The sequence below is a fragment of the Mytilus californianus genome, unplaced genomic scaffold, assembly GCF_021869535.1.
Source record: "Mytilus californianus isolate M0D057914Y unplaced genomic scaffold, xbMytCali1.0.p SCAF_6, whole genome shotgun sequence".
Classification (NCBI taxonomy): Eukaryota; Metazoa; Mollusca; class Bivalvia; order Mytilida; family Mytilidae; genus Mytilus; species Mytilus californianus.
Window position 1 is genome coordinate 37,204,527 of NW_026262712.1, and position 576,716 is coordinate 37,781,242.

Sequence of the window (576,716 nt, forward strand, 5' to 3'; positions counted from 1 at the left end):
ATATAGATAATGTCATAGATGGCCACGAAAAAATCCCGTGCTTCTTTCAAGATATTTGGTTACCAGAAACAGCTTTGTCATCTGGCACACCTGAGGTCCTTCCCTGTTCGTTTTGTTCAGTCTTTAATTTAAGGATTGTTGTTTTGTGGATAATTGCTAGTTTTGATAATTTCTTATTCTGATCATTGCTCAATTACTGTTTCATTTATGTCCCTTTAAACTTTAAATGAGTGTATGCTATCTAATTAAACGCAATATTTCTGCCTTATATCATGAATTTCCGATTATTATCGTTGAAATTAGTAGAAAATTTTGGAAAAATATAGTTATGCTATCATATGATCCTTGATTTTACAGACTATGAGATGGTATTGGGTGTTTCTTAAAACACTTTCAACAGATACTGTCAAGACGAAACGCTCAAGACGTCAAATGATTTAAACAATTGGTGGAGATAAACAAACCGAAATAATTTTTCAACAATTTTACACAAGAGAGATACATGAACAAAGACGATACTTATGGTAATAAATAGCCGCACGTGAATTCAAGAATGACAACAACAAAGCTAAAAGACAAAAAAACAGATAGTAGTCTAACTTAATTTCTAACATTTATATTGTTCTGACAATTGTAATTAGAATACTGACTGAGTATTCAATACGTCATATAAAACATACCAGCACAGAAACAAACGATTGTTTTTAAATTACTACGTGTATGAATTGAAAGAAGATTTTTTGGAATGCGTTCGTGACAAGTAACATTATATCAGGCTTTGGGAGATTCTGGAAAATCGGTGAAAAAAATATTCAAAGAGATTATTCAAGATCTTCATACAAGTTGTCGTATTTCTACGATGTTCAAATCTTGTAAATCTATTAGGAATACACAAATCAAGAGGAAAAAAGAGCAAAAAATAGGGGCATTACACGAACTCAATATAGAACGAAACCGAAGGCGTGCATGCATCAGCAGCAAGGGAAATGTACACTAAGTGAAAATGTCACAAAAGGTTATAGGGATAAATAAGACGACATTTTTGTTTTCTACTAAATATCAGCTACCATTTGAACATGTCTCCTGTGAGGTAAATTAGTTCATGTTTATGACGGTAACAGCTGTGTAATGTCGATTAAAGTCGTTCTTTCTCATGTTCTTCATGAAGTTACAAAAGAATTATAAAGGAATTTCGATCTTGAGCAACCGAAAAGATTTCAAAACAGAATATCAATGTCTAAAACAAAAGAAAACAACCATCTAAGTAGTTGTAAAACAGCAGATCCGAAAATACGTGACTTTAACAAAAAAAAGTAGAATAATTAAGAACTATGCAGCTCTTTGTTTGGTCTAATCGCCAGTTTCGTGCAGTAGGATCTTATACCCTCTTGTCCATTTTTTTTATGGTAGAAAACCCAAAATAATCGACTCATTTTGATACACCCACAATTCTTCTGTCAGATTTAAATAGTGTATAGTATTATTGTGTTCAGGTGTGTAATATATTCTATCCGTTGCAATTGCAATGTAAGAAACGCCTGTGTTTAAGATTTATAATTTATAATTTCTCGAGACATGCGAGTCTTAAATGTTAATACGATCAAAACAAGCAAATAACCAACCTAATTTGCATCATAATACTTTTAAAATAACGCAAAAATAATACGTCAACTCTGATACATAGCATAATCTGTAATTCAACGAATGTGAACAAGTGTTAAATGATATAAATAAAAATAAGAATACAGTTCTTTGATTCGTGATCATCGTCAGCTTATGGCGATTAAATGTTTCAGATTTCAGTTCATTGCAGTCTGTTTAAATCATATACTCGAATACATTTCAAAACATTTTTCAAATTTGTACTCTTTTGTGTGATAAAAAAAAAATCGTATCTGGTTTATTTTATGACAAAGTTGGAACGATTGAAATCCAGCAAGCGAACATCTAGCAGTTCCAAATCTTCGGAATTTTTAAAAAGTTCTCAAGTTTTTCAAAGGAAAGAAATAATTCAATAAATTAATGTGACAGAATGGCGGTTTTGCAAGTCTTGCAAACTAACCAGAGAGTGTCATATAGAGGTTAATTAACCTACAATAACTTTGTACACTGCAGCAGTCCCGTCTTCCTCAGTACATACTAATAATTCTTTCCTATCTGTGCTGTAGTATACAGCTCTTGGATTTTTCAACTCGCCAGTTCCTTGCAGTAGGATCTTATTCTCTTGTCCATTTTTGTTTATGATAGAAAGATTATTAGATTAATAACCTACAACAAAAACGTCCTGGTTGTCAGCTACAGCAATCCCTTTTGGCAAAGCAATAGATTCATTTTGATACTCCCATATTTCTTGACCTGTTAGACTTAAGCAATGTATAGTGTTCTTTCTTTCGTTTGTGTAGTAAATTCTATCCTTTGAGGTCGCAATGTTACTCACGTATCTAAAATCTATTGTCACTGTGTATAAGATTTTCCCTGACAGTTCTAACACAACTATTCCCATTTCTTCCATTACCACATAAAGTTTACCATGTCGGTAGGATATTCCTTCACACTGATTTGTGGTTCTTATCTTCTGCACTTGTGTGATGCTTAGATGAATAATTTCAATTTTATTCATACTAAAGTAGGTGACAGCAATTTGATCAGGAGCTATCAATGTTGAATAATACGGATCACCAGAACAGGAAATGTATCGGACGAACTGACCTTGCCCATCATATTCCATTATTCGATTCCCTTTTAAAATGTCTAATATTAAAATATTACCATTATGTAATATCAAGCATCCAGTCACACCTGAATCATCTGCTGATCTCCCAATTCTTACTTTCTGTTTCAGTTGTAAATCTATTACTAGATTACTACTTCCTGCATGTACAGCTATATGCTTTTGAGCTTGATCGAGTTTTACATCTTTGAATTCTAACCTAGATTTTTTTTCTGTAAGTGATACTATTCCAAGCTCATTGTCGATTTCAAATAATGAGGTAACTGAAGGGTTAATCTCTAATTTGATTTCAAAATATTTCGTACTGCTTAATATGCTTTTTATAGATTTTATTTCTTCAGAAACAGTTTTGTTGATTTCACGCGTTCCAAGGAAGACTTGGACATCTGATGCCATTTGTTTCATAGTCCCGATTTCTCTCTTTAGCTGATTTAGTTTTTTATCTGCTAGATACAACTGATGAAGAACTTCACCGTATGCCGATTTACAGTTGACATTTTTTGTCGAAAGATTTTGTATCAATTTTTGTTCCAATAGATCTAGATGTTGGTTCAGCTTTTCTCGCGTTTTCTGTATAGTTTTCTTGATGAGACTTTCTTGTTTGTCAAATTCGATACCACTCTTTTCTTGGTTTTTGATACATTTACCGACATTATTTAACGCTCCACTTATGGTATCTTCTAAATCTGCAAGGGCAGTTGACTGTTTAGCATTCGCTGCAACTTTATCTAATGACACAAGCTGTGAGCAACTTTTGTGCTGATCAACACAGTCAATGCAGAGAGGTTTGTCGTGTAAGGAACAGTATAGATCGTATCTTTTTCCATGTCCTACGCATGTTTGGCTTATAGAAACATCTTTTATTTTTTGATAATCTGAAACAGATATTAGCTTATGATTTCTGGACATCTTAGTAGATCTGTGAACCTTTTGACAGTCCTCGCAAAACCCTTCTTCACAACTAGTACACCATTTCTTTGCATTTTTTGTGTTGTCTTCATATCCACAAGGACCACATAGAATTTTGGTTGACATTTTCCTGAATAAAAAAAAACGTTTATAAAGCTGTAAGCTAACATTGGTATGTTAAGGATAAAGACTTAGTTAAATTTTCAAAAGCTTTCTTACATAAAAAAAAAAGTATTACCCCTGTGATACAAAATGTATGCTTACCTTTCTGTCAGTGTTATACTAATGTTATAATGATATAGGGATTTTCCTGTGGTTAACAACCTCGTTTGTTGCCATGTCCCGTAAGCTTCACTACGAGGAAAAAGATTGGTAACATTGATTAACACCTAAAAGAGGTTCTCTGTAATAAAAAGAATAAAAAAAATATAAACAAGTAGGAAATACTTTTTATTCTTTTTTTTTGTCTTAAGCGCTCATTATTCCAAACCCCAGATGATAAAAAAATACCAGTAACCCATCTGTCAGCTGTGAGAGTGCCTCAATGAAAGATTTGTAGACATTGAGAGAGAGAGAGAGAGAGAGAGAGAGAGAGAGAGAGAGAGAGAGAGAGGAAAAAGATAGATGCGATATTTATTCAAGATCGATACACATTGGCTGGTGTTTTATCTATACGGATTCAACTGGGATTTCGGTTATGTGAGTCTGAACTAAATGACATATTATATATACGTCAATGAGTTAATGAGTTAATGAGAGAGTAACCTGGTGACACAAATTACCAAGACATTTAAATGTAGATGGCATCATGCAGTCGTGCCATGTATGATTCGTTTAGTGAAATACACTGCTAGGGATTGAAGTGTGACTCTTATTAATTTGTTTTGTGATATGGTATGTTTGTAAATGAACTAATCTTTTTATATTACATTTCTTTGTATTAATTCATGCATTGGGGAATATATTGTTTTGCATTGAAATATGGTTTGATCTGTGCTTATTGTTATGTTCTGGTATGTTTTGATTTATTTTGTGTGATGTCTTTATGTGTATTAAATTGTACTTTTTTGATGTAGTGTTAACGTTTTTGTTTGTATTTTGTTCTATGTACTCGTGGAGGAAGTCTATGCTTGGTTCAGTTTTACATACAATTTGACTGGGCATAACGAGAAGTTACTTATTTATGTGTAATACCATTCTTAAATATACATATTGCCTACAGGAAGAATTGTAATATACATCAAATATGGAAATCCCACATGCACAGCTACATCATTTAAGAAAAAGGAAATTTTAGAAAGTCACAAATCCGTCATTTTTTTTTTCCTTTTGTCTTAACATTTTATAATGAAAGAAGGCCTTTAAAAAAATTTGTGAAAGGGTATACTCAACAATCGGTGTCAATTAGAGTTCTGAACATCTACTCAAAAATTTTCAATCGCAGACATTACAATTTATCGCTACTACGAAAATATCCTTTTTTAGACTGGTACCCGGCCGTTATTAATCTCTGTATAGACATACTATATATTTTACGGAGGGGACCAACCTAACTATTTCAATGATCAATTTAAAGTTCGGCTACATCTTCGCATTCAAAAATGGGAATCGTAGATACAAGTTTCTCGGTTGATGTCAATAAAAATTTAACTTTTTGAAAATCCACACAAATTCCAACAACAAATAGGCCAAAGACGAAATTATCAAAATACTGGACTTTCTTTGAGACAACATATATTTTAAGTTCGGAGGATTGGATCTTCAACAAAAAGTTGGTATCAAAAAGGATACTAACTGTCAAACCTTAATGATCGACTTGTATGTACATGAAGAAGAAACCTCAAAAATAAGAACACCTTTCCAAGCTCTTCAATTCAACTTTCAGGTATATTAATAATGTCCTGTCACCAAAAAGTCACATGAAAGTGAGCATGCAGTAGATTTGGCATTGAGGAAATCATTGAACCGAAATTAGAAGGCTTACTTCATATTTGGATATTTTTTTCTTTTTGTTTTCTGATGATTTCAGCTGCATGTATATCTGGAGATATCCGTCGAGGCGACCGGACTTGCTCCGTTTGGAGTTCATATGGGATTCACTTAGTTTTTGGTTTATTCATCATGATTTGTATATTCTTAATGGATTTGCAAGCTTTGATCATCAGTAAACTGCTGATGCCTCAAATCTTTAAAAAATTAAAAAAAAAAAAATTTAAAAAAGCCTGTCTTTAGAAATCTTTATTTAAAACAAGTTGCTTTCTTTAAAAAAAGAAAAGCAAGACGTGAACCCGAGACCACTGACTGGTAACCAAAAAATGTTGCTTATTTTTTGTTTTTGGCTTTAGATTTGAAATAATTGACTGAATATAATAATATACCGATGATGTTAAAACACCTTTATTGAAAATATGTAATTGTGAGTAGATTCTTACACAAGTCAATTAAAAGCGATGTTGCACTTTAGTTGGAAATAGAGAAATGTATACAGCTACTATATGAATTTACCTTTTAAGACTTGACTATTTTATTTATTACTTTGGAGTGTACATCAGTTTTTCTTCGTGTTTAATATACATACAAAGTCCCAATCCTATTGCAATTCTTAGTTTCTGCAAACCGAATGTTTAAAGCAAATTGCACAGACCAATCGCAAAGATGTAAATTTAAGCACTGTTTGCTGAAATAATCTGGATGCATTTATTTCGTCTGTCATATCTTCATATTTTGTTTCCTTGATAGCTTCAAATATTTCTGATACTCATTATTGAAGGTGTCGTCTAAACTCACGGTAGATGTTGTATAGAGAAATGGAAAGTCCAATTTCCATGTGAAGTGTAACTCTGTGGCATGCAACTTATAACAATGTTTCGTATTTTAGTTTTGAGAGTAACACACCAGCTACACTGGGACCTCTTATAAACTGACAATTATTTCGGTCTATAAAAACATCTCAAATTTTAAGGATTTCCTGAAGTTACATTAATCAATCCAAATATTCTATGGGAAAAACTTAGTTCTAAAGAAGATTTATAAATACACAAATATGCTCTCAAAGGAACCAATTAATATAAAAAAAAAAGATATGTATCCTATGTAGATATATAAAAATGTATAGATACCAGTATTAAAATGTTGTACACCAGACGCGCATTTTGTCTACAAAGACTTATCAGTGACCCTTGAATAAAAAAAATGTTAAAAAGGCCGAATAAAGTAAAAAGTTGAAGAGCATTGAAGACCCACAATTTCGAAACAAAGGTTTTGCCAAATACATCTAAGGTAATCTATTTATTCCTTGGGAAGAAAATCTTAGTATTTTGAAAATTTCAAAGTTTATAATAGGACAGTCACTCAAACAAAAAGAAAAAGAAAAGAGAAACAGCTAGAGGTCAGAATACCTTAACTTGTGTTATTATACTTCACGTCAAAATGCCAGATTTTGATTGGATAGAGAATTTACTCTATCCCATGGCTCAGCGGGAGACAATTTTTTGAATGTCACCCTCTCGTGTAGACCAATCAAAAATCGATAATTTAAAGGACAATGAATTGAATTTACGTGAATAAATTAAAGAGATACTCAAGGTCTACGTTTTGGCCTCAGAAGAGCTTTTTTATAGACTGTCAAAATAAAAAATAATTGTCTTGCTTCACTTCTGTTGTTTTTCTAATTACTGTTACGTTGTTGTGTACGTGACGTGTCATAGTTAAGTACTTTCAATTCAAAATTTAACAGTAAAAGACAATAATGATTGAACATTCAGTATAATAGATTAAATAACACATAGCTGAGAGTGTGATAGAGCAGATGGGTACCCCTCGAAAAAGCATTGTCAACCTTGGCTTCGCCTCAGTTGACAATGTTTTCTCGGGGAAACAATCTGCTCTATCACCCTCTCAGCTATGTGCTATTTATATAATGACCATGATTCAACATCACATGTCCAGTTCTAACTGCCGTGTCCTGAATTTAGATAATAAATGCGAGTGAAATTAATATCTATGCATGCATGTGGTTTTCTTGCGCAGCGCAAGAAATAGAAAGTGGAAAGCATACGCACTGATACTCTGGATTATAATACGCATTTGCGTCATCACGTATATTCATTCTAGGGCTCAAATCTAATGCTAGCTTAATTCTGATGTCAAAGTACCTACCTCAAGTGTTTTGACTCCGGATTCATGGCCATTTAATCCGAAATTTGTGTAAACGCAAACCGATGTTGTGTCGTGTGAACAGGGTGTAATATAATGAAAATAAATCAAGACAGGTGTATGATAGCTGGTCAACACAATGAATACAAGGGGTCATTTTTAAAAGGGGGTTCCAACCATATGTCCACATTCTAAAGCATTGATCGTAAAAAAAAAGGGGGGGGGGGTTCCAACCCCCGAACCCCCGGACCCATCCCCCCCCCCCCCCTCCCGATCAGCCACTGAATACACAATTTTCGAAATAGCACCATATTGAAAAGATTAAAATGTTATGAGGTTAAACTATTAAAAACAAAACAAAAAGAATTGAAATTTAATTAACATACATTCCTGTTAATGAATCATTTCCGAAAATTTAAAAATGTAATATCAATAAAAACAAACATCAAGTATTTAATGATGGACAATTTAATTATTAAATCAATCTCTTCTTCAAGTCTGACTTTCCATTATATGAATATATTGCTATACAAAATATAAGCAGAGACTTATAAAACCATATATACTAAAACGAAATTGAATCATTAACATAGTAATTAAATGATAATTGTAAAATATTGCATACGTTTTTTTGTGAGATGCAAGGATTTAAAATACTACAATGTGTACGCATCCCTGATAGTTGGTGCTAATATGTTGCATATAATTTTCATAAATGTATTCACTGTTCAGACATGTCGGACATAATATAACATTATACATTATATTCTATTAATGACAAATATAGTCTCAGTTTAAACTTAATAATGTTAATGAATATTTTCTTGGTCTGTTAGTGTATTTTAATGAAATTAAATATTTTGACAGAAATATTGTTTTGTTTAATTATAATTATGCTTTCCGACCCTAAGATACATATTTATAACAGTTTATTATGAGACATAATATATTAGTATACTATTCCCAGATGTATTAATCTTACACACAGAACGCACACAGGGGTCGTCTCAAAGCATGAATTATATAATTGCGTTATCATTATACTTGATATTTAATAAACATTCTGATTATGTCGCATTATTAAAACGCATATGTTCTACCAAAAAGGCAAGTAGGTGGCAATATATAAATGATTTTTTATTGCAATCGAGTCTTTATTTTTTAATTTTCCGATCTACAAATGAACTTCGATTGTTGATCATTGTTGAACTATACAATGTCACGTGGTAGCCTATCCATAGAGGGACCGTATCAAAGACATAAACAACTTCATGTATAAATGATCGAAACTTCGAGACGTTCCGAGAATCTTGTTTCCAAGGATATCAAATGGCCCATAGAAGCTTCCAAAACTCGCCAATATATGCTTGAACCCCTCAGGGGGGTCACGTATCAAGGAGTTCACGCAAAAAATGTGTATTTAATTATATAATGTGTTAAGTTTTTAAGTTTCAATGTTTTTGTTTTTATGCTTTGTTTATTTGTTTTTGATTGTGCTTTTTGGGGGATCGTATGTGGGAATTTGGGGATGGGGTGTTAAAAAGTGTTTTCACAACCTATCAACATTTTAAAGGGCGATAATTCAATTGACCTAGTGCAAAAACGAAAGTAGAATCAATGTAGGAATAATATTTAAAAACTGGTAACTTTTTTTTCTTGCCACGTCTTATTGGATCATACGGCAATGTGCATAATACAACACTATTTCAATATTATCATAACCTATCAGAGAACATCCAAAAACTACCCGGATGATGAAAACAATAAATATTAGTACAAAATACTTTGAATGATTACATACATATATATGTAACTTGAAATAAATACGGTAATCGAGAAATATTCAGAATAATAAAACTTGATAAAGATAAAAAATAAGACAAATTTAAGTACAAACCTGAATTACCGTTACGGTATTTCAAATTGACAGTATGTCGGTACCTGGAAACAGAGACATAGCAGGAAATAAACTTCTGATTCACTTAAAATCATGGCAAGATAACACAGGTTGTTGTTGTCACATGTTACGTATATATCGCGGTAAATTTAAATATCAAATCACGTTCATTAATTTGACTTCATCCCATTCTTTATTCTTTAATTTCTAAGACCATTTTTTCTCTATTCTTTACATATTTTGCCCATTAGGCCAACATTAAAAATATCTTTGTTTCCCCTCCCCTGACTGAGGTTGTCAGGATATGGGTAGGTAGGTAGGCAAATTATTTTATTTTATTTCTTGATATGGTTTTTCTATATTGAATTTGTACAAAATTCAACAGGTAAGGCTCAAGTCAAGAAAAGTTGGGTATTCCCTGTATTCAGTGTACACCCCAGTTTTCTGGTGTTAAAACAGTATACAGGGAGGGACCTCCTTTTTTTCCTTATTCATTTTATGGTATGAAATCTACAAAAGCGCACATTCTACATGTGATAACAATGTTTAATGATAGCAAGTGTTTTATTAGTTAAAAATCAAGCTTATTTCAAGTCTACTTTGATGCATAACTCACAACAAAACCATTCCTTTGTTCACCAATTCATACCTTGATCATCAATTATGAGATGACAAAAAGATATGTTAATCACTTGGGAATTAAAATTCAATGAATAAAAATTTTCAATAGAAGTGAACATAATTCAGTTATGTTCAGTTACACCTGGATCATGCAGTTTGGTCAATTGATTCATAAACAAAAGATTTGTATGTTTTTTCGACTGGTTCTAGAAAAAACAAGGCTTCACTTATTCATGTTTTGTTGTTCCTAGAATACTTTAAGTATTTACAAAATTCAACTGATGCAGTTATAACGTTAAAACGTGCCCTTTTGTAAATTTCATGCCATAAATTGAAAAATGAAATCACATTTAAACTGGTTTTTTTTACACCAGAAATCAGGGACGTTCCCTGAAAGCAGGGAATACATGTATCCCACATTTCCTGACTTATGCCCAACCTGTTCGAAGACAAAGTAGATAGATTTCAAAGCACGATTCAGACCATTTTAACTCAAAGATTTTATTCTTTAAACAGGAACAGAGGTTAAAGACAAAGCAAATCAAGGTGCACTCAGTGGGTTGAAAGATGCTTCAGATTTTTTATTTTCAAAGATCACCCTTGCACACAACACAAATAGGGGGGGGGGGGGGGGGGGGGGGGGGGGTTAGAAGGGGTCCTGATCCCGAAACCTCGGGCTTAAAACATGAAATCCCGAGGTCCCGAATTTAAAGAAATTTAAATCCCGACATCCCGAAATTCGAAAAAAAAATCCCGGATCCCGAAAGGATCAATCCCGAAATCCCGAGCTTAAAAACACCCGATCCCGGAGCCCCGATAAAAGAAATTTAAATCCCGACATCCCGAAATTCGAAAAAAGAATTCCCGGATCCCGAAAGGATCAATCCCGAAATCCCGAGCTTAAAAACACCCGATCCCGGAGTCCCGATAAAGGTCCGACCGTCGGTCGTGGGAGGGGAAACAAACAATAACAATAACTCAACATGCAGATATCTTATACGTTCGGGTATTTCACATCCAATCTTTTATGGTAATATTCTTTACAAAGCACAAAAATGTCAGTATTCACCTCAAAAGCTAACACAACCTTTAAACAGACGTATTAAGAAGGGATATAGTTACGATACTGTTGTCAGGTCATTAAAGATTGCATATTTTGGCTTTAATATTAATTCACTTATAGGGTCTTTGCGTCGGTGTTAAACACATTTATTCTGAAACCAGTTAATTGTTGGCATGACACGGGTTATGTTCTTCTCATATATTTTATGACGTTATAATACTAAACCCCTAACAGGAGGGATTGTGCCTGATATTCATATGATGAAGACATAATCTTTTAATCAGTTTAATTGAGGTCTGGAGCTGGCATGTCAGTAACTGCTAGTAGTCTGTTGTTATTTATGTATTATTGTCATTTTGTTTATTTTCTTTTGTTTCCTATTCTGACATCGGACTCGGACTTCTCTTATACTGAGTTTTACTGTACGTACTGTTGTGCGTTTGTTTTTTCTGCATTGGCTAGAGGTATAGGGGGAGGGTTGAGATCTAAAAAAAACATGTTTAACCCCGCCGCATTTTTGCGCCTGTCCCAAGTCAGGAGCCACTGGCCTTTGTTAGTCTTGTATCATTTTTTAATTTTAGTTTCTTGTGTATAAGTTGGAGTTTAGTATGACGTCCATTATCACTGAACTAGTATACATATTTGTTTAGGGGCCAGCTGAAGGACGCCTTCGGGTGCAGGAGTTTCTCGCTGCATTGAAGACCCATTGGTGGCCTTCGGCTGTTGTCTGCTCTATGGTCGGGTTGTTGTCTCTTTGACACATTCCCCATTTCCATTCTCAATTTTAATATTTTATTTTTGGCCTTATTCTCCATTCTTTATATTTTGGCATCCTATTATTCTCTATTCTTTATTTATTTGGCCTATTTTTCTGTATTCTTTATTTTTTGCCCTTTATTCTGTACATTATGCCCATGATTATTCTCTATTCTGTAAACCCCATCCATGCACTATGGTATGCGACAACTTAATGACAGACTTTCTCATGAGGATGACCATGAGTTACACAGGTGTAACACCATAAGTTTCATATCCTTGGTCTGAAATTTGGCTCCACAATGTTGGATTTGCAAATTTGCGGTAGCAAGTTTGTGTCCTTCACGGAGCGGGATTTGAACCGATGCATCTGTGACACCTTGACAATGTGTCCAACGCCTTAGACGACTTGGCCAACTAGCTAAACTATATTAAAAAAATAGCTATTGGTAATCGAATAATGCCTTTCTTCGTCGGCTTTAGCTGAAGGATGCTACACAGGGCATGATGTATTATATATATGGCATGTAGATACATGTAGTCGGGTTATGTCTGTCTTCGTCGGTTTTATCTTTGGTTGTAACACAATATATAACCCATAAATTACCCTAGCATTTGATCTAAATTTCATGTTTATCATTGATAAGAGTTATAACTGACTGAACCAGATTTGTCCACGATATATGTTTCCCCTAAACTTGAGATATTTATAGTGTTGGTATGATATTTATAAAGACATTTGACTCTTACCATTGTCACCACATATTAACCATGATTAGCGTTGACCTTCATGTTGAATTACTGATTTTTGCTAGGGCTAATATGGTATTTGTCAAATATATGTAAAACTACGTGTCTTGAATTTATATGTCTGCAACATTTTAATTTAAACTTTGGAAACATTAACTTACGAAGTGAAAACATGATTATGTTGTTTTGTTTTAAAAGAATATTATACTTCTATTTCAAATGCAAAGCCCGTATAAAGATTTCTCTTGTTCTTTGGCAATCATACCCTTTTCGGGCCCATATATTGAATAAAAAAATAACCAACGTGTGGTTGCCGATGATCTCAGAAGATGATTGGCTGAGTTTAAGGGTCATGACCTTTATCAGTTCACTGGATGAATTGAGGCTCGGACATTAAAATTCGATAATTTAGCTATCTCGATTGAATAAATCCGATAATCCACTGGTACCAATGGAAGAATCTATATTTAATACTAGTAGTAGCTGACTGAGAAATGTTATTGTAATATATTTCCGACGAAGATTTATTTTGATTTTTTTTGTGTCGTTGGGTATTTCTCTCACAAACGAAGATCCCACGTTCCTTTAACTTTTTATTCGATCATGTGTTTTCCAATCTTTGAAGAAGAAAATCCTGTTTTTTTTTATTGAGAGCGAATGTGATATGAATTTGGAATGAGTAAAATATACAGCATTGTGCGGGATACCTTTGAAATTATCGAAGATTTTACTTTTTACTTTCAAGACATATTCAGCAAATAAAAAAAAAGGAATAAAAAACATAAAGGCACAAATGGCACCATAAAGGGTCATCTGTATTTTTAGAATAAATTTCGCAAAGGACATTCTTTAGCTCCTATGGGGAATTTGTTTTTCCTATATAAAAAATCTGAGAGCATTTTTTATTTGTGGAGACAGCCAGGTTACCCGGAGAGAACCACCGAACTTCAACAGGAAAACTGGCAAATCCTGTCAATTAAATAAGGTCAGAGTCCAACACATCTCGCTAAGTGCGGTATAAGTGACATCCTCAGAATCGAATGGCTAGTGGTCACTGTAGATAAACTACTTAGACCATTCGTCCACCGGTGTTCTTGGAAAGAAGACTGGCCGGGTCAAATGTTTAATGTGATTATTATCAAACAGTATCAAATATCCTGCGCCGAATGCGAGTTTAGCCTTAATATGTATAATTTCTCTTCAGTGATGCTCGATGACAAAATATTTGTAAATCCATAACTTGATACGATTAAAGAGCTGATTTAACCGAAAGGACCAAAAGCACAGACCATCGCAGACAAAGAATCGACCAATGACGGTATTTGTTAGATTTTTTTGTCAGATATATAACCACGTAGCTGTGTTTATTCAATTATCACGCGTATACATGTAGCTCGTGATCTACAACTAGGAAATAATTCGGTGTTGGGGACCCCGTCTTGCTGTGAGATGAGAGATTTTGCTTTTGTTTCATGTTGAAGGCCTCATTGTGATTTCGAGATCATTGGTAGCAATTTAAGCGCCGTTTCTTTGCTTTTGTTTTGTTTTTTCACATGCGCGTATGGATTTTATGTCATGACTATGGTTCATACATCATATCCATTCTTTTCCGTTATGCAAGTGAGAGTACCATTCCTTAATTTCAAACGATTTTCTATCTTTTACAACTGCAAATTTCATAACTGTTTTGTAGTATCTCCATATCAGCACCGATGTACTAAGCTAACATTAAGGCTTTAATTGAAATCTATACAAGTTCAAAAAGGATTGTATCTTTCTGATATCAAATATGATAAAACTGACAAAATAAATAATACTTTGTGTAATAATTTTTTGAATTGATAAAATACATAACGATTATTATTTTTTTTTTAAATTCATGCTATGAAGAGGTATGACTTGTTTTCCCAATATTTGTTACTTGTTCAAAATAGGAATGTCGTTAATTATGGAAATTGAGTAATATAAGCATTACAGAGTCTAAATGTTATCTATACTTGAAAAAATATTACAAATGTAACAAGTTTTGCAAAATTTCTCATTAAATGACAATCTTAATCAAATTATCTGAATTACAAAACACAGCCTCACATCAGATAAAAACAAATTATAATTCGGAATAGAATGTCCTTCGTATTCATTTTTCAAATAGATAGCCAAAATATGCACAAAAATCTTTTAGAATTGAGGTTCGTAGCTATCTTTAAGCATTTGGTTCTTGGGAACATGTTCGAAATACGCCAAACCATTGACATGATTGATACTACCTTAGAGTAAACATAAAGTTTATGATTATGTAGATTTGAATAAAATGGCCTGAGGGCGAAATGAATTCAACACAAAAAATAAAATAAAAAAAAAGTCATCTGTCCTACCTCTTTGAGATGTACGATGAGAAAATAATCTACTGGATACCCGACCAAATTTAACTTTACGTTCCGCTGTATTGGCGATTTGCTTTCATTAAATTTTGCTAATTTATTTTTTATGGTCTTGTTGGTCGTATTTATCCTATTAATCTTAAGATACCAGAAGTAGCTGCAAATGCAGGTCTTCTTCGGACATTGACTGCAAGATTTCTAAATGATGAAAGTAAAGGCGGGCTAAGAACCAAACTTTATAGCAACAAATTATGAGTTCAATCTTCCAATTGTAACCTTCCAAATTTTGTTTAGCACATGTCGTTCCTGTAGCACCTGTTTAAAGAAGTGTTTATACGACGGGCCAGTGTCACAATGGAGTAGGAGTAGTGTGTAAAAGGGGAGGCAAAAGTGACAATCAACAAATACAACATCTATAGTCTAGCTAGTCTAGTAGTTTGTCGGTGTCCTCTATCATTTTTATTTTTCATTTTTCAATTTGATAAAAAATATCAAAAGTGGGGAGTGCGCAATTCTCCCCTAGCCACCGCGGCCCCTGCGCTCCTGTGTCAGTCAGAGTGCAGCACGGTATGCACGAGCTGCTCAGAATACCATTCCTGAACACTTTGGTTCACCTCTTACCTTTAGTGGAGTTCGTCACATGATTGCTTAACTTTAGTGTCACTCTGAGACTATAAGTCTCAGTGTCACTATAGGCCGTGTAATGCACTACCACTGTTAGTCGTTTTGTCATTTTCATTTGAACGTCTTATTTGGCTGTAATGGAGTGATGATTTCTTATTGCCTCCTTTGATATTTTAGTCTCTTTTTTGGCAGATGCAGTAAGCCAACAATATCCTTGAATAAATGTATTGCAAGGGGAATTGTAAAGGCGTGAATAATATATACATCATAAGTTTAATTATTTCGTGACTTTCGAATTTTGTCGAAAGAATATGGTGCAACTTTAAGACATTAGTACAAGCTGCGCAAGTTAGCTGCGTTCTACTATCCTCAAGATGTATATCATGAATTTTATGTATTTATTGTAAGGTACCTTCCCCGGCACTTTTTCGCAACCCCCTAAAAAAATGAACCTGAAAAATGAAAATAAAAGAGGAAACTGATTCACTTTTAGACTATAAGTTTAGATTAAAGAAAAGGTTCTTGTTTTTGTTTGTTTGTTTGTTTTTATTTTTTCTTAGTTTTTTTTTATTAAAGCTGGGAATATAGCCGCTATATACTAACAATATATTATGTCCACGATTATAGTTATCAGTTTAAATTAATGTGACTTTGCCACATGATTTTGATAACATCTTGCATGATATTACAACTCAATTTCTAAAACATTAATGCTTTGTGAAGCCAAATTAAGTCGCTTGCTTAACATGATTAATTACCTATAGTATCCAATTTTCCGGACGACATTTCCGGTATGATCCGCAATATATTTGACACTATGTTTTTCGCGCCGTTTAAATAAATAATCACATGGGTTTTTGTTTACATTCTCTATGGCGATAACTCAATGGGAAAATGATTTGACATTAGTGATCCATACTTAAGATTTTAAAAGCGTACAAATGTGATACACGACCCGGTGTACTTTATAATAGTAATTTATATATTTTTAGTTTTTATATTGCAAATTATTGTATCACTTGGATACATTACAGGTGCGTGCAGCAAATTTTATTTTCACCTGTAATTTGATCAGGTGTTGAACCATAAACGATTAAAACACCTTCGCAGGTAAGAAAACATGAGTTACTAATTGCCTTTATTGATTTCAATTGTTTAATCACCCATTTCCACATCTTGTTATCAAAATATTGATTTTCAATTTTGCATATTTACACTTCGATAGGTTAATTTAAATTGTATTTACTAGTATTGTAGTGATCACAAATGAAAAGTGTTTCAAAAAAGAAATTATGAAATAAATTTTAGTTTTGTCATTTGAAGAAGAAAAAACAGGTGTTTTATTTGTGTACCCTATTTTTATGGAACTGACTACTACAAATTACTTATAGTTTATGGATTAAAACACAATTAAACAATTAAATGCATAATCAAAGTACAACATACAATTGATTTTTGATGTAATACATAAATGCTAATCCCTATTGGAATTTGAATCTGATTTAGCTGTTGTTTTATTCCGTCAATTTAAAAAGGATCGAAATTGCATAAATATATACTGAGACTACTATAACACATGTGTTATAGTAGTCTCAGATATATACAAGATGCATATGAAAACCACTTGATCATGTTGATGACATATAATCCTTTATGTTTTTGTTAGATCAATTAAAAAGTAACCTAAGATTTATAAAGACCTTTGAATATACAACAAAGGTGTAACCAGATATGCCATTTATTTTTTTAATAAATTTTCTCAAGATTTTATGAAGGCTCTGTCAGATTTTTATTGTTCATTTGCATTTGAAAAGTAAAGTATATCAGTTGAAGATGATCCTTGGTAATTATATAATCAAGACTAAATTTTACATGCACCTGATTTAACCTCTACAGATATAGGAATATTTTATTTAATACTGGCAAGACAAGGATTTTTAAAATAGCACACTAGTCACTTGGACAATAGGAAGACTCATTTTTTTTTTCAACTTTTATTAACACTCTAGACAGTTTACACTGTAACAAGAGGCAGACAAATGAAACAAATAATACTTTAAAATGGTGAACAAGATAGAAAGAATTATATACATAAGGATGCCAGTTACTTCCTAAAGTAATAGTACAATTCAAGGATTTGTATAGTAACTATACAAATCCTTGGTACATTATACCTAATTTTTTGTACACAAGTATACAAGCTGGCATGTCAGTTACTGCTAGTAGTCTGTTGTTATTTATGTATTATTGTCATTTTGTTTATTTTCTTTTGTTTCCTATTCTGACATCGGACTCAGACTTCTCTTAAACTGAGTTTTACTGTGCGACTGTTGTACGTTTGTTTTTTCTACATTGGCTAGAGGTATAGGGGGAGGGTTGAGATCTCAAAAAACATGTTTAACCCCACCGCAATTTTGCGCCTGTCCCAAGTCAGGAGCCTCTGGCCTTTGTTAGTCTTGTATCATTTTTAATTTTAGTTTCTTGTGTATAATTTGGAGTTTAGTATGACGTCCATTATCAAAGAACTAGTATACATATTTGTTTAGGGGCCAGCTGTAGGACGCCTCCGGGTGCGGGAGTTTCTCGCTGCATTGAAGACCCATTGGTGGCCTTCGGCTGTTGTCTGCTCTATGGTCGGGTTGTTGTCTCTTTGACACATTCCCCATTTCCATTCTCAATTTTACTGTATACACATTAATTACATGTGAAAATCTTTCAGAACTATAATAATGGGATTTAAGATCATGCCAGTCGAATAAATGTAAGTGATGATAATATATTTATAATCATAGATATTTCATAAGTTTTTTGGTGAAAATTGACAAGTTATTCAAGATTGGCTAGAGGTATAGGGGGAGGGTTGAGATCTCACAAAACATGTTTAACCCCACTACATTTTTGCGTCCCAAGTCCCAAGTCAGGAACCTCTGGCCTTTGTTAGTCTTGTATGTTTTTTTAATTTTGGTTCATTTATATGTTTCGGAATTGAGTGTGACGTCCATTAGCTGAACTAGTATACATTATTGTTAAGGGGCCAGCTGAAGTCCACCCTGTTGAAAACCCATTGATGGTCTTGGGCTGTTTTCTGCTCTTTGGTCGGGTTGTTGTCTCTTTGACACATTCCCTGTTTCCATTCTCAATTTCATTTTACATTACATAAACAGACAGCAGACCTTTCATTTTATATAAATCTGAAGGGTTTACAATAAAGTAATTTCATATGATTTGGGAAAAGTAATTTGGGATATATTTCTGTCTTAATTTTGTAACCTAATGTCATTGATTGGTTGCATTGCGTTTTCTTGGCTTACTCGATTGTAAACTATTCCCATTATTTCAAATTTCAACAGAAGCTTGGAATATTCCAGTGATAGACATGATATAACATCATGTAAGAAAATGTAAATTCCTTCATGATTGGATTTTATCTATTAAATTACTTAATTAAATACCTATGTGTATACATGATATTCTCATATCTTATTTTGTCTTGCAAATTATTATTTATTCTTTTTAAACCTTTTATTATCTGTACATACTACAACCTGTTGCCACTTATTGTATTTACAAAATGACATCTACATATTAATTGGTATGAATAGAAGCTTATTTCTTTTTTTGAATATATGCAAACAAAGGAAAATTTATTTCTACCAAATTGTTACCTACACTTGGGAGAGAGCATTAAAATACCATCAAAATTTTTATTGTAGTGTACAAGAAGAATTCATTCCTGGGTGTAAAAACTTGTATGCAGTTTTAGGGATGGGCATACGTATATCGTCTACCTGTTCATGGGATTGATTCTTGTTTGCTTAATACATGTCCTCATTAGATATATTTTTCATGTCTTTTTCTTTGGATGTACATTAAAAAACAGGAATTATCAAAAATATTTGAGAAAGCAAACTGCATCACTGAAATTGTCAAAAAAAGAAAACTTTACATTTTAAAGGCAAATAATCTGATTTGGGTACAGACTAGTTTTTTTTCCAATTCTCAGTACTACCCTTTACCTATCTAGAGAGTATGTCATAAAATGAAAAATCCAATTTTTATTTTTAAAAACTACCCAATGCTTGAACCAACTTTAATTTTTGAAAAAGACAAATTTAAACAAAGCAATAAGAGGTAACACACAATGTAGTCGTTTTTATAATGGTCTACTACCTGTGGTAAGCAAGCAAATATAGCTGTATGAGAGTGTGGATGGGGGTTAACAGAATAGAGAATAATGGTCAAGAAATATAAAGAATTGAGAAAAATGGACCAAAAAAATAAAGGATAGCGAATAATGAGGTGCTACAATATAAAGAATAGAGAGAAATGGCCTAAAAATTAAAGAATACAGAAATGAAGGACCCCCATCCAGACCCTCCTGTATCAGTTGGTTCAGTATTGACTCCAGGGATTCAAAAGTAAAGCTGTAGGTGGTGGTTTTTTAATAGCTACTAGATCTGCTCCAAAATCTGCTTACTGTGCACCCTTTTTAATAGAAACAGATGAATAGCTGCCTACTTTGAAACTTTATTTCAAGTGATGTGTCACTTAATTTTTAGCATTAATAAAGGGAAATGTTGTGTATACATGGATGAGACAGCAACACAATAACACAAAAACTTTAAGACATCTGAAAATGTAATTATTGTCCTCTTGTCCTTAAGGCAATTTTTTTTCAAGAACAATAACTCTTGAAGTTGGTACAGAACTGAAAGTTCAGTCGCATTGTGGTTTGACTAAATGTCCAAAAATTGGTTATAGTAAGAGTATAGTAGAACAGTAAAGTAATAGCTAAATTGTATATAAAATTTCTTTTATTTTACAGATGAGGTTGTAAAGTTTATTTCAAAATGGATGTAGCAGATCTTGTTTCAGAGGTAGGTTTAAAGGGAGATAATTCATGGTATTTCTGAACATATTATTTGAATCTGCTAAACAGTCAAGGGTGTAACTTAAATAAGTTATTAAAGAAAAATAACATCCATTTGTTATTGTGGACTAAAAAATCAAAACACTGTGATAACATATGTATGTTGCATGTTTCAAAGGGGCAATATACATCCTTTACTTTGTTAAATTGTATACAAGTTCTATTGATATTATTATTGTCTTTATGTATACTAAACTTAAGAAAGATATAACAGTTCATAGTTTGCCAATCATGCATAGTACACCTATGTTATTACAGAAAATATATTCCTGTAATAACTAAAGGTTGTTATTACAGCTTCTGTACATCTCTTTAAAGCCTCTGCTCAGACATATATCACAATGTATTTTAATTTATTGTAAGAAATAATGATCAGAGCATGCAATGAGGTTCTGCGCAAGATTCCAAGTAATTCCCAAGTGTCTCATTTAATAAGTTACATGCCTGTAATAACTAAGCCTTGTTATTACAGCTTAGTGTATCCCTTAAAAGCCTTGTCTCATTTATTTACCATGGTTGATCAAAAATATATTAATTGAATTGGAAAATTAGTTATCAAGGTTATGTATTAAGTTTCTGCGCAAAGTTTCAAGAATTCCCAAGAGCCCATTAAAAATAAAAATATTTATGATATATTTAACTAATAACAAACATATGTTACTACAGATTAAGAAAAGAGTAGACAACTCATGAAAGTATCTGTAATAACACATGTATGTTATTTTTCTCTAATAACTTATTTAAGTTACACCCTTGACTGCTAAAGGACTGAATGAACATATATATATACATATATTATGTATCTTTTTTATATTGAGAGATTTTCTGTCATTTATAGCTAAACTTACAATAAAAAATTCTTACGTTGACCTATAGTTGTTTACATAGCTGTCCTTTAGTCTCTGGTGGACAATTGTCTAATGTCAATCCTACCACATATCCTTATTTTAATATTACATGCATAAAAGACAGGCAGTTACTGGATTACTGTTTTTGGTCCTAATATTTTGCTTACTGTGGATTCATTTATTTTTCGTGGACACCAATTTTCATGGATTCAGGAAAAACTGTATTTTCGTGGATATTTGATTTCCTTGTTTTGTTAAAGTCTGGACAAAAGCCTTTAGAAAATTTGTACTTTGTTAGACAATCAAATTTGTGGTTATCCTACAACCACGAAAATTGGTATCACACGAATAAAAATTAATCGATAGTACATGTATCAAATAGAAAATATATCAAAACATGCAAAACATGTAACCGTTTCTAAGCGATATTTTCATAACGGAACATCAATTTTCAAAGATGATCTAAAAATTCCACCAGAATAAGTATGAATGACTGCTACATGATGTGTCATGAATGTCTAGTGTAGAACCTCTCAAAATAATTTCTTTTCATATATTAAAGACAGTTTATTTCGCTACATTTGCAATGTATTTTAAATTTAAGGCAATTTCATCAGAGTGATGCACAACTCTGATGAGTACTTTTGATTTCATACACAACACCTTTTTATTGTGTATTTTTCACTCAAATAATTTCTATAATAATAAATCGACGTTAAATGTTGATGTGAATTAAATGGTATAACTCATGTCAGTGCAGTGAAGTGCAACCCAATATATTACGTTTTGTTGTACATGATATTTCAGAAGAGATAAAATATGATAGATAATTCAAATATGACCTTGATCAAGAGAATACTTTTTGAGTCATTGCATGCATGGTTCTTTTGAAATTTTGTAAATAGCTTTATTTAGCAATACTTATTTGCGTAGTACAACAATGAAATTCTAAAAGTAAACAATTTTCAATACACAACTATTAAATAAGTACACATACATTTAAATACTTATGTCCGACAATAGTTATATATTCTATAGAAATAACGTTATTATGAGAGATTAAATAGTATCATACAAAGCAAGAAATCGTTTAGTAGATTGTGTAAAATTGAGTCGACGGGTTCATTTAATTGAAGTTTAAAATCTGTTCGGTAGTTAGGATATAAGCACAAGACATTTTTTTAAATTGTGGTTCGTTTTAAAAGGATCTGATTTATTTCTTACAAATATATCTATTCAATCTTGAAGTATTTATGTCCTTATAATATTTACCTAAAGTTGAAATGTTTTTATTAGTATCCTTTTGAAGATCTGAATAAATTTAAATGTTAACCTTAGAGAATATGAGGGTTTGGATGGGGGGTCCTTAATTTTTTCGCTCATTATTCTTTATCTATAAAGATAATGACTATTCTGTAATTACTTGATAACTGTATTCTGTGCATTGTTCTTTTCTGTAATCAGTATATTTTTATCCAATTCTTTAATTTTTGCAGTTATATTTTATATTTTAGCAACCCATTATTCTCTATTTATTATTTTTTGCCCATTTTTCTCTATTCTTTTTTTTTTTTGCCCATTATTCTCTATTCTATAAACCCCATCCACACCCTCGAACATTGATCCTGATGAAAATGTAAATAAAAAGTACACGTATAAACACTCTACTTTATTTTCAAAGCACAGAATTCTGTCACAACGTCTTTGAAAAAAAATAATTACAAATCATTAAGCAGTAAATCATCCCAGAAATTTAAAGAAGCAAAAAATATGGACAAAATCATTATTTTATTATTTTATTCATACTTAAAAACTTACATTCTAAAATTTATTATACCCCAGCTTAAAAATAGTGGGGTGTTTTACCTCTGTCTGTCCGTCCGTCCGTCCATCCGTCCCATGAATATATATTTCGTCACATCTTTCTCAGGAACTACATTACAAGGATTTCTAAAATTTGGTTTCAGGGTTTATATAAGTCAGCTGTATGCTGTGATGCATTTTCAGATTCATCACTCAACAACTTCCTGTTTACAGAACACTTACATATGTTTACACTATTAAAATTATCCAGTTGCGGCGGGGGTATCATCAGTGAGCAGTAGCTCGCAGTTTCACTTGTTATTTTCTTCATTTGTGTGAGTGTTTGTTTTTTTTAAGAGAAATCAAGGTGTAAGATTCTTAAATTGTAGTTGCAGATGATATATTAGAAATGGACAAAAAGAAGGACTATTCATGCTATTTGACCCGTTATATGTAATTGTTCTTCAAAGATTTTCTTCATTTTTTTCTTTTTTATGCCACCGCCGCAAGGTGAAGGGGACATCAAGTGTCTCCCTTAATCGTCTGTCCGTCCATTTCTCATTTGAAAAGCAATCTTGAAGCAGGGGCATTTGTGTCCTCAGACACATTCTTCTTTTATTTCTTCTTGTTTTTGGTGCAGTTTGCTTTATTGTTAAATTACTCAATGATTACTTGCCTAACTTTGGCTATAGTTCTTGTCCTTTTATCATGCAGGGGTTCAAATTAGTGTGGGTCCGAGGTCCAGGACCTGTCTATTCTAGGAGAGGACTTTTCATTTTTAAATTACAAAAGTCAAGGACCTAGCTACCATTCTTTACACTAATACTTGATATACAACCATTGATTTCTTATGGAGGACCCTTCACTTAAAATTTCGAATGGTCCTAAACCTTTCATCAATTAAAGCAAATTTGAACCCCTGATCATGTTTATGTTTTTTTTGTTAATCAGCTTTTGATTTATTAAGTAAGTTTTGGATTTACAAATAATTTGGCCTCAAGCATCACCATTGAAGAGACATTTATTGTCGAAATGTGCATTTGGTGCAGTAAGATTAGTACTGTTAATGCTATTCTTCGACTTTGTACAATTTATTAATGTTTAAATATATATTACAGTACACATATTAGGTAATTAAGTTGCTGGTTTTGTGTGATTAATGGTGAAATACAGTCATGACAGTGATTGAGATGACTTAAACACTCTGATTTTGACCCTGAATGTACAAGAGTGAAATTTCGTGAGTGAAACACCAACATTTTTCTAGTATTTTTCTGTTAAAAAATGAACATCAAAAGTGATTTTTATCTGCACTCCTTTGCCTGTACTGTATCCCTGTCTGGTGTCTGAAAGACAAATTTAAGTTGAGAAAACAGTGAAATCATTTTACCTTAAATATGTATATTGTACCTTAATATTATAATGTACTCACTAAAGTCAATATTAATAACAGAAAATAGTTCTGAGAGTTCGGTGGAATATATAATATAAGATGAAACTTTAAATTCTTTTATGCATGCAGTGATCTAAAATTAGATTAAACAAATTTATTCATGATAATTTGCACTTGAATTGTCAACGTTTTGTAAATAAATGCTTAGCCCTATGTAGGTATTTTGTAAACAACTTTATGGTTTCAAAAAACAAAATGTTTATCTAAAGTCAGTAAACTTTTGCATTGATAGAAGACAGCCTTTCACCAGACAACACAGAGATTTTCTTAATTTCACAGCGTCAACTAAAGAATTCCAGTTGAAATTAATACCTATTTCAAAATGAAATTGATTATATTTTGACAAAAGCAGACTTATTCTGTCAGGTGGGGACAGGTATTCCCTCACCTGACCAGCTTACCTGTAATCACTAAGGATTACTATGTAGATATGATAGATTTGAGGAACAAAAATAATGGGATTAAAATTCATCCCAACAATAGTCAAGATAATATTAATAGGTGTAATATAAATTTTAAATAGAAGATTGACTTTAATTTATTGTAAAGCTAAACAAAGATATGATCTATATTTCGGAAGGTACACAGCATGCGGTATGACTGTTTGTCTGGTTTTCTTTAACATAAAGAATTGATATTTATTGTTCTCTTGATTTATAAGTTTGCAGAGGTGGATTTAGGGGGGGGGGGGGGGGGGGGGGGGGGCAGGCTACCCAGGCCCCCCATATGGAGCTATATTTATGGTTAATCCAGACTTTTTACCTATACCACCCAAAATTTTGTTTAGTTTGGGGCCCATGGGCCCTCTTTTTTTAGAATCCTGGATCCGCATCTGGGTTGTTAGAAATGAAACAGACATATTTTTACAAAACAAATGTTTTATATTTGTCCAATTTAAATAGATGCAAAATATGAAGGCAAAAGACTTTAGATGGAACTAATTAGATTTTTTCAGGAAATCAAACATGGTACATGTGGTAAAATCATATGTTTTTGTTCCTTTTTAAACAATGTCTACAGGTGGTATCGATACAGTCAAACCTGCTATTAAGATAACCTCTTGAAGCAAAAACCTGTCAAAAATGCCACGTGTCACCCTCTTCTTGTCCTACTGTAGTAGTAATAATACATTTTGAACCTCAATTCAAATCAAACGTCACCAGTTTTATAAGGCCAGTTATGTCTGGTCCCCAGGGTGACCATTATATACAGGCTTATAAAAATAACAAGATGTGGTATGATTGCCAATGAGACAACTCGCCACAAGAGACCAAATGACACAGAAATTAACAACTATAGGTCACCGTACCATCTTAAACAATGAGCAAAGCCCATACCCCATAGTCAGCTCTAAAAGGTCCCGAAATGACAAATGTAAAAGAATTCAAATGAGAGAAACTAACTGCCTAATTTATGTACAAAATAATGAACGAAAAACAAATATGTTACACAGCAACAAACGACAACCACTGAATTACAGGCTCCTGACTTGGGACAGGCACATACAGAATGTGGTTGGGTTAAACTCGTTTGAAGGTGCCAACCCTCCCCCTAACCTGGGGCAGTATTGACTGAATATGTGATGTGGGTATCCATCCATTCATCCTTCTATCCCACTTTTGTAATAACACTGCTTCTGAACCCCTGAACAGAATTTTGTAAAATGTTCACAGAATCTTTAACTCACATTATGTGCTTTTGCACTTCCATTTCTTGATCCAAATGAATTTTTGGATTTAGTTTGGTTTGACAATGACTTTATCATATCCTGAAACAACAATCCACATTTGTTTCTGCTTCTCCTTAACTATTTATCAGAATTTAATAAAAATTCTCAAAATCTTCACCATATAATGCCATTGTGCACCTAGTATTTTATTTTTTTATTTTCCCTCAGCAAATCATGGACTTTGGCATTGCTTTATTTAGAATTAACCATTTCGTATGCACAACTCCTATCAAACTTCTTATTAAAATTATTGAAACTTTCTCCGAATCTTACCCATATAGTTCCAAAGCAACCTTTTTCTATCCAAATAATTTGTTTTAGTTTCCATAAGCAAATCATGGACTTTGTGATTGCTCTATATGAGGGGTGTCATGAAATAGAAGTTCCTTTATACCGTATAGCGGGTTATTTTTGCGGGGTGTTTATTTTTGCTTATTTTGGCAGGTCAGGGGAAATCGCGAAAATTTATGCATACGTTTGATAATTTCAAATAGCTATATTATAAAGCGTTTTGTAAGCTATTTATTTTTTTCCTGTTCGACGGATCAATAACGGTTTATGTTAATTCAAACAACTTAACTGTCACTGGCTGTCAGGTGTTAATTAGTTGATTGGTTACATAATAAAATAAATAAGAATATAAGAGTGTAAGGTACGCTGTCAGGTATTTTATCCTTATTAATTAGTGTCAAATTATATAAGAGTTGCAAGTCACTCATGATAATTTTATAATCTTATTAGTACATCAAAGGTCCGGTCACTTTCGTAACTAATCAACCGTAACATTTACAAGAAGTGTGTACACCTGTGACAAATAACTATGTACCAGTATTTTATTGATTAACTGTATCAAATTATAATCAATAAATAAGACGTCGTGCAGATAAAACAATCATTTAACCATAACAATAGATCCTTGTTTGTCAATTTTTACCATTTTTTTAACTGCAACCATTTCAGTATCAGTATAATTGAGATTAAAGAATCCGCCAAAATAAAAACCGCCAAAATTTTTCGTATACTTTGTTGTCCTTAAATCGCGAAATTTTACAACCGTGAAAATAACCCGCTATACAGTAATATAAGTTCGATGTGGAAGAAATATTCTGTAATATTATTTCCACTGGAACAAATATCACAGTATTTGTTTCATTACGGGATAAAGGGTATAGAATATTTGTTCCAACAGGAACATATATAATGACATTGTTTTTAATAAAGGTTCCAGGGGAAACTTCTGTTAGGCGGAACAAATATATGTTGACAGGGGCAGTGGTGGTATCATTATGTGAGAGATGCTCAAAAAGTATACTGACACCGGCCGCGGTGTTAACTAACTTCTTAAAAGCTTTATATTTTAGAAGCTGGAAGACCTGGATGCTTCATACTTTGTTTATAGATATCTTATGTTATGAAGTGTCCGTCTGTCATATGTCCATTGTCCTTGACCTCATTTTCATGGTTCAGTGACCGTTTGAAAAAAAAGTGAAGATTTTTTGTAATGTTAATTTCTCTCTTATTATGAGTAATAGGATAATTATATTTGGTATGTGCGTACCTTGCAAGGTCCTTTTGCCTGTCAGACAGTTTTCATATGACCTCGACCTCATTTCATGGATCAGTTAGCAAGGTTAAGTTTTCATGGTCAAGTCCATATCTTAGATACTATAAGCAATAGGTCTACTATATTTGGTGTAAATATGTAACCCTCTTTAAATAAAGATTTATTATTATTATTATTATTATTATGGAATGATTGTAAGATGTACATGTCCAACTGGCAGGTGTCATCTGACCTTGACCTCATTTTCATGGTTCAGTGGTTAAAGTTAAGTTTTTGTGTTTTGGTCTTTTTTTCTAATACTATATGCAATAAGTCAACTATATTTGGTGTATGGAAATATTTTACATTGTACATGTCAGTCTGGCAGGTTTTATTTGACCTTGACCTCATTTTCACGGTTCATTGCTCAGTGTTAAGTTTTTGTGTTTTGGTCTGTTTTTCTTAAACTATAAGCAATAAGTCAACTATATTTGGTGTATTGAATGATTGTAAGGTGTATATGTCTGTCTGGTAGGTATCATCTGACCTTGACCTCATTTTCATGGTTCATAGGTCAATGTTAAATTTTCATGGTTAAGTTTGTTTTGTTAGATACTATAAGCAATAGGTCAACCATTTTTAATGCATAGATTGATTGTAAGGTGTACATGTCTGTCTGGCATGGTTCATCTGACCTTGACCTCGTTTTCAAGGTTCATAGGTCAATGTTAAATTTTCCTGGTTAAGTTTGTTTCTTAGAAACTATAAGCAATATAGGTCAACTATATTTTGTGTATGGAATGATTGTAAGGTGTATATCATCATCATCATCATTTTTTCCGGTTTGGTTTATCTGACCTTGGCCTCATTTTCTTGGATCATGTTAAGTTTATGTGATACTTGTAGTAAAGCATTATACGTAGGACTATCAACATAAAATCAATGATCAGTAAAGCCGGCGAGACATTTCAGCCTGTGCTATCTTGTTTTATAACAGTAAGAATATTATCATACTAAAAACTGTTCTACTTTATTTTATACTTGATAATTGTATTTCTTTTGTTACTTTTCAGCTTAAGAGCAGTATACATAGAAAAGATGAGGTCAAAGTTCGTAATATCCTAGGACCCATCAAAGACCTAACTGTTATAAGATCTATTGATGATAAGGTAATTAGAAAAATCAAAATAACAAAAAAATCATTGTAATAGTCACAGTAATCAGTGAAGACTAATATGCCATTGGACATAAAGCAAACATCTCCTTATTTTTATAACACTCAATATGTGTAAACTTAACCATTGCAGCATGCACTCATTCTGCAGAGTTGTTCAAATTTAACCATGTGGACATTTTTTTTTGCCTTTTTTTTTTTTTTAATTTAAAAAAAAATAATGTTTTGCATTTTGTTTATTTTTTTTAAAGGAGGGGGATGGTGTACTTTTTTTTAAACCAGTGAATAATTTTGATAAAAACTAAGAAGATATTAAGGAGGTCAATCAATAATCTTACCATTAAAAAAAGTCAGAAAGAGCTGTTATCTCAAAAGGACAAAAAGTCAGACAAAGCTGTATCTCAAAAGGACAAAAAGTCAGACAAAGCTATATCTCAGAAGGACAAAAAGTCAGAAAAAGCTGTATCTCAAAAGGACAAAAAGTCAAAGCTGTATCTCAAAAGGACAAAAGGTCAAACCACAAGTTCTTAAAAACACTTCACAGAAACCTAAAGATTGAGCAATTTCAACCCCACCAGAAATTTGGGATGAATTCAGGTGCTCCTGCAGGTAGGCAATTTCTGCTCCACTAGTGGTTTCTGTCAGTTAGTTGAATACAAACAAAAATCCTGTGATTATTAAGTCGCATTCTGTGATACAAAGTAAGAATTTGGACATGATTGTGGTTTACAATGAATGGAACATATGTGTGATGAAGATATGATTTGAGAACAAATCGGTATATCGTATCCGTAGTCTTAGGAATACCTTGTTAGAAATTATGGCAACCACTCATTGATTCCAATTGTTGTATAGATGTATTTTTCCAAGTTCAGTTAGTGTTTTTTTTTTCCTTCATGCACACATTTCCACATTACACCTTTTTGACATGGTAAATTTTAGTATTTTTAAAAAATTTCCACGTACTAGGGGAAAATATTTGAATATTGCACTAGAAAGAGGCCTAAAACTAATTGAATTGTCTGATCAATGTATATTCTCCAAATTTTTTTTCATTCCAATAAATAAATAAAATCAAAATCTTAATCAATAAGTCTTCCAAGGACAGCACAAATGACTATCTTATTAACCTAAGTTTATTGTTTTCAGTCATGCAACAAAGCAATCTAACAACATGTAAGATTCTTTTACATCTATTTGATTATTAATGAGAAATCAATTTTCCAATATTTCATACTTTAAGTTAGTTAACTATAGTTTTCAAAGCCAAGGAATTGTATTATTAGATGAAAGCTTTTTTTTATTGAAAGTTGCATTGAGGCAGATTTATATTCAAATTTTGCTAGAACTTTTTAAGTTATATAGGTAATTAAAATCTATGTTTTTTAAAGCCAAGGTATTGTATTATATAGATCAAAGATTTTTTCTTTGAAAATTGCATTGAGGCATGCATTCAATTTCAAATTTTTGTTAGGGGGCCTCGGTGGCCGAGTGGTCTAAGTAGTCCAACTACTGTATCACTAGCCAGTCAACACTGAGGTTGTGAGTTCGAATCCCGCATGGGACAGGTGCACTCGACTCTAATCTTAATTGACTAGGATTGTCAGTTTTCCTACTGCTTCTCTCCAGGCACTCCGGCCTCGACTCCACCAACAAAAACTGACCGCCACGAAATAGCACAATAGTGTTGAAAGTGGCGTTAAACACCAATCAATCAATCAATCAAATTTTGTTAGAACTTTTAATAAGAGCACTGTGCCTAAAAGTTAGCGTGGGATATTTTAATTTGCAGCAAGCAATATAGCTGAAAATGTTATTTTTTTATATTAAAAGATACCAGTCTAGGTAATTTGTATTGAAAAAAGTCACCCTAGTTTCTGTTGAAGTTAAAGTTTGCATATATATATCATTCCTGCTTAAGTTTTTCTTTAAAATTAACGTTGAAGTAAATACCTTTTTTTTATCAGTTTTTAAGAATTGAAAAAATGCCTTGAAAACAAAGATGATACTAATATGCAAAGATGAGTGACATCCTTAAATTATTTATGCAAGAAATATGATTTATTTTTAAAATTTAAATATTGTTTTCCCTGTGTATTATTGATCGTACACCTCTACCCCTTTATATATTATCTTTCTTAATTTAAAAAAAAAAACAATGTTAAAATTGTCAATTTTTTGTAAAAGTCAAAGGAAGGGGAGTGCATTCTTTAGAAATTTTTCTCCCTCCCCCTTTTTAAAAGAAACATTTATGAAAATCCTGTTATATTTCAATATGATTACAATATTTTTTCTTACAGAAAAGTGTGATCATTATACCCAACTGCCTCCTTTTTCGTCAATGGTCTTGAAAAGGTCACTTTAAGATCATGTAGAAGTAATTCAGTATATCTTTATGAGCAATACCATAATCTGAAATATTCCTTCATTTGATTATAAATTAATCTGGTGTTAATCTTTATGACGGTACTTATCAACGTAATTCAAAGCTAGTTAAATAAAATCTTAATAAAATTCAGCTGAAAGTAAGTTTGCTTTGTTTAACAAATATCGTTGATGATTTCAATGGAGTGCTACAAATATTGTTTTATATATCTTATATTTGTGATATACAACACAATTTAATTCTATAGAAAATGTCAATACTTGGTAAATTAAATATTGTGATATTGTCGTAACACATTTGTGGAATTCAAATTGAATTGAAAATTTTAATCATTTGTTAATTGATTTTGTGGTTTCATTATTATCGGTTAAGGTAAGTCTTCTTTTTTTTATTTTTCTTTACTGCAAACATTTTTTACCTGTTTACTTAATGTCACATTTACATAAACATGAACAATATGCCAAGTCACTTATATACTTGAAAGAAATAAGTTTTCACATTGTTTAAAGTTTAAGGTCATATTTTATTGATTGATTGATTGATGTTTGCTTAACATCCAGTGGCAAACATTTCATGCATGTTCCGTATGAGAACAAATTACCAATATATACAATAGGTAGGTCCTGTTATAGAGGCTGTCCGGAATGAAGGTCAGGGAAATTTGGATGTCCACTGTAAAATAAGGGTATATTCGATAGGGACAGAAATTTAGCTTTGAAACAGGGCACCTAGGGACCCAAGAAAGAGTTGTTGCAAGGGTTCTTAATGTGCAGAGAGCATGGCACTCTCTCTACATGAGGCATCAGATTTAATGTCTCCATTTCGCCTGGAAGTGGCTCATGCTAATGTTTACATCCCAAACAGCCAAACGGACTCCCAACTTTGGCAAGGGTTTAACTGCCAGTCGTAATAAGATTACAGTTATATTTCTATTATCCTCTCAACCTTGAGGATAGGTCATGTTATATTCAAGGATCAAGATGGGCATTAATGTGTGCTTTGAGTAAATTGTTTGATAAAGTGCCAAAAAATTAACTCAAATTATTTCTTTCCAGCTGGTGAAAGTCCACTTTACCATGTTTACCTTGCTGCTAAACTTTTCTGAATTTACACTGTTATTTAATTTCACTTTTTTTGTGAATTTTCATATAATTGTATTTGACAGTACATGTATATTTTTTAAGACTACAGAATATTTTCAAAAGGCCTGCTGGCTTCCTTGACAATCCTGTAAACGTCTTACTTATTATAATTGTAACTGTAATCACAGTTCTTTAAATTGATTATGTTCAGGTTTGAGCTGTGGTAGACCTTTAGCCTTGACACTCAATTATTATAGGTTATAATCACTATTTTGTCTTAATGGAAGAGTTAGAAATTAACCACTTTTACCCTGGGAAAAGACCAATTTTTCTCACACTCTTTAAAGATACGAGGTATTCAGTATGAACTCTTAAAAGAACCGATTATTCTTACACACCAACAACGGACTAATTCAATCAAAATCCATTCAAAATTCAAAGGAAATTTGAGTTTTTTATCACATGTTGTCAATAATTTTATATAAATCTACCATATTGTTTTAAATCTCTGTCTATTAAATTCAATAAAAAGGTCACAATTGAAATGATATATATAAAATATCAATATTTTAATAAATTAAACATGACAACAAATGCACAATGAAAGCATTTAAATAGATGCCTTTTTAATTCCACTTTGATTTTTACATTATTGGATCAGCCATTCGTGTGATAAGTTTGTTTCAGTTTTGTGAGTTCATTGATTTGGTAAATTTTGATACAGTTAATATAAGGTGAAATAATTTCATTTTATTTGGATTTTAAATCGGCTATTAAACTTTTTGGTTAGAGACTTTTGTTCATTTTTTGATCATCTATTTGTACAGAAGGTTAGTTGGTATAAATAAGATATTTTATGTCGTCTGCCAGTTGAATTTACTACGGAAAATCATTTTTAAAAAGTTCCTGATTCAAATGTCTAAATGATTCTTTGATTTTTAGGTGTGACTTTCACATCTTCGGTAAATGATTTGAAGGAAAAGATGTTTTTTAATTTTTTATTTTTAAGTCATTTTATTAAGAAAAAAATCAGGTTATTAAAATATTGAAGTATGGAGGGATGCATAAGGCAGCTGCCAACATTAACTTTGCAATAACCTATGAACCGTTCTACCAATGCTTTTTAGATTTTTTTTTTAGATATGTTGTAAATGATGTCAAAATGGAGGCCAAGTTTGATATTGACAAATTTCACTTTTGCCGTTCAGGAGTTCTGATCCATTAAAATTGAAAAAATGGCTCTTTATGTCATTTCCATGCAATAACTTATGAACCATTCAACCGATGCTTTTCAAATTTTAAGATTATTGATGACAAAATGGAGGTCATTAGTTCAGTATTGGAAATTTTCACTTGATTGTTCAGTAGTTATGGTCCTTGATTGATTGGAAGGCATTTTTTAACTCATTTCCTTGCAATAATATTATTGCAGTGTTCTACCAAAGCTTTTCAAACTTTAATATATTGTTTCTGATGTTAAAATTAAGATTTAGACTTGATATTGGCTTTTTTTTACTGATGCCGTTCAGGAGTTATTGGACTTGATTGACCGGAAAATGGCAGTGTATGTTGTTTCTATGCAAAAACTTAAGAAATGTTTAACAAATGCATTTCAAATTTTTATATGTTGTTTCTGATGTCAAAATGGAGGTCATTTTAATATTGATGATTTTCACTTTTGCCATTCAGGACTAATGGCCTGTCAGTGTTTAAAATGACACTAATAAATGTAATAAAAACCTGCTTTGTTGTCATTTTGACAACGTCTTGTTATTTCTAAGGATTTAAATTACCAGCAGAAATAACATTTAATGTCATTACAATCCAATATTTTAAAGGGACAATTTGTTTCAAGTTTCAACAAACATATATTAACATTGATATAGTTTATTTTCTTACAGAGGATAGATGTAGAATAGAAAATCAATTTGTTTGGATTTAAAATTGATGAATTTTAAATCAAACTGTAAAATTCTACATATGAGAAGTTATTTGTTTGAAAATTTCCTGTTTATCTATAGTTTGCCCTGTAATAATATATAAAGTGTCTGCATGTTACTTTGTTAAAGTTACGGAATTTTGATTTGATGGCTTTTGAATTTGATGGCAGTTTTACCATTCTGCTTAAAAATCACACCCTGTTTGTGGTAGTGGGGTTCAACTCCTTGTGGTAGGAGCGTTCAACTCCTTGTGATAGGTGTGTTCTACTCCTTGTGGTAGGTGCCTTCAACTCCTTGTGGTAGGTGCGTTCAACTCCTTGTTGTAGGTGCGTTCAACTCATTGTGGTAGGTGTGTTCAACTAATTTAATTGACTAGGATTGCCAGTTTTCCTGAAACGGCACCAATCAATCAATCAATCAAAAATCACTTTAAAATTAATTGAGATAGAAACTAGATTTTATATTTGACAGAATTGTAAAAAAAAAAATAATAAACAATAAATTTCAACATTTGATTTTTCAGTTAATTGATTGTATATATATATTCCATTTCAGTTTTTCAATACCTACAATAACATTGATCCGGTGAACTTTGCTATTGAATGTGGAGCAGAAAAGATTGCAATTTATTTAGTGGAGAAATCTTTTCCAACAGACAGACTCTATCAGGTAATATTTATGGAAATTTAATGGAATACCAATGGAAATTTTAATGAAATATCAATCTCCTGTTTTTGATTTTATTAGTCCTTTAAGTAGAGGTTCTTGTCAATTAAATGAATTGTATAGCTATTTTTGGTTGCAATCATTAAATATACTTTTGAATGAAGAAGTTTGATGGAATAATCATTTTATAAATAAAATCGTTAGAGTTTTAGAACCTAAGACTTCTTTTTTTTTTAAAGAGATTTTATCCTAATTTATAAGACAAATTTATATGAAATTTAAATTAATGTTACACAATTTAAAGTACCTGAATCTTTTAATTAAATAACTGAAGGAAAGGGAAGAAGATGGAATATGATGTATTAAGTCGCAATAGTACAACACAAACATGTACTTGACATGAGGTTTGTACAGGGATAAGGGAGCTTGGAATGATGGGATGGAAGTTGAAGTCAGAGGGGTGGGAATCAGGAGTCTGGGGTTGGAAATAGGGGGAACTGGGGAAGGGAACTGGGAGAAGAGGGGGAGAAAAAAATAGGGGGTCAGAATAACAAGTCCTGAAGGTCTGAATATAATTATATATTATTGATCAGAATTTTCTTTAAACAAGTTTTCGTCTGGGATTTTATCTGACTTATCTCAAACCTTTTTGATTTGAAAATTTGCATTCAATTTGGTAGATTTGGGATTTATGACTTTTCTGCTAATCATCTAAACATAGTTTCCTTAGTTAACTTTCAGTTTTTAAGATGTGTAAGAGTGAGGAGGTGGGAGTCAGGAGAGGGAGGATTATAGTGGGAATCAACATCTCTAACTGGCACTAGAACAGCACTTTTATGGATGCTCTTCATCTCAATGTCATACTGAGGCCTTCAACACAAAGCATATCAAAAGCTCTTCATCTCAATGTCACACTGAGGCCTTCAACACAAGGCATATCAAAACTCACACCTTACTGCAAGTTCTTCAAGACCACACCTAGCACTGATTTGTGCAGTCTATATGATAATAAGAAGATGTGGTATAATTGCCAATGAGATAACTCTCCACCAGAGACCAAATGATATAGAAGTAAACAACTATAGGTCACTGTATGACCTTCTACAATGAGCAAAATCCATACCCTAAGGTCAGCTTTAAAAGGCCACGTAATAACAAATGTAAAACAATTCAAACAAGAAAACTAACAGCCTGATTTATGTAAAAACAATGAACAAAATATGTTGCATTTCATTTTTTCAATGGATATTTAAAGAAAAAAAAAACAATTCAGGATTACAGAATTTATGGTATGAAACAGTTTGACGATAAAATGAAGACGTTTGAATAAATTGTTCATAAAAACCTACTAAACTTTATACAATTTATTGATTTAGCAAGAATTAGTTCAGTGTGACCAGTGGTGTTACTTTGACCATGGAAATGACCGATGTCCAGCTATGTATGATGCTGCAGACAATGCAATCAATGCTTACATGCACAAACTGAAAAACATAATCCAAGCCATCAGAGAAGGAAAACGTAAACCAGGTGAAGGAATTACTTCACCTTATATCGAGGAAACAGTCAAATCAGAGAGTGAAAAGATGGAACCAGTCAAACAAGAAAAGGTTGGTCATGTTGTAGTTATATGTATGATATGAAATTTAGATCACACCTTTAGCCAGGGTTTGAGAGATGACCCCTCTTAAAAAAAATGGAAATACTATTAGAGACAATTTAAGTCGAGATTCAGATTCAAGTTGCACTATTAAAGTCAGTGCATTAAGACATCAAATAGCCCACTTAGAGATTGATTGATTAATTGCATTGGTTGTTGGTGTTTAACGCCACTTTTGGCATTATTGGCTCTGTTATGGCTGGTAGTTTTTTTGGGTTGAGGAAGCATGGAGTTCCAGAAGAGAACCACTGATCTTCTGCAGGAAAACTGACAATTCTAGTTTATTCAGATTGGAGTCAAATACACTGTCCTCATGTAGGATTTGAACTCACAACTTTAAGGTTGACAGGCTAGTGATACTGTAGATGAACTACTTAGACCATTGATCACTGAGCCCCCCCCCCCCTTTTTAGAAACACCATTGATGTGGGACTGATAACTAATGTTATTATTATTTAGCAAACAAACCAATTAGCTTAAAGTTGTGTCTAGCAGCTGATTTTATATGATATCTGTATTCAATAAACTGCTTGTTTTTCTCTTTTGTTTGTCTTCCCTTATTGGTGGTCACACCAGAAATGCATTTTATAAGTTCTGCTCTAACAATGTTACTTTCCTGATTACTTTTACTCTCTCATCATGACATCATTGATAAATTGTGATTTCACATAGTGACATCATTGGTAAATTTTGATGGAGGAAGCCGCAGTGCCCAGAGAATAATAATAATCCTTATGCTTTAAGGGGTGAAGGTAATTTGATAGTTCCTAAGCCAAAAACTGAACTGTTTAAAAAATCTTTTGCTTATTCTGGATCAGTTTTATGGAACGGACTACCTTATGAAATGCGAAAAGTGCAAAACACTTTTTCTTTTAAACAAATTATAAAACAATACTTGAGACAGTCCCAATATTCAGTCTTGAAATGATTGCAACTATTACTTTTTTTTATAGAATGTATGATTTTGATTTGTATATAATATCTATTCACTACATGCAATCTGTAACTGTTTTATATGTTCTAATTATGGTACATGTACATTGAACTACCATGACTATGTTTGCTTTTTTCTCTTATTATTATTTTTTACATGTATTGTATATGAGGGCCTCAGGGAAGATTAGTAATTGTAACTAACTGTGTTTACCCTCTTTAAATAAAGAATTTATTATTATTATATTATTATTATTAATCACCGACCTTCGGTAGCAAAACTGAAAATCCTTGTCAATTAAGCTTTTATGTTTATAAAAAAATATGTCATTTATGCAAGAAGAACGATTTAACACTAAACAATTAATGTTCTAGCAATAACATTGAATTTGAATTGCTGTAATTTTTGTTTACTTAATTTCTCCTATCAATAAAATCACCATATCATTATAGCTCTACACAAGAATTTTACATTTTGGGACTTGACTCTGATTGACATTAGGTTTGCTCCAATTGACCTAATGACATTGGAAAAACAATTACTTTTGATCTGTTTCATCAAACCCTTTTCTTCTGACAGATCAATAGTTTATTCACTGACTTTTGCTTCTAATATAAATTCACTATGAAATTATCAATTTTAAACAGCAAACAATATATTGCTATTGAAGATTTTTTAAAAAATGATGAAAATTAAAAATATGAAATCAATGTTATCTTACAAACCATAAATTCTATTCTGAATTGTACCTTGATGTTATTATAGATAAGTTATTGATTTAGTGGAATGAAAATGTATTAAGCTTCTTTAAAATAACTATAATCTGTTGTAGCATTAATCAAACAATTAGGGAATCCTTTATTCCAATCAGATAAACTTGATAGAATTGCTATGTTTTAATTATCTTCTAGGAACCATATGCACATTTACTTTATTCTTAAATACAAAATTGATGCTGCATTCAATTTATCGGGAGATATTTTATATTCAGGAAAACAATTTCAAAGAACTTTCTAACAATTCTTCGGAACAAATATATAAATGGGAAATAAATAAGTTACTGATGGAAACCTTTTACCCCTGGTTTGCAGTGGAGTACATGATTCATGTAAATTATTATTTGTGTACACATGTCACCATTAAGCAATAATTATCACGGAACATTTAATAAAACTGAGGCAGTCAACTTGAAAAATTACAGTTTTTCAGAATTAAAGAATTGGAATTTAAAAGGCAGTTTAAAAAAATCTGAAATAATGTTCATTTTTTTAATTATTTTTCAGCCTGGAATGCCAATTTTCACACTACAAAAAGAAACTGCAGTGGAAGAAGCCAAAAAAGTTATAGATAATTATGGGAAAAATTATGTTTCAAAGGTATTGTATATTACAGTATTTATATTTTTGATTTATTGTATGATGCATTATGGGAGAAATTACTTTGAAGTGTAATTTTGCTTTAATCCTTGAAAAATTATTATTTGAAAGTATTTTAAGATGCATTGTTGGAAGACTTATGTAACCAAGGTGATAAATGTGATTTTCATGCTTACTTCTTAGCTTTTTTCTTAAATATAAATTCTGTTTCGCCAGGGCACCATAAAATAGTTTAGACATATATAGTATTACTCATGTCTGTCATTCCTAATTTTCTTCTGTCATTTTGAATACTATTGTTCTGAATTTATTTATCACACTCACAACAGAATTTATATTAATATTTTACATCTTGTCACATGTGAATTGTGTAACAGTTCCACCATTATCATGGCGATTTTGACAGAATCAAATAAACATGGGCTCTGTGTGACTGCATGAACACTGAAACATAATTTTAGATTTTTAGAAAGTGTATATAGTCTGATTTACCCTATGTATACATTTGAACCCTACAAAATTATATTCATGTTTCTCATCAAATTTGTTTTTCATTTCAGGATGGAAATACCCTGTTTCACTGCTACATAACCAAACCTAAAGTTTATTTTTATGTATTTGCTGCTGCAGGAGTTCCTGTCAATATTCAAAACTGTGTAAGACATACTTACCAAGTAAAAGCATACTTTAAACTATCTAATTTTTGCAAGCTATGTATTTTTCGCAACTGTTGAGAGTAGAAAAGTCAGAGGAATTTAAATCATCACGAATATGTGAAACATAAACAAAGTTAGAGAATATTAAAAATAAATGACCCCAAAGTCTGCTTGAAAGTGCTAAGAGTGAAAAAAAAGTATCAGCGAAAATAATTGGTTTACAGTTTCTCCTATTGACTGTCAAGAAAACAAAAGAAGAATATGTCTGAGAACACGACTACCCCTGTTCAAGCTTTGCAACAAAAATTGGATGGACAGACGGAAAGAGGGAAAGACAGACAGTCAAGGATAAACTTAATGCCCCGTCACCTATTGTGGAGGCTTAATAAAAGCAATGAAAGCTTTGTTCCATTGATACCTCTTTTTTCAATGTATTTTTGGATAGATATCTCTTGTGATAGCTCCATAACAAAATATATCGCACCAAAAAAATATTTTCAATAATTTAGAAACAGTGAAACTTGACTGTTTCTTGTTTTGATAGCAATAGCAAACGCAAATGTAGATGCTGAACAATATTAATTTAAGAGATGATTGAGTGCCAGTATTATAGTTTAAGGCAAAAGTTAATATTTTTGCAGTTTTGGTTTGATATTTTTATGCCCTACGTAGGGGCAATATGTTTTTGATCTGTGCGTCTGTTCGTTCGTCCGTCCGTCTGTCTCACTTCAGGTTAAAGTTTTTGGTCAAGGAAGTTTTTGATGAAGTTGAAGTTCAATCAACTTGAAACTTAGTACACATGTTCCCTATGATATGATCTTTCTAATTTTAATGCCAAATTAGAGTTTTGACCCCAATTTCACGGTCCACTGAACATAGAAAATGATAGTGGGAGTGGGGCATCTGTGTACTATGGACACATTCTTGTTATGATTAAATCAATAAAAAATTTGCTTTTGACTACTATTAGGATTTATTGTATTAAAATCAATTCAAAATGTTATTGCTGTTAAACATTTATCTATTGTTTGTTACAAGACTTAAAAAAAAAATCAAAACAAAAACTTTACATAAATATATATTCAAGTAGTTTACAGAATAACTATACAGCAATTTTAGAAGTGCTACTCAATCGAATTTCTGGTCTGTCTTAAAGAACCACAAAATTTAGGGAAGGTAGTTCTTTGTAATATTAATTGTTTAGTTGTCATCATAGACAAATTTAAAATTCAAGCACTCTCCTGTACATTTGCTATGTCACAATGCTTATATTATTATGTCACAGTAAAAACCCATTGTTCAATGGCATCATTTACCCCGATTGACCTTGTGTCAAATGGTGTTAACTCATTCATAAAAAAACAACTATAGAGATTGGTCTGTAATCTTACAATGATATCCAAAATTATCTTTTTTTTTTAGGATGGGGATACTGCTTTACACATGGCTGTAAGGGCAGCTTCAGTAGATGCTGCAGAGGCTCTCTTACAATGTTGTGCTGACCCAACAATCAGAAATAAGGTAGACACACATAAATAACTGGATTCAATTAGTTTTCATTGGAGTCTATTTTATGGATTGAGGAGTTAATTGGTTTTTTATGGATACTTGATATCATGGTTATGATAGAATCTGCATACATACACGATAAGAAAATTGTAGTTTGCTTAACTTAAATTTGCTATTCACCTTTTCCCATTAAATCCTAAATTTTAAATTTGTACACTGTGAATGATACTGAATCCACAGCAGAAGTTTACAAATTTGATAAAAATATTGCTCCAGCTGACAAGGCTTATAATTATTTTCTTTTTATTCTGTAGATGGGACAAACCCCTATAGACATGTCAGATAATGAAACAATTACAAAATTGCTCAACAAATTTAAGGTAAGTTTTCTGTAGTTTAAGATATAAATTGAAAATTATACTAAGTCAAAAATTATCATGGCTATGTTTCAATTGAAAATTATTATTCTTTCAGTTATATTGCATATTTTGAATTAGGCAGACCAAGACATAGTCTACATATAAGCAGCAATCAATATTTTTGAAGTAAAATAAAACTTCTTACTAAAGGAAATAGGTATAAAAAGAAACTTGGTGTATGCATCTATGAGACAGCAACCCGCTGACACAAATAACCAATAGATTATCTAGAGGAAAACACACAGTCTTAATTAATAGACAATTGTCTATGCAGTATGTCAAGTTCTAAGACACCTGAAATTAAAAAATGTGAATGAATTTAACAGACTATCAATAATCAATCATCAGCACTGATTCTCAAAAAAAAATATGATTTCTTACTTGGGACAGGCACATGAAAATGTGGTGGGTTAGACTAATTATTTGAGTTTACTATGCATGTACCTTTTTACTTAGTAAATAAACGTAATATGTTTGCATTATAAAATGTAACTTAAATATTTACATGCTTTTATGCTAAATTTCAAGATAAATCATAAAATGTCTTGTGTATTCCTTTAGTTGAACAGCATTCTTATTTGCTTTACCATTCCCTAAGTATTGAGCACCAAGCTCCTGAAAGCTTGCTTTGAGCTAGATAATTTTGTGTACATTCTTTAGTATTTCAACAATTAGATATCGTGAAGACTCACTCAGATCAACTTTGTACAAATTTTCTTGCAAGCATAATGATCTATTTTGATAAACAGAAGACGTTAAGGTGGTATATAACACTACAGGGAGATAACTCTGTAAAAATCAACTGAACGTTTTAATCACGTTCTGTTGTTAAGGAAATATTAAGCTTCTTAATGATCAAAATTAATGTTTGTCAAACTGCTGTTTATCCAATGAAATTTTTCCAATAAAGTGTGGTTCAAGTTTTTTGAAATTTTTGTATTTTGGTCAAAGGGTCAAAGTAAATATTTTGTCAAAGTTTTATGAAAATTAATTGAGCAAAATTAATTTTAGTCAAGGTGTTTGGTACCACCTTAAGAGAAATTATTCATGGTTGGAATCAAAATTGTTGGAATGGCTTTATTCTGGTGAATTTACTTTAATTTTACTACCACTAGATTGGTACCACTGCTGATGAACCATCAGGCCTTCTAGGTACCTCATCCTCAAAGAAACCTTTCCTTTGATATATTTTGTTTTTAATTTTCCAGTTCGTAAAATTATGTTATTGTGTAAAAACTATGGTTTGAACTGTCTCAGGTAAAGTTGACCGTAGAGAATTTTGGCTCCTCTGTTTTGGCTCAACGTTCGGGTACTTATGCTCGCCTGCAATTGTGGGGAGTGTTGTGTTTTTCAGTTTGTATGTCTATTAGTCTGTGATGTTTCCGGTTAAAGTTTTTTGGAATTAAGGTAACTAACCATGAAGTAGTGCTATATCAATTGGAAGCTTATAGTACACAGTTCATTATGGTGTGAACCTTAAAAAATATATGCCAAAATCCATTTTAATTGTTTCACATTTTGTCATGTCTAGGCTTTTTAAAGCTGACCATATGGTATGGGTTTTGCTCATTGTTGAAGGCAGTATGGTGACCTATAGTTTACATCTATGTCCTTTGAACTCTAGTTGTTAGTTGCATCATTGGCATTCTTACCACTTCTCATAAGACTTTGAATTCTTATCTTGTATACCTTATGTTAAAATTTAAATAGAATTCATTGCTTGCAAGAAAATTCCAGTGAAGTAGAATTGACAATACCATAAGAAAGCTTATTTAAATTAATCATGCTTAATTTACCAGAACGGGTTACTGGGTGCCATTAAACGTGGAGACTTGCGCTGTGTCGAAAAATATTCTAAACATTGGTGCATTGTGGATGCTGTTTATAATAAGGTATTGGGTCGCCATTGAAGTAGCACGGCTAATGTTTGTATTACTGTGTATAAGCTTCTAATATCTGTTTTGTGTGTTAAAAAACCAACTACACAAGTTTATGGGTAACACACTGTTTTTTAATGAAATATGCATAATTGTTTAACTTGCACCAATGTGTTGAAGTAACTGTGTGTTTTGTAAACAAAATGCATTAAATATTCATTCATGATTTTTTTTCTGTACGTATGTGAAAATGATAGATCATTATCATTGTTATTGTCTAAAAAGATTTTATTAAAATTGTTATTATTTTGAGATATTGAATTTAAAAATGAAGCTAATCCATAAAAGTTACAATGAATTTCTTAAAAATAAATTTGTTTTATTTTGTGAAAATATCCCATGAATTATGTAATTTTTTCTATTTTTAATAGCCATTCCTCTTTCTGCCTTGTAGTCTGTTTTCCGTCTTGTCAACTTCAAGAATTAGAAGCGTGATTTCTCTTTAAGACCTTTAGCAGCCAAAAGACTTCTGCCTTAATTTATCAGACTTTTTTAAAAATGGCATTTAGCTGCTATGATTTTATTTAGATCTCTTAGTATGCAAATTCTAGTTGTGTGAATTTCTTTTAAGCAATTGTTTGTAGAATGCAGAGTCTTTCCTTATTTGGCATTCAGCTATTTTTAGCTCACCTGGCCCTAACAGCCATATGAGCTTTTCTCATCACTTGTCATCTGTCGTCCGTTGTCCCCGTCATCTGTTAACTTTAAAAAAAATCTTCTTCTTTGAAACTACTTGGCCACAGTTAAACAAACTTGGCCACAGTTAAACAAACTTGGCCACAATCATCTTTAGTTTAAAAAATATGTCCGATGACCCTGCCTGTCAATGACCGACATGGCTAAAATTAGAAAATAGGGGAAATATGCAAGTTTTGTCTATTATTTTGAAAACCATTATAAATAGAGAAAATCTGACCGTGCAAAAATGTTCAGAACCTTGAGCACTACCAATTGTCTATTGATGTCAAAACTGTCAGATGACTTTTTATAGGAGTTATTGCCCTAAAATGACAAATTTTACCTTTTTTTTCATTTTTGCCTATTATCTTGAAAGTTATAATAGATAGCGAGAAACTTTATATTGCAAAAATGATCAGCAAGACAAGTTCTACAAATAAGTCTGCATAGTCGACTTCTTATTTGAGTTATTGCACTTTGATGACTATTTTTACAAATTTTTTTGAGTTTTTGCCTTATATCTTTTAAATTGTAAGAAATAGATAGAAACTTAATAATGGTGAAAAATGATCAGCAAGACAAGATCTACAATTAAGAAAATATGGTTGACATCGTCCGATGATCTTATTGGAGTTATTGCCCTAAATGACGATTTTTACAATTTTTTTTTGTGTTTTGCCTTATATGATAAAAATTATAATAGATAGATAGAAACTTAAATAAGCAAAAATGATCAGCAAGACGAGATCTACTAACAAGTCAAATTTTGCCAACATAGTTAGTAGACTGTCAATCTTTATTGGAGTGAATGCCCTTAAATGAAGAATTTTTTTACCCTTCTTTGTGTTTTGAGCAAAAACTAAAGAAGATAGAGAGAAAGTAAATAAACAAAATGATCAGCAATACAAGATCAACAAAACAGAGTTTTTCGTCATGAATTCTAATCTTGACTATAATGTTGGAGAGTGTCCATTGTTGAATAATGTTAAGACCAAGGTGAGGGAAACATTCTCTTTAGAGCCTCTAGTTAATGCATGATAAAGTTTGAATACAGAACTAGATGTTTGAATATATTTTGGCATTTTCCTCTTTGATAAAACATTTGAAATTGTCATTATAAGACTAACCACATTTTTCTAAAATCAATTTGCTAGCTTTATATCATTTTCTATCGACTTCTTGAATTCAACCAATTATCTTCATCATTATCATTTCATGAATCCTTGGATATCCTTTGATAGGGTCTTTTTTTAAATTTTAACTGATAAGAGAATTAGTGTAAAAGGGACATTTTTAATTTTAACTGATAGAGAAATCAGAAAAATATAGTCTGAAATAAGATTCTAGCACAATTAAGAACAGAAAAGCCCTTGATTCTCGAATGAAACCTCTCACCTATATTGCTCTGAAATAATAAGACTTTTCTCAACTCAGAATATTAATTTGGGACTTTGAGGATTTGTAACTGCTGAAATTCAATATATTAAACAAAGAAGATTATATTTTTTTACAATTTGTGGTAGGATTAGAAGGTTACTCATTTATAAACTTGTTGAAAGAGGATAACACTCACTATAACTAGTGCATCCCCATCCCTCTTGCCCAAAATCCAGAACCTGCCTAATAACCATACTTATTTTCAGTCTACTGTGAATTCATTATTATTTGTGGGCACCAATTTTTGTTGATTTCGTGTGTATAGGAAAACACAAATTTAAATTTTCAACTAAGTATAAATTACCTATAGGCCTCTACACAATTTTTTGCAAATATCAACAAATATTTCTTTTCTCCTCAATCCATGAAAATTGGTACCCACAAACATAAATTGAATCCATGGTAACTGTGTAGATCAAAGAGTGATTGGTCCCTAGAAATCCTTGTTAGATAGACCCTTTAATTTCAAATCTTTTGTGTGTATCTTCATTTCTAGCCTGGAGTAGTGTCGGCCATTTGTAATGATAAAGCGCAGACTCTGGACAGAGTTCTTAAAAATACATGGTGCTGTACTGATAGTGTTGTCAAGGTAAACCAGATTATCATTACTCATGTTGGATTTGGTAAAAAAAAAATAAAGTGCTATTGATTATTTCATATCAGATATTTATAAAAATATGAGTTTTTTTATAGGTTATGAACATTCTTAAGGATATTGCATTATTAAATTCTACCAGAAATTAATTTGATAACCATTTCTTGTAACAAAATATGGTTTTATATAAAATCAATACGTTTTGTTAATTGTTGCATTAGTAATTGTATAAATGAATTGTCTGTTTAGTGCAAAGTTTTATATGTCATTCCAATCACTATGTTAACTTAAAGTTGTTAATTTATGGATCACAATAACACAAGCTAAGGACTCTTTCTGTTGCACATGTCATGACAGGTAATGTAAAAATTAACCATTTCCTGTTTTTACTTATCAGTCATGCAGTCTTTTAGAATCAGGCAATGTTAATTAATGTTTGTTATCTCCCCTTATGTGATGAGCAGTGATCAAAAATCAGTTATCTCCCCTTACTGGATATCACCATAAATTAAGGATTTTCAGATTATTTGCTTGTGTGTAATGCAAATTTGTTTCATTTCTTCATAAAATTAACTGGAAATACGGCATACTTTAATATGTGAATTTCTAAATTTATAAAAATGCTGATTTTTACATTATTTATTCTTTTCATATAGTCTGTCACTTTTAGAGATGTTATGATAAATGTATGTTCAGTTCTATTCTGTTTACCTAATCGGATTGCTTAATAATACGTATTACATATAATGAACACTCATACAGTCACGATTTTGAATTGCCTGCATTTTTGATTCCTTGAGGTCAAATTACCTCCTGTACCCTACCTTGTATTTCTATCAATATTTTTTCTGAATTTAGTTGTGACATTCAAATTTTTATTCTTTATTAACTGATAAATAATCTAAATTTTAAGTGCCTTTATTACTACATAAAAGAAGCACAAGCTCAAGAAATTTGTTTTTTTAAATGTATTTCTGTTTTAGATACCTGACAAAGAATGGACCCTTTTTAATACTGTTTTAGATACTTGACCCTTTTCAATGCTTGACCTTGATATTCATCTTAAAGATACAATTTTTACTTGTCCTAACGAAATGTACATTCTGTGTAATCTCTTATAGATACAATTTCAAAAAGATGTTTTAACTGTATTTGTTTAACCACAAATAATTGTATTTGAATTATTATTGCTTCAAATTGAATTTATTGGTATGATTTTACAATGTCTTTAAAAAACAATTTCTTCTTTTAATTTGTTTAAATGATTGATTGATTGTTACTAAATGTCCATTGAATTTTTATAAAGTTTAATGTTTTGTTTTCTATAAACTATAATTTTTCTATCAACTTAAATGTTATTGTAATATTTTGCCAGGAAGGTAAAACAGCAATAGAGTTAGCAGAAATCAAAGTGTACGAAGGGAAGAGCGAGAAATGTCTAAGTGTACTGAAAAGTTACAGGAAAACTAGTGTAAGTCATATTATCAAAACCACTTCAGGAGATACTCCACTTAATAGGCCTCTGGTTTGTTTAATGTTAAATACGTGAGTTTTGAAATATTCCCAGAAATAAAAATGAATTTTCCAAGCTTTGCTTTGATGCTTACATATATAACATTTAGATTATTTATAATAAAAATAACCTTTTTCTATTGATTCATCACCAAATAAGAAAAATAATTCAGTTTACAACATTGCTGTCAAAATGTTTAGTTGCTATCCATCCATGAATGTTTGCTATTAGCAATAGATCACTTGATAGCTATCAATACAGCAAGGTTTGATTTTAACCAAGGGGAGATAATTTAGTTGCCATCCACACATTAATGTGTGATGCAAAGGGGAGATTATTTTGTGGATCTAAACATCAATGTTTGATATTAACAAAGAGAAGATGATTAAGTGGCTATCCCGCATTATTGTTTGATATAAGAAAAACAGGAGATGATTAAGTGGCTATCCGCATACTAACATGTGGATGGGTGAAATGATTATTCTATTTAAACTTTAGATGAGATTCATGTAGACTAACAGTGAACCCTGACATGGAAATTGACTTCAGTTACCTTTGACCAGTTAATCTTTGACCAATGAGAATTTGATAGCTACATGTCTGCAGAGATCATTAGCGCGCTTATATTTAAGAAGATAGTTGAAATGCCAAATATTTAAAAAAAAAAAAAAAAAAAAGTTATAAATGCATTTGAAAGTATAAATATTTATCATTTGAAATCTATCTTTTCCAGCAATTAATTCATGCAGTTTTGTGTCATGATGTTGAGACAACAAGAAAATTATTAGAAAGAGAAAAATTGCCTGTTAATATTAGATTTAGGGTAAGTATTTCACATATAGCATCATAATGGTTTGCAAATAGTTTCCAACTTATATTAGAATCTCTTGAAACTCATCATAAAATGCACAAATGAATCAATTAGGATGAAGTTTGATTGCAAAATTTAGTAAAAATGAATATGTTGAAATCTTTTTTAGAGTTTTGGTATTGGTACCTACTTATGAGTGAATGCTATACAAATACCAAAAGACAGTCATTTTTAGATTGTTGGGTATATGTCTGAATAGAAGTCACTTAACTTTCGTTTTTTATGCCTTGCTCAAGATAACGGCGGGGCTTAATTTCCAGTCTGTGTTTAGGTCTGTCTACTAGTTCATTTGTCCATCTTGTATCAGGTTCATTTGAAACTTAGTACAATTGCATCTTATGACATGAACTGTTAAATATATAAGCCAAATTAAAAGTTTTGAACCAGATTCACAGTTTACTAACACAGAAATGTAATAGTGAGAGTTGTGGCCTATGGACAATCATATTGTTTCCTTTTGTTATCAAATAATTTCTTACTGGAAAAATTCGAAATATTAATGTGCTTTTGTTATCATTTACCAGTTAGTTTGACTAGTCATGAAATATTAATGTGCTTTTGTTATCATTTACCAGTTAGTTTGACTAGTCATTAATATGCAGGATGTTAAGCAACCAACAATCAATCAATCAATCAGACAATCAATCAATCAATCTTTAATCATCATTATTTAAGGTATTGACTTTCATTTATGTTTATATTTTAGTTTAGTTAAATACAAAACCTGTTTCTAACACCATTATTATTATTTATACAGGATAGAATAGGAAAGACATTGTTATCGCACTGCATAGAACAGCACAATATAGAGTTAGTCAGATTACTAGTAGAACATGGTGCCAGGGTCAATCAAATCAGAGTTCGTCTACACGAGGATGTAAGTTTTTAAAGATTCTTAAACTTTTAGCCCATTGATACTATCCTCGGCCCATTGTTTTTTGTTTTTTTTTATAATCAATGTGTGGAAAGTTTGATCTCAGCTGTTCATTGGTAAAAACTAAATTATGATGTCATATTTTCTTTCTTTCTTCTGGATTCGCTATTTTGACGACATGAAAAAAGGTGACCATGCTTGATGACATCACATAAAAAGAACACATCTAGATCATTTGCAAATCATTAGAAGAGAAAGATAAAGTTTGTCCTAAACTCATTAGAGAATCAGATTTCTCTCATTTTTTCACTATTATCACATTTTCCAAACGATTGTGAAAAACTTGTTCTCCTCACTAGTGAAATATCTGTTCTTAGCAAATGATTAGACAAAATTTAATTATGACGTAAAATTTTCTTGATTTCTTCTGAATTTCCTATTGTGACGTCATGAAAAAAGGCAACCATGCCTGATGACATCACATATAAAGAACACAACTTTCTGCAAATCTATGAAAAGGAAGGATAAAAATCATTAGAGAAACAGATTCCACCACTATAACTCGTGTATTACGATATTTCTCCACTCTCAACAGTTAAACTTTAACTATTTAAAAAGCTTGGCAAGCCTCGCTCTTTAAATATTAAAATTTAACTGTCTCAAGTGGAGAAAAAATCGTAACAAACTTGTTGCTGTAGTGGAATCTATATTTCATCTCAGCTTCTCATGCAATAGGATATTTCTCCACTCTAAGGATTTAAATTTTAAGTATTTAAAATGCATATCAAGCCTTGGGTTTTAAATTAGAAAATTTAACTTTCTGGAGTGGATATATATTATTACGCTCAATTCAGTGGTAGCTAGAATCTATATTTATCATACATTTGATATTGAAAATCTTGAATCCTCAGATTTGATGTTTTCTGTCAGAATGGATTAACATGTGCAATAAATGCTATATAGGGATGTTATTCATAAAAATTTAGCATGAAGGCTGACTTAAAAGGGTTTTCATTAAGGTCTAGATTACTCACCTGCTGATATTTACACAACAGATATAGCACCATCAGCTGGCAATATGGCTTAATTTTAATTGTTCCCTTCCGTTGTCGGAGAAAATTTGAAATGTATATGGATAAAGGTCCCATACACGCTTGAAATTTCCTTGTAAACATAGAAAAATGACCCATGACACATAAAAAAAAAGTTGCAACTCCAAAAGGCAACTTTGTCATATTGTCTTTTGACAAAGTCTATATGTTGACCCCTAGATGTCTTGATTTTTGTGTGTCATTGTGTTGCTTTTTCATTGATGTATTCCCCACATCTCCTTCATATCAGAATATTCTGGCATTGGTCAATTTTTTAACCAGTTTTCATTATGTTGCTTTCAAACATTATCTTTGGTGTTCCAAAATTTTAAGATAACTCTAGAAAAATAAGTTTAAAAGAACAAATGTTACATTTTATTTTGATAATATACAAATATGTTGTATTGGTTTTTGTTTCAGACTGATGTAACGATACCTTTATTTCATAAATGTTTATGTGACAACGATTGTCTCGATATTGCCAAATTCTTAAATCCTCAAATGGATCCAGCTGAACACAAGGAGAAAGATCAAGTAAGTTGCTGCAAATTTTTTTTACCCATAATCCAAGGGAGTGGGTATACTGCATTACCTTTGTCCCTATTTCTGTTCTATGAAAATTTTGTTGTAAATGGCATTTGTCCCAGAAACTACAAATGAAGACATTCTATACCTTGTGATGTGTTTTTTTTCAATCGTGGACATAAAGGGCACTGTTCAATTCAATAATCACGGTAATTTTGTCTTGGAAAATGTCTAAATTGATATAAGGTCACATATAATGAGAGGAAGTTCCTTAATGATTTTGAGGTCTCCATGTTTCAGATTACATGTAGGTCATGTCTGTCAAATATATATGGCTGTTTCCCGTCCCTTGCAGTCAAGTCATAGTAGATACACTAACTTGGCAGCTTTATGAATTTTGGGTTAGATAAAAAGTTTGTACCTCCGAAGTTTATCATGATATTGTCTCCACATCTTTATTTTCTAAATATAGTAACAAAGTTATTTTTGTACACTGCCAATTTCAATTCAATTTCCTTCACAATTAGGGGCTCATTTAGGGGTCGCAAATAAGTTTTAATTTTGTTTTATTACTTTAATTGCTATTCTAAACTTTAATAGCTGCAACATAATATTGGATCAAAGTCTGAAAAGAATTTTTTCCGGAAATTGACCTCATCTTCCATTTGTTTAAGTATTGTGTATTGTTAATTTCCAGGCAGGAAATACAGCCGTGTTGGCAGCAATAGAGAAAGGTTTATCTGTACGATTTATACAGTGGTTAATACAAGTAACCCGAGGATCAGCCTTAGTTGATAGGAACGCTGTAAGTTTACTTAAGACCACACTAAGTTAATGCATTGTTCCTCTGACCCCTACATTTCAAAAAAAGGAGCGTGAGAATGAAAATTTCATTTAAAATTTTTCTCCAAAATTTTGTTTTTCAGAGGCGAAAACAAATTTCTTCCAGTGTGCGACGATATTTTAAAACAATTTTAAAACAAAACGAATAGAAAGAATTATATTCAAGCAAGCAACACTTTTAAAAATTAATGGAAGGATATTTTTCAAGTGAGCAAAAAAAGATTTTGCACTTCATTGGTGCTTTATATTCATATTTCTGTATATCATTTAAGATTATTCTGTATTGCTTCTGGGTTCATTTCTGACACATGAAATCGACACCAATGAGGTTATCTCCTCTAAATCTTTGCATAAAGACTTCCATGCAGCCCTTGATATACTTTGAAAAAAACAGTGACAAGTAGATCATGTTTGTAGGTGCTAAAACAGTGAAAGTAGCAAATACTGATATTATACATGTGTATGAACAAGTGACTTCAAATCTTATTATCATGCAGGGCTGAAAGCTTCTGATATATGAGTTGAATTGAACACTTGTGAACACTCAACCATACAGACATCTGATGTATGTTATTTTAGAATGGTAAAATGATAAATGGTATCTTGGAATTTTCAAGCATGCAAAACTGACCTTTAACTTAAAGAAAAATATACCATGTTTGAGAAGATACATACTTGAGTTACATACACACTTGGAGTTTTTCGTAACACTGAGCCAAAAGATGTTTTTATGCAATATTTTGATCATACATAGTTGAAATATTTTATATGGTTATATGATATTCAATATGTCACAAGGTAATTTTTTAAGGGTATCAAACTGCCTTAATTAGTTTGGTGAAAAATGCTTATATTTAGTTTTTCTCTTCAAGGATGGACTGACACCAAAAGAACTTGCAACAGCCAAAAATAATACGGAAGTTGTAAAAATGATAGACAAGGTCAGTATATTTTATATGCAAAAATGTTTTTTTTTAGGGGGTATTACTGTTTCCCATGATAAATGAGGGAATTTTGTCCTTTTACATTTTTGTTTTCTCATGTTTTAGATTTATTTGACAACTATTTAGTTTTTGCACATACAAACTTACAAAAAGGAGAAGGTTATGGGGTTGGGGGAGTAGGAGAGGGTGTCATCCTGAATCCCCTGAAAAATAAAACATTTTTTCCCGGATCCTGAAAAATTTAAAATCATTAATTCTTGAGTCCCAATAAGTGTAAATCAGGAATGTTTTAAGCCTTGGCTCATATCTATTTTGACCAAAATCTATGTGTGAATTGGTCATTTTATTTACACAGTACATTCTATTTAGAATCAGGGCAATTTACAGCTTGACATATTGTATAAACACTTGTCTGAATTATGTGTGCTACCAAAATATTTGTAACAACCCTATTACCTATGGCAAAACTTAAAAAATTGTTAAGAACACCATGTTGCAGTCATGTTAATGTCATGAATTTATACACCTGTGATACAGAAAGTCTTGTTGTCTAGGGATTTAATATTATCATTGGCAACTTTTGATCACTAAACATTTTGGATTCTTGGTTGCCACCATGGGTTTCTTAAAGCTTTTAGGTCTGAAAAATGCACAAAATCATCATATTTTGACAATATATCCAAAATGTGCTGATTTTGAAGCCTAGGATGTACTGTTATGAAGAGATTTGTTTAACCTTGTAGTAAGGCTTTTGAAAAAGATCCATTTAAGAACCAAATTAGGGCCATTTTGAAATTTTATGATGGATGTTGAAATTCAAGGCCAAATTTGGCCTAAAGTGTACCTTGTTCTTTATGTGATTGTGTTTTTTTTTCTTTACAGTACATAGTTCAGAATGTTGTACAAGAATCAGGGATACCAACTCTACTTTTACCTCAGTTTGCCATCAATTTTAGTTGTGAGGAGGATATTACTAGAATAACTGATGAGGTTTGTCTCCATTTATAGCGAAATCAATATGTTTAGTATATTCCAAACAGAATGTTGTGTGTATTGTACAAATTTATTTTCTTACTTCAAATGTTCACTTTTATTTGTTAAGGGCTGTTCCAAAATAAATTGCATAGGGGTCATGGGAGGCACTTTTTTTTAGACCTCAACCACCTGTAATATAAAATTTGTATTTTACCAATGACTCTTTAACCTGAATAATTCAGTCCCTCCCCGTAATCAATCTCTCCTACTTGCTAGGGCCTGAATTCCTTACACGATAAAAACTCTTCACGAATCCTGGATTTTGATTGGTGCCCTGTAGGAGAGATGACCTATCAGCAATCAGCTCAATTTTATCGAGATAGGTAAATCCCGAGCTAATTCTGTATGATTGATTGAAGATTTTTCATTATCAATGCATTCAGGCGTTGATGGAGTAATCGTAGATCAGCGGAATGTAACGACTGAATTATCCGGGTTAATGACTCTTACATTATTTTAAAGAAAATACAACCCCCCACAATTAATTAATTTGAGTGCTCCCCCATCCCCCTACCTCAAACAATTTTGGAACAGCCCTAATGTTAAATTTAAAATTACATATTTTGGTTTCACATTTTTGAGTAAAGATTTGTATTTCTGGTAGGGAGACTGGTCTTCACATAGAAATCCAGAATAAATGTTAAAAAAAAATGGATAAAATTTGATATTTATTTATTCATCGTACTGGTATTCCTAAACTGTTAGTATCATGTTTGTTTTCAGTACATATTATTCATTACAAAACAAATGTTCCAAAGTGGTTACAAGAACAAAATGTAAAGATTAAGTACTGGTGCTGGCCTAAAAAATCAAGGGTTTTTAAGGTTGTCAAGGGTTGTTAAAAAAAATTTAAAAGACCCAATACTTAAAACAGAGCACACCATTTTTTATTCTTTATTCAACAATACTTAACAAATAGATATAGGAAGAAGTGGTATGAGTGCCAATGAGACAACTCTCCATCCAAGTTACAATTTATAAAAGTAAACCATTATAGGTCAAGGTACGGCCTTCAACACGGAGCATTGGCTCACACCGAACAGCAAGCTATAAAGGGCCCCAAAAAATTACTAGTGTAAAACCATTCAAACGGAAAAACCATCGGTCTAATCTATATAAAAACGAGAAACGAAAAACATGTATGAACTACATAAACAGAAGACAACTGCTGTACATCAGATTCCTGACTTAGGACAGGTGCAAACATTTGCAGACCTTTAAGATCAAAATATTGGTCTGCCATATTTTGTTTAATAGATTTTCGTGTTTTTCCTTTTTTTATTTGATAGTTGTACATTTGAAAATTTCTCAATATTTGCCTGTTTTGCCAAGTCTGTATCACTTGTATAAATCTATTTTATGTAATAACAGTTGTCTATTTAATTTTTGCAGAAGACAAAGAAAACATTGATTGAGCTGCTGCAGGACAGTAATGATAAATATAATATGAAGAAATGGTTAAATTTTAAGGAAGTTGGGGTAAGATTTTTATGTTTTGTTGCCTTATTATATATTGTTCAACAATAAGGATTTTGAGTATGAATATTTTTTTTATAACTGTCAGCTTGTATAGTTTATTTTGTAATGATTTTTAGTCCTTTCAGAAGTTTTTTAAAAGATTTGTAATGGTATTTGCCTGTTTTAAGTATTTCTCTATCTAGAAACATTTTATGAATCCTTTGGTTTTTTGTCGAGCCTGCGACTTTTGTCGCAGAAAGCTAGACATAGGGATAGTGATCCGGTAGCGGCGGCAGCGTTAGTTAACTTCTTAAAAGCTTTATATTTTAGAAGGTGGAAGACCTGGATGCTTCATACTTTGTATATAGATGCCTTATGTTACGAAGTTTCCGTCTGTCACATGTCCATTGTCCTTGACCTCATTTTCATGGTTCAGTGACTACTTGAAAAAATAGTTGTGATTTTTTGTAATGTTAATTTCTCTCTTATTATGAGTAATAGGATAACTATATTTGGTATGTGCGTACCAATCAAGGTCCTCATGCCTGTCAGACAGTTTTCACTTGACCTCGACCTCATTTCATGGATCAGTGAACAAGGTTAAGTTTTGGTGGTCAAGTCCTTATCTCAGATACTATGAGCAATAGGTCTAGTATATTTGGTGTATGGAAGGATTGTAAGGTGTACATGTCCAACTGGCAGGTGTCATCTGACCTTGACCTCATTTTCATGGTTCAGTGGTTATAGTTAAGTTTTTGTGTTTTGGTCCATTTTCTTATACTTTATGCAATAGGTCTACTATATTTGGTGTATGGAATGATTGTAAGGTGTACATGTCCAACTGGCAGATGTCATCTGACTTTGACCTCATTTTCATGGTTCAGAGGTCAAAGTTAAGTTTTTGAGTTTTGGTCTTTTTTCTTATACTATATGCAATAAGTCAACTATATTTGGTGTATGGAAATATTCTATGATGTACATGTCAGTCTAGCAGGTTTTATTTGACCTTGACCTCATTTTCACGGTTCATTGCTTGGTGTTAAGTTTATGTGTTTCAGTCTGTTTTTCTTAAACTATAAGCAATAGGTCAGCTATATTTGTTGTATGGAAGGATTGTAAGCTGTTCATGTCTGCCTGGCATGGTTCATCTGACCTTGACCTCGTTTTCACGATTCATTGGTCAATGTTTAGTTTTCTTAGTTAAGTCTGTTCCTTAGAAACTATAAGCAATAGGTCAACTATATTTAGTGTATTGAATGATTGTAAGGTGTACATGTATTTCTCGTTTTGTTTATATGACCTTGACTTCATTTTCTTGGATCATGTTAAGTGTATGTAATAGTTGAAGTAAAGCTTTCATTTAGGACTATCAACATAATATCAATGGTTAGTAAAGAAGGCGAGACATTTCAGCGTGTGCACTCTTGTTTTTCTAGGCTATGCATCACACATGTTTGCACAATACCTATATTTTTAATCTTTTTTAAAAACTTATGTCACAAATTAATATCTTGTTACATATTTTGATTTTTTTGCATACAGTTAATCATTCATTTCTGCCCATACATTTCATATGAAAAGACCAGAGACATTTTTTCTCTAAAATATTTTTTTCAATAGCTTTGATCCCAAAAAACAAGAAAATGACCTATCATTTATCTTAATTAATTTTGATGTATTATATAATATATATTAGAAAGTTTTTACATCTCTCTATGAGATCTCAATGCCAAGAGGACAAGATTAAAGTTGATGTCCAATCTCTTAAAGATTCAACAATAGAATTTTCAAATCTGGTGTACCTAACTTAATTTTTGACAGAGAAAATGGTCTGCATTGTTTTGTAGACCAAAGTTTTTAAATCATCACTTTTAAGCAAATTAAATATTTTTTTTGTTTACAGAACTATGCAGAAAAAATCATGAGAGCAGCCTCTGGTGGTGATATATTTGAAAAAGAAATAAGAATGAAATCGTCAGATGGAGGCTTGACTTACATTAAAGAAAAATATGATGCTAATTATCGGGATAGGGTAAGTCAGACTGAAAATTTTATTTTTTGTATGTCTTAATTGTGTAATTGAAAAGAAAAAAATTGCATACATCGTCTTATGTTTTTAAGTTCACCACATTGAATTTGAACTGCACTACTTAAAGGAAGCCACATTGTTTACATCAGCATCCAAAACTATTGACCTTCAATTATAGTTAGGAATATTTCATTTTTATGCATGTAATAATCTTTTTCATAAAGTTGTCCTGTAATTCTCAATAATTGATAAATAGATAACACTGTGGTCAAAATAAAAAAAGATGAACTAACATAAAAAAAAATCCACAAAACACTACACAGCACAGAAAAAAGAATGAGAACACGAACCCCAATGAAAGGGCAATGAGGAACTCTGGTGCTCCGGAAGGGTAAGCAGTTCCAGTTCCACTAGTGGCACAGTGGTTTTGCTTATATCTAAGTTATTGTAAGACTTTTGTTTGCTTTAAGCAAGTAATAGATTGTCATTCTAGAAGAATTGCAGTAATGCAAAATGAAACAACTAAATCACATCTTAGGAATGATAAAGTTTAGTATTTCAGTTACAAAATAAACTAAAACATTTTATTTTTTTTTTATTTTCTAGAATGGTTTTACAGCAATGACAAGAGCAATAGTTTTCCACAAATTTGATATTATTGAATATTTATGTACAACACGACCTATGCTGAAGACACTTCCTGATAGTGTAAGTCTGAAGAATTTTAAAAAATCTGATAAATGTGTGATATACATTGCATTGAAACATATTTACAAAGAACCTTTCGGGGATTGAGGGTTTTGTTTCAATTCTACATTTGTTTATACAGGTTAAAATTCCAAAAAAAAAATTGTCAGTGGTAGATAGAAAAGTTCACTCTACACTGGTTTATTATTGGTTTATTATAGTTTACTCATTCTTCATTTTAATATTTTTACTGTATTCCTTTAGCTTTAAATCTGAAATTTCTTTGTCTTAGAAGTAAAGTAGAAGTTTTCTCATAATTTTTAACATTACAGGAAAAACTATTCCAGATACAGTTTTTATTACTTTGCCATTTTATGATATTGTTTGTCAATGCCATTTAACATTTTTTTTTTAGGAGTATCAATTTTCTGTTCTGTCCCTGGATTCTCCATCTTATTTCCAATTAACCCTTCCACTATTGATTTTTTTTATATATAAATACTCATTTTGCATAGAATATCTCAATAAAATTTTAGAAATAAGCCTATTTTTATTAATGAAAAAAAACTTTTAAAAACATGGTGACAGCAATTTGAAGAAAAAATTATCATTTTGGAATAATAATGCATAAAAAAAAAAAATATTTCATCCAAAATATTCATGTCAGATATTCCCAACTACTTTTATAATTCATATTGGTTACATTATTTGATGAAGTCATAGTGATACAGAATTTTGAAAACATACATTTCAACTATGGTACCACATATAGGTGTCAAAAGATGTAATGATGAAATAAGAGGGGAGGCGTCAAAAAGCATCATTATAGAGGAAACGTGTGGTGTCAAAAGGTGTCATTGTGAACCCTTTGTCATATAATTAAAAAAAAATATAATTCTGTTCTGAAGATATAATTAGCTTCTAAAAACTGTTTACTATAACCACTCTGTGATACATCAAGATTTAACGTGTCACATATTTTACAATTTTACTTGTGTATCAAATGGAGCAATACACACTTATAAATATTAGTAGTACAAAAGTCCAGCTTATGTGTGTTTATTTTTAGTTTAATAGATACCCACTCCATTATGCATATGCCTTACCAGAACCTGAGAGTGAGAGAGTGAGGAAGCTGCTACAGGAGAAAAATCCCCAGGAAATAGAGAAAAGAGTGGATAAAGTAAGTAGTATCTTTTATTGTATGTTGAGAACTATTTACGCCATGTATTTTCTGGATGATATTCTTTTTAAGTTATTTGTATTGTTAATAATTATTTTGTGTGCAAAATAATTTAGATCAGATTGATCTCACACATTTGATTTATATAGATGAGCTTGATATTATTGATTAAGATGTCAATTTATAAAGGGAGGATTAATGGGGGAAATAGATTGTGATTTCAATTCCAATTTAATACATTTTCTACTGAAACTATTGTTCTTGGATTTCATTGACAAAACCAAGGGAAAATACAAAATTTATTTCACTTTAATTTTGATAAAAAAGCTAGTTTTTTAATATCTTTGTATACAATTTAAGTTCCAAGTGCACACTAGCTAATTACACCTCTGTCATGTAGTTTGAGGCAACAACAATTTACTGATGTTCAAATCTAATTAATTGATTAAAATGACAAATTAAAGAAGCAAACAAAATTTGAGGAATCATAAGAACATCAAAAGAAGCAAGACCGGATGTGTGGACTTGGTACGTGTTTCTTGCTTGGCATGTACCACCCGTCATTTGAATCCAAACTCAGTAAAAGAATGTTATAACAAGAAGCTAGAAACATTTGGAAAAAACAATATTTTCTGGTATCATGAGGTCTAAGACTGCAAAAACATGTCGCTAGTGAGTTAATACACAGATATATTGTATCTATAAACCCATTTGTGATTGTGAATGTAAAACTTATGTAGTCTCGATTTCAATCGTTCATCCATTAACTCTGTTGGAGCAGTTTTTGTTTTAAGAGCACACCCTGGTAATGAAGTTCGCACAATTTGAACATGCAAGAGGGTAACTTATCAATTGAGATATGTAAACGCCATACAATTTTGTAGATACAATACTTAGTATTACTTTATTAACTTGATTTGTTTTTTCTTAATCGATTTACAATTTCGATTTGAACATTGGTAAAGAATGGTGGAAAGCTAGAAAGCTATTTTGCATTTTTTAGTCTGAGAAATTTGTGTTCGTCTGCAAACAAATCAATTTGCAATAACTGTTTAATCTTTTTTTAGGATGGACTTTACCCTGCAGACTATGCAGCACTTCGGGACAGTCTGAAAGTCCAACAGATATTATATGATGCTAGAACATTAAATGTTTATGCACAGGTTGGTTGATAAATAAAATTATTGCAAGCATGCTTTGACACAATATTATTTATTATTGTTGTGAAAGGATTTGTTTGACCTTGACCTCATTTTAACGATTCAAGATTTTATAATAAATATAAAAATAAGAAAATGTGGTATGATTGCAAATGAGACAACTTTCCACAAGAGACCAAATGGCACAGAAATTAACAACTATAGGTCAGTTTACAGTATTTTAGAGTTATAGGTCATCTATAATCGGTAGATAGAAATATTGTAAGCCCGTGTACATATCAATCTGAGAGGATATATATGTGCTTATGCAAGGTTGGGAATATAATGAGTAACCAACCATATTTTCCATTAGGAACATTTGAAAAGCCTTATAAAAAACTTATTAGTATATATGGACATTAACTTTTTTTTACTAGAATATTTTGAAATTTAGTACATTTGGTAGTATTTACTATTTTACACACAAAGATATGGCCGAAGATCATATAAATTTAAAAATTTCTATTACAGTAACCTTAATTTTGTTTTTTTAGAGAGGACCTCCATTAGGACGATGGCCAGTTGGTGCTTTAAAAGACCCACCAGAGGAAGAATAGATGTTTTTTTTCAAAAGAATCATCAAGTGATATTTTTAAACATTAAACATGTTTGTTACACAAGAGATGATACAGTGTAAAAAGATCTTTAGTTCTCACTTAACGCATGCTTAACGAATTTTAACTCCATTGAAGTTAACAAAATACTGAAAACTTGAAATGCCAAATGACTCATTGTTGTTAGTAAATGCATTTAATATGTATATTGAAGAAAAGAAATAGTGAAATGTGGCCAAGTGAAACTGTTTTTATTTGGCGCCAAAATGAATTCCAAATACGACTAATTGAGGTTTTTGCATAATCATGTATGTACTCGCATATCTTTGTCATAATTTTGTAAATCATGTTTTTGGTGTATGTGATGCAAGTAGTGTCATACTAGTACAATTGTAATGAGTGAACATTTACATGTTTATACTAAGTCATTAATAATAAGGCATTGTGTACTTCAATAAAGACTGACAAAGTACTTTGGTTCAGAATGACAAATTACTTTAAGTCCAGATTGGCAAAGTACTTTAGTTCAGACTAGTAAAGTACTTTAGTTCAGACTGGCAAAGTACTTTAGTTCAGACTGGCAAAATACTTACATTCAGACTGGCTAAGTACTTTAGTTCAGACTGGCAAAGTACTGTAGTTCAGACTGGCAAAATACTTTAATTCAGTCTGGCAAAGTACTTTAGTTCAGACTGGCAAAGTACTTTAGTTCAGACTGGCAAAATACTTTAATTCAAACTGACAAAGTACTTTTGTTCAGACTGGCAAAGTTCTTTAATTCAGAATGGCAAAGTACTTTAATTCAGAATGGCAAAGTACCCTACTTTAATTCAGACTGGCAAAATACTTTAGTTCAGACTGACAAAGTACTTTAGTTCGGACTGGCAGAGTACTTTAGTTCGGACTGGCAAAGTTCTTTAGTTCAGACTTGCAAAGTTCTTTAGTTCAGACTGGCAAAGATTAAGAGTTTTACTTATCTTTTGGTGCAAAAAAGTGTGTTGAATTCATTAAAGAGGAACAATTTGAACTTAAACTGAAGACTTAAAAGGAGTTGTAAAAGTTTTTCCAGGATGAAGTAGCAGCAAAATTAATCAAAAACAAGAAAGGAACCAATATGCCAAAAAATTGTGAGAATGTTTTCTGATTTTCAAATATATTGGCATTGAGCTTCACTGAAAAGACATACATTATGGAAATGCCCATCTGGTGCAGTAAAATTGATATTGGCAATATTATAAAATATTTATGGTACAATTCAGTTCAGGTTTATAAATTTGTTTTATATTTAACATTATCTGATATTGCTCATTAAGAATAAACAGGGTGCCCTAATATTTATAGGGCATACAATATTGTAAAAAAAAAACCAGTATTTTTGTCTCTTGAAAAAATGGCAATACTATTCTTGTTGTGATTATTACATCAAGATTTTACTATAATATAGAAATTATGAATGAGTGTATGATAAACCTCATTTATACGCATTTACACTGAAAACAAACCCCCAAATGTTCTTCATATTTGTATGTTTCTTTGGACGTTAGTTAATTACAGAACCACACACTGCAGTTTCTTTTTAAATTAAAGTTATCATTATCTAAGTGGGTTTTTTTAATGTTGCAAATAAAAAGACCTTATATGGTATTTTTTTAAGTCCCTAAAGCTCCAAGTGTTAATGCATCCCTGGCTTTCAAATTGTTAATTTTAATCGTACCTGATGATTGCTAATACAAAAAGGGCTTCGAAAATACCAAATGTACAACATTTTTTTTTTTTTCATATTCAATCATCATAAAGATGTAGTATGTAAATGTACTACCCCATAACAAAACCCAAAATACTTCCGATATTTTTAAAGGATGATTCGGAAATGTGTAAAAAAGTGGTGAAAACATCCTTCAAACAAACATAATATTTTAAGTTTTCCACTATATTTTGTGTTTGATATATAATTTTTTTTTCAATTAAGATATAATATAATGTGATAACCCTAGAGTATTTATTATGTATTAATAAAGTGATAATGCTCAGCCATTTTAAACCTGTGATATTTGTTTTCTTTAATTTTAAGTTTCATATTGATTTATGCAGATATATTGCTTTGTTAGAACCAAAATACATTGTTTATGCAATGTTTAAAATTAGAATGAATGTTCTTTTACTGATTAAAATCAATTAAGCTTGATTGCACTCTTAGCTATGTGTTCTCAAATTAAGATCAAACAAATAATTGTAAGTAGTAAATCAACAGATATATTGTTGCATTTTTGCAAAATAAATTTTATACTATATAATAAACACTTTTTATGATTTGTTTTGTACCATGAAAATTAAAAGTTATATGGTATAGTAGCATTTGTACAAAAATATGTAACTATTTACATTTTTGAAATGTGAAGAAAATGTTGGTTTGAAATATTCATATTCTGACTACACAATTTTCAGTCAAAAACAAATCATATGTGTCAAATTTAAATCAAGAAAAATTATTGATAAGCTAAGTAATGGACAAAAGAATGAGAAAAATTATCTTGAAATGAATTGGGTATGGTTTTGGTTTAAATAGTCCAATTTCATCTTAAAAAATTAATTATGCTATGAAGTAATTGTTTTCTCAATCATTGTTTTTAATCAGAATTAAAGTTTATTTTTTATACTTACATCTGTGTTGTGTTTTGTATCTGAACTGCATCTAGAAATTCATTGTTTATATATTTATATATGAACCCGAAGCCTGCAATCTACAGTTGATTCTCTAAGCTGTTTTATCTCACTTGAAATGGTAGTCACAGTTGGCCAAACTTGAGGATGTACTAAGGTAAAATTAAACAAATCTAGAATTTAATATTGAAACTATAAGTCAGAAGAGCATTAGTAATGGAACAAAATAAACTTAAAATATTGGTAGGTTATGAAGCGCCTTTTCGAGATATTTAATTTTTTTTAAATTGCGGGAAAAGACTGACTCGGACTTTTACCTATACTTGCATTGGTATTATTTTGGTCTCAGATCAAAAGAAAAGAAATCTAGAATTTGCTTAAATTTTGGAAAATTACCTTTTATAAGCTATTGAAGTCTTATATGAAAAGAAAAATGGGTGTTATGGGGCAAAATATTTAACCCTGTATCATAGAATAAAAACCAAAGAATCCGAACATCGGACAAAAATTCCTAAACCTCACTTAAGTACATCTTTAACATATTCCAGACAATGGTGATTACGATATTATCATTGCTAGTAATCTCAATGTGGTCCTCATTTTCATCTACGAGGAGGCATGGCATGAGAAGACTTTGTAAGTTCATCAATTTAACCTGACCTGACCTCGACCTCATTTTCATGTTTTAGTGGACAGGGTTAGTTAGGTCAGAATTTTTTTTGTATGTTTATTTTTTCAAGGAGGATATATCTGTCTGACATGTTTTATTGTCTTGTCCTAATTTTTTTTTGTTCCAGCAAACACGATAATTTTACTATATTGGTCTTTTCCTTAGTAACTATACATGATAGTTTCTGTATTTGGCATGTTGATTGTTTGTATAGAGAATATGTCTGTGACATGTCATAGGATCATGAACTTTTTAGATTACATAAGTCGTCATGTTAAGTTCACACATATGAGTCTGTTCCTTAAGAACTTTACATGACAGGTCAACATCATTTGGTTTTAAGATTGCATGGGAGAAGCAGATGTTTATCTAAAATATTTTATATTAACTTGACCTCAATTTTAGACTCCAATTATGGTTTGAAAATGAGGTCTGTTTCTCTCTGACTTTATACAAGATATATTGATAATATTTATAATGTGGATTTGTTTGCAATTGTGAGGAAGATATGTCTGCTTTACATATGTCATATGACCATGACCTTAAATTCATGCTCCAGGGTCAGGTGATATTTTTCAAAGATGAAATCTGTTCCTCGGTAACTAATCTTGATAGGTCAGGAATATTTGATATATGGTTGCAAGGATGTTGTCCATCTGACTAATGACATAATTGGTAATTTGTCATTTGATTTTTGTCGAGCCTTCGACTTTAGTCGAAAAAGCGAGACAGTGATCCTACATTCCGTCGGCGTCGTCGTCGTCGTCGTCGTCGTCGGCGGCGGCGTCCACATATATTCACTCTGTGGTTAAAGTTTTTGAAATTTTAATAACTTTCTTAAACTATCCTGGATTTCTACACAACTTGGACAGAAGCTTGTTTATGATCATAAGATAGTATCCAGAAGTAAATTTTGTAAAAATAGAATTCCTGTTTTTCCGTATTTTACTTGTAAATGGACTTAGTTTTTCTGCCAGGAAACATTACATTCACCCTGTGGTTAAAGTTTTTAAAATTTTAATAACTTTCTCAAACTATCCTGGATTTGTACCAAACTTGGAGAGAAACTTGTTTACGATCATAAGAAAGTATCAAGAAGTAAATTTGTAAAAAAAAAAAAAATCATTTTTTCCGTATTTTACTTATAAATGGACTTAGTTGTTCTGCCAGGAAACAATACATTCACTCTGTTGTTAAAGTTTTTAAAATTTTAATAACTTTCTCAAACTATCCTGGATTTGTACCAAACTTGGACAGAAACTTGTTTATGATCATAAGATAGTATCCAGGAGTAAATTTGTTAAAAAAAAAATTCATTTTTTCCGTATTTTACTTATAAATGGACTTAGTTTTTCTGCCAGGAAACAATACATTCACTCTGTTGTTAAAGTTTTTAAAATTTTAATAACTTTCTCAAACTATCCTGGATTTGTACCAAACTTGGACAGAAACTTGTTTATGATCATAAGATAGTATCCAGGAGTAAATTTGTTAAAAAAAAAATCATTTTTTCCGTATTTTACTTATAAATGGACTTAGTTTTTTTGCCAGGAAACAATACATTCACTCTGTGGTTAAAGTTTTTAAAATTTTAATAACTTTCTTAAACTATCCTGTATTAGTACCAAACTTGGACAGAAGCTTGTTTATGATCAAAAGCCAGTATCTGGAAGAAAATTTTGTTAAAATTTTGTACCTGTTTATTCGTATTTTACTTATAAAAGGACTTAGTTTTTCTTCCAGTTAACATTAAATAAAGTCTGCAGTTAAAGTTTTTAAAACATTTATTAGATTCATAAACTATCCTGGATTTATACCAAACTTTGACAGAAGCTTCTTACAATCAAAAGATAGTACTTATCTAAAGGAATATTTTTATTGATTTTTTTCCTCATTTTGTGGAGCCTTCGATTAACAGCAAAAGTAGGCGAGACACTGGGTTCCGCGGAACCCTTACGAACTTTTATTCTATTTGGTATGCATCTCATAAATTACACATAAGAAATGAAAGATATCTTATATATAAGTTTTTTCATATGCATGAATGTGAGTTTCAGCATTGATTTTAGTCATCATGGCTCAGGTGAAACTCGAAAACTTACTGATAATGATGCATACTCATAAGGTAACAGACTGCAGGATGAAAATGTCAATCTACTCGGACACATTATGCTAATTCAGGGCAAACCAGGATTTAATCTTACTCCAAAATGCCACGTGAAACGGTCCACAAATGAAGTTTTATTCATCTTCTTACTGATCATATTTGCTGTTCTCACTATCTTCTTATCTCTTATAGTTCCAAAATTAAGAACAAACCAATAAAAAAGCGAGACATATCGATTCTAGATTCCATTGGCAGCGTCAACATTTATGTGCAGTCTATGGTTAAAGTGTTTTTTAGCGTATTTTACTGATAAATGGACATAGTTTGTGATGTAGTTACCATTCAGATTTAGTGTGAGGTTAAAGTTTTTTCAGTCATCAATACGTCAAACCTTCATGGAAGTTTATGAAATTTGGACCGAAGCTGTACCAAGTCAGGAATATGACAGTTGTTATCCATTCATATTGATTCACTTATAGGGTCGTTGCATCGGAACTAAACACATTTATTTAAAAACCAGTTGTTGGCATGACACGGGTTATGTTCTTCTCATATATGCTATGATGGTATGATACTAAACCCCTAACGGGAAGGATTGTGCCTGATATTCATATGATGAAGACATAATCTTTCAATCAGTTTAATTGAAGTCTGGAGCTGGCATGTCAGTTAACTGCTAGTAGTCTGTTGTTATTTATGTATCATTGTCATTTTGTTTATTTTCTTTGTTTACATCTTCTGACATCAGACTCGGACTTCTCTTGAACTGAATTTTAATGTGCGTATTGTTATGCGTTTACTTTTCTACATTGGCTAGAGGTATAGGGGAGGGTTGAGATCTCATAAACATGTTTAACCCCGCCGCATTTTTGCGCCTGTCCCAAGTCAGGAGCCTCTAGTCTTTGTTAGTCTTGTATTATTTTTAATTTTAGTTTCTTGTGTACAATTTGGAGTTTAGTATGGCGTTCATTATCACTGAACTAGTATATATATATATTTGTTTAGGGGCCAGCTGAAGGACGCCTCCGGGTGTGGGAATTTCTCGCTGCATTGAAGACCTGTTGGTGACCTTCTGCTGTTGTCTGTTCTATGGTCGGGTTGTTGTCTCTTTGACACATTCCCCATTTCCATTCTCAATTTTATTTTATGTGTTTGAGGTTTTGATTTTGCCATTTGCTTAAGGACTTTCCGATTTAAATTTTCCTCGGAGTTCGGTATTTTTGATATTTTACTTTTTATGACCAAACGACAGTATCCAGAGCAAAATTTCTCGTATTTAACTGATAAATGAACTTAGTTTTTTTACAGTTAACAAGTAGATACAGTCTACGGTTATAGTTTGTTACACATCAATTACTCTGTCAAACCTTCATAGAGTTTTTTGGAAAGTTTGGCAGAAGCTTTTTAATGATTGAGAGATAATGTCTGAAGCAAACCTTTTTATTTTTTTTCTGATAGATGGATTTTGTTTTTTACTTTTAACATTTACAGACAGTCTCACAGTCTGGGATTAACAGTATTGACATGATAAATTTGTAAACCTTAATAGAGTGTTATGAAACGTGGACAGGAGCTAATCTTCAAGACCAAGAAAGCATTCATTTTCTTTTAAATTCTGTATTTTACTGATGAATGAATGAACTCACTTTTTAAGTCAACATTACACTGACAGCAGAAATCGAAGGCGAGACATAGGGTTCTGCGGAGCCCCTTATGATTTTTTTTATAAAACATGTGAACTTGGAATTCGGAATATTTTTGTTAACGGATGTCTTCACTACATAGAAAACAATTGGTCGAGCTACACATTTTCACTTAAAGACGAGGATGATTTCATGTGCTTCAGAAAAGTAAGCAGATCCTTCTCCACGTGCGTTACCCCGGTGATAACTAATTTATTTAGGAGCTGATTACAAATATTGTATCAATGTCCTATAATTTTTAACTTCTATAAAAAAAAATTATATGTCATTTGGTCTCATGGCGTTCATACAACATCTCATTTTTATATTATACGTAGATCATGTTTTTTTATTACGTTCTCTGTTCACAATTTCTTTTCCTATCTATTATACTGTTATAGTTTTCATGATAAGTGCAAACGAATATACAATAAATGTGTGAAAGTTGTCATTCAAGGGAAATTTCTCCTTTACAGAGTCGATTGTCGATTTCGGTAATAGTGACTTATTTGTAGGTCTTTTTCTTGCTTCGTATTTTTCGATAGCAGATAGTTTTCACCTAAAACACAAAAGAAGAAGAAAGATATTTACTTAAAAAATGGAATTAGATAACATTTTCGACTTGTTTATTAATCTACCTCAGCTTATCATTTATGTTGCTTATAGATTCTATCTGTATTATAGGTTTTATGATTATAGGCAAACATCCGTTAACAACATCATTCAAGGTCAATAACTGCAAAAACGAATCATTTGATGATTACAACCAATACATTTATTGCCACATTGCTCAGTTAAGATGTTTACAATTTCTCTCTACCGACTAGATTTCACCGAAAAAGCTAAAAAAAAAAAAAAAAGTAGGTGAAAATTGTCATTAAAGGACAACAACTTCTGTAAAGGGTCGACTTATGATTTCGGTCATGTTTGACACTCTTGTGAATGTTTTTTTTTTTTTTTTTTTTTGCTGATCATGTAGCTGCTTATTGTTTATCTACTTTTAAAAATCTTTGTATGCAATTGGTAAACATCATAATTTAAATGCCAACTGGACGTCTTCTGAAGATTTGATAATTAACTTGAAGCTTTTTAAAACAAATAATCAACTGTAATGTTTTAACTTTTGATTTGTGTTTTGTTTTAAAAGTATATATAATTCCTTGACCCTAAATCTATCTTCGTGTCCATAATATTTTCTTTTTGTCGCTTCTTGTCGCTTATTAGTGAGAGCAGTTGTTTGTAGATTTTGTCTACCTTATAATATTTGCTGCTTAAATTTTCTATCCCTCTATTAGTTTTCAAGATATTAACAAAATAAAACTGCAAAATTTGCAAATGATAAACAATTCAGGGCCAGTAATCCCCAAACGGTTATGTCAAATTAATCTGAAAATTTAAATGTTGGTGATCTTAACCTGCTAATCATTTTAGTCCTCTTAGTTTAACGTCTTTAGTTTTAGAGACATAAGGCAACACAAATGCGTACGGGTTTCACAGGCAATATTTCTGGTGTGCCTTATCCTGTAACATGTGTAATAATGAAATAAATACCCCAAACAATTAAAAAAAAACAAACATCGAAAAAAAATTAGATATGATTGGGGTTTATGTTTAATACTACCCCATCGTACTTGTAAATATGTAGATTGAATTTAAAAATTCCCGGCTTTTATCACTTTATAAATATGTCATGTGATAAATAACCTTCCTGGTAAACCAGACGGGTCTGAATATTTCGAACTAAAAGGTAATTTTTAGGATTTATTCGATATTTCGAAGATGAATTCTACTTAAGTTACGTTTTCCATTCTCGCTAATATACTTATGACCTAATTCGTGAAATTTGTAAAAATTTGCTATTTAACTTTCGTTTTGGGCTTGGCCATTATATATATTCATCTTTATTTATGATATGGCCTATTTCTAGGTCAAGTTCATAATATCTTTGTTATCTCAGTATTAAACCAATTATTGGAACTAAATATATACACGTTTGCAGGGCCATTCATTTAGCAGATTAGGAAACGAACAAACTGTATTTGGTCTATGTATCACTGCTGTCAGTATACAGTTAAAGGTTCCCATATATTTATACCACACGTACCACCCAAAACACAAAAAAGGAAGTCTAATCACGTAAGTATAATCATTTAACATATCCTTTCTTTAATAAGAAATGATTTTTATGCCCCCGCGATAAAATGTCGAGGTGCATATTAATTGACCCCTGTCCGTCCGTCCGTCCGTTCGTCTGTCCGAATACAGATGCATGATATGTCCGGCTATCTCCTCCCATAGTTTTTCAGCAACAGCTTTAATATTTTTTTTGGTTGTACACTAAACGCTAAATGGAAGTGTTCATATCCACAGGATGTTTTTTCTTCAAATATTTTCAAAATGCCAGGTGTTTTAACTTAGTCATTTTTTTTTTGTACTCAGAAAAAAATATAAGATAGAACATCATTCATAGTATTAAATGCATAATTTCTTATGGTCAGGCGGGCGCATCATTTGTGTCTAATTTCAGGTTGTACTTTAACATCAAATCTAAAGTATGTGGAACTATACTCATGCATATGACGGAGCAGAGGGGGACATCGCCCATATCTAGTTTCTTAATTGTTTTAACATCTATTAACTATAAGATAATGTCAGGAATCGTAACGCTCTATCTTTATTGTGTATAAATACAACAAATACCTGCTAACCAATAAAAGTTGTTATTTATTCTCTTACTTTTGTAATAAAACAAAAAAGGAAATTAAAGTTTTTTATGTTTAAATGTTTCATAAGTTTATCTATTTGTACACTGTGCGAAATTTTTTTAAATATTTTTGTTCTGCTTAATTGAATTGTGACATGCGAGCAAGTTCGGGGTGTAATAAGTTGATCATTATATTTGTCTGTAATTGATTAACAACAAATATATGAACATAAACTAACTAATACTTCAATATGATGATCGATGGAAAAAGCTAGCTTGTATTAATCTCAAATCTAAATTAATTATGTGTAGCCGCTAACCCAATACGATAATTACTATGTTTCAAACAAACAATCGCTGTATTTGAGCCCCGTGATTACTTCATGTTAATGCTTCATATTCAAAGCAAATCTAAACTGAATTTATTGATATACATTTCCACTATTTTTTTTAAAAAGTTAAATGCCTGTTTTATCAATTCATAATATGTGACACTGATGCTACAAAAGCTGCAACCGTTTAATTTATTTTTAATTTCGGGCGATTAAATAACTCTTGATTGATTGAGTATTGGCACTAAACACTACTTCCAGTACTCATGGCTATATCATGAATATAAAAATAATGTGGTATGATTGCCAATGAGACAACTATATATCCACTTAGTTCAAATGAAGTGGATGTAAGCCATTACTAGTATAGGCAACCGTACGGCATTCAAAAATGAGAAAAACCCATACCGTTTAGTCGGCTATAAAAGTTCCCGACATGAAAAATAATAAACAATTCAATTGAGAAAACTAACAGCCTAATGTATATGTCAAAACCTGTTTTAATTGATGTAGGAAACCGGAGTACCCGAAGAGAATCAACGGACTTGAAAACTAAAGTAAGTCACCATGTCTGATGTTGGTTGTTGATTGGGTGCTGTTTTAATCTTTTCAATCATCTATTGCTATTTGTAGTTTGTGTTTAATGGCGACACCTACTAATAGCTGTGGTATTTGTGAACTCCGTCACATCACCAAACCATCAATTATCTGGTGTACAGAATGTGACGAGGGACTATGTATAGAATGCAAGGAACATCATAGCTTGTCTAAGTCGTCGAGAAATCATTGCGTGATACCTTTTACTGAATACGAGAAATTACCAGCTGATATACTTAAAATTACTCAGTACTGTACCAAACACGATAAAAAATATCAAATATATTGCCAGAAACATGAATTTCCTTGCTGCAACAAATGTATCGTGGAAATCCATAAAGAATGCAGAGATTTCGTCGAATTAGACGACGTCATTCACAATGTCAAAACCTCCAATGCCATGTGCGAAATAGAGGAAACATTAGTTGAAGTAGCAGAAAATTTACAGAAAATTCGTCAGCATCAACAGGACAATCTAACGACATTTAAAGAAAGTAGAAAGGAAATAGAAAAAGAAATAAAGAAAACCAGAATAAAGATCAACAACCATCTTGACAAACTACAAGAGGATTTAATGAAACAACTATATGCGATAGAAGAAAAAGAAAACTCGAAAATTTGTCAGTTATTGTCAACATTAGAAAAGAAAGAAAAGGAAATAGCAGAATGCCAGAGAAACATTATGAACATGAAGCAACATGCAACGGACCTTCAAGTCTTTCTTTCAATGAAGCAAATAGAAGAGGACGTCTATAGCAAAAATAAATTCCTACAGTTGCTTGAAGAAGGCAGAAGTTTCAAGCAAACTTCTCTTTCGTATAAGATCAACAACTCTATCCAGAATATCATGTCCGATATCAAATGTTTTGGAGAAGTGCGTATTGAAGCTAAATCTTGCGATATTGTTCTGATTAGGAAAAAGGCCAAACAAGCCCAAATGATGGTACCGACCGTTCAATCAAGATCTATTGAAAATATAACGTTAACGAAACAAAAGACCATCAACACTCAAGGAGACTGCATCACCGGATGTTGCATGCTGTCGGATGGTAGAATGGCATTTACTTACTACTTTGATTGTAAGGTAATTATACTTAACATGAAAGGAATAACAGACTTTGAAGTGAAGATGCCGTGTAACGTGTTTGATATAGTGTACATCAGTGAGGACAATACATTGGGTGTCACATCTGGTGGTTCAGGGAAGACGTGTATTACCATTATAGACTTGGAAAAGAAACAAATAAAGAAAACAATTTCACTAGATTCGACAAATTACGGCATAACATTAAAAGATAATGGATTGGTTTATTCTGCTCACAACAAAGGTATACGAATGATTAATCTGCACGACGAGTCTATTAGTGATGTAGTTCGAGACAAAATGCCCAGTAATTGTTATATTGCAACATTTAGGGACAATATATATCATACAAACTATCAAGCAAACACTGTAACGTGTTATAATCTACAAGGTGAAATACAATGGACATTCAAAAATGAAAGCGTTCTGGAGAAGCCTCGAGGTATAGATGTAGATAGTGATGGTAATGTGTACGTAGTTGGGTATTCCTCGAAGAATGTGGTAGTTATCTCCCCTGATGGACAACGACATAGAGAAGTATGGACAACGAAGGATGGTCTTGATATTCCTTTTTCACTTCATTATAGTGGACCAAGGAAACAGATGTTAGTCGCGAACTTCCATAACACTGTTCATTTGTTTAATGTTATTTGAAAAAGTTTACAGTTTAATTTTCTCTCCCTTTAGGTCATTCTGTGCAGTGTTTATAATACCTACATTTTGGAAACCTATTTTGTTACTTTCTGGCAGTAATATGATATGCAGTGTGTGTTTTAAACAGAAATCTAACATAGTTATTAAGCTTATATTATTAAACTTGTGTATTCTAATAAATTTAATGGAATGAGAACACTGGTATTATCACGAACCAGAAACGATGTTGCCAGTAAATAAATTTAATAGAAATACAAGATTTCGTGTGATTGCAAATGTGGCAACTATCAACCAGAGACATAATGACGTGGTTGTAATTATTTATAGGTTACTGGGATTATTGATACCATAAATAAACTACCACCAAATTTCTAAGATGGAAAAAGACATTATACATGACAAAATATCAATCACTGACAAATTTTCTTACTTGGGACAGGCAAATGTACATGTGGCGAAGTAAGACTAATATAAATCGCCAATGGAACAACATGAAATTATAAAATCAGTAAAAATGAATATTTACAAAATCAATGATAACGGCTGTATAATACAACTTGTAATAAATAGTAAAATAAAATACTAAACCGTATAAAGACAGTTACTGTAAACAAGTGGAATAACTTAACCTTCTAATTCGAAACCATCAATCTCTATACTGGTATAATAATATTTGTGGCTAAACTTGAGAGTAGATTGCATGTTTTGATCATTATTTGCATTTGGGATTTAAAGATTTTCATTGCAGAAACTAATGAACAAATTTAAGCTAAACGATTGGTAAACAATCATGGCTGTTTTTAATGGAAAATAAGATAAAGAATGAGGTACAAATAGTTGTCTCATATCTTGACAACTATTGTAAATAAGGAAAATCAAAAATGTAAGGTTTTGTATGTATTTTTTCACCTTCATGAGAATATATCTGTTTTTCGCGGTTTTGTTGTCTGTGGTATTAATTCAGTTTATTTTTGCAAGATATCGCTTCGTGTGTATCTCTGTAAAATATGCTATCTTATTCTATGTTGTTTATTTGCTCGATGCATGAATGCCGAAAATTTCAGCTTGAAATACTAGATAAGACAGCCGAAAGATACCAAAGGGACATCGAAATCATCAGTCGAAAACAAACTGACAACGCCATGGCTAAAAAAGAAAAAGACAAATAAACAACAGTACACAAAATACAACATAGAAAACTGAAGACTGCGCAACATGAACCCCACCAAAAAATGGGAGTGATCTCAGGTGCGCTGGAAAGGTAAGCAGGTTCTGCTCCACATGTGGCACCCGTCGTCTTGCTAATTTTAGTACAAACCACAATTCAAGCCAATTAATACCGTATCAACTGGAGATATATACTGCGGATGCAGGCGTTATTTGAATGTTACTACGTAGAAATGGAAAGTCCACAACTGGGAAGACGAACTCATCTCTCTTGTCGTAAAGTGTTGATTTTAACCAAACCTCATTGTCCATTTCTAGATGTATATCAAAACATAGAAGGCATAGTTACATGTATATGATATAATAGCATTGGTACACAAATATTCACTATTAACATTTTTAAAATCTGAAGAAAATGTCAGTTTGAAATTTTCATGCTCCCACTACACAATTTTCAGTCAAAACATAAATATGTGTCAAATATATATCGAGACCAGGTATTGATAAGCTAAGTTGTGGACAAAAATATGATAAAATGTTCTTGAAATGTATTGGCTATGCTTTTGGTTGAAATAGAAAAATCTCATCTTAACAAATTAATAATGCTATGGATTTATTGTTTTCTAAATCTTTTTTTTATCAGAATTAAAATTTATTTTCTATATTTACATCTGTGTTGTATTTCGTATCTGAACTGCATCTAGAAATCCATTGTTTGTATATTTTTATATGATCCCTAAGCTTGCATTCTATAGTTGGTTCTCTAAGCTGTTTTATCTCACCTGCAATGCTAGTCACAGTTGGTCAAAGTTTACATATTCCAGACAATGATGATGATGATGATGATATTGTCATTGCTAATAACCTCAATGTTGACCTCATTTTCATCTACGATGAGGCATGTCATGTGTAGACTTTGAACGTTCATCAATTTAACCTGACCTGACCTCGACCTCATTTTCATGTTTTAGTGGACAGGGTTAGTTAGGTCATAATTTTTGTATGTTTATATTTTCAAAGAAGATATATCTGTCTGACATATGTTTTATGGTCTTGTCCTATTTTTGTTACAGCAAACAGGATAATTTTACTAGAATGGTCTTTTTTCAGCAACTATACATGATAGAGGATATATCCGTGACATGTCATAGGGCCATGAAATTTTTAGATTGCATAAGTCGCCATGTCAAGTTTACAGTTATGAGTCTGTTCCTTAAGAACTTTACATGACAGGTCAACTTCATTTGGTTCGAAGATTGTATGGGAGAAGCAGATGTTTATCTGAAATATTTAATATTAACTTGACCCGAATTTTAGATTCCAATTATGGTTTCATAATGAGGTATGTTTCTCTCGGAATATATCCGAAGATATATTGACAAATTTAATATGTGGATTGTTTGTAAGGAAGATATGTCTGCTTTACATATGTCATATGACCACGACAGCAGAAAAAAGCCCAAGGCCACCAATGGGTCTTTAACATAGCGAGAAAATCCCACACACGGAGGCGGGCTTCAATGGCCCCTAAACACAAATGTGTACTAGTTCAGTGAAAATGGACGTCACACTAAACTCAAAAACATATAAATGAACTTAAATTAAAAAAACATACAAGACTAACTTGATGTCCATCTCACTAATGGCATACTAGTATATGAATTGACCTTATTTTCTCCCTTTATTTTTTTTTTGGTTGTTTGTCAGGTAATTTTTATTCTATTAGGTATGCATCTCATAAATTACACATGAGAAATAAAAGATATCATACATGTAACTGTATTTCATATGCATGAATGTGAGTTTCAGCATTGATTTCAGTTTGAAAGTCATTATGGCACAGGTAAAAGTCGAAAACCTAGAGATGATGATGCAGACTCATAAGGTAACAGACTGCAGGATGACATCTCACTCTACTCGGACACATCATTCTAACTCAGGGCAAACCAGGATTTACTCTTACTCTAAAATGATTAAAAGCTAGTATCTAGAAGGAAATTTTGTTAAAATTTTGTTCCATTTTTTCCGTATTTTTCTTATAAATGGACTTAGTTTTTCTTCCAGTTAACATTACATACAGTCTGCAGTTTAAGTTTTTAAAACATTTATTAGATTCATAAACTATCCTGGATTTTTACCAAACTTGGACAGAAGCTACTTATTTTTATTAATTTTTTTCCTCATTTTTGTTGAGCCTGCGATTAACAGCAAAAGTAGGCGAGACACCGTGTTCCGTGGATCATATTTGCTGTTCTCACTATCTTCTAATCTCTTATAGTTCCAAAATTTTTAAAAAAACAAACAAAAAAAGCGAGACATAGCGATTCTAGATTCTATTGGCGTCGTCAACATTTAGGTTCAGTATGTGGTTAAAGTTTTTTAAACATCAATAACTTTGTCAAATCTACATGGAATTTTATGAATTTGGACAGAAGCTTGTTTATGGTCAAAAGACAGTACCCAGAGAGAAATTTTGAAAACAACATTACGTATTTTACTGATAAATAGACAAAGTTTTTTACAGTTAACATTCATATTTAGTCTGAGGTTAACGTTTTTCAGTCATCAATAACTTTGTCAAACCTTCATGGAAATTTTATAAAATTTGGACAGATGTTTGTTTATGACCAAAAGACAGTATCATGAGCGAAATTTTGAAAATGTTTATTTTCAATTTTCTATATCTTACTGATAAAAGGACATAGTTTTTTACAGTTACCGTTCAGATTTAGTCTGAGGTTTAAGTTTTCAGTCATCAATAACTTTGTCAAACTTTCATGGAAGTTTATGAAATTTGGACAGAAGCATGTTTACGACCAAAGACAGTATCCAGAGCAAACTTTTGAAATCATTTATTTTCATTTTCCCGTATTTTACAGATAGGTGAACTTAGTTTTTTTACAGGTAACAAGTACACGAAGATACAGTCGGGGGTTAAAGTTTGTTACACATCAATTACTCTGTCAACCCTTCATAGAGTTTTTTTTTAAATTTAGGCAGGAACTTTTCAAGGATTAAGAGATAATGTCTGAAGCAAACCTTTTTTAGTATTTTTCTGATAGATGGACTTGCAAACCTTCATGGATTGTTACGAAACTTGAACAAAACAGAAGCTAATCTTCTAGACCAAGATAGCATCTAAAGAATTCTTTAAATTCTGTGTTTTTCTGATAAATGAACTCACTTTTTAAGACAACGTTACACTTAATTACTGACGACAGAAATCACAGGCGAGACATAGGTTTCAATGTGCACGTGGAATTAGGTGTGTATGTTTGTTATTCAAAATTTATTAAAAGGGTTGATGTAACGGATGTTTTCACTACATAGAATACAAAAGGTCGAGCTACACATTTCCCCTAAAAGACGAGGATGATCTCATGTGCTTTCAAAATTTAAGGTAAGCAAATTCTTTTCCACATGCGTTACCCCGGAGATAACCAATTTATTAAGGAATTAGTTACACATATTGTAACATTGTCCTATAGCTATTAACGTCAATATTTATATGTCATTTCGTCTCATGGCATTCATACATCATCTCATTTTTATATTAAATGTAGATCCTGTTTTTATTACCTTCTCTGTTCAAAATTTATTTTTCTATCTGTAATACTGTTAAGTGCAAACGAATATACATGTGTGAAAGTTGTCATTGAAGGGAAATGTCTCCTTTACAGAGTCGATTGTCGATTTCGGTAATATTGATTTATTTGAAGGCCTTTTTCTTCTTCATATTTTTCGATATCATATAGTTTTCGGCTAAAACACAATAACAGGAAAGAAGAAGAAGGATATTGACTTATATATGGAATCAAATAACATTTTCGACTTGTTTATTAATCTACCTAAGCTTATCATTTATGTTGCTTTAAGATTCTACCTGCTAATCATTTTATCCTCTTAGTTTAACTTCTTTAGTTTTAATGAAATAAGGCAAAAATACAACTGCATGCGGGTTTCACAGGCAACATTTCTGTTTTGCCTTATCCTGTAAATTGTGTAATTATGAAATTAATACCACAAACAATTTAAAAAACAAACATCGAGAGAAAAAATGACTAGGGTTTATTTTTAGTACAACCCTATCGTACTTGTAAATATGTAGATTGAATTTGATATTCCCGGCTTTTATCACTTTCTAAATCAGTCATGTGATTATTAACCTTCCTGATAAAACCCAGACGGGAATGAATATTTCAATCTAAAAGGTAATTGTAAGGATTTATTTGATATTTCAAAGATAAATTCTACTTAAATTACGTTTTCCATTCTCGCTAATATACTTATGACCTAAATACGTGAAATTTGTAAAATGTGTTATTAAACTTTCGTTCTTGGCTTGGCCGTAATATATATTTTAGGTTAGGGGGAGGGTTGGGATCCCGCTAACATGTTTAACCCCGGCCATTCTGTATGTATGTGTGTGCCTGTCCCAAGTCAGGAGCCTGTAATTCAGTGGTTGTCGTTTGTTTATGTGTTATATATTTGATTTTCGTTCATTTTTTTTGTACATAAATTAGGCAGTTAGTTTTCTCGTTTGAATTGTTTTCCATTGTCATTTCGGGGCCTTTTATAGCTGACTGTGAGGTGTGGGCTTTGCTCAGTGTTGAAAAACGTACGGTGACCTATAGTTGTTAATTTCTGTGTCATCTGGTCTCTTGTGGAGAGTTGTCTCATTGGCAATCATACCACATCTTCTTTTTAATATTATCTTTATCTTCCTAGGTCAAGATATTGTCCTCGTTCATAATATATTTGCTATCTACACGATATTGTATATAATTGTACCAATCCTTAGAACTAATTATGCATACACGTTCACGGGTCCATTCATTTAGCAGGTTAAGAAAACGATACTGTATTTGGTATATGTATTACTGCTATCAGTACACTACCTTTCCCTTTTCACGAATATGACCTACCGAATAATGAATAATTAGACTACTTACCAGATTTGTAATAACATAAGCAACACGGCGGGTGCCACATGTGGAGCTGGATCTGCTTACCCTTCCGGACCACCTGAGATCACCCCCAGATTTTGGTGGGGTTCGTGTTGCTTAGTCTTTAGTTTTCTATGTTGTGTCATCTGTACTATTGTTTGCTTGTTTGTCTTTTAATTTTTGGCCATGGCGTTGTCAGTTTGTTTTCGATCTGTGAGTTTGACTATACCTCTGGTATCTTTCGTCCCTTTTTTCAAAATTTATAAACGGGCAATTCTAGATAATTTGTTTTAAATCATGTCAGTATAGAAGTACTGACTACCGAGTTGATGATACCCTTTGGGACTGATAGTCCACCAGCAGAGGTATCGACTCACTGCTGTAAAAATGAAAACAACACAATCTAAATTGCATGCGTCCAAAGCGCTTTTCTGGATTTACCTTCATCAGGAACGCTTAAAGCCAAATATTTGAAAGCCAAGGAGAAAATGCCACCTAAAACGATCCACAAATTATAAGGTGATTATATTTGCTGTTCATTCTATTTTTTAATCGCTTATAGCTCCAAAGATTAAAAAACCCAAAAAATCAAATTCATGAGTATTTTGAAAATTTTTATTTGAGAAAAAAAAGGGAACAGAAGTAGCTTTATATTTTTGAAAAAAATATAGAATAAGGTATGTATTTAGTTATTCCAAATTTATCAAAAGAGTTGATGTTATGGGTTTTTTTTTTCACTACATACAATAATAAAGACTGAACAACGCATATTCCGACAAAAGAAGAGGATGATCTTATGTGCTATATAAGGGTATGCAAATCATGCTCCACTTGCGGTATCCGGCGATAATTATTATAAGTAGTTGGTTTACAAATATTGTAACATTTTCTTATTTGTATTACTTTTTTTTCTGTTTACAATTTCTTTTTCCTGTTATACTTTATTTAAGGCAAATAGAGTGTTCTTAACCTGCTAATAATTTTTATCCTCTTAATTTAACTTCTTTAGTTTTAAAGATATAAGCAAACCAAAATGCATGCAGGTTTCACAAATACTTTCAATCATATGATCGAAGGAAATAGCTGGCTTGTATTAGTCCCAAACAATTTTTTTTAACCGCTAACCCAATACGATAGATATCTATGTTAAAAGGGTACTATTTGAGAACTTAAGATAATCAACTTTGTATTAAGATAAGATCTAAACTGAATTTCTTGATATGTATTTCCACTATCTTTTATAAAAAGTTAAATTCCCGATTCTATCAATTTATAATATTCGACACTGGAATCATTTGAATTTAATAACTGAGGAATGGGATAAATGAAAATAATTCGGATTTTTAAATATATATAGTATATACACATAGCTATATTTTGAGACCTGCTTTTAATTGACGTAGGAAACCGAAGAGTCAAAACCCTCCGACATGAAAACTAAAGTAAAGCTTTATTTTTGTATATTGGTGGTTGACGGTGGTGCTATTGTTAACTTTTAAATCATCTATTTTTATTCGTAGTTAGTGCTTAATGGCGACAGCTTCTAAGAGCTGTGGTGTTTGCGAAATCCGTCACATCACCAAACCATCCAAAGTCTTGTGTACAGAATGTGACGAGGGACTATGTACAGAATGCAGTGAACATCATAGCTTGTCTAAGTCGTGGAGAAGTCACAGCGTGATATCTTTTACTGATTACCAAAAATTACCAGCTGATATACTTAAATTTAGTCAGAACTGTACCAAACACAATACAAAGTATCAAATTTATTGCCAGAGGCATGAATTTCAATGCTGCAACAAGTGTATTGTAGAAAGCCATAAAGAATGCCGATATTTCGTTGCATTATATGATGTCATTCACAATGTCAAAACCTCCAATGCCATGTGCGAGATAGAGGAAACATTAGTTGATCTACACAAAACACGCCATTATCAACAGGATAATCTGACGACATTGAAAGAAGGTAGAAAGGAAACAGAAAAAGAAATAAAGACGGCCAGAATAAAGATCAACAACCATCTCGATAAACTGCAATAAAATTTAATAAAACAACTCTATACGATAGGAGAAAAAGAAAAATCTAAAATTTGTCAGTTATTATCATCAATTGAAAAGAAAGAAAAGGAAATAGCAGAATGCCAGAGAAACATTGGGAACATCAAGCAACATGCAACGGACCTTCAAGTATTTCTTTCAATGAAAAAAATAGAAGATGACATTTATAGCAAAAATCAATTCCTGCTGTCGCTTGAAGAAGGCAAGCATTTGGAGCAAACTTCACTTTCATATAAGATCAACACCTTTATCAAGAAGATCATGTCCGACATCATAAGTTTTGGAGGAGTACGTATTGAAGCTAAATCTTCTGATATTGTTTTCACTAGGAAAAAGGCCAAACAATCCCAAATGATGGTACCAACGGTTCAAACAAGATCCATTGAAAATATAAAGCTAACGATACACGAGACCGTCAACACTCAAGGGAACTCGATCTACGGATGTTGTATGCTGTCGGATGATAGATTGGCATTCACTTACTACCGGGATTGTAAGGTAATCGTATTCAAAATCAACGGATTAAAATACTTTGATGTGATGATGCCGTCTTATGCGCTTGATATAGTGTACATCAGTCAGGACAATACATTGGCTACTACATCCGGTCAATCAGAAAAGAACTGTATTACTATCATAGACCTGGGTAGGAAACAAATCAAGAAAACAATTGCACTGGATTCGGTTAATTATGGCATGGCAATGAAAGATAATCGATTGATATATTCCGCTGCCGACAAAGGTATACGAATGATAAATCTGCACGACGACCTACAGGTGTTACAGTTGGAGATGAAATGCTGCATTTCTGTTACATTGCAACATATAGAGACAACATATATCATACAAATGTTAGAACATACACTGTTACGTGCTATAATCTACAAGGTAGACTGCAATGGACATTCCAAAATGAAAGCGTTCTGAGGCATCCATATGGTATTGATGTAGATAATGATGGTAATGGGTACGTGTTAGGGTTGAGGTCGAACAATGTGGTAGTTATTTCCCCTAATGGACAACGACATAGAGAAGTATTGACAGCAACTGATGGTCTTAACAATCCTGTTTCACTTCATTATAGTGGATCAAAGAACCAGTTGCTTGTTGTGGACTTCGGTGGCAAGGCGCATTTGTTTAATTTTGTTTGAAATGTTTACTGTCAAAATCTCTTTCTTTAGATCATTCTGTGAAATAATAACTGGATTTCAGAAACATTTTTTGTTTATTTTTTCAGTTATTCTATATGTTGTTTTGTTTGAAACAAATTCATAAATTCAATGGTATATATAGTTGTAAATCTTTATATAGATATAAGAAGATGTGGTATGAGTGCCAATGAGACAACTCTCCATCCAAGTCAAAATTTATAAAAGTAAACCATTATAGGTCACAGTACGGTCTTCAACACAGAGCCTTGGCTCACACCGAACAGTAAGCTATAAAGGGCCCCAAAACATTACTAGTGTAAAACCATTCAAACGGGAAAACCAACGGTCTAATCTATATAAAAAACGAGAAACGAGAAACACTTATGATGTATATTTTGTCACAGCCAAAAGAGTTGTTTAAAAACGTGTCTTATAATCAAGAATAACAATTACTAGTTATAGCTGTCGATATATGAAATAAATAATCAATCCAATACCGCCCAACAAAGCCTCACAATACACTTAATATTAACACGATTAATAGATATGATTGTTTTGATTTATTTATGTTAGAAATTTCAATAAAGTAGACAAATATAAATATGACATTGTCGACATACAGCGGAATTCAATATTGATATTATGAAAATGTTCAAGATATAAAATATCACTCTATGGCCACATGATTCTTTGAAGCATACGTTTATCTTTATTAAACCAATTTCATGGCTTGGGATCAAAAGTTTTAATATGAACAGATGAACTAATCAACATAAGTTATCTTTATATCGAAATAGCTCCATAAAAACCCTGACATGTAGTACCAAACGCAGGGATTACGTAATTATACCACACTTAAGAAAAATATCATACATATTTACAGAAAGGACTTCGCTGATACTTTAATTTGTGTAAGTTATCAATAAGTCAGAATATACATGATAAAGTATGCTAACAAAGGAGTTATCAATGATTTTAAAATTTGACGATGTATTTTAAGGGAAATCCAACCAACATGTTATATCGCAGCAACCGAACGATAAAAATGTCCAAAAGATATGAAGCGTTACAAATACAACCTTCAACAATTGACAGATGTCCATACATTACATCAGAGACATATATGCCTCTGGTAACAATAAGCCCTAAATCATCCCGCGTTGAACACGAAAGTTCACCAGCAAATAAATTTAACGGCATACATATTTAGAGAAAAGATTTCGCTGGTATTTTAATTTGTGTAAGTTATCAATAAGTCAGCATATACATGATATATCTGTCAAAATATGCTAACAAAGAAGTTATCAATGATTATAAAATTTGACGATGTATTTGAAGGGTCATCAAACCAACTTGTTATATCACAGCAACGTAACGATAAAAATATCCAAAAGATATGAAGCGATACAAATACAGTCCTCAACAATTGACACATGTTCATACATTACATAAATGCCTTTGGTTACATTAACCCCTTAATAATCTCGAGTCAGACACGAAAGTTCCCAGCAAATAAATTTAACGGATATAAAATAATGAGATGTGGTATTATTTCCAGTTAGATAACTATCCCCCAAGAGACCAACTGACGTAGTTGTTAGCAACAATAGATCACCGTATATAGCTTATCAATAATCTACCATCAACAGCAAATTATCTAAATAAAAAACATGATACATGACACTGACGAGATTCTTGACTTGGAACAGACACACGAACATGTGACGAGGTAAAATTGGCGGTCGGTACTTGTTATCAGGGATTCTCCAACGAAATAAATTTGGGAGGGGTAGTCTTTCCAGACCCAAATTTTGAATCGCAGGTATAGCCTTCCCTGAATTTACCAGCATTGGTCTTTTAACCTGGCAAGCCTTAGACCAGCGGCTAAACTTTGCCATGCGCATTTTCAAACATAAATCTTTGTTGTATTTGATCTACAGCTATGAATCCTATTGTATATGAACTTGACCATCTTTCCATGTACTACTTGTCAGGGTAAAATAAATCACCAGTTTTCGTATATCGATTTTTTCAAAGAGGATATGTCTGTATGACCATGCTATGACCTTATGTTGACATGTCAGTGGTCAGCCTAGATATTTATCTCCGAAATTATACCTAACAAAATAAAGATTTTTACATATGCATGAATTTGAACATCTGAGACTGTTTCTTTTCATCATTCAGATTTCAGTTTGGAAGTTTATATTGATAGATTTAAAAATTGTTAAGAAAATAATGTTGACTTAAGATGAATTTTGCTATTATTGTTAGGTCATTTTTGGTTACATAGTCAAATTCGGGAAAGTGTTAAGAACGCATCAAATTTGTAAAAGTTATTTTCATAATCATTATCAATATGAGCAGAAAATTCAAATATTGAGGTAGGTGAGACATTTCAGTCCTTTAACTGTTTATTAGCATTTGGCCTCCATTGCACTGTAAGTTTTACAATCTGTCTAACTGTGATATCAGTCTTACTATCTACAAAAGGTTTTAGTATTAAACGATAAATAGTAATTTTTTACGAAGCACATGTGAAAGTTTTTTGTTCATGTATAAGATCTACATAAAAGACAGAAATTACATCTGATACATGTATTTTGCGATGCATTGGCAGATTCAGGGTGAATAGAGAACACATGCCCCAAACCTTTGATCGGAAAAATATTTGATTTTGCAATGCAACAAATATTTTGTTTACCATTACGGCCAATTACACCTCACTTTCCTCAAACCCAAGATCAGCAAGTACATTATTTAACTTAAACTTCTTCAAATAAATTCATCGAATCGAAAGTAATTGGCTAATTGTCATTATTCTTTATAATAATGCTCATTTCAAGGTTTACTTCATACGTTGAAGTATATTTTCTTGGTGACCAACTGACATGATAGTCATTATAATATGACCAAGAAGCTCCAAGTAGCCTGAATATCTCAGCAGGCAAATAGAATCAACAGTCGCCTAAGTTTTTCAAATTAGATCCAGGTCCAGCTGGTTAATATTTTTAAAAAGATGTTCATATTATTAAACATGTTAAAGGATTATAAACCTATAGGACTCAATTGGCAATTTCCATTACTTTCTTTTCGTGTAGATCTGTCTTGCTGATCATTTTCGCTTTGACATTTTCTGTATACCTATTATAGTTTTCAAAATAATTTGTTAAAAAATTAGCTATGGTTAAAAATTGTCATTTATTGGTGGTAAATCCCATAATGGAGAATGGCTGATTAACGTCCAGCTGCAGGTTATCAGGCCACATTATTCTGCCTCGAGGGCAATCAGTCTTTGCTTTTACTCCTAAATACCTGGTGCTTAGCGAAGAAGCAGCAAATATCAATTTTCAAGGACTGGTTGACCCGGTCTAGGATCAAATACCCGACTTTCAGCACTCGAGACTAGCACGCAATTGCGAGAGCACCGAGACGGTAACTTCTATAAAACAATGAATGATAAATTCTGTTATGTTCATCTACTTGCAAATTATACTTGCTATTCACAATATTTCTTTATCGCTTATGGTTCAAAATATAATAGCAAAAAAAACGCATATCACGACGGGTATTATCAGAATTGTTTTCTTAAGATCAAATGGTGTGTGGTTGGAACAAAGTTATGTAATAGAGTATGTATTTTATTAATTCAAAATATATTAAAAGGGTGGGGGAAGTGGATGTCTACTCTACATAAAAAACTACAACACAACTCCATCAATATAACAGAGTGATCTTCGGTGATTCAGAACGGTAAGCAAATCCTGCTGCACATGTACCACGGCGATTACTCATTTAAGGATTAAGTTGACGATTTTGAAATTATTGTTTTTTATCTAGACCTTGTTTCTTCCATGACATTTTCTGTTTATAATTTCTTCCCATCTTTCATACATTGTAAATAGAAATAGGTTTTCGTTGTAAAAGCATATTTTTGGTGCTTAAAGTCTCTTTCTATCTATCATCTAGTTTTCGCAAAAAAAAAGAAAGAAAAATGAGGGGGGGGGGGGGGAGTCATTGAAAAATAATAACTCTAATAAGTAATCAACTGACAATTTTGACTTGTTTGTTAATCTAGGTTAGCTAATTATTTTTTCGCATAAAGTTTCTCTCTCTCTGTATGATAAAGTTTTCAAGATTATTGGTAAAAATAATAAAAAATCATTTAAGGACATTAATCCATTTAAAAAAACTAACAATGATACCAGGTTAATATTGTGTACGCGATACGCGCGTTTCATCTATAAAAGACTAATCAGTGACGCTCGGATAAAAAAAGCTTAACAGACTAAATAATTTACGAAGTTGAGGAGCATTTAGGACTCATTATTTCGTAAGGTTTTGCTAAATTTAGCTAAGATGACTATTCCTTGGTTTGAAATATTTAATTTTTCGAACAATTCATAGTTTTATAAAAAGTTCATTGATAATTATGACAATATCAATTATATGTCATTTCAACGCAGAACTACTGACTACTAAGGAATCATTTGATGATTTAATCCAATTAACTTATTTGAAGATATTGTTTTATTGCTTAGTTTAACTGTTTACAATTTATATCTATTTTTTAGTTTTCACAGATAAATGAGAAAAAAATAAGGGAAATCGTTATTCAAGGGCAATAACTCCATTAATATTTGATTGATGGTTTCGGTCACGTTTATTTACTTATAATCTGTTTGTTTTTGCTTTATTTATTTTTTTTATTTTCTTCGGTTTGTTTCTCTATCCATTTGATTTGTTGCCAACAAAAAAAAAAAGAAAACAATAGTTAAAATTGTCATATAACATGTTTAAGAACATAACTCTGTTAGATAGGAGTCGATTGACAATTTCAACCATGTTGAATTTTTGGTAGATCTTGTCGACGCTATAAGCAGTCGACTGACGATTTCAGTTATTGACTAGAAACTTTTACAGCAAAAAATCAACTTTAATTTATTGACTTTGTTTTGTTTTTATGGGATATAAACTTTCTTGACGCTAAATTTGTTTTGTCACTAACGTTTTCTTCTTTACGATTATAGTCGTTAATTAGGGAGACCGGATATTTATAGATCTTGTCTAACTAATAGTTTTTGTTGCCCGATATCTCTAACGCTTTCATGGTAATGTTCCTTAACATACTGATTATTTTCACTCTGTCATTTTGGTTTAGTTATTGAGACATAAAGCAAAAGCTGAGGGTGGTTTCACCTGCAAAACGCAGTTGGGGGTCCATGTAAGTTTACGAATGTTTCTGTGAAAAAAAGCAACTATCGAATAAAATATTTAGAACCGAGAAATCATGAAATAAATTTAAAATAAAAAGTCGAAAGAAAGTTAGACATGTTTAAAATGACAAAGTATATTTTGATACAACCCTATCGAACTTGTTAGTGTGTAGATAAAATTCGGAAATTTATCAGATTTTATATCAGTCACGTTATGCATAACCATCCTGTTAAACCAGGCGATCGGGAATGTTTATTTCACATTAAAAGGTAACTTTCAGGATTTACCCGCTAATTCCAAGAGTAATTCTTCACTAGTAACGGTTTTTCTATTCTTCCAAATATGATCTAAGTTAGTGAAATATGTAAAAGTTTATTATATTTACTTTTGTTCTAGGTAGGGACATAATATATATCTATCATTATTTATGTTATGTCCCAGTTTTAGGACATGATATTATCTTCGTTATCTACAAGTGTTGTAAAGTATTATACCAATCCATCGAACTATATACAAACGCGAATTGCGGATCCATGATTTTTAAAAAAGAGTGCAATTCCATAAAACGGAATAAATATATTCGTAAGGCGAAAAAAATTGGACAAATATATGCTAAAAAAAGATGTTTTCGTTACTCTTTATTTTCATTGTGTACAACTACTACAAGTACCTAGTCACCGATACTTGGGGTGTACGCTTTCTTCGGTAAATTCGCAAATGCCCGTTCACAAGCTTATTCGTTTAACAGGATCAGGGAACGGAACTGTATTTGGTATATGTATCTCTTCTATCAGTATACATGTAAAGTTTCCCTTATATTTACATCAAAACAAAACAAAAACAACAAACAACAAACCACAACAACGAAGCCCAATTCACATACGTCTAAGCATTTAACATGTCCTTTTTTAAGAGGAAAATATTTATTAATTGTATTAGAATTAATTAGATACAAAATAGTGTCAAAAACCGTAACTCTCTTTCTTTTTATTTTTTTTTACAAATACAGCAAGAACCTAGTAATCAATAGAGGTTTTAATGCATTATAAGTTTCGTAAAAAAAGGAAATTAACAATTTTTAATGTATCTATCGTTCCATTAATAAATAATTTGTCTTTTTTACAAAGATTGTTTTAATATCTTTGCTCGGCTTAGTTTTACTGTGACATGCCAATTAGTTTGGTGTAATAAGTTTACAAATATATTCATTTAGCTAAATGATTTATAATATTTATATTTTCCTATTCCAACTAATATTTTCAATCAGGTGATCGATGGAAATAGATGGCTTTTATTGGTCTCAAATCAAAATTAATTATATGTAGCCGCTAACCCATTTATTAATAATTACCATGTTTCAAACGAACAATCGCTGTATTTGATATAAACTTCATATTTAAGGTAAATCTAAACAGAATTTCTTGATATATATTTCCATTATCTTTTATTTAAATCTATATTCCCGATTTTAACAATTTGAAATATTTGACATTGGATACTACACAAGCTGCAATCATTTAAACTCATTTATATTTCAAGCGATTAAATAACTTTGGAATTTCTTTTTTGCAATATATATATATATTATTGATTGATTGATTATTGATATTAAACGCCACTTTCAGTATGGATGGCTATATTATAAAACCTGTTTATTGAAAACCTAATTGATGTAGGAAACCAAAGTGTCTAAAGCGAATCAACACACTTCAACATGAGAACTAATTAAGCCTCAATGTTTGATGTTAGTGGTCGATTGGGTGCTGTTGTTATAAACTTTTAAATCAGTTATTGTTATTTGTAGTTTGTATAATGACGACAACTACTAAGAGCTGTGGTATTTGTGAACTCCGTCACATCACCAAGCCATCCATAGTCTGGTGTACGGAATGTGACGAGGGACTATGTACAGAATGCAAGGAACATCATAGCTTGTCTAAATCATCGAGAAGCCATTGCGTGATATCTTTGACTGAATACCAGAAATTACCAGCTGATGTACTTAAAATTACTCAGTACTGTACCAAACACGATAAAAAGTATCAAATGTATTGCCAGAAGCATGAATTTCCATGTTGCAGCAAATGTATCGTGGAAAGCCATAAAGAATGCCAAGATTTCGTCGAATTAGATGACGTCATTCACAATGTCAAAACCTCCAATGCAATGTGCGAGATAGAGGAAACATTAGTTGAAGTAGCAGAAAATATACAAAACATTCACCAGCATCAACAGGACAATCTAACGACATTTAAAGAAAGAAGAAAGAAAATAGAAAAAGAAATAAAAACGACCAGAATGAAGATCAACAACCATCTCGACAAACTACAAGAGGATTTGATGAAACAACTGCATGCAGTAGAAGAAAAAGAAAACTCGAGAATATGTCAGTTATTGTCATCATTAGAAAAGAAAGAAAAGGAAATAGCAGAATGCCAGAGAAACATTATGAACATTAAACAACATGCAACGGACCTTCAAGTCTTTCTTTCAATGAAAATAATAGAGGAGGACGTCTATAGCAAAAATCAATTCCTGCAGTCGCTTGAAGAAGGCAAGAATTTCAAGCAAACTTCTCTTTCATATAAGTTCAACACCTCTATGAAGAATATCATGTCCGATATCATAAGTTTTGGAGAAGTGCGTATTGAAACTAAACCTTGCGATATTGTTCTGATTAGGAAAAAGGCCAAGCAAGCCCAAATGATGGTACCAACCGTTCAATCAAAATCCATTGAAAATATAAAGCTAACGAAACACAGGACCTTCAACACTCAAAGAACCTCAACCTTTGGATGTTGCATGCTGTCCGATGGTAGATTGACATTTACCACCTACTGTGGTTGCAAGGTAATTATATTTAACATGAAAGGATTAAAAGACTTTGAGGTGCAGATGCCGTGTTATGTGTATGATATAGTGTACATCAGTGACGACAATGCATTGGCTGTCACATCTGGTGATTCAATTGTGCAGTATATTACCATTATAGACATTGAAAAGAAACAAATCAAGAAAATAATTTCACTTGACTCGCATAGTTATGGCATAGCATTGAATGGAAACAGATTGGTTTATTCCGGTTACGACAAAGGAATACGAATGATCAACCTGTACGACGAGTCAATAAGTACAATAGTCCATGACACCATGCCTTCTGACTGTTACACTGCAACATATAGGGATAACATATATCATACAAACAGACAAAAAAGCACTGTGACATGTTATAATTTGCAAGGTGAAATACAATGGACATTCCATAATAAAAGCGTTCTGAAGAATCCTCGAGGTATAGATGTAGATAGTGATGGTAATGTGTACGTGGTGGGAAAAGGTTCGAACAATGTGGTAGTTATCTCCCCTGACGGACAACGACATAGAGAGGTATTGACAGCAGTTGATGGGCTACGTGATCCTGTCTCACTTCATTATAATGGACCAACGAATCAGTTGCTAGTCACGAACTTATTAAACAAGGCTCATTTATTTAATCTTACTTGAACCAAAACAAAAATAGTTAAGGTTTCTCATTCTCTATGTGATTCTGTGAAATTTTTATTTTAACCGGATGTAATTTGTAGTGCTTGTTTTAAAGAAAATTACGCATCCAGTTATATAAAGTTGTTTAGCTGGTAATATAGAAATCGTTTATCTTTTGTTTTCTGTCCCATTTATAAGACTTGTTGGTGGTTAAGCTTAAACAAAGACTTTATTACTAAATGTTCATTGATTTAAAAATGAGCAAACCAATAACACACAACAGATCCCTATTAGTTAAGGATATTCTTACGTTAATATTGATTGATATGAGGATGGAAACCGCGCTACTTGCGCAATTCAAGGATATAAAGATATACCATATGTCTGTTTGATCGTGTGTCTGTGCGTCCGTGTGTTTGGTCCTCTTTGAGCTCTTACGCGTACAATTACAGTCAGACTTTTTTATCAGCATTGTCCCGGACAAGTTCTGAATCAGTGCCCCTTGAAATAAAAATTGAATGGAAATTTGCATTGTAAGCGCTCTCTTGTCTTTATTTTTGTACGATTATTACAAAATCAAATGTGTTAAACAAAAATGTCGCAGACGAGGTCTTAAAGCTGTGAAGTTTCCTGGAAATCAAAACTCAGTGAAAATGTAGTGTTAGCGCTCTTAAAGTGGCTCGGCCCTTTTACAGTGCGCAGTTTTTAACGCATGTTTCTAACGACGAACGCCTTGGAAACGATCGCTTTGAGGAGTCTTCTCACAAATAGTTTTGACGACATTGGAACGCAGTCGTGTCTGAGAGCACCCTTTCCCGTTGTCAACAAGCGATGCAAAACTTTCTACAAAAAAGGAAATTACGGTCAGAAATACAGAGTGGTTTGTTCATTTTTCACATAAAAGTTTTAAAGGACAGAAATATACATGATATAAGCATAGCATTTAAAAGTGAAAATATAAATTATATTGATATGTTGTATATAATTGTACGACTGCCAATGACGCAATGTTTAACCTTCAAGAAAATACAGCGATGTAAACAACTTCAAGTCACCGTACGGCTTTCAAAAACAAGTAAAACCCATATATAGTATGGTATAGGAACCTGTTGTTCAGTGATTATCGTTTGTTGATGTGGTCCATAAGTGTTTCTCGTTTCTCGTTTTTATATAGATTAGACCGTTGGTTTTCCTGTTTGAATTGTTTTACACCAGTCATTTTGGGGTCCTTTATAGCTTGCTGTTAGGTGTGAGCCAAGGCTCCTTGTTGAAGGCCGTACTTTGACCTATAATTGTTTACTTTTTACATATTGTGACTTGGATGGAGAGTTGTCTCATTGGCAGCCATACCACATCTTCTTGATTCTATATAAAGGCATCGGGGTTCATCAGCACACTATCCGTTTTGCGTATAATTACATTTTTTCACTCTCTTAAATCTTTTGTTTTTAATTGAAATATCTTCATTTTCAAGTATTGTCAGGATTTTATTCCAGAGTATGAGAAATTTTTCTCAATGCAAACACAGTTATGAACAAAACAATTTTCAAGCAAAGACTTAATACTATCACATCTAACATTTCAATTTACAGATTTATATACTTTATCAAATCATGGGCACGAAAAAGCACTCTAAAACAACCACTGGCCTCTAACTGGAAGGTTTTTTTTTGTATTTGTTAGCGTAAAGAGGATATCTAACAAATTCTCTCTCATATCATAATTTCTTGATTTCCGGAACTCTTAGAATAGTCCTATAACATAAGACCTCGGGGGCAATATTTTCTATTGATAATATTTTCCTTTTACTTGTTTTGCTATTTGTTATTTTGTTATTTTCTATTTTATCTATCAAAAAAAACCGAGTTCGCATTAAAAAAAGAGGAAATATCAGAGTAAAAACGTTAATAATTACATAAGAATGTATAATTATAAAAAGACTACCGGAACTCGAGCAACACATTTCAGTAAATTGATTATTTGTTTTACACAGAAAAAAACCCGACACTTCAATAAATTGCTGTTTCCCACCTTGAATCATAGATGAAAATTGGCCTGGACTTATTATTCCCGACCTTATATATCGGTCTACGCTATTATCCCTCAATGCCGCATGATTTGCAGAGAAGCGCATAATCTTTGGTTTAGCATATGGATGGACAACAAATACCAAATGATGTAAAATAATTCAAGGGGTCAAAGGGTGGTGAGGTAAAATATCATGTTAGGCATGTGCATTTACCACAACTGCCACTTGATATTATGATTTCCTAAATAAACAAATCTCATTAGCTTCATTTTGAATTAAAACAACTGCATATATTGCAGTTTTCATGTCATGAATCATGTTTGCAGCAAAATTCACTACAGGCAGCAAAAAATAAATTAAAACAGCTCTATTAAACATGTTCAAAAAAATTTTGATTCATTTTTTGAAACATTTTTTCCTCAAATGTCTATGAGATTAAATTTATAAAACATTAATTTTCATTGTAAATTCCAATATAACTATTGACATGTATAGTTGATAATACATCATGTACATGGACAATCATTAACTGATCAGCTCCATATTTTCACTATTTCTATATCAATATTCTTCTTCAGCATGTTTAGTGTTTTTAAATGACTCAATATTCTGTATTCATCATTAGGACACGTAGGTAAAGTAGGTCCTTTTCATCTTTATATTTTTATATGGATTTTGACAGCACTTAGCATATAGTTCCAAATTATAGTTGATGTTGGCTTCTTTAGTGGATTCTGACAACACATTGTATATAGTCACCAAGTATAGTTGATCTTGGGTTCTCATATGGATTTTGACAGTACTTTGATTATACATGTAGTTCCAAGTATTGTTGATCTTGGCTTCCAATGTTGTTCTTAAGTTTCAGCACGTTACATATAGTTCCCAATTCCAAGAAAAGATGTTCTTGGCTTCTCATGTAAATTCTGTCGGTTTTTAATATTAAAACAACCAATGGAAACGTTTACATTTCAAATTTTAATGTTTTTAACATTATAATTATACTGACTTGGTTCTAAAAGTCTTTGAATTTGATGTAGCCGTTATTGTTGAAAGGCTGGAAATGTTTAGAAATAAGGTCACAATCGCACATTTCGCTTACATTTGAGGAAAAAACGAGCCTGATGACCCCCATTTTTCTTTGCATGTTTGGATTCAGCATAAAAAGATCTACAAAATATGTCAAAATAAAAAATTCTACAGGCGGTCCTTATTGGGGTGAACCACCTTAAGCATATATTTTTTAATTGATACCAAAAATTTAAATCAACAATGTTTAGGACAAATTCGAAAATCAGTGACGATCAATTATTTTTACAGGAATTATGTCCTATCAAAATGTAAATTCTTTGAAAAATTAAATTGTTAACACACTCATGCCTCCATTTTTGTCCGATTTTTATAAAATTCAGATTAAAGCTTGATATGAGCAAGGCTTGAGAATATTTCAATGATCAGTGCTCATAATATTTTTAATAGGAGCTATGGCCCTCAAAAATTGAAATTCTACGGAAAATTAGATTTTGAGCTGTCCCATGCATTTTTTATCTATTTTTTGTCAGGTATTATGATATAGCTTAAAAGAAAAAAAAATGTTAATCCTATATCGCATACACCTTGTTCGTCTGTCCAGTTTGTCAAAAAAATATTATCATTACATTTTTTATATGTATTACTGAACAGAATTGTTTTATTATTAGTCCACAGCTTTATTGGCAGTGAATAATTGTAATATGTGAGCACTTATGGGATCTGTCAGACACCATTTTACTGTTACATGTAACTTATACTTTGAACTTTTTAGTATTTTGAATTTACATGAAAGTGATTAGTGACAAAATTTTCTTAGGTAATACTAAACAGAATTGCTTGATATTCGGTCAGCTGTAACATATAAGGTTGCAAAGTTTGAGTGATTTTTGTATCTTTCAGACAGATTTTCCCTGTCCTAAACTTTAGACTACGACTGGGGGTATGCTAAGCACGATCTGCGATTTTTTTTTATATTAGTGCCCTTGGACATATCATAAATACATCGGCAGGAAAGAAGACATGTTCTATAATTTTGATAATTATTTTTTTAATTAAGAAATTTCAATAAATAACAATTTATGGTGGAAATAAAATTTTAGATTATGAATATGGTCAGGATTGTAACGAGAAGACCTTGACCACATTATACATGTTATCATACGTATGTTGCAGCTGCAGATTGACCAATCACATAATCATATTGTGTTAAAGAAGTAAATAAAGAGATTTTTGTAATGCAAAGCTGAATTTGTTTCAAATTTTATTTTACATCTTCTCTGACCATTTAAATCAATATCACAGCAACTTATCCAAAGAAATATCTTCATCTCTTAAACTACTGAACCAATCGAAGCTAAACATGAATGATCGGTAGTTTGTTAACATATTCAGTTCGATTGATCAACCATCATGGCTGCTATGAATATTAAAAAAAAGCTTAGATGGATGAAATACATGCAAATAATTGTCTCTATTTTAAAAATTGTAGTAGTTAGTAAATAGTAAATAGAAGAAAAAAAATGTTTATTGTTTTGTAAGACACAAAAACCTGTGGTATATATTCGCATGAGACAACGTTCATTTTTCAGGGATTTGTATCTCTTAGAAGGCCCGTATGAAAATTTCAACAGGAGTTCAACTGGACTACAGCTGGACTTGAGACTATGAAAAGTCCAGTCTGACATGAGCCGTACACGTACTTTTTCTTATACTTTAGTTATTTACCAGCCGGTATTTTCTTAAAAAGTCCAACTGCACTTTTTGTAATGCTGACAAGAAAATAAACACGGCTGGACTTTTGAGGAAATTTGTAAAGTCCAGCTAAACTATATCGAGTCCATATTTTTGCCAGAAATGCCGGCTGCTTTTTTTTCAGACGTACTTTTATTAAAGTCCAGCTGGACTTAATGAACCTGACTAATTTCCCTGGAAGTCCAGCCGGGGTATCTATTATAAGCAATTCAAAGAAAAGTCCAAATGAATATTATAAGTACGGTTCTCAGTACGGTTACAGTACGGCTACTGTCCGGCTGGAGTACGTGTAACGTTTTTCATACGGGTGTAGACTTTTTCAGTTTAATTTGGCAAATTATCTTTCAAATATAGTTCTAGGTCATATTCATTTTTTACTTCAGTATATTTAATGGTATTTAGTTTTAAAAGCCGTTATTATTTGCCATTCATATACATGTATCAAGAAAATAGATTAATTGATTGTTATAAAAATAAGGAGATGTGATACGATTGCCAATGATACAATTATCCTTCCAAGTTCAAATGAAGTGGATGTAAGCAATTATAGGCAACCGTACGGCCTTCATCCTTTAGAAAAAATTATACCATATAGTCGGCTATAAAGGCCCTTACATGAAAAATATGAAACAATTCAATTGAGGAAACCAACAGCCCAATTAATAACAAAACAATCTACGAAAAACAAATATGACATACATGAAGCTAGAACAAACACTGAACTACAGGCTCCTGACTTGGGACATGCACATAAAGAATGCCGCAGGTTTAAACATGTGTGTGTGCGCTCAACCCTCCCCTAACCTGAAACAAAAGGACAAACATCTATCAAAACCACAAACCAGACTTGCCCACTGTTCAATGGTTGTCGTTCGGTGGACCGATGTAGTTCATAACTGTTTGTTTCTCGTTTCTCGTTTTTATATAGATTAGACCGCTGTTGTTTTTTTTTTGTTTTTTTGAATTGTTTTACACTAGTCATTTTGGGACACTTTCTAGCTTACTGTTCGATGTGAGCCAAGGCTGCGTGATGAAGTCCGTTGTTTGACCTATAACTGTTAACTTTTTATACATTGTGACTTGGATGGAGAGTTGTCTGATGGGCACTCATACCACATTTTATTTATATTTGCAGGGAATTTATCCATCCTTCATCCCTTACAGCAAAGATGACACTTAGTGCAGATCTGAGAGTACTTGCAGTTACTGACCGCTAGTTCAAAGCCTATAACAACAACAAAACATGTATCTAGGACTAAAATATCAATCAGTGCATATCCAACATCCAATGTATTTAATGTAAAGACGTCATTAACATTCGAAAAAAAAACATGAGCTTGTGCAATACCAAATTATAGGTATCGACAGATTGCAGTTCCGTGAAAGTATATATGTGTATAACAATAATATTTAGTATAGTTTTAAAATACTGATAACAAAATCAATATTTATACTAATAAAAACAATATTCAAAAATTGATTACAAGTGTTGAAATGATAACCTTTTGGAATTGTAAGGATTGATAAGTTTACCTTTACCGTATCTAAATTACCAGGCTCGGAGAACAACATAAATGTAAAATTTAGGATGTGCTATTCCGTTTGAAATAAGTTCTACAGGTACAGCCAAATTTGCAAACTTAATCTTTGTATATATATAAGAATTTAGTAGAGGTTGGTAGTAATTTGTGGTAACGAGATCCCTGACTTAATAATTTCCCCTACCTTAGTAGCAATATACCAACTTCAGCTGCATATAGGATATATATTTTCCAACTTATGCGGTATTTAAGAGCTTGCAGCTGCTCCTCAGACTTTGTAAAACGTCACCAGTGTCTGAGTAGAAAGTTGATGAACCAGGGATATGTCAAAGAACGTCTCGTCCTTTTTCTGAAAAAGTTGATCGGAAGGTACCAAGACCTTGTTGATAATTATTCCGTATCAACTTCACAAATAGTACACGTTGGTCTTCAAATATAGATTCTAGGTACTGACGTTGTTTACCATCTTAAAACGTGTTATATTATTCTTTTATTTGTCTTTATGAATATTACTTTTGCGGTTTGGTCAATTTTTGGTGATATCCATTTGATGTAGCTCTGTACTTGTGCATCCCGTCATTGTGTTATTGTGCTATGGTAAATTATCATCTTAATAACGTGTTATAGTACTCTTTTGTTTGTCCGTATGAATATTACTTTTTCTGTTTAGTCTATTTTTGGTGATATTCATTGACGTGGCTCTGTACTTATACATCTCGTCATTGTGTTATTGTGCTATGGTAAATTTTTGTATTCTTGTCTTTCATTTTTGCTAATGTGCTTTGTCTATATGCCTTTTTGTGATTCTTTGTTACATTTTTGTTTGTTTTTATAGTGATTAAGCAGCAGTTAACATTGTGTTATAATCTTAATTACTATATAATTAAGAACATGTATTGCTCATATTTTTAACTGTCAACTCCCCAACCCTAAAAAGACAATGACAGGCCAAGTAAAAAACTGCCTTGAATAGCCTAGCCTCGTATGCAGAACTGCAGATACAAGATAATATTGACAAAATACGACGCAATAACTTTCTTGAAATGGGCAGTTTAGTGTCCATCTGAGACGACCTTGAACGCTTTACACCATCGATCATTTTCCTTACGATAAACTTTTGAGTATAGTCTTCATAATCATTTAGCTTGTTGTAGAAACTTAGGCCTGATGTGTACGAATTAATTGCTGAATGAGCGAGTCCCGATTTATACATTTATCCAATAAAAGCAACAATGTCATGCAGTGACGCAGGCCATACATTTGCAAGACCGATATCTTTCCTGAAACTGTAAAAAAAAAAAATTAAAGCCCTGGTATACAACTTTGCTGTACTAGGAGCTACCGAATTGTTTATTAAAAATCTACTTCAGTTCCGAAATGACCATATGAAACTCCACAGGAATGTCTGATGGAGTTTGACCTGCTTCCGGGGCCAATGTACGGAAACGGATCACCTGAAAACGAGACAAAGAAACTGCAATTGCATTACTTTCGCAATTATGCAACGCTCGTACCTGAATATTTTTACTACTAATAACAATACTAGAGGACGAATTAACTTCATTACGTACTTCTATTTTGATGTTCGCTTGTTAATTATCAAAACTAGTGCTAGGTTATCTATTCTTAATAAAATTTTCTTGTTGCAAAATTGAGGGGACCAAATTAACATGGCCAATAAATTAAACTGAGACCAATGCTTGGCAAAATAAGCCCCACAACTAAGAGAAGCATTTCCCGAACTATCAGTAAACAGCTCAAGCGTATCACTTGACAACCTGAGACTTTCCGAAAGATAGCATTCGCCATTAAAGTTTCTAAAAAATCTAACCAGACTAAAGCATCAGATCTCAGCTCTTGATTAATTTTTACATAAAAATACGACTTTCCGTGTTTAAGGTTTGAAATTACATCATAAAATCTTCTAGTAAAAGCCCTTGATGACGAAATTGCACGTGAGCAAAATGCCATTAGCCCTATGATTGACTCTAGTTCCTTCAATTTTATCTTTGTTCGACCAACCATGTATTGAATAACAGACTTTAAGTTAATTACCTTGTTTTCCTGAATTTTCACCAACATAAGTAAAGTATCAATGTCAAGACCAAGAAATGTCAAGGTTGTCGTAGGACTAACTGCTTTGTTGTCTGCCAATGGCACACATAAATCCTTATAAACTTTCATAAACGTCGCCATTAACACCTCACAATTATTATTTGACTCGTGTCCAGCAAATATAAAATCATCTAAATAATGATCCCATGTGTCCAGACCAGACATGGACTAAACAGCCCAGTGTATAAAGGTTGAAAATCGTTAAAAAAGCTGACATGAGCTACTTAATCTTAAGGGTAGACATTTATTTATGTAAAACTTATCCTGAAATTTGATACCCATAAGATCAAAATTTGCAGGATTTATGATTAAAAGCCTGAATGCTTGGCGAATATCGATTTTTCCGATTTTCGCACGCTTTCAGAGAGCTGAAATCATATTCAAAACATTGTCAAATGATGAGTATTTCACACTACAATAATCTTCAGGTATAAAATCATTAATACTACCACCGTTTGGATAAGACAAATGAGATATGAGACGCCAACCATTATCTGGTTTCTGAAGAAGTCCAATTGGAGAAATTCGCAGTGTCGATATAGGTTTTTTGGAAAATGGACCCAAAATCCTACCAAGTTTGACCTCGTCCTGCAACTTTGCTAATGTTTCGGACTTCTGCAGACGCCAATTTTCTTGCGGTAGTAGAAATACGTATCCCAAGATACTTTTTTAATTCAATTGTGATAATTGGAGTCCGTCCTTTATCCCATAGGTGATGTATCAGTTTGAACTCTGAAAGTAATACATCTAAATTCTATACAAAATTAACAATATGAACAACGTCATACAAAATTTACTTGAGATCTCTGTAAGATACAAACATAAAAAATGTGTCACAACTGTAATTGCATTCTGCTAAAGAATCACTTCATATATTGACCAGAATACGATTTCGTATTGATGGGATACTGCACCGAGTTGCCTCCACGTGTCTGAAATCTCGGTCTAAACTGAGGCCTAGGTTGCTGAAATCTTGCATTTCCAACGTTTTAATAGGGACAGTGAATAAGTGGGTGCTGATCAAAACATCTTAAACAAGAATGGGTATAAGAACATGACTGATTCATGCATTTACCATGGTAATTGAATGCGTAACATTTAAAGCGCCCCGTGCTTATTGGCACATTACTAATAGAAGACGGAGGATACATATAAAGCAGCCATAGCTCAGGTTCAGCATCAGCCCAAAACCCAGCTGGATACTGCGACATTCTGAGGCGAAATTGTTCATCGTACAATTTCCACCCTAGTGCGCACTGCTTAGCGCCTAGCCGAATACTATGCATGTACTTGAGTATATCTTGAAATACATGCGGGTGTGCAGTACAATATATACTTATATACACTAAAAATGTTTATCCCCTGTAGAGGCTTGTGAATTAACTAACACGAAGGCCAGGTCAATATATTCTGCTGCAATTATTTTTTGTCGCAAGCTTACAGGGATATTTCTAGCCAGGTCATTACTGGCCTTACTGCACGGAGATGGGGTTTGAAAAACTGGAAAATTACCTGATTGCGTAATGGGTTCCGTATACGTAGAATTAGAAGTAGCGGTTGTGGTGACCAGAGCCATAGTCATAACCTCTGAACTAAGTGAAGTGTTTGCTACTGGACTCTCTGAAGATCTGTTAACACCCACATTGCCACCAACTTTCGGACGCAAAACAGTTCTCTTAGCCGTTGGGGCCACATTGTCGCATCTTCCCTTAGGCGCCACCCTCTTCCTACCAGATGCTCTAAGAATTTTTATCTGAAAAAGACAAGCTATGAAAAATTATGTAAATATATATATATATATATCTATAAATATGATTATATATGATTTAAAACAATGTAAAAGAAACTAAAACAAATTGCTGATTCTGCTGTGGCCGATCGAGTCTCAAAGTACGAAAAAAATTAGATTTGCCATCCACCTTAAACTAACAATATTTGCATTCTGAATAAATTAAAAAATCCAGCAATTTGATGCGTCTTCTGTATTTTTCCAAAATCATGTTAAAATTCAAATAAAAAAACTTGGGATAGATATAAACTAATTCAAAATGTAAAAAATCTAAAAAAAAATTTAGAAATAAACTAGTTATCTCTAAGGACGCAGACAAACCTGACAATGCCATGCCGTCTGCTGCATAAAAAATTTAATTTCGCTCTGACGCTTCGACAATTGTAACAATCGAGTCGAAATAAACGATAATCGAATCCCTGATCAAGATTATTTGAAACACTTTAAAAAGAATTAAAGTTTTTAACAACTTATGTGTCAGATATGTGTAGATTTGCTGCAGATATTTTCTGTGTCTAAAAAGAGCATCTGCTGTTCCCAAATTTCGACGTCAAAAGGAGGATTATGGGTAAATCAATCACTTGCGTAGATCGATAATCCAACTAAAAACCAAATATTATTAATAACTGACGAAGTAGTATAACGGACATGGTGGCATGAGCACAACCGATAACTGATTTAAAATTTAGATTTTAAATCCTATTAAGATAATAGCGAGTACGTATTTTACATATGTCCGTTTCCATCTTGTGTCACTTATTAACTATGACCCAACGATAAACTCGACTATAACTAGGTAGTGTCAAGTCCCGTCAATATATATGTTCCTGCTCACCTTCAATGAAAGTAACAGTTGGCAAGACTTTACAAACGTCTTGGCAGTGATATTGGTAACATTAATGATTTGCTTTTATTCACTTTGACTTAGGATAATGATAAAAACTTCACAGAGGCTTTTCATGAAATGAGTTAATTACTCAATCATTTGTGTCTGACTACTTCTGACCTTGACTTCCTTTTCATTTTCTACATGTCGGGGATTTTTCAGAGAATATGTCCAGCTGAAAAGTAATTTTGCCTTGGCCTAATTATTTTGTTCCAATGGTAAGGATACGTTGCCTGAAAATGTCATTTTCTCAGTAAGTATACACACTAGTCTCCATATACATGCATTAGCCTGTGGCTAAAGGTACTTTACCGAACGGAACGGAAAGAAGCAAAACTTCTTTAATTAGTTGCTGTCTTACTTTACTGTTTGATAGGGTTTTTACCATGTCTCGAAGCTATCATACACATTGGTGACGTTATTTCTCGTTACTTATAATAAACGCTTCTGTGAACATAGCTACAGAACAGAACTGAATACGCGCGCCAGTGAACAGAGCTATTTATCATTTCGTATATAATTACTATGATTTGTGACATATTAAAATATCATTCATCAGAAAACGAATCGTTTTTGATACTGATTAATTGAACAAAGTGAATGTATACTTACTATACATGTCTCGTCCAACAATCTGTATCAAAAGCAAACATGAAGTAATAAATGTTGATTGGGTATTCAATATCCATTATATATTTTAAACCATGTCTTCCGTATTTAATATCTTCCAATGTCCGGGACAGGTTCCCAGTTATATATCTCATTCTGACCAATATAACTTTAGGATAATTGCACAAGTAATACACAGCAGCTTTAGTGCAAGTAATTTTGCTGTTCATTTAGTAAGATGCATACAAACTGTATATCGGTTTAGATGCATATACACTGCACATATATAAACCTGAATATAAAATGTTCATCCGTTTGGATACATTTAAACTCTACCTCCATGAAAATCTATTTGAACAGTACATCTGTAAAGATATATTTTTTATGGAAATATTCTTTATAAAGCACAAAAATGTCAGTATTCACCTCTGAAGCTAACAAAACCTTTAAATAGACTTATTAAGAAGGGATATAGTTACGATACTGTTGTCAGGTCATTAAAGATTGCATATTTTGGCGTTAATATTGATTCACTTATAGGGTCTTTGCATCGGCACTAAACACATTTATTTAAAAACCAGTTGTTGGCATGAGACGGGTTATGTTCTTCTCATATATGTTATGATGGTATGATACTAAACCCCTAACGGGAAGGATTGTGCCTGATATTCATATGATGAAGACATAATCTTTCAATCAGTTTAATTGAAGTCTGGAGCTGGCATGTCAGTTAACTTCTAGTAGTCTGTTGTTATTTATGTATTATTGTCATTTTGTTTATTTTCTTTGGTTACATCTTCTGACATCAGACTCGGACTTCTCTTGAACTGAATTTTAATGTGCGTATTGTTATGCGTTTACTTTTCTACATTGGCTAGAGGTATAGGGGGAGGGTTGAGATCTCATAAACATGTTTAACCCCGCCGCATTTTTGCGCCTGTCCCAAGTCAGGAGCCTCTAGCCTTTGTCAGTCTTGTAATATTTTTAGTTTTAGTTTCTTGTGTAAAATTTGGAGTTTAGTATGGCGTTCATTATCACTGAACTAGTATATATATTTGTTTAGGGGCCAGCTGAAGGACGACTCCGTGTGCGGGAAATTTCTCGCTGCATTGAAGACCTGTTGGTGACCTTCTGCTGTTGTCTGTTCTATGGTCGGGTTGTTGTCTCTTTAACACTTTCCCCATTTCCATTCTCAATTTTACAGTAAACCTTAAAAGATGTACATATTATATACATCTTAACATATGCACAGTCCGATTATATTCATCCAACAGATGTCCAGTTTATATGCATCTTTAAAGATGTACAGATTATATCCAATTAAAAAATGGATAGTTTATATCACATCTTTCCAAATTTATAGTTTATATGCTTCTTTCCAAATGTATAGTTTATATGCTTTTTAACAGATGTTGATCTAAATAGCTTGTTCTAAAGTAGTTGTGTTACTTCAAGATGGCGTGCATATTGAATTAAAATAATAACTTCGCATCGTGAGACAGAAAAAATTCAATACATAACACTATAAAATTAGTAAGCGGAAAAGAACGTCAATCAGTTTTCGACTAACAAGTTTGAATTTCACTTTGGTAGCTTATGCCTCTCTTTCTCTAGTCACTAATAAGTGAATCCGAGTGTTTGTAAATCTTGTCTAGCTGATCATTGTTGCTAGTTAGATATGTTGCATTATATCCAATAGTTCACAAGATAATAGTAAAACCAACTACGAAATTGCTACGAAGGAATCAAATCAGTGGTAATAACCCCTATAAAATTGGTTGTCAAATTTTTCTTAAACTTCCATGTGAATATATTTTATCCTGCTAATCACTTTTACTCTGTCATTTATCTGATTTAATTTTTTTAGATATAAAGCAAAATCTGAGGGTGCTTTTCAGTGGTAAAACTTCTGGTTTGTCGTATCCTGAAATTATGAACTAAATAGAAATAAAATTGAAAAAGCAAACTCGAAAGAAATTTTAAATATCGAGAATGACAAAGTTTGAGTCCTCAATGCCCTTCAACTTTGTACTTGTTTGGCTTTATAACTATTTTGATCTGAGCGTCTCTGATGAGTCTAATGTAGACGAATCGCGCGTCTCACGTATTAAATTATAATCCTGGTACCTTTAATAACTATTATATTGAAAACTCCCCTATCGAACATGTAAACGTGTAGATAAGACTTCGATATTTATCAGTTTATAAATCAGTCACAATATTGATAACCTTGGTGATAAACCAGGCGGTTGAGAATGAATATTGAACTTTTAAAGGTAATTTGTATGACTTATCCGATATTTCCAAGATGAATTCTTCTTTTATTACGTTTTCCATTCTTCCTGATAAAAAAATGACCTAAATGCGTGAAATTTGTAGAATTTTGTTATTTTACTTTCGTCTTGGGCTTGGACATAATATATATTTATCTTCATTTATGTACGCCCCATTTCTCGGTCAAAATATTGTCTTCGTTTATAATATCTTTTTATCTACATGAGTTTGTATAGTATTAAACAGAACTGTATATATATATACGTCCACGGGCCCATTCATTTAGCAGGTTCAGGAAACGAAGCTGTATTTGATATATATATATCGCTGCTCTCAGGTAAAGGTTCCCGTAGATCTACAACAAATTTAAAACACAAAACACGAAAGAACGTCAACTCACGTAATTCAAATCTTTTAACACGTCTTTCTTATAAAAACATTTTTTTATGGTTTTGATATCTAATAAATACAAAAAATGTCAGGAACCGTAACTCTCTATGTGTACAAATACAACAATTACCAAGTAACCAATAGAGGAGGTAGTTAGTTATTCTCTTTTTCGTAATAAAACAAAAGAAATTTTATATGAATATAATGCTTCATTAATCTATCTTTTTGTTTACCGTACCAATAAATTGAAAATGGAAACGGGGAATGTGTCAAAGAGACAATAACCCTACAAAAAGGCATCAAACTGCCCAAGGCCATCAATTGGTTTTCAACGCAACGTAAAAATCCCACACCCGGAGGCGGACTTCAGCTGGCCTCAAAACAAAAATGTGTACTAGTTCAGCAAAAATGCACGTTACACTAAACTCCGAAACATATAAATGAAACAAAATGAAAAAAAAAAAATACAAGACTAACAAAGAGCAGAGTCTCCTGCCTTGGGTCAGGCGCAAACATGTGACGGGGTTAAACAAGTTTTGTGAGATCTCAACACTCCCCCTATATATAGATTGTTTATAACATCTTTGTCCTGCTGAATTGTAGTGTGACTTGCAATTAAGTTTGGTGGTGTAATAAAGGAGTAGGTCCGGTAAGGGCCGATTTTGACCTCAAAATTCAGGATCATCTGATGAAAGATTTTGAACACTTTTTAAACACTTAAGTGTCTACTTCAGTCGATTCAATTAGTTTATGTGAAAGATTTGAACTGATTTAGTCATTAAAGACGCTCAAATTCAAGCTTAAATATGAGAAATCTATCAATTATGCCATAATATGTCACTTTTCAGATGTTTTTTGTCAAAAATGAAAGTGGCCGCATCCGTGTTCATTCTCAACCTTTAGATATGTTATGTATTATCATTAAATACAACTTACATTTAAATATCAAGAATGAACACAAATGCGGCCGATTCCATTTCAGACGGAAACCGTCTAAAAATTAACCAAAATGCAAAAATTTCGAAGATTTCAGTAATTTAGCATGACTTAATGATGCTAGTACCCGATACATGTGCATTGTATTGTCAAAAACAGCCCATATTTTAGTAACAGAAGTATTCTTCTTTCCAATATATAGCTAAAAATTTACATTTCAACAATTTTGTAAAACTGCTATATTTTGGGGCCAAAAAGGGGTCTTACTGGGCCTACTCCTTTATCGATATTTATTTGGCTAATTGATACACAATAAAAACATTTACATAACACTTTAAATCAGATGATCAATGGGAATGGCTGGCTAGTATCAGTCCCAAATCAATGAACTATGTTTAGCCGCTAACCCAGTAACGATAATTACTATGTTGAAAAAGAAGAATTGCTTTATTTGAGACCTTACAAGATTAACTTTATCTTTGAAGCATATCTAAGCTGATTTTTTTGATATGTATATTTCTACTATCTTTTATAAAAAGTTAAATGGCGGATTTCATCAATTCAAAATATTTAAAAATTGGACGATATACACAAGCGGCAATCGTTTAAATTTATTCTCATTTCGGACGATTAAAAAAACTTAGGATTGAGATAAAAGAGAATAATTCCAATTTTGTAATATATTTACTATTGATTGATTGATTATTGGTATTAAACGCCACTTTCAGTACATATATAGATATAAGAAGATGTGGTATGAGTGCCAATGAGACAACCCTCCATTCAAGTCAAAATTTATAAAAGTAAACCATTATAGGTCAAAGTACGGTCTTCAACACGGAGCCTTGGCTCACACCGAACAGCAAGCTATAAAGGGCCCCAAAAATTACTTAAGAAACCGAACAGGATATAATCGAAGCACATCGACATGAAAACTAAATAAGCCATTTTTCTTTTTGTTGGTGGTTGATGGTGGTGTTGTTGTTGTTAACTTTTAAATCAGATATTGTTATTTGTAGTTTGTGTTGAATGGCGACAACCATTAAGAGATGTGGTGTTTGTGAACTACGTCACATCACTAAACCATCCATAGTCTGGTGTACTGAATGTGACGAGGGACTATGTGCAGAATGCAAGGAACATCATAGCTTGTCTAAGTCATCGAAAAGCCATAGCGTGATCTCCGTTACTGATTACCAGAAAATACCAGCTCATATACTTAAATTTACTCAGTACTGTACCAAACACGATAAAAAGTATCAAATCTATTGCCAGAAGCATGAATTTCCCTGCTGCAGCAAATGCATCGTGGAAAGCCATAACGAATGCCGATATTTCGTCGAACTAGATGACGTCATTCACAATGTCAAAACCTCTAGTGTCATGTCCGAGCTAGAGGAAACGTGAATTGAACTAGCAGATAATCTACAGAATATTCGCCAGCATCAAAAGGACAATTTGACGATATTTAAAGAAAGTAGAAAGGAAATTAAAAAAGAAATAAAGAAGACAAGAATAAAGATCAACAACCAGCTCGACAAACTACAAGAGGATTTAATCGAACAACTTTATGCGATAGAAGAAAAAGAAAACTTGAAAATTTGTCAGTTATTGTCATCATTAGAAAATAAAAAAAAGGAAATAGCAGAATGCCAGAGAAATTTTATGAACATCAAGCAACAAGCAACGGATCTTCAAGTCTTTCTTACAATGAAAAAAATAGAGAAGGACTTCTATGGCAAAAACGAATTCCTGCAGTCGCTTAAAGAAGGCAAGACTTTCAAGCAAACTTCTCTTTCATATAAGATCAACACGTCTATCCAGAATATCATGTCCGACATCATAAGTTTTGGAGAAGTGCATATCGAAGTTAAATCTTACGATATTGTTCTCATTAGGAAAAAGGCCAAACAAGCCCAAATGATGGTTCCAACCGTTCAATCAAGATCCATTGAAAATATAAAGCTACCGAAACACAAAACCATTGACCTTCAAGGTGCCAACATCTACGGATGTTGCATTCGGCCGAATGGCACAACGATGTTTACGTACTACTATGAAAAGACAATTAAAATATACAGCAAGGACGGTTTAAAGGCTTTGAGGTGCTGATACCGTGTAACGCGTTTGATGTATTGTACCTCAAGGAGGAGAATGCATTGGCTGTCACATCTGGTAGTTCAAAGAAACAATGTAGTACCGTTATAGACTTGGAGAAGAAACAAATCAAGAAAACAATTTCACTTGATTCGAAAAATTATGACATGGCACAGAAAGATTATCGATTGATTTATTGTACCGACGACAAATGTATGCGAATGATAAATCTGTACAACGAGTCTATCTATAGGTGACATAGTTAGAGACACCTTGCCCAATTTCTGTCACACTGCAACATTTAGGAACAACATATATCATACAAATAGAGAAACAAGCACTGTAACATGTTATAATCTACAAAGTGAAATACAGTGGAGATTCCAAAATGAAATCGTTATGGAGTCTCCTCGTCGTATTGATGTAGATAATGATGGTAATATGTACGTGGTGGGGTTCTCCTCGAACATTGTTGTAGTTATCTCACCTGATGGACAACGGCATAGAGAAGTATTGACAGCAAGTGATGGTCTTTATTTTCCTTGTTCACTTCATTATAGTGAACCAACGAACCAATTGCTAGTCGCGAACAACAATTACACGGCTCATTTGTTTAATATCATTTGAACAAGTGAGAGGTGTAGCTAGCTTTAAAACCAGGTTTAATCCACCATTTTATGCATAAGAAAATGCCTGTACCAAGTCAGGAATATGACAGTTTGATTACGGACTTTCCGTTTTGGATTTTCCTCGGAGTTCGGTATTTTTGTTATTTTAATTTGAACTATTTCACAGTTAAAACTTCTCGCCCTTTAAATCATTCTGCGCAGTGTTAATAATAACTTGATTTTGGAAGTCTATTTTGTTACTTTGTTGCAGTATTATGTAGTGTGTGTTTGAAACATAATTATACATCAATTAAATATAGTTTTTAAGCTTATAATGTTAATTTATGTATTTTTATTCTTATAAATTTAATGAAATGGGAACACCTGTATTCATATGAAATAACAAAGGCCATCTTCACATACTTAACTATGATTATAATAAAGATTAAATTATCATGAATCAGAAACGAAAGTTGCCAGTAAATAAATTTAATGAAAATAAGACAATGAGATGCGCTGTGATTGCAAATGAGACACATATCTACCAGAGACCAAATGACTTACTTGTTGGTAGATATAGGCCTGAGAGTGTTTATACTATCAATAAACTACCACCGACACCTAATTCTCCAGATAAAAAATATTTTACATGAGAAAATACAACCACTGACAAACTTCCTTACTTAGGACAGGCACATGCACATGTGGCGAGGTAAGACTTATATAAATCGCCAATGGAATAACAAAAGGTACATGAAATTACAAAAGCATTATATATGAATATATGTAGTTACAAAATTAATGATAACGACTGTATAATACAACATGTTAGTTCAAACGCATATGCTTCAGCTGTCAGGTCACGTTATAGGATGTAATCTGTTCTTTTAAAAGTGTGAATGATTGTCAACATCACTTGGTTTGGTGTTAAGTTGAGAGACAAAAAATGTTGACATATGTCATGTTTTAGCGATCACCTTTAAGTTTGTAGGACGTAGTCTGTGCGTTTAGTATTTTACATGATAGATCAACATCATTTGGTTCCTTGATTGGTTAAGAAGAAGATATGTCAGTGACATATGTCATACTTCAGCGGTCAGGTTTAAGTTTGCAGGATATAGACTATTTATAAGTTTACATGATAGGTCAACATCATTTTGGTTTGTAGATTTCATGTAAGGAACAGGTGTTCATCTGATATATGTCATATAACCTTGACCTGAATTTTGTTTGTTAATATGATGTCATAATGAAGTCTGTTTCTTTCTGACTATACATGATCGACTTACAATATGTATGAGGATTGTTTGCAATGAGGTTATGTCAGTTTGACATATGTCATAAATAGATGTAAGAAGATGTGGTATGAGTGCCAATGAGACAACTCTCCACCCAAGTCACAATTTGTAAAAGTAAACCATTATAGGTCAAAGTACGGCCTTCAACACGGAGCCTTGGCTCACATCGAACAACAAGCTATAAAGGGCCCCAAAAATGACTAGTGTAAAACCTTTCAAACAGGAAAACCAACGGTCTAATCTATATAAAAAACGAGAAACGAGAAACACTTATGAACCACATCAACAAACGACAACCACTAAACATCAGGTTCCTGACTTAGGACAGGTGCAAACAAATGCAGCGGGTTTAAACGTTTTCATAGGCGGCAACCTTCACCCAACCTGAAACAATAGTGTAACATAACAACTTAGAAAGACACACTATAAAATATCAATTGAAATTGAAATGGCTTAACTCAATCAAAAGACATATTAACAAAAACAATTGAACATGCACTGAAGGAATACATTTGATCTATGAAACAATGTAAATACAAAATTAATAAAACAAGGTGGTTAGATTTAAAACAATATCAGAAAGACAACCATAACCTTGGACAAAATGCCGCCAAATAAAATAACGTACACAGGTAAATAAAAATAAATGTGTTGTAGGTTTACATGGAGTACAGAAATAATTTTTACAAAATAAATAATTTTGTTCTGCCTAGTACGAGAACAAAAGTGAAAATTTATCGTCATACTAAACACTTATCAAAGGTGGTATATATCAAAAATAGTGAGACTAGATATAACACTGAATTAATAAACATTAAATAACAAAAATACATTACAAATTGTATGACCTCAAATTCATGCTTTATCTTTCACAACATGTAATAATTTTATAAGCTTAAAGTCTGTTTCTCAGTTATTAATATTGATAGGTCAGCAAAACTCCACACAGGCAGAGTTGACTGGTTAGGGTGAAGGTTGGCGTCTTTTAATACGTTTAAACTCGCTGCATTTTTATGCACCTGTCATAGCTTAGGAGACTGTTGTTCAGTGGTTGTCGTGTATTGGTGTGTTTCATAAGTGTTTCCAGTTTTTATATAGATTAGACCGTTGGTTTTTCTGTTTGCATTGTTTTACACTAGTCATTTTGGGGCCCTTTATAGCTTGCTGTTCGGTGTGAGAAAAGGCTGCGTGTTGAAGTCCATACTTTGACCTATAATTATTAATGTTTTATACATTGTGACTTGGAGTGAGAGTTGTATCAGTGACACTCATACTACATCTTCTTGTTTATTTTTTATGAATTTGTCTATTCGCTTAAGATTACACTTGGTCGTATAACTCCATGCGTATTCTGTTGTTTTATACATCTTCTGCTTTATATATTTTGTTTTTGAACGTTCCTGAACAAGTTAAACCCACAAAAGTTCTTTAGAAGCACCAAATGTGTATAGTGTTTATTTCGTATTTATTATCAATATTAATATCAGCAGAAAATTCAAGTATTAAAGTAGGAGAGAAATTTTGGTGTCTCCAATAATTCTAAAGGAACTGGCACATATTTCACTGTAAGATTTACAAATATACCTTAATGTGGTATCAGTTAAAATATCTCCAAAATAATTTATATATAAAACCATGAATAGTAATTTTAATTATGGCACAGTCGAAAATAAAAAAAGTTGACTCGTTCACAAAAAAAGAAAATGACGAAAAATGTATTCACGAAATACTGAAAAAAATATACATGCATAAGATCTTTAAAACAGAGAGAAATCAAACCTGAAATATGCATTTCAAAATGCAGTGGCGGATTCAAGGATTGTAAACGTACGGTGTGCGCATCTTTTAAATCAGACGTTATTTCGTGTTTCCCATGAAATCGTTAAAACAATCACCTTGCTACACTTGAATTTGTTTTTACCATTTTGGCCATTTGTAGATCTGGAAATTTTTTCTCTCTTTATACTTTATTCTTTGCCAAAAAATGATTGATATCGACATTTAAGGACAAACACTCCAATACGCAAGGAGTCGACTGATAATCTCAATCATGTTGACTTATTTCTGGATATGTAACCATTTTTTATAAATGTCTAGGATACAATTTCAAGTTTGATATAGCAAAAAATCAACAATATTGGTAAACATTGTAAGTTTAGGTCAGTAACTCCTATACTTAACTGACGAATGATTATTGGCTTGAAACTTTTTTAAATAAATAATCAACTGTAATTTATTGACTTTTTATTTTATTTTTTTTGTTTGTTTTTGTTTTAATAGTATATAAACTTTCTTGACGCTACTACTTGTCCTTCATATTTTCTTCTTGTCGCTAATTAGTGTGACCGGATTTGTTTGTATAGGCTGTCTCCCTGATAATGTGTGCTGCTTTAATTTTTTTGCGTCTACTAGTCCTCAAGATAAAGTAAAAAAAAACATAAGCTGCGAAATTTCAAAGAATAAAAAATTCCGAGGCAATAACCGCCAAATGGGGATGTTCAAATTATCTGAAAATTTCAACGTGGGTGATCTTAATCTGCTGATCATTTCATCCTGTCAGTTTAACTTCTTTAGTTTAAAAGATACCGGAAAAAATCCGTATGGTTTTCACAAAAATTCCGGTTTGCTTATTCTGAAATACTGAAATAAATAAAAACAAACAAACATCGAAAGATATATAGAAATATCCACAATGATAAGGTTTATTTCCAATGCAAAACAATCATACTTGTTAATATGTATTTGAAATTCAAAAATCGCGGCTCTTAACACTTTCTAAAACAGTCACATGATTAATGACCTTCCTCGTAAACAAGACGGGAGCAAAAGGTAATTTTTAGGATTTACTTGATATTTCCACGATAAATTTTTTCTTTTGTTACGTTTTCAATTCTTCCCAATAAACTAATGATTTAAATACGTGAAATTTGTATAATGATTTATCTAACTTTCGTTTTAAGCTTGGACATAATCCATATTTATCTTCATTTGTGTTATGTCCCAGTTCTAGGGCAAGTTATTGTTTTCGTCCTTAATATCTTTATTTTTACACGAATCTGAATAGTAGTATACCAATCATTGAAACTACATATATACACGTTCACGGACTCATTCATGTAGCAGGAAATGGAACTTTATTTGGTATATATATATATATCACTGATTTATATCAGAACACAGGTAAAGGTTCTCATATGTTTACACCAAATGTAAAATCAAAAAAAGCCAAATCACGTAAATATAATCATTTAACATATTCTTTCGTATGAATTCTTTAAATTATTTTAACAACTTATAGCTACAAAAAAAATGTCAAGAACCGTAGCTCTCTATCTTTATTGTGTACAACTACAACAAGTACATATATATATATATATATATATATATATTCTAACCAATACAGGTTGTAATTTATTCTCCTTTTTGTCATGAAACAAAAAAGGAAATTGAAGCTTTCTAATGCATAAACACGATAAAGTACTCAATTGATTTATCTATTTGTCTACTTTACCAGGATTCTTTTAAATATCTTTGTCCTGCTGAGATGTGCTGTGATGTGAAAATAAGTTTGGTGGTGTAATAAGTTTATCATTATATTTATTTGTAATTGATTAACAATGTATATATCAATATTATCAAACTAACACTTTCAATCAAGTGATCGATGAAAATAGCTGGCTTATATTAGGCTGAAATCAAGACTAATTATATTTAGTTGCCAACCCAATACGCAAAATAACTATTTGAGACCCTAAAATACTGACCTTTATATTTAAAGCAAATCTGAACTGAATTTGTATATATATTTCCATAATCTTTTCTAAAAAGTTAAAGGTCCGATTTTATCAATTCTAAATATTTGAAACTGGACTCTACACAAGCTTCTATCATTCAAATTCATTTTCATTTTGGATATCGAAAACTGTAGACTGAGATAAATGAGAATAATTTCTATGGATTGATTATTGATATTAAACCCCATTTTCAGTACTCATGGCTATATTATGAAACCTGTTTTAAATTGATGTAGAAAACCAGAGTGCCTGAGTCAACGCACTTCGACAGGGAACTAAATTAAGCTAACTGGTTTGATGTTGGGGGTTGATTGAGGTGCTGTTGTTTTAAACTTTTAAATCAGCTATTGTTATTTGCAGTGTGTGTAAAATGGCAACAGCTACTAAAACCTGTGGTGTTTGTGAACTCCGTCACATCACTAAACCATCCATAGTTTGGTGTTCAGAATGTGATGAGGGACTATGTACCGAATGCAAGGAACATCATAGCTTGTCTAAGTCATCGAGAAGCCATTGCGTGATATCTTTTACTGAATACCAGAAATTACCAGCTGATGTACTTAAAATTACTCAGTACTGTACCAAACACGATAAAAAGTATCAAATGTTTTGCCAGAAGCATGAATTTCCATGTTGCAGTAAATGCATCGTGGAAAGCCATAAAGAATGCCGAGATTTTGTTGATTTAGATGACGTCATTCACAATGTCAAAACCTCCAATGCAATGTGCGAGATAGAGGAAACATTAGTTGAAGTAGCAGAAAATCTACAAAATATTCGCCAGCATCAACAGGACAATTTGACGACATTTAAAGAAAGTAGAAAGGAAATAGAAAAAGAAATAAAGACGACCAGAATAAAGATCAATAACCATCCCGACAAATTGCAAGAAGATTTATTGAAACAACTATATGTGGTCGAAGAAAAAGAAAACTTGAAAATGTGTGAGTTATTGTCATCATTAGAAAATAAAGAAAAGGAAATAGCAGATTGCCAGAGAAATATAATGAACATCAAGCAACACGCAACGGACCTTCAGATGTTCTTGTCAATAAAGCAAATAAAAGAGGACGTCTACAGCAAATATGAATTCCTGCAGTTGCTTGATGAAGTCAAGAATGTCAAGCAAACTTCTCTTTCATATAAGATCAACGCCTCTATCAAGAATATCATGTCCGATATCATAAGTTTTGGAGAAGTGCGTATTGAAGCTAAAACTTGCGATATTGTTCTGATTAGGAAAAAGGCCAAACAAGCCCAAATGATGGTACCAACCGTTCAATCAAGATCCATTGAAAATATTAAGCTTACTATACAGAAGACCCTCGACACTCAAGGAAACTCAACCTTGGGATGTTGCATGCTGTCGGATGGTAGATTGGCATTTACTTACTACTATGATTGGAAGGTTATTGTATTTAATATGAAAGGATTAAAAGACTTTGAGGTTAAGATGCCATGTAACGTTTATGATATAGTGTACATCAGTGAAGACAATGCATTGGCTGTAACATCTGGTGGTTCATCGAAGAAGTGTATTTTTATTATCGACTTGAAGAAGAAACAAATCAAGAAAACAATTTCACTGGATTCGCATATTTATGGCATAGCATCGAACGGAAATAGATTGGTTTATTCCGCTTACGACAGAGGAATAAGAATGGTCAATCTGTACGACGAGTCTATAAGTGATGTAGTTCGAGACAAAATGCCTCGTGACTGTTATACTGCTACATTTAGGGACAACATATATCATACAAACAGACAAACAAGTTCTGTGACATGTTATAATCTACAAGGTGAAGTACAGTGGACATTCCAAAATGAAAACGTTCTGAAGACTCCTCGTGGTATTAATGTAGATAATGATGGTAATGTGTACGTGGTGGGGTGTGGATTGAACAATGTGGTAGTCATCTCCCCTGACGGAAAACAACATGGAAAAGTATTGACAGCAAGTGATGGTCTAAGTGATCCCGTCTCACTTCATTATAATAGTGGACCACTGAATCAGTTGCTAGTCGCAAACTTACACAACAAGGCTCATTTGTTTAATCTTATTTGAAAGCAAAAAAATAGTTAAAATTACTCATTCTCAGGTGATTCTGTGAAATGTTTATTTTTTACAGGATTTTGGAAACCTAATTCGAAAACTATATAATTTGTAGTGCTTTTTTGAAAGAAAATTCCGCATCCAATTCGATAAAGTTGTTAAGCTGGTAATATAGAAATCGTTTATCTTTTCTTTTATGTAATAGCTACAAGAGTTTTAAAAAGGTGTTGGTCGTTAAGCTGAAACAAAGACTTTATTAAAGAATGTTCATAGTTTTAAAAATGAGGAAACCAGGCGGAAACTAAGCTTAACTGAGGCGGAAAGCATGCGTAAAATTAGGCGTAATATTTAAATGAGTACGCTAGGTCGACAGAAAACCAGGCGTAATATGCAAATGAGTACGCCTGGTCAATAGATAAACCAGGCGTAATATCCTTACATAATACTACACTTAATTTAAATCAGTGTATTACCTTAGCTGTGTACTTTGTGTATTTGATACAAACTTGTATTGTATGATGGAAACCGCGCTACTAGCGCAATTCAAGGGTATAACGAAATACCGGATGTCTGTTTGTTCGTGTGTTTGTGTGTCCGTGCGTTTTGGTCCTCTGTGAGCTCTTACACGTACAATTCCAGCCAGATATTTTATCGGCAATGCCTTGGACGAGTTCGGAAGTCAGTGGCGATCAAATATTTTCAAAGGAGTTGTGCCCTTGAAATAAACATTGATTGGAAAATTGCATTGTAAGCACTCTCTTGTCTATATTTTTTGTAGGATTATTATAAAATCAATTGTGTTAAACAACGATGTCGCAGGCGAGGTCTTTAAGCAGTGTAGTTCTCTGGAAATCAAGACTCATTGTAGATCTTTTTTCAGCTGATTTTTTCCTTTTTTTTTTCAAACTGAGACTACCTTTACTATGTGTTATAGTAGTCTCAGATTAAAGATACGTTCTATCAATTGCTGTTTTTAAGGTTATAGAAAAAAATGTTCTTCTTTAATTTTCTTTCTATCTACTAGTTTTCAAGATAATAGCAAAAAAACCCGAAATTTTGTAGGAATGAAAACATTTAGAGGCAATAACCCCAAATGGGTTGTCCTATTTTTTTGATATTTTCAATGTAAATGTATTTTAACATGTTGATCATTTTCACTCTCTCATTTAACTGGTTTAGTTTTTGAGATACAAAGCAAAAATTGCATGTGGATCTCAACGACAAAACGTATGGTTTGTCGTATTCTGAAATAATGAAATAAATATATAAAAAAAAAGAATGAAAAAGCAAAGTCGAAAGAAAGTAAGGAATATCCGGAATGGTCAATTTACGATTATTTTTAATACACCCTATCGAACTTGTAAGTGTGTAGATTAAATTTGAAAATTTCTGAAAATTCCTGCATTTATCAGTTTCTAAATCAGTCACTTTATTGATAACCTTCCTGATACACCACGCGGTGGGAATGAATATTTAACATAAAAAGGTAATTAGTAGGATTTATTCGATACTTCCTGGATTTATTCTTCTTTAGTTACGTTTTCTATTCTTCTAAATATACGTATGATCTAAATTTGTGAAATTTGTGAAAAATTTATTATTTTAACTATCGTTCTGAGATGGGACATAATATAAGTTTATCTTCATCTATGTTATGTCCCTGTTTTAACATATACGACGTGTCTCGGTATTTTGTACATCCAACAATCATGTATTTATTTTTGATGTTTCTGTTATGGTTTCGGTTAAATAATGTGTTATGTCTTATCGTTTGTTGTCCAAATAATTATAGAATTGCTCTTCAATACCATCATTGTCATATTCCCGAATATGACTGTTTTACCGAGTGTGAATTTGCATTGCTATATGACGTGTCTCGGTATTTTGTACATCCAACATTCATGTGTTTATTTTTGGTGTTTCTGTTGTGGTTTCGGTTGGATAGTCTGTTATGTCTTATCGTTTGTAGTCCAAATAATTATAAAATTGCCTTTCCATAACATCATTGTCATGAAAATTGTTTGGACGAGTATTGAGAAAATAATTGTATAAAGTCCGAGATTGCATGTTCGTTACGTACACAGGAAAAATTGCAACATATGTTTTTCATATGTTTTCAAAACATATGAAAAACATATGATTTTCTGTTTTTCATATGTTTGTCCCAAACATATGAAAAACATTTGTTTACATATGTTTTGAAACATATGAAAACATATGGAAGCAAACATATGTTTTCATATGTTTTAAAAAATATGTTTACATATGTTTGTAAACATATGAAAAACATATGATTTTCATATGTTTTCATATGTTTTAAAGGACATTTAAAAAAAAATGTTTTGAGAAAATGTCAAAATTTGTCATTTAATTATCACATACATTTTTTTCATTCATTATCTATATAGTGTATTTCTCAAACAGGAAAGTGCACTTTCTACTCTTCCCACTAAATCACACATCATCATGATGATATAAGCATGTCAGCCCTCAGGCTATGTGACCCCCACAGCAGAGCTATCTAATTCTGAATGGAACATAATGTAAAATAAATGAATGAGTTATAAATATTAAATAATAATATGAATAAATATTCTTTATTTAGTTTGTTCTTTATTCTCAATTCTTTTTTTTTTTTATCAATAATCCCATTATTCTCTATGATTCTTTATTCCATATTTCTGCTTTTTTTAGTATCTGTTCTTTATTTTTTTTTCTTTATTTTGCACTTTTTGTCATTATTTTCTATATTCTTAAACCCCAATCTTGATTCCAGACCATCATATATATATATATATATATACGTAAATGTACGAAAGCTTGCATGGTGCGTCGAATACGGAAACCCGGAAATCTTTTCACCGTTACCATTTTTTATTTTATGACGCAAAATCCATGGGCACGAGGATAAAAGCTTATGTGAACGGTTACTGCCAGTCACCACTTATAAAAAAAGTAGTGCTGCATATATCTACGCGTATGATCATATACAATTTTATAGGTGCCTGCAGGTCACACCATATTTTATCTGTATCAAATGTGCCTGCAGGTCTCACCAAAAATGTATCTGGACAATAGGTGCCTGCAGATCACATCACTTAAGACCTGTAACATAGCTTATCATTTGAGTCTGCAGGTCAGACTGCTTATTATCTGTACCATAGCCTATTATATATGCCTGCATGTCACACTTTGATTTATATATCTGTATGGTAGGTGCCTGCAGGGCACATCACTTTAGATTTGCACCATATATATAAAAGGAAGATGTGGTATGATTGCCAATGAGACAACTCTCCACAATAGACGGCCTAATTTAAGTACAAAATAATAAACGAAAAACAAATATGAAACACAGCAACAAAAAGTAAAATCACAAAAATACTGAACTCCGAGGAAAATTCCAAAAACGGAAAGTCCCTAATCAAATTGCAAAATCAAATGCTCAAACATATCAAACGAATGGATAACAACTGTCATATTCCTGACTTGGTACAGACATTTTCTTACGTAAAAAAGGGTGGATTGAACCTGGTTTTATAGCTAGCTAAACCTCTCACTTGTATGACAGTCGCATATAATTCCATTATGTTGCAAACGATGCGTAAACAACACAAACAGACATAATAGGTAAAAATGTCAAAAATACAGCAGTCAACATTGTGTTAAAATCTTAATCACTAAAAAAACAAACAAATATGTAACAAAGAAGCACAAAATGGCATATAGACCGATCACATTAGCATAAATTAAAGAAAAGAATACACAAATTTACCATAGTACAATAACACGATGACGGGATGTATAAGTACAGAGCTACGTCATATATGTAACAAAGAAACATAAAAAGGCATATATAGACAAAGCACATTAGCAAAAATGACAGACAATAATACGAGAATAATTGTATCATAAACAATAATGACAGAATGTACAAGTACCACAAGTATCTTAATCACAATAAAAACAAACAAACATTTAACAAAGAAGCACAAAAAGGCACACATCAAATTTAACAACCTCATTCATTGCTCCCTTATATTTGAATTTTATTTATTATAAGTATGTCAAATCCACCAATTAACGATTGAAAGATCTTAAGTACTAGGAGCGAATGGCCAGATTAACACTGACTCTAACGTAGAATCGCGCGTTTGATGTCAGAATGTAAACGTCACACAGGTAGAGATATAAAATAACATTGTCGTTCAAAGTATGAAAATAATATAGTCTATACTTCTTTAGGCATATCCTCTGCAGAATGTAAATTAGAAGTTACCTTTCCTTCTTGCAACTGACAAATGACAACCACTGAATTACCGGTTCCTGAATTGGGACAGGCACTTACAGAATGCGGCGGGGTTAAACCACTTGAAGGCGCCAACCCTCTCATAACATGGTATCGTGGTGTAACAGTAGAACATAATAACAAACTATAAAAACAGTTGAAAAAGGCAGGTCACATCAAATAAATAGAAATAGAAAACATCTTACAAAACACAAAGTGGACGTTGATGGTTACTTGTTCATGCGAATAACAAAAATACTCTAAGTACAGATCTGAGAGTACTCGCCTTTCACAGGAGCCTGAGGGTCAAACTGCTATGCATTAGTACCAAAAATGCATGCAGGTCACATCACCATAGATCAAAGCCTATAATGGGTGTCTGCAGGTTTTACAGCTTTTTAACTGTACCTTAGCCCATCAGACGTGCCTGAAGGTCACATCACCATAAATCTTCACTATAGTCTAGCATGGGTGACTGCATGTCACATTGCCTATTTATCTGTACCAAAGACTATAATAGGTACATGCAGGTCACATCACCATAGATCTGCACCATAGTCTATAATAGGTGCCTGTCGGTCTCTTCACTACAGATCTGCACTATAGCCTATCATAGGTTCCTGTAGGTCATACGACTGTTCATCTGCACTATAGCCTATCATAGGTTCCTGTAGGTCATACGACTTTTTATTTGCACTAAAGCCTATCATAGGTTCCTGTATGTCACACGACTTTTTATTTGCACTATTGCCTATCATAGGTTCCTATAGGTCACACGACTTTTTATCTGCACTATAGGCTATCATAAGTTCCTGTAGGTCACACGACTTTTTATCTGCACTATAGCCTATCATAGGTTCCTGTAGGTCACACGACTTTTTATCTGCACTATAGCCTATCATAGGTTCCTGTAGGTCATACGATTGTTCATCTGCACTATAGCCTATCATAGGTTCCTGTAGGTCACACGACATTTTATCTGCACTTTAGCCTATCATAGGTTCCTGTAGGTCACACGACATTTTATCTGCACTTTAGCCTATCATAGGTTCCTGTAGGTCATACGACTGTTCATCTGAACTATAGCCTTACATAGGTTCCTGTAGGTCATACGTCTTTTTATCTGCACTATAGACTATCATAGGTTCCTGTGGGTCATACAACTTTTTATCTGCACTATAGCCTATCATAGGTTCCTGTAAGTCACACGACTTTTTATCTGCACTATAGTCTATCATAGTTTCCAGTAGGTCATACGACTTTTTAGTTGCACCATAGCCTATCAAAGGTTCCTGTAGGTCACACGACTTTTTATTTGCACTTAAGCCTATAATAGGTTCCTGTAGGTCACACGACTTTTTATCTGCACTATAGCCTATCATAGATTCCTGTAGGTCACACGACTTTTTATCTGCACTATAGCCTATCATAGGTTCCTGTAGGTCACACGACTTTTTATCTGCCCTATAGTCTATCATAGGTTCCAGTAGGTCACACGACTTTTTATCTGAACTATAGCCTATCATAGGTTCCTGTAGGTCACACGACTTTTTATCTGCCCTATAGTCTGTCATAGGTTCCTGTAGGTCACACGACTTTTTATCTGCACTATAGCCTATCATAGGTTCCTGTAGGTCACACTGCTTTTTAACTGTATCTTATCCTATCATAGGTGCCTGCTGGTCACATCACATATATCTGCACCAAATGCTATCATAGGTGTTGGCAGAATCCATAGCGTTTCATCTGTACCATAGTCTATAGGTGACTGTAGGTCATACAACTTTTTATGTGTACCATAGACTATCATAGATGCCTGCAGTTCATACTGATATCTATCTGTTTATAGTCTTTCTTAGGTGCCTGCAAGTCACATTTCTTTAGATCTGTACCATAGTCTATCATAGTTGCATGCAGGTCAAACCACCATAGACTGCATATAGCCATTCATAGGTGCCTGCCGGCCATACAACATTTTATCTGTACCATACCGTATAGCGGGTTATTTTCTCGGGGTGTAAATTTTCACTTATTTTCGCGGATAGAAAAAAATCGCCAAAATAAATTCCGCCTATTTAAAAGTGTACATGCATTTGTATTGATAAAAGTTTTGAATCCACCAAAATAATACCCGCAAAAATATTTCATATACCTTATTCAATGAAAATCGCGATATTTTACACCCGCGAAAATAACCCGCTATACGGTAGCCTAACATATGTGCCTTCAGGTCACATAACCACAGATCTGCACCATAGCCAATCATGGGTCTATAATAGGTGCTTGTAGGTCACTTCACTATAGATCTGCACCATGCATAGCCAATCATAAGTGTCTACAGGTTACATCACCATATATGTGTACCTAAGCCTTTCATAGTAGCCTGCAGGTCACACTGCTATTTATTTATACCATAACCTATCATAGGTGCATGTAGGTCACACAGCTTTTTCTATCATATTCCATCATAGATGACTGCCAGTTATCATAGGTTCCTGTAGGTCACACGACTTTTTATCTGCACTATAGCCTATCATAGGTTCCTGTAGGTCATACAGCTTTTTTTTATCATATTCCATCATAGATGACTGTCAGTTATCTTAAGTGCCTGTAGGTCACACAGTCTTTTGTATGTACTATATCCAATCATGGGTGCATGTAAGTCACACCACTGATTTGTGTACTGTATCCTTTTATAGTGCTTGCAGGTTTATTATAGGTGCATGTAGGTTTCGCCGCTTTTTTATGTTCCATATCCTAGCATAGGTGCCTGCAGGTTAAACCAAAAATTATCTGTACCATCCTTGCCTTCAGGTCATACTTTTATTCCTATGTAACATTAGCCTTTTGTAACTACCTGCAGGTCACACTGATATGTATCTGTACCAGAGCACATCATATGAGACTGCAGGTCACGTCACATAGATCTGTATCATAGGTGCATGCAGGTCTTATTCTCATAGATCCTTACCAGAGCCCATCATAGGAGCCTGCAGGTCACATGATTGCTATGTAAATGTTACATAGCCTATACTCGGTATCTGCAGGTCACACAACTTTTATCTCTAACATAGCTTATCATATGTGACTGCAGGTTACACTGATATTTATCTACACTTTTGCATATTACAGGAGCCTTCAGATCCAATCCCAATATAGATCTGTATCATAGGTGCATGAAGGTTGAATCCTATAATACAATATGGATAAATACCATGGTGTCTTACATGCACCTATGATAGGAAAAAGAAAATAACAGAACTATAATATGATATTGAAATGACATGGTGACCTATATGCACATATGAAAGAATATGTAAAATAACAGAGTGATTTACAGCCCCCTATATTATGATATTATGGATAAATACCATGGTGATCTACAGGCACCTATGATAGGATATGTAAAATAACAGGGTGACCTACAGGCACATGTGATAAGATAATATAAATAACAGCGTGACCTACAGGCACCTGTGATGAGATTTTGTAAATAACATGGTGACCTACAGGCACCTGTGGTAAGATTTTGTAATTAACAGGGTGACCTACAGGCACACATAATGTGATATGGAAAATAACGAGGGGACATACATGCATTTATAATATGACATGGTAAACAACAGGGTGAGGTACAAGTATCGTTGAAATTATTGGCAAAGATCAAAAGCAGTGTGATATACAGGCACCTAGGATATAATATGGTACAGATCAATAACAGGGTGGCCTACAGGCAATTTTGATAATTAAATAGGATATGGTAAAAATTAACAGACATATAATCTTCAGCAACTTTGATAGGATATGAGAGAGACTAAAATAAGATTATCTACAAGCACTTTTCATTGGAAATGGTACAGATCAAAACCAAGGTGACCTACATGCCCTTTTGAAAGGTATGATACAGACCAATAGCAATGTGACCTCTTGCACTTTTCATATGATATGGTACAGATCAATACAAGGGCCACCTATGGGCACATTTGAAATAATATGGTACATATCAATATCAGGGTGACCTACAGGCACCGCAGATGATTTTGGTACAGATCAACAACAGGGTGAACTACATGCACCTCATATAATTATAGTACAGATCAATAGCAGGGTGAACTACAGGCACCTCAGATGATTATGGGACAGATCAATAGCAGGGTGACTCACAGGCACCGCAGATGATTATAGTTCATATCAATAACAGGGAAACCTACAGGTACTGCAGATAATTATGGTACAGATCAATAGCAGGGTGACCTACTGGCACCGCAGATTATAATGGTACAGCTGTAAGCAGGGCGACCTACAGGCACCTCAGATGATTATGGGACAGATCAATAGCAGGGTGACTCACAGGCACCGCAGATGATTATAGTTCATATCAATAACAGGGAAACCTACAGGTACTGCAGATAATTATGGTACAGATCAATAGCAGGGTGTCCTACAGGCACCTCAGATAACTATGGTACAGATCAATAGTTGTAAGCAGCGTGCCCTAAACGCACCTCGAATAATTATGGTACATATCAATTACAGGGTGACCTACATGCACTTCAGAAAATTATGGTACTCAGATCAATAGCAAGGTGACCTACAGGCCCTTCAGAAAATTATGGTACATAACGATAATCAGTAAACTGTCATTTGACGAGCTGAAAGACATCTGCATTTTAATGTATTTTATGCAATGAACAAAGGAAGCTATTAAAGGAAGCTATTAAACCAAGAGTTCCAAATGGTGAAGTTGAAGTCATCCCTTCGTAAATTTTACGGACGCCATTACGAGTTGGTTGACATTTATGGAATATCCGTTTCACAGATGATATCGGATATGTTCCTTATGTCGTAACTACAATCCCGTTCCCTTATCACGATTGTGACCTACCGAATAAGACTATAAACCGAGTTTGTAATAAAATGAGCAACACGACGGGTGCCACATGTGGAGCAGGATCTGCTTACCCTTCCTTCTATGTTGTGTTTTCTGTACTATTATTTGTCTGTTTGTCTTTTTATTTTTTAGCCATGGCGTTGTCAGTTTATTTTCGATTTATGAGTTTGACTGTCCCTCTGGTATCTTTCGCTCCTCTTTTATATAGTATTTAGTGCCAACTGCATTATACCTAGACCGATGTTACAAAAGACAACACTTTTGATAGGAAATGGTATCGATCAAAAATAAGGAAACCTATATGCACTTTTGAAAGGGTATGATACAGATCAATATCAATGTGACCTCTTGCACTTTTCATATGATATAGTACAGATCATTACAAGGGCCACCTATGGGCACATTTGAAATGATATGGTACAGATCAATATTAGGATGGCCTACAGGCACCGCAGATGATTATGGTACAGATCAACAACAGGGTGAACTACATGCACCTCATATAATTATAGTACAAATCAATAGCAGGGTGACCTACAGAAAACTCAGATAATTATAATACTGATCAATAGCAAGGTGACCTACAGGCACCGCAGATGATTATGATACAGATCGATAGCAGAGTGTCCTACAGGCACCGCAGATGATTATGGGACAGATCAATAGCAGGGTGACTTACAGGCACCGCAGATTATAATGGTACATATCAATAGCAGGGTGACCTACAGGCACCGCAGATTATAATGGTACAGATCAATAGCAGGGTGACCTACAGGCACCGCAGATTATAATGGTACAGATCAATAGCAGGGTGACCTACAGTCACCGCAGATAATGATGTTACAGATCAATAACAGGGTGACCTACAGGCACCGCAGATAATCATGGTACAGATCTATAACAGGGTGACCTACAGGCACCGCAGATAATCATGGTACAGATCTATAACAGGGCTACATGCACCTCAGAATTATGGTACATATCAAAAGCAAGGTGACCTACAGGCCCTTCAGAAATGGTACAGAATGATAATCAGTAAACTGTCATTTGACGATCAGAAAGACATCTGCATTTTATGCAATGAAGAAAGTTTTATAGTATTTAGTGTCAACTGCATTATACCTGGACCGATGTTACAAAAGTAAACATGTTCCACATTTATGAAGATGTTGGTACTGTGATGCTGTTATCTTGTTGTTTCATCAATGTGCCTGGAAGTAACTCCGGTGGTACATGTTAACCCGACATGTTTACCATTATACAGCTCAGAACAGAACAGTTGTTTGAATCGGGCTATACAAGAGCCTTGATATAATGTAATTATACAAATGCAAATGTAGTTAAAAACATATTGATGTAAAATTATAGAAAATTAGATTGGCAGAAAAACAAAACCTATTTTTAATTATTAATTAAAAATATAAAAGATCTGACACCTAACCATACTAGTCATGACACGAACAGTTCAATCTTCCGACCGTTGGAGAGCTGTATAGCCAGTCAAGGTCGTTTAAAACTTCCATCATCATCATCATCATCATCATCATCAGTTCAATCAAAACCTTCGTGGACCTCCTATGACACCCATTAGTAGTTAGATATTCAACAAATTAAAGTATGCCTTGCATGTGCGTGTCGCTAAGACCCCTGCCATGTACGAAAAAGTAAAATAGCAAAAGTCCGGGGAAAATTCTAAACGGAAGGCCCTAAGCAGATGTCAAAATCAAAAGTTCGAACACATCAAACGAACAAAAAACAACTATCATATTCCTGTCAGACTTGATACAGGCATTTCTTATATAGAAAACGGTGGATTAAACCTGGTTCTATAGCTAGCTAAACCTCTCACGTGTATGACAGTCGCATTAAATTGTATTATATTGAAACGATGTATGAACAAAACAAACAGACAAAATATTTACAAATATCACAAATAGGAGTACAGCAGTCAACATTGTGTTATAACCTTAATCAAATTTCAAACATAATTTATATGTCAACAAAGAAAAACAAAAAGGCATATTGACAAAGCACATAAGCAAAAAGTGAAGACAAGAATACAAAAAGTTACCATAGCACAATAACACAATGACGGGATGTATAAGTACCGAGACACGTCAAATGGATATTACAAAAAATAGATTAAAATGTAAAAGTACTAATTTACAAAGACAAATAAAAGAATACTATTACACGTTATTATTAATAAGATGATAAACAACGCCAGTACCTAGAATCTATATTTCAAAACCATCGTGTATTATTTGTGAAGTTGATACGGAATATTTATTAACAATGTCTTGGTATCTTCCGATGCACATTTTTAGAAAAAGGGCGAGACGTTCTTTGACATACCCCAGTGCGTTCATCAACTTTCTGCTCAGACACTGGTGACTTTTAACAAAGTCTGAGTAGCATCTGTGTAATTTGCTCCATGGGATGTTTTCAAAATTGCAACGAAAGAAATTTCTTGTCATGAATAATTATCTACCTGAAACATATGAAAGAATAATGACGCCACCAATGACTTTCACACCTGAAAACATACGTGTCCCCCTTTTCAATGAAACTACTACGGGTTAGAAACAGATCTGTAATGTGGAGTAAAACGGTCAGAAGTTACATCGAATTCAATTTAAAAGTCCGTTTACACGACGCCACTCTTTGACATCATGGATTACCCTAAAAAGAGGGGAAAAACACTGCAACTTTCAAGGAAGGAAAAGGAAACTAAAAAAAAACCTTTGAACTCAGTTCACCTGTTGATTTAGTTAACTTAAAAATATGCCTCTGTAGATTTTTTCTGGATTCCAAATTCGGTTGCTGTACAGTAAACAAATACCTATTTTCCCGAAATAAATGAGTACACACATTTGATTTTGTTGATTTTTTTAACAGTCCACGAGCTTGATTTCGATTTGTCTTGAGGTAAATTTTATGACCATCTTATGACTATCATATGATATGTCATAGAATGTAAATCATAGCTGTCAAAAGATAGTCATACATATGATGCTTTAATGAAAGTCAAAAGTGAAAATATGTAACTATGAAAATTATAACTGATACTATTCTTATCTTATACGAATATTTCATATTTTTTCCAGTATATTGAACGCGATGAACATAAAAAATATATATGAATAGGAGTTAAAATCTGCATTGTAAATTTGTTTAAATTTAATGGTTAGAACTTCGCGTTCATGTATTATTATAATGAAGTGTTATCTAATTAGGAATGCTTTTAATATTTGGTATACATAGAATGCCTGTGCAAATACGTCAATGAACTACTATACAAAGAAAGAAATATCATAAATATTTATTACAAATAATCATTACAAAGAAAAGGATTCCAAATTGTACGTCGCAGGAGATTCAAATTTTAAATGACGAAGTGAAGAATAAATAAATCTTTACTATTTAGTAGATTAAGCGACAGAATAAACAGTGCCAAAAAGAGAGCAAGAGAGGCTGCATGCAGAAACGGATGTTAAAAGAGAGGTCAGGGCCTCGCCCCCTATGAAGCTACACATATAGTTTATGTATAGACTTTTAGCATATATCACTCCAAACAATGCCTAGTTTGGGCCCCCTTTTTTCACAATCCTAAATCTCATTTTGCATGTTGCATGCGCAAATAAGAAAATGTGTGATGTCGTCACATTTATGACAATCATAAGACCATCATAAGTAATGTCCGGAGGTGTCTTAAGTGTACGATCAAAGTTATGAATATCATGACTTGAGACGCCTTCAAATACATATCTTATGACATGTCCTAAAACCATTGTTAGACATGTCTTAATCATAAGATACTTTTGAAAACCATGCTTCATGTCTTGTTTTTCATTTTCCTCCGTGTCCCTCATATTGATAATTGCAAATTCATGATACCCTACGTGAACAGATCTACAACATTTTAAAAGTTGGTGCTATGTAAATGTGACCTACAGTCACCTATCATTTTGCCTGCTACGACTGTAAATGGTATTTAAATATTTCCAAGAAACAGTAATTTTCAACGTATTACAAAGAGGATAATAAAAAAAACATAGCACTTTTTTTATTTTACCGCACATACATGCTCAAATAGTTTTCCTTCTATATATTTAGATTTATCTTTTTTGTTGGGACTACATTAACTTGCGTATTCACTTTTCGTAGTGCAACGGTTTTGACGTTGGGTGACTGGCAGTAACCCTTCACATAAGCTTTTATCTTCGTGCAATCCATGGACGCTCACGCGATCGCTGTTGTCATTTAAAAAGTTTGAATGGACAGAGATAAGATGATACAAAGAACTTTGGTTTTTCAAAATGGTGAATCAAAATTTATTATAAGCAGATAAATTGAAATGGGTGACTTGTCGATTAACTGGAAGAAACCGGGGAACGAAACATAGAAAATTTATAGAAAGTCTACGCAACGCCAACGAAACAGCGAAAGTGATTTTGTGTTGATGGATAGTTTTACGTACCCTAAAAGCACAACGAAAGGTAAATATTATTATGCACATTTTGTTTAATTATCGGATAAAAGCAGGAAGATGTGTGTGCTTTTTTTTTCACGAAAAACTATTTGACTAGATATATGTAAACCTGATATTTGTATTTGTTTATCAGTTGTTTTAAAAACATGGGGCATGACACTGTGCAGACGACTTTATAATCTCTTTAGCAATTAGTAGCTATTTTACAATTAATAGATAAGGGTGCCCCTGGGGATCAATTACTCCCCCCTTTTCATTTAACTTAGATTTAAAAAATGTATATACCTTTTCATACATTGCGTAGGTAATAATGTACATGTAACCTTTTCCAAATTTTAATTATGAGTGATTCCAGGACATGCTGGAGCGGACAAGAATCACATTCTAGCATTACCGAGAAAATCATCACATTTGATTAAAGCTCTTAAGGCAAATCAATACTTGCAACTAAGAAAATTACAGGGCTTTACATATGACAAGTACAATAAGCCTTAATTATCCTGAGTCTGAGACTACTTTTACTGAGTACTAGTGTGAAAAGGCTTAACTCATCTGACATCAGATCTGTATACGTACAAAGCAGATTTAACCACTTTGATTCATCACTTCATACAACGGTCATATGGATTTAATAAACAATTAACATAAGATGGATTAGAACATTCAAATAGTTTAATACTTTTTATATAGTTAATTTTTTTTCAAGGCAAGTCTAGATCTGTTGTTCTTGTTTTAAAAGATCAAAATAAGCCAATTTTGTCATATAAAAATATTTAAGGCAATAAATTTGGCAGATATATTAATATTGTAACTTCATTTTATTATACATTTGTACATGTCATACATTATTTCTTTTAGCATTTTCAATGAAAGTACATTTTGTACTTCAAGAAGTAGAAGAATCTAAGCAACAGAACAGAATTCATTTGAGGCATTGGTTTCTAGATTATATAATGGATTCATAGATTGTCATATTGATTTATGTGCATATAAGGAGCAGCAGGCAATAATTATTTTGTGATGAGAGGTATGTAATGAAAAGGATAAATGTTTAAATATTTTGTTTATTCATGTAATATTTATGTATACCAAAGGTTTATTATATATACCAGTAATGTCTTGGATAAATTATTTATACAGGAATTACTTCACTTTGAAATGTAAATTCTATGGAAGATAACCAGTAAAGCACTGTTATGGTTACATTTTTTTGTCAGATATTTTTGTAATTCATACCATACATGTAGGTCTATATCAGCATAGGCTTTTATGAGTTAGAAAATAAGTGCTGATCAAATATGTTTACAGGAGTTATGCCTCTTGGAAATAGATATTGTAAGAAAAATTGCATTGCAAGCAATCCCACACATCTTCATTTCTTTTAGATTATTTATAATTTATGAAAAAGGTTAAAAGAACATACATATTTTTTGCTTTTTGATAGCAGATTTTATACATGTATATCCATCAATTGGCGAGGTACATTGAAAAGCTGTTCTTTTATTAAATGCATGAAGTATGGACAAAAAATGATGGATGGTAACACAAATGACAACATATTATGTTCATGAGTTAATATTTCCTTGTCGGAAAATAGTATACGCGAAGTACATTGTACTAACATTGAACTATGGTAACGTTGTAGTGAATGATGTTATTGTATAGATTTCATAGCTACAACGACGATTAAACGAACATTGCAATCATAAGTATTTATTGAGATTCCACAACATGCCTATAAATGGTGTATTTAAACAATTTTGCCTATTTAACAGGAAATCAAGATTTACTAAACATCAAGAGTTAAGGCCTTAATGTTGTTTTTTATACGACTGCACAAAAAATTTGCAGTCGTATATTGGTTTCACGTCGTCGTTGTTGTCCGCGTCGTCCGAAGACACTTAGTTTCCGGACAATAACTTTAGTTTCAGTGAATGGATCTCTATGAAATTTAAACACAAGGTTTGAAACCACAAAAGGAAGGTTGGAATTGATTTTGGGGGTTATGGTCCCAACAGTTTAGGAATTAAGGGCCTAAAAAGGGGTCAAAATAAGCATTTTACCAGTTTCCAGACAATATAACTTGTGTGTAAGTGTATGGATCTTTCTGAAATTGTACCACAAGGTTCCATACCAAAAAAGGAAGGTTGGAATTGAATTTGGGGGTTATGACCCTAACTGTTTAGGAATTAGGGGCCAATAACAATACTTTTCTAATACTTTGTATAAATTGCTTATTTCTTGACCAATTTCAATGGGGTTTTATTCTTGAATTCTTGTTTTTTTTTAATATGCTGAATCTAACCATGTATTCAGTTTTTGGATTTTGGGCCCCGTTTTTAAATTGGTCCACATTGAGGTCCATAGGGTCCAAAATTAAACTTTGTTTGATTTCATCAAAAATTGAATTATAGGGGTTCTTTGATATGCCGAATCTAACTGTGTATTTAGATTTTTTATTTTTTGGTTCTGTTTTCAAATTGTTCTACATTAAGGTCCAAAGGGTCCAAAATTAAACTTAGTTTGATTTTAACAAAAATTGAATTCTTGGGGTTCTTTGCATTGATATGCTGAATCTTAACATGTATATAGATTTTTGATTTTGGGTCCAGTTTTCAAGTTGGTCCAAAATTAAACTTTGTTTGATTTCAACAAAAATTGAATATGAGGGATTCTTTGATATGCTGAATCTAACAGTGTATTAAGTTTTTGGATTTTGTGTCCCGTTTTTAAATTGGTTCTCATTGAGGTCCAAAGGGTCCAAAATTAAACTTTGTTTGATTTCATCAAAAATTGAATTATTGGGGTTCTTTGATATGCCAAATCTAACCGTGTATTTAGATTTTTAATTTTTGGTCCTGTTTTCAAATTGGTCTTCATTAAGGTCCAAAGGGTCCAATATAAAACTTTAGTTTGATTTTAACAAAATTGAATTCTTGGGGTTCTTTGATATGCTGAATCTGAACATGTATATAGACTTTTGATTATGGGCCCAGTTTTCGAGTTGGTCCAAATCGGGTGCAAAATTTAACTTTGTTTGAGTTTAACAAAAATTGAATATATGGGGTTCCTTGATATGCTGAATCTAACCATGTATTTAGATTTTTGATTTTTGGGCTCCGTTATCAAATTGGTCCACATTGAGTTCAAAAGGGTCCATAATTAAACTTTGTTTGATTTCATCAAAAAATTGAATTCTTGGGGTTCTTTTATATGCTGAATCTAACCATGTATTTAGATTTAGGATATTGGACCATAACAGGTAAATGTCTAATTTAAAATTTTTAAGTTCTTAGACCACCTTCATTCTGTGTCAGAAACCTATTCCATGTATGCTGTGTCAAATATTTAATCTCAAACCAAATTCAGAGCTGTATCAAGCTTGAATATTGTGTCAATACTTGCCCCATCTGTTGGTCGTATCAAGCTGCGCCCTGGGGAGCATTTTATTTTAAACTGTAGACAGCAGAATAGATCATTTTATATTAGAAAAAGTTCATACTATACTGAGACGGGCTTAGGCTATACATATATTATTAATATTAGTTACACTTTTGATCTTTTTGTTGTTTGTTGCATGTTGCATATTGTTTCCATTCACTCAAAAGTAAAAATATAAATTAGTGAGCAACAGTTCATACTACGTCTACAAAAATGATCTTGTTTTTGTCTGGACTTCTGGATTAAATTAAGATTTACAATTTTAGCTTGTTACCATGGTTACCAAATGAAAGGAAAGTACAGTATTAAAATCACTGGTGTACATGTAGGTGCGGATGTCAGGCAAAAAGAACTGGTATCAAAGTAAGTTCATCTGTAGAATTGCAGTTAATTTAAATAATTTAATGTTATCTATTTAAAACTTTTTCAAGTGTAATTGTACATGTTACAGCATGTATACCATGTATACTGTTGTTTATTTATGTCTTTCTGATGTCAAGTATGCATCAATTTGGTGGCCTTCGGCTGTTGTCTGCTCTATGGTCGGGTTGTTGTTTCTTTGACACATTCCCCATTTCCATTCTCAATTTTATCAAGGAATCCTTCTTCTGCTCCACACACACACACGCATGAGATGTCAGAAGTTAAAATAAAGCATTTGCTTATATCACAATGTATTATGAATTGTATATTTAAAAGTTGTTCTCGTCTTGAATATACATAAAATATTTGCCACTGAATATTAAAATAAGCTAGAAAAATTAATCAATTATTGTTTTTGCATTATAGGAAAGAGTTTTCAAACATATAACAATTGAATAATTTCCTTTTAAGATTTTTTATGAACCAGCATATAGATATAACATGTATAAGGAGATGAGGTACAAGTATGATTTTCAATGTGACAACTATCAATTAAAAAACCAAAGGACGAAGATGTAAACATTTGCTGGTCACTGTACAGCCATAAACAATGATCATTATCCATACCATAAAGTAACCAATTATGGCTATAACTTGTATAAGGATGAAAAAATGTGAACCAATGAAAAAAATAAAACTACACACAGTATGGCAGACAGCACCCAACATAAGAAACAAATGTCAAAATCAGCCAGAAAGGGCTGGACTCATCAACAAGCACTTAAAAAGAAATAACAAAATAATAAAAGATGCAAAAATTATGTTTTTTTTTTCCAAACTAAAATATCTATCAATTCACCTTCAACAGATTTAATCAATTAATGTAACAACAAAACATTTGTCGTTTCAAACAGTCTAAGAAAGCATGACTTTGTGTAATGCCAAAATATTGAACACACAAGAATATGTAGGACCATAACAGTATATAAGTATTAATAATTGCATAGAATTTCTATTTCTGAAATACAAGTTCTGCTTTTTGTCAAGCTTGCAAATTTATTTCGTGAAAGCGAGACAGTGATCATAGATTCTGCCAGGGGCGGCGTCGCTGTCCTAAAGTTTAGGTTCAGTCTGTGGTTAAAGTTTTTTCGTAATGTTAATTTCTCTCTTATTAATATTATTTATAGTAATCATGGTAATAGGATATTTCTATTTACTTAGTATGTGGGTACCTTGCAAGGTCCTATAGCTAGTGTCTGTCTACTCTGTCAGAAAGTTTTCGTGGTCAAGTCAATACCTCAGGTATTATAAGCAATAAGTTATACTTACTATATTTGGTGTATGGAATTATTGTAAGGTGTAAATGTCCAACTGGCAGTTGTAATATGATGGCCAATTGAATTTTTTCAAAAGAGTTATGCCTCTTGGAAATATTAAATTTATGGAAAATGGCCTCGTAAATGCTCTCAATTTATTTTATTAAACTTATAGTATACTATTATAGAAATGCCCTTGAAGGTCAGTTTGAAATATTTAGTATACAAGAAAAAGAACCTTTTTTCCCCCCAAGCACATTTTTTATTTATAAATATTTTGTTGTTTTTTTTTAATCATGTTAATATTGCCCCTTGATAGATAAACTAGAGGCTCTCAAGAGCCTGTGTCGCTCACCTCACTCTACTTGGGTTTTTGAAATCATATAAAAAAAGATAAAAATCATAACAGATACTTATAATAATGTTTGAGGCCAAATTTGGTTTAATATTGCTATGTTTGCTTTCATTCCATTCAGTGGTTCTCTAAAAGAAGACATTTGTATGTATTTCCCGTAGGGTCCTTTGTTAAACTAAGCCCCCGCTGGTGGCCATCTTGGATGATGGATCGGCTACAAAGTAACAACACTAGGTCAGCACCTAATAAGGAACATTCATGCTGTGTTTGGTTTCATTCCATTCAGTGGTTCTCTAAAAGAAGACATTTGTATGTATTTCCCATAGGGTCCTATGTTAAACTAAGTCCCCCGCTGGCGGCCATCTTGGATGATGGATCGGCAACAAAGTAACAACACTTGGTCAGCACCTCATAAGGAACATTCATGCCATATTTTGTTTCAATCCATTCAGTGGTTCTCTAGAAGAAGTTAAAAATGTAAAAAGTTAACGACGAATCCGGACGATGACAACAGGTGCCAAGTGATGAGAATAGCTCACTTGGCCCTTCGGGCCAGGTGAGCTAAAAATGTGCAACTAGGTGGACATTGAAACTCTGTTCTTTTATTTCTACTTGCAGGAACTGAAAAGTAAAGAAACAGAACCAAAGAACATTAATTTTTAATTAATACAATATTGAGCTCAAAGTTAATCTAGTTGTCTTTCTTAATCATACAGGATATTTCCAAAAAGCAGCTGCATACACATGCACCAGTATTAGCCAGCAGTGTAGACAATTACATATCTGTGTATGGTGATATAGCAATAGAAATATCTCATACATCATTGGAAAATATAGTATAGACAATAGAAATGGAGTACACATGTATGTCAAAGAGACACACATATGAAAATATAATATAGACAATAGAAATGGAGTATGTCAAAGAGACAAACATATGAAAATATAATATAGACAATAGAAATGGGGTATGTCAAAGAGACACACATATGAAAATAGAATATAGACAATAGAAATATGGTACAATGTATGTCAAAGAGACAAAAATATGAAATAGAAGAGACAACAACTTAATAAAAAAAGTTCTACTTTATATAAAAATTATGGAGCACTTATTGTTTTTTATTTGTTTGAGCTTTTGATTTTGCCATGTATTTTCTGTGGAATTTGGTATTTTGGGTTTTTTACTTTTTAAAGCAACAACTCATCACAATGAAGTATTTACACTCAAAATGAGTTCCTGACAGAAAAAAAGATGACAAATTAAAGAAAAACATATTAAAAAACATCAAAACATTACCCTTAAAAACCTATCGCAAAAAAAAATACACATATATATAAAAACCATGTTAAGAATCTATGAGAAAATAAATGCATTTGAACAATTAAAAACATATAAAAAATAAATATATTTAAGACCAAGATAAAATCATATGAAAACATATGTTTGGGCCAAACATATGAAAACATATGTTTAGGACAAACATATGAAAACATATGTTTAGGCCAGGTATGAAAACATATGAAAAACATATGTTTGTAAAAAACATATGAAAAACATATGTTTTTCATATGTTTACATGTATGAAAAACATATGTTTTTCATATGATTTTAAAAACATATGTTTTTCATATGTTTTCCATATGTTTTTCATATGTTCGAAAACATATGTTTTCATGTCGGGCCTAAACATATGTTTACATATGTTTTCAAACATATGAAAAACATATGTTAAACATATGAAAACATATGTTGCAATTTTTCCTATGTAAGCGCGTCACTCTTTGTGATATCCTGTGGTGTCTGTCGTTGATGGAATATGTTCGTTGTTCTTCTGCGGTTTGCATGTTGTGTCGACTATTATATTATGTGTGTGTGCTGTATTTCTGTGAAGTAGTGTTGTCATTTTACCGATATTTGTTAACATTGTCATAAAGCGGGAGGTTTGGCTAGCCATTAAACGAGGTTCAAACCACCATTTTTTCTTAAAATGTCCTGTACCAAGTCAGGAATATAGCAGTTGTTATCAAATAGTTCGTTTATATGTATCTTGGCGTTTGATTTTTTTGCACTTCAGTGTACCTGTTGTTCCTTTGTTTTCCTCTTATAGTTGATGTGTTTCCCTTGGTTTTAGTTTGTAACCCGGATTTGTTTTACTCTAAATCGATTTATGACTTTTGAACACCGGTATACTATGTTGCCTTTATTTATAGGACAATGTATTATATTTTTATAATACAAAAATAAGGAGATGTTGTATGATTGCCAATGCGACAACTATCCACCACAGTTCAAATGAAGTGGATGTAAGCAATTATAAGCAACAAATGAAAAAAACAATACCGTATAGTCGGCTGTAAAAGGTCCCTACATGAAAAATATGAAACCATTCAGTTGAGAAAAAAATAACGGCATAACTTATAAAAAACAATTAACGAAAACAAATATGACAAAAATAATCCAACTACAACCACTGAACTACAGGCTTCTGACTTGGGACAGGCATATAAAGAATGTGAAGGGGTTTAACATGATTGTGAGCACTCAATGTCTTTGTTTCCTACAAAGATATGTTTAGTACTATACCAATCCTTCGAATGCATATTCTTGTCAGGAAACAAAATTGTATAAGTAAACAAGTAAATGGACCCCTAAAACACTCCAAAATACCACAAAACACAACAAAATAAGTCCAATAAATGTTTTCATTTCGGGCAAGTGACTATGAGTATGATTTCCATTTTGGGGAATATATAAATATATTATTGATTGATTAATAATGTTTAATGCCACATTCGACACTCTTGGCTTTTTTATGGCGGTCAGCTGTTATTGGTATAGGAAACCAGAGTGCCCGGTTATAACCAACGACATTCAGCAGGAAAAATAAATTAAGCCACAAAGGTTGATGTTGGTGGTTGATTTTTGGTGCTGTTGTTTTAAACTTTAGCATCAACTATTGTTATGACTAGTAATTTTTTATTGGTTACAATTTGTAGTTCGTGTTTAATGGCAACATCATCTCAAAACTATGTTGTTTGTGAACTCCGTCACATCACCAAACCTTCTAAGTGTCTGGTGTACAGAATGTGACTAGGGACTATGTACAGAATGCCAGGAACATCATAGTTTGTCTAAGGCATCTAGGAGCCACAGTGTTATACAGATTACCGAATACCAGAAATTACCAACTGATCTTTTGAAAGTTACTCAGTACTGTAGCAAACACACTGAAAAGTATCAAATGTATTGCCAGAAGCATGCATGAAAGTCCCTGCTGCAGCAAGTGTATTGTTGAAAAACATAAAGAATGCCAGGATATCGGCAATTTAGTTGACATCATTCATAATTCCAAACCTCGAATGCCCTGCTCGAGATAGAGGAAACATTAACTGAAGTAGCAGAAAATCTAAAGAAAATTCACAACCACCAACAGGACAAACTGTCGACATTTAAAGAAAAGAGAAAGGAAATTAAAAACGAAATAAAGAAGACCAGATCAACAACCATCTCGACAAACTACAAGAGGATTTAATGAAACAACTGTATGCGGTCGAAGAAACCGAAATCTCGAAAACTTGTCAGTTATTGTCATCATGAGAAAAGAAAAAAAAAATAATAGCAGAATACCAGAGAAATATTGAGGACATCAAGCAACAAGCAACGGACCTTCAGATGTTTCTTTCAATTAAGCAAATAGAAGAAGACGTCTATAGCAGAGATATATTTCTGCAATCGATCGTAGATGGTGAGTGGGGGCATTCTCTTTCATATCAGATCAACACGTCTATCCAGAATATCGTATCCGATATCAAAAGTTTCGGAGAAGTGAATACTGTACCTATACCTTTCGAAATAGTTCTGACCAAGAAAAAGGCCAAGCAAGCCCAAGTATTGGTACCAACAATTCAATTAAGAGCCGTTGAAAATATAAAGTTAACGATACACATTAACACTAAAGAAAATGTCTTCAGATGTTGCATACTATCGAATGGTAGAATGGTGTTTACCTTCTTCATTGAATCGACAGTAAAGGTATTCAGCAGTAAAGGATTAAAAGGCTTTAAAGTGAAGATACCATGTGAACCGTTTGATATTGTGTATATCAATCAGGACAATACATTGGCTGTTACATCTGGAGGTTCAGCGAAACATTATATTACCATTATAGAATTGGCGAGCAAAAAATTCAAGAAGACAATTACACTGGATTTGCAAAATTATGGAATAGCACTGAAAGATAATCAATTGATTTATTCCAGTTACGACAAAGGTATACGAATGATAAATCTGTACGACGAGTCAACACGTGACATAGTTCGAGACGCAATGCCAAGTGAAAGTTGCATTGCAACATTGAGGGACAATATATATTAATATACTAACAACGTCACAAACGTTGTTACATGTTGTAATCTACAAGGTGAAATACAATGGGCATTTCAAAATGAAAGCGTTCTGAATCCTCGTGGTATAGATGCAGATAGTGATGGTAATGTGTACGTGATAGGGGTATTGTCAAACAATGTTGTAGTTATCTCCCCTGATGGACAACGATATAGTGAAATATTGACAGCAGCAGATGGTCTAGATAGACCTTCCTCGCTTCATTATAGTGGACTAAAGAACCAGTTGCTAGTTGCGGGCTACAATGACAAGGCTCATTTGTTTAACTTTACTTGAAAAAAACTTACAATTAAAACATTTCTCTCTTTATGTCTTTCTGTGCGATGTTTATAATAACTGGGTTTCCAAAATATTTGTTTTTTTTTGTAAGTTATATAATATGTAGTAATTGTTTGAAAAACAATTATGCATTCAATTCAATATATTTTGTAAGCTTATACTATTAATTGTGTGTATTGTAATTCAATTCCAATACAATTTTATGGAATAAGAACAACAGTATTGATTTGAAATAACAGATTTCAATTATCTCCATTTCGAAATACCTACATGTTTTAATAAATAAATTTCAATCATCATCGTCACCGGCATTGTTCTACACCCCGACGTGTTTTACCAAACGCAGGGTTTACGTAATAACCGTATATCGGGGTGTTTTTTTTTGCGATTTGATGACAAAATGGGCATGGAAAATACACGCAAAGAAACAACATTGTATTGTAATGTTAAAGACGTAGTCGCCATAAACTTGATTGACTGAAACAGTGGCAAGACCGATGACCAAGACCAATAGAAAGTTCACTCTTCTTATGACAAAATCGAAAAAATCAAATGTAAAACAATGCCGGTGACTATAATGATCGGAGTTATTTCTTAACAACAATCGTACATTTGAAAGAAATATTTGTTAAACTGTGTTTTTAAAAATATACACGCAAATACACGTTGTTTTACGTGAAGCAAGTGTGAAACTAAAATCTAAAAAATGTTAATCTTTTGCTGCAAATTGATAAAATGTAAAAAATACATGTACATACAAATTCTAAAGATCTTTCAAGTCACTAATTTTCTGAGTGTTCCACATAGTCCTTAGTACACCGGTCTTCTCTTGTCGCATGAACATTCAATATATATATATTGTCTTTTCGTGAATATACCAATCTAAAAATCGTGTCTCCGAATTATGTATATTGTATTATGCAGTACTCGTATTTATCTTTAATTTTTGAAAATAGTCATTATTCGGAGAACTTTCAAAGAAAGTAGTTATGGATTGCAGCATATGCTAGAAATGAAGATTTTGCTTATTTTTGTGAAATTGAATATAACATTTTTAAGCATATTTGATGTATAATGTTCGGATTATATCAACAATCATTGGAACGTCGCTAATAAACATTTTTAAACATGTCACTGATTGCTGTATTTGGATATTGACACTTTGCGAAACGGAACAGAACGGAACAAAGCGGTACGAGTAAAGGGGCACCATTAAGGAGTTTGAATAAAAAAAAATTAAAATACACCGTGACGTTATAGTTTTTACATACGATGGTTCTTATAGTATTTTTTTGTTTTTTGTAAAATCTTATTGGCTGACATAATTCAAATCTACATGAAATGATGTTACATTCAAAGTAATAATATTAATCACCATTGCTTGTCTGTCAATATTTCGCAATAAAAAAAACAATTTTCAATGATGTTCCGTTCTGTTCCGTTCCGTTAAGTACCATTATTCTGGAATACAATTTTTGTTTTGATGGACTTCTTCAAATATATCTGTTAACTGTAAAAACTTCTTCAAAATCAATCAATCGGTTCTTGGCCTGTAATTAGATAGATATAGACAGGTAGGCAGAGGGACAGGTTAGTTGTGTGGTCCCTTTATATCCTCAACATTTGTTAGCAAGCTTTTTAAAAATTGTTGTTCCGTTTCGTACTATTAAGTAACAGTAGCCGGAGCTATAGGTACTTTTCGGCACGGAACGGAACAAATGAAAATTACTTTTAATTAGTCGTTGTCTAATAAGTTTTACTTTACTGTTTGATAATTTTTTTTATATTCTATTTAAGTAGAAGCAATTTAATTATGTCAGCTGCTCCTGGGAACAAAATTGATTAATCCTAGGTTGACTTCCTCTAGATTCTCGGTATAGTATCAATCGGGTTTTTTTAAAATGCATTTTCGAAAAACGGGTGCGCGGGCAGACAGGCTGGTTCCTGTTAAATCATCAAAATCTTTGGAAACAGTGCACACAATTTTGTTCCGTTCCGTTATGTTAAGTACAGTTAGACGGAAGGGGGTGTTATTGGTGCTTTGCAGAACGGAACGGAATAAAGCAAACTGCATGTACTCGTTGTCTTGTTGATTTATCTTCGCTGTTCGTGTGTTTAGTCATTATTTTAACATGTGCACAGCCAGTTATTGTGCAGCTCAACAGATGCACAATTTATATACCTTTCAACCAATGAACAATTTATATTACATCTTTACAAAAGCGAGGCAAAAAATACCAAAGGAACATTCTAACTCATAAGTCGAAAATAAACTGACAACGCCATGGCAAAAAAACGAAAAATACCAAAAGACAAACAACAGTATACAAAACACAACATAGAAAAACTAAAGATTGAGCAAACCCGGTAATAAGTCGATCTATTTCGGTAGGTTACCTACGGGGGGAAAGAGGACGGGATTGTGGTAACGACAATTGGAACACATCCGTCGTCATCAGTGAAACAGATATTTCATTACGTTCAACCAACTCGTGATGGTATCCGTAAAATTTTACAAATATATTTTATATGTATCTAGACAGATTTTTATCAGGAATGCTTGTACTTAAGTGGTTGTGTAATTTCAAGATGGCTTGAATATCGAATGAAAATGATTTAACCTTGCAACAAGCCACCAGCGGACCCCACAAAGAGATATTTTAAGGGTTCTTAATGTGCAAAAAGAGTGACACCTCTCTACATGAAGCATCAGAGTTCGTTCCCATTCTGACCTGACGTGGCTTCGTGTTTAAACATCCCGCACAACCACCCGGACGTCCTACTTTGGCAAGGATTTTAATAACGGTCGGAAGAAGACCTAGGGATGACCATATTTCAATATACAGATATGTGTACTTCTATATGCCTCCTTTTTATCATCATCCGATATTATAATTATATTTAAATATATTTGTATTACTTATTCACTGTGTAGCATCACCACCGGATAAATGTACCCCAGAAGCAAACAAACAATGATAGCAAAAAGTACATATTCCAATCCCTGTACAGTAAACAATTATTCGCCGTTATTCGCCGTACAATTTATCCGCTTTATTTACATGAATTTCTCTGTGTAAACAATATAGTTTATTTCGAAATAAGGTATTGTTCAAGCTTAGATATGATATACCTTTGTTCTACGAAAACGTCATATGAATAGTCGAAGGATACATGTGTTTTAATATAAGTTTGAACTCGTCCCTTACTTCTTTGAACAGGTACCATCCTTGCCGATTCTGACGATTTGAAAAGATAGAAAGCCAATTAAGGATCATAATCAGCACTAAATAGTAGGAATCACTATCACAAAACTTTACTTGTCAGCAAAACGTAGAATATAATGAAAATAAGAAGAATTGTACTTTACTTGACTTTAAATTTCTATTTTTTTTCCCACCGCTTCGGGGGTAACTATATCCGGTGGTGATGCTACACAGTGTTATTGTATGGCATAATATTTTTCATCGTAAAGTATATTATATGTATAAGAAATATTAGAGTTATCCCTCTTTGTATTGGACAAGTGTAAGGACTCTTCTGTAATCAGTCAATTCCAATCAGTATGATAGGATGAATGAAAGTAGTTATATTGTATATGTGTACTTGCTATGATTTATATGCCTGTCTTTGGGCCCTGTGATAAGGTTAATAAGAGAAATTGAATTTGAATTTATACCCTAGTGAAACCTTGAGGTTCGAGAAAATAAACAATAAATAATGATATGGCAGTTTATAACAAAGCTATCTTTTCAATGGCATGACCTTTCAATGTCAAATAAAAAAGTAACCCAACACATATTTGAGTACGGTGTCAACAAGGGTAAATTTCAAAATTTCTAAGTCTTGACTATTATCTTAGTCGCTATAAGCTTTTGTCCTCACAAGACACATATGATAGACACTGACCCCAGGTCTGGACCTATGTTGTAGGCCTCCCGAGAATATAGCCTCCTTGGTCTTTTGGTCCAGCAAGCCTTAGGTCGGTGCCTTTCACTTACGACTAGTGTATACCAAAGTACTGTTTATATGAGGGTGTGGATTGGAGGATTTCTGTATTCTTTCATTTTAAGCCATTTTTCTCTATTCTTTATATTTTTTGTCCATTATTCTCTTTTCTTTATATTTTAGCACCTCATTATTCTCTATTCTTTATTATTTTTGTTCTATTTTTCTCTATTATTTATATTTTTGTCCATTATTCTCTATTCTGTAAACCCCATCCACACCCTCTTATATTAAAGGTTAAAGTTAGAGAAAATTATTTTTTGATTCCCTCCCTCCCTTTTTTATAGCGCTGTGTCTTTTAAAATTAAGTATCGATAAATTACCAATATCAAATCAATATCGATCAATCCTTTTTTTGCATATCTTTTTTAAACGAGCTGTGCATGTACATTGCGATTTAAGGTAAAACGTCTTCTTTGAACTATTCCCCGGTTATCGTTCCGTTGTAAAATAAAAAAATGATTTTGTTATTATAGTTCAACCTTTTTCTTATTAATTTTAATCGATCAATATCAATAACATACTCTTCATCTGGTTTCGGTATCCTAGTCATTCGCAAAATATTACACAGTATACCCCCCCCCCCCCACCCCCACCCTACCCCCAACCCCAACCCACGAAGAAATTTTGGTAAGTAATATCTTTTACCTCAAATTAACAAATCTATCTTAAACAATGTGATTGATGTGCCAAAAACTACATGTTTTTTTTATAAGCATACACAAGTTAAGTATTTTTATTACTTATTTTATTATTATAAATGCAAAACAGATTCTAATCATGGAATACTAAAAAGCGTGTGGATTAACGGAAAGGAATTCGATAGAAGTTATCCGGCTCTCGAAAATTAATATGTTGGCTTCAATAGATAAATAAGTAATAGATTTTATCTTTCTGAAAATGTATTGCATTTCATATTCCTACTTGAAATGTTCATCATTAGATTTCAAACGTTTCATGTTACTGCGGTTTTTAGGCATGATTATAAAAAAGTCCGCCTAATTTTGTGAACTTGTTTACGGTTTACCGGTCAGCCGGTCTTTTATCTATTGTTTCTTTTTCGTAGGTAACAAGTGTATCTAACAGTAAGTTTGTTCCGTTGTAAAATGTTCAATATGCCGTCGGAATATACAAATATTAACAATGTCATTGTCAAACTTTGTTTGTGGTTTACCGGTCAGCCGGTCTTTTGTCTATTTTTCTTTTTTCTAGGTATCGAGTGTATCTAACCGTTACATAGCTTCCTCTGTAAAATATATAGTATGCCGTCGGCATTGTCAGTATTGTCAAACTAAAAAAATAACGGCTGGGTACCAGTCTAATCTAACATGCAGGTGAAAAGTGCGCTAATATCCGCACGCTGTACATAACGTTATTTCGCGTATTTTCAACATAATAAACAACGGTGTGTAGATTTTTGCAAACCTGAATGAATATGTCTCGATACTCTCCAAATAACCGTGAACGACAAGACTGTTATTCCCGCGGTAAGTGTATTTTTCCAATTTGAGAACTTACTAGGTTGAAATATTTAGTACACATTTCGACCATTCTTTTACCTGAGACTGAGTCCCGGAACTTTGGGTTCACATTTAACATACTTACTTAGGGTACCCAACCCATATATATAAATGCAGGCTATATTGAACCCTAAAACTTACCCTTATCCATACCTAACCGTAACAATAGCCCTAGCCCAAATATTTCTTAAACCTTTAACTGAAAATAACTTTAACAGTGTCCCCTAAAGTAAATGAAAATCGACTACAAAATGGCGTGGTATGTCATATGTATGAGGGTCAGGAGTTTACATAATGTAGAATAATAGACCAATACTTCAGAAAAAATATAAAGAATAGAGAAAAGTATGGCAAAAAATAAAGACTACAGATTAATGGTGTGTTGAAATATAAAAAAAAGATAAAGAATAATGGGCAAAAACAGAAAACATATAGAAAAATGACATGAAAAAATAAGGAAATGCAGAAATCAAGGAGCCTCTTCCAGACCCTCACGTATACAATATGTATATACATGTCTTTTTATATCATCTGATCGTCTGATTTCTCATACGTGCATTTCAATATATATGCTGCTAAAAATTTATCGCAAAACTGCTTGAAACTCTTTTCTATAATTTCGTGAACAATAATCTCGAAACAAGACTCTTCTATTAGCACACAATTTCGTGAATGCTGCCGATGCATAGATTTTCTAAATTAAAGATCTATTTTTGTCCAACTGAACTACATGGCGTATATAAAAATAATGAAATAAATTATTTCTAGAGTGTTAATGTATAAAAATAAAAAGACCTGGTATGATTGTCAATATGAAACAGCTATCGTCAGAGTGCAAATGACGTACATGGAAGTAGGCAACTATTGTTCTCCATGCGGCCTTCAGCGATGAGCAACATCCATACCGTATAGTCAGCCATAATAGTCCTCGACATGGGAAAATGTTAAACAATTCATTCGTGAAAACCAAAGGCCTAATTAGACTATACAATTGACGAAAAACAAATATGACAGACAGCAACCAACAACCACTGAATTGCAGGCTCCTGACTTAGGAAAGTCAAATCAAGAATATGGCGGCGAATTAAGCATGCTTGTGAGCTTTCAAACCTCCATTTATATAAAGATAAGATGATGCGGTAAGATTGCCAATGAGACAAATCTCCACTCGAGACTAAATGAAGTTTAACTGACTTTTTAGCTGAATGAATGATCTCAGTGTGTAATAGCCCAGCCCTGTCTTCAGTTACTAATTTTATTTTTTTTAATTGTCTGTGAGTTACTTCAAATGTCCTAGGTTAGAGGAGAGTCTGTCTAGACCTCGCATACCTGTATCCTCTCTTTTGTTTGTTTTGTGTTTCCATATGACCTTATAGTTGTATTGTGTCTATTATACCTATTACATTACAGCGGAAGAACCAACCAGTCCCGACGAGGCATGCGAGACAAACATACCATACGTTAGAGTGCAAGACGAAATTGAGTATGAGTAAGTTACTGTATTTAAAGACAGTGGGGAGTATTCCGCCATCTTGAATCACAAATATTCGGCGTAGATTTTTATTGATATTACAAAAATTACAAAATACTACCTAGAAACGCAATTAATTTTTTGGACGTTTCATTACGATGAATATAGTCTTATTATGATTATATTATCTTGTGGTTATTTATTTCTTTTAACAAAATTGATAACTCGTTCTGGTCGACTGACTAAGATAAAGCTTTGTTTTTTAATGAGAGATTATTTAGATAGTTTAGTCGTATGCAATAATGTACTGAAAATAATTTATTTTGTTATCTAACAAGAAAATAAGAACGGATACCCCCTTTTTTACTTTCTGAAAGCATTTTATAAGATATGTCCTCATATATTTCTAAATTCTATCATTAATGTTCTTTCTTCTTTACATAACAGTACATGTTCCGTGTATAAACCTTTCAAAATGTACTATAAAATTGTACTCAACATATTTGCTTCGATACAAGCTTAGTTGACTTAATTTTTAATGAAAGTTTTGAAAAAGGTACAAAATCAACTGTAGGCAAAATATAAAAACAATCTATCGTTTTTTTTAATTTTTTGTATGTATATTCCCACACTGCAATTACGTAAACAGTTTTGACACATTTACAAAATTAATTCTATATGCGTATCATATTCATACATTAAATAAATAACAGATAGAGCGGGATTATTACCCCACGAAAGCATTAAATGTCATTCGAGGAGAAGCTTCTGTAGTTTTTGAACAACTAACTTTATGCATAAAAATGGAATTAGTTTCGTAATTATATGCATTTTTTTTTTTGTTAAATAGCGGTATGATATCAATGTGTATGTATCATCGATCTAATTAATAATGAATCCATTATTCGTCAAAAGAACATAGCAGAAATCTCAGATCTGTATTTAATAAGATTTTAGGATCATTGACCATAGATATTCTGAAGTTGTAATAAATAATCGACAATCAAGAAAGTAATGTATGGCATCTTCAATAGTATAGAACCATAGAAACATTGAGGATCGTTTACTATGTACATGTATTTTATTTAGGGGACTGTATGTGTTCCTTAACCTTGGATGCAATATATTTTTTGTTCTTCACCATTCGTCAAAATGTTTGTTGAGAACTGATTGGTACTCCCTAGTTTTCGTTTAAATTGATAAGTCGTTAGTACGTTTTTCGAAGTTGAATTTAATTTTAGTGTTATTTATTTCAGACTTCTCTTGCATTGGAAAAAGCTGTGCGAGGAAAATGTACAAGATGTTAACAAAGAATTAGAACTTATTCGCCAGGGAGAAAAAAGGCTCGTCGAGTTAAAAAGGAAAGACAATGAAGTTTATCCCGACTATCGAGCTAAAATAAAGCAGCTACAAATTTGTAAAAGTGACGTTGAAAACCTTGCAAAGAGATTTCCATCTTGTATAAAGAGGGAAGGTAACGTGTTTATTCCACTCAGCAGACAAGAGTGTCTGAACAAATTGTATTGCTGTCTTCAAAAACGCTTTAGCAAAACAAGAAAACATGCAAAGTTAGACACGAAAACCGACATTCGAAGGCGCTTTGGAAGCTTTTTCGGAAAATATGCTTTTTCTGAAATGAAGTGGAAATATTTTAGGAAATATTTCCAAAAGTTGGGAATTGAAACGGAACATTTGACCCCAGACTTGATGGTAATGGACAAAAAACACCGCGCGAAAACCATTAAAATTGTTATTCATGACCGCATTTTTGCTTTTAAGCATATGTTAGGAGTCCCAGTATTGAGTCGTATAAACGAAGTTCCAGAAATTCTAAGACCTCGTTCAGCACTGTCATTGCTTACAAGAAGTCACAGACTTTCAACAAATATTCTCAGGAAGACTTATACCATTTCCAAATCAGGATTAATATGTAAACCTGATGGCGATTTGACTAATTCTGGACATTCGGAAAAATCAGCTGCCACTAACTGTCTTGAAGTTAACAAGCAACCATCTAATGCAATTATGGATTATTTTGTAAACAGGAAATTAAACACATCCGAAGGTTACCCGGTATGTGCGGAGGATTCCGATCATTGTTTGCAGGACGAAACACCAATGACTAAAAACTTGTGTCGCTCTCCGTCTGGTCAAGACGGCAATCATTGTAAGGAGAAGGTACCAGCGGAAACATTCAACGATGATCACTGTATACGGAGTAAACAAACTGAGACAGAATGTCCTTTTGGTCCGGTTTCTATTGTAGATAACAAACATTGTACAATATTCGTAGGGCAAACTGAGCCGAAATGTCTTGAATCCCCTATTATTGTACAAAATGAATCATCCAGATCAGGAAATTCTTGTAATACAAGATATGTTGTAGTTGATTGTGATTGTTTACCAAACCATAAAAACAAACCAAAAACCAAAATGTCTACAACTGAACATCACGCTGAATTAACCATACTGGAAAAACCCTGTTCGGTGACCTCATTTTCAGTAGATACTAGCAGTCTTATCGAACGACCAACCACGAACCTCTTGGACATTCCTTGTCGACCGACGTCTATTGAAATTGACGCTAATTTTGCAAATCAGAAACGAACTAAAACTTTCACGACGTCTGAAATCGACAATTCAACACAGTCGGGAAATGCTGGCCACAAGATGTCTGACGCTCATTGCCTTGTTGAAAATTTAACCAATCATGAGATTCCTTGTCACGAGACCTCTGCTATACTTGACACTCGTCTTATAACAGAATTGGGAAAACTTTACAATCTGAAAACTGCTGCTGTTACAGCTTCTGACAATCATAATGAACAAATCAAACCGGAAAGTAATGATCGTCTGATATTTTCACGTGGTGCTCCGCTACCTAGAATATCGTCAAATCTCAGTCAGAAAAGCACAGAAGAAATTCAGTGTATAGTTGAAGGTCATGCAATAAAGAAAAGGCCACAATCGGTTCCGGATTCAAAATGTAATAAAACTTATGTCATCCCGTTGTTGAAAATAACACGAGAGCTTCCACCTGTAGTTACCCAAAAAGTAATAAAACCAGTCAAAAGTCAATGTAAACAACGCGGGTTCGATCTAGAAACTACGTATTTGGAAAAGAAATCGTCAAAAGACAACACCGTCAATAAGAATCACCAGAAGACAAGACCAAATAGTCCTGTAAAAAGGGTTAGAAGAATCTGCCGAACTCCGCATCATGTCGATATCCTGTACAGTTCTGAGGAAAAAGATAATGATTCCGTTCGAGAAAAGCAAAATCCTCCGTTACCTCCGATAAAAGGCCAAAACGACCAAAACCAAACTAAACTAAAGAAGAATCATTAAAAAACTATTTCATATGGATTGTCTTTATTTAAAATCTATGAAACTATCATTACGTTATAAATAATTAGAAAAATACAGGTTATACTAATCTTATAATTATAGAAAACTAGAGGCTCTAAAGAGCCTGTGACGCTCACCTTGGTCTATGTGCATATCAAACAAAGGACACTCTCCAACATTGTAGACGAGAATAGACTTCTTGACAAAAATCTCTATTTTGTTGATCTTGTTTTACTGATATTTTAGTTTGTTTAGTTTCTCTCTATCGTCTTTAATTTTTGCTCAAAACACAAAAGAGGGTAAAAAAAATCCTCATTTAAGGGCAATCACTCCTATGAAGAGTGACAGTCTACTAACTATATCGGCAAAATTTGACTTTTTAATAGATCTTGCCTTGCTGATAAATTTTGTGATTTAAAGTGTTTATATATCTATTATAATTTAAATCATATTAGGCATAACGGAAAAAAATGTTTCTCTCTAAATATCATAGTTTTCATGTTAATAGGCAAAATTGAAAAAAATGGTGAAATTTTTCATTAATGGGCAATAACACCTATAAGAATTTGTCTAACAGTTTTTACGTATATGAACAATTGGTAGAGCTCATTATTCTGAGCATTTTTGCTCCTTTCAGATATTTATTACTGTTAAAAAAATTATAGACAAAACTTGCATTTTACCCCTATGTTCTATTTTCAGCCATGTCGGCCATGTTGGTTGGTAGGCGGAGTCATCGGATACATTTTTTAAACTAGATACCCTAATGATGATTGTGGCCAAGTTTGGTTAAATTGGTCTCAAAAGTTTCAGAGGAGAAGATATTTTTTTAAAAGATTACAGAAATTAACAAAAATCTGTTAAAAATTGTCTATAAAGGGCAATAACTCCTTTAGGGGTTAATTGACCATTTTGGTCATGTTGACTTATTTATAGATCTTACTTTCCTTAAAATTACCAATCCAGAGGCAGCAACCCAACTACGGTTTGTCTGATTTGTCTGAAAATTTCAGGGCAGATAGATCTTGACCTGATGAACATTTTACTACTCTCTACTGCTTTAGTTTCAGAGGTATAAGCCAAAAACTGCATTTTACCCCCATGTTCTATTTTTAGCCATGGCGGCCATCTTGGTTGATAGGCGGAGTCATCGGATACATTTTTTAAACTAAATACCCTAAGTATGATTTAGGCCAAGTTTGGTTTAATTTGGCCCAGTAGTTTCAGAGGAGAAGATTTTTGTAAAAGTTAACGGACGACGACGAGGGACGACGGACGCCAAGTGATGAGAAAAGCTCACTTGGCCCTTTTGGCCAAGGTGAGCTAAAAAAAAATAAACTATCGCTTTGGGTACAAACCAATTATTCTAAAACAATTGATTGAGTTAAAGATGTTGAAGTCGACGTCGTGACGATGACGAGGACGACTATGAAGATGAGACGACATAACGATGACGACGACGATGACTTATTTTCAGAATAAAACAAAAATCATAACAAAGGTAACTGAAAAAACCCACTTGATCATATTTTAACAATTATTGTTGGTAAAGATCTCTATCTGTCGACAAAGTGGTCATACTTTTCATTTGCTTTACCTAGGAAATATTCCTAGACTAAAGAAATAAATTGCTACTGTCCAGAATATATTCTTATTCGACGAAGGGGATGAATTTTATTTTCATGACAAGACAGCAATCATTACAAAGGTTAATGAAGATAATACACTTTGATAATACTTTAACAATTATTGTTGGCAGTCATGGAAAGCAAACTTAAAGTACCCAATCTGTCGACAGAGTGGTCATACCTTTTATTGGCAGTACCTTATAAATAATCCTAGGCTTGAGTAATAGATTGAACCTATCCTAAATTTCTTTTTATTTAACGTAAGTAAAGTTCTCCATCATTTCCCGGGTTCATCTTCTTATTTTTTTTTTATTTCTTAATATAATTATACAACACTAAAAGCTAGAATATATATACACAAATAATCATCGCGCTTTTTTTTCAGGTAACTATAGCAAACTTTGAGACAAACTATTGAACATCTTAAAGTTATTAATTGTTCGAAAATCTTAAAGTTATGAATTATTTTAGTATATCCATGTGTCTTTGCCTTGAAGTAAACAATGACCACATCAATACAAATAATTTAGAAATGATTGTCTAACGGACAGTAATAATGGTCAAGGTAAAATTCATAGATTATTGTTACTATATATATAATAAAATATTAATTTTCGCGAACCATTTAGGTCACAGAAATTCCAAAAAATGGCATCAGTAAGGAGAGTTGTACAAATGATGTGAATACACAGAACCCGGATCCAAATTATCTTTTACTAAAAGTATTCATCATTTTCTGTTTTGTATGTACTAACAACATTTCATTTTTCTACAATTTCGATTAAAATATTATAAAACCTGCAGTTCAATAGGTCACATGCCCCAAATAAACATTCCCCGATTGGTCGAACTACTGTGGCCTCGGTGTAAAGCAACGCAAGCCTCGATGTAAAGATCACGCTTCCAAAAATAGAGGTATGTCCCAACTTAACATTCCCCGATTGGTTGAATTGCTGCTCGATGTAAAGCAACGGAAGCCTTGATGCAATGAAGAAAAGGGGTTGACAGGATAAACGTAATCATTATAAATTTTAACTTCATGGTTCTTATGCAAGCAAATTTAATAAACAATGATTTTATACAGTTGTGTTATTGTTTTCACCTTACATAGGGCTTTATTTCTGATCTTATTTCTGTGTACACAATTCTGAATCTACATATTTCACCTATATCAATATTAGGTAATCCGTTTGGACGATTCCATATACTATTATGTTATAGGTTTTTTTAACTTCAGTGTCGAGTTGGTGTATAGTATTGAGGGCTATCTGCGAGAAATAAATCCTTTTTTCTGATAGATTAACTAAATTCAAAACCAATATAAAAATAGTTAACATATATATTTTATTTAACTGAGTAAATTGATCGGAATGTGAATGATACATAAACCTAAAATTCGTTTTGGTCTATCCCAATGATGACATTTGCGCGGGAATTTAGTCCATTGACATCGTAATATAATTTACTTTGGATTATAATTATCTTTAGATGTAATGTTACAGATTTAATGTGAAATTATTTGTCTCTTCTTTTATAGTACACGAGTTTGACGTCAGGTTTGTACACATGAAGTCTCTAGTCTAAAAAAAAAAAGCCAGTGACAGAACGATAAACAGATAAGCAATTGTCTAGGGCCAAGTAAGGGAGGTGAAAAAGCCAGTATTACGCAGAACGATAAACAGTTACAAAGACGGATCCAGGGGGTGGGGAAAATTTGGTTGATTTTATTGGGAAGCAGGGGCGGATCCAGCCATTTTATAAAAGGGGGGTTCCCAACTCGGGACAAAGGGGGGGGGGGGGGGGGGGGGGAGTGTGTTCCAACTATGTGTCCCTATTCAAATGCATTGATCGTCCAAAAAAGGGGGTTTCCAACCCTCGGAACCCTCCCCCCGGATCCGCCACTGGGGAAGCATGACGAGAGTGGGCAACCCTTAGGTCAGTCAGCGGCCACCCCCCTTTTATGAAAAGTTGTGGATCCGCCACTGAGATTTATATAAGCAGGTTTTCTTTTTGTAGATACCTTAAAATATCACCAACTATGACTGAGTACACAATTTGATTCATTTTAGCTCATTAGCTGGGGTCACTCGCTAAAAAGGTTCATTGCGGGCCTGCTCACTGGCTAACATTTTACGATATTCATGACTCGTGTAGAAAAGCCGATAATCTATACATGTGTGTGAGGAGTAGTTATCAAGCTTGCTTTCATCTGTAAAAACTGTCTTTGGCCAAGTTAGGGTGGTGAAAAAGCCAGTAATAGAATGATAAACAGATGATCAGGTTTTCTTCATATAGATCCCTTAAAATATCCCCCACTGAGGACACAATTTGATTCATTTTAGCTCATTAGCTGCGCTCACTCGCCATAATAGGTTCATTGCGGCTTACTGGCTAATATGTGTAGAAAAGCTGATAACCTATACATACATGTACATGTATATGGTCAGATCATATGTTTTCGTACGTCATATGAATTTGTACTATGCATGCCTTTTCAATGGAAATTGTGACGACAGTATGCATTCTTAATAGCATGAAAAATGATGGAGAAGAGGATACATATGTCAACCAAAATTTTTCAGCAACGTCAAAATATGTGAGGACACCCTATCAAGATCTATTAAGCTTGCGTTCATGTTGCGTTCAAACTGTTTTAGGAAGGTGAAAAATACCAACAATATAACAATAAATAGATAATCGATATTGTAAAATATCAAAGTGTTGAAAAGCCAATGATCTACATATATACTTAAATATGTCAACCATAAAATAAAACTGATTTAATTTACACCACAACTGTTGAAAAAACCTTTATGTTTATATAATTTATCTCATTCTAGTCCATTCAATTGACAGAATCGGTGTACATTTCATGAACTCTTTAATAACAATAATCATCATGGACTATTCTTTATAGCAATATCTGTTAGCCATTTAGGGGTCTTTTGCATTCAAAGTTTAGTTTTAGTGGGTTTATTTTGCGAAAAAGAACTCAATTTCCAGATCAAAGTTAACATTTTCTATATATTTTGCTGTGTCAAAATGACCTAATGAATATAAAGGACAGTACCCATATAGACCCAAAAATGGTATATCACATTCTACACATGACATTTTAGCAGGAAAGACTGCCATTGGAGTATATAACTTTTAACCTGTGTATATATATTTAAAATATGATAATAAAATTCATGTCTTTTTCAGGACTTCTGATCGAACCATGTAGTATGGCATGTTTGTGAGATATGGTTTTGGTGGATAGGATGTTCATGAAGGACCTGTAGTACAAAGTATATCACTGGATTGAGCTCTTTGTCTAAGTGTATTATTAAAGTGCTTTGCTTTGAGCTCAGTTCATTGTTATGCAATTCATTCTTTGTGAAATAAAGATTTGACAGACAACTCTCATGTACAAGGATTTGTCAGGGTAGTATCCATTCTATGTACAATGTAAGTAATAAGGAGATAAAAGCATTTTATTATGATTTGAACCAAACATTTTTTGTCCATTAACCAAATTTTAAAAAAAGAACAAATTTACCCGACAATGCTACACTCGCTACTAGCAATATGATGCTAGGTTGTTTTAATACATCTGTACTGCCTACTGATGACTCGGTCCTGAGTGTAAATGGTCATTCAGTATGTTAAAAAAAAAAAAAAAATTTATAAGGCCTATCTGGCCTAATTGATTTCTAAAACTATATTTCATTGTACATGTTCAACATTTTTCATTCATTTGTTTATTTCTTAATTTGTGTGAATTAACATTGTTACAGTAAATGTTAATTACTACACTTTCATACCACAACAAATGCTGTATTGGTATCACTTATATTTGTATCCATATAACAAAAAAAATTAAAAGAATAATTTTGCAATACCTTTTTCATATTGAATACTATAACTTTTTTGATATTAAGACATATTAAGTAGATTTTCATAATACCCACTTGACATGATTGAAATTCTATCAGATTACTTTTGGAGCAGTTATGAGTCTTTGAAGCATGCTCACAAAGGTTTTTTTGTTGATATCGTTTTCATATTGGTCAAAACTTTTTTTTGCTTCGGCCAGCTTTGGAGGAGATGTTATCGAAGAATTGATAAAAAACAACACAGAAGTTTACTTTCTAGCTCATCTAGCCCCAAGCATCATGTCAGGCATTTTCATTACTAAAAACCAATAAATGTCTTCTAATCTGAGAAACAATTTCGACATTTTAACCAAATATTTTACTAATGATACTGACAATCCACCACAAAGTAATATAAATAGAACCATACAAATAGTGAGCAAATACATATAAAAAAGATGTGGTATGATTGCCAATGAGACAATTCTCCACAACAGACCAAAATGACATAGAAATTAACAACTACGGGTCACCGTACAGCCTTCAACAATGAGCAAAGCCCATAACGCATAGTCATTTATGTTATTTATGTACACAAAATAAACGAAAAAGAAATATTATGTAACACATAGACAAACCACAACCACTGAATTACAGCCTCCTGATATCATGTTCTCAGATATCATCTCCCATTTAAAAAAAAATCACATGAAAAAATGAACCTATTATGTGTTGCTCTCCTAGCTACAAAATGTATCCAAAATCAAAGATGTGGAAAATATTCTATCATAATCATTTGGTCATTAATGCAATTAGTGTCTCTTCCATGCCCTCTTGAACATAAAATCTAAATATTAGATAAACAACACTCCTCATGCTCAGGTTGGTTGTCATCGTGCAACACAGTTAATAACACCATATAGGAAAAACATAGAACTCCTTTTGTCATATAAAACACTGTCAAACATCCAAACATACTATCCACATTCATCTGTGTCCACACTTGTTTTATTTTACAAATTACCTGCCTAACAAAAATGTCCACATTAAATGTGAGTAGCGTTTCTTCAAAAGAGATGTAAATAGATATAAGAAGATGTGGTATGAGTGCCAATGAGACAACTCTCCATCCAAGTCAAAATTCAAGCTGTTTCCTTCAATGTCTTTAAAATTAAATGTGTGACAAAAACATAGAACACTAGGTTTGAATTCATCGTCAGTTTATCAAGACGTACCATGCAACAGACGCCTGTGAATGGACCCCGCTTTCACTAAATATTTATTTTGTGATTTGTCCTTTTTTAGTAAATATTCTGTAATATTGTAAGATCAATGTGTTCTTCCTCTTATCCATACGATAGAACAATTATAGTCTTTTTTTTCTTAAAATGTCCTGTACCAAGTCAGGAATATGGCAGTTGTTATCAAATAGTCCGTTTCTATGTATGTTGGCGTTTGTTTTTGTAGCAGTTCAGTGTTTATGTTGCGTTGTTTTCCTCTTATAGTTGATGTGTTTCCCTCGGTTTTGGTTTGTGACCCGGATTTGTTTCAGTTAAATCGATTTATGACTATTGAACAGCGGTATACTACTGTTGCCTTTATCTATCGATTTTGACCCTCTATAGTGGAAAATAATAATAGCGGATCAAAATGTATATAGCAAGAACACGCTTTCACTAAATATTTATTTTGTGATTTGTCCTTTTTTAGTAAATATTCTGTAATATTGTAAGATCAATGTGTTCTTCCTCTTATCCATACGATAGAACAATTATAGTCTTTTTTTTCTTAAAATGTCCTGTACCAAGTCAGGAATATGGCAGTTGTTATCAAATAGTCCGTTTCTATGTATGTTGGCGTTTGTTTTTGTAGCAGTTCAGTGTTTATGTTGCGTTGTTTTCCTCTTATAGTTGATGTGTTTCCCTCGGTTTTGGTTTGTGACCCGGATTTGTTTCAGTTAAATCGATTTATGACTATTGAACAGCGGTATACTACTGTTGCCTTTATCTATCGATTTTGACCCTCTATAGTGGAAAATAATAATAGCGGATCAAAATGTATATAGCAAGAACACGTTATATAAGTGAAAATAAGTTAAAATACTCAAGAGTTTTTACACAAAAAAATAAAACAGAATGGCCATCTATGAAAGGAAATCAAGCTTCTAGCAGTCATGCACGTGGTGTAAAATGATAGTTTTTGTTAATTCGGAACGTTATGCACCGTATTGGAAAAGGGAGTTATGTATTAACTCTTGACGAAAACTCCCTACGTGAACCAAACAAAGTCAAAAGCAAAGAAATAGCATCTCCATTGCTGTTCTTGATCTCAATGTCACAGTCAGGCCATCAATGCGGTTCAAACTCTTACATCTTGCTTCAAGTTAAGAACCTAACCACAGAACACTATTGCGGGGAAACATCAGCAGATTAAACTTCGTAGTTTTCAAATACTAGTACTGGAAATTTAATACCACATAATGCAGGCGCCGACCCAGATGGGGACATCCGCCATCCTAAAATAATGAAAAAAATGTAATTTGTAGTAAAAGTTACATTTTTATTTGTCAAAATATGGTCCTAATAGGTCCTAATATAATTCCTTAATCTCAGGGGAGCCCACCCCTATAAACATCAAATACTGGATCCTTAACCACAGAAATAATTTTGTAGTCTATTATCTAGGGCATTTGTAGAAGATTGTGATCCCTCTGGTCAAATTGGTGCAGTCTATCGTGCTATATTTGACGGTCTATTTAAACTTAAACTAATACAGTCATATTGCTTTGATTAAAATATAACAAGACTGCACTTCATTTTGTGGTATTAAGTTTGAGATAACGATTGAAATATTACATTTGGTGAGACATTGTTCAAATAAAATGATATATGCAGCCTTTTTGTGATTTCCTTTTACGTCGTTATCTACGATAGAAACAGAGTTATGAGGAAACCAAACAAACATCGTATCCCGCTTGGAATTATTATTACATAAACAAGATAAACGAATTAACGTGTTGCAACCATGATACGTGTGCACCACCCCAACCTTGGTGTGCAGTCATATTGTATTGATCGTTCATCGTGCACAGTTGTACTTGAGACATATTTTAGTTATAAGGGTCCGGATTGGTGGTTCCTCAATTCTGTCGGTCATTTTTCTTTATTTTTCATATTGTGTCTATCATTCTCTATGCTTTATACTCTTTTCCTTTATTCTCTATTCTTAATATTCTAGCATCTCCTTATTCTCTATTATCTATTTAGTTTTGCCCTTTTTTTCTCTATTCTTTTTTTTTTACCTATTTTTCTCTTTTCTTTATTTTTTTGTCCTTTGATCTGCACTTTTTACCCAATATTCTCTATTCTGTAATCCCCACCCCCCCCCCCCCCCCCCCCACCCCCCCCCAACCCCAATAATCCCTCAGATACCCTCTTCCAAGGTTGTACCGAGCTATAAACCTTGTTTGTGTTGCTCGTGTTCCAAAATTCAAAAGGTTTACTGAAAATGTTTTCTGAAAGAAGAATAAGCATACATTGTTTTATTGATCGTACATAGTACATATAGCAACGCATTTTGATCTATATAACCTTGTTTCTGGCGCTTGTCCAAAAATCACAAGGTTTACTGAAAATATTTTAAACTGAAAGAAGAATCAGGCCGTACGGTGACCTGTAGTTGTTAACTTCTACGTTATCTTCTCTCGGGTTGAGAGTTACTGGTGTCTCATTGGCAATCATACCACATCTTTTTATTTTTATATATACATTGTTTTGGTAGAAGTTAAAAATACAAAGTACGTATTCAGAGGTTATGAATGATAATCCATGCAGTGCCTCTATAGCATGCTCTTAATTGATTGATTGTTGTTTGCCTAATGTCCAGTGGCAGTTATTTCATGCATATTCATGACTCAATGCTTAGTAATGTGTTGCCATCTGTAGTCATCATATGCAAGCCTCTCCCTCTCTCTTCAAACAGACTTTTTAAAAATCCCATAACATCTAACTGGAATCTCTGTAACAATAGGTTTCAGGAACATCATTTTTCGAAAGTTGCGGGATTCCCCCCTTTTAATCGTTTCGATGAGACCTAGCTTTTTCTCGTTTCCCATGCAACATTATTTTTAATGCTAAATTACCTTTACAGTTTTCATAATTTCAATTAATGATATGTCATTGTCAATGTCAACTTGGACCCTGCCGGTCACATGTACAATTTGCTATTACTTTGGTTAAACTTTACTTTAAGCGTAAGTCGCAAACAAGGTTTAAAAATACCATAAAACACAACAAGTTGTCACTTGCATTGTCGATACAAAAATAATGGAATACGGGTGTGTGACGCCAACAAAAGGTTATATCATAGTGGGGGCGGGGTCATATCTCAATTGAGCAAAACCGAAGATCAAAATTGTAACTAATGATGAAATATACTATAACTGTTATGTGGCCTTCACAGGAGATATTAGTTCCTCGCTTCTGGTGGCTAGGGGTATAAAACACGGACCGGAAATATGAGCCAACATACCTTGTGAAGATCTCAAATAAAAAAATCTATATAGTTGAGGGTAAGATGGGCTCAGGGTTGCAGTTCTCCGTCGCCTTGGTACCTCTGAAAAAAAGAAAACAAAACGAAAAAACTTACAGCAATCTATTTCGGTTTGGGTAGAACCCTTTAATTTTACAAGCCTTGTGTATTCTCTTGACATTAATTGGCAAAACGATTGGAAAGGTTGATAGTTCTTCAGACTATGAATTTTTCATATCTCGGCAAACCCAATAAATTTAGTTTGACTACATTACCAGTAAAAGTTGGTTTTCATAGAGATTGAGAAAACAGAGGAGGGGTTTATGCTAATGAAGGAACGTAAAATAAGAAAGTGACTTAACCGGCAGACACATCTTTTATAACTGCATCGAGGTCATCCAGTTTATTTTGCAATTATTTGAATTTATTCCGTTTATTCTCCCTCCCGACACTTTTGATTAATTATTGAAGTATTCATTGTTGGCAGATTAATAGGGTGTCTGAAAGTTGTAGCAATCATCCTCTTTGGCTTTATCTTAAAATTTACGTAAAAATGGACCAAAATAAGGCGTCTATCGAGCACACCTTTCCCCTGTTTTTTTTTTTTGGAAAACACAGCTCAGATTCAATTCTACAACATATGGTGGGATACAATTCTACATCATGTAATGGCAGACTTAATGGTTTTAGATTATTGCTCAATTTGGGAATCTTTTTAGGTTATTAACCGATACGAACCAGTTTTACGGTATTTTTAAACTAGTCGTACATTAAAGTAACCTCGCTTGATGTATGTATGCATATATTTTCACATAATCTACCCCTTAAGCGTATTTAAGAAACAAAAAGCAGTGATAAAGTTCGATTAACGTGTGTAAAGGATTTTATAAAATATAAATAATGAAGCTAATTTTCATAATCTTTTCAGCTCAAATACAAATATTGTCCCAAAATCAAACAGATCGATAAATTACGCATGTGGTTTGATATCTAGAGTATGCGCAGTGAAGTCTACTAAGAAAATCAAAGGCGGGTTATTGCAGGGATGACATTTTCAACAATTTTAGTCGGAATTATTTTTAAAATATACTTTTGTGTATTTATCACACTTTCTTTATTGTCAGCAACAGGTAAGATTTTATACGAAATTGACCGGGGAAAAAATACGTACAAAACTAACAAATGTACAAAATATATAGACATTTTTTTTACTTTAACTTATCTTCCGCAAAATTTAAAATGTGTACGTAAAATATGAAAGTGACATAATGCTCGTCCAATGCATTTGTTTATAGTACTACATCATGGGCGAAATTCTGATTTATTGAAAGTGTCATGTACACTCCATTTTAAACAATGTACATTAGTTTTGATTAAAAAAACAAATTTGAAAAAAAAAGGAATGAAACAAAATGTGTTTCAAATATCAATGGCCTTTTCAGTAGAGAAGGTATTGATGAGAGATTTTGTCGTTGTTCAGTTGTTGGGCAGAAAAAAAAACATTTTGGGAATAAAAGGCGTGTATTTGTTCTCTTTCAATCACAGAGGAAATCTTTAAATTTTGCTATGAAAGACGTTAACGTTAGTTTTTCTTAAATATAAAAATAAGAAGATGTGATATGATTGCCAATGAAACAACTCTCCACTAGAAACCAAATGACATAGAAGTTAACAACTATAGGTCACCGTACGGCCTACCACAATGAGCAAAAACCATATCGCATAAATAAATAGCTCCGAAATGAAAAATGTAAAAAAATTCCACCGAGAAAATTAACGGCTTGATTTATGTACAAAAAATTAAACGAAAAACAAATATGATATACAGCAACAAAAGATTTCCTTTTTTATGTTACATCATTTTCAAAATGGTAAACATTCTTTTTGTTATCTTTCAATACTAGAGGAAATCTTGTATATTGCTAGCTAGACGTTAAACTTTGTTTTTCTTGCTATCCTATTTTAAGTTACATGTATATAATATTTTAATCTGGTAAAGTTTTTGAATAACAACACCAGGAATACCGGTATTAAAAATGAATAATATCCATAAATATTGGCTATAATTTTGGGGGACTGTCTTGAAAAGATCCTCATGGAGGAAACATTCTGATGACCGTCAAGGTCCTTACTTTCAATGAAGACAATTTGTTGAACAAGCTTGCACAGCCTACAAAACCTACCTGCCCAACGACCATTTCTGTGAAGCCAACGTCCCTAGTCCGAAGAAGCTGTGTAGCAACACATACCTCTGAACACAACGCCCCTCGTCAACAGGTTTATGCTCCGTTGTATGCTCCTCGTCAAAAGTTATACGCTCTTCGTCAAATTGTACGCTCTGCGTCAAAGTTGTAAGCTACTCGTCAAAAGTTGTACCTTCCACGTCAAAAGTTGAACGCTCCTCGTCAAAATATGTACGCTTCTCGTCAAAAGTTGTTTGCTACTCGTCAAAAATTGTATGTTCTTCGTCAAAAGTTGTACGCTCCTCGACAAAAGTTGAAAGCTTCTCGTCAAAATTTGTACGCTTCTCATCAAAAGTTGTACGCTCTTTGTTATAAGTTGTACGCTCTTCGTCAATTTGTATGCTCTTCGTCAAAATTGAAAGCTCCTCGTCAAAAGTTGTACGTTCCTCGTCAAAAGTTGTATACACTTCGTCAAAAGTTGTACTCTCTTCGTCAAAATTTGTACGCTCCTCGCCAAAAGTTGTATCAATGGATCTTTTGCATCAAGAGAGCGGGCTAAACTCCAACACTTCGATATAAACTCCCTTTTACATTGGAACTGACTGCTCTTCTATACTATCCACTCAACTAATTGGATCTACTGTCAAAAAGTAGCTGTAAGAGTAAAAATCATCACCAAGAATGCAATTTACTTTACCTAATAGACAACTGAAGCAGACATGCACTGCAAAACGTGCAATAAAAAACTACAAAAAATACGAGGAATATTTTTTGGTTTAATCTGAAAATCTTCGTGAAAATAAAGAAGATGTAGTATGGTTGCCAATGATACAGCTATCGGTATCCATTAAAGAAAAAGGCCGAGGATGAGAACGACTACAATAATCAAAACTCATACCGTATAGTAAGCTATCAAATTCCCCGGATTGCAAAATGTGAAACAATTCAAAAGGTAAAACCAAAGTCCTCATTGATACTACAACAATAAACGAAAAACCATAATGGAAGACAGTAACCAACGACAACCACTGGTTTATATGCTCCTGTTGAGGTTGACGGCAACCATCAACGACAACTGGATAACATGCTTCTTGTACGGTTGACAACAACCCACGAAACCACTGGGTTACATGTTACTGGTACGACAGTTGACAGTTGACAGCAACCCATGAAACAACTGGATTACACTGGATTACATACTACTAGTATGGTTGACAGCAACCCATGAAACAACTGGATTACATGCTTCTGTTACGATTGACAACAACCCGCAAAACCAATGGACCACATGCTTCTGGTACAGTTGACAGCAACCACCAATGACCTCTGTGTTACATGCTTCTGGTACGGTACAGCAACTCACGAAACCACTGGATTGTATGATCCTGGTAGGTTGCAATTGACAGCTACCCACGAAACCAGGTACGGTTGACAGCATCCCATGAAACCATTGGATTACATGCTGCTCCTGGTTCGGTTGACAGCAACTCACAAAAGCACTGGATTGCATACCCTAGAAGGTTGGCTGCAACCCAAGAAACCACTGTATTACATGCTCCTGGTTCGGTTAACAGCAACCCACAAAACCACTGGATTACATGCTCCTGGTTCGGTTAACAGCAACACACGAAAGCACTGGATTAAATGCTCCTAGTACGGTTGAAAGCAACCCACGAAACTACTGTATTACATGCTCCTGGTTCGGTTAACAGCAATCCACGAAACCACTGGATTACATGCTCCTGGTTCGGTTAACAGCAACACACGAAAGCACTGGATTAAATGCTCCTAGTAAAGTTGAAAACTCTGCAATGAAAAATAAACACCACAATGTCAGTTTTGAGTGAAAGTTCAACGAATGTCAAATATTTACTCAGGGACCGATTAACAGACAGCACTAGTTTTCATGGATTTACAACATAATGCATATCATTGCAAGACTGTTTGACATTGGTCTTGTAACGCAGATTACGCATCACTCATTTGTCCAATGTTTTTGAGCCTACCCCTTTTTCCTCACGTCGAATTTTACAGCGTAAAATTTAGGCTTGAACCTTGTCTCTAAAATGTAATCGCGTTCTGAAATAAAAGTACTGTATCTGAGATGTGAATGAGCGACAGAAAATGACAATAAAAAAAAGGTTAAACAAAACACAAGATTCTTTTGAAGTTCGATTTAATATGTTTGATGCTTTTAACCTTCCTTAGTGAAACATTATAACCATACAAATAGCAACTTATTTTATTTGTTTTTTCAACGGCATTTGTAAAAATAGTCTCGAAATAGGGGAAATTAAACCCCTCGCTCCACCTTCTTTCACCGCATAGAAAGGGTTACATATTTCAAATTTCTGCATTCTGAACAATTTGGAACTTTCTTCAAAACACGAAAGAACAATAACTCATAATGACTTAATGTGAATTCGCTACGTTTGAAATGAAATCAAAAAGATCGGTCAAATTGTACTTTATAATTATCCAGATTCCACAACTGTGTTACAGGGAAGATAAATGTACATACAACATGTATTTGTTTTGAGGTTAGTGTTATTGCATAAATCAGACAGTTGGTTATCTCGTTTGAATTGTTTCACAGTTTACCATGCTGCGACTCTTTTCACTAAAATTTCTTAAGAGGAAAAATACTCGTAAGTGATACACATTTCAGTATAACTTACGATCAATTTTAATCGTAAGATTTTTTGTGAAAAGAGTCGCTGGTATGGGTTTTTCTCATTGTTAAAGGTCGTACGTTGACCTTTAGTTGCTAACATCCACGTAGTCTCTGATGGATAGTTGCCTCTATTGGCAACCATGCCAGATATCCTTATTTAAATATGAATTAGGATACCATGTATCCACGACACTTTCGATACGATATCCAAAATAAAAAGATGTTGTATAAATGCCAATGAGACAACTTTCCACCAGAGATATGTATGCTTACCAGATAGGCACGAATACATTGGAAATAAAGTGGCATCTGATTGGTCAATCACCTTCCTTTGACAGTTTGATTCGATCGCTATACTGTTAAATCACTGTCCTAGGTTGGGATGGGTTAAGCACTAATAAATTTAAAAAAGAACATGCAGATTAATTGTGAATGAGACAACTATCCATCAGAGACCATATATAAAAGTTTTAAAAGGTTGGGTTTTTTTTGTGAATAGTTGTCTCAATGACATGCCACATCTCATCATTTCAATATTTGGTTTCCAGACCAACATATGTATAAGTCAAACTTGGAGTCTTTTGGCCAGATTGTCGGTTAGAAGGATCATGTACTAACTTTTCCTGAAAGAAACAGCAGCAACAATTATAGAAAATCTTGATTCAAAGTTACTAAGGATGTACTAAGGTGAAATTAAATAATCTAGAGTTTAAAATTGATACTATAAGTCAAAAGAGCATTAGTAAAGGAACAAATAAGCTAAAAATATTGATAGGTCATGGAGCTCCTCTTCGAGATATTTATTTTTTTCAATGGCGGGAAAAGGCTGACTCGGACTTTTACCTTATATTTGCATTGGTATTATTTGGGTCTCAAATCGAAAGAAAAGAAATCTAGGATCTGCTTAAATTTTGGCAAATGACCTTTTATGAGCTATTGAAAAGAAAAAAGGTTGTTATGGGGCAAAAGATTTTACCTTGTATAGTAGGGAAAAAACCAAGGGATCCGAACATCTGACAAAAATTCCTAAATCTGACCTACGTACATCCTTAAACACCGTTATCAATAGCTTTGTTTCTGTACAGTGCAGGTTTAAATTTTTCGATACGGTTGCATCCAGAGAACCTACATTATTATGATAGGTTAGGTCAACAATATTTGGGACATCACTTACAGCAAATATATTGAGGATTTATTTAAAACAATGCCAGTTAAGTTTGCTTGTTTGCCAAACAGACCATGAAATCACTATTACATTCGCTTACTTCTGATCGAATGGTAACAATAGTTAATACTATCCATTCAAATCACGAGACTTGTGCTATTTACAACAGCTAATAAAAAAAATCCTAACAAACTAGAAAAGGGGGGATGACACACTGGTTTGTTCTAATGTGGGTTATAGGTGGTAAAACAAGTAGGGATATGGGTTATAGGTGGTAAAACAAGTAGGGATGTGGGTCATAGGTGGTAAAACAAGTAGGGATATGGGTTATAGGTGGTAAAACAAGTAGGGATGTGGGTTATATGTGGTAAAACAAGTAGGGATGTGGGTTATAGGTGGTAAAACAAGTAGGGTTATAAGTGGTAAAACAAGTATGGATGTGGGTTATAAGTGGTAAAACAAGTAGGGATGTGGGTTATAAGTGGTAAAACAAGTATGGATATGGGTTATAGGTGGTAAAACAAGTAGGGATATGGGTTATAAGTGGTAAAACAAGTAGGGATGTGGGTTATAAGTGGTAAAACAAGTAGGGATATGTGTCATAGGTGGTAAAAAAGTAGGGATGTGGGTTATAGGTGGTAAAGAAAAGTAGGGATGTGGGTTATAGGTGGTATAGAAAAGTAGGAATGTGGGTTATAGGTGGTAAAGAAAAGTAGGGATGTGGGTTATAGGTGCTAAAGAAAAGTAGGGATGTGGGTTATAGGTGGTAAAACAAGTAGGGATATGGGTTATATGTGGTAAAACAAGTAGGGATGTGGGTTATAGGTGGTAAAACAAGTTGGGATATGGGTTATAAGTGGTAAAACAAGTATGGATGTGGGCTATAAGTGGTAAAACAAGTAGGGATATGGGTTATAGGTGGTAAAACAAGTAAGGATATGGGTTATAAGTGGTAAAACAAGTATGGATGTGGGTTATAAGTGGTAAAACAAGTAGGGATATGGGTTATAAGTGGTAAAACAAGTAGGGATGTGGGTTAAAAGTGGTAAAACAAGTAGGGATATTGGTCATAGGTGGTAAAAAAGTAGGGATGTGGGTTATAGGTGGTAAAGAAAAGTAGGGATGTGGGTTATATGTGGTAAAGAAAAGTAGGGATGTGGGTTATAGGTGGTAAAGAAAAGTAGGGATGTGGGTTAAAGGTGGTAAATAAAAGTAGGGATGTGGGTTATATGTAGTAAAAGAAAGTAGGGATGTGGGATATAGGTGGTAAATAAAGTAGGGATATGTTATATTGGGGTACAAAAAGTTGGATTTGTGAAAAAGAAAGAAAAAACGTAGAAAGTGCGGGATTTGCGAAATGAGCATCCCCTTGGCACCCCCTTCAAACAAACTATTTTACTTTTTATGATCTGGATACACGCTCAAATAAACCTGTTGTAAATTTTGTAACTATACCAAGTAGACGTTCATCTGTCGATTCGTTTACCTTAAAGGCCCACTTCGTATTCCATTGATCTTAAAGAGAAATTATTTGTATATTGGTAACCAAAGGTATTAAAACATACGTACTGTTGTGCGTTTGTTTTTTCTACATTGGCTAGTGGTATAGGGGGAGGGATGAGATCTCAAAAAACATGTTTAACCCCGCCGCATTTTTGCGCCTGTCCCAAGTCAGGAGCCTCTGGCTTTTGTTAGTCTTGTATCATTTTTAATTTTAGTTTCCTGTGTATAATTTGGAGTTTAGTATGACGTCCATTATCACTGAACTAGTATACATATTTGTTTAGGGGCCAGCTGAAGGACGCCTTCGGGTGCGGGAGTTTCTCGCTACATTGAAGACCCATTGGTGGCTTTCGGCTGTTGTCTGCTCTATGGTCGGGTTGTTGTCTCTTTGACAGATTCCCCATTTCCATTCTCAATTTTATTAATTTCCCCATCCAATCGTACCACAGTAGTCGAAATTAGGAGTTATGCCTTTCGTACATAAAGTCATCTTATTACTATAGCGCTAAAGCACTATTCCAATATCAACGTGGTATTTGCATTACCTAAAAATATCCACAACATCAATATAATGAATTAAAAAAATACCGTTTTGTTTATAATTTGTTTTGGTTGTACTTGATTGATGTTTTCTTAACGTCCAGTGGCAAATACTTCATGCATGTTCATGGCGATTGGTTGTACTTGTGCTTTTGAGATACATTATACCGATATTATTGAGTTAAATACTTTTTTATTGATTTCTATTTTGCGTTCGTTTATGTAACTTTTGCTATTTAACCTCGCCATGCTAGCCTTATTCGTATGCATGTCCAATGTCAGGAACATATTAAGCGCATCATTTTTGATCAAGCAAGTAGTTTTTTTATACTTTCATGTCAATTCTGTGTATCTAATTGGAAATTGAAATAATTCAAGTTTGTTTAATTTGATTGTTACTATAATAGGACAGATGAGCATATGAAAATCTTTTTTTTAAGTTACAACGACTTCCTCTGTGAAATTTTATCCTACCATAACAAATTACTTACCGAAAATTTTAAATGTGTTCTGCTATCGTCAAGTGTTGAAACGTAGGCAAGGCCTATAACCTAAAAATGCATTAGTCCTCTTCAGTAAGACCTATATACTTAAAACACAGCATTCCTCTAGAGTCCCTGTTTTATTGTCTTTTCGAATAATTCACTTTATCATACTGTATGGACTTCATTCACGTTTTCTGTGTCGGCTGCTTAAGAGTACCATTATGCCACGTGACCATTTAGATACTCCTATTATTTTGCCGGGCTTTGTTACCAAGAAGTGCACTTAAGCATGATGGTGTTATTTTTATAAATAAGTTGAACATCATAGATTACGTAATACTGCTTCATAAATCATCTGTTTCATTTCTTGAAGTACCTGCTAATAAATCATATATTTTATTAAGTCAATAATGAACGAGATTGTTATAGACTTTGCCGACTAAAACTGGTTGAATTCATTAAATCAAATATGTTGCGGAACAAGTGCTTGAGTTATTCAGCTTTTCTCAAACAGTATATTTCAGCAAAGAATGTATTTTTCAAAGTTTCTGAAACCGAGAAACTAGTAGTCTAATATTATATGTTATGTATGTATATACATTAAAATAATCATCTTAAACATGTAGTACAGAATGGCAACAATTTAAAACTTTCCCCAAAATTAAAGTTTGTAATCATGAGTTTTTATCCCACCCCAGGCATAGAATGTTTTTGTCGTATTTGGTACGTTTTTTTGGGGAATTTTCTGTTTTTACTGCTCTTCAACTTCGTATTTGAATTGACCTTTCGACTGTTTTGATCCGAGCGCCACTGATGAGCCTTATATAGACGAAACGCGTGTCTGACGTACCAAATTATAAGCCAGGTATCTTTGTATTAAAGGTTTGGGTTAGTGGAGAAAGAAAGTTTAAACCCATTAGTCTGTATTGGGTTGATCAAAACCTTTGACATGACTTTACCTTTGGCGTTGGAAATCAACAGCAATTACATACAATAGATGAAGCTTGGCAAAGTGTTTATCACTTGATCGCGACTTTTCCTAAGTCAGGAGCCTGTAATTCAGTGGTTGTCGTTTGTTGCTGTATATCATTAATTTTGTTTTTCGTTTACTGTTTTGTGCATAAATTAGGCAGTTAGTTTTCTCGTTTGAATTGTTCTACGTTTGTCATTTTGGGGTATTTTATAGCTTACTATGCGGTGTGGGTTTTGCTCATTGTTGAAGACCGTACGGTGACCAATAGTTGTTAACTTCTATATCATTTGGTCTGTGGCGGAGAGTTGTCTCGTTAGCAATCATACCACATCTTCTTATTCTTTTATTTGTACCTTTAAATTTGAAAAAAGTGTGTTGCTCTCTGTTGTAAAAGTAGAGTTCTTTTTATTCCATTTATGTGCTCACCCTTTTGATCTGAATTTTTGTTATATAAAGAAGTAGGGCCAATTTCCCCTGAAATTATTTCACACCATGGCCATTTTCAAAAGGTCTTTCAATCTATTCATAAATTCATAGTATCACAGCCAAGTATGTGTTCTTAAAGGTTCCAACAATATTTTGGATTATTTCTAAACAGGTCATCAAATTATAAACGCCTAAAGAATGTCTAAAACCCGCAATTTTGAAAGTTTGTGCAAATTTGTTGTTTTTATCCAAGAGATGTACAATTAGGACATCGTCAACCAAAACATTTATTATTTTTAGAAGCCAAAAGCTATGTATTGTATTTCGGATATAAATTAGATCATGGTGGTTATAGCGATGTCCTCAGTTCGAAGTAAAATTTGACAAAAACATGTTAAATTTGCAATTTCTGTTTAAAAATGCATTCAATAGTATACATATAGCGCCGAATAACTTTTTTCAATTCATGGAAATGTGTAAAATTGTGAAATACGATCTTTAGTATATAATAAAACCTCTCTTATACATGTATTCTATTTCCAGTAAGATTTGACAATGTGTAGAGTTTGGCCCTGACATGGTGAAACAAATACAGTACACATATTTCAATATACATTCTAATACAGTGAATCTATAGTACATGAAATTAACATGTTGCCTGCAACTTCATCCTAAATCACAAAAACAAAAAGCAAACAGACATTTGGCCTTAAGGAGAAAGCTACGACATACATATTGACCTGGTTTTAGCCTCGCTTTGAGGACAAGGTTCCGTACTTTATTGCTAACGAGTTTTAACTAGGGACAAACTACTATGTCTAGTATTATATTGACTTGTCATAATAAATCACTTCTTTAAAAGAGAGGTTTAATATAAGAGTCGTTTCTTTATAGCCCCGTGCATTAATCGTCAAACTATTTTACCGATTGTAATTTCAGCCCGGACTGGAAAAGGATGTTTTTACTTATCATGCTTATAGTGAAAAAAATCATAATTGGTTAGAAATACTTTATGTGTAGTGTTTAATGTTTTGCGATATCATGTCGGTAACACATAATCTGGTTGATTGAGTAACGTCGTTGCATATTAATGAGGGCGTGGATGGGGTTTATAGAATAGAGAATAGCGGGCAAAAAAATAAAGAATAGAGAATAATGGGGTGCTAAAATATAAAGAATAACAGCAAAAATTAAATAATCGGGTAAAAATATACAGATTTCAGAAAAGAACAATGTCCGGAATACAGTTTTATCTAATAATTACAGAATAGCCATTATTTTTAAAGATAAAGAATAATGAGCGAAAAAAATAAAGACTACTGAAATCAGGGACCCCCCTCATTAATAAAACGGTATCAGAACGACGAGTCAACTTTGACAGTTTTTGAGGTTTTTTCTTGAATACAGGGAACAAAATCCTAAGTACTTTGTAAAATAAAATGATAGGAATATGTCAACAGACTGTATGTATACATGGTTATCATGAGGAATATGATAGACTTTGGACCAAAAAAAAAAAGCCTTTTTCACAAATTAAATATTTTGCTCTTGTCGACTTTTCTAAGCTTAACGGTGTTTTTCAATTTTTTCTTATTAAAATGCAAAGCAAAAAGGAGAAATAAATTATTTATTATTAAGTCGCGGTGTCGTCGACGCCGTTTACTTCATCTCCGAGAAATTGGAGGTTATAAAGAGGGTGGTAAAGGGTTATTTTCGTGCAACGTGATCGCCGTTTTTTATTTCACGTTCAACGTGTTTTTACTTTTTTATTTAACGTTCAGTCGTGCACGACAGGTGCCTCGTTCAACGTGTTCTGCATATTTAATTTTACGTGCATCGTGATTTTCAAATGCTTATATTGCGTTCTCGGTATTTTTCAAATAAAATTCAAATACTTGGCAGGGATCGTCAAGAAATACTTTTTTAAAAGCCGTAAACCATTTACATCATAAATGTGTATACTAAATCGGGAATAACAACTAAAACAGAGAGTTTATATATACAAGAAGACAGTGACTCAGGTTCACAACAGTCTTTATTTTTCGTGCAACGTTAATGACAGAAATTATTTCACGTTCAACGTGAAATTATGTCTTATTTCACGTTTTTTCCGTGCAAGCACCCCCACCCCCACCCCCCCCCCCCCCTTTTACCACCCTCTATAAACAGCAGTTTTTTAAAGATATTTTAATTTTCTTTTTTAAATGAGTTTTTTTTCTAGAGCTGTCATGATATTATACTCTTTCAAATCCCCACTATTTATGTATCTATCTATCGTCAATGAACTTTGTACTTCATAGTCAACGTTTAAGTATATCTAGCAAAATGTTTTACGATTTGTTTAATTTTAAACTTGTGACTCAATATTATTGATTTATCTTTATTAAACGTGTTATCTATGTTTGTTCTTTTCAATTGCATTTTTTACACACCCAGTACAGTCACCCGGACATGAATTAACAAACATGACAAACGTGTTAGAATGGGTTATCAGTTGAATAGTGTCTTAAAATACATTTATTTTAGTCAGTTCAGATGAATTATAGTTACGGAGATAAGGCTGGAATCGATTTTCTTTGATACACATGTCCGTATTAATATATTTTAATATCATCCTATTGCCTATCAACAGAGGTGGATTTATGGGGCGCCCCCCTTATTGAGCTACATTTATGGTTATTCAAGCCTTTTACCTGTTCCACTCAAAACTTTGTCTAGTTCTTATTCTTTTTCTCTATGTCGGTCTTTAGATATAACTTTCGTAACTAAATGTGAATAATTACATTACATGTATGTTTCATAAAAATCCGTACTTTTGATTGGTTGATAACAAACTTAAGGCATTCAAGCCAATATTACATGTTACAATAAAATCCAACCTGCATAACTGTACGTGCTTCCCATGACCACGTCACACCAATGCATACATGTAGGAAAACAAACGGGCTGCGTTGAATAATGAAATAGATCATTATTCATTAGTTTTCAATGTTTAGTAATGAATAATGAAATAGTTTATGTTTCATTATTCAAGTTAAAAAGTGATTATTCGACTGTGACATTATCCCGTATTTCTGAATTTGCCATTTCTTATTTCCATTTACTTATTTTCAAATTGATATCAGTGGAGCAGGATCTGCTTACCCTTCCGGATGACCTGAGATCACCTCTAGTTTTTAGTGGGGATTATGTTGCTCAGTCTTTGGTTTTCTATGTTGTGTTGTGTACTGTTGTTTGTCTCTTTGCCTTTTTATTTTTTAGCAATGGCGTTGTCAGTTTATTTTCGACTTATGAGTTTTAATGGGACATTTGGTATCCTTCGCATCTCTTTGACTTGTTTTTTTGATTTTTTGTTTGTTTTCTTTTTTTTTTGCGGAAAGGGGGGGGGGGGGGTATTTTACATATAAGATGAGTGTTAAACTGTATGAAAAATAAAGATATAAATTTGGCGAAGGTGTAAACAAGAATAAAAACAAAGATATGGACAAAGATAGACAACCACTAAATATAAATGGTAAAACGCCAAAAACTACAAAAACACACTCAACAGTTAAGCACTAAACTTGACGACAGTCACACATCAAACGATTTAAGATGAAAACATAAAGACACAAAACAAAAAACAGAAAACAAAAAACAAAACAACAAAACAACAAAAAACAAAAGGAACCAGAACATGAAAAGACAAAACAATGAACGATTTTATTGCTTTGTGTTTATTAAAGTGTTGGCGTTTAACGTTTTCTTATTTTTTTATTTTGGGGTTGTTCCTTTAACCATTTCTTCATTTTTGTATTAAAGATATATCAAAACAAAAATTATTTCGAAATGATTTACGGGAAAATGTAAGTTTTAAAAATATAGGACAAATAAAGTACGTGTTTGCATTTGAGGAAAGTACAAACGTTAGGAACAAACATCCGCGATTCATTACAGCCGATTTCAATGAGTAAAGGTAATATCTTTGGTTAGCGTGCTTGCTAGCTGAACCGTGAAGTCATTGTTAGGTATGGTATACTACCCTCCGTTCGAAGTAGCCTAGTCCTATAGACAGATAGATTGGTTATCTGTCGGACTAGTCTACTCTTAAAGGAGGGTAGTTTACCTAACCTAACAATGACTTCACGGTTCAGCTAGCAAGCAAGCTAACCAAAGATATTACCTTTGCCTACACACTCATTGAAATCGGCTGTAAAATGTCCATCTTCGCTAATCAAGGGTTTACGATCCTGTCCCCTTCTCTTTGAGGGAGGGTTCAAATCGTAACCCTTAGCTAGCCAAAATGTACAATGTCGTTGTTATACATTTTTATCCATGCCTTCAGTATTGTTAGACACAATATGTTAATTTTGTTCTCTATATACATTCCAGAAGCTATAGGCTGTTGGCAGTGTGGTGTATTTCATCGAGGTATTAGAGACGAGTGTAACTTGGCCGACAGACAATTATTCAACTGTTCTGCTTGCCTTAAGACATATACCAAAACACATCTGCATGATTCTTGGAGGAAATTTCGGTGTAAGTATAGCTTGTATTTTTTTCTAAGTAAATTGTCATAAATAGTATAGACAATAAACAAAACGTTTTTTGTGTATAGTCTACTATTTAGGACAACTCGCAGTCAAAGAAATATAAACTTCTGAAAGATCTTGAATTAATGAACGAATATTGAGCAAATTTGATTCTGATGCAACTTGACGAGTCTCATGGAAACGAGACCTTAAACAGAAGATTATAATTTTCGGAGCATTAATGCCTTTAGCGCAAACTTATTGCACCATCCAAGGATTTGTATAATTCTATACAAATCATTGTACCATCCTGAAAAATTAAAACAACTAATTCTAAAGTTAAGAGGTTGCTGTCCAAGATCGAATTTGAAAAATTGTGTTTACATTGTCCGGACATGCGCTCTTCCCTTAATTATACCAAAATTATAACAGCAATATGCAATAGTTATTTTACTTGTATACAGGTAGTTAGCTATAGTGAATTTCATCTTATGAAAGAACTGTGTGCAAGAAACTAAAACTACATGACCAAGTTTTGTTTTCTAAGCACCTTTGTAAAGAAACAGCCTAACAAAAAAAATACTGATTTTTGCTTATTATTATTAATAAGCGTAACTTAGTGCAACCACATATTAGGATAACGGAATCCGTTGATTGTTTAAGTTCAATATATAAAAGATAACGAAAAGAATGTAGTGAGTGCAGTCAGCCAGTTATGGATGTAACAATGAACATAATTTAATAAGAAATTGAATTTCATAAAGAATGTTCAGATTTTGTTTATTGTCTACTTTATATGACAATTTGCAGAACAAAATATATCTGAAAGACCTTGAATAAAGGAACTGGAAAAAAAAAGACAATTTTGGTGTTCAATTGTAACTTTGTTTTCGTGAGTGCGACACCTTAAACTGAGGATAAAAATCGTTTCGCATTTAAGTGGAACTTGCTGGCCCTCTTAGAAAATACAAACAACTACAATTCTAAAATTTAAAAGTTGCTGTAAAAGAATTAGTGGAAAATTGGAATGTTTATCATCTCTTGAAATTTATGGAATGATTTTTAAATAACTTCTCTTTCAATGGTCAATATTTATATCAACTAATTTTGGTAGCAATAAAATATTTGAAAAAATACTTATAATGAATTTAATATTGTTAAAAAGAAGCGTAAACAAGATTTTTGAGAAAGCTCAATTTAATTTTTTTTTTGTATTATTCACAGAAATAGCAAATTTTTGTTAAAGAATACAGAAATGAAGACCCCCTCCCAAATCCAGACCCTCTTATATCTACTATTTTACTTGCAAGAAGGATCAAGTTTTCATTAAAGACAAAAAACCCAGATTGGTCGATGGACGGGACATTGTGCAAGTATCATAACTTATCTCCCTTTTACTGATCATTTTGTAAAATATAGAGAGAAACAACTGGCAGTTTTACATAATTGTAGGGTTGATGTTGAAATTGTAGTAGTGTGAAAATATAGTCTGTATTCTATGAACAGAGGTAATATTTTGACAGATTTTTTTTTCACTTTCAAAGCCAAGAGATATTTGTTCCGCTCTGGGAACAGTATATCTAGCCAACATATATGTTGCTGTTCCGCTTAACAGACGTTCCACTGGAAACTTTGTTCTAAACAATGTCATAATATCTGTTTCTGTTGGAAAAATATTCTATACCATTCATTCCGTTAGGAACATATACTGTAATATTTTTTCCAGTGGAAATGAAATTCCAGAATACTTTTTTCATTTGGAACTTATATTATGAAGGAACAGGTGATCATAAATCATATGAAAATTTCAATTTAACTAGAACATCAAATAATAACAAAGCATTTTAAAGACTTAATTGATTGGAGTAGACAGTTTACTTTTTTCCTCTATTCTTTATTTTTTGGCCAATTATTCTCTATTCTTTATATGTTAGCACCGCCTTATTCTCCATCCATTAATTTTTAGCCCATTTTTCTCTATTTTTTTTTGGTCCATTATTCTCTATCACGTAATTATATAAACCGCATCCTAACCCTCGTATAATTTTAGACATGAGAAAATTACTATTAATTTATAATTTATAATTTCAGACACGGAAAAAGTATCAAAGACATGTGTTCGCAGAAATTCGTACAAAAAGAGTGCTGGGTGTTATGGTAAGACGTCTGCTGGTGGATATATGAAGCAGTGCTATTGTTACGAAGAATTCTGTAATAGGGGAACACAGCTGAGATACAATTTTTACGTGGTAGCAGCCTTCACTTTACTCTTCAAATTTATTTATTGTGATTTTATTTTGTAATGGTTTAAAAAAAAATCATTCATTAACGCGTAAAAAGCAGGATAAAAGTTTAGTTTACGATTTTTTTTTCTTTGTGACAACAGTGCGGATGTTAAAAATCATAACTGTATATAAAGCCAAAACTGCATCGATAGTCTATACTTCTGAAAGCTGGTATCTTTTTCTTTATTTTGAACAACAGAACTTATATCAGAGCAACTTTATAGAGAAAGAAAGCCTTGGATTTATTGTAAGTATACATATCCAATTTCCTTTTCTTACATATTTTCTTAACCGTGTGTAAGTTTTTGTCAGACATTGAACTAGATATATGTGTCTTGTGTTCTACGATCCTATATTCAATACAAGAATATATTAATATCGCATGATATAGCAGTGGGACGGATGGTCAGGGTGACGATTGAGCAGCTACGATTATGATGCCTTTTTATTGAAAGATTTATTTTGCTACATATGGTTTTTAGAGGTATATTAAGGGGTAAACATGGATACTACAGGGGCGGATCCAGCCATTTATAAAAGGGGGGTTCTTACCCCAGGATAAAAGGGGGGTTCCAACTATATGTCCCCATTCAAATGCATTGATCGTCAAAAAAAGGGGGGTTCCAACCCCTGGAACCCCCCCTCTGGATCCGCCACTGAACTAGTACTAGTACACCGCAACACAAGGAAGGCATGCGCATGTGATCCATGTGTCCATGTGTCAATTTAAACATTGTTACACAATGTGACCTATATGCCCAGAGGGTCTAACGGTCGGCGGTGAGAAGTCCAGGGTACAATACTGCCCCAGTCAACCCTTTGAGTTCGTATTGTTTGATTATTTGAATAATGCAAAGATATTTGTTCAGAATTTGATTATAATTGGCCAATAATATATATAAAAAGGAGATGTGGTGGGATATAACTCAGTAAAGAACAGCAAAAAAAAAAAACAAACAAAAAAACAAACAAAAAATTTAAAGTATATTCATGATAAACTATTAAAAGAGGTCATGCATACATATGGAAATATAGGTCTTCAACAGTAGACAGGACTAATATATCACATAATATCATGAATCGCTCGAGTCTAAAAAATGTTTATTATTGTCAGGCTAATAACCCACCGTAAAACACATTCAAGATCATTCAATATACAATAAAACGGACAACACGCACTGACGAGGTTCTTGACTCAATTGTGACAGACAGGCGACCATGTGGATGTGTTAAACCTGGGAACAGTATATCAATATATATGTTCCTGGTTAAGCCTGGTTAATTAATTTTTTTAGTTCTCAAACCTTTAACCTCCATCGGTCGGAGAAATAACTAAAGGTATACAAATCAAATTATAAAAAAAATCAGTACATGAACTTGAAGCACCTGTAACACGTGTAACCCATGCAGTCTATGGCATGTTTCAATATAATTTAATGCTAAGGATATGTAATTGACATGTGAGAGTGCCCCTGGTAGAAACTTTTTAGACACAACTATTATTGTCTATAACTTGTGTGTAACCGGCTCCCTAAGAGAATTTGTTTTAAATTCATTTGGGATCAGCATGATCAAGTATTTATTGGTTTGTGTTATTTTATCTGCGCTGAAACCAATTTGGATCATTTGCGTTGCCAATCATGCAGTGTCGGTCCAAAATTGGATTTATCTGTCAGTGTCAGTATGTATATCTTATTAATGTCTTAATTTAATTATATTGTATTATGCTCTTTAATTTGTAAGCCCATGTAATGGAAATAAAACATGCATCTTCTTCTATATGAATTGGTAATCCGAGCATGAAACTTTTTACGAACAATTTTACAATTTTTAAACATAGCCACAGAGAAACCTGCAATTACATAACAAGAAAAATTCCAAATGAGTCAAATTTGTGTCATGCTAGGGGGAGATAACTCATCGCCAGATGTCGCTTACAACACAGGTGTAATGAAATTTCGAAGATTGGACCGAAAATGACAGAAAATCAAACGTTGATTTCTTTATTTCTATTACTGCTTATATACATAAACGAAGGTAAACGTTTGAGAAGTCAAATATACGATACATAGTGGTATAAAGCTTCTTAAAATGGCGCCAAGACGTATTGTTTACATCCCCCCTTTTTTACCTGACCCGTCAGGTGTGCTTTGAATTTCAAAACTGGATATGATTAACTACAACATACACGGGAAGATTTGTCAATTGAACATGATATATGAAATATCTTTTTTCTAAATCCTTTAAACAGTCAAACGACTTCGAAAAAACAATAAAACACCTGTAAGAAATTCATTTCCGGTTTTGATCTGAAACAAGTTGTCAACAAATTTGGAATAAAATGTATAGTTTTCTATAGCTGAGAGCAAAATTAATGTTAGTAAAATATTCCTTTATGATAATCATTTAAGTTTAAAGATTCTTTTGACTACAGAGAGTCCATGTAAAAAAAAAAAATGTTGGTCCTTTTGTTTCCTGTTTGTTATGATCTATATTGTTTAACAGGTTGGGGAAAATTACCCAAATGGTTCATAATAAGCCATTCTGGCTATTGAAGCCCATTTTGAATGTTTTTTAGTGCAAAAAATCTTAATTTTTGAATTAAGCAAAAATATTGAAAAGTGCTTTTGTTTAGGTCAAAATATTTAGTAGCAACTTTTGAATCTACTTTTCCAGAAATTAAGTTGCTAGATTGATCCCTCAGAAAAACAGAATAACATATTGGGAGTAAGATATAAGACTAAAGTCACTTGGTTGTGTAAGGATGTATATGTATTACCTGAATTAATTAACTGTAATTCAATTTTCAATACAATAAAATCAAAAGTCACAGTTAAAATTAGAGTTTATATTTTTGATACATTTCTAATCTAAATCAAAATTGCAGATCAACAGGCGTTTAAGACACATGGATCCTAAAATTGAAAACCCAATTTAATAGACAACATAGGACAGACTTTTCAGTGATTGTTAAAAAGTATTTTGGTTTTGTCTCACCTGTGACAAAAGTCTCGGAAGGCGAGACCTAGGTGTTGCTTTGCCGGTTGTCAACAATTGTTTAGTTTTCTGTCTAAATCAGTAAGATAGGAACTAGTGTGATAGATCAATGATATTTTGAATAAAAGTGCATTATTATCAGTACATATCACTTTGACGACTATTTCGAGGGCTTGCCCTCATACGTCATAGTCCAATGACTTATAATAATTAGCAATTTTCAATGTTGAGGTTTCTGCTTAAATCAGTTTGATAGGAACTACTTGTGATAGACAATGATATTTATGTAAAGTTGCATTACTATCAATACATCTCAGTTTGTGGACTATTTCAAGGCTTTGTCCCTTTAAGTTCATGATCCAGCGACTTTGAATTAATTAGCACTATTGCTGTCCATCAGATTGTCTTTTTCTGAAATTGCTGCTGACAGGTGAGACATATCTCTGTGTCAACAGTTTATTCTATTTTTTGTTGGGTAGTTGTGTCATTGACATATAGCACGCATGTCCTTCTATTTAAATATGTAAATAGAGAATATCATATGGCTTTTTCAATATCACATCTGTATCAACCCGAGACACCAATATAATCCCAAGAGCTCTGCTCAATCCCAAGAGCTCTGCTCAAGGGATTATATTGGTTGAGGGTTGATACAGTGTGTGATATTGAAAAAGCCATATCATATACAGTTGATGTTTTTTATGTGACATGATGTCATACAGGTAAGGAGGTTTGAAATGAAGTCATACAGATTATAGGTTTGACATGACGTCATACAGATTAGGGGTTTGATAAAGCCTTTGCAACAGTGACTGCAATCAATGACGTGACATCATACAGATTAAAGGTGTGATAAAGCCTTTGCAACCGTGCTGATATCGATATCATCATGGCTGGCTGATACAGCACGCTTGCCAATGATTGTATTACACATACAATTTATCTGTATTTACTACTAAGTATATAATAAATAGAGAATATCATATGGCTTTTACAATATCACATCCGTATCAACCTGAGACACCAATATAATCCCAAGAGCTCTGCTCGAGGGATTATATTGGTTGAGGGTTGATACCGTGTTTGATATTGAAAAAAGCCATATCATATACACTTTATTATATACATATGTACCTCACGTTTATGTTTTTTTATGTGACATGATGTCATACAGATAAAGAGGTTTGAAATGACGTCATACAGATTATAGGTTTGACATGACGTCATACAGATTGGGGGTTTGATAAAGCCTCTGCAACAGTGACTGCAATCGATGACGTGACATCATACAGATTAAAGGTGTGATAAAGCCTTTGCAACCGTGCTGATATCGATATCATCACGGGTGGCTGATACAGCACGCTTGCCAATGATTGTATTACACATACAATTTATCTGTATTTACTACTAAGTATATCATGTATATAATAAATACATATATATATATAAATGTGTGATATGGAATATATTGCAAGGTTTAAAATTGAGATGAATTGTACAATATTATAATTTACTTCTATTTTACCATGGAGCAGTATACTGGTTATGACAATTTTGTAAACTTTACATTCTTTTTTTCAGTAACCTGTTTACAATGTTATGAATGTCAAGCAAAAGATGATCAAAGATGTAATGATCCGTTCACACCGGCTGATATGAACAACATTGGTGGAATGTCAGAATGTAGTGACGATTATACCCATTGTATAAAATTTAAAACTTTACAATATTTATCAGATTCTGGATACGTGACAGGAACATGGAGAGGTAAGCTTAAAAGAAAAAATAAATATTACATTTTATTACACATTCAGGGTTAAAATATGCCATGTAATACATAAGGGAGCTACCTAATTTTTAGGTCTTTTTTCTCTTTTTTGCCCATTATTCTCTATTCTTTATTTTATTGCGCCCTTTATACTGCACTGTTTGTCCATTATTTTCTATTCTGTAAACCATCACCAAAACCCTCTTAAAAAAGAATAACATGAATTGTCAAAAATATTGGTGACAGGTACAAAAGACACAATAAACACCTTTGAAAAAAAAGTACAAAATTAAGACAAATAACATTTAACAAAACATGTTCCAGATAGTCTGACTTGGTACATAATAGGCTTCAGTGTCTTCCCTAGAAAATTTTTCATGCATGGTGGGTCCATGGTGAATTTGCAACTCGGCGCACAACGCTTCTTTTTTAGGATTAGTTACACAACATAATTTATATGTTTAAAACCATACACCAATATAATTGTTTTATTATAGGTACAGCAATTCATATAAGTCATGGAACTTTAAAGTATTTATTACAGATGAGAGGAATTAATGAAAGACCTTATAAACAATAAAAAAAATAATCCAGTCTGCAATAGTTATTTACAAATTAATGCCATGTACACATTATGTTTTTGATATTTTCCTCTGTTTCAACTTTCCAAAGGTCACCACACATTTTTCAAAATCAAAATCCTCCTCCTTTGGTCTTTCAATTGATATATGCATTAAGCAATTCAGCACTTTTTGGCATAGTCTGTTTCTCAAAGGTGTTTTAACTCTGTTTGAACATGAAAAACACCTTTCACAATCAGCTGTTGAAACTGGCAAAACAAGATCAATTGCTGCATACTTAGACAGACAAGGATACAAAGTTCCAAGACTGGCAACTTTGTTCATTGTCTGCCTAAATGTCATGTCTTTACATTCTTTCACTAACAGTGTCCTCAGTTTGCTGATAGAATGGTTTCAGCATCAACAGCAAGTTGTTAAATAAAACTTTGAATGTCATCATTGCTTCACAGAGATTTTACAGGAAACAATAAAAAAAAATTATTTGCGTTAATTACAGAAGTCGTCAATGAAGAATACCTGACATACGGACATACGGATGACATATTTGGCAATTACCTGTTTGGAAGATAAGCTGACATTTTATTTCATGACAATTAACTATTTTTTTTAAATACATCCCTGTCCGATTTATTTATAACGCTTCATAATTGTAAAAATCCTATCTTGCTGAAGTGAAAGAAATTTAGCCCCACTTGTGTAAAAAACGGCAAATGAATCCGCTACACTTATGCTTTATGTGACCCATTGAAATAAAAAAAGAACAACACAAGTTTTATTAAAAACAATATTACCGTAAATAACTAAGTATGTTTTGAAAGTTTTTCTATCAAATCATTTAAATATTTCATAAGATACATCTTTTTCTTGGCCCGGTGGCGGTGATGTGTATTCTTTGATATAATTCAACCGCGACTAATCTAAAAAATAACTGGTTGTTGTGACCAATCAAAAAATAATTCATCGATGTAAATATAGCTGATGAAAAAACTGAAACTTTATTAATAAAAAAGCTTTGTCCATTCTCTGTGAAATTATGTTAGTTTTATTTTTTAATACCAGAAACTATACCAAATTTTAAATTTTTACTTTTTAAAGATCACAGTAAAATAACGATGTCAAACACCCGTTTTAAGGTGAAATTTATACTGGAAAATGTTAAACTTTTTATTTAGCACAGAAAGATATGCATTGGGGATTAATCTGACTATTTATTTATCAGCTAACTGGCAACTTCTATTATGTAACAGAAGTCTTGATGTATAACCAACTAATTAAGAAGGTTGTAAAATCCCAGTACGCGCGACATGATGCATCCAATTCAGTCGGATGAGTTTAAAACACCTGTGGAGTGTTGTCACTTGTAACTTTACTTTCAAAATATCAATAATAAATATTTTACATAGTTATAATTTTCACACATAGCGGGATGCATTGCGGCAATGATGAAAGCATGGCGGTCGAAATTTATGCGTTGCGGCATGATAGTTGCATTGCGGTACCGCAATGCTTGAATAGCCTGGGAAAACACTGGGCTTTAGATAGTTGAATGTCCATTGGTTTTCCTCAATCTGGAAGGCCGTACAGTGATACTTTGGTATTTGATGGAGAGTTGTCTCATTGGTAATCATACCACATCTCCTTATTATTATAAGGTAAAAGAAGGGGTCATATGTGTCACAGTGTGGTGTATTAAATCATTTCACAAAAAGGATTATTGTCACATTGAAACATTCAACAAAGAACAAAAGTCCAGACCTCTCTGTAAATTTAGGACATCCCCTACCTATGGTCTGATAGTAATTCTTTTCTTTATAATGATATCACTACAAGATCTGTGAGGGGAGACACAGGTATGCTTATTTCCCAAATCCCAGCTTTTTTGTATTTTTCCAATTTCCCACTTTTTTTGCATTCTTTTTCCCAAATCCTACTTTTTTTTACCCCTATATCCCATATTCCCACTTTTGCACCCCTTATTTCCCAAATTCCAAAAGTGTGTCATTGCTGTGCATTGAAGCATGCAGAAGCAGGGTACTATTAACAAATTACAGGTTATAACAGGAAATATATTGAACAAATAATTATCTTCGATATAAAATGTTTGTATGTAGATTTTCAACTGAATATTTGGGGCCTCGGTGGCCGAGTGGTCTAAGTAGTTACTACTGTAATCACTAGCCAGTCAACACTGAGGTTGTGAGTTCGAACCTCGCTCTGGTGGGTGCACTCGACTCCAATCTTAATTGACTAGGATTGTCAGTTTTCCTATCGAAGGTCGTGGTTTTTCTCAAGGTGCTCCGGCTTCCTCCACCAATAAAAACTGGCCGCCACGAAATAGCCCAAAAGCGGTGCTTAAAAGTGGTGTTAAAACACCAAAAATCAAATCAAATCAACTGAATATTTTCTTTCCAGATGTACAAGTTGTATCAAGATTTTGTGTCAAAAGACCTGGTAAAAAAGATGGATGTTTTTGGAAAAGATCAGCGGGAGGATTTTATTTTGAGTGCCTATGCAGCTCTGATGGTTGTAACAGTGGAAGGACTATCATGCCAAATTTAATATCAATCATTGTAGCAATGCTAGTGGCTGTGTTCTTGTCGAAAAGATCTTAAATTGACACATTTGTTTATAACTTCATTGATCATAATGTTGTAGATAGAAGCAGATAAAATCATAGATTTTTATTGTTTATTAAGTACACAGAATGGGTTATTTCATTTAGGGGGAAGAGGATAATTTGTGCCCAAATTTACAATGTACATGTGGAAATTGTCCTAATTCTGACAACTACTCAGGTTTTCATAAATATTAAATTCACAAAATTAATTGTTATTCAGATATTTGTGTTGAGGATGCCTAATTTTCACAGCAAGCCAAGACCTTCAGTGTTTTAAGATAGTGTTACATGGGTGACCATATATTCATTACTATCGAAAAAAGATTTATTTAAAAAATATTCACTAACCTATACTCAATAACAAAAGAAAGGTTCCACCTCTATTATTTCTATTGTTACAATAGATAACTTTTAAAAAGTGATTAAAAAAAAGAATCAATATTTTCACACAATATTTCTTGAATCATAAACATCAAATTCTGATGGTTCATTTTTGATTCTTCAAAAATCCACATTTCAACCCAAAAATGAAAAATATTGCCAAATTTACGAAAACTGAAATTTCTGTATTTTTTTACATGAAATAAACAAAAATGACTTTTACTTGTCAGGTTTTTAAGAATTTCCTTTTTTCTTATGACCAATTTGAAATTGACTCTTCTCAGACCAGTGATTAAGTAGAAAACATGCAGTAACATCATTTAGAGTTCAAACAATCATTTAGATAAGTAGTTGGTTCAGCCAGAAGTAAAATAAATCCTAAATTAGTTAAAAATCATAATGAAAAAGGTCCATATATTTGTAAAAGAGTTTTTAGGGCATGTCTACTTTCTTGAGAAGTTTTTACACTGCTGATCCAAAAAGAGGCTCAAATATTTTGATTGCAATAACATCACTACCTTGGCAATTTTCCTTTGATGTAAAAAAAAAAATGTCTAATTTTGTATAAAAACTTTCTCAAAAATATATAATAATCATGAAACCATGATGTCGTTAAATTTTGAATAATGTAAAATGTACCAGTTTATCCAAGTAAATCATAGGTATATAGTTTGATTTTTTTTTTTTTAAATTATTAAGATAATTTTTAGTTTTATTCCTCTAAAAATTCAGATTTATTGTGCCTTTATGCTATGAACATAATTTACACAATATATATATATATTATATATATGTTATTTTGAATTAAGTATTTCTATAATAATGTTATTTGAATCAAAAATTGTTTATCAGTTTTCATATTATAAGTCATACTTTTTCTATATTTTAAAGGGGAAATAACTCATTATACAAAACAAAAAAAAACTCCACTGATAAAGTAAAATTTAATTTGCTCAGAAATCATTTAAAGAAACTCATAGATCAGATTGTAAACATTTCTTGGTATTGGATATAATGACAAAATAGCAATTTCATTATCTTTTCCAGGATAAATGTAAGCTGATTTGTAAATATGTATTTCTATGAATAAGCAAGAAGTGCCATTTAATTTTTATTGATTTGTTTATATTTTATTGTACATATTTGTTCGTAATTTAAACCATGAAAAGGAAATATAACTGGTTGTGTCCACTAAGTGGTTTTTAAAAGGTTGCAAGAAGAAGCTAGTTTGCAAAATTTCTGGGAGTTTTAAAAATCTGAGGTGTGCGAATCTTTACCATTAAACTTGTCATCTGGTGCCAGAATTGGGAAGCTAATCAGTAAATTTAAATTAATGTACGGTATACATTTAAAGAATCTGAATGGTCATTCTTACAAGCTAAGAATATCCACTGGAGTTCCAATACACCATGTTTTCATCCTTTCATTTTCAGGATTCCAAAAAAAATTTAGAAAAATATTTCTCTTCTTTCTATAATGGTAGATTTTTCTATGTTTTTCACTATTTAGCCACTTCTTCCTAATATGACTCAATATAAAACCATATCAGCAATGGATCTAGAAGGTGAACACATGACACTGGGAGAACTCATTCATACAACATATAGGTTACAAGAGCCCAATTATTTGTTAACATTTTACCAGCACAATTTTTACCCCAAGATGGTACTCAGAATACAATCTAGTGCAGCTTTTAATTGGATGATAAAGGGTTGAAATTATTTTTAATCGAAGCATAATCATTTTGATTTAAATTATCAAAAAATTTCATTCATATTTTACAAGGTGTAGTATGTAGGGAGGAGCCATTAAGAAATTGCCTTTTCCTTGCAGCGAAAAAAATAGATGTTTTTTTCAACTGCATTTTTAGTCAACTTTTGCCACATGACCATATATATATATTTTTTTTTACAAAGCTGATATTCTAGTAACAGGAACTGCTACCCATTTTTTTCTAGTTTGTGTAGTCTTCTAGAAATAAAATGTGGAACACCACTGGTACCCTATGGAAAATGCATTACGAATAATTGCGCTCTTGTAACCTATATGTGTTACATGCATAAACCAAATTTACGAAATAAGGTATCAGTACTACGGTCATACTTGAAAACCATGACACCATATTAAATACCGATCATATACATGTATTGGACTTTTTGACCAGATAATGTACCATTAATTTTAAGCAGATTAGATACCAGTCATTTGTAAGAAGTTTTTACAGAAAAGGTACCAGTTTGCAACACAAATAATTTCATGATTTTAACTTTTTGATTATCGTTAATTATGATATACATATCGGAGAATGAATTATAAATAGATTCAAATCTATTTTTATAGCATTTTGTAAAGTTGCATTTCATATGGTGTGTATATATAATATTACGTCCTCATCTTTTTTTATATACTATATGTACATTCCAAGACATTTTATATTATATATGCAATTATAATAAAAACTACAATTTTATATATTAATATTTAGTTTGTTTTCATCCTTACAAATACAAAAATATTTCAGAAGCAAGACTTGTTTTCAAAGCAACAATGTGTACCTAAATGGTGCTAAAGCCAACACAAATTTCACACCGACAAAAATATTTAATTCACCAATTTCTTTCACCATTAATAATAACAAATACATGTACTTAAACAGTGGACATGTTTATATTGAGAAAAAAAAAACATAATATATTTACCGGTATTTACATTGCTGTGATTTAGCAGGTGTCATAAACTATTATGATATCTACTGAGTTTCAGCATTTTGAAAGAGAACTGATGGCATACTGTTGATTAATTATCTTTCGTGAGTAAACATGAACCACAAATTTAAATTTTCCATGAATTACAAATTTCCTACTGGTTTGTATTCAAACTTTAGCAGAAGAACTTGATCATGTATTCTTGAAAATACTGTTTTATTTCAATCTAGAAAAAATTGATTACAACAAAAATAAAAGAATTCACAGTGGGTGACTTACACAAACACAAAACAAAATTCATAAAATGGAAACTAAGCAAAGAAAATGTATTTCATGGGGAAATGTCTAAACCAAACATTCCTGAAACTAAAGACCTGTGTAAAGTTAATCTTTTATCAAGACTATACTACATGTATACAAATCCTTGTCAAGACATACAAATAAATGGTGTTAAGTTATTCAATTTATGTAAACATTATACCTGTCTAATCAGAACAAAACTGTTATAACATTAGGAAGATGCGGTATGATTGCCAATGAGAGAACTCTTCACCATAGAACAAATCTCGTAGAAAGTTCTAGCATCTAATAGGTCACTGTATGGCCTTTAACAATGAGCAAAACCCATTCTGCACAGCAAGCTATGTAAAAAAAAATATGATAAACAGCAATAAATGACAACCACTGAATAGCAGCTGGCTCCTGATTTTGGGACAGGCACATACAGAATGTGGTGGTGTTTAACATGTTTCCTGGCACCCCCCCCCCCTCCCCTAACCTAGGACAGTTTTAGTTATTAGGATTTGATTTAGACCCATTTTATTGGGTGAATGCAAAAACTGGCTATATTTGTGTACATGTACATTTACCCAGATCATTTATGCCATTGATTTAATCATTTATATCGCAATAGACTGCACCAGATGCCTCTCCAAACCTACTGTAAATTCAGAAATTATTGCGAGGTTTTTATTAATGCGAATAATGCGACTGGGTGACTCTCGCAATAATAAGAACTCGCATTCTGATGTCTGTTACATATATCTGTATACAGATTTTCATGATATCGCAATAATAAATCTCAATTTTGTCCATTCTTGAAAAATCGCAATAATTTCTGAATTTACAGTAGTTTCTGGGCTATAAAATATGCTGCAGTTCAACTTCAGTTGTTTGTTTCCATTTGCCATATAATAATATGAGTGGTATGATTGCCAATGAGACAACTATCCAACATAGTCCAAATGATGTGGATATAATCAACTATAGGTCTTTGGGCATAAACAATGAGCAAAATCTATACCATATAGGGACTAGAGAAGCCGCGGACATGACAAAATGGGAAACAATGCATAGCAGAAAATCCATTGCCTGATTTATGACAAACCAATAAACAAACAAAATCAAAGCACTGTAAGCGCTGTAGGCAGTTAACCTAAAACCAAGGCAAAGAACAAACATTAAACATTCCTATATTGTACATTTATGTTCATTAAATGAATTGGTTATTAAGGCAAATTAATTAATATTTCATCAAGGTTTTCAAAAGCAACTCATATATCAATGTAAATGACCCCCATCTTCAACCCAAAGTGCATGATGTTACTCCATACTCAGGTGACCCCAGGGACTCCCCAAATATTTCATTTGATTTGTTATATTGTCACATACATGAATATATATGGTTTAGGGGTGGGGATCTTGACTGTTTACAAGTTTTCAAACAAGAGGGGGTGGGGTGTCCCCATGGACTCCCCTATATTTCATTTGATTTGTTTTATTGTCCCATACATGCATAAATATGGTTTAGGGGTGGGGATCTTGACTGTTTACAAGTTCTCAAACAGGAGGGGGTGGGGTGTCCCCAGGGACTCCCTTATATTTCATTTGATTTGTTTTATTGTGTCCCATACATGAATGTATATGGTTTAGGGGTGGGGATCACAACCATTTCCAAGTTCTCAAACAAGAGGGGTTGGGGTGACCCCAGGGACTCCCCATATATTTCATTTGATTTGTTATATTGTCCCATACATGAATATATATGGTTTAGGGGTGCGGATCCCAATCGTTTACAAGTTCTCACTCAAGAGGGGGTGGGGTGACCCCAGGGACTCCCCCTATATTTCATTTGATTTGTTTTATTGTCCCATACATGAATATATATAGTTTAGGGGTGGGGATCTCGACCATTTCCAAGTTCTCAAACAGGAGGGGGTGGGACGACACCGGGGACTCCCCCAAATTATTTTCATTTGATTTCTTTTGTTGTCCTATACAAGTATATATATTGTTTAGGGGTGGGGATCGCGACAGTTTACAAGATAAAAGTACATTTTCAAATTGAAGGGGGTTGGGATGAACCCCAGGGACTCACCCTATATTTTGGTTTATTTTTTTTATTGTCTTGTTCTCATTACTGAAGACTGCATGTGTCTATAACTTACTGTTTTTCGAGAAATAGTCATTTGAAAATTTAAAAAAACAAGAAATGATTGTAACAGGATGCTGTTACGAAGTCTCCCAAATGAAGCTTCCATAATTCGTAATTCCCAGGGTCGCCTGACATTGGGCAAAGTCCAGTGAAGTTATATGCATTAGTGATGCCTGGGGACTAACCCTGTATATCATTCAAATCATCTTGGCATGACAAACCAGAATATATATGGTTTTGGGGATCTCGACCATTTACAAGATACTAGAACATTGGGGGTGGGGGAAACCCCTGGGGACTGACCCTATACGTCATTCAAATGTTTGAGACCTGACGAACAGGAATACATATGGTTTAGGGGTGGGGATCTCGACCATTTACAAAATATTAGAACATTGGGGGTGGGGGGAAACCCTGGGGACTGACCGTATAAGTCATTCAAATGTTCGAGACATGACGAACAGGAATATATATGGTTTAGGGGTGGGGATTTCGACCATTTACAAGATATTAGAACTTTCTCAAATGACAGGGGGTCAAGATGACCCCTGGCGACTAACCCTGTATATCATTCAAACCATCTTCACATGACAAACCAGAATATATATGGTTTAGGGGTGGGGATCTTAACCACTTACAAGATATTAGAACTTTCTTAAATGGCATGGGGTGGGGGTGACCCCTGGGGACTAACCTTGTATTTCATTTGATGTGCTTTGTCATGACAAACCAGAATATATATGGTTTAGGGGTGGGGATCTCGACCATTTACAAGATATTAGAACTTTCTCAAATGACAGGGGGTCTGGATGACCCCTGGGGACTAACCATGTATAACATTCAAACCATCTTAGCATGACAAACCAGAATATATATGGTTTAGGGGTGGGAATCTCAACCATTTAGAAGATATTAGAACTTTCTCAAATGGCAGGGGGTCGGGATGACCCCTGGGGACTTACCCTGTATATAATTCAAACCATCTTAGCATGACAAACCAGAATATATATGGTTTAGGGGTGGGGATCTTGACCACTTACAAAGTATTAGAACTTTCTTAAATGGCAGGGGGTGGGGGTGACCCCTGGACACTAACCCTGTATTTCATTTCATGTGCTTTATCATGACAAACCAGAATATATATGGTTTAGGGGTGGGGATCTCGACCATTTACAAGATATTAGAACTTTCTCAAATGGCAGGGGGTCGGGATGACCCTTGGGGACTTACCCTGTATATCATTCAAACCATCTTAGCATGACAAACCAGAATATATATGGTTTAGGGGTGGGGATCTTGACCACTTACAAAGTATTAGAACTTTCTTAAATGGCAGGGGGTGGGGGTGACCCCTGGGGACTAACCCTGTATTTCATTTAATGGGTTTTATCATTTAGAACATTTTCAATTAAAAAGATTGTGTCTATCACAAACGGTTTCCAAAATTTATAATCATTTGAAAATTAAAAAAAATAAAATCCCATAGGGTTCTATAGTAAAACCCTCTTTTCTTTTTGCCCCTCAAAGTACCCCTTTATAAACCCCATTTCACCACTAGACATGTTAGTCTAACATATTATGAAACCCAAAGTTAATCTGACAAGCGGTTTTGGAGAACGGGTGCGGACAAGTTCAAATTTAAAAGCGGCGGAAGAGGAAGAGGAAGAGGAAGAAGAAGAAGAATAATAACTAGATTTGCCATTGCAAGCAATAGCGGATGTCACCCTGCCCGCAATTGCCACTAAGCGGCAGCCATTTCGAAACATTTAAAACAGTGCATGCACATAAATATATTGCTATACATCTTTCTATAAATTTTCAGAACATTTAGAGCATTTTGAAATTTTTGACATTTTTTCTGTTTCCATGGCAACAGGAGCCATTTTGGAAATTCCAATGTCAAAAGTCTCATCTTTACTTGCCAGTTAACGTTTATATCAAGTTTCAGTAAATTTGGAGCATTCTGAAATTTTTAGACATTTTTGAATTTGTGCAGTTTCCATGGCAACAGTGATCGTTTCCAAAATTTCAAAGATGGATGCCATATTGGCACATGACAGGGAACATTCCCTGAAAGAATCACGGTATTTTACCTACCATGTTAAGTGAGTAAATGCTACTTAAAGAATTTTCCCGTAGGGTCCAATGTTAAAACTTTGTCTCTGGTTTCCATGGCAACAGTGGCCATTTTGGAAATTCCAAAGTCAAATCACACATTCACATCTGCCAATTATCATTTCTGTAAAGTTTCATTAAGTTTGGAACACTTTCCTATTTTTCGCATTTGTGCTGTTTCCATGGTAGCGGTGGCCATTTTAAAAATTCCGAAGATGTCCTGCACAACTTTAGATGGTGGACCTCATTATGTTAACCATTCAATAGGATTGGTCCACTAAACTCCCAGAAACGCTTCGGACAAAATAGGTGGAAGAAAAATAATAATAAAAAGAAACGGAGGAAAAGCAATATGTCACCCGACATTGTCGATCGGGTGACATAATAATAATAACTGAGCAAAAACAATAAGTCTTCCCAAACTTCGTTTGGGAGACTTAATAAAATCCCATAGGGTTCTATAGTAAACCCCTCCTTTCTTCAGGCCCCTCCAAATACCCCTAAATAGACCCCAATGCACAAACAAAAGATTAATGGCTCCGCTAGACGTGTTAGTCTAATATTTTATGAAACCCTAAGTAAATCTGACAAACGGTCAAAGTTGTCTTCTTAGACGGTTTGAGTGGATTCTGTCTGACTAGACTCGGAGACGAGTTGGCCACATTACTTAAAACATCCCATCAACGTCGATTTCCGCATCTGTTTCATGACCTCGTTTCATTCATAAAATAACAACAACCTTATTTAGCAAGATAAGTTAAAAATTACCGCCCACTTATATAACTTTATTTCCTCTATTATAGAGATATGTTGTACATGAACAATATTCCTGCGCATTTTGCCATTTGGGAAATATAAATGACTTGTAATTACCGATTTTCGGCGATGAAATATTTCATACAATTATTCTTTGACATTGTAGCCAAAAGCACAGGGGATAATAAACTACGTACTGATTTCTATTGAGCACTACTTCCTATGTGCAACTTCAAAAGTTTTGGGTAGTTCGACGATCATTTAAGGTTTTTCTGGTCATATTTTTTGTATTCCAGAAATAAAAGTATTAAAAAAATGTCCAATTAGTTATAAATAACATAATAGCCAGCTAGATAATAACAATGGCACGCATTTCAGCATTTATTGGGTTGAAAACAAATCTAGGGTGCTCGCATAAGGCAGCTTAACTGCTATAAAAAACAAAAACAAACCAAACAACATCATCCACTGAATTACAGGTTCCTGACTGGCACTCAAAGAATTTGGCGGGGTTAAACAAGTTTGTTAATGCACAACCCTCCCCTAACCAGGTACAATGGTGTAACAGCACATCATATGCATGATTGTTTTTCTGTTAATGTTATTGGTTCATTCAAGCCATTAATTTTTATTTATTGAATTTTTTTCACATTTAATCATCCAGGGGCCTTCTATAGAACATGTGTTTTACTCATTGTTAAAGGCCATTCTGTAGCCTGTAGATGTTTACATCCATGTTGGTATAGTTTGTTCATTGGCAATTATATCACTCATATTTATACAAGATATCTTTTAACAAATTGTGTGGAGCATTTTCCCTGTAGCAATATTCTCAAATGCACATATGAGGGTCTGGATGGGGGTCCTTCAATTGTGTATTTTTTAAACCATTTTTACTCTAATCTATAAATTTTGCCCATTATTCTCTATTCTTCATATTTTAGTGCCCCATTATTCTTTTTATTTTTTTTACCTATTTTTCTCTATTCTGTAAACCCATCCAGACCCTCACATATGTAGTGTGATGGACATAAAGCAAAGAATTATGCTTGAACCAGGGCCTTCTTAAAACTTGTAGTGATGAGAGTTTTTTGGTTAATGGTTAAAGTCCCATAACTCTCGAACAACAAAACAAGAAATTTTCAAAATCGAAAGGGAGCTTTGTTCAGCAATACTAATGTTGAGTTAAAATTACATGAGAATCGGTTAAAGCAAATTTGAGTTATCATACAAAGTGTTGATGGACATTGGTATACCACAATATGTCCCGTCTTTGACATGATAAAAAACAGAAATGATGTCATCTATTTTATTACATGAACATGACAGACAACAGACTATGTCTTTTATTTACCATAACTACATCATATAAATGAACATATGATTAACTTCATAATGAAGCTGACAACAACAGTCAATAAACCAATCAGAATTCTGATAACAATTAGATTAACCAATCAGAATACAGTTCAGAATTTGATTTAACTAATCAGAATATAGTTCAGAATTTGATTTAACCAATCAGAATACAGTTCAGAATTACATTTAAGCAATCAGAATACATGTTAGATTTTTTAAATCAATTAAAACATTGATCAGATTTGCAAAAATCATTCGAAATATAGATAAGATTTTGATAATCCAATCAGAATGCTAATATAATATTAAGTTAAATCAATAGACAATTATAAATTTACCTAGTCATATTGTATTGTAAAAATTATTACTTTGGAAATATTCCATATTTTGAAATGATCGGTCACATAGTTTGAATTAAAAAATGTAACAGTGAATTTGTCATTAGGAAACCCCTTCATATAAATTTTGAAACCTGCCTATTATGAACAGAATTATGAACAGAATAAGTACATTTTTCAGTAATTGAAGCTGGTCAAAGTCATGAAAGTCTAAATTGAACTTTTGTACAGGGGCATACAATGAATAATTGCTATTATTACAGGGTGTTGCATAATTTGTGAACCCACACACCCACAAAATATCCATAAATTTATTTCTACACAATTCTTAAAGCTATTGTCAGAAATACAACCACCCATCAAACTTTTAATTAAACTGCCTCCCCTTTTAATTATGGAACAGTCCTTAGCATTTCTTGACCTCACTGAACTTTATACCTGAAGAGTTTCACTTTAGACAAATTTTACTACATTTACATTTCAAATCAAATGAAAGTACTTTTATGCCTCAGACTGAGCATCCATTGTTTCAGACTTTTCTAAACAAAACGCAACATTTTCTGGAACCATTACCCATAATGCATTAGGTTAGGAAATAATCAATCACAAAGAGCAAACCTTTAGTCATGTTATCTCTGATTCATAGAGTTATCGTGGTGATAATAAATATTCTATTTTTAGTACTAAGGACCCCCCCCCCCCCCCCCCCAAAAAAAAAAAAACATCTCAATCCTCCGTTATCTTGTTTTTTCTTTTACTTTAAATAGATGATATCATATTTATATATTAATACATATTTTCAATTTAATTTGTATTCACCGATCATTTCTATTTTTATTTTATATAACACTTAAAAAATTAAAATAAAATTATTTTTTTTGTGAGATAGTCTACCACAAAAGACAGTTTATTTAATTAAACATGCATTAAAATTCATAAAATCATAAAATAATAGATTTATCGAAAATTCTTGGAAATTTAAAACAATTTTGGGATCAAAGAGACAACTCTTAACCTTTTCAAAGATTTGAGCATTTCATACATTAGAATTGATTATCTTATAATAGGTGAACAAATTAACAACTACCCAAATCATGCTCAACATGACAAAATTTCATAAAAATTTAAAGCACTGATAGGATCCTTCTAAAATTAAAATTTTCATACTAAATTAATAGCACACAAAATCAAATAAAAAATAAATAGCAAACTTCAATCAATTGTAATTCAAATCATACAATTACATATCATCATAAAACAGTCACATGATATCATAAAAAAATCAAAGTCACATGATTGTACAATATTTACATATCACTAAAAACAATACATACAACTGAAAAATACAATATTTTACAACAACTATGAAAACATGACCCATAAAATCAACAAAATGTATATGACTAAACTATTGAAATAGAGTATAGGGATATATCTATTAAACTCTTCAAATGAAATTGGTCTAGGTGAACTAAGAAAAATGTTAAAACATTAAATAAATTGCTCTTAATCATGGCTTTGGGATTAATTTTAAGGAGATAACTCTTGCGTAAGTCATCAACATGTTTTTATGATATTTGTCACATATAAGCCACAAAATAGTTAACAATCCAAGCAAAAGATGTAATCTGTTTTTTAAAAACTTTTTGTCTAATTAAAGAACATAAATCTTACAATTCCGGTGACTTCATGCAATTTTTTTTTGTCCTTTCAGCAAAAAATTTATTTTTTTTAGTTTCTAGTCCTCGCCCAAAATTTATAGGGTTGCTTGGTCATGAATTTTTATTTGGGCCACAAGTCAGAAAATATTTTCTCTTTACCTAGTCTGGGTCCATTATTATACATATCGTTTTACCAGAATTTGGTCTTTTTTAAAAAAAATGTCATTGACCAAGCATACAATGATGAACAAGGTTTTGAACAATTATGAAGGTGTTTGATAGAAATAGTTACAACTGCTTATACTTTGGTGAAAAGTTTATTGTAAAAACAACTCAAATTAAAGCTAAGTTGTCCTTTAACTTGAATGTCAATTAATCAAGGTTTGTTAAATCGACTGACCGTATGTGCAAATGATTTTATTGTCAGTCTGACACTACTTCTGGTCTTTTTGCCATGGATCACAGCTTTACACACTTCATACATGTTAAATATCCATAGTACATAAACCTTTATAGTTTCTGTTTAAAAAAAAATGGTGGATTCCAATACAAAATAAAATTCATCAATGTCCATTCGTAAGAGTTTTCCGATAGTACAGCACTTGCGGTAAATATTTTTCCACCTGTCCACGGAAATATTCCTCTACCTCCCTCATACATTCTAGTATCTCGCTGCCCTCCTGTAGAAATATATACACTCATTGTTAATGTCGATATTATGATATTGCTTTTGCACAAGGGACATTTCAGTGAAAATTGAGATAAGTCAAATATAATACAGCAAATTCATAAATCATTGCAGGCATTAAGGTGTTACCAAACGCCTTGACCAAAAGTAATTTGGCTCGTTTAATTTTCCTAAAATTTTGACAAAATATTTACTTTGACCCTTTGACAAAAATATAAAAATTTCAAAAAACTTGAACCACACACTTTATTGGAAAAATTTCATTGGATACATAGCAGTTTGACAAACACTAATTTTGATCATTGAGAAGCTTAATATTTCCTTAACAATAGAACGTGATTAAAACATTCAGCTGATTTTTACAGAGTTATCTCCCTGTAGTGTTATGTACCACCTTAATCTTTGAAATTTTTGAAAAAGATATGAAAATGTGAGATTTATCATTGCGATTTCAGGAAAATCTGCATATACATTTAGGTATCAGATATCTGAATTCGAGTTCTTAATTTTGGTATATTCACCCAGTCTTCACTTCTGAAAAGTTGCTCTAGCACAATGAAGGGTATGTTCATATCTCACTTTCCTGTTTCTGTCTTTAATATACATGTAATATTTGCAACTTGACATAAATCCCCAATCAATCTTACAGGATTTCTTAATTTAGAGTTGTCATTTCTCAATGTGTCACCGAATTCCAAACTTTAAGCTTGCTTTCTGTAAGAATTCTTTGATATTGTGTTCCAAGTACAGTTTATTATGTCCCTGTGTTTTGTCATGTGTAATGTTGAAAGAATATGCCTTTTATCATGTACATGTAACTGTGTAATTTTGAAGAATATGTTTTCCATCATGTCCATATGCACATGTTTGTTCATGTGTAATGTTGAAAGAATATATGCTCCTGATGAACAGATTTTCATCATGTACCTATTTTTTGTCATATGTAATGTTGAAAGAATATGCACTTTCAAAACAGATTTTGTGTGGTCCACTTTTTTTTTTAAAGATGAACCCTTTATATATCAATGTTGGAGATAAAAAGGAAGAGGACTAAGTAAATAAAACAAAATTCTTAAGAAATATTATATACTTACCGGATTATAAGTTTCACAATTATTAAAAACAACTTTAACGTCTTCTAAACATTCCTCTACAGAGCCATAGACAAGGCACTGTAATCTGTCCTTTACTATTTGGAAATCAAGTGGGTGTTTTATAATCTCATAATAGTCTGGCACCTATAAAGCACAAAGTTGATTATGAATGGTTTTCAAATAAACTTGTTCTTGATTGCAATATTTTATTTTAAAACAATACATTATGAAATGATGTTTTGAGCCATAGACTAGACACTATAATCTGTCCTTCACTATTTGGAAATCAAGTGGGTGTTTTATAATCTCATACTTGTCTGGCACCTATAAAGCACAAAGTTGATAAATGTTTTTATAGATGTGAAACGTGGGTAAAACACTCAAATGGTCAAGTTGCAATACTTTTGGTTTGTCAAAGACACTTTCCTTTCAGCTATTGTACGAGGCCAGTTTTATTGGTGCAAGAAGCTGGAGTACATGTAAGATTTGGAACCATTGACCTCAATGAATATCATATCTCTTGGGTTGATAAATCATTTTCTCTAATTCTTCATCAATTTATCCCTTTCTGCACCCATTGTATAAAAAAAAATTTAATCAACGTGTGGTTCGTTTGATCTCAGTTCTTCATTGGTTAAAATCCGATTATGACGTCGAATTTTCTTGCTTTCCTCTGAATTTCCTATTGTGACGGCATGAAAAAAGGCGACCATGCCTGATGACGTCACATAGAAAGAACACATCTTTTTGCAGATCATTCGAAAAGAAGGAATGAATTTGCCTGCGTATTGTTTGAAAATCATTAGAGAAACAGATTCCACCACCAAACCTCGTGTAATACGATATTTATCCACTCTCGACAGTTAAATTTAAAATATTTAAAACGCTCGGCGAGCCTCGCGTTTTAAATTTGAAAATTTAACTGTCTCGAGTGGATAAATATCGTATCACACTCGATGCAGTGGTAGAATCTATATGTATCAACCTCATCAAAAGTCAATAAATTGTATAATAGCTATGTTCAAACTCACAACCTCATCTTGACAGGCTAGTAATCACTGTAGATACACTACTTAACACATTTAGCCACTGAGTCTCTTTCACTTGTAGTGAGGAAGGTGATATTTGATAAGGTCAAGGTTCTTTCTAGGTATTACAGCTTCCTCCATGATATAGCCAAGGGTGCTGAATCTAGCATCAAATAATCAATATGATAATCATCATTTTGCTTAAGTAAACTTTTAAGTGTTTCTAAAAAAGTTACGGATCCTCCTGGGAAACATCATTAACAAGACTGGGTACATGTCTGAAGACAGCAAACCCAACAACACAAAAAGCCATAAGACATATAGAGCATTTATATTACAAACCTCCTTTTTATTTACTGGATTTAGGAATGGCCAACAGGACTTGTGTTTCATTAAATTAGCTACGATCTGTTCACATATCTGAAAGGAAAATAAACTGCATGTAAATATTGACCCTCAAATGTCTAGATTCAAATTAATGGTTTTTATTTATGGTATGACCCATCTACATATATATTTCATCTATGTTTCTTTTGTTAAAAAAATAACAGAAGAAAGTTAAGCTAACATCATGAAGTTACATGAGATGCTGTGAAAATTATATGCGCTTCATTGACGAAAAGTTCCATGCAATGGGTATTATAAAATTTCACAGTGTCGTAAAACAGGAAGTGACTGTCCACCAGATGTGATATTACTTACAGGTTACAACTCAACATTAATAGTTCCAAACAAATATCAAATTATTTCTAAAGACAGAAATTAAGTAACATTAAACGACAGTTAATGACGAAAAGAAATTGTAATTGCAGTACATCATTCACTATTTCACCCTCTGTGTGTGGGGTTAAAGTTAAACAGGAAGTTGCATACGTTGTCCTGCTGAGCACATACCCCTACTTGTTATTCAAAGTATTGGAAAACAGGAAGTTGGTGTCTAACAAATCCAAAAAGCGAGTTACATCTCAACTCTCTCCAGATGCTGGCCAAATATGAAATCATTCTGTTCAGTCGGAGTGATGAGATCTTCGACAAAAATATTGAGTTCATTCAACATATTGAAAACTACAAGGTCATCAGTAAACAGGCCAAGGGTGTCTGACTAATCAGAAAGGTACTCACAAAACAACTTAATACTGTCAAGCTGCTGAAAAAATGAGAAGTTATTTGTTCAGAAGTACCTGAGAAAATTGTGATGAAAGTATTTGATTGACGGACGGACAAACATGGGGAATGCAATATAGCCCCAACTCCTTGAGCGGGAATATCTAGAAGTGGGTATAATAACCACTGACCATCATAATTATTTAGATACAGTTAAAACTTGAAAGAACCATATAGTGAAGGAATTTACAAAAAACACCTCCCTACATCAATGAAAAACAAGAAAGTGTCCATAGTACACGGATGCCCCACTAGCACTATCATTTTCTATGTTCAGTGGACTGTGAAATTGGGGTCAAAACTCTAATTTGGCATGAATAGAAAGATCATATCATAGGGAACATGTGTACTAAGTTTCAAGTTGATTGGACTTCAACTTCATCAAAAACTACCTTGTCCAAAAACTTGAACCTGAAGCGAGACAGACGGACGGATGAACGAACGGACGCACAGACCAGAAAACATAATGCCCCTATTACTATCGTAGGTGGGGCATAAAAAATGTCATCTTCCATTTAACTGCTCATCTTTATTAATAATTGAATACATCCAAAGTTTGAAATGAAAATCTGGCATAAAATAAATGTAGCACATATTTATGTGGTTCTTGAACAAAATACCAATATAAGTTATCTACGTTCATATCCGTTGATATGGGTATTTTAACACCCTGCCACAAAGTATCAAAACACTAACAGGATGCAGTTTTAGAATACATGATATTTATACAACATACCCTCCCAAAAAACTTCCTCAGATCTTACAATCTAATAAAAATACAAGAATTTTCTAGAAAATACGTCCACTCAAACTTCATCAAATTAATTTCATGGCGCAATCAACCTACTTTGAACTGGATCAAATACAATGGAAAATCTAATATCCATATCAACAAATACATACAACAAATTATGAAACATAGAATGCAACTTAATAGACTGGAGAATAGTTTGAGACATAAACTTTGCACTGACCAGCTATATAAAGCTCATTTCAAGAAAATACTTCTACATACTTCTATATGTCTAGCCAAATCTGTGGATTCATTATTATTCGTGGGATACCATTTTTCGTGGATTTCATTGGTACAGGTGAACTACGAAATTAAATGTTCAACGAATGACAAATTTCCTATAGGCTTGTATGCAGACTTCGGCGAAACCACGAATTTAAATACCCACGAACATGCAAGTTTTCCTTAATCCACAAATATTGGTACCAACGAAAATAAATGAATCCACAGTATTCATAAGCTTAGGCCTAGTGATTTTTTGTACATACGGAACAACAAGTCATTGATAGCAAAGACTTACAGATAAATCAGATGGTGCTCTTCTGGATGTAGCTTTCTTTTCTTCTATTACTGGACTATTTTTTGCAGAGGTATGCCCTTTCTTTGACCTTGATGAGCTTTGTTGTCTTGGCTTCCTAGCAGCCTTTGTTGGTGGTTGATCTTCCTCCGTATCAGAGTCCTCTGTTTTACCCTTTGATGGCCTCCCTCTTTTTCTTTTTCGAGATGAGGTTTCCTCTGATTCACTATCAGATTCAGAGTCCTCTTTATAAGTTTTTCTAGCCCTATCTGACCTCCGTGTAGACGACTTTGTTTCAGCTTCAGATTCATCTGAATCTTCTCTGCGTTTTCTAGAAATACGGCCTTTCCTTCCACTAGGACGAGGCTCATCACTTTCTTCTTCCGATTCTTCAGAGTCCTCTTGCTTCCTTCTTGCTGGTCGTCCACGTCTCCCTCTAGAGGGTGCCTCCTCTTCAGTGTCAGAACTGTCTTGTTTCCGTCTTGCTGCACGTCCACGTCTGCCTCTACTTGGAGCTTCTTCTTCTGAATCGGAGGTGTCTTTATTTTGTTTTGAAACACGGCCACGTCTCCCACTTTTGGGAGCCTCTTCTTCTGACTCCTCATCTGAATTTTCTGTTGACCACTCTTTGTAATTTTTTCTTTTAGGTGCAGCTGTAGTTATTAATAATAACAATGATACAATAGCTTTTTAAATTATAAATAACACTCAAATTTTACTCTCATACATTTAATTTTAGTTGAAAATTCATCACCATTTAATAAACTGATCTGATTTTTCTTGCACAGCTTGACAAGACTTTTGGCAAATTAGAACTTGCCATAGTATATAGCACCTATTAAACCATTGTTGAAGACAGTATGGTAACCTCTAGCTGTCATTTTTTGTTTAATTCATGATTCTTGGAATATGTTTACATTTTAAATTACTGAATTTACTATATACAGTTACATATCACTAAGTCTTCTGAGAATTATTTCTGAATATTTTTTTACAAAGAAATTTTTTCTGTGTACAATTAGTTTTATAAAGTTTCGAACTACCAGCAAACAGGAAGTGCCTGCATGGCAATGGTGAAAATTGTTTAAAAGCTACAACACAACCTAATTAAGCTACAGACCAAATATATTCTTTCATAGATGACAACAGAATTTTGATGAACCTTTTCTCCCAAAGGTCTTTCAGAACACAGCAGGTAAAGTTACAGATGGTTGCTTTCGCCATTGACGACCAATGTCAAATACAAAATTAATGTGCTCAAGATTGCCTGATTAAGAAATTACATTGAATGTTAATAATTCAAAAACATATCTAAAAAGATATACATGTAGGCAAAGTGTAGACTTCGTCTTATTAAAATTCTCTTTCTGTGGTTGCTATGACGCACAGCAGGGGCTGCAGTACATGTATGTTTAAATATATTCAATGCATACTCTTACCTCTTTTGTTTATGAGAGCATTTCTTTTCTGGGAGCGCCATCTAGAAGATCTTTTAATACCAACTTTACAGTCATTACATGACCAATTGCCTCTGAAAAAAAAGAAATATTATATTGTGATGTCATCAAACAGACCCAACAAGAATAATTGTCTATCAGCACCATGCCTTGCTTACCCTATTTAATTCCCATGTTCAGTGAGCCGCAAAATTAGGGTCAAATCCTGTCATACCAACAGCACAGGTGACCTTTCTGCCCCAAATTGTCCAGATTATATCTGCTTGTTCATTTATCAATAAAATAAACATAATTTTGAAAGTCGTGAGTGCTGTGGATTTATTTATTTTTGTGGGAAACAATTTTCGTTCATTTGAGAAAAGAATATTTTTTTTCATTGATATTTGATTTTGTGGTTTTGCCATGGTCTGCATATAAGAGGGTCGTAATGGCAGTACCTTAATGATGAATAACAGTAAAAATCTTGCCAAATGACGTTAACGGTAATTTTTGGTGCATGATGATAAAAAATTGACTGATTTTGACAAATCACGTTAAATTCTTTTCAAAAATAAAGTTAAAGATAATTATTTGAGACCTTTGACAAATCATTATAAAATTTAAACAATTTGACACTAGCGGTAGCCGAAAATTATCATTTGACAACTGACAGTAAAGGGGATTACTACCCGCATACAAACCTATAGATAACTTGTACTTTGTGGAATATTTGAATTTACAGTTCACCTTTACCCACTAAATCCAAGAAAATCACACAAATAATAATAAATCGACAGTAGTTATAATATTTTTACAATATCAGGGGCCAAAGAATTATCCCTCCTCTTTTATTTGTACAAAATTGGTTGTTGATCACTTCTGCTTGTATGACCATTTGTTACATGCAAAAAACACTAAGTATGTATGTTGTGGGCGGATTTTGGATTTCCGTTCCTACCCTCACACATCTATTTTAATTGAATAGCTGTTACCAAAGAATGTTTATTGAATATCTTGATACAATGTCCCATTCAGACTATTTCCACTTGAAGCAAGATTAGGTTAAGAAAGCAGTCTGCTAAAGGGATCAGGACTACTGGGGTCCCTCTTCAAAAGATATAAAATTATGAATGACATATATGTTATATATACCTTGGTTCTCTTCTGAGAGGTGGATGATGACAGTCTAAATGATATGTTATATTTACCTTGGTTCTCTCCTGAGAGGTGGATGATGACAGTCTAAATGATATGTTATATTTACCTTGGTTCTCTCCTGAGAGGTGGATGATGACAGTCTAAATATGTTATATTTACCTTGGTTCTCTCCTGAGAGGTGGATGATGACAGTCTAAATGATATGTTATATATACCTTGGTTCTCTCCTGAGAGGTGGATGATGACAGTCTAAATGATATGTTATATTTACCTTGGTTCTCTCCTGAGAGGTGGATGATGACAGTCTAAATGATATGTTATATATACCTTGGTTCTCTCCTGAGAGGTGGATGATGACAGTCTAAATGATATTATATATACCTTGGTTCTCTCCTGAGAGGTGGATGATGACAGTCTAAATGATATTATATATACCTTGGTTCTCTCCTGAGAGGTGGATGATGACAGTCTAAATGATATGCTGATGGACATTCAGAACAGAATATTAGTCCTTCATCACCACCACATTCAATACAATTTTTTTCATGTTTAATGTCGCCCTCTTCATCCTGCAATAATTACATCACATGTAAGTTTCATTAGAATAAGTAATTTTGATTGGTTGACATCAATCATGAGGCACTCCCATATCAAATTGTATTACCGTATAAAATATAACAGCTATGACTGCACATGCTATCCGTGACAATGTTAAAACAATTCCTAGCAAAACCAACAGAAAAGCTTGATATAACTCTTAATTTCATGGTTGCAGGATAAAAATGTAATCAAAAGAACTGAATGCTTCTTTTTATAATTTCATAGGGTTGTAAAAGCGTTTATCATGCACACATTTTTAGTATGAAGAGCAAAATGTGCTTCGGTTAACGCTTTTACACCCCAATAAAATTATAAAAGGAGGATTCAATTCTTAATGAAAAGATAAGTAACCATTAGAATGGTAAATTTGTAGATATTATAAGTGAAACAAAACATTATCTCAGTTGTGCTACTATGAACGCCAAAGGCAAATTAATAAATTGTTCATGTATATTTTTCTACGAATCAAATGGTAAAAGGTATGACACAAGATATACTTTGCCCAATCCTTCTATTCATTTTGGTTCCACAGTTATTACCAAAGAGGCTTTGAATCAAATTCCTCCATCCAATTCAATGTCAGATTTTGTTGGGGCTAACATGGATAAATTAACAATATAAATTACTACAGTGTGAAACAAATTCACTGCCATTTGACAGTGTTATATGACTTATATACAAATGTGTTGCCTTATCAGTTGGTACTTAGACAATATTTAATATCAACGTATCTGTAGAAATGTACCAAATCTAAACAAATGGGAGAATGAGACAGACTTTTTTAAAACCCTAACTACCCATATTATATTAAATTTTCAATTTACTTTTATCCCAAAACTCTAGAAAAAGCAATCACCCACAATTTTTAAATTTAAGTGTCTCCCATCCTCCCTTTGCATTTTTAAATCTGGACCAACCCTTACCAGAGTAAGCAATTTTGATTTTAGCATCTAAATCTTTTAAATGCTCTTGTTATTATCTACATGGAATTTGCCAAACTATTTATGCCGCCATAAAGAGTCATACAAATCAACAGAATGTGATATTCTTCTCAATTTTTCTTTAATTAAAAAAAAATTCATGTTATGGGTTTCTGCACTTCTAAATCTTCAAAAATATCATGAATAATTTACCTCAGAATCTCCAGGCATTTCCTTCCCTTTCCTTCTCAGGTCTTTAGGCTAAAATATACAAAAACATAGAATTGAATTCAGACCTTGCAGTCATAAACATTTCAAGCATGATTATCGTACTCAGACTCAGGAATGAACCAATCAAAATACTGGATTTTGTGCTTTGAAAACAAATTTTGTACTCAGTACTGAGTAAAGTTTTATGACTGAGTCCAGAGAATTATATAAAACACAAGATTTTAAACTACAGAAACAGCCTTGCCAAATTATGGATCATAAACTATATTAACTGGTTAAAAGTCTCTAACATATTTGTTATCTCAGCAGGGGTCACCACACTTCAGAAATTTAGCGAGGAGTGACTTCTCCCTGGCAGCCAAACAGGGAGAAGTGAAGACTCAACAGGGAGAATTCAGGGAGAAATGAAGGATCACATTAATGCTATTTTTAATTAAATTTCCCAGCATCTTTACGGTCTTGTAATTTTTAGGAGCCTTTTGCTTAACAACTATTGAGTTGTTATTGCCTTGCCATGTGGTCTGAATGAATTGATGAAGGAATTGAAAAATAATGTACACATTGATAAAATTTTGCTGCATCTCAAAGCCTTTTTCAAACCAGTCTGCATAGATTTGCCCAAGATTGTGCTTAATGAAACAAATAAAGCAAAAACATAGGACCCCCCCACCCCCTTCCAAAAAAAAATTAATTTCAAAATGATTTAAAACAAATAAAAAAATATTTTAAGGACTTAACTTTCAAATAATTTTTATCTCATTTCCTTCCTGATCTTAAAATTTTTATTTAGGGTCTAGATACAGACTAAATACTGTATTCAAATCTAAATATTTGTATGTCATGATCCAGATAAACAGAATTTCTAAATCTATTAATTTGTAGGTCTATAGATCTATATAAGAAACCCTATTCAATGTCAACAATGAAATCTCCCTATTTTACCGCCTAAATGACAGGAAGCAGTAATAAATAGATTTTTTACATGTGCTTATGGAATTTATGTTGCAAGATTACTTCTTTTATTGATTAACTTTGGATATAGATATCCAGTTTGAAGGTAAAGTCATGCATTTTTATTCATAAAATAGATTGCAATTCATGATAAATAAACCTGAAGTTTCTACTTGCATTAAATTGTCCACATGATATGTACAGGTGTCGGTCCGACCTAAAATTACCTGGTTGACAGCTAATAAAGTTTGACACCTGACTATTAGGCAATATATATGTCATAATTAAAGATAATTTTAGCCATGGTTTAAGGTAGAACATGTTTATTTCGTTGTATATTGAAATCATGTGCATTCGGAATTATAATTTTTCAAAAATCATGAGGCGACATTGGGGAATTTTACTGAAAATCGAAGGCAACATAAACTTCTTCCTGGAGCTTCTCTAGAGGGAAGTGGGCAGTCCTAGGGAAACATGGTCGCTCACCTCGCCTGGTGTGGTGACCTCTGCTCAGATGATATATACAAATAGCTGTAATTTAAAGTATCTGATCTCAAGTATCTTCTGTGTCATGATCAAAACAGAAATTTCTTACATAGCCAATATGTGTTAGAATATTTAAGTATTTGGTAAACAGGATGTTGAGGAGCAATGAATCTGAAAACACTTCACACAGTAAAGCATTATATCAAATTTCAGGAAGCTCTGATCCAAAGTTCTTGAAAAAAATACAGCAGAAATTTCATGGGACGGATGGATGGACATATGACCTACAGAGAGACAGGGGTAAAACAATATATTCCCCCCCCCCCTTTCAGAGCAGGGGGTTGGTTTAATAAGAAGGCTGGTGTTTTTTTCTTCTTTCAAAACGATTTATAACATCAAAGGTACTGAATAATTACTAAATAAATAAAATACCCAAACTTACTGCACATGCAGCACAGAACCAGTCTTCTTCTGGTACCTCTAACAGAGCAGGACGTAAACAAAACATATGGAAAGGCTGGTTACATTCATCACACAACAATAACTTAGATTCATCTGTCTTCTTGCGGCAAATTTTACATTTCTAAAAAGAAAAAGAATGGCTTTATTTGGACTAATTTTCTAAATGCAAAATAATTAAATATGTAATTCTCATTAACGAACTCTCATTTCCTGCAGTACCAATACGATAACATCTAAAATTTCCTTTTTTAGCAACAAACTTAAAAATTTAAAAAGTATCTAACAAGAAAAGCTGTAAAATAATATTCAATAAATATTGAATCTGCGTCCAATAGTATTCACTCACTTCAGGGTTTGCAAATTATCCCAATTATATGGTATTCATAAGGGCAGTTCCAGATATAAACACAAATTCAAAAGAAAATACAACCATTCACAATTGAATATTTGAGTGCCTCAAATCCACCCATGAGTTTAAATCTTGAACTGCCATCCCATGATTAAAATGTGACTAAGACATAGAACAGAAACTACATACCACATTTTCCGCTGATTTCTCCCACTTTATACATGAGTCTAACATTCCCATCAGTACATGTAAACGAGACATGGTCGGACAATTCTTCACAGCCTCCCTCCAGTTAACTACTCCTGCAACTTCAGTTTCTTCTTCTGTAAGGAAATGAAACAAAATATAAGTATCATCTTTCCTATTCAAGCACTCATTGGCAGTAGTTTTCTATTGGGTCTGTTGGTTAGTATAGTCCAGCGTTTGATTTTTATAGGTTTTATGGATTTCCCCTTTTTTTAAATTTACCTTTGAGTTCTGTTCTTTGTTAATACTTTTGTACCACATATTCTGCAAATCTGACGGATTGTATATACATGTATATACAGTAAATTCAATTTTTTTTAGGGCTTATTTTTGTGATTTTTGAACAATTGTCAGTAATGTGAGATTATTTTGCAATTTCAAGAATTACAGCATACTAATATTGCGTCCAAAATACAAATTTTAGTTTTCAATTGACCCTGAAATCACATTTGTATTCCAGACTGCTATCATTAATAATGCATTGAGTTTCTATTCCATGCTTATTATCTTTTTTAAGATGAACTTTAGGTTTGAAATATACATTTGTCAACAGTATACTTGACCTTTTAACCCCCACTGACCTTTAGAGTCATCAAGGTCCTCCTCCTCTTCCTCTTCACCTTTGACCTCAGTAACTTTAGATCTCCTCTTTTTATTTGCCATCATTCCTTGTCTAAATTTTTCCAAGATATTTTCTTGTGATTCTATCAAGAGCTGACCCTGGGAATACAAACGTATATTAAAACTGATTATATATAGGGATAAAGCTTTATAAATGTCAAGAGATGAATTCGTGGAAATATTCAATTCTTCAATTAAGGAGTATTTCAGACTTAATTTATTTATTCAGTGTATGTTCAATGGTGGTAATATGTCCTTTGATTGAGTTAAGCTATTTCAGTTGATATTTTATAGTGTGTCTTTCTATTTTGTAAGGTTACACTATTGTTTCAGAAAAAGGGTGAAGGTTTGGTACCATTAAAACGTTTAAACCCGCTGCATTAGTTTGCACCTGTCCTAAGTCAGGAATCTGATGTTCAGTAGTTGTCGTTTGTTGATGTGGTTCATAAGTGTTTCTCGTTTCTCATTTTTTATATAGATTAGACCGTTGGTTTTCCCATTTGAATGGTTTTACACTAGTAATTTTTGGGGCCCTTTATAGCTTACTGTTCGGTGTGAGCCAAGGCTCCGTGTTGAAGACCGTACTGTGACCTATAATGGTTTACTTTTATAAATTTTGACTTGGATGGAGATTTGTCTGATTGGCACTCATACCACATCTTCTTATATCTATTAATTGTATATGTGATCAAATGGAATTAAAATAATTGGTGGTTGATTGAAATTTCTGAAATCTAAGAATTTTTAGTGTGGGGAGTTTTGGGGGTTAAAAATGGTTCCTATCTCATAGTAACCTAAAACTCAAAACACATACATTTAATTATATAACTTCTTTTAAAACTCACAAAATTATTATGTATATGAAATTTTCCTTACAGTCTTCACCTAACATTAAATTCAAAAGACATTCTAAACTTTTTTTGAAGCTTTTCATTGGTAGAAAGTATGCTATTACTACAAAAGGGTAATACAAAAGATGAGAGATTCAATACTGAAATCATACTTTGATATTTTTACAGTTCCTAATTTGCCGTATTTTCATGCATTTAGAACAAGGTAATATTTTAAGAGTCACAATAAACTTACAAAATCAGCTATTTCTGTTGCAGTTTCTAATCTTGCATCCCAAGAGTCAAAGTCTGGGACTCCACCTAAACCGCCATTCTTCAAACGGATTTCTGTTTCTAATAACTCCTAATGAAATAATAATATGACATGAAAATCTATATTTTGTAAAATTATTCCAAAACTTGTATAAATCAATTGCTGCTAAACTCTTTGAGTGTGTTCGAAGTGCTTTAAATGTAATTTAGTTTGTTTGCATGATGAAGCATTAATTTTTTATTAGATATAGTACACAAAGCAATAAACCAGTTCTTTAATCATCCTTTCGTTACTTGTTTAATACCTTGATTGGTTTCGTAAATAGCAGTTACTATAGATTCATTATTATTCGTGGGATACCAATTTTTCGAGGATTTTCTTGGTAAAGGTAAACCACACATTTAAATGTCAGGCTTGTAACATGTGTAGGCAAATATGGCAAATCCATGAAATCAATCTTAGAAAATTAAATTTGTCCTCAACCCAACAAAATTAGCACCAACCAAAATAAAGGAATCCACAGAATCTAATGATAACAAAATAGTGTAGTAAGCAAAGGTAAAACTAATTTCATGGTGCACCTAAACAAAGAAGCTAAGACCTGTACTTTTGTATTTGTGTTTTTATCAGTTACATGTATTTGTGCTTTTTGCAGATCTGAAGAGTCAAGCCATTTCCAACTGGTTTTTACAGTTTGTTGTTTTGTTGTGTTGTTACACCTACTTTCCAGATTAGGAGGGGGATTGAGTACTCGCAAAAATTGTTGGGGGTGGGGAGTAGAAAGGGACTTCCAAAATCTCCCCATAACCAACACACTTTCTTTGTGTAATTTTGCATGCATCAAATTGACATACAAGTTACAACCGTAAATGACCCCTAACCCATGTCCAAAAATAAAACGTCCTTTACTACCCTCCCACATCCATTCTAATGGAATAACCCTAAGGTACAATTCATGTATCAGTACTTGTTATATTCACAAAATACATCTTCAAAATGGATGCATATTTTGTATGGTAAACAAGCATTCTGAGAGTATTGCACGGCAATACATAGTCCCCTACCGGTTAAAAATTAACTGTACTGGAACAAAATGCTAACTTGATCCATAACTTGTCATGGTGTAAACTATATAACAAATATCAAGTCAATATCTTCAAGCATGACGAAAAAACTGATTATTTAAGTGAATTTTCTAATTCCAAGGACCATAACTCTCCACATATCATCAGACCGGAACAAAATTCGAACTTGATCTGTAACTTGTCATGATAAAACAATGTACCAATTATCAAATCAATATCTTCAAGCATGACAAAAGAAAGTGTGGAAAACTGAATATTTGAGTGAATTTTCTAATGCCAAGGACCATAACTCTGCACAAAATTATCAGACTGGAACAAAATTCAAACTTGATCTGTAACTTGTCATGATAAAACTATATACCAAATATCAAATCAATATCTTTAAGCACGAAGAAAAAAAGTGTGGAAAAATAATTTGCCGGACTGACTGATGGACAGACAGACAGAGTGCAAACCTAGTCCCCTTTAACTGCATCGGTAGGGGACTAATAAAAATTTCAATAAATATATCAGTAAAAGGTTACACATGTTGAGAAGATAAGCCTACCTTCCTGAATGCCTTCACTAAATCCTCTTCTTCCTCCTCCTCTCCTTCTGTCTTCACTCTAGAAAACATAGATGTAACAATATACATATATACTCATTGGCAATTTTATCTTGAACTTACATGAGCAACATGAAGGGTTCAAATAGTGGAGCAGGATCTGCTACCCTTCCAGAGCACCTGAGATCACCCCTAGTTTTTGGTGGGGTTCATGTTGCTCAGTCTTTTAGTTTTCTATGTTGTGTTTTGTATACGGTTGTTTGTCTTTTGGGTCTTTTTTCATTTTTTGCCATGGCGTGGTCAGTTTAGTTTTGACATGAGTTTGAATGCCCCTTTGGTATCTTTAGACTCTCTCTTACCACATCTCCTGTGTTCAGACTTAAATATTTTATCCAATTTTCTGGTTTAAAATTTAGTTATTTAACTTACTTCTTTGGTTGCTGTGATCCATTTAATCCTTTTGAAAGATGGTCATATCGTTTCTTTAACTCCTCAATCAACTGACTTTCTCTATAACCTTGAGGATGCAGTTTCTTCAAGAGTTCATCAATTTCAGCCAAAGTATTATAGGTAAACCATAAGTTCTGTCCATTATGTGGAACACTGAAATGGAATGAAGTAAATTGTTTTAGTTTTATTTGTTCAACATAAGAAAAGTTACAGCTTGAATTTGTCACTTTTCTATCATCTATGTCAGACCAGTTTGCTGTAAAAGATTTTTTTTTTTTTTTCAACTATAATTCATGCCATGGACTGCTTGTATTCTAATATTTGTAAACTGCTTTGTAGAATATTAATATGATGTTAAGGATGTACACCTCTGAGAAGCCAAAAATTTCTAGAATAAAACTTTTTTTCTTAACCTGATTTTTAGGTTTACTCTTCTTTTTTTGCTACGGCCAATTTTTACCCATTTTTGGGCTAATAGCATGAAAAAAATCACAGTTTCACAATTAAACTTTTTTTCATACTTTCACTAAAGATGAAGTGGACCAATCTGAATAAATTTAACTTAAAAAAACTATAGGTAGGTATTAATATAAGAAAGTTTTATAAAATTTTGTTGCTTTTTCGTGTCAAATTTACCATGCTGTCAATTTTTTTTAGAACAAAAAGCATATTATTTCAACTTCTTTGTTATAAATGATTGAAAAAATACATATCTAAGAAATTTGAAAAGAAAAAATTGATATTGGATGAACATGTTTCTGGTAAAATCATTTCTTGTACCCCTCACCCATTTTCTCAACATTTTGGCTAATGAGACTGACCTGACTGGTTATAAAAATTTAAAAATTTTATTACTCAAAAACTACTTATTGTAAATACACAATTTTTTCACAGAGTTAACTTCGATTATAATATTTTTTAAATTCATTAATATTTTCCACTTGTATCACATGTTTTGGAAATAATTCCAGAACGAGATTTCTACGATACTGAAACGTCCGAGGAATACATCCTTAATATTCATCATTGGGTTAGTATGCATGCATTATTTTTATCATACTCATGTGTATTATAAAAATAATAAGGAGACATGGTATGATTGTCAATGAGACAACTCTTCACCAGAGACCAAATGATTTAGAATGATAGCAACTAAATGCCACTGTACCACCTTCAACAATGAGAAAAACCTATATCGCATTGCAAGCTATAAAAGGTCCCAAAATGACTAATGTAAAACAATTCAAACGATGAAAACTAACGGCCTTTGTTTAATTTGTGTTTTTATAATTTTGGATACCAATTGGTGTGAATGTTTGTTAGAACATTTTTCTCAGCATCCAGACTTAAAATTCCAATTTTAATATCAGTTAAGTTTAGTTTACTCGTTCAACAGAAATTTCATGTTCAGATCTTTATTTATAAAAAACTTACGTTTTTTCTTCACTGACATCTGCCTGAGGTTTAAAAGTGATTTCTTCATCATGTGATTTACTTCTGTCTTCGTCAGATGATTCTTCATCAGATTCAGAACTTTTGTTCTTTTGAGAACAGTATTCTATGTCTTCTGTTACCCAACCTGAAATGATATATTTTTATCTAAATAAAGCTGATGCAACATAAATTTTATATAAACCCTATAACAAAGGAGATATACTAAAATCTTGAAAATTAATAGAGACTTTCATTAAGTCCCAGGAAACAACATATTTAAATTTGAAAAAAATTTGTTAAAGCGTTTTCATGTTATTGTGCTGATGCTGTTTGGCAGCCGCCAGGACCGCCCAGCCGTCCGCCGTATATAACCATTTTAATAACCGATATTTCCATCGAAAATCCGGTTAAAAACAATTAATCTTTCATGTTTGAACATAATTGTTAACTGACGAATCTACTTATATTTTTTTAGAATTAAGAAAAGAAGTTTCAATCATACAAATTTTATTTCATGATTAAAAATCTGCAAGGCTATTCATAAAATCGGTGTATTGAAGGAATGAAATGCACCTTATACGATGAATAAGCAGGGCTCACACTACTTCAAAATCATAGGGAGAAGTGACTTCTCTTTTTGAAACTGAGAGAGAGAAGTGGTGAGATTTGAAAGAGAAGTGCTCGTTCGCTCGCGGCGCTACAATGATCGGTTTTTACTATAAAACAAAGGGCCATATGTATCTTATTTTTTCATATTGTTTAATTTGTACCTAGAAATACAATAAAAGTAACAGTTAATATTCAAAGTTGTTTAATTTTATCATATCTAGTTGCACAATCATTTTAGTCCTCTTGTCAGAAAAAAACAGTTAAATATCTAGCAATAATAAAAAAAGATTTTGTTCATATCAAAAAGGAAAAGAAAGTTGCTTTATCAACTAAAATTCAACTTAAAATGTATCATGTTTATGAAATTCAGTGTTTCTCATTAAAAAGATATATAAATTTAACACAGTTAAGCTTGGACATAGTATAATAGTCCCAGAGATGAGCAATTTTAATTTATGAATTGAAACAATGCATATACAAGTATGTTTATGCGAGTGGAATGCGTAATTTTTTCTTTTGGGATCAATATTCCTCTGTCAGTTGTGCCATTTATTCGTCCGTAGTCTTTATCGTAAGAATCCGGATTTCGGTCATAGCTGGTCCGGTTCTGATCAGTAGTTTACAAATATTTCAATGGCGGACGAAGAAAAATTTACAAAAATAAACGACGTTTGACACGCTATTTGGAAAGGAATATGATGTTTTTAGTGCAATAAATTGGTAACAAATTTACTTCAGGCAAATTTCATCACGTTCTAATGAAGTAACAAACTTATTTTGCCGAAATTTAGAAGATGTAAGTTCTGGAGTAACAAGTACCGGACATGCCCGGAAGTGATAAAAAATTGTTTTAATGAAATAACATGCCACCAACTTTAAAATCAATGCTTTAACCTCTTTTCTGAAGAAAATAAATCGTTTATGTCTTTGAATTTCTTTACTTTTAAATGAAAAATTGCTGTTTCATCGACTTGGTAAAAATTGAATATTGCCGATGACGAAACCGGGTATCGTAAACAACAGGGCGACTAGATTTCCCTTTTGATGGTCGGGCAAAGCAAAGTGACAGCTGGGAAAGCTACTTTGTCTCCCCAGTCGCATGGTAGCCTGAGCCCTGTATAAGTGGTGGGTGTTGAATGACAGTATAAGAGCAAATGCCCTTAGAATCCTTTTATAGGTTGTCCGTCATCTGGGCAAAAAAGTATTTCACATAATTTTTTCCATGGAATAATTAAAATTTGATTCTATTGTCCCACACTTCAATAAATAAAAGAAGAATGTGCCCATGGGACACAGATACCCCTGCTTTTAAATATGCAAGAGTGAATGTACTAATTCAAACCTACTGATGTTATCTTTTCTTTGAAACTTAATACATTTGTTCCTGTATGTTGAAATTAGAGACTGTTTAGGGTTTGGAGTGCTCTCATTGTTCAATAACAAACAGTAATGGGTTAACTTGATAACGATGAAAGTGCTGTCACCTAAATTTGAACTTGATCTGTGTTTGGTGGTATTATAAAAAGCATTGTGTATAAGTTTCATAACATTTGGTTGAGGCAAAGTAAAGAAAGAGTGTGGAAACGGCAAGTTCGAACTTGTTGCCATTCATAAAGGGACAAAACTCAAGAATGTTGGAAGTGACACCACCTTAATTCAAGGCAAACTTAAGTAAGAGAACAGAAACCAATTTGGGGCGTACGTACAGATGATTACAGTAGAATGCATTGAGTGTGTAGGTAAAGGTAATATCTTTGGTTATCTTGCTTGCTAGCTGAACTGTGAAGTCATTATTAGGTTAGGTAAACTACCCTCCTTTAAGAGTAGACTAGTCCGACAGATAACCAATCTATCTGTCTGTAGGACTAGACTACTCCAAAAGGAGGGTAGTATACATAACCTAATAATGGCTTCACAATTCAGCTAACAAGCAAGCTAACCAAAGATTCTACCCTTACCTACACACTCAATTTCATTCTGCTGTAAGGGAGAACCTTAATGTCCCCTCGAACATGTGGCAGCATATAGATAATAATGAACAGTGCTGAAGTATAGTTCACAAATGTATTTCATAATTACCTTTCTCGATATAAATCCCAGGAGTAGCTTTAGAAAACACCCAGTATCTATTATGATTTCTGTCAGTTCCAACTGGTGTAACTCTTAAAACATGTTTAGCTGCTCCTATTCCTTCCTGTAAAAAAGTAAAAGAAAATATACCATTCTTTTAGTTTTGCTACTTTATGAATTGGTTTAAGACTTTTATAGCCTTTGATACTATATAAAACGGTTTTAGATTTTAAAAAGATAGGTGGGTTTCAACACGTTTTCATAAGATTTTGTCAGAAATTCAGTTCAGATATATTACTAGCAGCAGAAGCTCGAAATTCAAACGTTTTGAGATATGCCTGTCTCCTCAATAAATAAAATGGAGAGACATGAAACCTACAAAAATAATGAAAGTGATGTATTCACTTTATCAAACGATCTTTTTTTGTGTGTGCACCAAAATTGCTTCTTTAATCAGTGTTTTTAGTATACAAAATGAGCTTAGAAATCATAAATCCAGGTGTAAGCAGATAAATATAGGAAAATAGACTGACTTCAATGGAGAGAGACCATGTGCCTGTAGAAGTTAGCCTTTGCTATGCATGAATCACTAGTCATCTGATTTTAAAAGTCTATATATCTAAATGTAAGTGTCAAATTTAGTCAGGTATAAGAAACTTACAGTAAAAGCCTTTTCCAAATCTATTCTTTCTTTCTGTTCCATATATTCTTCATATTCTCTCTGTTTTCTGAAATATAATTATTTTCTTTACATCTTGGAGATGATTGATTGATTGATTTTTGGTGTTTAACGCCACTTTCAGCACTTCTGCTTATTTCGTGGCAGTCAGTTGTTATTGATGGAGGTAACTGCAGTACCAAGAGAGAACCACAACTGGCAATCATAGTCAATTAAGATTTAAGTTGAACACACCAGTCATAAACAGGGTTTAAACTCGCAACCTCTGTGTTGACAGGCTACTGATACAGTAGTTGAACTACTTAGACCACTTGGCCACAAAGGCCCTTCAGTGAGACGACAGAATGCTAGTATTGTTAAACGTTGAAATAAAGATACGAGTTTGCTGATGTTTATTTCTAGCTAACAACATCTCTTGTGTGTTTGTATTGTTTCTGTGTTTTAAAATGAACTTGGGCAATCTATAACAGTTTTTGTTATTTCATTGTCAGATATAATTTATAATTAATTGATATTGCCTATCAGCTGTGATCTTCATAACACAGTTGTAGTAGCATGATTAAAATCAGCAGCTGTGTTCTTCATAGCACAGTTGTAGTAGCATGATTAGAATCAGCAGCTGTGTTCTTCATAACACAGCTGTAGAAGCATGATTAAAATCAGCAGCTGTGTTCTTCATAACACAGCTGTAGTAGCATGATTAAAATCAGCAGCTGCATTCTTCATAACTCAGTTGTAGTAGCATGATTAAAATCTAGCCAAGAATTTTGCTCAAACCAGTGCTAAGGACCATCCGGAACATGCAGCAAGGTGAGATTTTTGCAACATTTTCAAGGCCTCAGTGTGATTATGAGATAAAGTACAGCAATAAAATTATTGCTCTTTTGCAATTGGTGTTTTCATGTGCACGTTGTGATTTTGTGTCATGAATAGATGCATCGTATCTTTTCTTTTCCATTACACTAGTAAATCATACACGCTTTAATAGTGGCCATTCCAATAATTAAGTGTAAATACAAAATTCATCTTCTGATGAAACTTGTGGTAACAAAATGTATATGACCGTTTTCCATTCTCTTACTTTTATAGGCAAAACAATTTGCAATAGTAGTTCCCATTACTCCGTACCTCACTTTTTGATATCATATCATCTGTATCAAAGTTACTAGTTAACTCTTTCCAATTCACATTATTATAAAGTCTACTGACAAGTGTTATTCAAAATGTGTTTTCAAATAAGTCTGGGCACAGATGCCTTTTTGTTTGTTTGTGTGTTGGATTGCTGTTTCATTGATGTATCCATATCCTCTTTAATTTATATACATAAATCTTATAAAACATGTGAAAATAACAACGAATCAATTATATCTTACTGTTCTCTTCTTTCTTGGTCCTTCTTTTCTTTCTCTGCTGCAGCCTGGTTTGCCAAAAGTCTTCGTCGTTTAACAACAGAGGCAAGGTCACTTTGGTCACCGCCACCATCAGTACCTTCATCTGCGGACACGTCAGGTGTGGTCCCTTTAGAACTGTCTCCACCATTGACACTGGCTTTCCCGTAAAATGATGTCAGTAATACATCTGAAAAATAAAACAAGAATGAATCAGTTGTCTGGCTAAGTATACCCTTACTTATAATTCAAAGTATTGGAAAACAGGAAGTGGGTGTCTGATAGATCTTAATTCATTCCATGAATTAAAAAAATTAAAGTATCTGCAAACAGGAAGTAGTTTTCTAACAGGTCAAAAATATGTTCATATTACAACTCATCACAGTCAAGCTGCTGGTCCCAAGTGATAAAGACATTCTTGACAAAATTATTCTCAAAGGAAATCAGTACTATATAAAGTGATATGTTGTGTGTGACTGGTCGAAGGATGGAAGAGCAAGTGTATACTTTAATTGAGAATAGGCTTATGTGTTATGAATGTGAACTCTGCTTTGCACTTCACTGATGTGTTGAGCAATCTTTTAAAAAGAGTTCAGTGCACAAAGTGACAGTTTGTACAAAGACATGTCATACCAAAAGGACACATCATTTATCATATGAGCTGGCCAGTTTTTTTTAATCTAACCCCTAACTGTATACTTAGTGGGGAAACAGGAACTACCAATTTTAAATCTTTACTTTGACCATGCCAGGATCGAACCCCAAAAGACCTGCACATGAAGAGAGCACGATTCCACTACATGACCAAGACCTTTCTTTCATATTGAAAATCGAACAGATACCAACATTATATCATTAGAAAAATAATAGATAAACAAACCTTACTTAAGGGATCATAGATTTATTCTTATGAGGAAGCTCCGAGCATGCTCGGAGGATGCTCGGAGCTTTTTAAGTAAGCTCTTCTCAGCAGTTTATGTGACAATAATTATCATGATCTATTAAGATGTCAATCAAATCTACACCACTTCTATAATAAGGAAAGTAAAGCATTATAGAGGAAGCTCAATTAACACCTGTGTAAACATCTGGTCTATTTAAATACATTGTGCATGAAATTTTACAAAACTATTAAATAGATTAGAAATTCTTCAACAGTACTGTGTAATGCTTGGAAAGAAATCTCAAGTCTCCACAAAAAGTAAAAGTGATTTAAAAAAAAACTCTCAAATTTTATAATTAGATGATATGATTTAAATATAGTTTATATTATATAATATGCTACAGAAAAGTTATCACGACACAAACAACAGTCAGGGGGTGATACTAAACAAGTTATTTTTTTTAATTACTTGTATATAGGTATTTTTTGTTTTTAAAAATTATTTGATAACTCAATAGTTATTTTAAATGTCAAAAGAAGCATGGACTAAATGTAGTTTTTAAGATTTTTTATATCATTTCATTAAATACAATTAAGTATTTGTCCAATTTGAGTATTTGAGATGAGTATAGAGAGGTTACTTTAAAAATAATGACAAAAATATTACTTTTATGAATTATTTTATATATCTTTGAAAAACTTAGTACTTACAATTATTTAAGGAACATATGTAATTGTTTTTGATTAAGATTACAAATTATAAATAACTTCAAGTCTTAATTAAATCACAAGGTTCCATCTATTTATATCTGTCTATCTCTAAGATTTTAAGGGAAAATGATATTTTGATAGCCCCAAGAGACCAATCTTTGACCAAGAAGTGTGGCATCAGAAAGGCAATTAGTGTTTTAGGAGGATTTAAATAGTTTTATATTTCAGGAGGAAAACAAACCAGATGTCTGTAAAAATTTGTTAAAGCTAGCAAAACCTGTATGAATGAACACCTATAAAAATAATATTAACAGAAGTTACTTATTCATGATATAGAAGTAATATTTGAAACAGCCTCGTTTTCAACATAACTTGTATAGGTAATTTTGAAAATTACTTGTTTAAGTAATGGCTCTAACTAAACAATGGTAATATGTTTTTTTTAAAAATAGCAAACTTAGTTCTTTTATAGAAAATATGGCTACTTTAGGAAAAGTTGAGGGGGTAATACTACCATTGTTTTCCCTCTAGTACGTCTCTCTTCAATTGGCATTTTTATAAATTGTGCGGATTTGGCTTTGTTTTAAATAAAGAAATACTTGGCATGAGTAAAGTTTTATCCTGTCCTGTACTTCAGTGAAAATATAACATAAAATTATTTTTTCCCTTATTAATCTTTGTTTAATTGGTAATTAAAAAAAAAAATGTGCAGAATTTATCTATATTTTAAATAAAGAATTACATGACATGAGTAAAGTTTTATCCTGTCCTGTACTATAGTAACAATACAACATAACTTTTCAGTGCATATAAGAAAGTAAACATCACCAGAAGTGAACCAATCAAATTCTCTCCCCCTTTTTTTACCTTTTTACAAGCTTTAGTAGCCATGTCCCCTAAAATTTCTAAAATATTTATAGTATAGAACACCAAATAATTTTTTTTTATCGCTTTGAAACACCCACGATACATGTTTATGTTTCAAAAACACTTTTCTGCAATGAAATGGAGGGTTAATTTCCAACAACTGTCAAATTAAATGCAATATAAGAAACAAATCAACCCTTTTGAAACTGAATGTACTATGTTTTGGTAGTATGGTTATAAATCAACAACCTGGTTACCATAGTTTGTGTCTTTGATGACTTTTGTAGTATAAATCTAAAATATATTTATATTTTAGATATCAAATTTAATAATTTTTTTTGTATTGAAAAAGAATAATAATTATTAAGAAAATGTTTTAAAAACATTTTCTTTCTGTGAGGACTTGATAATTCTTTCCAAGCATTGTACAGTACTATTAAAGAATTTCTCATCTATTTTATAGTTTTGTAAAATTTCAAGCAAAATGTATTTGAATAGACCAGATGTTTACACAGGTGTTAATTGAGCTTCCTCTATAATGCTCTACTTTCCTTATTAAAGAAGTGCTATAGATTTGATTGACATTTTAATGGATCATGATAATTATTGTCACATAAACTACTGAGAAGAGCCTACTTAAAAAGCTCTGAGCATCCTCCGAGCATGCTCAGAGCTTCCTCGTAAGAATAAATCTATGATCCCTAAATTTGTTTACAATAAATCATTATTTTTCAAATTGTTAAATCACCAATGTACAATAAATTCATTTCTTTTCGTGGGTACCATTTTTTGTAGATGGAGCAAAAGATGTATTTTCGTGGATATTTGATTTCTTGGTTTTGCAAAGGTCTGCATACAAGTCTTGAAAATTTGCACTTTGTTGGACCTTTGAATTTGTGGTTCACCTTTACCCACAAAATCCATGAATATTGGTATCCCATGAATATTGGTATCCCATGAATAACAGTGAGTCATGATTTGTATTAAGTCAAGATGGCATACCTTTAGAGGTAGGTTTTTCTTTATCATCTGCTGGCTTTTCTTCTCCCTGCTTTGATTTATCTCCCATTTCTTTCTTCAATTCTTTTTCTTTTCTCAGTTTATCATTTTTCTTCTTCAGTTCTGCCATTTTCTTTTTCCTAAAACATCCAAAAACTAAACTATATGCATGACAACTTTCATGAATGGTTGATATTCTTTAGTTATTAGAAGTAACCAAAAATCCAGCAGATTACAACAAAAGAGTCAGACAATAATTTCGGTGAAATGAGACCAAAGGTGTTTACATTATGTAATTGGGCATAAATTGGTGTCTCTTGCATTCAAGTTTCTCTACAATCTGACTGAAAAATTTAATAAACAATTGTTATTTATAAACAGAATTCATCTTATAGCTAAATTTCTTGACAAGTGTACTTAATGCATAAAATTTATAAATTTGCGTCTCTTTCGGCTGGACTAAAATATTTGTATAAATAATGTAAATATAGGATCAAATATTATAAAAATGTCTGCAGAGACTGTCAGGATATGTAGAAGGGCCTTACCAAATACTTCTATCAATCATAAATAACTATTTAATGTGAACTTGGTTGGCGCCTGTTTAAACCCACTGCATTTTTTGCACCTGTCCAGAGTCAGGAAGGAGCCTGTTGTTCAGTGGCTGTCGTTTGTTGGGGTGGTTCATAGGTGTTTCTCGTTTTTTTTATATAGATTAGACTGTAGGTTTTCCTGTTTGAATTGTTTTACACTAGTCATTTTGGGGCCCTTTATAGCTTGCTGTTCAGTGTGAGCCAAGGCTCCTTGTTGAAGGCTGTACTATGACCTATAATTGTTAACTTTTTATACATTGTGACTTGGATGGAGAGTTGTCTAATTGGCACTCATACCACATCTTCTTATTTATATTAAAGAGCGACAGTCAAACCATAATGATGTTAAAGTTTGGTCAAGAGCATATGATGACAAATAATTTAACCAATGTAAATAAGAAGATGTGGTATGAGTGCCAATGAGACAACTCTCCATCCAAGTATGAAAGTTTTCTGTCAAACTCTCTAGCATTGTTGTGAATCAGACAGACAAAAAGAATAACTATGTTCCCGGGAGAGCCCAACGGGAGCAATTACCTGAACAAGTGACACTTACCATAATTGTGTTGCTTCGTTTTGTTTTTCTTCCATGTAATCCTGTACAGAATATGTCCCCATGATACGTAGACAAAGGCCTTTCAAAATCTTCACTTTCTGTTCACCATCTAAATCATACAATTCTTGGCTTTCTAATAACTGGATGATTTCTTCAGGCTGATGAGAAAATTAAAATTCAGAGAAACAATGTATTTCGAGGCTTCAATTAAATAATTAAATCTAAATAAAAATAAAGAAAGAATTTGACCATGGGACACAGTTTCGCCTGCTTTAAAATATACGGCAAATTCTTCAATTTTTTTATTTACAAAGGGACATTACTCAAGAACGCCAAAAGTGATGCCACCAAGATTCGAAACTTGATCTGTGTTCGGTGGTAATAAGCATTGTGTACAAGTTTTATAACATTTGGTTGAGGCAAACTAAAGTGAGTGTGTGGAAACGACAAATTTAGCAATTTTTCCATTTATAAACGGACATAACTCAAGAAAAGTGAAAGTGACGCCATCCAAATTCAAACTTGATCTGTGTTTAGTGGTAATAAGCATTGTGTATAAGATTTATAACATTTAGTTGAGGCAAACTAAAGTTAGAGAATGGAAACTAATTTTGGGGCGTATGGAGATACAAGGATAAAACTAAATGTTCCCTCAGCTGCGGCTGGGGCATAAAAATATGACAAAAATGAAATAACCAACATTTATTGTACACAATCTCAACTTGACATACAAATAAAATTGAGAATGGAAATGGGGAATGTGTCAAAGAGACAACAACCCGACCAAAGAGCAGAAAACAGCCGAAGGCCACCAATGGGTCTTCAACACAGCGAGAAAATCCCGCACCCGGAGGCGAGCTTCAGCTGGCCACTAAACAATAAAATGCTTCGCTGGGGCGCAGCTTGATACGACCGCAGAGGTCGAACCCTGAACAGTTGGGGCAAGTATGGACACAAAATTCAAGCTTGATACAGCTATGACTTTGGATTGTCATTAAATATTTGACACAGCATAGGTTTCTGACACAGGATGAATGTGGTGTAAGAACTGGAAAAAATTTAATTTACCTATTATGGTGGAATATCCATAAACTAAATTGTTTGTTAATTTCAATATATCAAAGAATATGTAGAATTCAATGTTTGATGTAATGTAATAAAGTTGAAATTTGGACCGTTTTTGTTCAATGTGGACCAATTTGGTAACATGTATAAATAATCAAAAATCTAAATACATGGGAGCCCATTTAAATACATCATAAAGGTATTAAAATAGAAAGTGACATTATAGTCATGGCTAAAAATAAACAAAAATCCTTAATCAGCAACATTTAAAGTAATATCTAAAAATAAAATTCCTTTGTAACCATAAAAGCCCATTTAAATACATCATAAAGATATTAAAATAGAAAATGACATCATAGTCATGGCTAAACATAGCAAAAAACCCTTAATCAGCATCATTTAACAGTAATATCTAAAAATGGAAATTACATCATAAAGGTATTAAAATAGAAAATGACATCATAGTCATGGCTAAAAATAAACAAAATCCTTAATCAGCATCAGCAACATTTTATAGTAATATCTAAAAATAAAATTCCTTTGTAACCATAAAAGCCCATTTAAATACATCATAACAGATATTAAAATAGAAAATGACATCAAAGTCATGGCTAAACATAGCAAAAACCTTAATCAGCATCATTTAACAGTAATATCTAAAAATAAAAATTTCTTTGCAACCATAAAAGTAAAATAGAAAATGACATCATAATCATAGCTAAAAATAAACAAAAATTTTTTTTATTGGCAAATTTTAAATGGAGTTTATTATACTAAAACAATAAATTTGCAACCATAAACATGATAAAACCCCATTTAAACACATCATAAAAGTATTAAATAATTCAACTACATCATAAGGCTATAAAAATAGAAAATGACTTCATAGTCAAGGCTAAAGGTAAACAAAAAACCTTCATCAGCAAAATTTTATATTGGCAAATTTCCAATGAAGTTTATTACACTAAAATTGTTGGCAAATTTCCAATGCATTTATTAACAATAAAGTTATTGGCAAATTTCCAATTTACATAATTTAAAAGCAGTGTAGATGAGATATTTAAATGAGTTTGAATTACCAACCTTACACTGCTTTTAAATAATGTTCTTTACTCAATTATTTGTCTATTAAAATGGAAACCCTTGTTTTTTAACCTTTTTTCCCCTTATTCCTTAAACATTAGAGCCATAACCCCCCCCCCCCCCCCCCCCCCAAAGCCAATTATTACTTTCCAATGTAACCTAAATTTCCAATATACATAATTTTAAATTTCAATTCCTCATGATATATAACCGTATCATTATTATTTTCTTTCATATATAAATCTGAAACAACCATCTTTAAATGGAAAATTTTAAAGAAAAAAAAAGGAAAAAAAAAATCCTACCCCCCACACATTTTTTCAACCCCCTTTTGATTCAAAATCCCCCACCTCAATCACAACCTTCAATTTGTGGTATGGTACATTGCAATACAATTTCACAGAGATCCATACACTTGAACACAAGTTTTTGTTGCAAACTAAAAAAATCCTTATTTTCGACCAATATTTGGCCCCTTATTCATAAATGTTTGAGCAATTAACCCCAAAACTCAATTCCTACTTTCTCTTCGTGATAAAAAATAACTAACTTAAAATGTAAAATTTTAAACAAAAAAAAAAGGAAAAAAAAAAATTACCCCTTTTTTGACCCCCGCCCCCCTTATGATTCATCACCCCCGACCCCCTTTCCCCCCAAACCAAGCTCAATAACAGCCTTGCCTTTGTGGTATGGTACCTTGTAATACAATTTTAGAGAGATCCATACACTTGAACACAAGTTATTGTCTAGAAACTAAAAAATGCTTATATTAAACCCCTTTTTAGGCCCCTTATTACTAAACGTTTTGGGCAATTACCACAACACTCAATTCCAGCTTTCCCTTTGTAAAATGGAACCTTGTAGTAAAATTTCAGAAAGATCCATACACTTACACACAAGTTATTGTCATGAAACTAGAAAAATGCTTGTTTTTTGCCCCCTTTTGGCCCCTTATTCCTAAAATTTTGAGGCAATTAACCCCAAAATCAATCCCAGCATTGACCCTTTGTGATATGGAATCTTGTGGTACAATGTCAAAGAGATCCATATGCTAACACACAAGTTATGTCTGGAAGTTACAAAAATGCTTATTTTTGGCCCCTTTTTGGCCCCTAATTCCTTAACTGTTGGTACCATGACCCCCAAAATCAATCCCCACCTTCCTATTGTGGTATTGAACCTTATGGTAAAATTTCATAGAGATCCATTCACTTAAACTAAAGTTAGAGTGCGAAAACCATTGTGTATTCGGACGACGACGCCGGACGACGACGACGACGACGCCAACGTCATACCAATATACGACCTCAAAATTTTTTTGCGGTCGTATAAAAATGTGTACTAGTTCAATGAAAATGGACGTCACACTAAACTCCAAAACATATAAATGAACTAAAAATAATAAATATACAAGACTAACAAAGGCCAGAGGCTACTGACTTGGGACAGATTCAAAAATGTGGAGGGGTTAAACATGTTTTGTTAGATCTCAACCCTCCCCCTATACCTCTAGCCAATGTAGAATAGCAATATGCCTTAAATTATTTGTCAAATTCAGATATTAAAGCACTTTAAGTCAAACCCATTTATACAAGTTTCCAACATATATTATTCTTACCGGCCCATGCTGTCTCTTTGACTTTTACCCCAGATCTCTTAATATTCATACTTACTCCTTATTTCTACCCTACCACATAATGAACACATATACAATGTAAATTATATGTACCTACCACTTCGTCTTCATTATTATCCTCATCATCGCTATCACTGTTATGATCCTCCTGTACATCCTGTTTCCGCAGACATAGACGAACAAGTTCCGACGTTGTATAGGAGTTTACAGGAATGTCTGATAATGAAATTTTAATTTCCTGATAATCCTGAAGAAATATAAAAAAAATAATTAAATGTTTTCTATAAGAAGCGTTTGAAATGAGTTATGCATAGTCATCAATAGTTGTTCTGGTAATAAAAGTAAGCATTGATTGATTCACTTAGAATCTGGGGGTGTTATTTGGGGTTTTGAAATTGTTTTTACAAACTAGTGTCTCTTTCCACAAAAATTGTTAATGGGTAAAAGTACTTTGCAAGTCATGGACATTTCAGAACTTACGATCAAATGTAAGATGATTTTTGTGGGCAATTTTACAGCTATTTAATGATGATTACATACTGTATATTAAGAAAAAGGTGCACACAAATAATGCTATCAAATATAAAATGCAAGTTTTTATTTTTTGCAAAACTTTATATCCTGTGACATACAATTTTTACAATATGAAAAACATTAAATCTAAAATAACAGTACATGTATTTTATGGGCTGTTCCATAAAAATATACATGGGACCCAGGGAAAGCAACTTGAATTTGCCCATATGAGTGGTTGTGAAATATTGTGATGTGCAAGTTTAAAATGTGTGCTGGACTCTTAAAATCGTTTCTTTGGGTGGTCAATCTGTTTTCAAAGTGCCTTCCCTGGGTACCATGTATGTTTTAATGGAACAGCCCTAAAATTATAATACATGTAGATCGACACACATATCACCAGTAATCACTCTGGAATATTACCCACTAGTGTGGTGTGTAAATAAATCACTGACCAACAACACATTGTGACATTTACACATGGTGTTCAAGTTTGAAGAAATTTTATCTTCATGACAAGGTTTGGATAGTAAATTAGAGCCAGCCACTCATTCCCCCTCCTGATACCGTTTTATAACCTGTTGACTTTGAAAGTATAAAGAAGATATTAACCTTTATTTTTTTTGTAAAGAATAATTAGGGCTTTTCCATTCAAATGGGTATGCAAGGGTAGGAAGGGACTTCAAAAAGCTCCCCAATACCAAAATATTCTGAGAAATTTTGCATACCTCAAATGGATATACAACTATAAATGACACACAACCCATGTCTAAATATAAAACTGTCCTTCCTGCCCTCCCCTATTCTTTTTAATGGTATAGCCCATTTGTTTCAGGAATTACCTCAGATATCTGGTCTTGTAACAGTGTCTGTAATAGTATTGACAGAATCTTAGACAAGTAAGAAAATCCTTCTTTGCCACTCCCAATTGACTGCATTAATTTTTCTGAAAAAGATTAGAACTCAAAATTATTTTTCTTCTTTCTTTTATTTTTTTAAAATAAAACCAATAACCTAATATTGTTGTTTTATATTTTGTTTTTATTGGTCTACTACCACCTTCATTACAGTTATAAGGTTAAATTAAATCTTGTATTTTAATATTGAAATTGTGAAGTTAATCAGGTCTTTTAGACATTTTTTCAAAAGGTTCATTGAAGAATCAAGTAGATCTGGACTAAGGATGTCTTTCATCTGAACCTATGCCAAAATTAATTTATACTTTCATTTAATAAAAAAATAATCTGATATAACACAATCTAGAACTTAATTAAAATGCAGAATGAAAAAAAAACTTCATATGTACATGTACTATACAGTCTAAACATGGAACTTTCCTTTCCGATTACTTTTGTCGACATGATGTGAAACACACAATATTAATGGATAACATTCTTGGACAGAAGATACATATTTCTCTTATGGTTGTGGCTTGTTATCTATTTCTTGCATGAATAGATATTTCATATCAAACTGCATGGAGTGTGATACGAAAATCTGAGTTAATTTGATTGGCTTATCCAGCATCATGAGACGATATTACAACGTTTTCATTGGCTATTCATTAGGTCATCAAAGGTTAAGACGATGTCTATTTCGTCCATGGCAACGGACATATATGTGGATTCTTCAATAATATACAAAATACTCACACTTTTTACCTGAAAATATTCGTTTGGTCAACTTTTAATACATATGAAGCGTACAAAAAGTTTTAAAATGTCTGATGTTTTAAGTTTGACATCAAAACAGGACATATGACGTCATACTGGTATGTGCAAAAGACTAGATCAACGATTCACAGATTTTTTTTTTTATAAACACAATGAGTGTTGACCATAAGCATGATAATAGAAATAGGTTTAACAACTTGTGAGAATTGGATATCGCTTGATATCAACTCTCGTTATTTAATTTAAATAGTAATAATAAACTTGCCAAAGGCTCGTTTATTATTATATTGAAATTAAATAACTCGAGTTGATATCAAGCGATATCCAATTCTCACTCATTATGAAACCTATAATTACCTGCAGAAACAGGAAATTCTTTGTTTGGTATCAACAATCCTTGGTAACAGCTTATAAATTCTGTAACCATAGCAACATCACCAAACAGTTCATTGGGTAAACCATCAGGTGTCGTCACAAGTTTCATCTCTGGTAATGGTTCTAGGTCTAATTCTGTATCTTCAAATTTCTATATCAATATATTAACACAAAGACTTATGACTACATATAAATTCAACATTTTTTTTCTTGCCACATCATAGCCCCTGAACATTGATAAAAAGGTAAACTGCTAAAAAAACAATCAACCTTTTTCAACATCCCTCTACAATCTTTTAACTCCTTAACCAGTCAGGGTTATTACTTAAGTAACTCTTAAAAATTACCTATAAAAGTCATGTTGAAAATGTTACTTTTGTATGTATCATTTAAAGAGGTGTCCATTCATACAAATTTTATGTGCATAAACAAATTTATGCAGATATCTGCTAATATTTTTTCCATGAAGTACAAAAACTAATCCTTCAAGACCAAATTATCGTTTAATATTCATGCTTCAAGGTTAAAGATTTGTATTTTTGGACTAACAAAATATTTTCCAGCATAATTTTTTTTTGCATCAGGCATAATCATATAAATCTTTTGTCATGTGCCATATATAAAGCTTTGGATAAAACATTTCTATCAGACTAAATTTCTATTAATTTGGGGAGATTTTTGTTCTTACTTCAGCATTGTTCAGCATTATAAGGATTTCCCAATGTAAATTATTTTTGCTTCAATAATTTCACATAACTTAAGATTGCTAATGCTACATTCAGTGTGTTCTTATACTTTCATGATTTTACTCTGAACAAACCTTTTTCTTTTCTTTCAATTCTTCTTGTCTTTTTCTTTTTTGAGCTAGTCTCTTTTGCTTCTGGTATTCTTCTCTTTGCTCTGGTGTCATAGCATCCCTATTAATACATTTTTAAAGTTCAATTTTAAAGTGCTTGGTTTACTAATCAAATTGATCAGAAAACACATCAAACCATTTCAAATTTGTGATTATGTACTTTTCTACCAGCCTTTATTAAGTACTTCAACTTTTGATTTTTTTACTAGAAGGAAAATAAGGCCAAAAAATATAGTTGTGTTTCCTGCTCTCTAACACACCCTTACACATTTTACGGACATTGTTGGTAAAGCAATGTTTAAAGTCCGGAAAATATTTTCATTCATGACAAAAAAAAGTGCGGAAAACTGATTCTTTGAGTGAATTTTCTAAGTCAACGGACCATAACTCTGCACAAAATCATCAGACCGGAACATAATTCGAACTTGATCTGTAACTTGTCATGATTACTCTATATACCAAATTACAAATCAATATCTTCAAGCACGAAGAAAAAAGTGTGGAAAACTGATTTGCCGGACTGACAGATGGACAGACAGACAGACGGACAGAGTGCAAACCTCAAGTCCCTTTCAACTTCGTCGGTAGGGGACTAATAAATGGGAAATGTGACCATGGGACACAGATTATGCACCCTGCTTGCATATAACATAATAAAGGGACATAACTCAAGAACGGTAAAAGTGACGCTACCTAAATTCGTACTTGATCTGAGTTTTGTGGTAATAAGCATTGTGCATAAGTTTCATAAAATTTGGTTGAGGCATACTTACGTTAGTGAACGGAAACGAAAAATTCAGCAATGCTTTCATTTGTAAAGGGGCATAACTCTAGAACGGTAAAAGTGACGCTCCCAAATTTAAAATATGATCTGCGTTTTGTGGTAATAAGCATTGTGTATAAGTTTCATAACATTTGGTTAATGCAAACTAAAGTTAGAGAACGGAAACCAATTTCGGGACAAGTAAAACTTAATGCCCCCTCCGCTATGGTGGGGGCATAAATATTAATTATTTTTACCTATTTATAAAAATAAGGAGATATGTTATGATTGTCGTTGAGACAACTATCCACTACAGTTCAAATGACAAGGATACAAGCTACCCTAGGAGTCAGCAAACAAGTGTATGTTTTTGGGACAAAAACTGAAATCAGTTGAATAACTGTCAAACATAAATCTTTGATTCAAAGGACACAAAGGAAGACTTTTCTAGTGATCAAAAAATCAAATTCATTTATACCAATTCGATTTCAATGTCAGTGTGCTATTGCAGTGAATTCAGTTTGCCTATATGGGAACATGTACAGTCAAACTTATTAAAGTCATCCTTTCATAGGAGCAGAGAAAAGAGATGACCTTCAAACAGCATAAGTGTTATTACAGCAGAACAAGAAAAGGTGACATGAGACGACGGATTTTGCTTATTAAGGGCTATTCCATTAAAATGTATTTTATAGGGTAGGAAGGGACTTTCAAAATATCCCTTCAACCAAGAACCATTTTTTAGATAATTTTGCATAATGGTAATAGATGCATACTGAAAAAAGACCCATGACCCACGTTCATTAATAAATTTCCCTTCCTACCCTTCCACATACATTTTAATGGAATAGCCCTAAGGTTGACCTTTATATTAGATCTGACTTTAGTTATTGCACAAATGTAAGGCTTATTAACCAACTTAGCAGTCATTTACAAAATTTCTCTTAAATTATCGATAAATGAGCATAAAGAAACCCACAATACACACCCCTTTTTATTTTTAGAACTTACAGTTTGCGTTTTTCTTCCCTCCTTGCTATACTACTTTCAACCATATCTTTAACAGACACAGGCAACTTTCCTCTCTGTTTGAGCGTTAAGACTTTACATGCTGTTTCTAGTAAACCTTTTATTTTTCCTTTATCTTTTGCTTTGACGGCAAGCACCAACTTAGAAACAACCGCTGGGGTTTTGGGTGGTGACATAACTTTGGGTTTCTTATCTGGAGTTCTCATTCCTTTTTGTGGAGATTTAAACTTTTTCTTGATTGGTGTTGATTTTTTCTTTTCCGGTGTTTTCATCCCTTTCTTCTTGGACATGTCAAACAAAGTCATCTGTTTCATACTCTGTATAAAGAAATAATGACTTATTATGTTAAGATACGGATTAGAACATATAAATCAGTATTTTCATTAAAACCTTGGTGTCTGTTTTTAGGTTTAGGTTGCTTCATTTTAGTGTGATTGTTCTGTTATACTTCATACAGCCTTCATTTGTATTACATATTATGTATTTGTTAAGATTAAGGCTTATATCAACTACAAATAAATCACTTTTCTTACAAAGTTTACATACTCCAGACTTCAGTCATGGTCTGTAACTTAATGCTTCAATTAAAGGTAATACAAAAAATCCTGCATTAAAAAAAAGGTAAATGTGTCAGATGATATTTTTGGTGGAAATGAGAATAAAGGTAGATCTTGATAAATAATTAGATCTGAGCATTTTTATCTGTGTCAGATTTTCTTCATCCATTATGGTTTTCTAGATATTAAAAGGATTAATGCATTTCACTCTTATGTTCTTTTCTCAGCAGTGGCAGCCATGTTGATTGATGGGCAGGAACAATTTTTTTTTAAACTAGATATACCTAAAGATCTTTTAGTCCAAGTTTGTTTGAAATTAGTCCAGTGGTTTCAGAGAAGATTTGTGAAAAGTTAACGATGTCAACAACAACAACATATGTCATGTGATGGCAAATGATCACATGACCCATAGGCCAAGGTGACCTAATCAAGACTGAAGATTTTCTACCATACCTTGGATTTAATTTTGGCGAGTGGAACAGATTCCTCATCACTGTCTGATGAAATATCTCCATTTGGAATTTTTTTCTGAGCCTTTTTCTTGGGTGACTTTTCCTTTGAGGATGAAGGTTCATCGTCTGAATCACTATCAACAACAATTCTGTCTGATTTGACCTTTTTGGACGGAGACTTTTTCTTCTTGGGTGATAAACTTCTTTGAGATAAAGGTGTATCATCCTCACTGGAGGATTCAGACACTACAACGGCACCTGAAATCTTTTTACTGGAAGGTTTTTTCTTAAGGGGTGATCCAGTCAATTTCAATTGTTTCTTATTGTCTTTTTTAGCACTATTTTTTTTCGATATTTTGTCTATTTTTGCTTTTTTGGAGGCTGATCCACCATGTGAAGATGATTTCCGTTTCCTTGACATTTCCTCTTCGGCTCTCTTCGCTACCTCTGCCATCTGTTAAACATGAAATATTTAAGTTGTAAAATTGTATGGCTTCTACATATATATATTTTTTCTTTTGAAATATATCACCATTTAAAAATATTTCCTTAAAAATAAATGCTGTTCCATTGAAAAAGAAATCAGCATTCAAAAACAAATGACCTTGTAAAATCAAAGTGCTTATTAGCAATGAAGGGTAAAAATTGCATTGATTTTGCATTGGGGACTTAAAATTAAACATTGCATTATATTAAGCATTGGAAGGCAATTCAATACTCATCCCTCGTCATTAATGGACAAAGGAAGATAACTCCAGTTTTATTACTTAAACATTTCATTGTTTATTTTAACAACAGATACTATTTTAAACACCATGCACAATCTATGTACTTGACATGTATGGTTATACAAATACACATCATTTTGTAACTTGAATATCTGAGTATTCATTTCATAGATACATTTCTTGAAATGTTCATGGACGTTATATACAGAATGTTGTGTTCAATGCACTATGTTTTTTTCTGATCAAAAGTTATGATAAAGTCTGGGAAATTGATAACTATCAAGCCAGTAACATGAGAGTTTTGACTGCATGAATGGAATCATTTCCCCAAAAATGATGCTTTTGTTTTAAGTAAACAAGCATGAGGGCTGTACCATAAATAAGTGTAGGAGAAGGGGGGCAGAAGGCATATTGTATTTCGTCCCACCATGCATAAAATGTTGAGGGCTATTCCATTAAAATGTATGTGGAAGGGTAGGAAGGGAAGTTTAATTATTGAATGTGGGTCATGGGTCTTTTTTCAGTATGCGTCTATTACCATTATGCAAAATTATCTAAAAAATGGTTCTTGGTTGAAGGGATATTTTGAAAGTCCCTTCCTACCCTCCCACATACATTTTAAGGGAATAGCCCTGACTATTCCCTATAAATGTCAAGGCTGTATTTCTTACCACTACCAATCAACTTTTAAAGAAGTGTCTCTTCAGCCCTGACATAAAGGAGGGGAATGTATGCTGGCATTAAAAGAACAGAGCAAGTTGGATAGGGAAAGATATTGTGACATCCCTAATCAGTATTAGATTCAAAGTTTAATCTGACAGAACGTTATCTTAGGTTGAGTCTAACCTTTGGATGGTAGCAGTCTAATTATATTTTTACACCAAAATTCTTAAAATTGTACTTACCTTCAAAGGAGAAACAAGGAAATCTGCAAATTTACTGGCAATACTGTAATCTTTAACTTTATTGCTATCCACTACCCAAGGACATGTAGGATTCTGTCCAGACCTAACAGCATAACATCGAATAAAATGACGTACACACTCTTTTAATGGAGGTTTTTCATCTCGTCTGAAATTTAAATCATAAAATAGTGAGTGATCTTGACTTGAAAGTAATCTATTTTACTTAAGGCTTCATCTACGCATTAAGGTGGTACATATAACTACAGGGCAGGGTTTAAGCTAGGATTTTGAGGGCTTTAGTCACTTTTGCGCGAGATGAAAATCAACATAATTTTGGGTAACAGCAAGGGACCAAGGATTTATGTATATTACTAGCTATACATCTTTGTCAGACTTTGAAGGACTAAGGCATCAATTTACTAGGCAGTAATTGCATGATTTGACTGATGTGTCACTTAAATATGAAGATTAGGATATAAGATCTGAAAATCTAGTTCAAAATTTTACTTCAATTAGTTTCAGGGGACATTCCTGATCAGGGCTATTCCAGAAAAAAATGTATGGGGGGGTTGGAAGGCACTTTTTTTTAATGCCCATGACCCATACAATTTGATTTTTTTGGCGACCCATAACCCAAACGATTAAATAGAGGTTTGATACCACCAGCCATCTAATTCAAAAAAAAAAAAAAAAAGAAAGTCAATACAGCAGTGTAAGAAATTGATATGGTCTACTTAAAAACTAGTATATTTTTTAAGTATGTATGTCTTAATGACTTTCAACACAACCATTGTAGAATTAGGATACTAAGGCTGAAAATTTCAATCTTCAGATCTCCTTTTGTACTTTTATATAATCTATATCAAAATATAAAGGGTAGATTCCAACTGTGGTATGGCTTTTTCAACTGTAAAAAGGGTTAGGAGTTTCTAAGCCAAACATCCAGAAATCACCACGTTTGTGTTAAAATTCCCCCCCACCAAATTAACAAAAATTCCATGAAATAATTTACTAAGGCATTGCGGGAATAGTATGTGTAAAACTATTAGCAAGTTGGTATATTTTTTATAATTACAATATTCAAATCTAAAATAATGGTCTATTAAGAAATATTTTTTTTCAATAAAATGAAGTTTTTTAAAACAAAAAATTCAAAGCTGGAATCTTTTTCATTAAAACATCATTCTCTTGCAGTTGAAAAGTAAAATAAATTTTTTGTGTATTTCAATAATCAGTAAAACGGATTTTAAAGAAAATCCATTTTAAGGGGAAATAACTCCACATAAAAAATAAAAAAACATAAAAATATTTCAGAGATTCATTACTGTTTCATCACCTTTTATAAAGCTATATTTTATTTTATTTATATACAAAAGCTTCCAAATCTTAATAAGTTAATGTACAACCACCCATCTAATTAAGTTGTGAAGAAGAACAACTACCCACAGAATTACATTTGCTCCAACCATCACAACCCATGCAAAAAAAGACAAACTGCCGTCCAACCCTCCCATACATTTTTTTCTGGAATAGCCCTCAACAAAAGTTGGGTTCCTTTTTTTAAAACCAAGAATCACAGTATAAATGAACTTGTTGAACTTTGTAAGACTATTACACTGCATAATCATTATCCTTATAAAACGTTTAAATCAATATTTTGAATTAATTTCTATAAAGTTGGAACCAAGGATTTGTACAAATTCACATGGAACGATTCCAATAACTGTAAATTGTAAATTAATCTAGAATTGATCACTTTTACTTTCGATTTCAATTGAAATGTAAACGGGAAGTGACAAGTAGATAATAAATTCAGAATGAATCCGGATTCATCTACGGATTGGTTCGTGTTTAAAAAAAGGCAGGAAATTATAATTTTTATATTTCAATTTGCTTAGTAAGAACTATATTTGTCTCTCTCATTTATTTTGGCACTAAATTTATTTCGTATTTTACATTTTAGTGTCTTTAAATTCATAGGAATACTTTCACGCATGCGCCGTATATCGTAAAGGAAGCACCTGTTTGACTCGTTGATGATGATGGAAGTTTTTAACATGAAAACATTTTTAAACGTTTTGAATAAAGTTCTATCTTTTTAATCGAAATTGAACGTTTTATATCAAAGATGACGAAAATACGATCATTTGATGAAACTACAACAAACTAATTGCAAATTATGATTGTTTAAGAAATATTGAAATTAAAAAGCGAACTGTCCGGGGGGAAACAATTTTGTTCAAATGACGAAACTATGACAAACGAACTGCAAATTGTGGTCGTTGGCCTTGAGAAATATTGAAATTAAAATGCAGACAGACTAATTTTACTGGGGAAAATAATTAACCAGATTAGTGACCCATCCGATGACGATAAGCGGATATGTTGTAATCACAACTTTATAACACCTGTAAATGTTAATTAGCTGAGGGTCATAAACTTGTCAGAAACATGTAGACAGGTAGAATTATAGTATTTTCATGCGAAAATATTTTTACACTTTCCAAATTTAAGTGACGAAATTGATTTGAAATACTTTCGTCATTTTGAAAACAGTTTCGTAAATTACGAAAGTGACGAGCGCTAGCAAAATCACTGTACAGGGAGATAACTCTTTAAAAATCAGCTGAACGTTTTAATCACGTTATATTGTTAAGGAAATATTAAGCTTCTCAATGATAAAAATTAGTGTTTGTCAAACTGCTATATATCCAATGAAATTTTTCCGATAAATTGTGTGGTTCAAGTTTTTTTGAAATTCTTATATTTTTGCCAAAGGGTCAAAGTAAATATTTTGTCAAAATTTTATGAAAATTAAACAAGCCAAACTTTTTAAGTGCTTCACAGGCATTCTGAGTTTCTCCCAATAAGCAAATCAGTATTTTCAAAGTTATAATGCATACAGAATGGCCAATGTCCATCCCTTATATGGCTCTATCTCTCCTATTTAGGTTTGCACTCCTCTGTCCTTATAGCTCAGCCATATGTATCTTTGGTTTCTAAAGGAATGTAAATACTTTTCAATGCAAACAATCATTTTATCCATGGGAAAAGGATTTTTACTAACCCTAAGGACCTATAAATCCAGTAAAAATACATTAACTTATTTAATCATTTCAATTTCTTTATACATTAACATGATCAAGTCGCCCCTTTTAAGGCAATTGTGCTACCATACACTTCATCTTAAAAACTGTGCCCCTCTGCCCTTTATCTATAGCTAGATCACTGCTTATAACAAAACTTACACAAGATCATCTGCTGGGACAGAATTGATAACTTTTCCATCTTCCAGCTCTACACTGTATTTGTAATGTAATAACTGAAAATATAGAAATATTAAACTTTAATTAATTGCAAACTAATGACCATTACTCTTTAAATTTATATTTAGATTTCCTATTTTTTTCTAAAATTCTCACAGGGTGCCATAAAAGTACCCATTCATCTTAAAAATAATTCTTTTCAATAATCCAAAATTTTATTAAATATTCAAAAGTGCACACTCATTGTATTTAGATAAAAAGTATACTCATTGTATTTTGATAAAAAGTATACTCATTGTGATTTTAAACAAAGTATACTCATTGTGATTTTTTACAAAGTATACTCTGTGATTTACTACAAGTACATTCATTCAAATAAATGATCTTACTTTAGGAGGTACCCATTTTTTAGGTGAACTGTCTCTGTTAACTTCTGTTGTAGAATTCTCTTTGTCACTAGATGGTGAGCTGCAATTACTGGTTGGATTTGCCTAAGGATAAGAGTAAATAATTATTAAACACACCAAAAAAGATAAAATTTCAAAAACAAGATAATGAATGAAAATTCATAGAAAGATATTTGTAGCAGATTTTTCCATTATCTAATGCAATTTAGTTATTAACAATGACCGTATCACAAGATTTACAATTAGGGCTATTCCATTAAAATGTATGTGGGAGGGTAGGAAGGGACTTTCAAAATATCCCTACAACCAAGAACCATTTTTTAAGATAATTTTGCATAATGGTAATAGACGCATACTGAAAAAATACCCATGACCCACATTCAATAATTAAACTTCCCTTCCTACCCTCCCACATACATTTTAATGAAATAGCCCTTAAGTGTACTGTAGTAAATTTACCTTTTAATGAACTATTACATATACGGGGAATCATTATGTATGCACTCATGACTTGTTCAATAGATTCTACTACAATAGTCTCTTGATCATGATATTTATCAACTTGTGATAATCTAAAACTTTCATAATATGTGACAGTTCAATTTTCCCATAAAGATCGTTGTATGACATATCTTAGTTTCTATTAAATTTATGTATATTTTTCGAAGACTCTATGTTGCCCTCTAGATTTCTTTTAGTTATCTTAATTGATGGGTTGCTTTCTTATTGATGAATTACTCACATCTCCTTTTATTCATATTGTAAGTCTACATGCTCTCATAATGCTATCTTACCTCAACTCCAGCCTTGTCAATTTTCACAACTTTACCACTGATTCTGTAGAATAGATATATATACATGTATTAGTCGTGTTTATAGTGAATATATGTACATATCAGCACCAAGTAAACTCTATCTCAACATTAAGCTCTCATCTTCTTTGCACCAAGGTAATTTTCTAAAATCTAGATCATGCTCAAAGTTAATAATCTTTGAGCTACCAATAATATATTATTCCATGTGATAGACAAAAGTTTTTAGACTATATATTATGCCTTTTTTCAAAGAAAAACTTAGAAATGGTGATGAAAATTTCACTGCAAACTTTCCCAATTTCTGAGTTGGAGTTGCAAGACTTTCATGATATTTCAAGACATTTTTTTTCCTTTTGCTTTAATTAGGCTTCTATCAATAAGCAGAAGAATAAGTTTTGAAAATAAATCTATTTTTTTTTTTAAATTTTAAATAATATATTTTCTGTTGTAAAAAGTCAACAAATGTCAAACATGTATACATAGGTCACCTTTGGGAGCAGAGACAACTGACCTTATAAGAGAGATGACTGTTGAATTGGTTCAAAATGAAGTTATTACTACAGCAGGACAAGAGGGTAGCCTGACAAAAAAGATTTTTGTTTGTTAAAAAGAGGTAACCTTTACAGCTAGTTTGACTGAACTAAAAAAAAACTATTCTCTTTATGCTTTTATGATTTGAAGCTTCTATTCCCAATCATTTTGACATTCAAAGTTTTTTGTCTTGTGAACTTCCAGAGGCATGTATTGAACCCATTGTACATGTTGAAACATTTCATATTTAAGGATGTACTCAGGTCAGGTTTAGTCAGATGTTCAGACTCCTTGGTTTTTTTTCCCTACGATATAAGGTAAAATATTTTGCCCTATATCACCCACTTTTCTTTTGGTCATAAAAAGGTCATTACAAAAATTTCAGCAGATTCTTGATTTTTTTCTTTCGATTTGAGACCCAAAAAATGACAGTGCTAAAAATAAGGTAATAGTCAAATATCTCAAAAAGGAGTTCCATAACCTATAGCTATCAATATTTTTAGCTTATTTTGTTCCTTAACTAATGGTTTTCTGACTTACAGTATCAATTTCAAATTCTAGATTTTTTTAATTTCACCTAACTACATTCTTAAGACACTTACGTTTTACCCTCTGCCTTGACTTTCAAGGAGACCTTTTCATTTATAGACAAAACTTGTTGTACTTTCAGCCATCCCTGGTCAACTAAAGTGTCCAGCACTGCTGTACCTGGTAAAGATGAAAATCAATGAAATTGCAATACATTTTTTCAACTGCAGTTATACATGCTATAGGGTGACAGAAATAGCAGGGTCAGTATTGTTGAATCTTCAAGAAATTAATGAAGAATTCTTTTTTTCCAGGGTTCTCACCAGGATTTTTCATTTTAAACAATATTTTTTATTTTCAAAGTGCACAAATTACAATTACAATTATACAAAAGAAATTCAGGGATTCGGCAACAAGAAGAACTTAGGATTTTTTCATGGTGATTCCTGGGAGTCATCGCTTTTGGTAAGTCTATGCCATTAGCCACTAGTCTGATGCCCCAGACTAGTAAAATCTTATTTGAACTAATAAGTATTTGCAAAACTTTGCTTAGATCCATAAGAAAAATGTTGGAATTTTGGTCTTTGGACTGATAGTTGGAGAAGATTTTGGTGCAAACTGGAAATTGTGAGTCCAAACCTTAGAGAGCATTTATGTATGAGCAGTGGCAGGTCCAGTTTACCAACTCTTCAAGTTCGATATTTTTTTTTATAACATTTTTCTGAGTTTTGTCTGTCTTTTCAATGATTTTTTTTTCATGACTCCTTGGCTCTGACTCTTCACTATCTTTATATGAGTGCCAAAGAGACAACTCTCCATCCAAGTCAAAATTTATAAAAGTAAACCTATTTAGTTGGGTGTTTTCATCATAAATCTCTCATCAGTTTTTCAGAACTCAAAAAGTATTCCACATTCAAATAACTCCTTGTTCAGACAGACTTTGTTGAAGTTTGCCCTATACTTTGCCGATTCCTTGAATTGGTAGGTTGAAAAGACAAAATACACATAAGCTGATTGATAAAAAAACAAATTATAACTTTAACTTACTGTGGTGCACTAGTTCTAGTACAGACTTTTCATGAACTTTGGGGAAATTATCTTTCAACGATTTCTTGATAGCTTTTTCTGATTCCCATGCTGCTTGGTGAGTGAGATTAACGTGGCCTGTACATCTGCAAGTCCAAATTGGTTGTTTATACCATGATAATCGCTTCTCATATTCTCTGAAATCTGTTAAGGAGTGTATTTTCTTGTTTAAACAATGTGATATGACAAATTTGAAATTGAACAAACATTTGACAGCCTAATAAACAACAACACGACTAATAAACTCAGGGTATTTTCAAGGATGGTATCAAAAGACATCAGACATAGATGACAAAACTTAATTAAGTTACTTTTGACTGTTATAAAAGACAATATCTCTAATTTTTGTGCTATTTTCACAATTCTTGATCGCTGTATATGAAAATATTTCTCCTCACTAGTGAAATATCTGTTCTCGGCAAATGATTGGTCGAAATTTAATTATGACGTTAAATTTTCTTGGTTTCTTCTGAATTTCCTATTGTGACGTCATGAAAAAAGGCGACCATGTCTGATGACGTCACATATAAAGAACACAACTTTCTGCAAATCTTTGAAAAAGGAATGATAAAAATCATTAGAGAAACAGATTCCACCACTATAACTTGTGTATTACGATATTTCTCCACTCTCAACAGTTAAGTTTTAATATTTAAAAAGCTCGGCAAGAATATTAAAATTTAACTGTCTGGAGTGGAGAAATATCGTAACCCACTTGTTGCAGTGGTGAAATCTATAACACAATGTTCATGATTGGAAGTTACAAATGCTCATGTACAAACAAACTGCATTTCTTATATATTCAAAAGATTTTATCACCTTTTCATTTCCAAAGATCAATCATCAGATAGCAGACAATTAAAGAGTAAGAATGGTTAAAATATTGATTTATTCTTCCAAGATACCTTTTATTTGCCTAGATAAAATGAATTGAAATGGCATAGATTAAGTACACTGGAAGAGAAATTTCATCAATGTTGACAAAAATGCATCGTGACTGGGAAAAGACAATTTCAAATATGAATTCCTGTATCTTCTTCAAGATAAGTTTCTTGGTTTGACCAAAGAATTAATCATTATATACAGGGTTTAAGCTAGGAATAGGCTTCTGGGGGCTTTAGTCACTTTCGCGAAACTGACCTTATTTGGGTAACAGCATAAATCTAGGGCAGATTTTACATGGGCTTCATTTAATACATGCAAAAAAAAATGCTCAATGTGAATTTTCTTTTTCTTTTTCAGCATTTCAGGAGAATACAAATAACATGTATAAATCAACTTATAAAGATTTAAACATAACAAACAGTTATGTTAACAAAAATGCACATCACATTTAAAAAATAGCTTTTTTAACATCTTAAATAGCTACTATTGTCAGGCCATAATCTTGCCGGCGAAATGACGATTTAAGTCGCCAAAGAATTTTGAAAATCGCTAAATCTCGCCGGCCGACTGACTTCATAGCGAAGTCAAATCGCTATCAAAATCGGTAAAAGGGAGACAACCTGCGATTGACAAGTCTCACAGGTAAAAAAAATGGCGGCTGACAAGGAAAATCGAGATTTTCGAAACGACGCAGGACTAATACTGTTTACGATCAAATTAAGCAAGTACAACGGCGACTTTGAACATCCTCGGATATAACTTTCAAAACTGTTCAAACGGAAAACTGACCGTCTGTTTAAGTTATCATTTTACGATGATTTTCACCTGAGGATGTTGCGTAATCACTCAGCTGATTTGTTTTATTTTTATTACTTACACTAGTCGATCAATTTTACTATTCGGTAGGGTTAAGGTGGAAATTAACGGTAGATTTATTATATTCATTGAATAAAAATTGAAATATAAAAGGTAGAAAGACAGCTGATGGATAATCAGCTAATAATGTGATTGCAAACGTACGACACTCGACCAGATTGTGATCAGCAGTGGATTTTTTCTCATGACCACTTCGTTGATATGGATGATATTTTAAAAAAATGATAGAAATTAGCTCTTTATCGGATAATTAATATGTGATTGAAAGATATTTTCATTTATAGACTTACAATCTTTAACGATAATCTCAATTTACAACTAACAATGTCCTTGACATTCAATAATGTTTTACAAAATAATGACAAGTGGTGATATAAATTAAATTCCCAGTCATGTGAAATTCATCAGGTAAACTGGGAGTCATATTTTTCTGGAGTTTTAAAAATAAATTGAGGCAGATGCACATGAATTTAATGCATCATAATCATGATAATATTACTAGGCTATTCCCTCATGTCCCAATCAACAAATTTTATTTAGAACACAATAGTATCAATAAATAAATCACAACTATATATTGTCTTAACCTTTTATTAAGAACTTTTTTTATATACAATAACATATCAAAAAACTGCAAGTATATCTTTTATTGAATTAAAACAATTTCCTTAGTGATAATCATGAAAACACGATGCAACCGAAACGGTAATGGAATCTCACTTCTCCAAGAAATTGACCACTTCTCCCTTCTCTCTCATGGAAGGAGAAGTCACTTCTCCCTCTTCAAAATCCTAGATTAGGCCCTGTATTGTTAACATAAAATATCTACTATTTGCCTGAAAATAGAACTGCTAGCATATTTGATCTGAGACAAGTCCCTACAGAATACACCTGAGAGATCTAAATAGTAAGAATTAAGTTTCTTGTCCTTAGCCATGTCAGCTGAAGGTCTGGGTGTGGTTTACAGAATAATGATAATGGGTTATCTTCCTATATCTAAATAACAAAGAATACAAACTAGAGGCTCTCAAGAGCCTGTGTCGCTCACCTGATGCTACTTTGGTTTTTGGAAATCATATAAAAATAGATTAAAATCATAATAGATACCCTAATAATGAGTGAGGCTAAATTTGGTTTAATATTGGCCTTGTATTTTAATAAAAAAATCCTGGTGGCCATCTTGAACAGTAAATCAGCAACAAAGTAGCAACACTTCATCAGCACCTCATAAGGAACATTTATGCCATGTTTGGTTTCATTCCATTCAGTGCACCTCTAGAAGAAGCATTTGTATGTATTTCCCATAGGGTCTTATGTTAAAGGAAGTCCCCCGCTGGCAGCCATCATGGATGAAGGATCAGGTTCAAAGTAACAACACATAGTCAGCACCTCATAAGGAACATTCATGCCATGTTTGGTTTCAATCCATTCAGTGGTTCTCTAAAAGAAGACATTTGTATGTATTGTCCCCAGCTGGTGGCCATCTTGGGATGATGGATCGGCTTCAAAGTAACAACACTTGGTCAGCACTTCATAAGGAACATTCATGCCATGTTTGGTTTCATTCCATTCAGTGGTTCTCTAAAAGAAGACATTTGTATGTATTTCCCATAGGGTCCTATGTTAAACTAAGTCCCCTCCTGACGGCCATCTTGGATTATGGATGGGCTTCAAAGTAACAACACTTGGTCAGCACCTCAAAAGGAACATTCTTGCCAGGTTTGGTTTCATTCCATTCAGTGGTTCTCTAAAAGAAGACATTTGTATGTATTTCCCATAGGGTCCTATGTTAAACTAAGTCCCCCGCTGGCGGCCATCTTGGATGATGGATAGGCTTCAAAGTAACAACACTTCGTCAGCACCTCAAAAGGAACATTCATGCCATGTTTGGTTTCATTCCATTCAGCGGTTCTCTAAAAGAAGACATTTGTAAATATTTCCCATAGGGTCCTATGTTAAACTAAGTCCCCCACCAGCGGCCATCTTGGATTATGGATGGGCTTCAAAGTAACAACACTTGGTCAGCAACTCATAAGGAACATTCATGCCATGTTTGGTTTCATTCCATTCAGTGGTTCTCTAAAAGAAGACATTTGTATGCATTTCCCATTGGGTCCTATGTTAAAGTAAGTCCCCGGCTGGCAGCCATCTTGGATGATGGATCGGCTTCAAAGTAACAACACTTGGTCAGCACCTCATAAGAAACATTCCTGCGATGTTTGGTTTCAATCCATTCAGTGGTTCTCAAAAGAAGACATTTGTATGTATTTCCCTTAGGGTCCTATGTTAAACTAAGTCCCCCGCTGGCAGCCATCTTGGATGATGGGTCGGCTTCAAAGTAACAACACTTGGTCAGCACCTCATAAGGAACATTCATGCCATGTTTGATTTCATTCCATTTAGTGGTTCTCTAGAAGAAGTTCAAAATGTAAAAGTTAACGATGACGACGACGGACCCCAAGTGATGAGAAAAGCTCACTTGGCCCTTAGGGCCAGGTGAGCTAAAAGGGGACAAAAAAAAATAAAGAAAAGGGAGGTTACAGGGTGCTAATATATACAAAATTGAAAATCATTGTCAAAATGAATTAAGATGAAGAAAAATGCCATAAAAAATAAAGAATACCAAATGCAGACCCCCTTCAAAGACCTCCTTATCCTTGCACAATGACTGTAAAGACCTACATTTGGTTTAAGCCTTAATTGTAGTAGGATGGAGACAGATCTTGAGTTGGTCTATCAGTATTGAGAAAAGGGTAAATTTAAGTTATCTTTCCTGGAACAGAGGTGCTCCTACCGTCAGAGGCTTATACACAGTAGAAATAAATAAATCTGAATGGCATCTATTCTAAAATCAGAAATGGATAGAAACACATCTGATATTAAAAATTAGAATGGATTACAAGATAATGTTTCCTAATGAGTTCCGACATTACAGTTTTCGTCTTTCAGTTTATTACATTTGTATCATGAAACTACAGTAAACATTGCAATTAGTGATTGCACGATAAAATCGAAAATACCGACTGACCAATTCTATTTACAAATTCAATAATTTTGAGGATCATATTTTTCTATCTGATAGGCAGATTATTTATAACAACAAATTATGACACCTGTTGTGACCCTTGATTAGTTTTAGGTCGTAAACTTGTCATACATATGTCGCCAGGTAAAATTGTAAAAAAGTACAAATATTTTTTTTTACTTTTCCAAATTTTAGTGAGATCAGAAAAACTTTTGTCATTTGTAAATGAGGAGCGCTGGCAAAATCCCTGCACTGATTAAATACACGTTTTATGAACTGGCTGTTTCTGAATTGGCCCTGTTATAGATTCTTGATCAGCTGTATTGGCCCTCGACTCTTCGAAACAAATGAATCCCCTGACCCTGCATGTACTGTACCTAAATCTACTAGTACTATATCAAATACTTTATGAAAAAGATCCCATCTATATAAACCCCTATTTACAATTATCTTTTGTGTAATAAAACAATACATAAACTTGATAAAGAATGTGAAACTGAAAGTGTGAAAATGCTTTTAAATGTTTTCATGGTTTTGCGCCAAAAACCTGTAAACAACATGACAACTTCCAGTACAACTAACATTTCTGTATTCTGACTGCCAGAATAAGTAGTGAAATTGATCGTTTTAATATTATTTTCATTGTGTTTGAATATGAACATTAATACATCTTTATGCAAACTTCGCGATTTATGTACGCCGCCATATTGAATTGGACAGGTGATTGTTTAGCAAGGATACTGCTTAGATTTGAACTGTTCTTTGGTGTGTGGGATTATATATATGGTCTCATCTGGTTGAATATCTGATAGGGGTTTCGAACAAACGAATGGTTTCTTTCCTAACAGTGGCATTATTACAGAATTCCATAAAATACCGCCTTTAATTTACACCATTTGAAATCTGGCGGGTTCTAGCGGAAGCAAAATATCTAGAAAGTCACATGATCAATGGTAATTTTTCTTTTCTAAATGCACGTTAAACATAAATCCACGCAAAGCATTAACTTAATAATTCCTTTTTTAACTGAATCAGCAGGTTAATCGATAATAATAAATCTCATATTTAAAAAAAGTAAATGTAACGTCATGACGTGATTTACAAAAAGGGCGCGTTATTTCGAACTGAGTTATTTCCCCTATGCAATGGAACAGCTGAAGTTCAATGAGTTAATACACATCTTAAACATTCAATTTAAGGACATGCAAGTCTGTTATGGTCCACATTAGTATGAGATTATAAACAAAAGACACATTTATATATTGTCTGAGTTCATCACTTTCCAAACCGAACTGACAAACATAAAAAAGGTGTCATGAAATTTTTTTTGGAGAAAAACTATTAAATTTAAGATCTTAAAAATAAGTAACTGTTGGATACTTTACTGAAGCATGGTAAATACGAGGGATCCCAACAGTACTGATGTTGGATGAAACAGCTGTCATCATATAAAAATAACTGCTGTCTTTAAGGCAAGATATTTATTAGATAAATAATCCTACATAACATAGCAAAAAATTAGCATGTCATAGGATATGATGTAAACCATTTTCTTGTTCTCCCATTTGACAATACACCTTATGGCTATTTGTCCACCATTACTGGACATCACAAAGGTTACCGTATAAATTTTGACCTCAATAGAAAATATCTGACGCCACAATGGAAAAGTGATTGTTGTATGACGTCAAAAGTTCAAGCGGTGCAGATTCTCTGGTCAACCGGCGCAGATTTTTGACATGAGAAATTTGAGACTCTAACTATTGACGTCATACAACATTCACTTTTCCTTGTGGCAGCAGACATTTTCTCTAATGACGTCAACATTTTATGGGAACTTCTGTTGTCAACATATATTTGTTCCGCCTAACAGATGTTACACTAGAAACTTTGCCATAATATCTGTTCCTGTTGGAACAAATATTCTATACCATTTATTCCGTTAGGAACATATACTGTTATATTTATTCCGCTGGAAATAATATTCCAGAATACATTTTCCATTTGGAACTTATATTATGAAGGAACTTCTATTTCGTGACACTGTGATGTCCAGTAATTGTGACAAATTTTTAGCAGTAAGGTGTTTGAAGCAGCCCAAGGAGTGAATCACTCCTGACACACTCCATGGTTAATCGTTCAGGAATAAATAAACTTATCCAATGGCATAACCAAGGATCCAGAATTTATTTCACACAATTTTGGTCATTTTGAGGTGACTTAAAAGTTTGAGCCTTTTTTTCAAATTGTTGAAATTATTCACACAAGATTCATAGCATCAACCAACTTGTATTGACAGTTTCGTCCCACTTACTTCAGGAATTTGCTTACTATTTTTACTAAAAACGTTCAAGAACAATTTATGGAATGCAGCAGTTTAAAATTGAAATTACATTAATGACTCAAACGGTAAATTTCTCCGGAATCGACAACGCTTCTTTCTAATATGAAGACAAAATGAAACAGGAAGTTTCACGTTAATACTAAACTACGAATGATTCCAGATTCATTTCTGGGATTTTTTGTGTACTATATTGACAAGAAATCACAGGATTTTTAATTTTATTACCTTTTAAGTCCTTTAAAAATGTTTGAATATAGCAGGTTATAGTTGCACTCATTTAATTTAGCTTGAAATCATTTTGCGTTTGACGATTAACATGATTAAGTGCCTAATCTGGTGTAGACATTTAAACGCATGCATATTACATAGTAAATAAAGCACACGTTTGACTCATGAAAAATTGCTTTTTTCTACATAAATTTAATCAAGTTTTAATTTTTAAATCAGAATTGACGATTGTCTTTGCTGAAAATTAATTAGATAATGAAGAAAGTTGTCATGGAATTTTAAGTTCTTTATAAAACTACATGTAGTTCTGAGCTTGTGATCACTGTTGTGTGTGAATTAAAAACACAGGTAAAAAATGATTAACGATCATTCGCCTTAGCCAATATCTCCTGGGAGCATTAAAATGGTAATTAGGAGGGCCCTTAGGATTATACTACTATACTGGAGTGGCAATTTTATTACCAGAAAAGAATTACAAAACAAAAACAAGTACAAAATGCCAATTAAGAAACCCAATCTCAATGAAATGACCGAAATTATTTCTGTAAAAAGAAATATTTGACCTAAATCCCAACCTACCATTTCAGACAAATAGCTTTCCGTTTCGGTAACGACTGGCAAATATGACTTTCTGGACCCTTGGGCATAAATGTATTAACAAAGATATACTAACTGTAAATACCTTTTATTTGTCTCTGGTATTAAGCACTACAACATTTTTCGTGATAGCAAACTTGTGTATTCAAGAATATAACAGTTTATGTCTTTCTGTCACAATGCTTAATTTATTATCTCACAGAAATTAATAATCTAATGATTTCTTTACACGACAAAATCATCGGAAAACAGTTATTTTTATGCCCCACATACGATAGTAGAGGGGTATTATGTTATTCGATCTGTGCGTCCGTTCGTTCGTTCGGTTGTTCGTCTGTCCGTCCGTCCGTCTGTCCCGCTTCAGGTAAAAGTTTTTGGTCAAGATAGTTTTTGATGAAGTTGAAGTCCAATCAACTTGAAACTTAGTACACATGTTCCCTATGATATGATCTTTCTAATTTTAATGCCAAATTAGAGTTTTGACCCCTTTTTCACGGTCCACTGAACAAAGTGCGGGTGGTGCATCCATGTACTATGGACACATTCTTGTTTTCCCTAAAGTTGGGCGAGTGGTCTTAGAAGTTCTTCTGCAGTTATCTCTAGCCTGTTAACACTTGGGGTTGTGAGTTCGAACCCTGCAGGTGTGTTCAACTATCTTAAAGAACTAGGATTGCCAGTTTTCCTGCAGAAGGTCTGTAGTACTCTCTGGAGACTCTAGCTTCCTTTACCAAAACAATTTGGCAGACAAGATATAGCCAGAAGTGCTAAAAGTGGGTAAAACCCAAACAATTAATCAGTAAGCATTTTTTATTATGGTAATCGGCCTTGTAAAGTCTGCACAGGTACGTTATGCACCACCCTTTTGGCTACAAAGATTTAGGAAAAAAACTTTTTTGTCACTTGTTGAAAACGTTTAGTGAAACTCCGGTAACTTTAAAGTGTGTGTGATCCTTTGCATTATTATCATAGAAAATCCTGTTTTCTGTCATTAAGAAGAAGTTGAAATTGCTTGTAATATTCTAGAAGGCTTCAGGAGCATGATGTGTGGTAACGTTAAGATAAGCCAAATCACAAGAAAAACAATTGTAAAAGTGTTTGACATCAACTGGAAATCAGAATAGAACATGTTAATCACAAACAAATACGATGAGAATGTGGAAAAGCCGTACATAATAGATATCACTAAAAAATACAACTTTGAAACTAAAATAGTTCGGTCCTTTAGTGAAATGTTGTCAGATATATTCATCATGTTTATGTTTGAATGATTTTAAGCTTAAACAAAACACATGCAGCAGTTTGAAACACCAAAATGGAACGAATAACCGAGCACGTTTTGTAGTTTATACATCCTCATGCATAAGCTGGTTCCCGGCTGACTTCTTCACTTTTTTCGTAGCGTGAACAAGCGGATTTCTGTTTAAGTTATGCAATGCTATAAAATAAGAAACTTGCAAGGAAGCATTTGTTAAGAATCAGTAAATATTGGATTTTAAAATGAGAATTCCATATTTATATATGGATTAGTAACTGCAAGTACTCTCAGATCTGTACTTAGTGACTTTTTGTTGTGGGGATGTATAAGTACCCTGCCATGTCCACTCTGTGTTTTTGTTAGAAGTATTACTGCTATGTATCAATCTGATGAGTTAAGCCCTTTTCAACTGATTTTTATGCCCCACCTACGACAGTTTGGGTCTGTGCGTCCGTTTGTTTGTTTGTCCGTCCGTTCATCCGTCTGTCCCACTTCAGGTTAAAGTTTTTGGTCAAGGTAGTTTTTGATGAAGTTGAAGTCCAATCAACTTGAAACTTAGTACACAATACTACACATGTTCCCTATGATATGATCTTTCTAACTTTAATGCCAAATTAGAGTTTTGACCCCAATTTCACGGTCCACTGAACATAAAAAATGATAGTGCGAGTGTGGCATCCGTGTACTATGGACACATTCTTGTTATAGTTTGTTCTTATGTTGTACTGTTACACCACTGTCCCAGGTTAGAAGGAGGGTTGGCGCTCTTTCAAACTAGTTTAACCCCGCCACATTATGTATGTGCCTGTTCCAAGTCAGGCATCTGTAATTCAGTGGTTTGTCGTTTGTTGATGTATATCATATTTGTTTTTGGTTCATTATTTTGTACATAAATTAGGCCGTTAGTTTTCTCGTTTTAATTGTTTTACATTTGTCATTTTGGGGCCTTTTATAGTTGACAATGGGGTATGGGCAAGGCTTCCAAAACGGTCATATATTCCGGACATTTGTATAATGTCCCGTAAAAGTCCGGCTGGGCAAAGCATGAAACGGTCATCTATTTTTTTATTTTCAAGGCTTTCTTAAGAGACGGTCATTTTAACATAATTCGCGATCTTTTTGACCCAACCTTTTGCCTTTAACAGCCACACATTTCCGGTCATAAAAGTGACATGATCATTAAGTACTATCTAAACAACCCCTACTTTAATACCTTCTCATTTTAATCAAGGCTAATTAGTTGTGGAACAGCTGAAATTTACCTGTTCAGGTGACTATTTTAAACCGGACATTTATCGGTCTATTCAAAGTTATTTTCTTACATATCAGCAGTTTGCATCTTATTAATTTAGTCAAAAAGATTTAAATTATCAGAAATATGTTTACAAATATGATTTGATGAAAAAACTAAAAAGGTGAAAATGAAAAATCGTCATAACCACGTTGTTTGAACCAGAGACATGTCTCTGTTTGAACTAGTACATGTGTGCGCATGTGCGCAGGTGTGTAATTTAATTATGCATCCTAATTTCTTCAAAAATGCTTAAATTGTCATTGATACCTTTATCTCACGTTTATTTTGAATATTTTCTTGAAGAAATAATGTAGAAAGAGCTGCTTACACTCATTCATGCTTTGCAAACGTACACGGAATTTACGTATCCGTCTCTGGTCCATGTTTTACCATTGTCAAGATAACATCCGGTAAAAACGAAAGTAAAGTTTTTGACAACGTTATATTTTGCACAAATAAAGAATCTAAGGCAGACATAAGTACGCTAATGTTGCACACTTCGAATGATGCACTGCCAATTTAACAATTTACGTCAGAACTTCGAATTTGAATCAAAGAAAGTTTAATATCATTTTTGTTTAATGTCAATCATTGGGATGGTCAACTCGACAACTGATTACCATAATGGCCTTTTGTTTATTTAGTCTTCTCTTAAGGGATTAAAATCAGAATCATATATAAAATGTCCAGCTGGCTAAAAATAATTTTGGAAGCCCTGGGTATGGGTTTTACTCATTGTTGAAGGCCATACGGTGACCTATAGTTGTTAATTTCTGTGTCATTTGGTCTCTTGTGGAGAGTTGTCTCATTGGCAATCATACCACATCTACTTATTTTTATATTAGGTAAATTATTTGTTTTGAAAAAAAAATAAGGTTGCCCTCTACAATTTCAATAACAAACATGCAGAACACAAACGAACATTGTGAAATAAAGTTTTTTCCCTATTTCTGATTATATATATATAAAGTGCTCTATAATCTGCACCTCTGCCTGGCAATTTTTATTTTGGAGTAAAACCTGGGGACAATACAGGGCTGAATTCGGTATACAAAAAATAATTTCTAAAAAATTCTGATTATTATTGATCATGCTTCCTCAATCAATGGTCTTGCATTATGCATTGGTATGCTGTTTTCAGCCTCTTTTTTTTTTAAAGAATGCTTTTATGTTTCAGAGATGGGTGTTACAAATTTATGGCAGATTTTGTCTCCGATCCAACAGCATAAGCCATTATCTTCTCTTAAAGGTCAGACTGTAGCCATTGACTTGAGTATTTGGGTTTGTGAAAATCAGTGCGTTAAACAGATGCAAGGAGTAGTCACACGGCCATATCTCAGGTTTGTCTTAACCATGTTAACATAAGCTTATCTACAACTAAAGTTGAAATTTTAAATAAAAAGAGAATTGATTAGGTTAAAACAGCAAAAAGACCGCCTTTTCAAGGGAAATGGGTAAAAATAAATTTTCACTGTACTTTATTTCCTTTCACATCTATTGGAAGGGACTTTTTACTGTTATAAATTTATTTTTTTTGCATTCCAAAGAAGAGAAAACATGATTTTATTGTGTATTCCAAATTTAACATTCTTTTGCAATCCAAAATCTAGTGATCCAGTGATATTTGTGTATACAGTAACATCTTTTAATCAAAATTGTAGTAAGAATAGCTAATCTGTACTTGATATTATACATTGATAAAAAAGAATAACAGGTTTTACCAAAAATATGGACAGTACAAACTGACAACAGACACTATCAATCACCAGCAAAGAGTCTTCCAAAAATTAGACTTACAAAGACAACAACAAACAAAACATGATCCAAATACCCTGACTTGGTAAAGGCACAACATGTGGTTGGGTTAAACCAGTCTTTGTGTGTGCTAAACCTCCCCTTACCTTTCTATACCATTTATGTCATAAAATTAAATTATACATTGTTAAAAACTTTCACAGTGCAATACCAACAGGATAACTACTAATTTGAAAAAGGAAATAAAAGACTGCATTTTGTTAAATTTGTAAACAGGTGAGAATGTGCTAGCAACTTACATGACTTACCATAATTTTTTTGAAATAGTTTAAATTTTAAGAAATAAAATTTTTAACCATTTCAAAGGCATGATTACTTCATTTTTTATTTCAATTTAAAAAGGCTGATCATTTCAGATGAAATGACATAATTTGAAATATAATAAAAAATTCAACACTTTCACATAGTACCTTAGAGAATTTGATATATATATATATACAGAAATTTTTTTTAGTAAATCTTCAAAAATTAGCCGCATTCAAGAGTGTCTTTAACCTAATCACTTTGCGTGTTCTTCATGTGTTCATATTTGAATATTGCCACCGGACAGTAAGTAACTGACACTTTTAAAACATCCAGTTCACCATGAATTTTGCACATGATTTCTATGAATTAAGAGTCCATGCTACTTCTCCTCGCATATCAACCCTATTTATCAATTATTATTTAAGATTCAGTAAATACTAAATATTTTATGCTTCCTTTTCAGAAATCTATATTTCCGAATAAGTTGCCTTTTACAGTTAGGTATAAACTTGATCTTTGCTGTAGAAGGAGAAGCTCCAGATTTGAAGCAGGAGACCATGAGCAGACGACAGGAAGTCCAATATCCAGGGAAGAGAAAGGGGCCACCAAACAGAAAGAAGAGCAGATCACATTTCAATGCAAAATTGAGAGAGGTAATACACTGACTTTCATGTAAAAATGGCTGTTCAACAGCCATCCATCAACATAATCATCATGATATACGTATAGGATGAAGAAAAAAAAACATACTCGGGGAAAACAGCCATGTCACTTCCATGTTGTCTTCACACCTCAGCATTGTCTTCCTTGTCTTCACACTTTTAATAATCTTCAGCTCCTATTTAACCATATAAAGAAACTAAAAAAACTTACACAGACTTCTGCAGCAGGGAAATTGTGCACAAAGTAGATGAAATTATGCAGGGAATTCAACTCATTTTTAGGTGGAGTAGGTTAAAAAGCCAAATTCTAATGTATTTCTTTAGTAACAATGATTTTCATTGCTCTGGTTTGTTGTCAAGATATTTTGAGATGGTAAATTCCAAGGCCTATTGGTCTGTAACTAAGGTATGCCAGCAATTTTAAATTATAGATTTTATTTCCCTTGTCTTAATTTATGATATAATATAATATGTTTTGAAAAGATTTTTTTGCTCACTGGCTAAAAGGTTGGATAAGGTTGGATAACAGCAATTTAGTGTTACAGGCCATTGAAGCCTAATGGGAAATAACTCAGTACTTTACTGTAATGTGTCAAAATTATGAAAATGATTAATTACACAGGAACTGGGCCTACGGTCATAAGACTTTACTCAGTGCTTGGAGTACAAAATATGTGCTTAAAACACCAAATGTTTAATCACTCAGGAACTGTGTTCAGTTATAAGAATTTGATTGGAAAAAGAACTCAAAACATGCACTTTAAAATTGAGAATTATTCCCCTTTAGCATGTTTAGGCACAATTTTGATTGTAAAAAAAAAAAGAATCAAATTTGTAAAATTCAAAATTTTCTTCAATACTAAATATGTACAAATTGAAGGGCCTTGATGGCAGAGTGGTGTCAGTAGCTGATCTACATTGGTCACTAGACTATCATCATCGAGGCTGTGAGTTTGAACATGACCTTGGCAATTGCATTGACTAGGATTGACAGAAGGTCTGTGGTTCTCTTCTGATAATCTGACTTCCTATGCCAATAAAAACTGGTCTTACACTTATCATTCAACAAATTGAAAGTTAAACATCTTACTATTGAAACGTATCCCTACTTGGTAACTATATCACAATTGAAGTTTTTTTTAACTGGAATGTTTGTCTTTGAGATAAAATTGAACGTGACATTAGTTTATTGCTGTTCAAATCTCATATAAATGCATTCAGAACATACAATTGAAGGTAAAAACAAAACCTGAGGGAATCACGTGAACTAAAAATTAAACACTGAACAACTTGAAAATTTAGAATTTGTATTTTAAATCATACTGATAATTTTACGTTTAAATTATAGTGTTGTGAAATGTTGGATTACCTTGGTGTGCCCTATATACAGTCACGAGGTGAAGCAGAAGCTCTATGTGGATTATTAAATGCTGCCGGGGTGAGTTATCTTACAACAGCAAAGAAAATGGAATTCTAATGAGAAATGTTAATTGAACTATGTTAAATGATAAATGGAGATTGGGGGTATAAGTCAGTGAGACAGTAAATGAAAGACGTCTGGAGGCCATAGGGTCTTCTATAATACTCAAGTGTCTACACAATCAAAATATGTCTTAAATTTATCTGGACTTGACTGTCAAAAGTATTGAAATGACTATTTTTATACTTTGTGTAACAAAGTTGCAGAGAGTTTAATGTTTTATGACCTCTCAGTCTATCATCTGTCATCACTTTGTTGTGGCCATGTCACATCTTCATTTTTTGTTGGATCCTCTTGAAATGTGGATGAAAGATTCCACTAATCAAAATAGTGGATGAGTTTTATAGTCTGAAATGGGGTACTTTTTTGGAGTAGAGGAGGACTTGTAATAATAAAAGGAAATATCATCTTACCCAAAGACACAAATCAAGAGACTAAATCTACCTATTTAACTCTTATAGACCAACTAATGTTTAGAAAATAAGTTTACATGTACTTAAAAATTGAACAACTTTAAAATCTTTTTCCTGCTAAATAAATGTCTCCTATGATCAATTATATTTATATTTATTGTTACCTCACCTTTAATTTTGAGGGTAAACAAATTTTTTTATATTTCAGATTGTTGATGGATGCATCACCAATGATGGGGATGTGTTTTTGTATGGAGCTAAAACTGTGTTTAGGAATTTCTCAATAACCTCTAAGGTACCTAATTAACATACAATGGATACATATAGATGTGGTGATAATACATTATTTTTTAATATGATTTTTAACCATACAAAAGGGTGCTCCTGACTTGCAACTGTCTGTTATAATTGTTGTCATTTGAGTCAGGCCAGGAATTGGGTTCCTGCTGAGCAAAAGTTTTCTCTGTCATTAAAGCTGATAGCCATGATAGTATATTGATCTATAGAAAGTGACAGCAAGTAATCAATCATTTGTTAAAAAGGGTTTAAATATGAAACAAGAAGAAATTCATCAGATGTAAACAAGGCAATAATATTCCTTATGTGGTCTATATAGTTTTTCTATAGTAATTGCTAGCCTGTCAACACAGGTGAAATTGAACCCAGCTCAAGGCAGGGGTGTTTGAAGTCGATCTTAATTTATAATGATTGCTAGGTTTCTTGCCAAAGGTCAGTGGTTCTCAGGGCACTTCGACTTCCTCCATCTATACAAACTGACCACCATGATAAAGCGAAGTGTGCTGAAATTGGTGTTAAACAACAACAATCAATTATTAATCCATTTAGGAGGACAATAATACTAGTCTAGAACTATACTTTTTATATGCTTGTTAACTGGACGTATTATGGTATACCTTTGTCTGTCCACCCGTCTGTCGTCAACATGTCGGACAATAACTCAAAAAACGCTTTAACCAATTTGCATGAAACTTTGGTGAATTGTTTATATCTATTGACATGAGCTCCCTTTCGTTTTTAATAAATTTTAGATTTTACGTGTCCAAGTTATGGGGTTTTATTCAATAAAAAAGGGGGATTTTCAAGTTTTGGGACAATAACTCAAAAACACTTTCACCAATTTACAAGAAACTTTGGAGAATTGTTCATTGTTGTTTATATCTATTGACGTGAGCTCCCTTTCAATTTTTATAAATTTTAGATTTTACATTTCCTAGTTATGGGGTTTTATTCATTAAAAAAAGGGGGATTTTCCAGTTTTCGGACAATTACTCAAAAATGCTTTCAGCAGTTTTCATGAAACTTTGGTGAATTGTTTATATCTATTGACTTAAGTTCCCTTTCGATTTTCATAAATTTGAGATTTTACGTTTCCAAGTTATGGGATTTTATTCATAAAAAAGGGGTGATTTTCCAGTTTTCGGACAATATCTTTAAAGTGCTTTGATCAGTGTTTATGAAACTTTGGTGACTGATTTATATCTATTAAGATAACCTCCCTTTAGTTTTTCATAAATTTCTGATATGACATTGAGAAGTCATTGAACTTTATTCTTTGAAAACGTGACGGGCATATCATGCGCTCATGGCACAGCTGTTTATTTGTACATCCTAAAAATCTTCTAATTTACAAAGATAAAGTTAATAAATATTTTCAGGATCCTCAAGTTGAGATATACAGTATATGTGATATTGAACAGAAGCTTGATCTTAACAGAGAAAAAATGGTAGCACTTGCACTATTAGTTGGATGTGACTATGTACCAAAAGGTGTACCAGGAGTAGGGATAGAGAAGGCCAGTAAATTATTGGCTGGTTATAAAGATATCAGTCCTCTTCGAAGGTTAGTGAAAAGTCATCATAGATACTACTTTTATAAAAGAATATGCCGGAGATGTGTTTTGTCTTGAATAGAATCATCATTGGCACTCAAATTAAATATTTGGTAGGCAATGTCAGTTTTGAAGTTAAAGACATAGACAAATATCTATAGCTGGAGACAGAAAACTTAGTGTTTGGACTGATTTTTTTTTTACTTTTAATAAACAAGAATTTACTTAAAAAATGAAAACAACACTCAATAAATTCCATGCATGAGAAGCCCTTTTCTGGATTAACCTTCATCAGGAAAGCTCAAAGCCACGACGGGGATGTATAAGAATATTTGAAGAGCTTTATTACCAAAAAGGACCTAAATATAATAATCAAAATCCATCTAAGGTCAACTTTGACTAAGGGAGTTGAAATCTTAAAAAATCAAAATAACTGCATCAGTGATATCATGTGAGCTCAGGAATGCAGACTACTTACTGGACTGGTGATACCCTTTGGTATGAAACAAACCCTAGCTGTGGTATTGACCCCATGTAAAAAGTGATCAAAGATTTCAGGCTTATAATCAGTATGGCTGACCCTCATTTCATCAACATCAGAAAAAATATTTATTCAGTAAATCTGAAGGTCATCTTCAAGGGTTTTTGTATGCAGAGAAAGTCGCAGGATGTGATACTAAGGGATTTAAATCATTCTATATAAACTGGCCATTTGAGTCTCTTACTCATATTTTCTTTTCTACTGATGGAATTAATTAAATTTTACTGAACCTTGACCTAAATAAAGTGGTTCAATACTTTCTCTCTATATTTCAGATTTAAAAGCTGGAAAAGATTGTCTGATGCTGAATGTTTGGATGCCATAGAAGTTCAGATAAAAAGGAAAGCTGCTTTAGTATCAGATTTTCCACAGAAAAGGGTATGGTCATATATGCTCATTCAAAAAGAATATATCCAGTAAGACACATTATAAAATGGTACCACATATTTCCTTTTAATTTTCTTCAAAATAATCTAAATGCAATACTGGGTGATATTTATACCCCACGCAACGAGTTGCGGAGAGTATAATGTTTTTGACCCATCGGTCCGTCAGTCCGTCAGTCCTGTTTCTTGTCATCGCAACTCCTCTCAAACCACACAACAGAATTTCACGAAACCTTTTTAGATAATAAGGACATACTATGTAGTTGTGCATATCGACAGGAAATTACGATTCAATTTTTTTTCTAGGAGTTGCGCTCCTTTGAACTTATTTACTTTAATGTACTACTGCAACAGTTTGTCATCTCAACTCCTCTGAAACCACACAACAAAATTTCATGAAACTTTGTAGATAATAAGGACATACTACGTAGATGTGCATATCGACAGGAAATTACGATTCAATTTTTTTTCCAGGAGTTACGCCCCTTTGAACTTATTTGCCCAATATACTACTGCAACCTTTTGTCATCTCAACTCCTCTCAAACCACACAACAGAATTTCATGAAACCTTTTCAGGTAATAAGGACATACTACGTAGATGTGCATATCGACAGGAAATTACGATTCATTTTTTTTTCTAGGAGTTACGCCCCTTTGAACTTATTTGCTTCAATATACCTCTGCAACAGTTTGTCATCGCAACTCCTCTGAAACCACACAACAGAATTTCATGAAACTTTGTAGATAATAAGGACATACTAGGTAGATGTGCATATCGACAGGAAATTATGATTCAATTTTTTTTCTAGGAGTTGTGCCCCTTTGAACTTATTTGCTTCAATATACCTCTGCAACAGTTTGTCATCGCAACCCCTCTGAAACCACACAACAGAATTTCATGAAACTTTGTAGATAATAAGGACATACTATGTAGATGTGCATATCGACAGGAAATTATGATTCAATTTTTTTTTTCTTGCAGTTATTTTATTTCTCCAGTGACAATGTGGGGACGTGGGGTATGTGAGCACGCTCACTAAAGTTCTTTAATTTTAGAATTCTTTGATCTTGGAAACAGTACCTAACACCAGAGTATCATTGTAGTCATACAATAGGATCTGCCAGTAATTGTTATAAAATGGCCAACGTTTACAGTTACAGTTCAAATGGATTTACTGGTGAAAATTTATAGCCTATTGCTAGTGAAAGAAAGGGATCCTGAAATGTTATTAGAAATATTCTTTTTATCAAATCCCAGTGATTGACTTATTTTTCAGGAATGCTAGTTTTAAAAAAAAGTAATATCTCACACAACAAAATTGCAGAGGGTATACTGTTTTTGTCCCTTCCACCAGTCAATCTGTTCAGGAAGAAATCAAACACTTATTAGTCTTTTCAAAGTGGTTTGATAGGGATGAACAACCTCAAAAAGAAGGTATACTGGTTGAGGTAGACTTTTGCCCTGTAACAGACTTGCAGATTCTTTTATATAATTGCTGCTAGGGTTATTAGCTGCTAATCCTTCAATATACTCAGAGGTGGAATTTAGGGGGAAGGGCCCACCTTGCAGAGCTACATATATGGTTAATGCATAGACTTTTTACATGTTCTGCTTCTAATATTGCCAAGTTTGGGGTCCTCCCATTTTCAAAATTCTGGGATCTGAGTCTGGGCATCAGATTTAATATCCCCATTCTGATGGGTTTTTGACTGTGTACCTTATGATTGATATTATGTATTTGATACAGTTACTTAAACATTATTGATTTTCATTAGTGTTTAATAGAATTTAAGTTTTAATCATTTGAATATGGATATGATGCTTCCAAACATTTTATACATTTGTCTCTACATCTTTTCAAGAAATTACGAAATGCATTTTTTGCACTGAAAGCAATATCGCATATATTTTTATATTGCATGTATTGTGATAAATGTATAAGTAGGTATACTTTTTTTTTACAACACAGATTATTGACGAGTTTATGATACCAAAAGATCATCTGCCATCAAGACATTTCAAATGGAATCGACCAAAGCTGGTTCTGCTGCAGGTACATATTTTGAAAAAAAAATTTCATATGTTTCATTTGTTAAATTTTCATTAGGAGAGGAGCAGTTGAAAGGCATTTAAATTAACAATGTTTTGGTGCCTTGAGATTGATTGAATATGAAAAAAGATAATAATTATAATAATGGGACTTAAAACTTTCAAGAACAATATAATCTCGTAAAATTTATGAGCCAATAGTTCTTGCTCATGGGAAAAATAACTTTCAAGAACAATATAATCTCGTAAAATTTATGAGCCAATAGTTCTTGCTCATGGGAAATTTCCCACAGGATATGAGAATGATGTTTTAATTGATAAAGGTAAAATTCTTTTTGGGCCATACTATATATAAACATTGTAAACTAAGAAGCAATTGATCTAAGGTTATGCTAATTGGCATTTATATTTTCAGACATTTTCACTTTGTAAGCTAGAATGGCCAGAGGAATACACACAAGACAAATTATTACCTCTCATTACACTCTGGGATATGACAGACATTTCAAAAGGCGGACAACATGGTCATCTTGTACCATATAGGTAATTACACACATTTATCTAACGCACTTCTGATTACCTTGGCAGAATAAGAAAAATAATTTGTTTGCCATTTATGATTGAGAATACCTTTTGGGGTTAGATAGTTCAATAGCTGTTTCAGTTTGGATGATAATTTAACAGTAATTTTGCATGTATAGTTATAAATATGATCTATTGAAGTTCAGTTTCTGTGAATTTTTTCCAGTGTTGACTTCCAAATATCTATGAATTGTATTTCAAAGTGATGCTTCAAAATAAATTGTGTATCCAGGATTCAAAACACAAAATATGCTGATCTTTGTTGGATGAACTTCAATCTCCTGTTTTGTAAATAGTTGACTTTTTTCAATGTAAAGGTTTGATTCGTTACACCATTCCAGATTCAAACCCTCTTAGAATTTAAAAATTGGGAATAAAAATATATAGACAGCAGGTAGGGTTACTCTAATGAAAGAAGATGATAGTTGGTGTTTGTTTATAAAAAATAAGAAGATGTGGTATGATTGCCATTGAGACAACTCTCCACCAGAGACCAAATGACATAGAAGTTAACAACTATAGGTCACCGTTTGGCCTTCGACAATACTCATACTTGTTCTTTTCCTGTAGAGTCTGTCATTATATTTCCTGATTTCATCCATTTATTTTCATTAAAATCAAGATTCTGTGTCAAAACTTCACTAACAAGGATCTGGCATGCCTCATACAACTTTATACTCTGATGATCATGTCAACCAATGAATTTCCGCCTTGACATTTGTATTCAGTATAGTAGCAGCTAGTATAGCTGCTATGTCTCAGATATCTATTTTGTTTGAACGATATGCTATGTAGCTAGCCTATCAAAATGATTTCTTTAGTAATAATCTATCTAATGCTATTTTTGATTCTCTAGAAATTCTCATGAAATTTGTGGGCCATCTAAATCTATTTAGTGGCTAAGTTAGCTATTCGTTCAGGAGTCAAAATCTACGTAGCCCTAGGTAGCAGCTATGGTATTGAACGCAGTCCAGGTATGGCATTATCTTTACAACAAATCAGTCTGTTATGGTTTTATCTTTACAACAAATCCTGATAACCCCTAAGAGGTCTTTACAACTGAATGTAAAGCAGAGCATTGTTTGATATATGCAAGTGAATGATGGACACATCATTGTCTGGTTAATTAGACTTTTGAGACCCCCTTAGCGTTTCGGAAAAATGTTTTCCTTCTTGTTCTATTTGAAAAAGCACTTTACATTATTATTTTATCATCTTAGTTTTAGTTTGATGTTTCTAAACAGTATTTAAGTTCTTCTGTCTAAATATACCCCCGCTTTAAAAAAGTGGGGGTATTCTGTTTTATCTCTGTCTGTCCGTCAGTCAGTCCGTCCCATGAATATTTTTCGTCGCATCTTTCTCAGGAAGTACATTACAAGGATTTCTGAAATTTGGTGTCAGGGTTTATATGAGTCAGCTGTACCGTGTGATGCGATTTCAGATTCATCACTCAACTTCCTGTTTACCTTATACTTTCAGCGGGCGGGGGTATCATTAGTGAGCAGTAGCTAACAGATTCACTTGTTACTTACAGAATAGTGAAAGCTAGAGTAAGACATGGGATACCAAGTGTGGAGGTGGAATGGCACAAACAAGGTATTTAATACTATACATCAGTCTTATATTCTAAATTAAGGTAAAGTTCCAGACACTCCAGTTCCAAGGAATCAAAATTCAATGATACGTATTTTCTGAATTCCAAAATGAATGAAACTGTTTTATTTATTGCTGTGTTGCCTGATAACATCCGGCTGTGGCAATGCATAAGGATCTCTTCTGTTGTCATCATCCTCATCTCTGTCCATGTCACACATTGTTCTCCATTTTTAATTTTTACCTTGTATTTCGATTTGGTTTTCAGTGGCAGTTTGAATTACCTGACTCATCCAGTCCACCTATTAAATTATAAATCTCTGTAAACATCTATCAGTAGTCATTCTACCTTAATTTTCAAAAGAAAAAAATGGAATAGGAAAATTGTGTTGTAATGTTAAAATATCTTTATTAAAAATGCTAAAATAACTATTCAAACTGTACTATTGTCTTCCTTAACAATGTTAACAGAGATTCTGCATATCTGACATAAAACATTGTTTGTTTAAAATTTTTTTTTTTTTTTTGGCTTTTTGTTACTAGTGGTAAGGAGCACAAGAACTAAAGAAGCAACCTGGAATCCTGGTAAAATGTTTTCAATTTTGCAAGCTTAACTTCATATATACATGTAACACAAGGTCACCAGCGCTCCCATCAAATCTGGATTGGTTAACACTCATCGCCAATTTTTTTTCAAAACTTCTCTTGATAATTCTCGAATTTACATTGATGAACCTTTGATATGGCGTCATTCTATCAAAATTGTGATCGGAATTCAGTGCTGGTGGCCTGACGCTATATTTGAAGTGGAAGTTGGCTTACGCTATTGATAATATTGTGTCAGGAACCCAGAATATTGAAGAAGTAAAAACATACTGTGTTTTGGTCTGTGAGATGCTGCTTTGTCTGATAAATATAATTTAAATTAAAATTGGAAAGTCGATTAATTTAAAAAATTTTGTAGCTTTCACTGGCTTTAAAATATGCTTACATAAATTTTAAACACTGTTATTTTCATGCAGGTTATATATAAATTTGAATGCCTGGTCTGAAATTAGTAAAAAGTAACATCTCCAAGTACAACTGAGACCAGAACTCATGAATATGAAATTGTGGAATTAAGTAAGGTTTATCAAAAGAAAAATATGCCAGCAAACTAGCTTAATTGTTAGGATAAAGCTGAAAGGAAGAGGATCCAGTTTATGTAGACCATATTGTTTTTATATACTATATATAATTTTATCAATCTTTACAGCTGATGATCACATTTGTCAGACAGATTACTATGTAACCATAGAAGACCGAGAATTATTTTCACAATGTTTTCATCAACTCATAGAAGAATTTGAAATTGAGGCAGCTAAGAAAAAATCAAAATCAAAAGGTAAAATGTGGACATTAAATTAAAATATTAAATCATAAACTGTGATCTCCCTTGAAAAGAAATTTGAGATGCCATTTAACCTGTTTTGTCATATTTTACTGAATATTTTCATACTTCTTACAGTAAAAATAATTGATATTATTGCCTTGCCTAATCCTGATGAAAGTCGTGGTAGGTGAGATTTTGATACAAAATGTATTGTGTTACCTGAAGTGGGGATGGTTGCATTTAAAGTTTGCAAATGAATTCAATATAACTGCTTTTTGTTTTTAAATTATTTGCACCTCTTATTTAAAATTCAGCTGTATTGCTATATTCATGAATATGTACATTATAAAGTTTAGGTCAATTGATTTGTATGAATGAAAGTTAATATAGCTGAGGTCAATAAGACAGGAATCAAGCAACACAACAAAACTTGAATCTATTCACATACAGTTTTCATCAATAGTATCCATTCTGGTGGTATTCTTAGAATTTTAGAACATTTTTCTCCATTCTTCTTTATTTATTTTGCCAATTATTTGCTATTCTTTATTTGATCTTGTATTTTCTCACTCAAGTATTCTCTATTCTTTATTTGATCTTATATTTTGACACTCAGTAATTTTCTATTCTTTATTTTGGTCCATTTTTCTCTAGTCGATTTATTTTGCCCATTATTCTGTATGTTTTTGCCAATATTATCTATTCTGGAAACCCCATCAAGACCCTTATACTGTACATCATGATCTAAATCAACCCCAATCTTGATAAGAAGGTGATTTAACAAAGATGGCACATTATTTAATTCCTAGGCTTTTGTAATAAAATATAGAAATCTAAATTTTAGGAAGAAAGAAGAAGGTACAGGATGCAGAAAATGTTGACATGCAACGTGAACAAACAGATGTTGATGTCTTAACAGACAAGTTGGACAGTTTACAATTGAAACCATTAGAAACAAGGAAGATAACTCCAGAAGAACACATTTCGTCAAAAAGGAATAATTTACAGTTGAAATCAATGACAACAGGGAAAATAACTGGAATTGGGGATGTTTTATCAAATGAGCCTTGTGAGGGTGAAGAGGAAAACTTGACGGGGCTGGAAACATCTGTAGCACTTAAGTTTGAAGATAAATCTTCATCTTCATTTGAAGATACTAGTGAAATTGAAGTTTCTTACGCTGAAGAAAACTTGAGCTTAAGATCGCGTTTGACTAGGAAGACTAGTGCTTCTATTGACCTAAAATCAGAATGTGATTTCAATTTGAAAAATCTTCACTCCGATCAAAAACAAATCACTGATTTTGTTGACTCCGAGAATGAAAGTGAAATTGATTTGAGTTCGCCTGCAATTTCACATTTGAACCCAAATATTGAAGTAAAAGACCAAATTTCTGACTGTGATGTTGAGTCAAAATTTAATTATCAAAAGGAAAACTGTCTCAGCTGCACACCTGACACAAATGTAAAAAGTGCCGTTAAATTTATAGATTTATCTGTTTTAACACCAGAAAAAGAAAAAGATTGTAAAAGAGTTTCAGCAAGATGTCAACCAGATTTAGTAGAAGACAGTAGTATGAAAATATATGATGTGTCAGATTTCAGCCATATTGGAAGATTGAACTTTGAACTGAATACACCTAACATGTCAAGATTGAAAAATTTGTCTCCCTCTCTTTATCAAACTCTACTAGAATCAACACCAACAAGTAGTTCTAAATTAAGAAAGGCTGCCTTACTGAAAAGTATTTTAAACAGCCCACTTCAGGTAGAAAGGATCTTGAACAAAGTTGGAAGCAAAAATGATTTCTTAAGCCCCCTTAGTGGTCATATGGGTGGGGTGTCTAGTGCTGAAAAATCGTTGAATATCAGTAAATTTTCCATTAATGGATCTATGTCAGATTTGGGCAATTTTCAGATTGAATCGTCACTACTAAAGTCAATCATTGCAAGTGGTGGTAGTATTACAACATCACCTCATTTTGAACAACCAAAAAATGATCAAACTCCTCTTATGAAGGTACAAAAGGATCATGGGATTGAGAATTCTAATATCCATACACCAGCAGAGAAAAACATTGTTAGCAAACTGGCTTTTGATGAAAATAGTCCCTTAATACCTTTTCAGGGAAACTTATTTCAGCATGTATTGAAAGGAACTTCAAAAATGTGTAAGTCAGATTTCGAAAGTCCTTGCAATCATATGGGAAATAGTGCAGTAATTGATCTCACCTGTGAAACCCCTAAATATGGTAAATGCCGGACTGTCCTGGATTTGGATGAAAGTTGTTATGACATTAAATCTAAAAAGAGTTCCAGTGCAGTTGAATATATACCAGATTTACCAGATGCTAGCATTAATTTGAAACCAATCATTTCTGCAGTGTCTGTGGAAAGAAACAAAGAAAATTTTGTCAAAAGAGAATGTAATGCTACAATTAAAGATTTATGTGAAAATTCAATAACAAAATTAAATCCCTCTGACAATGTATACTTTTCAGATTTTGAACTTGAAGCATGTGATCAAAGGGGAAAAGAATCTGGCAGAATTGATAGTGAATTTGGTATAAATTATATTAATCTACCTAATATGGACAACATGGACAAAGCACTTGATTCAACCTATGAACTTTCTACTCCTAGTCGAGAAGAAAAAGATTGTAACTTTTCTAGTGCTTTTCTTGTCGACAAAGATTCATCGAAAATATTTGATTGCTCTCCGAGTTTACAGGAAAAGGAAAATACTATAGATGTTCATACAGAGATAAATCACAATGTAATGAAACTTGGAACAAAATTAGATTTAACATTTGAAGAGAAAAGTCCAGTCTCATTGGCTGATAGACTAAGGAGGAAACTTAATGTTACATCAATGAAGGGGGTTCTGCAGGAAGTGACGGGAAATTAAATCAATGATTATTTGAGTGATCATGGGAAATTAAATGAGTGATCATGGAAATTTAGCTGAATGATCATGGGAAATTATTTGAGTGGTCATGGGAAATTTGATAAGTGATCATGGGAAATAAGCTGAATGATCATGGGAAATTATTTGATTGATCATGGGATAAGCTGAATGATCATCGGAAATTATTTGATTGATCATGGGAAATAAGCTGAATGATCATGGGAAATTATTTGATTGATCATGGGAAAGTAAGTTGAGTGATCATGGGAAATTAGATTAGTGATCTAGTGGTGTTAGTTAATTGATCATAGGAAATTTGTTAAGTGATTATGGGAAATTAAAATAGTGATCAAGGTGACATTGTTTTGTACTGAAATGACTGAAGTGAAAGAGATTTTTAAATAAACGATTATTTTTATACACTTTAGTAAGTCTTGCTTTATACCTCACTCATTGTCACTTGGAATTCAAATGAATGTCAGTTACAACAGGTTATATATTAAATGCCCTTCTTTGGGTATTCCATGGGTCACTGAATCTGTCTGCTCATCCATAGACACGAATTCTTCTTATTAGGAAGTTTGGTAAAAAATTCAGCTAAAAGATGTTCTGTGTGCTTGCCTCACCTGTGCCAAAATGTCAAGTGAGTTATTTTTGTCGAGCCTGTGACTTTTGTCGCAGAAAGCGCGACATAGGGATAGTGATCCGGGGGTGGCATTAAATAACTTCTTAAAAGCTTAATATTTCAGAAGGTAGAAGACCTGGGTGCTTCATACTTTTTATACAGATGTTTTATGATATGAAGTTTCCATCTGTCATATGTCCGTTTTCCTTGACCTCATTTTCATGGTTCCGTGACTACTTGAAAGAAAAGTTAAGATTTTTTGTAATGTTAATTTCTCTCTTATTATGAGTAATAGGATAACTATATTTGGTATGTGCCTACCTTGCAAGGTCCTCATGCCTGTCAGACAGTTTTCACTTGACCACGACCTCATTTCATGGATCAGTGAACAAGGTTAAGTTTTCGTGGTCAACTCTATATCTGAGATACTATAAGCAATAGGTCTACTATATTTGGTTTGTAATGATTGTAAGGTGCACATGTCATCTGACCTTGACCTCATTTCCATGGTTCAGTGGTCATAGTTTAGTTTTTGTGTTTTTGGTCTGTTTTTCTAATACTGTATGCAACAGGTCAACTATATTTGGTGTATGGAAATATTTTACGATGTTCATGTCAGTCTGGCAGGTTTTATTTGAGCTTGACCTCATTTTCATGGTTCATTGCTCAATGTTAAGTTTTTGTGTTTTGGTCTGTTTTTCTAATACTGTATGCAGTAGGTCAACTATATTTGGTGTATGGAAATATTTAATGATGTACATGTCAGTCTGGCAGGTTTTATTTGCCTTATGATATGAAGTTTCCGTCTGTCCATGGTCCTTGACCTCATTTTCATGGTTCAGTGACTACTTGAAAAAAAAGTTAAGATTTTTTGTAATGTTAATTTCTCTCTTATTATGATTAATAGGATAACTATATTTGGTATATGCGTACCTTGCGTCCTCATGCCAGTCAGACAGTTTTCACTTGACCTTGACCTCATTTTAATGGTTCATTGCTTATGTTAAGTTTTTGTGTTTTGGTCTGTTTTTCTTAAACTTTAAGCAATAGGTCAACTATATTTGGTGTATGGAATGATTGTAAGGTGTATATGTCTGTCTGGCAGGTATCATCTGACCTTCACCTCATTTTCATGGTTGATTGGTCAATGTTCAGTTTTCCTGGTTAACTTTTTTTCTTAGATACCTTAAGCAATAGGTCATCTATATTTGATGCATGGAATGATTCTAAGGTGTACATGTCTGTCTGGCAGGGTTCAAATGACCTTGACTTCATTTTCATGGTTCATTGGTCAGTATAGAATTTCCATGGTATGGTCTTGTTTCTTTTATACTATAAGCAGTAGGTCATCTATATTCTGTGTATGGAGGGATTGTATTAAAGGTGTACATGTGTTTCAGTTTGGTTTATCTGACCTTGACCTCATTTTCTTGGATCATAAATGTTAATGTGATACTTGTAGTAAAACTTTATATGTAGGACTATCAACATAAAATCAATGGTCAGTATAGTAGGCAAGACATTTCAGCGTGTGCACTCTTGTCTTTAATCAGCGGCCATCCTCTGTTAACTTTTACAAAAAATTGTCTTGAACTACTGGGCCAATCGAAATGAAACTTAGCCTCAATCATTATTCAGGTATCTACTGGTAGTTTAATTAAAAAATTTACAAAAATATGTCTGCTGATTCCACCTTCCAACCAGCACATGACAGAGATGGCTCTAAATAGAACATGGGGTAAAATGCAAGTTTTGTCCATTTTCTTATAAACCTTCATCAAAACTGCTAGACAGCATTTCATAGGAGTTATTGCCCTTTTAGGATGACAAGTTTTTGACATAAAAAAATTGCCTATTATCTTGTAAACTATAAAAGATAGAGGAAATCCTGATATTTTTTTTAAGTGATGAAATACATAGCTTTATACAGGTAAAGTGTCTCGATAGTTTGTAAATGAACATTTAAGTGATGTGTCTCAGGTAAATTACATGTGTTTAACAAATTATACATTTAATTGAAGTGGTAGTGACAATAAGTAAATAAATTACATAATACAAATAATTGAAGTATAGCTGAATGATAAAATTAGGTCAACATTGAGAAATCTGTTCAGAAAATATTAATTTTAGCATATTTTAGTTTCACCTATATCATCAAAACTTCAGAATTTTATTTTACATAATACCATGGTTTACTGTTTGTTTTTTAAATTCTTTAGTTCATTCTCTTGGTTTATCATATTTTATTCATGTATTAAAGGGCAATACAACAATAAACAATCCTCATCTTCTCATACATTGTAAACTTGTATAGTCTGTTATCTATGGATCTGACTGCTATTTCCCACTATTTAAAATAAAAGGTGTGTTTGCTCATTCTCAAATTAATTGTCTAAAATCAAATTGTTGACATTAGTAGAAAATAATCTCCATTTAACATTGTTTTAACAAATGTTTTAAGAAATTGAGCCAATAGATTCTTTATATACTCCATCAACAATGCTTGTATTTGCACATGTTTGTATGTATCGACATCTTCTTTAACCTGGTCATTTAATAAGTCAAGTTGGTCATTTGCAGCCCAAAAACAAAAATGTCCATCAATTGGTGCGTTACCTCTAATCTTCCAACCCTTGGTACTCCGATATCTAAAAAATTATTCATAGCAGCATCATTTAACTTTGTTGCACCACATTTGCAATTACACTTTTTCTAAAACAACACACAACTGACAAGCATCACCACCAGAACAATCAGAAACAGTAGAAATTAAAGCAGCTGGAATATTTGAAAATATTCTATTATAGGTTAAAGTTGAATTATTTATTATAAATCTATTACTACATTAACTAGAAAGAAACATGACACACTTAGAGGAAGTAAGTTAGGTTGTGAATAACTTGTAAAACAAATTGCACTCTGTAAATTTATATACTTACAGTTTTCACTTTTGTGTTTTCTAGACTGTTGTTTGTCTTGAGCTTTAAGTGTTTTGCTATGTCTTTGTCAATTTATCTTCAGATTACATTTGAGTTTGGATGTCTCTAGTTTCTTCTGCTTCATTTTCATTGAACATGCTACATTTATGTTGCGAAAACGAGACAAAGCGATCCTTAATTCCAGCATCGACGTCAGCGGTGTTAACATTTAGGTTCAGTCTGTGGTTAAAGATTTTTGTCGAGCCTGCTCGACATAGGAAAAATGATCAGGCGGCGTTAAATTACTTCTTAAAAGCTTAATATTTCAGAAAGTAGAAGACCTGATTCTTTCATACTTTATATATAGATACCTTATGTTATGAAGTTTCCGTCTGTCATATGTCCATTATCTTTGACCTCATTTTCATGGTTCAGTAACTACTTGAAAAAAAAGTAATTCTTAATTTCTCTCTTATTATGAGTAATAGTATATTTGGTATGTGCGTATCTTGCAAGGTGCTCATGTCCGTCAGAGAGTTTTCACTTGACCTCAACCTCATTTAATGGATCAGTGAACAAGTTTTTGTGGTCAAGTCCATATTTCAGATATTATAAGCAATAGGTCTACTTTGTTTGGTGTATGGAATGATTTTAAGGTGTACATGTCCAACTGGCAGATGTCATCTGATCTTGACCTCATTTTCATGGTTCAGTGGTTACAGTTAAGTTTTTGTGTTTTGGTCTGTTTTCTAATACTTATGCAATAGGTCAACTATATTTGGTGTATGAAAATATTTTATGATGTACATGTCAGTCTGGCATGTTTAATTGACCTTGAGCTCATTTTTACGGCTCATTGCTCAACGCTATGTTTTTGTTTGTTTTTCTGATACTATTAGCAATAGGTCAAGTATATTTGGTGTATGTAATGATTGTAAATGTATATGTCTTTCTGGCAATTATCATCTGACCATGACCTCATTTTTATGGTTCATTGGTCAATCTTAAGTTTTCCTGGTTTAGTTTGTTTCTTAGATACTTTATGCAGAAGGTCAACCATATTCAAAGCATGCAATGATTGTAAGGTGTACATGTTTGTCTTGCAGGGTTCATCTGACCTGTTAAGTTTTCCTGGTTAATAGATATAAGATGTGGTATGAGTGCCAATGAGACAACTCTCCACCCAAGTCACAATTTGTAAAAGTAAACCATTATAGGTCAAAGTACGGCCTTTAACACAGAGCTTTGGCTCACTACAAATAGCAAGCTATAAAAGGGCCCCAAAAATGACTAGTGTAAAACCATTCAAACAGGAAAACCAACGATCTAATCTAAATAAAAAACGAGAGACACTTATGAACCACATCAACAAACGACAACCACGGAACATCAGGTTCTTGACTTAGGACAATCTGAAACAATAGTGTAACATCACCACATAGAATTCGAAAGACACACTATAAAATATCAATTGAAATGGCTTAACTCAAACAAAAGAAATATTAACAAAAACAAGTGAATATACACTGAACCAAAAAAAATTATCTATGACACAATTTAAAAACAAAATTAATAAAACAAGGGGGTTAGATGTAAAAACAAATCAGAACGACAACCAAGTTTGTTTCTTAGATGTGCAATAGGTTAACTATGTTTAAAGCATATTTGGTGTATGGAATGGTGTATTTGTTTTTCTCGTTAGGTTTATCTGACCTTGACCTCATTTTCTTAGAGCACGTTAAGTTTATGTGATAGTTGTAGTAAAGCTTAACATTTTGGACTATCAACATTATATCAATGGTTAGTAAAGAAGGCAAGACATTTCAACGTGTGCACTCTCGTTTTGGACATCAATACCTTGGTCAAACCTTCATGGAATTTTATGAAGTTTGGACAGAAACTTGTTTATAACCAAAATACAGAATCAAGAGCAAAATTCTGAAAATATTTATTTTCATTTTCCGTATTTTACTAATAAAATGTCCTGAACCAATTCATGAATATGGCAGTTTGTTATCAAATAGTCCGATTCTATGATTATGTCAGTTTAAGATTAACCACTAATGTTAAGTCAATGATATTCGGTATGCAAATGTATTGTCATTTGCAAGTTTCATTTCCATGGAGATTATATAACCCCATCCCCTAAGTATGGTTCATTGACTTTGAAACTTTTACATAATTTACAAGTTAATGTTTGTGTTTATGTTTGGTTAAAGGGAACAACTTATGAAAAGTCAATGGTATTTGGTTTGCAGTTGTATTAGCATTGGCACATCTCATTTCCATGGAGATTGTTTAGCCCTGTACCTTCAGTCATGGTTCATTGACTTTGCATATTTGCATTACTTACATGTTAAAGTATTGCTATTTTAATTTCAACATTAATATTTGCATTACTTACATGTTAAAGTATTGCTATTTTAATTTCAACATTTGCATTATCAAAATAACAAATAGTCGAGACATATCTCTGTGTTAACAATTTATTGAAATATATTCTTGTTAATCATGTCTCGAATATATTTGAGTTTCAATTCTTATTTTAACTTGTTTATGATTAAGAGATAATGTCTGAAGCAAACTTTTGAAGGTATATTTTCATTTTCAGTTTTTTTCTGATAGTTTTTTGCAGTTAACATTTACTGGCATTCTGGGATTAATTTTTTGTTGACATGATAAGTTTGTTAACCTTCATTGATTGTTATGAAACTTAGACAGAAGCTTATCTCCAAGACCAAGAAATAGCCTTTTCTTTATAATTTGTTCTAGTAAGGTCTCAATAGGAATGTCTCTAATGTTTGCACTAATGTTTATTGTCCATCTTTGAAACGTAGCGGTTGGTTTATTTTTCGTCCATATCTGGGTGCCTTTCTTCAGTCATTTGATGATTCCCATGTGAGCATGGAGCCTGTGTCCTCGACTCACTGGAATCTGAAATGTTATCCTTCTTTGTTGTGACCGCTGTATTTAAGGCAACATTGAAATACTATGTCTTCTTGGTTGAGTTGACATCATTCAGAATAGCACCTGACACTGGACTCGGTGTTCCCGAATCAAGTGATAAAACCTCCTTAGGCTTTGATTCGGCATCCTGTATTGTTGAATCCTTGGTTGCATTTTCAGTTATGCTGATGCTTGAATCAAAACTGTATAGTCTGATCAAATGAACGAATGGTTTGATCTTCCAATCCTGAATTCGCTTTCCTTGAACTATCAGATGCATCGTCAGTAAACGCATTATCCTCATCTGAAATTACGGCAACCAATTCCTGTGATTGCTTATCGTTCTTATTCACAGTCCCACTTGAGTCTGGAGCATGTGCCCTCGGCCCAGGTGGCACATATAAATCAATCACACTTATCTCGTACAAGTCCGATACTTCATATTCATTAATTTCGTGTAGGCGAGTTTCCACTTCTTGGATATTAAGCACATCCGCCTGCATATTTTTAAGCTTTCTTCGCTGGCAAGATACCCAAAGAGGTACTGATTCCAACATACCTGGCTTAAGCATTGTGCAAAACAGTTGTTGTCTTTTGATTACCGATTTCATATAAAACTTTACTTAGACGTTTTTTAACTACATAAGGTCCTTTCCATTGAGTTTGAGTCTAAGGGCTTTTTCCTTATGTACTTTGCCGTGTCCATAGCGTACACAAGATCTCCTGTTTCAAACTATGTTCATGTTTTCTGTAGATGTTCTGATGATTGTTTTAAGGACGTTCTGGAAAATTCGTGGCATTTCTGTAAGAACGAAGATAGTCTGACAACGTAGTCTTCGTAGTTACCATTTGATTTTTCTTGCATTCCAATAATAAGTTCTTGAGGAAGTCGTACCTCACGGCCCAACATAAGTCTGTTAGGTGTCAGTCCAGTGCTTGTGTGAGGTGTACTCCGATATACATCTGTTAATAAATACAGATGTTCATCCCAATTAATTTGGCATTGACTGACAAAATATCTCATCATTTGTAACACGGTCCTGTTAAATATTTCAACTAGCTCATTTGAACAAAGTGGTAAGGCGTTGTTCTTGTTTTTGTCCATCCAAGTAGTTGTCCAAGTCGCAGCATTAAGCCACAATCGAAATTTTTACCTTGATCCGTGTAGACCTCTAACGGTATTCCAAAACGAGAGAAGAATTATCTGACCACGGTTTCTGCAACGGTTTCAGCTGTTTGGTCAGCTAACGGATAGGCCTCGGTCCATTTTGTGAACTGGTCCACAATAACCAAGATATATTTACTTCCTCGATGGGATTTTGGGAATGGTCCGAGAATATCTAGCTGTATGCGTTCTAGTGGTGCTCCAGTCTGATAGTTTTGCATTAGTGCACGGCTGGCTTTCGTGCTTTTCTTGTTAACTGCACACTGTTGACAACAAGATATGTAAGAAGCCACGTCATTTCTCATTCCATATCAATAAAAAATTAACCGAACCTTTTCGACTGTGCGGTGAATATCGGGATGCGCTGCAAGTACTGATTTATGACATACCTCAAAAAACTTCCTTCTTTAGACTCTCCGAAACGATAAATAACTCCTTCTCATCATCAATATTGTTTTCCATTTATAGTAAACGACTCCGTCTCGCATGCTTAGTCGTTGAAAGCAAAGCCAATAATGTCTTATAAAGGCGGGACATTCTTTTATTATGTTGTTGCGTTCGCTAATAGCCCTCTTAAAGACTTTTCATGTGCAATGTCTATTCGTGTTATCATTTGGATCAACTGCTTTAATTCTTTTCAGAGCTATTGGGAGTATATCATCAACGTCTGCTTCAAATTTTTCCCATTGAGAGTGCAATTTGCTGCAGTGTTAGCAGCCATTGCACGGCAATGTTAGTGGATCCATTCCTTCCGCTTTGTAGCAGTCACAAACATGACTAGTCTAATGATATCGAGACAGTGCGTCAGCGTTGCTATGGTCTTTTCAAATTCGATGATGGAATAATATGTCAAATTGACTGAGGTGTTCTAGCCAGCAGGGAAGTTGCCCCTGCTGGCTCTTGAAACGATCGCGCCATATTAAGGAGCTGTTGTCGGTCCTAAAGAGGAATCTTTGTCCAAGTTAATATTGCTTGAATTTCTCTGTAAAGGAAACCACGGCAAGAAGCTCCTTACGAGTCACACAATATTTTTCTTGAGCAGAACTAAGTGTAATATACCTGACTTAGGTTTGGGGGACTAGAGACAAGTATAATATAAATAAAACGAAGAGCTTTCAAATTATGATCCTTTTACTTTGGATTCAAACACAAAAAGAGGCTGATACAAGTAATAATCACACCAATCACGGACAAGGCAATACAACAGTTCCGGAAAGTACGGATTCAACATACAGATATACAACATCCCCGCCCAAAAAAGAAAAATTCCCATATTTTTCGAAAATGTTGAATTCGTACCCCAACAAAAATCAAGTTTTCATTTATATATGACAATACAACATACAAAATAACATGCACCTTTAAGCTTCATCATCTTTTACTATTACTAGTTTTATATTTCTCATGTTCGCAGACATGTAAATAACTTCAACATACGCATGACCAAATGCTGGTTACTCTTTAACTTCAACATAAATATGATGTAGCGAAATCTTATAAAGTATAGCATATCATCATTTTACTGAATTTTAGTGTGCTTGTTAAAAAGTGGTAGATATACAGTACGAGATTAGATTCAGTGGAGTCCCTGCTCCTGGCTAATGTAGATACACCTTATAATGAACAAAATTTATAGGTTACACTATGAGAAAAAAAAATCTACTATTGCGCCGACTTTCACGGTATACCATCCCTATCATACACACATGCTCTCGAGCAAATAAAACAATAAAGTGAAACAAATAAATTTCAGCAGAACAAGACTATCAACCAGGGTTATTTCTGAGTCATCTCTTGCACCACTAACACACAAATCAGATTTCTTTTCTTACTGTACACAGACAGATTTAAAAATTTAATGCTCAGATTTCCATCCAATCAGTCACACATAACGTTCGTTATCATACCAAAACAAATCTTCATTAATATTTACTAACAAGTAAATTTAAGTATCTCCGTACTTCATTTCAAAACTTTAACTTCTACCTCTATGATTTTTCAAAATATTTCACATGTTGAGGTATACAAAAAAAAAACTAACCATTAGAAACTCAACTACTTAAAAATACAACAAGAAATCCTATAATATAGCTGTCCTATCTAGTCTAATCAACATATGTACATGTGGACCAACAAAAAAATCATTAACATAGTGAACTTTGACGGTATTTTCGCACTCAGTGTATTTCAGAAAATAATTAACTGTTCCGTTTAAATCTTTAAACAATTACACAAATTAACTGTCTTAATGAGCCGAAACAGAAAGTTTTATAAAAATTGTAAAATGGAAGTTCTCAAAATTAAAATACTTTTCTCAAAACTTTCTATACCGTAATATTCAAATTAGAAGAAAAAAATAACAGTTCTGTGACAAAAAAAAACCACATCTTTGAACATATGTTTGCAATAAATGGTATATACTAATCATAAAATTGTTAACACATAAATAAAATGTATCAATAAAATGTATCTTCAAAACAGTTCAGGTAAATTTTTAACAGTAATCAAATAGTAAATCGTGTTTTGTAACTTTCGATATGTCCGATATGCGTGAGATAAATCTCACAGCAAAATGTTTCATATACAGCCTTTTTATTGCGATGTCATGAGATAAATCTCACAGACATAAATCTATGGTATAATTGGAGGTGGTCTTGACTTAAATAAGGCACGCGCCTTCGGTCCTAACTGATTTTCATCGATCCAGATAGCGTTCTGTGCCGGTTCCCCAATTAAATGTGCAAGGTAACGAATATTTCCATCGTGATTTTTCTTTGCTAAAAATCTTTTCACTTTCAATAATGTCCCGTCTGACGCAGAACTTGTATCGGTGCCTGATAAAGTAACGAAACTGTCATCTCTAAAGCGAACAGGTTTTTGTCTCTGTCTTATTGATCGCCGTAGATTTGGCACTTCTGGAGCTTCGTCAGTGTTTGTGCTAGATTTGTCACTTGTTGAATTATCACGACTTGTTGACGCAGTATCCACGGTGTCTTGTTTGCTTATGACACGATCTATAAAATATTCACATGGATTTGGTACACGAATATAAGCTGGCTTTAAACGGTTAATGTGAACTGGTTGTGGAATAACTTTGTTTGTTTTGGGTTCCATTAACGAATAAAGATGAGGACTGTCTATGCGATGAATAATATACGGCCCTGCTTGTTTAAGCTTAAACTTCTGACCAGCCCCTCTGGGATCTTTTCCTAAATACACATAATCCCCTTTTTCTAGAGACAGATTATGAGCTGTCTGATTAGCCCGTTCAATCATTGATATTTTAGATTTTTCTGAATTTTCACGCACTTGATTTCGAATAAATTCAAGTTTGTCAGCAAACTCTCGAATATAATTGTGATAATCTTTTGGAATTTCTGAAAATGCGGTTTTTGTTACACACGATAAGGGAAATGATGGCCTTTGTCCATAGATAATCTCAAATGGTGAATATTTTGTTCCTTCATTCACGGAGTTGTTCATAGAAAAGACGATACTTGGAATAAAATCCTCCCAATTTGTATTGGTCAACAAATACGGTGTAATTCGCTCTGCTAAGGTTCTGTGTGAGCGTTCGCAAGTTCCCAAACAGTGATGTGTAAAACTTGGTGTGAATTGTTGTTTGATATCTAAAAGTCTACATATTTCTTTTGTGCATTTTCCTATCATCTCAGATCCATGATCGCTAATAAGAGTATCAAAAACACCAAACTGAGTGATTATTTTATAAAGTGCATGCGAAACAGTAATTGGGTCAGAATTTGGTATAGGCTCTGTAAAAATAAACTTGCTAAACATATCGACTGCAGTACACACGTAACTGTTGCCTGATTTAGACACTGGAACAGGACCAAAAAGGTCAATTTCCCAAACTTGAAAAGGACGAATTGGAGTCTGAAAAGCAACAATGCCGGCTTTAGTCTTTCTGGTAGTCATTTTACGACACTGGCAAGCATGACATGATTTTATGAAGTCGGACACTTTTCCTGCTAAATTTGAAAAATAATAATGTTCCCTTATCAAATCTACTGTATGCTGAATCCCGCCATGGCCTCCAAGTGGTGAATCGTGGTAAAGCGAAATAATTGTTTTTACGACTATTTCAGGTAATGCAAGCTGATACTGACAAAATTGTTGTGTTCGCTTAGATCTTGCGACTCTAGTGTGAAAAAGCAAGCCATCGAATAAAGAAAAATCTCCTGTTTCAAGTAGAACTTTACGAGCTAGTTTTTGTGATTGTGGTAAATCACCTTTTTCTAAATATCGGAAAATATTGCAAAATTGCGGGTCATTAATTTGTAACTGTTTTATACTTTTCGGACTGAAATCACAATTTCTGAAAATTTGCAGCGATTCTATTTTCTGTTGGACAGTTTGCTCATCCGAAATAAAATTAACATCTGACAAATCGTCTACAGTTGCCGAAACTAGGCTATCATAATCGGGTATATTTGTTGAGCTTAATGCCGATTGGCTCTCCTCGACGGTATTTGTAATAAATTGATCATTACAAGGACTTTCGCCTGAAGTGTTCATCATAAGGTTCTCATCACTAGTCTGAGAAAATCTTATTTCCCCATTGGAAGATTGTATAGAATTTTCTTTTTCGGAAACTTTTGCAGTTGAGTCGGACATGTCAGACGCCACCAGTTTCTCGGCTATTGATAAGGGTTGATTCGTACGAACTCGTTTCTTTGTAAATTTGCGAGAAACACAATAATCGTTTTCCTCTGTATCGCCATCATATTCAAAGTCAGTTTGTTTGAAAGATTCACTTACTGGCCTACTAAACAAATTCTGCAAAATATCAATATTATTAAGCTGTAGCTCGTCGGTGTCACTTGATTTGTCACTACACAATAAGCTTGTAAAAGGCATTCCATTCGGTGTAATAATATTTCCGACATTTTCGGTGTGATAGGGGAAATATGGATCAAGCTGGTCCGGACTTTCAAATCCTGTTGTTGACGATTTGTAAGGCGCACGTGACAGAGCGTCGGCGACTTGCATGTCTTTACCCGGTTTATATCTCAATTCAAAATTAAACTGCTGTAATATGGCGATCCATCTTTCATAGATTGCTCCTTTTAACTGTTTTTGAAAAAGTGGCTTAAGTGCTTGGTGATCGCATTCAACTATGAATTTTTTGTCCCCTTAAATACATTGAACAGTCTAATATTGCTGTTACCATACCAAGAAGCTCTAATTTCGTGGGACCGTAAGACCTCTGCCATTTACTTAGAGACTTTGAACCAAAACGAATAACGCGTAATTCTTCGCTAGTATCTTCCGTTGGGTGGTGTTGATATAACATATATCCTATTCCTTTACACGATGTGTCAACTGCAAGGAAAAACGGCAGGTTGTACTTCGGGAACGCAAGAACTGGAGAGTTCACTAGTAATGACTTAACTTTCTTAAAAGCCTGTTCCTGTTCGATTCCCCATTTAAATTTTACAGATTTTTTCAGTAACTTGGTCATTGGGTGAACTTCCGCACTAAAATTTTGAATGTACTTTCGAAACCAGTTGAAAAGTCCAATGGCTCGTCGTAAATCTTTAACTGATGTTGGCGATGGCATATCAAGTACTGCACTAACACGATCGGCGGGAGGTTGAATTCCGTCTTTTGATATCAAATGTCCAAGAAAAACACAAGAACTTTGTGCGAATGAACATTTCTTCGGTCCGAGCTTTAATCCAGCAGTGGCAAGACGATTGAAAACTTCATTTAAATCACCAATATGATCTTCAAATGTTTCAGAAACTATCAGTATATCGTCCAAGTAACATAAACAAGATCGAAATGTTAAGCCCTTCAAAACTTTGTCCATCAATAGCTGCATGGATGCTGGAGCAGAACTTAAACCCATTGGTAAACGGAGAAATTTATATGATCCAAAACAAGTGTTAAATGCAGTATATCTTTGACTTTCCTTTGAAATAGGTAATTGGAAAAATCCAGAGCTCAAATCTATAGATGTAAGAAAAACGGGTTTTCGGTCAGAAAAAGATTCGGTTAAGTCTTGTAAATCAGGAATTGAATACCGGAAGTCTTGACATTGACTATTTAAGTACCTAAAGTCACAACAAAATCTAAACTGTGACAATCTTGTTGATTTATTTATTGAATTGTTTTTGGGTTGAGGTCTGGTTCGTTTAGATACAAGAACTATCGGACTAGTAATCGGTATATCTTCCGTTTCTTGAACCGTTGAAATAATACCTTGTTTTAGTAATTCATCCAAGTGATCACGTAGTACATTTTTCTTGTCCGGTGACAATCTATAAGGTTGCTGATGTTTGGGTTTAAAGTCCGGTTTTAAGCAAATGTTATGTTTAACAAGTTCCGTATATCCTAACCTTGGATTTTCATCGGTTACAAACAAATCCTTATACTGAATCAAAAATTGTGATATTTGCCGCTGTTCATCGGTTGATAAATGTTTCGGCAATTCAAAGTGTGACAAAAACTTGGACTCAGTTCCTTCACCTGTAGTATGACTTTTATTATCTAATTGTACATTTTGAACAAAGTGTTTGTCCTTTTCATCTGCATTAATTAACATGTAGTCTTCCGTGAACGGTTCAAAATTAGCAATAACGTCTCCACGAGAGATACGAATTAAGTCATTAGTAGGATTTAATAACTTGATCGGAACAGTTTTATGGCTATTTACAGTAACTACGGCTTTCGAAATTAGAAGTCCGCTTTTCAACAAGTGAGAACTATTCTGACACATTCCTGTTTGTCCCTGTAGAATATAGTTTGACACTTTACCCCATATCAAAAGTTCAGAATTTGGATCTACAATAACATGCTTTTGTAATTTAACTTTTGCTGTTTTATTTGAGACAGATAAACTACTAAAATCTAATACTATGTTCTTTGAAATTAAGTAACTCGTACCAAGAATCAATGGATGTGAAGATTGAGTTAGAATATACGTATGTATCCAATGTTTACCCTGCGGCACTTGTATTTTGACGGTACATTTGCCAACAATATTAACTGACTGGTTATTCGCCAAAACTATTTTCTCTGATACTGAACATATTGACGTTTTACAAGTGTCCGGCAAAAAATCATAAAAACTTTTAGAAATAATGTTTATTGAGCTTCCAGAGTCTACAAGTGCTGCGACAGATATGTGATTAACCTTGACGGGCATATGAATAAATTGAGATTTGAAACTAGTTAAATTTTCATCAGTAAATTCGCAGTCTTCAGTATCAGTGCAATAATTAGCACAGTTTATTTCTTCACGTTGACGACTTTGAGGCGGACTCCTTTTTCTGGCACCTATGGATGAACGCCCGAGGGGGCGTGCCCTGTGACCCCCGGGTTCGACTGGTTTCCCGGATTACTATGATGGTGACACTGAAAAGCACCATGTCCAAATTGCTGACAAAGTTGACACTGCAGAGTTGGACTTATTTCACCGTGACCATTCCAGTTGCAATTTGCTCGAAAATGACCAGGAGCCTGACAATTAAAGCACCTTTTTGGTCGGTTATTTCCTGCCCGACTTGAAAAGTTATTGTTGTAACGAGGGTTGTTGTAACGAGGGTTTTGATATTTTGGAGGCATTCCTGGTTTGATATCGTTACTTTGTGATTTTAATTCTGATAATGCTTTTGTGAGCTCTTTAACTTGGTTTTGTAACTCTTGAACCGGATTATTATCATTAACAACAATTGGCTTAGCAGCTGCAACACAAACTACATCGTCCTTCCTATACCCATAGGCTTCGCCCATTTTAGCTGCGGACAATGCACTAGCACTGTCTTTATGTGTACCAGCCCTAACAAAAAACGCAAGCTGTTCCGGTAAACCCTTGATAAACTGAGAGAGAATTTCGTGGTCCTTCTTCTTCAAAATCTGAGCTTTCTCAACTATCTGTCCATAAAAATCTTCCAAAATTTGACCCCTACTTAATTTCATATTTTGAAAATTTTCGCTCTCAAGGAACACGGTCGGACTTTGCCAATCTAACTCTATATACTTTTCATCAAAAATTGCAAGAAATTGTCTCCATGTGCGTTTGCTTCCCGCATCTAGTGAATTAAACCATGTTAATGCAGGGCCTGTTAAGTTAAGGTGAAAAGCGGCAATCATTCTTTGATCATCGGTATGGTCAATTTTGTGAAGAGTTGCAAATGAAGTAAATTCTTTCATAAACACCGACGCATTTTCGTTGGGATAACCCCCAAATTTGCGACAAGCAGCCAATTTTTCCATTATTGCATCTGAATCTCGAATGAAAATACCTGGTTGATTTGCCAATGGCACAGAAATTTTGGGAGTGTTTATTGTAGGAACTAAAGAAAGTAATTCGTCAAATTCGGCATCCTCAGATTCGTAATTTCGTGGCATATAAGTGTCATGAAAAAGAGCTAGATTGTCGTCACTATCATATCGGTTCATGAGTAACACTCGATCTTCTTGTCATAGAAAGTTCAAATGTAATGAGATAAATCTCACATACATAAATAAACAGTTTTATTCAAATATACAGCCATTTTCTGCCCTCACGTAACGTTGTGAGTCAAACCACGTGTTTTGTACTGTTGACAATTATTTCAAGGCTTCATTTTAATGTTTCATATGTTCATTTTGTATATATCAGGTACCAATTGTTCGATTTTAGGGTTCTCCACCATGTAATATACCTGACTTAGGTTTGGGGGACTAGAGACAAGTATAATATAAATAAAACGAAGAGCTTTCAAATTATGATCCTTTTACTTTGGATTCAAACACAAAAAGAGGCTGATACAAGTAATAATCACACCAATCACGGACAAGGCAATACAACAGTTCCGGAAAGTACGGATTCAACATACAGATATACAACATAAGGCGTCGGCTGGCGAAGCTAATGACTCTTTCCAATCCTTCCTGTATCTGCGACAGATCAGCTCCAATCAGAAAAAAATCATCAATAAAGAATTTTAAGCGTCATTATGTCACATAATGTATTTGAATTAAATTTCGTAAATTCCGCCGGATTGTTAAAAGTTGTAAACGAAATAACCACGTGACAAAAAGGAACGAGTGATCACTGGAGGAAATTAATTGGTGTTGCTTAAAAATAACTCTTGAATGGTCGCAACGATTGACATTTTAAAAGATACTTAGGTTTGTAAAATACACTGATTAAAGTTATATTAGTTTCTATGTTCATAAAACAATACTGTGATATTGACGACTTTACTTTCGCTTTCCATTGCCTCTGCATATATTTTTTAAAAAGTATGTGCTATACTCTTTGGTAGACTTAAAACGAGACATCTTTTAGGGGGTTGATAAAGCCTGTGCTACCATGGTTGATATCGATGTCATCAAGGATGGACACAACAGAATATTTGTCATTGATTGCTTCACACACAAGTAATAGCTTTTCTAAAAAGCTTACAAAAAGATTTTATTAATTTGGGTTACAAAAGACAAAAAGTTGATATCAATTTTAAGACTTTTTTCGATTTTCTTTTTGGGGCAAAATAGGAACACTGGAACACTGTTGCTGAAAATAGAACACAGGAGGGAAAAAAGGAGAGAGGGGTAGCAGTTTTTGGATTATATCTAAATTGGAGTAAAATGCAAGTTAGTCTATGATAGTCTATCATCTTGAAAGCCACTATAAATAGGGAAAATATTTTTTTGGAAATACTTTTAATAATAAATCATTTACTGCAACTTTAATATTTTCAATCGATTGTGGGTATCCGAAATAATTACGGTTGACATACTTGGGGAGGCCTGCTACGAATAATTCCGACAACAAAGGTAAGCGAGTTATACACCATTGTGTAGATAAATCAATTTAGATTTACGACAGAACAAATTTTAGTGGGGTAGACATCCAAGAAATCGAAATATAACGGAAGTTCACGACGGGGTGACATTTTTCAAAAATGCGAGTTAAGTACCATGTGTTATTTCAAGCTATATAGGAACTTTTTCAGAGACAAGTCCTGTGGTGTTAACAGTAATTATTTGGATGACCATTAGCTTTAAAATTTACAGGAATTCTTATCTTACATATATATTTGTATTACGTTTTACAGATGTTGTTGACTTTTACAACAGTGCAAAGCATATTATTGATTATTAACTTGTATTTTTCCATCACAGTTACATCCAATTAATTAAGTCATTTTTTCCCTCAGTATTGTTTTTTTTTTTGTACATTTTGCAATAATCTCATGTTGGCCCATTGTGGGTCCATTAATATAATATAAAGTATTTTCTATTTAAAGAACAAACCACAACATATCTTAATGGGAAAATATTGAAATAAAAACAAACAAAAAAACGAGCATTTCAAAATATATGGGATGATTGATAAAAGGTACATGTCCATGTATCACAGGGTGTATCTGATCTTGATGATTTCATACTTCAGTGGCCAACATTCATATTTTGAGATTAGGGAATGTGTCACAGTATTTACTAGTAAGATGTCAACCTTATTTAGTAAGTTAAATGATTATGAAGGGTACATGTGGGCTTGTTTGAATTGATCTTACTTTGAACTCATCCAATAACCACGGTCCAATAACAAGGTCTTCAGATTTGGATAGGATGAAGGGTTGATAGACCCCGTTTATGTGAGGCTTTAGTTGAAATGTTCGTACACTTTTATTATACTAGTATTGACTTTCCATGTTTTTCAATTATACAGTCGATTGTATACACATTCTGCCAAATACTGAGATTTTGGTATAATACATATCAACGAGTTCTTCCCACTAATAAATATCAGTATCTGTTTTTGTTTATACTTCAGAAATTTAACCATGTCGTCAAGCATTCTCTGTGGACCATGTCAGTATGAGGACAACATTAAAGGTGCAAAGAAATGGTGTACTGATTGTGAAGATGGATATTGCGAAGACTGTGAAAAGGTCCATAGATCTACAAAAATGTCCAGAAATCATACACTAATATCTATTGCAGATTATCAGAAAATAAAAGATGTTTCCGTTAAACAAAATTGTGAGGATCACGGTAAAAGGTTCGATCTATACTGTAGTACGCATGACAAAGCTTTGTATATAAGTTGTGTTAATCAACACAAATCTTGTCCTGACGTCTCTCCACTGGAAGAAGCTGCTCGTGATGCCAAACAGTCAACTGCTTTTGCTGACGTAGAAGATACAATTAAAGGAGCGTTGGAAAATATCGAAATATGCATCAAAGACCAAGAATCAACAAGAAAACAAGTCGAAAATCAAGAACAAATGATAAGGAAAAATATTAAGGAAATACGCGAAAAAATTAATAAACAGTTGAATGTCCTAGAGCAAAAACTAATCAACGACCTTTCAGTTAAATCTGCTAAGTGCAAATCATCACTTGAAAAAACATTAAACCAGTTGAATGTTTCTGACAAAAAGCTAATTCAGTTAAAAGAAGAAACACAGAAGATGAAAAAGTTCGCCTCAGATGTACAAGTCTTTCTAGGAACACGTGAAGTGAACATAATTGTTGCCAAGGAAACAGAGACTATCACGAGGACGATTAATGCTGCTCTTCATTTTAAGATCGAGGCAGAATTAGATTTGAATATTTCTTCATTACTAAATCGGGACAATGAAATGGGCAAGATATTTCTTCAGGAAATTCCGACAGGTTTGCAATTCAAAGATGCAAAAATTGACCAAGCTCAAAAGCAAGTTTCTGTTTCACTCGAAAGAGGTTTTCGTGACCTTCGTTTACAATTAAAACAGAAACTAAAGATATTAAGAAAGAAAAACGAGATAAGTATTAATGTTACTGGTTGCCTAACTTTGCCTAATGGTCACGTATTGATAGCAGTCCGTAGAAGTTTTGATGAACATTATAATAGTTACTTAATTGAGTATAACAAGGAAGGCAATCACATCAATGATATCCGACTCTCAAAACACCCCTTTGATTTAACATCGATCGATTCAGATCGAATTGCTATCACTTATGGCAATGTTTCACCGTTAATCAAAACCTTTTATCGATGGTTCAAGTTGCCTCTGTATGTTGAAATAAAAAACATCACACATGACAGCAGTATCAAAATTCAATTAAATAACAGTTGCTGGGGAATATCCCATCAGGACGGCAGACTGTATGTGATAGTAGAAGAAGAGGGTATATTGGTAGCTGATGTATCAGGAAACATCTTAAATACTTTGCGAATAAATACTTGCAATGTTAAATATACTTCAACGTCGAAAGATATAATATGCTACTCAGATGACGTGCATAATTCTGTACACTGTTGCAACATGGAAGGCAAAGAGATCTGGGTATTCCAACAAAACAGCAATTTTCGTCCCGCTGGATTATCAGTTGGACACAATAATGATATATTTGTAGTCGGCTGTGCATCTAACAACATAACTCTGATTCACCACAACGGCACTGAAAGTAAAATCCTACTAACTGCAGCAGACGGGCTTAACGAACCAAAAACTTTGCATTATGACAAAAATGGTAAAACTTTGCTCGTATGTGATAAAACAAATGCTGCATTGTACAACGTCGTTTTAAATATCTGATAAAAATGTATCTCAAACCGTAAACGTTACTTAATAAATCTTTAGAGGTTGCAAAACTGAAACATTTATTTTGGCTATTAAGTGTAAATGTGGAACATGGCATTTGTATTTGACCAATGGTGTCCGTCTAGATTTGGGCGTCAACAGTTTAGTTTTAGGAAACCATGTTTTGAAACTTAAATAAGAGCTATACCGATCTATCTTCACGCTGTCTCTTTACAACAGTAAAGGAATATGCATATTTATTTTTAAATTATGGGGACCTTATATTATGTTCGACAATGTCTCTTTCGTGTCTTTATAACAGGTCTTTTCATAAGTATTCAAAGTAACTAATGTCTGTTAAAGATGAACTTTTCATAATAGCGACCCGGACACATGAAATTTGTATAGTTTTAGTTTTTAGTTTTTTTCTAGACTTAAATTTTGAAATAATTTGGCTTTCATATATTATTATTTCAATTATGCAATCAATCTTTACCATGGTTGGAAGGATTTTGTCTCAAAGAAAAGAACAATCTCTTTTGTGAAACGAAATGTCAAGGTCAGTGGAGATATATCAAAGGACTGGCGAAACTCTTTACGAATCGTATCTGTTGATACGTTATAACTTTGGTGGATACTTTCTTTGTTTTTTAGCTAACCTGACCCGATTGCTATGTAAGCTGGGTAGGTATTGCCATTACTTGGCGTCTGTCGTCTGTCCGCTGTCGTCATAAATTTTATACAAAATATGTCCCTTTTAAAATATAAGACCAACTTGAACCAAACTCAGGCTAAATGATCCTTAGAGTATTTAGTATAAAGTTTTTTTTTGTTATTTCTGTCATCCAACAAACATGGCCGCCATGGCTGAAAATAAAACATTACGATTAAACGTATTAATTATCTTATATCTTGAAAATTATAAGCGATAAAGAAAATATTCCTGTTTTGACTACAGTTATCAGATGACTCCTTAATGCAGCTATTGCCCTTAAATGATGATTTTTAACTTATTTTCGTGTTTTTGCCTATTATCTCAAAAACAGATAAGTAAAATTTATAAAGGAACAAGTGATATGCAATGTGAGATCTACAAAATTCCCAATATAACCGAAACCATTAGTTATTGTCCTTAAATGGTGCTGTTTGACTAATTTTCAAGTTTTGCCAATTATTTGTAAACAACAAATATGATTAGCAATACAAGACTTACAAAAATGCTACATGTACATGTATATGGCTGAAACAAATATAGGTCACCGTACGGCCTTCAACAATGAGCAAAGCCCATACCGCATAGTCAGCTATAAAAGGCCCTGAAATGACAAATGTAAAACAATTCAAACGAGAAAACTAACGGCCTAATTTATGTACAAAATAATGAACGAAAAACAAATATGTTACACAGCAACAAACGACAACCACTGAATTACAGGCTCCTGACTTGGGACAGGCACATACAGAATATGGCGGGGTTAATATTTTTTTACTGATTTTCTTGTTTTTGCAATTACTTCGAAAACTAAAATAGATAGGAATAAACTATATCATCAATACAAGATGTACAAAAAAGCTACAAAATAAGATCTACAAACAAGCAAACATAACTGATTGCATGAAAGGTAAAACATATATAAAAATGACACATTTTTACCAGGTGAGCGATTGAGACTCTTGTTTAAAGAAAAGAACTTTGTCTTTTTGTGTTGTTTGGTTTCTATTTCATTGACGTATAACCTACATCTCATTTTATTAATGGATGTTAAGAGTTTGAGAAAAACTCTGTCTCAAAAGACTGGATTTTGGTGAAATTATCAGTTTCTGGAAAATTTCTGTTGATACGTAAATGAAATAATATTGAAACTTTCACTTGTGTAAGTCAATGTGTGCTAAGGGTAGGAATCAACCTCAGTTCGTTTTTATGACATCATTTTTATTGTCAAACTGAAAGTCAAAAGTTTTTCTCATTCTAGATCATTTTATTTTGAATATTTTCAAAAGTTTGGTTTATTTTTTGTTTGTTTGTAGATTAATACTGTTATGAATTTCTAGATCATCTAGTCAAAATTTTCATCATTTTGCACAAATTTGCATTAAAATTGCCGCCTGTTTTTATCATTTAGGTAGATATGAAAGTAGAGAAGAACATTTCATTTTTATACGACAGCAAAAAAATTTTGCGGTCGTATATTGGTATGACTTTGGCGTCGTCGTCGTCGTCGTCGTCGTCGTCCGAAGACACATTGGTTTTCGCAATCTAACTTTAGTTTTAGTGAATTGATCTCTATGAAATTTTACCATAAAGTTCAATACCACAAAAGGAAGGCTGGGATTGATTTTGGGGGTTATGGTACCAACAGTTAAGGAATTAGGGACCTAAAAGGGGCCATAACTAAGCATTTTTGTAACTTCCAGACATAACTTGTGTGTTAGTGTATGGATCTCTCTGACATTGTACGACAAGGTTCCATATCACAAAGGGAATGCTGGGATTGTTTTTAGGGGTAATTGCCTCAAAATTTTAGGAATTATGGGGCCAAAAAAGGGTAAAAAAACAAGCATTTTTCTAGTTTCATGACAATAACTTGTGTGTAAGTGTATGGATCTTTCTGAATTTGTACTACAAGGTTCCATATCACAAAGGGAAAACTGGAATTGAGTTTGGGGGTAATTGCCCAAAACGTTTAGGAATAAGGGACCAAAAAGGGGCCAAAAATAAGATTTTTTTCTAGTTCCCAGACAATAACTTGTGTTCAAGTGTATGGATCTTTATGAAATTGTACTAAAAGGTTCCATATCACAAATGGCAGTCAGCAGGGTTTAAGAACATCAGTTGTTCGACCTGCTAGTCAAATGCGTTTTGTTAAAATATACTTTTTCACTTTTTTGGTCTTTTGGAAAATGTTGTTTGTGCTGTATTTAGACCCCTCTACCAAGACATTTGTTTTGCATGCACACGTATAAAAAATGCGGTTTTTATCCAACGCAATCATGGGTTTGAACGTTGTTTTCAATTTAGACTTTGTTATATTAAAGTATATATAGGTATTTTTGTTAAGAATAAGACAAGTGCCTGTGCATACACTTATAGCAAAAGACATGTGTAGGATTGTACAGTTACAGACACTAAAATGATTGACATTTATGCGCACAGAAATTATAGTTTAAAAGATTAAAATTATGGAAACTTTCATTACTTTGATATTTGACTAGACTGTAATATTATTAAATGGACTAGATTTTCACTGAAGCCTAATACCTTAAGATGACCCACAAAAGTTCATGCAACTTATTTCCAGTGGGGTCCTTTTAAGAAGAGACTACTTGTTCACACCAAGCTTGACACATATAAATAACAAAAATCATTAAAAATTATCTCAGATAAAGGCTCAAAACCTCATAAAATTAATAAAAAAAAACAAATTCACTATAGAGATGGATTCAAATTTATCCATCAAAATGTTTTTTTGTACTTGTACTTTAAAATTATATTTTTTTTGAGCAACTTTTAACTATTTCTGGTATTTAGTTTCAATCTTTTGTCCATTATAGAAAAAAGTGGTAGATTCACAGCCTTTAATTCCAGTTATATAAAAATTCATGTTACTTGATATTGTGTTAAAAGATGTTTCACTTCTAACAAAATTAGTATGCAAATAATTAGGACATATATTGTTATAAATATTGAAGACATGATTGCGACTCTATAACTAATATTAAAAAAAAAAAACAAATTTTTAAAATGCAAATGATGTCACACTTTTTCTAGGATGTAATTGTAGAATAAATCTCACAATCTAATTTTGTGCCACTTTAAGTTTATTCTTCATTGGTCAGATATACCTTCGCACCATCATGCACATGCATAATCAAAATGACATTGATTTAGAGAAAGGCACAATGTTTTCCTAGATTATTAAGATACTCTTTGATTCTATATAAGAATAAAAGCCTTTGATTAACTTTTTCCACTTTAGAATTGACAATAAAATCACAAGTAAAAAACTTATTTATTATAATTCTCAAATATATTACAATAGTTTTGGAATTCAATAGCAATACCATTACAAGTAATAGCAAAATCACCCGGTATTAGAGACCAAAGTTTTCTACCAGGACCAAACATTATACTCTCCGTCTTTCCCAAATGTAGGGACAATTTATTGTCAGTTAACCACTCATGACATGGCACCGACATTCTGGCTAATTTATGAGAGATGACCCCAGGGTCTATATGGGAAAATTAAGTTGCAGAATCATCTGCATATATCAAAACTTTACAATCTGAGTCAATGCTAGTTTGAACATCGCTGACATAGATCAAAAACAATAGCGGACCCTGTAAGCTGCCTCGAGGGACACTACATGTAATATTAAACACTTCTAAAGTTACCCCATTTATACATGTACTTACAACTTGTTTTCTGTTTGTCAAGTAGGACTCAAACCAAGGTATAGATATAAACCCAATAACTTCCAATTTTTCACATAATATCTTACTGTGTCAAAGGCCTTCTGTAGGCTAATAGGACCATGCCCGTACAAAGACCTGGTTGTTTGAGTTTTAATGTGATCATTCAAATGAATGAGGCAAGAATCGGTTGGATAAGAAATGAATTTAAGAATTTTTCAAGTTGCTTATAGACAGCCTTTTCTAGAATTTTAGAAACAATATTTAAAATATTAACATACCTGTCATTTTCAGACACGAGTTTGTCATTTTTCTTAGATAGAGGCTTTACCTTGGCCATTTTTCGGATTGCCAGGAAACGTACCTTCGGAAATAGATAAATTTATCAAGAAAGTAATGGGAATTTTCAGAATTGGGGCTGCATCATTAAGAAACCTTGCAGGAATACCATCTAGGCCCATGCTCTTATTTATTTTAACTACTTCATAAAAACAATCCTCTGTTTTATGTTTTAGATTAAAAATTATATCTGATTTCCTTCTCTGAACATAGAAAGATTTTACAATAATTGTAGTGGCACTATACAAACCCTTTGCACTTGGTAGTTTTTCTACTAATTTTGCAGCTATAGTTGTAAAAAATGTTAAAACTTTTTGATATTTTTTTGTTATCATGACAGTTTTGCCCATCAATATTTAGAACTATATTTGGATTTGATTTAGGATGCCGTGGCTATCCCAAATGTTTAAAATTATGGCAAAGTTGTTTTGGATGTTTTTTTTATTTTCTTCAATTTCACTACTTTTATATAGTAGTCATATTTTGCAGCTTTGCATGATCTTTAAAATGATTTCTGAGTTTACTGAAATTTTTGGGTTTTTCTGAGAAAAGGAATATACTTGACGCCAAGGTTGACAAATTTGACTTTAAATGAGTTGGAACGTTTTCTAGCCCCTTATATAGCGTGTTCATTATGTATACCTCCGATAATCGCAAGTCCAGTTTTCGTTTCTGTTCGTGGTTCATTTATAAGTTTTTATTTTCTATGATTTGCCTTTAACATGTTCAGGCTTTTCTAAAAGTTATAGGCAAAAAAAAAATAAAAATTAAAGGGTTTAGTTTTTGGACTTTTTGAACGCTCCCGTAATGGCGAAAGATGGGCTTACCGGGTCAAACTGATCAGAGGAAAAGATCGAAAAACGAATCGTCAGACAGGAAGAAGGAATTTTAATAAACAGAGACAAATCCGGGGATAAAAAAAAACAAAAAACAAACAAAACAGGCAAACAATGGTCAACTTTACATTGACAAATGAGAAACACAGACGGTATTCGTAGAAACTACAATTTTCTCTGAAATTACAATACAACAAGTTGAAACTGGATAGACATAAATGCATAGTAGGTCATTGAAACCGTTCCGGTTGGATGAAAAAATATATATGGTAGCAGATATCAAATAACAATTCTTACTTATTACAGAATTACGAAACTTACAAATTACAGAGTCATTACAGATGGGGTGAATAGAAATGAATATTGCAGATACATTCCTGAGTAAGTATTAAACATATTATCATACTTTAGATTGTTTGCAAGGTCTTATAAGGGCTCACGAAAAAGTTCAGTCTACCGCAAATCTGCAAAATATATACCAAATAAATCTATAATAGGTGTACGTGTTCTATGTATATGCATATATATACACTGTGCAAAACGGAAGCTCGTAGGTTAAAAACTGTAAGAGGAGTTTATTACACTAAATGGGTACCCATATTTACCACTCACCTGCACATCAACCCACCAACCGTCTGGCCACAAGCCGTACTTTTAACATATTACTAGTATATTAAGTATATGATTAGACGATCCTCTGCAGGCGTCAATATAATGGCAGTCTCTTAGACCCCGATGACACTTGTACGAAATTGAACCGATCTTTATTTAAATCGATCTTAAAAAGGCCAGTTCGCGTTTACATTTACTTGCACAAGCAAGATCGATCGAGATCGATCTTATTTAATCTTGTGCGTTTACACTGCACCATAAAAAGAACCGGTCTGACCTGACTACCTCATATTTCGTAAACAAATAATCGTAAAAATAGAATAGTATGACAACGTGTGCATCTCGCACGGGCACTGCAAAACCATGGAGAAAATAGTTGAATCATTGGAATTTCGTATGCAGTTATTAATTATCTCTTTTGTTCGCACGTCACAAGTCATTATATAAAAAAGAAATGTGAGAAGACTATCACTTAAAAAATGAAAGGTCAATGCGTTTGAAGAGGATTTGCAGCAAAGAAATAGAAAATCTATCGATTCAGAAGTATGATCCTAAAACGGCGGAATCTATATTTACTGTTCTTTTCCACACCACTGTTTTTAAACACGTGTGTTGTTGCCGCCGATATAACATATATCATTCACTTGAAGAAAGATCGATCGCAATCGATCTAAGCGTTTACACTTGAAGAAAGATCGATTCAAATAAAATTGATTTTTTAAAACCACCTCTGGAGTTGGAATTTTTAAGTCCGATTGAAGATCGGTCTTTCCCGTTTACATTAGTCTAAAGATCGATCATTTTTAGATCGATCTTAGGACTTTTTTACAAGTGTAAACGGGGTCTTAGTTATAGCAGTACAATTGGGAAATAAAAAAGATAGGTAGGCAGGGACATATAGCAATTAAGTCTTCCATATATTCTGACCTCGAGTTAACCTCACTTTATGTTAAAAGGTTAAATCTAAATTGACATATTATTTAAAATTTGTGAAAGAAAATGTGTAGGTAGAACCTGTGAGTGCTCACCTGTGTTATTGATTATAAACAGATTAACGAGTTTAAACAACACATACATACTGACTGAAACCGTAGAACAGGTTTGTAGAATAGAATTATTTTAAATTTGATTTTGCAGTAGTTTGATGCTCTTTACAATTCTTTACAAAACTGGCAAATGGGGACTGTCAATGATGATATAATTATACTTTCAGTCATATTATATTCCTTCTGGCAAACCTAAGGTCATACTTGAGCTAGTTGGTTAAAAATCTTCGATGGCAACGCATTGTGTTGAAAGATTACCCTTAATTCGTGTTTTGTTGACATTTTCCGGTATTAAACAAGAAATATTGCAAGTTAAATAATTCAATTCCAGATACATGTACATTAAGGTTACATGAGCGCAATTATTTGTTTACATTTTACCCCGTTAGATGGTACTCAGAATATAATCTTGTGCGGCTTCTGATTGGATGATAATTACAGGATTGGAGTTACTTTTAATCGATAGCTTATCCAATTAGGTTTAACAAATCCAGAAAATCAAATTCACATTTTACAAAGTATAGAAAATATATTCCATTTTTGCACGTCGGAGCCATTAGAAATCTGTCTTTCTCATTAAGCGGAAAAAATAGATGAAGTTTTTCAACTGCATTTTAAGTCAATTTTTGCAGCATGACCATGTATATTTTTTTGGTTGTTATGCAACACTGGCATTTCTAGTAATAGGAACTGCTACCCGTCTTCGAGAAATAAAATACGGAGCACCACCGGTACCCTACGGAAAATGCATTACGAATAATTGCACTCTTGTAACCTTAATAGAACGTTACAAATTAATATAAACCTGACATTAAATCATTTAATTTTTTTTTTGTCATGTGAATTTCTCATTTATTATTAATCATAAGGTAAATATATACGATACTCCGATACTATAAGCAGTAGGTCAACTTTAATTATTTGGTGTATGGAATGATTGTATGGTGTATATTTCAGACTGTCAGGTTTCATCTGACCATGACCTCATTTTTATGGTTCATTGGTTAATGTTAGGTTTTGTGTTTTGGATTGTTTCCCAGAAGCTATAATCAATTGGTCAACTTCTGTAACATTTGGTATATGGAATTATTGAAAGGTGTACATGTCCATCTGGCAAGTATCATGCACTTGACCTCATTTTCATGGTTCATTGGTCAATATCAAGTTTTCATGGTTATATCTGTTTCTATAAGCAATACGATAACAATTTTTGGTTTTATGGAATTAGTGTTTATTGTCAATGATGGTCTAAAAGGGTTCATCTGACCCGATTTACATGAATCATTGATTATGTAATGTTTATGTGATCTTTGTTGTAAAATATTTATTGATCTAAGGTGTTTTGGTAGTCAACTTGTTCATATACTAATCTGTCTCATGTAGATATTTTTAGAAATCAATAACTTTGTCAAAACTTCATGAGATGTAACACATTTTGAACAAAGGTTTCTTCACGAAAAAGAGAAATCAGCTGAATAAAACATTTGATTATTTTCAAATTTGTCGTATTTTCCTGCTAAGTGGGCTTAGATTTTGACAGTCCATTATACACGTTTACACTGACAGCAGCAACCGCAGTCGAAACACAAAGTAAAAGAAAATGTCTTTTAGATAAATTATGGAAGGCCATTACTTTTTTTTGGAATATGAGAGACAAAGACGTGGAACCAGTTTTCCCTGATCTTGTACCACTCCTGAACATGTAATTTGAATACTAATATCAACAGCTGTTATATACATAGGCATGTAGAAATGGATGTATATTTTGTTAAAGAGTTGCAAAAGATACCAAAAGGACATTCAAAATCATAAGTTAAAAGTAAACTGACAACGCCATGGCTAAACAAGAAAAAAAGATCAACAGTACTCAAAACACAACATAGAAAACTGAAGACTGAGCTACACGAACCCCACCAAAAAAACTGGGGTGATCTGAGGTGCTTCGGACGGATAAGCAGATCCTGCTCCACATGTGACACCCGTCATGTCAGCTTAAAATCGTTAAACCTTTATTTCCCGCTATTTTACACCGAAAATTGGTTTACTAATAATTTTACTCTCATGATGAGACTAAAATGCATAGTTATAGGCAGTTATGGAGCGATAGAAGCATCCGTTATTTCTTATGAAAAGTTGACGGTAGGCTATTTTTGGTACTTTTTGGTTTCGACTCCAATAAAATAGTTGTTGGGACACCTGTTGTAATGGTAGATACTCAGTAGCTGTTATGTATAAAATTGGACTCATTAGGACATGTTTCCCAATTTGAAATCAGTTAGTTCCATAAATTTTCGCTATCATTTTGTAACAGAAATTAGTTTCAAAATATCTAGCCAAAAATAACCTATATTTTTTTTTCAACAGTGACAGGATAATGGCACAAAACGAACTTTGTGGACCATGTAGGCATGAGAATAACCTTAAACATGCTAAGAGTTGGTGTACAAATTGTGAGGAAGGGCTGTGTGAAGGCTGTGAAAAAGTCCATGGATCTTTTAAAATTTCAAGAAACCATAATCTGATTTCAATTCAAGATCATCAGAAAATGATTGGTGTGTCGATAGTCCAATCATGCTTTAGACATGGAAAGAGATACGACCTATACTGTTTCTCACATGATGTCGCGTTATGTAGCACATGCGTAGATCAGCATAGATTATGTCCAAAAGTCATTCCTCTTGATGAAGCAGCAGTCAATGCCAAGCGATCAACCGCCCTAGCCGATTTGGAGGACACGATCATTGGAGCGTTAAAAAATGTTGGAAAAATAATCAAAGACCAGGAATCTGCTTCAATAGCATTTGAAAAGCAGGAACAACAAATTAGGAATAGCATAACGGAAACACGTGATAACGTGAATAAACATTTAGATCGCCTAGAGCAAATATTAGTACAAGATTTAACTGCAAAATCAAACAATTGTAAATCGGCTAATGAGAAAACATTGCAAAATTTGAAACTTGCAAACAAAAGGCTTAAACATCTAAAACAAGAAACTGAAAAAATGAAAATGTCGGGATCAAATCTACAAGTGTTTCTTGGAACTCGAGAAATTAACAAAACAGTTTCAGAGGAGATAAAATCTATTAAAAGTTCAATCAGCACAATAAAGCACTACAAGGTTAGTTTTGCATTAGATTCCATGATCATGTCTTTAGCAGAAAATGTCGGTCAATTTGGAAAACTGTTGGTCACTGAGAACAACGCAGGCTTTATATTTAAGGAAACTAAAATAGAACAAGCCCAAATTCAGGTTTCCATGCCAACGACCAACATCCATGACATTAATTTACACTTGAAGCAAAAGTTCAAAATCAAAAAGTCGGGACCATATGGGTATATTGTAGAACGTTGTGCGATACTTCCAAATGGTCATCTCTTGATTGCCCATGACCTTGGGAAGGATCAATTAATGGAGTATAACGAAAAGGGCCAACATATACGTGATATCCCAGTTTTGCGAAGACCAACTGATTTAACAGTGATTGATTCTAACCAAATTGCAATTTCCTATGGAATTAATATAGAGATAGTAGATGTCACCTTTAAACGAGTAATTAAAAAGATTAAACTTCCAGAGTGCTGCGTGGGAATTTCATATCAGAATAGCAAACTGTACCTAGTAGCAAGAGAGATTGGGATAATGGTATATGATTTATCAGGAAAATTACTAAACACATTCTATATAGCTGCCTTTAATGTCATGCACATAGCAACTTCCGTAAATAGAATATACTTCACAGACGAGGGCAAGAACACTATCAATTGCTATGATATGAATGGAGAGAAAATTTGGGTTACTCGAATCAAGTCTATTTTACTTCCTTCTGGTTTAGCAATCGGGGAAAATGACGACGTGTTTGTAGCTGGAAGTGCATCAAACAACATCACAATAATTCGCCGCGACGGTAGAGACAGTAAGACATTGTTAACGTCTGTCGATGGAATGGACGAGCCTCAAGCAATACATTATGACAAACAACGTAAAATCTTACTTGTTTGTGATGAGGCCAGCACAAATGCTGCATTGTACACAGTTGATTAAGCATTAGGAAAAACCTTCAAATGTTTTATGTGATAAAAAGTATATATCAAATTACTGCCTTTTACTCCTTTTGTCTCTATTATTAAGCATATGGTACAATACATTCATTATTACTTCTTATATTTTGTTGCGTAACAACCATGAGAACAGCTGGGGCTCAGAAGTCGTGAGATTCTCATTAGAATCACGATCTTTGAACACTCTTGTGATGATTTAAAGCATAACAATGTTCTCGTTCTTCTTTTTCTTCTTCTTCTAATACAGTGCAGTCCTCTAATTAAGTATTTTCGCACTATTGCCCATGCTGGGTGTGACAACAAAACAAAGGTACAAGAAAGTATTTACAGGTACAAGTTAAAAACAGTCTGATGGTGCGATTAAGGGATGTTGCAGCCAGTTCCCCCTTCTTGAAAGCATCTAGTGAGGTACTTTCCACCAAAGATTGTGGAAGGCTGTTCCATATCCGTATACTGTCTGGAAAGAAGGAGTGCCTGTATGTTGAAGTTCTGGCATACGGAACAAGAAATCGTGTTGTGTGTCCTTTAGCTACTGATGATGTACTAGTATTATGTAGCTCTAGCGTTGGTATTGCTACGAGGCCATGTACTATTCTGTACATCATTACTGCTTTACATCTGGCTCTCCTCTCGGCTAGTGGTTGCCACTGTAGAGTTTTTAGCAGTGATGTTACACTGCTGGTTTGTTGGTAGTCATTCATTACAAACCAGGCTGATCCTCTTTGCACACTTTCTAGTTACTGTATGTTAAGGTTGGTGAACGGGTCCCAAACTGAGCATGCATACTCCAGCAATGGTCTAACAAGCGTTGTGTAGCATACATCATTTGGTTGTTGGGGACAGTGGAGCAGGTTCTTTGGATGAAGGCCCTGGTTGAATTTGCCTTTTTAGCTATGTGTGTGTTTCAATTAATGGTTTCATGGATTGTTACGTCTAGGTATTTTGCTGAGTCAACCAATTCGACCTCCATTTGTGATTTTTTTGTATCATTTATTTACCTATTAAACATTTTAATGTTATTTATGATGTGCAGCTCACTATCTTATTTTCATTGATTATAAAGGTATGCATAAATTGCACCCTGATTCACACCCCACTCATTCAATTCTGCGCCAGGTTAATCATGTGCCTGGCTACACATGGTATTATACATGTTAAGTGGTCACGGAGAGTACACCTAAATATGATTGCGAACAGACGTTCTATTTGGTGATACCTCAGCATTATCAGTACAGGACATGGAGTTTCACATGAAACTGCTCAGGGTTTTTTCCATGTAGTATGCTTAGTTTCGATGCAACAGTGTTTAATGGCCAGACACCGTACGTCTGATTTGTTGACAAAAATCTTCCCAAATACTTGCTACGAAGGCTAACTTATCGTATCATACAACGGCCAGTGATTCTGTAATGTGGCAGAAAACATACGGATGTAGGTTTTTTTTTATAAAAAAAATGATATCAAATCAACTTTACAAGATATCTTATATACTTTATAAGATTATTTTATAAACTGTATAAGATATCTTATATACTTAATAAAGCTTCTAAAATTTATAAGATATCTTATAAAGTTTTTAAGATATCTGATAAAGAATATTATATGAGATTTCCTATAATTTAAATAAGTTATCTCATATACTATATAAGATTATATGAGTTATCTTCTATAGTATATGAGTTATCTTCTATAGTATATGATATATCTTATATAGTATATGAGATATCTTATATAGTATATGAGATATCTTATATAGTATATGAGATAACTTTTATAAATTATAAGATATCATAACTTATATGAGATATCTTCTATAGTATATAAGATATCTTATGTAGTAAATGAGATATCTTCTATAGTATATAAGATATCTTATGTAGTATATGAGATATCTTATATAAATTATAATATCTCATATAATTTTCTTTCTAAATATCTTATATACTTTATAACATATCTTATAAACTTTTGAAGATATCTTTAAACGTATATAAGAATTCTTGTAAGGTATATAATATATGTTATCAAGTTTATAAGATATCTTATAAAACTAGATTACATAAGATATCTTATAAAACTAGATTACATAATATATCTGATAAAACTAGATTACATAAGATATCTTATATATAATATTAGAAATCTTACAACGTTTATAAGATATCTTATAGATATTTTTTATATAAGATATCTTATATACTTTATAAGATATCTTATATGGAAATCATTTGAGAAATCTTATAACCTATATGAGATATCTTATATAAGAGAGGCGAAAGATACCAAAGGGACATTCAAACTCATAAGTCGAAAATAAACTGACAACGCCATGGCTAAAAAAGAAAAAAAGACAAACAGACAAACAATAGTTCACAAAACGCAACATAGAAAACTAAAGATTGAGCAACACGAACCCCACCAAAAACTGGGGGTGATCTAAGGTGCTCCGGAGGGTTAGCAGATCCTGCTCCACACGTGGCAACCGTCGTGTTGCTCATGTTAGTACAAACCCGATAATAAGTCTAATTCTGTAGGTCACATTCGGGAATAGGGGACGGGATTGTAGTTAGGAACATATCTGCTATCATCTGTGAAACGGATATTCCGTAACGGTCAACCAACTCGTGATGGCGTCCTTTAAATTTACGAAGGGATGATTTCAACTATACCGTTTGGAACTCTTGGTTTAATAGCTTCCTTGTGAGCAGCAACCCTCTATCAAGGAAATCATGTTAGTAAATACAAGCCCTGGAGTATTGTATCAACTATGAGAAATATACTCCGTATGCAGGCGCTGCTGGAATATTGCTACATAAAAATGGAAAGTTCACAATTGGGAAGCTGAAATCATCTCTTTTGTCATAAAGTTTTGTTTTCAACCGACCCTCATTGTCAATTTCTACAATGTATCTAAGGGATTATCTTAGTTCAGATCTGGCAGCTTGTGTTCTTCAACCGACCCTCATTGTCAATTTCTACAATGTATCTAAGGGATTATCTTAGTTCAGATCTGGCAGCTTGTGTTCTTCAACCTTCAAAATTTATAAAACATTTTCAATTTTTGATAGGATATAAGAATTCTCAAATGATTTCCATATGAATTTTACACATAGATGTAAGTCAAGATATGAGGCAGACTTAACTGTATCTGTTGTATCCTTTATCTCAAGTTAGAATGGATAGATGCGTTCAACATAGTCACCAAATTTTGAATTTTTAGTGAGAGAACAACATATATGTAGCGGAAAGTAAAGTTAAAGGATACTTCTAACTTCTTTTCTTTCTTCATATTAAGTTCCTGTATGAAGTCAGCCTCATATGAATGAAGGAACAAATCGGCAAGAAGAGGGCACAGTTATAGTTCCCATGGGAATGCCGATTGTTTGTCGAAAAACACGTCCTCCAGACGTAACAAATATGTTGTCAATCAAGAAATCAAGTATCTTGATAATGTCAGTTTCAGAGAAGTTTTTGTTAGAATCAGAGTGATTTTTTACAAAGTAGGATATGTCCCTCTCTAAGACAAGATACTTGTATCTACGTTAGCCATTATTTTTTATGAAACAAAGCAGGACCAACTCTTTCAATTTGTCTTTTAGTTTGGATGGGAATACTTGTGTAAAGTGTAGAAAAGTCAAATGCTTTAATACTATTGCAAGGTGAAAGAGTCTTAAACTGTATGTACTCTAAAAGATCTTTGGAATATTTTAGTATCCATATCCATATTTAGTATCTGATTCACGCCACCTCTGTAATAGGTAGTTTCACCATAACTTTGAAGCCCGGCTTTGATTGCTGATAAAATTGATGTTAATTATTTAGAAAGAGGTTTCGTGGAGCACTTGGAACACCATGCAAATTAGGCCGTTAGTTTTCTCAATCGAATTGTTTCAAATTTTTCATGTCGAGGGACTTTTATAGCCGACTAAACGGTATCGGTTTTTCTCATTGTTGAAGGCCTCACGGTTGCCTATAATTGCTTACATCCACTTATTTGAACTTTGGTGGATAGTTGACTCATTGGCAATCATACCGCATTTCCTTATTTTTATATGGTACATCTATTAGAAAAAAAACGCATACAAAAATTATAAAATTCATGGCTTAAAGAAGGGCACATGAAATGTAAATTATGATTCCTTTCTTATAAATGATGGCAGTTTTCCTGAATTGAAATTTGACTTGAAAATTGTTTATGAATTTTGAAGGTTGAAGAACACAAGCTGCCAGATCTGAACTAAGTTAATCCCTTAGATACATTGATAAAAATAAGGCCAGTGAAACACGCAACGGGTTTTCAGTCACTACTGGTATTTTCCCCCTATTTCCCTTCATTTGGGCTGGTAATTTTTGATGGTTCTCTTTAGTGGATAATATATGCATTGCAAACAAATATTACCGCCGATGAAAACAGACGTACTATAAATGCTACATAAACGTTAATGGAACTTTTATTCGTACACTTTTATCTGTATATTTTCAACAATGTTGTAGTTATTCCCTGATCTTTTGGGATGCAAATAGTTTACTCTTAAGTTTTGGAGGTTGGCATTACGGCGCAGATCTAGGACAGAATTTCTTTCTGGTTGAATATTTCCGCGCGCAAACTGGTTATCAAATAAACCTGTAGAGACTTGAAATCATGCCAAAAAATATAACAGGAACTTGTCATGAAAATTAAACAAAAATATATGTTAGGCGACGAGATATAATTGAGAATGACACAACTATCCATCAAAGATCATAGAACAAGAATGTGGGTGAAAAAGTACTATACGGCTTCCGACAAAAATCATAGAACAAGAATGTGGGTGAAAAAGTACTATACGGCTTCCGACAAAAATCATAGAACAAGAATGTGGGTGAAAAAGTACTATACGGCTTCCGACAAAAATCATAGAACAAGAATGTGGGTGAAAAAGTACTATACGGCTTCCGACAAAAAACATAGAACAAGATTGTGGGTGAAAAAGTACTATACGGCTTCCGACAAAAAACATAGAACAAGAATGTGGGTGAAAAAGTACTATACGGCTTCCGACGAAAATCATAGAACAAGAATGTGGGTGAAAAAGTACTATACGGCTTCCGACAAAAATCATAGAACAAGAATGTGGGTGAAAAAGTACTATACGGCTTCCGACAAAAATCATAGAACAAGAATGTGGGTGAAAAAGTACTATACGGCTTCCGACAAAAATCATAGAACAAGAATGTGGGTGAAAAAGTACTAAACGGCTTCCGACAAAAATCATAGAACAAGAATGTGGGTGAAAAAGTACTATACGGCTTCCGACAAAAAACATAGAACAAGAATGTGGGTGAAAAAGTACTATACGGCTTCCGACAAAAATCATAGAACAAGAATGTGGGTGAAAAAGTACTATACGGCTTCCGACAAAAATCATAGAACAAGAATGTGGGTGAAAAAGTACTATACGGCTTCGGACAAAAATCACAGAACAAGAATGTGGGTGAAAAAGTACTATACGGCTTCCGACAAAAATCACAGAACAAGAATGTGGCTGAAAAAGTATTATACGGCTTACGACAAAAATCATAGAACAAGAATGTGGGTGAACAAGTACTATACGGCTTCCGACAAAAATCAAAGCCCATACCGTGAAGTAACATAATCAAAACTGGCTAACAAAATTAAGAAACATTACTGAAGACAAAAGTAACGACTGGTTTAAACCAATAACATTAAACGAAAAACAATTATGACAGACGGTAACTAATGACATTCACCTAACTGCATACTTCTGGCTTGGGACATCACATAAAGAATGTTGCTTTTATTTAGTTTGAGCACAGACAGCCCTATTTGGCAAATTGGCAAAAAAAATTCTAACAAACATACAAATTAATCTAACAAAGACGCCAACAAAAAAGGTATAGTAGATATAGAGAATATATTTAAAGTATTGTAAATTTGTATGCTTACGTATTGTGCACAGGTCAGTTTACCTTCGTGCATGTACAATGAAAAATATAGCAAAGGTATTAATACCCATAACGTGTTAAGAATTAACACTGTTTTTTATGAAAATAATCACAAAATATTCCTTTTTGTCGAGTCTGCGACTTTTGTCGCAAAAGCGAGACATAGCGATCCTACATTCCGTCGTCGGCGTCGTCGTCACAAAAAATTGGTAAAAATCGTCATCAAAGGGCAATAACTATAATAAGGAATCGACTGACAATTTCGACCAAGTAGATGAAAGGCAAAAATGAAAAGCAATGGTAAAATTTGTCATTTAAAGGCAATAACTCCTATAATAAGTGGTCTAACAGTTTTGACGTATATAAACAATTGGTAGAGCTCAACATTCTGAAGATTTTTGCTGCCCTCAGCTTTTCTCTATTTATAACAGTTTTCTAAATAACAGACAAAACTTGCATTTAACCCCTATGTTCTATTTTCAGCCATGTCGGCCATTTTGATTGGCAGGCGGGGTCATCGGACACATTTTTTAAACAAGATACCCCAATGATGATTGTGGCCAAGATTGGTTAAATTTGGCCCAGCAGTAGTTGCAGAGGAGAAGATTTTTGTAAAAGTTAACGACGACGGACGACGACGACGGACGCCGGGACGACGGACGCCAAGTGATGAGAAAAACTCACTTGGTCCTTCGGGCCAGGTGAGCTAAAAAGGTATTCCATAATTCTTTCAAAACATTATAACCCCACATTCTGCATGTTTATATAAAAAAAGTTGAATATACCAAATCCAACGTGTGGATAGTATAAGATTTATAGACCATGCCTTCATTGGCTATACACCAATTCCATCTGTTGAAATTATATGTTTTTGTAAGCCATGATTTATTGCACTAAATACTTTAAAATATTTTACTAGTAAAAATGAGATTGGAAACTGGGAATTTGTCAAATAGACGACAACCCGACCAAAGAGCAGAAAACATCCCAAGGCCACCAATGGGTCTTCAACACAGCGAGAAAAAACTAAATAACTGGATAACTCGACAAACATGTTCGCCCTCAGTTTTGGCCTAGGTCAAATATCGAAATTCAATTCATATGTTTTATTACAAAAGTTAATGATAAGTTCGTTGATAATAGTGAAAGGGGCCCTGGCTACGAGATATATAAAAAATATAAAATATGATTTTTTTTTGTTCAATCATTAATGAAAGTGAAATAGTGAAATAATATATCGCTTTTAGCAGCCAGTATGGTTCAATATTGTCAAAATAAGCTAAGAAACATTGATAATGAATTATTCACTTGCAAGTGAATAATTCGACCTCATTGAATCCTTATTCATGTGAACTTTAATTTAACCCCTTAGCTAGAGTTGGATACCGCATGCATTGTGCGTGTTCAATTATTTAAAGGAAAAGAATGTCAACATTGAAAGTGAAACAAAGGTAAACCATTCGATTGACTGATTCGATCCACAAACATTCTTATACAGGTAAAAACGATGATTAACATATATTTTTAATCTATGATATGAAATTAAACAGACCTAGAAAAATCCTTTAGCACGAGTCTACTTTCTATTTATAACTATATTTATGTTTATATCGCTTATATGGCAATCGGATGTATTCGGAGGTCAACTCGACAGTTAATTAGATGGCGTCTAGACTAAAATACACACGAAACGAAGCTACTTATTATCGAGCCTATGCCCGGTATATTGTTTATTTTAGACTTTTTATAATTTGGATAAATGTTTTACATTGTTATAAATCAAATATGAGAATTTGAGTCAAATCGGTGAACATGAATTTGACAGCTAGTGCCCCTTTAAGGGACTCGTTAAAAGCTCTGAAAGATTAGTATTAATTCACCTACTAGAGGACTCGAACTAATTTTACGAGTTATTTGTGTAGTTTAGATGTAATTGGCTTTGGATTCGTTTTTAGTAACTATGAATACTCTTAGATCGGTAAGTTGTGTCTTTAGGTTTGTGTGCTTTTTGTCGATCTAATGAATCAAGCTTCTTCTAATTGATTTTTTCAGTTTGTTCTTATGTTCTGCTGTTACACCACTGTCGTATGACTTAATTACCTATGTTAAATTCAAATGTGAAATTTTCGGTTTTTGTTTGACTTGGAAATCACGGTACTTTATTGCAACCAATGTAATGTCTGATTTACCTATAAACGCATTTTCCACCATGTTTCATTTAAATCACCTACATATCTTTTTGTTTTACTTTTAGGGTTCTGTCAGCAGTCAAAAACTCAGTTCTGTTAAATATGAATGATATATGTATTGAGTTAACTAAATGTCTGACAATTTTGTTTTATGAAAGATACAAGGCTTATAATTTTGTACGCCAGACGCACGTTTCGTCTTCAAAAGACTCATCGATTACGCTCGAATAAAAATATTGAAAAGGCCAAATCATGTACGCAATTGACGAGCACATAGGACCCAGAAATCCGAAAGGTTCACCAAATACAGCTAAGATATTTTATCCTCTGGGGTAAAAATCCTAAACGTTTCAGACAATTCAAAGATTGGTTAACAGTTAATTTATAAATTATAACGAAAGCAAGACCAACTGAAACTGTATTTCTTACTAAAGAGCTAAAATAAGTACTACTAAAGAAGTTTGAAATAGCATTTATATACTGTGTTTACTTCTACATGATAAATCTAGTGTGACTTTTGCTTCTTTGAATATTCGACACTGTACGATTTAGAAAAATCAAAGATTTTGGTTACTCTAGTAGAGAAGATGGCATTTCCCCCTTGAAACACTTGTTTAATAACCAATAATATAAAGCTTTGATCTCCAGCAAACATGTTTAACATCGCCCAATGTTGCATGTGCCTGTCACAAGTCCGGAGTCATTGGTTGTCATTCAATCGTCTATCATATCGTTTATTGTTTTGTACAAAATCATGCCGTTAGTTTTCTCCTGTGAATTGTTTTACAGTTTGTCATTTTAGAGACCTTCAAAGCCTACTATACGGTATGTGTTCTGCTTAGTGTTGAATGACGTACAATGACCTTTAGATGATCACATCTACGTCATTTGGTCTCTGGTGTATATATAGTTGTCTCATTGGCAATATTACCAAATCTTATTACTTTCTATCGGTACCCTTTATAACTTACTTTACGGTATGGGTTTTGCTCATTGTTAAAGGCTGTACACTGTATATATACTTACATCCACATCTTTTGCTCTTTGGTAGATATTTATTACATTGACAATCATACCACATCTTGTCATTTTTATACTTATCACCTAAACTAAATGTTGGCCAATTAACCATACAACTTAAACTTATTCCTTAAACCAATTATAGTTAGCCTACTACTTGTTGTTTTGTATCAGAGAAATGGCCTTGTCACAGAATCATAACATTGACCAAGAACCATATTCATGACAAAAAGGTCAAGGTCAGATAAAAACCCTAACGGACTGATACGTACACTCTAAATACATTCTACACACCAAATGTAGTTGATGACGTACGCTTATAGTATGTGACAAATGAACCTAATAATGAAAAATACCAAAATGACTCAGATTATTAGACAAACGTGTGCGGTTAATTTAACATGTGACAATCTAATGTAAAGTAGCATAGATTCAAACGACATTAACATTTTATCCAATCAATTTGTATAAATTTTGGCTGCTGGACACCCACCAATCAACGTATCTTTGGTAAGAAAATTCTAGTTTATCTAATGCTTATACATTATCTTAAATATCTATCGCTGGGAAGGACCTGCTATGGAAGGATAATGTATTGTTTCATTATCTTTAATCTACTAAAATATAAATTCCTTAAATTAAATTTTCCATAAAAAGGCAAAAAGAAAGTTTCAACTTTGTTTTTAAATTATTGCTATGATATGTTGATTTTGTTTAATTAGTCATTTACTTTTTTCTGCAAAATGTTTTGAAATAACTAAAATAAGAATTATAAGAATCGACAAAACATATTTTTACAACATTTACAATTGTTTTAACTTGATCATAATCACAATATTTGATGACAATTACCATTTCAAAGTCATGTAATGTTTTATCGGCAAAAAGGTTTCTGTGAATCTATGTCCCTGCTTAGTTGATTGGTTTCTAAATCAATGTCCCTGTTTAGTTGATTGTTTTCAAATTTTTGCTTTCAACCTGGAAGAGGAGGGCAGTATCCTTTCTATTTACCACTAGTAATTGGTTTGTTGATCGATCATAGTTTAATACGGTTGGTTCATGTAGTCCATCTTTCGCACTCAATAGCTCCATCGATCGCTTTCCATCTGACGACAACACAATAACTTTTATAAAAGTAAAAACGCGCTACATAATCGTTACCATTATTGTCTACAGTGATACCTCTTGGGAATTTCAATACGCTCTCGTCTTTGAATGTCCAAATCACTATTCCTTTCATATCACAACAAGTTACTGTATGTTGTTCGCAATTTGCGTAATAAAGTTTATTGTTAAATTTTGCAACATATGAACATTTTGACATTTTAGATATCTTTAATTTTTCAATTACTTCACAACTCCCATTTTTAAGTATGTGTAAACCTTCAAACCTTGCGCAAGTGATAAGCTTAGAGTTATTGTACACTATTCTATAATACCACGATTCTAAACTAATTTTTCTGCAGACTTTTCTGTTTTTTTATATCTATAATATTTATAGAACTACTGCCATTACCACCAGATGTTGCAGCAATAGTGTTATCTTCTGGAATAAATGTTATATCCATTACATTACATGGTTTTAAAATGATTTCAAAAACTTTGTCTCAGTCACTACTGAAAATTTTTACATGATTATTCGACCGACAGGAAAGTACCAATCTGCCATCAGGTAGTATTAAACAGCCTGTCGTGTTGGACAACCCTGTATTGATAGTTTGTTTCAAATTCAATTGTATGTCTTCAATTAATCTTGGTGATTTACTGACTACCTCTAACTGAGCTTGTTTCATCTTTTTTCTCTTCATAATAACGTTACTGCATTTCATCTCCACATCTATCTGTCCATTTTTCTTCAAATTGGAAATCTTTTGGAAAGCATCATCATATTTCAAGAACAAAACAACCTGCTTGAGACTTTCGGAGCTTGCCAATGTTTCCAAAAATCTCTCTTCAACAGTCATATTAGTTTCCATCTGTTTGATGGCTAAATATGTTTGCAACTCTGACGCGTGCTACTTTACATTCGAAAGAGTAGTCTTGTATTCATTTATTACTGTGTTCTTTTTCTCCAATGAAGTCAGTAAATCTTTTATTTTCTGTCTTTCTTTCTCCTCTTTAGTATTCAATTCCTTCATCAGGTTTTCTTGGATTTGGTCAAGGTGACTGTTGATTCTTATCCTCGTTTGTTGAATCGCTATTTCAATATCTCTTTTCTGGTCTTTTAGGGATGTAAGATTATTTTTTCGGTCTTTCGTTATTTTCTCCAAATTATCTGCAACTTCTATTAGCATGAGCTCGATATCGTATAGTGCATTTGAGGACTTGACATCCTTTATGATGTCATCAATCACAGTGATATCTTTACAATCGTTATGAGCTTCAATAAAGCATCTGCGGCAGCAAGGACAGTCATGCTTTCTGCAGTATGTTTGGTATTTTTCATTGTGTTTTAAGCAATTGTGTGTAATTTCCAAAATCTCTGTTGGCAATTTACTATAAGTCATGATTGTTTGAGGCACATAGACAAATATTTATTTGAAATACAAAGAAAGCAATACATTAAAAATGGTTTCAAATTTAACGATATCCTAAGTATATATTAAGTTTCATAAAATCTGACCTGACTAGGATTTTTTCTATGTATTATGGCAGCCATTTAAAAATGTGGTGGTCAAAGGATTTAATTTAAAATATTACGTTTCATTGAAATCCTAGTTCAAAAAGATGCTACTTAAAAGTTGTGTTTTTTTTAACTAGGGCCAAGTGTTTACTCGAAATTTTACACTGGGAATCAATTTGAAGTAGCAAATTTTATATATCTTACAATTTTTGTTGCAATCTATGTATTCCAGATGTTTCTCAAAATTTGTGATCTATAGCTTATCTGAAATGCATTAATCTGGGTAAATCAGCAATGCCTAAACTCGGATTCATAAAAACCACCAGGACCATCGCTTATCATCAATGTCTTATTCCGGATTCATAGATATCCACTAGGACTATTACTTATCATCAATGCCTTAATCAGAATTCGTGACTGAATTCTTAATGCAAACATGGAGTGTCATCTCTTCAGATGTTTAAACAACTCGGTTCGCATACTTGGAAGAAAAGGAATGAATATCATTAAGGTGAACCTATGTTTCTATGTAATGATAATTATGCTACAGATGATTTATTTGGTATCTTTCAAAGAAACAAAGATGTCTTTAAAATTTTAGACAGTTACAGAAAATAATTTACTCGGGATCCAAATTGTGGTGAACAAATTTTGGTCGGAATTTTCGGTCCTTAATGGCCCTTTTCAATTTTGTTAATTCGAGCGTTACTGATGAGTCTTTTGTAGACGACATGCTCGTCTGGCGTACGTAATTTCAACCCTGGTATCTATTATGAGTTTATATACATTTAGAATTCTAAATTTATAAAATGTTTTATAAACTTAATGAAATATCTTTCAGATTTGTTAAGAAATCCTATATATGATAGAATGTATTTTATAAGATTTTATAAGATATTTAATGAAGATAAACAGATATATGTATATATTTCATTAGATATCTTATATATCTTATGAGATGTCTTATATTTAAACTTACATAAAATATCATGTATAATATATGTTATAAATTTGATATCTTTAGATAATATGATACATCTTATAACAAATAGAAGATATTTGATATAGTACGTTTTTTAATGTTTAACAAATTTACATTTTTGTTAAAATGACGTGCCATAACACCGTTTCGTTATTTAAAAATAGAATGTAACTATTTGTTCAAAATTTTTTATATATCGTACATTGCATTTTTGTAGGTGAGTCATAGAACCCAGGATGATAACTGTGCTACCCTAAAAGATAAAGTTATGAATTATTGATTAAGTAATTAGCGGTTAGATTTGGAATTCATTGGACAGGTTTCCCACGGGATTGTCTGAGGATTAAACATTTAGAAGAACAAAAAAGCAGACTTTTCTATTTTGTTACCCAGTGGTTTGAATGTAGAGACTGCAGGATGATTGATTTTAATACCAAGTAGAAAAGGGGAGGGGTTCGAATGTTTGTTGAATCGTACGTTCTCTGTTTTTTTTTATATGAAAAAATAAGAAAGAATCGAGAAAGAATAAAATAACATTTCCTATATAAAAAGATAGACATAAAGAATTGCATTGTCTACATTTACAGAAGTGCAACCTGTAAGTGTTCACATATTTGTCCTTTTGTCTATTCAAAGCTGTTATTTCGTAATCATTCCCCATATTCTTATTTCTGGAGCTTTATCTTAAATGAAATCTTTTTCTAAAGAAAATCACTCTGTTTATATATTAAACGCCACTCAATAATATTTAAACAAACGATATTTCTAGATCTGTTCGTTTGTTCATCTCCTGCTGTAAACTGCTTTATCTTTATTTTGGAGGGGGAAGTTAAAGATCTTGAGCCTGCCTGATATTGCAATAGTTTCAGCTTTTTCATCACATACAGTCTGGGGATTTTACACAATCCGAAAAACACAAATCACACGAAAGGGAGAAGTCGAGACAGGAATTTTTTTTTAATGAACAGCCGGTTTGTAGAGAGACATTTGCATTTACCCATGGAGTTAATAAGAAAATAAATGATGCCATTGGTAGATCGCTTGATGCTGAAGGTCTTGCACCTCGTACACATGGCAATAACGGGAAAACTCCAAAACATGCACTGAAACTTTCAGGTGTTGAATCAGTTAAACGCTTCCTTCAATCTTATGCCAACCAACATGGACTTCCTTTGCCTGGGAGAATGCCAAACCAGAAATCGCACGCCATTCTACTTCCGTCAGACAAAACTAAAGCAGATACACATGAGGAGTAGTTGAAGGCATGTGAGTCTATGAACATAAGGAAAATATGCCTTTCAAAATTCAAGGAAATATGGTTAAAACAGACACCCCAAATAGTAATTATCAAGCCAGCTACTGATTTATGTCACACATACAAGGGTTATGTAAGCTCTATAACAAACAGTGGAAATTTGACAGAAGAAGAAAAGACAATTAAACTGACACAATACCAGGACCACATAGGGTAAGCAACGGTACAGAGAGACAATTACAGAGATGAATGTATTGAAGCTAAATCAGTATATTTTTCCATGTCAGAAGACAACAAACAAAGAGGTAATTTGTTTTTAATTAATTTTTTTTTTATAAGGTAGATTGTATATACATGTACATACTTACTTGTGTAACGCAGATGCTGAAATAATCTCCCTTGACAAGGCAAGAATATTGGATGACTCAAAATGAACAATATCACTGTGCAAAAGCGGAATAATGAATTGAACATTTAAATGAAATTATATTGTGATGATTTTGTAGCCGTTTCGTCAACTTACTGGATATTTTGTAGAAGACTTAGCCATTCTTATGGAGGAATTATACCTACTAAAATGTACTTGTGAAAAGAAAAGAAAAGAAACTTTGTACCGGGTCTGAAGTAGACCAAGAGGAGCTGAAATAGCTCAGCACTCTTTGACTGTGGATTTTATTTACCTTAATTATGTTTTGGCTTCATCATACATGTTTAAGTGTTATTTAGAATATTAAAGTATCTGAACATCTGTGTATGACCTCATTTGCCAGAGCTCAGTGGAACGAACCTTTCAGAGCCGGACACGTTCAATCAACACGAGGGGACGGTGACGCATAGCCACACGACCCTCCTGTTACACTTGTATAAATTTGCTGTGGGTGCTTTATTGGAGTGAGCACCACTGATGACTCTATATTAAAGGAAACAGTCCTACCTTTATGACAAACTTGATTAAATTTTCTATTTTGCTGGCATATATACATTGTAAAATGTGTGTATTATACATAATTTGAAGACAAAAATATACATATACTTGTACACGCATTTATGTGTACTGCTGTATAAAGTTGTCTGTCCTGTGTTAATTGTTGAAGCAATCAAACTATAGATTATATTTCAATTATCATTTACAATTTTTAAGTTTTATTAAATTTTGGAACAAAGTTATTAAAAAAAAACAACAAAAAAAACAAAAAAAAAACAACAGAATTCTTTACAGTTTCAAGGAAAAAGGTATATACACTTGATACATGTACATTGTAACCCAACAAAACATTTTGAGCATATAACCTGCATTTGTCATTTTTAGTTTATTACAAATATAAGCGCATTATATTTTTTAATGATTTGTCTTCATTTACATGTACGTGTCATTATGTATGAAAATAATATTTTTTTATATTTACAGGTCAGCAAGCATGTTCTTTGGAAGGTGTAAAACATGCGCAGCAAGTGCATTATCCACATTATGCTCAGTAGGTTGGACCACTATTCTTTAAAAAACCCAGAAAGTGCCAGTGTTTTGGAATATGTACAGAAAGATCAGGTAATATTCATGTAAATGAAAATGTATACTTTTATTTTGATTTAACTGAATAGTATTCAGTCAAATTAAGTTCTGTAATTACATGTAGGTAAATATTTGTTTTGCATTATAGGGACAGGGTAGACAACCAAAGCATTATAGTCATGTTATTCAAGAAGAAGGAAATGAAGGGACAAAGACAAACCTGAATAAAAGAAAAAAACAGACGCAAACAATTGAAAATTGTACTTTCTGTTACTACATGAATTAAGATTTCAGTTAAGAAATGTTTAAATATGTCTGACATAATGCGTGTTTCATTATGTGTAGGAAACAAGTTTAATTAAATTAGTAGTTTGTTTTACAGGGTCCCAAATTTTTTACTTAGTTGATGAAGGTCAGCACTCAAGAAAAGGTGCAAACTCTGTGACTAGCATTTTGCATCATCACTTTCAGTATAAAAGTTATGGTGAAACTGATGTGAAATTACACATGGATAACTGTACGGGACAGAACAAGATACACTGTTATAGGGTAAGTGTGAGACACAGACGCACACAAAACTAGTATTTGAAACATGCACATTTCAAAAACATACTCCATACTTATTATACTTTAAATTTGAACTAAAGATAATGGTACACAAATATATTGGTACACATCAACCTTTTTTATGCATGTTGACTAATTTTACAAGGACAAAACATTTAGATGGATTATACTTCCATGAATTTTCGTTCGCTTTATATATCTAATCCCATCACGTTCTCATAATGTGACTCACAAGCATATATGTGGCCCATGTGGGCATTTCTGTTAATGAATTATCCAATATTCATAACAACTCCTGAGGTGGACTGAATTAAAAAAAAAAAACAACAAAAAAAAAAAAACAAAAAAAAAAACAAAATAAACACAAAGACCTCACAAAACACATTATTTACTGTGCAATACTGTCTTATGTATTAAGGCAATTGGTCAAATGTTACGGTTTTTTTTATTCTATTTCATATTAACTTTTCCATTATTTTCGTGCATATTATTTATGAATATTATATTTTTCTTTCTTTAATAAGGTATGGACTATGGATAACTATGACCAACAGACACAATTCAGTTCAGTTTTCAATGATGGAAGTTGGTCACACAAAATTCCACCCAGATTGGCATTTTGGGGTCTGGAAAGTAAAATGGAGAAGTTCAAAGTCTGAAACAATAAAAGGGGTATCCGAGAGTGTTTTGGTCCTCAATGCTCTTCAACTTTGTACTTGTTTTGGCTTTCGTCAAAAAAGTAAGAAAGCCAAAACAAGTATTAAGCAGCCTGTCGTCCTGTTCAATCCTGTATTGACGGTTTGTTTCAAATTCAACTTTATATCTTCAATTGAACGCGATGAAGTATTTACTATCTTCAACTGAGGTTATTTCCCTTTCCTTTTCCTTCGTGTCATAACTACTTCATTGGGTATCATTTCAACTTCTATTTGTCCAATAGGTTTAAGATTGGAAATTTTTGGAAAGCTCCGTCATTTTTCAATAACAATAGAGTTTGCTTCAGACTTTCGTAGGCTGCCAATGTTTCCAAAAAATTTTCTTCATTAGCCACATTGATAAAAATGTTTGAAGCTCTGAAGCATGCTGCTTTATGTTAGAAAGAGTCTTCTTGTACTCATATATTTCTTTGTTCTTTTTCTACAATGGAGTCAGTAAAACTTCTATTTTCTTTCTTTCTATCTTTCTCTTCCACTACCGTATTCAACTCCTTCATCAGGTCATCTTGGATTTGGTCAAGGTGACTGTTTATTTTTATCCTTGTTTGCTGGATTTCATTCTCTATCCATATTCTCTGGTCTTTCAAGGACGTAAGATTATCTTTTTGATCTTAAATAACTTTCTCTAAATTTGCGGCAACTTCCACAAGCATCAGCTTGATATCGTGCAGTGCATATGATGACTTGATATCCTTTATGATGTCATTAATTGCAGTGATATCTTTACAATCATTATGAGTTTCAATAACGCATCTGTGACAGCAAGGACAATCATGTTTTCTGCAGTATGTTTGGTATTTTTCATTGTGTGTTGAGCAAGTATGAGTAATTTTTAAAATGTCTGTTGGTAGTTGTTTATATTCGGCAGTAGGTATTGTGCTTTGAGTACGACTTGACTTAGATACAGCATGATGTTTGTCACATTCAGTGCATAGACCCTCGTCACATTCGGAACACCAAAGAACTGATGGCTTTTTAGTCTTTAGTTAATCACATACACCGCAAACCGTCAAGTTAATTACCATGACCCTACACAGAATGAATGAACGCTAGTCTGACATAAAAAGATATTTTATAAAATTTATGATTTTTAACAAATGCCAAGTCTTTATACCAAAACTTTACACTGAATTAATTTGAAATTGAATATTTTACCTATATATAATTTTTTTTGAAACGAGAAACGAGGTATTACAAATGTTCTCAAAATGTGTGATTTTTTATAACAAAAAACTACGTCAATGAATTGACCAATTTTCACAATCAAAATAAAATCCACGTCTTATGTACAACTATACAAATCATTGCCTTCCTACCTCATGTACCTATCCTGTTGGAGTTTTTTCGTTGACGTACAGACGGATGGACGACCAATGTTAAATTATAGGGCTCCCTATCATCGATGGCGGGTCACACTATATCATTTTCAAAAGAACACTCCAACCTCTAACGCGCAATTTCTAGAAAAAAATCAAACAAAAAAAAAAAACGAAAAAATAAACAACACATAGAGTGAATTTCATATTAGCATGTGTTCAATGCTAAACAAATATAAATAAAATTGATTATCTCATATAACATGTATGAGATGAACGTATTTTGACTGTATTCTTGGCAACTCGTTTTTTGTACAAGACAAAATTGCAGAATACGAAATTTGTTAGGGTAAGTAATAATGTAAGAATTCTATAAATTGTCAGACTAAGTTATATTAAGTTATATTGTAAGAAAAAAGCTATACTATAATATAAGCTATAAGAAAATAAGTAATATTGCAAGAACAAGTAATTTTGAAATAATAAACATTTGATATATACATGGACAACGTGAAGCAAACTCACTTGAATATCTGTCAATAAGTTATCGGTAAATGAAACTCGCTTTTTCATTCGTTTCATTTCAAACGCTTGCATTCTAAAAACCAAAATTGCAGCTTTCAATAAAAAAAACTACTAGTTTAAACTAAATGTGAAAAGAGTTGCCTTCCGTTGATCACTATAAAAACATCTTCTGTAAATAAACATTGACTAGGTCCATTTCTTATCAGCAATGCCTTAACCCGGTTTCGTGAATGAATTATTAATGCAAAAACAAGAAGTTTAATTTCTCTTAATGTTTAACAACTCGGTTGGCATACTCTGAATGATAGGATTGAATATCATAGAGGAGACCTTAGCTTCAATGTGAGATGATACTTATGCTTCAGCTTATTTCTTGGATACTTATAAATCAGTCTATTTCAACGATGGATTTTAAATTTAAGAATAATTATCATTCCTATTTGTTTATGCTATGCATCAAAATTCTGATATATCATAACAATGCAACAAACCAAGTTATTGCAAGTATTGCATTTCATATCAGTATTATTTCAAACATAACAATATCTATAAATTGTTTTAGAAAATAAGGTATCTTATAAATAGATTGAAATGTATCTCATCAATTGTATAAGATATCATATGAACTTTAAAATATGTCAAATAAACTGAGTTACTCTAAAAGATTTCTTATATATGATATCAGATTTCCAAGATCTTTTTGCATTGGATAATTCTTAAAGAAAATATTAGAATGTATCTCAAAGAATATAAAATATATTCAAAAGTCTGGACAGTTACTAACAAATTTAAACAGAATCCCAACATAACACACGTTTCAGTTAAAATTCGAAATTTTTATAAAATTTCTTATACCCTTTTGAAATATATTAAATATCTTTTAAATTTGTTAAAAAATCCTATATATGATAACATATTTTTATCATAAAACATTTAAGATCTATTCCATTAACCCAATATAAGAAGATATTTGATGAAAGTTAAAATATATCTTTCAAGGTTTATTCTATACATGTTATATATTATATATTTCATGAGATTTCAAACAAAATGAAATATCAAATATAATGCATATCATAAATTTGATATCTTTGAATACATTGAGATATCTTATAAAAAATAAAAGATATTTAGTAAAGACAATTTTTAATGTTAAATAAATTTATATTTTTGTTATAAGGGCGTGCCATAACAAAGTATTCAAAAGTAGATTTGTTTATGATTAAAGTATTTATTCTAAATTAAGCGATATTGTAAAGACATTTTATATATGCATAACATATTTGATATTTATTGGACATTGCATTTTGCATTACTTGCCATAGAATCCAAGGATTGTGTTGTTTGCTAAAGACTTTAGTCATGAATCATCGACCTAGTAATAAGCGATTTAATTTAGAATTTATAAGACAGGTACCTCACTTGAAATGCCTGGAAATTAAGCAGACTGCAGCATGATTGATTTTTATACCATCAAAAAATGGGGAGGGGTTATGTCTACGATTGTAATACCGTACGTTGTCTGATTTTATGAAGAATATGATAGAGTCGAGGATAGAGAGAATAACATTTCCTATTTATGTAGAGTAATAAAAAGAGAAGAAACCTACATTAATTGATAGTGATTTTACACATTCAGAGGCAACGAAAAGCGAAAGTAGATTAGTAGAGCCCAGTCTTTATTGAAATTCAACCAATCAACATTATTTATAAAAGAGGGACAAAAGATACCAGAGGGACAGTCAAACTCAAAGATCGAAAACAAACTGACAACGCCATGGCCAAAAATAAAAAGACAAACAGACAAATAATAATACAGATGACACAACATAGAAAACTTAAGACTAAGCAACACGAACCCCACCAAAAACTGGGGGTGATCTCAGGTGCTCCAGAAGGGTAAGCAGATCCTGCTCCACATGTGGCACCCGTCGTATTGCTTATGTTATTACAAATCCGGTAAATAGTCTAATTCGGTAAGTCACACTCGTGAAAAGGGAAGGGTATTGTAGTTACGACATGAGGAACATATCCGATATCATCTGTGAAACGGTTATTCCATAACGGTCAACCAACTCGTGATGGCGTCCGTAAAATTTACGAAGGGATGATTTCAACTTCACCATTTGGAACTCTTGGTTTAATAGCTTCCTTGTGAGCAGCAATCCTCTATCAAGGAAATCATGATAGGAAACACAAGCCCGGGAATATCGTATCAATTGGGAGATATATACTCCGTATGCAGGCGCTGCTTGAATGTTGCTACATAGAAATGGAAAGTTCACAATTGGGAAGCTGAAATCATCTCTTTTGTCGTAAAGTTTTGTTTTCAACCGACCCTCATTGTCATTATAAACGCGTATGTTACAAACCTAAGTCACGGTCTGTCAAATGTTATTCTTTGTGTACATCTCAATATTATTGATCAAAACAAGGCTGGTAAAACCTGGTATATATTCCCTTGCGTCACGTGATAAAAGTTTATACTCTTAATCCGGCGGTATTTATGAAATTCGTATACATTATATTAAATCATATAATATGAAGACGCTCCAAATTCTGTTTCTTTTTAATACGTTCGTATCCTTCGTTTTATTAATTTTTTTATTTGTTTTACATTAGAATTGTTTTGTTTCTTCTTTGTCACTAATAAATTTGATCAAATTTGAAGACATTAGTTTTTCAAATACCAAATATGAGATTATTTTTTTTTAAATTGTGACAAACTATTTTTTCTGTCACAACTATGTATATATGAGGGTCTGGATATGATGGGGTTCCTTCATTTCTGTATTCTTTAATTTATTTACCAGTTTTCTGCATTATTTACTTTTTTGCACATTGTTCTCTTTTATTTCAAATGTTGGACCCTATTTTTCTATATCTTTAATTTTACTTTTTTGTTCTATTCTTTATTTATTGGCCGTATATTCTGCACTTTTTGCTCATTATTATGTCTTATTGTAAACCCCATTCAGACACTCATTTTGAACTTTGAAAAAGCATACAAAATCGTTATAAAGTCACGAAACTAAAGACATTGGCTACTTCAACATGTTCAATTATGATAATAATACAGGCAACAAGAAAAAATACTAGCAGAACCTCCAAATCTGTATCAAATACCAATTATCAATCATGCAAATAAGCAGAGAAAACTGATATATAAACCAATGAATACATCAATCAACAAACAAAAGTAAAACAAAAAGGGGGAACGAAGAGAATAAAACAAAATTGCTCCAAAGAAAATATAAGAAAAATAATTTTTTCGATTTGATTGATTGATTGATGGATTGGTATTTAACGCCACTTTCAACACTATTGTTTTTTTTTTCATGGCGGTCAGTTTTTATATGGTGGACGAAGCCGGAGTGCCCGCATTAATCACCGAAATCGGTAGGAAAACTGACAATGCTAGTCAATTAAGATTGGAGTCGAGTGCACCGGCCATGTGTGGGATTCAAACTCACAGCTTTAGTGTTGACTGGTTAGTGATAAACTAGTTCCACTACATATTTAATATTATCATTGAAATTTTATATTAACTTTTTACATAAAAAACACGGAGGAACATACCTCTTTGGTGCCTCCTTTGGGATGTATTACGCATTTTTGTTAGTATAGAATTCCATTGAGATATTATTTTTTATCTACAAGTTGTTATAAAACAATTTATGATTTGATATCTATCCAAAGAGAGATAACTCTAACGTGTTATCTGCAAAAGTCAAACACACAATTTGGCCATGTCATTTGATGGAAACCTTTTCTATATTTAGATAATTGTATTGTTCAGGAAAAGATCCAAAATAAGATAATCAGAAACTACTTGATTACAATTGTAATCAATTTGATATAAATATCATGTGTTAAAAAAAATAAAATTATTTTGTCATTTTCAAAACATAGTCAGGAAATGTTGCGTAAAATGTATTTGTTTAAAATCTGATTTTGATGTTTCATTTTGTGATGAGTATATGCATATTCTATATATTTTCGAATTGTAAAATTGAATAGTCTCACTGAATCTATATCTTTATCTTGAAACACTTCAAGATTGTATGTTTTCAAGATGCATAATCTAGCCATACTCAGAAAATATTTAAAAAAAATAAGTGTTCACAATCTTTGAACGACTTAGGTACCCAAATATCAGTTCCTCATAACTTATCAAATTCACAACATTGGGGGATAATCAATTAAAATGTTGTATAAAAAAACTATCACAAAGTAAGGTATTGGGATCATCTTCGGACATACATGTAGGGCAACATAGACCGCATGCTTTGCATGTATCACTGTCCACTTGACCAAATTTTAACAACGTTCTAAGGTGAAAAAAGTCCTGTGTACAATTCTATAGTTCAGACAATGACAGTTGGGAGATACCATTCTGGATGTTCACTGAATATAAAAATTAAAAAATGCGCAGGCAGGTTAATGCAGTCAAAAAAAATTTATTTTAGCCTTATACTGCCGAGGATCATCGATATTCATTTCATTCACGATTGAGAAAGCCGCATTGTTTACTAAAAACTTGGGTTATTCGTTACACGTTTCGCTGTCAACATGACGAGGGCAGTCTGTATTCAGTATAGGACAAACTTCCTATGAATGATTTATGAAAGTTTACACTATTTTACTATCTTATAAACAATCATATCTTCATTGACCATTGACTAAATTACTTTCTGTCGGACATTTTGCAGATTGACCTGCCATGCACAGATGCGGGTCTAATATTCTTAAAATATGGACTCTTACTGGTCAGCAACAATGCAGCGTAAGGATTGGAATTTGTCAAAAGTCCGAACACCATGCCCGCCAGCTTTCCCCTTAATTCTCCCCTCTCCCCTTAATTTGTCTCGACGTATGCATGTCATATGATTCAAATGTTATGTTGGAGGCAAACAGCTAAACATATTTTTAAAGATCTATTAGGTATATTTGAACATGAATCTTCAGATTGCCCTGATTGCACATGCAAAATCATTTCTTTTTTTGGTTGTTTATTCCAATTTATAATATATAACAAAACCCCCAAAAAAATTATAAAAAATATATGCATACATGCCACTGTGCATGCAATCATACTAATGCCTATGGCTTGCCTGCATTTAATAAAATTGTTTAGGCAGGCACATAAGATGTTATGATATGTGAGAACTATATTTTATTATCATAGCCATAATTGATAAACAACTTTTCATTTATGGTTTCAAATCTAATAGTCATCATACTATCATTTTAAATCATCCCTTTTAGTGAACATTTAAATTTCTTATGTTTATTGTCAATATATTATATAAAATGTTTATTTGTAATATTGATTCACTATAAAAATGTGTATTGAAGTTTAGGTTTCTTTGTGTAGATCTTTTCACATTTTGACAATCATGTTTCAAAACAATTCACATCAACCTTAATTATGTTTATTTACAATCTGGTGTGTATAAAATTTAGTTTGAAACCTTTCGGTAATTATTGGTACTTCTTTTGCAGATTTATTTACACCATGCACACATTACATTGACATGTCAATGCCTGAAGAGTGTAGTTTCTATAATATCAAATATGAGGTCTACACAATGTAAGTATTAATATTATAATGTATGAGTCTTGCTGGGGGCCTTTCAGTTCTTTATTCTTTTGTTATACAATTTCCTCCATTCTTTATCTATTTTGCCCATTATTCTCTATTCTTTGTATTCAAACACCCTATTATTCTCTTTTATTATTGGTCAATTTTTATTCTTTAAATTTTCAGCCCTTTATTCTCCACTTTTTGCCCATAAGGATTATTATCTATTCTGTAAACACCATCCAGCCCCTCAGGTTATGTGAATATATATGTTGTCTGTTGTATTGAGTCACATCCACTTAATATTGACTAAGTCATATTAATTAATAACAAATTGATGGGTAAATATCAGTTGAAGTAAGTTGTACTTAAGAACTGTATTGTACTTTTATAGAAAATTCATCAATTAAAAGTTCATTTTAAATCAATGAAGAACTTTTTGTCAAGTTTACTTTTAATCCAATAATAATTTAGGAACACAAAATTTTGACTGAAGTTTTCCTTTTGTATCATAACATTCAATACTAATAACTTTAAAATGCCACTAAATGTTTACATAATTTTGTTCAGTATATGTATTCAGATGACTTGGAGGCAATGGTGTTATACAAGTATTCTTTTGAAGATCAACACACACAAGGAAATTGACAAACAATTTATAACCATATATGGGGATAGTTTTAGATCTATGCATGAAAAGGAGGTGAAATGAATGTTTTAAAGATAAAAGCTAGACGACATATAACAAAACTATAACAAGAGGCTCTCAAGAGCCTAAATCGCTCACCTGTATTTCAGAGGAGAAGATTTTTAAATGTTAGCAAATTTGATGAACAAATTGTGTAAAATTGTCTTTAAAGGACAATAACTCCTTAAGGGGTCAATTGACAATTTTTGTCATATTAACTTTTTTGTAGATCTTACTTTGCTGAACATTATTGCTGCTTACAGTTTATATATATCTATAATAATATTCAAAATAATAACGAAAAACTGCAAAATTCTGTTAAAACTACCAATTTGGTGGCAGCAACCCAACAATGGGTTGTTCGATTCGTCTGATAATTTCAGGGCCGATAGATCTTGACCAATTAAACAATTTTACACCATGTCACATTTGCTCTAAATGCTTTAGTTTCAGAGGTATAAGCCAAAAACTGCATTTGACCCTTATGTTCTATTTTTAGCCATGGCGGCCATGTTTGTCGATGGATACAAACTTCGGATATCATTTATAAACAAGATACCATAAGGAACATTTAGTTAAAGTTTGAAGGTAATTGGCCCAGTAGTTTCAGAGGAGAATATTTTTAAATGTTAGCAAACTTGATGAACAAATTGTGTAAAATTGTCTTTAAAGGGCAATAACTCCTTAGGGGGTCAATTGATAATTATGGTCATATTAATCTTTTTGTAGATCTTATTTTGCTGAACATAATTGCTGCTTACAGTTTATATATATCTATAATAATATTCAAAATAATAACAAAAAACTGCAAAATTTTGTTAAAACTACCAATTCGGTGGCAGCAACCCAACAATGGGTTGTTCGATTCGTCTGAAAATTTCAGAGCTGATAGATCTTGACCATTTGAACAATTTTATTCCTTGTAAGATTTGCTCTAAAAGCTTTAGTTTTTGAGATATAAAATTTATAAACTAGATACCCTAAGGAACATTTAGTTAAAGTTTGAAGGTATTTAGCCCAGTAGTTTCAGAGGAGAAGATTTTAAAAATAGTTTACGATGACAGACGACAACAGACGACGACAACGACGACAGACGACAGACGACGGACGACGACGGACGCCAAGTGATGGCATAAGCTAACAAGTGCTGAATATAAAATAACCCCATGCCATGTCACATGTGACTTTTGGAATGAAGCAATTTTCAATATGACAACAAAAGGAACAATTACATGACTGTTAAAACTGACTCTGAAACATTGAAGACAAAGAAATAAAAGTATTACACCAGAGGAAATGACTGCTTTTCTTTCCTGTAAGATCAACACACAAAAGGAAATGTTCATATCATTATTCATTATATGGCAGTTATTGAGATTATTTTGGATATATACATAAAACTGTGAAATGAGTGAGAATTATAATTCAAACATCATATTTGGCAGGCTGGTAACTGCATGTACTTACTGGTATATATATTGTAATTCACAATATCTTACATGTATATAGGAATATTCTTTGCATGTTACATGTGAAATAAAATACAAGTTTAGGAATTCAATAAGAATTTTCCAGTATATTAACATATGAAAATCAGCAGGACGATATATGTCTACATTTATTATGTATAATGGAAAACCACAAGAAAGTATTGTATGCATTATGATAAGGACTTTCAGTTTAGTATGACATATACAATGCTTTTGGTATTAAGTTTGAGAAAACTATTTGAAACTTTTGATAAAGACGTTATGTATCTAATAGTCAAATAATACTCTGGTCTCATAATGAACTCTTGAAGAAGTAATGGCTTTCACATGCATATAACTTTATTGAATAAACAAACTTAAAGGAAATCTCTTATTTTTTTTCTATACATAATAATACTGTATTTACCTACATCATGTACATGACCTAGTATTATATTTTTTCTTGTTTTAATTCTGGACCAATGCATGGACCTGTTTTTAAATTTATTAATTTACTATGAAATGAACATAGCTCGAGATATTGTTTCAAAGAAAAGATCCATTTACACATGTCATGTTGGAATTCCATACTATAAATGTTCAGTGAACTATTTAAAAAATGTTTAAAAACAAACATTGAAAAACAACTTTATCAGGGCTGAGTAGATTAATATTTCTCATGAAACATGAGTTTGATAGAAGGGGCTTCATACTTCCATGCACTAGTGCTGGTTAAAACTTTTTTTTTCTTATCAGGAGAATCATTTTGTTTTAGAAAGACTGTTTTGTCGTTCGTCATCTCGTTATCTTACTTTCCTAAACCTTTGTCCTATCTTTAAGTCGTAAACCCCCTATGAGAACCGTAGTTAGGAAAGTAACCAAGTTAATTTTACTTACAATCGGCACATATGTGGAGAACATGGGGTTACGAAAGTTTTTTCAAAGTATAACGTTAGAGTATCCTCCCTTTTGTTCCTCATGACATTCGTATGCACCGTGATTTTTTCAAGATTCATGAACACTTTTACTTCTGTTATATTTTTTATTAGAAAAGGACATATTTAACGAAAAAACAGCTGTTACAGGAAAGATAACATCTTTGTCAACCAAATACAACTTTTTTTTCATTCATTGGTGTAGTTCTTTGGGGTGTGCCGGGCTCTTGAAGATGAAAGTTCACACGCCATCTTTGAATGTCGCCCGTTACCATGGTAACGAGGTGGGGGGGGGGGGGGGGGTTCTGAGACAGCAGAAATTCAAAGTGCGGATGATGTAAGGGATGATCAAAATTAGTTTTGGGTATGAAAGTTTCTAGACTAAAATTCAAAATATTTTCAAATTTTAATGATTTTTTATGAATAAATAGCCAATTTACTCTAGAACAGCATTAACATACCTGCGTGATCGATGTTCGACTACTTAGACCACTCGACCACCGATGCTGAATTGTTTCTAGATTATTAAGATAGCCTGGTTTGTAGTGTATCTTTTAAGCCTTTATCACACTAGACCAAGACCATGAAGATCCCACTATGATCTACAAAAAAATATAATGGCAGTGAGATCGTGGAATGGTCGGCTTGAATATTGAATATTTCATATTTGTCACGTTTATACCATGACCTTGCTATGATCCTGATAAGATCCTTCTACGTTTTCGCTACGACAGTAATACGTTCTAGTTACGATCTTGCCACGCTCTTGTTACGTCTAATAAGATCTTACCACGACTTACACGATCTCTTTACGCTTCTACAAAGACCTTCCCGATCGCATTAAGATCTCAATACGATTCTTCTACGACCAAACGGCGACTCCACTACGTTTCCACTACGTTGTCACTACGCTCTTCGTCCCTATAGATATCTTGACTTCTCTATTGTACATACCTGTTTCCTTGAGAAAACATGCCACTAAAAGTATCAAAAACATTAAGAGGTCGTGGTGCTAAAGTAGAGGTATCAACAGAATTAGGTCGTGCAATTATCGTGGATAGGACGTACTAGAATCGTGGTGAGGTCGTATTGAAGACGACAAGTACGTAGTAGCAGTATAGCTTCCCCGATTGCACCACGTTTCCAATACGATGCTTCTACGCCTATCCCGATCTTACTACACCATACTACGACCTTCCTACGCTTCCACTACGACTAGTTTTGGCCACGACTGCACAACGAATGTTTTGAGCATGTTCAAAGTTGGTCGTAGACCTCCACGATCATGAAGACCTGGCACGTCCTTACTACGACCGTATCACGACAACAATAGTCTTACTACGACTTCCAAAATTTTTCATAGTTTCTGATATCGTAGCAGGATCGTGATCCTAGTGTGGGGTATTATATCACAAAAGTGGCGATGTTTCAACACTGGTTTAGTAAACTTTGTTATTTTGTTAAATCAGGAATGTTGGGTTACAGGAAAGCTGTCGTATAAGTCTGATGATTTTATTGTTGTAAAAAAAAAATGCTAATTTTTTTTTTTTTAATAAACACATTAAAAACATGATACAGCTTTTTCTTACATATGTTGTCCATTCTGGTGTTCAATAAAACTCAAATCTAAAAGTGTTGCTTAAAATTTCTGGGGAATAACGTTAGTATTTAAGACATTAGAATAAGACATACACGGTGGCCTATAGTGGTTAATTTCTGTGTCATTTGATCTCTTGTGCAGAGATGTTTCATTTGCAAGCATATCACATCTTCTTATTTGTATATAGTCTTCTTTTTCATCCAGCCGTTCCTGTTTTATCGAATTAATTTAATATGATTGATAATTAGCACATTCAAAATTGATTATTGTAGTTGAAAATTACTTCACGATAGAAATGCAATTATTTCTCATTAAATAATTAATCAGTAAGAACCTAATACTCAGTTTGTCTCGTGTGTCTGGGTGTCATTTTACATAATTATTTTCTGTCAGTGCAACTCGGGAAAGAAGGATGATGATAAACTCTTTTGTTTTGTTGATTTTGGCTAGAATTGTGAATTCCATTAAGGTAACTCATTATCTGTTAATCGAAACATAGTTGTAAATTATTATTATACAAATCTTAACTTTAAAACACAATAAATTTTTAAAGAAAAAAAGTATTGTATGAGAATTTTGTATTTTTAATAACGAGTATGGAATCGCATGGGGTGATATGCAGACAAAGAAGAAGACGCTTACCTGGTCTCTCTCCTTTTGAAGTTCATGCCATCGATCCTCTGTTTTTGTTTGTGACTTTATTTGTTTTCCTAATCGACTTATAAGATTTGAATATCGGTAAAACAAAAAATCATCAAACATAGCAGGCTTATAAATGTATTAATACGTCAGACGCGCGTTTCGACTCCTCATTGATTAAAATTTTTTTCTTCTTCAGTTAAATTTTTTTTGCGTTCTTATAATCAATTGCATGTAACAGAGAAAGTGTCACAAAAGTAAATATAAATGACCTTTTTTGCAGGGTACTTCAAGAACGGTAATTTTTTCCTCTACCACAAAAAGCGTTGGATTCATCTTTCCCGTGAAAATCGGTTTAAGATAAAGTAGAGCTAACGTGTGACGGTGTTCTTCAATGTGAGGTTTTTCAACAATAAACGAACAATATCCGTGGCCGAGTGTATTATCAATGATTTGGTGCCGAGATAAGAACATGTCTTGCGCCAAAAAAAGTATCAGACGTTATGATTTTACTTTTGGTCATGAGCATATATAAGACAAGCAAAACAAAGTTCTTTTTTCAAACTATGATAATGATTATCATACTGTAAGATATTTGGGCAAATAGATATTTTTGCGGTTTTTATAAAGACACATGAGATAGTAGTGGTTAAAAATTGTTGTGTTAAATTTTGGCGCTTTGGACCGATTACGTATTTTAATTTTGCCATATGAAAGTTGTTGTTCAATTAGTTTAATAAAGTATATAATAATGCATATCGAATAAATATAGTTCTGTCACCTGAATAAACAAAATAAAAAAGATTCAGAATAAAACACTAACATGGTAATAATTTGAAAGAATCGATTACAAAAAAAAAATATATATTTCTTGCAATAATTTGACTTTAGTAATGATTGTAAACCAATTAAAGTTACATTTTGTAACAATCAAAAATATCATATATGTAATCATTGTTTTGACATCTAAATGGAACAAACCATTCGGATACTTATTTGAAAAAAATCATCCTAAAATTTCGTAATTATTTGCAATAGATTGACATAAATACTGAGTGTAGATCTTTTGAAGGTAAATTTGATTAATTAAAGTGTATTGAGATAAATGTTTCAAACTGGTACCCAAGTGAAAGGAATGATAAAACTACCAACAATTTGATGCGTCGACCCCATTAACTATGCAGCACTGGGTCGATACCTCTGCTGGTGAACTATTAGTCCCTGAGGGTATCATCAGCTCAGTAGTCAGTACTTCGGTACAGACATGATTTATAACAAACATTTCTTAAATAGTCTGTTTATGAATTTTGAAGTTATAAAGAAACAAAGGTTTTAACTCCCTTAGGCAAAGTTCACCTTAGATTGATTTGGCTATTTTTAGGTTCTTTTGGTCATATAGCTCTTCAACTGTTTCGGTTCTTATACACCCTTAGCTTTCAAGTATTCGGCTTTGAGCGTTCCTGATGAAGGTAAATCCAGAAAAGCGCTTCGGACGCATTAAATTTATAACGTGTTGTTTTCATTTTTAAGTCTCCCAAACGAAGTTTGGGAAGACTTATTGTTTTTGCTCAGTTCTTATTATTATTATTATTCTTCTTCCTCTTCCTCTTCCTCTTCCGCCGCTTTTAAATTTGAACTTGTCCGCACCCGTTCTCCAAAACCGCTTGTCAGATTAACTTAGGGTTTTACAATATGTTAGACTTACATGTCTAGTGGTGCAATCAGGGTTTTGTTTGTGCAATGGGGTTTATAAAGGGGTACTTTGAGGGGCAAAAAGAAAAGAGGGTTTTACTATGGGATTTTCAAATGATTATAAATTGAAAACCGTTTGTGATAGACACAATCTTTTTAATTGAAAATGTTCTAAATGATAAAACCCATTAAATGAAATACAGGGTTAGTCCCCAGGGGTCGTCCCCACCCCCTGCCATTTAAGAAAGTTCTAATACCTTGTAAGTGGTCAAGATCCCCACCCCTAAACCATATATATTCTGGTTTGTCATGCTAAGATGGTTTGAATGATATACAGGGTTAGTCCCCAGGGGTCATCCCGACCCCCTGCCATTTGAGAAAGTTCTAATATCTTGTAAATGGTCGAGATCCCCACCCCTAAACCATATATATTCTGGTTTGTCATGCTAAGATGGTTTGAATGATATACAGGGTTAGTCCCCAGGGGTCATCCTGACCCCCTGCCATTTGAGAAAGTTCTAATATCTTGCAAATGGTCAAGATCCCCACCCCTAAACCATATATATTCTGGTTTGTCATGATAAAGCACATGAAATGAAATACAGGGTTAGTCCCCAGGGGTCATCCCGACCCCCTGCCATTTGAGAAAGTTCTAATATCTTGTAAGTGGTCAAGATCCCCACCCCTAAACCGTATATATTCTGGTTTGTCATGCTAAGATAGTTTGAATGATATACAGGGTTAGTCCCCAGTGGTCATCCCGACCCCCTGCCATTTGAGAAAGTTCTAATATCTTGTAAATGGTTGAGATCCCCACCCCTAAACCATATATATTCTTGTTTGTCATGCCAAGATGATTTGAATGAAATACAGGGTTAGTCCCCAGGGGTCACCCCCACCCCATGCCATTTAAGAAAGTTCTAATATCTTGTAAGTGGTCAAGATCCCCACCCCTAAACCATATATATTCTGGTTTGTCATGCTAAGATGGTTTGAATGATATACAGGGTTAGTCCCCAGGGGTCATCCCGACCCCCTGCCATTTGAGAAAGTTCTAATATCTAATAAATGGTCGAGATCCCCACCCCTAAACCATATATATTCTGGTTTGTCATGATAAAGCACATGAAATGAAATACAGGGTTAGTCCCCAGGGGTCAACCCCACCCCATGCCATTTAAGAAAGTTCTAATATCTTGTAAGTGGTCAAGATCCCTACCCCTAAACCATATATATTCTGGTTTGTCATGATAAAGCACATGAAATGAAATACAGGGTTAGTCCCCAGGGGTCATTCTGACCCCCTGCCATTTGAGAAAGTTCTAATATCTTGTAAATGGTCGAGATCCCCACCCCTAAACCATATATATTCTGGTTTGTCATGCTAAGATGGTTTGAATGATATACAGGGTTAGTCCCCAGGGGTCACCCGACCCCTTGCCATTTGAGAAAGTTCTAATATCTTGTAAATGGTCGAGATCCCCACCCCTAAACCATATATATTCTGGTTTGTCATGATAAAGCACATGAAATGAAATACAGGGTTAGTCCCCAGGGGTCAACCCCACCCCATGCCATTTAAGAAAGTTCTAATATCATGTAAGTGGTCAAGATCCCCACCCCTAAACCATATATATTCTGGTTTGTCATGCTAAGATGGTTTGAATGATATACAGGGTTAGTCCCCAGGGGTCATCCCGACCCCCTGCCATTTGAGAAAGTTCTAATATCTTGTAAATGGTTGAGATCCCCACCCCTAAACCATATATATTCTTGTTTGTCATGCCAAGATGATTTGAATGATATACAGGGTTAGTCCCCAGGCATCACTAATGCATATAACTTTACTGGACCAAACCAATTTTCACTGGACTTTGCCAAATGTCAGGCGACCCTGGGAATTACGAATTATGGGAGCTTCGTTTGGGAGACTTCGTAACAGCATCCTGTTACAATCATTTCTTGTTTATTCAATAAATTTACTTTTTTCACACTCCTTCTGTTGAATGCATATTTTTAGGATTTTCCGAAAGTTTGCATTATCTGACTTATATACCTTAAAAGTATTATTTCCTGCAAATATTTGCACGAAATAGTAACTTTTTTTACACATCACATAGAAGTGTGAGATTCTTTTCTGGTGTGTTAAGGTATAACCACGCCCAACGGTCATTTTTAAGGTGAAATAAAACTCACAAATTTAGCTATCAAAGTTAGTTTTAATAAATATTCATTTACATCAAAATTGTTGCTTAATTTACATTTGAAATCATTGAAGAAAGTAAAAATGAATTGTTAAAAAAGCAAGTTACTTCGGTATACAATTTATCATGCATGTATGGCCTTTATTAAGTGTTTTCTCCCTAGCTTCAATATTTAGCGCGACAAAAAACAGAATATTTTTTTCCAACAATTTTAGATTAATTTATTCAGAACAATTGCTTTCTCTCTTTTGTCTGGCTATACAATTTTTCATGAAAATTGAGAATAATGATAAGACATAAAAGCCTCTCACTCTCAGTAAACTACGTGGTTGTTCCCCTATATAAACTCAGAACATTAAAATTGGATTGTGTTCAAGATACATTGAGAACATTGAAATTTAATTGAGTGCAAGTTATTATAAATGTTGAAAAAGTACGAATTGACACGAAGACAGCACAAAATTGCAACACAAAAAAAATTTCATAGGTCTTAGTACGATTTTTTATACTAATATTGGTCAACAAGATTTGAAAATTCTTCCTTTTTTCATATATATATATATTTCTACATTTTTGTACACATGAATAGAATGAAATTTAGCATGTTTTAAAAGCGTTTTGAACATTTTTGCATACGTAGTTTATCGTAGGTAATGTCCCTTCATTGTAACGATGATTTAACATAACTTCACATTATTTGTTGAGAATCGATGTTTTTTGATACTTAGTATAATGCATGGAGAAAATGATATTTCTTTCCAAAGAAACCTTTAAAGAGTATTAAGGATGAAAAATTGTACATTAAAACCTCAATTTGTTCCCACTCATCACTATATTGTGAACTGTAGCAGGCATTTAAATCAGGAAAAATAATAACCCTACACAGGTAATTAATTTATGCATAGACGCACATTTCATTAAAACTTGGTATCGTTCGGGTTGTTTGGTCAAAAGAAAGCCCGATCGTGCTAAAAGCTAGGAAGTAACCCCATATAGCATGCATAGGTATATAAATCAGATTAATGTTTTAATAATCGTTGTCGTTCATTTTGATGAAAACGTTCAATTTGAGATTGTTAAATTTTTGCATTAATGCTTAGGCGCAACGTTTACTAAAATATGACTATATCCAAAAATGTCCCAAATTACGGTAATTTGAACAGTTATTGAAAACAATATTCGTAACATCAACAAAATTTACATCACGAAAGTTTGGTATTAATTAGTATATCACTTTTATATTTACAGTTTAATTGCAAAATACGTTTGTTCCACTCTTTATTGTCAGTAAAAACTTACTGATAATTTTTAACGTATGAATGTTTCGTAATAAAAAATGATAATATGTGGCATGGTTGTCACTGAGACAACAATCCACCATAGTTCAAATGAAAAAGATATAAACCCTATTTGGCATAATTTAAAGAAAACACTGACTTAAATATATGCTTTTCGTCATGATATTCTCCAAACATAAATTAAAGTGTTGATCGAGTTTTTCGAGTGTGACCACGTGTTTATGAGTAAATGTGTAAACAAACAGACATTTATTCTAGTAAGACGTAACAAAAGTTGCTAGAACCTTATATACAAGATCATACCAGGTGCATTAGTATATGGGATAACAATATATTATCAACCCTTCATTATTTTGTTTTAGAAACTTTTAACTTAGCTTTATAATGATTTATTCTAAAATATAGACTAAAGCTATTTTTATACATATACCAATGCAAATATCAAAGGAAGAGTGCATACACGGAATCAATATATATACTACAATATGCAGACAATTTACAGAAAATCTTGTTATTGCATGCCTAAGAAAATTTTGGAGAGTAAATTCATTTTTATATGTCCGTGTTTTTTCGAGAGCAGTCCTTGTTTTCAGAGTGCGTCGGTTTTTTATTGAATGAAAACCAAAAATTCAAATGGCTTAAAATATAATATTTTAGTGAAATTACAATTAAAAAAACAATTAAAAGGTTTAAATAATGTGTTTGATCATTCAAGAAATGATGAACAAGAACAATGTGCAAATGCTCCTACTGTGAAGTCTGATCAAGTGTATAGTATGTTTGGTCACTCAAAATTTACGCACCATCATAGATTCCTTTCCATCAGAAATTATAAGAAAAAATGTACGATGTACATTTGCGAAGCGTACGCAAAGTATATGCGCATCTCGTTTTTTTTTGTATTATATAAAAAGAATCGTTTCAATGCTTATGGATTATTTATTACATTGTGTATTCAATATTTTTGATAAGCCCCCGACCTTATCATCAGCTCAGTAGTTGGAACTTCGGTACTGTTATGATGTATAACAAACTGTTCTAAAAATTTGTATCTGCAAGGAGGCGTGGGAATAGAAAAGTGGTCACCTAGGTCTACTAGGCAGTGAAACCCTTGCTAAAGTTAGGTATCCGTTTGGCTGTGCGTGAGAACACGCTCTTTTCACGCGTAGAATCCGTACAACAACTCTTACAGGGGTCTGCATGTGGTTTGTTGGAATACTAAATGTATGTCTTTATCCGATATACCTTCTTTTCTAGTAGCAGTCTCAATTTTCCGACCTCCAATGCGAGTGGCCTCTATTACAGGAATACCTATTGTATTTATTGTTATTTTTTTCTCATCCTGAACATGCATAAAATATTTACCACTGGACGTAAAGAAACCAACAATAAATCATATAAAATTGTTCGTTTACTGATTCAAAAAGTATAACGAAACTAAGGTTTAAACTTCCTCAGGCAAAGTTGAACCTTAGATGGATTCGGCGTTTTTGGTCCCTTTTGTTGAAATAGCTTTTCAAATGTTTCGGTTCTTATTGCTGTTATCAACTGAAGGGAGGTCAAGAATACAGATTCGGCCTTCTTGTTTTCTTTTTTTTTTTAAATATTCCATTTACTTTAAATCTTATTGTCAATGGGAAATAGAACATGTGTGGATTAAATGTGCCTGTTTTTGTTTTGTTTTTGCTATTGTATTATCATTTTGACTGGAGGCCTCTTTTAGTAGAATATGTGTGTTTATATTGAATTTTTGCAGATTTTTTTGCTGCTTTTACTTAGATTTTATAACTCTATTTTTATAACTCAAGGATTCCCCACTATTATATAAATATCAATCGTAAAAGATTATTGCGTGTAAAAACAAAAGTTGTAAAGATTATGAGTCCATTGTACCATTCTAGATACCGTTTTAAATAGACCCAATGATTTTTATGTATCGTAATACTTCAAGGTGATTGTAAAAGGTCTTAGATTTCAGAATATTAGCATCAAATCGAACATTATTAAACTGGATCAACATTGTAATATGCTTTTGTGACTTATTGGAGAAATATAAAGTTGTTCTTCACTAAATTACAGCTATAAACTAAAAATAGTCAACTCTAAATGCAAAGCATGCGTTCTTTCTAATTTACATTTCTTTGAAAATACTCGGACCGTTTTTTGGAAATTTGAACGGTTTAACTATTGCTCTCGAAAAAAGCAAGGACAATGTACAACCCTGAATTTAAAAAAGAAATCAAGCAAATTGTGTTTAGTTTGTGCTTTAAATATGTATAGTATTAAAGTAAACAGTGAAGCATACTAGTTTACTTGCGAAAAAGAAGTAAATCGCTCTGATAGCATGTTATATCTCTCGAAAAAAGTAGACCGATTCACTCGAAAAAAAAACGATCTCAGCCGGACACTATTCCTACTGTGTTAGATTTAGACTCAGGTCTTCATGGTCTTTGACAGAAGGTTTGCAGACCTGCTGACGTTGTTGACCTTTATTTATGGAGTTTAATGATTCTGTATCTTGTTTTGACATTTTTATCATGTTATAGTTTTAAAATGTCTAAACATTACGTATGAACCATTCTCCATTATTTAAAACATCCTGTGCAAACCGGAAGACTTTGGTTAATTTTCATTTTGACATGTAATTGATATGTCAAAATTTTCTCGTAATTTTGAAATCATTTTGTTTATTATTGATGATTTGTAATTGCAATACTAATATCTCTTTTCCGTTTTCAGTGTGGACTACAAGTAACTGGTTAGTTTTTCTTTTTAACAATTGCATTTATTTTGTTTAAGGATGTAATCATATCAGGTTTAAGAATTGTTGTCAGATGTTCGGACTCGTTTGGTTTTTTCCTACGATACAAGATAAAATATTTTGTCCCCATTTCCTTTTTATAGAAGACTTCAAAAGCTCATTAAAGGTCATAACCAAAATTTAAGCAGATTCTACATTTCTTTCCTTACTATTTGAGACCTAATTACTGTAAATTCAGAAATTATTGCGTGCATTTATTATTGCGATTTTGTCATTTTAGACAAAAATGCGATTTTAATTTTTTGCGATATTGAGAAAAATCCTGTTTAATTCATACAAAAAATTTCAAAATGCGAGTTTAAATTATTGCGATTATAACCCTGTCGCAATTTGCGCAATAATAAAAACATCGCAATAATTTCTGAATTTACAGTAATGTCAATGCTAAATATAAGGTAAAAGTCGGAGTCAGCCATTTCTCACGTTTTTTTAATCAAATATTTCAAAAAGGAGTTCAATAATCTATCAATATTTTAGCTTATTTTGTTCCTAAACTAATGCTCTTCTGATTAAATGTATTAATTAAAAATTCCAGATTTTTTACAATTTCACTTGACTACATCCTTAACGCAGCTTTCTTATTCTTATAATATACATATTTTTTGCTATAAAGTACATATTTATGAATGTTAGAATTATAGGCTAATGTTAACAAGATAAAAAACACCTGTTGTCACGGTTTGTTATTCTTTAATGTTCCTATAGTTAGTATTTTTAAAGTAATTTCATAGTTGAAATTCAAACAGTTGAAAAAACTATTAGTAAGTTGTTTAGTGTTTTGTGTAACTTTATTATAATCCTCGTGAAACTTAATTATTTTTAATTGATAATACACTTTTATGTACAGCCAATTAAACCTTGAAAAAAGACAATTTATTAGGTTGACAGTTCTGGTCATCTACGAATGTGTAATTCAAATTACATATTTCTTTCAATTTTTGAATAGGTGATCATAATTATGTTGGTTGTTTTGTTGATACACACATAAGACTTTTACCACATTTGTTACCATTGAATGGACAACATCATAATGAAATGGAAAACAACAGATGTTTACTCTATTGTAAAGATCGGCGTTATATGTATGCTGGGACAGAGGTAACTGCTTACATAAACATTATGCAACATAAGTTACGATATGGAATGCAAACTCTTATATACCATTTAAGAATCGGAATGTTTGTAGGTAATTTCATTGTTCGAACTGCAAAAATCTTATATTTTGTAACAAGACCTTTGTTTTCATTTATCAAGTGTCGTTTTTTTACTTTGTTTTAAAATCCTTGTTATTTTTTCACATTCTTTTTAAGAAAAAGGGGCCCAATGTTAAATATATGAAAAGTCTAGAGAAAATAATTTCCCGCCAAATTTACAATGGCTTATATCTCGAAAACAAGCACACGGACCCTTCATTTTTTCCTGCTTTTTAAGTTCCTTTATTTATATACTATCAATTAATAACAGTATTTTAAAAAGCTTGTTATTTTGAAACAGAGTAGCGAACATCCTTAAAACGTTTATAGACTAATATTGCATTGGTTGATTAATAATCAAATATCACTATCAAGTATAATTTGTATTTAGATGTTCACACTACAGTAAACTTTTGCATATTGTCTGTTTAAAAAAAAGCATCAGCAAACAAAGTTTAAGTATACGGTGTTTTTAACGAAAAAAACCACCAGAAAATATGTACGTGACCAGGCGGTTAATGCAATGTATGCTGTAACAAAAAAGTCCAGATTGAATAACTTGTCGATCGAGTGCCAACTCGATATGTTTGACAAGGCTATTGTTCCTATACTAACATATGGATGTGAGATATGGGGATTCGAAAGAGAGTTCATTTGCGTTTTTGCAAGCATATATAACGTCTAAAAGTTCAACTTCCAATTTCATGATATATGCTGAATTTGGAAGATGCCCTATTTTAATTATCGTCTTGTCACGTATGATCATTTTCTGGTGTCGCTTCTATGTTGTGTTATCTGTACTATTATTTGTCTGTTTGTCTTTTTATTTTTGACCATGGCGTTGTCAGTTTGTTTTCGATCTATGAGTTTGACTGTCCCTCTGGTATCTTTCGTCCCTCTTTTTAAGAAGGAAAAGAGTGCAAATATCATGTTTATTAAGAAACTGTTATATGTAAATCTCAATAACTATGTCTATGGTTATCATATGTAAAGAAAATGTTTGATGACTGTGGAATGTTAAATTTATGGCAAAGTCACAACTTATTTCAGAAAGTGTTCAGCAAAGATTAAGAGACCAGTTCATTCAAGATTGGTCAACAGAAATGAGCAATTCACCCAAGGGGCTGTGTTATGGTTTGTGCAAAGATGTTTTTAAATTTGAACACTATTTATCAGTACTACCATTTAATTTATGAATAACATTATGCAGTTTAGATGTGGAAATAACTCTTTGCCAATTGAGACGGGAAGGTGGCGCAACATTCCAAGATATGAAAGATTGTGTCACCTTTGCGACTCAGCTGGCATCGGTGACGAATACCATGATATCATGTCATGTAATTATTTCAAAGATGAAAGAGGCAAATACTTACCACAATATTGTAATAAAAATATAAATGTTATCAAATTCAAACATGTATGTTCAACCCAAAATTGTTGTGAGCTTGAGAAACTTTGTAGATTTATTAAATCTATTTCTGTGAAAGTCTATCCTCCTGGTTAAACTATATGTTTATTTATCTTTTGTCCAAACATATATCATAATATCAATTAACAATAATTTGTATTTCACACACGAAAATTTGTTATTATTGTAATATTATCTTCTCTGTTACTATATATTTGGTTTATGAGAATAAAGCTCATTCATTCATTAAGTGAAAAAGAATACTTTTTGAGTTTTGAAGTTTACTTTCTCGTCCTTTGGTCTTTCGGGAAAGCTATATAATTGGCAATTATACCACATCAACACATTTTATATTCATTTCCTGCACATAATGATTTTTAGGGTTATTTATTATTCTTGCTTTAAAAGGAAAATTAACTTGATCATTTCATTTCACGTTTAATCAGTGATAATGTAAGGTGTTATAATTAGATCTGCATTTACCAGTGTCCGAGCAGAAAGTTGACGTCATCATTTTTCTAAAAAAAAATCATCGGAAGATACCAAGACCTTGCTCATAAATTCCGTATCAACTTCACAAATAATACACGGTGGTCTTGAATTATAGATTCTTGGTACTGATGTTGTTTGTCATCTTAATAACGTGTTATAGTATTCTTTTATTTGTCTTTGTGAATATTTCTTTTACCCTTTAGTCTATTTTTGGTAATATCCATTTGACGTGGCTCTGTACTAATACATCCCGTCATTGTGTTATTGTGCTATGGACATTTTTGTATTCTTTCATTTTTGCTAATGTGCTTTGTCTATTTGCCTTTTGTGTTTTTTTTTTGTTGTTGACATATTTGTTTGTTTTTATAGTGATTAAGATTATAACACAAGGTTGACTGCTGTACCCATATTTTTGACATTATTACCTATTACATGTATTATGTCTGTTTGTTTTGTTCACCTATCGTTGTCAATATAATAGAATGTTATGCGACTGTCATACAAGTTAGAGGTTTAGCTAGCTATAAAACCAGGTTTAATCCACCATTTTCTACATTGGAAAATGCCTGTACCAAATCAGGAATATGACACTTGTTATTCATTCGTATAATGTGTTTGAGCTTTTGATTTTGCCATTTGATTAGGGACTTTCCGATTTGATTTTTTCTCGGAGTTCTGTATTTTTGTTATTTTACTTTCACATCCGACTGATAGTTTTCTCATTCGTTTAATTGCTCCCTTTTTTCAAAATCACCAGTCTTCTACTCAATCGTATGTTCCAATATTTGCAGTTGATTTATAGAAAAAAATATAGTAGACGAATACAACACGGCAAAAGAAAATACGAGAAAAATAACCAGGAAATACTATAATCAAGAAGAGAACAAAAGTCTAAAAAAAAACTAAAACTTCACGCAAGCGTTCCGGAAGAATATGGGGAAGGATATGGGGTTCCGGGTAGTGTTTGTGTATGCAAAGTCCATTACATCTCTTCTTATTATATTTACATGGTGGTAGTTCATTGCAATAACAAATTATTCGTAAAGAAAGTTCCGTAAGTTTTACATTCGACACTGCTTTTTTTAATTAATTGTTTAAAAGGTGAAATAGTAGTACTCTCGATTATTAAAAGCTTTTATTAAATTCAACTTGTTGATATACATAATATGTTTAAAGCTTGCCTAATTTATAGTTTGCAATTCAGAATTCTAGAATATCATATCTTTTGCTTACTTTTGAACTTCTAAACATTGACTGAAGAGTTCTTAATTTGCATAGTTTCAGAACAAAAGAATGCCAACCAGAGTATACTGTGGATTCATTTATTTTCTTGGGTACCAATTTAGGATTAAGGAAAACTTGCATATTCTTGGATATTTTATATCGTGGTTTAACAAAGAGTGCATATAGGCCTTTAGAAACCTTTGTAATTCGTTAACATCTAAATTCGTGTTTCACCTATACTCACGAAAACCATGAAAATTCGTATCCAATGAATAATAATGAATCCACAGTATTTGTTAGAAAATTGCCTAAAAGACAGATGCATAGCTTATTCGTTTATGTAGTTTTTCTTTAAATTTGTACAAACTTATGTGTCCTGTTCAATTAAAAAGATAATAACTATTACGATTTCTTATAGATTTCTCAACATTGTTTTTGTGGTGATGACCCATATCAGTACGGACCAGATGATGTTGCTTCTATGTATAAAATGAATTATGACTGCAATATAGAGTGTGCTGGTGATTCCGGACAGATATGTGGAGGAGGTTGGAGATTGTCAATATATAAAACAGGTATTGAAAGAGGAATTGAATTAAAACAAGACTTGATGTTGCGGAGTATCATTGCATTTTAAATATCAATTATTATTCAAATATCAATCAGTCCTTGGCTTTCAGATATATTTGGCTTTGAGCGTTCCTCATGAAGGTAAATTGAGAAAAGCGCTTAGGAAATTTATATAACGTGTTGTTTATATTCTTTTAAGGAGTAGATTCGAAAAGTCCATATATAACCACTTTTCCTTGCTAATATCTAATACTATGATTGAATGGTGAATATCACATTATATAATGGTTAAAACAATGCCTAGGTAGGACATTTTCCCTTTTGTTTTGAATGAACTGATCAGCGTTTTTTCTTATGTCAAACTTAAAAGAAATTTAAATTTTTCACTAGATAGTTGAACCCTGCGCTTTATTTCAAACTCCTCAGTATGTTTGAAATAATGGAAGTTTTGTCAATTTTAACATGAATCATGATATTTCGCTTTATGATCCTCAAAATAAAGAAGCAAACATTTCTGTTGCAAAGTTAATTTGTTACCAGAACATTTTATTTTTAATTTCCTGAATGAATGCGTCGTAAAAATGCCCTAAGGTTCTACTGGCAAATGCAATTAAGACTTTCATAAAAAAAAAACCCGGATGTTTATCCAATATTACATATTCTAATATGTCAAATATAGTTCTCAGTGTCACAATAATCTCAAAGTATAGGCATTTTCTGTTCTTCAAAATGATTTCAGTTTCATCTGATGAAAATAATTCCGAAAACACTTGTAGTTCGAATGTATATCTGTATGATAAATATATTTCCTACCTTCTTGTCGGTTTTGTCGTTGGTGGCCTCTCAATCGCCAGTGCTTCGGTACTGGCATAATTAAAAGGTATTTTTGATTGCAAAGTTTCAGAAAATACGTTATTTCATTTGACTAATACAAAGATTGATATCTCTGGGGCATGCTTGTATCTAGACGCTTTTGGCTTATATGTTTAGGACGTTTTTGTTTTTTCTTGATCTAATATTTCTAATTAAGGCTTTTCAAGCTTTATGTCTCCAGCATATCTGTTTCAAGTCCAACAGACCTAAAAAACAACATTATCGTCATTATCAACCAACGGAACGAATTGGGTTTAACTGTCGTATTCTTGACTTGGTTCAGACATTTTCCGACGAAAATAGTTGGTTTAATATGGTTTAATAGCTAGGTAAACATACCAATTGTATGACAATTGTTTACATTGCCGTGATATTGACTAAACTGGTAAACAACCAAACAGACATAATTGGGAAACATGACAATTATAATAATGATACATATAAATTTATTAAAAAAAGCAAGTACAGCTTATATGATATATACAATGTTTGACAAACTAACTATGCATTCACCATATCACATACACAGAGATATAATAGAAGTTTCAAATACATTTTTGTTAAATGAATCACTCTTATACATAGTACAATAATAAGTATAACGCAGAGTAAGACATACTTAAAGTCGTCAAAATTATCAACAGTATTTTGATCACTTAGATTTCCTCAGTCAATCTTAAGTATGATATAGGATTGTTAAGTGTTTTAATATTAAGTACAAATAAAAAGGGTATCATTTTATAAGTCGAAGGAGTGTTTCCTATAATATTGTTTGATTTTCTCTAATGTCAATATGTTTTTTATTGTTTCAAAAAAAGACAAAATTTGTCTTAAATGGATATTATATTATAATACGTACACAATATATCTTGTATATCAATATAATAATATCGTCCGGTCTCTGTTTAAAAGGTAATGTGCACACAGACGATATTAAAAAATATAAGGTTTATACATATAATTTACTTTTTTTTTTATCTAAGTTCAATTGTATGTGTTAAACCAATTTTTTGTTGTTGATATATTTGACCTTTATTTGAGACTTCAACGATAGCATAAGATTCGCATAAAATAGTATCACTTCTGCTCTCTCTTCAACCCACTATTTTTTCTAAAAATGTCCTGTACCAAGTCAGGAATATGGCAGTTGTTATCAAATATTTAGTTTCTATGTATGTTGGCGTTTGTTTTTGTTGAACTTCAGTGTTCCTGTTGTCTTTTGTTTTACTCTAATAGTTGATGTGTTTCCATCGGTTTTAGTTTGTAGCCCGGATTTGTATTCTCTCAATCAATTTATGAATTTTGAACACCGGTATACCACTGTTGGCTTTATTTATATGTCTCAGTCTACCTTTTGACTTAATCCTACATAGATGAAGGCATACGTACCCAGAATATCTTCAATTTTACAACACCACTTCAGATTTGTATTTGGGGCCAAGTACATGTAGCAAAGAATGTGTAAACATAAATCACATAAAATGCAAACAAACATACAAATAAATAAAGTGTTTTTACATATAAAATGGTAAAACATAACGACACATACACTTTCCAAATCAATTTCAAATCTAAGTACATATGAATAAAAGGTCAAACAAAATGAACACAATAAAACACTCATGCGTAAGTGTCCTTGTAAATCCCATCGAAAACTGAAAACAAGAGCACGAATTTTTCATTTATCTTTCACCGAAACTTTAGATTTAAAGTGTGATTATCATTAAACTAGCATATGTAATCCAGAAATCATTTTTACAGGATTGTTACCCTTTGAACAGGGAGAAAATTCGTATATGTTAGTCTTCAATAACACGATACTTACAACACCGGCCAACCTAGTCCTGAAATCAAGAAGCACCACGGAATGTGCGAGGTACTGCTCCTCATCTCTCAGTTGTAAAGTATTCGTTGTTTCGACAAAAACTGGACACTGTAGTTTGTATTCCAGCTTCGAAGTTGCGTGTGATGGAGTTCATGACAAAGATGGCTTTCTAGTTTATATGATGAAATAAGTGACAATCGTGCAGTTGATATTTCTGTGTAGTTTTTGTTTTACTGGTATTTCTCTTTTGCTTATCACCATTAGACTATTGTGCTGTGTGTTAATATGTACTTGAGGGTTTCTGATAGCGACTAGATAATGTTACCTCTTTTAACCTTTTTGAGATCAAGAATTTTCATGTTTAGGGAAATCGAATGTCAATACTATCAGTTTTTGGTAATGTACTTTTCTTAAAATAACATGCACGCATTTCGTGGTCACTCTGTGTCATGTAAATTATATTATAGTTACATGTTCATAATTTTTTATGCAGTATTTATTTTATAAAATTACTTGTAGCTTCTGTTGGGATATTTTATTTTTCAAATACAGTTAGTATATTGTGATATGAAAGCGTTGTAGAAGAGAGACGAAATATACCAAAGGAATATCCAAACCATAAAAACGAATAATTGTCTACGAACACAACATAGAGGGCTATGAACTGTCCAACTCGAACACCTACAAAAACCAGGCGTGATCTCGGGTGCTTCGGAAGGGTAATCAGATTAAACTCCACATATGACTCCAGTCGTGTTGCTCATCTAAGTACGGATTGGGGGATAAGTCTCCTGAGGTGATGTCACATTCGAGAAAAAAGAGGAAGGGTTTTTGGATAAGACAATCGGAACATGTCCATCTTCATCTGTGAAACAGATATTCCATTACGGCCAAACCATTCGTGATCGCGTTCGTTAAATGGGAGGAATTCAGCTTTACCATTTAGAAGCCTTAGTTTAATAGCTTTCTTGTAAGCAGCAAACATATATTAAGGAAATCCTGATACGAAACACAAGCTACGGAATATCGTATCAACTGGGAAATAAATCCATCATATGCAGGCGAGCTAAGTTTGTCATCAGGACCAGTATGCTATTTTCTTATCTTTGGTTTCACATCCGTCATCCGTCATTGCAATTATAAAAATCTTTCTCAGAGAATCAAATCTCTAAATCTTGTCATTAAATTTCTCAAGGCAATTAGTATCAGCACAACTAACATTGACATACGTAGTCAGAAGGTAAAACTGATGAAAAAGGTAGCTGCAGGTGTTGAGGATTATTCTTTTCAATCTCATGATAAACACATATCAAGAGAGAACATTGACATTCCATAGTTGTGTAATGAGCTGCTTTAAATAATATCTGACTTACGTTGTGGTGAGGGCCGTTCATCATTGTTAACTATTTGAGAACATGTCCCATTTGTTTCTGATTTAGGCGTAAGAGCAAAAACTGGTGGGCTGGAATTTTGCAGAAATCTTTGCCGATCATATCGTTTTATTGAGATATGGAAAGTGACATGATTGCTAATGAGACAACTATCCACAAAAGAACAAATGACGTAGATGTTACCAACCATAAATTCTTTTGAGTGCATTTTAGCCTCAAGCGTTAACTGTTCCCGTTGTGTATACCATCTTGGATGGATCATAAGAAAGAAGTGCCTGTTTAATACACAAGTATTTTAACATTTTCCTTTTTTGGGCGAAAGGGGGAGGGGGACATATATCGCCGTGGATTATTTTATTATCATTTGAGTACGCTCTATTGCAAATAGATTAGACATAAAACATGTTTTCCACATAATAATGTGATTATAATAACGATAAGAAAAGGTGGAAATGAAAAAGGTCTATTGATTAATTCAAAAATAAAATGGAAAAGTCACGTTTATTAACCGGTTTCTTAAAACACCGCAATTGCTTTGGCAAAGGATTGCCTTTGTGCACAAAGAATCACAATATAGCACAAAGGACCACAAAGACGTGTAATAAGATTAAGTAGGACATACAGTTGTTCATATATAGGAGAAAAGGGTAATTTTATGCAAAAAATAAAAAATATTTTTATTAAATACTTGCGCTAAATAAGCTGAAGATTTGCAAAACCTGTTGTAAAATCGGTACCAGAAATAAACAATTTAAAAAGTAAAATCACAAAAATACTGAACTCTGGGAAAAATTCAAAAAGGAAAGTCCCTTATCAAATGGTAAAATCAAAAGCTCAAACACATCAAATGAATGGATAACAACTGTCATATTCCTGACCTGGTACAAGCAATTTCTTATGTAGAAAATGGTGGATTGAACCCCTGGTTTTATAGCTAGCTAAACCTCTCACTTGTATGACAGTCGCATCAAATTCCATTATATTGACAACGATGCGTAAACAAAACAAACAGACACACAATAGGTAAAAATGTCAAAAATAGGGGTACTGCAGTCAACATTGTGTTATCATCTTAATCACTATAAAAACAAACAAATGTAACAAAAAAGTACATAAAGGTATACATCAAATTTAACATCCTAATTTTGTTTTTTTATTATACGATTTTATTTATCTATGTATAATCCACCAATAAAGGATGGAAGGTTTTAAGTACTGGCCTAGAATCGCTCGTCTGACGTCACACAGATAGATATAAAATAATTTTGTCGTTCAAAGTATGACGGGATACATAAGTACAGAGTCACGTCAAATGGATATCACAAAAAAACAGACTTGACAGTAAAAGTAATATTAATAAAATAAAATAATTTTATCGTTCAAAGTATGACGGGATACATAAGTACAGAGTCACGTCAAATGGATATCAGAAAAAACAGACTTAAACTAAACTACACAAAAAACCAGTAAGATATCGTTTCATCTCGGCCTCTAGTAAGTGTTCTACAACTAATCTTTCAGTGCTTTTAACAAGTTCCTTAACTACTATCAAAGAGCTTATCATAAACTATTGTTATAAAATAAATGAAAATAGTGGAATTAACTACTTTTGGAGTGTAAAAAATTCATTTGATGTTTTAAATAAATTACGTGCTTTTGATGGTCCTTTTGATTCTGTTGACAGTTTTGACTTTTCTACTCTTTACACTACACTTCCATACAATCTTATCAAACAAAAATTTGACTATTTAATTAAATGGTCGTTTGGTAAATCTGAATGCAAATATATTTGCTGCAACTCATTTGAAGCCTTCTTCTCTAATGAGAAAGGTTAATATGCTAGATGTACTTACTAGAGGTGTGATGAGATGATTGAAGCTGTTAATTTTCTTCTTGATAATATTTATGTACGTTTCGACAGCAAAGTTTATCGACAGGTTGTAGGTATTCCTATGGGTACTAATTGCGCCCCTTTAATAGCAGACTTGTTTTTGTACTGTTATGAATCACAGTTTATGACCAAACTCGGAAAAGACCCGTCTAAATTGCATTTAATTGATAAATCCAACAACACTTACCGTTATCTTGGTGATATTTTTTCGTTAAATAATCAAGAATTTTCTCAATATACTGCCGACATTTACCTAAAGGAACTTACTTCAAATAAATCAAATTTAAACGGTAACAACTGTCCTTTCCTAGATTTAGATATTTCGGTTTTACACGGGATACTCCACACTAAAATTTACAACAAAAGGGACGATTTTCGTTCCCTATTGTTAATTTTCCCTTTTTGGATGGTGATGTTCCTTTGGCACCATCTTATGGTGTTTATATTTCACAACTCGTTCGCTATGCCGGCGTCTGTTTTGACGTTTTTGATTTTAACGAACGTAATCTATGTATTACTGGTAAATTATTAAGCCAGGGATTTCGTTACCACAAATTACTTAAAACCTTTATTAAATTCTTCCACAGATATAAAGATTTGGTTTTGAAGTTTGGTTGTACCTGTAGAAAACTTATTTCAAACCGGATTGCACATCCTCATTTTTACGGCAATAATGTTTACCGTGCCCGGAAATTTAGAAACGACCCTGGTAAACTTATCGATCCTTTAAATAAACTTATTCTAAAAGGTTACCGATTCAACACTGTAATTAGATCATTAAATATTGTTTTTATTGGTACTAATATTGATTTTGTTATCAGTAAATTAAAAGCAAAATAAATGTTATTGTTATATACATATACACATTCATGGATCTACAATCTGTCGATACCTGTATCTTGGCATTGCACAAGGTCATGTTTTTCTCTGACTGTTTATGACGTCTTTACACTAAATCCATTGGATGTTGGATGTGTACGGATTGATAATTTAGTCTTAGATGCATGATTTCTTTTATTAGTTGTTAGTGGCTTTGAACTAGCTATCAGTAACTGCGAGTACTCTCAGATCTGTACTTAGTGTCTTTTTTTTGTTTGGATGTAAAAGTACCCGGCCACGTCCACTTGTATTTGTAGTATTTGTATTTTTATCCATTTGACGAGTAAAGCCTCTTTCAACTGATTTTTATAGTTCGTTCTTATGATATACTGTTACACCACTGTCCCAGGTTAGGGGGAGGGTTGGGATCCCGCTAACATGTTTAACCCCGCCACATTCTGTATGTATGTGCCTGTCCCAAGTCAGGAGCCTGTAATTCAGTGGTTGTTGTTTGTTTATGTGTTACATATTTGTTTTTCGTTCATTTTCTGTACATAGATTAGGCCGTTAGTTTTCTCGTTTGAATTGTTTTACATTGTCATTTCGGGGTCTTTTATAGCTGACTGTGCGGTATGGGCTTTGTTCATTGTTGAAGGCCGTACAGTGGCCTATAGTTGGTAATTCCTGTGTCATTTGGTCTCTTGTGGAGAGTTGTCTCATTGGCAATCATACCACATCTTCTTTTTTCATATTAACAGTAAAAGTGATATTAATAAAGACAAATAAAAGAATACTATAACACGTTATTAAGATGATAAACAACGTCAGTACGCAGAATCTATACTTCAAGACAATCGTGTATTATTTCTGAAGTTGACAAAGACAATATTATTTGACACTTTGTCCATAGGAACTACAACATACTTATCATGAAGAGATGATAAACATGTCACAGCCTCTTTGTCTCTGAAAACAGACTTTTTAAATTAACCTCGGGAACCTAGTATTTAAACTAAATGTGTCAGGTAAAGTAAAAAAAAAAACTTTCAATATTTCAATGCATCCGCAGTACTTTTCAGTTATTTCTTCAAATTAATTAAAACCCGGCCATGTATAAATATTTGATTTATAGGACTTAAGGGTGTTAAAAAAAATCATAAACTATCTATCTTATGTCTACATTTCCTTATTGAAATTGAACCGAAATCGAAACACAAAATGAAATTACATTTTATTGCGAATCTTTGTATTTTGAACTTGTCAAGCGTCCGTCTTTTATATGTCACCAAAAAGCCTTTTTTTTGTGCAAAATGTTGATGTTTATCTCAATGGTAGAATAAATTACAAATAAAAGCTTTTATTTCTATAATAAAGTTTCATTTACAGCTAAATGGTTACAAAATCATTTCGTGATCAAATGGTGCAAATCTTGCTCATCCGGTTAACTCACATTTTTGTTTTCATATGATTGGAGCGTATCTTTTATAACAAGTTTGTATAAGGTCGCTAGAATTGTCTCATACTATCAGTACAAATATCTTATTCAGTTAATGCAAGTATTGAGGGTTTTCAGTCCCGCAAGTGAAGAAGATTTTGACAAGAAATACAGTCACATTAAATCAATTTTGCATGTTTTAAATTATCACACATTAAAAGCAAAAATGTATTTGTAAATAATTATTTATGCTTCAACAATTGCAAAGAAAACAAGCTTTCAAATTTGTGCCCTTGTACGATTAAAATTTAATAAATCTTCATTGAACATTGTTATAAAGATATTTTTGTACTTTGAAACGTCTTTTCAATAGATTTAATAAAAAGCTTGAGAAGTCTCTCCAATATATGTGCAAACAAATTAATTTAAGTAGTGTTTCGATCAGCGACTTCCTATCCGTTTGCCTACAAGGGTAGACTTTCTGACATTTGTGTGCAATAAATATATGTTTCTATGCTCTTATGTCAAATATCAGTATAGATATTTTGACTGAAATTTGTCATAAGATTTTCAAAATGTCAATATTTATTGATATCGAGTTTTAACTTATTTTTTTCCCAATTTAATCGTACGAAAATGTATCAATATATTCATTTTATCTCTATTTTCTGCTGGTTCATTTCATTAACAAAATTATTTTCTTTCTTTAAACATGTCGTTAAATAGTGCGTTAATTAAATAATATGCGCCCAAATTGATATGTGTATGATTTGATATCTTCCATATTACTATCAGTCGGGACAAAAAGTTGTACACAAGTTGTACATGTATATTACACCGGACATCATTCGTTATGTCATGCTTAATAAATTTTACCTGTGCACACCTGGTTCACTCAGCAGGGAAGCGCTGTATGGATATCCGCATTGCGTATTGCTGAATGCGTAAGGTCGTCTTGAAGTCGTTAGATGTGCCACTTTTACACGACCTCTGGCAATAATTTAATAAGCCATGCATCCGCATGTACGTTTCGACAGCAAAGTTTATCGACAGGTTGTAGGTATTCCTATGGGTACTAATTGCGCCCCTTTAATAGCAGACTTGTTTTTGTACTGTTATGAATCACAGTTTATGACCAAACTCGGAAAAGACCCGTCTAAATTGCATTTAATTGATAAATCCAACAACACTTACCGTTATCTTGGTGATATTTTTTCGTTAAATAATCAAGAATTTTCTCAATATACTGCCGATATTTACCTAAAGGAACTTACTTCAAATAAATCAAATTTAAACGGTAACAACTGTCCTTTCCTAGATTTAGATATTTCGGTTTTACACGGGATACTCCACACTAAAATTTACAACAAAAGGGACGATTTTCGTTCCCTATTGTTAATTTTCCCTTTTTGGATGGTGATGTTCCTTTGGCACCATCTTATGGTGTTTATATTTCACAACTCGTTCGCTATGCCGGCGTCTGTTTTGACGTTTTTGATTTTAACGAACGTAATCTATGTATAACTGGTAAATTATTAAGCCAGGGATTTCGTTACCACAAATTACTTAAAACCTTTATTAAATTCTTCCACAGATATAAAGATTTGGTTTTGAAGTTTGGTTGTACCTGTAGAAAACTTATTTCAAACCGGATTGCACATCCTCATTTTTACGGCAATATTGTTTACCGTGCCCGGAAATTTAGAAACGACCCTGGTAAACTTATCGATCCTTTAAATAAACTTATTCTAAAAGGTTACCAATTCAACACTGTAATTAGATCATTAAATATTGTTTTTATTGGTACTAATATTGATTTTGTTATCAGTAAATTAAAAGCAAAATAAATGTTATTGTTATATACATATACACATTCATGGATCTACAATCTGTCGATACCTGTATCTTGGCATTGCACAAGGTCATGTTTTTCTCTGACTGTTAATGACGTCTTTACACTAAATCCATTGGATGTTGGATGTGTACGGATTGATAATTTAGTCTTAGATGCATGATTTTTTTTATTAGTTGTTAGTGGCTTTGAACTAGCTATCAGTAACTGCGAGTACTCTCAGATCTGTACTTAGTGTCTTTTTTTTGTTTGGATGTAAAAGTACCCGGCCACGTCCACTTGTATTTGTAGTATTTGTATTTTTATCCATTTGACGAGTAAAGCCTCTTTCAACTGATTTTTATAGTTCGTTCTTATGATATACTGTTACACCACTGTCCCAGGTTAGGGGGAGGGTTGGGATCCCGCTAACATGTTTAACCCCGCCACATTCTGTATGTATGTGCCTGTCCTAAGTCAGGAGCCTGTAATTCAGTGGTTGTTGTTTGTTTATGTGTTACATATTTGTTTTTCGTTCATTTTCTGTACATAGATTAGGCCGTTAGTTTTCTCGTTTGAATTGTTTTACATTGTCATTTCGGGGTCTTTTATAGCTGACTGTGCGGTATGGGCTTTGTTCATTGTTGAAGGCCGTACAGTGGCCTATAGTTGGTAATTCCTGTGTCATTTGGTCTCTTGTGGAGAGTTGTCTCATTGGCAATCATACCACATCTTCTTTTTTCATATTAACAGTAAAAGTGATATTAATAAAGACAAATAAAAGAATACTATAACACGTTATTAAGATGATAAACAACGTCAGTACGCAGAATCTATACTTCAAGACAATCGTGTATTATTTCTGAAGTTGACAAAGACAATATTATTTGACACTTTGTCCATAGGAACTACAACATACTTATCATGAAGAGATGATAAACATGTCACAGCCTCTTTGTCTCTGAAAACAGACTTTTTAAATTAACCTCGGGAACCTAGTATTTAAACTAAATGTGTCAGGTAAAGTAAAAAAAAAAACTTTCAATATTTCAATGCATCCGCAGTACTTTTCAGTTATTTCTTCAAATTAATTAAAACCCGGCCATGTATAAATATTTGATTTATAGGACTTAAGGGTGTTAAAAAAAATCATAAACTATCTATCTTATGTCTACATTTCCTTATTGAAATTGAACCGAAATCGAAACACAAAATGAAATTACATTTTATTGCGAATCTTTGTATTTTGAACTTGTCAAGCGTCCGTCTTTTATATGTCACCAAAAAGCCTTTTTTTTTGTGCAAAATGTTGATGTTTATCTCAATGGTAGAATAAATTACAAATAAAAGCTTTTATTTCTATAATAAAGTTTCATTTACAGCTAAATGGTTACAAAATCATTTCGTGATCAAATGGTGCAAATCTTGCTCATCCGGTTAACTCACATTTTTGTTTTCATATGATTGGAGCGTATCTTTTATAACAAGTTTGTATAAGGTCGCTAGAATTGTCTCATACTATCAGTACAAATATCTTATTCAGTTAATGCAAGTATTGAGGGTTTTCAGTCCCGCAAGTGAAGAAGATTTTGACAAGAAATACAGTCACATTAAATCAATTTTGCATGTTTTAAATTATCACACATTAAAAGCAAAAATGTATTTGTAAATAATTATTTATGCTTCAACAATTGCAAAGAAAACAAGCTTTCAAATTTGTGCCCTTGTACGATTAAAATTTAATAAATCTTCATTGAACATTGTTATAAAGATATTTTTGTACTTTGAAACGTCTTTTCAATAGATTTAATAAAAAGCTTGAGAAGTCTCTCCAATATATGTGCAAACAAATTAATTTAAGTAGTGTTTCGATCAGCGACTTCCTATCCGTTTGCCTACAAGGGTAGACTTTCTGACATTTGTGTGCAATAAATATATGTTTCTATGCTCTTATGTCAAATATCAGTATAGATATTTTGACTGAAATTTGTCATAAGATTTCAAAATGTCAATATTTATTGATATCGAGTTTTAACTTATTTTTTTCCCAATTTAATCGTACGAAAATGTATAAATATATTCATTTTATCTCTATTTTCTGCTGGTTCATTTCATTAACAAAATTATTTTCTTTCTTTAAACATGTCGTTAAATAGTGTGTTAATTAAATAATATGCGCCCAAATTGATATGTGTATGATTTGATATCTTCCATATTACTATCAGTCGGGACAAAAAGTTGTACACAAGTTGTACATGTATATTACACCGGACATCATTCGTTATGTCATGCTTAATAAATTTTACCTGTGCACACCTGGTTCACTCAGCAGGGAAGCGCTGTATGGATATCCGCATTGCGTATTGCTGAATGCGTAAGGTCGTCTTGAAGTCGTTAGATGTGCCACTTTTACACGACCTCTGGCAATAATTTAATAAGCCATGCCAATTTATTAAATAAGGGATGAATCTAGAATGAATAAAATAAAATTGAAAATGGAAATGGGGAATATGTCAAAAAGACAACAACCCGACTAAAAAGCAGATAAAAGCTGAAGGCCACCAATGGGTCTTCAACACAGTGAGAAAATCCCGCACCCGGAGGTTGTCCTCAGCTGGCCCCTAAATAAAATTGTGTACTGGTTTAGTGAAAATGGACGTCACACTAAACTAAAGTATTTTTTACCGTATATATGGCACATATACTTAATCTATATTATTCATTTGACAAGAAATGGAACTTTGATATGTCGTGCTTGTTATGGGACATTGTGATATTTATATATCAAGTGGTAATTTGTATCGAGATGCTGTAAAGATGGCGTCATTGTGAAGATTGGCAGTTGGATTTATTTCTATTTTGATCACTTATCCAGGAGAATAAAACGTTTATATCAATTATTGTATGCTTATTTCTTACGAATAAGCATAATATTAATTTTTCATTTTATGGCGAAGTTTCCTTAATCCGGAATCATAAACATCATAGGACTAAAGCTTATCATTAATGCCTTAACCCCGATCCATAAGCACCTACTATGACTATTTCATATCTGCAATGTCTAAACTCAGATTCATGAACACCAATAGTGCTAATTGTTTTAATCACCAGAAATAAAATCATAAATCATTGACTTAGTAAATAGCGATTGATTTAGAATTTATAGAAAAGATTTTACTTTGGAATATCTCGGGTTTAGCATTTAGAGGGAAATAATTAAACAATTCTATTTAGCTAATCACATGAATTGGTCGTCTTTGAACGTGGAAACATCAGCGTGGTTGATTTTTTATACCAATAAGAAAAGGGGGAGAGGTTCGAAAGTCTACGATTGTGGAACCGTCCGTTTCTGTTTTTATGAAATATAAGATAGAATCGAGGATGAATAATGTAAAATTTCCTATATCAAACATATAGACATATACATCATAAAGTGAAAGTAAATTTGTCTAATCATGAATAGCCAAGTCTTTATTGAAATTACAACCAATCAATATTACTCTTAAACATGTATGTTACAAACCTTAGTCAATGTCTGTCAAATGTTATTCTTTGTGTTTATTTCAATATTATTGAACAAAACACGACTGGTTTACGTGCTGTTTATTCCTTTTTGTCACGTGATGAATATAGATACATTTATGAACTGGCGGTATATATGAAATTCTTATACTAAACGATATGAAGACGCTCATAATTCTGTTTCTATTCTAACTGTGTTTTAGCTAACTTTTTTGTGATACGTTTTTTTTTTTACTGTTTGCTACGTTCATTTAATATTTCAAATGTTTTTTATCAGAAAAGTTTTGTTAATTCTTTGTCACCAATACGTTTAAATACCACTTCGTTTTATATCAATTTGTTCTATTTGTACCCTTTAAGGTTCATCATATCCTTTTGGCAAATATGGCCGTATTTACGTCACAAATTTTATTCTAAGTACAGACAAACCTGTGCACCTTTTAGAGTTTTAAGGCATGACAAAACTCGATAAATACATTTTAAATGCATTTTATATTACAAAAAATTATAAATTTTTATAGATTTTCAAATTCCTTTTTTTTCCACAGAATGTGCCAAAATAAAATTAGTTCGGAAAAATGTTAGAGATGTTCCCCTATGTAATCATATAAGTGACTTGTTTATACTGATATTGACAATACACGGACAATAGACTCATGTACAAAAATAGGCCCTCAAAACAGTGTAATTACTGGACCGTATCAAATAAAATTCAGGAGTTTGTATGTTTTGGCACTCCTGTGGAAACGAAAAAAAAAAAAAGGAATCTCAAAATCAAAGTAAGTTTTCCTGAACATGAAATGCATTTGACCTGTCCTTTACCTTTTTGCACGGTTCATTGAACAAATGCTAAAATTTTCCACTTACTCTTTTTCTCGGACACTATAAGAAATATAGCCTTTGTATTTGGTGTATGTAATGATCGATAGAATGGCTTGTCTGCCTGTTTGATTTCATCTTAACTGGACCTCATGGTCATGGTTTTATTGTTCAATGTAAATTTTACATTGTTTTTGCCATTTCATATATAATATAAGCAAAAAGTAAAATAACAAAAATACCGAACTCCGAGGAAAATTCAAAACGGAAAGTCCGTAATCAAATGGCAAAATCAAAAGCTCAAACATATCAAACGAATGGATAACAACTGTCATATTCCTGACTTGGTACAGGCATTTTCTTGTGTAGAAAATGGTAGATTAAACCTGGTTTTATAAGTAGCTAAACTTCTCACTTGTATGACAGTCGCATAAAATTCCATTATATTGACAACGATGTGTGAACAAAACAAACAGATATAAAAATGTCGGCATTTACCTCAAAAGCTAACCAAACCTTTAAACAGACTTATTCGGAAGGGATACAGTTACCATACTGTTGTCAGATCATTAAGGATTGCATATTTTGGTATAACTATTGATTCACTCATAGGGTCTTTGCATCGGAAATAAACACATTTATTCTAAAACCAGTTGTTGGCATGATAAGGGTTATGTTCTTCTCATATATTCTATGATGACATGATACTAAACCCTAACGGGAGGGATTGTACCTAACTTTTATATGATGAAGACATAATCTTTCAATTAGTTTAATTGAGGTCTGGAGCTGGCATGTCAGTAACTGCTAGTAGTCCTTTGTTAATTTATGTATCATTGTCATTTTGCTTAGTTTCTTTTGTTACCTTTTCTGGCATTGGACTCGGACTTCTTTTAAACTGAGTTTTACTGTGCGTATTGCTATGTGTTTCTTTACTCTACATTGGCTAGAGGTATAGGGGAAGGGTTGAGATCTCACAAAACATGTTTAACCCCGCCGCATTTTTGCGCCTGTCCTAAGTCAGGAGCCTCTGGCCTTTGTTAGTCTTGTATGTTTTTTAAATTTTAGTTCCTTTATGTGTTTTGGAGTTTAGTGTGACGTCCATTTTCACTGAACCAGTACACTATTTTATTTAGGGGCCAGCTGAGGACCACCTCCGGGTGCGGGATTTTCTCGCTGCGTTGAAGACACATTGGTGGCCTTCGGCTGTTATCTGCTCTTTGGTCGGGTTGTTGTCTCATTGACATATTCCACATTTCCATTCTCAATTTTATAATAGATAAAAATGTCAAAAATTGGCGTACAGCAGTCAACATTGTTTTATAGTCTTATTCACTATGAAAACGAACAAATATGTAACAAAGAAACCAAAAAAGGCATATAGACAAAGCACATTAGCACAAATGAAAGAACGAATTTAAAAATTTACCATAGCACAATAACACAATGACGGGATGTATAAGTACAGAGCCACGTCATATGTAACAAAGAAACACAAAAAGGAATATAGACAAAGCACATTAGCAAAAATGAAAAACAAGAATACAAAAATTTATCATAGCACAATAACACAATGACGGGATGTATAAGTACAGAGCCACGTCATATGAAATAAAGAAACACAAAAAGGCATATAGACAAAGCACATTAGCAAAAATGAAAGACAAGAATACAAACATTTACCATAACACAATAACACAATGACGGGATGTATAAGTACAGAGCCACGTCAAATGGATATCACCAAAAACAGACTAAACAGTAAAAGTAATATTCATAAAGACAAATAAAAGACTACTATAACACGTTACTATGATGATAGATGAATTCAGTAAGCAGAATCTATACTTCAAGACTATCGTGTATTATTTGTGAAGTTGATACGGAATATTTATCAACATGGTCTTGGTACCTTCCGATGAACTTTTTTAAGAATAGGACGAAACTTTCTACTCAGATACTAGTGACGTTTTACACAGTCTGAGTAGCAGCTGCAAGCTCTTGAATACCGAATAAGTTGGGAAATATATATCCTATATGCAGGTGAAGTTGGTATATTGCTACTTAGGTGGGGGAAATTGATAATTTCAAAATTCAAATCGTCTCGTTTGTCATAGATTCTGTTACTGAGATGACCGCGTATGTCAAATTCAAGGTATAAGTAAAAAAAATGATGCGGAGGAAGCCGTGTCTGTTGTTTCTTTAATGTCTGGTTTTGGGGGATATATTAATGGAATCCAATCAGAAAAGTTTGGATTGTTAATGGAAAGAACATCATCAATATATCTGAATGTGAAATTAAATGATCTGGCTTCTTTGATCTTCTTGTTTTTTACAAGTCTCTGAAGGAACTCCGACTCATATGAAAATAAGAAGAGGTCGACAAGGAGAGGCGCACAGTTCGTTCCCATAGGAATGCCGACAATTTTTTGAAACAGACTATGTTGTTAATAAGAAACTCCATCTGATCACTTGTTCTTTTGTGTAGCATGTTTTACCTTTTTGTTCACTATTAACAAAATATGCCGTATGGTATCCCAAAGTAGTATATTTATAGCTTATGCTACCATTTTTATGTTGAAAAGCATTGTGAATTATTTCTTATAGACGATTTTTCAATTTCACACGGGGAATGGTGGTAGACAGGGTTGAAAAATCAAAAAAATTAATAGAGCTAATTTCAGAAAAAGATCGAGATTCAAAATTATCCAGAAGTTCTTTAGAGTTTTTTAGAGTCCATATATGGTTAATACCACTACGTGAGTAAACAGTTTCACAGTATTTCTGAAGACCCTCTTTCACTGCAGATAGATTTTTTGTCAATCTTTTGGACAATTCTTTAGTCGAACAGCCGGCAATGTACCGTTTTCGAACGGAATTTTGTGAAGCTTAGGTATCCAATACAAACGATTTGCTGTTCAATGTAATGTTCATTGAAGCCATGGAGGACTTATGATTCGCTAAAATCTCATCCTTGTCAAATGATGTGTTTTTGTATGTGGGATTACCTGAGTGCTCATTTATTCCCAATTCTTTTACAAGACACTCGTAGTAGTACGATTTATATACAAAGACAATATTATTTGAAGCTTTGTCCGCAAGAACAACAACATACTTATCGTTAAGAGATTAAAGACATTTCACAGCCTCTTTGTCTCTGAAAACGGACTTTGGTCGATCATTCACACAGTTTTTTAACTTATGAATGCGACGTTTTATCAGAGACCGGATTGTTTAGACCAATCCTAACAAAGTGTCCAGTTGAACTTCTTCTCGCTTAGCCCATGCTCTGGCGTAGTCCTCAATGGAATCCATAATTATCTTGAAGTTATGGTTCCAATTGATGTGTTTGGGTTCTCTAAACTTAAGGCCATGAGATATCACCTTTCGGAGATGTTTATGTTGAATTATGTTTAGATCCCAAGTAATAGCATGGCCAGAGGGGCTGTAAATATAAGGCGAGTGGGAACAGTCACATCATAGAGGGTTTTTTAGGAATTGTTCTAAATCAAGGTCCTGCAATGCTGCTTTTATAGTTAAATACTTTGAGTGCAATGGTTTTTGTGTAACTGTAGGATACAATAGGAAACGACTGATTTTGAAAATAAAGTTGAATTTTAGATGTTACCTCCTTGCGATGTAGAACGTTGCTGATGTTGATTGTCTCAATTCCTTTATTAGTAAACTGAATAGAAAGGAATTTCCTCTTTTCTTCATGTAAAGGATTTTCTCAATTCCTTTATTAGTAAACTGAATAGGAAGGAATTTCCTCTTTTCCTCATGTAAAGGTTCCGATCACGTTAAGTTTCAATTTTCAGTGATTTCTTAGCAAAAAAAGATGTTTCTCAAAATGTGTGATTTTGTTTTATATATAACTACGTTTAACCAAAATAAATTGTCCAATTTTTACAAACAAATTAGTATCTTCATTTAGATGAACGTAAGTAGACTGTGTCCATGGTAAAAAGTTTGTTTACAGAATATGTAATATAATATAAGAATACTTGATTTGGTTTGATAACTAATATTGTAAGAAGAAGTTATACTGTAAGAATCAGTTGTATTGTAAGAATCAGTTATATTGTTAGAACAAATAAATTGTTAGTAAAAATCATATTATATGAACAAGTAATATTGTAAGAATAAGTTTGATTGTACGATGAGGTATATTGTAAAATAAGTTATACTTTAAAAATAAGTTATATTGTAAGAGCAAGTAATATTTAGAGAATAAACAATTGATATACATATGACCCTCGTGGAGCAAAGTCAACTGAATATCTGTCAATCAATAATAGGTAAATTTAACTCATTTTCCCTTACCGTTAGCAAAAGACTAGACTATATTTAAAAAAATGAAGATTCTCAAAAATTCAAGAAAAATCTAAAAAACGCTGAATAATAGGATTGAATATTATATAATTTTTATTATGCTCCAGATTTTGTATGGGATATCTTTCAAATATCAAAGATAACTTTAAAAATCTAGACAGTTTTAAACAATCTACACAGGATCCCTATTCTGGTAAACAATACATTTAGAATTCGAAATTAATTAAATTTCTCTTTAACTTAATGACATATCTTTTGGATTTGTTAAGAAATGCTCTATATGATAGAATGTATTTTATCAATAAAATGTTAAGATATCTCATTAATTATATAAAATATCTTTAAAGATTTAAATGATATACAATTAATGCAATTGTATAAGATTTTGATAGCGGTAAAATGATATATTTCAAAGTTTATGGGATGATTCTTATATTTTATTGTATAAATTTTTTATATTTTATGTCGTATATTTAAAATGAAATAAAATATCATATAGGATAAGTTTTATAAATTTGATATCTTTGAATGATATGAAATATCTTATAACAAATAGAAGATATTTGACAAAGCGCATTTTTAATGTTGAATAAATTTACATTTTTGTTGATATGGCGTCCCAAAATAAAGTATTTAAAAAAGGTCAATTTATCACTTATTTTTTTTTTCAAATTTAGCGATAGGCTTAAAACATTGTTATATATACATGATGTATTTGGTACGTGTCATACATTGTTATTTGCTTTATTGTGCCATAGAACTTAAAGGTTCTGTTTTATGATAATTGTGTTAGCCTAGAAATTATTTTGAATTATTGACTTAGTAATCAACGATTTGATTTGGAATTCATAGGACACATTTCCCTCTTAGAATATCTAGTGATTATCAAAGCATTTAGAGGGAAAAAATGAGACTATTCTAACTGGCTAATCAGTCGTTTGAATTTGGAGACAATAGCACGATTGATTTTTATACCAATGAGAAAAGGTAGAGTGGTTCGAATGTCAACGATTTTTTAACCGTTCATTTTCTGTTTTCATGACGACTGTGATAAAATAACATTTCCTAAAAACATATAGACATACAAAGATTTGAAACCTGCATTAATTGATTGTGTTTTTCCACATGCAGATGAATCAGAGAGCGAAAGTAAATTTGTCTAATTACGAATAGCCCAGTATTTATTGAAATTTACAATCAATCACTATTACTTTTAAACATTTATGTTACAAACCTTAGACACTATCTTTCAAATGACATTCGTTGTGTACATTTCAATGTTATTGATCAAAACACGACTGGTTTACCTGGTACATATACCTTTTTTGTCACGTGATGAAAGTTTATACTCTTAAACCGGCGGGATTTATGATTTTTGTTATATTAAATGATATGAAGACGCCCAAAATTCTGTGTCTTTTTTTAAATGTATTCCATCTGATTTTTGTGTTACACTTTTAACTGTTTGATTCGTTTGTTTAATGTTTAATGTTTTGTTTTATTTTTCTTTCTTCTATGTTACTAATAAATATGAATAACACTTCGTTTTATATAAGTTGCAATACTAGTTATTTTTACATAAAAGAGTAATTGAATTGTTTTGTTTAAATAATTTTTCAATTATCAATTATCGACTTATTGTTCTCAATTTGTTACAAACTAGTTTTGAGTCATTACTATGTTTATCTGTTTATATGATTGTCAATTTGAACTTTGAAAAGTCTCACCGATTGCATGTAATTGTTAATGCCAGTTCTCTAACCATCAAAATTATGTATAGTCGTCGATTATCTTTAAATTTTGTGTACATGTTGATATACATGCAAAATGAAAGAAAAATATACCTGACTTTAAGAAAATAAATGACCATTACCATGGTTACCTAACAAATCATTTTGCTCCATTTTTGTGTAAGGCAAAAGTAGCTAACATGCGTTTTTGTCAGCTAATTTAAGCTTTGGAATAATATTTTCTTATGTTTTTTTATTTGGTTTAGTCGTATACTTCAATAAAAAAAAATCTTGATAGATTGTTAGCTCTTATGACTTTTTGAAAATTACAACACCAACAAAACAAAATTTCCGTTTTTTTACAAAACTGGAAAAAAGCTGAAAAGGGTATTTTTTTTTTTTTTAATATTTTAGAAAATGCACATAGGTTAGGGACAAATTAGAAATGCTTACTTATCAAACAAATCAATTAAGTCTTAGTTAATGAAAATTTGAAGTTGGGGAAACTTATATTTATATTTTTTATTTTTTTTAAATGTGTCATATCTGGTAATTCCATATTTTACTTTTTCATTTTATGATTCCTTTTGATAAATAATTTGAATACGAATAAAATCAAACCCTTTTTCAATTAATATTTCACATAAATATTAATATTTAGAAATGTGATTCATGGGTTATTGTTTTAAAAATGTTTTTTTTTTATACTGAAACTAACAGATTTAGGAAGATAAGAGTTACTTCCCTTTTATTTGATCTCCCGTAGAAAGACTTGTTTATATTTCTGTTTACATCAGTTTCCAAAAGTTGAATTAACATGTGACAAGATGGGATCGTGGGTACAGACATGAAGCTGGGATTTCAAAACAACCTCATTTATTTATTGAACTCTTGTGAAAATTAGGACTATTCATATCCTTTGTTTTTCTATTTCTCAGTAATCACATACATCTGGAATTGCACAGATATCTAATTTAAAAAAAGATGAAAATGTCTGCCCTTTTGACTTTTAACCCTGGTAAAATTGCAGCCCATTGATACATTCAGACCTTAATATATTACCGGCTTAAACAAATTTGTTCATACATCTGGTTTTTTTTGCCCATCAAGTATAACAACTAATCCTCTTGAAGTACTAATTGTAGGGATTCCTATAAATCAGTGAAGGTAGTTAAGCACCTTGACGACACTCTTGATAACTTGCACAAGTATCATAAATACAGCTGCAACCATACAAAATCTTTGGAGGATGTCCAGAAGGCTTTTAGAGATCCATGTCTGAAGGTGAAAAAGGCCAAGCATCATCGATGTTTGAGTCATGATAATGCTGTAAGGTCTATACTTACCGCATACAGATATGAATAAATTATTTAGATATACAACAAATTTTATTGTAACACATTAGAAATGGTTTGTTATCAATAATAGGTTAAACGTAACCACAACAAATAAAAGATTAATAAACTGTTGAAATATTTTTTGTATGTTTACAGTACGAATACATTTTTGGTATAAAACTCTGGTTTAGTACATTATTTCTGTATCTTTATAGGGCAATTATTTAGATTTAGAATCCAATACCATTAGTGAGGACGCAGTTGGAAATGGGCTGCTCATGAACCTGCAAGACCCCTATATCATGTCGACTCTCCTGTTACTGGGTGGTGTGTTGTCACAGATGACTACTCTTTCACTCTCTTTCAGCGTAGAGATGTACATTTTGGGTAAGTTAATCAGCATTTCATACACATGTCATACAAAATTAATCATTTGTTAAAGAATTTGATACATAATAGTTTTGTTGTTTTTTATTGCAGGTATGGTGAAAACAATTTTCTTTCTTAAATAAAAAGAAACATGCCAAATCTGATGGTCCATGGATGAAAAAACTTCACACAATAGCTGAAGAATGTAAAATTGACATAACAAAAATGTGAAACTTTGATGCATCTGTGAGGGAACTTTTTCTGACAGAATTAGTAGACAACATTGAAACAAGGTATATATATATATATGTTAAAAGTAATTTTTTAATTCCATTAATTTAGTTATGATAATAAATACAATGTACACACTTACTGTTTCTAAAAGTGGTTTATTGATACACCATACTGAGAATTTTGCTCATTCAATGATTGGAGTAGTAATACGATTTTTTTCAAATCAACAGCAGTTTTTTCATCAAGGTTAGGATGCAGAAGCAACAGCTATTTATCACACCCATCCTTTCCATCAGAAAAAGATTGTACAAAGAAATGTTAACTATTTATACAAAATGTAGTCTAGCATGCGAACTTTAAATCCTTGATAATGATCAAATTGAATGACTGTTGCTGACTGTTTGCCCTTTTTTTCTATAAAAAATGAACAAAGGCTGTACATCAGTATGTGTCGTTATGATATTGATATCCTTCAGAAAAATTATATCGATGTCCTTCGGAAAATACAAGATGTACTGTGAGCTACGCGCTGGCACGATTTCAACCAAACTTACACAGATTCTTCAGCAGAACACGGATCTTTCACTCGCGAATCTTATTTGTTATCTGAGTGATGTTTAGGATTTCCATACCACACGGACTTCGCCGTTTTTTATATTGTTTTTGGAAACGGCATGCGAACTAATCACGTCTGCAATCCTTTGATAACTAACACATTTTTAAGCATGTTTGCCTTTTTTTTTTTTAATTCCTTAATCAATGACATTCTATGACATACTGCATGAATAAGTCCGAAATTTTGGAGCATATAGTTATTTATCGAATTAACGGGTTTGTATGGCTATTCTGAAAAGTGGCTACTATTTTGAGTCAGAACGCAAACTGCATATTGCGTCTCTGGCTTGGTTTATTCCGGAACAAGGACCAAATATTGAAATAAATTTTTGCGCCTTTAGGGAAAATAACCTTTAATGAATGATCATTTTGGATATTCGCCGCTTAATGGCCACATTTTATTATGCTGGAAAACTTTAATTCATAGCAAGATTATAAGTTCTTGCTTCATTTGGCCCATATATGATGATACTATTAAAGTGTGTTGATAATTGATAATTATTTTGCGCTAGTTTTATTCAGTATGGCATGTAAACAGTGATCAATAGACTTTCTGTTCACATATTAAAAACCTTTGCTTTGCTAAGTAGATTATGAGAGCACAAAATTCCAAAAATAGATTCAGTATTTAACTAAAACCAAGTAGTATCTACTTTTGGAACCACGTTATTAGTGAATTGAATATATTATTGAAAGCACATTTGTTTTGGATTGTCTGAAAACAGACGTTGTTTTTACGCATTCAAAATGTTAGGAATCAGAAAACCAATGGAATATCAATTTTGCTGCAGATTTTGACCGTCGGGTTTTTTTTTTATTTATATGTCGTTGTATGCTGTCTCATTGAGGGTTTAGTGGGAAATGAAAAAGCTTAACATGTTAACACTAACATTGCAAAAGAAAGAACAGATGTAATTGAGTAAAGCTTTAAAATTCATTACCAGAGTGTTATGTTGCCAATACACACACAAAAACAACAACAAGATATGTAAATAATGAAAAAACTTCCTCATAACAATGTTAACATTGGTTTTCATATAAATATATGTAAGTGAAAAATTAACCGAATGCATGGTTACACATTCATGAGACAGCTTCCAAACAACACGGTACAATCTCAACCAGACATCTAGGGATCAATGTATATCCAAAATAAAAAGCAAAAACAATTGATAAATGAAAAAAAAAGAAACATAATTATTGTTTTTTCATCTAATGAAAACCAGTCAGGCTCTGCTTTCGAATTTGTTTCAATCTGGGTAACATATGATTAAAATCAAAGATGTTCAACTTGTCTAGTACTCAAATCTTTCCATCATAAATTCAGTTTTTTTTCTGAACTTTGTCTAACCATAAATCCAATAATGATTATTGTTGTACTATATGAAAGCTTACCATATACCAATGGTCAGGTTCAGCACCATATGACGGGACAGTTACTATTATAAGGAAGGAAAACAGGGTTGTCTATTTTGGCGAGTGTTCTGTTTTATCGGTGCGAGGACCACTTACCGTCACAAGTGAACTAAATGATGGAACTTTATCGGGATATGAATGTTATGTTGCTCCTATCGTGTAGCAAGAAGATAAATAGGTATGTCAAATGAACCAAACTTTACTTCCACGAGGATAAAATGGATTCTGTATTTACATCATTGAGAGATGAATACATTTTTTTCCGATTTTTTCCGATTTGCCGAAGTCAAACATTTAAAACGCACGTGAAATTTTGTTTAAAAACGTGCGACATAGAAATAGGAGGTGCTCTAAGGACACAAGAAATTAACAAAACAGTTGCAGAGGAGATACAATCTATTAAAACTTCAATCAGCACGATAAAGCACTGCACGTTTAGTTTTGCAGTAGATTCCATGATCATGTCTTTAGCAGAAAATGTAGGTCAATTTGGAAAACTGTTGGTCACTGAGAACAATTCAGACTTTATATTTATGGCCAAATTCAGGTTTCCTTGCCAACTACCAACATCCATGATATTAATCAACATTTGAATCAAAGAGTCGGGACCATACGGGTATAATGTAGAACGTTGTACGATACATTCAATTGATCATCCCTTGATTGCCCATGACCTAGGGAAGGATCAACTAATGGAGAATATCGAAAAGGGTCAACACATCCGTGATATCCCAGTTTTGCAAAGACTGACTGATTTAACAGTGAATGATTCTGACCAAATTGCCATTTCATAAGGAATGAATATAGATATAGTATATGTGATACCTCATAATTGTTAGTTCAGGACTCCAGGAAACTGCTCAGGGTTTTTTCAATGTAGTTGTATGCTTAATGTCGATGCAACAGTGTTTAATGGTCAGACACCGTACGTATGATTTGTTAACAACAATCTTCCCAAATACTTGTTACGAAGGTTACCTTATCGTATCATGCAACGGCCAGTGATTCTGTAATGTGGCAGAAAACATATACGGATGTTGGTTTTTTATAAACCGGAAGTTGGTGTTTGATTAACAGGATGCTGGTGTAAATTGCTTGGTAGTAACGTTGATTTGAGTAGCCAGACGGTTTTGGTGAAGTACAAATAACTGAAAGTATCAAAGTGTAAATGTTGGTTGTATTCTTGATCCGAAATACATATTAAAAGGTTGGTGATTAGAAATGTGACAATAATGTTGCAAGCCGTTTTATTATTTATTCTAACTTCAATATATCTCATATAATATATAAGATATTTCATATAGTAATATAAGATATTTTATTTTATCTAGTTTTTATCAGATATCTTAAAAACTTTATCAGATATCTAATCAACTTTATAAGATATCTTACATAATTTATGAGATATCTTATAAACTGTATAAGATATCTTATATACTTAATAAAGCTTCTAAACTTTATAAGATATCTTATAAAGTTTTTAAGATGTCTGATTAAAAAAAACAATATGATATATCTTATGAATCAAAACAGATATCGCATATATTATATAAGATATTTTAAGATATATATGAGATATCTTCTATAGTATATCACATCTAATATAGAATATGAGATTACTTATATAAAAAATATGATATCTTATATAAATTATAAGATATCTTATTTACTATATAAGATATCTTATAAACTTTGAAAGATATCTTCTAAATTATATAAGAATTCTTATAAGGTATATAGGATATCGTATGAAGTATTTAAGATATCGTATGAAGTATATAAGATAACGTATTAAGTATATAAAATATCTTATCAAAACTAGATTATATAAGATATCTTATATAATATATGAGATATCTTATATAATATATGAGATATCTTATATAATATATGAAATATCTTATATATTATATATGAAATCTTATAAAGTTTATAAGATATCTTATAAATATCTATCATACTTTATAAGATATTTTATATGAAAATCATATAAGAAATCTTATAAACTATATGAGATATATTATAAACTATATAAGATATCGTATAATCTATATCAGATATCTTATAAACTATAAGAGATATCTTATAAAGTTTATTAGATATCTTGAAGTTAAAAGAAATAGTAAAACGGCTTGCCTTATAATACAACCAAATGGAAGTGACATGTCAATAGAAAGCGGTGCAACCAGTGCAATATTAAATAATGTGTATATATAGTGAGCCATACATCTTATTGAAGTAGGGGCCTCGGTGGCCTAGTGGTCTAAGTAGTTACTACTCTAATCACTAGCCAGTCAACACTGAGGTTGTGAGTTCGAACCCCGCTCGTGCGGGTGCACTCGACTCCAATCTTAATTGACTAGGATTGTCAGCTTTCCTATCGAAGGTCGGTGGTTTTCTCCGGGCACTCCGGCCTTCCTCCACCAATAAAAGTTGGCTGCCACGAAATAGCCCAAAAGCTGTGCTTAAAAGTGGCGTTAAAACACCAAAAATCAAATCAATCAACTTATTGAAGTAAATAGTTTGATATTTCAAAGTTGTTATTAAGTCAGTGAAAAGATTAAAAAGTGAAATCGGTTTAACGTGATTTGAAATTATCATAGATCGTGACGGTAGTCAAATTAAGTATTATTATGAATTTGTACGTGTAACAAGTAAGGCGTTTTTGTCTGAAACAATTCGTTCCAGTAAATACTTGGATTCAAGCTGCCCATAAACAATACAGTGATACCAAAAATCTATCACTACCTATCTATATTATCCACAACGAACTAAAAAAATATACACTGGCTCTTTGCCGATATAATGCAACAACGAACACATATATATACAAATACAAAATCACCTTACAGCCTGTCCTCCTAATGGCACGGTTTGTAATTATTAGTCAGAATGGACTGGTACAGTTTTTCCTCTAATAGGGACAGTCCGTCACTACCAGACAGTACGGACAGATACATTCTGTCCTCCGAGTGTGACAGTCTGCCTTGTTAATTTTACTATATAAGAATAAGTTGTACGTTAACTAAGTACCCAGTACAAAGTGTCCTCACAATATAAAGGCTCTACTAGCATTTAATATATTCATACGCTCTGTCGATTTACTGGTCTTCTTTACAAGAACATCGACCGACATTTGACAGTTCTTTGACAGCTTCGAGTGGTATTTCTCCATTAATGTTCCCCGTACTGAACATAGAGAGTCCCTTACGAATACCCCTATAACCTAAGACCCGACCACTAAAGTTCAACATAAAGCTTTTTCAAGCATGGCACGAATTGTTATAATGATATACGAATTATCTGTACCATATTGCGCGATAAACATTACAGTTTGAATTTTGTCTTTTTCTTTTGCTATCATATTTTCATTTCCATGTACATTTAATTGGCATGAAGTAATTGTGTTTAATTTTGTTTGATTTTGTTCAGTTTAGTTTCAGTAAAATATTATTTTTATTTTGTTTCTATGAATGTTGGCCAGCTGACAATCTGACTATTCTACGTCTTTATATTTGTGTGCATTCAAAACAAAGAGGTATTCTTTAATAAAATGGCGTTTTTTCTTAATTTAATAAACTAGAAAAACATTAAATTACAAATTAATGTCTTGAAAATTTAGCTGACACACCAGAAAAGATTCCATCTACACACTTAGAACAAGGACGTGCATTGGAAGCTGGTAAAATAAACCATAAAAGGAAAATAACATTCCCATATTTAAGCACATTTACTGTTCAGAATTCGAACATGTCAACTATCATAAAAATTATTTGAATCTTTAAACAAAACATTTTGATATAAAATTCAGACATTTTACATCTATTAAAAAAAGAAATGCATAGAAAAATTACCTTATTTGGGATCTTGTCACTATTCTTTAAAGGTAGTTGATATCTTAAAACTTTGCAAAAAATTAATTAATTTAGGTCCTGAAATTGTAAGATGGAAAAGTTGGGAACTATTTTATTTAAAAAAAGTTTACTTATACTGTACTTGTGTTCAAGTTTTTTTTATCCTTTTTGTGCGCAGCATGTGCATTTCATAGCACATATTTCTAGCCAGAGTTTCAATGTTTTCATACACAGTTGAGTAACAGTTTAAGTCCTTGCTAGTACAGTCCATTATGAGCTGCAGTAAATTCCCTTGTTGTATGATCTTCTTGTATGTTGAGGTATCAATTTCATCCATTGTCTGTTTGATTTTTGAGCAATATTTAGATCTTATTTGCTCCAATTCTTTGCAGCGTAGAATAAAATGTTCTAGGTCTTCATTTTCCTGTTCACAGATTGTACATGTCGGGTTTACTTTCGGCTCGAACTTAGCTCTTTTGGCTTGGAATATGTACATTTGAATACTTATTCTTGCTTTTATTTCTCCTGCCTTTACATCTTTACTATCGTTTTTGACGCTTTTCCATATATTGTGAGCTTCATTTAATGGATTGTTCTGTATCTCTATGTATTTAAGTGATGTTTTTTTTTCCATTTTTTCATAATGGCATTCATTTTTCAAGTATTCCTTGATGTAGTAACTACTAGATTTCAAATTGTATTTTGATAGAGTTTTTTACACTCTGTTGATAAAGTCTTTTCCTCTTTGGTCTGAAAATGCTATTTGTCGGCGCAGAATTTCACATTCTATGGTTCCTGAATTTCGAACAATATGCATGAAGAAGGTAAGTAGATTTTTGTCTAATGTGATGGCAATAGGTTCAGCTCCTACCAGGGTATAGACATCCATATTTGCTGTATTATTTGGAAGCCCTTGAATTTGTCGGAGGATTTTTCTCTCTGCCAGTTCTAGTATGTCCTTTTCTTTTGCAAGTAAGTTCATCACCTCAAGTCCGTAGATGCTTCTTGGTACTGCATATGTTCTCCATAGCTTGTATGCGACCATGGGTGAGAATCCCCTTCTGACATATAAACCAGCTCCGAGAAGGCTGTATATTGTTGCCCTGCCGGTTCTTATTCTTTCTGAGATATTTGTCCGGTTTTGCTCGTTTCTTTTGATACCTAGATGTTTAGTTTCATTGGTTATATTGATGCCATCGTCTTCGAATTGCAGTGTTGATATGTTTGAGCCTTTTGCATTGTATAAAACAGCTTCAGATTTAGTTGAATTGATTTTAACTAGATCTCTGCTTGTATGGTGCTGTACTATGTCTAATATTCCTTGTGCGTCTGCAGTACTATTTGCCAGGACAACAATGTCATCGGCACATGTGGGTGCAGGGACTTGTATATCACCAATACATGCTCCAAGTCCACTTTTTAAGATGCTATCCAGTATGACGTTGTTGTAGCATTTATATAGCGTTGTAGATAGTTTTGCACCTTGTTGAATTCCTTGTACCTTGTTGAATTCCTTGTAACACCATTACATCTTCTGTACATTGACCTTCCCATTTAACCTTAATGCTCATGCCTTTATACAAGTTTCTCAGTAGTATCCAGAGTTTTCCTTTTATTCCATAATGGTACAGCTTGTTGAATAGTTTTTCATGGTTTAGTTTGTCAAATGCTTTTTCTGCATCAAGAGTTATTAAAATCATCAGTATCTTTAATTTCTTACTTTCTTCGATTGCTTGTGATGTGAGGAAAGCTGTGCATAGTGATGACACTCCTTCTGTAAACCCTCTGTGCAAGGAGTTTTGTATGTTATTAAATACAGAGTCAACTCTATCCTTCAGTATACTTTGTAATATTTTTGCAAAGGTTTTAGTCACAGTTATTCCTCTTTAGCTAGATGGTAATGTTTTGTCTTTTTCTTTCTTTAGGATTGGTGTAAGAATCCCTGTCTTTAGGAAGATTGGTACATCCAGATATGTTAAAATTAAATTTAGCAAATGTACTATAAAGGGAGTTAACTCATTCATTCCATATTTGTAGTGTTCTGCCGAAATTCCATCCTCGTCCGGTGCTTTCCCAGCTTTAAGTTTTTCTATAGCTTTATTTACCTCCTTTATATTGACATGATCAATGCCTTGACCTTTTTCCCTTTCTATGGATTCTATAATATTGTTTTGTATTTCTACAAGCTCTAGCTTTTCAGTGTCAAAATTTTCCTCTAATGTTGGCGTAGCTAGTTGTTGGAAATGTTCTTGCCAAATGTTCATTATGCTTGGTCCATCTTCTGCAGTTGTTTCATTCAGTTTCAGTATCTTGGTGTTAGTAAGTGGTGTTTTTCTTTGCATGTTGATAAGCTTGTAAAAAAGTTTTGTGTCTGCATTTGAAGCTTTCATAATTTTTCCCGCTGTTGATTCTCTCTGAGAGGCATAAGCTTGTCTTTGTGCTTTTCGAATTATTCTTTTTGCAGCTGTCATTTTGATTTTGAGCTTGTTACTTCTTTCTTGAGGTGCTCCATGTTGCCTCCATACTTTATATGCATTTTTTGATTGCTTTGAAGCCTTTTCTATTTGTTCATTCCATATCGCCTTTCCCTTTGATTTGATTTTGATTTTTCTTCGATACTTTGGGATTGCCGCTTCTCCGGCTTTATGTAGCAATTTTTCTAGATTTCTTATATCTAGCTAAATGATTCCTTTTGATTTTTGCATGAGGTTTGGTAGATCTTTATTGATGATTTCCTTATAAATTTGAGGATCACAGTCAGTCCATTTAGGTTTTGCTATGATAGTTGTTGGTTTTTCCCTTACTTTTTTCAGTTGGATATTCAGTGTCAGAATAACAGGTACATGGTCCGAGGTATTCTCTGGGTCAGTATCAAGGACATCAATTTGTCAGATTTTATTTATTATTTCCAAGTTACTTTTGAAGAGGAAGTAATCAATTTGCCCTTTCGATTTACCATTCTGGTGATAAAATGTTCTTTTAATGGGTATTTCTCAGTATTTCCTATACATTTTTCCTTGCAGAAAGTCTGTAGAATTTTATCATGAGGTGTAGAGCTTCTATGGAGTGACCAGTTCATGTCTCTACATACTATAATTTCGTGTGTATCTTTATATTTCTCTATCATTTCATCAGTTTGAGCCAAAGTGTCTTTGTATTCGATATCTGCATTTTTGTTATCTGATGGCATATATGCATTTATAAGACATATTGGTTTGTCTCCTTGTTGAATATGCATGGCTTGTATTCTATTTCCACTATTCTATTCTATTCTACTGTATTGATGATATCTATCTATAACATTGGTGGAGAATTTTGGTCGCTATTCTTCTAATCCAGAGCTTTGCTAATAATGAGTTTGGATGTACACCGTCAGTTTTGTATAGATTAAAGTTGTAGTATTCGTCAGTACCGCCTTTTCTTTTAGATGTTTTTCGAATGTCTAGATCAAATTTTGGTGATTTTTCTGCAGATTGGTTTATTTCTTGGATGAAGGTGTTTAATTGATATAACTGGTTTTGAAGTGTTTGATCGTCTTCACTGAAAATGTCTGGGTTTTTGTGGCCTTGAGACCTGTTCCAGCACTGAATGGAGTATGGCGGTACTTCTAAGAAGATGATTTCTAATTTTGGTTTTATTTTGGTGATGACAGCCTTAAGTTCAATAAATTTTCTTCTTAGATATCGGACGTTTGAATCGTTTTTGTTCACAAGAGAGATGTTTCTGGTAGTTTTGTTAAGTTCGTACAGGTTCCTAGCCAAATATAAAATGTGTTGTTTTTGTGTTGATGACAGATAGATGGTAATTCTTTTTCGGCCCAATCAATAGTTTACTGTACTTTTTGTCCTTTTTTTTAAATAAATTTTATATTTAGGAAGTCTTCAGTTGTAATAGGTCTCTTTATGTAGTTGCCTTTACTATTAGATATAATTGTAGGTTGGCTTTGGGCTGTTTTATCCTGAATATCTCTCTTATTTACTCTGAAGTATCTGCTTGACTTTACAACTTTAGTCTCAGACATATATCAATTTTTTGTGGGGACAGAGTACTAAGTTTCCTTTTATCTTTCAAACACAGTCAACACAGGATATTGGTTGAAACACAAGTACAGTGTGTTTAAAGGTTTAATTAAACTATATATATATATATGCGATAAAAAATTTATTAAGAAAATAAAATAAGAGAAGGGGGTCTTGACTACAGACAATGTGGTCAAAGATTTAAACTTAAATAGAAAAGAAAAACAAATATTTAACTGTTCGAAATGATTATAAAGATGTATGTTGACAATTGACAATACAAAATAATGAACAAAAAACAAATATGAAATAAAGACTTGGTTCGTGTAATAGGACAGCTGATTGGAGAAAAGTGACAAATAGCCACGCCTAAATTAAACTGATGTCAATTCAACTGCCTTCAGAAACATAAATTTCACAAATCAAGCACGAACACAGAGAATTGAGTATTTAATATTTGAAAATGTTTATATATGTAATAAAACGTCACAAGTTAAATTGTGGGAAATTGTTGTGTACACTTCATGACTCTTTATATGTTACGACATATTTTATGAATCCACTTTCACAAAGATATGTCATAAGATGATCATAGGACATGTCCTAGTCCTAAGAGCGCTTCGATAAACAGACCCCTGAATCAAATCTCATTTTATTCATACTGATAATACAAAGCGTTACATGCAATTGTCCTCTTCAATAAAAATGACCGAAATGATTTGTAGGAATTAAATCTTTTTCGTATAGCAGGTGGACAATTCCGTAAATTTGAACAAAATTCAAATTGTCGAACAAGCTCTGTAATTATGGACGTTATGTACATGTACCTGTATAGTGATTTAAAACATGTCGAAAGACATGCTTGTTGATTTTTGTAACAAACAATGTAATCAAGTTTTTTTCAATGTTAAATTTTTGTATACAGCTGTCATTACTTAAATCGATTAAACAGCACGCATTCATGTATACATTTACATCCTCATTACCATATTGTATTTCAACGCTCTAACATTTTGAGTGTCTCTGAGAACAGGCAATGAAATTATATATTCTTTTGAACATTTTTTTGTTTTTAGAATTAGAAAATGTTAAGTGGACATATCCTTTTAACGCACCGACCATTCTTATTCTGTGTGTGCAAAGGTGGGATGCTGTTTTAGATAAATTCTGTACTTGTCAACAGATTTATTAAAGTTTAAAGTTGTGTGTGCTAAAAATACCCTTCCCAAAAATAGTAAAAAAAATAAAATCAGATTGATAGTAAATACAAAATATATGCTAAAAGCGTTGATGAAAAATTGTACTAATTACAGAGAAGGTGTTGCATTGTTAGCCTCATCAAATATCGATCGTTATGTTGTGTGCATGAAATAGGTGTTGAGTGTGATAGGATTATTGGTATTAAATTGCATCGGCCCGATGATGTGACTATTTTCCTCTCCTGTGTATACTTACCTGTTTCTTCTCTTTCCATTGAATTGTTTAAAGAATATGTAGATTAACTGCACGAACTGTATATACCCAAAATGGTATTGTAATTCTAAATGCGAAAGTTCAAGGACCACGTGTCAGTTCTGTTCAAGACGATCGAAGCAAACTTTTGCTTGGAGTTTTATATGAATTAAAGTTGGTGTTCATTAAAAACACAGATTTTTGTAAAGGACCTACGCACACGTTTCAAGGCTACGAAAATGGTCCTTGTTCTATAGATAAAAGAACTATTTTGTTTTTCAATGTAAAATTATTGCTGGTGATTTTTATTCCGGATAAAGAACTATTCCATATTGTTCCAATTTGCTAATTTTATTGAACTTGGTGGTTTGTTTTGAACTAAATACGTGAAAATTTTGTTATCTATCTCTGTCAAATATGACGATCCCGGGAAATACACGTGGATGTATAAAATGCTTGTAAAATCGCTAAACGTGCAGTACGGTCATATTTTGTATTTCTCAGTTTAAATACAATAATTTCCCAATTCTTAACTTATGACGTTTTATTACATATGGGTTATTAAAAAAAATGATGACTTTCCTTTTAGCCTTTGTCAGTCTCTGGTATGTAGTCTGTATAAAAAAATACTGTCCAAAATTGTACCCCAAAAAACAATATCTCTCACCAAACTATTATATGTTGACTATGATTTCTTGTGCAATTCTTTCATCTATTTTCATTTTTATAAACAGCGTAAGGTAAGTTAAATAAGTAAAAATAAGATGTCAGTAAAAGTCAATCTGTTGCCAGAAAATGTCTTTGTAGGTGAAATGACATGTTTATCTACATCTTGCATGTATTATATTTTTTGTTAAGTATCATAGCTAGGCACAGGCACATCTATATGACCCTGAAGTTCTACAACTGGAATACTATGGTAACAATAAGACGACTACCAAAATTACAGACTACACAACAAACTATCAATTTGCAGAGTTTCTTGAATATTTTCAATATCTGACTTACCTGTAACATTAAAATTCATTAGCTTGGATTTTCAACGCGGTGTGGTATTATCAAAAGAGAAACGGTTCTAACTCAAACCCCTGCACACTATGGCAAATGTTGGCGAACACATTGTCCTTTTTTTCTTGTGGAAGCTTGAGTGACCTTTATGGTATTTCATTTTCCTTTGTGTACCCTTGTCATCACTTGTTGTTAGTTATTTCTTTTTTTTTTGCCTCCAATTTTCTGCTTTTTTTCTTTTCCACATTCTATGTCTTTCTTTTCCACATTCTACGTCTTTCTTTTACCTTTCCTTTCTGCTTTTATCTTTGCCTTGAAAGTTTTATTTTCTTGTTTGTTTTGTGTTTGTTTAACTGCTAGTTTCTTTGATTCATGTTTATATCTTAATTTCACAAAATATTCTGACTCTCTTTTGAGGATGTTTTTAGTTTCACCTTTATCTTGTTTATTGCTTGATTTAGTCAGGCTTTGGGATCTTCCTGTTGTTGGCAGCTTCACAATCAGTTTTATTATTGCTTTGAAGAAACCAAAAATATTCTGTCTCTCTTTTGAGGATGTTTTTAGTTTCACCTTTATCTTGTTTATTGCTTGATTTAGTCAGGCTTTGGGATCTTCCTGTTGTTGGCAGCTTCACAATCAGTTTTATTATTGCTTTGAAGAAACCCTGGATAAAAGTATACTCAGACTAACGTCAGCATTATAAGGTGGCAGCTATTTGAAACCTTGATAATAAAAAGTCATACTAAGCGTCAGGGGTGTAAAATGTTTATGATGAAATAAAACATACTAATCTAAATTCAACTTAGTCAAATTTCAACTAACAATTCAACATTACTTTCAGCAAAACTCAATATTATCTCAATTCCTATTTTGCTTAAACTTAGCTGAGTTCATTTATTTATTTCCTGCTATAGAAGTATTAAGCATTCAAAACCAATGAAGGCCATAATAATGGCATGTTTGCAATGGAGGGGCGAAAGATGTAACTGATGATCTGCAACAGGTGGTGGAACTAATTTTTCTTCCCATGGGAACATCTTCTATCCATGGGAACATTTCTTCTACCCATGGGAACATATATTTTTCCCATGGGAACATTTATTTTTCTTATTATTTTTCGGAATTTGTAAAAGAGCTATGAAATATCGTAACGAACTGACAGGTACTAATAACCGGGAGCAGTTTATAACATTTTCATCTGATAAAAAAAAGTAATTTCACTAAATTAAAGGTATTTCTATCATGCTTTTACATTCAAAAGTCTGTTATTGTCATTGAATGATTGATAGAAACACATTTATTTTATTGTATCGTCGTTTATTGGTTGGTTATCATTCAAAGTCCAGCGGCTGATTTTACAATTTAAATCTTTCACTTTTGCTTTCTATTAATATCATCCTGAATTTCATGTAATATAATTCGCTGAACTGCCAAAGATCAGAATTATGCCTGTGTATTTTGGAATTTAATTTATGGATAAATGTTTGGTTTGAATTTATATATATAGGTGGGAAATCACGAATCGTTTGTAAGGTCGTTTTCTAGCTATAATCCTTGAATTTATGAAATTGACATTATAATTATTATTAATATACTTATTCTTTTTCATCTACATAACTCAATATGCGTGATTTTCGCCACTAGATGGATGTGCACTGATACTTTCTAAAAGTTTATTTCATTCATTTGGTCAAATTTCCTAATTCAATTTGTTACTCGTCTACAAAAAATATCTACTATTTTGTTTCATTTTTCGCAAAAAAGTCTTGTTGAATCTGTCCTTTATGATCTTTCAGGTAAATATCAAAAAAAGAATCCAGAGTTTTGCATTTACAAGTACGGATAATGATTAAATACTTGATGGAAAACTTATTTCCCTAAATGGTTTTATAAACACTTGTATTTTACCCTTAGGCTGCCTTCATGTAATTTACAGTTTAAAGGAGCATTGTCGTCTTTTTGCAACTTGATCAACGACTTAAATGATTTTTTTTTTGCGATTTCATACATTTAATATAAAATAATTGCTGGTGATTTTTTGTACGAATATAGAACAATTCGAAATTGTTCCAATTTGCAAATTTTATTAAATATGGTTGTTTTTTTCTGCATTAGGTAGGTTAAAATTGTATTCTCTAGCTCACGATCGCGGGATTATGTAACAGCCACTATGTTCCGTCAGTTACTTTGTTCCGGCGGAACTTTTCAACTAGTTATTTCGTTCCAGTAGAACTTTCCAATTAGTTGTTTAATTCCGAGTGCAGTCGAAAAGTACCGGAACAATGTAGCTAGTTGAAAAGTTAACCCTAACCCTAACCCTAACCTAATCCTAACCCTAACCTTAATCCTAACCCTAAACTAAATCTAACATAACCCTAACCCTTAACCCTAACCTAACAATGAGGAACTTTGTGACTAGTTGATAAGTTCCGATTGACTTTTGTGGCTAGTATCTTTGTTCCCCTTTGAAAAGGTTCAAAGATAATATGTTGCGCTTTTACTTTGCATCAATTCTCCAAATGGAACTTTGTGACTGGTTGATAAGTTCCGTTTGAACTTTTGGGCTAGTTTGTTAGTTCCGGTTTTGACTTATTTGCCAAGGAGGAACTTTGTGGCTAGTTGATAAGTTCCTTTTGACTTTTGTAGTCAGTATCTTGGTTTCCCTTTAAAAGGTTCAAATATAATATGTTGCGCTTTTACTTTGCATCAATTCTCCAAATGGAACTTTCTGCCTGGTTGATAAGTTCCGTTGGAACTTTTGTGCTAGTTTGTTAGTTCCGGTTTTGACTAATTTGGCAAAAAGGAAATTTCTAACTAGTTGATATGTTCCGTTGGAACTTTTCAACTAGTCACTTTGTTCCGGTGGAACTTTTAAACCAGAGGAAGAACAAAGTAACTAGTTAATAAGTTCCTCCGGAACTTTTCGGCTAGTTAGTTCTTTCAGCCCGGAACTTTCCAACGTCGGAACAAAAGAGCATTTACAATTACACGTCGATGTATTAAATTTTTTGTAAATCGCGAAACTTGCAGTACGGTCATATTTTGTATTTTTAAGTTTGAATAAAGAGTCTAAACTTTTTTAAAAATTGAATAGGCCATAAAATCTCTAACTTTATCCTAACCCGAATAATTCAGTCCCTCCCCTTAATCAATCTCTCCTACTTTCTCCGAGGTTATTGAAGTAATCGTAGATCAGCGGAATATAACGACTGAATTATTCGGGTTAACTTTATCCATGTTTGATTTAATTAAAATAAGTTTCTGAAGGCTGTTGATTTGACATTAGTTTAATGTAGGCGTGGCTATCTGTTACTTTTCCCCAATCAGCTGGGGCCTGTTTATCGAAGCAGTCTTAGGATTAGGACGTGTCCTAAGACGAACTTAGGACATATCTTAATCCTGAGTGGGTTTATCAAACATGTCGTAACTTTGGAAAATCCTAGGAATTGTCCTAACTTTAGGATACCAATTTAGGTGTCTTAAGATAGTCTTAGGATGGTCCTAACTTTAGGATATATTTAGGATGGTTATTTTATAAACAAATATGGCCTGTATTGGTTGCATTTACTTTAGGGAACTACCATTTGATTTTTATGACGGGGGTTGGGGGGGGGGGGGGGGGGGGGTTGGGGGGGCATAGTATGAAAAATGTTGTTCTGCTTTTTTTGTTGTTGTAATCTCTGTCCTTCTTTTTTTATTTTTCACTCTATTCGGTCCTGCCTTTTCTTTTATTAGTTTATCCTGCCTTTTTTTTTTTGCAAAGTTCCTCATTCTGCATTTTTTTTACTCCCAAACTCCTGTCCTGCCTTTATTTTATTAGTTTATCCCGACTTTTTTTTTACATAAATTGTTATCTTGCTTTTTTTTGCAAAGTTGCTCATCCTGCCTTTTTTTTTACTCCAAACTCCTGTCCTGCCTTTTTTTCAAATTTCATCATAGTCCCCCCCCCTATAAAAATCAAATGGTAGTTCCCTTAATGCATATTAAATCCATATCCCTCTTTTCAGCACTATTTATTGCAACATTTGACAATTTACCAAAAAGCAAAGTGTTACTCTTGTCCACGTCGTCCAGGAGAGTCTGTAGTTTTGCATCGGTAGAATTCGAATTTCGTCTCTTATATTCACACATATCATCGCATGTTATTTGCAGTAATAAAATAGTTGAAAAACTCTACTTTAAGTATGAAAAATGTTGTTCTGCTTTTTTTGTTGTTGTAATCTCTGTCCTTCTTTTTTTATTTTTCACTCTATTCGGTCCTGCCTTTTCTTTTATTAGTTTATCCTGCCTTTTTTTTTTTTGCAAAGTTCCTCATCCTGCATTTTTTTTACTCCCAAACTCCTGTCCTGCCTTTATTTTATTAGTTTATCCCGACTTTTTTTTTACATAAATTGTTATCTTGCTTTTTTTTGCAAAGTTGCTCATCCTGCCTTTTTTTTTACTCCAAACTCCTGTCCTGCCTTTTTTTCAAATTTCATCATAGTCCCCCCCCCCTATAAAAATCAAATGGTAGTTCCCTTAATGCATATTAAATCCATATCCCTCTTTTCAGCTCTATTTATTGCAACATTTGACAATTTACCAAAAAGCAAAGTGTTACTCTTGTCCACGTCGTCCAGGAGAGTCTGTAGTTTTGCATCGGTAGAATTCGAATTTCGTCTCTTATATTCACACATATCATCGCATGTTATTTGCAGTAATAAAATAGTTGAAAAACTCAGTATTTATATGAAAGATGCACGAGATTTGCCTTTGAACTTTTAAGTATGAAACCGTGACACTTCGAATTCAGCTCACTCAAAGCATATAATGATTTTACCGATTATATATTTTATTTTAACTATTTACAATTTGTTTGTTTCAATTCTTATATAAAACGTAGTTATATATTTTGTCTTATGTTTTGTTTTATGAGTTTAAATGTACAATTATAATATAAAAAGTATTTATCACCTTTAATTTAAAACTAATAACTATTTTCTAATTATTTATCTTTTTTTTTAAATTATAGTTATTGGTTAAACTTGATACAATATTTTCATTTTTTATTTGTTATTTTCTTTTACGCCAATACTTAGGACAGCGGTTAGGACATCCTAGCTAAGATAATCCTAAGATAGCTTCGATGTGCATGCTGAGACATGTCGTAAGTCGGTCCTAACTTTATCCTAATTTCTGTCCTAATAAATTCTTAGGACCGATCTTAGGACAGTTTCGATAAACAGGCCCCTGGCCTATTCGACAAATCTGTGTTCGATGATGCGTGAAAACTGGCAATGACATTGTAATAGTTTATTTGACAATGTAAAGCAACATATAACAGAGCTATATATATATACAATATTATATATCTCAATAGTATATGTCTCTGATATAATTGAATATAAGTACATCAGTCGATAGAAAAATTTATTTCTTTAATTGAAATTTATTTTAGGATTCTCAAAGCAATATTTACAACGTTATACAGGTTTTTATCGGCACGTGTTATACTTTGGGATATGTCATGCGGAACCAATGTTTTTTCTAGTATTTCTGGTCATGGTGGTCAAATTTATCTAATATACAAGTTTTGAAGATATCATGAAATAATAGCAATACATTTGATGGAAATTTATATTTGCATTTTGTTTAGATTATTTTCAGCAGTAAGATTCGGTCTTAAAGAAAATGAAAACAACGCGTTATAAATTTGATGCGTCCGAAGCGCATTTACCTTCATTAGGAACGCTCAATGCCTTAAAGTGTTGAAGCAAAACAAAACTTTGATAAAAGGATGAATAACTATTATGTTTTTTGAAGAAAAAAATTAAGTGTCATAAAATTTGAATTACGCAATAAACGCATCTTGATCAATTTTGATAGAACAGTAATGTATTAATGTTACATCGTTGATCTTCAATTCTTAGAAGTGATCTGTGACTGTTTTATTCGCATACGTATAGGCAGAGACGAATATACACATTCTGGTTAAACATTGCTATAAACACATTAAAAAATCGATTTCTTTGAAAAATAGATCATTTTTGAGCAGACTTTGTTTGATTTTTTTTTTTTTTTTATTTGTTTGTAAAAATAATTTTGGGTTTCAATTCAGTTCAATGATTCAAAATACTATCAGCCTATTTTTGTTTTAAAAATAGGGGCGAGGAATTGTATACTTCATCTAAGTTTTTGTTTTAAAACGCAATATCCTTTGAGGTCAGCCAAACCCAAAATCAGCAACATTTTTTTTTTTAATTTTAAATTTCATTTATTTCAGCTTTCTTTCAAAGTTTCTTATGGCGGATTTATTTTCTTTCGGGTTTGATATTTTTATTGTGTTTAATAAGTATTAATAAAATGTGTTTCCATAATAATCTTGTTTTTTTGTTTAGTTATATATATCTTTATACATATGAATTCCTAAATTACACTTGGAAATAAATTTTGAACAATGAATTTGTCACCATTTCGCTTTAGCCGTCTGTACAACTTAGCATACTTTTGAATATGCATGAAATACTTGTCACTGAACGTTAAACAAACAAATATACACAAATTCATCTGCAATTGCGCTATCCTCTGTTACATACCCGTCATTTTGTCACATGCTTGGTACTATTTTTTTAACAAATTTTGTGTTTTAAGATTTTGTCGAAGCGCTTTTCGGTATTTACCGTCACCGGGTACGCTCAAATTCAAAATATTAAAGGCAAAGGATGTTTAAATCCTTGAGGAAATATATGACTGTAACTGTAACATTTTGTTTTGTGTGGCTCTTTGATGACCATTTATTAAACCTGGATTTTCATTCTTTTTTCATAAGTACGTCTTGATTTCTGCAGAAGTCACACTTATTTATATAAATAAATGGTGTTGTGGTTTATATACGTCAATAACATAGCAACCCAGACACAAAACAATATATATATATATATATATATATATATATATATATAGAGTCTATAAGAATCTACCAACCAGTAAACTTAATAGGTATTGGATCATCAAAATTGACAATACTACACAAACAGGGAAAATTATATGAGTCTAAAAGATTGTGTAACAATACCGATAAATAGATGGAAAACAAAACACTAAAAAGTGTTGAATATCATCGCACAAAGATGGAAAAACTGAACAGATGATATAATAATATACAATAATTGCAAATATTTCGGCTCAACAAATGGCCTTCCTCAGTGTTAAAAGTTTTAACAATACTGATATATAATGTATAAGGTGTAAACATAGATCAGTAATAATACAGGTAAGTTTTGGTCGATTGTTTTTATTCAAAATCCTGATTATCATAATTTAAACATTAGACTGTTAATTTAATTATTTCTTTCTATTGATTTCATCTGGATGGAGGACACTTTTTTGAACAATATTCTACAGGGGGTATACTGAGAGCCCGTCACATGTCCGTACGTTCATTGGTACATACATTGACAACAAAAAATTAGTTAACTTTTAAGATTTTTATTGCTGTATTTTTTTTACGTGATATATTTTTATTATATATATATATATATATATATATATATATAAGTCTAGAGATTTGCACAACGATACTAATATAAGATGGTATTATACGAAGATGTTGTTAATAAATCGTGTTGACAAATATTTCGGCTTAACAAATAGCCTTCTTCGGTGTCAATTATTTTAACAATACTGATAATATGTATAAAAATAGCTCAATAATACAGGTAAGTTTTGGTCTATTGATTTAATCCAAAATCCTGAACATCATAATATAAAACAAAACTCAATACTCAAATATAGGTGACTGTGTATATTTTACAACCCAAAATGAGTGAAAAATAAAACTTAGTATTTTTTATTGATGCCGTTTGGATGATGTACATTTAGTTCCTTTATCCAAAAGCTTTCCCGAACCTGTCGCTGGGCATCACTCCAGTGAATGTTCTGTTCAATCACTAGGATCTTCATGCGGTTAAAGTCATCAAGTGTGTGACCAGACTGTCTGAAATGCTGAGAAACTGGGAGAAGTGGCTTCTTAGAGATATCACTCCTATGGCCATTGAGGCGTTTGTGGAAAGGCTGCTTTGACTCACCAACATATTGGAGGCCACAAACCGAACATTCTAGAATGTAAATAACATTCATACTTTTGCAGTTAACATTGCAAAATATCTTATAGTTATTTTCGGTTGCCTTACTGTGAAAAGTTGATGAGTGATGCATCTGTAGGCAGCATTTGCAGCGTTTTTCATCACACGAACGACATTCTCCAGAAGTACTTCTATTATCAGACACTTCAGCCCGCACCAGCAGGTTACGCAGACTATTGGGTTGCCTAAAAGCTATCATGGGAGGCTCGGGAAAAATCTTGGATAGTTTGGAATTCTTTTCAACTGTTTTCCAATGCTCACGAATGACACCGAAGCTGTTTCTGAGAGATGGGTGGTAAGTAAGAACACATAGTCCTTTTATTTTTCTTTTTATATTTGTATTAACAATGGTAGAGGGTTTGATCCCATTTGCGATGTTGCGGACTACAAATCAAGCTCATGCCACAAACACCTGGCAATTTATCCAACACATTACTTCGCAAATGGGATCAAACCCTCTACCATTGTTCCAAGCGGTTAATGGTCCTCCTCAAACAACACTGCGAAGAATATCTGAAAACTCTTACTGGCGAATTTAACACCCTTTCAAATAGCTGCAAAAAAAATCTCACATCTGACAATTGTGATGCTATCAGTGCTCGCCTTAAAGACATAACAACCATACAATCTCAAAATTTGAGTGAAAGGCAGAAAAGAAAATTCCGTAGGGATGGCATCGAACATATCAATCCTTCTTTACCATCTGAAAAAAAAGAGAAAACGAGTAAGGCGCTTTAAACGTAGGTCACTAGAGACTGATTCGCCCTCCAACATTGTGGTCAATCTTTCCAAACACCAGTTAACGGAAGCTGAAACATCTCTTCTCTCGAGAGGCTTAAATTTCTGTCCTTTACCTGTCCCTGTCAATGAAACTAAATTGTCGGAAGACCTTGACAATTTTGCCAGAAGTCTACGCATTAAGGAATATTTCGCGTCGAAGGAGAACAACAACAGAGGCTCGGATAGCGACTCAGAAATTTCAGAAGACGAAAACAACTACAAATTTATAAAAAAGAGTACTTGGATCCCTAAACCGAGCAAAAATGCCACCTTGGAATCATTTATTGACAATTTTAAGTCGGACATTATTAGAAATACTAGAAATAACAATAAACCTTTTGACAATCTTACCAATGAAGAACGAACTGCACTGAAAAACTTACGATCTAACGACAATATCGTCATTAAACCTGCAGACAAAGGCAGTGCAGTGGTTGTCATGGATAAATCTGCCTATATTCAAGAGGCTGAACGACAACTTGGCGATGCAAGGTTCTACCAAAAACTAGACTCTGATCCTACAACATCTTTTAGCAGAGAAATAACTGATAGTTTGGTAGAAATGCACAACGATGGTTTCATCGATGAAAAGACTCTAGAATATTTGAAACCAGAAAATCCAAAACCGGGCAGATTTTATCTTTTACCTAAAATTCATAAGGCCAACAACCCAGGAAGACCTATAGTTTCAGCGAACGGTCATCCGACGGCAAAAATATCGGAATTCGTTGACTTCCATCTTCGTCAACATGTTGAGGACTTACCATCTCACATCAAAGATACTACCGATTATCTTAGAAAATTGCAGGCCTTAAATCCACTCCCCTCCGACACGACACTTGTCTCTATGGACGTCACCTCCCTCTACACGAATATTCCACATGCAGATGGCATTGATGCATGTAAAGAAGTTTGGAATTCCCGACCAGTGAAATATCCACCTACTGAATGCCTGGTCAAAATGCTCACGCTGGTACTCAAAAACAACAACTTCACTTTTGATGGAGACCATTATCTGCAAGTTAATGGAACTGCTATGGGCACCAAAATGGCTCCATCATATGCCAACATATTTATGGGCAAATTAGAAAAACAACTCCTTGAATCTTCCATCGAAAAACCGCTTTCCTGGTTTAGATTTATAGATGATGTGGATATGAAATGGAATAAAAGTGACGAGGATTTAGATACATTCATCACTCATGCTAACAACATACATCCAAGTATCAAATTTACTCATGAGAAATCTAAATCCAAAATCACCTTCCTCGATACCTCCAGCTCGCTCACAGATGGCATCATATCCACTGATCTATATTCTAAGCCTACTGACACTCACCAATATCTGTCCCCTAAAAGTTGCCATCCTGCTCATTGTACTAAGAGCATCCCGTACAGTCAGGCACTCAGAGTCAAGCGAATATGTTCCAACTCAGAAACAACTAAAAAACAACTACGTCTGAAGAGAAGGGGCTACAAACACAAAACTATCCAAAAAGGCTTACAGAAAGCGGAAACTATTCCAAGGAGTAAACTGTTAGAATACAAATATAAAAAGAAAAATAAAAGGACTCCATGTGTTCTTACTTACCACCCATCTCTCAAAAACAGCTTCGGTGTCATTCGTGAGCATTGGAAAACAGTTGAAAAGAATTCCAAACTATCCAAGATTTTTCCCGAGCCTCCCATGATAGCTTTTAGGCAACCCAATAGTCTGCGTAACCTGCTGGTGCGGGCTGAAGTGTCTGATAATAGAAGTACTTCTGGAGAATGTCGTTCGTGTGATGAAAAACGCTGCAAATGCTGCCTACAGGTGCATCACTCATCAACTTTTCACAGTAAGGCAACCGAAAATAACTATAAGATATTTTGCAATGTTAACTGCAAAAGTATGAATGTTATTTACATTCTAGAATGTTCGGTTTGTGGCCTCCAATATGTTGGTGAGTCAAAGCAGCCTTTCCACAAACGCCTCAATGGCCATAGGAGTGATATCTCTAAGAAGCCACTTCTCCCAGTTTCTCAGCATTTCAGACAGTCTGGTCACACACTTGATGACTTTAACCGCATGAAGATCCTAGTGATTGAACAGAACATTCACTGGAGTGATGCCCAGCGACAGGTTCGGGAAAGCTTTTGGATAAAGGAACTAAATGTACATCATCCAAACGGCATCAATAAAAAATACTAAGTTTTATTTTTCACTCATTTTGGGTAGTAAATATACACAGTCACCTATATTTGAGTATTGAGTTTTGTTTTGTATTATGATGTTCAGGATTTTGGATTAAATCAATAGACCAAAACTTACCTGTATTATTGAGCTATTTTTATACATATTATCAGTATTGTTAAAATAATTGACACCGAAGACGGCTATTTGTTAAGCCGAAATATTTGTCAACACGATTTATTAACAACATCTTCGTATAATACCATCTTATATTAGTATCGTTGTGCAAATCTCTAGACTTATATAATTTTTTCCTTATCTGCACAGTATCGTCTATTCTAGACGATCCGGTACATAGTAAATTTGCTGGTTGGTCCTTTTTATAGACTTCTATATATATATATATATATATATATATATATATATATACGTACGTCTGAACCAGTGACAACTCTACAACAGATTTATCCATCGGATCACCAGCAGTGATGGTGATACATGGCCGCTGTGTACATTCTGTATATACAACTCGTCTAAACATCAGCCCAACAATGTTAGATCTGTAAATTTGCTTTCGCAAATTTTTTGTTCTTCCCTCACCGGGATTCGAATTCAAGCTACTGAGATATCGTGACACCAAATCGTCGGATACAGTGCAGGCGATTTGGTGTCACGATATCTCAGTAGCATGAGCTTTTTCACTCATTTGGTCTTTTGGAAAATGTTGTTTGTGCTGTATTTTGACCCCTCAACCAAGAAATTTGAAAAAAGAATATATATATATTAGGGATGTCAACGAGTACTCGAGTACTCGAGTATCGCTCGGTAGTACCGAGTATCGATTAACAAAATGATACTCGAGTAATCGGTTTTCTGCTAGAATGTTGTAACTTTCGTAAGTTTAAACAAAAAATATTTTTATTGAGAGCGTCTCCAAGGAAATTATATATTAATCAAAATTAATAAAAATTAAAATACGATTCGAATGTTTGTGTTTAACTGTCATTTAAAATTAAAAGGAACATGTAGGATATATGAACAAGAGCATTTTTCCAAGGCTTACATTTTTAGCTAAGCTTAGTCACTCCCCCGCCTCTCTACCATTATAGCATATATTTTCATCAGCAGGACTGTTAGCTACCTAACAAATTTGAGAAATCGCTATGTCTCAGAAAAAGTTAACAACATAATATTCTTAAATAAGAACAAATATCGTTGCACCCTGTATCGACTCTCAGAAAATGATTCATGGCATCAGTAAGTTCTAATCATCGCCCCTTTGTTGATCATTAAATGTGTTTTTTACAGTTCCCAAATACTGTTTGAGTAATAATTTTTCTATAGATATTAATTAATTACTTGATTAGATTATTACCAGTTTACATAATTAGTACATGTAGTAAATGAGCTATTAATTTTGGTATAAATTTCCTTGGACTATTAACTTGTCCTAGGTAATATTATAATGTTGAGGGTTTTACGATCAGAAGACATCGACCCACAATACATAAAATAGGTATAATTTTGTGTTTCCATTTGGTAAAAGATTTACCGAGCGAGTACTCGAGTATCGCTCGGTAAATCCAACGAGTAATCGATTAGTAAATATTCACCGAGTTGACATCCCTAATATATATATATATATATATATATAGAAGGCATTTATAGATCGTTTTGTCGAAGCACGAATAAAACTACAGTTATTGTAAGATATAAGAAAAAATAATCGAAATTTTAAAGATTTTTTTTTAAATCTCAAACACAAAAAATGAGAAAAAAAACCAGGAAGGTCCATGCCCAAAGCCGCGGTGAAATAATGGTGCATATAAGATTTTAGAAAACTACACCAAGTTAAAATTCACTGGTGAATTTCATGTCATAGCAGAATGACAATACCTTACTTTCATTTGACAAATTGAAATTGCTCCGTAAACTCCCGATTCAGAACTACATTTGTAATAAGTATGAGTGTACTGGAAATTAATGTTATAATATGTCTGGGACGTTATGTAATACAAAACGTATTGCTAGTGAGGCGCAGGACATTTTAGCGAAACATTTAAAACTCTATTTTAGCGCCGAATTAATCCGTTCACCTGTATTTTCACTAGCCCATTTTAGCGAAAACTTACCCGGTTGAACGAAAATCACCATACTAAAACCATGAACAGTACTATTAATGTTAATGTTTAAGTTGCATTTACATTTTTTTTGTTATGGAAATAAATGTTGTTGTTGAAGCAAACAGAGAAAATAAAAGTGCAACATGTGATGGCTAACGTCACCCAGCCATTTTTTGCTTTCTTGAACAACATATATTAAGAAGCATCGATTGATCTGCTCTACAACATGTCTATACAAGACGAAGAGAAGGAATAGTTCATATCGAAATCTTATGAACAATATTCTACAGGGGGTATACTGAGAGCCCGTTACATGTCCGTACGTTCATTGGTACATACATTGACAACAACAAAATGAGTTAACTTTTAAGATTTTTATTGCTGTATTTTTTTTACGTGATATATTTTTATTATGCTATCATGATACTTTATTAAAATTCATTAATCTAAAATGAATAAATAACATTTTCTAAAATGGCATTGATAATTTCACTTTTCGGTAAAATGGGTTAAAAATCTGGCGCTTAAATGGAATATGCTTTGGCGCTAAAACGTCCGACTGTTTTTGCTAAAATGTCCTCCGCCGTTGACACTTTTACTGATAAATTGAAGATGAATACACATAATTTTACATAATTCAGTCTAAAATAAGTTAAAATCATCACGCGGTATTGCTTTAACACATGAATCTTGATAATTCCGAGCCAGAATATGTAAATAATGTATCAACAAGGCAAATTTCATACACACATAGAAAACATAATAAATTGTGCAAGCCCAAGATTAAATGTTCTTAAAAAATTGAAATATGTATTGAATAGAAATGATCTTGCTCGTATAAACTTAACATTTATTAGACCAATTATGAAATATGCATGTACGTTACGGGATAATTGCACTCAACAATATTCTAATATAAATTTAGAACATGTTAAGTTTGGAGCAGAAAGAATAGTAACTGGTTTGCCCGTGTATTCTAGTCGGGAAGCTATATATTTCGAAACAGGCTAGGAATTGCTAGTAGACAGAAGAAAGTCAAGAAAGGTCAATGTGTTCTATTCTTTACATAACGGAACTACACTTGGTTATCTCTGCGACATAATGCTCCCACATGTTGGTCAAATATCTAATTATGATTTGCGAAATAGTAACAACTATGTAGTTCCCCGTTATACATGTTATAGGCTAGATATAACACAAAAAAAAAATTCATCTACTACTATTGAATGGAATAATCTAAACCCCGACATACGGATTTCCCGAAATATTAATACAAACACCTTCCTACTTTATTTGTGGTGATAGAAAACTTAATATTATTCACTCACGCAGTTCTTTAAATGCAGATCTGAACCGTGTTGATATTAAACTTAATCCCACATGCAGCTCTGGCTATGCTGTTGAGGATTGTATTCACTATTTTTTCGAGTGCCCTTTTCACAATGAACAAGAGAAATATTTTTTTTATTTTAAAAAAAATATGCTATATCATCAGTTGAGTTTCTACTGGCTGATGATGGTGACCTTAAATTTCAGCAAAACTCAGACTATATATATACAATAACCTGGGACTTTTATACTACTAGTAATATATTATGTCCCAACTATAACACAGAGATTGGTGACTACTGGTAAAGTTAATGATTGATTGTTAGTTGCTTAACGTCCTGTGGAAAATATTTCATGCACGTTCAGGACGACAACAATTGGTAAAGTTAAACTAATAACAGCTAGGAACTTCTTTAATATATTTAACCATAGCAGACGACACAAAATCACTGTTTCCGCTGTTGTTCCTAATCAGTATCGGGTATTATTCTTTTAAAAGTTCTGTGGTTTTTATAGTCTGCATGTGACACACTCCGCTTCGGCAGTAAATATTTTTGGTCTTCAATGAATAGAATATACAAATAAGAACAATTCCAACGAGAAAAAGTAACGGCCTGATTTATGTACAAATCAATTGAAGAAAAACAAATATGATATACAGCAACAAACAACAACCACTAAATAACAGGCTCCTGATTTGGGACAGGAACATGCACAACTATGACAACGTTGAATGAAAAAAAAACTTTAAAAGTCAGTTAAAAAGGGCTTACTTAACTTATCGATATATAGCACAAAGTAAACTTAAAGTATAGCTTTCTTGAAAACACAAACAAGAAGGTACATTTACTAGAGGTTTGATACCAGGTATGTGGAAAAGAAAGTGAAGTTATGTACTAGTTAACTCTAGAACAGTAAAAGTTACACCACCAAAATTCATACTTGATCTGTGTTTTGTTGTAATAAGCATTGTGTATAAGATCATAACATTTGGTTGAGACAAAATAAAGTTAGAGAATGGAAACGAAAAAATCAGCAATTTTTCCATTTGTAAAGGGCATAACTCTAGAACGGTTAAAGTGATGCCACCAAAATGTATACTTGATCTGTGTGTTGTGGTAATAAGCATTGTATATGAGTTTCATAACACTTGGTCGAGACAAACTAAAGTTAGAGAACGGAAACAATAAATTCAGCAATTTTTCCATTTGTAAAGGGGCATAACTATAGAACGGTTAAAGTGATGCCACCAAAATTCAATCCTGATCTGTGCATTGTGTATGAGTTTCATAATATCTGGTTGAGGCAAACTAAAGTTAGAGAACGGAAACAAACTTTGGGACGTACGTACGTACAAGGGTAAAACGTAATGGCTACAGCGGGGGCATAAAAACGGAAAGGGTTACACAAAGGTCTTGTTACGTCAGAATTACTGACTAAACCACGCATCTGCACACATTGATAAGCACTGGAAAAGAACTGCCTGTAAAAAACGACAAAAGAATGACACCTGTTCTATGACATGTAAAATTTTGTATCTAACTCCTCTACAGATTACCTTGCATCAGTTGAAGTTATGTACAACAGTTATGAGTTATTTGCGCAAACACTTGCAAAGTGAACCTGAAGGGTAAATTCTCAAACTGGATGGTTACATCTGAGATTTCAGTTGAAAAAGGCTTACTTAACTTATCGATACATAGCACACAGTAAAATTAAGTTATAGTTTTCTTGAAATCACCTGACAAGAAGGTATGGTCGGGTTGTTGTCTCTTTGACACATTCCCCATTTCCATTCTCAATTTTATTTACATTTTCTAGTAGGCTTGATAAAAGGCAAGTGGAAGAGAAAGTGTAGTTCTGTATACTAATTAAATATGTTAACCTCTAGAAAATGTCATGAAGAGTTCAATTCTACTTTGTTGATTTCTGCCAAGTCCTCGAAAGGCAACTATTCAATGTCACGATCGAATGGCTGATAAACAGTTATTTTCTTAAAACGTACAGAAAAAGTAAAATTAACTGACGACTGCCAAAAAAAAAAAAAAAAACCAAAACAAACCCACAAACAAAAAAACATGTCGAGGCCTTGTATAGCCAACTATACGATATGGGTTTTTCTCTTTTTTAAAGGCCGTACGGTTGCCTATAATTGTTTACATCAACTGTATTTGAACTTTGATGGATAGTTGTTTCATTCGCAATTACACCACATCTCCTTATTTTTTTAACATCTGAAAAACGTCCCACTATACAAATTTATAGAAATTGTTATAATTTCTGCTTCTATATAGAGAAGAAACACTCTTAATAATGGTCAAGAAGGTGTCTCAGTTTTTTTGCTTCAGACTTTAAGCTCTGATCGAAGTTTGTATAATTCAATATACACATGTACATCATATCTCCTTCATATATCTTATATCTTATGCATGGAAATTAAGAAATTGGTTTGCAAGTGACTGTAGTGAATGTAGGCGGTGATAACATTTAACCATTCGTTTAAATTTATGTGACAAGGTAAACGTTGCTAGACATGACCATTTTTCATTTTTTCTTCACCATGTTCTCTGCATTGCTGTACAACACAAATTCCTCACTTCTTACTATTAAATCTGATGATGTGAAGTTGATTTCTCTTTTTACTTCTCATTGTATCATTTTTTTCTTTTTTTACTCTTTGTGATGCTAAGCATTGCATGTTATTGCAGAAAACAAAAGTTGTGTCGATTTTGCTCAATATACCTGTACCCTGTATGTACATTATGAAGATATGTAGATGTAAATGACACATTCTATGTGACACATACTATGTGACACATTCTATGTAGAATGATTTTATAATTTTGAATAAGAAAAATATATGTCAGTAGTTATTATAAAAAAAAATCGGCATCATTTTAGTGTCACTTCTTTTTCTTTTGGCAGTAAGTTTTGTAACTAATAAAATTATTAAATATATAAACAATAAATTCAGCAATTTTTCCATTTGTAAAGGGGCATAACTATAGAACGGTTAAAGTGATGCCACCAAAATTCAATCCTGATCTGTGCATTGTGTATGAGTTTCATAATATCTGGTTGAGGCAAACTAAAGTTAGAGAACGGAAACAAACTTTGGGACGTACGTACGTACAAGGGTAAAACTTAATGGCTACAGCGGGGGCATAAAAACGGAAAGGGTTACACAAAGGTCTTGTTACGTCAGAATTACTGACTAAACCACGCATCTGCACACATTTATAAGCACTGGAAAGGAACTGCCTGTAAAAAACGACAAAAGAATGACACCTGTTCTATGACATGTAAATTTTGTATCTAACTCCTCTACAAATTACATTGCATCAGTTGAAGTTATGTACAACAGTTATGAGTTATTTGCGCAAACACTTGCAAAGTGAACCTGAAGGGTAAATTCTCAAACTGCATGGTTACATCTGAGATTTCAGTTGAAAAAGGCTTACTTAACTTATCGATATATAGCACACAGTAAAATTAAGTTATAGTTTTCTTGAAATCACCTGACAAGAAGGTATGGTCGGGTTGTTGTCTCTTTGACACATTCCCCATTTCCATTCTCAATTTTATTTACATTTTCTAGTAGGCCTGATAAAAGGCAAGTGGAAGAGAAAGTGTAGTTTTGTATACTAATTAAATATGTTAACCTCTAGAAAATGTCATGAAGAGTTCAATTCTACTTTGTTGATTTCTGCCAAGTCCTCGAAAGGCAACTATTCAATGTCACGATCGAATAGCTGATAAACAGTTATTTTCTTAAAACGTACAGAAAAAGTAAAATTAACTGACGACTGCCAAAAAAAAAAAAAAAAAAACAAACCCACAAACAAAAAAACATGTCGAGGCCTTGTATAGCCAACTATACGATATGGGTTTTTCTCTTTTTTAAAGGCCGTACGGTTGCCTATAATTGTTTACCTCAACTGTATTGAACTTTGATGGATAGTTGTCTCATTGGCAATTACACCACATCTCCTTATTTTTTTAACCTCTGAAAAACGTCCCACTATACAAAAGTAAAGAAATTGTTATAGTTTCTGCTTCTATATAGAGAAGAAACACTCTTAATAATGGTCAAGAAAGTGTCTTATTTTTTTGCTTCAGACTTTAAGCTCTGATCGAAGGTTATATAATTCAATATACACATGTACATCATAATATCTCCTTCATATATCCTATATCTTAATGCATGCCGGGAAATTAAGAAATTGGTTTGCAAGTGACTGTAGCGAATGTAGGCGGTGATAACATTTATTATAACCATTCGTTTAAATTTATGTGACAAGGTAAACGTTGCTAGTCATGACCATTTTTCATTGTTTCTTCACCATAATCTCTGCATTGCGGTACAACACAAATTCCTCACTTCTAACTATTAAATCTGATGATGTGAAGTTGATTTCTCTTTTTACTTCTCATTGTATCATTTTTTTTCTTTTTTTACTCTTTTGTGATGCTAAGCATTGCATGTTATTGCAGAAAACAAAAGTTGTGTCGATTTTGCTCAATACACCTGTACCCTGTATGTACATTATGAAGATATGTAGATGTAAATGACACATTCTATGTGACACATTCTATGTAGAATGATTTTATAATTTTGAATAAGAAAAATATATGTCAGTAGTTATTATAAAAAAAATCGGCATCATTTAAGTGTCACTTCTTTTTCTTTTGGCAGTAAGTTTTGTAACTAATAAAATTATCGAAATATATAATAAAGAAAAGTTGTTCTGTGCGTGTGAGTTAATTTTTTTTGTTGAATTTTTTATTAAGAGGTATGATTAAAACATTAAAACAATAAAATGTATTTTTTTGTTAATTTTATGCGTTTAAATTTTTATATGTCATACAATGCTTATTTCTTATTCTCATTGAAAGTTGTTCTTTGAGTTAATTTTTTTTTTTTATAAAAAGAAAGGGTCTACTCTTTATATTTGAGTCCCCATTAATTTCCATTCTTTAAATTTGAGTGCCCCATTTTCTTTGTATTTGAATGCCCCATTTTCTTTGTATCTTTGAGAACCCCATTATTCTCTATTTTTTTTTTACTTTTTTTCCATATTTTTCATTATTCTATTTTTTTTTGTTTGCCATCTAGCTATTCCGCATATATTTTGTCAGTTATTCTGGATTCTTTAAAACCCAACCCAGATCCTCATCTATTAATGGACTTTGTATATAAGTTTTAAAAACACATTGAATGAAATAAGAAAAACGATTTTAAGTCCTGAAGATTATAGACCCCTCATTATACACAAGAAAGTGAGATCACTAGTTTTTTAAAAAGCCCGTATGTCAGCGGATAACAAAACATATTTTGTACAGATACAAAAGTCTGCCTGATTGATATGCGGTGAGTTTCCCAAGAGAACACAATGAATGATTTAGGCAACTGAACAGAATCTGTTGAATAAGAAACGGAAATACTGCAACGTTTCCGATGTTGGTCCGATTGTTAAGACTGAACTAAGTTGTGACGTCATTTGCAATGTAAACAAACTGAAACGCTGTCATCAGGTAACAGTCGGAAAGCTGACCCCGGTTTGACCCCATTTCTTAAAGCAACAATGTAAGTCATGTGATTACCATATATGGGCATTTTTTTACCAAAATAAGTGAAGCCCGTTTTTTGAAATTTGTAGTTTTTTGCATGAATTAAAACTAATTTGCTTTTAAGTGAACATTCTTGAGTATATAAGAAATATATTGATCCATTCAATTATGGATTAAACTAATTTTTTCTCTCAAAATGTGTCTTCAAAGTCTAGGTGTTGACAAAAAAAATCGGTCACTGGAAATTAAAATCGTGATTTTCTTTCTTAACTTCTCGGGAAGCTATGCTGAATTTAAATTATGTTATATAACATAACTTTGACTATGATATGTCAAATTTGTGCTACTTAATACGCTGTAATACGCAAATGTGCCACTTCGATGTGTCGATATTTCTGACGAAGCGGGGCCGATAGTAATTTACGAGTTACGTCCCTTTGTTTTGTCAACGTATATTTGTTCCGCCTAACAGAAGTTCCACTGGAAACTTTGTTATAAACAATGTCATAATATCTGTTCCTGTTGGAACAAATATTCTATACCATACATTCCGTTAGGAACATTTACTGTAATATTCATTCCAGTAGAAATAATATTCCAGAATATTGTTTCCATTTGGAACTTATATTATGAAGGAACTTCTATTCCGTGACAGTTTGACACTCTCATGATCAAACTATTATTATATTAAGCACCATATGCTGTTATTTACATGAGGATATTATTAAAATAATTTTATTGGATATATTTTGATACTAAAGACATGTGCAAAAAAATTAGCGAAACACATTTTATCACTCTACAGAACTCAGTCTCAGTGAAATACTCAAATAGGCCCTATGTCAGTATGTGCCATAATATTATTAAGTACAATAACCGAACCAAAGTCCGAACGAACCGACATGATGACCGATTAATGACTACGGTAGGATATTCCAAGAGTTAATTTAATATTTATATTTTGGTAAGTATTTATACTGCTGTAACCAAATTATTTCAACACAGAAATAAATTTCTACTTTAATCATACAAGGGGTAGCCAAAATATTCATGAATAATGGATCAAGACAGGATTAAAACGATCAAATACAGGAACTCCTTTTCATTACTGATACCTGATCTTACCTTTTTCATTTAAACTTAAACGAGACCATAATGAAAGTATTCTGTATGTAAATTCTTCATTATTTGAAATAAAAGGAAATTAGTTTGCAATATTCTTGTATGAACAAACTAAATATAACAATAAATTTTGTCTCACTGATTCCATGCAGATTCTAATGAATGGACTCAAATTATAAAAAAAAAACACTAAACCAATAAATAAATGGTTCTAATCATGAACTTGAAAATAGATAAGAACAAAAAAGACTGGGTCTAATATTTTTCTTCTTCTATTTAATTTTTTTTAACAATTATGCATTTTTATATTTATATAAAAGTATTTCAGAGCAGATTCTGAATGCTAAGTCAACAATATTAATTTTTAGATCATAAGTCACACTTCATGTCAGTATGAACATGCTTTGAATAAGAGTGATTAAAATGCTAGTCTGAAAGAGGTTGTTTTAAGTTCATATTCAGGACAAGACTTTTTCATTTACCTTTGGCTTTGGCAGTTTTGCAGGATTACTTCATCACAAATTTGTTTATAATATTATAAACGATGAATGAGTTTTGGTTAAGGTTGTGTAAAGACAGTATACGATTTCCTTACCTTGTTTTAGTTAAGTCAAACAATTCACTGACTTAAAGAGAATAATTAATCCAGTCAAATATTCACAGCTGAACTCGCCATTGCTTTTTCAAACAAACACACTAAATGTGTGTACATTGTGAAAAGATGCAAGTGGACATCGATGTGTAAGATAAAAAACTACAATGTCAAAAAATGTCTTTCGTTTGGAATTTAGTTCGAACGGGGTTTCCTAATGGGTGATAGAACGATGAACTTGATTTTTGTTTTAACTTTGAGATACTTATTATTAATATTTTATATAGTTTGTATATTCTTTGTTTATCTGGAAAAAAAAGAAGAAAAAAATAACAGACAATTTCGCATAATTCTTAAACGACGATCAAAGGCATTACGTTATTTTTAAAAGACGGACAATTTATAACATGTTTAAGTATTATTTTCTTTGATAATAAGAACCATGCTTGAAAAATCGAAAGAAATCTTTTTCTGACCCTAATGGCAAGTAAGAAACAGAAAAAAGAAAAAATTCCAAATTGGCGCCAAATTATTTTTTCCGCGAAATTAACGCAATTTCAGGATGGCGGGTTTTAATATCAGTCCCATTGTTGTCTTAAGAAAGTAGCAACAACGGTCGTTTCTAAGGTAAGTGCTTTCCGACTGATAAGGCTTTATTTTTAGGAGTTTTGTTTATTTGCTTTTTGTTAAAGGTACGTCTTCCAATCGGAACTACTCGGCCTTTCTGGTTGCACGAAGAAATATTGTATTGCATAGCGAGAATGGCCGAGTAGTTACGATTGGTACGTCTTCGTAACATTTTACTCAAATCCCGAGAGATAAACGTTTCATGACAAACGAGACCGGAAGAAAAAAAGAGATTTCTGCGCAAATGCGGGAAAATAAAAAAGTCTGAAAATAAAAAAAAAGAATCCTTATTGTTAATCATTTCGGGTCACGTGATTGTAGACATCGTTTTAATTACAATTTGACTGGTCAGTACGGGAAGTGACCAATCTCTGTGTTATAGTAGTCAGATCTTTAAAAAAAAAAAGGTAAAAAAAGAAGGACGATTGTTTTTTTTTTTGTTAAATGTTTAGTACATACCTGAAAAAGAAAGATTTGTAGAGTAAAACATTTGGTAATTATACCAGAAGATGAAAGTTATAGAAATGTGATAAAAATTAAATCAATAGTTTTCCCAACGTGATTTTTATTTGTAAGCCAATTCTTTCTGAGTCTTCCGTTTGACACCCCCTTTTTTCTCTTTTATTCAAGTCTGCTTATTCTGTTATTGAAAGAAGAAGCTTTATCCCGAAGCAAATTCTTTTGTAAAGAAATAATTTAATGAGGATGTTTTTCTTGGTTTGATCATTAAAAAATATAAATATCTATAAATATGTTGCCCCGATCAAGGATTTGTATAGAAACATACCTATACAAATCATTGCCCTGATTGTGACAATACCTATTCTTCAGTTTCTGGTTTTCTTGGTCATTTAACTTTAAGAACAAAGCACAACCTAAGCAAGATTAAAAGGTATGTTTTCTAAATATCTTTTTTCATTCCCTTCTCGCAGTATATGAGGGTCTACATGGGGGTTTACAGAATAGAGAATAATGAGCTAAAAATATTAAGAATGGAGAAAAATGGACCGAAACATAGAGAATAGAGAATAATGGGGTGCTAAAATATAAAGAATAGAAAATAATGGGCACACATTACAAAGAAAAGAGATAAAATGACCTTAAAAAATCAAAGAATACAAAAATGTATGACCCCATCCATTCCCTCATATATGTATGCCCATGCTATACTCATGTACAAAAGACACGTCACATTAAACATAAAGTGCAAAGTTTTGTATAAAAATATATTAACTAAACTGTTTTGCTTAAATCTTGTGTTTAAAGACCTCGTTTAAAACGAAATGCTTAAAAAGTGTAATTGTCTCAAACCAGAGCAACCTTCGTGACACAAAATCCATTTTGAAAGCCACTTTTTCAATTTGTTCAATAAAAAAGTCCGTTGGTGAAGAATTATAATTTTTTTTTTTATTTCAAGCCAGAAATGAGTCACAAATGACACGTGAATGAAAACAAAATTTCTTTTAAAACGGCTTGATGTTAGAAATTAGAGGTTTCAAGCCATACCCGTCTAGTGTTCCTGCTTAACCAGAAGTGATCTAATGAGAAAAAGAGGTTTACTGGATAATTATAAAAGAGGAGATGTGGTATGACTTCTTACGAGAAAACTCTCTACCTAAAACCAAAATGTTGTTTTTATATAAGCGCACTGCGGAACAGAAATCCACATCTTTTAAAACGTCGGCATGCTCAACTGTCTGACCGCATTATGCTGTCCTGGACTTTAGGTTTCTACAGTCGCCATTTTCTAACTTAATAATTCTTTTGTTTTTTTCTAAATTTCGAAATTTTAATGTTGATAATGTCAGAACTGAAATGATGTTTTCAAGAAATGGGAAAACATACCATTCCAATTCAATACAAGTAATTATAAAATATTTATCAATTAAACATTGCTTTACAACGTTGTATTGGTGTAACGCTTGGTACAAGAGTATATATATCCATATATTATAGTAATGTAAGGACCAATACTGAATCAACACTTGAGCGTCAGTGACAAATATTTCTCGCATATGATAACCAAAAATTCAGTACATCGCCCCGGCAGTCTTCACGCTTAACCACAAGTCCTACGGCCATGGCTTGTAAAATTGCTTTCGGGCTTGTAAAATTCTCCTCTACAAGCCAACAGAATCCAACTAAAATTTTCAAAATATTGAGCGTCTGGCTTGTGGACTCAGAAGTTATGCGTGAAGGCTACATCGGTTCTGGTTCGTTGCGTTTTTACAGGATTTGTATGACGTACACCGTCCTATATATACTAAGAGTTGAAAAGTGCATTATTTGAAGCTACATCTCAAGAAAACCAATTTCCATTTGAAACATTATATATGCTCATACATAATGTTGTCTAAAAGTACAGGCCCCGGCGCCATAAAACTTTTATTTTCTGAGTAAAAAAATATTCTCAGAATGAATTATTTTACTCAGCTAAGAATTAGAACTTTTTTATCCGCCATAAAAAAATATTCTCAACTTTGAGAATATTCTCAGCTGAGAATTTTTCAGAATTTTTTTTCTCAGCTGAGAATTTTTTTCTCGACGATGTAAGCGGCAAACGGAACTCTTTCGTGTTTGAAAACCAGAAAAGAGTGCTAAAGTTCGCGAAAATGCAGGTAAGATTTGATGAGAAAGTCGTCTGTCAAGGTAAGTTCGGTTGTCATTATGGCAGAAAAAAATAAGAGAGGAGCAAATTGGACCACCGATGAAGAGCTAGCTCTGATAGATCAGGCAAATCTGAGGGAGGATTCCCTATTTGGGAAGATGAAAGGTTGTGGCGATGTGAAAATCGCCACAATAAGGCAAAATGCATGGAAAGAGATATGTGACATACTAAATGCGTAGGTTCTCCATATTTTCCCAATTTCTCAAACGTTTTTGGAATGAGAATGTCGGTTGTATCAGATTCTTCGTCATTATATATCTTGAACAGTAAATGCGAATGTTATTGATAAGGCCCCTCATGTTGGTGTCAAGTAGTCACATAATCATAAATGTTTTGCGCGTATAATCCGATAAATATAACTTACTTACTTAGCACCTTGGCTTAGGGAACGATAATTTAACTTAAAAAAAGGGAGTGGGTTATGTTTTTTCATTAAATATTATTCTGATCCCCAATTTGATGGAAAAAATGTGTGTGAAATCTTGAAAAATATTATTTGATTGTTGATTGATAACAAGATCAAAGCATTTTGAAAAACTGCTCACACTATGCAAAAAAAAATAATTCTGACTCAAACAAAAAAAAAACAAAACATACCCCCTTTGACATGTTTGAAGTTAATTGGTTGCTCCCTTATTATATATAAAAAATATACATGTACATGTAGTTTCTTGGAAAACTACATGTAATTACCTCAACAAAGCTCCATTGCTACAGATATGTACTTAGATTAGCTACTGCTTTGAATAAACAGAGGCTGTCTAGGATCGTAATGATGAAAAAAAAATCATTTAATATACCCACCAAAGGTTTACCTGTACTATCTTTTCTGTCCAGGAAGAAATAATATTAAAAACGTGGATCACACTGAATAACATGCATAGCGAATTAATTAATAGTGTACACCAAATTTTTGATTTTTTTTTAAATAGACCGAAAGAGTATTAGTCGTTGTTTATAGTTGAAATTTGGAGTATATATATTAAATGAGTAAATCATGAATTAAACGGTTCATGATGTCACAAAAACATGACAAAATTATGTCTATGAGCTACATGTAATACACAAAAGACTTTCAGACAACATTAATACAGTGTTACATGTACATCCAAAATTAATTTATAAAGAAATAAACTTTAAGTATCAGAGTTCATTTTCCTATTATTCATTAACATTTTGCTTTTTATTTCTTATGCAGAAGATTTACAGTCCGTAAAAGAACATCTGACGAGGTAAAGAAGAAGTACTATAACTTAAAACAAAGAAGTAAGTTTAATGTAAAATGAGTTTCAATATTTTCATGTTGTGTTTATACTTGTTATAGATGCCACTATTTCTTTAATGGACATTATAATATGGTTTGGCAATATATCTGATTTATTACAAGGCAACATAAAAATTGAACAGTTTGTTGCTCAATTTGCTTCAATTAATGGGAACTAGAAAACAAAAGTAAATTAAGCAAATCATTAACATTACATGCTATATTCAAAATGTACATCAGAACTGCAAAGGTCAATATTTTTTCCTTGTGATGTGAAATCCTTGGAACATTTTTATAATTGTATATTTAATATTATCCTGATTTAGAGTAATTTCTCGCAATTTGATTGGCTGATATTGTCCTAATAAATTTCAGTACAATTTGTATCCCCTTTAATCCCTTATACCATTGACCTAATAAAAAAATAATAATTTTGTGTTGCTTTATAGTCCTAATATTTTTTATTTTTCATAGTTTTATATTAAAAATCTATATATATTTGGTTGATATTGTCCCAAAAATTGAATTTGAATATCATAATATGACATAATGTAATATAACAAAATCAGGATAAATTCCTTACACAGTGTGCAATTGTCCTAATACAGAATTTATCAGGTCAATAAAATTCATATCGGGTTTGGCTTGGCCTCACCCGATATGAGTTTTATTGACCTGATAAATTCTCATATGAGGACAATTGCACACTGTGTAACTAATAATCTTGTTAGGCCAAATAAAAAAAGATGTGCGTTTCCTATTACGGTACCTTCCCTATTTTTTTCAAAGATGTAATATTTTTTTGTCCTTATTTGAGAAATATATGTTTTTTAGGTAAAGAAAAATATGACCTGCAAAAGAGACCAAAAACAGGAGGAGGTCCTGCTGCCAAAACCACCCAGGCAGAGGAACTCCTCATCAGTCATATGCTGGAAGATAACCATACGCAGCTGACTGGTTTGCCAGAGGGTGTAGACACTGATAGTTAGTATTATATACAAGACAATGATCACTTTGATTCTCTTTGACATTAAATTGTGACATGCTTGTGAAATGTGAGAAATAGTACCAGAATTACATATTCTATTAATAAAAGTCTGTAAATAATAAAGTATAAGTAGTCTAAAACTGAATACAATTATATGCAGCATTTGATAAATTCTGTGTTGCATCATGAATGCAATAAAATTAACATATGATGGTTTTTACAATATGAATAGTTAAGTTTTTTTATTATTGTCGATGCATAATAAATACATGTAACATAATCTCTAAAGAGCCTAAAAACCAGTCATCTGTCGTTCTTCACTTTCTATTTTTTCATATGAATTAAAGGTTTTTTTTGTGGGACTGTTGGTCAGTCAGTTACATGTGTTATTTCGTCTGAAATGAGAACTAATAGTATATGTCTTATTTCAGTAATTGCATCCCAATCTTCTGGATCCTGGATGACAAGACAGAAGGAGGCTCTTGATCTCTTCAAAGAACTATCAGGTACTTTTATTTTTTACAATCTCTTCTTCTTTCTTTATACATGTATTTCAGCTTGCTGTTTTCAAGCTTCTTGTGTAAGAAATAAACACATATGAAAGAAAGAGGCTTGAATATTGCAGATGGTCATGGGTAAGATTTTCATCTCCAACCTAACTAACATTGATTGAGGGACAGGTATTGTTACTCAGGGATGTCTGCCTGTCCTGTTTCTCAATCTTACACTTTCTTAAGAAAAAAGCAAAATTTACATAAAATGGTCACTGCTTGAAGTCCCATAATGACAAGTTTAAATTTACAATAAATAAGCACCAACCTGTCATATGTCTTGAAATACACCTTGATATAGGTCAGAAGTTAATAAGCATTGAAATATGAAATGAATAAAGTTATTTCAACCATTGTCTCATTTTTCAGAAAGAAATTTGGTGACAACAGCCAAGAAAATGGCAGTAAAAATAGAAAATTTTTTGAACACTCACACAGTTGTAACACCAGTCCCTAGAGCTAATGACTTTCACATTATGGAAAGCTTAAAAGGAATTTCTCAGAGTGAAGTGGACCAAGATGAGTCTGAAAGTGATTTATTGGTGAACTACCTATGTCAAACATACAGTTGCCTTAGAAATTTAAATACACCTGATTTACCTTCTTTGATCAATGACTTGGTGATATTTATAAAAGAAAACACATATAAAGGTTTGTTGCTCCAACCAATTGATATGAAATGCATAAATTGGCAACAGAAAAAGAAACTAGTTTCCCATTAAAATATATATCTTAGTATACAATCAATGTGATGGTGTGAAAGGTCCAGATAGGTCATCTGCTATTTGGTTGAGTTGTTGTCTCTTTGACATATTTCTCATTTCCTTTCTCAATTTTATCAGTATTATTTCCCTCACTGTTGCTTGTGACTAAGTATTAGTGAAAACAACTAGAGTTAATGTTTAAATGACAACAAAAATATTGTCATGGTTGTGTCAATTTTGGTACAATTCCGAAGTTGAAGTAAATCAATTAACATATATAATAATCCAATTACATTTCAGAATTTACACCAAATGAGGAGCTTGATGGACAGGCTGAAGCTGACAAAGAACCTACATGTACTGTAGCAAATGTAGTGGAAGAACAGGGTAAAGTTGTTAACATATAATTCCAAGTATAAGTATGATAGGATAATCTATTTAAAATTTTGGGAAATACATGAATTACATTAAATCTGTTACATATACCGCACCTATATGGGAAATCTTGAGACAAAGTCATCAATTAAAGAAACTATATTATACTAAATTATATCCAACATTTTTAACATATATTACATAAAATATTTCATTTCTGTATTATTGTCTTTCATGTGTTTTTGCAAACAGAATAGTTGAATAATAAAGTAAGAATTTGTTGAAAATTATAATGGATCCCATATACTCATACATTGCAAATGTGCAAAGGCTATACTTTCATTTTAATTATTCAAATGAATGTTTCATTTTTTAAACATGGGCTTTTCCTATATATTTGTAAAATTGTATTCCTCTTTACAATATATCAATGGGGATTAAATTTGAATATTAAGTCTTCGTCCATGTAAAATGTCATAAAAATCTATGAATGTTTACATGAAATTTTGATTTTATAGGACAAAATGGTGAAAAGACAAGTACACCAAGATCTAACCCAAAAGGTAAAGGTAAGTTTCCAAAAAAATAGGGCAAATTTTTTTTCAAAAGTTATAACAGACATGGATTCTAATATGACTTTCTTCTATGGCTTTGGATACAAAGCCATGTTCTTATTCCAATAAAACATGGGATTCACATGATTGACGTTACAATTGAAATTGCAACGTCAGTAGCATTTTGAACCACACCGCAGATTAACATGGAAATTTTTGTGGGTGTTGCTAGCTAGGAAATTAAATAAAATCATTCTAAAACTAAGTTTAAATGTTTCTGTAAAAAAGAAGATGTGGTATGATTGCCAATGAGACAACTCTCCACAAGAGACCAAATGACTTTAACAACTATAGGCCTTCGTACAGCCTTCAACAATGAGCAAAACCCATACCACATAGTCAGCTATAAAAGGCCCCGTAATGACAAATGTAGAACAATTCAAACGAGAAAACTAATGGCCTAATTTATGTACAAAAAAACAAACTAAAAACAAGTATGTAACACATCAACAAACGACAACCACTGAATTACAAGCTCCTGTTCATTTTTTAATCGCTAAACTGTTGATTTTTGTCGAGCCTTCGACTTTTGTTGAAAAAGCGAGACATAGTGATCTTACATTCTGTTGGCGTCGTCGGCGGCGTCTACAAATATTCACTCTGTGGTTAAAGTTTTTGAAATTTTAATAACTTTCTTAAACTATCCTGGATTTCTACCAAACTTGATAAGAAGCTTGTTTATAATCATAAGAAAGTATCCAGAAGTAAATTTTGTAAAAAAAAAAATCATTTTTTTAGTATTTTACTTATAAACATGATAAATGGACTTAGTTTTTCTGCCAGTTAACATTACATTCACTCTATGGTTAAAGTTTTTAAAATTTTAACAACTTTCTTAAACTATCTTGAATTTGTACCAAACTTGGACAGAAGCTTGTTTATGATTAAAAGCCAGTATCTAGAAGGAAATTTTGTTAAATTTTTTTTCAATTTTTTCCGTAATTTACTTATAAATGGTCTTAGTTTCTCTTCCAGTTAACATTACATACAGTCTGCAGTTTAAGTTTTTAATCATTTATTAGATTCATAAACTATCCTGGATTTTTACCAAACTTGGACAGAAGCTACTTACAATCAAAAGATACTATAGAGAGGAATATTTTTATTAATTTTTTTCCTCATTTTTGGTGTGTCTGCGATTAACAGCAAAAGTAGGCGAGACACTGGGTTCCGTGGAACCCTTACGAACTTTTTCTATAACATTTTTGGTTCACCAAATCAAAATTGCTGCCTTTAGAGGGTGTATTATATGTCTGCTTCGAAGTACAAAAGATCTAAATTTTCCTATTAGAATCGAAATAATTATATCATGCCATGCTCTATGCATGCTTATTGAAACATTGTAAGGCAATATTCAACACCTTGCTAATGCTCGGTATTAAGATATTGACAAATATAATGCTTTCCCATGTTAAAATGATCATATAGCATGGCATTAAAGAATTATTTCTTAAATATTAGTTTCCGGCCAACCATATCCAGTACAATCGTAAGACATATTTATTTATGTAGAATTATAATTAAAAATTCCTTCTACCACTGAGGTTATTGGACTCTACATATAAGGCAAATAAAATAAGAGGAAAATAGTATTATTGATAGTTTTATTGCATACAAAGAGCTTAAAAATGTATACTTCATTGTATGAAATGTTTTTTTTCCATATTTATTTTCTTTGAAGATTGTATAGATAACTAAAACAATATTATCTAAACACTGGTAAGGAATAAAACAAATATATGAAGATGTATGAAAATGAAAATATATGTCACAAATAGAGGGGAACTAACTCTTTTCAAATTTTAACAACCATATTGCACAATTTTAATTTGCATATATGGTATAATTTGATAAATAAAATTTATTTTTCATGATGTCATGAAATGGATTTAGCGATTTATTATTTAGAATGTTTTATATTCACTTATTTTATGACACAGCTTATATAGCAGATTCAACATGAAATACAAAAAGAATGTACATTTATATAACTTGATAACAACCTTATGTAAAATTTATATTTCATGTCACTAGGAAACATAAAAAGAGGAAGAAGGACTTTGGCAGAGTTAGAAGAGGAAAACTTACTTTTGGATAACGAACGGTTACGTGAAGAAACCAAGAGGATAAAACTAGAACAAGAAAATTTGAAATTAGCAAAAGAAGTTTATATTTTGAAAAAACAATGTTTAATATGTAAACTGCAGTCTGAGTTTCCTGATTGTGTACAAATTTTAGATGAACCATAATTACAACATGTTTATTACTGTAAATCTGGATATTTTGGTGTTCAATTCTACATAACTTAAAATTATTACTATTTTTCACTCAAACACATGTATAATACTTGGTAAAATATTGTTTAACATTGTAACCATTTTGTCACCTTGACATAAATCCATATCATTCAAATGTAACCAACTGTATATTTTAGAATTTTTGTATCCTGGCCCTTTTTCAAATTTTAGATAAGTGGTGGCTATAAATCTGTTGCATAATGCTAGGCTAATCAAATCTTTGTGTAAGAGATCCCTTTTTTTTTAATATACTAATTTGTTAATTCAAATAAGACCAAAAATGTATTTTTACCTGTCAGACATGAATTAGGAAAATTCCATGTTAGTATTATCTACAAATATTATAAAACACATAAAAAAAAAAAAGATTAACTATCATATTAGGAATTCTTAACTGACTTAAATATTATCTTCTTAGTGATCAAAAGTTATATTAACCATGAATGAGAATGTGAAATTGGTAATCTAGTAGGATGTCTACAAATAACAAAGTTTACTCAAAAAAATTGTCTTGCAATGTCATTTCTCTTTGCGGTGCCATCAAAGGTTGGGTTCATATTAATGTCACCCCTACAATCTCCAATAGCAATTTCCTCAATATTGTTATTTATTATTATATCATTGTGGTTAATTCCTATATCATGTAAAATAACACAGGATGTTATATATTTTACAGACTGTTCTGGTGTTGTTCTAAAGCCATCATGCAAACAGTTAAACCTCCTTTTTAATATACCAAATGTTTGTTCAATTAGAACTCTAGTTCTACAAAGTGCTCTATTAAAATTTCCCTGACAGTTGTTAGCTGGACTAAGATAAGGGGTCATCAGGTATTTGGTACATGGATAACCGGAGTCGCCTAGTAACAATCCTTGGTGAATTCCTGTTAAAATAAATGTTTTCAATGTAATATTCACAGATTGAATTTCGAATAAATCAAATAATTGGAAACTCAATTTAAAGCATTTAAAGGTTGTAACATAAACAATTATAGAAACTGCTACTTCCCAGTTATTTGTAGTGAAAATCCAAGAATATACATGAATAAAGGGAAGTAACTACAAAATTATCTCCCCACTATTGCTGCATATAAATACAAGCACAATAATAAAGTCTCTATTTTTTTGTGGAAAGACCTATTGTATTTGTTCTGATTATTTTTTTTCTTCTTCAGCCAAATTTCAAAACTTGTTTTGTGGTACTGCAAGATGTCGCTTAGATATTTTGCATATGATATTGAACAGTTATTGCGCTTTTGAGATTGACCCTGTTTAGTAGAAGACTTTTTATTGTAAGAGTTATCTCCCTAAACATTGTTTTCTTTGTGGTGAGATCTCCTCCTTAACCGTAAAAGAAAGCGACTAATTTATTTGACTAAATTGATCTTTATATCCTCAGGATGATTTGTCAAATTTTAAATGAATCAATTCGTACACTCCATATGACAGTTATTTCCCCTTTTGAATTTGATATAAGTGATATGCATTTCTAACTGGTAAACCATTAGTGATAGAGACCTAGGGTCTTTTGATTTAAGGTCCTTTGTTAAAATAAAGAAAATTAGGTCAAGGTCAAAGGTCAAGGTCATACTCTAAATTTTGATTTGGCTTATTTTCACTTCTTTTTAAAAAACGTATCAGATATCGACAACATATTTTTACTGAATTGTTAGTTGCGACATGTCGTAACACATACATTTTGGTTAAAAGGGTACTCTGACATTAAATGGGAGTTTTCTCACCTATGATATTTAAAACTACGCGTATGGTGATTTAACTCATTAACAAAATATAATAAAGACCTAGGGTCTTTTGATTTGATGTCCTTGGTTTATAATCTTGAAATTGAGGTCAAGGTCAAAGTTGAATTTGAAGTTCTAGATTTTTACCTTTGCTTTAACTTCATGTATAAATATACATGATAAAGCCATGGGATTTTTGCATTAGGTTGCAAGCCATATGACCTTGAAAATTCAAACCGAAAATGACCTTACGTAAAGCGGAAGTAGCTATTTTTTGTACTTATTTAATGTAAAAGTATATAGAACCAGATATTTTTGGAATTAGTGTCAAGTAAACTATCAAGTTATAACAGAAATTACATTTTTCAAACTGGAAGTAACATATTATCTCCCTTATTTCAAACAAAAGTGTATAGAAACCATATATTTTTGGAATCAGTATACAATAATCTATCATTTGACACGTGAAGTGACATGTTAAACTGAATTTTATTATTTTCTTATCAAATAAAAAAATTGGCGGTCGTATATTGGTATCACGTCGTCGTCGGCAGCGTCATCCGAAGACATTTGGTTTCAGTGCAATAACTTTAGTATAAGTAAATAGATATCTAGGAAATTTAATCTACATGTAAGTGCATCATAAGCCTTAAATATGTTTCTAGGCTGGATTATTCTATATGTTACTAAGAAAATTTTGATAAGTTTTTGAAAATTTAGAAGTTTTTCTACAGTCTTGCTAACAAGAACAAACAAAATGAGATTAAGTTACCATTTTCAAATTGTTGACATAGTCCACTTGTTCTAAATATTCTACTATCATGGACTGATCCTGGCCATTTGGCACACATAGAAGTTACTCTAAAATTTGGATCACAAACCATCTGTAAAAAAAAAAATCAATTGGTATATTTTAGGAATTAGGGGCCAAAAAGGGGCAAAAAACAAGCATTTTTTTAGTTTCCAGACAATAACTTGTGTTCAAGTGTATGGATCTCTCTGAAATTGTACTGTAAGGTACCATACCACAAAGGGAAGGCTGCGATTCATTTCAGGGGTAATTGCCTCAAAATTTTAGGAATTAGGGGCCAAAAAGGGACAAAAAACAAGCATTTTTCTAGTTTCAGGACAATAACTTGTGTGTAAGTGTATGGATCTTTATGAAATTGTACTACAAGGTTCCATGTCACAAAGGGAAAGCTTGGTTTTAGTTTGGGGGTAATTGCCCTAAACGTTTAGGAATTTGGGGCCAAAAAGGGGCCAAAAAACAAGCATTTTTCTAGTTTCCAGACAATAACTTGTGTGCAAGTGTATGGATCTCTCTGAAATTGTACTGCAAGATACCATACCACAAAGGGAAGGCTGGGATTGAGTTTGGGGGTGATGAATCATAAGGGGGTTCAAAAAATGGGGGGGGGATTTTTTTCCTTTTTTTCCTTTTTTTTCTTTAAAATTTTCCATTTTGAATTGGTTATTTCTGATTTATATATATAAGCAAATAATAATGATATGGTTTGAATAGGTAAATTAAAAAATTTTAAGTTCTTAGACCACATTCATTCTGTGTCAGAAACCTATGCTGTGTCAAATATTTAATCACAATCCAAATTCAGTGCTGTATCAAGCTTGAATGTTGTGTAGATACTTACCCCAACTGTTCAGGGTTCGACCTCTGCGGTCTTATCAAGCTGCGCCCAGCAGAGCATTTTATTTGTATTTAAGACTATTTCCAAATTTGCTGACCCAAAATTCATTTTCTGGGTACAATGTAAGTTTAAATGATTCGGCCTCTTTTAGAATAAATTTAAGATTATTTCAGCACAAGAAGTTACCATATTGTTTGAATGATTGTTTTCTGTAAATGTTAAAACCTTACTTGAATATTTAAAGAGTGCACTCCTTTTCTGTTTACAAAGTCAGCTTCATTTTCATGTGGGCTGATAATCTTGACAAATGTTCCATCGATGCATCCTAGTACATTCGGAAATCCTTCAAGTAAAAATAATTCATTAAAAGGTGCTCAGTATAAAGTGCAAATTGGTACAATTATTAATTTGGATATTTGATTCTGTACCCTATTGTTATATATACATAGTTAATCTACACACTAAATAAATAAATACTGATAGTTTATGCTAAGGGGGAAAGGAAGGGGGGTGTTGTTTGTTGAGTGACATCTGGCCCATTGACTAAAAAGTCCTGAGAGGTATATCACAAAACGTGAAAAATGTATCAATGTGAATCCTTAATTTTGCAACAAAGATATAGTTGTAGGAGGCCGTAGTACAAAATGGCTAAAATCCACGTTTGAAAACTATACTCACACATAATGTACTGTTCGGGGGGAGGGGGTAGAGGTTTATGATTAGTGAAGGAGGTTTAACTAAATTTAGCCCTAATTCCCAAATATTTTTATAGAACAATATTTTTTAGATCAGTGTGTACGCCCTGTCTGAATCCCTGCCTGAAACATGTATTTAAATTCTTGTCTCTGGTGTCTTCTAGATATCAATAACATGAAATCAATGAGATGAAGGTGTGTGTGCGTAAGTATATGTGATGTGTTCTTATTGTTGTCATGAATTTTATTTTAGTCAGTATTAATCTTTTGAAGACCATGTTCATTTATCATTAAATGATGGCTATCAGCATTGAATAACGTCCAGACAAACAGAAACTGTTGACTTTACAGTGCATTTTTGTGTCAGAAATTTAGTCATGATTTCAGTCTTAATTCATTTTTGTCTTGCCTACGCAAAGAGTGAAAAAAGTGGGACAAAGGTATACTGTTTCCAGTGGCGTCAGCATAAAAAAGTTTGTGCTTATATAAATGTAAGAAGAGGTATGAGTGAAAATGAGACAACTCTCCATCCAACTCAATATTGGGAAAAGTAAACCATTATAGGTCAAAGCATGGCCTTCAACAATGAGCATTGGCTCACATCGAGCAGCAAGCTATTAAGGGCCCCAAAAATGACTACTGTAAAACCATTCAAACAGGAAAATCAACGGTCTAATCTTTATAAAAACGAGAAACACTTATGAACCACACCAACAAACAACAGCCACTGAACATCAGGTTCCTGACTATATAAAAAAGAAGATGTGGTATGATTGCCAACAAGAGACCAAATGACACAGAAATTAACAACAATAGGTCACCATATGGCCTTCAACAATAAGCAAAGCCCACACTGCATAGTCAGCTATAAAAGGTCTGTTTTCATGTTTAATGTTTCTGATTAAGTCAGAATAGTTTAATAGGAGCCACATACGGTTAGTTAATGATATTATGTTATTATATAAGTGTCTGCACATCTCATTTCTAGGGAGATTTTTGTAACTCAAACCCCTCAATATTGGACTTTTAGAATTTGTACATGGCTTATTAAAGTTTATGATTAGGTTAGTGAACATTCTAATTCACACACGGTGGAATATGTACCCATTATTTTGCTTGACTTATAATTTCCCTGAAGAATCTCTGTTCAAGTTCTTATTATCGGTGAAGTATATTTGAAAAATACATGGAGCTTCAATAGCCCTCAAATTAATAAAAAAACGAACTGTATCTGTAAAGTGGAATAATGGAGAGGGATGAACTCAGAGAATACTACTATTTCCTGTCAACCCCTATATTATCTCATTTTTGTCAAGCCTGCGACGTTAGTCGCAGAAAGCTCGACATAGGGATAGTGATCCGGCGGCGGCGTTAACTAACTTCTTAAAAGCTTTATATTTTAGAAGGTGAAAGACCTGGATGCTTCATACTTTGTATATAGATGCCTTAGGTTACGAAATTTCCGTCTGTCACATGTCCATTGTCCTTGAGCTCATTTTCATGGTTCAGTGACTACTTGAAAAAAAAGTTAAGATTTTTTGTAATGTTCATTTCTCTCTTATTATGAGTAATAAGATAACTATATATGGTATGTGCGTACCTTGCAAGGTCCTCATGCCCGTCAGACAGTTTTCACTTGACCTCGACCTCATTTCACGGATCAGTAAACAAGGTTAAGTTTGGTGGTCAAGTTCATATCTCAGAAACTATAAGCAATAGGTCTAGTATATTTGGTGTATGGAAGGATTGTAAGGTGTACATGTCCAACTGGCAGGTGTCAACTGACCTTGACCTCATTTTCATGGTTCAGTGGTTATAGTTTAGTTTTTGTGTTTTGGTCTGTTTTTCTTATACTGTATGCAATAGGTCTACTATATTTGGTGTATGGAATGATTGTAAGGTGTACATGTCCAACTGGCAGGTGTCATCTGACCTTGACATAATTTCATGGTTCAGTGGTCAAAGTTAAGTTTTTGAGTTTAGGTCTTTTTTTATCCTGCAATCATCTAACTATTGTACAAATAACAGGTAAACAAATAATTTTTTGCTTTATTTGTACTTGTTTGTATTTATTTGTATTTACACATAAAGTCTCCTGTTACCCTGCTTCCATGTTGAGCAAGCGGTAATGTGGATATTTCTTTTTGCGTTCCAGTTCATTTTGGGGTCCTCTTCGCGGTCCCATTTAAACTATGTCGATTTATTTGAAAAATTAGAGACAATGATTTAGATTTTAACAACTAATGTTTCAAGTGTTGGGTGTAAATTTCAGGATAAAAACAATATACATGTATGTACATTGTCGGAAAATATAAAATTTATTTGAACTCGCTACTATATGCATTAGGTCAACTATATTTGGTGTATGGAAATATTTTATGATGTGCATGTCAGTCTGGCAGGTTTGAACGTGACCTCATTTTCATGGTTCATTGCTCAGTGTAAAGTTTTTGTGTTTTTGGTGTCTTTTTCTGAAACTATGAGCAATAGGTCAACTATATTTGTTGTATGGAAGGATTGTAAGATGTACATGTCTGCCTGGCATGGTTCATCTGACCTTGACCTCACTTTCATGGTTCATTGGTCAATGTTTAGTTTTCTTGGTTAAGTCTGTTTCTTAGAAACTATAAGCAATAGGTAAACTATATTTAGTGTATTGAATGATTGTAAGATGTACATGCATTTCTCGTTTAGTTTATATGACCTTGACCTCATTTACTTGGATCAAGTTAAGCTTATGTGATAGTTGTAGTAAAGCTTTATATTTAGGACTATCAACATATTATCAATGGTTAGTAAAGAAAGTGAGACATTTCAGCGTGTGCACTCTTGTGCAAGAGGGAGGGATCATACCATAAAGGGATTTGGATTTTATTTCATAAAACAAACAAAATCGAAAAATTGGGGACGGCGCAATTCGAGGTACGAAGCAATCATGTTGATCCGGATGCCGGAAGTCCTAAGTCGTTTTTATCAACATTTTGCAGACGCTTTTTTTTGGGGGGGTTCCTGACAGATTGTAAAATTCTCCAAATATTTGTGCATTATGATAATATCTTTGAATCAACATAATGCAATTTTGTTTGGTAATCTTACGATCATTATTTTCATCATTTCCAATGAAACTGTCTAGAAAAATCTGTATTATATATTAGGTACGTACAGCAAATGTTTACAAATTACATGTCCAAAGCCGGGAAAGGCAAAGAAGGTCAGAAAAACAGGCACCATGCCACATAATGTCAAATAAAAAAATCAATTTAGTTTGTATGAACACAAGTGCCCTCAAAGAGTGCCCCAATACTAGTCATTGTGGTCATGGGCGTCAACCGGTTTAGACGTGTGAAAGTACGATTACTCGGAAAAATGCTATGTGAAACGATGACTAGATACATACTAATAGATGACAGATTCTTACCAGCAATTCTTCTAAATCCCTCCATTACTTGAATGGCCTTCTCGCCAACCGGGAAACAAATAATATTCCGGAAAACGGTAATGATGGCCTGGCAAACGTCTCTGCATGCCCTTCCAGTTGCCGACTCCGATATACACAAACTGTCTCCAACTAAACTCAAGTGGGTGCCGGTTGCCACGAATCTCAAGAATAACAAAAGCTGGATCACTGGAGAAAGTGCAAAATTTCTTCTCGTTTCACGATGAAGAAAGTTGTGAATTCCATTTAGGATGAAAGTTATAGTTGGTCGACGAAACCTGTATTTATCAAACAATTCCTCGTCATCTAAAGACTCAAGTGGATTGAGCCTGTCCCTAAAAACTCTTGGCCTAGGTAGGTTTCTCCGACGACGATGACGATTTCTTAGACGGCGTACATGGACAGCAGCCATTGTTTTATATACTTAAGTCTTGACTTAAGTATGGTTTTGGCTATACTCAAATATTTAAGAATATTCTTAAGTTTGAGTAAGAAAATATCTGAGAATTTTTTTATGGCGGTGTATTTTGCTGAGAATAAAAAAATTGAGAAAATTCTCAGGCTGAGTAAAAAAAATTTACTCAAATAGTTTTATGGCGCCGGGGCCTGGTATATAGTCAACATAGAATTTTTCTTACTCAACAATTTCCTTTTTAATTTGGCAACTCCTCACTTGAAGTTCTGCTTTTTTAAAAGTGTATTTCTTGGTACATGTATACCAATTAATTATATCAGAAAATCAATAAAAGATAATAATTCAATTCATCACTTTTACTAGCGCTTTCACTGCTTTTACAGATCTTCAGGTAATGTGACCTGTATATATAAGTGTTATACAAAAACAATTGATTGACGTTTACAATAGTATGACGTTAACAAATACAAGGGAGACTACTAATATCATTTAAAAAATTGATTAAAGTTTTAAAATGTTATTTAAGTAAAAAATAAAGTATTATTTATCATTTAAGTGTTGAGAATGTTTATGTCAGAATAATTCTTCTTTCTTCTTCCGGAGAAAATCATTTTGACGATTCACCATAAACATGTACAATGGAAATATCTTAAATCGTCCATTTAAGAACAACGATGGAAATGGTCGTTAGACCGGATAATTGTTATATCTTCATGGTTGGTTTGCTGCCTATGAACAGTCATTCTAGTACGTAGTTCATGTTTTGTCTCTCCAATATAGAATTCCTCAATTTTTTGAACACATGAGAGATTAAATGACGTTTTCAAGAACTTTTACAAGACATGTTTTGTTTAACTGTGAAATGCTTTCAATTTTTAAAATAAATTGAACTTTCTGCTATTAAATCTGGACATGTCATACATCGTTTATCGGTACATTTTCTAACAATAGGCAAAGTTTCATTAAAGTCGAATTTTGAAGATGTTAAATATCGTTTTAGACTTGTTGACTGTCTTTTACTGTTGATAATCTTCTTTTTTTGTAAAACTTTGTCCATTTTTTCACTTTTGTGTAAATTATTTTCAATTTGTCGCATGAAACTAAATATATCATAATCTCGTGGATTATATGTTGTTACAAACGGGATAATTTCATCTAAATTGTTTGATGATTCTTCGGTTGGTTCGGATCGCCGTGATTCTGTAATGATTGTTACTTTTATCAGTGCCTTTTGAATTCCGTAATCTATCACTTGTTCCGGATATTGCTGCTTTTTTAAATACACTTTTAATTCTTCCAATATTTTATTGCGTAATAGTTCTGTACTTGTAATGGTAATTATTCTTGACGCTAGATTAAAAGGTATATTTAATTTTACATGTTTTGGATGGTTTGAGAGAAGTTATATATAGTTATTTCTCTAATTATTTGACAATTTATCCCTTTCTGCAACCATTGTATAAACAAATTTAATCAACGTGTGGTTGCTGGTGATCTCAGAAGATGATTGGATGAGTTTAAGGGTCATAACCTTTATCAGCTCACTTGATGAATCAAAATATGCTAACAGCTGTTAATGAAATTGACAACTTTGTGGAATGTGGAAGGCACGCTAAGGGGATTTTTAGTTTAACAAAAATGAAATTTTATTTTTCAATCATTAGAGAAACAGATTCTTACATAGTTACTCGTGGATTATCGAATTTATCCAATCTCGATAGTTAAATTATTAATTTTAACTATCTCGAATGGATAAATCCGATAATCCATTGGTATCAATGTAAGAATCTATATATAAATAATCATATATATATATATATATATATATCTAGTGCAGCTCCAGGTTTCTTGACGAATTGTTAGATATTGTAAATGGAGAAAAGCTTTCAAATTATTTTATTATGATGAAATAAAACAAATAATCTCTGTTCCAACATAAACTTCCAAAAATTGAACCACAGTAATGTAAATTATGATAATTATTTTTTTTATTTTTTACCTTGTATTTGTACTTTTGTTCTTTTACGATTTTGTGTAAAAAATCATTTAAATATTTGAAAACGATTAATTGTATTTAATTTTTTTTTCTATTATGGAACTTATTGGAAAAGAGATGAAAAAATGTTGAAAACAACTTTATTTCCGGTGCGTGGAAATACCACTGATTTTGATTTTTTATACAAAATACAATACCCATAAAAGAAAAACACTAGAACATGCTGAAATAATATAGTAATATATTTAAAACATACAATACTTAAACAATAGACTGTATTCAATTTTCTAAATTTCAGAAACTTTAAGGCTCTATATTGAAACAAAAATTTTCCTTGCCTGCTCAGGTTTCTGTAAGAGTGCACATAGTTTATGATCGCTGTACAAATGAGGACAACTTCAGTGCATGTAGTCAAAATCTTAACTTTGCATGTGGATTTTTTATAGTAACAAAATTTACAGCGCCAAACTTCATTTTGTAGTGATACGCTGAAGACTTAGATGTAAAATGTACAATTTTAATAGGAAAATGATTTCCTCGTTTCAATACAAATCAGTGGCGTAGCTTGCCTTTTTTTACCGAGGCAGGGGGTCTGGGGGGTCGCAGCCCCCATGAAGCTATTGAGGTTTTACAATTTGAACAAGAAGAATCTATGAAAAATAATAGTTGTTGTTTAATTTTATTTCATCATAATTATGTTAATATGCCTTACACTAAGCTATACTACCGATTCATTAGTTGATTTCTGGTATCTGCATCAGTTTCAATGTTCAAATGAATACATAAATCAAAAGCATTTACCACTTTTTCAAATCAAATCCTTTCAGTGAAATTCCCAGATTTAAAATTCTTTATGGATACAGGAGATTGATCTGTCAAGTTCAAAATTGTCCTGAGTCTATAGAAAGTTATGTATGATTTAAACCGATACTATCTAATCTACGGTCAACTCAAAGTTATAAAAACAACAAAACACGTGGATATCACATAAGACAACCACTGACAAGTCAGTTTCCTGACTTGCTAGCAGTAACTGAAAGCCAGCGCAAAAGCCTTTGGGTTTGGTATTTTTGTTATTCTTTTTTAAGACTTTCATACAGACAATGAGCTCAAGACCAGCTAATTCAAAATACTTAACTACAAGCTTAACAAGCAGTTGGTAATTTAATGATTATGCCAAGAAGGATAAGTTCATGTCTTTGGTAGTATATCCTTTGTTCATGTAAGCATTATTGCTCAGTATTGGCAATATAGATTGGAGAGCATTTCACAAACGTGGAAATTGGAATCAGTGAAAATACTGTATAGACAACAAGGTTTGAATCAATAATTTTCTAACTGCGAAAGCCTTGTTATATAGCATACAAGTATATACACCTTGATTATGACTTATTCTAAAATTGATATATTTCAATCTCTGATTCTCAATGTGGTCCAATCTATTATATCTAAAGAAATAAACAAGAAAGTGCAAGCAAATAAAGATTAATCCAAAAAGAATCAATTTCATTGGACGTAGTAGATACATGACATCTAACCTTACTGAACAGTTAAGCATTTAGCTAGCAATTATGTAGTTATTCTTGTGTCAAAACTCATACAAAAGTAACAAAACCCCAAAAAACTTATTATCTACTGTAGATTCATTATCATTCATTGGATACCAATTTTCGTGGATTTCGTGGTTACCCGAAAACCACGAATTCCAATGTCCAACAAATTTTGTTTAGGAATTGATGCAGACTTTGGCAAAACCACGAAATCAAATATCCACGAAAATGCAAGTTTTCCTCAATCCACGAAAATTGGTACCCACGAAAATAAATGAATCCATGGACAGTATTGACAGATATAATCTTTCAATCAGAAGTTTTAATGTTTTTTCCTAATACAGTCTGCTTTAAAGGACCAGATTTCTGTCACTATCCAATAGACCCTAATTTTTCAGTGGCAGTCCAAATGTCCCCGACCTTCATCCCGGACGGCCTCTGTTACAGGACGTACCTATTATAGTTAGTGTTAATTTGTTCTCGTCTTGAACATGCATGGAATATTTAAACTGGATTTTAAGCCAACATCAATCAATCAATCAATCAATACTATAACGATTTTAAACGACTGTTGTAACGGAATTATTGACACGTCTTTGCTAGATTAACTAAATGGAAGAAAATACTTTAATCAGTTGCGGAAAGGCTTAAATACACGTACTAATGAGACTTCAGCTTTTTTGAAAATACAAGCTATATGTCAATTTTGTTACCTGACATCGTTTCTTTTTTCAAGTTTGAATAGTAATATTTGTGAGTTTTTGAGCGAAAATAATAATATTAATAATAAAAATGATGATAACATTTTAGTAGAGTTTGAAAAAATGGACATAAGTACAGGGCAACGATGATAAGAAAAAGACCTTGTAATATTGTATATAGATACATTGTCACCAAATATATAGTGTTTGAAATGACACACTGGTGATACTTTCATTGGCGGTTTATATTGGAGACTTCACGGGATTGGATACATGTTGGCGCATTTGTTTACATAGCAATACAGATCTCCAAATTGAGATCAGGTGGAAGTGCATAATAGTGTTCTCATTTTCATATACGTTAACATATATATAAAAAGTTAGATAGTAAAGTTAAAGGATTTTGTATGATAGACTAATTATAAAAGAGTTTATGATTGTTTTATTTTGAAAGCTGCATGCCTATCGAATTTGCACGAGACTCAACATTGAAATTTCCTTGTATTTCGTTTTCTTTCTTGAGTGAACAGATCACAATAAATGCCAGAAAACTTCAGAAAGGTTAGGAAGTAGTTAGTATAGATATACTATTCATTGGTTTATCTTATGCACATGCACCTAGTTTACTAATTAATGATTCAGTGACCATGTAAAATGCAAAATAACTCCAAGGAAAGTCCCTTATCAAATGGCAAAATCAAAAGTTCATTAAACGAATGAAACACAACTGTCATTTTCCTGACTTGATGCAGGCATTTCCTTATGTAGAAAATGGCGGTTTAAACCTGGTTTTATAGCTATCTAACCTCTCACTTGTATGACAGTCGCATAGAATTTCATTATATTGACAACAATGTAACTGACTCTATCGGTTTTTCTTTCTGTTTTGAAGGCCGCACGGTAAATGTAAGTGTTAACATGTCTGTCTTTTGGTCTTTAAGGAATAGTTATTCCATTGGCAGTCATACAACATTTCTTTGCTTTTTAAAATTCGGTCATCTAAAATTTAATCTTTTGGTCTATGTCCTTTTACATGATTTACCAAAAGATAGTTATTACAAATATCAAAAGAGTTGAAAATTGGATTAACTTTAGAATGTAATTGAACCGGTTTTTGAGATATATTTAAGGAATTGCCGCAGATGACCACTCATAATTATTATTTATAATAAGAAACAGTTAAACCATTGGTCATTAGAAATACAACAGAGAAAACTTGTATCGAAGGTGCTGAGGGATAGGTAAAGTCTTCATGTTTGAACTAAAGAGCTGTTGCTTGCAAGAAAGCAATCGATCGCGAACCAAGTGTTTAAGTTGAAGTTATCCCTTTGGAACGTATTTCGACTGCATTGTAATTTGATTGATTGTTTTGTGATTCGATTGACTGCATTGTGATTTGCTTGACTGCATTGTGATTTGATTAACTGCTTTGTGATCTGATTGACTGCTTTGTGATCTGACTGCATTGTTATTTGATCGACTGCATTGTGATTTGATTGACTGCTTTGTGATCTGATTGACTGCATTGTGATTTGATTGACTGCAATGTGATTTGATTGACTGCTGTGTGATCTGATTGACTGCATTGTGATTTGATTGACTGCATTGTGATCTGATTGACTGCTTTGTGATCTGATTGACTGCTTTGTGATTTGATTGACTGCATTATGATTTGATTGACTGCTTTGTGATTTGATTGACTGCAATGTGATTTGATTGACTGCTTTGTGATTTGATTGACTGCAATGTGATTTGATTGACTGCTTTGTGATTTGATTGACTGCAATGTGATTTGATTGACAGCATTGTTATTTGTTTGAATGCTTTGTGATCTGATTAACTGCATTGTTATTTGATTGACTGCTTTGTGATATGATTGACTGCTATGTGATCTGATTTACTGCTTTGTGATCTGTAGTTTTTATACCTCAGACTGACTAGTAAAACAAAATTACTTGTCCGCATCAACCAAAACTGACCTAATTTGCTCTTTTTTATGTAAATCTTATAGTTGCATAGTAAATCAGTTATATTTTTATGTAAGGATGGATTGTATTAAACAAATGATAGCAATATTGGACCACAATGACTACAAAATTTTGTTCGCATCAATTGAGAGTGCCAAAATGTCCTCTTTTTATTCAAAATATCTAATCATAAACAAATATTAGTAGTTTTCATACCTCAGACTGACTCGTATAACAAAATTACTTGTCTGCATCAACCAAAACTGACCTAATTTGCTCTTTTTTCTATAAATCTTATAGTTGTATAGTAAATCAGTTATATTTTTATGCAAGGATGCATTGTACAAAACAAATGATAGCAATATTGGACCACAATGACTACAAAATTTTGTTCACATGAATTAAGAAAGCCAAAATGTCCTCTTTTTATTCAAAATATCTAATCGTAAACAAATATCAGTAGTTTTCATACCTCAGACTGACTCGTATAACAAAATTACTTGTCCGCGTCAACCAAAACTGACCTAATTTGCTCTTTTTTATGTAAATCTTATAGTTGCATAGTAAATCAGTTATATTTTTATGTAAGGATGGATTGTATTAAACAAATGATAGCAATATTGGACCACAATGACTAAAAATTTGGTTCGCATCAATTTATGGTGCCAGCATGTCCTCTTTTTATTCAAAATATCTAATCGTGAACAAATATCAGTAGTTTTTATACCTCAGACTGACTCATATAACAAAATTATTTGTCTGCATCAACCAAAACTGACCTAATTTGCTCTTTTTTATGTAAATTTATAATCGCATAGTAAATCAGTTATATTTTTAGGTAAGGATGGATTGTATAAAACAAATGATAGCAATATTGGACCACAATGACTACAAAATTTTGTTCGCATCAATTGAGAGTGCCAAAATGTCCTCTTTTTTTTCAAAATATTAAATCGTAAACAAATATCAGTAGTTTTCATACCTCAGACTGACTCGTATAACAAAATAACTTGTCCGCATAAACCAAAAGTGACCTAATTTGCTCTTTTTTATGTAATCTTATAGTTGCATAGTAAATCAGTTATATTTTTATGTAAGGATGGATTGTATAAAACAAATGATAGCAATATTGGACCACAATGACTACAAAACTTTGTTCGCATGAATTGAGAAAGCCAAAATGTCCTGTTTTTATACAAAATATTGAATCGTAAAAAAATATCAGTAGTTTTCATACCTCAGACTGACTCGTAAAACAAAATTACTTGTCCGCATCAACCAAAACTGACCTAATTTGCTCTTTTTTATGTAAATCTTATAGTTGCATATTAAATCAGTTATATTTTCATGTAAGGATGGATTGTTTAAAACAAATGATAGCAATATTGGAACACAATGACTACAAAATTTTGTTCGCATCAATTGAGAAAGCCAAAATGTCCTCTTTTTATTCAAAATATTGAATCATAATCAAATATCAGTAGTTTTCATACCTCAGACTAACTCGTATAACAAAATTATTTTTCCGCATCAACCAAAACTGACCTAATTTGCTCTTTTTTATGTAAATCATATAGTCGCACACTAAATCAGTAATATTTTTATATCAGTATGGATTGTATGATACAAATGACAGCAATATTGGAAAACAATAACTAAAAAATTTGGTTCGCATCAATTTATAGTGCTAGCATGTCCTCTTTTATTCAAAATATCTAATCGTAAACAAATATCAGTAGTTTTTATACCTCAGACTGACTCTTATATCAAAATTATTTGTCTGCATCAACCAAAACTGACCATATTTGCACTTTATCAAGTCCATCTATATAGCTGCACAGTAATTCAGTTATATTTTTAGGTCAGGAGGGACTGTATAATACAAATTACAGCAATATTGGACCACAATGACTACAAAACTTTGTTGGAATGAATTGAGAAAGCCAAAATGTCCTGTTTTTATACAAAATATTGAATCGTAAACAAATATCAGTAGTTTTCATACCTCAGACTGACTCATAAAACAAAATTACTTGTCCGCATCAACCAAAACTGACCTAATTTGCTCTTTTTTATGTAAATCTTATAGTTGCATAGTAAATCAGTTATATTTTTATGCAAGGATGGATTGTTTAAAACAAATAATAGCAATATTGGACCAGAATGACTAAAAAATTTTGTTCGCATCAATTGAGAGTGCCAAAATGTCCTCTTTTTATTCAAAATATCTAATCGTAAACAAATATCAGTAGTTTTTATACCTCAGACTGACTCTTATAACAAAATTATTTGTCTACATCAACCAAAACTGACCATATTTGCACTTTATCAAGTCCATCTATATAGCTGCACAGTAATTCAGTTATATTTTTAGGTCAGGAGGGACTGTATAATACAAATCACAGAAATATTTGACCACAATGACTAAAAAATTTGGTTCGCATCAATTTATAGTGCCAGCATGTCCTCTTTTTATTCAAAATATTGAATTGCCAACAAATATCAGTAGTTTTCATACCTCAGACTGACTCGTATAACAAAATTTTTTTTCTGCATCAACCAAAACTGACCTAATTTGCTCTTTTTTATATAAATCTTATAGTTGCATAGTAAATCAGTTATATTTTTATGTAAGGATGGATTGTATAAAACAAATGATAGCAATATTGGATCATGATGACTACAAAATTTTGTTCGCATCAATTGAGAAAGCCAAAATGTCCTGTTTTTATCCAAAAGTTGAATCGTAAACTAATATCAGTAGTTTTCATACCTCAGACTGACTCGTATAACAAAATTATTTTTCTGCATCACCCAAAACTGACCTAATTTGCTCTTTTTTATGTAAATCTTATAGTCGCATACTAAATCAGTAATATATTTATATCAGTATGGATTGTATGATACAAATGACAGCAATATTGGAAAACATTAACTAAAAAATTTGGTTCGCATCAATTTATAGTGCTAGCATGTCCTCTTTTTATTCAAAATATCTAATCGTAAACAAATATCAGTAGTTTTTATACCTCAGACTGACTCTTATAACAAAATTATTTGTCTGCATCAACCAAAACTGACCATATTTGCACTTTATCAAGTCCATCTATATAGCTGCACAGTAATTCAGTTATATTTTTAGGTCAGAAGGGACTGTATAATACAAATTACAGAAATATTGGACCACAATGACTAAAAAATTTGGTTCACATCAATTTATAGTGCCAGCATGTCCTCTTTTTATTCAAAATATCTAATAGTGAACAAATATCAGTAGTTTTTATACCTCAGACTGACTTGTATAACAAAATTATTTGTCTGCATCAACCAAAACTGACCTAATTTGCTCTTTTTTATGTAAATCTTATAGTTGCATAGTAAATCAGTTATATTTTTATGTAAGGATGGATTGTATAAAACAAATGATAGCAATATTGGACCACAATGACTACAAAACTTTGTTCGCATGAATTGAGAAAGCCAAAATGTCCTGTTTTTATACAAAATATTGAATCGTAAACAAATATCAGTAGTTTTCATACCTCAGACTGACTCATAAAACAAAATTACTTGTCCGCATCAACCAAAACTGACCTAATTTGCTCTTTTTTATGTAAATCTTATAGTTGCATAGTAAATCAGTTATATTTTTATGTAAGGATGGATTGTATAAAACAAATGATAGCAATATTGGACCACAATGACTACAAAACTTTAATCACATGAATTGAGAAAGCCAAAATGTCCTGTTTTTATACAAAATATTGAATCGTAAACAAATATCAGTAGTTTTCATACCTCAGACTGACTCATAAAACAAAATTACTTGTCCGCATCAACCAAAACTGACCTAATTTGCTCTTTTTTATGTAAATCTTATAGTTGCATAGTAAATCAGTTATATTTTTATGTAAGGATGGATTGTATAAAACAAATGATAGCAATATTGGACCACAATGACTACAAAACTTTGTTCGCATGAATTGAGAAAGCCAAAATGTCCTGTTTTTATACAAAATATTGAATCGTAAACAAATATCAGTAGTTTTCATACCTCAGACTGACTCATAAAACAAAATTACTTGTCCGCATCAACCAAAACTGACCTAATTTGCTCTTTTTTATGTAAATCTTATAGTTGCATAGTAAATCAGTTATATTTTTATGTAAGGATGGATTGTATAAAACAAATGATAGCAATATTGGACCACAATGACTACAAAATTTTGTTCGCATCAATTGAGAGTGCCAAAATGTCCTGTTTTTATTCAAAATTTTGAATCGTAAGGAAATATCAGTAGTTTTCATACTTCAGACTGATTCGTATAAGAAAATAATTGGTACGCATCAACCAAAACTGATTATATTTGCACTATATCATGCTAATCTATAAAGCTGCATAGTAAACTAGTTATATTTTTAGGTCAGGTGGATCTGTATAAAACGAATGACAGTAATATTAGAAAACAATGACTACACAATTTTGTTCGCATCAAGTTATAGTGCCAGCATGTACTCTTTTTATTCAAAATATTGAATAATAAACAAATTTAGTGTTTTTATACCTTAGACTGACTCATATAACAAAATTATTTGTCCGCATCAACCAAAACTGACCATATTTGCATTTTTTATGGAAATCTTTATAGTTGCATAATGAACTGTCACTTAAGTCAGTAGTTCGGGATGGTTTGTATTTAAAACAAAACTATAATATTTAACGGCATCATCCAACACTGACATGACTGATTAAAGTAGTTTATAATGAAAAGTACGAGTTAACATGTATCCAAAGTATAAGAAGTTCTCTTCTTGGAAAAGTGTACTGTTAATATATTATGGCAGTTGATAGATTTCGTTTGTAGCCTAACGTCCAGGGGCAAATATTTTTTTTCATGTTCAGAACGAGTATATTTTTCGGACGTCCCAGATATCATTTATAATCGTTATGGATAAGTCTGTCTCGATCGAACATTTGGCAAAACAGAATCTTAAATCATGTAAATCCAAGGCAAACAAGGTGAATCACGATTAAAAATCCATGTATTAAATGCATAGAGTTATATTTAGGAAGAGACTGTTAAAAATAGGGAACGAAGCAACGTATACCATGATGTTTATATCCCATCATATACAAATATTTATCCGATGTGTTGGATAACCTTTCTATTTGCCTCGATATTTGTACATGTAACTTTTGAAAAGAAAATATAGAAAATCTGCTACTCGGGAAAATTGTTGGAACTGATTTTTTGTAATTAATAAAAGTTAATATTTCGAATTAAAAGTGTTTTTGAATTGTTCTGGTTTGAAACACTTGTACATAAAATATTAAGATACAAGTCGTTTTAATTAAAAATTAATGTACAAATGAACACGAAGTTTATTTTTTAATTTACACAATCAGTTAACGCGAAAAGTAAACGCGCGTTTACTTTCAAGTGCACGTAGAAATACACTTGTGAAATCTGTAGTAAACGCCCGTTTACTTTTAAGTGCACGTAAAAATAAACTTGTGAAATCTGAAGTAAACGCCCGTTTACTACTGACTAAACGGACACATAGTAAACGCCCGTTTACTCGGGTAGACATTAGAAATTTCCATTTTGACCGCGTTAACGTAATTATAGTAAACGCGGGTGTACTAGTAAACGCGAACATTGAAGTTCACTAACGAAATATGTGCACGCGGCGTTAACCTGCGTTTACTTTATGTAATGCTTGGTCTGCACCCAACTGTATATTTGATTTATTGGTTGAGATTTACAAATGTGTATTTTATTATTTTTGCGGAAGATAAAGCTGAATATTGCAAAAATTATTAGTGAATAAGATTTTCAAATAATTGGACCTGGCCATCTTATAAGCTTAATTCTCGTAGGAGTTATTGTCCATGAAAGGTGATTTTTATGCATTGTTTTTTTTTTGCGAAAAAAAAAAACATCTCGTAGATAGAGAGAAACTGTAAATAGCGAAGATCATCAGACAACTCTTATCCGCTCTATGTTTTTTGTTGTTGAAACTTAAAGTAGATATATTCTTTAAATATCAGGATAAAAAGAGGGGACGAAACGGTGGTGCTCATATCCCAAATATTTTTTTTTAATCTATTCCCACTTCCATCTTATATTTCCTTCTTTTTTCCAGATCCCACTTTTTCCCTTTTTTCCCAAAATCCCAAATTTTTGACTCCCTATATTCCACATATCAACCTTTTTATCACTATATTCCACATCTCCACTTTTCACCGCCTATATGCCAAATCCCAAAAGCGTGTTATCCCCATTAAAAGAACCTAAAATATACACTGTTCAAATCACTTATAGGATTGGCTGCCTTGAATAATTATTATTTCTATTTTTTGTGTTTTGTGCGGTAACAAAAGTACATAGAGAGACACCTTATAGTAAGTATGATCAACAGAACAAAATTCTATAAATAGGTAACAGGGCAGAAATCTTTGTTAATTCGTATTAGCTTTGTGGAAGCTTTTGTAAATAAACTATATATGGCAGAAATGTTTATCATAATAAGATCGTCAAATATTTTATCATTGCCGTATTATAAGCTGAATCTTTATAGCTCTTGCTATTGAAAGACGGTTTTTACCCATTTTGTTGTTGCTGTAACTAAAGACGCTAAAATAACAAAATTGATCAGGACGTACGGCCTCTCAACTGAATCAGCAAAACCCATACCGTATATCAGGCTTTAAAGAAACAAAAACAAAAAAACAAACCAAACGATAAAACGAATGGCGTGATGCATGTATAAATCAATAAACGAAAAACAAATATGATATACGATCTCGGAAATTTTTATTCAATGAACATCGAAGGTGAAGACTTATTTTAGTTGTTTAGATAACATTATGGTAAAACAGTGTGCTTTTAATTGTAATCCCCACAGTATAAAAGTATCTTATTCCTGAAATACTTTACTTCCAGATTAAGCGTCAGGAAGCGCAAAGAAGCGACAAGAAGCGACAACAAGACTAACTTAGCGACAAGAAAAAAAATATAGCGTCAGGAAATCTAAGGATTACTTATTTCAAAAAATAAATTCGAATGGATGGATACCCCATATCCTTTGTTTTTCTGTTATATTAACGGAGTTTGTTTCCCATGCTGTGTGGAGGCCGTAGAAAGTTTCCCTGTGCTTGATATGTATGCTCTTGTGTATTTTTAAAGTTATGGTGTATTTATTCTTAAGATAACTTCTGTTATGTGTGCCACATCATTCTCTCAATTTAAGGCCAGTTTGTATACTAAAATTTTAATAAGACGCACACCACCTATTCCTGGTCCTCATTCCTATCCCCGTTAAAATTTTCACTCACAAATAATTTTATCGAAGCGGGAACAATATACCTGTATTTATACATCAGACCATACTATACTGGTTACCGGAATTTTGAATACACCAAACCAGCCACTTTATATATAAGAAACATGCTATATATACCTTCAATTTTAGAATTCATTCATACATTTTTGTATTATTCAAAATTATCAGTAAATTGTGTGTTCTACAAGGATCAACAGTCCTTCACCTTTTATCTGATACCTAAATTACTAAAATATGTGCTACATAGTTTAAGATTTAACCTTATGCGTTGGAACTATTTTGTTTTAAATATGTACCACTTTCCAGTATGTTCTTTTTTGACCGGGCCCGAATAGATGTTACATTTTACAAAGTCTATCCAAATTATTTTTGCAAAGAATTCCGCTCAAGCCGGTGCTAGGGGTCGTCTTAAACTTGCAGTGTGGTGAGAGTTTTTTGGCTCCGTGTTGAAGACCTCACTGTAACTTTGAGATGAAGAACAACAATAAAAGCGCTGTTTTTTTGCTTTTTTGTGTTTTTTTTTTGCTGTGCATGTACTGATTTTGTGTCATGTATGAATACCCCATATCCTTTGTTTTTCTATCGAAAAAGCATAAACAATTTTTATGATATACATGCAGTAATAAAACGATTTTCCTTTTTTTTTTTCATTATACTGTTCGTTGAAGGAATTAAACATTTGGAAACAAATAGGTATTATTTAGTTTTTATTTATTATCTGAAATATGTTTAATTTTACATTGAGGTTCTGCAAAAGGAAATCACGAATTCACCAACATTCCAACTGACTTCGTTTTCAGAAAACGATATCTGTAACAAACATAAACTGTTAGCTACTTCTTTACAAGCAGAACCAAATACAATGAAAGTCCCAACTATGTACTGGCTTCCGAAGCTACACAAATCACCTTACAAATATAGATTTATTTCGTCTTCAAGTCATTGTTCCACTTCTAAATTATCTATTCTACTTACTAGTACACTTGGTACAATCAAAAACCTGATAATAAATTGTTCAAATAAGGCCTTTGAAAATAGTGGAATTAACTACTTTTGGAGTGTCAAAAACTCGTTTACCACTTTGCCTCATATTCTTATTGAGAAAAAATTCACACACCTAATTAAATGACTATTTAAAAAGTCGGAATGCGAATACATATGTTCAAACTCTTTTAGGTCATTTTTTAGTAGCAACAAACAAAAGAGCTATGTCAATTGGACATGCTTTGATACTATATCTGCCCTTGAATTTTTACTTGATAACATTTTTGTTCGTTTTGGAGATTCCGTATATCGTCAAGTTATCGGAATTCCAATGGGGACTAACTGTGCACCACTTATTGCGGACCTGTTTGTATTGTTATGAGTTACAATTTATGACTAAAATCAGCAAAGACCCATCGAAACAACATCTGATACAAAAATTTAACAATACTTTTAGATATTTGGATGATATATTGGCTCTGAATAATGACAACTTCAGTATGTATACTAAAGAAATTTATCCTGTTGAAATTACTTTAAATAAAGCTAATACTAACAATGACCACTGTCCTTTCCTCGATCTTGATATCTATATCATTAACGGGAAGCTTAATACAAAAATTTATGATAAAAGAGATGATTTTTCATTTCCTATCGTTAATTATCCATTTTTAGATGGTGACGTTCCCTTGTCACCATCTTATGGTGTTTATATATCTCAACTTGTACGATTCGCTCGTGTATGTAACAACGTATTAGATTTTAGCGAGAGAAATTTATATATTACTGAAAAATTATTACACCAGGGTTTTCGATATCATAAACTAGTCAAAACATTTACTAAATTTTATCATCGGTATAAGGACATCATTCGTAAATATAACTCAACATGCAGACATCTTATACGTTCAGGTATTTCACATCCAATCTTTTATGGTAAAATTCTTTACAAAGCACAAAAATGTCAGTATTCACCTCAAAAGCTAACAAAACCTTTAAACAGACTTATTAAGAAAGGATATAGTTACGATACTGTTGTCAGGTCATTAAAGATTGCATATTTTGGCTTTAATATTGATTCACTTATAGGATCTTTGCATCGGAATTAAACATATTTATTCTAAAACCAGTTGTTGGCATGACACGGGTTATGTTCTTCTCATATATTTTATGACGGTATAATACTAAACCCCTAACAGGAGGGATTGTGCCTGATATTCATATGATGAAGACATAATCTTTCAATCAGTTTAACTGAGGTCTGGAGCTGGCATGTCAGTAACTGCTAGTAGTCTGTTGTCATTTATGTATTATTGTCATTTTGTTTATTTTCTTTTGTTTCCTATTCTGACATCGGACTCGGACTTCTCTTAAACTGAGTTTTACTGTGCGTTATGTTGTACGTTTGTTTTTTCTTCATTGGCTAGAGGTATAGGGGGAGGGTTGAGATCTCAAAAAACATGTTTAACCCCGCCGCATTTTTGCGCCTGTCCCAAGTCAGGAGCCTCTGGCCTTTGTTAGTCTTGTATCATTTTTAATTTTAGTTTCTTGTGTATAATTTGGAGTTTAGTATGACGTCCATTAACACTGAACTAGTATACATATTTGTTTAGGGGCCAGCTGAAGGACGCCTCCAGGTGCGGGAGTTTCTCGCTGCATTGAAGACCCATTGGTGACCTTCGGCTGTTGTCTGCTCTATGGTCGGTTTGTTGTCTCTTTGACACATTCCCCATTTCCATTCTCAATTTTATTAAGATAATGTATTTACTGTCTATAAATGAATTAATCAAAATGAATGTAGAGTCAATATAATCTTGTAATTCAAAAACCCAAATTACCATAAAATGTACATTGATCTTATTAATGATATGATCTACACTGTACTGTTATTTTATCAATAGTCAATACGATATTGTAATACGTTCAGATACGCTTGGAACTCTTTAAGGCGTAAAGTTTACGCCTTAAAGAGTTCCAAGTGTATCTGAACGTATTACGGTAAAGCGTGTTTCCAGAAACCACGACAAGGAAGTGGTTCTACAAGAGTTCCATATATTTTGTTTTATCTTTTTTTTTATTTATAATAGTAATATTTATATTCATATCTAATATAAACATTATACGCTATTTACATGGTGGTTTTTGCTAATTATGGATATGCTTCATTTGTAGAACTCTCAGCCACGCTTTGTAATCTTTATTGTTTTACCGTGTTGCCATACTCCACGACAAAGACGTGGTTCTACCTCGACGTTCATATTTTGTTTTATTTTATTTCATTTATTTTAACTATGTATATATAAACAAGTTAAGTAGAATCCGTATGCTGGTAACATATTCTAGTCCGCAGTTCTTTTTTTTTTGTCCCTCCAACATAGAATTAATCACAATTTGAACGTATGAGAGAATAAATGACGTTTGAACTTTTACAAGACATGTTTTGTATAACTGTGAAACGCTTTCCATTTTAAAAAAAATATTGAACTTTCTTCTAATAAATCTGGACATGTCAAACATAGTATATCATTTTCTAACAATATGCAAAGTTTCATTAAAATCAAATTTTGAAGATGTTAAATATCGTTTTAGACTTTTTGACTGTCTTTTATTGTTAATAATTTTATCGTCTTCGGTTATAAGCACTAAATTATCAAAAAACGGCATTTTGTTGACATTCCTGTTAATTGTGAAACGAATAAGTGGATTAACAGAATTTTAATCAGAATGAAAATCTGTGACAGATATATTCGAATTCCAAATTATAAAACAATCGTGAATAAAACGTTTTCAGTTTCGGCGTATGTAAATCGCAATTTTATTTCCGTATTTATGGTCCAGTTTTTCGTATAATAATTGTTCCAAATATCCAAGTACCAATGTAGCGTATGAAGACCCCATTTTAGTACCTATAGCTGTTCATTTTTTCTGATGATAGTATGTTCCGTCAAAGTAAAAATGTTTCTTTCTAATATAAGTTTCAAGGATGCAAGGATAAATTCTTTTGTAAATCTGTTTCCAATGACTTTTTCCGTATTTTCTAACCAATATTTTACGGCTGTTATGCCTAAGTCATGTGGGGTATTTGTGCAAAGACTGACAATATCAAAAGTAATGAGTTCTAAATTAGGATTTACAGCTCTGTGTTGATGATTTAAAAATTCCAAATAGTCTCGTATAAAACTGGGAACTTCACGACATAAAGGTTTAAGTACAACGTCTATAAAATGTCTTATATTCTTTGTGACGCTGTTGGGTCCGCCCACAATAGGTCGAAATTTTACATCATCTAGTCTTTAAAGGTCGATGTATTCACTGTTCCGTTCTGATACTACATTTGAAATTTCCTCACTGTTGCGTATTTTAGGTAAACTATAGAAATAGCCTTCTTAAAATTTAGAGTTTGAAATGTAATCCATCTCTTCTTTATACAATTCAGTCTTATGTTTATCTAGTAATTTTTTAATCATTGTACTTGTTTGTTTGTCTACTTTTTTATCTGTCACCTCATTAAACATTTCATCTTGTTACATTTTTAAATTTTATCTCGGTAATACTCACGGTCCATGATTACAACCGAATTACCTTTATTCGCTTCTTTAGTTATTATTGATTTATCTGATTTTAAATTTGAAAAGCTGTTTTCTCCTCGTTGGTTAAATTGTCTTTTACATTGTTTTCAAGTGAATTCGTTTTTAATGTTTTAATCTTCATCTTTTGTTGGTTTTTGGAATCCAGTCTGATTTATTTCTTACAAGTGGTTTATTTTCTTCTTCTTCTTATTCTTCATTATCCTCACAAACATATAGTTTATCCTCGATCTTCTGTCAAATTCATCAATGTCGGCTCCAAGTTGTGTTTTATCATCATTTAGGAGTTGGTGTAAATTCTAATCTTCTTTTTAAAAGATTTATTTCCCTTGATTGTAACTTTTTATGCGACAAGTTTATAACTCTAGGTTGATTTTTTTTCCGTGTTTGTAAGGCTCTTTCCTTCGAGAACGTATCCTGGGTATTCGTTGTTTCTGATGATAGAATTGTGTTCCGTATATTGCGGTCTGTTGTCTCTCCGCCCTTGTCGTTCATCATGCGTTGTCCTAAAAAATGGTTCTGTACGTTTTTCCCTATGTATGTAGTACCATTATCATTAATGCAATTTTGTTGTCTTCTATCTGGTGCGGGATTTTTTTCGTTATATTCTGATTCACATTTGTTGTTTGTTTAGAAATATGCTTTTGATGTTATTGAAATTTTGGTGTATTTCGGAGTTGGAAATTCCTGTGAGGATTATAAGATGCTTGATTTGTAATGGTATTGTCAGTATTATGTGTAGTTCCGGGATAATGTCTTTGTACTTTCATTTTTGTCAGTGGAAAGCTCTTCTTTCTATATTCGTTATCAAACTTTGTGTTTTCTTCAATAATAAATCACCGAATTTTTCTTCGTTTTCTTCAAGCAAAATCTTTTTCCGCTTCCAGATTTGTACAGATTTAATTTCTTCTTTTTCACACTAAGATCTCCATAAATCGTTAATACCTTTTGTGATCTCGGCGTTGAACAACAAAAGTTTCGTACATTTCCTCATCTGTTTTTTTGTAGTTATGTTCATATCTGTTGACTTTTTTTTTCAACAATTCAATTTCAACTTCAAAATTACGAATAGCATTCTCACGACGAATACCAACGTCATCTGTGTGTTCTCCGGGAATAGTTTTTGGTCTGAACTTCCTATGAATAACTGGCATTTCTTTCCAAACCATGTTTCGTAAATAATTACAGTATTTTGACTTTTAAGAAAGTTCCAGAAATTTTGTTTTCTCTCATTTAATTTTCGTTTCCATAATGAGATAATAGATTTTCTTACATTGTAAACATCCTGGGAATAATTTATTATTAGTTCTTGTGAGTTGAAGGCTTGCTGCTCATTCACAATGTTGAACGATATTGTCAGTTCTCGTTTAAGAGTTTCAATAATTTTAGATTCAACAATCTTTTGTGTCTTTGAAATATTTATCAGCTCTTTTAAATCTTCATGGATCAATATCAACTGACTTGATAATTCTTGAAATGCTGTAGTGACTAGTCTCCATATTAATTATGATCCTCCATTGTTCTAATCCCGAGTATTATCCTTCCAATACATACGTAAATAAATAAAGAAAAATTAAGTAGAATCCGTATGATGGTAACATCTAAGAAAATTAATAAAAGATATTATATACCCATATGGAGTTATTTCCTTTCAGAACGACAGGTCATTCTTTTGAAGAAACAACCTGGACGATACCAAGTTTCAATGAAATGTGCTTCAAGGCATAAAATAATGACCTGTGTCAGGTGATTATTTCCCCTGATTAAAATGCAAAACTACAGTTTACTAAAACATTTAATCCGTGTGTTGTTGCCAATTTGGTTTTATTGTACATTTTTCTATCTTTAACACTTTTAAAAACATTTAGGCAGAAATAATTCTTTCCTCCGTGTATTAGGCTGAAACAAATACCCTTTACTCTATTAAATGACAAAATATTCCTATTTTTTACAGGGGAACAGCCATGTTCTTCAAAAAAGGAGGAGGGGCTATGATATTTAATTCTGATTCTCTATTTTTGAAGAAAAAAGTGTATTGCCAGACAAAAGAGAGATAACAATTATTCTGAAAAGTTCGATAAAAATTGTTGAAAAAAAGAATCGGCTTTTCCGCGATAAAAATTTAATGAAACAAGAGAAAAAACACAGCACCCCTTTTATATAGATTATAAGATGAATTACTTACAAAGTGACGTATTTTTCGTACATCTTAACAATTCAGTTGCTTCTTGCTTCATCCAACTAATATATATCACATTTATATTGTAACTGGACAGTGATTTCTAACGTTTATACATCTATCTAGATTATTTAATGAGTTTTATTTCACATTAGAAATAAGCCATAAGGCGTTGTTATAGCTAAACTTTTAAGAAAAGAATATCCCACTTCAAAGTGATCGCCAAATAGGATACCATTCCTGGAAATCTGTGCAGAAAATAATACATTTGTATTTTTTGACGGTATATATGTCAGATAATGCATATATTAATGGAGAGTTGTCTTATTGGCACTCATACCACATCTTCTTATATTTACTTAAGGTGTTTCTTATTGTATAACACACCTCGTGGTGTCAGGATTGCCCAAAGAAAGACCTCCCTACGGTCGGTCTTTCATTTCATCAATCCTGACACCCCTCAGTGTGTTATACAACAAGAAACACCTAAAAATATGCATTATCTATAACATAACGACCCTTTCTATCGTTGTTCTAATGGACGATTTAAAATATTTCCATTGTATATATGGTCAATCGTCAAAAAGATTTTCTCTGGAAGAAGAAAGAAGAATTACTCATAAACATTCTCAACCCGGGATTAAATGATGAATAATATTTTAATTTTTACTTAAATAATATTTTAAAGAATTTACTCAAATTTTAAAATGACATTAGTAGTCTCCCTTGTATTTGTTAACGTCATACAATTATTAACGTCATTCAATTGTTTTATAACACTTATGTATACAAGTAACATTACCTGAATATCTGTGAAAGCAGTGAAAGCACTAGTAAATGTGATGAATTGAAACCGTTGTTATCTTTTATTAATTTTCTTATATATATTATATACTCAAAGGTGTGAGTTCGAATCCCGTTGAGGGACAAAAATTTGTCAGCATACAAGTCTAATTCTAACACTGTTGGGTGTAATTTTCAGACTTATATATATATATATATATATATAGAGAGAGAGAGAGAGAGAGAGAGAGAGAGAGAGAGAGAGAGAGAGAGAGAGCAATATTTACATTGATATCTATAATAATCACTATACACTTTGTACATGGTTGTCTGCCAGTTTTGACAAACAGTAGACATTTTTACCACTAAGGTTCACTGTATTTTAGTCTTTTTTTGAAGATGCATAGTTGTCACATTTGGTACGTTTTCCTTGACTAGACTTGCAAGCACATGTGTTTGTTTTGAAGGATCTCAGCCCCTGCGAAATGTTCCATGGTTGACCATGCTTAACCGTGGTCAACCATGGTTATATGACCTATGGTTGACCATGGTTAACCATGGTTTATTAAACGAGACACCATGGTTGACCATATGACCATGGTCAACCATGGTTTGTGGCAGTGGTTAAATTAAAAATCAACCATGGTTGACCATGGTTAACCATAACCATGGTTTGTGGCAATTCCAATTATAAATTATAGCCATGGTCGCTGGCAACCATGGTTTACAATAGCAATTTACCACTGCCAAAAACCATGGTTTACCATGGTAGACCATGGTCCCCAGAATATTTCATGAGCAGATTAATATCATGAATGTTAAGTCAGTATTTTAAGACACAATAAAGATCATAAATAAACCTCTCTTCCTTTCTGTAATTAAAATTGCTGTATCAGGACTTCCAACTAGAAATGTTCTGCTAAAAATTCTTTACAGTTTTCTTGGCAGATCATGCACCAGTTTCCCCCTACAAAATCACAAAGAACCAATAATCCCTGATATTTTGTTAAAATAAACAGATTCTTACAAGTATAATTACTTAAATTAAAAAAAAAAATTCAATGGATTTACATTATCATGTGTATTATTGCAGGATATTTATAATAATTTTATCCCTCCCTTTTAATTTCCCCATACACGATAAGAATGGCTGCAGCTGGAGCACCTTTCACCTTTCCACACAAATCTCTCAGTTAATCCTGATTTGAAATTATGGTCACATTTCAAAGGGGTGCCCACCATCTGTTGAAGCGGTGGACTCAGGATTTTTGTTTACCTTTTTCCCATGAGTCAAACATTTTTGCAATGCTATAAATGCCCTTTCTTTGTCTGATCATCTGTCAGAGAGATTTGTACACATTGTAAATGGCTAACTAAAGAGCTTAGCTCAAAATCTCCATGGTCATAAAGAGTGCCAATGACAAGATTTTCTTGCAATTTTACTTCTTTGTAAATTTTGTTAAACAGCTCTGGCGGGTTTTCGGGCTTCCAATGAATAAAAAATAATAATAAACGAAAACAGTTTAATATAACTCAACAAATTGTTAACTAAAGAGAGCTGCACCAAACACGTGCTTCCTTTCTCTAGTTTTGGTACAATGAGATATCGTCACGCTCTAAAATTTTTACCAAATAAGTCTTTTGTCCTTATGTCTACGAACAATAATAAGGAATATGTGGAGCAGAAATGTGAGAAATTTCGAGAATATCATTGATTAACTAGAATTTGCTAGGGACGCAAAATGTTGTTTGTTGGACAAATTGTCGTATACGTTATGCTATTACCCTCCAAAGGCCCATTGTTAGCTATTGGCATCACTTGGTGTCCGTCGTCATCGTCGGTTGACTCTAACAATATTTTTCCTGGAAATGTGTTTCCGATAATTCCGCCTGAGATCTGAAGACTAAAAAAAAAACCACACAGGTAAAATGTAGCGTTATAAATTATCTAGAAAATCGTTATAGGAAGACAAACTTTGGCAGGGCAGAAATATTCATAATGTCAAGATCTACATTCTTTTTATTTCGAAAAAAAATCGTCAGATGTCTCCTTCTAGGTGTTATTCCTCTTAAATAATGATTTGTACCAGTCTTTGGCGATTTTTGGCTATTATCGTGAAAATTTAATAGATAGATAGAAACTACCAATAACATACACGATTTATTGGTTGAGATTTCCAAATAAGTCAACAAGGCCGAAATTATCAATTAACTCCTATTAATTTTGTGGAAGCTTTATAGGTTGTACTTTGTTAATACAGCTGTTTCACAAACGACGCCTCTTTTGGGGTGATATAAAATATTCTTACATATTTTTGTTTTGTTTGCGTTCTTGTTCCCAGATATGATCTCTATGCTTCATCTCATAGAGACATAACTTGGGAATGTTACCAGTATAAAAACACATGCATAGCGGCCAAACTGAATTTTGAGGAAGACACAAAGCGAATAGAGGGGTAATACAGAATTTTAGTATAAGTTTAAACTCTTAAAAGTTCGAGGCATGTACATGTCGAAAATATGACGCACAGCCCTATGCTTTGATCTTTGTGAAAAAATAGTAGTGCATATGAACTTTTCATTCTAGGATATACTTTTTTTTCATATACTTCATAGTAAAAGTGGCGCAGTATAAGCTGTAAGAGGAGTTCCTATGGGCAATTGCATTGTCTATATTTACAGAAATGCAACCTATATTTGTTGAAAAAAGAGAACATGTAGAATTTCACCAAATCTGGATTATCCTCAAAAATTTTAATGAAACTAACTCAAATATAAAATTGTATAAATATTTCATGAAGATTGAGAAAATTATAGTCCTTAACTATGATAACTCAGCATAAATGCACAGTTTATAGTATGCATAATTTACCTAAAGCCCCGTATGCAAAGTTAATTCATTCCATTTCGGGGAGGATACACTGACTGAATTGGACAACCTATTACCGATGCTGCGGCAAGAATAGTTCAGGCGGAGGAAAATACTTGGTTTTTGCGGCAGCTCTACAAGTTTCGTCTTATGATGGTGAGACTAGTTTTGGTCTATTGTGTTTAGTTGTGTCATAAATTTGCTTATATTTTACCATCTCTATACAAGTCAATACGCTCAGTCTTGTTGCAAGAATTTCATAACCACACATGTCCACTGAAAAAGAATTGACGTGACAATTGTCATTTGTTGAGACTTTATTGTTCATGCTTTGTTCATTTAATGTTTGTCTAGAAAACCTGTCTTAAACGAAAGAGCCCATGTCAGAATATGCGTGCTTTGTCTCTACAGTTATTCGTGCGTTTTAGTGGTTCTTTTCTGAGCAACATTTGTTCAATTTTTATGTTTCAGTCAACAAAAATATGTATTTGCATATACTTCTAATCTACAAAGGGACTAATCATAGTTAAATTTATGATCTTTTGTCTGACAATATTGTGCACTTATGTAGTTACAGCTTTTAGTTTGGCCTAAGATCATGAACTAATCTTTTGTTAATTTCTGACATTTTGATTGAAACCATGTTTCACATTTTTCTCTAAATACACACATTCGTATACAGGTTTTTAGCAGTTACCACAGGGGCGTTCCATTTTCAGAGTGAAAGAATTATATTGCAGGGTATAACTTCCTTTGCCTAAGAGGAAAACCCTTCTCTTAAGGTAGATAGGGTGTCTTCCTCCATCTTGGATTTTGAAATACCAGAAAACAATTGGTCTAGATCTTTAATAAAGTGTGCAAATTTTGAGAGAAGTAGGTAATGCATGTGTAAGAATTTTGATTTCAATATAGAAAATGACATGTTTTATCATATTTATAGTTGTATTTTACAAAAAACAGAATACTTCTTGTTTGATTCAATTTTTTCCAACTTTACAATATAAGGGGAGGCAACTCCAATGTAAGGGCAGATAATTCAGATAAAGTTACTTTTACTATAGAATGTGTTAGGAATTTACCTATTTTATTACAGTCCGTGTAACGTAAAAGTTAACAATACGAACGATGCCCGAATCATGTACGGACGATGCCCGAACGATGTACGTACGCTTCCCGAACGGTGTACGAATGCAAACGAAACGCTGACCGAACGTTGTACGGACGCTGAACGAATGATGTACGAACGAAACCATATACCATAAACCATACCATAAACGATAACATAAGCGCCCTTTTATTGTACATCGTATGGTTTTGCGTACATCGTTTCATTAAGCGTATACCGTATCGTTTAGCGTATTAGCGTACATCGTTTCGTTTAGCGTATATCGTATCGTTTAGCGTACATCGTTTCTCGGCGTGCATAGTTTCGTTTAGCGTATATGTTTTTTTTTAAATATAAAACATGAATGGTGTTCTGTTTAATTTTTTTATATAGGTGATAATAGGCGTAAAATTTAGATTGGATGCATGTTTCAGTTTTTAATTAATAATTTAATAAATTATAATTTGGGCTGACTCTATGTTGATCCAAAATTATTTACATAAAACGTTTGAAAAATAAACACTGAAATAAATTTAAACAAATTAAAAGATACGATTATGAATTTTGTTAGCCGTAGAAATACGTACTTGGTGAATGTGCGAGTAAACTGCAGTCTGCATGGTATTTAGTCAACATTTTTTGAAAATAGCCCAAGGTATTAACATTATTTTTTTTACGTAAATGAACAATTGATTTAAGATGGAATTCGGAATTAATCTAATGTTCTTACAAAAGTTTATTTGGGGTCTTAAGGTTGACCTTTTGTCCAAAAGGTTTGTTAATTTTTTTATGTATTCTCTTTTATCGCATGTATTTTAAAATCGACTGAATAGCAGTTGTATCCATATATCGTAATTAAACCAATTTTTTTAGATTATAGATTTTTTTTATTCATCTATCAAATCAGTCGAAAAAAAACAAATATTCGAGAAATTTCAAATAAAAACAATTACTCGTTATGTGCCTCATCAACCCTAAACATAAATCCCTACCGATGTACATACGATTGTGTATTGTTTTAACTATAAATGCACTTGACTTTAAACTATCATCAACAATTGTCCGGCAAAAAAACTAGACCCTCTATTCTTTAATTTTCTTATACTATTTTCCTCTGTTCTTTATTTTTCCCGTTATACTCTATTCTAATTTTATATTTTTTTTTTCTTTATTTTCCTGTATCTATACCTCCTTTATTCGGAGCAACCCCACCCTAAATATACATATGATACACACGGTCTATAGGTCATCGCTTGTGCCGTGATACATGTTTGCATAACAAAGGATGTCCTTGTTCATATTTATAACATTTTAAATGTCCTCCTAATAATACATATAATAGTTGCCACTGGACATTAAACAGCTAACTCTAAATTCATCCGTCATATTCTTAGTTTTGTTATAATGTGTAAATCACACAACATGATGAACAAATAATTATTGCAGATTTTCACTGCCGAAATAATGGGAAATAATTGTAAACAAAACCACTCAATCACATCCCTACGCCACAAAGTCTTTTCACATGTAAATAAATTATTTTCATAAATCTATTTCAAAATAATTTTAAACAATTTTAAATCAAACGGTCATTTTTCTTATTTGCCAAAAAAAACAACAACATCAAACAGTTATTTTCTTTTCTTATTTTAAACAGATCGATTGTTTTCAATGGTCGGTGCCTGACAGCATCTATAAAATCTATCACCATGTTTGCCAATAAGAAAGCTTCATAGAACAGGAAAACAACAATGTCTTATAGAAATACTTCCAGGCCATATTTTCCAATTTCTGTTGTAATGTGGTTTAATGCAAAAAAGGTAACTCCTGAATACTGATTTGTACCCATCAAGCATTTGGGGTTAATAACAAATCTATGGTAGTCTCTTTTTCTTTACTCGCAAAGTATTCGACTAAATCATGTTTTATTTATGAAAATTGCTCATTGCTGACGAATGTTAAATATTGATCCCTAGATTTTCAATTGTTTAGTTGTTAGGTTACTGTCTGATCTCGCAAACCTGACATTTTATGGTCATTATGTTTTGCATCCAATTGCACCAATTTATTAAAAAGATATTAACGCGACACCGTACGAGAGTCGTTACTTTACATAAACTACTAGTATTTTTTTTTCTATAACGAAATACGAAACCACTTCTCGCAATTCGCTTTGGGGTAATTGTGCTTCTCTTTTGACAAAATATGGCCTTGTCTCAAAAACAAAAAGTATAATATAATATAGAGTAATATATAAAACTGGACTAGAGTGAAGAGTTAGGAAGTAGGAATTCCTAATTTTAATTGAATGTTCTAAATCTTTGTGTATTTCTGATAAATGATTGTACAGACTCAAAAAAGTCTTTGTTTTGCTGAAATGAAAGGTCACCGTCACCAGCCAATAGAAGCAAAATGGATATAGTAGATCTTTCTAATTTTGAAAACAATATTTCTGTTGCTTCGTTGATAAAAGGGCACTTAAAAAATAATGAATACTATCCTCAACAGGATGGCCACAACTGCATGCGGGATTGGGTTTAATATTAATAAGGTTTAAATCTGCATTTGAAGAACTGCACCATATTTCTCAACTGTGTATCAATGATATTAAGATTTCTATCACCACAACTGAACTAGGAAGTGCGTACTGTGAATAAATTATTATACTCAGTTTACTTTTGCTTACAACAATTTATCACATACATGTATAATACCACGTTAACAATTAGGCCCGAGAACACAGTTATTTCGTAGTGCATTTCTTTTAGACAATAAATTCAAATTAAAAAAATCGCACCTGCTCTATCTCAAGAAAGATTTTTACAGTGTAGTGTACTACTATTGGGACAAATAATATCAAAATTATAGTAACTTCTACCAGCTCCAGAGGAGGGGCGACAGCCTTAGGTGCTGTGTGCAAATTTTTGTAGGTCACGTGGTACGATTTTAGCGTCTCTCGACAATTTTGAATCTGGAAAAGATCGATCTGTTCATGTTTTTATATCAAATATACTCTCTTGCACTCGCAGAAAATATAGAAAGTTTTGAAATAAAAAGATTAATCAATGATAGAAGATCACTTTATATGAAATATTTTCTTTATGTTTTTTTATCTTTTAAGTAAATTCTATCAATAAAGAAATGCACTGTAATGGCGGGAAATTTTATTCGATCTCTGCGAAATCACGAGGCACAGATTTTTGTAAATTTTACAAATGTCAGCATGTGAAAATCATTCAAATTTATGCCAATTAAAGAACACTATTCAAACATTCTAAATCTTCTTAAGTCTCCTTAAGTCTCCAGCCGTTGCTTTGTAATAAGTCGCTAAAATATGATTTCCGGTAAGTAAAATATCAATAATATTTGTCAAATCCGCTAGTAATTATGTTATTTTAGGCATATAAACTCTTATATGTATTTTAATCATTTTGAAAACAAAATGAAAATTTTGTCTTATGAATAACCATCATGATAAATATAGTTTTTTTTCATAATTGAATCGTGCATTATTTGTGTATTGGATTGCTTAATTGCCTTCTCTCTAGTGTTATCTCTGTTTTGTTAACTGACAAATGACGAAATAATGCAATATTTAAAATTAAGTATTTTACAAAACTTTGTCCCGATTAAAAACTTAAAACCGATTGAATAAATTGAGAATTCAGTGATTATCGATGTCGAAATTAGCCCTTGGTAATAAACAGTTAGTTTGGGTATAAATATGTTTATTGTCAAGAAATAACTAACAAATTTGTTTATTATGTATGTACAAAGTATATGTATATTGCATGATCAGCCCTCCTGTATATTATTTGTTTTTTTTAATTGATTCAACAAATTTCGTTTGTCCAGGTGTCATTAACGGTGATGTCAACACCACGAGTAGTTTGATATAAATGACACAATACCACCGCGACCGATCGATAATAGAAGACAAATCTGCGTGCCGTGTGCAGAGTGTCGTTCCTCCTCTATACCAGCTCTAACTCAAAATATTGACAATTCTGTGATAAGGGGGTCTAAAATTCAGTTTGACAGCTTCAGACGTACTAATGTTTTACCTATTTTAACTGGACCAAATCACTCCTTAACATAAAGATTCAGCACCCAAATTGTTTTAACATGTAATTTCATCCCCCTTCTTGATATTTCGTGCATTAAATTTCAAAAAATAAATTGGGAAAGTATATCCAAAAAAAAAATGCAAGTTATACACTGTTCACACTAGAGACTATATTCGTAGGGTGACGGTGTTTGACAGTCTGAAGGAGACAGCATCAAGGATTTAATAACTAAAAGGCAAAGCTTTTGTTGTACTCAATCTTACTTTAAGTTTTCTTTATTATATTTAATAGATATATATCCGAGATACGATAATGTAGTTTTCTTTTTTATATCAAACCTGATCATCTATGATATATATATGGAACTTTTTAACGACCTTGGCTGGCTATACAGCCCTTGCACGGTCGGTTCATCTATGATGATGATGGGAGTTTTTAACGACCTTGACTGGCTATACAGCCCTCGCACGGTCGGTGTGCAAATGATGTCATCTATAATAACAGATGGAAGTTTTTAACGACCTTGACTGGCTATACAGCCCTAATCTATAATGGGATATTATTCCACTTTTTATACATATTGATAGTTTAATCAATATCTGATTGGTTGAGACTATCCCACGTGTCGTTGAACAAATCTTCATATTCCATTCTGAGGATCATATTCCCCTCTGAAATGTCGGGATAACATCGTGTGACGTTACGCGCGGTTAATGTACATAACGTTTTGAACTTCTTATTCTTCTTATTCTTCTTAAAATAGCGATAGCAATAATCATTATCATGTTCAAATTTATTTCAGACGATAAAACAAAAAGACTTATAATTAAATTTTGATCCGTACTGTTTATCAATGGGTATGAGTCGTGTTTTGTTTAACTTATAAAAACAAGCGGATAAGAAAACAAAATGTATGCAAAATAATATTTAATGTATTGATAGTAAACAAACCATAGGCAGTGGAATAAAACATTCATTTCCCTTTGCTTCGGGAGATATGAAGATTTGCTCACCCTCGAAAAATCAGAGTTCCCTCGGGCAGAGCCCTCGTGAAATATGAATATTCTTGGGTGAACAAATCTTCATATCTCCCTCAGACACGGGAAATTAATGTATAATGTCTAATGAGAGAATTTAACCAGAGACTGAATAACGTAGAAATAACAAATTAAAGGTCACTGTACGGCCTTCAACAATGAGCAAAATCCATACAGCATAGTAAGATATTAAAGAATCCGAAATGACAAATGTAAAATGCACTCAACACTGTTCAAACATCACCGCACGTCAAACTTTGAACAACAGAAAAACTTGATTGGACATTGGTGACAATTTGTCACGCCCTCATGAATTGGCGTACATGTACGTCCTATCAAATACCTTCAGAAAGCTTCCACTGAAATTATTTTACACACAAGTAACTGTGTATTTTACTGATTTTCTTAATAAAAAAAAACAAAATGTATTTTGCGTTAAATGTGCAATGAAGCCACGGATTCGTAATCTTCAAAAAATAGTTCAGAAACGGTTGATAAAATGTGGAATGTCTGAATAGAAATATAACAATTATGTTCAGTGCGCGTTTATAAAACGGACTCTATTTGGACATTTTAAGATACTATAAGTACTTGTTTTCTGTGTATAGAATTTTAGAGGTCAAGACGACTTTTCATAAGTTGGATTTTCAATTTTAATAAAAAATGAGTTGGGTTTTCTTCTTTTCTTTAAATTTATATCATGATTTTTTGATATTTCCCATTATCTTCTGAATATTTTTTAAGATGAATAATTTAAAATTTGTATACCAAACATTTTTAATTTTACTCTGCGTTTATAAATAGCATTGAAAGTACAACATCTTATAAACGATAAACATTGATAGAGAGTTGTCTCATTGGCACTCATACCACATCTTCCTATATCTATTAACAATCGAAACCCCTGAAATATCGTCTCATGACAAGCACGAAAAAATGGCGAAACTGAACTTCCAACAGCGGGCGATGATTTTTAATTATACAATATTCTTTCAATGGATTTTTTAAATGCAATGTAGAAATTATCAATTAAGACATTTTTTTATCCCTTTTGAAATTACTTAATCGAATATGAAGTCACATGCACGAAGAAGTTTGTCTGACGTGAAAATACGTAAGTCCCATATCTCACGGCTACATGGACACACACAGTGTACTGATCTTAATAATATATTAATGTTTGCAAATTCGTTGTAAGAAGAAAGACCTTTTAACTTTATATCACAATAAGCATATCTAAAGTAAGTCGTCACGTAGCTCATTTATGAAGAAATGTCAAACTGCCAATACTGCTAGTTTGTACTCTATTGTCGGAGGACAACTGATTCAAAATAAGGGAGCTACCATTTATTTTTAGGGGCGGGGCTGGGGGCTAGTATGAAACTTGAAAAAAGGGCATGACAGGAGTTTAGAGAAAAAAAGGAAGGATGGGCATCTTGCCAAAAAGAAAAAGGCATGATGACTTTATGTAAAACAAGTCAGGAAAAATTAATAACTAAGAAAGGAAGGACCGAATAGAGTGTAAAATAAAAAAGCAGGACTATATTTACATTGAGTTTACATTTATAGAAAAATGCAGGACATCATTTTTCATCATATTACGCGTCATTGATAATCTGATCACTACAACGTTTTTACAAAATATTCGTTCCCGTGAAAACTAAGATTTGTTAAACTTTCAAATTTCATCGAGGTCTCTTCTCAGGATATAACGGCCATCTGTATGTTGGCTTTAAGGTCGACAAGATAACAGGTCAATATATTAATGTATTCAAGTGAATTTAAGATTTGTTGCAATTCTAAAGTACAATGGGTAAATCAATCTTATCTTTGATGTGCCACATGGGCATCCCTATAAACATGATAAAGTAAGACAGTCCATGCGTGACCCATAGCATTAGATATTTTATGCAGTTCATTGGATATTTTCTATCACAATCCAGGCAAGCTAATAACCTATATTATTTACGTGTCTGAAGACGAATTTGTATAAAACATTGTGTTTGATTTTAATTTCTGAAAATTAAACTTAACTCTAGAACAGACCTTTTATGAACGTCGGGTTGGGACTTTTTTATGTGTTTGAATTCGGTTTTTACACGTATTAAACTCTGGAATATATGATCAAACTTTTCGGGATTCGGGAAAAAATGCTTCAGCAAACACTCGTGAGGAAAACAAATAAAAAGAATCATTCTGTATCATAATTTTAATTTGTTAAATATTTGCAACTCTTAAAAAGTTTCAAAACCAGCTGATTTTTTTTGTATTTCTTCATATTGAATAACTTAAAAAAAATGGGCAGTGTGGCGGATTTACCGGGGGCACAGGGGGCACGTGCGGCCCCCAGTCCAGGTCACCAATACATTTTCTAACATGATTATATTGCTACTGAATCTGCTTATCAAGAGTGGAAATTAATCACAGCTAGATTTGACTTCTTAACTAGCCGTTAATTAACCCCAGCTTCAACATGCGTGATTATGACAAGTTATCGGTGGGTCTGTAAATTTTGACACGTGTGTGTAATGTCTCATTTAAAAAGATTTGATCAAGGAGGTTATATGAGATCTCATATAACCTCCTTGATTTGATGTACATGTTGATTGGAAAAGTACGAATATTTTTATTGGTTTTTAATACAATATCATCCCCTGACCAGGAAAGAAATTACTAACCAAAATCTGTGTTTTAAATAAATATGTACAAATAAATGTTTAGTGCCAAGAATATAAGTATCGATGTATGGGATATGTCTTCATAACAAAATTCTCACATTATCATTTTTATAAACTAAATGTCGTATTTTCTTTTCACTACTATTTTCAAAGGAAACCAATAATTTGTTTAAAAAAAAACTGTCCCCCCACTCTTTCCACAAAAAAAGAATTTGGTTGTCATTGTTTCTAATTAAAACGCAATTGCATTTTATAGAAGATAATCTGGAACTAATACGTTTATCTATTAGTTCCAGCATACAGTAATATGACTTTATATTTTTCCTGTTTCAGTTACAATGTACGTATATGTATGAGGCTAGGAAAAGGTTATCATTTATGAGGATATGAATGGGGTCAGAGATATATAATATATGTCGCTGATGGGGTTTAAAGAACAGAGACTCATGGGACCAATAGATTTAAATAAATATAGATAACAGAATAAAGAGGTGATTGTTTGTTGCTTAACGTCCAGTGGCAAAAATTACATGTATGCTTAGGACAATTATTATACAGATTGATTGGCAGAAGAATAAAGAAAACTGAAATGGTAGAAAAATAAAAGATATAGAACTATAGAAACGATGATCTGACTCCCCCCCCCCCCCCCCCCCCCACACCACCACAACCATTTTTTATCAAATTCGAATACTGGGAGCTATCTGAAGTCAGTTCATAGGACCTCAGTTTTAATATAGGCGTGGCAATCCATCACTTTTATCCAATCAACTGTCCTTAATAATAAAGATTGGAGTGCAATTGTGTCTGTATCAAGTTAGATAAATATAATCATATTTCTGGACGTACATATGTCGGGGTTTAGGCTATTTCATTCGATAGAAGTAGATGAAAAAAAAAAGATTTTTTCTGGTTATATCTATTTATAACTGAAAAAGTGGCATTAAATCGTAGAGGCAGTCCCTCTTTATGTGAAGAATAGAACATATTGAGCTTTCTGGATTTTCTTCTGTCCACTAGCAAATGTGGGCCTGTACCACTGAAAATATATAACTTCCGGACTAGAAAACACGGACAACCCAGTTACTCATCTTCCTGCTTCCAACTAAACGTCATGTTCTAGATTGTCGGAATCTTGTTGAGTACAGCCATCCCATAACTCACATGCATATTCCATAATTAATCTTATAAGTGTTAAGTTTATACGATTAAGATACTGATTTCTAGTCAATACATATTTCAATTCTTTTTAGAAATTTAATCTTGTGCTTGCACAATTTAAAACGTTTTATATATGTGTATAGAATTTACCATTGGAATCAAAAGAAATCCCTAAGTGTTTATGATAGGAGACAATTCTACTACTTGATTTTGAAGTTCTATTTTAATATCATCTGGGGAAGAATTACAGGAGAATAGCATAGTAATTGTCTTGTTAGGATTAAAATCAATAAGCCAATCTTTAGACCATGCTGAAATTTGTTCTAAATCGCTATTAAAGACATCCTCTATTGTGTAAGGACTATAATACTTAAATTAGAAAGGGATGTTTCATCAGCAGACAATCGAGTTAGACTTATCAAATTACCAGCTATCTCATATACATCAATAAGGAATAGTACGGAACCTAATACAGAGCCTTGTGGAACTCCTGCATTAGTATTCTAAAAAGGCGAATATGAACTTGAAACAAAAACGCTTTCTTGTATATTTGAAATATAACTAATTAAGTGATTAAATATACTGACTGACTTTAAAAACGCAACACTCATTTTGTTGATTTTTTTTCCCACATCATGTTTGATTCTCATACAACTACTGTTCATGCTTACCATACTTCTTTCTCTTAAGAAAAAATCAACATCTGACTTACCTGTGGTTATTGAACATACCGGATTTTTGAAGTCGCACGAATTTCGTAAAGCGAAATTTGAAACCCATAAAAGATTTTTTCAGTTTGTTTTGCTTCGTGAAACAGTTCTTTTAATCCTTGGCCACACTTAAATCAGTTAAAAAATGTTGCATCTCCATATTGCCAAGACTGAGGAATAAAAAACTAAATCAGCCCATAAGAATACTGCAAACAAGAAAACGTGAACGTGCTGCAACCATACAGTTTGACTTCAGAAACCCGTCTTACTGTCCTTCCGACATCGATACAGGTAGACAGGAATTGTTGCTTACCATCAATGACCAGATCATCATGTAGTGACAATGCAACGTCAATAGAATTTGATTACGCAACGTCATTTGCGAGACATGTTTACGGCCGCAACGTCAACTGCTTATCAAATTGTCGAATGCCATTGCACACAGATTCATGTCATAAACGTTTTCCATAACCTGAACTGCCAAAGATTCCACTGAAGAAAAACATTTAAAGCCCTGAAGTTTCAGCCGCATAATTGCCAAAACCCATTGTAATGGGAGGAACAACCGCATATTCAGAAGGTGTAAAACAGAACCCAAAACATGTGGAACAGAATTGGTTGATCTTTCTGACAATAATTTTGGCGTTTGTTACAGGCAGTCATTGCTTTTGACAGTGCCACATTCATTCAAAAATTTAAAAAGAATAATCTAGTGTTGCGTTTCTAAAGTCGGTCAGTATACATTTTAAATACAATTTTTTCAAATACTTTTCCCACTGTTGATAATAATGAGATTGGTCTATAATTTGAAATCAGTGATTTGAAGCACAAATAAATTTTCATACATTGTCAGATCAAAATATCTTAAAAACCCCAGTCCAGAGATACCGTATACATTCGACTGAATATACCAATTCGATAATTTTACATTCGAACTTGTTACGTAATAAGATCTGTGTCCAGGTAAAAAGAACCAGCAGGTGATATATATTCTTAAGTGTTTATCACCTTCCATTATACATCTGACGATGACATTTACCTTTAGGGCCATTTTGTTTGAAATATCATTTTAAAGGTAAACTGATAAGCATAACGTCCTCGCAATTTCTTTTTCAGATCCAGGGACACAGATGTCAGAATGAATAAGAAAACACTAAATTCTTCAATAATATATTGTAAAATGGACAGCAAGCACATTTGATAGACTAGTGTACTAATAGATTTTCTTGTGTATTTTCTATGTTCTGGAAACTTCAACATCCTATCAAAAATACTTAAATTAAAGTCTTAAGTTTAATTAAATGTTTTTTTTTTTAAATATTATTTGCAAGGCTGCATGAACATTGCACCTATCGTTTTCGTATATTTCTTTTCCGCCATGCATAAGTTTAATGTTTACTGTGACTTCTATAATGCTTAAAAAATGATGCAATTGTATTATCAATCTAAAAATATTAATCGTGAACAACAACAAAAATAAATTATATATTAAACGACTAAAGCAATTTAAAATTCTAAAGGATATTGTTACAATATTGCCAAAAACTGAGACTACTATAGATATAAGAAGATGTGGTATGAGTGCCAATGAGACAACTCTCCATCCAAGTCAAAATTTAAAAAAGTAAACCATTATAGGTCAAAGTACGGTCTTCAACACGGAGCCTTGGCTCACACCGAACAGTAAGCTATATGAAGGGCCCCAAAAATTACTAGACACACTCAGTGTAAAACCATTCAAACGGGAAAACTAACGTTTGATGGGATGTCTAATCTATATAAAAAAAAAACTGTTATAGTAGTCTCAGCCGAAAACAATACGAAATTGATAAGCAAGTATGATTAACCAATCAAAAAATTTGTTGTTTGGGATTATTCATGGTTGACTAGTTCTATATTAACCAGTGGCACGTGTCCTAATTATTAAGAAAAGGGACAGAAAAGTATTAAACAGAAATAACCGGTTTTTCAAAACCATATTTTCAAAATTAACTGCATGATTTAAACAGCTTAAAAGTGTTTCATTTATTTTATCTGTGTGCGTATACGAAAAATTGATAGCAAGATAAACTTCAATGTACATGAATTACGAGTATTAGATTTCTTGTGAAATTGATCGATGAGCGGCTTTTTACAAATACCGAAAAAAAGAATACTGCGTAAACGTCAATTAATGGACAAGCAACCCAACGAGAAAAATAAAATTTAAGAGGCATCTATAACTAGTTTTGAGTTGGAGAAATCATTCAATGCCATATGATTCTATTTAGGTTTCTGCGTTTTTCGATTTACGAATAAGTCAATAAAAAAAAAATAAGTAATTGAAGCCAAAAAAGAAGACACAAAACATACATGAAATAAAGTAATAACATATTAAGTTTACAAATACGTACCTAGGTGCATTTAATAAAGCAACATTTGAACTTATTATAGAAAAAGGAGAAATTAAATGGAAACATAATGCGCGCTGTTAAATCATGCTTTGCAAGGCTGTTTAGAGATGACTCGTGCACAATCATTTTGAATGGTGAATAAGATCACATACATGCATTAAGCACTCAGAAACTAGCCCGTAAATAGCTAGGAGGAGGGAATCCAGTTATTAATTAAATATCAAAACGGTGTGCAGAAATACCGCAAAGGACTTCTTAGTGCACTAAGACCAACGTGTTTGCACTAAGGACACTAAAACGATGTTTTAAGACCACAAAGAACATGGATAAAAGAAGATATGAGTATATAACTCATAAATATAAAGTTTGGTGTGAATAGATTTTATTATTTTGAAGTTAAATGACTTTGTAATCAGCGCGTGCCACTGGTACAAATCCAGGATAGTTTAAGAAAGTTTTTAAAAAATTTAAAACTTTTAACCACAGAGTGAAAATAATGTTAGCTGGCAGAAAAACTCCATTTATAAATAAAATACGATTTATTCTACAAAATTTACTTCTGGATACTATTTTGTGATCATAAACAAGCTTCTATCCAAGTTTGGTAGAAATCCGGGATATTTTAAGAAAGTTATTTAAATTTCAAAAACTTTAACCACAGAATGAATGTAATGTTAACTGAGAGAAAAAAGTCCATTTATACATGTAAGTAAAACACAGATAACCAGGATTTTTTTTTCCAAACTTTACTTCTGGATACTATCTTATGATCATAAACATTCTTCTGTTGGTAGAAATCCTGGATAGTTTAAGAAAGTAATTAAAATTTCAAAAACTTTAACCACAGAGTGAGTATGTGGATGTCGCTAGCCGACGCCGACGACGGAATGTAGGATCGATATACGTCTCGCTTTTGCGACAAAAGTCGCAGGCTCGACAAAAATGTAATAAACTGTTATACTTTGAACAGTCATGTGTATCTAATGTGCTGGTAAACAAGTATATACATTCTAAAATATTTTGTAGTAAAAAAATACTAGAGAACTATAAAAAAGTGAAGTTTACAAACAACCAAGAGAAATTAAAAGGAAAAAAAAATAAAAATATAGTAGAACATACATTATTACATTGAACTAAAAAATATAACAGTCAGAAAAACAAAAGAAATACGACAGTAACAAACAGACGAAAAAAATCAGAGACAATTGAAATATCATAAACATGTTAATTTAAAATACAAGCGGATTCAAAACGGTTCAAGGTTGAACGAACATGAATTGCTTTCGATTACACAGGTGACAATCAACAGAGGGTGGCGCGTGTCGATACAACATTAAATAAATTTATAATTACCGGGTACTAAAGATATGATTATAAAATTTGAAATTGTATTCCTTCTATATGCCATGTTTTTTGTGTCAATTCTATCATTGAATTTCCATCAGGACTGGTCCTTAGTGCAATATTTTGTTCTTATTGAACAAGTAGAAATACCGCAAAGGGCCTCCTCAGTGCACTAAGAACAACAATTTGCAAATAAGTCTATAACATTTGCGCAATTACATGCTTGTTTTATTGGCGCAAATGAATGCTGCAGTTTTTAAAATAAAGTGATACGAAAAAAGAATTAGCCAAATTAATTTGCGGCGCAAATTAATTCTTTTTCAGCGAAATTGGATATCGGCCTTCAAAACACCGTGTGTACACTAACAAAACAGTATTCATCTTTTACGCTGTCTAGCCTGAGAATAAAAGTTTTGGCAATTTGTGTAGGATTTTAATTTTAGAATGTAATGAACAAGTAAGAAGATCGTTAAAAACCTTAAGTGATTTGGAAAATGAGCTATGCACGATAAAAGGAAATAGTTTGGTGCGTCGATATGAAATTTCATAGAGGCATGTGATATTTGTAAAATTTAAAGTCTTTCAATAACAACCATTTGTGGAAGTGGTTATTTCGATCCTTCAAATATGCGTAAAATAATTAAAATTTATATTATTTAGTCTCTTTCATATATACAACTGCAGTATGTTTATAAATACTGTAGATTTGTATTTGATCATCGATTGCATGCATAACGTCCAGTGACAAATATTTCATGTATTCGTACACAGAACAAATCAACAACTTTTAGAATACAATTGATTGGTTATTTAAGGTAAATGATTTGCGTTAAAATTGGTGAAACTTGGCCAGGAGCTTACCTCTAAAATAAAGAAATATAAAAAAACGGTAGAGTTATTTTTTTAATTCTGTATTTTACTCATACATGGACTTAAGCACTGTTTACAGTCAAAATAACAGTTTTAACACCGACAGCAGGAATCACAAGCGACGCTGGTTCCATAGAAGTCTTCAACGAATTTTTATATATCCCTGGCAATTTTCGGTTTATATCAGACTGTGACATTGAGGGGAACAAATACCATGGATGTCTTGTCTTTTCTTTAAATACATTTAAATATAAAACGTGTATCTCATATAAAGCCTCATTTATAGAACATTATATATAATTTATTGTTTCAAGGAAATATTTGGTGGAGGAGAGAGAGAGAAAGAGAGAGACTTATTTCGCGGTATTTCAAATTGGTCTCATGTTATTCATGTCAAAATGTGGTGTAAGGAAATGTTTCCCCTTCGTTTTATATAGCAGGGTATTCTATAATGATATTAGTTGCAGATTTTTTTTCTATCGGTAAGATATGGTTTACAGTTCGAAATCTACGTTAAGTTATAGTACATTTAAAGTAAGTTTATTGCATTGCTAAACGTTTCTCAATCAAGATAAAACGTTTACAACCAATACTATTTTTACGACTAAATATGTTTTATGTAAATAAATAGTTCACGTTTCAATTAACTAAGGTTATTGTATAAGTTAGTTTTTTTTTTTAACATTTTATAAGATCGAATTTGAAATGATTCAAAATCACAAAAAGACATCAAGAACTACGCAGTTAGTATGAAACAAAATATATAATAAATAAGATAACTTATTTGCTTTAATTAACAAGTGAAATGTTTCCAATCCAATCTTTCCAATCTAATATAGTCCAAAGGGTGACAAAAGGATATAAATATGGTCACTAAAGGTTTTCTCACGGCTGGCAGTAAAAAAAAAACTTGCCAAAGTGGGGGCATCCGTTTGGTTGTTTGGGATATACTAGTACGCAACCAACTTTCAATCAATCCAAACTAATAATTGTTTTTTTTTATCCCGCATCTTTTTATATTAATTTATTTTAACTCAAAATAATAATTGAAATAACTTTCTGAAATAAAACCCTAACATATATCAGACGCTTAACAAAACGATATACCATACGATAGATGAAACGCTTAACGATATCATATACTATACGATAAACGAAACGCTAAACGCTAAACGCTAAACCATACCATGTACCATACGACAAATAAAACGCTTAACGATACCATGAACCATACGATATACAAAACCCTAAACGATGACATTTACCATACGATGAACGAACGATGAACGAACGCTGACCGAACGTTGTACGGACGCTATACGAATGATGTACGAACGATGACCGAACTCTATACGAACGATTCCCGAACGCTGTACGTACGATTCCCGAATGAAAAAAGTGTTAACTTTTACGTTACAGGGACTGTATGTAGCAAGAAAACGGGTCCCGTGACCCCATTTTTCTTTTTCTTATCTGAAAGCACAATATTAGAGCTATCTTCTCATATTTTATCTCAAAATTCTATGGTGTAGTTTTCATTTTATGGCAGAAAATTGGGTTTTCCATGCATAATCTATACAAAATCTGTCAATTTTGCACAACCTGTAGCGTGAAAATAAGCCCCGTGACCCATTCTTTTTATTATTTTTTTAAAAAAAAGCATGATATAAGCTACATTTTGGCAAATTATTAAAAAAATCTATGGATTATAATTTAGACACCCCATCTACCTTAAAGGATTTAGTTTGACACTGCGAAGTGACAAAATCAGATCGTAACTATTCGCCCTTGCCCAAGGGAATAACAACAAACTTGTCCACTACAAGTATAATAATAATATTCATACGACGCATATATCGAAAATCGAGTCTTTACCTTTCTCCATTGTCCAATGGATGAATAGAAACATATACCAAAGGGTTGTGTTGGTATCGTGCAATATGAAGCACATTTTTTAATTAAAGGTGTATGTAATCGAAGATGCGTTTGGGTTTCTAGAAATTGCACAGAACACGAACTTTTCCTAGAATAAGACCCGAATGCTGACAACTGAAATTTACTACAAAACTTAAAAGTCGAATGGGTTCAGTCAGCTTATAAGAGTAAATGAACTGCACGCACTATAAAATGGAAATCAAAACAAAGATTTTTAAATTTTCCTTTGAGGAAGTTATTGAAACAAAAATATAAAACATTGTGAAATTCATAGTTCTTGATAGGAACAACATTAGACGTGGCTTCACCCTAAGGCAATAACAGAACACACAATTTGATAAATCAAATAAGAATAGCGACACGCGTGTCCTTACTTTAATTGCTACAATAACATCTTCAATCAACATTAAATTCACATGAACAATATCTATCAATGAGGCAATACACAAATTTAAATGATGTATACTTATTCACGTTTCAGTTAAGTTTTCGTCTTGTTTGATTTCATTAATATTAGTTTATTTTATGTCACATATTATGTCTGTATTTACTGGATAATGACATACAAATGATGCATTTCGCATACAGTTTTATATTCATTCCTTAATATCTAAACATCTGTCACAATTTTTATTGGGTTAAGCTCTTTAATTTTTTTACCTTAATGATATAGTATACTGTGTGATGCTTTATTACTATATTTGTGACTTTTCTATGGTTTAATAAAAAAAACCTGTATTATTTACCAAAAAAAATCGGTGCTAAGTTGAAATTACTACAGAATTCGAAACTTTATAAAAAAATGTAAAGAAACAACTATAATACATAGACTTTTTTCTATAAATCTATACTTTCGATAGAGTATAAACTTTCTTGCCGCTAAATCTATTTGCTTGTTGCTAGTTTTGTCTTCTTGTCGCTTAATTGTACTTCCTGTCGTTAATTAGTGAGACAACCACAGACACTTTGCTAAACAAAATACCTATACAATATAAGAGTCTTAAGAGAGGCGGACGATACCAAAGGCATTTTCTTACTATGAGGAAAAACTGACAATGTCTTGGCTAAAAAAAAGAAAAAGACCATGCACAGTCTACATAACACAACATATAAAACTTAAGACTGTGCACCACGAACTCCACAAAAAAAAACGGGTGTGATCTCAGGTACTTAAGAAATGTTATCAGATTCTGCTCCACTTGTTTTACTCGTCGTTTTATTCATATAAGTACAAATTATGCAATATCATATTCGAGGAAGAAAAAGACGGGATTGTGGTTACGACAGATGGAACATAAACTAGTATACAATCCAAAGGGAAAAGTTTTTTTACAGGAAGAAGTGTCTGTAGCTCTTGTCTCCAGAAATAAAACAATCACAGGACCTTCTGTTAATATCTTAATTTTTCCTGGGCTTAATAGTCTAAGTTCACTTAGTAATCCGAAATAGATATGAAAGGAAATAAATAGTTAAACATGAACAAATTTACCTGAAGTAAAGAACATGTAAATGTACTAATACGTGTCATCATATCTCATGGCGACCTTCCTGTCGGAAGCCATAAAATTACAGTTAAAGTTTTGAATCTGTACCGTAAATGTAGAAAGGATTTAATAATGCAATACAAATAGGTTTTTTTTTAATTCATTTTACATAGTCTTCAGTGTCATGGATAAGGTAAGTGTTGTCATTGTGTAGTTTATGTTTGTTATAATTATATATATAACGTGATAAATGAAGTAACCTTAATGCGTAACTAACATGAGCCAACGAATGCCCAACTATTTAAAGATGTTAAATTAAATATAATTTATACTACAAATAAGGACATATTAAATACTAGAATTTTCTTTTGAAAATGGAAAGTAGCATTTTTTTTTTTGCCCTTATGCTTGAAATGTATTAGTCAAAAAAATTGAAAAAAAATGTTGTATACTTTATGACAAACTGATTTTCAGCACAAACTTACCTTTTAATCCTCACTGGTTTTATAGTTTATATGTATGTTTTACTAACCATATGCACGCACAGCATTAGTTGAATTCGCTGGTACTTTAATGTACTGAAAAACAATGGTCACTGAATATATATGTTTGCATCAAAATCTAAACATGACGTCATTTACCGAAATATGTATCATCTGATTGGCTAAATCGTTTCATCACATCACGTCATACGTCGGGATCACCAGCTGTTTGGGGACCTTGTCGTGAGTGTCTCATCAACTAAACACATGTTTAAAAGATGGATATTGCTTTTATTTTGAGGTAAGCTTTTTAAAATTATTATCCTTTTATTGCCGAGGCCTGTCTATGTCATTTATTGCAAAATGAGTAGACATCTAGATAAAACTGTACCTTTCTTTTAAAAGGGGGACTAAATTGTTACTCGTTTATCTGGCTACTCTAGAATGTCAAGGCTACAGTGCAGTGTTTATAGAAATCAGAGATGACTTTAGATCTATGCATGAAAAATCGAATGCATAATTTTAGTCAAGTCAAAATTACTGCACTTGTGTTAAAAATCATGACTCGTTGATCATTTGAGTGTTCATGAAAAAGGGTTTTCACATGGACCTGTCATGGTAATATCATATATAGAGGAAAACACTTCAGTTTAATTTGAGCATAAATCTTCAAACTACTCTAAATGCACGTATGTTCAGTTTCTTTCCTATGTATTTTTTCATTTGATTTATCTAATCATATTACAAGCAAAAAGAAGGGACAGGTCAGAGAAAGAAAGAAAGAACAGGGTAGAAAATATGCAGGTACATTTGGCCACACAAACTTGATTTTAACTCCACCATGGCACTGTGTATCCAATCATTCAAATAGCTTGTCTAAATTTAGTAAAGTATCATAAGTAGGAATTTGATATATTGGAATAACTTTCATAATTATTCAGAATGATGTGATCATTTTTTATACACAATATTTATTTCATATATTTTTTTAATCTGATATTAACATCATTTCATCACTTTTTGTGTTCATACATATAACAGATTTGATTTATTAATTTATTATACTTTAATAAGTGATATAAACAGGTAAGTGTTATATCAATCAATCATAATAGACATCTGATGTCTGACAGTTGTCATTATGTTGTCGTGTACAGATAATGATGACATTTTTATTCACTAAAAGACACTTTTCAGTGTTTTGATAAACATAAATTTAAACAATATAAATATATCTTGTTACTTTTAACTCTTTTGAATGTAATGGGCTTGAAACATTCCAGTTATGATTGTATAGTTATCTTTTCTTTTGTAAAATGATAATCACCATACATTAGCATGTCATTTTTAATATCCAGAGAGACAAATAGTTTCAATAATGTCAATCAAGAGTTGATGTGTTTCCCTCAGTTTTTGTTTGTGACCCGGATTTGTTTCAGTTAAATAGACTTATGACCATTGAACAGCGGTATACTACTATTGCCTTTATCTACATAATGTAAACATTCATATAATTATATATTATTAGGTGTACATAACTTTTCTGCCTCACTCAGTTTCATTCAGTCAGTGGAGATAGTAATAAATGAATATTGGTTTAGCAGTGATCAGATCCCAAAAAATTCAGTTTCGGTATCATGTTGTTTAAATTATGCTGTACTTTTAAAGAAAACTTTCAATTTGAAATGCATTTTTAATCAACAAGGTTATACATGTTATATTCAAATTTACTTTTATGCCATTTCGGAAGATAAAATTTAAAGTGAAATTTACTATTTTGTATCAGATCATATATTTTATACCAATAAATTTGAAAATTGCCAACAACAATGTTCACTTTTCTTTTTTTCAGAATTAGGATGATCTGGAAGAAAAAGTGTTATACCACACAATGAAACTGAAAGATAAAAAGTCAGAGAAAAAGACTGTGCACTAATCATATAAAATATACAGAGATGATGTTAGATCTATGCATGAAAAGAAAAATGTTAAAAAATATATTTGAGAATTATTATTGAAATATATCATAGCAGACTGATTACTTTGCTTAATATAACATGATTTATGACATGTCAAATGTCAATGAAAAGAACATCTGAAGAATAAAGCAACTTTCAGTATGACAACAAATGAATATCAAAAGTTGAACAATGTATACATTGATTATGGAATATAGACGACAGAGAAATAAAGATATTACATCAGAGGAGAAGATTGTGATTATTATTTTTAATGAATCATAAGATTTCACCAGGAAATTGTAAATTTTCATCAGAAGGATCCCTGAAATAGAATAAGCAGTACATTTGTATCTCCATACCTTTTGTTTAATTGAAATAGGAATTGATAAACACTTTCTCCATAGACTATGCTACTGTTTGTCATTTTGAACAATAAAACATATCAGAATGTTTTTTTTTTTTATCTTTTTCAATAACCTACTTCATTAAGGGCATGGTATTCTATAACACACGAAATATCAACTTTCAATTAGGAGTGATTTTCTAAATATGCATGCGTGATATCATTAGAAACAACAGCACTAGCATGTTTGCCATTTAATTCCCGTAAACGCAATTTTAGAAAGTTTGCTTTGATAACCTTCCTTATCTCGATCAGGCGTTTATTCAATACACCTTATCGCTATTTGTCCGCCATTATTGGACATCACAAAAGTTCCCGTAAAATGTTGACGTCATAATAGAAAATATCTGACGCCACAATGGAAAAGAGATTGTTGTATGACGTCAAAAGTTCAAGCGGGACAGATTCTCGGGTCACGCGGGAATAGCGATAAGGTGTATTGTAGCCATTTCAGACGATCAAGGCGCACGACAAACAAACGAGTAGAACAAGTTACCATCGGCAATATTATTTCAAACCGTTTGTGTTCTCTATAGAAAAATTAGTCAGCTTATTGATGATTGCAGAACGATTGAACAATGTTTTTGTCTATTTGATAAACGAGTAATTTTTTTATGATAAAGCTCACAACAACAGACGTAAATTTCTGGTTTTCATGTTGTTAAAATAAAGGAAAACATTTTTCAGTGAGCGATTAGCAGTTTTTTATGGAGTAAACAGTATTTTAACCACACTGTGAATTTTTTCTACAAGCTAAATTATATTGAAAACGTAACAATAGCAAAAAAGTTATTGTTACGTTGGACACCAATTTTCCGGAATGCTAGGTTGGGTGAGGAACCGATTAATTACAAACGTAACAATAATATTTGTGTCTACCGTTACATTGCGATATTGTTACGTTAATGCATTTCAATGTATGCTGGGAAATGTAATATAGTATGTCCCATATGTATGTTATATATTAAAATCCAACTTATTCATAAACATTTAAATGATACAATAATGCATTCAGATTATGCATTTCATTAACAACAACAGCTTCTACACATCCAGTATGTTTAAGTAAGCGCATTTTCGGTCGAACCACTCTAGGCAGCAACCACATACGAGTGATGCCACAATGTGCACGTCGGTTTTGCAGACTAAACAGTTCCACTCCGCAATTTTCCTTTTTGAAGTTATACTAGCTTTCAATGTCTGCCATGCTTTAGGTGAAACATATTTTTTCATTCTTGAAATATTATCAATTTCGTCCAAAATTGTTGTTGAAAACATGTGAAGTTGTGTTATGCTGTCTTTTCATCATTTATATAACTGTTTAAAATTTGGATCTTGATTTTTTTTTTGTTTTGATTCAAACGCATTCAACGTTTTTAATTTTTCCCTCGAGAAAAATTTGGTATTTGGATTAACTTTGTCCATTGTTCAAAGTATAATGACAGTAAAAAGTGTAAGTGTGCAGTTAAAAAGATAGAAGTGAACTCGTTCCTTCTTAACATCGAACCATTGAAGTATATTCTTCGTCTTTGGCACTACTAAACTTATCTTAAAGAACATTAAAAGTGTTAAATAAAAACCATTAAACAGTATTATTATTATTATTATTATTATTATTATTATTATTATTATTATTATTATTATTATCATCATGATTACAAAGCATATCGGAGAATTCAGCAAAAAAACTAAAGTCAATTAAAATTTCAATAAATCTAACGTTACAATATAATGTAACGTAACCGTAGACACAAAAATTGATTTTACGTTCGTAATTAATCGTTTCCTAACCCAACCTAGCAAACCGGCAATTAGTGTCCAAAGTAACGATAACTTTTTGTTAATGTGACATTTAACGTAATGGTAGCCAATGCATAGATTATATAGGAAATAAGTCATATCGTAAAATCAAGTGAAAACTTAGACACCACGTGCGATAATAGAAAATCGTTACTTGGTAATGCATGTGAGAGGGTTCCAGATATATGGACACTTTTATGGTGGATCATGGTATATATTTCCTATGATGGAATTTTCTTATACTTTGCCAATTTTGCCATGCTTTCTAACAAGTTTGGGCCAGCGTGCTATTATTCAAGCTACAAGTCATGCAAAATTAGCGAATTTTGCATAGATTATTCATAAAAAACTGTTTCATTTGAATAAAAAAAAATATGATATAAAGACAAAATAAATATTTATAAAGACAGTGTTCTTTAGTCAAATAACCAGTCTTACACATTATTAGCAAATCTGTCTAAAAAATTGTAGTTTTGAAAAAAGAACATACCTGGTTATCGTAAATTGTTTTGTGAAAAATTAGGCCATTAGTTTTCTCAATTGCATTGTTCCATATCTTTCTTGTCGAGTATGGCTTTTTCTCATTATTGAAGGATGTACGGTTGCCTATAATTGCTTACATCCACTTCATTTGAACTTTGGTGGATAGTTGTCTCAATGGCAATCAAACCACATCTCCTTATTTTGTATACTGCTTTTTTACAATCCAAGATGACGGTTGAAAGTTAATCTACTTTAAGCTTAAGGAAATCATGTTGAAACATGAATCACAAGTCATATGCTAATGTGGTTAATGGTATCAACATTTAAATAGGAACAATGCATCCATAATTATAAGGGAATTCATGCAAAAAAAGGAAAATCAATTGTCATTCACTACTTCTTGTACTTTGGAGATAGAATCATGCAACATGTGCGAATCTGTGTCATTACCACTGCAAGAATTGTCTATGCTAAAGGAATAAGAATGTTGATATATGCTCTGAAACCAGATGTATACATGGTATAAGAAAAATGTATTTCAAGTAATTTATGATAACATTGTACAGTGTTTAAGATAAGAAGTTATAGGAAGTTGATATTTGAATCATAACCGAATAATTTATTGGAATTTAACAGATGCTTTTGAAGTTTTACATGCAACTAGGGATAAAATCTCTGGGGTAGCAAACTAAAAAAAAATATGACTGCCTTAGAACTTCCTTACACTTATGAGGATAGAAACTTGATATGGTGCTGTTTATAAAATACTAAAAGAGTTAGCTGTAACCATAGTGTCAGTGATGAATGGGATGAAATTAAAAAAATCAATATCACATCCTCCTCTTAAAATTGGTATATAATTATATAACTCTGGCGCAAGGATTTTCATCATTGCTGCCGTTTTTCATTTTGATTTTAAGTTGTAAGAATAAGGAAAGTATGTTTTCTTTTAGCACAAAAGATATAATATAATATAATAAAGTAATATGTGAATATAAGTAGATTTGAAAATTTCTAAAATAATAAAGAAATTACTTACAGAACGATCACTGAATTTTTCCATGTGCGTTTACAAGATAGACATATTCTTACGTATTATGTAAGATGTATGCCATGATAACGACATTGACATTTCAACTTTATCTGGATTTTATTTACCTTTGCACATTGTACTAACCTGCTAACAGGAAAAGGTAAGACATATTGAATGTTTTCACTAAGTTTGAAATTGTTTCAATAATCGAGATCAAATGTCGACATTTTTTAAAAATTGAAGTTGGGATATCAGTTTTGCTTTGTACCAAATTAAGGTATTGAAGGTTCGAAAATTCCACTTGTATATTGTTCAAAATCAAAGAAATTTCATTGCTTAATTATTCAATTTGGCTGATTTTTTTCTTTAACTGTTTCCGTTTTATAATTCCATGAAATTAAAAAGATGCATAACCATTGGTGGATGAGTGGTTTAAGTAGTTCAACTACTGTCTCAATAGCCTGTCAACACTGAGGATGTGAGTTCTAGTCCTGCCCATGGCAGGTGCGTTCAACTCCAATCTTGTCAGCTTTCCTACCGAAGGTTGGTGGTTCTCCGGATTCCTCCACCAATGAAACCTAGCAGCCACGAAATAGCCAATAGTGCTGAAAGTTGCGATAAACACCAATCAATCAATCAATCCGTCGACAAAAGTACAAAAACAGTATTCTTCATATAACTTTGTTTAGAATTACATGTATTAAATACAATTATAGCTGTTATTAGACTATATCCAACCATACTGGTAAAAACATGAAAACGTGATTCAAATATTAATCATAACCAAAGGAGGTTTATCAGAGAGGAAAAAGATCAGTTTGAGTCATTCCTCACTGTAGAAGGTGGCTGGTAAACTATGTTATCCTTTTCATGTCGATTTTTTTTTAAAAGCGTAAAAAAAATGAAGCCGGAAAACTTCTTTTTCAATTATGGGTCATAAGGTTTTCAATCTCACTCAAATTTATTTACCCTGACCCGAAGTCAATCAGTTAATCATGTTTTTCCTATATATCTAGATGGACATTAATATTATCATCTTTGAGATCAGTTAACACATGGATAATTTTTTTTCAATAGATATTAAATAGTGCCATCTCTATTTGAAAAAAATAACTTACATCAATGATGCTAAAACAATTTAACAAAAATGGACTGGAGTCTTGATTATGACGAAAAACAATATGTCTTAACTAACAGTGCACTCTTACTTAGTTAGTTTAATGATATCCTCCTTTTGGACAAGGTAAATGGCATGACGCTAACTTCTTGACATAGACTGACCTTTAGATTGTCAAAGTTAGATAGCGATTCTCTGGGCTACTTATTCAATTAAGATAACGACAAAGAAGTGGAATTTGAGTGGTATCAGTGATTTTAAATGTTTATAATAAGAAACAGTATTGCATGTCTTCGCACACTATGGATCACGTTCGTGTGAGTGTGCGTGTGTAAAAAAGAGATCACAGCCTTTTTGACACAAGCTAGACGAATTATCCTTTTGTTTTTTTATCAGGTTTAGTATACACCATTAAAACATTAACGGTAACAATTATATTGCACACGATGCGCATTTCGACAGTTATTGTCGCTTCAGATGCTCAAGGCCAAAATATTTCAAAGTCGAGAATCTAATACAAACGTCGAAAACGAACAAGGAATCAATGCTTGGCATGAGGGAGAAACATTCCTTAAATTAAATTGTTTTGAATAACTTCTGATAAAACTACAAATATCCGTTTTTTCATGCCAGTGCTGATGATATGGCTATTGGGCTGGTTATACTCTCGAGAACAAACAGTTCCATAGTACAGGTATCGATCCAGTGGTAGTAATAACATTAATGGTACCATTTTTATAGCACCAGTGCACATTTCGGCAATTATTGTCTCTTCAGTGATATATGATAAAATATTTCAAAGTCCAAAACCGAGAACATACATTAAAGAGCAGACATAACCCCATTAAAGACCAAAATTAAAGCCAAAACCTGGACAAGTTATCAGAGTTATGCACAAGGGAGATACATTCATTAATCTAAACTGAGATCAAATTAACCCCCATGTATTCTGTTGTCTTCTTTTTATCAATTTCGTGATGTCATTATTCAAATAGAAATAATAATTAACAGTCTTTCAAAAAGAAATACCCAACGTCGTCATAGTACCTAGTCTCAGAAGGAAAAAAAAAAGACGATATATAAATACAAAGCTATCAAACAACTAAAACCAATGTTATTTTCAATGAGCATTACAGATTTAGTTTTGAATTTTGGCTGTACATGTGAAAACCTATTACAAACGGACAGCACATCTTAATTGTTACGGCGATGTTGTTTTCCAAGCCCGTAAATTTTGATATGATCCGGGTAATCTTATCGTTCTTTGAAACGCCATATTCTAAAAAGTTACCAATTCAACACTGTTATTAGATCTTTGAATATTCTTTTTATCGGTATACATATTGATTCTGTTATCCGTAAATTAAGACTTAACTTTAAATTATTGGTATACACATATGTGCATTCACGGTCCTTCAACCTGGTGATGCCTATATTATGGCATTGCACAAATTCATGGTTTTTTTTTACTGCTAATGATGTCTTTACACTAAATCCATTTGAAGGTGGATGTGTACTGATTGATATTTTAGTCTTAGATACATTCTTTTAAGTTGTTATTGACATAAACATAGCTTTCAATAACTGCGAGTACTCTCAGATCTGTACTTTGTGTCTTTTGTGTTTTCATATCGATTTGATGAGTTAAGTCCTTTTCAATTGATTTTTAAAGTTGGTTCTTATAATGTGTGGTAACAACACTATCACAGGCTACGACAGGGCTCGCGCGCCCGAAAACACGTTAAACCCCGACACATTATGTATGTGATTGTCCCAAGTCAGGAGCATGTAATTCAGTGGTTGTCGTTTGTTGCTGTAAATCATATTTACATTTGTTTTTTTTTTGTACATAAATAAGCCGTTAGTTTTCTCGTTTGAATTGTTACAGTTGTCGTTTCGGGGCCTTTTATAGCTTTGTATGTGGTATGGGATTCGCTCAAGGCCGTACAGTGACCTATAGTTGTTAATTTTCTAAGTCATTTAGTCTCTGAGGGAGAATTGTCCCATTTTGGCAATCATACCACATCTTCTTTATTTTATAATAAATTGGACAAATAATCTTAATAATAAATATTTGTTGCTTTTTTCTTTATGTTATTCTCCCCTATTATCCTCTTATGAACACCTCCTTCTTCTGTCTCTAGATTTTATTTCATCACCCTCTCAGCTTTGTGCTATTTTTATAATATTTTACTAAATTTCTGCTGAATAACAAACTTGAATGAATTTTGTTTTTGTATAAACCTTTTAAAGTTTATTCACAAAATGTAAGTCTCTGTTTTTTTTATCAAGTTTAATTACGATTATTTCTGCTATTTGAATTTGACGGGAAATGATACTTAGGATGCTCGTTTCTGCAGAATAATATCAGAACTAGTGAACAATGATATGTCAAAAATTAAGAAATCATAAAACTATTGGTCAAATTTGAAAAATCAGAGAAAATTTTTACTATCCTATATGAAGATAAGAACATGTGGTTAAATTGCCAACGATCATTATGACAAATGAAAATAGCACTTTATAAATTACGTGTTCTAAATCTTCTTTCTGGGGTTTCCTTCATCATGGAACGCTCAAACCTTAAGATTTGAAAGACTGTGATAAGAAAGAGGATAGAAAACTTTGAAGCTATATTACCAATACCTAGAAAAAATTGCAAAATGAAGCGTAAATAAACGTTGCCTAAGGGAGATAGAACTTTTGTTATTAAATAACTTCTGAACTTATAAAAGTGGGATTTTAGAAATATATGCTATCAACATTCCCATCATCTAGAAAAAAAACTTCAAGTTACTGATGGATGCAGTTGAGAACTATGCCAGAAAATGGGTAAGCGCGAGCCAAATGAACCAGATCTGGACACTTTGTCTGAATGGATCAAAGCTATTCGATCATGCATCGCGACGCGCATTCAGAAACTACGATGTACTTTGAGCACAAGGGTTTCTAACCCATTCAAGAACCCGGAGGTTGTGGATGCTTTATCCTCTTTTCATGACAAATAAATCGTTGTTCCAGCAGATAAAGCCTGCAATGATATTGTCTTCATGTGTAAAAACCATTGTTTGGAATGTCTCACAAAAGAGCTATAATAATAAACAGCAAATCTGTTAATCCTACATATTCTTTAACATCGGTTACAAAGGAAGAAATTTTAGAAAATCACAAATCTGTCCTTCTTTCTTTTGGTATTAACATCAAAGAAAACGAAGAAAATCTACCGCCATTATCCGGATACCAAAACTTCGCAAAACTTATAAAGACCGATACATAGCTGGATCATCAAGATGTTCGACTAGACATCATTCTGAAGTGCTGACAACTATTTTTTCTACAGTTTAAGATGGCCTTCAAAAATAATGTGATGAGATATATTCAACCAGTGGTGTCAATCAGATGTGGATTCTTATAAATTCTAAAGATCTACTACTAAATCTTAGATCACAATCTCTGTAATTTTGCAACAACATTAAGACTTTTGATTTTTCTACGCTTTGCACTACTATTTTCCATGCTCAATGGAAATATCGACTTCACCATCTCATTAAACAGTGCTTTTTCAATAAAAATGGGAATCGTAGATATAAATTTCTTATTTTGGGTTATAATAATTCTTATTTTGTGAAATACCGCACTAATTCTATCAGAAAATACACTGTAGATGATATAATCAAATTGCTGGACTTCTTGATCGACAATATATTTGTTGAGTTTGGAGGATTGATATTGCAACATACAGTCGGTATTCCAATGGATACTAATTGTGCACCCCTACTGACAGATTTGGTTTTGTACTCGTATGAAGCTGAATTCATTCAGAACCTTCTAAAACACAAAACGAAAAAGCACCTTGCGAAATTCTTTAATTTGACTTTCAGATATACTGATGATGTCCTATCACTGAACAACCCATATGTCAGTCAGTACTTGCATCTCACATATCCCAGTGAACTTGAAATTAAGGATACTACTGATACCAGAAGGACTGCATCATACCTTGATATTTCCTCAATATTGACACAGATGGACGACTTCACACTAAAATCAATGACAAACGGGATGATTTCAACTTCCCAGTTATCAATTTCCCATTTCTCAGCAGTAACATATCCTCTGCCCCATCGTATGGTGTTTACATATCTCAATTGATACGTTATGCTCGTGCATCTTCACACTATACGGATTTTATATACAAGAGTGTGATCCATACGCAGAAACTGCTCCAACAGAGTTATGAGGAGGAAAGATTAAAAATGACACTCCGTAAATTTTATGGACACCATCACGAAATGGTTGATCTATACGATGAGTCTGTGTCTAAACTAACTAACGACATTTTTACCACGTCTTAGATTGTGGTTTACCATCCACGTCATCTGGTCTGCTAAGTACCGAACGTGACCTATTCCCGAATTTGACTGTTCTGCCGATTGTGAATTCGCATTGCTATACGACGTGTCTCGGTATCTATAAATCCAAAATTCATGTATTTAGTTGTGATGTTTTTGTGATGTCTTATCGTTTGCGGTTTGAGTTCTGTATTTTCGGTACATTTCACATATGTCTTATTTGTCAGTATAGTGCTCGTGGTTCGTCTACAGTTTTTTTTATGTTGTTTGTTTGCAAGTGTGTTTACTGTTTGGTCTTACATGATCTTGCCTTATATTAAAGTTATTTTATTTTCATTTTCTATATGTATGTAAAGGTTAATATAGTAAATCAGCTATTCCATTTATATGATTTGAAGTTGAAAGCAATTATATGCACAGGATTCTTTTGTTTTTTACACAGTTTTGATGTAGAATAAAAACCGACATGGTTTGAAAATACAAATAATAACACCATTACAAACACAATTTCATTATACTATTCTTGTACGTGTCCATAATAAAACAAATCTATTTTATTCTTAGAAATTTACCTGTGATAATACAAACATCACAAAAGACGTACTTTTTTGTGGCGTTGATACATTCTTTATGACGCGCAGTTTACACTTCGTTTGTGGTGTCCTGGTGTACTGTCGTAAATTTATGGGAGGTGTCCGTTGTTATTCTGTGGTTTACCAGTGTCTGAACAAAAATTTGATGAACCAGGGATATGTCAAAGAACGTCTTGTACTTTTTCTAAAAAAGTTCATCGGAAGATACCAAGACCTTGTTGATAAATATTCCGTATCAACTTCACAAATAATACATGATGGTCTTGATGTATAGATTCTAGGTACTGACGTTGTTAAGTATCTTAATAACGTGTTATAGTGTTCTTTTATTTGTCTTTGTAAATTATTAACGTTTACTGTGTGGTCCATTTTTGGTAATATCCTTTAGACGTGGCTCGGTACTTGTACATTCCGCCATTGTGTTGTTATGCTGTTGTCATTTTTTGTATTCTTGTGTTTCAATGTTGCGTATGTGCTTTGTCTATATGCCATTTTGTTTTTCTTTGTTGACATATTTGTTTGTTTTTATAGTGATTGAGACTATAACACAATGTTGACTGCTGTACCCCTATTTTTGACATTTTCACCTACTATGTCTGTTTGTTTTGTTCACACATTGTTGTCAATATAATTAAATTGTATGCGACTGTCATACAAGTGAGAGGTTTAGCTAGCTTTAAAAGGGGTTTAATCCACCATTTATACATTAGAAAATGCCTGTACCAAGTCAGGGATAAGACAGTTGTTTTCCATTCGTTTGATGTGTTTGAGCTTTTGATTTTGCCAATTGTTAAGGGACTTTCCGTTTTGAATTTTCCTTGGAGTTCGATACTTTTGTTGTTTTACTTTTTGCTTACAAATATATATAACATGAATAAAAGGATGATTGTTGTTCAAATCAACGAGACAGCAATCGGATGACCAAAAAATGAAAAGATATTAAGTAACTTGAACAGGGACACATCAATTTATCTTCGGAAGAGGATATCCATATGAACTTATCATAATAGGATACTATAAGAGATCTTTTTAATTCTAATTTTATTCATTCAAATAGGAGTATCAGAATGTGTGCAAAAATGGGCACTTTAAAAAAATGCATGCAGAACTTGCATATCATATTTTTTGCTTAATGTTTAAAAAAGAGGCGAAGGATACCAAAGCAACAATCAAACTCGAAGTTGAAAATATACTGACAACGCCATGGCTAAAAAAGAAAGCAAACACAAACAGCAGTACACAAAACACAACCTAGAAAAACCAAAGACTGAGAAACACGAACCCCACTAAAAACTGGTGGTGATCTCAGGTACTTCGGAAATGTAAGCAGATCCTGCTTCCCATGTGGAACCCGTCGTGATAATGCTAATTTCGTAGGCCACATTCGGGGTAAAGTGGTCCGGATTGTAGTTACAATTGGAACATATCCGTTGTCATCTGTGAAACGGATATTCCATAATTGTCAACCAACTCGTGATGGCGTCCATAAAATGTATTTTACATTTATATTTAAACATCTTTCTTGATAATGTTGACGTTATGAGAACTTTCACGTCATGTTGTAATGACTTATCTTTCTGTTTCAGAACCTACTTTTTAATAGTTTTAAATGTGTGTGCTGCTAAATAAAATCTGAAAAAAGCAAAGCGCTTTCAAGTATAAAATTGTGCAAAATGACAAGCTTAGTACATGTAAGTATTTAATACATTTTGATAGTATGTGTTTTTTTTTATTTATTAACAATCTTTGTTGATTTGGGGCGATTTAGACCTCAAGATATTATACATGAATAACAGTCTTTTGTTGAATATAAGAATAAAGAGAAGTGATAGAATTTTTGCCAATAAGACAAAAATCAAGCAGAGACAAAAAGAAGAGAATGTAACCAAATACCAGTCTGAAGACTGTACGTATTTTAGTATAAATTTTGATGAGTGGCAGTTTCTTTAGTGTTTACCTCTTATTTTATTTTATCTACACATAGATACGCTTGATTTTAGTTGTCATGCATAAAACAAAATTTAATTCGAAGAATATATATAGAGCTACATTATGAACTTTGTTGGTTGATTAATACCTAAATGATTCTTTTCATTCAATTTAGAGAACGTGCAATAATCCACCAGTGACGAAAATGATTTGTATGAGTTTGGTACTGTGTAGCGTACTTTACTTGATCCGATATCAAGTATTGTCTCCAAAAGGCACACGTATACATGAAACGTTATCGAAAACGACATCTTCAGTTTTACAAGTATTGTTTCCTAAAGGTACACGTATACATGAAACGTTCTCGAAAACGAAATCTTCAGCTTTACACGTATTGTTTCCTAAAGGTACACGTGTACATGAAAAGTTTACGAAAACGAAATCTTCAGCTTTACGTAGAGAACTAGGTTCACAACAAAATGATTTTCCAAATGTATTAACATTTGTTGACAATCACTGGAAACATGAGAACCTTTGTAAACCATACAAAATGTTCCTTAATCATAGTGATTTCCTTTTACTAAGATATACAACAAATGCTGGGAGTGTGAAAATATTTACACATTCTTTAAAAGACGGAATGTCGTTAATAATCAGTAGATCAGGTGCTTTTGAATTGAAAACAATAAACAGAGTATTGTATCAGCTGGAACAAGATCCAAATATGAATTTAATTGATATTGGAACAAACATTGGACAACATTCAATAGCTGCAGCAATGATTGGGAGGGACTCGATCGCTATTGACAATGCAGTATCGAATATCGAACACGCTTGTGCGTCTGCCGAATATCTAAATATTGGATCGCGAATAACATTGATTCATAACATTTTGTCCGACTCGAGTGGGAAACGGATGTTTAGGTACAGTGCCACCCATACTGATTTCGGTGTTAACCATGTTGATTCTGATGGAATATGGGACAAAATGAAAAAGAAATTCTACGAATTTAATTTCGGAAAAACTGTGCAAGAAAATTCGACCACGTTAGATAACCTTTTTTTCCTTCCACAAATACACAAGTTTCAAAAAGTATTTGTAAAAATGGATGTAGAGGGTCACGAACATAGGGTACTTCTTGGTGCTAAAAACTTTTTTAAACGACTAGATGTGCATGGTATAATTATGGAGTGGACGTGGCATGTAAAGCGGCCGTCATCGGAAATAATAAAAACCCTAATGGCTGAATGGAATTTCAAACCATTTAAATTTTTTGAAACTACAGAAAGCGATCTAAGTTCAATAAATTCTGACCTGTGGCCACCAGATGTTCTGTGGCTTCCAAGAAAAATACATTAAATAATGTATTAGTCAAAAGCTTTTAAATATACAAATATTCTATTAGAGACCATTTATTACAAGTTGTCAAGAGTTATGGAAGATGAATTATGAAAAACGTCATAAAAAGAAAAAACCATTTAAAGGGCATGATCTCCGAATCAGTGTTAACCTCGTCTCTGGTACGTTACGCTGACTGAACGTTAAAGGAAGTAACCTCACCAGTGTTTCGGAGTCTGAAAAGGACAATAGCAAATCATAAGTCGAACAAATCAGAAAATCACCATGGCCAAAATAAAAAACGACAAAACATATTCATTAAATACTACAAAGCTGAAAACAAGAGATTAAGTAACAGAAATTAACCCTTACAAATACAAGGTTTAACAAAGGTGATTCTGAAGAGTCAGCATTTTCCTGCTTCATTAATGGACACCTATCATGTTACTCTAGCTAATATAAATCCAACTCAGTAACTCCGCTGATAAGGGATTTCACAGAAGTAGCTAATGGATCGTAAATCATTTATCTCTAACCGTAAGCTATTACATGTACAAAATTTATCAACAAAGAATTGCTGGAAGGTCCTAAGATATTTCCATGACTATGAACAATCGTATACACATCTTAGTTTTGGGCTAATGTGAATGTTTCAAACAAATTTGTTAGAAATGTTTCTTGTTATTTCATTTTCATTCAGCAGCGAGCCTTTCTATTTTTTTCAGTATTTTTTTAGAAGTAATTGTCTTTCTGTTAGTCTTTATTTTTTAATCATTGCAGAAGATTAAGAGAAAATCAGTGTTTTAATTCAGTGTTATATAATAGAATGAGAAATATAATATTTGATATATGTCTTAATCGCTTAAGCGTTGGTTTTTAGAAGAAAAAAATATTGCCAGTGATGTTTGTTTTAGCTTACTATCTTTATTGATGTATTGATTAATGCGTATTTGTTTACTTATCACTATGTTTTATGTTTGAAGTAAAGTTTATGTATTTGCATTGTTATCTTCCGGGTATTTCTTAGTGTGATGTTTGAAATCTTGTGTATTTGGTTGAGTTGAAAACTATTTTTTATCAACAGATCAAGTTTATGACATGAAATGACCAAATGTAACTGTGTTGTGTTTAGTTTTCGCATCCAGCATTTTATGGCATTATCGTTCATAAAGCTTTCAATTTTAGGAAATGTCATTTAAATTGTTTTCTTTGGATTAATAAACTTCTGCATAAAGGTAATACTGGCGTTTTTACTTACTGCGACTTTTCATCTTTCAAATAAATATAAATTCGCTTATTTAGAGTTTCAAACAATACCAAAAATGCGTCTTTTGTTCTTCTGTAAAATTTTGCCAATGTCGTATCTTCAAGCATTGATTATGAACTGCTGTATAAAATTTCTAAGACGTTCAACAACCGATATTAGAGTAAATGACGTTATGATTTATTATTAGTAGATTAACTTATTTCAACTTGTTTTCAACAATTTCAAGCATTCTCTACATGGAATATTGGAGTTAATTATTAGTTTGTGTTATCTATTAAACCCGTTATATTAATATTAAGTTCTTTCCTTTACTTATTATAATTTACAAGAAATATCATTTTTTTTTAAGTTTAGGCATAGTTTCCTGTAGCCGTGTTTGACACAATTTTTCGAAAATTTCGGTTTTCAAACCGTAAATTCGTATTGAAATGGCCTTTCAACTGATTGGATTTGAAAGTCACTGATGAGTCTTATGCAGACGAGACGTGCATCTAGCTTACTGAATTGTGTCTTGTATCGTTGATGAATTTTTATACGCTTGTAGTGAACCTTCATTTGGAATGCCAAATATTTTGAAAGCTACACATACAAAAACATGCATTGAAATCGACATGACCCAAAAAAAAAAAAAAAATGAATGAAATATCAAACACTTACATACATTTTGTAATCAGTTTTTTCTATTGGATTTAAAGCCTTAGTTTTTAAAATGCTAGTAACATGACCAACAACAAAAAACAAGTGAGAACTATTCTAATTCAAAAAGTGACGATTCGTTTTTGTATTGCCAATGTAACAACTATCCATTAAAGATCAACAGAAACTCAAACTGTATAACATGGCTACAGAAAGAAGAAATAAAAAAATTCAAAAGAGAAAACTAGTGGTTATATCTATTTTGCAACAATTAACAGCAAATTTGGCCGACAACCACTAAAATGGAAGCTCCTTGCTGGGGACATTCATACAAAGAATGTGTAAGGTTTAAACATGTTTGTTAGCACTTACTCCTCATTCTGGACATATTGATATTTCAACTGATTCAAAGTTATCGTTCTCACCTGTAGTGCGGGAGTTGGAGATTTCGACCCCCGGCCAGGTCAAACCATAGACTCTGCTGTGCACGTCGCTCAGATTATAATAATCATATCACATGAACATATTATTGTCCTGATACTCTTGTAATATTTGTCACTGAACGTTACACACCAATCTGTCCATCCTGAATATTCAATTTAGAATTTAGATTTGATAAAATTGGCAAGGATACAATTATCCAACACATATCAAATGACTTACAAACAATGAGTTGTATGCAATGAAGTTTTTGGATATATTGATTGATGGATTGTGCGTTTGAACGCCACTTTAAGCACTAATAGCTATATCGTGGCAGTCAGGTTTTATTGGCGAGGAAGCCGGAATGGCCAGAGAGAGAATCGAACTTCAGCAGGAAAACTGACAATCCTAGCCATTTAAGATGGATGAACTCACCTGCCACGTGCAGGGTTTGGGCTCACATCAAATCATTGACAGAATAGTTATACAGTAGATAAACTACTTTTCCACTCGGCAATCCTGACCCCTTTTTGGATAGAAGTTATATTAAGCATGTTAACAAGATTGAATTTAATAAAATTAAATAGGGCTTGATTTTTAAGGATATTCATGGAATAAAATTACTCTTGATTACTTAAACTTTTAATCTTCGTTGCACTGTGAATTATCAATTCTCCAAGGACCTTTTCTAGAATAATTGTTTTTTGTCGATAATACGTTATAGATCCGTAAATAATGTGAAAAAAACCTACATAAAGGACATGCACAGCTTGATTAAATTGTTTCCTAAACATTGTAATCGACAGAAACTCGTTTCATAACTTTAAGCAAAATAAAATCAATCAATCATATGTGTTTTGTTTATTTTGTTTCAAGTTTTACAACTACTAGTTATTGTAAAGTCGTATGAAGTTTAAAATCATTTACCTAATTATGTTTGTTCTCGGAATTATCTCCAGTAAATAAATATATTTAAGAGAAATTTCTATTGAATGTGAATATTTCGAAAAAAGGAAATTAACACTTAAACACTGTATTTAAAGTGCAGCTTGATCAGCAGAAATAGAGTAAGGAGCACTATACCCTGATTTTTTTCATTCGCGAGCTCAAAACCCGAAAACTACTGAAATTTGAATATTAATATGTCTTTAAAATTTAAAATAAAGATTTCACAATAATTTTACATATACATATAATCATAAAATAAAAATAAAATTTAACATACGACTATACATTGATGTTGCAGAGAGTTTTCTCAAAATGTTGCTAAGTGTACATGTTTTGTAAACATTTGAATCAAGGAAGATCCTTGACCATAATTAATTAATGTGTATTTGGAACACAGAGCATAGCTTTACTTCGAAAAGAACGTTGTATGTGGTTGAGACTGTTTCAAATCGGTTTCTGATAACTTCTAAAAAATTGCTAAATATCTACATAAAATGCAGCCAATAAAAGGTACTCGAACTAGCATGTTTTTGCTTCACACAATTCGAAAGCATAGCACCGTCATTTATAAAATGATATTTTTCGACTCATTCGAACTGATGTGATAATTTTGGCTCAAAAACCTGAACAGTCTTTCTATTGCAAAATTTAAAACTTTACAAACGTTTAACAAGAAACGGCAAATAGGAGGAGATTCCAAAAAAGTTATACATACAGAGATAAACATATATTTAGTAGAAATATACGATTGCACGTATCTAAATGTCTTAGTGTAAATAAAGCCTGAAGATGATCATCACCTAAACCATAGGAAGATTAAATCAAAGCATCAAAATGACAAAATGTGGAAAACTTATATCTCTAGCTGTCCATCCATTTTTAATAATCTGTTAAATTAAACCAAAAATAGAATGACTCGGAAAGAGTTGCTTGCCTTTGTGGTATTCAAAAAATTAATATCAAACCGAAATGTATATAGAAAAGTGACGCATCAAATGTATATATTGTTATAATTCATAAGTACTGCATATGATTGTATTTCAGCTTATCCTTTCCATGTGTTGTGTATCAATTACTTCTAAATATATTGAAACGAATAGATATACTTCGTTTTCGTCATTCATATCCATTTTTGGAATGAACGATTAATTCAAACCCATTTTGTGTTATAGAGTGCGTGAGTTATTTGCACTTTCTATGTTTATGTTCCACGACAGTTTTTGCTTCTTAGCATGACTCTTGAGAAAACTACTTTATCACATATTTGTTTAGAAATCATTGGGGTTTGCGGAAATGCTCTAATCATGTTTCTGCCCTCAGCAACATGATTAGAAATCTTTCAAAATTACAAATTTAATTATTTTTCGGGTGTTACTATGCCGCAGCTTTGAATGCATGCTTGTCATGTATTGATTTTGTTTTATTTGGAAGCGCATTTGAATCTTTAATAGTATTAAAGAAACAAATGTTGAGTCATGATCTAGTGTTGTATCCCTATTGTTCTTCGACTTTTCTAAACATTTCTTTTAAATATCACTAGTAATTTATTTTTTTTATCTGAAACGGTCATTTTGATCTGACCAGCTTTTAACAGACTGAACTTTACATTATTTATTCATTTTCAGTCTTTCAGTTAATAATCCACTGCGGTAAATGCAGATAAGTTCATACAATTTGCTTTGCAGTCAATTAAGATCTGTTCAGTATATGTTCAGATTGTTCAGTAATTGTTATATACCTGTACACATCAACATCATACTTTATTGTCTACTAAACAGTACTGAATTGACGGCAAGTGAATTGTCGGAACAGTACTGAATTTAAAACAGTGGATTAGTCTGAAAATTGATAGAAAAACTGAACATGAATGAATTAAGACTAAAATTCATTTTCTAGTGTATGCGGGACACTTGTTGTTATAGATCTTATATGCGTGTCTTAATCTTAATTGCTTCACTTTATTTTCAATTTTTAAAAATCGAACCTTGATATTTCCGGTTGGCGGACACTAGACCTTTGATCAAGATTTGTTTATGAATTTTACAGTTTTGTATTATGCAATTTGAAGTTGTGTTTAAAAATCTGTGACACTCTTGCATAAACCGAGAAACAGGAATAGTCAAAGTGACACTGATTTAGAGCCGTAAAAACAGTCTTGCAGGTTTTTAGTTGACATCCAGATTGCTTTACGATATATAAATTTTAAACTAGAATTCTCTTTTTTGATAATTTTTGATCGATGTCTTATCACACATACTTACGTTTTGGTCTATTATGAAAACATCAATGAGAGATCTATTAAACATATAAACTGTAAAAATGGCAATAAAGGCATATACAATTCCTTTGAAAAGTATTCCTGTTCAAAATTCATCTTGAGAGATAAAGTCCCAATCGTCGATATCATAAAGTTTCTTGTTGAATTTGGACGTATATACTGTTGACCAGAACCGACAAACAAATTCAATATATTTTCAATGTTTCTGTGGTGATGACCCTTATCTGTTCGGCCCTGAAGATGTAAGCGATATTCACATCATGGATTATGATTGTTGTTAGGAGTGTCATGGCGATTCCGATCAGATATGTGCGGGTGGATGGAGGTTATCAGTGTATGAAACCGGAAATGTGACTGAATCGTGGAAGCGTGGAAGTGAATCTTGCCAACATTGTGATTGTCATTTGTTTCCATTTCGTTTATATGAATTGAAAAACAGCATTCAGTTCTTTATTTAACTGATCTTCGAAATAAATTTTTAAAAACGCTTCATAATGCTACCACTCTAGAAAAAAAAAATCCCTATTTTCAAATTAAAGAATCTGTATCTGTTTTCTTTCGATTTTGACCTCATATTGCGGTCAGATTTGCATTGAAAGTGTTACATTTTGGTTCTTTTATTTTGCCCTTTTTGGTTATTCAATGTATTATTGGACAATTTTGGTATTTTTTCCTCCGTATCGTTTACTTTTAGCCAGGTTGATAAAAAAAGATTTATTGCAAACCTTTACAATATTCTGGTCACTAAGTATGAGTTGATAAAATAACAACATCAGTTGTTAACGATGTTCAAATCGCATAAATCCATTCAGAACATACAAATCGGATTCAAATTTACTCAAAAAGTGGCGAGACCAACGGCATCAACAGTGTTGGAGTGAGTGCATTCTGCTATTCAGAGAAAAATATTACCCCAAAAAGTCTGCTGAGTTTCAGTAAAATTTCAATCCTTTTATAACGGAAGCAGAAAGAGGTTCTTTGCATCAATGTGTATTGATTAGAAATTCAAAAAGTTTGTTCATATAATGACCTTTACCTTTTCCTAAATATAATTGCTGCTTTTTTCTATGAAAATGACAACAATCAGTTTAATTCAAATAAAAATAATCAACATAAAAAACGAGCAGGATAAATTTCCCAAGCCATGTGTAAAAAGAATTTCCAACAAAAATATGGCTTCCTTTTAATTTTTTTTTCATATCACATGCTTTTTAAATTACTTAAATTATACTAAAATAGCTTCTTATTATAATAACTTTAACCTGAAACCAAGTTTTAAGTCGTACCCTTTTCATTCCTTATATCAACTACTGGGCCTGTTAAAAGCAGACACTTATAACTGACAGACAACAATCAATATCAAACAGATACTTGAGTGATCAAGAGAAATAATAAATGGCCGACAGAAGGATTATCCTTATATAATTATTGGATTTCTGATGTTTCTAAATATCAAAAATACAATACTATAACTTTTTTTTTCATTTTAGATAATATTTTCAAAAATGTAAAATTAATAGATAGAAAGAACAATACATTTGACATGTATGAGTTAAAGATTGAAAAAACAAGACATTTGAGTTGAAGAATAAAAAAAAAGGCAAACAAGACATTTGAGTTAAATATAAAAAAAAAATACTTGCAAATTAAGGAACCATACAAAAATTAGGAGATGTGGTATTAATGTTAATACAAAAAATATCCAAAAATTCACAGGCCATAGATGGGCAATATTAAAGAACACCGTACGTATAACCTATACCAATAAAAGGATCAAATATGACAAAATGCGATTCACTTCGCTAAAATACCAACTGGCTGCATGATAAGTACTATAACAGATAACGAAAATTTGAATGGCAGAGAGCACCGAACGACAAACAGGTTCATTGTTTAGGACAGGTGCATACAGAATGTGACGATGTAAAACATGTATGAAACGGTTAATCCTTTCCCTAACCTGGGTCAGTAGTGTAACAATACCGCATGGTAACTAACCGATGCCATTTTTTATCAGTTCAAGGGCAAGAGTAAAAAAAAAATTATAAATGTTGTAGGCACGATTTTTTTTTTATGTACATGTTATTAGTTATTAGTAAGAATGTCTGGTAATCACGTTAATTTGTTTATACAGGTTAGAACCACATCCATCTGTATATGAGGAAATGAAAAAAAACCAACATGTTCTATTTTTCTTTTCTTCAAAAATTTTGATTTTTTTCTACCTTTCTCTGTTTACTTTTTATGAATGAAATAAAACAAAATATATCACATTATTTTTTTCTTAGAAACGAATCTGTCGCTAAAAAAGTATTTGTTGTTAGCATTTATTACTAAAGTGCATAGCTAGGTAGCTCAAAGATGGTAAAATTTGACATGCAACCGTGGGGAATTTGCTGGGCGACCCTGCAACCTTGTTTAAAAGAATATGTTATCTTTAAAATGTTAACACCGAGAATCAAATCAGTTTAAAACTAAATAGTTTGCTTAAAGGTCAACTGGTGACGTGATGCAAATTCTTATCTTGACCAGCTGACATAACAGATGCCCTTCTAGAGACAAAACTAGATCTCCTCTGATATTTTGATAGGCACATTCGAGCAATTGCCTAGCAACCCTTCGTTTTCTTCACATTTCTGTAAAGATAAATGGAAATAAATGTAAAGTAACAAAAATACCGAACACCGAGGCAAATTCAAAACGTACCGTATCAAATGGCAAAATCAAAAACTCAAACACGCTTAGCGAATGGATAACAACTGTCATGCACATATGGACATTCTTGTATCAACTTCTTTTCCATTTGAATTTTTAATGTCCTTTACGCTTTTCTGTGTATTCAACACTGAAATTAATTTCAACATAATTATAATATAAAAAGCAAGATTCCAAACACGATAACTGGAACTATAAAAAAAACGTTTATGCTAATTATAGCACTGCATGTAAAAAAATTACCTGGCATCTGACTTTTTACCTTCCACACATTTAAACGCAGTGTGAAACATAAATATGCTTCTGGGAAATATAAATAATATTAAACAGTTCAACATAATATATAAGGAACTAAAAACCGACTCATCCGAGAGTAAACATCATACAGATTGTTGAAGGCCGTAAGCAAACAATACAAAGACATGTTAAAGTAAATCACTGCTCTTTCTCTATCAAAAAATTAATACATATTCTGCATGTGCATGATGAGGTTTGAATACATAGACCCTTTGCGAATTAGATATCAATTGGGACAATGAGTAAGCTCAAAACATTTTACATAATAAGATCAAATTGGACGAAATGCACACGCTCGATCAAATGTTGCACACTTAACTTTCACCACTGTCCCAGTATAAACGAAGGGTTTGGCGTCAGCAAACGTGTTTAACTCCGCCGTATAATGTAACTACATGTCTAGAGTCCAGACCGTAATTCAGTGGTTATGGGGTGTTGCCGTCATCATATCTGTTTTTCGTTTTTTGTTTTGTACAAAAATTAAGCCGTTAGTTTTCCTCTTTGGACTGTTTTACTTACATTTGTCATTAAGGGTCCTGTTACACCGTTCTATGCTGTTTGGGTTTTGTTTATTGTTGAGATTTCGGCGACAGTAGTAAACCGCTGTTCAAAAGTCATAAATGGATTGAGAGAAAAAACAAATTCGGGTTACAAACTAAAACCGAGGGAAACACATCAACTATAAGAGGAAAACAACGGAACAACAGAAACACTGAAGTGCAACAAAAACTAACGCCAACATACATAGAAACAAACGATTTGATAACAACTGCCATATTCCTGACTTGGTAGAGGACATTTTAAGAAAACGTGTTGGTTCAAACCGAGTTTCATTGCTAGGCAAACCTCCCGCTTATATGACACGGCTAAAAAATATCGCTAAAATGACATCACTACATGATAGAAACAGTGTACAAACAAACGCAAGAACACTCAGCCCAGAGACACGCACAAATAAATAATAAGTCGTTGCAACATGTAAACCGCAGAATAATAACGAACATCTACCATTAACGACAACACAGGACATCAGAAACCGTGACGTATTTTTGTAACGAAGATATAATCTTAAAATTCATACAATTATTTTCCCAATGCTAGTCCAAACAGTTATTGTGACTATGACGGTATTGAAAGGCTATTTTAAATAAATACTGTGTCGACGTTATAATTATTAGGACTGACACAATATTTTATGCATGGTAAATTAACTCGACTATACTGAAAAAATAAGACATATGTGAATACCGCATGATGACCTGAAGTTCTTCTCTGTTATGTTATTCGGTCTCATGTGGAGAGTTGTCTCATTGGCAAATATAACAATTTTTTTTATTTTTAGAATAAACAAGTCATGTAGAAATGTTATGCTACACACTAAGTTTGTTGAGGTCTATGATTTTCATTTTACAAATGTATTTTTTTATGAATTGCTGTAAATTACGGCATTTGAGATAATAAGTTTGTAAGTTTTCGTGAAAAAATAGCGGCCATTAAGGCGCATCGATTCTGTTCAGAATCATATGACCAATATTTGATTGGTCAGGAACAATTAAATTTTATGAATTGATGTTTTTTATATAAATGTTAATAGTCTCGCAAAATGTTTAAACAAATCCATATAAAATATGCAAAGTGTCTATTTGTTTAAAAATATTTTACGCACACGAGGGCTATATAAGAACCTGTGATAGAGCAGTGCTCTACTTTTTTCATATTTCTTTTGCTTTTTTTGCTTACGTTGCGTACAGCTCTTTAAAATAGTTTTTTTCTCTCTGATGAATCGTTCGTATATTATGATGCTTTAAAGTTTATGAAACCGAATTTCTATATATTTATTTCTATTATAATTGATAAGGTCTTTACTTTTTAAAACGTTTTGGATTTTCAAATAGGTTTGCCTCGATCAATTCTGAAGAGACAATTATTGTCAAAATGTGCATCTGGTGCATACCGTTAATGGTATTACAAAGTAGAAAACCTGCGTCATTTGCAATATCGAAATTCATAAAGGTTAATAGTTGATTAAAGCATTGTTTATGTTTGTTTACAGTGTTCACCATGTTCACTTACAGTTATCGATGAATAATGTTGACCAATCTCTTTTAAAATTAGTTCATTCAGTATACTGATGATCTCCTGTAAGGTTCCATTTACTTATTTGGTATGGTGAAGCCTATATTTGTAAACCTTATAATGCCTTCAAATAAAAGAAATCAATAAAAATATTTAATTCTACCAATGAAATTGTATATAAGAGAGAGGCAAATGATACCAAAGGGACAATCAAACTCATAACTTAAAAAGAATGACATATCTACGACTAAAAATGAAAAAGACAAACAGACAATCAGACAAACAACAGTACACAAAACACAACGTAGAAAACTAAAAACTGAGCAACACGAACCCCACCAAAAACAAGGGTGATCTCAAGTGCTCCGGAATAGTAAGCAGACCCTGCTCCACATATGTCACCATCGTGTTGATCATGTTAATACAACCTATATGACTATTTAGGTTCATTGGATTACTTCAATGCATGTTTGCCCTTTTACTTTTCAATAGGAATTGTATTTATGACGAAAGACTATGAATTGGTCTACTTGTGTTTGAGCTTTTGATTTTTCTATTTGTCTATTTGATAAAGGACTTTCCGTTTTGAATTTTCCTTAGAGTGTGGTATATTTGTTATTGTTACTTTTTGTTCATTGTAACCGATACAAATCATATGGCTGTTTTCATCCAACTTTTCAAATAACATTAACGACTGTTTCTGTTTGGCAAGCAAAATTCCGATATCACCTACATTTATAATATTTATAAGTTCGTCTAATATAAGCCCATTGTTCTTACTCAATGCATAGCATAAACATAAGCCACACGTAAAAAGATTTTATCATTTATTCTGAAAATCATGAAATACAAGCAATTATGTATGTGTGCTGTGAAAGTTTTAAAAGCTACAAAAACAAAAACTATAATCTTAGCTAACGTATCATACTCATGACAGCTATATGAATCAAACTGGCTCTTCAATAAAATAATTTAAAAGTTGAAGCACCAATGTCTTCCATAGATTTTGTGAAGAAAAGACTGACAAATTACCGATATTCATCTTTCAATAGTGTTGATATACATATACAACACGTACGCATAACATATACAAATGAAAAAAAAAACAACCAAAAAACAAATTAACTATCATCATACTTTTATTGGAATCTATGAATTATAAACTTAAATAATGAGTTGACGTAGTTCATGATACCCTAAAAAGCGTATGACAACGTTTTGTCTTGGAATTTAAAAACCAAAAATGATGGAGGAAAGAAACTTCACATAACATTTAAACTAACACTCAAAAATGTTTATGGAAAATGTATGGAATATCGATAAAAGTTTTTAATCATAAAAAATCAACTCTGATAACATTACAAATTTAAAGGCCATATCTATATTATCATTTTTCGAAAAGGCAGCAGTGAGTATCTTTGATGTTTTGTTGATACACAGATCAGACTGCTACCACATAAACATGTGTTTGGTGCAACCGATGTTTGCTTTCCTGTAAAGATCAAGGTTACGAGGACACAGGAACAGAGGTAAAACATTCAAAATAAGAGGTTCACTTTTCCAAAAAATATGATTTGAATTAAAAAAAAAAGTTCCAATGTTGATATTATATTCAAAGACACAACAATATTGAGGATTGGACGTTGGGGCCAAAACAAACTTTTCGTAATCTGTTATTAAAAAATATCATTCGAACCAAAACAAACTTTATTACACTGATAATGTATTGTTGGGTGGTCATAAGTTCGTATAATGCGATATGCAAAAACACAGTTAGCTTGTATACGTAGTGAAGTTATATCAAAACTATTCCTTTGTTAAATTTGTTGTGTAATGACCAAAAAGAATAAAAAGATAAAATCGTAAGGCAAATATCCTTCTAGAATTTCATCTTATAATGTTTGAGAGAAAATGAATAAAACTACTCATCCAAAGTTATCAAATATGAATTTTCATGCAAATATATAGGATAAAACCCTCATTTAGGCAGTAGCTACCCAGCAAAGAAAAAAAAACACCATTTCACAAGGAAAACAGAAAACAGCTAAAAATGTATTTAAAATTCGTTAAGAATGTTTCCTTATAGCATTCCTTGCTTGACACGAAACATTTGAAAATTGCAAAGAAGCAAAAACCAGACCACAACAAACGTTAAAAGTCAAAAGTGCAAAATATAATATCGCTAAACTTTGCATTAACAAAAAAAATAAAAAAATACATAATATCAAGATTGAATTTGTAAGTTCATACTTTTTTCGATTTTGAAATTATTTTTTTTTCTTCAGAATTGTGGTCAATGTTTTTATTTTGACCCTTATCAATACGGACCAGGAGATGTAAGTGATGATAACAAAAAGGATTATGATTGTAACGTACAGTTCCATGGCCATTATGAACAAATTTGTGGAGGTTTTTTCGGTTATCAGTGTTTGCAACAGGTAATGGAACAATTTACGATTCAAAAAGTGCTTCGGACGCATGATATTTATAAAGTGTCATTTAGATTTATACTGAAAATGAAATATCCACTTAACAATTGTTTCTATAGTCAGAAGAGCATAAGTAAAGAAACAAAATAAAATAAAATAAAATAAAAAATATTGATATGCTATGGAACTCCTTTTTGCGATATTTTAATTCTTTAATGGCGGGAAAATGCTAAATGTGACTAGTACTGTTACCTTGTATTTAGCATTGGAATTTTTTGGGTCTCAAATCGTAAGAAAAAAATCTAGAATCTGCTTAAATTTTGGTAAAGACCTTTTTATGAGATATGAAAAGAAAAGTGGGTGCTATGAGCCAATTTATTTCACCCCATATGAAAGGTGGAAAAATAAGAAGTCCGAACATTTGACAAAAAATCATAAACCTGACCTGAGTTCATCATTTATGAATTCACTTTCCCGAGGAACGATTAAACATAAACATTTATACGACATTTTTTTTTTTTAAATCGTTGGAAAAGGCTGACTTGGACTTTTACCTTGTATTTACCATTGGCACTATTTGGGTCTCAAATCGTAAGAAAAAAAAGTCGCTACGATTTAATGATGTGCATCGTTTATACGTTATGACTATGGAAATCACATCTGCGATGATAATGTTATAAATTACGATATTACCTTTTAGGTCATTCATATAAATAACAATAAATAAATAGACTTTCTAAATACTGTAATTTCAAGCTTGATACTTAATACTGTAATCTCAAGCAAGAATTGAAAGTAAAGATGCACTTTTTTGGTTTTCGAATACATTCGTTTCTGTATGGCAAGAAACGAAATGAAGAAGAAATTTGAAATATATTAATATGATATTCATAAAACACAAAAAAATATACTTGCTTCATTTCTCATGAATTGTTCCATTCTTAAAACATGTTCTTCATAAATAAGCTTATTTTGTCAATATCTTTGCGAATTCGAAAAATTAAATGATATTCAAAATTTCCAGTTTTCAATTGCATTACGAAAATGACTTTCAAAGTTGATCTTTTTATGTTTAAAAAAACATTTACTGTAGAGCAATTTGCAATCTCTAAACTTCTGATGTAAATGTTTGGCGTGAATATACACGCACATAATACAAGTAGGATATCACATTAATGCTTATAGTAAAAAATATTACAATGATAATGATTTAACAAATATGTTTAAAAGCATTTCAGTAAAAACTAATCAATGATATCCAGCATTGATTGGGCACGTCTTCTGTGCTCTTTGGCATGTAAATACTCATCATATGAACTAATTGACAATTAAATAAAGACTGCAATGTTTTAAGGATCGTATACGTTAAAAAATAACAAAATCAAAAGTTATGAAGAGCTTTCATGGCACGGTTAGAATTTTTCAATATACATGATAGAGATACATTTTTGGTAAAAAAATAATTTGCCTTATTTATTTGTATTAAACGTCATTTTTAACCAATGCAAAATGTTGATTTGAAAATCTTTTTTACTTTTAGGAAACTTTGGGAATGGTTTTCGCATTCAATCCTTATAATCTATAATTTATATTATGTAATCAGATTACATTAAAAAGTTAGAGGTTTGAATATTTTGGTCTTTTACTTTTATTTAAAGACATATGACTAATTCAATCCTATTTTGCTTCTGAATCAGTAAAGGGACAACATGTGTATGTTGATGAAACTGAATGGATAGTAGACATCAGAAAATCCGATTAATTCAATACAGCAATTTTTGCCACGAAATCTAAAAAAAACAAAAAAAACGCTCAATTAAAAATTTTGGCAATCTTTCAAATTAAAATTTAAAGCATTGACATAAGAATATATATCTTGAAAAGTGATTATCTCGAAATGTACATCTGAACCAACGACACTGTAACATTTGACAAAAATCGTTTGGCATCGTTGTCAATATAATGGAATTTGATGCGACTGTCATACAAGTGAGAGATTAAGCGCTATAAAACCAGGTTCAACCCACCTTTTCTACATAAGAAAATGCCTGTACCAAGTCAGATATACATGTATGACAGTTGTTGTCCATTCGTTTGATGTGTTTGTGCTTTTAATTTTGCAACTTGGTTATGGACTTTCCGTTTTGAATTTTCCTCGGAGTTCAGTATTTTTGTGATTTATCTTTTTTTTTAAAAGTATCTGTAATATGAAATTCAATTAAGGGAACATTTTCTCTACCTCTTTAACAAAGATTATTTAACCATTAATAATTAAAATAGATTTGCACTGCCGTTTTGGTCAATTTGTTAATAACAGTAGTTTTTAAGCGTTAAACAATGGCATTCTTTTTAAAAATAAACTTGATCTGACTGATTTTTAGAATATATTATATTTTTTGTTAGAGATATAACAATCGTTACAATAATATTAAAAATATAACATACTATGCAATTTTTTTTTATGTAATAGTAAAAGCTCAATGATAAGTTAATATCAGTATTAACTTAATCATTGAACTTTTACTGACTTACAAACCGTCAAAAACATAAGAAAAAGTACACCAAATACACTTGCAGAAGCCTAATTCCCCTGAATTGGACGAGTCCTAATATATTCAACAGTATTCAGACTGATATAGACAAATAACAGTCACCTAATTGCATTGAAAACGGACTGATTAAATGCATTACATCATTTAATTTTTAATTTATTATATTTTTTTAGCATTCAATAAGACCATAGAATAGTTTTATAAAAATAAGAGGGAAATTTATATTTTTGAATTCCAACTTTTCAATACAACGGTTTTCTATTTTATAAATGAGGAAACCAAAACCCTATATAGACCTCATTTACAACTGAACAATGAATGTTCGGCACCAAAACGTCTTGTTATATATAATTGATGTTTTTAATCTGTCAGTAATCATGAAATAGATTCGTAAAGACCAGACCAAATGAAAACAGTAAGTAAACTCTACCAACAATTAGCTATTTCAACAGCTTGTTTCAAAACTTCTAATCGAATAGACCTAGATGCATATATATAAGGTCCTTCACAATATTCAGGTTTATGTTTATTTTGGTTTTGATTCTGTAATTTCCCTACACAATGTTTCATGCAAATTCAAAATAATTAGTGTTGTCTGTTCAGTCCAATTAATTAATAAATCGTGCTTTTAGGTTTGACTATACGGTATGGCTTTGCTCATTGTTGAAGGCCGTACGGCGACCCTTAGTTGTTAATTTCTATGACATTTGGTCTTTTGTGGAGTGTTGACTTGTCTCAGTAGCAATTATACCTGGCTCGATCAAAACGTGTAAAGATGGGATATTTTCGCAAGGTTGATCAATCGAAATACAATTTATTATATGAAAATAAACACTTTTATTTTAGTCGTCCGTCATTCCCTAAATACAATAGGCATGTCTTTCAATAGGAGGTCGACAGTAAGGTAGGACGTAACTATTGGAATACACTAGAAACTGAAGGTATATAGAATAAAGATAGAAATTTAGCCTTGCAACAGCTGGCCACAGCTGGCCACATCCAGACCCCTTAAATATTTATAAACTTAAAGACCTACACCGGGTTAATAAGTTCAAGATACAATAAGTAAACAAAAGAGATCTTTTGCGAAATGAGATCGTCCCAGGTATCTAAGATAATTATTTTGCTTTGAATAACAATTGAAATTGCACGAACAAGTTTTTAATTAAAGTATGCATTGCTTGTAAACAAACGTCTTGTACTCTTTTTTAATAAAATTATTAAAAAACTTTGGTATAAAAAGAATTTTTGACATTGTATTTATTCAAATATTGGTTCAAATATTCAAACAATGATCTGCATTTGCATTATATTTAAGTTTCCAAAGCTACATTTTTAATTGAAAAATCGAAAATGTAAACGTCTATAATTATCATGCTTGTTGTTCAACATGCATCTTTTTGGATACTGATCATATAAAGATATTGGTCTTTTTAATATATCTTGCCTTTAAGGTGGTACCTAACTCTGTAAAAATCAGCTAAACGTTTTAATCACGTTGTATTGTTGTAGGAAATATTAAGCTTCTCAATGATCAAAATTAGTGTTTGTCAAACTGCTATATAACCAATGAATTTTTTCTGATAAAGTGGTTGGTTCAAATTTTTTGAAATTTTTATATTTTTGTCAAAGGGTCAAAGTAAACATTTTGTCAAAATTTTATGAAAATTAAACGAGCCAAATTAATATTAGTCAAGGTGTTGGGTACCACCTTAAGTATATGTTTTAATCATTGTTTATTTGCTTTGATTATTTTATAACAAAAATTCATATTGAGGCCATTCAGTTTGAGAAGAATCGTTTTTCGGCTATCAGACCAGTAATTTGTAATGTTTAGAGAGAGTTTTTTTCAGATAGCCCACACGTTTTATTTAGTTTTAAAGGAGTTCCTCGAGTATAACGTAGGTTCTGTCGTTTCAATTCGTGAAACAATCATGTTCGTGAAGCTGTTTATCTTGTTGATGTGTATTTATTCTGTAGAATCAGTTAAGGTAATATTATTTTAGTCTAATTTATATATATATATAAATATTCTATCTATTTCTCATTGAAAATTTATTTTACTACAGTTTCGTCCTTATGTGATCATCTTTAGAATGTTTAGGTAAAAATATATTAAGTCTTTTTATTGCAATATTTAATACGCAATTTTACAAACGCTTAATATTATTTTGCATGCAGATGGAGAATCCAAATTCATAGATATAGAAATGAATAGATAAGTAGTAACATTATATTATTTGAAATATCTCAAATTCTTAGTGTAATCAAGGGAATAAGATGGCCATCACCTCCAAATTACTAGGATGATTAAAAAGAAATACCAAAAATGTGAACAAATTAGCAAATATGCACTATTTATCTACCCCTTTTCAGTTAAGAAATAGAATAACTAAATCAGAGTTGCTTGCCTTGATAAGATGTATATGTATGTACTTACGAGCTTAAACAATACGTTATCACACGCCATATTTGAATAAAACTTGCAATGAATATGAAACAGTGCTAGTTCTTTCTTTACTAAATGTAGAGTAAAATAGATTGCATGTATTGAACAGTCAGGTATGTAAATGACATCATGCATAAAAACTTTACCTCTTTCACATTAGCTCCATGTTAATAGGTTTTTCTACTTGAAACATAGCTATGTTTATTATAATGTCGTTTAAACATTAACCGTTCCAATTTTTCTGTAACAAATATGCATTTCGACAATGAATGTCTTTTCGGAGATGCTCGGGGCAAAAATATTTGAACTTTTAAATTATTATATATATAAAGAGCTTAGAAATCAAAATGACAAAAAAAAAGATTTAACAAATTTTGGCAAGGAATCAGAGCTTAGCGTGAGGGAGATTTATTCCTTAATTTAATATAATTATAAAAATTTTGTAACGGCAGATTTTAATAACACAACATCCGTATATTTTATAGTGACATTGAATTATAAACTGATTACATGAATCAGTAACAATGAAGTTTCTTTTTAATTTGAACATGTGTTAATACTTTGAATATTATGTATTTTTATGTGATGGAAATACATTTCTATTCTCAAGAAATGTCATGTATACATTGTCATCATTGAAGAATGATCATTTGCAGGCATTATTTATGGGAATAATTTCCAAACTACTAGTTAGGACAAAAAGTCATTGGAAAAATGTTTACATTTCAGTTGTGAGATGATGTTTCCCTGATTAACAAATCACTTGTTTTTATAACTTTTTATATTATTTATTTAAACTATAAGCTATTAAATATATCATAAAAGAAAAGGGGTATTTAATAATGATCACACAGTTCACAAACAATTCATCGGAAACGTAGTTTTATTTAATTAATCTATGAAACTATGTTTAAGATGGGTTATTTGTATAATTTTTCTCTTGGGCACTAGAAACTTTTGAGAATAAATCTATTACGTACCTAAGATGTAATATGAAAAACCAGCATTTTTTTGTCATTTTTTTTAGTTGCTACCCAGTTTAGATACATAGTATACTATAAAACAATTCTTCCTATATTGCAAACAAACATCATGTAAATCAAAACATATATATAAAAGATAGAAAAGGACAATATTTAAACATGTTTTAGACATCATAAATTATGATAATTTAAAAGTAAATTAAAAAAAAATAAATAAAGGGAAATAAAAAAAAATGCTCGGAAATAAGTGAACAATTAAAAATCTTTATTTTGATTTGAAAATAAAATCAAGAATCGTATGTTTATTCTACAAAAAGTAAATGAAACCGTTCATTTTTTTTAAGTTACTGAAAGATAAGTATACAGCATGTTAAGGTTTACTAGATGCCCGGCGTTTTGTTTTATTTCAATGAATGTTCATTGCAAATGATAAACTTCTCCGAGTATGTTTGGTAAACAGACAAAATTTGTCCCAAGAATGTTTCCACAGCAATTAAAGATATCTCACGGGCTTATTTTTTTCTCGAAGAAAAGAAAAGACATTTTTTTAATCATTTTACCTCATTTCTAAATAAAATCTAAAAAAGGAACGTAAACACTTCAAATTTCTTTTTAAATGAGATTATAAAATGAACTATTTTATGTTTATTCTTATTACGACTTTATTTCCAGTGATCATTTTTTATGATGTTCTACTAAAAATGGATTGATGTATTAACCCAACATCTAACAACATTAACACAGAAAATTTGGAAAACATGTTCTGTCATAAAGCAGTAATTGGAATTGAGGTCACAACACATATTTTCTAAATATTGACATACAAATACTTATTTTTCAACATTATGCTTAAACTGAAAGGTTTGGTGACTTAATAATAAAAAAAATAAACCATTTACAATCACAACGTTACAATATCTGTTTTGTAAACTTATCATGAATTAGAATTCACAGTATCCATTTAACAGAAATATAGAGGAAAAGGTCTTTACTTCATTCTCACTTAAGGAAAAGATTTAAAAGTGTCACAGTCATTTCAACAGTGTCCTCTATACATATCTTGAAAGTATCATTTCTTTTTACGTCTATGGACATATGAAGCTTTTTTAACGAGCTATTTCACAGTCCGCTGGCAGATATGCAACCAGACAAATTATTATCAGGGCCGACCCGTCGTTGCTCTCACTCCAAAATGCAGCATGTTTTGTAGAAAAGCAGCAAATTCCAACATTCCATTCTTAAAGAATTTTTAAGAGCAACTTTCTGAAATGTTTTAACATGCGAACTTTTCTTATGTCTTTGTCTTTCTATAAATACATATCTTGTTTTTTTTTAATGCTTGCTTCTTCTTTGTTTTTGTTATTTTATATTGTATATTATCTTCAATATACAATTTATCTTTTTGGGGTCGATTTATTCTTTTATGAAGTTAAACTATATCTGTTGATCTATTATATTATTCTTTATCTGGATAGTTATTTAATAAATTATCACACAACAAAATACAATTTGTTATTGCCATCTTTAATGTGTTCTTCTAACAGATGAGATAATCGAGGAAGACACCAAAATGTAAGCTAGTAAATAGTATCCCTGAAATGCATTCAGCTGTTCCCTTTACCCCTGACTGAAAATTTGATTGCTAGTTATACCTTGTGTACTTACAAAATTACAGATGGTCTTATAATGGACACATATGGCCCTTATGCGGGATATACGTTTAAGCTTATCATTTATCAGAGTATGGACATGTAGTATGTACTGTTTTTCCAACTAACTTCTCTTAGATGTTATACCCCATGATATGTATCTCGATCACAACCTCGACCGTGTCTCTAAAACGTATCAATAACATCTATTTGGAAATAAAGATTTACTCTTATTGGTTTTATAAAAATGTCTGAAATAAGGTTTTTCAAATGGTTTTTAGAAGAAAATCACGCGCATGCATTTTTATAACTGTTTTGAAGGTAACTGTTTTGAAGTCATAGTTTATAAATGATGGAACTAAAAAAGAGGAAAAACTTTTAATGAGACATATCTGAGATGTTAGCCATTATAAATTTAGCGTGAAATAATTCTATCTAGATTCCCAAAACTATGAAAAATATCAAAGATGTTTTGCATCAACAATTACATGATAGTTACAATGTGCTTTTTTAACGTAATGTTCAAAAGTACTTTTATCATGTTTATCAAATTCAATTTTTTTTCGAAAACTATTATAGTTGAAGAAACACATTATTTTTGTTATCTCAAATCTATGAAACATGTGATTTTCTTATTATAATTTGATGGTTAAATGCAGAAACAGTATGCAAAGAATACAAAAGATTTATCCAACTAAACCTAACTTTTACTATTAATTCACCGCTCTACACGAAGCAATTACTAGAAAGAAAAAAAAATATTGTATAACAGTATATCAAATTATTTTCTCCCGTTTAAGTCTGTGGAAGTTTTCTTTTTTTTCACTTTCTAACAACTTTAAAGAAAATTAAAAAACATTTATTGTGTTCTGGTATTTCAAATTTTTGGGTTTTGTGCGTTCTTGATAAAGGTATATCCATAAAAGTGCTTCGGACGCACGAAATTAAATACAGTGTGATTTTCGTTCTCTTTAATGTATTACATTGTCTTTTTGACATTGAAACAGCCTTCACTGATTGACTTGATCTTTTTATATATTTTAATGTAATCTTGTCTTAAATGCATTCAGCTTCCGAAGCATTAAATCTCAAGCATATCCAATGAGAAGACATAATAAAAATAGAGAATAGCATATGTTTTTTTCAATATCACATCCGTATCAACCCGAGACACCAGTATAATCCCAAGAGCTCTGCTCGAGGGATTACATTGGTTGAGTGTTGATTCGGTGTGTGATATTGAAAAAGCCATATGATATACACGTTATTATCATATACATATAGAAAATAAGGGTATAAGTGTTCCCCTTGTTAAACTATAATTTGTACATATTTTATTCATTAAATTTGAAGATTTATCTTAGTCGTGTGATATGACTTTCGTTATCAACTGTTTCCGGTTATATTGCATGCCTTTCTGTAAAGTTATCGCATGGCATTTCGACGTCACTCGGCAAATTCTGGAAAATACTACTTAATGGTACGCTTTTAGTGAAATAGGATAAAAAACATTATGAAACAAGAAAATATATTTATTTAAAATGCAAAACAAATAATACAAATGAATAAATGCATTTTCATAGTTTTTAAAATAGTTCGTCTGTATGTCTTCTACTGAAGTATTGATAAAAAGAACATAACATGTCATTTTTCATATCAGTCGCCTTATCAGCCCATGGTCAAAATCATCCTTCGAGCCTGTCGGCTCTCGGGCTGATATCATGACCTAGGGGTAATAAGGGGTCTGATATGAAAAATGCCTTGTTATAATCTATGTTTATCGCATGGCATTCCGGCGTTACTCGGCAAAATCCAGTAAATACACCTCAATGGTACGTTTTTAGTAAAAAAACTATCAAAGTAGGGTACAAAACAATTATAAAGAAACAGGAAAATATATTACCGTTATGTAAAATGCAAAAAAAAAACCAACAAAAACAAACAAAGTTTCCAGCATAGTTTAGAAAGTTATTTTACAAATGTTGACTTTTCCAAACAGTGTACATTATGTTTTGTTGATTTTTTTATCGTAAATATAAAAATATATTATACTGTTGTTTTTCTCTTCTGTTGAGGCATATGATAGAAATACTTCATAGCGGATGTATTATATTTCGTGCTCGACGTCTGAAACTTTTCACTTTTTGAACTTCTACTTGAGAACCACTTAAAAGAATCAATATATTAAACTGTTATTTTTCTCCATGGTTGAAGCATATGATAAAAAGATCATAACATGTAATTTTTCATATCAGATGTATTATCACCGCATGGTCAATATCAGCCAACGAGCCTTCGGCTCTTGGGCTGATAATACATCTGATATGAAAAATGCCATGTAATAATCCGATACTATATACCTCAAGTACATTTTTTATGTGACATGACTTTATACAGATTAGGGGTTTGATAAAGCCTTTGCAACAGTGACTGATATCGATATCATCACGGATGGCTGATACCGCACGATTGTCATTGACCGTATTACACATACAATTTATTTGTATTTACTACTAAGCATATAATAAGTAGTATTATCTTTTGTATTGTAACTGTTTATTTTTCAGTGTCAAGTACAGGTGATTGGTGAGTTCCTTTTATTTTTTTGATATTTCATATATAATAATAACATATGATACTCTTTTATTCGTTAGTTTTCATTAAATCATCAGCAAGAAATTTATCACGACAATACAGACACTATGAGAGGGGAATTAACTGTTTTGTTTACATATTCTTTTTTATTTTACCAATTTCAAAACTCGAAAAACTATTTTTCCTTCTTTCCATTACCCGGAAAAGTAAATTGAATGTTCGATTAGCATTTAACACACACGGTAGGCAATAATTGCACCATTATTTATCTTACCCATAGTTTGTGTTAACTTGTTAACTTCATGCATGTATTCATTTGACCAGGTAGCAATGGTTACGTTGGATGTTTCATTGATACATTTACAAGACTGTTACCACATAAATATGTATTGAACGACGGAACTGATCCCCCAGATATGGAAAACAACTTGTGTTTGCTTTACTGTAAAGAACAGGATTACATGTACTCTGGAACAGAGGTAATGTCTTAATAATGTAAAAAAAAACCAACATTCAACACATTACAAGAGGTATCCTCTAAAGATAACTGATTCCTAAAATGATCATCGGCCGTGAGAAAAATAAAAAATTAATATGGATCCATTCGAAAACAAAATAACGTTTTAGAAAAGTACTTCAATTTCGGAAAAAAAAATTTCCAGTCTATCATTTAATTGAAATATATTTCTGGTTTTGTCATTCATTCCTCGGTTGCGACATCAAACTTGTGATTTTTCTAAATAATTTGCAAAAACAAAAAGTAACACAATTATTCAAAACATGAAAAAAGTCTGTATTAATGATTAGACATGTTGACGCCCAAACTATAGGTAGTGCGTTCAGTAAGCGCACTCATAAAGTATTTCTACACAGTTGCTTTCGAAATTAATTGTTATTGAAACATAACATTGAGAATGGAAATGGGGAATGTGTCAAAGAGACAACAACCCGACCATAGAACAGACAACAGCAGAAGGTCACCAACAGGTCTTGAATGCAGCGAGAAATTCCCGCACCCGGAGGCGTCCTTCAGCTGGCCCCCAAACAAACATATATACTAGTTCAGTGATAATGAACGCCATACTAAACTATAGCCTATATTAGAAAATCATTTTCCATTTTATGAACTAAAACACAAAAATGTGAAAAGCGGTTGGTTCATTTATCCACCGATACAACACTTTCAAAATATTATATACTAGTAATCTGATAATTTATACTTTATAGCGGAGCTATATAAAGCGGTGTATTATTTGAAGTTCATGGTGCAGATGCTATGGTTTTACTAATTCAAAAATTCCGTTTACGTCATCGGATAGTAAATAATGCCGCATGTTTGCAGGTTATTATTTGTCTACTGACATTTTAACCAATTAGCACATAGATCAGTGACACTTTGGTAATAGCTGACTTTTGATACTATTTAAATGTCATCGTTTTTGAAGATAGAGTACGACACAAGTTATATAATTATTAACTAAATCATATGAAAAAAAAATCATTCAAACACACAAGACTTTTTTAAAGAAGTTATGCTGTTCATGAAATAAAAAAATCATTCCATATTACACTTGACCTCTTTTAAATTGGGAACACTCATCAAAGACTGCTGATAGACACAGGAGAACCGGGATGTATCGAAATGCTATGCAGTGGTGTCCTTACGTCCATCCTTTACATTATGCGGGGGATATTTCAAGTAAACAACACCTTTACGAATGTGTGGTAAACGTGTATGTCAGTATCAAGTTTTCCAACTTGGTCTGCGAAAAAATGATTAAGAAATAATAACAAACAGAAAACTGTGAACTCACCCCAAGCACACCAAGATCTTGCAATTGTTATTAAAAGTAATATTTCCAGTTGTAATGTAAAATAGAATACGAAAATAGAATAGCCCATTTCATTTAAACCTACAATCTGATAACTAATTAAACAATAATGAAAGTGAAACAAAAGCTGTATATTTTGTGAAAATCAATGCATTGGATGGGTTGTTGGACCGATACGTTACCTGCGGCACATGTATGAATTGAAGTATGAATGATCAAAAAACTTTCAACAACGGCTGGAAAGGAAATAGTGAGTTAATATTAAAACATCAACTATATATCCATTTAATGTTTGAATTTTTCATTTACAAATGGCAATCAGCATGTTCAGGGCACCAGTCAATACCATTCTTGAACTTCATTTGTGTAGTAGTCCTGTTTAAAATCGACATTGAGATAAAATTCCAAATCGTCGCTTTCATCAACTCTCTTGTTCGATTTAGACTTGCATACTATTTACCTGAACCAAACATACAGATTCAATTATTTTTAGAACAGAGTGGACTGTTATTGTGGTGATGACCCTTATCAGTACGGTCCTGAAGATGTAAGCGATTATCACATCAAGGATTACGATTGTGATCGGGAGTGTGTAGGTGATTCTGAACAGATATGTGGGGGTGGATGGAGGTTATCAGTGTATGAAACAGGTACATGTATGTTAATTGATTTGTGAATTTGCATGAAGATTTTGAGAAAAGGTGGTAAGCTTAGTATAGAAAATGATGGTGTAAATCATGTTGAAAATCATTAGTAAATATATTTCTTTATCATATTACGGTCAAACTAAAAAAGATAGTGTTATTTTAATTTTTTTTTACCTGAATGAGTGAAATAAATTCCTTCTAAGAATTAGAAAAAAAGAATGATTCCATCGTTAACAGATGCGTAAACAGAAGTGTCCAATAAATCCTTTTTATAAAATTGAATATTTTATTAGTGCTGAAAATGTTTTAGAAATGAAGGAAATGACGATCACGTGTTAAAACATTGTTGTGACGTCATTCTATTATTGTACCTGTTCTTTATTTCAGTGATTGAACTATCATTTACCTATAAGAAACCATTATGTTACCTTTATCTGTCTAATATTTTTAAGAATAGATAGCCCATTTGTTTCTTAAATATATTGGACAGCTGAAGATAGCATAATGGATTCCTACAGGTAAATGATAGTTCAATCACTGAAATAAAGAACAGGTACAACAAAAACAATCAATTCCTACAATTTGTTTCTTCATGCGAAAAAAAAAAAAAACAACCAAAGAACAAATGACAGTTACACAAAAAAAATATTTTCGTAAAGTCTCCTTTCGAAAAAATAATGTTGTCACTCATCAAGACGGTTTCTTGAGAAAAAAAAAACAAACTTTTAAATTGATTTAAACACTACCAATACTTGTATCACAGTCATTTTTCTCATGTTTTGGGTTGTCACCTTTAGCACCAATTTTGTTGATAATGATGGTTGTAAATCTTGTTTCCGTTGCTTTTAGGTATTTCTTTTTTTCAAAAGATTTATCCTCGTCCGTCTTTTGATATCAAAATCTGCCTCTGGTGTTGCTCTTATTCTTCCTAACATCATTTTCAGCTACAATTAAAAAAAAATAATAATAAAGTAATGCTTTTAACCTCACCCTGTGTACAAAGTGCAAATCGAGAAATTATTTTATGAATTAAGGGACTACAATAGTTTTTATAATTTTCAGGTGTCGGTGTTGATTTACAAGTTTTTTTTTTAAATCTTATATTTTTGCTTGAATAGGAATATAACATGTATAATGCAACACTTTGCTTATCAACGATGATGAATATGCGAAGCAGAATAAAAGAACACGTTACCGCAGGTTATCTGTTAAACAAATCAGTCATGTGTCCCATTTGCACTTTGTTCGTAGTGATCGTTTTTTTTTTAACCGATATACTCTCTTGAAATCAAATAAACGTAGGTGCTAGATTTGATCATATGTTAATTTATGATAAAACTATATAGTTTAGATAAGTTTTAGACAATTTGTGATCGTGTTATATAAATTTGAACATACAACCCTTTCCTGCATTAAATTGATTGAAAAAGGGGGATTAATAAAAGTATTTTTACTATTGTTTCTTTCCAATGTACTTTCCAAACAGTCTCAAACACTTCACTTTAGTTTAGATCTCAGAGGTAAAATTGATTGAAGGCAATTATTATACGATAAGAACAGAACAAAAATATGTACATGTACACCTGCAATGTTTTGTTATGAAAGAAAATAAGAAAGCGTTTTTAGCAAAGGGAAATCAAGAGACAAAATTATGTTTCGGTAACATTTAAAAAAACCCACAAGGGACATCAATTTTCAAATAAACGAAAAAAAGAGCGACACGACCTTGCAGAAAAAAAAACAGAAAAAGGGGGGATATTTCGGTGTACCGTTTGGGTAAACAATAACCGTCTCTTGCAACACAGCCACAGAGATAAATTGTGGTGACCGAGGAAGGAAAGAGGGGGCCTGCGTCATATTGTCATACGGGAGATAAATTTCGGTGAACGAGGAAGGAAAGATGGGGCCTGCGTCATACTGTCATACGATAATATTGTGAATATATACATTTTTCATGCATAATAGGTGAATAGATCTGATCGAATTATTGATCTCCGGACATTTCATGGCAATGAAATTAGATATTATAACTATATTATTTTTATTCTTAGGGAGCTACCATTTGATTTTTATGGGGGGGGGGGCTAGGATGAAATTTGGAAAAAATAGGCAGGACAGGAGTTTTGAGTAAAAAAAAGGCAGGATGAGATTATTTGCCAAAAAAAAAGGCAGGATGACAATTTAAATGAAAAAAAAGTCAGGATAAACTAAAAAAAAAAAGGCAGGACCGAATAGAGTGAAAAATAAAAAGGCAGGACCGAATAGAGGGAAAAATAAATAGGCAGGACAAATTTTTTCTTCCTATGTAAATAAATTTATTCACAAAACAATTTTTACACTTGATGAAAATAAATCTTAACAAAAGTTTGTATTTTGTTTTCTTTTTTCACCCTTTTTGAAGTGTTAAACAATGTTTTAAGTAAGATATAAGCCTCTAACAGTCCATTTTGTAAAATTTGGTCCAATATTTTACAGAACGGACTCTTATCGGCTTATATCCTTAACGTACATTAAACTTAAAAGTGCTTCTAGATAAAATGATCACCGTTGCTTCCTTCCATTTCTTACAAATCTTTATTGAAATATAGTAATGATTCCTTAACCAACTTGTCATAAAAACAATTTTGAAAAGCCTTTATGATTGAGCTTCCCGAAAGAAAATAAAATTTCCTATTTCAATCAAAACTCTGTATATGTTATCTTTCCTGTTCTGTCCTGATATATTGCGGTCAAACTCATATCTAAGTGTTGCTTTTTGATTACCACTTTCGGTCGGTAATGGTATAATGAGATAATGCTGATAAGATTGTTTTTACTCCATATTGTTTATTTGTCACATAGTTTGGTAAACATGGTAAATAGAAACAGGAATTTTTGCAACCATTAATAATAATCTGACCAATTCGTTGAAATACAAGTATCAATTTACCAATGTTAAACGCAACACGACGGGTGCCACATGTGGAGCAGGATCTGCTTACCCTTCTGGAGCACCTGAGATCACCCCTAGATGTTGGTTTGTTTAGTCTTTAGTTTTTCTTTGTTGTGCTGTGTGTACTGATGTTTGTTTGTCTTTTTCTTCTTTTTTTCCAAGGCGTTGTAAGTTTATTTTCGATTTATGAGTTTAAATGCATCTCAATCTTTAAAGACCAAAATGTCCTATCTCCATGACAAATATGTTGTTGTGCCCGCAGATAAAGCCATAAACAACATTGTTTTTGTATATAAATCACATTACATAAACTGCTTGATAAATGAATTAGGTATTGACAATTCACTTGGAAACTCACCGTATACTGGTATACCACTACGACACCTACTAAAGAGGAAATCCTGGATAATCATTGGTCTATTCTATGTTCCTTTGGAATTTCAACAAAAGATGAAGAACTGGAATTTCCATCACTGTATTGGATACCAAAACTACATTGAGTTTCCTTACAAACAATTGTATACTGCTTGGTCTTCCAATTACTCTACGAAACTTCTTTCTTGATTATTAACATCAATTTCATCAGCAATCAAAGCCGGACTTTAAAGTAATTGTGGTACTACCTAGAGGAGGTGGGTCCATGTATATTTGCGTCCATTTGTTTTTCATTTTGAAATATCAAAAACAAAAAACAAAAAACGAGAGTGTTTTCATTTTTCGTTTTTGATTTCTCAAAAACCAAAAAGAAAAACAAAAGTGTTTTCATTTTTCGTTTTTGATTTCTCTAAAACCAAAACGGAAAACGAAAGTGTTTTCATTTTTTGTTTTTGATTTCTCTAAAACCAAAACGAAAATCTAAAGTGTTTCCGTTTTTCGTTTTTGATTTCACTAAACAAGAATTTTGTATTAAATTTTAATTATTTCTCGTTTTATAATATACAATGTTTTCCTTTCTTGTTTCACAGTCAATGATAGTAAATAATGCCAATGTAAACACCACGGTGTTCTTTCAACATAATGTAGACAAAATAGACCGCCTGACTTATGAATTGAAATACGGTGATAAATGAATCAAAGCCTTTCAAATTACCTTATTTATATCTTTAATAAAAAATAAATTATTATATTTAAATATTAAACGAATCATAAATTTAAATTGTACATTACAATATTATATAAAGATGGTACAAATAAATAGATTGATTACAACATCACATTAACAAGGGAGGTTACTACTTTTAAAAACTTATAAGAAAACTACCCCGGTCGTTAAAGTATACATGCACAGTCACTGAGGTTATCAGATCTTTAATCGAAGATAATGTCGACGGATGCAAAAGACTTTATCAATCTGAACAATAAGGATGCGTGATCTTTACTTTTAAATTTAGAAAGGTTGATCTCAGATGATTAGAATTTATGACCAAGGTCCATTATACGAACATTCAGGACGATAATGTGTTTTGCTTGATCAATTGATTGAAAAACAAATTTCCGCAATTTCACAATTCAAACCGGGATTAGCATTCAATCATTTTGCCATTCAGAGCCTACTCGGTATTAGTTTTGCTTATATTTGAAAGCTATATAGTGACCTTAACTAGAGCCTGGGTGTGGATGGGGGTTTACGGAATAGAGAATATAGGGCAAAAAATATGAATAATAGAGACAATGGACCAAGAAATAAAACAAAAATAGAATAATGAGGTGTTAAAATATAAAGAGAACAGAATAATTGGCAAAAAGTATAAAGAAATAAAGAATAGAGAAAAATGGCCTGAAACACTGATTAAAGAATAGAGAAAATTGGCATAGAATATCAAAGAATACAGAAATGAAGAAATACGCATCCAGACCATCATCCTAGTTGCCTAAACCAACGTCATTTTGTCCCTGGTAGATTGTTATTGGTTATCATACGTTTTCTTTTTATTTCTATGCCTATCAATTAAGGCATGAGCTTTCATAATTTGCCAGCTTATTACATTATAAAAAAAGACTAAGCCGAACATCACTCTGGATTTTTACTCAAGTGGACCTCAGCTACCCACCCTACCACACCATTACCGAAAAGTTGATAAAAAGAATCTACGGCAATACTAGGTGCAAAGGGAAGTTGGGTAGCTGAGGTCTACTGGAAAAAATCCAGGGTGTTATTCGTCTTAGTTTTTTTTTAAGTAGGTCCAAAGTTGGGGTCCGCGGACACCTAACCCCACCCTTACCGAAAAGTTGAGGTCAGATACCCTACCCAACTCTTACCGAAAAGTTAACAAACAAACATTCTATGGCAATACTTTTTCCGCACTAGGTGCAAACGTAAGCTAGAGAGCTAGCGCCTACTTGATCAAAATTCCCAGTTTGGGTATAGCACGGATTATTTTTTAAAGCTAATAAATAATTTCCTTGCCCACCATACTTTGAGTACAAAAAATAAACCTTTCGTCCAATCATAAGTAAGCGAAATCCACTGTTTCAGAAGTAGAATGTTTTGTCAAAACAGTTTTGTGTGGCAAAAAAAAGTTAAAGCGCGAGTGCAACTTTTTTTTCTTCTAATGCAGCACAATTGTTACTTTTCATGAACTATTTGACAGGATGCCGAGAATATGGAAAGCTATTTCACACAATAGTGCAATTTTGCCAACATTTAAATAATAAGTACGTTTGAATCTTATGCAACATTTGGGTTTATATAAACATCTGGAATGAAAACTGGCTGCTAGCGAAGTGGCCGCTAGCGAGTGGCTGTTTGCTTGAACCTGGTCTCACAAACTTCGCATTTTCATTCAAGTCTTCACATTACAAATGACCCGTATTACGCCAACAACTGGTTTTAGAATTAATTAGTTTATTTCCGATGCAAAGACCTTATAAGTGAATCAATATCAATATAAAAATATGTCATCTTTAATGATTCCTCATGGGGTTTTTGATTATGTGATTACTTGGCCGTTTTTTTTTTAGTGATTATTTGATTACTAGACCAAATATTTCATGATTATTTGATTATCTAGGACTGTATTTTAGATTAATTGATTACCAAGTTTAAACAATAAATTTTTGTGTATAGCATACATATAAAATTTGGCTTGAAAGACGTTATTTTTTTCGCCTCGCTCCGCTCGGTAAAATTGTTAAGAATTAAATCCGAAGATTGAACGCGTTTGTCCAGTAATCTTATTAAAATTCATACAAAACAGTTATATAAGTATAACGAAATCAGAGATATATCTTTTAATTAGATTGGTTCGTCTAATTTAGTATTTTTACTAACTTCTTTAATAAAGGATTTGAACAAGAATGTGTCCATAGTACATGAATGCCCCACTCGCACTATCATTTTCTATGTCCGTAAAACTAGAAAGATCATATCATATGGAACATGTGTACTGAGTTTCAAGTTGATTGGACTTCAACTTCATCAACAACTACTTTGACCAAAAACATTAACCTGAAGCGGAACAGACGGATGAACGGAAGAACAAACGGACGCACAGACCGAAAAACATAATTCCTATAAATGGGACATACATTCACAAAATGTGCTGAAATTGAATGAAGGTCTTGTAAATCTCAATTAGACCATAACAGGCATATCCAAATAAAGTTCCCTGAAGTAACAAACAACTTCCCTCACTTGTAGATCTATTTCCACTACTTCTGCAATATTGTATTTATCAATAATAATATAAATAGAAATTGTATGCATGTAAATTAAAAACGACCAGGGTAAACTTATCAATCCTTTAAATAAACTTATTTTGAAAGGTTACCAATTGAACACTGTAAATAGAGCTTTAAATATTGTTTTTATTGGTATAAATATTAATTTTGTTATCAGTAACTTAAAATTATACTACATATTATTGTTATACACATCAAGGTACTACAATCTGTTGATACCTATGATTTGGCATTGCATAAGGTCATGTCTTTCTCTGACTGTTAATGACGTCTTTACACTAAATTCATTGGATGTTGGATGTGTACTGATTGATATTTTAGTTTTAGATACATGATTTTTGTATTAGTTGTTATTGGCTTTAAACTAGCTGTCAGTACTGCGATTACTCTCAGATCTGTACTTTGTGTCCTTTTTTGTTTGTTTTAGATGTATAAATACCCTGCCACGTCCGGTCTGTGCTTTTGTTAGATGTTATTTTCTGTTTGGTATCGATCTGATATGTTAAGCCCTTTTCAACTGATTTTTATAGTTTGTTCTTATGTTGTTCTGTAACAAAACTCGTCCCAGGTTAACGGGAGGGTTGAGCGCCCACTTGCATGTTTAACCCCGCCACATACTGTATGTGCCTGTCCCAAGTTAGGAGCCTGTAGTTCAATGGTTGTCGTTTGTTGATGTCTGTCATATTTGTTTTTCGTTTTATTGTGTTATAAATTAGGCCGTTTTTTCTAACTGAACTGTTTCATATTTTTCATGTCAGAGCCTTTCATCGCCGACTACACCCTACTGGTTTTTTTCTCATTGTTGAAGGTGGTACGGTTGCCTTTATATAATTGCTTACATCCACTTCATTTGAACTTTGGGGATAGTTGTCACATTGGCAATCATACCACATCTCCTTATTAAAATGTTGAGGGGGGAGGGAGGGAGGGGGGGGTAAAATTTGTATTTCTTAGGAAAGTTCCAATGTTTTCCTCCCAGGTCACCCAGTTTTAATTGTATATTTTCTCATTTTGCTGTGCCCTTGGATTTGTGTTTAAGGCCAACCAGAGCTTACTGCCTGTTGGTGGGTGGTTGAAGACCATATGGTAAGCTCTAGGTGTCTTTTTGTGTATTATATATGGTGATTTGGTGATGTCTTCATGCAATTGTCCCATTACTTTATATAGACGGCTTATCAGTCAACCATATCTATCAAAGACGACAAATGATGACCAAAGCTCTCCTGGCCTTTTGTATAGTCAGGCGATAAACAAGATATAAACGGACTTGGCTTGGTATAAACATGTATATTTAGTAAATTCGTATAAATTCAAGTCAAATTAATATTTAAAAACAACATAAAAATATAAAAGTGTAAAAAATTTTTTTTTTAATAAAATCTTGAAAATATTATTGTGTATGTGTGTGGCCATGGATAAAGGCATGTTTTTCAGTCTGGGTTAAAAAAAATTATTGACTTCGGGTACAAATTCCTGCCCCACCCCAGAGAATCAAATGGTTGCTTCCTTGGGAACAATAGAGATTGAAGATGTTGAGAATGAATAATTTTATGTTCTGCGGCGACGTTAAAGGAACATCAATCAGTCAATCGATCTTTATAACTATGGCTTCAGTTGTGTAATATTCCTTGTTGTAAAAGTTCCTTTTCTGCTTTGTGTGGACTTATTAAGACTTGGAATAGATCTACGATGACTAATGAACGGTCGTGTATGATTTGGCAATTTTACATGCCTACCGATGATAAAATTGACAATGGAAATGGGGAATATGTCAAAGAGACAACAACCCGACCATAGAGCAGACAACAGCCGATGTCCAGATATGATACGATGCTACCGGACATAGAAAAAACTGTCCTTTTTTCATGGAAAATTAAACTGTTACAGTATATTAAAGAATACAAAACTAGCTCTCTTTTCTGTAAATACAAATAAAAAGCTGACATGGGTGAGATTAAAGCTAGAAATCCCAATCTCCCAATTCACTTAAAAAGACCATATATAGATATAAGAAGATGTGGTATGAGTGCCAATGAGACATTTCTCCTTCCATGTCACAATTTGTACACAATACATAGAAAAAATACAAATTATCATTGAACAGGGCTTTTATTCCTGTTCTTCATCTTAAAAGTAGCTGGAGGGTCTTCAACGAGGAAAAGAACCATTCATACCCTGAAAACAACAGCCACACACTTGGCTATTTGGATTACAATGTTTTGCTTTATCCTACACCCTGGATTTTTTCTCCAGAAGACCTCAGGTACCCAGCTTCCCTTTGCACCTAGTGCGGACAAAAGTATTGCCGTAGATTTTTTTTATTAACTTTTCGGTAATGGTGTGGTAGGGTGGGTAGCTGAGGTCCACTTGAGTAAAAATCCAGAGTGATGTTCGGCTTAGTCTTTTTTATAATGTAATAAGCTGGCAAATTATGAAAGCTCATGTCTTAATTGATAGGCATAAAAATAAAAAGAAAACGTATGAAAACCAATAACATTCTACCGGAGACAAAATAACGTTGGTTTTTTCAACTAGTATGATGGTCTGGATGCGTATTTCTTCATTTTTGTATTCTTTGATATTCTATTCCATTTTTCTCTATTCTTTAATCAGTGTTTCAGGCCATTTTTCTCTATTCTTCATCATGTTTATATCTTTATACTTTTTGCCAATTATTCTATTCTTTTTATATTTTAACACCTCATTATTCTATATTTTTTTTATTTCTTGGTCCATTGTCTCTATTATTTATATTTTTGCCCGCTATTCTCTATTCCGTAAACCCCCATCCACACCCAGGCTCTAGTTAAGGTCACCATATAGCTTTAAAAAATAAGCAAAACTAATACCGAGTAGGCTCCGAATGGCAAAATGATTGAATGATAATTCCGGTTTGCATTGTGAAATTGCGGAAATTTGTTTTTCAATCAACTGATCAAGCAAAACACATTATCGTCCTGAATGTTCGTATAATGGACCTTGGTCATGAATTCTAAGCATCTGAGATCAACCTTTCTAAATTTAAAAGTAAAGATCACGAACCCTTATTGTTCAGATTGATAAAGTCTTTTGCATCCGTCGACATTATCTTCGATTAAAGATCTGATAACCTCAGTGACTGTGCATGTATACTTTAACGACCGGGGTAGTTTTCTTATAAGTTTTTAAAAGTAGTAACCTTCCTTGTTAATGTGATGTTGTAATCAATCTTTTTATTTGTACCATCTATATATAATATTATATTGTACAATTTAAATTTATGATTCGTTCAGTATTTAAATATAATAATTTATTTTTTATTAAAGATATAAACAAGGTAATTTGAAAGGCTTTGATTCATTTATCACCGTAGTTCAATTCATAAGTCAGGCGGTCTATTTTGTCTACATTATGTTGAAAGAACACCGGGGTGTTTACATTGGCATTATTTACTATCAATGACTGTGAAACAAGAAAGGAAAACATTGTACATTATAAAACGAGAAACAATTAAAATTAAATACAAAATTCTTGTTTAGTGAAATCAAAAACGAAAAACGGAAACACTTTTGATTTTCATTTTGGTTTTAGAGAAATCAAAAACAAAAAATGAAAACACTTTCGTTTTCCGTTTTGGTTTTAGAAAAATCAAAAACGAAAAATGTAAACACTTTTGTTTTTCGTTTTGGTTTTTGAGAAACCAAAAACGAAAAATGAAAACACTCTCGTTTTTTGTTTTTTGTTTTTGATATTTCAAAATGAAAAACGAATGGACGCAAATATACACGGTCCGAGGTGTGAATCAGATGTAGATACTAATAAATTCTAAAGATCATTTAGAGTACATACAATCTAACACTCTTTCATCTTGCAATAGTATTAAAACATTTGATATTTCAACACTTTACACAAGTATTCCCCATTCCAAACTAAAAGACAAATTAAATGAAATGGTATTGCTTTTTTCATAAAAAAAAATGGCCAACGTAAATACAAGTATCTTGTCTTAGGTAGGAATAAATCCTGATTTGTGAAAAATCACTCTGATTTAAACTGAAATTATACTCCTTTAACCTGAAACTGTGAATCGTCGAAGTTTAGATATGACCCCTATGGCCATGTTATTACAGGGGATCTAAATTTCGTCGAAGACAGAGAGGTTAAAAACGTTTGGAAAAAAGGGCCAAAATATCGTCCTCCATCTAAAATAGAATGGAAACTGTGTAGTCAGGTCACAAAAGACGTTCTCACCTCGTTTTGTAAAATTTGGTGTAAATGGGAAAAATCCAATAAAAAATCTCTTGATTCTTATTTAAATAATGATATGAATGTTGTGGATATTCGAATATCACATTTTGAAAATAATTCAGAAATAAATAAAAGAGTACACAATAGGCCTATTTCCAAAATAAGAAATAAACTTCAAGAACTTTCAAAGATGTTTGGGTTTGTACCGGCCGACAAAGCAGCCAACAATGTGGTTGTGGTATGCCCTAAATACTACACGGACGTTCTTAAGAACAAAATTTCAAATTCATCTACATTCAAGTCTGTGCGCTTCACAGAGAGTCATAAAGTAAACAAACATATCATAACTACTTCACAACTTAAGGCCCCTTTTGAACATTGGAAGATCCCTACTTTGTATTAGTTACCTAAACTACACAAAAAAAAAAGAGTGAAATATCGTTTCATCTCGGCCTCTAGTAAGTGTTCTACAGCTAATCTTTCAGTGCTTTTAACTAGTTCCATAACTACTATCAAAGAACTTATCATAAACTTTTGTAATAAAATATATGAAAATAGAGGAATTAACTATTTTTGGAGTATAACAAATTCTTTGGATGTTTTAGATAAATTACGTGCCTTTGATGGTTCTTTTGATACTGTTGACAGTTTTTACTTTTCAACTCTTTACACTACACTTCCACACAATCGTATCTAACAAAAGTTTTCTTATTTAATTAAATGGTCGTTTGGTAAATCTGAATGCAAATATATTTGCTACAATGCATTTAAAGTCTTCTTCTCTAATGAGAAAGGTAAATATGCTAGATATACTTACTGGAGGTGTGATGAGATGATTGAAGCTGTTAATTTTTCTCCTTTATAATATTTATGTTCGTTTCGGCAACAAAGTTTATCGACAGATAATAGGTATTTCTTTGGGCCCTTATTGCGCCCCTTTAATAGCAGGCATGTTTTTATACTGTTATGAATCACAGTTTATGACCAAACTCAGAAAAGATCCGTATAAATTGCATTTAATTGATAAATTCAAATTCACACACCGTTATCTTGATGATATTTTTTCGTTAAATAATCAAGAATTTTCTAAATATACTGCAGAAATTTACCCAAAGGAACTTACTTTAAACTACACAAAAAACACTTCTGAATTATAATTGATATGGTCATTATTATAAATTAACTGTTTATCAAACTTTGAATTTTTGAAATACTAAGGCTTTTTGACCTCAGGAATAGATTACCTTAGCTGTATTTGGCAAAACTTTTAGGAATTTGTGGTCCTCAATGCTCTTTAACTCCGTTCTTTATTTGGCCTTTTTGTCTTTTTCTGATTCGAGCGTCACTGATAATTTTTTTAAAGACGAAACGCGCGTCTGGCGCAAATACAAAATTTCAATCCTGGTATCTATGATGAGTTTATTTAAATAAATCAAATGTAAACGCTAATAACTGTTTTTTTCTAGATTTAGATATTTCATTTTTACACGGGAAACTCAACACTAAAATTTACGACAAAAAGGGACGATTTTTCGTTCCCTATTGTTAATTTTCCTTTTTTTGGATGGTGATGTTCCTTTGGCACCATCTTACGGTGTTTATATTTCACAACTCGTTCGCTATGCCTGTGTTGTTGTTTAAGATTTTAACAAACGTAATCTTTGTATTACTGGTAAATTGTTTCGTTACTAATAATAACTTAAAACTTTTACTAAATTCTTCCATAGATATAAAGATTTGGTTTTGAAGTTCGCTTGTACCTGTACAAAACTTATTTCAAACGGGATAGCACATCCTCATTTTTACGGAGATCCTGGTAAACTTATCGATCCTTTAAATAAACTTATTTTAAAAGGTTACCAATTCAACACTGTCATTAGGTCTTTGAATATTGTTTTTATTGGTATAAATATCGATATTGTTATCAGTAAATTAAAAGCAAACTAAAATATTATTGTTATATACATATGCAATTTCATGGATCTACAATCTGTCGACTCCTGTATCTTGGCATTGCACAAGATCAAGTTTTTCTCTGATTGATTGGTGTTTATCGCCACTTTACTTTAAGCACTATAGTGCTATTTCGTTGCGGTCATCTTTTACTGGTAGAGGAAGCAGGATTGCCTGCAGAGAACCACCGACCTTCGGTAGGAAAACCGGGTCAATTCAGATTGGAGTCGAGCGCACCTGCCACGTGCGGGATTCGAGTTTTTCTCTGACTGTTTATGACGTCTTTACACTATATCCATTGCATGTTGGAATTTATAGAGATAAATGTAAAAAAAGGGCAAAATTATATTTTCCTGTTCGCAAAAAAAAAACTGCAACTTGTACAACTACAGTCTAGAAAAACGTAAATTATTTACTGCGCACATATATTGCTGGATTGATTGATTGATTGGTGTTTATCGCCACTTTACTTTAAGCACTATAGTGCTATTTCGTTGCGGTCATCTTTTACTGGTAGAGGAAGCAGGATTGCCTGCAGAGAACCACCGACCTTCGGTAGGAAAACCGGGTCAATTCAGATTGGAGTCGAGCGCACCTGCCACGTGCGGGATTCAAGTTTTTCTCTGACTGTTTATGACGTCTTTACACTATATCCATTGCATGTTGGATGTGTACTGATTGATAATTTAGTCTTAGATGCATTTTTTGTTTATTAGTTGTTATTAGCTTTGAACTAGCTGTCAGTAACTGCGAGTACTCTCAAATCTGTACTTAAGTGTTTTTGTTGTTGGGATGTACAAGTACCATTCAAGTCCACTCTATATTTTTGTTATATGTATTTCTATTTGTATCCATCTGATGAGTTAAGCCTTTCTCAACTGATTTTTATAGTTCGTTCTTATGTTGTACTGTTACACCACTGTCCCAGGTTAGAGGGAGGGTTGGGATCCCGCCACATTCTATATGTATGTGCCTATCCCAAGTCAGGAGCCTGTAATTCAGTGGTTGTCGTTTGTTGCTGTGTTACTTATTTGTTTTTCGTTCATTTATTATGTACATTAATTAAGCCGTTAGTTTTCTCGTTTTAATTGTTTTACATTTGTGATTTCGGGGTCTTTTATAGCTGATTATGCGGAATGTTCATTGTTGAAGTCCGTACGGTAACCTATAGCTATTAATTTATGTGTCATTTGTTTTCTTGTGAAGAGTTGTCTCATTGGCAATCATACCACATTTCTTTTTTATAATTATCAAGATGCTTGATTTCTTGATTGTCAACATGTTTGTTACGTTTGGAGGATGTGTTTTTCAACAAACAATCGTCAGTCCCATGGGAACAATCTGCTCTTCTTCGTTCCGACTTGTTCCTTTATTCGTATGAGGCTGACTTCATACAGGATCTTCTTAGTAAGAAAGAAAAAAAGTTAGCAGTATCCTTTAACTTTACTTTCCGCTATCATGGCTATATAGATGATGTTCCCTCACTAAATAATTCAAAATTTGATGACTATGTTAAACGCATCTATCCCATCGAACTTGAGATAAAGGATACAACATATAGAGTAAAGTCTGCCTCATAGATTAACTTACATCTAGAAATTGACAATACGGGTCGGTTGAAAGCTAAACTTTACGACAAAAAAAAAAGCTTCCCAATTGTGAACTTTCAATTTCTTTGTAGCAACTTTCCAGCAGCGCCTGCAGATGGAGTATATATCTCACAATTGATACGATATTTCGTGCTTGTATTTACTATCATGATTACTTTGATAGAGGGTTGCTGCTCACAAGGAAGCTATTTAATCAATAGTTCCAAATGGTGAAGTTGAAATCATCCCTTCGTAAATTTTACGGACGTCATCACGAGTTTGTTGACCGCTATGGAATATCCGTTTCACAAATGATAGCGGATATGTACTTATGTCGTAACTATAATCCCGTCCCCCTATTCACGAATGTGACCCACCGAAAAAGACTTGTAACCGGGTTTAAACTAACAATAGCAACACGGCGGACGCCACAGATGGAGCATGATCTGCTTACACTTTCGGAGCACCTGAGAACAACCCTTAGTTTCTGGTGGGGTTCATTTTGATTAGTCTTCAGTTTTCTATGTGGTGTTTTGTGTACTATATTTTGTTTTTTTTTTCTGTTTTAGCCATGGCGTTGTCAGTTAATTTTCGACTTACGAAATTGGAGGCGTCAACAAATTGAAAGTATCCTGCAATTCAGAAAAGAAATTATGTCAAAAGGTTGCCTATTTTCATTACGATTTTCACCATTTATCAATACAAGAGACTGTTTGCATTATTTTCATTGATTGACAATTTTCAAAGGTTAAGTTAAAACCGTTGCCTTTCTTCTATATTCATGACATCAATCAGTTGTAATACCAACAAAAGAAGCCAGAATAAAAAATCGTTAAATTTTGCAATAATATTGATAAATAAATGAGGGTTCATGTACCAACAAAGTTCACTTACTATTCATAAACCTAGTTTACACCATAACATTTTACATGTTAATTTTTTAGGTATCGAATCACTTTTTGTAAATGTTGTATTTTCAGGATATCTACCCTTAAACCAAGGACAAATTCAGCTAAAATTAGTCTCAAATAGCACGATACTTAATAGCACCGGCCAACGAAGTCCTGACAGCAAGAAGTAAAATTGAATGTGCACGGTATTGCAAAATATTTGACAACTGTAAAGTGTTCGTAATTTCCACAGAAACAGGACAATGCAGATTGTATAACAGCTACACCATTATGTGTGAGGGAGTATAGCATGCACAGGGATTCCAAGTTTATATGATAAAATAACCGTCAAAATACTAGTGAATCAACTGCACATGACAACTGGCTTATATTTACTATCACAAAGAGTAAATCTGTAATCTGGCACATTTTTGTTTTAGATATCCGATGATTGTAAAGAATTAAGTTCTTTGGATTGTCAAGTGGCCAATGTTATACAAAACTAAATTTAAATATAAATTTAATAAACAAAACAAAAGTAAAGTAAATTCAACATAAATGAAATAATGAAATGAATACATGCAAATGTAACTAAATTAACAGAACTAAATATAATGTTATGAAATAAACAAAATGAAATTAAACAATTACAGTCCGCACACCTCCATCCACTCTGCACACTTCCCGGTAAAGGTTGAACGTTGCACGTACTGTAGAATAACTTTGGGTTGTTCCCCTTGAATTTCTTTTAATATAAAATAGACAGAAAATAACTATTTTCACACATTTTTGGTTGATTCTAAATTGATGAAAAGAACACTAGATTTTATACTTTTACTGCAATGATAACTTCAATGAGCAATGACGACTTCAAACTGCATAATACTGCACGGACTGCTCGATTCGTTTAACATATATTTAAACGGACTTCTTTGTATATTTATAACGGATATTTTCACCGACTCCAGGCGTTGAAATTGATATCAGCAAACATCGAGTTGTAACCATATTACTAGTAACACCCTTTGTATCTCCGACACCATATATCACCGACCAGTCGACGGTATTTACTACGTGCTGTACGCACACCAAAACCGGGCCTAAAAACCCCTGCAAAATAAATATTGAACCCAAAAATTACTTACTTTATCTATACATTTGCATGATACAGCAATTTTCCGACATTTTGGACCGCGAGTAAGAAATATCATCTCGACGGCAAAATAGACCTCAATGACCGATATAAATAAGTAAAAATGTCTTACCTGAGTGTTGTAATAATAAGCCTTGGGATATCCATGTCCTAAACTGACAATTATAATACCCAACTGCTACTTTTACCAACTCTAGACTCCGCACAAGCGTGTGCTTTATTCAATGGCCATGTGTCGACTGATTTCAAACTCACCTGTGAAATTTCAATAGGTGCCTAATCACGTGATACACATGAAAGGTCTGCTTGACTATATAGTCCGGTGTTAACGAAAATAAACCCTAACATAAAATATAGTCCTAAGTGAAATAGATATATATAAATAAATAAATGGAGTTTGTTACAATGATATAATAGAAATTTTCAATGACTTTTTAGCACATGGTCAATTTTGGATTTGATATTTTGCACGCTATAAATGTGTGAATGGTGTTTTTTTAATAATGTTTACAACTTCTTGTAAACTGTGATAATCATTTCTTCGCGAAGCCTGGAACAAAATGATATTACCGTGAATATGCTCATTAAAATGTGATCTAGTTTTGCACAGATTTGGGCTAAATGAACAAGCCTTATTCTTTGTAGTGACATTTTCTTAAATTTTTTTTATCTCAAAATCTTTATTCATTTCCAAATCCAAACAACAATTATCACTTAAGTATAAAAATTAAAAAAGCTATTCTTATGCCATGTTTGACACACCAAAAAATGTCCTCCCAATAATTTAATATCGAATCCGATATATTTTTATTTCATTAATGATAAATTAAAAAAACTTATAACAATCGTTTGGTGAAAAATAATGATAAGAAATCTATTGAAAATATCATGTAAGTAGTATTGTTTTGTCTCTCTAATGTACGATTTTTAAACATATGTACATTATTTAACTTGATTTACAGTTTTCTACGATTGAAGCTGAAGGCATACTTTACATTACATTTCTTTTTCTGCCAAGTAGAGCTAAGGACCGTTATATGTTTTCGGTTACGCCGATTTTTGTTTAGTAAAAAACATTGTAGCTCACCAAGTCACGAGGCCCAGCATTGTACACTTTCTTATCTCTTGATATCTGTCGTCTGTCATTTAAAAAAAAATCAACTTTATGTTAATTTTTCTGAACATGAAACTTAAAAAAGTATTAACAAAAATATTGAGCTCGATTGTAAATTAATTCATATGGAAATAAATATAGCATGACAAAATCATTAGCTCGACTATTTCAACCAACGGAACGAATGGAAAATAAATGAAATAAAACTTGACCAATATCATTCATTGTCTTGTAGTCGATAATCAACCAAGGAATTACTTATCACTACTCATATAAACTGAACATACGAATAACAAACCCCGATATAAAGTCAGATTTTAAGTATTTTTCTTGTAAAACATTATTTTAGTTTACGTATAACAAATAAGACGACAACAAAGGAATACACTAAAATTATGTTTTTAGATATATTGGATGCTGATTTTTTTTATCGAGTTGTCATTCTTTCGGTCTCCATTGTCATGATTGTGGTCTATGGTGTTGAAAATTTATAGAGATAAATGTAAAAAAAGGGCAAAATTATATTTTCCTGTTCGCAAAAAAAAAACTGCAACTTGTACAACTACAGTCTAGAAAAACGTAAATTATTTACTGCGCACATATATTGCTGGATTGATTGATTGATTGGTGTTTATCGCCACTTTACTTTAAGCACTATAGTGCTATTTCGTTGCGGTCATCTTTTACTGGTAGAGGAAGCAGGATTGCCTGCAGAGAACCACCGACCTTCGGTAGGAAAACCGGGTCAATTCAGATTGGAGTCGAGCGCACCTGCCACGTGCGGGATTCGAACTCAAAACCTCAGTGTTGACAGGCTAGTGATATAGTAGCTAGACTACTTAGACCACTCAGCCACCGAGGTCCCTTAAATTGTTGGAATATCCTTCATCATAAATTAGTTCAGTCGAAAATACCTCCTTTTTTTAAAGATCAGTCTGTACCAATAATTGCTTATACCTATACCAAACCAATTGCAACTAAAATTTTCAATTACAAACACGTTTTGCGGGATCTCAACATTGACGACTTCAAGTCTAAACCTCCTGATTGCACCTGTGCTAGTTCCCAATTCACATATAATCCGGCTGGCCACGTTATTACCGGAGACCTCAACATTGTCAATAACACTTCCCTGCGAAATTTTTTATCCAAAGGTCCGAAAAAATCCATCAATTGGAAATACAACTTCAAAATACTGATGGATTCAGTCGAGGATTATGCCAGGCAATGGGCTAAATGCGAGAAAGAAGACGTAGATACTCTTTCCGAATGGATTAAGGCTGTGAGGTCGTTGATACAAATCCGAATTAAGAAACTAAATGAGCATATCAATACCCACGCTACATCAATTTTTAAAGACCCAAATGTTGCAAAACACTTGTCCTACCTGCATGACAAATATGTTGTTGTCCCCGCAGATAAAGCCCCAAACAACATCGTTTTTGTGTGTAAATATCATTACATAAACTGCTTGATAAATGAATTAGGTATTGACAATTCACTTGGAAACTCAACATATACCCTCACGACACTTACCAAAGAGGAAATCTTAGATAATCATAGGTCTGTTCTATGTTCCTCTGGAATTTCAACCAAAGATGAAGAACTGGATCTTCCATCACTATATTGGATACCTAAACTACATAAGTGTCCTTACAAACAAAGGTATATTGCTGGGTCTTCCAAGTGCTCCACGAAACCTCTTTCTAAATTATTAATATCTATGTTATCAGCAATCAAATCCGGGCTCCAAAGTTATTGTGAAACTGCCTATTCTAGATGTGGCGTGAATCAGATGTATGTGGATACTAAAAAATTTCAAATATCTTTTAGAGTACATACAATCTAAGACTCTCTCATCTTGCAATCACTACAAACCAGTAAAAGTCTGAAATGGCCTATATCTGTACTCGACTGTACTGATTTTTACTCAACCAGTCTGAATTGGTCTGAATTTTACTCGACATTACTCGACCCCAGTCTTAACCATACTCGACTCTACTGATTTGTACTTAACCCTTATCTATGCCATTGAAAATAGTCTGAACTATTACTCGACCAGTCTGAAACAGTCTTAACCCATTCTCGACCTGTACTCGACCTATTTTTTTCAGTCTAAACCATACTCGACCAAAGGTCTGAACAATACTCGACCAGTCTGAACCATACTTGACCAAATAACCTCTACTTTTTCTAAATTTTAACTGTTAAAATAAATTTCTTTTTAACTGACATGACAACAGCCACAATAAAATAAAGATATATTATAAAAACAGATTTCTACATTCTTACATGATTCTCAGATTTATCGAATAGAGTTAGTTAAATCAAATTATCTTATATAAATTTTAAAGTTTTAGAGTTTTGTTAAAAAAAGATTTTCTTTTACCTAAAAACCACACCTATACTGAGGGTAATTAAACCTTATCAAGGTGCTTCTTGTTTGGCATGTGTTTTTTTTTTTTAAATTAATTTTCCTAAATTCCTAAATAAAAACTACATAGGTTTCATGGTTACATACAAAAAATGTACAATAGTTATATAATTATCTTTTTAATGAGGTAACAACAGCCAACAAAATCACTGAAATTGTTTAACCTTATTTTAGAAATATATCTATTATTATAATTTGGGATATATTATATACAATATATATCAAAAAGGGATAAAAATTAAAGAAATTAATAAAATTGTTCTTCTGATTAGTGGTGAAGTATAAAGTAATACCTCCTGCTTGGGGCAAACTCATGAAAAAAATCACACCTGGTCAGAGAGTATTAAATTCTAAATAACATTCATTCGAAATTGCAACATCCTGTGAAACTTAAATCGCAAGGCCTTTTGAATTCACTAGATAAGTAATACACGAGTTTAAGTAAAATAGGGCTTTCTTTTTACCTGTAAAACACACATGTACTGAGGTAATTAAACCTTATTAAAGTGCTTCTTGTATGCCATGTCTTTAATTTTGACAAAAATTATTTAAATTTAATTGAAATAAATTTTTACTGTTACTTTGGAACATATTTCCTTTTTTAAAAGTTTATCACAGGATTACTATGGAAGTTCTATTATCATGATTATATTAAATTCTTGGTTTAACAAAACAAAGGTGTCATTTTTAAAATTTATTAAGTTGCTTTATATGCTATTTTATATATATTTTAATAAAAAAAATGTTCACTGCATTATTAACTAAACTCAACTGACACCATTAATCTATACGAAGCTTAAGTTAATGGTGAAAATTGTCCAGTAACCATAAAATATATCTGAAACATTCAAAAAATTTTGAATAACATTGAAAATATTAAGTCACAATTCAGTTTTGAGATTATTTGATCAGCTTGTTTTATTTTAATTTTAAAGGTGATATATATGTATGTATATAAGTGTTGATGAATATGGTGATGAAGTTATATTATGTTTATTGTGAAATTTTGGTTTCAATGCTATATTGAATGCATTTTAAATTTCAAATTGTTGTTCAAATTTCTAGCCAGGGGAAATAGCTGTTGTTAAAAACAGTTCCTAAATTGATGAAATACAATAGATAGATACAAAAAATAGGTCTAGGTTGGTTAAGACTTGGTCGAGTATGGTTCAGACTAGGTCGAGTATGGTTCTGACTAGGTCGAGTATGGTTCTGACTAGGTCGAGTATGGTTCAGACGTGTATAAAATGGTTAAGTACTGGTCGAGTACATGTTCAGACTGTTAAGTATGGTTCAGATTACAGTCGAGTATTATGAAGTAAATTTCAGACCAATTCAGACTGGTCGAGTAAAAATCAGTACAGTCGAGTACAGATATAGGCCATTTCAGACTTTTACTGGTTTGTAGTGAATAGTATTAAAACATTTGACTTTTCTACACTTTACAAAAGTATTCCCCATTCCGAACTAAAAGACAAATTGAAAGAGTTGGTATTACTTTGTTTCATTAAAAAGAATGGCGAACGTAGATACAAGTATCTTGTCTTGGGGAGGGATAAATCCTACTTTGTAAAGAATCACTCTGATTCAAACAAAAAATTCTCTGAAACTGACATTATCAAGATGCTTGATTTCTTGATTGACAACATATTTGTTACGTTTGTAGGACGTGTTTTTCAACAGACTGTCGGAATTCCAATGGGAACCAATTGTGCCCCTTTTCTTGCCGACTTGTTTCTTTATTATTATGAGGCTGACTTCATACAGGAACTTCTGAGGAAGAGAGATAAGAAGTTAGCAATATCCTTTAACTCTACGTTCCGCTATATAGATGATGTTCTCTCACTAAATAATACAACATTTGGTGACTATGTTGAACGAATCTATCCCATCGAACTGGAGATAAAGGATACTACAGATACAGTTCAGTCTGCCTCATATCTTGACTTACATCTAGAAATTGACAATGAGGGTCGGTTGAAAACAAAACTTTACGACAATAGAGATGATTTCAGCTTCCCAATTGTGAACTATCCATTTCTTAGTAGCAACATTCCAGCAGCGCCTGCATACGGAGTATATATCTCCCAATTGATACGATATTCCCGGGCTGGTGTTTCCTATCATGATTTCCTTGATACAGGATTGCTGCTCACAAGGAAGCTATTAAAGCAAGAGTTCCAAATGGTGAAGTTGAATTCATCCCTTCGTAAATTTTACGGACGCCATCATGAGTTGGTTGACCGTTATGGAATAACCGTTTCACAGATGATATCGGATATGTTCCTTATGTCGTAACTAATATACCCTTCCCTTTTCACGAATGTGACTTACCGAATTAGACTATTTACCGGATTTGTAATAACATAAGCAACACGACGGGTGCCACATGTGGAGTAGGATCTGCTTACCCTTAGGGAGCACATGAGATCACCCCCAGTTTTTGGTGGGGTTCGTGTTGCTTAGTCTTTAGTTTTCTAAGTTGTGTCATCTGTACTATTATTTGTCTGTTTGTCTTTTTATTTTTGGCCATGGCGTTGTCAGTTTGTTTTCGATCTATGAGTTTGACTGTCCCTCTGGTATCTTTCGTCCCTCTTTTGGAAGATAGTTATCTAACTAAAAAGATGCATGTACAGATTAATCTTTTTGATAAACTACATGAATTTGCACCGGTTTTTTTTTAAATTCAAATAACTGCAACATATTTGGTCAATTAATTTCAATCGAAATATTGTCATCTCGCTTTACTTTGAAAGTGTCAAGTGTTAAGTGTGGAATTGTCTTATACATTTGATATATATCTTCCAATATTTATAAGCCACACATGTCAATTTTTTTGTTATAAATGAAAGTATACACAATTTTCTAAATAAATAATTTAGTGTCTCTTGTAATATTGCAAATTAAGTGAGATTTACAAAACGTTTATACTGTTTCTCTTTTGACAATTACTCTGTCTCATTTTAGTGTTTGTTTATATATGTCAGCTATGTTATATGTCAATCCATATAATTTGGGATACAGGAATAAACTTTAATATTTGGAGAAAAATGGCTAATCAATATACTATTATCACTACAAACCAGTAAAAGTCTGAAATGGCCTATATCTGTACTCGACTGTACTGATTTTTACTCGACCAGTCTGAATTGGTCTGAATTTTACTCGACATTACTCGACCCCAGTCTTAACCATACTCAACCGTACTGATTTGTACTTTACCCTTATCTTTGCCATTGAAAATAGTCTGAACTATTACTCGACCAGTCTGAAACAGTCTTAACCCATTCTCGACCTGTACTCGACCAATTTTTTCAGTCTAAACCATACTCGACCAAAGGTCTGAACAATACTCGACCAGTCTAAACCATACTTGACCAAAAAACCTATACTTTTTTTTATTTAGCTGTTAAAATTAATTTCTTTTTTTTCTGACATGACAACAGCCACAATAAAATAAACATATATATAAAAACATATTTTTACATCCTTACATGATTCTCAGATTTATCAAATAGAGATAGTTAAATTAAATTATCTTATATAATAATTTAATTATGTTAATTTTAAAGTTTTAGAGTTTTGTTAAAAAAAAGATTTTCTTTTAACTAAAAACCACCCCTTTACTGAGGGTAATTAAACCTTATTAAGGTGCTTCTTGTTTGGCATGTGTTTTTTTTTTTTTTTAAACTTAATTTTCCTAAATTCCTTAAGAAAAATTATATAGGTTTCATGGTTACATACAATAGTTATATAATTATCTTTTTAATGAGGTAACAACAGACAAAAAATCACTGAAATTGTTTAACCTTATATTAGAAATATATCTATTCTTATTATAATTTGGGATATATCATATATAATATATACCAAAAAGGGATAAAAAAATTAAAGAAATAGATAAAATTTTTCTTCTGATTAGTGGTAAAGTATAAAGTAATACCTCATGCTTGGGGCAAACTCATTAAAAAGATCACATCTGGTCAGAGAGTATTAATTTCTAATTAACATTCATTAAAAAATGAAACATCCTGTGAATCTTAAATCGCAAGGCCTTTTGAATTCACTAGATAAGTAATACACGAGTTTAAGAAAAAAAGGGCTTTCTTTTTACCTGTAAAACACACATGTACTGAGGTAAATAAACCTTATTAAAGTGCTTCTTGTATGCCATGTCTTTAATTTTGACAAAAGTTATTCAAATTTAATTGAAATAATTTTTTTCTGCAACTTTGGAACACATTTCCTTTTTTAAATGGTTATCAAGGATTGCTATGGAAGTTCTATTATCATGATTATATTAAATTCTTGGTTTTACAAAACAAAAGTGTGATTTTTAAAATTTAATAAGTTGCTTTATATACTATTTTAAATATATTTTAAGAAAAAAAATGTTAACTGCATTATTAACTAAACTCAACTGACACCATAAATCTATACGAGGCTTAAGTTAATGATGAAAATTGTCCTGTAACCATAAAATATATCTGAAACATTAAAAAAAAATTGAATAACATTGAAAACATTAGTCACAATTCAGTTTTGAGATTATTTGATCAGCTTGTTTTATTTTTATTTTAAAGGTGATATATATATGTAAGTGAGGATAAATATGGTGTTGAATTTATACTATGTTTATTGAGAAATTTTGGTTTCAATGCCATATTGAATACATTTTAAATTTCAAATTGTTGTTCAAATTTCTAGCCAGGGGAAATAGCTGTTAAAAACAGTTCCTTATAAATTGTTGAAATACAATAGATAGATACAAAAATTAGGTCTAGGTTGGTTAAGACTTGGTCGAGTATGGTTCAGACTAGGTCGAGTATGGTTCAGACTAGGTCGAGCATGGTTCAGACTAGGTCGAGCATGGTTCAGACGAAAATAAAATGGTTAAGTACTGGTCGAGTACATGTTCAGACTGTTAAGTATGGTTCAGACTACAGTCGAGTATTATCAAGTAAATTTCAGACCAATTCAGACTGGTCGAGTAAAAATCAGTACAGTCGAGTACAAATATAGGCCATTTCAGACTTTTACTGGTTTGTAGTGTATACTTAATTAAATAAAAACAATATTTTCTATCTGTGTTTGAACAATTTTATAGAAAGTTATTTACAGTTTCTCTAAAATTTAGTTTTACTGTGGGAACATTTATAAGATATCGAATAGTATGAATATTTGTTTATCCAAATCTGTGTCATTTATGAAATATCCCTTGATGATTATTTTGGTGAGACATTGCGACTGAAATACAATTTTAAAATGTTTAAGAAATAAACAGGAGTTCATTGTTAACTTTTTTGTTGAAGAAGAACATAGATAGCATATATTTATAGTTATTTTCTCTTTATGTTGTTTTTGTATTCATCTGCCAATTCGACATAAAACAGGATGGAAACTTTTATTTGTCCATTGTTACAAACACAATTTATAACAGATCGCTGAATGTTTCCACTTATAAGTCTTCGGTCTATTGAAATAAAATGTAGTAATGTTCAAACAATAACATTTTATTTCACATATATCCCACCTAGTACTTTTTCTGAAAAAAGAAAAATTGCGTCATTGACGTATTAAATAAAAAGAGTCAATATATCTGAAAACATGTATTTCGGATGAACTGGTAAAATATGCAGTATGTTATTTGTACAATCACTAGTAACGGTTTTTACTACTGAAACGATCATTTCAAAGTGAACAAATCATAAATGCCTGAATTTACCGCAAGGAAAAATGTCAAGGTCTTTTTCAGTTGTTCAGTACATGTTCAGTCCACTGGCCTGCACAGGAGATTCAGTACTAGTCAACACTGGTTCGGGTAGTTAAGACAAAACGCATTGCATTCGATTCAGTAGTGTTTAATAGGTTTTAGTACTTCGCGGGTTGGTTAATGCTGTATTCCCTATTTTTTCCCGTTCTTTTTACAAAGAGGAGATAACTCTACTTTCCTTATTAATATTCATGACGTCATTAATGAACCACTGTGTGTCTACATGCTATATTCGTTGCTAACGTTATTTTAGACAGCAGCTACATTAAAATGATTAAGGACGCAATTTGGTAAAAAAAAAGAAAAAAATGGGGGGTAAACAGAGAATGGTCAGCACTGGCTTTACTGTGAATATTTCATGGTCGTCCATGGGCAATAATGAAAGGTCTTCCCATTTCTCATCATTTAATATAAAGATATGACCCCGTGACCCTTACTTTGTCACGTGACTTGCCGTTTTCATGAGTTAAAACAGTCGTTTGTATTTGGCTCTAGCACAACCTTTTACGCCTCATCATTCTCTGTCAAATTTAAAAGTAAGTTAACCAACTACCAAGGTTACTCAAAAGTGCTGGGGGTTAGAATAGTTTTTTTTAAATTGTTTATTTAGAATTAATTTCACATCTCTGATGGTCAAATTCCGTGATTTTGTCAACTTTGCTAATCTCGTACGTCTCTCAGAGATAAAATTGGAGAAACTCCCAGCAAGTTTCATGCTCGTATTTAAATGCAAAAAATAATTTTCGTCTGTTGGTGGCTTTTGTTTTAGATTAAAAGGTTGTGCTAGGCCAAAGTATAGAAAAATTTAACGAAAATCCTATTGTCGGCGATGTTTTAAATCGCAACAAAGATCGCGATTTAGAATCGGTACCGAGAAAAGCGCGAATTGTTTCCGCTCGTAACGAGAGATACAATGATTATTTATTTTTAACATAAAAGCCGGTGTTTTAAAATTTATAAGAATTTTTTAACTTTGTGTGAGTGAATATAAGTACTTCCAGATATACACGATGTGTCCTTTTGTATATGAGGGGACCTTTACTACATTAAAGAGTGTTAGTGTTATGAAAAGTCCAGTAGAGCAACCTTTTTTGTAGATGGACCAAGTTGTAGTATTTAAATCGATCTGTTTAAATTATCTTTATTGTGCAGGACAGTTGAATAAAGGAAAGTAAAACCATAAAATTTATCAATTTTTACAGAACTTTGAAGCTTTCAGTCTATATGCCATGATGTTATACATGTTAAATACAAGTATAATCAAGTGTGTCAATATGTGACCTTTCATTGCAAAAGGACCTATAATCTTTAAACTTAACTCAAAAATTGTGTAAGTTTTAATTGACATGTCTTATAAATGGCTAACAGTTTCAAGTCTTAAGAAAACATGTAAATAATCCCTAAATTGAACCTAGAAAATAAACTGGCATGGGATATATATATATTCATATAATCCGTAGAAATACCACAAAGGACTTCTTATTGCACTAATAACTACGTTTTTTGTCCATGACATTTCTTCCGTGATTATTTTTTTCTGTGACATATTTTCCAACATTCAAAATTAATATGTGTGAACTGTCAAACAGATCGACATATACGGTGTACAGTGAAGCACGAGGATGTCGAGGAGAACGGACGTGAAATCTTTGCAGAGAGAATCCATCAACATCATCAAAATTTGTTTTATAAAAAAATTGAAGTTGTTTGAGACATGACCTATCCCTATTTGGGATCCATTAGTAGTTTCCATTCTTGGAAACTGTCAGACCTATCATTTGAAGTTTAAGAGTTCTTGCTGTTCTAATGGATCGGTAGTTTCTTTCCGAGATCCTTTTCAGTAGGATTTTCGGCTTTCCTCTACCATTGATACAGCAGGGCATTTGGCAGTGTCGGTTTTGATATGTATTTTGTCCTAACCGATTCCTCGTTATTACCTTAGATGTATTTTGCCAAGGCATTTGTGGGGCATCAGGGGTGAACCTGTTCCATTTTATAAACACACAGAAATTAAAAAAAGGATATTTGATACATAGAAAATATACCGTCCCCTGTTACAGTTTTGCACTTTTTATACCTTGAGGACTGAGCGAATCAAGCGAGTGTGTGAGTAAGTATGTTTTATTTTATTACAGTGTATTATGTTTATCGACGGTTAACTTTCTGGTAATAGGACCCGTCACGGCCTGGTAGGCAAATGCTCACATTAATCTGTACCGATACAGGCTCCAAATGTCTTCCTTTATACGCCATAACCCATGGTGGTGCTCCTTATAAAGGAGACTCATACGGAAACAAACAGTACAGTAATATAGAGCAAGGAAGTAGTATACTGTATAATAAAATATTGAATCTATAATATTTCCTTGATTAGAGTTATTGTTTTAGACTTAAGAAATTAGTTTTTAATTGGGAATGGAAAAATTGCGGGGAATAATATATTAGAAGTATTTGTCGTATTAGTACAGTGAGTATAACGAAATAATGAATGTCTAGAAGGTGTCAAGTTTTTGATTAACGTACATATATTTGCAGACAAAACCCATTCGCTATAATTTATGCAAGACATAAAACTCTTATTTGTACAACTTTAAATATTTGAATTGAATGGCATGACATTAGTTTGTTAATATTTTATAGGCGGATCCAGCCCCCCCCCCCCTGGTGGGAAAAAATTGTTCGATTATATAGGGAATCACTGAAGCATGACTGGAGCGCCCCCCTTTTTTAGGTCAGTCAGCGGGCCCCCCTTATGAAAAGTTCTGGATTCGTCACAGTATTTTCATCAATTTCGCGAACGACCTTAATAACGTGTATCTTCTGATATATTTGATGACGGAATGTTATATACTCTAAAATACATTCTTCTCTATATACACTGACTTGCCCTAAAGCAGAATGTCATCATAAGATGTATAATTGAAGATAACACACAATTAAGTATAAATACCACCCGCTGTCAAACCTTACCTGGATTACCGACCGTGCAAGAGCTGTATAGCCAGTGAAGGTCGTTAAAAACTTCTCATCATCATCTTATACATTTTATTACGTAATAAGTACAAATGTAAAATTATCGATATGATAAATTCAGTGGAATATACACGGCATCTCTGTGTTTTGATCTGACAGCAAGAATACATTTGTTTATTTCTTTTTAGAGTTATTCGTGTTTTTGTGTCCAAACAATGCACAAAACCATCATATTTTCACAATCACTAATATGTGTTGACTTTGTTGCCTGTATCATGAATTTAGAGTTTTGATAAAGAACCTTTTAAGAACTAATTAAGTCGTGTGTTTTTTTTTGTTGGTTTTTTTTATTTATTTATTGCAAATTTGAACATATACCTCACGTGAGAATTGCCAGCAGTGCATGTATAGAAATACTCCAAAGGACTTCTATTGAAATAAGAAAATATTGCGAGAGGTACTGGGATCTTGTGAACATTAAATTTAATTAATAATTGTAACGTCACCTATGTCCAAAATTTATGTCAAATATCTGTCACAATATTTCTTAGTGCACCTAAAGAAACACATGTCTCTGGGTGTACCAAGAAAAAAGTAAAGTTTTTTGGTCACTACAGTGTGTTTTAGGAGCACGAAAACAAGGATACTATAATATATAAGCATGTAAAGCATGAATATTAAATTTTTAATCTGATTCAATAGACTGATATTATGATTTTTGAAGTAAAACGACTTTTTAATCAGCGCGTGACACCCCGCACGTGACGAACGGCACGTGACACACGAATAAGCAAAAATTCCCAAGCATCATGTACCGTTATTTTATTTTGTATCAACTAGAATAAAGTAAAACTTCTTTTTGTTAAGAAGTCAATTTTCAGTTATGATTAGAGCAACAAAAGGGGCGTTTTTTCTCAAGTTGGTTTGCTCAGAGACAATGTCATAATCTGGTTTGCTAGAAAGTAAGTAAGTTATTTGTTAGAAATATTAACTTTTGAACATGTATAAAATAAATAGGTTTGCATTTGTGGACCATTTCTTCTCTTTGATTTTCTGCCAACTATTCTCTTTTCTTTATATTTCGTCACACTTTTAATTTGTTTTCTATAATTTTGGGTCCATTTCTTTCTTCTAATCTTTTAATCTTTTCTTTTTGACCATTATTTTCTCATCTGTAAACCTCATTCATACGTATACCCTCGTTCATGATGGTAACCCATTCATACCCTCATACATTCTAATTGAAACAAGAAACATACACACACATAACTGTATTATAGGACGGTTATAAAGTAGGTCTTCTAAAATACAATATAATATTATATTAAGCTTTACAGCTCATCGGTGTAAACAAGAAATAATAAATTCTAATTGAAATAAAACATGTAGATAGAGAATGTTAATTATTTTGTAAAATACTGTCCTTCCTTTTAAAAGCCAGGATAATAAATTTTCCCAAAAAAAGTCAACTGCTTAACATTTTGTAGAGTTAAAAACTGTATCCGTTTACATACGCTCGGTCTATACCAGTAGTATTGTTTTATAAACTTTGCACGCAAGTCTCTATATGCAGGGCACACACGAATAAAGTGGAACTCGTCCTCAATACATTGACTACATACTTTGCATAAACGATATCATTACGGGAACATTCAGAAAACGACCAGTCTCAATATTTAACGATTTAGTCTTATTTTTGTAATAGCCTTTCCGGGCTTTCGGTATAGAGTAGGGATATATTTAGTCAAGTAATATTGAAAATCTGGGTTTGTGTTTATATTTTTGTAGATGGCACACTACTTATTGCTACTGTTTTCCAACAAAGAATATAGTTCGTGTGTTTTTATATCTAGTAGGCGCTGTTTTATAAGTGAAAAGGCGTTTTGAAATGTCAGTCCATATAGGATGTAATTGTCAATACGGTTTAATTAACAGGGAAATTTTTAATTTGGAAAGAAAGGAACATGATTAAGTACGAACAGATAAAAAATCATATTAAAGAATGTACGGAAATATTTCAAATGGCAAGCATACAAAACTATCATTCTACGAACCTAGAATAAATTAAGTTTAACATGTTTAAATTCATCATACTCTTTTAATTTTGTATGTACATTGTATATTCAATGTATAAGTTCTTTTTTGCTTTGCAATGACTTATTTTTCTGGATCGTAATGTTTAAAACCCCTTCTGTAGGCCTGTGTATTACAAAGGATTTATCGATAAAAAAAAACTATTTCTTTTATCACACTCGTAAGAGCATGTAAAACCCCACCCCTCTTCATGTGTATACTAGTAATCATTTCTACGCTACTGTTTTAAGTTGCTCTTTCGTTAAAACCACTGTCCAATGCATACATAACCTTTTTAAGGGGTGGACAATTGACAGCTTGACAAATTTTCTATTGTTGAGTCAAATGCAATAGTCCCAGAATTACTGTTTCATGTATATTAAATTCCGGTAAATTGAGTTATTTGCGGGTTACAGCGATGTGCGGTACTTATCAGAGGGTTGTATGCGGACTGAATTGCACGATATTTATTAAACACAATCGTACAGCCGTGCTATATTGTTTTTTAAGTTTCATTTTGATTTTTTCAGCTTTTTCCGCTGTGAATGTTTTTTTTTTTTACCAATGACAAGTATTACAACTTTAATACAGAGTTAAAAGTAGATACATTTGTTATTTTATTTCAACAAGACTATACTGTTTACGGAAAAAAGTCAACAATATCAACATGCATTTTAACAATCAAAGGTTTCATTAATTTTAATAAAACTTTTAATACATATTGTTTTATTTGTCGGCAATTGTAAAAGATTTTTACTAACCTAAAGGATTAATAATTTTATCGATTTTAAAAATGTAAACAATGACTATTGTCTGTTCTTTTTACTTGTGTCCTTTTATTGATTATATGTAAGGAATACAGACGAAGAGAAAAAATAAATATACGGGAATACGACAAATTAACAGAAATATAAATAATAGTCATCCCCATACAGAGTAACAGACTGACAAATTTATTGTATTTAATTTATTTCTTTTTGCTAATTTTATTGTCTTTCACAATCCTTGATTCCGTTTCTCGTTTTAATTTTTTTTTAGAAATTATTGTTTAGAGACCACAAATACTGAGATAACTCGAGTTTTCATATCAGGTATCTACACTCTTTCAGATAAAGAGCTACGTACTGCATGTGGACTCATTAAAATCCTATTATTTACCGGAAATTTCTATTTTCAACTGGTTCATTTTTTTTGCTGAATTTTAAAAATATATCTCGGATCAATAACTTTAAGTTACTTATTTTCTTATGTATTTGTCATTAAGTCAGTTTAATTGTGAATATTTGTAAAGAAAATCGATACCGTATGGAATGGATTGCAGATAAATATATATCTATCGGGGTTGCTTTTCTGCTTGAGTGATTAACCTTACAAGGAGGCGGACACATTAAAGTTCAAAAGGACTTAACATCAGTTTGAATTAGTTTAACGGGGGCGCGGCTTATTAGTTTGACAGAGGTTAAGCGGGTCTTAAAATAACTTGAATGACCGCTAGGGAATCTATTTGACTGGTTTAAAAATAGTTTAAAATGGATTGAATAAGAAGAAAACAGATTTTTATTTTTGTTAATCTGATTCAATATTCCAGTAATATTTTTTGAAGATGGTTAATACCTATTTGGCCGTTTAAGCTAAATTCTGGTTACTTGTGTTTGTAAGTACGGTTGGATATTGTGTTATGTCTTATCGTTTGTGGTTAGAATTCTGTATTTTCGGTACATTTCACATAAGTCTTATTTGTCAGTATAGTCGATCTAATTTCCATTTTCCATGGATAAAGTATTGTGCTAGTCCAAATAATTATGACGTCGTCACAGCATTAATTTGAAAAGCCTTTTGAAGACAGTCAAAATCATGATAATTATTTGGACTAGTATTGTGAAAATACACGTGAATTTTTGGATCTCGTTCCATATATTTGAATGAATTTCAAGATTACTATATACGTCACAAAAATACGTCACTTTTTGTGGCGTTGATCCATTCTTGTGTTGCGCAGTTTGTGGTGTCCTGTGCTGTCGTTAGTTTATGGGAGATGTCCGTTGGTATTCTGCGGTTTACATGTTGTAATGTACTATTATATTATTTATCTATGTATTTCTCTGTGCTGAGTGTTCTTGCATTTGTTTGTACTGTATTCCTGTCACGTAGTGTTGTCATTTATTATTGTCAAATAAATCTCTACTGATAATGTAACAATTATCATTTATTATAACAAACAACTTGATTTTGGATTTATTGTTATAAAAAACAGATTATGGCTCCTATTAGGTTAATTCCTGTGTAAACAGTCAAACAAAAACATGAAAAAGGTGATATTGGAATTTGTCTGAATGAATTGGATTTCAAAAAAATATTTAATGGTGTTTTAATCATGGAAATGGACATTTGACAATCTTTTCAATACTGTCAGTCAATAACTTATTGTTTCAATTGTAATTATCAAACAGATTTTCCTCAAATGAGTCCGATACAAATGGGCATTGATTTGTTTTAATGTACTTTAACCTATAGTTAATTGTTCTTTATCTATTACATATATTTGTTAACCAATCAATAGCAAATATTGTTCCTTCATAAAAAGTTATCATCTAATTGTAAATTAAAGAGAATTATAACTCTTTTCGGACATAGCATTAGTTGTTGGAATTTGGTTACCTTACTTTGAAAATGGACTTAGTTTCTACCATTGAATTTCCTGAAAGGAAAAGTATTTATATAAAGTTTTTATGCTTGTTGAAGCTTGTATATACTGTGAATTCATCAAAGGTAATATTTCTTTTTTTATTGATTGTATTATCCACTGCTGAAACCGAATTATCCAAGAAGGCTGCAGCTGAAATTCAGAATGAAAACCCTCAAAGAACCGTTTTTCAAAGGAAAATGTATAATTGCATATAATGACCGTATACTTGCTTACATCCATTTCATTCATTTGAACTTTGGTGGATAGTTGTCTTATTCACATATCTTTTAGATAACTATCTCGAAAATACACATATCTAAAAATAAGGAGATGTCTAATACCACCTCTCCTTATTTTTGTGAATCATAAAAAACATGGAAAATACTAACAGATGTGTATTTGTGCAGTCACTTTTTTGCGACATAATAAGTTGAATAAATTGATATTTTGACACACAAAAGAAGCATCCGTAAATTGTACAATCACGGATTAATGATTAACTGTATCATGCGTACAAAAATGAAGCAGAAATATCAAAGTTAAAAAATGAATTCGTTATTCAGATGCATATTTTGACAACAAGTATTGATTAATAAGGGGGAAAATATATCAGAGATATTGAGTATCAAACTTTCCTCCCTACGATCGGTATTTCATTTGATCTATCCTGACACCACTCGATGAGTTATACGACAAGAAAAACCTTAAAATATGCATTATCTGAGTCACATACAGACAAAAATATTATTTTCGACCAAGATTTTCAGGAATTGTGTCCTATTTTTTTTTAATCACATAGAAGAAGGATATTCTTCTCTTAAGTGTTTAGGCATAAACACGCCCGACGGATCATTTTTAATGTGAAATAAAACCCGTTGACTTATATGGAGAAAAACGTAAAAAATCACTATACAGTTACAACATAAATGTTACAGAAATGGCAAATGAATTATTAAGATGTATGAAAAATACAAATCCCTTTGTAAGTAATTTATCTAAGCTATTTAAAGGGGTTGCTCTCGTGTTCCCTCTTGTTTCCCAAAATTTACGTGTCGTAGAAGAGCAGTTTATTTTGCAACAGTTTTTTTTAAACTTTTCGGAGTAATTGTTTTCTCTCTTATGCCTGGCAATACATTTTTTTCTTCAAAAATAAAGAATCAGTATAAAAATTATATATAACCCCCCTTTTTAAAGAACTTGGATGTTTACCTTTAGAAAAAAGGATTATGTTGTCATTTAACAGAGTACAGGGTATTTCTTTCAGCCTTGTAAACAAAGGAAACTTTCTTTTCTGCCAAAACTTTAAAAAATAAAAATTCAAAATAGAAAATTGTACAATAAAACAGTAATTGGCATGAACTCACAAATTAAATGCGTTAGTACTATGTTGTTTGTATTTTAATAAGGTTAAGTAATGACCAGACAGAGGTTATTCTTTTATGCCTTCTGAAAGGCAATAAATTCATATAGGTATATAATTGATGATTTAATTGCTAAAATGTTTTTACTAAATGCTCGTTTCCTTTTCCTTTTTTTTTTTGGAAAACAAATTATTAAGAGATATTTTCGCTAGTTTTTGCTGCAAAGTTAACCTTGACCGAATTGATTAAACTCTCATATTTGAATGATAACATATCATAATTTCAAAAGTTTAATAGGTAACATTAAACAATGCACCGAATATGACACAACATACACATTTTGTAGTTTGGGAACAGACAACCATCGAATAAACCACTAGAAGAGTACCGATCAACATTTGACCACGTTTTAAATATATATTCATAAATGATTAGTCAGACATACAGTCAGAGCTGATAACGTATAAAATTGTAATGACGATTTTCCTAGTGGGTGGAATCATTCAACGAATGTTCTTCCTGTTCGTTTTTAGTTGACATTCTGTTAAACGCATGTGTAATCGATTTCCCAATTTGGTCACATCAAAGGTTCCATGCAAACGATTAAGAATGGAGTTGACTTGATGTATTGTTAGACAATACTTTATTAGTAAAGTTTCTGATCATCTGTAGACAGATCAGAATCAAATTCACAGCTAACTACAACATACTTTATTTAAAATTTATTTTTTGCGAAATTTTTACAAACCACCTTTTTTATTCTATACCATCAGAAACGTAAAAAAAACCTTTTTACTTCTAAAGTGAAAGTAATATTCAGTTATTTAAAAGATACACGCCTTATAACATACATTGTTAGATAGCGTAATATAATATAATATATGATATCAAAGACAGAGAAAAAACTGAACAAAGGAACAGGGCTTATAACTTTGTACAACCGAAGCACGCTCCGTCTACAAAAGACACATTAGTGACTCTCGAATCACAAATTTTAAAGGCCAAATAAAATACGAAGTTACAGAGCATTGCGGACCAGAAATTCCGAAAGGTTTTGCTGATTAAATCTTAGCAAATCTATTCCTTTGGGGAATCCTCAGTATATATAATGAAGCAATGCCTCTGCGGCAGAATACTGCTCATCGGATGTGCTTTATTTTGAAAAAAAGAATATAACAAGGACATTATTATCTCACAAATGCAGAATCAATCTTCATACTAGCAAGAAAAAGTGTTTAAATTTCAGTCGTGTCTTATCATAAAGTCTAATTAACATAACGCGATATACCAAAAAGAAATGAGATCTATGAATAACTTAAAAGTTGTTTGTACCAAACACATAGATATCTATTATTTCATTAGGGTTGGGCGGGTAGGTTGGACCACTTCTTGATTCGAATTACAATCGAGTTCTTTAAATTCCGTATGAAATTTAAAATTTAGATTTTTTATATCGTATTTCATGCGTAACTATTTAATATACGATTAAATGAAACCATTGATAAACGGTCTGTACGACTCTGTATTCAGTATAATCATTCATATAAACAAAAACAGGTGATTATGTAAAACAAGTTTATAGTCTTTTTCATTTTATTTTTGACACAAATTTATTCGGTGTCCGACAGTGCTGTTCGATTATGGAAGAAATACATATACAATATATGTACATTGTCGGAAAATATAAAATGTATTTGTATGAGCTTTAGAAACAGGACAAAAAGCGAGGCTCGCCGGGCTTTTCTCCTGTTTCGTAGCGAGTACAAATAAATATATTGTTTTTATCCTGAAATTTACACCCAACACTTGAAACTTTAGTTGTTACAATCGAAATCATTGTCTCTAATTTTTCAAAGAAATCGACATAGTTTAAACGGGGACCGCGAAGAAGACCCCAAAATGAACTGGTACGCAAAAAGAAATATCCACATTACCGCTTGCTCAACATGGAAGCGGGATAACAGGAGACTTTATTTGTACAAGTACAAATAAAGCAAACATTTATTTGTGTACCTGTTATTTGAACAATAGTTAGCTGATTGCAGGATAAATGTATATAGAAGTGTATTACTTTGTTACCAAGTGTTTCACCAGCTCAACAGTCAGTGCTTTTGGTAGTGACATAATTCATAGTACACCTTTCCTAAATTATCCGTGTATACATTTAGAAATTAGTAAGAAACTAAGGTTCAAACTCCCTCAGCCAATGTTGACCTTAGATGGATGTGACTATTATTTTTAGGTCTTTTTGGCTAAAAGCTCTTCTGGTGTTTTGGAACTTTAACATTCTTTGCTTCGAGCGTTCCTCGTGGATATAAAACCAAAAAAGCGCTTTGGACGCAAAAAAATTGTAAAGTGTTACTTTCATTTTATCATTCATGTATCAAAAGAATGTTGTAAGAAGATTGATACGATCTGTTTCGAACGTTTAAGTTTTAGGTTAACCATAACACACAGAGATTGAAGAATATTATGTTGCTTTAAAGTTTTGAAAACCTAATTTCCAAGGTAAAGAAACCTGCGGCATTTGCAATATCAGAATTCATATATAGGTTAATAAGTTAATTTTAGCATTGTTTATATTCGTTTACAGTGTCCAGTTACAGTTATCGGTGAGTTATGTTTACCAAACACTTTTTTTTCAAAGTTGGTTCATGAAATATACCAATAATCTCCTCTATGGTTCCATTTACCCATTCTCTATTTTAAATACTATATTTGAAAACCTGATATCTGCTTTAAAATAAAAGAAATTAATCAAAATATGTAATATCACTAATGAACTCTTATATGACTATTCAGCTCGATATGATTAATCCACTGCATTTTTGTCCTTGTTTTATATTTCAATAGGAACATTTATTCATGACATAAGACTATATAAATTGATTTACATAGACTTTACACATCATAAGATTTTCAAACAACACGTTTGATATTTTTACGTATTATGAATGTTTTTTTTTTGGGGTTTTTTTTTTTTTTTTGCTCACTCATTGTTTTTAATATAATGGAATTCTATGCGACTTTCATACAAGTGAGAGGGTTAGCTGGCAATAAAACAAGGTTTAATCCACCATTTTCTATATAAGTAAATGCCTGTACTGATTCAGGAATATGACAGTTGTTTTCCATTCGTTTGTTGTGTTTGAGCTATTGATTTTGCCATTTGATAAAGGACTTTCCGTTTAAAATTTTTCTTTGAGTTTGGTATTTTTGTTATATTTGTTCATTGTAGAAAAACGTTTTGTAATTGATAAAAATCATATAGCTGTTTGTATCCAGATTTTTAATTACCATAACATTGACTGACTTTTGCATTGTTTGGCAAACAAAATTCCCCGACTACCTACATGTATAACATGTATAAGGTCATCTACAATAAGCATATTGTTCTACCTCAATTTATGATATAACCATAAGCCACAACTTTTATCATTTTTTCCGAAAAAAAGAATTATATATGTGCAGTGAGAAAGTGAGAAAAAGCTACAAAAACAAAAACAATAACGTTAGCTAACTATCGTACTCATGACATAACAAAGTATAAAATATACAGCTCAAATATATGTGTCAAAATGGCCGCTCAATCAAATTATTTCCGAATACATTTGCTAAAAAGACTAACCTGATTAACGATAATCATATTTCAATTTTGTTAATTTACAAATACAACATGTACAAATAACAAATGGAAAAAAACATATTAAATACAATCATACTGTCGTTGAAACCTATGAATTACAAACTTACATTGTAAGTTGCCTTAGTTTATGACACTTTTAAAAGCGTTTGAACACGTTTTTGTCTAATAATTCAGGAACCACAAATGATTGGGGAAAGACACACATTCACAGTATAGCAAAATAAACACTCAAAGACGTTCAGGCAAACGTACGGAAAATCGATTATAAAATATTTTTACAATAGAAAATCAACTCTGATAACAATATGAAGACCATATCTCTATTATCATTTTTTTTAAAGGTAGCAGTGATTATGTTGGATGTTTTGTTGATACACATACCAGATTGTTACCACATTCACATGAGTTTAATGCTATGGAAAACAACAGGTGTTTGCTTTACTGTAAAGATCAAGGTTACAAGTACGCAGGGACAGAGGTAAAACATTCAAATGACAAGGTTCACTTTTGCTCAAATATGGCTTTGTATTTCCAAAGTTTCAATGTTAATATTATATAAAAAAAACAATTTTCTGGATTGGGGGTTGCGGCCAAAATCAACTTTTCGAAATTTGTTATAAATGTTAAAAAATGAACCAAAACTGACTTTACAACACGAATAATATGGTATTATTACGTGAATATTTCTGTATTGGCCTTGTTATTGGTCCGAGGCTTGCTGTATTGGCCTGAGGCTTTGCAAGCCTCGGACCAATAACAAGGCCAATACAGAAATACACGTAATGATACCTTTATTAATTAACTACAGTGTTAACATTGTTTTATATACCACAAGAGATAAACATTTTTTTACCTTGAAGTGGAACTATCCAAATCTGAGTTCCCATTTATCATGTTTATACATGAAAGCTGCAATATCAAATTATCTGGTGCTGTTTCCATTTTCTCATCTGATGAATTTTTCAACTCTTACCAGTCACTATAAAGTGTTACAGTTCATATTTAGACGCAACACATAAATAGTAATTGGAAAGGTACTGCCATTACATGTGTAATGCAGAAACAAATTATTTTAAAAAAATGTAGGAGTTGAATATGATTAAAAATGATACAACTATCCATAATGTAACTGACCGAAGATTTGAACAATTACAGGTCACCCTTCCACAATGAATATGCCTTGTTCGGGTTGATAAATAAATTACAGTTTACAAAACATGAGAAGCGAAAGTAAACAGTAAATCGGTTGTACCTGAGGTCGACAAGAAATAAACTTTGTGATAAACTACTCGTTGCCCAAACCTGTAATAATTCAATTGACTGCTTAAAAAATGCCTTTTAAATATATGTGACCGCCTTTAATTGAAATATATGCCACACTGAACATTTCGGCATGTTTATGGTGAGTAAATGAAAACTGCGTCTTCCTAACGACTGTTTACTTTAAGTTTGTGTTTATCATAACTTTCAATCTAAAAACTAGAGACGTTCCGAAATCCTGTATTGGCCGGATCAGAACTCGGCCAATACAGAAAAAAATATCAATAGTTATTTTGTATTGGTCGAGTCGACACTTTTATATTGCATAGGCAGTTTTCATCATATTAAGTCCAATAACAGAGTAGTTAATTAATAATGTATAGTTAAGTGGTTATAAGTTCGTATAATACGATGTGTCAAAACAAAATTGGCTTATATTAGTTGTTATTTCACAACTATTTCTATGTAAAATTTTCTGTGTTTTGACCAAATGAATAAATAATAAAGTCTTAGGACAAATTTGACCCTTCTAGAACAAAGTTGGCTTGTATAAGTGGTTACTTCAATGTAAAATTTGTGTTTTGACCAAATGAATAAAAAGATAAATTCTTAGGGCACATTTGACCCTTCTAGAACATTTGAGAGATATTGAATAAAACCACTCAACCAAAGGCATCAAATATGAAAAATAATGCAAGTATACTAGTATATAGATTGAACACATAACAAGGCAGTAGCTCCCCAGAAATACGACAAACACACTCTTACATTAAAAAGATTTACAATACGATCTTCAGCATGAACGTTTGTGTTTACTTTTAACTTAAGATACAATTATCTCAGCAAAACAATTTTGTAACATAAAGTCTATATTTGAGAACAAACCACAGCATTGTGAGTTTACAGTTTGATTTGGTTGGTGTTGCATGCTCAACCACAGTTCAAAGTGTAGTGAAGTAAAAACTGTTTTTCTATTTGTCCATTTTCTAAGACTATGACGATGGTGTTGTTTTTCGTTAGATTAGTGAAACGAATTCCCCTTGATAACTTTATACAATTTATCTACTGACAGAACGTATGCATATTAAAGGTTGTCATATTATTTATTATTCCCTTAATTCCCATTACTGAAAACAATGCTTTCAAAATAATTTACTCAAATGATAATGTTAAAGTAAGACACCTTTTGTAATTCGATAATATGATTTTCAAAACAACTAAGATTTTTTCACCTCTTTTTTTTTGTATTTGCATAAAAAACAACGTGTACTCCTACATATACCATTACATTAATCAACTCTTTCTGATGGTATTGCAACTTCCTTTCAATCGAATGAGAAAAATGTGTTACAGAAATGGCAAAAAGCCTTTCCAATAACTGACTGGTAAAACGAATGTGTGACATCCGAACAAGTATAAAAACTCATAAAACAAATCAAGCTTATAATTTGATGAGCCAGACTATTTCCTATCATGATTTCCTTGATAGAGGGTTGCTGCTTACAAAGATGCTATCAAAACAAGAGTTCCAAGTGTTGAAGTTGTAATCATTCCTTTAAACTTTACGGACACCATCACGAGTTGGTTGAAAGTTACTGAATATCAAGTTCACAGATGATAGCAGATGTGTTCCTTATGTCGTTACTACAATCCCGTTCCCTTTTCCCAAATGTGAACTACCGAATTAAACCTATTACCGGGTTTGAACCAACATGAGCAACACGACGACGGGTGCCACATAATGCAGGATCTGCTTACCTTTCCGGAGCACCTCAGATCCCTGCCAAGATTTTGGTGGGGTTTGTATTGCTTAGTCTTTATTTTTCTATGTTGTGTTTTGTGTACTTGTTTGCCTGTTTGTCTTTTTCTTTTTTAGCCATGGCGTTGTCAGTTTATTTTCAATTTATGAATTTGAATGTCCCTCTGGTATCTTTTGCCCCTCTTTTGCTCCAAATACGAGGCAACCTATACATGGGGTATCAACACCCTAGTGTTTCGAACCAATCAACATTTTATAAAAAGTAAATTTACAGAAAATGAATAAATGAATGATATTTCATGTCAACATTAATACGTGCCGACTACTTGACTGGTACTTTCGCGGACAAAACGTTTACGCATTGACCTAGATTGGTAAAAACTCATCAAAGATAACAGGCTTACAATTTAGTACATCAGATAGGCGTTTCGTTTACATAACTTGACGATGTATGGTAAGCATAGTTTATTTCCTTTACTTTAGATTTACTAATGAAATTGATATAGGAAAGAAAGATAAAACCGTGCCACAAGGAAAACAGAAATCAGTTAAAAATGAATTTAAGATCCGTGAAGAATGTTTCCTAATGACACTCCTTGCCTCACACGAAACATTTCTGAAATTGTAGAGAAGCAAAGCCATACCACAACAAAACGTTAAAAGCCAAAAGTGCAAACTATAATATTGCTTTACTTTGCATTAACAAAAAAATACCAATTTATGATATCCCGTTAAATTTGCAAGTTCATACTATTGTCGAATTTGGAATTCAATTTGTGTTTATAGTATGGTGATCAATGTTTTTGTGGCGATGATCCTTATCAATACGGACCAGAAGATGTAAGCGATGACTACATAAAGGATTATGATTGTATCATACAGTGCCTTGGCGATACTGAACAAATCTGTGGAGGTTTTTTCAGGTTATCGGTGTATGCAACAGGTAATAGAACTGTTATCAATTTATAATTAAAAAAGTGCTTCGGACACATGACATTTATAAAGTCACATTTAGATTTATTCTGAAAATGAAATAAACACTCAATGAATTTACTTTCCTTAACCTAAACATTTGAAAGCCAGGTATGCGTAAAACGCTACGATTGTCTGCGTTGAGATAGTGGAAATCACCTCCATAATGATAATGTTATAAATTCCGAAATTTCCGGTCTTTCATAACTGTTTAATAACTTAATAAATTTTCTTAATACTGTAACCTCAAGCTTGAATTGAAAAAGTGTAGATGCACTTCTTAATTTTCGAATACATTTATTTTCGTTTCGTATGGAATTAAAACGAAATAAACATGAAAGGTGAAATATACTAATATATATTCTAAAATACACCAAAATATACTTGCTTCATTTCTTATGAATTGTTGCATAATTGAAACATTCTCTGCATAAATGGGATCTTCATTTTACAATATCCTTGCGAAATAAACACATTTAATGTCATTAAAAATTTCCAGTTTCAAATTATATTAAGTTTTCAAAATGATTTTTCAATATTTACCTGTAAGCTTTTTTGATTCTTTTCTTGTAAAAAAATCTATTCGATATTACAGAGCATTTTGCAATATCTAAATTTCTGATGTAAAAAATGTTTGGCGTAAATAAAAGACCCGAAATAACAAATGTAAAACAATTTAAACGAGACTGTTATCCAGCTTATATATTGGACGGTTGAAGCGCGATTCGGATTCTAAATACTCATCAGTTGAACTCGAATCAAACCAGTAGAAGGCCAAATCGAACACGAAGTTGTAGAACATTTAAAACAGAAAATATATGCCTATTGTAGGAAAAAAAGACCTGCAAAAGTGTTTCGAATAATTCAACATTTTTATAAACAGTTAATTTACTGAAATGAACATACAAAAATAGTTTATATCAACACAAAAGTATTGACTACTGGGCTCGTTAAACGTACAAAGCAATAGAACAATGCTTGTATTTCTTAGAGATTAAACGCCGTTTTTTCCAAATCTTTATACATTTAATGATAGCTGAGAGAATCCATTACACCCGTAGTTCAATAAAAATTAAAAAAGATAATGCCAAATACATATATATATTTGAATAAAATGGAAAGTGTGTACTTTCCTGAAAATTAAATAATTGCATGGAATATATTGTTTTTGAAGTCAACCTTACGAAAGGTAATGAGTAATTTTTGAAAGAATCATCTGTTTCAGGGGGAAAACGTTTTACTATACTCTTACTAAAAAACTTTTAAAAAATATTATAGTCGAGCACGGATGCAATTTATTCGATTTTACTTATTTTCATGATAGCCTTTGTTTTAGTCAATTTTCAAAATTATGGATGCAGTGCTTTTATTTATAATTTTGAGTTGAAAAGTTAGAGTAAGCATTGCATTTAAATGACAATAGAAACAGAAGTATAAACAATCTAAAATTAAAAATAGAAAAAAATGTCCGAAAAACCTGATTGACTCTGTACTTTGTATTTACTATTTCTATACGAGAAGGTTGGCTTACATTTTATGCAATTAGTACAAACTGTAATATTCAAGACGTAGATCTATTAAATATATACTTATGTTGTTATTGAGGATTTTTTTTTCATTTTGTTAGGGCTTTTATCTTTGGAACAAGGAAACATTCGTTATATGTTAGTCTCAGATAACACAATACTTACAGCACCGGCTACCCAAGTCCTGACATCAAACTACGGAATTGAAGAATGTGCGTTGTATTGTTTCACATTTGTTAATTGTAAAGTATTCGTAATTTCTACGACAACAGGATACTGCAGTTTGTATAACGGCTATGAAACTATGTGTGCGGGAATTCAGTACGTACAGGATAGCAAAGTGTATTTCATTAGATAAGAACCAATTACGAGCAATTATAAGTAAACCGACTGTCATCTGAAAGCTGTTACTGGAAACCAACTATTAGTAGTAATAATTTTAGTCAATATATTTAACGCATAATATTAGAAAAGCAAACACAATAGTTATCATTTTTAATGTAGCATGACAAAAGACCTATACAAAACTAAGTTATCCAATTCATTTGATGTTAACAATTTTTAAGACCACAGAAATAACAAGGATCGTCAGATTTTTAGTAATTGAAATTAATTGGTTAGGTTAACATTAAAAAAAAGCGACAATTTATTTACAGATGTTCGAATCTCGCAAATTGATGACGAAGAAACTAGGTGAAAAACTTAATTTAAGAGATTGTATGAACTCCAACAAAAGCAAAACCAGATGCGTCGATAAGGTGTGTCTCCTGCTATGGAAGTAGTCATGAAATGAGAAAATATATATCAAAATGAGTCTCTAATAATAAGTATAATGTTTAGAAACCCTGACCTAAGCAAATTACAGGAAAGTTTTCAAAAAGACGGAAACGTATATATATATATAAATCTACTTAAGGCATATCAGGGGTCTGAAGTTAAAATCAATAGAATTGTTTTATAGTTTATATCTTATTTGTTCTATGAAGGAAATAAAAATTGTTCAAAATTGTCAGCTTTTTACATATTATACACGGAAAACACTACTTTATGTGACAAAAAGAAAACTAAACAAAAGATTTTTAAAGAAAATTTGAAAAAAAAGACGCACTGAGAAATTAAAAAACAAAACTTGGGATCAAAGGACTAATTTTCATGCTCCCAAAAATAATAGGTAAACTCCCTACACTTCTTTTTATAAGAGAAAGGTTATCTCGTTACAACAATCACGTCCTCAAATGTGACCTACTGAATTAGACTTATCACCTGGTTTCTACTTATATGAGCAATACGACGGGTGTCAAACGTGAAGCAGGATCTTATTACCCTTCTGAGATCATTCCCGCTTTTTTATGGAGTTCTTGTTGCTCAGTCTTTATTTGTTTTCGTTGAGTTTTGTAGACTGTAGTTTTTCTTTTGGTCGTTGTACGTTTTTTGACATTGCATTGTCAGATTGTTTTCGACGTATGGGTTTGACTATCCTATTGGTATCTTCCGCCTCTCTTTTATACTCCTTTCTAAAAGATAGTATATTTCATTAAACATGTTAAAGATCTAGACTGATTTTGTTCTGCTTGTTCACAGTCCTAAATGGCGGTAGTCCCCCCTCCCCCAAATTTACCTAAATGATGGAAAAGTTCAATGAATCATCAATATTTATTTTTTGTTATTGAAGAGCAGTCTACATGGTCTACTCGGGAAAAGAAAAAAATATATGACGGCTTTATTATTTGAAAATAATCTCTGTTTTTAATATATAAGTAATGCGATCTGGGTATACTGAATAAGACTGTGTTCCTTTCTGGTATATCAAATGGCTGTATGTTGTTTGTTCGTTTGAGAAATATATCCAATGAAAGTTAGGAACATGTCTGGAATTATTTTTATATGTGAAGATTAACACCTGAAACATTATATAACAATAAGGAGATATGGTTAGATTAACAATGAGACAACTACCAACCCCAGTTTAAATGTAGATGAAAGCAATTATAAGCTACCGTACGGCCTTTAACAACGAGAAAAAACCCATACCGTATAGTTGGCCATAAAAGGCCCCGACATGAAAAATATAAAACAAATCAATTGAGAAAACTAACGGCCAAATGTATAACAAAACAATTTACGAAAAACAAATATGACAGACATCAACCAACGACAACCACTGAACTACAGGCTCCTGACTTGGAACAGGCACAGAAAGAACGTGGCGGGGTAAACACGTTTGTAAACGGTCAACCCTCTCCTAACCTGAGACAGGGATGTAACAGCACAACATAAGAACTATAAAATTAGTTGAAAAAAGCTTAACTCATCAGATCGATACAAAGCAGAAAAACATAAAACAAAAATACAAATCGGACGTGGCAAGGTATTTATCCATCCCTCATCCCTTCCAACAAAAAAGACACGAAGAACAGATCTGAGGGTACTCGCAGGTACTGACAGCTAGTTCAAAGCCAATAATAAACTTATAAAAAAATCATGTATCTAAGACTAAATATCAATCAGTACAAATCTAACTTCCAATGTATTGAATGTAAAGTCGTCATTAACAAACAGAGAAAAAAAATGACCTTGTGCAATGCCTAAATATAGGTATCGACCATGAAGTACATATGTGTATAACTATAATATTTAGAATGGTTTTAATTCTCTGATAACAATATCAATATCTATACCAATAAAACAATACTCAAAGATTTATTTACAGTGTTGAATTGGCAACCTTTTAGAACCGTTTTTTTTAAAGGATTGTTAAGTTTACCCGGACCGTATCCAAATTTCCGAGCTCGGTTATCAACATCACCGTGAACTTTAGGATGTGCCATTTCGTTTGAAATAAGTATTCTACGGGTACAGCCAAACTTGCAAACCAAATCTTTGTACCTATGGAAAAATTTAGTAAAAGTTTTAAGTAATATGGGGAAACGAAATCCCTGACTTAATAATTTACTAGTAATACATACATTACGCTCATTGCAATCCAAAACGTCACTATAGACACGGACATAGCGACGAGTTATGACATATAAACATCGTAAGACGGTGCCAAAGGAACATCATCGTCCAAAAAAAGGAAAATTAATTAAAGAGGAAGAAAAATCAGTTAATTTTTGTGACACTTATTGCTGTTATTATTTGATTCTTTAAAAGCAAGTTCCTTTTGGAAAATCCTGGCAATATATTTAGTGAATTCTTGATTATTTAACGAAAAAGTATCATTCAGATAACGGTAACTATTGTTAATTTGTCAATTAAATGGAATTCAGATGGGTCTTTACTGAGTTTGGCCATAAACTGTGATTCTTAACAGTACAGGAACAAATTTGCTATTGGTGCCCATCGAAATACCTACAATATGTCGATAATCTTTATTGCTGAAACGTACATAAATGTTGTGAAGAAGAAAATTTATGGCTTTAATCATCTCATCACATTTCCAGTAAGTATATCTAGCATATTTACCTTTCTCATTTAAGAAAAAGGCTTTATATGAGTTACAGCAAAACATTTTGTGGAAGTGTAGTAAAAAGAGTGGAAAAGTAAAAAATGTCAACCAAATCAAAAGGACCATGAAAAGCACGTAGTTTATCTGAAGCATCCAAAGATTTGTTTACAGTCCAAAAATGGTTAATTCCATTATTTTCATATGTTTTATTACAAAAATTAACGAAAGTAGTTGAGGAACTCTTCAAAAGCACTGACAGATTACCAGTAGAACACTTTCTAGAGGCCGCAATGAAACGATATTTTACTGATGTTTTTGTGACTTTTAGTTAAGCAATACATAGTGGGGACCTTCAAATATTCAGAGGAGCCTTAAGCTGAGCTGTAATAGTGACATGACTATTTACTATTTGACTTTCTATGGAACGTACGGCCGTAATGAAGTTGAATGTATACTTTCATTCTTAAGTACTTCCGTATAGTGTATACGTCATACCACCACCACTTTGTTGGCTGCTTTGTCGACTTGAATTTTGTATGTAATCCTACACATGGGCGTATTACCTATTTTTATTTTTTTTTTCTAAATCATTTTCGAAATGCGATATGCGAATATCAACAATATTCAGATATTTATTCAAATAAGAATCAAGTGTCTTTTTATCAGATTTCTCCCGTTTACACCCTTTTTTACAATAGGTTGAAAAAGCATCATCTTTGATAACCTGACAATACTCTTCCAAATTTATTTTCAATGGTGGACGATATTTTGGTCCTTTTTTCAGAAAGTTTAAAATCTCTTGGTCTTGAACGATGTTGAGGTCCCCTGTAATTACATGGCCACAGGGATTATATCTAAACTTCGATGTTTCACAGTCTCATGTCGTAGGAGCATTATTTTCTTTACTGACGTCTGATGTAACTGACGTATAATTAAAAATTGAACTTCTGGTGGGATTGTATACGAATAAGAAATTAAAGGTGGCTCTATGTTATCAAAATATGGAGATATAAAGTTTTGAACGGTTTAGTCATGAAAAATATTAGACAAATTTATAAAATCAATACCTCTATTAATGTATTTTATTTTTATAGAATACTTTTTATGATCATAAGGTTTGTCGATTTGAACGAACAGTCTATGGTGACTAAAAGCTGTTATAATACGTATACATGTATATTCATGTTTGACTGAAAAACGATATTGTATCACACTCGTTATAAATATTATGTAATTTACTAATTGGCATTTGACCCAGTTTGCAAATTGATTGATATCTGCCAATGTTTTTAAATAAAGATAAAAAATCTTCAAGTTTTAAATTAGAACGATGTTTATTTCGTTGATTGTGGTTAATGCGATAGGCATGAGACATATGATTGCGTTGTCTTTTATCAACAATAGTCATTTTTTTAGGTCTGCGGAAGCGGTATAGATGTTCTTGTGTTCGTTTAAAAAACTCACGTCCAGTTTGCACTACATATTGAATTCTACATTTCGGTTTTGTTCATTTAAAGACATATGAGGCTTTGGGTTTTTCAAGTAATGTCACATGAAAAAGAGAGAGAAATGTTCGTCCGTTCACTGATTACTGAACAGTATTATCTGAAGATAATCCGGAGCAGGTTTGCATTTTCTGGCATTTCAGGGGAATATTTGTGGATATCTGAAAAAGATAAGCTAAAAAATATACAATCTTTTGTACTTTGTATTAAGAAGTTTTCACCATTTATAGTATGAAGTATAGCAAATAGTCACAAAACAACTAATTACATTTTTTTATCTGAATAATTCACATTAAAACATAACATTGAAAACATTGTCAGTAAAGATAAAACTAACACATCCCTTGCATTATTATCAAACCCCTTGTTGACAGACTCTACTTTTGGATCTTGAAAACGCATATTCCTTCCAAACAATTTCAGATTGTTTATGTGATCTATGGTTAATGATCTTCATTTTCTTAAAACTGCTAATCTGCTCTTTCATGAATTCTTTTTCTCGTTTAGATATGATCTAATACTTCATTTACGTTTTAACATTTTGACTTGACAACTATTTTGATTTTTTTAAGTATAAAGACATAAACTCTATTAAGGTAGCACAATACAAAGATTTTATACCTCTTATTCCCCAGTTTTAAAATGCTGTAACTTTCTTTATAATGCTTGAAAATTTATAAAATTGGTATTTATAGATAGCTTACAGATTATTCTTTCAAATCAATGCAATGTTAGTACCGGTATTATAAAACAATTATGTAATTAATCATACAAAAATTTACAAGAAATTTCCATTTTCAATTGAAATTAGCTTCTTCATGGTTATCCCGAGAGGGTTGATATTATTATATGTTGTTCCTAGAGCCATTATCTACAAAAGGGTTTTCAGGTTTTGGATAGAATGTATAGATCAAATTTTACACCTAATCAAATATTATCTATTTTTATGTGGTAAGGATGTTTACACTAATTAGAGATTTATGAGAGAATGGAATATGATAGCGATAATTTGAGACACGCTTTTGTAGCTCCGGCTGTGTTGATTAAGATTTCCTGTATAGTTATAGAGATGAAAGAGCTAAATTCATTCAAGTGAACTGACCAAGTTCTTGCCATTAATTGCATAATAATTGATTACATAATGATTGCATAACAAAAATATTGCCTTCATTTAAAAGATTATTCTTTTATCTATCTTTATATACCTCTTTTATTAATTTATATGCAGTCATAAGAAAGTAGCAGCATTTTAAAGGTTGGAGATTGGAAGTAAAAACATCTTTGTATTGTGCTACCTTAAGGTCCAGTGGCTGTTGTTTTCCAAAGGTTTGTAGTCCAGTGGCTGGTGTTTTAAACAGGTCTGCAGTCCAGTGGCTGTTGTTTTCGAAAAGGTCTGTAATCGAGTTGCTGTTGCTTCCAAATTAATATGTGCATTATAGTTTAAAGAAACATTTGTCTTTCCAAAAACATTTCAAGAAAGGATCGTATAAATAATAACAAAATCAACAGTTATAAAAAGCTATCGTGACACGGTTACAATTTTCTGGATTGACAAACAATATACATGATAGAGAAACATGCCTGATTTATTAGTATCAAACGTCACTGTCCAGATATGTATACTGTTGATTTGATATTTTTTGTCATTTTTGTTTATAAGCATTGAGTCCTTTCCTGTGCCAATTTATATTTCATCAGATTACACTAAAAACGTTGCGGTTCGAATATATAAAACACTTTATCTTTAACAAAGCGGTAGAGAAAATTCCATTATATTTTGTCTCAGTAAAGGGACAAATTTATATGTTGATGAAACCTAGTGGATAGTAGATATCACAGAATCTCAAAAAACTCAATAAAATAATTTGGCCAAAAAAATTTAAATATTCTAAATTCGATATTTGTCGAAATCGTTTCAAATAAAACCTTTTAAAGCATTGAAATTAGAATACATTTTTGGTTAAAAGCGATAATCTCATAATATACATCTGAAGCTACAATACTGTGAAATTTGACAAAAGTTGTAAGATCTGTATCTGTAAATTATGAAAAAAATTCAAGGGGACATTGCACCTTCCTCTTTAATAAATCTTTTCTGATCATTTAACCATGCTTGATTAAAATAGATATGCCCTACAGTTAAGCTAACTTGTGCCTAAGAGTAGTTTCAAGAGTCAAACAATGGCAAGTTCTTGAAAAATAAAATTGATCTGCCGGGTTTTTACGAGAGATTCTTTTTTCTGATAGAGATAAAACAATCTTCACAATAATATTACGATATATTATGCAATTCCATCTTACCTCTATTGATGCAATGCTTCCAAATCAACATCCTGTAGACATCTTTTACATTGTATTTATTCAAATATTTGTTCAAATAACCGGAAAATTTTCTGCTTTTACATTAGATTTAACTTTCCAAAGTTTCGTTCTTAATTGTGCAAAATCGAAAATGTAGACGTCTATTACGTATCATTTTGGGTACTCATCCCCGAAATAGATTATTAATTTAGAATATAGACATTGGTCTTTTTAATATATATTGCGGTTAAATATATTTTTCAGTTTTTAAGCGTTGTTTATTTGCATTGATCATTACATAACAAATTTTTTTTTATGCAAGCCATTCAGTTCGAGAAGAATCGTTATTTGGTCATCAAATCAGTAATTTTAATGCTTAGAGAGACAAGAGTATTTTAGATATTACACAACATTTATTTGTTAAAAGGAGCTCCTCAAATCGAACGTAGATTCTGTCGTTTCAATTCGTGAAAAAATCATGTTGATGAAGCTGTTTAGCTTGTTGATGTGTGTTCATTCTGTGGAATCAGTAAAGGTAATATTATTTTAGTCTAATTTATATATATTTATTGCAAGGATTTCAGCATGTTTATACTGTGGAATTATTAAAAGTAATATTATTTTAGTCTAATAAATATATACTACTATTAATTTATTCATTGCAATGAAAAAAGTAAAATCACAAAAATACTGAACTCCGAGGAAAATTCAAAAAGGAAAGTCCCCAATCAAATGGCAAAATCAAAAGTTCAAACACATCAAACGAATGAATAACAACTGTCATATTCCTGACTTGGTACAGGCATTTTCTTATGTAGAAAATGGTGGATTGAACCTGGTTTTAAAGCTAGCTAAACCTCTCACTTGTATGACAGTCGCAATGAAAATTTATGAAATGTAGGGGAGATTCGTTAATTGCACTTAGAGATTATTTGAAGAACACTTAGTATTAACCAAAGATGAAACGATATTGTGTGAGTAGTTTAGAAGGTCAATACACAGTGAGTACACTCAAATGTTCTTAGGACGTCTTAAGCTGAGATGTGTTAATGATATGATTATCTACCACACTCTCTTTGGATTGGAGCGACATCTACATAACAGACATATAAATGTTGAAACTAATCTCTAAAAGATCAATGATTTAATTGGCCATATAAATTCACCTGGTTATTGTAGATTCTATCATATGTCAAGAGGTTGTTCGTGTTTGCTTTATACACTGTTTTAATTTTAGTTTGTACTGTTATATCTATTTTCAGTGTGGAGTACAAGTAATAAGTAAGTTTACGGTTAAATTAAGATTCCCCCTGTCGTTATGGATTCATTTTGAAATATTCTAATTTTTAACTCTGATAATAGTTGGTAGTCATACAGTGAGAAAAAAATCAACAAAAATTGGAAAATATTGTGCGAAATATATTTTGTTATTGTTAAGCAACATGATATCTCCCACAGAACGTAACGACAAGTAAGCTTGCAATATTCTATGATTTCCACTTGTACAGATATAGCTTCAGATGATCAACGTCATTAATGATAGAAATATGTTTGAAATCTATTCGGGACAATTTTCACCAATATATTATGTCTATACAATAAATATTACTGACGTTTTATGACAAGCATCTTATTATGAAACGTTTAATTGCTGCGTAACCTTAAAATAAGAATTGTATTTATCTTGATAATAAGATTGACATATTATAAACCAGCTATTGTGAGGACTGCTCGCTCTAATAGTAAAATATCCTGAAATGCTAATCCTCGTTTACATAATTCTCTAGGACCCAACAGACCGGGAAACACACATTACTCAGTTGACAGTTCTGACATCCTATCCATTGTCGATCAAATGCCATATATATTTATATATTATACAGGTGTTCATAGTTATGTTGGGTGTTTTGTTGATACACCCAATAGATTGTTACCACATAGATATTTGCTGGATGGAACAGATTACCAGGAAATGTAAAACAACAGATGTATACTTTATTGTAAAGATGAGCGACATATGTTTGCTGGAACACAGGTTATATTGAATATTTAAATGCTAAAATATTTGGGTAGAATGACTACGTTTCAAATAATTAATCCGTCAAACAAACACTGAAATGTATGCAATATAATTTCAATTTTAAAAATGATAGCTTTAATTCACCGTTACAAAATTTGAAAGATTCTTGTTTGTACACCAAAAATGATAATAAACGTTACGTCATTGGTTGGATATCCCGTGTTTGAGACGTAGGTCCCGAACTACACCATTTTGATGTACTCTTTTGAAATATTACCCAGAATGCATCTACTGCGAAAAACGGTACCAGGCTGAAATTCCATAGATCATGTAGACAAAACAAAACCAACATCAAAACTAATTATTTCCTAAGTTTCTCTCTTTCATTTATCAATTTGTGGTTTTTTTTTTTTAAGTTTATTTTTTTTAAATCTAAATTTTTCTATCTGTACATATTGTGGGTTTGATGCTGTCTCATTAATGTGTATATATGCATTCACTTGATTTTCTAAGTTATATATTTATATAAACGTGATTGTTATCATTATTATGGTCAGCGTTTTTGCATTGTATGTCCCATTTCCTTTTTCCGTTTTTGTTTATTTGTATGGGCAATATGATATTCTATTTTTTCATTGGATTATGCATTTTGTAGTTTGACTCAATGATATCTGTTCGTTTTATAATGTTGGTGAAAACGAGTTTTGCATGTTTCTTATTTTCTTTTTAACATGGAGAAGACATCGTTCATAGACACAAAAAATCAAAAGACGTTCAGATGTCAACATACACGGCTGATTTAATAATTGATCTTTTATTTTTATTCCTTCCATTATTGATACTGTTTTCTGACATATTATCTTTCAATAAAGTAATTATGTAAAATTTGTTCCAAAATCAGATACCACCATTATAATTTGCTTTAAGAATTTCACACTGAAGAAATAGTGTAATTACTTGTTTTAGCATCATGTTGCTTGTTTTTGTGGTGATGACCCGTATCAGTACGGACCAGATGATGTTGCTTCTAAATACATTATGGATTATGACTGCAATGAAGAGTGCGCTGGTGATTCCGGACAGATGTGTGGAGGAGGGTGGAGATTATCGATATATAACACAGGTATTGACAATTAAAAAAAACCAATTCAAGAAACATTATTTGACCGAATTGCACAAAATTTCAAAACATAATTAAGGGAGGGTATTCTGATACGTTCCCGGTATAAACCCAATTTTTTGTTATACATTTATTCATTAAAATTCCTTATATAGTGTAAGATTAGCATAAAATGTAAATTTAATGAAAGACATATTATCCATCAATAAAGTAATTATGTAAAATTTGTTGGAAGAGCGTGCAAACGGAATGAAACCGAATGATTATATATTCATTACCTGTCATACGACTCCATAGGCATGTGGTAGTATCGGTCAAAGCTACAAATTCAACGAAAGCAATATAAATGTCAGATTGACAGGCTATTTTAAATATTTAACAATAGTTTATTTGGGTTACTGTGTTGATTGAAAGTTCTGTTTTTGTGCGTCCGAAGCTTTGTATGAATTGATTAGTGAAAAGCCACAATTGAAAGATCATTTGGCATATTTTGTATCAAGGTAAAGATTCAGAACAATTCTAGACGTATGAGAGGGTAATATGAAAACAGAAATCACCTTTACCATAAATTACGTAAAACTTTTACTAAATTCTTTCATAGATACAAAGATTTGATTAGTAAATTTGGCTGTGCCTGTAGAAAACTAATTAAAAACGGTATTTCACATCCTAAATTTTATGGTAATATTGTACTTAAAGCGCGGAAATCGCTATATGATCCGTGTAAACTCATCGAACCTTTAAACAAACTTATTAGTAAAGGTTATCTTACCAATGTTGTATTTAGATTTTTGAATATAGTTTATATTAGCACTAATATCGATTTTGTCATCAGCAAATTAAAACATAACTAAAGTTGTATTCTTTTCAAACTGGATGTATAAAGACACACCCACGTTTATTTTGATCTATAAAGAGGTTAACTCCTACCTATCCTACTGCCTGTCGATACATTTATTTTTGGCATTGCACAAGTCATGTCTTCTTTGACTGTCCATGACGTTAAAATAATAAATCCCTGGGATGTGTTTTAGTTGATTTTAGTCTCTGATGCATGATTTTTTTTATTATTAATTGTTTTTACATTTAGCCTTTATTTGGCTTTTAACTAGCTGTCAGTAACTGCGAGTACTCTTAAATCGTACTTTCTTGTTTATTTGACCTGTTGATACTAATTGTAATGCTTTTTTGTTATTTAATATTATTCAGAGTTATATCTGGTCTATATGTGTTTTTTTTAAATTTCAAATGTGACGTCATTTTGTGCGTTGAGGCTTTGGCTAACTCGGCTGTGTATTTTTATGTGTTGGATTAAGTTGTTTTATGTAATGTATCCATTTTTATTCTGTAGTTAGTCCCCACTTCGGTTTTATCATGTATATCTATTATATAGTCATTTTATAAAATTTACTGTTTGCAAAATTATAAATTATTCTAAATAATTAGGATGTTCTTGTCCCAGGCAGAAAACCCTGGCCGTGTTATGCGCAACTTTTTGGAAGTTTTGGTCCTCGGTGCTCTTCAGCTTTGTACTTGTTTTGGCTTTCAAACTTTTTTCATCTGAGCGTCACTGGTTGGTCTTGTGTGGACGAGACGCACGTCTGGCGTATTGAATTTTAAGCTTAGTACCTTTTGTTAGCTATTATTCGTGTGTTTCGTTGTCCTATATGTTCTCCCATTTATTTGTATTGTGGTCCTGTCATGTGATGTTGTCGTTTTGGTGTTGTGTTTGACGTTGCCATAAAAGCGGGAGGTTTGGCATGCCACAAAAACCTGGTTCAACCCACCATTTTTTTCTTAAAATGTCCTGTACCAAGTCAGGAAAATGGCCATTGTTATATTATAGTTCGTTTCTGTGTGTGTTACATTTTAATGTTGTGTTTTTGTTGTGTCGTTGTTCTTTTCGTATATTTGATGCGTTTCCCTCAGTTTTAGTTTGTAACCCGGATTTGTTTTTATCTCTATCGATTTATGAGTTCCGAACAGCGGTATACTACTGTTGCCTTTATCTATATACCAGCTTTGATAAGTGTTTGGTATTACTGTAAATTTTCACTTCTTCGTACTATGAACATCAAAATTATTTATTTTGTAAAAATATTTCCTTTCTCCATTTGAACTGCACACGTATATCTAACAAAAAATTATTTTCATTTACCTGTGTTTAAAGTTATTGCAAATGGCTTAAATTTTTGTTCAAGCATATTGTTTTTCTTAAATTGATTAACATTTCACAGCGGTATAACATGTTAATTTAATTATTCTTCCCTTAGTTTATTAATTTATTTTGTATTTACATTGTATCATAGATCAAATTTATTTGTTCAGTGTATGTTCACTGGTGTTAATATGTCTTTTGATTGAGTTAAGACATTTCAATTGATATTTTATAGTGTGTCTTTCTATGTTGTGATGTTACACTATTGTTTCAGATAAGGGTGAAGGTTTGGTACCATTAAAACGTTTAAACCCGCTGCAATTGTTTGCACCTGTCCTAAGTCAGGAATCTGATGTTCAGTAGTTGTCGTTTGTTGATGTGGTTCATTAGTGTTTCTCGTTTCTCGTTTTCTATATAGATTAGACCGTTGGTTTTCCCGTTTGAATGGTTTTACACTAGTAATTTTTGGAGCCCTTTATAGCTTGCTGTTCGGTGTGAGCCAAGGCTCTGTGTTGAAGGCCGTACTTTGACCTATAATGGTTTACTTTTATAAATTTTGACTTGAATGGAGAGTTGTATCATTGGCACCCATACCACATCTTCTTATATCTATTAAACTTTCAAGGTCCTAGTTTGAAGTTGACCGCTAGTGTTAAATTAATCCGTGAGTGAAGAACAATTTCTACTGCTGATACAATGTTAGTTCAACCATCATCAATACAGGTACTAAGAGACAAACATTGGACTAAAATCAATTGGAAGATTCTGAAAATATATCCGGAGAGACCTTATTTTCTATCAATAAGTCGGTATTGCTGTCATAAATTAGTTTTCGCGGTAAACCACTCATCCAATATCAAATGTTTCGGTACTGAAATGATTAAAGTATACATTTGTTAAACAAATTGCAAATACCTATATTTATAAAAAAAAAAAAAAAGAAATATGCCCAGCTTTTCGAATACTCCTAAGGCCGAGTTAATTACATGTATGTCAGAAATTATAAAAAGAATGATAATTGATTTTATGTAGATTATTGTCTGCAGTATAAAATATAATACTTCATGGGGTCGATGTGCATTTTGAAAATAAGAATAAACTAACCCAGTAAGCAAAACACGAAATGCTTTCGGCTTATTGAATTATACGTATATTATCTGTTGTGAATTTTTTTACTGCTTTTTAAAAAGTGGGTTAGGGTATTTATTGCAAATTCTATTGAAAAGGCATAACTAATGACAACAAACAACATGGTTTCAACCAAATTTCTTTCGCAAATAATTAAATTGTAAACGTAATCATTTATACTATAACATATACAAATATAAATCAATTGTTTTCAAAACAATTGTTAAACGGTCTTTCCCCTCCGAAACATGATTGATTGGTTGGTTGGTTGGTTGGTTGGTCGATTGATTGATTGATTGATTGATTGATTGAAAGTTTGCATGACACTCTCTCTATGCGAGGCATCGGACTTGACGTTCATATTCTGACGAGGCTGCGTACTTGTATATCCCGCACTCCCAAACGGACAGCTTCAGGATTTCTTAATAAATAAAAATCCTAACATCTTCTTTTTTTTCTAATTTTCTCTATTTGCTACGAGAACTGATACTTCATGGTTTCTTTTATGTGTTGTGTGTACATTTTGTTTCAACTTGTAGGAAGAAAAAAAATGAGTAACATTTTGTCTTGGAAGTTTCACTTTCCATATTTGGATATGGATCTCGAATGTTTTATTCTAATTTTAGGTCCGCGCGCGTGATGATGTTTTGAAGTCACGTGACGCTCGAATATATATGTCTGGAGTTAATTTCTTTTCAGGGGAGACCGTTGAACAGAGCACATGTGTACTGATCGGACAAACATGATCACTATTGGTTTTATTATTTACAGGTCATTGATGACGGATCATGCATGCATCTTACGTACACATGTTTACGGGAGCACAGATTTGTATTTTAATGCATGATTAAAAAATTTGATTGTAGGATTTCAGCAATATTTACGATTTTTCTACGTCATTGAATTTTATTTCTCAATCAAGCGGACCGCGTCTAACGGGAACATGAATTGGAGCCGATTTTTGCAGGAATGAATTTCTATTTAAGAAGTTTGTACATCAGAAGGAAAGCATTTTTTACAGTAAAATGTACAGGACTGAACTTCAAGGCGAAATGGGATTCCTCAAAGTAGAAGCAAAAAAAAAAAAAAAAGGGGGGGGAGGGAAGTGGAGGATGGTGGACCTTGGTTGATAAATTAAGATAAGATGCATGTATACATCATGATAGCTGCAAAGTTTGAGGCTATAATTAGTTCATTTTGTTCATTTTACTATTTCATTGGCATGGAACCCCTAAAACAATGACGCGTACCATTTTGACAAAAACTTTCCAGTTATATCATGTCGCGACTAACATTTTGGTCAATTTTTTTTTATACGGCTTACGGTTTACGTGTTACAAAAACATAACGACAAATTAATTTGGTAAAGGCAGATAACTCCTTTAAGATCTCACTTGATCGCTTCGATCCAAATCACCCAAAAATTCCTGAGGATGTAATGAACAATTTAGAAAAAGAATTTTGTCGATATCTTTTTTTGTTACGCAGGAGATGCACACAGATGATAAACAGTGAATAGGGAGATAACTCTTGCAAAGAAAATGGTTCGACTTAGCAGGGTGAAATTTAAAAGCGCATAAACTATACGATACAATATGAGAAAAATCTAAGCGACATACATGTATTGCGAAACAAAAATTTCAAAAGTTGGCGGAAAAAAAAAATAATAATAATAATTAAAAACCAATTGTTCAAAGAACAATTGAAGGTCTTTCCACATCAATTTTCTAAATAATTGATGAGAAGATAATTCTTGTTTACTCAAAGCTACTATTGGCGTCCAATCATAGGTTTCTTCATACTGATTCAATAAACATGGTTTCTATAGACTTTTGCCTGAAATAAGGGAAATAATTGTCAACATCCGGTTTAGAAAATGTCACTGCCGGTCTCATATGATAGCTTTATTTACACTGATTCCAAAAATATATGGTTTATATATACTTTTGCCTGTAAAAAGGGAGATAATTGGCAACTTCCGTTTAGAAAATGTCACTTCCGGTCTCATATGATAGATTTATTTACACTGATTCCAAAAATATATGGTTTATATATACTTTTGCCTGTAAAAAGGGAGATAATTGGCTACTTCCGGTTTAGAAAATGTCACTTTTGGTCTCATATGATAGCTTTATTTACACTGATTCCAAAAATATATGGTTTATATATACTTTTGCCTGTAAAAAGGGAGATAATATGCTACTTCCAGTTTATAAAATATCACTTCCGGTCTCAAATGATAGATTAATGTATGACCATTCAAAAAATATATGGTTTATATGTACTTCTACATGAAATAAGTGCAAAAATGACTACTTCCGGTTCACTCAAGGTCACTTCCGGTTGACATTTTTCAAAGTCATATGTCACCCAACATTTTGCAAAAGATCTTATGGCTTTATCATGTACCAATATGAAGTAATAATCAATTAACTTTAAAATAAAACATTTCAGGGGCAATAACTCCAATAAGATGTCGCTGGATTGTGTCAGACCAAATGTATCATATCTTCATCACAATATAACAAACATTTTGCACTTGTTCTTTAATATATAACATTAAAAATATCGGAGAAAATGCAAAAACAAGCAAAAGACAAAATTCAGAACATGACCTTGACCTTTGACCTTGACCTTATTTTCGAAGTTAGGATCCAAGGACCTCAAATAAAAAAACTATAGGTTTAGTTGGCTTACAGTTTATGAGTAACAAAAACATAACGACAAATTTATTTGATAAAGGTAGATAACTCCTATAAAATTTCATCGAATCGCTTCGATCAAAATTAGCCAAAAATTCCTGGGGATGTAAGGAACAATTTAGAACAAGAATTTTGTCGATATCTTTTTTTGTTACGAAGGAGATGCACACACTTGATAAACAGTGAATAGGGAGATAACTCTTACAAAGATAATTGTTCGTCTTAGCAGGGTGAAATTTAAAAGCGCATAAACTATACGATACAATATGAGAAATATCTAAGCGACATATTGCGAAACAAAAATTTCAAAAGTTGGCGGAAAAAAAAAAAATAATAATAATAATAATAATTTAAAACCAATTGTTCAAAGAACAATTGAAGGTCTTTCCACATCAATTTTCTAAATGATTGATGAGAAGCTAATTCTGGTTTACTCAAAGCTACTATTGGCATCCAATCATAGATTTCTTCATACTGATTCAATAAACATATGGTTTCTATAGACTTTTGCCTGAAATAAGGGAAATAATTGTCAACATCCGGTTAAGAAAATGTCACTTCCGGTCTCATATGATAGCTTTATTTACACTGATTCCAAAAATATATGGTTTATATATTCTTTTGCCTGTAAAAAGGGAGATAATTGGCTACTTCCGGTTTAGAAAATGTCACTTTCGGTCTCATATGATAGATTTATTTACACTGATTCCAAAAATATATGGTTTATATATACTTTTGCCTGTAAAAAGGGAGATAATTGGCTACTTCCGGTTTAGAAAATGTCACTTTCGGACTCATATGTTAGCTTCATTTACACTGATTCCAAAAATATATGGTTTATATATACTTTTGCCTGTAAAAAGGGAGATAATATGCTACTTCCGGTTTATCAAATATCACTTCCGGTCTCACATGATAGATTAATGTATGACCATTCAAAAAATATATGGTTTATATGTACTTCTACATGAAATAAGTGCAAAAATGACTACTTCCGGTTCACTCAATGTCACTTCCGGTTGACATTTTCAAGGTCATATGTCACCCAACATTTTGCAAAAGATCTTATGGCTTTATCATGTACCAATATGAAGTAATAATCAATTAACTTTAAAATAAAACATTTCAGGGGCAATAACTCCAATAAGATGTCGCTGGATTGTCTCAGACTAAATGTATCATATCTTCATCACAATATAACAAACATTTTGCACTTGTTCTTTAATATATAACATTAAAAATATCGGAGAAAATGCAAAAACAAGCAAAAGACAAAATTCAGAACATGACCTTGACCTTCGACCTTGACCTCATTTTCGAAGTTAGGATCCAAGGACCTCAAATAAAAAAACTATAGGTTTAGTTGGCTTACAGTTTATGAGTTACAAAAACATAACGACAAATTTATTTGATAAAGGTAGATAACTCCTATAAAATTTCATCGAATCGCTTCGATCAAAATTAGCCAAAAATTCCTGAGGATGTAACGAACAATTTAGAAAAAGAATTTTGTCGATATCTTCTTTTTTTACGAAGGAGATGCACACACTTGATAAACAGTGAATAGGGAGATAACTCTTACAAAGAAAATTGTTCGTCTTAGCAGGGTGAAATTTAAAAGCGCATAAACTATACGATATAATATGAGAAATATCTAAGCGACATATTGCGAAACAAATATTTATCGCAAGAACAAAATTAGGCGGAAAAAAAAAAAAAATAATTAAAAACCAATTGTTCAAAGAAGGTCTTTCCACATCAATTTTCTAAATAATTGATACAAGCTACTTCTGGTTTACTCAAAGTTATTAATAGCGTCAAAGTATAGATTTCTTCATACTGATTCAATAAATAAATGGTTTCTATATACTTTTGCCTGAAATAAGGGAGATAATTGCCAACTTCCGGTTTAGAAAATGTCACTTCCGGTCTCATATGATAGCTTTATTCACACTGATTCCAAAAATATATAGTTTGTATATACTTTTGCATGTAAAACAGAAGATAATTGGCCACTTCCGGTTTATCGAAAGTCACTTCTGGTCTTTGGTGATAAGTTTATGTATTTATATTACAAAATATATGGATTCTGAGTACTTTTCCATGAAAAAAGTGCAAAAAAGGCTACTTCCGGTTTTCTCAAGGTCACTTCCGGTTAACATTTTTCAAGGTCATATGTCACCAAATCTTTTGTAAAAGGTCATATGGCTTTATATTGAACCAAGATGAAGTTATAATCAATTAACCTTATAATTAGACATTTCAGGGGCACTAACTCCTATAAGATGCCATTAGATTGTTTCAAACCAAATGTAACATATCTTCATTACAATAAAGCAAACATTTTGCACTTGTTCTTTTATATATATCTTTAAAAGTGTTTGAGAAAATGCAAAAACAAGGAAAAGTCAAAATTTAGAACTTGACCTTGACCTTTGACCTTGACTTCATTTTCTAAGTTAGGACCTAGGGGCCTCAAATAAAAACATTCCAGGGTTATACGGTTAAAGGTTTATGAGTTAAAAAAACATACCGACAATTTTATTGGTAAAGGTAGATAACTCCTATAAAATTTCATCGAATCGCTTCGATTCAAATTAGCCAAAAATTTCTGAGGATGTAACAAACAATTTAGAAAAAGAATTTTGTCGATATCTTCTTTTGTTACGAAGGAGATGCACACACTTGATAAACAGTGAATAGGGAGATAACTCTTACAAAGAAAATTGTTCGTCTTAGCAGGGTGAAATTTAAAAGCGCATAAACTATACGATACAATATGAGAAATATCTAAGCGACATATTGCGAAACAAATATTTATCGCAAGAACAAAATTAGGCGGAAGAAAAAAAAAAAAAAAAAAAAATAATAATAATAATAATAATCAGAACAAATACAATAGGTCTTTCCACAGAAAAGTGGAAAGACCTAATAATAATTTAAAACCAATTGTTCAAAGAACAATTGAAGGTCTTTCCACATCAATTTTCAAAATGATTGATGAGAAGCTAATTCTGGTTTACTCAAAGCTACTATTGGCATCCAATCATAGATTTCTTCATACTGATTCAATAAACATATGGTTTCTATAGACTTTTGCCTGAAATAAGGGAAATAATTGTCAACATCCGGTTGAGAAAATGTCACTTCCGGTCTCATATGATAGCTTTATTTACACTGAATCCAAAAATATATGATTTATATATACTTTTGCCTGTAAAAAGGAGATAATTGGCTACTTCCGGTTTAGAAAATGTCACTTTCGGTCTCAGATGATAGATTTATTTACACTGATTCCAAAAATATATGGTTTATATATACTTTTGCCTGTAAAAAGGGAGATAATTGGCTACTTCCGGTTTAGAAAATGTCACTTTCGGTCTCATATGTTAGCTTTATTTACACTGATTCCAAAAATATATGGTTTATATATACTTATGCCTGTAATAAGGGAGATAATATGCTACTTCCGGTTTATTAAATGTCACTTCCGGTCTCAAATGATAGATTAATGTATGACCATTCAAAAAATATATGGTTTCTATGTACTTCTACATGAAATAAATGCAAAAATTACTACTTCCGGTTCACTCAAGGTCACTTCCGGTTGACATTTTTCAAGGTCATATGTCACCCAACATTTTGCAAAAGATCTTATGGCTTTATCATGTACCAATATGAAGTAATAATCAATTTACCTTAAAATAAAACATTTCAGGGGCAATAACTCCAATAAGATGTCGCTGGATTGTCTCAGACCAAATGTATCATATCTTCATCACAATTAAGCAAACATTTTGCACTAGTTCTTTAATTTGTAATTTTAAAAGTGACAGAGGAGATGAAATAACAAGGAAAAGTCAAAATTTAGAATATGACCTTGACCTTTGACCTTGGCCTCAATTTCATTTAAATGAACCAAGGAACTCAAATCAATATACCTTAGGTCTCTATCTCTTACCATTCATGCTATACATTTATATATCCCTTATCTCAAATACAGAAGGGGAAATAACTCTCATATGGAGTTTACGTATCGCTTCGGTCAAAATTGGACAAAACATCCTGAGGATATAACGAGCAATTTGGTAAAATAAATTTGTCGCTTTCTTTTACGGTTACGGAGGAGATGCTTGCACAAGGAAAACAGTGTTCGGGGAGATAACTCCTACAAAGAAAATTATTTGGTTACGCAGGGTAAATTTCAAAGGCGCATAAACTATTCGATATCATATACCAAATATCTAAGCGACATATTGCGAAACAAATATTTATCGCAAGAACAAAATTAGGCGGAAGAAAAAAAAAAAAAATAATCAGAAGAAAACCAATAGGTCTTTCCACAGAAAAGTGGAAAGACCTGATAATCAGAACAAATACAATAGGTCTTTCCACAGAAAAGTGGAAAGACCTAATAATCAGAACAAATACAATAGGTCTTTCCACAGAAAAGTGGAAAGACCTAATTATGGTAATTGAGAAATGTCTTTTTTTGTTCCGAGTTTATACCCTTCAAACAAGAACACACTCGATATTTGCTAGTGTCAAATAACTCGAAACTCACACCAATGGCAAACCAAGTGTTAACGGCAACAAGCACAATATAATGTGCCCAATATTGTTCCACGTCTGTCAACTGTAAAGTGTTCGTAATTTCCACAAAAACAGTTCACTGCAGTTTGTATGGCAGCTTTGAAATTATGTGCGAGAGACTTCAACACGAACAGGAATTCCAAGTTTATTTGATGAAATAAGTTGAGAGCATGCACATTATCTTTCTGTGAAGCCTTTGCATATCCATAGTATTAGTTCGGCGATATATATTTTTTTTTATGAAAATGACACGTAAAACAACTGTTGTAATGTCGCTCCGAGAAATATAATCATAGCAAAGGATCCTATGATTAATCTAGCACGTAAACACTCTGGAACAGTGTGTCTAGAACAATTAGGCGTCAATTATATGTCCCATTTACGTGTTCTTGTCCTGATATGCATGTAATAGTTTAACATCAACCCATCATCATAACTACTAATTACTGAGGAAGTGTTTTGCAATTCAAGTCGTTTTATGTATGGTTAAAACCAGATTATTGTCAAGTAAACAATTTAGCAAAGGAGGCATTATAATAAGAGCTATTTTTTTTAACAAATGAACCAGTTTCTTTAATTTGGTTCTTCGTATCTTTCGTTCATAAAGGTCAATTTTAATTTCACTATATCGTACGCAATTAACTTGTCCTAATTATTTGATCTATAATGTTGTACGCAATACGGGCGTTTTATCTAAAGAAAAAGAAGACTCATGAGTGATCCTCGAATAGAAATATGTCAAATCAAGTACAAAAAAGAAGAGCATTGAGGACCCGAAAAATTCCGAAAAAAGCTTTGCAAAATACAGCTTAGGTTACATATTCTTTTGAGAGCAAAAGCTTTCCTCAAAAAAGATATTTGACAAACATTAACATATTTGTAGATTACGTTTGACGCAAATATTTTAGTGTAAAATTCATCTTGATAGCTAAGTATTAATAAAAAGATCTGAAAATAAGATATTATGTAGTTTTTACTATAAAAAATGTTGTTCAAATTGTCAGCTTTTGTATATATTATACATGGAAAACCCTATTCTATGTGACAGAAAGAAAACTGACTTATAGAATTTTTAGAGAAAATATAGGGCGATGATTACTAAATCTAAATTTTAGAAATTAAAACAAAAAATTGGGTCATAGAACTAGTTGTCATGCACCAAAACGAAATAAAAGCAGATTTAATAATAAGATAAAACATATAAGTTCTATATTTAGATGAAGAGTCTAACAAATGAATTCAGAGCTTGCCTATCGTATCATTATACCCTTGATAGAGAATTGATGCTTACAACGAAGCTATTCAACCAAGTGGTGAAGTTTGAGTCATTCATTCGAACATTTCGTAACCATAATCCCGTCCCCTTTACCTCGAATGTGACCTACTGAATTAGACTTATCCCTGGGATTATACTTACACCAGCAACGCGACAAGTGCGACGCATGGAGCAGGATCTGATGACCCTTTTGGAGCATTTGAAATCACCTCCGGTTTTTGGCTGAGTTCTTGTGACTCAATCTATATTTGTCTTTGTCTGTTGTTTGTCATTTGGTTGTGCGTTTTTGTCCGTTGCATTATAAAATAAAGATATGAGGTATGATTGCAAATACATGTAAGACAACTATCAACCAAAGTTAAAATGAAGTGAATGAAAGCAATTATAGGCACCGTATAGTCTTCGGCAATGAAAAAGACCCAAACCGTGTAGTCGGCTATAAAGGATCCGACATGAAAAATATGTGTCAATTTAATTGAAAGAACGAACGACCTAATTTATAACAAAACAATTTAAGAACATCAAATAATACTGACATGAACCAACGACAACCACGGCACTACAGGCTCCTGACGTAGGATAAACACATACAGAATGTGGCGGATTTAAACATGTTTGTTTTCGAATTATGACTTTGACTATCCTATTTGTATCTTACACCTCTCTCTTACTCTCCTCTCTATTGTTTTTATATCTGAGTAATGCGATCTGAGCATGTTACACAAAACATTTTCTTGCAAATGGAAAGGTTTGTTTTTGTTTGTTTATTTGAGAAATGTATCTAATGAAAGTTAAGAACAGGTCTGGATTTTTTGTGCATTATAAAATGGTAAAACAAATGTTGACTTTATTGATTATTTACACGTCTGAAACATTATGGTCTTTTAAAATTGATCAAAGTTAAATAATATAAAATATTTTGTATTTTATGATCATATGTTAGCATAAATGATAATACAAAGTATAGAATTTGTCACAAAACAACTTAATATATTTTGTTTTGTCTTAGTTATTCATATTAATACATAGTATTGAAAACATTGTACAATAAACACTAACTTACTTGTACTATTATGAAAACCCTTATTGACAAATTACTTTTAAATCTTGAAAATGCAGGACTTCCAAAAGAGCCAAACTGTTTTTTTTAAGTTATCTGTAGCTGATGGTCCTCAAATCTTCCCTCTCTTGATAACTTTTTTTGTTTTTTTAAATTGTTTTAGTATTTTATTGTACGTTCAATATTTTGACCTGACAATCATTCTGAATTGTCTTAAGAAGTAGAATGTCACAAAATATATTAACTTGTGCATATTAGTATAATTAAACATTTGTCTTTCCAAATACATCTATTAAGTAAGGATCGTATAGATGAAATAATAACAAAATTAATGGTTATGAAGAGCTTTCTTGACACGGTTACAATTTTTCTTGATTGACAATCAATATACATGATAGAGAAACATTTTTGGTAAAATAGTAATTTGCCTGATTTATTTGTATTAAACGTTAAACGTCACTTTTAACATATGTACATGGTTGGTTTGATCATTTTGGTAATTTTTTATTAAACATTGAGAAGGGTTTTCGCATTCAATTCTTCTATTCTTCAATTTATATTATTTCATCAGATAACATTACAAACGTTGAGGTTTGAATATATTGATCTGATATCTTTCTTTTATTCAAAGAGATATGACTAATTCAATCCGATGTTGCTTCTGAATCAGTAAAAGGACAACATTTATATGTTGATGAAACCTAGTGTATTGTACATGTAGTAGACTTCCCAGAATCTGATTAATTCAATAAAACAATTTTGCCACAACATTTTAAAATACTCTCATTTCAAAATTTGTGGCAATCTTTTAAATAAACATTTTAAAGCATTGAAATTAGAATACATATATTGAAAAACAATAATCTCAAAATATACACCTGTATCAACAATACTGTAAAATTTGCCAAAAATTTCAAAATCGTTTCAAAGTATCTGTGATATTAAATTCATTCAAGTGGGCGTTATCCCTACCTCTTTAACAAATCTCGTCTAGTCATTTAACTATTCATTATTAAAATAGATTTGCCCCGCCGTTTGGTCAATTTATTTATAAAAGCAGTTTCAAGGGTCAAACAATGGCATTTTTTTAAAAATAAACTTGGTCTGACTGGTTTTTAAAGATAGAGATATAACAATCGTTGCAATAATATCAAAAATGCAATTTTATTTTCATTTTTAATAATGTATTTTTTGTAAACAGACGTCTTTTACACTTTTTCTCATAACATTTCTATTAGAATACTTTGGTATAAAAGAATTTTTTACATGATATGTATTCAAATATTTGTTCAAGTAATCAATAATGTTCTGCATTTACATTATATTTAAATTTCCAAAGTTACTTATTTAATTGCAAAATCGAAAATGTTAACGTCTTTTAATTATCATGCTTATTATTCAGCATGTATCTTGTTGGAAACTGATCCAATAAAGACATTGGTCTTTTTAATATATCTTGCGATAAAGTATATGTTTTAGTGTTTTAAGCGTTGTTTATTTGCATTGATTATTTCATAACAAATAATTTATATCCAGGCCATTCAGCGGGAGAAGAATCGTTTTTTCGCTACCATAATCTGTAATTTGTAATGTTTAGAGAGACAAGAACATTTCAGATAGTTCACAACATTTATTTTGTTAAAAGGAGCTCCTACAGATGGATGCAGTCCTAACCTGTACAGCAAGTTAACTTGATAACCAGTCATTTGGACTGGTCAAAGTTAACCTGTGACAGGATTTATGACTGCTCTGACCAGTCCTAGGACCAATATCTAGTTAACTTGAAAAACGGACTTGGTTCTAGGACTGTTTTTATGTCTGCCGAAAAAGTTAACTTGGAAACAGGTCCGCTATTGATATAAGTTAACTTCGAACCAGTCCTGCCATATGTTAACATAAGTTAACTTCGAAATCTGTCCTGCCATAAGTTAACATAAGTTAACTTTGATTGGACAATTCCGATCGAAACCAGACCTGTTCTCAAGTTAACTTTTGACCGGTCTGCTCAACACTAAGTTAACTTGTAACCAGGACCGCTCTACATCGATTTAAAAAAAATAATAATATCTTTGTTTCTTGGTATAAACATCGAAAATAATGTTAAATTAATACTTCCGTGATATAAACACGATTAAATACATATATTTGTAAATAAAGTATGCATAAAAGGTAACGTTGCTTTTTATACAAATTTATCCGTGATCTGCATTTATACAATTTAAAAAACGATCTTGGTTACAATGCTAACGGGCAATTAATATATATGCCAATACCTATCAAATTCAATCATGTTTGCACTTTATTATGTATATCCATATAGCCGCAAAGTATATCAGCAATATTTTAATGTCAGGATAGAATTTATAATACAAAATGAAAGCAATATTAAAACACATGACTACAAAATTTTGTCTGCACAAATTTAGAGTGCCAGCATGACCTCCTTTTGTTCAATATATTGATACGTAAAAAAAATCCGTAGTTTATATACCTCAGGCTGACTCGTACAATAAAATTATTTGACCGCATCAATCTAAACTGACCATATTTGCACTTTATTATGTAAATCTATATATCTGCATAATAATTCAGTAATATTTATGTCAGGATGTATTGTATAAAACAAATGACAGCAATATTGAAACACATTCACTACAAAATATTGTCCGCATAAATTCAGAGTGCCAGCATGTCCTCTTTTTATTCAAAATATTGTCTCGCAACAAAATTTCATTAGTTTTGACACCGCATACTGACTCTTATAATAAAATTATTTGACCACATCAACCAAAACTGACCATATTTGCACTTTATACTGTAAATCTATATAGCCGCATAGTAAATCAGCCATATTTTTCTGTCAGGATTAAATGTATAATACAAATGACAGCAATATTGGAATATAATAACTACAAAATTGTGTCCGCATAATTTTAGGTTGCCATCATGTCCTCTTTTTATTCAATATATTGATACGAAACAAAATTTCAGTAGTTTTGATACCTCAGGCTGACTTGTACAACAAAATTATTTGACCTCATCAACCAAAACTGACCATATTTGCTCTTTATTTTGTAAATCTATATAGCCGCATAGTAAATCAGCCATATTTTTTACGTCAGGATTCGATGTATAAAACAAATGAAACCAATATTGGAATACAATAACTACAAAATTTTGTCCACATAAATTTAGGGTGCTAGCATGTCCTCCTTTTTTCAATATATTGATACGTAACAAAATTTCAGTAGTTTTGATACCTCAGGCTGACTTGTACAACAAAATTATTTGACCGCATCAACTAAAACTGACCATATTTGCACTTTATTTTGAAAATCTATATTGCCGCATAGTAAATCAGCCATATTTTTATGTCAGGATTAAATGTATAATACAAATGAAATTAATATTGGAGTACAATAACTACAAAATTTTGTCTGCATAAATTTAGGGTGCAAGCATGTCCTCCTTTAATTCAATATATTGATACATAACTAAATTTCAGTAGTTTTGATACCTTAGGCTGACTTGTACAATAAAATTATTTGACCACATCAACCAAAACTGACCATATTTGCACTTTATGTTGTAAATCTATATAGCCGCATAGTAAATCAGCCATATTTTTTACGTCAGGATTCAATGTATAATACAAATGACAGCAATATTGGAATACAATAACTACAAAATTTTTTCCGCATAAATTTAGGGTGCCAGCATGTCCTAATTTTATTCAATATATTGATACGTAACAAAATTTCAGTAGTTTTGATACCTCAGGCTGACTTGTACAACAAAATTATTTGACTGCATCAACCAAAACTGACCATATTTGCACTTTATTTTGTAAATCTATGTACCTGCATAGTAAATCAGCCATATTTTTATGTCAGGATTAAATGTATAATACAAATGACAGCAATATTGAAACACAATAACTACAAATTTTTTTTCGCATAAATTTAGGGTGCCACCATGTCCTCCTTTTATTCAAAAGATTGATACGTAACAAAATTTCAGTAGTTTTGATACCTTAGGCTGACTCCTTTAACAAAATAATTTGACCGTATCAATCAAAACTGACCATATTTGCACTTTAGTATGTAAATCTATATGGCTGCATTATAAATCAGAAGATTTTTTTAATGTCAGGATGGATTTTACTGTTGTATAATACAAATGGACAGATGGAAGCAATATTGGAAAACAATGAGTGCAAAATCTTTTCCGCATTAATTTAGAGTGTCTGCATTTCATCTCTGTATTCATAATATTGAACAGTCACTAAAGTTAGTAGTTCAGGACGGTGTGTAAAACAAAACTATTTGTCTGCATCATCCAAGTTCCAACACTGACATGTCTGAATTCATTTGTACCTTATGATAAAAAGTATATGAGGTTCTCCTCTGGGAATAGTATACTGTTAATATATTATGTCGGTTGATTGATTTTGTTTGTAGCTAAACGTCAAGTGGCAACTATTTCATTCATTCACACAACGAGTATATTTTTGGGACGTCCCATATATCAATTATAATCGGCAAAGACAAATCTCTCGACAAATCTGACGAAATTGACGAGATATATTCGGACACTGTACAATTTTCGTTAGAATATTTTGTGGAAAACAGAATCGTAAATCCAATGCAAACAAGGTGAATTGCGATGAAATATCCATGCATGTAATGCATAAATTTAAAGTAAAATAAGAAGAGTCAGTACAAAATGGGGAACGAAGCAACGTCGACAATGATGTTGATATCCCACGATATAAAAATATTGTTCCGATGCGTTGGATAACCTTTCTATCTGCCTTCTAATTAAAAAAAAACAAACTTTCATTTCTTGTATGATAGCTCTATGTGATTGTATAGCCATTGTTTCATGTATATAAGAATATATGAAATGAAAAAAATAATTTTGTTAATATGTATAATAGTTTAACTTGACGAGTAAAGAAATTTGCTATATAGGCCTTCTGGGGAAAAAGAACAATGCGAATATTGTTTACATATTTAAAGCTCAAGTCTGATATGAAAAGTCTTAAACACGGTAATCCGTCATAAGCAGACCTGTCCACAGGTCTGGTCAGTAGCATACCTGTCCACAGGTCTGGTCAGGAGCATACCTATCAACAGGTCTGGTCAAAAGCAGACTTGTCCACAGGTCTGGTCTGGAGCAGACCTATCGATAGGTCTGCAGCAGTCCTAAAAAAGCAGACCGTAGGTCTGGTTCACCAACGACGAAGTTAACTTGCTTGTCTGCTTAAAAATTCTCAAGTTGACTTAAAAAGCAGTCAACAAGTCTGCTTCAAGTTAACTTTTGTCAAGGTTAGGACCGCACCCATGAGTAGAATCTAAAGTTGATTCTGTCCTTTCAGTTGGTGAAAAAAATCAAGTTCATGAAGCTGTTTAGCTTGTTGATGAGTGTTTATTCTGTGGAATCAGTTAAGGTAATATTATTTTAGTCTTATTTATATATACTAATAATGAATATATCTAATAATAAAAGCATAACGTCGACAGTTACGCACAATAATTTCCATGTGATAATTTCTCTATTTCTCCTTGAAAATTTTTTATATTATAGTTTCGGCCTATTAGACCTTGTGCGATCATCTTTAGGTAAACAAAGAAGTCTTTTTATTGCAATATTCAATACGCAACTTTACAAACGCTTAATATTACTCAGCATGCAGATGGAGTGTCCAAGTTTATATATACAGAAATGAATAGATACTTAGTAAAAGTTTACGACTTCAAATATCTCAAATTCTTACTATAATCAAGGCTATAAGATGTTCATCACCAAGAGAGTAGGAGGATTGAAACAAATTAAAAAAAATGTGGACAATTTAGCAAAGTCGAACTGTTTATCTACCCTAATTTTCAGTTGATCAATTGCACAAAACATAGAGTGACTTTAAAAGAGTTGCTTGGCTTGATCAAATGTGTATATTTATGTACCTTCGAGCTAGAACAATACTCTAGCACATGGCATATTTAAGGAAACTTGCAATGAATATAAAACAGTGCTAGTTCTTTATTTACTAAATAAAGAGTGAAATAGATTGCATGTATTGAACAGTCAGGTGTATAAATGACATCATGCATCAAAAAGTTACCAGTATATCCTTTCAAATTACCTCCATGTTAATAAGTTTTCCTGCTTGAAACAGTTTTATTTTATTACAATGTCATTAAGTAAGAATTACATGTATCAGTAACAATAAAGTGTTTTTTTTCTATTTTGAGCCAGCAAATATCAAGTAAAACAAGAAAATTATGTAAAAGATAGAAAAGGACAATACTTAAAGACATCTTAAATTTTGATAATATAAATGAAACCAACCAGCTGAAATTAATACTTATATATAAGGTAATTTGAAAAAAAGTCAAAAGAAAAGGAAAAGAAAAAATCTGCTAGGAAATAAAGTGAATAATTAAAAATCTTTTTGAAAAAAAAATCAAGAATCTTATGCTTATTCTACAAATAGTAAATGAAACAGTTCAATTTTTCTTAAGTTACTTAAAGATTAGTATACATCATGAACATGTGGTAAGGGTTTACTAGACGGTCAGTGTTTTTGTTTCATTTCAATGATTGTTCATTTCAAATGACAAACTTTCCCCGAGTATATTCCTAAACAGACAAAATTTGTGCCATGAAGGTTTCCACAGCAATACACAAGAGAATTAAAACACTATCTCACTGGCTTGATTTTTATTTTTAAAATTTCTCGTCAATTGTCTACTATTTTGCCATACTATAACACTGTAAAAAGCATCCAAAGACACGAAATTGATGATAAAATACAAACTTAAAAAAAAAATATTATTGCATTTATCATGTTTATTTACTTACAAAAGTTGAACATCACGTTTTAAAGAGGTAAAGAAAAGAAAAGAAACACTTTAAATCATACTTCATTTCTTAATTAAATCTTAAAAAGTACGAATACACTTCTTATATATTTTTTTTATTTAATTTATCAATTATGTTCATTCGTATAAGACTTTATTTCCGTTGACCTTTTTCTATAATTTCTTCTAAAACTGTATTTATATATTAAACCAACATCTAACAGTGAAATTTAAACAACAGTTTCTGTCATAAAGCAGTAATTGGATTTGAGGTCACAACATTTTTTTTCAAAATATTGACATAAAAAGATGTTGTGTGTTTACTTTTCAACTCAATGTTAAAAAGAGGCGAAGGATACCGAATATTATTCAATTCCATGAGTCGAAAAATAGATTGACAATGCTATGGCAAACAAGGAAAGACAAACAACAGTACACAAAGCACAACAAAGAAAACCAAAGACTGTGCAATACGAACCCTACCATAAACGCAGGTTAACGTTGAAGTATAATTTGTATATAATAAGATTTGATTGTTTTTCCCCTTGTAAAATCGCAATAATTCTTATTCCTGTCAAAACACTAAAACACAATTTAACTTGGGCACTTGAAATGTAGGTTCATTCGATTATCCGGTATGAAAAATCTGATTGTGTCACATCAAAAGTTCCGATTGTCCTACATTATTTTATTCTGCTAAATGATCTTAAATAAACAATTTGAATGTTGTTTGTTTTGCAATATCAAATTAAAATAATTGCAAG

General features: G+C 32.4%; 12 protein-coding genes, 1 long non-coding RNA gene and 1 pseudogene across 21 annotated transcripts; 11 read left to right on the plus strand and 3 right to left on the minus strand.

The window, feature by feature from the left end:
* Positions 1–1,715: 1,715 nt before the first annotated feature.
* LOC127705657 (uncharacterized) lies at positions 1,716–9,794 on the minus strand. The gene is made up of 3 exons (XM_052209986.1): positions 9,693–9,794; positions 3,905–4,043; positions 1,716–3,770 (listed from the first exon to the last, which is right to left on the minus strand). The coding sequence occupies exon 3, from the start codon at positions 3,764–3,766 to the stop codon at positions 2,261–2,263; it is 1,506 nt and encodes a 501-aa protein (XP_052065946.1). The 5' UTR covers positions 3,767–3,770; positions 3,905–4,043; positions 9,693–9,794; the 3' UTR covers positions 1,716–2,260.
* Positions 9,795–16,745: 6,951 nt separating this feature from the next.
* On the plus strand, positions 16,746–64,108 carry LOC127706943 (uncharacterized). 4 transcript variants are annotated; one of them, XR_007984664.1, is made up of 24 exons: positions 16,746–16,997; positions 20,713–20,764; positions 29,267–29,362; positions 35,331–35,444; positions 36,818–37,051; positions 39,319–39,411; positions 39,972–40,067; positions 41,490–41,588; positions 41,891–41,956; positions 46,544–46,636; positions 48,018–48,113; positions 48,889–48,978; positions 49,784–49,903; positions 51,412–51,525; positions 52,214–52,321; positions 53,232–53,300; positions 54,186–54,293; positions 55,731–55,817; positions 57,700–57,828; positions 58,432–58,533; positions 59,582–59,695; positions 60,763–60,858; positions 61,389–61,949; positions 62,089–64,108. XR_007984664.1 is itself a non-coding variant. In XM_052211660.1 (23 exons), exons 2-23 carry the CDS (start codon positions 20,738–20,740, stop codon positions 61,449–61,451), a joined length of 2,214 nt encoding a protein of 737 aa, XP_052067620.1. In that variant the 5' UTR covers positions 16,746–16,997; positions 20,713–20,737; the 3' UTR covers positions 61,452–64,108. The 4 variants fall into 4 exon arrangements, 3 of the variants coding, with proteins under 3 accessions (XP_052067620.1, XP_052067619.1, XP_052067621.1); XM_052211660.1 differs by lacking the exon at positions 46,544–46,636 and adding an exon at positions 43,795–43,887 and having other exon boundaries at positions 61,389–64,108; XM_052211659.1 differs by having other exon boundaries at positions 61,389–64,108.
* Positions 64,109–70,196: 6,088 nt separating this feature from the next.
* On the plus strand, positions 70,197–422,063 carry LOC127705450 (uncharacterized). 3 transcript variants are annotated; one of them, XM_052209770.1, is made up of 4 exons: positions 70,197–70,315; positions 70,568–70,704; positions 72,238–73,676; positions 91,720–91,997. In XM_052209770.1, exons 3-4 carry the CDS (start codon positions 72,248–72,250, stop codon positions 91,980–91,982), a joined length of 1,692 nt encoding a protein of 563 aa, XP_052065730.1. In that variant the 5' UTR covers positions 70,197–70,315; positions 70,568–70,704; positions 72,238–72,247; the 3' UTR covers positions 91,983–91,997. The 3 variants fall into 3 exon arrangements, 2 of the variants coding, with proteins under 2 accessions (XP_052065730.1, XP_052065729.1); XR_007983887.1 differs by lacking the exon at positions 91,720–91,997 and adding an exon at positions 422,053–422,063 and having other exon boundaries at positions 70,206–70,315; positions 72,238–74,600; XM_052209769.1 differs by lacking the exons at positions 70,568–70,704; positions 91,720–91,997 and having other exon boundaries at positions 70,205–70,315; positions 72,238–75,776.
* LOC127705449 (uncharacterized) lies at positions 114,111–117,979 on the plus strand. The gene is made up of 2 exons (XM_052209768.1): positions 114,111–114,146; positions 115,472–117,979. The coding sequence occupies exon 2, from the start codon at positions 115,482–115,484 to the stop codon at positions 117,174–117,176; it is 1,695 nt and encodes a 564-aa protein (XP_052065728.1). The 5' UTR covers positions 114,111–114,146; positions 115,472–115,481; the 3' UTR covers positions 117,177–117,979.
* Positions 174,789–178,338, plus strand: LOC127705625 (uncharacterized). Its single transcript, XM_052209955.1, has 3 exons — positions 174,789–174,822; positions 175,680–175,826; positions 177,911–178,338. The coding sequence occupies exons 1-3, from the start codon at positions 174,789–174,791 to the stop codon at positions 178,120–178,122; spliced, it is 393 nt and encodes a 130-aa protein (XP_052065915.1). The 3' UTR covers positions 178,123–178,338.
* LOC127705454 (uncharacterized) lies at positions 180,022–188,924 on the plus strand. Its single transcript, XM_052209778.1, has 3 exons — positions 180,022–180,141; positions 182,683–182,868; positions 185,863–188,924. The coding sequence occupies exons 1-3, from the start codon at positions 180,081–180,083 to the stop codon at positions 186,060–186,062; spliced, it is 447 nt and encodes a 148-aa protein (XP_052065738.1). The 5' UTR covers positions 180,022–180,080; the 3' UTR covers positions 186,063–188,924.
* Positions 198,032–248,509, minus strand: LOC127705446 (tyrosine-protein kinase BAZ1B-like). Its single transcript, XM_052209764.1, has 32 exons — positions 248,328–248,509; positions 242,762–242,937; positions 241,789–241,894; positions 240,635–240,677; positions 239,823–239,924; positions 239,416–239,489; positions 236,168–236,333; positions 234,536–234,988; positions 233,508–233,842; positions 231,698–231,794; positions 230,860–231,028; positions 229,672–229,775; positions 228,414–228,563; positions 224,533–224,690; positions 223,387–223,523; positions 219,909–220,113; positions 218,518–218,584; positions 217,866–217,980; positions 215,178–215,322; positions 213,723–213,896; positions 213,297–213,354; positions 211,647–211,754; positions 210,521–210,659; positions 209,883–210,016; positions 209,325–209,465; positions 207,428–207,475; positions 206,130–206,263; positions 204,540–204,631; positions 203,104–203,753; positions 200,969–201,046; positions 199,599–199,742; positions 198,032–198,496 (listed from the first exon to the last, which is right to left on the minus strand). Exons 1-32 carry the CDS (start codon positions 248,438–248,440, stop codon positions 198,380–198,382), a joined length of 4,932 nt encoding a protein of 1,643 aa, XP_052065724.1. The 5' UTR covers positions 248,441–248,509; the 3' UTR covers positions 198,032–198,379.
* LOC127705447 (flap endonuclease GEN homolog 1-like) lies at positions 254,484–269,210 on the plus strand. The gene is made up of 11 exons (XM_052209765.1): positions 254,484–254,644; positions 255,829–256,018; positions 257,376–257,465; positions 258,129–258,215; positions 259,597–259,781; positions 260,587–260,689; positions 262,669–262,752; positions 263,164–263,291; positions 264,865–264,926; positions 266,179–266,307; positions 267,140–269,210. Exons 1-11 carry the CDS (start codon positions 254,484–254,486, stop codon positions 269,200–269,202), a joined length of 3,282 nt encoding a protein of 1,093 aa, XP_052065725.1. The 3' UTR covers positions 269,203–269,210.
* LOC127705448 (uncharacterized) lies at positions 285,890–290,018 on the plus strand. The gene is made up of 2 exons (XM_052209767.1): positions 285,890–285,997; positions 287,649–290,018. Exon 2 carries the CDS (start codon positions 287,659–287,661, stop codon positions 289,396–289,398), a length of 1,740 nt encoding a protein of 579 aa, XP_052065727.1. The 5' UTR covers positions 285,890–285,997; positions 287,649–287,658; the 3' UTR covers positions 289,399–290,018.
* LOC127705626 (uncharacterized) lies at positions 314,718–320,530 on the plus strand (annotated as a pseudogene).
* On the plus strand, positions 329,999–346,376 carry LOC127705453 (WSC domain-containing protein 2-like). Its single transcript, XM_052209777.1, has 5 exons — positions 329,999–330,083; positions 338,187–338,205; positions 339,215–339,366; positions 343,004–343,160; positions 345,790–346,376. Exons 1-5 carry the CDS (start codon positions 330,027–330,029, stop codon positions 346,041–346,043), a joined length of 639 nt encoding a protein of 212 aa, XP_052065737.1. The 5' UTR covers positions 329,999–330,026; the 3' UTR covers positions 346,044–346,376.
* On the plus strand, positions 402,742–410,291 carry LOC127705452 (uncharacterized). Of its 3 annotated transcripts, none has more exons than XM_052209773.1 (8): positions 402,742–402,985; positions 404,234–404,301; positions 405,134–405,283; positions 405,719–405,793; positions 406,208–406,489; positions 406,843–406,929; positions 407,436–407,486; positions 409,566–409,787. In XM_052209773.1, the coding sequence occupies exons 3-8, from the start codon at positions 405,226–405,228 to the stop codon at positions 409,778–409,780; spliced, it is 768 nt and encodes a 255-aa protein (XP_052065733.1). In that variant the 5' UTR covers positions 402,742–402,985; positions 404,234–404,301; positions 405,134–405,225; the 3' UTR covers positions 409,781–409,787. The 3 variants fall into 3 exon arrangements, with proteins under 3 accessions (XP_052065733.1, XP_052065734.1, XP_052065736.1); XM_052209774.1 differs by having other exon boundaries at positions 407,436–407,480; XM_052209776.1 differs by lacking the exon at positions 406,208–406,489 and having other exon boundaries at positions 409,566–410,291.
* LOC127705451 (putative nuclease HARBI1) lies at positions 410,305–417,951 on the minus strand. Of its 2 annotated transcripts, XM_052209771.1 has the most exons (4): positions 417,329–417,951; positions 413,446–413,558; positions 412,342–412,453; positions 410,305–410,711 (listed from the first exon to the last, which is right to left on the minus strand). In XM_052209771.1, exons 1-4 carry the CDS (start codon positions 417,756–417,758, stop codon positions 410,326–410,328), a joined length of 1,041 nt encoding a protein of 346 aa, XP_052065731.1. In that variant the 5' UTR covers positions 417,759–417,951; the 3' UTR covers positions 410,305–410,325. The 2 variants fall into 2 exon arrangements, with proteins under 2 accessions (XP_052065731.1, XP_052065732.1); XM_052209772.1 differs by lacking the exon at positions 417,329–417,951 and having other exon boundaries at positions 413,446–414,394.
* Positions 422,064–443,935: 21,872 nt separating the features above from the next.
* LOC127705162 (uncharacterized) lies at positions 443,936–453,978 on the plus strand. The gene is made up of 2 exons (XR_007983731.1): positions 443,936–444,649; positions 453,599–453,978. It is a non-coding gene; the product is annotated as an uncharacterized LOC127705162 (long non-coding RNA).
* The last annotated feature ends 122,738 nt before the right edge of the window (positions 453,979–576,716 follow it).

Coding starts and splice junctions, on each gene's coding strand:
- LOC127705625 (XM_052209955.1), top strand. CDS start 174,789: ATGGACAAAGATAGACAACCACTAAATATAAATG. Junction 174,823..175,679: donor ACAACCACTAAATATAAATG/GTAAAACGCCAA, acceptor TATACATTCCAG/AAGCTATAGGCTGTTGGCAG. Junction 175,827..177,910: donor TTCTTGGAGGAAATTTCGGT/GTAAGTATAGCT, acceptor TTATAATTTCAG/ACACGGAAAAAGTATCAAAG.
- LOC127705448 (XM_052209767.1), top strand. CDS start 287,659: ATGTCGTCAAGCATTCTCTGTGGACCATGTCAGTATGAGGACAACATT.
- LOC127706943 (XM_052211660.1), top strand. CDS start 20,738: ATGGATGTAGCAGATCTTGTTTCAGAG. Junction 29,363..35,330: donor TAAGATCTATTGATGATAAG/GTAATTAGAAAA, acceptor ATTCCATTTCAG/TTTTTCAATACCTACAATAA. Junction 55,818..57,699: donor TAAATTTTAAGGAAGTTGGG/GTAAGATTTTTA, acceptor TTTTGTTTACAG/AACTATGCAGAAAAAATCAT.
- LOC127705451 (XM_052209771.1), bottom strand. CDS start 417,758: ATGGCTGCTGTCCATGTACGCCGTCTAAGAAATCGTCATCGTCGTCGG. Junction 413,559..417,328: donor GGGATTTAGAAGAATTGCTG/GTAAGAATCTGT, acceptor TTTTACTTGAAG/GATTTCCGAATGTACTAGGA. Junction 412,454..413,445: donor TGCACTCTTTAAATATTCAA/GTAAGGTTTTAA, acceptor TTTTTTTTACAG/ATGGTTTGTGATCCAAATTT.
- LOC127705447 (XM_052209765.1), top strand. CDS start 254,484: ATGGGTGTTACAAATTTATGGCAGATTTTGTCTCCGATCCAACAGCAT. Junction 257,466..258,128: donor GATTATTAAATGCTGCCGGG/GTGAGTTATCTT, acceptor TTTATATTTCAG/ATTGTTGATGGATGCATCAC. Junction 266,308..267,139: donor GAAAAAATCAAAATCAAAAG/GTAAAATGTGGA, acceptor TCTAAATTTTAG/GAAGAAAGAAGAAGGTACAG.
- LOC127705657 (XM_052209986.1), bottom strand. CDS start 3,766: ATGTCAACCAAAATTCTATGTGGTCCTTGTGGATATGAAGACAACACA.
- LOC127705453 (XM_052209777.1), top strand. CDS start 330,027: ATGATGATAAACTCTTTTGTTTTGTTGATTTTGGCTAGAATTGTGAAT. Junction 339,367..343,003: donor ATATGTATGCTGGGACAGAG/GTAACTGCTTAC, acceptor GATTTCTTATAG/ATTTCTCAACATTGTTTTTG. Junction 343,161..345,789: donor ATTGTCAATATATAAAACAG/GTATTGAAAGAG, acceptor TCATTTTTACAG/GATTGTTACCCTTTGAACAG.
- LOC127705449 (XM_052209768.1), top strand. CDS start 115,482: ATGGCAACAGCTACTAAAACCTGTGGTGTTTGTGAACTCCGTCACATC.
- LOC127705450 (XM_052209770.1), top strand. CDS start 72,248: ATGGCGACACCTACTAATAGCTGTGGTATTTGTGAACTCCGTCACATC. Junction 73,677..91,719: donor AACGTGTTATAATCTACAAG/GTGAAATACAAT, acceptor ATAATTTGCAAG/GTGAAATACAATGGACATTC.
- LOC127705452 (XM_052209773.1), top strand. CDS start 405,226: ATGCTGGAAGATAACCATACGCAGCTGACTGGTTTGCCAGAGGGTGTA. Junction 405,794..406,207: donor TCTCTTCAAAGAACTATCAG/GTACTTTTATTT, acceptor CTCATTTTTCAG/AAAGAAATTTGGTGACAACA. Junction 407,487..409,565: donor ATCTAACCCAAAAGGTAAAG/GTAAGTTTCCAA, acceptor TCATGTCACTAG/GAAACATAAAAAGAGGAAGA.
- LOC127705446 (XM_052209764.1), bottom strand. CDS start 248,440: ATGCCACTGTTAGGAAAGAAACCATTCGTTTGTTCGAAACCCCTATCA. Junction 228,564..229,671: donor TACAAGACCAGATATCTGAG/GTAATTCCTGAA, acceptor ATATTTCTTCAG/GATTATCAGGAAATTAAAAT. Junction 204,632..206,129: donor CCTCTCAGGAGAGAACCAAG/GTATATATAATA, acceptor CTTTTTTTTCAG/AGGCAATTGGTCATGTAATG.
- LOC127705454 (XM_052209778.1), top strand. CDS start 180,081: ATGACAGAAAATCAAACGTTGATTTCTTTATTTCTATTACTGCTTATA. Junction 180,142..182,682: donor GCTTATATACATAAACGAAG/GTAAACGTTTGA, acceptor TCTTTTTTTCAG/TAACCTGTTTACAATGTTAT. Junction 182,869..185,862: donor CGTGACAGGAACATGGAGAG/GTAAGCTTAAAA, acceptor TTTTCTTTCCAG/ATGTACAAGTTGTATCAAGA.